This window comes from Cetorhinus maximus, chromosome 14 (genome assembly GCF_964194155.1).
Source record: "Cetorhinus maximus chromosome 14, sCetMax3.hap1.1, whole genome shotgun sequence".
Lineage (NCBI taxonomy): Eukaryota > Metazoa > Chordata > Chondrichthyes > Lamniformes > Cetorhinidae > Cetorhinus > Cetorhinus maximus.
The window spans coordinates 94,612,352-95,189,067 of NC_135892.1; the positions used below are offsets into that span (position 1 = coordinate 94,612,352).

Below are 576,716 nucleotides of genomic sequence, written 5' to 3' on the forward strand. Positions count from 1 at the left end.
CCGTCTTTTGCCTCACTCCCTTCTTAAACAGGGGGGGTTACATTAGCGATTTTCCAGTCCTCTGGGACCCTCCCTGACTCCAGTGATTCCTGAAAGATCACCACCAACGCCTCCACTATCTCTTCAGCTATCTCCTTCAGAACTCTGGGGTGTAATCCATCTGGTCCAGGTGATTTATCCACCTTCAGACCTTTCAGTTTTCCTAGCACCTTCTCCTTGGTAATAGCCACCATACTCACCTCTGCCCCCCGACATGAGGTTAAGTGTATGTGATATGAATAAATCATAAATTCAATCACAAGCAGTGAATATATTAGGCTGCACATCGGGCATCTCAGAACTTTGACCTCAACTGGCAACTTTTGCTTCTGAGTGTGCACATTCTTGCTTTGGTTCCTTGCTAGTCCCTCTTGTAGTCAACAGATTGGGATGAATTTACTGCTCCCAGATTATTGCCAATCTCTTGATCGATTGGCATCTGGGGAGGTACAGAAGGCAAGTTTGGTGAATACTCCATTTCCAGTTTTGGGTCGATTATTGCAGAAAAGCAGGTGCTGGGAAGGAGATAAAGGCTATGAATATATTGATGGGTGTTGCAAACACAGAAAAATCTACTCAAGCTTTAATAAAAACAAAGTGCTGGAAAAACTCAGCAGGTCTGGCAGCATCTGTGGAGAGAGAAACAGAGTTAATATTTCAAGTTGAATGATTCTTCTTTGATTCTTTCAGAATTCCAGCATCCACAGCATTTTGCTCTTACTCCATTCGAGCTGTACGCACGCATTAAAGATATTACAGCTGGGCACAACCTTAAAGTCCCCACAATATGGTTAAACATTCCACAAAACACTCGAGTATTAGTCAAATTTTATTTATCTGAAAAAAACTACAGTACATTTCATATAAATTAACAGACCTTGAAAAGAAACTCCAAATAGAAATACTAAATACAGTATTGCACTTGGCGATTTTAACAGACTATTGTCAACTTACAGCATTTTACAAATATAAGTTATCCTGACGCAATAGAATCTAAAATCGACATGCTGTTATATACCTACATTTAAATAATTTAATATGTTGTCTTATGAACAGCAGTAAGACACCAAATTTACATTTAAAACACAAAAAACTATGAGGTGTACAGATAAGTGTTTATTATAATAGCTTTAGAACTTAATCCTAGTAAAAGCTGAACAGCAGTGCATTTCAGTGCCACAACCACCCCCATCAGACAAAGCTCCACCTTAACACTGGGAAGTGTCCACTGTGGGCAAACTGTAATCTCCCTCGCAGCAATACTAGCTCATCCTAACCAAATCAAAAATACTTGTAAGTTTTAACTGGGTTGATTAATCCCTTGAAGATGAAATTTGCCCATGCTCATACCTTGTCAAGTATAGCAAGTCACAGGGGTTAGAAAGTAATATTTAAGAAAATAACTGTTCTATTTCTCATGCATCGTTAATGTTTATCCATTGGACAAAAATCTAGAATTTGTCCAAATCATTTAGTTAATTAATTCTGTTCTGGAATATATATATATTATTTATATATATATATATATATATTTAATGTAAAATACACAGTGCCACTGGAAGGATTAAACATGTCCAATCACTGATTGTGTTGCTCTCCTCAACAAATCATCAGTTCATTAGCTACTGTCTAAAAACCCAAAATATCCAGCATCCCTTCAGGTCCAAAGTTTGCTACAAAATACTTTCCAGAAGATGTTTTTTGTCTAATGAGCATGCAGTCAATGAATGCAATGCCCTCATATAGCAGATATAAAGAGTAGTACAATCATATGGCTGAACATCATCAATCAAGTAGTTAGCTTTAACATCTCCTCTATGGAATGGGCACAAAAAGGTGTGATAATGTGCCATTACATGGGTATAAACATAAAAGTTGAGGGAAAAGGTGTTATGTATGTGCTCTTCAATTCCTAAGGATAAGATTCATTTACACGTTTGTCTTTCATAGTCACTTTTGCTTTCTGTAAAACAAAAATAAAAATGATTAACATTTTAATGTTACAATAACTCAAAACACAAATACAAACACACAAGTTCAACCAAAATGAATTGTTAGAAGGGAAGAAGTTAAGAGGGAAGAGCAAAACAAACTATATATTTCAATATATTTGCACAAGGAGCTGGGAGCCACTAAATGGCCCTTCTGCCTTGAACGCAGAAAAGCACAAGGAGACTCTGAGAACCATTGGTTCAAAGCCATGAAGGTGACAAAAATGCTAAATTGAATTGAAATTTTGTTGAAGGTGCTTGCTTCAAATAGCGTTGGCAACAAAGGGACAACAACAATTTGCGTTTATGCTCTTATTGCAGCAAAATGTCCCACGGTGCTTCACAGGAGTGTCATCAAAAAAGATAAGGAGATATGAGGATAAAGTAGTTTTTTTTAAAAAAGGCTTATCTGCAATAATATCTACTAGACACTACTGATGTTCCAGGGGTTGACCACAGAAATTCTGTGTTTCTTATAATTATATGTATATTCGTCACCATTAACTAACTTCTGAAGATTCCTTTTGCTCTGGGAATTAATGAAAGAGTTGAACTTAAGCAGGGCAAATCTTTACAACCATCTTTCCTACTGCCTCAGAGGACATCAAGAGAAAGACAGCAAGTCCATCAAGAAATAGCTAAAGGACCACATGTAACATTGCTATTAATGGATCCTATTGCAGGGCCAGTGATACTGAAGGAATTGGTGAATACTCTTTCTTCACTACTTGATATATTTGAGGAAGACTAGATACATTTTGTGAAGTACGATAAATTTGTGCTTATTGCTTGTGACTTTTTTAAAAAATCTTCTGCAACAGAATGCTTGTTCTACTAATTTTTAAAATCCAGGTGGTTGTTTGGCTCGTGACATTCAGTAAGCTAAAAAAAGCAACCAAGGTTTTGTATGACCTCGGGTTCACCAACATACTTGCTACAGAATATCTAAAGGCAAAGAATTGTACTTTGAGTGGTCACTGATGTTGAGCATGGGAAATAGTTAATTAAAACTTAATTAAAACCCAAAAATAATCTTGTAAGTAAGCCTAACAAAATAAGGCTTTCAGATAGGATTAAAAATGCTGAGGACCTAGTGTTTATTTACTGGCAAATGTTAATTCGCCTGCATTCCCCCTCTCCCCAGTCCATTATTTTTGAAAAGAGAAGCAAGGCATTCCAGAGTTTTAGGGCCTCAGGAAATATGAGAGATGAGTCTCAAGTGCAACTTGATGAGGATTGGAACGTAGAATACATGGGATGCAAAAGGAACAAGAATACAAGGCAAAAGGAGCACTGTCCATGGTAGCATTGATAAATGAGAGAGAGGGAGAGAGAGGTGCAAGAAAGAATAAAGAACAAAGAAAAGTACAGCACAGGAACAGGCCCTTCGGCCCTTCAAGCCTGCACCGATCATATTACCTGTCAAACTAAAACAAGGAAGTTGATGAACAGTAGTGAGAGGGAACTCTCTCAATTTTCATTTCCACTGAATAGAAATAAAAAGTGGGAGAGATGTATAATGGGTAGCCATTTTACACTATTGACCAAAGATCAAAGTTACTCTGCATATGTGGTAACTGAGAAGCAGTACAGCCAATGGCCAATAAAGAAATTTAGTTTTATGGAAGAGAACTAATAATGGCCATACTCAGATGGATTTAGAAAAAAAAGTATTGTAATTTTCATTAAGATTTTAACTTTTTCCAATTACAGAGAAGTCTATAAGTCAGAATCTTGAGGCATATATTTACCGCATTTCAATTATTTGCTTTTATTTTAATTGAGTAATTTAATTTGAGCTGCATAGTCTACTGAAATCTCAACTTCAAAGAAAACAAGTTAAGAAATGATGTTTCCCTGAAGCTAATTTTAGTTTGAACTCAAAGGACTGATAAAAGTACACCAGTTGGTGAAACTGAACCTCTTGCCTGTTCATTTTTAGCTGGAACAACACAACTTTGCTGCTTGAGCCTCAGGTGTTTTGCTGATGTGTTTTCCCTCTCAAAGATCATTGGTATTTGTACTTTGAAGGGAAATGCATTCCTTAAAAGCTCAAAATTCTCAACATCATTTGAAAGTCTGATTCAATGAGTGTGCTACAAAGTCAATATCATGCAGCTGCCAGGCCCCCAGCACCATCATTTTTAAATGGAAAAACTGGCCTAAAAGCAGGAAAATGCTGATCGCCATTGATTTCAGGTGGAGTTGGAGCCATGATAATTACCTTCTAACTGTTTCTGGTAAGAGCAATGATGGAGCAGCGCCCACCACTCAATTTATTCTGACGAGGCCAGAGGGCAGATTTCCTTCTTGGGGCTCTGTGTTCCCATATGTTGTCCATGCATGCTGTCTGAATTGCACCTGCTAACGAATTTTAGGCCACAATTTTTCAATGACCTTCCCCTCTTCTATGGTTCCAGCATCTGCGCATTCGACTGAATAGGAAAGAAGTCTACTCCCCTTGGAAAGTACACAAGAAACCTTTCCTCCCTGCTGAAGAGTCAACTGTGGTTGGCAATATGTTGTGATCCTCACTTACTAAATTAAATGAATATATTAACTAAATGCTGCTTCCCCATATTAGAATGCAATTGCAGTTTATGTTGCATTTTTAAAAATCATACTAATCTTTATATTCCATTCGAACAATTCTTTGATAATTTCCACATTACAAAGCACAAAAGGGCTTGCATTTATATAGTGCCTTCCTTAACCTCAGGGCATCCCAAAGCTCTTTACAGCCAATAAAGTACTTTTGAAGTGTAGTCAATATTGTAATCCAGATAATGTGTTTCTCAAGAATGCCGAGGGAGGGACTAAATATCAACTAGGCACCAGGGAGAAATTCAAAACAGCATCACGCGATCTTTTATACCCATCCAAGCGAGCAGGCAGACATCCCTTGTTTTAACGTTTCAGCTGAAAATCGGCACCTCCAATGGTGCAGCACTCCCTCAGTGCTGTACTGGAGTGTCAGCCTGGAGATTTTATGCTCAAATCTCTAAAGTGTGGCCTGAACCCACAACCCCACGACACAGAGGTAAGAGTGCTACCAGCAGAGCCATAGCTCAAGATTACATGCACCAAATTACATAATCTTCCTTTGGATTTGGAAATGGTTTCCCCAAGAGCTGTTTCAACACAAGTCAAAAACCAACACCCATTTCTTTCTTTTGAATCCCAGGTACATGCATCGGAGAAAACAGTCGCACCAAGAGGCAAGTTCATGGCAAACCCAATTATTCTAGAAGACTTAGAGTTTATCATCTTTCCTAGACATATTGCATCAACTCACCATCCCAGTTTTGACTTTTTCCTTGACAGAGTAAGACCTTTCTTTCTTTTGATTATGTATATGTGCTTCTGCCTCTTTGATCCTAGAAAGAAAACAAGAAAAAGTAATTATTCTATGGATGTGCAGTTCATGTCGAAATGGCAGTAATAAACGAGTGGCAAATATTTCAGCCACAATGCAATCATGCCAATGCTGACTTATGGCAGTAAAATCTGAATAATAAAATGTGCACAAAGAATTTAAGCAGAAGTAGCTGTCAATGGAAAAAATGACGCTGGCTGGGCAATGTTGGCAATTTGGAAACAACTAGTTGTATATTAGACAGCAGATAGTGCCATTAAAACTTAGTTCAAATAAGGACCGAGAAGAACAGGGGTGGGGAAGATCTATATAAAATGACAGATAAAATTACCAAACAAGAAAGAGTTTAGGGAACAATTTAAGAGCGACACAATTTGAAGACCCAAAAATTTGATTAACTCGCATAATCTTTCTTACAAATAATAATGATTACAATGTAGAGTATTAAGATATTACTTAGAAAAATGGTTTTATTTGCCTTCTAATAGAATAAAGGGAACTGCCCGGCTTTCAATACAGTTTGTACTAGGAATATCATTGTTGACTGATTTACTGTACATACCATTGTGGAAAGATATTGATTGGCACGTGAAGTGCTTTGAAGTATTTCAGTACACGTCACGTACAAAAATGATTTTACCCGTTTGTAATGTTAAATGTCAAAGATTTGGCAACATTTGCAGAAACAAATCAATTCACTGTGTTCTTGGACTAAACTAAAAAAAACCTTCAACTGTGATGGATTTTAGCAGCATTGAACTCTTTCCTCAGAGTTGAAGTTAATGCAAAAGGAATGTTTCAGTGTGGTTTTAAAAGTTTATCAACTGTACACATTTTACAAATTGTACCTTCGGGCTACGAACTGCAATGTGTTTCTTTCATGTAAATACTGGATCATTTAGCTGAAGATTTAAACAAACTAACTTCAGGCTTTAAGGAAGGGGGAAAAAAAAGTTCCAAATTAATTTGTGCAAATCCAACTGCTTTTAGTACTTTAATGTTGGGAGTGGGGGGAGGGGGGTGGTTGTGGAGACAGGGTGGAGGTGGAAAATGGTCAAGTCCCCAAAGTTTTTGCTCCAGGTTTCAAACCATTGTCATCATTATTATTGCCCTTCAGCTGCAGCAACAAAATTGAACAAACATTAGATTTTTCTTTCAACTTCACCTCCTTCCACTGGTGATCAAAGTGAACTGAAGCGCGGTCCTGGTAAAGACGAGTGGTAGCTTTTAAACAATACAACGGTTATAAGTGGTCATGCCAGCCATTATCCAGTTCCCGAAGCAGCAGGGATATAGCCCAAGGTACGATAGGTATCAATCAGCAGGAGGTTCAGGTAGCATATGGGGTTAGAAAGTCAATGAAGTGCAATTGGCTGAATGCTAAATTACAATATTTGGCAGGTACAGGCATGGGGACACATCCCAAAAGTTGTGATGAGAGGATGGAAGATGCACAACAGGAGAAGGAAAGCAATAAAGTTAGAGTTGCACAGAGAGCACTGTGAGCATCTTGTGCGATTTCTGATTTGAAATATCTTGACAAAAGGGTAGTTGATGATCTTGAGACATATCAAATCCAATCAACCCCATACACAAGGACACACATTTCAGACCACAGCAAGCAAGGATCCGTCGGGTGGACCTTGCCCTGACGCAGCTGTGAACATGGATGATATGCATTTCGATAAATCTGTAATGGCGCTTGGAAGATTAAAACTGAAATTATATATTTGTTCATAATTGGATGTCTATTACAGAGTTCAAGATTTTCAGTTATCTGGAGAAGCTGTGATTGTCCGCCACAGTGCAGAGAAGGCTAAGCAGAGCTATAATAAAGGCATTCAAAATCATCAATGGTTTTGATAGAGTAAATAAGGAGATTGCTGTAACCAGAGGTCACATATTTTAGGTAACTAGCAAAAGAACCAGAGGCAACATAAGGATTTTTTTTTTTAAACGCAATGAGTTACAATAATCTGGAACTCACTGTCCATAAGCAAGGTGAAAGCACATCTAAGGTTTGGAGGTGGGTGGGGGAAAGAGGGGTAGATTCTGACTAATTGGATTGCATTTTCAAAGAGCTGGCACAGATGATGGGCCAAATGGCCTCATTTTGTGTCAGATGATCCTATGATTCCTACAGCTGGAACTATACAAAAGATGAGACAATACCATTGTGAACAGTCATTGAGATTTATTCCTGGACCAATTATAATGCAGACTCTAGTTTATTTGAAAGAAAACTCATACAGCCAATACTTGTATCGCACCTTTCATGTAACAAGATGTTCCAAAGCACTTCACAATTATTATCAGTAAATTTTAATCTCAGTTTTATGCATCTAGCATAATTGAACATTTGACACAACTTCCAGTTAGATTTCAGGAACAAAATGATCCTTCAGGTGGCAATTACTAATGGGAAACTGGCAATCTAAGTTCCTACAAAATTCACCACCATATTTCCTCAGCAATTTGTTTATGGCCACTTAAGTTCTTCAATATTTTGTACTGTGAGCATAATATCTGAGCAATCAGAATTGAAGTTCAACATAGATGCCCATCGTGCATCATCTGTCCTCAAAAGTTTAATGCAACCTGAGTTATAACCTAGGTGGCTGGTGGTTAGACACCAAAATTTATATCTACATGTATATTAAAAAAACCCTCATTTGTAAATCTTTATACACATTCAGAAATCTGCTCCAAGACGTGATCCAAAAGTTGTCTTTTTACTTGTTGGGTGCTGGGAGTGGGGGGGTGGGTTTATTGATTATAAGAATAACAGATTCCACCAGTGGTAATAGGGAGAGCCAGTTTGTGATCATTTTTTTTATTGCTCTTCACCCCGATCCATGTTTTGTGCACTGTGAGAAGGACTTGTACATAATGTCAACAGAACAGCACGATTGATGATTGAGAGAAGGTGGAAGGGGAAACAGAAGCACTGTGCTTTTTTAAAATTCATTTACGGAATGTGGGCATCGCTGGCTAGGCCAGCATTTATTGCCCATCCCTAATTGCCCTTGACAAGGTAGTGGTGAGCTGCCTTCTTGACTGCAGTCCATGTGGTGTAGGAACACCGACAGTGCTGTTAGGGAGGGAGTTTCAGGATTTTGACCCAGTGACAGTGAAGAAACTGTGATATATTTCCAAGTCAGGATGGTTTGGAGGGGAACTTCCAGGTGGTGGTTTTCCCATGTACCTGCTGCCCTTGTCCTTCTAGCTGGTAGCAGTGGGTTTGGAAGGTGCTGCCTAAGGAGATTATGTCAGGTTGTTGCTTGACTAGTCTGTAAGACAGTTCTCCCAATTTTGGCACAAGACTGAGAGCTTCTCCGTGTTAGCAAGGAGGACTTTTGCTGGGTTTGCTGTTGTTGTTTCTGGTGCCCAGGTCAATGCTGGGTGGTCTGTCCAGTTTCATTCCTTTTTATTGACTTTTTAACGGTTTGATACAACTGAGTGGCAGCTAGGCCAGTTCAGAGGGCATTTACGAGTCAACCACATTGCTGTGGATCTGGAGTTACATGTAGGTCAGATCAGGTGATTCCCTTCCCTAAAGGACATTGGTCCATTAGTAAAGATTAGTCCTTACATTAGTGAACCAGATGGGTTTTTACGACAATTGACAATGGTTTCAGGGTCAGCATTAGACTTCTGAAATCCAGATTTTTATTGAAATTCTGCGGTGGTGGGATTTGAACACAGGTCCCCGAAGCATTACCCTGGGTCTCTGGATTACCCGTCCAGTGACAATGCCACTACGTCACCACCATTCCTCCTCCCCGCAGAATGTGTTTCTTTCTGCCCAAGTTGCAGTGAGAAACTTTCAGGAAACATACAATTATAATGTGATTCTGTGCACATGAAGCATGACAAATTTATTCAGCACTTCCCTGGTATGAACTTGCTGCGGAAGATAAGAAAGTGCAGTCAGGGCTGTCAGGGAAGCAGGGTGACACCTAAGCCACTGTGAGCTTTCACTATCATGTCAGCCAGGCATGCTGCCCCAAGCAAATTAACAATACTGACTTGTAAGACATGCCTCAATAGGCTGCAGTTTCACAGGGAGACAGTAATGGACCTGTACCATCTCCAAGAGGATGATGTCTAGCCAAGCTAGTCTGGATGACACAGTCAGGAGCTATCACTGCCACTCTGACAAAAATCTTTATTTTTCTAGCTCCTTCGAGACAAGCAATTGGAGACATATAACATGTCTCACAGTTCACTACTCATGAATAAGACTTGTTGTTTTATGAGGATGAGTTTCTTAATATCGTACAAGAAAAGGCTGTACAATTCTATAGCATGCTACCTATCCATGGGGTACGAGGGATTGCATTCATGTATTCAGCTGGGTCCCTGCTTATAATGCTATGTCATACATGAATATGAAGGAGCTCCACTTATAGAGCTTCAAAAGAATGGTTCACCGGCATTCATACAAGACACACCTAGCCAAGTGTCCAAGTTGCCACTTTAAGATACCGTCATGCCCTAATGTACCAAACTGGCCCAAAGCATCTTCAGTAAAACAGCCTTTAGCACTTCCTCCACTTTTATCAGTGTTCAACTTCTGATGTGGTACTGGAATATTCTACACAATCCAACATTCTCAGCAGAATTTATATATCAATTACCTATGGAGGGGTAAGTGAATAATAATAATGAATAATAACCAATGACTTCTGTTACACAGAAGTTGCTATGTTGCTTGTGCTTTGTTTCAGTGTCACACCAACCCACCATCCCTCAAAATGATGTGGAAAGATTAAGGCCCAGAGTTTGCTGGAACCAGAGCTGCTCGTTAGACTTGCCATTGCCCATTTAATCTGAATGGCATTTTGCCCTAGAAGTTGTTGAAAATGGGAGATGGAAATAGTACAGTGCCATCTAAAGGGTATCTGGGATCTGACTGAAAAGGGAAAGCAACTGCATATCTCCTTAACCACATTGAGAGAGAGAGAACAAAATAGAATATAAAGAAAAGTCTAAAAACCCAACAATTAAACCTGATGCAATAAGGCTTGACACTTTTATTAGTTCATTTTCTATGCCAGTGCAGTTGATAGGCAGTAATTAACACTCAATCACATCATTAAAATAGTACTTAGACTTGAAATGACTTGTGGGGAGTGTAGCTTGTTTCCAACCTAAATACAGGAGCTTCACACCATTTTTTTTTACTCTTTCACAGGATGTGGGTGTCGCTGGCAAGGCCAGCGGTTTTATTGCCCATCCCTAATTGCCCTTGAGGTGGCGGTGGTAAGCCACCTTCTTAAACCACTGCGGTCCATGCGGTGTAGGTACATCCAACATGCTGTTCAGGAAGGAGTTTCAGGATTTTGACCCAGCGACAGTGAAGGAATGGTGTTATTCAATACATTTCAATGGTAAGGCAGACAAGAGTCTGTTTTCACAAAGCAAATGGTGGTAGAGCAGCACATCTCTGACAGCAACTTTTCAATTTCTGCATTTAACCTCGCATCTACCCTTCCTGTGCAATTTGTGTACAAACAGCAGAGAGTGTCATATGCCTCTCAGAAAATTCTGAGCGACTGGTTGCAGGGTTTCACTAACAAGCTACTTTGTTAACTCTATTCCTCATAGGCTGTGTATTATAAAGGGCACCACATGCATTAACCACGTCACAGACTTTTATTTCCTGCTTTTAGCTAACTCCTCCAATGCCTGGTGCTCCAAGTGCCTTTGGGGAAGAGCACACGACCATTATGTGCTTTAAACTGTGTGCTCTCTCTCCAACTCCACGCAGCACCTTCCACTACGTGGCCTTCCTTACAAAGCTCAATTCTACAATAATTTTGCTGAGTAAAAGCTGGGTCATTCTCACTAAGATAAAAGCAAAATACTGCAGATGCTGGAAACCTGCAAAAGAAACAGGAAATGCTGGAAAAACTCAGAAGAGTCTCACAGACTCGAAACATTAGCTCTGTTTCCCTCTCCACAGATGCTGCCAGACCTGCTTTCCAGCATGGCCTGTTTTTATTTGGGTCCATCTCAGTTTTCCTTCTCTCCTGTGTGCTTAACTGACACCTAACAGATCACTTAGAAGATTAGTGATACTCTCTTTTCATTATTTCCCTTATTCAGCCAGCTAAAGCATGCAGCTCTGCCAAACAACAAATTGGGTGTGAATGCACAGGAGCAATTTAAAATAAAATTAATTTGGTGTGTTGGCAATCAGGTGACAGTAAAATTGGATTTTAGAAGTCAAGCAGTTGTAGGATGGCAACAATATTAAGAAGTTTACAAGATCCAGTTTTGAGGAAAAAAAAATCAGTGGAGTAATAGGCTGCACAATGAGCCAAGTTGAAACAGAATGTTGCACGTGGAGCTTACAAGGAACAGCGGAAAGTTCAGAAGATCACTAATCAGAGTAGTACTGATGAAATAAAGATAAGATAGGATACAGAGAGGAAGGAGTTTAGAAATGAAAAACAGGCTGTCCATTTTTCTTGTACTGAACAGGATTGTAAGAAATAGTACATGACCTGCCTAAATATGCAACGATTATTCAACTTCTGAATGCAAAGTTGCATTTAGCATGAAAAGCAAAGCATATTGATAGCACCAATAACTTACATTTAACACACTTTTAACACAGTGGAATGTCACATGGCATTAAACAAGATTTGACACCAAGTTACACAAGGACATGTTAGGCCACATAAGCAAAATCTTGGTTAAAGAGATAGTTTTAAGAAGCCTGTTAAAGGAGGGCAGGGAGGGAGAGGCATGGAAAGGTTTAGGGAGGGTATTCCATCCTTTAAGGCCCAGGCTCCAAAGGCATGGCTACCAACAGTGGCACAATGAAAATCACATTTACTCAAGAGGTCAGAATTGAAGGAGCACAGATCTCTCAGGGGAATCAGAGCTGGAGGAGGCTACAGAAATAGGGAAAGTGAGGCAATGGAAGAATTTGAAAACAAAGATGAGAATTTTAAAATCAAGGCATTGTCGGACTAGGCACCAATGTTGATCAGCGAGCACAGGGGTGATGACTGAATTTCACTTGTTGAGCAGAAACGTTGTGGAGAATATAGGAACAAAAAATAGACTATTGGGATTTGAAAGTAGCATTTTAAGTGCCAGTGGAGTTTTTTTTTTCCCAGGGCGGATGCGCAAGGAAGAAATGAGTGGAGGGGGATTAAACAAAATGATCAGAGATGGCTGGACGTGATGGGAGTAGAGAGACCATGTGAGATAAGACTGCGGCAGGGAAGGGGTTGACCATGAGTAGGAGTGGGTGAACTAATGTGAAGTGAGAAGTGCAGGAAGGATAGGAGGGTAGTGAACTCAGAGAGAGCATAGGGAATTTAGGCTGAGGTTGAAATCACCAATTGCAGCTCCGTGCAGAGGCTGAGGCAAGCAAGCAATGAGGACATTCGGTCAGAAACTGGACTAGAAGTTACATCTGAGGCTGGAGATGATTACGAGACCAGATTTCAGTCAAGATTAGGACCAAGAATCAAATTTGCAAAATTTCAGAAATAATAGCTGTTGGTTAGATTCTTGAGGCACAAAAAAAAAGCATGTCTGAAGAATTAATCAGGTTTTGACCGAGCTATTGAAGGCTGTAGAGTTCATTATTTGTCAATGATTCAGCCATTGCACAAGAAAAATGGGGGCTGAGAGTATGGTCGGCAGGTGGATTAAAGGAAGGTGGACGTGGAGTGCAAGAAGAAAAAAAAATCATCAACCCAGGTAATGGGATGATGCAAGAAAGGGGTGGAGAGGCAGGGAGCGGCAGAAGGAAAAGAAAATGTTATGGAAACTGTGCCCCCCACCTCCCCCAAGATTAATGAAACACAGCAATATACTTATGTCCTTTAGTTACTAACTCATGACTCCTAACCTAGCAGATGTGGTACTGGATGAGCAATCCAGGAGTCCTGTGCTCAAATACCATTATTGCACATTAAGAACTCAATAACTTTGATAATATATCTGCTAGCATGGGGTAAAATGTTTGCGCATGACATCAAATCATTGCAAGAATTAAAATCAGTGGTCCCAACACTGATCCCCACTATTTAACATTCTGCTATTTCAAAACATCATCTAACTTTTTTTTTTGGCCTGAACCACCTTCCTATCCATGCCGTTACATTTTCTTGAAGTTAGAGTCATAGAGTCAGAGTAATAGAGGTCTACAGCACAGAAAAAGGCCCATCGAGTCTGCGCCGGTCAAACAAGTACCTAACTATTCCAATCCCATTTTCCAGCACTAGGTCCATAAGCCTTGTATGCCATGGCATCGCAAGTGCACATCCAAATATTTCTTAAATGTTATGAGGGTTTCTGCCTTTACCACCCTTTCAGGCAATGAGTTCCAGATTCCCACCACCCTTTGGGTGAAAAAAATCTTCCTCACATCCCCTCTAAACCTCCTGCCCCTTATGCTCCCTGGTTATTGACCCCTCCACCAAGGGGAAAAGTTCCTCCCTGTCTACCATATCTATGGCCCTCATCATTTTATACACCTCAATCATGTCCCCCCTCAATCTCCTCTGCTCCAGGGAAAATAACTCCAGTCTATCCAATCTCTCCTCTTAACTAAAACTCTCCAGCCCAGGCAACATCCTGGTAAATCCTCTCTGCACTCCCTCTAGTGCAATCACATCCTTCCTATAATGCGGATTCCAGAACTGCACACAATGCTCTAGCTGTGGTCTAACCAGCATTATATACAGTTCCGGCATAACCTCCCTGCTCTTATGTTCTATGCCTCGGCTAATAAAGGCAAGTATCCCATATGCCTTCTTAATCACCTTATCTACCTGTCCCGCTACCTTAAGGGACCGGTGGACATGCACACCAAGGTACCTCTAATCCTCGGTACTTCCCAGCCTCCTACCATTCATCGTGTATTCCCGTGCCTTGTTTGTCCTGCCTAAGTGCATCACCTCACACTTATCCCATTTGCCACTGATCAGCCCATTTATATCCTCCTGTAATCTAAGGCTTTCCTCCTCATTATTTACCACCCCACCAATTTTCGTGTCATTTGCAAAAGTTCACGCTCCTTAACTTCGTCAACAAGCCTCTTAACACCAACTTAACAAATTCCTCTTCAAACTCTATGCATACATTTACCATGTTCCTTTCAGACATACATGCTATTATTTCTTCAAAAAAATCAACTTGTTAAATGTAATTTGCTTTTTACACCCAGAGGCTGACATTAATTAACTTGCTATTTTTTAGGAATGCATTAATTTTATCCTATCTTGCGGCCCCTTGTCGCTGCCCCACTGCTAACGTGCCACTGACTGACCTATAGCTACATGGTGTATCCCTTACACCCTGAGAAAAAAAATTTGCAACATTGGCAACCTTACTGGTACAACTTAAGTTTCCAATGATGCTTTCGCTCGGACTTTGCTCAGCTTTCAAGGATGCATGCCATTAAACTTCCCACTTTCTCAACAGCTTTTCACTTTTATCTAAAGCTATTTCACCTAATTGCACTGCGAGAGAAAATGTCTCCATTGGCAACAGTCAGGTTACTGCTTTGTTCCCTGTGGATATGGCTTACACAGGAGAACAGTGACGATGCCATCGAGAACATCTGCATACACTAAATGCCAAACTGCTACAAGCTATTTCACAGAATGCTCTTCGGAGCCTGATGAACTCTTATCTGAAAAAAAGGCTATGAAGAGACACATGGTGGTAAACACCATATACAGAGGAGCTATTTCCCACCAACCACCCCACACCCCAACATCCTTCTTTAAACTGCAATTGTGAAAGCACAGAATTATTGATTGATGAACTATTACAACGTTTAGAGATGCATACTGGTAGTGCTGGCGGTCTAATGTTTTGGGTACTTTTCTCTTACTCTTATGTAGGCAGAAAGAAAGTTATGTTGAAAAGTCTCAATGTCAAAGATGAGACCACTATAACCTTTTAAAAATTGCAACTTTCATTTGAGGACATATTGGGGACTATTACAACATCTTTCTACTGAAATACTCTCAAAATTATTCTTTCAACACTGCCCCTTAATTCGTGTGAGATACAATAGCACAGCCACTGTCAGCCCTCAGGTAATTTGCCCAATTGTCAATTTCCTGTGTAATTTCGACTGTCAGAATTTGATTGTGGTGGGTCTGCAGCAGGTGGAAGGAATATTATAATTTGGCAGAAATCAGCTACTTTTAAAGCTCCCATCCGATGCAATAGTCAGCTTTCCTATGAAAGTACACGATGCTCATCCACTAAAATGTCACCATATATGGAAAAGTATCTAGGGTAGCAGGCTTTGGGGCAAAGAATGTAGGCTCTTACTGTTGAGGTACGCAGTGGAGATAAAACTGGATATCATCGTATATTCCTGCTCTCTGAAAGACACCAGGCCATTGGATCACATGACTCAGAAAACCAGGAGGAGAAAAACAAAAGATTGGGAAAGATTACAATATTGGCATGTGTTTTATAAGTTACGTAATGAGAAGTCAATTACTCCCCCTAGGACTTGTATCTCACAAAGTTAACAGGATTCCAGTCATTTTCCGCATGTGTTGCATATATGTAATTTCACTCAATTTTCAATATTCTGCGTTTAGCAGTATTAAATCTCATTTGTCATTTATTTGGCCAACTGCATAAGGATCCAAATTTTTTGCTGCATTCTGGATTTCTATTGTTTTCTCTAATTTAGTAACATCCTAAAATTTTACATTTTAACTTTACCGTCTAGTTTATTTTTGCAAACTAAATAGTCTCCCATGAGGTGAGTGACATCAGTCTGGAGTCTGGATAAAGGCTGTGATGTTTAGCTGCTAATTTGGCTTGTCTAGTAAGATCACAGTTCAAGTGCTCTTTTTTGGCAAGTGGCTTAGGTCTTGTGGTCAGAGTTCAACTGCTGTTGGTGAGAAAGTTCACAGGTCAAAAACAAAACAGCCAGCCTTTCTTTCTTATTTGAAAATTGCTTTTTGCCACTCTGGAATGAAAGGTACTTTTCTCAATGCATTGGCGAATATATGAGAAATGAGATGGTTCTAAGTATATTTAAATAGAGTAGATGAAGAGCAGGCCAAATACTGATACTTCCCCAACCTGACTCTGCACCGCATGAATACCAACTCCTATCCTCAGCCAATATTGTGAACAGGCTGTTCACAACCTTGGTGTCATATTTGACCCAGAGATGAACATCTGACCATACATCCGTGCCATCACTAAAACCTCCTACTTCCACCCCCATAACATTGCCAGACTTTGCCTATCTCAGCTCATTTGCACCTTCCTCTAGACTTGACTATTCCAACACTCTGCTGGTCAGAGTCCAACCTCCACCATGCATAGACTTGACCTCATCCAAAGCTCTGTCGTCTGTTTTCAAAATGACTTAATTGAGGCTTTGAGGATTAAAAAAAAACTGCAAATCCAGTCAAATCAGTTCAAGTGGCAAATAGTTCACACAATACTCACAATTTAGAGATGTTATTGAGATAAAGTTGAACATTTTTCTGATCAGCAAACACACATCACCACTTTAAGAATTTCAAAAACAAACTATTCTGAGTTTCTGCTTGCCTGATATAGAATGCACAAATTACATAAGAACATGAGAAATAGGAACAGGAGTAGACCATTCGGCCCCTCGAGCCTGCCATTCCATAAGATCATGGCCGATCTGCTTGTGTTTCAATTTCCATATTCCCATCTACCCCGATAACCTTTGATTCCCTTGCCTAACCAAGATCTACCCACCTCTGCCTTAAAAATATTCAATGAGCCCGAAATTCTTCCCCTTAAGAACACGCTCCACTTAGTGAAACCTGGAGAGTTTAGGCACAGGTTGTCAAGATACTGCAGAAGCTTAACTGGCTAAAAAGAGGGGAATGGTTGGTCTTTGACAGAAATCAACATGTTACCAAACACATGGAGAAGCTCTGATAAGCTTTCTGCTGCTTATCCAGTTGATCCATTAAGACATCGACTTGAAGGGTTTTCTGCAATTTAGGGAAATAAATCAAACTTCCAGTAACGGCTCTACTACTCTAGGTTCCACCAATAAGCCAAGTTAGCTGATCTACTAATAATATTCTGGTGTACTATTGGGCGCTACTGCTGAAAGGTATTGTCTGGCATGAGTCAGAATAAAATCTGTTCAATTTACCATTGCCAAGCATCTAATTTTTGTAGTCAATGTGGCCCGAAGAGTTCTCACACCTTCTTCCAAATTCAAGTACTGATCGATCTTTAGACAACTGACAGGCTTACCTGAATCCTCACCGGAAGAGAATATACCAGAACTCCTCCCACAAGGCAAGTAAGCAACACATCTGGTTTTAGAATGTGCAACCGAATTGTCATCATTCTTCCAACCACAGCATGGACACAGAATATTTTATTGGCTACTGGTTCTACCAGTTGAAACATATTGAAGAGTTTGAGCAGAAATTCTTGCTTCTCTGCAGCCCAAGCAAGGTAGACATAAAACCATAAACATACTTGTCACTCTACACATACTGCTTTCCAGGTAATACCTTTGAATTGCTGATGCCCAAGCCTCTGAGCTCCTTCATCAGCTACATGAACATCTGGTTCTGGTGTGCTGCAAAGAGCTACATAGAACATCGTGGTGTGCCAGCCCCCTTGACCTTGTAAATAGGTTTACTAATCTAGCCATGTAAATAGGTTTACTAATCAATGGCCGGTTTTGTCCAGATTCTCATATAGCAGAATTTAGCTAAGAGATGTGCTCACCAAGACACTGACTCCTTGCTCCAGGCTTTGAACAGTAGGACACCACAAACTTAAGATGCAATGGATATTCTGCAGATCCTGAAGAGAAGCAGCGGAGTACCTTACACCCTTCTTAGCGTGGTCCCGAAGGACTCTATCCAAATTAAAATTGGCGTCCATCAGAACTTCCAGGCGGCAATAAGAATGAATTGGGACCATTGCACACTATATCTTCCAACTACTAATTTTGAGACCCTTTCAAGATCTGGTGCATCACAGTTACTATCCTGAATGCGCTAGCTAATGCACTATTATGACGGAACCATAATTCAGCTCTTGGGAGCACCACTTTACCCTATTAGTCCTTTCAAACAAGGCTAGATCAGGCAAGCCTAGCAACAGAATATAATCTGTGAAAAGCGGAAGTCCAACTCAAAAATACAGACATTCTGAGACTGTTCCTCATGATATACTATGAATTCATTTAATAGGATGAACAACAATGGACAATCTTGTCTCACTCCTTCATTGAGCTAGTCTCACATTATAGATATTGGATCTAGAGTGCAGATAAAATCAAAGTTTTGAAACTGTACTTCCTTACCTTCTGGCATCTTTATCAGGGTTGCGTGAGTTATTAGGTTGAAAGCCTCAAAAATTGATAAAAGCTTTGTAAGTAGAGTTTTCCTGAGCATTACAATACTCTGGGATCCTGCATATAGCTACAATCAAGCCCACATGATCCTCAAGATAAGTTATCTGATTTTTTTTATATATTACTTCTCAGTCATCCAATACATCTGATATATCAAGTCTCAGTAACAGAAATAACTATTTTAAGAGTCATAAATATCTGCAAGATTTTTCAGTACTTCATGGTCTTACTTGGATACCCCTTCTTATGGATAAGACAGCTGTACTCAAACACAAAGAGAATTTTATTCTCCATCCTTAGAAGCACAGGTCCAAGGCGGTTAGAAAGTTGAAGACCATTGCTGTTTCTTACCGGTTCTTGACCATAGCAGCTTTTAAGAATATAACATGGACAATGGTGCCACCCACATTTCACCATCAGTTAGGCAACGCAGTCTGAAGTTCACGAACTCTCAGCCAATTGCTTCATTCCATCAGTTTTATCAACATCCATGGCCATTTCTGTGACAACGTATTTGGTCAGACCTTTGCTTTCTATGAACAATAGTCTTCAGTAATAAGTTTTGCCATATAAGGGCTGCTGAAGGATAATTGATAGATGGAGTCAAACATGATTACATGGGCTTCCATAGAAAGAACACAGGTAGGTGGAATTAATTTACTAAATAAATCGGCTTTTGGAGGATGGTTTTCTCCTCCTAAATATTCTTTAACCCGACCAGCCTACATGATATTAAGTGACTGACTAAACTTCACTCAATAGGTGGCTTTGGGGTAAATTCAGATCTACATAATTCACAATAGACATTTCTATTCTAATGAATTTGCTGGGATTTGACTCTTGCACTTAAACCCATTGATTTGCTTCTGGTTTTTCAAGCCTTCCCGCTTTCAATATACAAACTACCTATGCATCCGCATATCTTCCCTCTTCCCAAACCATGAGTATAACCAGGTTCATCAGGATAAAAACTATAATAAACTGGTGTGAAAATGTGGTCGTGTTGAAAATTGCAACCTCTACACAGAAACTGTTCACAACAACGAAGAGCATAACGTGCGCATCAAATCAGATTCCAACTCTCCTGTAAAATAGGTGGAGAGTGTGAAAATACTGAGATGGCACTGATGTAGCACCGTCATTTCTCTGGCAACACAAATAAGTAGGTCTTCAGTTCAACTCAGCTGAAAATGATGGGTGCCAAATTTTAGTGCAAATGAGGTCTTTGACAGCTCACTTTAAGAAGCTTAGCTTTTCACATACAGTTTACCTCTCACTAAATGATAACATTTTTGGTAACGGTAATGCCCTATAATGAATACTTTTACTGCCCAGATGAGTGATAGCTCACTGATCCAGATGGGATATAATGTTGCTGACTCCATCCAAACTGAAAACAGACAAAACCACTGGTGCCTGTTGCACTTGAATGTCACGGGTCTTTAATAATTTTGAATGAACGCTTCTGTGTTGCAGTGGTGACGTTATGTTTAATTCAAGATCTGTATCTTCTAGACTTTACAACAAAAGGTAATCATTTAGGCACAAAGCAGTCATTGTCAGAAAAATGTATGTTTTGAAATCATCCATTTAACAAAAAAAGGGTTTCACCCATCATTCCCCCAGTTAGTTGGTCAACTTACAGATTGTTGACAGTACTGTTCATTATTGGTGGGGGCGGGGGTCAAAGCAGGGGAACATGTAAAATTATTCAAGGATGACTCAATTGCTTTATTTTTTCCCAGCCAGAAAGAAGAAAAAGAATTAAGTTTTTGATAGTAGCTGTATCGGTTCTTTGAAGGAGCTATCCAATTGATCCCACTTGCTTGTTCTTATCCTGCAACCCTGCAGGTTTTCTTCCTCCAAGTATATATCTAATTCCCTTTTAAAAGTTACTTAATCCACCACCACCCTTTCAGGCAGTGCATATACATGGAATTGTGCCAAATCTTCTGTACCCTACCACTCTGTGGTAAAGCATATTGGAGCAATACAACACCTTTGTGCGAACATGTTTCAATTGAAGAGCATCTCTAGATTGTTGAGTACATCCTAAAAAGCAAGATGAAATCCTGCCTTACTGGCTGGATGATTTTTAGACTCCCACTCATTGTTGTTTTAGGATTACAATCAAGACACTGTAATTAAGTTCATACAAGCCAAGCACTGTGGCTCCAACTACAGAACTATCTGATACACTGTTAACTTGTTTTTGATATCAGAAAAGTTTTTCCTGCTTTTAACAATATGAAGAATTTGAAACAAAAAATACATCATGGAAGCCAAGCAGTGAAGTGTTACAATTGTTTACATGAAATATAATATTTACTGACTGTGTATTATAAAAATGTTAATTTTATGTTGTGTGGTTCTTAGCTCATCTCTTCACTAGATTGTCATTAAATAACTGTACAACTGGAAATATTATTCTGATGGGAGCATTCATTAAGAGCCGCCAGCGAGCTTCCCAGTATTTCCTTTTAAATACTGATCTATTAATGATTCAATTGTAGCAACATCTGATTCTTGCCAATGATAGCATCATTGCTTACTTGCTTAGGTACGGGGAATGACTCATACATAAACTTGTGTTTCATGACTGACTGCAAAGTTTTAGAAGAGCTGAAGTTTATAAGCTTCACCCACCATCATTCAAATATAATTTGGATGACATCTTCCTCATTGAGTCCAACATGACGAGGATATCGAGAACATTCCAGAGACTTCCTGGAAGAACACTATTGAATTTGGAAGCCCAAGCTACACAGAGCTACAAATAAATGAAATGGCACCAGTGGTGACTGAAAAATGAATTCTAGGAGCTTTACAAGATTACTAGGCTCAACAAGCCTGTCCCTTCTTTCTCAAAGAACCTCAGCAATTTGCTACTTTGCCATTTCCCTTCTTCCACAAATGCACCCAATTCTCTCTTAAACCCATTTATAATATTTGCTCTGATAGCCATCTTTGCAAATTTTTTTCTGATTTTGAGGCATTAGGTGAAACGTTCCAGCTTTGTCTCTGGTTCCTCACTAATTAATTTTTAACTCTCATCCCCTGGGATTTGAACCTTTCACTGTACTGAACAATTTGCCTGAATCAATTATCAAATCCGTTCGTCATCTTCAAAAGGGAACGGTGGTGTGCTGATTATGTTACTGGACTAATAATCCAGGAGACCAGGGAATGTGAAATCCAAACCCACTATGGCAGTTTGAGAATATCTTATCAAAAAATCTGTAAATAAAAGAAACTTCAATCAGTAATCATGACCATAGATTGTTGTAAAAACCTAACTGGCTCACTAATGTCCTACAGGAAAGGCAGGGCTCCTGTCAACTTTGCTTGGTGTGGCCAATATATGACATCAACCACCCAATAAAATGGTTGATTCTTTACACCCATCTGATGTAACATGGTAAGCCACTCAGCTACCAACCATCACTTTCTCAGGGCAACTATGGGTAATAAATGCCAACCTTACCAGTGATGCCGACATGTCAAGAATGGATTAAAAAATGATATTGCCTCCATCCTAAGATAACAAACCCACCATCCTTTACCTACATTTATAACCTAATCATCTCATTGCCCACATTATCATTGTTATTCATGTCACCTTTTTCAAGCGCTACAGTGTGGCAATTATAGAGAGCAAGTTTGGAAGATGTGTATAATATAACACAAGATGAAAACCAGTTCCTTTGAAGACAGCATGGTTGCATGCAGAAATTAGGTCCACAGGTTTAAAGAGATGAAGTGGAAAGAGGACAAGTACAAAGATAGATTCTGTTACTGAAGGAAACGGAGGAGATACAGTATTAGGGAGGGAGATACAGAAGATAAAGTGAAGAGAGGGGACTGTCACAAACATAGGAACTCAAGATAGGACGGCATGCAAATCCTTCAACATCACACAAAATAATATTAACATAAGAAAAGCAGAATTAAGAACTGGGAAATGAAAGAAATGAGAAGATTGGTTTGGTGGAGTGAATGCAATGAAGTTAAACAATTGCCATGCGCATACACCCAAACAAATGCAAATTTAGGATAAATTAGTGTGACCCCTGACTCAAACAACACTGTTCAACAGGAGCAATCCATTCAAATTGGGAGCAGTTTTCAAGATTAATTGGTTAAACATTAATCTCACACGTGCACGCGCGCACACTTGATAAGAATGTAACTTGTAGCTTCTTGAAACATTCTTTAACTGAATAGATTAATCATTTTAAGTAATCACAAAACATTCTTACCTCCAAGTATCTAATAATCTCCGTCCCCCACACTACAGAACTACTTGACTAAATTTTAAATTCCATAGTGTGGGCGTTTCCATATGACACTAGAGATCGAGAGGAAAGTTCTCAAATTACAAGAAAATAAATTCTAGGAAAAATTTGAAGACTTTGAAGCAAAAAACACAGTAGTTGATAAGTGTGAAAACAAAATTGAGAGAAATTAAACCAAGGTGGTGCCCTTTTTCTCAACATCTGGTTGCAAGGAATAGCTCGTTCCAAAAAAGACAAAACTTGAAGTGGGTACTATAGATGCATTTAAGGGGAAGCTGGACAAGCATTTGAGGGAGAATGGAATAGAGGGATAGGATGGTGGATTTAGATGAAGAAAGATGGGAGGAGGCTTAAGTGAAGCATAGCCACTGGCATGGACTGGTTGGGCCAAATGGCCTGTTTCTGTGCCGTATTTCTTATGTAGTCCTCTATTCAGTGCTGAAGTAGTTTGTGCTTCAGTTCAAAGTTACTACAATGCTGCTTTTACTTTGTACTGGTATGGTAAATGCAAAAAAAAAATCTGGAATTTTGAACATAGCTAATTCAATGATGTACATATCTAGTCACAAATTTGACGTTATCCAGAAGACAGTTATTGTGGTTGAACCTCAGAGAAAGCATTCATTTTTACCACTAGTGGATACAACAGAAAGGAAATACAATTACACTGGCACAGTATAAAATGCAAATTGAAACATGACAACAGGAAAGGAATGCAAACCTTAGGTACAGAATTGGCATGAAGCCAACTCAATGCAAGCATCGTTTTAAGTAAAAGCATATTCAACTTCTGAGATTTTTATGGCGCTTTTTTCACAAATTGCTACTGAACCACTCAAAAATATGCCATCTTATCTCCTAACCTGTCCCGTGGAAGCTGAACAAAACTACTGAAGGGTATACATTCTCTGCAGGGGTTCAGATACAATTTGTGTGGGTCAAAGTTAAAAAGTTTGGGTAACCTTGAAAGTCAATAATGAAACGCATACAGGGGAGGATTCAATTTTCAGACATCATAGTCAAAACTGCAGGAGTACTGCCAAGTTCTCTTTATCTCAAACTCTGTTGAGCTACTTTGTTTTGGGTGGAAGAAAATGTATCTGATCCTGCAGCTGACTGCTCAGCTCCTGTGCAGATAAGAGGTGCATTACACTGTACCTGGCCCCATTGAACTAACTGATGAAATCCAAGCTCGAGTTTAAAACAAAGAGGTTGTGTGTTGCAGCATCAGAACATCACAGCCAACTTCGTCCATGGCTCCCGTCAGGATCATGTACCAGACAACAGCTGACTAAAAGCACTATAATTTATCTCTTTCGAATCACAGTGCCAAGGACAAACACAAACTGAAAATCTAATCTAGTCCTTTTACAAGATATCCACTCAGAATTCAGAGAATCACGTTAGCTTAATAGTGCTTCACTCATTCCTCAGTGACCCAGTGAGCAGACTGAGACTCATATTTTCACAATTTGATTTAAACGTCTTTACTTTTATAGCTAAAGCAAAGAACAAACTATTTTTGTTCTACATTTTTAAATGGAATTTCTCCAGTGTTTAAATAGTTGGGCTTAGATAAGTTATTTTATTATCCTTTGCACAATTCATCTTGATTCTAAAAGCCCCATTGATTTCTTCCATTGAAAATTATACTTTTTGTTCGGAAAATGCAACATTGAACGTGTTGAATTTTGTTTGAGGGCTAGTACTCAGCTTCCAAAAGAAAATAAAATACTACTTCAATTAGCAAATTAACCTTTATTAACATTGGGAGATTTATTATAGCATTGCTCATAGATAAAGGCTGGAAGCAAGGTCAGGGTACTCAGCCATAGCCTTGCATGTAGGAGGTGAGAGCTATTGATACTGAGACACGTAAATGGACCAGCAATGCCGAGAGATCGGCAAGTTACATGGAGCTAAGAGTCTTTAGCTGGGCCTGGATCAGGCCAGAAAGAACAAGGCTAGCAGAATAGGTTAGTATGAGGGCAAGCTGAACTAGGCTGGAATCAGATTGGAAAGCAGTTGGGGATGAAAAAAAAGTGACATGTCTAGAAAAGTGTGGCTGAAGGATCTGTAAAGACCACCGATGGGCTGGCACTGAAGCCTTGCATAAGGAGGCCCAAAAGATGTGAGGAAGGGAGACACAGAGGAAGCTAGGAAATCTCAGGAAAGACACAAACTCAAACGCCTGGCCCTCGAGAGAAATTGGCATCCAGAGGAAACAAAAAAAAAACTCGATGGATTTTGGAGAGGAGATAGACAATTTTTATGAGCAGCAGTTTAAAAGTTTTGTTAATGTTGCTTTCAATATTAAAATTATGCTTTTTGTGTACCTGAAGAAACAACTCAAAGAAATCAGAAAATATACCCGAATATTTGGTAGTTTTAAAACTGAATTCAATTAATTACTTCTGTATGAGTCACTGACGTATGATAAATAACCTTTCCTACCACAACATTGTGACAGATTTTTCAACCACCCTTTATTTGAGCAATTAAATGTGGTTAACATGTCATTTGAGCTACTCATGTGATAGACGCTGATAGACAGGCACTATGGGCGAGATTGGGATACAAAATCTGTAATATAAACAGGGTAATTCAGTGAAAAAGCAGACCACCACTTGGAGAGCTTTAACCAAGCTTTGCAGTGATATTTAATATTAATCGCTCAATTTACAAATAACCTCAGACATGTGACCACTTGTTAAAAAATCTTACGATCTGTGGTACTGATTTGGCAGTCCATATCCAATTGTAATTTCGATGCCAAATTCTTTGAATTAACCAAAAAGTAACCATTGCATCCACTGGTATATTTCTCTTATCTGTGCAGACAATGTGTAGAGTGCAATCAGCATGAACAAGATCTATGGACAGAACTGGAAAATTCCATTTCCCTTTTTTTCTTGCAAATATAAACAGCACCCTGGTGGGTTATAGTGGGAAATGGAACAGTTGAATGACACTTTATTCTTGCCTGGGATGTGGCTATCATTAGCTAGGCCAGCATTTGTTGCCCATCTCTCATTATCCTTGAGGTGGTGGTTGTGAGCCGTCTTCTTGAACCACTGTAGTGCATCTGTTGCAGGTACACCCACAACGCTGTTGGGAAGGAGTTCCCGGATTTTGATTCCGCAACTGATATGGTTCCAAGTCAGGATGGTGTGTTACTTGGAGGGTAACTAACAGGTTGTGGTGTTCCCATGCATCCGCAACCCTTGTCCTTCTAGGTTTGCCATATTTCATTCTTGTATATATATGTTTCAGCAGTCGTGACGCATTGGGAATATTTTGGATCACACATATCTCTGCTCCAGCTCTTTTAATATCCAACCACTTGCCTCCTTATTGTTCTTCCAGAAAGATTGATACTGAGAGACATAAATGAGCCTGCAATGCCTCTGTTGTTAGGGTTTACATAAGTTCTAGATTGCTGACTCTTGGCTCTGAGCTCTCTAATTTGATAAAAAGAAAACCTTCCTTTGGACTTCAAAGGATGCTTAATTCTCATTGTAAATGCTAACTATGTTATCATTAATGTTTGAATCTATGGAGAAATGTCATGTGTTATCACTGTTCCCGCTGAAGGGTTCTCAAAATTCCCACATTTTTCATATCATCAACAAGGATATGACTTTTGGACTTTTATGGCAGAGGACCCAACTGCTGAGTTAAGTGTAGAGCCCTGCAGACAGGAGGCTAGCCCCATGAAGGCCTGGGACTGGACATGCCCGGGCTTGTCTGAGTGCAGTGTGGATTGTTGCCTGTAACCAGACAACGAGGGGAGACAGAATACGCATTCTTCCCTTTAAAACAATCAACCCAGAGAAAGACTTAAACTAAAGCCCATCAAAATCTTGCATAAATAATCGCTAGGAAGACAATGATAACATCATGCAAGCCCATTAAAAACGAGACAGCAATCACCTGGGGAACAAAAACAGAATTACCTGGAAAAACTCAGCATGTCTGGCAGCATCGGCGGAGAAGAACAAAGTTGACGTTTCGAGTCCTCATGATCCTTCAACAGAACTAAGTAAAAATAGGAGAGGGGTGAAATATAAGCTGGTTTAAGGTGGGGAGGTTTTTACTTAGTTCTGTTGAAGGGTTATGAGGACTTGAAAGGTCAACTTTGTTCTTCTTCGCCGATGCTGCCAGACCTGCTGAGTTTTTCCAGGTAATTCTGTTTATGTTTTGGATTTCCAGCATCCGCAGTTTTTTGTTTTTAATCACCTGGGGAAGCCCACCAAAATCAAACAAAGAACTAACCTTGATTTGGATTGAGATAAGAAATTCAAAAAAAAACAGTATAACTGGGCCAGCAGATCTGAGTGTGAGCAGTTTTGGAAGGCAGTTTCTTTGGGCAGTGAGGAGTTTAAGCAGGGAGCTGAGCCAAGTGGAGGAAGCAGATCTGGAGGTTTGCAGGCCCGCAGGCAACATCACGGCGAGGGGCATGGGGTGGCAGGCTCAACCGAAGACATCAAGGCCGCAACCGCAGCCCTCCACGAAGATCGACCACCCACAACCGTGCCCTCCACCCAACTGAAGAACCTTTGCAGATTCTACAGACCAGGACCACATGGGGATGGCAGGTCCCAGAGAACACAAAGAGCGTACCCCAAAACTGCAACCGGCTTACCTGGCTGGATTTCAAACTGTCAAGGAACCCTGGTTGGTGAGCATGATCCCTGACCTCTCCTAGTTCAATTTAGTTAGGTTTTGGGGGTGGGACAAGGGTAAGGGGATTAGTAGTGTGATTTTCCTTCATTATACCGTGTGTTCCCCATTCTTAACTAAGTGTACTTTGTAAGTCAGTATAATCTCAGTGTAATCCTAATGTTATAAATTCATTTGTGACTTCAATAAACACAGTCTTTTTCTTGCACCAAAAACAGTTGTCTGCTGCACTTTGTCACAACCCCCAAATAAGTCCAAGGTCCAGAACCCAGGGATTGGGAGCAATTCGAACCGCTCAGATGTCAGAGGTGAAGCTGACACACACACCACCCCCGACATAATGGCGACCACGGCAGGACCTTGGCAAAAGGGATGCGATGCAGTGGACACTGATTTGGAAGAGAGAACTGTAATGGAAGAGAGGATTTCAAATTATGTGTTCAGTAAGGTGAATATGGGAAAAAAAAGGGGTCACTAATCTGTTAAAGGCTGGGCGCCCGGTAGATGCTGCAGTTAAATGGACAGAAGGGAAGGATCATAAAAAACCCATAGAAAAGGCAGTCTGGCTGCAAGAAACAGATCCAGCTTTTGGACAGGCTCGTTGAAGCACAGGCAGCTGAGATTCGGGAGCCACCTCTGGAATTCCAAACAAAGGCCCTAACAGGGGACAAGTTACTGAGGGAGCATAAGACCCAGCAGGAATATTTACAGTGTCAGGTCACCGAGGCCAAGAACAATGAGCTGGGGTTGCGGGAAAAAGAATGCCTGCCTAGCAAGACAAGTAAGAGAGCAGGAGGAGAAAGTAAAAGGCTTACAGGCAGCCTATAAGATAGTGAGTGCACAGGGATTTGAGGATGCAGACCATGGCCCCTGCCAGAAGCAGACAGAGAGTCTGAACCTTGCTCTGAGGTTGGCAAAAGGCATGGTGTGCCTCATAAGCCCTAGTGCAGCCCAGGTCGACTTCACAGGGAACCTGGGGAAGATGGTACAGACACCACAGGTAGTGCCAAGGGACTACCCGGTTGAGGAGCAGGAGAGCTCACGACCACCACCCGTGGCGCCAAGCTTTAGCGAAATCTGGCAGGAGGGGGTGGTGGAATTAGGGGCAGAAGCTGAGGAGGAAAACCCCCAGCAAGAGAGGCTGGGACCGGGGCCAATGTGCCTGGCCTGGCAGCAAAGGTTCGTCCCACCCACTGGTAACGGGGATGAGGGACCCCTCCAAAACCAGTTCATAGTTCCCCAAGGCACCTAACAGCTTAGGGCCATGGTAAGCCATTTAACTAAACTTGCAGCAAATGGAGATCCCTCGGTCCACTTCAGGGAAGTGGAACAAACAGCAAGCATCAATGAGTGCAATGATGCTGAACAGGCCAAAATGCTGCTATTCTCCCAGGAGAGTAAGCTCTTCCAGTCCCTCTCTGACCAATGTAAGATGGAACAGTGTGATTATGGGGAGCTCAAGGAGGAAGTTCTTGAGGCCATGGGGATGAATGAGGGAAGTCCTTTCTTCCGGGCGGAAAAAACAGTGCTGCTCATAGGAGAACATCCGCAGGCTTTTGCAGACGGGTTGTGGTATAGGAGCGCATGCAATGGGACGCCTAACCGGGCTAACCTGGACCAGGATCAACGGGCCCACTGGCTCCATTGCCTGGTGGCAAACAGCTTGCCACAGGTCAGGGCCGCGACAGGAATGTGGTTTGACCCAAAGAATCCCCTGACTACCGAACTCACAGTGATCAGACAATTGACCATAGCTTACCGTAATGGTAAAGGAACCGACGCACATCCACCTAAAGGGAAAGTGCATGAAATGAAACCCGGCCAGGGTAGGAAGGAGTGGCATCAGGAAGGGAATAACCCTTCCAGCACAAAGCTCAACTGTTATGGGTGTGGGAAGAATGGACACTGGAGGAAGGAGTGTAAGGATCCTTGGAAAGATAACAAGGGAAAGAATTTCACAACCCCAGCCCAAAAGACAGAGACAGGAACCCCTCCCACCATGGTCGAGTGGTTTTTGGAGGCCATGAGAACCCTATTGACTGTCCCAGGGAAGGTAGCAGCCACCACCAGTGCGCTGACCCCATCAGCCCCATCTAACCCACAACCCTGACTAGAGCCAGCAGCAGTGGGGGAGGAAGGGGAGGTTTTCATCCATAAGGTGAAAGCCCATTCCTCTGCAGAACCCCAGAGTGAGGGCAACCGGCAGGCTGACGTGCTAGCTAAGGAGGGTGCCCACACAGGCATTTTCTGGGACCCATATGGGTCCCGTCCTATAGCAGCAGTCACGGGTAGGAATGGGAACCAATGTAAGTTGTTTAAATCCGAGAGAAGGGAACAGCCAGTTGGGGCAAGGTCTGAGGATAAAAATCCTCAGCCTGCAGCAGGAGCAAACTCAGAGACTGCACAAGCAGGTGCAGTGGCTTGTTTTAAGGGAAGGGTCATCCCACCCACCGTTTGGGACACGCCCCTGCTCATCGGGGACTCAGACGAGGTGGGACCTGAGGGCAGAGAGTTACCTGCCCCTGACACAGGTTTAGAAGAGGTACAGCCTGAGGATAGAAATCCCCAGCCAGCGGCAGTGGAGATTCCACAGACCACACAAGAGGGGACAGTGGCTCGGGTTGAAGACCCAACAGCCAGAAAACCCCCACCAGCCAGAGTCCCTAGAAGGTCCCCATGAACGCCACGGCCAAAGAAACCATGGTCACCAGCTCCCCAGTTTAAAAGGGCAGCCCCTCAAGTCAGGGATCGATCTGAGGACAGAGGTCCCCAGCCAGCAGCCGCAGGCTGCAAGGGACCAAAGGTACAGGACAGGGCAGCCACACCGAAGGGAGTAGTGTGCTGTAGCCCGAACAGGGATTAACCTGGCCGCTCGAGGAAGGGCGGTGGATGTACATAGCTTCTGTTATTTAATTTTGAGATTGTTAAGTTTGGGCGTTTTAGTTAAATTTTAAATAAGGTGGTTGGTAGTTTAAGTATTATTGTTTAAGAGCGTTTGTATTGAGTCGAGGGCGCAAGACTCGACTATGCTTTACCCAAGCCAGCGAATCTGTTCGGGACCTGGCTATATGCTCTTATGTCTCCCTACAGAAAGGATTTCGATCGGATGGGGGGCAGACTCCTACTCGACACTTATGGAGAAGTGCCCTGCCATCACCAAGAGACCAGGGAATGGGCTGGTACTAGTGCCGACCGAAAAGGTGCTATACCAGGGGGTACACTACGCGGTAGCTTCCGTGATTCTAAACCTCACAGAGGTACACTTACCTGAGTGGTGGCCCAAGGAGACGGAACAGCTATACCAGGCCCTGTTAAGAGAAATGTTCAGGAAATTCTACGAGTTCGATTTTGCCAGTGTAGACAAAACAGAACTGTACACTACCCACACTGAGTACTTTAGCAATGCGGGGAGACAAAGAAGGGGAACCTGGAATGATGTTTTCACAGCATATAATACAGGATCCTCTGTGATAAACAGTTTGGATGACATAGAATTGCAGACACAAATAAACGGCTTAAAAACACAATTACGAAAAATCTTAACAGAGGAGAACACAGTGATAGGCTCAGAGCTACATGAGGACCAGGCCATGATGGTCCATTGAAAGGAGATTATCGTTGAGTTGGAAAGGCACGCCCAAACAGTGAATGCACTCATTCGAGAGGATAGGAATGCATCGGACCAGGCTGCACAGAATGAGGTGTGCGTGATGTACGGGGCATGGTTGCTGGGCGAGGGCCGCAGCAACCTGGAGGATTTAAAGCGAGGTTTAGTCCCCTCCTGGATCAGCAACAAGCACCTCGCAGCCCTCCACCCATTTCAGAATTCACTGTCCGTGTAAGTTCCGCCTAGCCTCTGAAGCCGACCCTGTCCCAGTAGATTGTGGGGCACTCCAACCACACCATCATGGGTATAGTAGTGAGGATGCCGGTCATGGGTGGGACAGCCCGACCTGCACCGGTATATAGGATGGAGAACATTGGAGTCATTCAAGGGGGTGCACACGTCCATTTCGCAGCGGTCCCACCTTACGTCATAAAGTGGGAGCACATGGTGACAGGTACAGACCTCTCTGGGTGCCAGAGCCTGGGTGCACACGTAGTGCTGTGTCCCCAGCACTTGAATGCCTATTCCAGACCACAGTGCGGGTTTAAAACTGCTGGTGCACGGCCTATAAACTGTACCATGGAGGTAATGGCAGAAGGCCATGTTTCCCCACAGGTAGCATATATAGGGAGTGGGACATATTGTGTCACTACAAGTGCGCCCCACTACCGGCTTGGACAGCACACCTGGTGTCCGGTAAGTGACAGCAGTTTTTGTTTTAAACCCGAGGCAGAAGTTCAAGTGGCCCAGGAACAGATTGTCCCCATTCCTGAACCCCCCACTGTTCACCTCACTGTTAGGGAAAACATTACCAACCTGCAGAGCTCTGTCACACATTTCAGTTATGAAATCTCCCCTCTGCCAGAACATCTCACTAAACTACTAAAAGCTGTAGAGTTATCACAAAAGTATGTCTATACTTTGGAACAGAAAACACACGAGATAGAGGGAGAGATTCAAGGTATCACAGTCCCACCCTGGTGGGACATTTTCAAAAACAGAGAGGCCCCTTCATGGGTCAGAATGGCTTCCCACATCCTCGTGGTTTGCCAGCTGGGAATAGTGTTGTACCTGTTGTGCTCTCAGTGCAAGGGAAAAGGCAAAATCCTAGAGTTCCAAAACGAAAGGACCTGGAAGAAGCATTATGCTAAGGTGGAGAGAGATACACCTTTTTGAACCTTTCATATATATTTTTTTGTGTGTTCCTGAATAAAGATTGTTGTTTTTTTTTTTTGTGTTCGGTTATTTTTAAGAAAGACTTTTATGTGTTGTTTTCTTTTAATAAAATGTATGTGCACCAAGTGGGGTGTTGGAACCCCTAAATGTTTGGATGCATGTAAATAACTGTATTTTGCCTATGCATGCTTACGTACACCTCATTTTAAAGAATGGGGAATGTATGTGTCATGAGATCTTAGATAGGTAATTACAGGGGAAGATTGACTATGGAGGGTCGGGAATTTTGGTTTTTTTTCCCTGTATGATACCTGAAGCAAGGTTTAAGTATCACAGGGGGAGCTGAAGGGTTCTCAAAATTCCCACATTTTTCATATCAACAACAAGGATATGACTTTTGGACTTTTACCTGAACCCAGACAACAAGAGACAGAATACGCATTCTTCCCTTTAAAGCAATCAACCCAGAGAAAGACTTAAACTAAAGCCCATCAAAATCTTGCATAAATAATCGCTACTAACTACTAAGGCAGGAAGACCACAATCAATGCAATTATGCGAACCCATCAATACTCCACACATACAATGACTAGTTCAAGACTAGTTACGGGGACAGGAAGACAATGATAAACATCATACAAGCCCATTAAAAACAACGAGACAACAATCACCTGGGGAAGCCCACCAAAATCAAACAAAGAACTAACCTTGATTTGGATTGAGATAAGAAATTCGAAAAAAACAGTATAACTGGGCCAGCAGATCGGAGTGTGAGCAGTTTTTGAAAGTAGTTTCTTTGGGCAGTGAGCACTTTAAGCAGGGAGCTGAGCCAAGTGGAGGAAGGAGATCTGGAGGTTTGCAGGCCCGCAGGCAACATCACGGCGAGGGGCACAGGGTGGCAGGCTCAACCGAAGACATCAAGGCCGCAACCGCAGCCCTCCACGAAGATCGACCACCCACAACCGTGCCCTCCACCCAACTGAAGAACCTTTGCAGATTCTACAGACCAGGACCATGTGGGGACGGCAGGCTCCAGAGGACACAGAAAGAGTGTACCCCAAAACTGCAACCAGCTTACCTGGCTGGATTTCGAACTGTCACAGAACCCTGGTTGGTGAGCATGATCCCTGACCTCTCCTAGTTCAATTTAGTTAGGTTTTGGGGGTGGGACAAGGGTAAGGGGATTAGTAGCGTGATTTTCCTTTATTAAGCCGTGTGTTGCCCATTCTTAACTAAGTGTACTTTGTAAGTCTGCAAATCTCAGTATAATCCTCATGGTATAAGTTCATTTGTGACTTCAATAAACACAGTCTTTTTCTTGCACCAAAACCAGTTGTCTGCTGCACTTTGTCACAACCCTCAAATAAGTCCAAGGTCTAGAACCCAGGGAGTGGGAGTGATTCGAACCGCTCAGGAGTCAGAGGTGAAGCTGACACACACACCACCACCCACTACACCAAGGCATTCCTCTCTCGTCCATTGCAGGGAAAATCCTGATGCGCGTTTTTCGGAATCACCTACTTCCTATGGCTATGAAGATTTCCCAGAGACACTGTGGTTTTAGACCTCCCAATAAAATCCAACAGCAATGTTGAGAACACCACCAGGAACTCTTCACTGCATTCATCAACCTGATCAAAGCATTTAACTCAGTAAATCGCGAGGCTCTGTGGATTGTGTTCCATAGCTTTGAATGTCCAAGAAACTTCTTCACAATTCTGCAACTGCTTCACGACGTGACAAACTGTCGAGTGAGAAATCGGAAACAGATGCCTTCAAAATTCAGATGGGGTCAAGCAAGGCCGTGTGATAGCCCCCATACTATTTAAAATCTACCTGACAGTGGCTATTCACCTCATCAACTGCCCTCTGGTGTCAGTATTAAATACCGTAAAGATGGAAAACTCTAACCTCAGTTGCCTCCATGCCAAAACTGAACTGACCACCATAGGTACACATCATCTACTGTTTGCAGATGACTGCAGTCTCATTGCCCACTCTTCACCAGGTTTGCAAATGTCTCTCGGTCCCTTCAATTCTGCATACAAGAAACTCAGCCAAAACAAAACTCATATCAACCCACACCGGGTCAGCCAAATATTCCACCTCCCATCTTTGTTGAAGCAGGACTCTGAATATTCCAGGAGCAAAGCACAGTTCAACCAGTTCTCTTATCTCCCAGTTTTACTGGTGTTCCATTTAAAGGTATACAAGACCAGTTCGGACCAGTATTCTTATTTCCAGTTTTTATTGTTTTTTCCTTCTGGGATGTTGGACACTTCCCATACCTTGGCAGCCACCTCTCTCAAAAGGCTAGGCTGATGAGGAGATCCAACACCAGATCAGCTGTGCCAACTCAGCTTTCTACAAACTACAGCATTGAGTGTTTGACAACAAGGATCTTCACAGTCAACAGAAATCCTAACGTACTGAGCCGCTGTGGTCACCACACTCCTGTACTGCAGAGAGACTTGGACTGTGTATCAGTGACACACAAGACCACTCGAGAAACTCCAACAATACCTCCACCACATTCTCTGGATTCAAAGGGGGGATTGAACAAATGCTAGTGTACTTTGCAAAGCTGTTCCACAAGCATTCAGGCAAAACTCCTGCAAAAATCGATTTTGATGGACTGGACACTGGGATGGCTGAAAACTCTCTTCCCACCAAGTCTGTCTTATTACAGAACAGAAAATGCTGGAAAAACTCAGCAGGTCTGGCAGCATCTTTTTAAAAAATATATTCATTCATGGGATGTGGGCTTCGCTATTGCCCATCTCTAGTTGCCCTTGAGAAGGTGATGGTGAGCTGCCTTTTTGAACCTGGAATCCAATTGGTGTTAGGTACACTCTCAGTGCTGCTAGGAAGGGAGTTCCAAGATTTTGACCAGCAACAGTGAAGGAACGGCAATATATTTTCAAGCCAGGATAGTGAGTGACTTGGAAGGGAACTTGCAGGTATTCCCATCTATCTCCTGCTCTTGTCCTTCTAGATGGTAGTAGTTCTGGGTTTGGAAGCTGCTGTCTAAGAAGCCTTGGTGTGTTTCCACAGTGCATCTTGTAGATGGTACATACTGCTGCTATGCGCCTCAGTGGTGGAGGGAGTGAATGTTTGAGGATGTGGTGCCAATACAGTGGCTGTTTTGTCCTGGATGGTGTCAAGCTTCCTGATTGTTGTGGGAGCTGCACTCATCCATCTGTGGAAAGAGAAACAGAGTTAACATTTCGAGTCTGTATGACTCTTCTTCAGGGTGGGAGGTGACTGGGAGGAGCTTGCTACCAATTGTTGGGAATGGCAACATGTCCATCATGCTTTAAGTCACAACACCTTAATGATGAGACAGAGCTGTGGCAGAGAAGAAAACAAATGTCCTGCAATCTTTCCCCTTGTGGGAGAGTCTAGGACCAGAGGGCATGATCTCAGAGTAAGGGAATGCCCAATTAAAACAAAGATGAGGAGGAATTTCTTCTCTCAGAGGGTAGTCAATCTGTGGAATTCTTTACTGTAGAGGGCTGTAGAGGCTGGGTCATTAAGTATATTCAAGGCTGAGATAGACAGGTCTTTAATCAGTAAGGGAATCAAGGGTTATGGGGAAAAGGCGGAAAGGTGGAGTTGAGGATTATCAGATTAGCCATGATCTCATTGAATGGTGGAGCAAACTCGATAGGCCGAATGGCCGACTTCCACTCCTACGTCTCACGGTCTTAATGCAAATCCCAATACCTCCTGTCCCATGTGCCCAAAGTTTTGCGGGTCTTGAATTGGCCTGTTCACTCACATTAAGACCCATAGCAGAAACACGTGACCCTGAGTAGATGTCATCCTCGAATTGAGGAACAGCCACCGATGATGACATTGCAGATATTAGAGGAAAAGTCAAGATAATCATATGCAGTAGTACACGTCTGAAATCTTATCTATATATGTATATATAGTTATATACATTTAAGAATGCCAGTTGTCAATTACTTCCATATCAATCCCCAATGACCAGACCTGCCATTACCTGTTTTAATTAACCATGAGCTGGTTAAATTCTTCTGTTAACTCTCCTCCATGTTTGGGACACAGAGGGAGGGACAAAGGTCACTATTAGACTGTAACCCTTCATGAAATGACTTGGGCAACTTAGTGGCACCGCTCTAGGGCCTACTGCTGCTCCTGGTGGTTTCTGTGGCAAGTTAGAAAAGGGTGGCCAGGGTGGGAATATGGTGGCAGGCCTCACCAGTCAACTTTGTTCTGTTCTCTCACTTTCCAGTCAGATTTCATGAGGGATCACAGAGGTAAATCGGGTAGCTAGGATTTTGTCCAATCTTTTGTTGCTTCACTACACTGTTATGTAGGTGTTTTAATTAGAAAATATCCATGTCCCATAATTACATTTTAAATCTGTAGCCTGTAAACCATTTGTGTCACTAGCAACAAATCTGCAAAATGCAAAACATGTCACGTGATGCTTGTTTTCCTGATCAAACACATGGTAAACTTAAGGCAAATTACACCATAAAATTTTGATTAAGTTTCTTCTAATTCATGCTGCCTCTAATTCACAACTGCATGACCAGTAAATGGCAGCAAGGAAGCAAGTCAGTCTGAATGATCAACTTGGAAAAACAACTGTACATGATACAAGACAAATGGGAAAAAGTAATTTTGTTTTCATTATTTTCCACTAAAAACATAAATTAAATTACTTCTTGCAATTCACTCCTAGGATTCTGTTCTGACAGAGCCATTCGTCAATTTCATATCCTAAGGTACAATCTTGATTTTTCTAGCTATCATTCAAAATGGATACAAGACAAAAATTTCAACCAGCGCCTCAGTCTAAATTACAATTCCTCATGCTAAGTGTTTCACAAATCACGTACTAACTAACTCCATCATTACTGGGGTTTACTTTGGGAAATAACATATAAATTACAATTCTGTAACAGAATCCCTCTGGCCCTCTTTGATCCATCTCATTTTTCAGCTGAAAAAAAATCCCAATGCACTGGGTTTTGTCTAGAAAAGGGGGAGTTCCCTGCAAAATTATCAGCAAAACCTACTCACCACCTATGACTATTTAAAAACACGAACCCTGCCCACATTCACTCACAGATCTATCATAGGTACAAGAAAGAAAATTGAGAATTACCCTATAGTTTCTGGTTTATCTCACTAAATTCATTTTCAGAAAAACACTCACCTACCACCTCCCTCCTTCACCCCCATTTCATCTCCCAACAGGGAAGTATCCAATATTTGGTTCAGGTCAACAGGCTGCAGTTTTCTTTGTGGAATTGGAATCTAGTTGAACCAATTTGGAATTATCAAGTCAATGGCCATTTTCCTGCTTGCATTTAAAAAAAAAATAAATGACCTCTAGTTAGAAAAAGAAGTTCAAAAACTGCCCCCCCCAATCAACCTCTGGTAGAAAACATAGGGTTTCTTGGCATTAGGAAACTATCGTGCTACCACAGTCGCACGAAGCTATTTTGAGTGGACATTAATGTGTGAAAGTTATGTGTAGCTCAGCAGTCACATCTGGTGGTGGGACTCCTGAGTACACTAAAACAAGAGTTGTGAAATTGCATCAAATAGAAATTCTGGCAGCTCTTGGAATTAGCAACTTGTAAAGTAAAGCTCAGATCCAGCACTGAGCCACTTTTTAACAAAGTCTCAAGATTGTTCAGTGAACCACCTGGGAGCCTTTTAGAACGTTGAGAACACCAAGACTCCTTCTGACTCTCTCAAAATTTAAAATTAAACCAACTGAGAATGTGAAGCTGTGTCATGGTCTTTAGTTACTAATTTCAGTGTGAGCTGCAGCCAGGAATATAATTTGGGTTCACCAGTTGTGGCTTACATGGATGCAATCGAAGACCAGTAACTGGAGTATAATGGTAGTCAGGCTCAAACAGTACACTGTTCTTTTCATAAAAACTTTGAAGAAGCCATTTGGATTACTAGAGAAGATACATGACTGGGATTTCCACCAACCTTCTGGAAACTACTATGACCTTGGCCCATTACCATTGGCTAGTTGTAGTGGGAAACCTGACCCAAGGGAAATGCTGCAATGGGAATTGCTGTGTAGCAATCATGTTAAAGAGGAAGAGTTTTGAAGATTAAAACAATTGTCTTAAAGCAGCCAAGATTGAGGTCTTCGGCAGGGAAGTACTGGGCTCCTGCAAGCCCTTCCGTCTGGAGGCTTCCCACTGCTACCCTCCAGAGGGATGTCCCAGGGACTTCACCAGAAAATCCACTGGTTTATCTCACTAAGTCTCTGGCAACTTGAGTACCCATGGGCATTTCTATGTGGTGAAGGGGTGAGAAATAACCATTGGTGGTCCTAGCAGGGGGCGAGAGAGAAAGTGAGGTTGGGATAGGGAGTGGGAGACCACAATATTCAGTTCTCCCTCATTTATCCTGTTTAATTTGGGGCAGAGAAGTATGAGGAAGACACAGTCTGTGGGCACTTTATACTGCCAAAAATGTAAAATTGAATGACAGTCACAGGTTTAGTTTTACTTTTGATTCAGTGAAATTTAGGGCACTTTGGCTGTCGAGTTCACATTCTTTTTCAAATTAAAGATGGGAGAAATGAAGTCTGTAATGTATTCCTCAGCCAAAAAAAAAAGGTTAGGTAAGCATTGCAATAGCATTTAAAACTTCTGTATATCCTCTGGCACAAACAAAACAATTTAGTCTTTCAAATCAAAGTCAATTATGCTGCCAAAATATAGCTTAAAGCTCATAAATTAGTCATCACATCTCTTATAATTAAGTGTCAGCACGTTAAACCTCAACATTCCATTATCCAAGATATTTTTAAACTGGCAAAAAATTTTGCTGTCTCAAATCCAACAACATTAATCATGTACCTGTTTATCTGAAAATAGGAGGTCAATCAAGCTTCAATTCCCTCACCTTGGATTATAGCCACTCAACCCCATCATTCTGCAGTAAATGTAATCTGTCTTAATTTGGTTTTACTGGCGTTTTGGAAGGTTTTGAAGCTATGCTAGCCACATATCCTTTATAATGATTCTATATCTTAATCCATAATTCTAAAAACATGGCTGAATTAAAAAAAAACATATGCAGCTCTTTATGTAGTGCTACGCAAGGCCACTGCATAAAAAAAAAGCAAGACTTAGATCATGACCACCAGAAGTCTCAAAGCACATCTTGAAGTGTAGTCGGTGCTGTAATGTAGGTAACGAGGCAGCCAATTTGCACACAGCGAACTCCCACAAACAGTAATGTGATAATGACCAGATGACCTGTTTTTTGCAATGTTGGTTGAAGAATAAATATTGGCCAGGACAACCAAGGATAACTCCCCTGCTCTCCTCCAAAATACTGTCACGGTATCTTTTACATACAGACAAGCAGTCAAATGGGCCCTCGATTTAACAACTTATTGGGAAGACAGCAACTCAAGAGTATTGCGCATTCTCAGTGCTACACTAGAGCGTCAGCCTGGAGTTCAAGTCCTGGAGTGAGACTTGGAAAGGAGGCAGTCAGAATGAACTTGCTCTGATTTACTCAGCCAAGTTTACTTAATTCTGGAAAACCACACCTGTCTAAAATAATGGAAATCTGTCATTACTTCAGTTCTTTGAAAAGGACAACACACTGGAGGAAAAAGCTTTCAATGGCAACAATAACATGCATTTGAGCAGCACCTTCAACATTGTAAAATATCCCAAAGCACTTCACTGGAGCATTATCAGAAAAAAATTGACACAAATACACATAAAGTGATATTAGGGCGGGTGGCCAAAACCTTGGTCAAAGTGGCAGGTCTTGAGGAGTGGCTTAAAGGAAGAGAAAGAGGTGAAGAGGCAGAGAGATTTGGGCAGGGAATTTCACAGTGGGGTAAAGGAAATTAGGGATGCACAAGAGACCAGGTTTGGAAGAACTCAGTTCTCTAAGGGTTGAGGAGCAGCAGGACGAACAGAAATAGGGCAAGGTGGGGTCATGGAGAGATTTGAACACAAAAAATAATAATTAGAAATTTGAGATGTTGCTGGACCAGGAACCAAGGCAGATCAGCAAACACAAGGGTGATGGGTAAATGGGACTTAATGTGAGTTAGGTTATGGGCAGCAGAGATTTTATGTGTTTACAGATGGTGGGAAATGAGAGGGTGGCCAGCAGGGCATTTGAGTAGCCAAGAATGGAGGCAACAAAAGCATGGATGAAGGTTTCAGCAGCAGATGAGCTGAGGAAAGGGTAGAAACAAACAATGTTACAGGAGCGAGTGGGCAGCCAGTGATAGAAAGAATATAGATATGGATAGGATATATGTAGAAGAAAATGTTGAGCAAATGTGGCACTGGGCAAGGTATAAAGACAACACAGGAGTCACAAGCAACATTGTAATAATGGAGGTTCAATGCAAATCATTAAAGTAGACAAGTCTTCCTGGCTCAAAGTGCTAACTTTGTGACAACCTTTAATGTGTAGAGATTTAAAGAGCCACAGTACAGTATATGAGACATTTAAATGTTCTTTGTAGGGAAAAACATCACGCTTACTACTTTCTCCACCTTCCCTACAGGAGAAGAAAATTGCTTCCATCATTGGTCTTTATCTAATTTGCCCTTGGCTTTGCAATGGCCAGAGGTATTACATGTACATTTTAAAAAGTTTAAATTATTAAAATGCTTGGGGGGCTGACTGAAATTCATGACTTACTGAATGTCATGTGACTCACATGAATGCCATGGCTCTGAACTCTGCTGTTGCTTTCTTTTGGATCAACATAGTTGATGCCACCAATTGAGAGGTCTGAATTGCTAGGTCAGTCAGAAATAGAAAAAAAAAGGATCTTTTCCAAACATTAGATTGCATGCTTCAATTTCTAAAATGTGTGCAGGACAACTTTTACACTGTGCAATTTTGCATTTAATAAGAGGAATTCTATTTAAACAAGCTCGTTTACTCTCCAGCGTGCAGCATGGAATTTAAAAAAAAAACATTTTAATTGTTGGTGGAAACTGGAGTTCTAACATTTCTGAATCATCTGACTCTATTTAATAAAAATGTTATTTTATGGTTGCACGGAAAGATGTAGCCGTGGATCATCTGACAGCTTGCTGCATGAGTACAATTAAAGCATGTTTGAGATCTTCACAAAGGAGGATATGGAAAGCTTTTTAACCCTTGTTCATAGCACTGATTACAAAAAAAAGTGATCAGTATAAGCAGCACAAACGCCTGAAAAGCCATTTCTGATGAATGGAGTGTCCACACAGGGGGCCCTATTAGAAACAATGTTTCTGCAATGGCCAGGACATAAGAATATATATATATATATATTTAGGAATATGTTTGCCCTGTTTTTTTTGGATACAAGTAGATTCTAATGTGGCCCAGATGTATTTTCCTTTTACAGCACGGTAATACTTTTATTAAGTTGTTTCCACTGCTAAGACCACATGGGATGGTAATTGGAGGAACTTCTGCCTGGTTGCCGCAACGTGACAACTGCTGCTTTTTAGCAACTGAAGAAACAGCTATTACAGCATAATAAAGAGATCTTCTGTGACCCGCTGATCTGCCAGATGAGAGGACAGTTAGTTCCTTTTGTTTAAATTGGATTTCATCCATAGGTCCAAATATAGCTTTAAAAATAGTGCTGGCAAAAATCACATTCAAAGAGTCTAGAGACGTAGATTTGGTCTAAGTACATGCATATGCTAATTGTAATGTTAAGCACATTTCTCATAACTTCTTTTCTCTATAAGCCATCATTTTTCTTAATTAAAAAGTCTGGAATTTTTGGCTGTAGTGTGAAGTAAAATAAAACTGCCATTGCAGTCCTTAAAAAACAAATGAGAGCCATTTGTCACATTCTTCCCAGGCAATTGTATGAATTGAAGCCCGTTCTTTCCTTAGGTTGCAACAAACACTATGGCAGCGGAGCGAGTGCAAAAATTGCTTCGTTCTGCACCAAAGCCAAAGCTGTGGTGTAAATCCAGAGTCAGGGCCAAACCTGTCTCAGGAGGTGAAGTGGAGTGAATGTGTTTGCAAAAACAGGAAGCCATTTCAAAATTTACATGTTTGAAAAACATGATAAGGCCACGTTGCAACAAGTCCCAGTTTGTTCTCAACTTGGATAACAATGAAATATTCTGCATGCAGACAATTCTAGTCTAAGAAGGTTTTCTCATGTAGAACGCACCTCATTAGATAGAATCTTACAGCAGCATAACTCATCCATAAGATAAGAATTTTAGGTTACTATTTGAGTTTGGAAAGGGGAATTTTAACATCATTTCCCAAATCCCCCAACCCATCTTAAATGTCAAATTTTGAGGTCAAAAGTTATATAGCTCATTCTGGGGAGGCGCATTTGCCTGATTTAGTCCCACTCTTAGAAACATAGAAAATAGCAGGAGGAGGTCATTCGGCCCTTCAAACCTGCTCCGCCATTCAGTATGATCGTGGCTAATCCTCTACCTTAATGCCATACTCCCACTCTCTCCCCATACCCTTTGATGCCTTGAGAGTCTAGAAACCTATCTATTGCTGTCTGCTTTGAACCTTCTGGTCTTCTACTTTGCGACCCACCGTGTCTCCTCCACTAGTATCTGTACATAGTGTACCAGTGAATAGTCAGCATACATCAAAATTGCATGTTCTGCTCTCGATCTACAAGGGTTGCTGAGGAAGTTCCCCAGGTGTGAGAGTTGAATTTAATGTTCCATGTACTTGTTACATGTGGCAAGTGCCTTGAGATGTTTTACTAAGTTAAAGGTGCTATATAAATGCAAATTGGTGTTACTATGCATAAGTGGAAAGTGTGGGGCTCAGGAGCCAGATAGAAGGGATCAGGACTTACTCTTGCATGGCTCTTCAATCTCATTGGAAAGTGAGCTAACCAATTTTAAATTACCATCAAAACTTCGATGAATTGGTGCAGACTCGATGGGCCGAAGGGTCTCTTCTGCACTGTGAGATTCTGTGAATTACAACTTGAGTTGCGTTTCTGTTAGAGAGTTGATTTACCAGGGCTAGGCAACTTTTCTTCATGGACACATTGAACCTTATTTACAAGACAGAAGCAACAACTACATGTGTGCATCAAACTCTATAACTGAAGAAGAACTCCTGCCTAGAGGCTCCCCGTGCTGCTAACCCATTGGTTTACACAGGCCATGCGATCTTACAACACAGGATTATTCTTAAAGCTACAGTCCTACTTTTATCAAAACTATGATTATTACATTCCTCCCCCTTTAAATTTTCTGTACATTTTGTATTTACAAGGATATTTATCCCATAACATTACAATGTTTACACAGGTCATGAAATTACAAGTTCAGTCTTTCAGGTGTTTCCTGATCCGTGTGGAATGTCGCAGCTCCATGACTTCAGATTCTTTTTCAGGAACCACATTCTCTGGAACTGCATTAACATCAGGTACCTCATTAGGCACATGCAATTCAGTGCTTTCCACTCTGACAGAGACATCAGGCATGTCTGTCCTTGGTTGAGCAACTTCAACAGGAACCACAGGTTCAGCAATGGTTACAGGTGGAACATCATTTTGTTGGGGTATCTCCCTTTTCCTTAAATGATCCACATATTTACGGGTGATCCGGCCCTCCAGTTCCACATGGTACGACAATGGTCCGATCACAGAGGTAACTTTACCAGGTAACCACTTCGGTCCTCCACCGAAATTCCTTACATACACTGCTTCTCCAACAGTAAATTGTCACTCACGACTATGCAAATCATGAGTAGCTTTTTGGTTCCCTTGACTTTTCTCCACCTTCCCCTCCAAATTGGGAAGTATCAGGCTTAGTCTTGTTCGAAGACTGCGCCTCATCAGTAATTCTGCATCCTCTTTCTATGTGTCATCTTCTTTCTACCACAGAATTTAGTCTCGGCCTTTTTTTTTACTTCACTATCGGTTAGACTTCTCTCAAGCGAAACCTCAACTTGTCTTAGTTTGGTAGTTGAGCAACTCATGATTTCATTATCTACTCACATCATGGAAAGTTCTACGACTTATGCTTTCAAAGTCTCTTCAGGTTCATTTAGCTGATTCTTCAGCTCTCCTGTCTCCTTTTATCTATTGGCTTCCTCTTGGAACCTTGAACATTGCTGCACCTTCTCTGCCAATTAGTTCTTCGGTTTGTTCAGAGAGATGTTAAGTTCTTCCTATTTCTCTTCATAATTTTTCCGAGACACAAACTTTGACCTGAGGAATCCTTATAGTACGTGAAGGTCTTTCAATAGGTTTTCCTTTTCTTTGCAAAGCTCACTCACTTCATCTTGAATTCTTTCATTCAGCAGAGTCTCTTTGAGTTTCTTCTACTGTTCCTCCATGTCATTGTTTACAACAGTCTTCATTTCTTCAGATTGCTGAATGTTTACACACTCCTTTTTCATCCTGTTGTGGTCCTTGGACTCTCCAGGCTCTTTCTGAAGTCCCTTGCCTTGCTCCTTTTCAACTCAGGAACTCTTCCTGCTTCCTTTTGAAATCTCACTGGCCAATCAAGGTTAATTTCCCTCAACCAATTTCAACCTAGGAGGCTTGGTCCTCTACCTTCTACCACCATCACTGATAGTTGTGTTTGGTGTCTATAATGAACAGTTACTCTGGTGATACCTTTTACCTGGATTTCTTCGCCTGTTTACATTTTCCACTTGGCAGATGTTTGGTCCAAAGTTAATTGTTGATCACCTTTATTTAAATACTGAACGTGTGTTCTCCTATTACTGTGGTAGAAGCACGTGTCTACTTCTATTTTTTTTTAAGGGTTTATCATTCATTTGCACTGACAATAGTTGGTCTGCTGTCTTCCCAGCTTTCATATTGAATAATGAATAAATGTCAGAATTGTTTGTTTCTGGCTCTTCTACATTATATACTTCATTGGACTTTAATTGTTGCCTGGAAGCCTGTTTAAGTCTTGTATTGCAATGTTTCATTATGTGTCCACTTCTGTGACAAAAATAACACTCTACCTTTTTAAATTGCCAATCATTAGGAGTATGATTGTTTCCATGTCAATAAAACTTAGTTTTTGACTTTGCTGCTAAGCTGTTACCTCTAAGTTTTCAGTTAGAGTTTCTGTTTCCCACTTCGCAATGGAGTCCTGGCTTTTTGTGCCACATTTGGCTGACTGTTCCTGCCCAACTAGGAGAATGGCGCCACCCTTTGAATTACTTGTGAATCCCTTAGTGTTTTCCATCGCAAGTGCCATTTCTAATACATTCTTAAAATCAAGATCCACTTCAGCCAGTAATGTTCGCTGAATAACGTCTTCCTGCATGCCACATCCCAAACCATCCCCGAGCATCTCATTCAGGGTTTCACCGAGATCACAATGGGCAGGATTTTCTCGTCGGCGTACGAAGGCGGGTCCCACAAGCCGATGCGTAAAATGACATGCAGTACATTGGGCGTGCGTCCCGACGTCACCGCACCTCATTCTGATTTTTCGTTCGTCAGGCGCACACCCGCTGAACGGTCAAAGGCCTGTTAAGGCCATTAATACAGCAATTAACCAAATTGACAGGGCTGTCTGTCCAACCTTAAGGTTGGTGGGCAGGCAAAGAGCCCAAGCGGCCTTCGCATTTTTCATGAAACCTCATCCATGGGTGGGTTCCACCCTATGCCTCTGGGAGATTTCTGTGCTCTTTCGCGCATGTGCGCAAAAGAGCGCAGGCCCCGAATCTCCCTCTTCCCCCCACCTGCACAGGTAGCGCTGAGCGCTACTGGGCACGTGTCACGCTGGGTGGGCCTTAATTGGCCCGCCACGTAAAATGGTGGCACGCAGCCGATCGCGGGCAGTGATCGGCTCAGCGCCCGCCTGCATCCACTCCCGACCGGCCCACCTGACAGGCAGAAGATTCTGCCCAATATTCCGTTAGTTGTTTTAATTTCACAACATAGGTAGCTATGGTCTCCCCTGGGACTCTATTCCGTGAACTGAACCTTTGCATTGTGACTGAGGGCTTGGGTTGAAAATGTCCCTTAATGAGGTCTACTAGTTCGCTGAAAGTCTTAGAATCAGTAGCACTGGGAGCCATCAAGCTTCGAATTAAACTGTAGGTCTTGCTCCCACAAATGCTTAGGAGAATCGCTTTCCTCTTTTCTACCCCTGTGATTTTGTTGGTTGAAAGTAGAATGCAAGATGTTCTATATCGTAACCAGTCATCTGTGGCTGGTTCAAGGGGATTGATTCTGCCAAACTGTGGCATCTCAGATGAGTATATCTTCCTTTCTTTTTAATGAACTTAGATACTCAATCGCTGGGTGAAGTACAGCAATGGATCAGATTCATCCTCATCGCCAGTTTGTTATGGAGTTAATGTTGCAGGAAACCTTTCTTTGTGGACACATTGAACATTTTTTACAAGACAGCAGCAACGACCACTTGTGCATCAAATTCTCTAACTAAAGAGCAACTCCCTCCTAGAGGTTCCCCGTGCCGCTAACCCATTGGTTTACACAGATCATGTGATCTTACAACACAGGATTATTCTTAAAGTTGCATTTATCAACAGTATAATTACTACAGTTTACAACATAAAACAGTAAATCCTTGTAGCATTTTCATACTGGAATAATGAAAAGAAACCAAATTGCATGCTGTGCAGAATTCAATTTGAAATTTTCTCTTGTTTGGAGGTTTTTTTATTGGCAGGAGAAAGTGTGTCCAGGGGAGGTGATGGCACTCAAGTGCGCACAATTATCCAGTGGTTACACTGATGCACTAATAGAATATGCTACAAATTGTCATTGAGTTTTGCTTGTGCTGACAATGCTCCATAGCAAGTTTCCAGATCAGCAGGGCAAAAGGGAACTTCAGTATAACCACTGGCCCATACATTACTCATAAGCCTAACAGATAACTGGGAAACAGTTGGGAAATATGCCATCTGAATATTTATTTCAACCCTAGAGGCAGAATGGAGAGTTAAGGAGAAGGATACGTTGCAACAGGAAAGAAAAAAAAATTACACCGCACAGATTCTCCAAAGTACACCTCAACAGCTTTTAGCAACTTACAAAACCGCTGAGGTAATGCAGCTCACATCAAACTCTTCTTCAAAAAAAATAAAGTCAGCGCAGAGAACATGTCCAACTTAGTTATTTTTCTTTTTATATTAAAAAAAGTGTTTTATATTATATTTCCCAGCAGTCTGATAGATAGCCTGCCAGGAATGCTAATGTATTCCAACAGTGAAAAGCAGTGGGTGGAATCAGGAGGTGAGCAGAGACGTTGCATTCTCCCACCTAGAGTTTTCATTACAAACAAATGTCAAAAAAACAAAGAAGCCACAGCTGTGGTCTTTGTGGTAATACAACATAACAACCCACCAGTGTTGAGTAATGTTCTCTGGCTTTGGTTAGCAACAAAGCATCTTGACATGCAAGGAAAGGTGGAAACTGAGCCCATTGTTTTCAAAATACTTCACAAAAAGTGTGAACTCCATCGCATGTGGTTCACAGCAGAAGAAAACACAGATCAGGGCCCTAAACAAAAGGTGTCCTTTTTTCACAACTATGCAGTTATGCACCCGATACTTGTTAGGCAGGTAGATTCCTTGGTATTTCACAAATATGCAGCAAGCTTTAATCCATGTAACATGTGTGCCCTATTTATTTAGGTGGACAGCTTTATAAGGATAATAGTCCCACTCTTTCTAACAAATTGTTTTCCTGAAAGCATTTAATATGATGTACAGCAGGATCATACATTTGGGAAAATATTAGTGGTTTGCAGCTTGTATTTCTAGAAGATTCCATTCAATTTGAACCCAAGTTTTCATCACTTAGTAGAATTTTCAGTCAATTAATGTCCAAAAATAATTTTCGAAGAATGAGGAACACTTTTTCAGAATTAATGTCTTAACATAGCTAAGTGAAATACCAGTGCATATCCTATCTTTGCCTGTATATTCTATGCAACATGCTTCTCTTTGAATAAAATGAGCATTTTAGTCCTCTGTTAGCATACAAGGAAGCAAATTGTGACAAAGCACTAGCTAGTTGGTGATTAACTTAGACTTAATGGGCCTAAAAATGGCAGTCTCATATCAAAAAGTGTAAACGCTTATAAGATATCTGTCCTAGTTATCCAGCTTTTCAATTTGTTTTCCTGGCAGATTTGGGATTTTCCAGATTTAATCTTGGTATGCCCACAACAAAGAAATCTGACAGGCTGAGCAAAGGGAAGTAAAAATACAGCAGGATTCTCTACACTAAGAACTAGATGGAACTGGAAGATTCTGCCAGAACTATTCAGGAAACGTGTGCGCTTGTTGGGGAGGTCAGGGGACAATGGAGGGAAAAGCAAAGGAAAGACCAGATGAAACCTATAACTGAAAATATAATGCATGTGGATAAAGCCACTTAACCCAAGATGCAATCTCTGGGACACGAAGTCTAAGAATTAGAAAAGATATACGAACTGTCAAAGATGACATAACCAGGATCTAGTGTGAACATAATTTCAGCTTCATCGTCTTTCTCATTGTTACATTACATAAAAAGTATCGTCTACGATCTCTTCATGGATCAAACCTACATTAGGTCCTGACTAGTCTTTAAATAAATAATTAACCCTGATCAGGAGAGCAACTCACTAACTTACTCCCCTCCTAAGAGAGGTGAAAATGAACACTGGGGGTGCCTGGCCATCATTTAGGTCTTTCGAATGGCAAACACAAAACACCAATATGGCAACTTGGAAATGTCAATCAATTTTACTACTTAAATAAAAAGAACATTGAATATACAAAATGTACTTACTTTTCCTTAAGGATAACTTTGCTTTCCTTTCTCCAGTACTCTTTGAAGTCTGAACAAAACTCATACCACAGGGTAAATAAATGATTTGGAGTGACTTCTTTATCTCCGGACTTTGGCTTCATGCTGAAATATGCTGCTGTTTCCAAGAAGCTAACAAAAGGAAACAATATAATCAAAATACAAGCCTGAAAGACATTTGTAGTCTTCTGTTATTAGTCAGTAATAATCAGCATTGAAGAAAAGTGCATTATATTTTAGACAATCTTAAACTGGTTTTGATTCACAAGACCTGAGAGAACGCAGAAATACAGTTCATTGAGTACCGATGCACATGATATTTACCATTGCAATCCTTCAGCTTAAACATTTCAGGTTATGTACTCCTCCATATCCTTCTGGATGCAAAAGGATGCCTCAAAGCTAATCCATTTGAAAACCAGGGTAAAACGGATGGTTCCAGCATACCTTGTACGTGTCATTGGGTTTCCGACTTCAGAGGAAATTAGGAATGCCAAACGTGAGCCCATTATTTTCAATTCTGAAACCAAATCATTTACACCTGGTAGATGTTGCTTTCCTCACAATGCAGATCATCATGTATTTGGAGTTTTCGCCTCTACAACATTACCATGTAACCCAGGATGGGGATAAATGAGGGGGATAGCTGCTTGTTACATTGGCCATCTTACCTATTGGCTCACTTTTACCCTGAATCTTTTCTTACCAATATCAGCAATCTAGTCCTAAGCCTCCATCACATTCTCAACCTGTGTGTCACAAGACTGAGCCCATTACTTGCAGTGGTACATCTTAAATATTTAACCTGATTTCACCCAGTCTACAACTGTGCTTTGAAAGTAGGATGGCATCTGGTCTCAGAATTTCCAACATTTTTCTTATCTGGCAGAGCAAAGAAACTCCATAAAGTTTGAGGAACAAGGTCTCAACCACCTTCTTTCAGATAACCTTTGGGATCAATGGGGAGAAAGAGTGCATATCTAGGATTATTTAGGAGGATTGGGGTGAACAATGGAGCACAAAACTGTCAACTCTTGCTGCAGCAAAGAAGATCCACACCCACATAGTTCTACTTTGGCATTGTGTCAGCTCCTGATGGCATACTTACTTATCAAATTGTGTAATCAGATGAACTACCAGAACATTGGAAATCTCAGGTATTTGTCAATTAACTGGACCTGTGCCATCTGTCCATGGAAAGACAGAGATCTTATAACCAAAGTTGAATATAAGTTTTTATTTCCAATGACTTCAATGAAAATCACGATGACACAAATAAATGTACAGGCAGGAGTTTGGTAAGCATAGAGCACAGATTCAAGATAATTGACAGGAACACTAGATGGGAGATGAAGAAAATTTTTTTCAACAGTGAGTTATGATCATCTGGAATGCACTACCCAAAAGGATAGTGGAAGGTGATTCATTAGTAGCATTGGAAAAGGGGAATTGGATATATGCTCGCAAAGGTAAATTTTATAGGGCTAATGGGGAGAAAGTGGGGGTGTGGGTGGAGATATTTGCATAGCTTCGTGTCTAGGGTCTGGTGTTTATTGCTTTGCAGGCTATGAAGCATCTCAACAGAGTTGAGCAAGATAATCAACACCATAAAGGTCAACCTCTTCTAGCATATTTCTCTCAGATTGCTCTGTAGAATTGAGGAAGTTTCTGGAAATTGATACACAATATATTATTTAGAACACTCAAGTTTGCAGTTTTTAAATTTAGTTTTGAGTTCTTTTAGTCTTTGTAGAAGATGTAGGAGTTCATCATCTAGTATATGTAAAAGATCATTTGATCATAGGATAAGAAATAAAAGGAGTAGGTCATTTAGCCCCTTGAGTCTGCTCTGCCATTCAATAAGATCATGGCTGATCAGATTGTGGTCTTAACTCCACTTTCTTGTTTGCCGCCCAGAACCTTGGACCCCACTATCAACCAAAAATCTGTCAAAATGAGCCCTGAATAATTTAATGACCCAGTCTCCACTGCTCTCTGGGGAAGAGAATTCCATAAACTAATGACCTGCAGAAGAAATTCCTCCTCATCTATCTTAAATGGGGGAATCCCTTATTTTTAAACTGTGCCCCCAAATACTAGATTCTTCCACAAAGGGAAACATTCTTTTAGCATCCACCCTGTCGAGCCCCCTCAGAACCTCATGTTTCTATAAGAAGGGTATCTCTATAAATCAGAAATTGCACAACTTCTATAACTGAGATGAAAAGAGATGAGATTTAGCCAGCCAATCCAGATACAGCGACCAGCATAGAAAATGTCTTCACCCAGAAAAGATGATCTTCTGATGATGGAGGTTCTTCAACTGTGTAGTCTCAAAAGGCCAATACCATTCTCCCAAAGGAAGGAGGGGTAAAACTTAAGCTGTACCAGCTCATAAGGGCAGGGTCATATAGATTATTGAAGTATATAGACTGATTTAGGTGTAATAAACTGGATCACGCTGTTAATTTATTCGCTATGGAGTAATTTGCTAAGACACTTGGGCTGAATAATCTTCTGGCCTTGGGAAAACTTGACCTGGATAGGTCTAATCAGCCTCAGCTAACAGATGAGGGGAAAGCTCTCTAGCCTGCCACATCCAGTTAAGAATGGTGGTGGGCAGCTAAGCAAACAGAAGGAACCTCCACAAACATTGGTATCTTCAATCATGATGGGACCCACAAGAGACAAAACTGAAGTGTTTGCCGGTCTCTTCAACCAAAAGTACATGTGGACAATCCTAGTCAGGCCTCTCCAGAGGTCCCTACCTTCATAATAAGTGTTCAGCCAATTTTGTTTAGCCCACATGACAATAATTAGCAGCTGAGTACACAGGATACAATGAAGGCTATGGGGCTTGACAATGTCATCTTCTTCATTGGCACACTGGATGCAGTACTAACGATCCATAGGACACCACAGTGGCTCAGTTCATAGCACCCTCGCCTTTGAATCAGAGGGTTGTGGGTTCATGTCCCACTCCCGGAAACCAAGAACTGTGAATGTACTCGAAAGAGTTACAATCTGTGACTATTGATAACTCGAAAGAGTTACACCACACCAATTCACTAAAGTTGTAAGTGTGCAGTAGCTTTACTGATCTTATATGTGTGGAACCAAAACAGAATGGTCACTGCATAAGTTTGCATTTGATTTGTGTTGAATGAAGTGGCTAGGTCTCATTTTGCTGTAGACCTATAATACTTTTTTATCCTTGGGTAGACCAAGTTCAAGTTTGGAAGGAAAATTGCTTCATACCTTATATGGCCCATCAAGAAATTGAAGCAGATATTAAACACACCAAGGGAGACCTGCTGCACCTGACCATTGTAGAAATCATCAAGGACCACCCAAAAGGAAAAGCAGAGACTCCAAGTTGCCCAACAAATCAAGTTACTGAGTGAAACAGGGGAAGCAATTTGACATTTTGTATTACAAGCCACATATCTTCGTGGAATGGAACCACTTTGCTCTAATTAAGATCTATTTTAGCAAAGTACTGACAGAGCCACATGTGCAATTAATTGGTCCCAGGACAAATTACAAATCCCATGTTTGTTTGCAAATAAAGACCTGAACAGTTAAAGCATGCAGCGCTATTTGTCCAGATGCCTGGCTAATGCAAAATCTCTTCCACAGGTGCCTTATGTAAATAAAGGCAGTACTACTGTAAGCTTAACATACAGGGTGAGCACAACTTTGAATATAATAGGAATAAAGAGCCTACTTACTGCCACACAGAGCTTTACCACACTGTTTCATTTTCAGAGAAACTGGGTGTCTATTGGCTCTGAGAAATTTATGGATCTGTCACAAGAATTTGCATACTCACACCTCTGCCTTACTTCATCGCAATAGTCATCATAACTCTCATGCATGCCTTTGTTGTCTCCGGACTTAATTATTCCAATGGTCTCCTGACCAGTCTTGCAACCTTCAGTATCCATAAACATCAACTCACCTTAAATCAAACTGACCAGCAATGGCCCCCAATCCCTCAAATTTAAAATTCTCATTCTTGTAATTAAATTCCTCATGGCTGCACCTCTCCCTATTGCAGCATTCAGTCCTTTACCCTCCCCCTAAATTCTCTGTTCCTCTGAAATTCAGCTTCTTGTGAACTCCTTTTCCTTCATCCCACCATTGGAACCTGTAAATTATCGACCGAGGCCCCGTACTTTGGAATTGCCACCTTAAACCAACACCACTCATACCTCCTTTGATCACTTTTGGCCATGCCTCTTGAGTTTTCCTCTATTGACTTGATGTCCATTTCTCCTCACACCTCTCTGAAGCACATTGGGATACTTGGGTGTTCACTGTATTATGCAAATAAGTATTAGCAGTTGCTGTACATCCCTCCTTTTGGGAAGAGGGCACCACCTTTCATTCACGGTAGACATGGATCACTGTGGAAATGTCTCCGTCAGTATAACAAAACAGATTCCAGCAACTCCAGTTTGGTTTTTTTTTGTTCAGAAGCCTTTCTAACCACCATTACACACCAACTGCTTGAAGAGAATTTAAAACAAGTTCACAATCCTCATTCATTATATTTGAAGATGTGTGGACAAAAAGCGGTGCAACATTGATGATGCAAAAGCATCGAGTAATGGCCACATCAGAACACAAGGAAGCCCAGCTACCTACTTTTGATCATCAATGGTACTGTCACTGCTGCCATTCCCCACCCCCACCCAAACAATCAATATCTTTGTGGTTGCCATTAGTTGGCTTGATTGGTGACCCCAACATTGGAATTCACATCCATCCCACAACCACCATACACTGTGGCTGCAATATGTCCAACGTGCATGCTGCACTTCAGCAAAGTTACTTGACACTATCCTGTGTGTAATCGCTGTTCTGAGAGTCACTGGGTTAAATTTCTGGAATTCCCATTTAATTTTAAGGGAGTAGCTTGACCTCAAGGACTGCAGCAGTTTGAGGAGAAAGCCCACCATGTGTTGCTTATATCATGATGATGAATAAGCTTAATTTTGTAGCTGCAACATTGTGACTGGCCATTTCCCTCTATAAGTGTTGTCTGGCCTGCCATCTATTTCAGACTACCAGCATTTCCAATTTGTCCTTTTTATTTTTCAGTCCATCAACACCCACTTTTGACTCAGGCATTGGAAAAGAGGCTAGAGTTGCACTTAGCCTGGTTCTATCAGCTGTTCAGGAATATCCAGCGCTGGTTTTCACATGTTTTGGGCAGCTCAGTTTTATTTTGCCGATGCTGCTCCATCATTGGTAGATTTAGAATTATCCATTGACGAGGAAACTACACAGAGCAGAGTTTTCCAAAGTTCCTGCTGCTGAACTCAAATTGCTGGCTTAATACAGGGACACATATGTTGGAGTCTACTGCTTTCCAGCTTTAGAGTGCTTCAAAGCCACACCATTAGCAAATGGCATTTATCTAACATCTTTAATATAGGAAAACATCCTAAGGTGCTTCTCAGAGATGCAAAATGACAACAATTGACACCGAAGCAAAGAAAGCAATGTTAGAAAGAGTTTGGTCAAAGAGGTGGGTTCTAAGGAGTATCTTAAAGGAAGAGAGGGAGGTGAAGAGCTAGAGGTGTTTAGGGAGGAAATTCTAGAACATGGGTGTTGAGACAGCTGGGGGACACAGTCACCAATGGGTGGAGGAAAAGGAGTGAGTGGAACAATGGACAAGGCGGCAGAGTCAGAGGAAGGAGGAAGTCTTGGGGTTACAGGGATTGTACGGTTGGCAGAGATAGAGAAGGGCAAGGTCAGGAAGGGCTTATACATGAAGATGAGAATCTTAGACTTGAGGCAAGGTAACAGAAGCCAACATTGGTGAGCAAGGACAGAGCTGGTTGATTAGTGGGATTTGGTATGGGACACAGTAAAGGCAACAGAGTTTTGAATGAGCTAAAGTTCATGAAGTACAAAAGATAGGAAGTCAAGCCAGGAGAACTGTTAATTCTGGAGGTAACAAAGGCATTAGTGAGAACTTAAACAGATGACCTGAGTAACATTATGGAGGCAAATTATATAAGAGGTGGCACTGGGCAAGTCTTTATGAAGAAGATAAGGGGTTAGAAGCTCAGCTTGAGATTCAGGAAGATGTTGAAGTTATCAACAGTCTGAGACAATGGTTGGGGTGAGGTATGGTATTGCTAGCAACGGCTAGGTTTTCGTATGTTAAATATTTAATTGGAGGAAATTGTGGCTCAAAGACTGGATTTTGTACAAGGAGTCTGATAGCACAGGGTTAGGGGATGATGGAGAGGTAGCGCATGGTGTTATCAATGTGTGTGTGGAGCTGGCCCCTTATGTCACCAAGGGGAAGAATATAGATGAGAAAGGGGCAGCAGCCAGGGATAGATCCTTGCTGGAAATTCCAGAGGTGATGGTTCGGGGGTGAGTGGAACTGGTGAAGATGGCAGTCTTGCTGAGCTAGACAATGAAGAGGCAGCATTGGAGGAGGGTGATGTGGTTCACTAAGATCACACAGAGAAAGGGAAAATGAGTTATTCATCTGTGGACATAAAGCACCACTAATATTGACAGTGAAGAGTTGTTTCACCCCTTAAATCACCACCGTTCCAAGCACAACTCAATGATTCGGTCTGATACATCTAACAAGCAGTTACTAATTGGTCGACTGCCTTTTTATTTAACCAAATAAAAAATACTGCTCAGTGATTACAGACTAATAAGTTACAATTATTTACTAAAGGTTTGTTGCTAAAAGCTGTACAAGATGTCTTGGTAATGCGATGTGGCTTCTGGTCTTTACCATAGACAATTTCATTACATGACAAAACAAGAACGATGGGTAGCAGAACAAAATGTTCCTTACTTGTTAAAAATGCCTGGAATGTACACTTAACCAACTGCACATTTCAAATTACTGGTGTGGGGCTGAAGGTGAAGAGAAACAGAAGAGATCTCGCAAGGAAATATTGATTATTTCATATATCGTAGTTCCTAACACACTTTCAAAAGACTTCCAACAGGTCCAAATCAGTGCATGGAGATATTGCAAGGCTGACATACTGGATCATTTTTGTGATGCCCTGAGGAGCACTCCTGCTTCTACAAGTCCCACAAATATAATTTAAAACTTTCCTTCTCTTTGGCTCTATCAACGGGTAAACTGATTGGAGGATGCACAGCACATGCTCAGACCAGTTCTATCCTAACATGGTAATCATCCTAGATATGTAATAGAGTCCTGATTTGCAAATTATTTGCACATTGGCTCTTTGGCCAATGAACAGTTGGCTCTTCTTAAAGCGGCTGCAGACTGGTTGTCGACATTAATGGGGTTGGAAGTCTATTGAATCCATTTTGAGACCAATCTTTCCCTATTAATGCCCATTCTGCCAAGTTAAAATGGAATCGGGGTGTACTGTCAGTTCCTTCTCTGCAGCATGCAACCCTTTGCTAAGACCAATGTTAGGAATACAACTCCAACAAGTATAAACCACTTCTATAAAGCTATCCAATTTTCACACAGACAAGATGCCCCAACAAAAAAGATGCATATGGTTTCCTCAAGTAAACTGACATTTTCCACAGTGTACTTTATTAATATTTTCACAATGATAATGCTTCTAACAATGTCAAATCCATTTAACAAAAAACAGCTCAGCTGTTCTACAGACAGTGAGAGGAGCACTGAATGCTTATCTATGGCTTTCACTGTTTAGTGAACATTTCATGATAAACAGAAAGGTAAGTGCACTGAATCCATTTTCTTGTCAGACCTGGTTATTGTAATGGCTTAATCAAGACATCTGGTCTGTGCAATTGTAAACACTGCTATGTGGCTTCATGTAAATCCAACATTTAACTTTCACCTGACACAGGCTAAACTGCTCAAGTGCTGTGTGCTCATTTTTATTACATTTTATCAATATTGCAAACCCAATGATGTAATTTGTTTGCGGATTACTGAAATCATTCCATGTTACATCTCTGGTAAGGCGAGGCTGGAGCCTTTCCTGTCTGACTGCTTACGTTGTATAAACACAGACCTATGTGCTTTCATCAGATCATAAAACACCTATTCATAAATATCTTGGATAAAGTGCCTATTTTGATGTAAATATTCCACCTTTTCACTGGCTGACTTTTGTGTCAAAATCCACTACCCACAGATTAATGAAAAGTAATCCCAGATTTAACTTCAAAACCATAGACAAGTCAACCTTTTCCACGTTAAACCGGTAATGAACATTAATCACATTAATCTTGGTTCATCTAATCTGTTACTTCTCCTTGTGCCCGCCTGACCTTTCTCCCCCTCAGTCATTTCTTTGTACATGCTTGCTAAGCAGTAACTAATCCTCACTTTAACTGCCCACATTGGCACTGTAGAATTGTCAGATGCAAGGAGAATCAATCCTACATATTGGATTTAACCTTAATAAAAAGAAAAGGAATTTACTTTTCAGGAAGGCTAAATGCATTGAACGTCCAATTCTTTCAGTTACAGTCCACAAATTTTTTGTTTAAGGTATAATAAAGTGGACTGGCATTATAAATTGCCTTTGAAAAGTTTACTGCTGGCATCAGTGGCGGTTAGACTGACTCAGTAACAGCAAAAGCAGTCTGCAAAACGTTAAACAAAGATTTTCTTTTGTACAATTGCACTAGCGTGAACTTTAATTTTAACCCTTTCATCCGAGGAATCTTAAGAATTTCTATTCCCCATGGAAACATCTCACACGAGAAATGGTTAATCTCCAACAAGAGCTAATATTTTTGGACATCTTATTGCTGAAGCGATCATACAATGTTTCAACAGTTCAGTTTCTCCTCACCCTAGTGCAACCTGTAATTTAGCACTTTTGAACTGGAGACGGTTTTTCCAAATGCCTAAGCTATTTGCAGATGCCTACTTCATTCACAACGCTGTGAAACTCTGGTTTAGAATTTTAATCCCTTTGATCTGGGAACAAAAATCCAACTGTCCATTGCATTATGAAGCCTCTATGAAAATGATTCACTCTAAAAACGGCTTACATTTATATAGCGCTTTTCACGACCACCAGGCATCTTAAAGCGCTTTACAGACAATGAAGTATTTTTGGATCTGCCAAAAAAAAATTAAAACAAAAACAAGATATTTAAGGGTTCTGTCATTCGTTGAACCAACAGAAGATGATCAGTAAAATCTTTAAAGCTGTGATTTACTGCTCTGTTAGGGTGTCGTTCCAATGGTTCCCTATACTGAGCAGCGTTTTTCAAGTTTCTGTTCCTAAACTTTTGTCATTGCTAACAAGATAAATAGCAGCTAGAAGCTGCCCAAGCACAAGTGATTATCCCTCCTTCTGGAAACACCCAATTTCGCCTCAACTTTCCTCTCTCAACTTCCTGGCCGTGATCAGGAGCAGCAGAATTGTACTCTAACACAATCTGTAACCTCATAGCCTGGCATATCCCCCACTCCTGGCCTGGCATATCCCCCCATTACCATCAAGCCAGGGGATCAACCCTGATTCAATGAAGAGTGCAGGAGGGCATGCCAGGAGCAGCACCAGGCATACCTAAAAATGGGGTATCAACCTGGTGAAGCTACAACACAGGGCTACTTGTTTGCCAAACAGCATAAGCAGCAAGCGATAGACAGAGCGAAGCAGTTCCACAACCGACGGATCAGGTCTAAACTCTGCAGTCCTGCCACATCCATCGTGAGTGGTGGTGGACAATTAAACAACTCACTGGAGGAGGAGGCTCCACGAAAATCCCCATCCTCAATTATGGAGGAGTCCAGCGCATCAGTGCAAAAGATAAGGCTGAAGCATTCAGCACTTCTGACAGACGATTGTTGCAAGTGGATGATTCATCTTGGCCTCTACCAAAGATCCCCAGCATCACAGATGCTGGCCTTCAGCCAATTTGATTCACTCCACATGATGTCAAAAAACGGCTGAGGGCACTGGATACTGCAGGGGCATGATAATATCCCGGCAATAGTACTCAAGAAATTGCCGTGCCCCTAACCAAGCTGTTCCAGTTCAGTTAGAACACTGGCATCTACCCAGTAATGTGGGAAACTGTCCATAAATGTCCTGTACACAAAAAAGCAGGACAAATCCAACCTGGCCAGTTACCTCCCCATAAGTCTACTGTCAACCATCAGTAATGTCATGGAAGGGGTCATCAATAGTGCTATCAAGTGGCATTTGCTTAGCAATAACCTGCTCACTGATGCTCAGTTTGGGCTCTGCCAGCCTTTATTACAGCCTTGGTTCAAATATGGACAAAAGGGCTGAATTCCAGAGGAGAGGTGAGAGTGACTACCATTGACATCAAGGCAGCATTTGACTGAGTGTGGCATCAAGGAGCCCTAGAAAAACTTGAGTCAATGGGAATGGGGGGAAAACTCTCCGCTGGTTGGAATCATACCTAGCACAAAGGAAGATGGTTGTGGTTGTTGTAGGTTAATCAGGACATCAGTGCAGGAGTTCCTCAGGGTAGTGTCCTAGGCCCTGCCATCTTCAGCTGCTTCACCAATGACCCTCCTTCCATTATTAGGTCAGAAGTGAGGATGTTCGCTGATGATTGCACAATGTTCAGCACTATTCACGGCTCTTCAGATACTGAAGCAGTCCATGTCCAAATGCAACAAAACCTGGACAATATCCAAGCTTGGGCTGACAAGCAGCAAGTAACATACATGTCACACAAGTGCCAGACAATGACCCTCTCCAGCGAGAGAGAATTTAACCATCATCCCTTGATGTTCAATGGCATTACCATCACTGAATCCCCCACCATGGGGGCTACCACTGACCAGAAACTGAACTGGACCAGCCATATAAATACTGTGGCTACAAGAACAAGTTAGAGGCTAGGAACCCTGCGACGAGTAACTTATCTGATTCCCCAAAGTCTGCCCACCATCTAAAAGGCATAAGTCAGGAGTGTGATGGAATTCTCCCCACTTGCCTGGATGAGTGCAGCTCAAACAACACTCAAGAAGCTCGACACCACCCAGGACAAAGCAGCCCGCTTGATTGGCATCACATTCACAAACATTCACTCCATCAACTACCAGTGCACAGTAGCAGCAGTGTGTACCATCTATAAGATGCAATGCAGGAACTCACCAAGGCTCCTTAGACAGCACCTTCCAAACCCATGACTGCTACCATCAAGAAGGACAAGGGCAGCAGACAGATGGGAACACCACCACCTGGAAGTTCCCCTCCATGCCACTCACCATCACTTGGAAATATATCACCGCTCCTTTGCGGTTTCTGGATCAAAATCCTGGAACTCCCTTCCTAACAGCACTGTGAGTGCACCTACACCACATGGACTACAGCGGTTCAAAAAGGCAGCTCACCACCGCCTTCTCAAGGGCAATTAGTAATGGGCAATAAATGCTGGCCTAGCCAGTGATGCCCACATCCCATAAATGAACATTTAAAAAAGGTATTTTGTGCAAAACTCCAGGTGCTAACTCTCAAACCACCATATGGGATACAATATCATTCACCCACTCACACAGAAGTTCATTAGAATATAGGCATTAAAGTCTGTACACTATTGCCCAACTTGTGGAAGGAGATCAAAGCTTGTGTCCATGAATGGATGGCAGTAACTAATAGCAAAATATCTATTATCCAACATGTGTGGGGAAAGGGTGGTGCAGGTTAATCAGAAATAAATGCTCCTTAAGGGTTTTACGTTTGCAATCAACCAGAAAGCTCCTGGGTGATCTTGTGCTGATGTTGAAGTCAAACGTGTGGGAGTGCACAAATCAAATGAGTGCCGCTGAGGGACCACTGATCGACACGGGAGTCAAATATTATTGGAAGTAGGCAGCAAAGTGGAGTTGAGGCCACAATCCGATCAGACATGATCTTGTCAAATGGTGGAGCAGGCGTGAGGGGGCAACTGGCCTACTCCTAATTCTTCTGTTCATGTACCTTAAAATCCCCCAGTAGGCAAAGATGTACTGACTTTGGGATTCAGCTGATTGCAGTGTCAAGCTCCTCATGGAAGTCGTCTTTCAGCTCTGCAGTGGAGCACAACATTGGAGCACAGATACTCATGAGGTTAACTGGTCCTGTTTGATTTGAGAGAACATGTTCTGAACTGTTTGTGGGAGGGTTCTATCATTGAGTATAGTAAGGTCCTTACAGCAAAGTTTACCTTGCTCACAGATTTCCTCTGAACACATCCCCTGCCAGGTGAATGTGTAATGTTTCTCTTTCAGTGATCCATTTTTGGCGAGCCTCGTCTCTTGTAGGGAGACTACGTCAATAGTCAGCCGATCAAGCTCCATGCCAATCGTGGCTGTCTTGCTACCAGCTGCAAGTCATCTTTCAATCCTGTGCACATTGTCCTGATGTTCCAGCTTGCCAATCGAGGAGCTGACATCATCTTTCTTCTTGTTTATTTCATTTGTTTGCCAGATGCAATGGATTCTGTCCACTTGTTGAGCATAGATTCTAAGCTCCAGGCACCCATTGGAGCAGATGGGATGTGGCAGGTTAGTACCTTACTAGTCAGGGGGCTGCCTGACTTGTGGGGGTGTGATTGACGAGTGGGATACAATGTCCCTCCCACGTTGGAGACAGCCTATAGCATCTGACCCCTTTGCCCATTGAGTTGGACTTAATCACTCGTAACTGTTGTCTCCTTTGTTGTGTTAATGCTCTGCAGCACAACTGGAGTGTCCTCTCCAGGGTGCAAGCCTGGGCAAAGTTTAGGGAGCCCCTGGGCTGCCCAAACATCAGTGTTACCTTTGACCTCCCTGGTTGAGTCCAAATGAATACAAAGCATTATGTATGGCACCCAGCTTGGTTGCAGGAGTTGAAAGAAAGATGACATATTTAGACATCAGTTCCACTTCACATTTTTTTAAAAACGGGGTTTACCCCCTTAGCCTTCAACTCTCCTGAGGCATCTAACCAGGCAGTGAAGCTACTCGTCCATAGCTGGGAGTTTGGTTCATGAGTGCCAGGATGTGTACACATGCCCGATACCACTAAAAAAAAAAATTCAGCATAAGCTATTTTTACCAAGAGCGTGATGAGGATGTGGAATTGGTTACCATAGAGAGTGATTGAAGTGATTAGTATAGGTGCATTTAAGAAGCTAAATAATCATAGGGAGAAGGGAATTGTGCATTACGATGATAAGGAAGACAAGGAAGGATGGGAGAAAGCTCGAGTGGATCACAGACGACAGCATGGATTGGCGAGGCTGAAAGACCCATTTCTTTGCTTATTTTCCCTGTAATTCTATGTAACAAATGGGTTTATGCTGCTTAAGTTCCACGAAGCCTATTTTTTTTAATAACACTTGGAAGGTACATTTGCCAGATAATGAAGGTAATAGTGGATAAGGAAGAGTTGGGAAAGTACAAGCATTCCAATGGCTGAAAGGTCAATTATTCATCTTCAGAATGTGGCAATCACTTTTCAAATGAAGTTTATATTCCATGAACACAACACAGCAATTTAAAAAAAAACCTCCTTTTAAAGGGATTTCAGAGCTTCTTGGTCGTTATAGCTTAACTGCTCACTGAATAAACTTGCTGAGCTATCAGAGCAGACGGAATTTTCTGGAACCTGTAGATCAGTTGGTAAATATACAAACATAAAAATGACAAGCAGAAGAGACTGTCTGATCCATCAAGCTGGCCCCACACTGTTGATGCCTGATGATATACTCCTACACATCCCCTCCCCTGCATTCATTTCATCTCCTGGCAGAAGCAACAAAAAACAAGAGGGGTTATAACAGGAAATAAATCTCCAATTAGAGGGTTCTTCTCCAAACCCTCAGGTGACCCAGACTAGGCCAGGACACCTGGGACAACACCTGCAGACCTACCCTTAGCATTTCCCCTCCATAGGATAGCTCGCCGAGCTTAAGTAGGATTCCTTTTGCACTTACACAAATTCAACAGCAGATCTACGTTCTAAATTGCCACAATTGCAAAATCATCCATTATGAAGACAATACACAGGTGGACCCACCTCCAAAAATCACTTCCTTCAGGAACCACATAAAATGTTGTAATAGGCAACTTGTTCTAGCAAGATTATTATATATATACTTTCTTGGTGAATCAGAGCCACAAACAATAAAAATTGCTTCAGGAGATTAAGATGTGCGAGAGCTTTTATGGTGAGTGGTTACTTTAGCGCAGTTTACATTTAAAATAATTACATTTAAATCCTTATTGCTATAAGGCGTTTGGGCATGCCATTTGCAATCTGCTCAATCTTTGATCACATTGCTCTCATTATCTCTTCACATCTACCAAGCATGAGATTCACACCAATTTTTTTTGCTTAAACATTTGATTCCGCCTGCTACAAAATACTTGAAACCTATTGCATAATTTTCCATCTTACTGAGTGTTTGGAACAGGGTCACTGGAGTTAAGGACACGTTAGGTAGAAATTATAATGTGGAGGGGGAAAAAAAAGTATCATATGCAAGACGTGGGAGTGTTTCTCCTCCTCCTCCTCCTATCTCCATCATTTTACTTCACTCTTTGCAATTTTCCACTGACATTGTCAAAGTCATGTTTGAATAGTTCAGGAGTTAAGGAGCATTCAGCACCAAGCAGGAATAGTGCTATGCTATAACAAAGTTCTGTCAGGAATCTGAATATACAGCTTGGACCTTATCACTGTTTACAATAATGAGGTGTATAAGATTGTTCTGCTTTATGTTCTGTGACTGCATCTTTAATTCAAGGTAAAATAAAAGCCCGGCAGTGGGGGTTCATATGACCTGTTCGGAGGTCTGCCTGACAGCAAGCCTGGGTGATTTGATTGTTAGAAATTAAAGTGGGCCCAGGTTGTTTTACTGGAAAGATGATGCAAGGTGTTTACACATGGAGACAATGGCAGCAGCCTGTGTGCTAACAGTGGATAGACTGAGAGTCTCCAAAGTTCCAGAAAAATGTTCAGAATGTTGGGTTGTAAACAGTTGTGTTTTAAACTGTCCATTTATTTGCAAGATAAAAGAGAGTTGGGATCTCAAGGATAGATAATCTGGATACAAGGCCCCTATGATTCATATTGTCATGGAGATAGACCCTTAGACCTCGAAGTCTAAGATATCCCTGAAAACTCTTAGAGAGGTTCGTCTGTCAAGATCAGGAGAGGTAGATCAGCTAGAGTCGGCAAGACGTGGATCACCACGCAAGAATGTGAGTTGAAGCTCATACTCAGATCGGACAGACCAAATTTGTGAGGAATTAAAATGAGGCAGGAAGATTTGCCTAGCTTGTGCTGAGGGAGAATTTCCGGGGAAGAAACCCTCACAGTGAAAGACAGTTCTGAGATTATAAGTTCCCAGGCTGAGAAAGGAAAAGAACAGAAGCAAACCCTCGACGGCTAAGGATCACTTTGGACTGATTGCGGAAAAACTGAATGTCAGCGTAAAGGACAGTGCAAAGTAGATCAGTGAAGTGTGTTTTCAGTTGTGTTAAAAGAAAGGGGAATGTTGTGTTTGTGGTTTAAAGTGTAAATTGCCTACAAAGATAGTATTCAGTTACTGGTGCTTTAAATCTTAAGATATGACATTTTGTTTTGTCAACCTTTCAGCTATTAACTGGAAGTTTTAATTTCTGTCTCTATGGAGATCATAACAACCTAACTTATAAACATGCTGACTTAACTGAAATTTCAGTTAAGTCACAAAAAACTAGATGCTAAGGTGGGTGGTAGAAATAAAAATAAGAATAAGGTTGTTTCAATGACAAAGGCAGGGTAAACAGAGTTTAAGTACAGGTCAACCATGATCTGGCTGAATGGAGAAACACGATCGAAGGGATAGATGACTAGCTTCTGCTTCTGTGTTCCTGTACAACTGCAGCAATCTCAGTCAGCATCATCTGACAGTCCTGTTGAACATTTATTTTCTTTGGTAACCATGGTTCCATCTAGAAGATGACAAGATATGGCTACTTCAAAAAAAAAAGTTAAATCATAACAACTAGATTTCTTGCTTTACAAGCTAATCAATGTTAAAGTCCCTTTCTTTGAAAATAGGTGTTGGAGAGTTTTTTTAAGTTTGCTTTTCACACAGGTTTCAAGATTTAGAAATATTTTCCTATGCTCCTCAGCTACCCTGCTCAGCTCCACCTTTCCAGGCTTACTGGACCATCCAGTCCTTGAAGTCATGAAGGAGAGTGGCATTGGCTTGGGGGTTAATCTGATTGACCAGTGTAAGTGTGGTAGAATATACGCTGAAACTTTGTTAATCTATTTATCCACAGCTCCCACTGATCTGTTACCAACGTTATGGCAAACAATCAGGGTAATCTCAAAACAATACCCTGGCAAACATGAATCCAGCTCTCCATCAAACGTTGCTTTAGTTCTAACTATTAGAAGTACTAATGTAGCTTAGTGACTCTTCTGCTTGGGCTCAAGAACAGTAACATTAGGAATTCAGATTCGCAAAACATACCTACATCCCAGCATTTTATGCCACTGGGCAAGGTGTTTCAATACATTGTGCCAAACATTTACTGTTTAGGGGCATGAAGTTTACAACAATGCACCATTTTTTTTAGCCAGAAAAATATGCCTATAAATGAAGTAGAGGCCCGTGAAAATCAGTACTGAGAATGTGCGTGAATAAAATAGCAAATAGAACACCAGAAGTAATTTTGATCAAAATCGAAAATGACAGGATAAAATCATTGGTAAATAACTGGTGAATGCCAATGATAGATAGGGACTGTTTAGGAAAGTAAGATGCTGCAGGGATTTTAATAATCTAGAGGCAAAGTGGGAAAATCAGAGTGGAAAAAAAATCAGAGCTTCAAACAATTTCATAAAGGAAATACATGTAAAGCCAAGTAGAACAAATACCAGATATATTCAAGCTGTCAAACAGAATCTATTGGGGCCAAAACTTGACTTGCACAGTGGCGCTAAACATGCTGTATAATACAGGTCAAGTATCCTTTGTCCAAAACCCTCGGGGCCAATTGCGTTTCGGATTTCAGATAATTTCAGTTTACGTATATAGGACTAGGCCTACTTACATTACAATAGCCGAAGCCTAGGTCAGCTGTAGTCTAAAGTAAATAAAATGGCTAAAGTAAGATGTACCACTGAGTAATAAATACAAGGTACCTGGAATAAGTTCCCACCCATGGCGCCATCTGCAATTCTGCTTGTAGGAGAGGGTTCACAAGGTAAACAGTGCAGACAAAAATCGCCAGGTAAACAGTGCAGACAAACAACTAGATTTCCCGTGTTAAAGGTCAGGTGCAGTCGGCTCAGGTCAGAGACTTCCCACGCTAAAGGTTGGTGTGGTCAGCTTGGGTTGTGTCAGCTCAGGTCAGGGACTTCCTGTACTAAAGGTTGGGTGCGGTCGGCGAGTTTCCTGTTGGCTTGGGTCAGGGACTTCCAGCACTAAAGGTCGGGTGCGGTCCACAGGTTTTGGGTCAACTTGGGTCAGAGGTTTCCTGTGTTAGAGGTTGGGTGCAGTTGGCGAGTTTCGTGTCAGCTCAGATCAGGGACTTCCAGCGCTAATGGTTGGGTGCAGTCAGTGAGGGTGGTGTTAGCTCGGCTCGGGTCACAGGCTAAAGGTCGATGAATTTTTTTTAAAAAGCACTGTTTTTGAACGTGTTCAGCTTTCGGATTCACGGATAAAGGACACTCGACCTGTATGTGTTGCTGCAATATTGCACACTCAGTGCTACTAGCCAAGATGAATTCTACCCCATCACCTTTTTAAGTTGGTCAGCATTTAAGTTTCTAGGCCATCATATAATTCAATCTAATATTTAAAAGCCTAGGACAGACAATACAGAGTCACAATATTCTGGAAAAAGAAATTTGAAACTGTGGAGGATTACAAATAGAAATTATCAGCCCCCTCCCCAAGACAATTAAACATATAGTCCAACAAAGCCAACCATTTTTGTAGGTCAACCCTATCTACTGGACATTTCAATGGCTGGGATTTTGTATTAGAAATATAGTGAGGTACTCAGTAAGGAGTGAATATGATGGCGACTTCCATCAGCTGCAACAAATACAAGGGCAAATGCATCACAGTCAAACGCAGGAATCAGAAAGATGCTGTCCGAGTTGCCCTGCTCCTCCAGAAGCTTTGCTAAACTGCTACCTCGCCGGGAGACCCAAGAATGAAATAAATGCAATGGTATGAAGTTTCCATTAGATACCCACTAAACATGCCAGAAAAAGTTGGAGCTTGTCCATTCAAATGTGAGGGAATTTTTAACAGTGTGGTCAATTTAATTATTACCAAACCTCCTTTCCAACAATGCAGGCATTTTCTTCTCCAAGCATGCAGTCTCATCCCATCAGATTTGAAAAATAAAAAAACAAACTGGATTTAAAAAAAACTTTTTCCTGTGTCACTTTTATCTCTCTTTTAATCCCATATTCCCTTTCTTCTAATATTTTGTTTCCTGCACATGATTTGACATTCAATTAATTATTCTAACTTACACTCCATGGTTTAAACTCTGCCTATCTCAATTGGGATTCTTCAATCTGATTGGCTAAGGAGGTAAAGGCTCGCTTGTCCTGTTCACATAGGTACTAGTTACCTTGTAGAAAGCACCATGTTACTAAGTTCCAGTGCAAAAGCCCACAGATAGTGTATGGTTAAGTCTAATGACCAGCTAGCACCGTTCATTCACCACTGACTGCAAAATCTGAACCAATATATCTTTCAATTTCTTTTTCTTGGATTGCAGAAATTAAATTTGTTAATTCCTGACCGTCTTTTCTCAACCTGTCCCAAAAACACAAACTGAAATTCTATTCCAAAGAAAAGTCATATTGGACTCAGTTTCTCTCTCCACAGATGTCACCAGACCTGCTGACTTTTTTCAGCACTTTGTTTTTATCTCAAATTCGGTGTTTGCTTCTATATTCTTTCAAGCTCAAATATGAAGTGTCGATGAAAAATAGAAAAATGCATCTTGAAAGACCACACTAGGGATACTTTAGAAGTAAAAATGTAACAAGCTCTCATTCAAAGTAGCTAAACAAAGGTCAACAAAAAGTCTGGAAATGATATTCATATTAAAGGCAGTTGTGGATCAGTAAAATAAGCATTAGTAGAGGTCAGAGGCATTGTGAAAATTGGCCATATTTGACAAGGGATTTTTAAAAAATTGCCTATTTCCACACATGACAGCTTTTTTGTTATGATGATGGACATTTTGGGAGAGAAATTCATTTGCATAACACTAATTCTAGTAGCATGACAGATTCCCCAGAGGGGCAGGGGTGGCCTGGGGCATAATCTGCCCTTGGAGAATCAAGATATGTATGCAGAAGTGCTTGAAATATTATGCAAGATAATTCATCTCCCTTTTTGTTCTGAATTAAGCCCCTTAGGGAATGAATTATGTGGCATTATTAGAAAATCAGGAAATAGCACCAGTGTTCAATTAATTCTTCACAACTAAAGATTGGAAAGACTTCTTGGGTTTTTCAGTATTTTAATAATATTAGCAGTTAAAAGATAAACAGAAAAGAGAACTTGAAAAGCTATACATGAGGTTGGAACAGAGGATGCATATTAGAAAGTTAAGAGTATGGGCTGTCTCAACCGGCTTCTTAATCAACTAACATATCAAAAAGGATAACAAAACAAAATTGTGCAGATGCTGGAAATATGAAATAAAGACAGAAATGCTGGACCAAATGCAGACTGGGTGACCGTTTGCAGAACACATCTGTTCAGTCTGCAACCATGACCCTGAGCTGCCAGATGCTTGTCATTTTAATTCTCTACCTTGCTCCCACTCTGACCCCTCTGTCCTTGGTCTGCTGTGGTGTTCCAATGCAAGCTCTAGGAACAGCACTCCACCTTTCAAGTGAGCACTTGACAGCCTTCTGGACTCAACATTGAGTGCAACAATTTTAGATCATAATCTCTGTCTGCACTTTGTTTTGAGCTTCTTTCCATTTTTTTCATGCTGCTTTCATTTTTTTCTCCCCCACTCACATCTCTTTCACTTTGCATTCAGGTGGTAGCCATCCTGCAATTCACACCTCCTTTAGAGGCATCTTTTGTTCCTTTACCACTCTTTGGCCTAGCAACATGAAATTGTTTTGTCATTTAATCTCTCCTGCCTTCCACAGTAACGTAGACCTTCCCTTTTATTCTCTTCTTACCCTTCGCCCCACCCCCCCCATCCCCCCTTTCACTTGCTCAAAACCTTTTACGTTTTAAACTTCTTCCAGTTGTGATGAAAGATCACAGGCCAGAAGTGGTAATTCTGTTTCTCTCTCCACCGGTGCTGCCTGGCCCATTGAGCATTCCCAGCATTTTCTGTTTTTAAAAAAGATGAAATCATTTTTGGTTGCAACAAAACGGTCTTTGGCAACACAGACAGGCCTAAGCATAGTCATGTTGGAAATAGATAATATATCACATTGGTGCAGTGGGTTATGTTCTGAGGTTGGCTTGTGCTATATCTGGCAGTGAACTTCATACCAACAGTATTGAAATTCAAAAAGTATTGTGGCAATATCCCACCTCTTGATAAGCACAAAGAATTAGTGGTTAAGAATCTCTGAAGATTATGAAAGAGCAACAATGAGTAAATCACACCCTTTTAATCATTTATTCCACAAATTGTCAAACAAAATAATCTAATTTTTGTTTTGGAGATAGTGGATTTCTGAACTGCATAGTTATATAACATTGTCTAAGGTGGAAAACAGCCAGCAATCTGAGCATTAAAAAGAACAATGAGAATATGCCAGAGAATGTTGTGCTCTGGTCAGAAAGCACCTTGAATATTGCATCCAGTCTAGTTGTTAAAGAAATGACAGATATTCAAGCAGAGTAGGCAGTGCAGGGAAGAATCTCGAGGTCGATCCCTAGTGTCAATGGTCAGAGTTACACGGGGAGACCAGAAAGATTTAGGAATTTAAGCTTAGAAAGAGATTGTCCTCTGGACGACCTTTGAGGCATAGGAGATTATTACAGGCTATCAAAAAGTTAACCAAGGATTACTTTTAATTCAACTGTGGGATTATAACTAGGGCACTCAAATTCAAATCAGTAAAAGGTAACTTTAGGACTGACATCAAGAAATGTGTCCTCACAAAAAGCAATCAACAGCAAAATTAACTTCCCGATAGAGTGGAGGTGGTAATGGTCCTGGAATCACTTAAGAAACAACCAAATGCTACAATGGGTGGACAGTAGCATCTAATAGTGCCACTTGCTCACAAGACTAAAACCCATGGGATGAAAGGGGCAATGGCTGTGTAGATACAAATTTGGTTAGGGACAGGAAGCCGAGAGTAATGGTTGTTTTTCAGACTGGAGGTATAGAGTAGTGTTCCCCAGGGGTCGCTATTAGAAACAGTGCTCTTTTTCATGTTTACCCTGGACATGGTTAAACAGGGCATAATTTCAAAGCTGGCAAATCACTCAAAACTTGAAAATGTGGGAAACCGTGAGGAGGATAGTAACAGTTTTCAGCAGGACACAGACTGGTAAAATAGGCAGATTTAATGAAGAAAAGTGTGATGATACATTTTGATAGGATGAATGAGGAGAGGCAGTATAAACTAAGTGGTACAATTTTAAAGAGTTGTGCAGAAACTGAGGTGTACACAAATCTTTGAAGGTAGCACAAGTTGAGAAGACCATTTAAAACACCTTTGGTTTTACTAATAGAGGAGTAGAGTACAAAAGCAAGGGACATTGCTAAACCTGTTAAAAGCACTGCTTTTGCCTCAGTTGAGGTGTTAGCTTTAATTCTGTGTACCATGCTTTAGGAAGGATGTCAAGGTCTTGGAGAAGATGCAGAGGAGATTTACTAGAATGATACCAGGGAGGAGAGACTGGAAAAGCTGGGGTTGCTATCCTTAAAGCAGAGAATGTTAAGGGGAGCTTTAATAAAGGTGCTCAAAATTTTGAATGATTTTAGATTAATAAGGAGAAACAGTTTCTAGTGACAGAAGGCCTGGAAAACAGAGGACACAGATTTAAGGTGATCAGAAAAGAACCGAGGGTGGAGTGAGGAAACGATTTTTACACAGCGAGTATGAACGCTCTGGAACGTACTGCCCAAAGTAATGGTGGAAGCAGATTCAATAGAAGCGTTCAAAAGGGAATGTATAAATACTTGAAGGGAAAACATTTACAGTATGTCGGTGAGAGGGCAGGGGAATGGGATTAATTGGATCACTCTACATAAAAGCTGGCACAGATACATTGAGATGAATAGCCTCCTTTTATGCTGCATTATTTCCATGATTCTATCTCTTAGGGTGGATGAATGCAACGAGCACAGTACAGTTGTTGGATAACCAGACTAGCAATCCAGAAAACACAAGTTCAAACCTAATCATGGCATGTTGAGAACTTGCAATCAATTTTTAAAAAAATCTGGAAATAAAAGCTGATGTAACTCCACGGGTCCAGCAAGCCACTCCATTGTATTAAACTGACATAAAGGAGGACTAAATTTCGAGAAGGTAGCGTACTTTCACCTTTGCAGGGCAACTAGGCATGGCCAATGTCTGAGACTAAATAACGAAGAAATACTGAAGGCCTCCTCAACTCTAATTATTTTGTTGTTTACCTTGTTGTTAAACAACCTACATTTTCAAAAATGTTACCATGCCAAAGTGGCATACAATGAAGCTTAATTCTTAAGCGTACATTACGTATACCATTAAGGATAACAAAAAGGCGATTCACAACTGAGTGAAATTTCTTTTTGCTCTTGTCCTCTACTTTTCTTTAAAACAAACAGAAACATTGCCTTTCTTCAGTGTTTACATTATATAAGAAAAATAACACGAAACAGTCTTACAAGGTCTGAGTCACAAGGAGAAACTTAATCGGCTGCTCTTTAATAACATTTCAAAGGGATTTGTTAAAAAACAATTTTAGGTAATTTGATTTTTTTTTTGTTTGGCCATCATAAATCGCTGCTTAAATCACCAACCATCAAACCTTATTAGTTCTCATTTTCAGCGCTTTGGTCAAAGTTCAAAGTGGAATTGATCTGAAACACGAGTTCAATATGTAGCTAATTATCATATAATTACTCTATAATATGAAGGAAAACTTACAGCCATTATGAAGGCAGAAATTCAAATGATAAGTTATGATATGTACTGCCAGAAGAATTTGTCAGCCAAACATAGATTGTCTGATGGGGATTGTTCTCCACTGAATGATTTCCTGTCTCACAAACAAACATTTAGATTGTAGATGATCATTATGTGTAATGCACACTGAGGACAGTAGAGGCAATATGATGCAAGTGAGAGGAAATATTGTTTTTAATCAAATGATTACAAGATGGTGTCTGAATTGTTGCAAATTCAGTCCTATTTTCCTAACATAAAGGAGGAAAATAAGGTATAAACAAAGTGCATCTACAATATCTTGTCATCAAAAGAGCTTTCATAATTCTATGTTGGTAGAACCATAGAACCGTAGAAAAGTTATGGCACAGAAAGAGGCCATTCAACCCATTGTGTCTGCACCGGCTAACAACGAAAAATAAAAAAAAAACAAGTTGCCTATCCTAACCCCACCTTCCAGCAACTGGTCAGTAGCATTGCAAGTCACAACACTTCAGGTGCAGATCCAGGTACCTTTTAAATGAGCCACGGGTTTCTACCTCCACCACCAAACCAGGCAGTGAATTCCAAACACTCACCACCCTCTGGGTGAGGAAGTTTTTCCTTATGTCCCCTCTAATCCTTCCACCAATCACCTCAAATCTGTGTCCCCTGGTAATTGACCTCTCTGCTAGGGAAAACAGGTCTTTCCTGCCTACCATATCTAGGCCCCTCAATCTTGTACACCTCAATTAAGTCACCCCTCAGCCTCCTCTGTTCTAAGAAAAACAAGCCTATCCCATCTAATCTTTCCTCACAGCTGCAATTTTCAAGCCCCAACATCATTCTTATAAAACTCCTCTGTATTCTCTCCAGAGCAATTATGTCCTTCCTATAATATGGTGACCAGAACTGTACTCAAAAATACCAGCTGTGGCCTAACCTGCATTTTATACAGTTCCAGCATTACATCCCTGCTTTTGTATTCTATACCTCGTCCAATCAAAGAAAGCATTCCATATGCTTTCTTCACCACTTTATCTACCTGCCCTGCCACTTTCTGGAACCTGTGGGCATGCACTCCAAGGTCTCTCACTTTCTCAAACCCTCTCAATATCCTCTCATTTATTGTGTTTTACCTTCCTTTGTTTGCTCTCCCCAATTGCATTACCTCACACTTCTCTAGACTGAATTTCATTTGCTACTTTTCCACCCACTCAACCAAACCATTGATAACATTCTGGAGTCAACCACTATCGTTTTACAATCAACTACACGGACAATTTTTGTGTCATCTGCAAAGTTTCCAATCATGCTTCCCACATTTAAGTCCAAATCAATAATATATACAACAAACAGCAATGGCCCCAATGAGCCTGTGGAAAGCCACTGAAAGCAGTTTTCCATTTGCAAAAACATCCATCAACCACTACGCTTTCTTTCCTGTCACTGAGCCAATTTTGGATCCGACTCTCACATTTCCCTGCATCCCATGGGCTTTTAGAATAGGATAGTGCATCACAAGATTCTCTTTTGAAGGCTACTATACTGAATTTTTATTCCATTATCATATCAGGCAGTGCATTCTAAATCCAAATTAAATGTGTAAAATGATTTTATATCATCCCTGGTGCTTTTGCCAATACTCAGCTAGAGTATTGTGTACAATTCTGGGTGCCACACCTTAGGAAGGATGTGAACACATTGGAGAGGGTGCAGAAGAGGTTTACAAAAATGGTTCCAAGGATGAGAAACTTCAGTCATGAAGATAGGATAGAGAATTTGGGACTGTTCTCCTAAGAGAGAAGGCTAAGAGGAGATTTGATAGAGGTGTTCAAAATCATGAAGGGCTAGACGGAGTAGATAGGGAGAAATTGTTCCTACGCATAAAAGGGATCAAGAACAAGGTGGCACAGATTTAAAGTGATTTGCAAAAGAAGCAACTACGATACGAGAAAAAACTCTCACACTGCAAGTGGTTCGGGTTTGGAATGCACTGCCTGTAAGTGTGGTGGAGGCAGGCTCAATTGAGGCATTCAAGAGGACATTAGATGATCATTTGAATAGAAACAATGTGCAGGGTTATGGGGAAAAGGCTGGAGAACGGGACTGAGTCACAATGCTCATTTGGAGAGCTGGTGCAGACACGATGGGCTGAATGGCCTCCTTCTGCACTATAACAATTCTGATTCTGTGATAAGTCTGTCGGGTCTAGTTATCGACCCTTCAGCCATTGGAAACAACTTCCCTTTAATTACTTTATCTAAACCCTACATGACTTTAAATTCCTCTATCAAATGTATTTGCCTTTCTGCTCTAAGGAGAAAACCCTCAGCTTCTCCAGTCTAAGTAGCTGTAATCCCTCATCCCTGGAGTCATTCTAGTAAATTTCTTCTATACCCTCTCCAAAGCCTTCACTTTCTTCATGAAGTGTGGTGCCCAGAGTTGAACACAATACTCTAACTGGGGCTGAATTAACATTTTATATAGGTTTACCTTAACTTCTTAGCTTTTGTACTCAATGCTTCTTATTCATAAAGGCCAGGACTGTACATGTACATTAGGTGCTTTGTAAACCTTTCCTGCCACTTTCAAAGATTTGTGCACAAACACCCCCAAGTCTTTCTCTTCTTACATACCCTTTAAACTTGTAACGCCTCACAGTTTACGGCACTGAACTTCATTGGCCATACATCCAGCCATTCCACCAGTCTGTCTACGGCTTCCTCAAGTCCTACTATCACCTTTCTCGCTGTTTATGGCACTTGGAAGTTTTGTGTCGTCTACAAATTTCAAAATTATGCCTCTACTCCCAAAGCCAAGTTATTAATGTACATTACATCAGCACTATTACCACTCGGCCTTGGGGAAATCCACTGTATGATTCCAGGCCAGTCTGAAAAACAACCATTCAGCACTACTCTCAGCCTTTTGGACCTTAGCCAAGTTTGTGCTCATGCTGATACTGGCCCTTTAATCCTGCAGGCTTTATTTTTCAAACTTTCTAACAAGTCTATTATGTGCTAATTTATCAAACGTCCTCAGGCACTGCCTTCATCCATCCTCTGTTACCTCATCAAAAAACTCAACCAAATTAGTCAAAACAATTTGCCCTGAACAAATCCATGCAGAGTCTTCTCTATTAGCACATGCTTGACTGACTGACTGCTAAGTTTTTCTTGGATTACTGGGTGGAATTTGACTGTCCCCAGCCGGAGGGTTTGAACGCAGCAGGTGGTGGTGGGGTGGGGGGGGGGGGGTGGGGGGGGGTTCGTAAAATGCAGCACATGGTCTTTCTGCTGCTTATCTGCCCGTTCCGACCTGTCTCCCATTTTACTCACTGCTGAGTTCAAACAGACCCCATTTTGGCTGTTGTAAGGGTCTTGACCAGCAGCGTGGGAGCCACAGAGCAATGCAGTAGACATAAATACTCTGGAAGGGCGGATAAGGTCCACATAACCATCGTGATCTGAAGTTTTTTTTTTAAAAAGAGATGGGCAGTTAAAGTTTTTCTTTAGGAAAACAAGCTGCAGCTGTCAGTTTTAGAAACTCCCCCATTAAGCCTTGATTGACAGGCATAGGTTAGAAAAAAATTTGCATGCAGTCGGTGAACTTTCAATACAGCTCTCTATTGACATTTACCCAAAGACCATCATTCTGTCACTATGAATGCTTGGCTGAAATTCAAATAATACAATTATCTCAGTAGGGAGCTCTGAGTTCACAGTTTGATTGATAGTTCGAGAGACTATCAAAGTATTAGCTGTCTTTGATGGTGGGGTTCTAAATAGAAGTTTGTTTTTATAAGAGAGTAAACATTTGAGAAGATTTAAATGCTTGGGTTCTATAAATGGGAGTTTCTTATTCAATATCAAGTGTGTAGGAGTGATAGCATATTAGATTGTTAGAAGTTTTCAAAAAATCTTCATATGATTGCTGAGGTCTGCCCGTGGTGGATGCTGGATGGGTGGCTATGAAGGTGGTATGGAGGGTATGATGGACCTTGAAGGGTAGGAAGGGGCATGAGTTGGCATCGATTTAGCATAGAGAATATGAGGGGCCATTGAGGATGAGTGGGGCGTGGTGAGAGAGTGTGAGGTGTCAGGGCTAGAGGGCCTAACAACTTATAACACAACTGGAACAAAATCCCAGAAAACCAAGGTGTGCCTTCCAGCCTGCCACAGCACTTGCCGTGGCCACCTATGCTCTGCTTCTGGGGTTGGTGGGACTGACTCCATCCCATACCCACTCCCCATACCCCGCAGTGAAAATTGCATGTTTTAGGGTACTTTTTACTGAGGCGGGTCTGGGGGTGCGAGCTGCAAAGATTTCCCAACTTGAGCTGCCTACCTCAGCAGCCAAAATCCGGCCCTTCATGTCAACATCATACAACCTCTGTTCAGCTTCTGCTCCAACCTGCAGTGCTAATCATGACCCAATGGCTGCTTGGATTCTCTGTTTGAACATTTAAACCAGTTACCAGAGTGAATTCCTGGAAAATAAACTTCAAGCATCATCAGTTGCTGCGTCCCAATAAAAGCCATTGTCTTCAGAAGTCAGAACAACTTTATTCCATATTTAACTTGGATGCCAAACTTTGAATGGGGTGTGGGAGCAGTGACAGGAGGAATAGAAATCAACATTTTACTGCAGTGAATGACCTGCATTAATGAGCTTAGGTTGTCATCCTTGATCATTCTGGCTCTATTACATACAAAATAACACATTCTGTAGTATTCGATGGCACTCATGTTTTCCATATTTGATAACTGTGCTTCTTTTTTTGAAGACTAAATCTTGCTTCATCCTTAAGTTATCCCATAAAACCTTCCTTTTTAAAATACATAAAATTACCCCCTTCCTGACATCAAACAAAGAAAAACAGCTAAAAAGAATCACAACTGTTGTACCCATCTAGTTTGCCTGATCGCCTTCTTATTGTAATGGAGCCATACAAAACATTTGTGATAAATCTTCAACATATTAACCATGGAGCCAGTAGGACAGCTGCCGGCTGATCTATCACAGTTATCTGATTTTTAACCCAGCCATTTCATGTATTCATTCTGTTTGAACTGTCTATGCTACAGCATACAAAGTACAAATTTCTTTTGGAGGCTCACTCTAATTAGCCCTGCTCAGTGTCTCGTCTCTCTTTCCTCTCCTCTCCAATGTTTATACAATTATGTATTTCCCTAAAATTTTCCTCGTTATATTTTCCTCTTGTCCCTCATGTCAAGGCATCAAATTAATGCAAAAGGCAACTAATGCACAGGCAGCAACCGCTTGGCATTTTGCTTTGGTCATTTGGTGCCAACCAGCCACTTGCCCATGGAGGCCATTACATGATGTCAATCCTTAACTCAGTGGTCACAGTCTCAACTGAGTCAGAAGGTTAAGAGTTCAAGTCCCACTTCCATAGGCTTCGGCCCATAATCTAGGCTGTTGAAGGTGCTGTCTTTTGGATGAGACTTTTCAATGTCCCTTGGGTGGACATTAAAGATCCCACGGCATTATTCAAAGAACAGCATGAAAGTTCTTCCCAGTGTCCTGGCCAACATTTATCCCCTTAACCATATGTAAATAAATTATTATTGTTTGTTGCTGCATTTCTGTACACTACGATGATGACTACACTTTAAAAGTACTTCTTTGGTTACACCATGCATTGGGACTTTGGGAGATTATAGAAGGCACTACATAAATGCAAGCTTTTCTTCACATTGTAATCAAATTTGTAATCGTAACCAACTATACATATTCCCCGGAGGTAAGACTGGAAGGCACTGCATGTTCATGAGGAACAGGAATCTTTTTCTCATGACTTTGAGACATCCAATCAGCATTCTGCCTTAACTTTGTGAATGGCACAGATCCTTCCACTAATAGCTTAGCGAATTTACCTTGTAAGCAACCAAGTAATGCAAACAAAAACAAAAATACCTGGGAAAACTCAGAAGGTCTGATAGCATCTGCAGAGAGGAATACAGTTAATGTTTCGAGTCTGTATGACTCTTCATCAGAACTAAGAAATATAGAAATGAGGTGGAATATAAGCTGGTTGAAGGGGGGTGGGACAGGTAGAGCTGGATAGAGGGCCAGTGATAGGTGGAGGCAAAGAAGAGATTGCCAAAGATGTCATGGACAAAAGGGGTGTTGACGGTGGTGATATTAGCTAAGGAATGTGCTAATGATGACAGTAAGGGTAGAAAGCAGGACGAGCAAGGGACAGATAGCCCTAGTGGGGGTGGGGTGGGGGGGGGAAGGGATCGAAATAGGCTATAAGTTAGAGATAAAACAATGGATGGAAATACATTTTAAAATAATGGAAATAAGTGGGAAAAGAAAAAAAATATATAAAAAATTATAAATTATTGGAAAAAGGGGGATCGGAAATGGGGTGGGGATGGAGGAGAGAGTTCATGATCTAAAGCTGTTGAACTCAATATTAAGTCTGGAAGGTTGTAAAGTGCCTAGTCAGAAGATAAGGTGCTGTTCCTCCAGTTTGTGTTGAGCTTCACTGGAACATTGCAGCAGGCCAAGGATGGACATGTGGGCATGAGAGCAGGGTGGAGTGTTGAAACGGCAAGCGACAGGGAGGTCTGGGTCATGCTTGCAGACAGACCGAAGGTGTTCCGCAAAACGGTCACCCAGTCTGCGTTTGGTCTCTCCAATGTAGAGGAGACCGCATTGGGAGCAGCGAATGCAGTAGACTAAATTGAGGGAAGTGCAAGTGAAATGCAAACATCCAGTCACTAGCTTCTGCTGAATTATTTTTCTTTCAGAGTTGCGATATGTATGCAAGAAATCAGTTGATGCATTCCAAGGTTAACAATGTAAGAACTAGGAGAAGGCCATTCAGCCCTTTGAGCCCACTCTGCCATTCAATGAGATCATGGCGGAACTTCTACATCAACATCATTTTCCTGCCCTGCCCCTGTATCCTTCAATGTTTTTGAGATGTAGAAATCTGAGTCTTGAACATACTCAATGACTGATCTTCCACAGCCCTCTGGGGCAGAGAATTCCAAAGGCTCACCACCCTCCAAGTCAAGAAATTCATCCTCATCTCAGTCCTAAATGATCTGCCCCTTATTCTGAGACCATGTCCCAGACTGTGTTCCCTGTTTGGGAGAAGAAAAATAAAACCACCAGGATATTAACGTTTTAGAACAATTCCATAACCTCTGCTTGAATGTACATGTAGGGAAATGCAGGGTCAGGCTCAGCTGCAATGTATTCCCTACTCCCTGGCAAGGTTAAATAATCTGCCAGCACTCTCTGTCAAGACTCAAATGACTAATGGTCACTTGAGCAAAGTACCAAAAGATGTCTGCACTCCAAAGAGAGGGGGAGGGGAACAGATTGGTTAGTGAGAAGAAGTGAAAAAAAATGAACTCTCAGGGATGTGGTACGGAACACAGGACCCATTAGTTTATTAGATGGACCTTACCATAAGATTTAATTGACAGAGGATACATCTTCAGTACCAGCCTTGTGCAATAGTTGCCATTAATCAATTAGCCATAGTTCATTCCTGGAATTCACTTCTACCTTCAACTGTTTGCATATGTGGTTTACAAGGATTCGATTGATAAAAGCGTTGCAGTGTACATTATTGAGTGTAACAGACTGGGGAGGGCCCACGTCTAACTGTGGGCACACCAAAGGTTTATCAACATCAGCTTGCATGGTGGTGAGGGAAAACATTTCTCTTCAGCTGTGGCAATTGGGCTGCAAAGCACGTAAATGGACATCAGGTCAAAAAGGAGCTGGGATTGGTAGTGCAGTTTCCATGGTCAAATAGCTGGGTAACATTCCACTATGTATACCCAGTAAGAAATGAGTTGCGAGAGAGATATCGCAAGATTGCCAGCATATATGGCATCTTAGCCCAGTGCAAGGTGGAGAGAGAAAAAAGAAGCTCGGGGGTGGGGGGGCGGTGGAAAGAGGAAGGAAAACAGTCTGCTTGAACACTGCAACTTCATATAATTTCACTTGACATGCCCAACTTCTGTCTTTTCTCTATGTAGTTCAATTAAGAACAAAAAAAAAAGTGAACTGATTTTCATCCCGACTCATTCATTGAAGTACAATATTACCACATTCGGGAATGTTGCCATCAACAGCCAGGTCTTCCAAGATAAACAGCACCAGTGTTTGAACTAAAAGTTGATACGATCTTCAAAGCAATTAGCAACTCTTGGATGCACCACAAGACAAGAATTTCATTTTGAATGTCTGATGTGCAATAAGTGATAGAGGGAAAGAATAGTCTCCCTGATCCTTTACACCTGCAGACCCTTGTCAACTTTGGCAAATAAATATCAGTTGACTTGCACTCTTTAATAACAGCATGTCTTTCCAAATATCAATTCATTTATATATTCGGCAGTGGTTTTTGAGCAGACCATTGGAGAATACATTGCTTACCCAAGGAGATTTATACGGGATAACCAGAGGTTGGAAAATAATTACCTTTTGTGAGTTCTTGACAAGAAAGCTTCCTTAGACTCTTGATCAATCTTTGCTGTGAATCAAAAAAAAGACAGCAGTTAATAAAGCGATCAAAAGTTAACTCTAAATGCTTTCGAATTTGGGTCATTAAATAAATCTGTTGTCACTTTTAGTCTAATTTTGAAAATTATATTGGAGTTAACTTTGGCTCAAATAAGATCAATGAGAGGGGGAAGGAAACACACTTTGCTGCCCTGGACCCTTGACATTTTTGAAGCTTAATCATTAAGCACCAGTTTAAATACCCTGTACAAAATATGACATTGTATTACATTTGAGAACCTTTTCAGAAAGCCAACGGAAAACATTTGTTGGCTGTTTCTTCTGTTCACTGAACAATTAGTGCTTCAGTAGAGAACTGGAGGTTCGAAGAAAAATTAATCTAGAAATGTACAAATATATTGATGTGCTTTTCTAGAAATATCAATTCCTTTCAATACAAGGAAAACAAACCACAAATGGAATGTCAAAATTGGCTTTATTTTATCCTATCAATGATTGCCAAATTATATTCATTTGGGTGCATTAACACCATCATCATTCCAACTTTTGAATCCCAGGTTTCACAACAGCCCAGACAAATATGATGAGAGTTTCATGTTTTTGATGCCTTGAAGGATCCAAAGTCCAAACAATTCAGGGCAGTCTCATACTAGCTTAAAGTAGTTATATGTACACAGTACAAAATTGCTCAGAATTCAAAACTAAATAGCTAATAGAATGCTGCAAGGACAGCTTCTGTCTTTAGCAGAGAATTCACCTTCGAATCTGCAATGATCAAACATACTGCTTAGCAAGTAGTAGAAGAAAATTTATTCTAATTCCTGGTTATGCATTTTGCGATTTTTGAATAATCAATGTTGACAGTAAACATCCAAAAAAAAAATAGCATTCTATTCTCAGATCTGCATCTGATAGGAGTACCGTATCATGACTGACACCTCAGACCGAAATCTCTTGCTAATAGTTGCCCCATTTCCCATTGTGCAGGCAAAATAGAAGGTGTCATTAACTTCTGCACAATGGGGAAACTTTTATCAGTTGCTGCTGGTCTTGAATGCATGCCTGTATAAAAATCTGAATATTTTCAACAGAAAGCCAAGGGGCAATCATATTTGTTATTGAATGAGTAAAATAAGATATTTAAATTCTTCCATTTAGCTTCTCAGCTCCAGGGAGAAAAATAGTCTCTCCAAAGAACTGAAGCCTTTCATCTCCTCTGCAGTCTCTCACTCTAAAGGTCCATCCAAAAGTGAGGCTTCCAGGATTGAACACAAAATTCAACCTAAGCCCTAACTACTGGTGGTGGCTAAGGTCCTAACTAGTGGTGGTGGCTAAGGGTGGGGGTACACTACTATGGTTGGTGAGTTTAAGCCAAAGTGGCAGGGGACTGAGGCATTAGCTTAAAGAAGTAGAAAAGAAAAATAAAGTGCATAGAGGAGTCCTAGAGAAGGAAGTAATATCATATTAGATAGGAGCAGACAAAGAATAGAATGATAAGTGCAGTGAATAAGGTTAGTGAGTTAGAGGCAAAAATAGCCATATGATGTATTCACCTGACATCACATATTTTCTTCTTCATCTTAATCCTTAAATCTTTTGTCATCACGGGCCTCTGGATTTTTTTGCCCTACCTTTCCCCTTTATGGGAATATACCTTGACTGTGCCCAAACACACACTTCAAACACTACCTGCTAATCTTTGATTCCAGTTTATTTGGGTCAGATCCATTCTTGCTCCATTGAAGTTGGTTTTCACCCTGTTAATTATTCCTACTCTGGTTTGTTCTTTGTCCTTTTCCATAGCCAGCCTATACCTTGTTATACAATGATCACTGTCCTATGGATGTTCCCTCCTGACAATGATCCACTTGGCCCACCTCATTCCCAAGAACTAGATCTAACAGTGCCTTCTTTCATCTTGGACTGAAAACATACTGCTGTGGAAAATTCTCCTAAGCACACTCTAGGAATTCTTGCCCTGCTCTGCCCTTTAACTATTACTTTCCCAATTTATATTTGGACAATTCAAGTCCCCCATTATAACTACTCTATAATTCTTGCACCACTCTGTAATTTTCTTGCAAATTTATTCTTCTACATTTTCCCCACTAGTTCATGGCCTATAGACTATGCTGAGAAATGTAATTACACCTTTTTTGTTCCTTGGCTCTAGCCAAATAGATTCTGTCCTTGATCCCCTCTCTCAAGTGCTGCAATGTTCTCCTTAACCAATACTGCCACCCATCTCCCTTTCCTTCCTTTCCTATATTTTCTGTACATCTTGTATCCAGGACTATTTAATACCCAGTCCTGCCCTTTTTGGATCTTCAACTGGGATAATGCTTGAATAAAGAGAAAGGAGGGTGGGGTTATATGACCTGTTCTGAAGTCTACCTGACAGTAAGCCTGGGTGGTTTGATTGTTAGAGATCAAAGGAAGGCTTAGATTGTTTTGCTGGGAAGAAGGTGCAAGGTATTTACGCTTAAAGATAATTGCGGCAGCCTATATGTTACCTAGACACTGCAAGTCCCAGAAATAAAGTGTTGAGTATGTTAAACAGTTGTGCTTTAAACTCTCCACTTAACTCCAAGATAAAAGAAAGTTGGGCTCTCAAGGGTAGCTAGTTAGCATTTCTACCTGGATACAAGGCCCATGTGATTCACGTAGCCATGGGGAAGGAGGCAGAGAAAGCCATTAGAGGATTTCTTAGAATAGCATTGAATATCAAAAGCAGTTTTTTGGAGAGTCTGCATGGATTCAAGAGAGAGGAAGCAGCTTGAGGCCAAAGAAATCTTTATGGCTTGTCATGCACGAATATGGGTGGAAGGTCATGTCCAGGTTGAAAAGACAAAATTCATGGAGAGTTAAGATGAGGCTGGTAGTTGCCTAGCTTGAGCTAGAGGAAGAGTCTCCAGGAAAAGAAAACCTCACTGTGAAGGCACTTATAACAATGCAAGTTACCAGGCTGAGAAAAGAAAAGAGCAGGAATAAACCCCTGGGACCTAAGAATCACTTTGGATTGATTCTGGGAAAACTGAACGTCCATGTAAAGGATAGTATAAAATATTTCAGTGATGTGTACTTTCTCATTTCGGCAAAGAAGAAGAAAGGGGGGTGGGTGGGGGTATTCTGTTCTGTAGTTTAAAGTGTAAGTTGCCTACAAAAAGAAATAGGGCTTAGTCATTAGTACTTTTTCTAGTCATTCATTGCAGTAAACGTTTTAAGCATTTCACCTTTTATTGTGTTATTCTTTTAGTTCTTGGCTGGAAGTTCTTTTTTTTTTTAAAAAGTTATTGGTCTCTACGGAGATTGTAACACTACAAGGTTAGGTTGGAGATGCTGGAGTTGTTCTCCTTTGGAACAAAGGAGACAGAGGGGCAATCTTATGGAGGTTTACAGGGTTATGACAGGTATAGATAAGGTAGAAATAGAAATGCTGTTCCCATTAGCTGACGCTACAAGGATGAGGGGACACGGGATTAACATTTTGGGTAAGAGATACAGTATGGGCTGTGGGGGAAATGTGAGGAAGAACATGTTCTACACAGTGAATGGTAATGACCTAGAACACACTGTCTGAGCAGGCCATGAAATCAGAAAAGATCAATGATTTTGAAAGCAAATTGGATTGGTACTTGAGGGAAATAATTTTCAGGGCTATGGGGATGGAGCAGGGACATGGGACTGACTGGACCGGACTGTTCTACAGAGCCAGCATGGCTGGATGGGCTGATTGTCCTCTTTCTATGCTGTGATGACTTTATGACACAGTGCGGCAAATTCACAGAGGTGTAAAACTAATTTTCTTTAAAAGGATGGCCAAGAAACAGTCATTCATAATCTTAGAATATATAACAGATAATGCTGATTTGGTTTACAAATATATAATTGAAAAATTAATGAAAGCAAACTCCCATAATTTCATTCACAAGCAAAAAAAAACAGCTATTGTGTTCACCTGCACAGGCAGATGGGGCCTTGGTTTATTGTCTCATCTGAAAGACACTACCCTGTTAATGCAGGACTCCCTCTTTACTGACAGTTCATCTCAGTACTACGTCATATTGGATGATTCCATAATCATTGAGTCCACCTTGAAAAATTACTGACTTCCCATTCTTGATATCCAGTGATGCAAAAGCAGGATGCGCCAGCCCCCAAGTAGGAGCACTAGATTCTGCAAGCACTCAAATTCTGAATGAACCAGACCAAAACCAGTAATGAAGCAAATTGAGCCCAGTTAAATTGTGTGAAATCTTGCTCGATAATGAATTTAATGCTTCTGTTTAGCGGAAACCACAGTGCTCATAAATGTAAGATTCTGCTGATATAACAACTTTTAGAAAGAGAAACAGTTACATGGGCTGAGGAACACACTCCTTCTTCAGACGTCAACACTACCATCAATCCTCCTTTTTCCAGAAACACCTCCCATTGTCTCTTGAACACACACTTGTACAATCCAGCCCAACTGCCCTCCCTGGCAGCTAAAGCTGAGCTGTAACTTTTTGGGTGAAGAAAAGTTCAATCTGATCTAATTTTCTCACTTCTAACTTCGTAAACCTTTCAAACTTGCAACTCCAGTTATTTGGGTTTCTGGCAATGTCTTTACATATGGTATTTGTAATTCATATTTTGATCTCTACTAAAAGTTTGGGGGAACTTGCAGCAGACTTTATAACCTATTAAAATTCCTAAAAAAAAATGTTTCCAGTTCTGATACGATTGCTGGAAGCTGTGCTCGCACGTTGCAGATAGTTGACCATAGCTTTAATATGCATAATCTCAGAGTAAGGAGGTGCCCATTTAAGACAGAGATGAGGAGGAATTTCTTCTCTCAGAGGGTCGTGAATCTGTGGAATTCTTTACTGCAGAAGGCTGTGGAGGCTGGGTTAAGTATATTCAAAGATAAAAGCAAAAAACTGAGGATGCTGGAAATCCAAAACAAAAATACCTGGAAAAACTCAGCAGGTCTGGCAGCATCTGTGGAGAGGAACACAGTTAACGTTTCGAGTCTGTATGACTCTTCATCAGAACTTAGTTCTGTTGAAGAGTCATACGGACTCAAAACGTTAACTGTGTTCCTCTCCACAGATGCTGCCAGACCTGCTGAGTTTTTTCAGGTATTTTTATTTTTGTTAAGTACATTCAAGGCTGAGATAGATAGATTTTTAATCAGTAAAGGAACAAGGGTTATGGGAAAAAGGCAGGAAAGTAGAGTTGAGGATTATCAGATCAGCCATGATCTCACTGAATGGCGGAACAGACTCAGTGGCGGAATGGCCTGCTTCTGCTCCTACATCTTGTGGTCTTGTAGTTGGTTCCAGGCTAAGTTATCGCCTTGTGACATCTACCAAACTCAGTGACTAAAGCGGTTGCTTTACAGCAATGCTTCTCAAAGTGTGGTCCATGGACCACTGGCCCTCCAGCTGGTCCCCAGGCTGGTCCAAACGCAAGTCACTAACACACAACGCCATGGCTGAGCCATTAGTGAAAGCAGGCCATAATCCTCATCCCCACCGCCAGACCGACTCCCGTGTATGTAGCATGCGTTGCCACAAGCACGAGCAATAATGTGGGTTTATCAGCAAGATTTAGGTTGTTGGTATAATATACGCTGCAGGGTCAGGTTTTCAACACCTGTGGTACTGAAAACAAAGAGGAAGCAGCTGAACATGGAGCCTGGTGTGAGACAGAAGCTCTCCAGCTTAGAAACAAACATCACCTCACTGGAGGCAAGGTGAAGAAGGGTCATACAGACTCAAAAAGTTAACTCTGTTTCTCTCTCCACAGATGCTGCTAGACCTTAGTTTTTCCAGCATTTTCTGTTTTTGTTTCAGATTTCCAGCATCCGCAGTATTTTGCTTTCACCTCACTAGCGTCTCATCAAAAGCAATGCTATTCTTCCCATTAACTCTGAAGAGTTTGTTTGCAGTGGCAAATGAAAACAGGCAAGGTAGGACCGGTAGGTGGTCCGTAGGGTCGTTTGCCTTGTCCAAGTCATATATTGACAAAAACGTTTGGGAACCACTGCTTTAAGTTAAGGTAAGGGTCGTGGTGCCTTGGACCAGATGACTTTAGAATGCTGTGATGCAATTGCTGTATCACATGACAAAACAGATCGCATTGTGGATGGGACTGAGTAAATATTAAAATTATTCTTTGCGAGTTAAAAGAAAGGGAATTAAAATACAAGATGCACACAGCTTAAACACATTGGACCTGATTTTTCCCTCGAATGCTAAATTTTGTTTACCAGATACCAATTTATTTGGTTAGCCTGTGGGGATGGAAATATTGCCGGAGTTGTGTATAGCTAGCGAAATTAAAGGCAACAAGTTCAGAAAGCCTGGACTTCAGTCAGTCAACAAGAGTGAGATACATGAAATATCCCTTAACACTGTCCAAGATTTGCTGGATTTCCACCTAGTGGATCACTTGGTATTGCAACACTGCCGTAAATTTTAGTTGCAAGAAGTTTGGAATGAGCACCTGCCTGTGTGGCATTTCCCTTTTGACCCCCCCCTTGCCTTCATAATTTGGTTTTCACAGATATGCAGAGCATTGCATTTGTAAAGGTGCCAGTGGTATCTCAGTCAGACGCTGGTTCCTTTGAATCACAAACATTCTTGTTTCAAGCCCCACTCCAGAAACCTGAGCATATATTCTAGGCTGATGTTTCAGTACACTACTGAGGGTGTTCCACATGGGGAACATGAAATGTTAAACAGAGGCCTAATCTGCCAGTTCAGGCAACAGTAAAAGAACAAAATGATAGGTGCGATAGCAGTGTAAATCTATCACATTCTCCGGGCATTCCAAAGCACTTTACAATCAGTATTTTTGAACTGTAGCTTTAAAACACATACAATTTGCATACACAGCCAGGCCCCACAAACAGCAAAGAAACAATGAACATATCACCCATTTTAAGTATTGGCTGAGGGATAACTGTCGGCTGGGTCATCAGGAAAACTCTCCTGATCTCTGATCCAAAGATTGCATGGCATTTGTCATAGAACGGGGGCTCACCTGGTGACCTGGCCCACATTTTTTCTTCAACAAAAAAAAACAAATAGTTGGTTATTAATCTCATTGTTGTTTTTGGAATCTTGAGAGAAAATTCACTATGGTGTTTACCTACATTATAACATTGACAGCACTTCAAAAGTAATCCAATAAGTGAGGGAACATGAAAGGCACTACGTCAATGCAAATTCTTTCCCTTCCATTCTAAGTGCATTCAATAATCATAATATTCTCTCCTATCCAGCGCCCACTAAGGAGGCAAGTCCGTTAAGTCAGGAAATTTTAAAATAAAGCAAGAGCAAATTATCCAGCGGTTCTTTTGAAGGTGATGAATTCATCACAGTGAAAAGCTAAAAGTAGCAAGGGTGCGAGATTTCTATCTACGATTCTGTTTATGGAACACAAGAAAATTCTGGATCACTCAGCAGAGGTACAGTTTTACTCATTCGTATGAAAGAAATTCAATCTCCGCCTACAAAAAAAGGATTATTTATAGAGGGACTCGATCCTTCAAAAATTCACAGCAAGTTAGACAATCTGCCAGCTCGGGTAGTTTTGTTTAAGTTGGAGACAGACCTTCAGATCTTGAACTGAAGGAAACAACAGTAAGTGACCTTCAAGTCTAGCCAGAGCACTGAGCTAAGCAGGTAAGAATAGAAAAAGATGAATGAAACAGCAATAAAAATTAACAATGAAACATGAAAATGATAAAGAACCCTATAAAAAAGGGGAAAAAGACACGTTATAAAAACACAACGTCAAGCTTCATCAGTTTGAGAGAGAGATGAGGGCTTGGTGTGAAAGAAACCATCTATGTATAGATTGGACTTCTTTCAAACAAAGTCAAAATAAAAAGTCCAGATTAGAATGTTAGTAAATGGTCTACCAATCTACTTCATTTGTCCAACTTAGATTTCATTAAAAAAAGATTTTGCTTGGTTTTTACATGATACAACAACAAAATTTTAAGTAGATCGAGCTAAACATCCGCTTTGCAAAACATGCAGAGTCTTTCCATGAAAAATTTCACAGCAGCCTCATGCTTATTGGTCCAAGACATGGACATTCCATGAAGACAGTGTGGTCCAAATATTTTTGGTTTCAATCAAGCTATGGATTAAACAAAAGGTAAACATACTTCACACTTCATTGTTCAACATTGGTAGGCACTGGGTTCCCAAGTGTTATCAGTTGAACTTTAGACTGATAATACTCTTCTCTCGTCCCCACAATAAGGAAGTTATTTACGCACAACCATTTAACAGCACTTCCGTCATAATGGATATAGCAGCAGGCACCAGGTTAAACGTTGGCACTGGTGGTTATCAGGACAATGGCAACTCAATTTTGGACATGAACAAGGATGAGCATAGCTATAACCCAATAGATGTATTTAACCAACCATACGAATAAAATTCACTGGCTGTCCATGCTGATATAGGTGTCAGTATAGTAGTGATTGTAAATCAGGAGAGATTAAGAAAACCACAAGGATCTACAAGATTACAATCTAAGTTTATTCAGAGACAAGGACAGTATTTAACGAAGACAATGGCAGTCTTGCTCGCTGGCCAAAGAGCCAGCGAGAGCCTTCCGTTGCTTCCTTTTGGAAAGGCCCACTGAATTAAGTGTCAATCAGACACTTAACTAGGCAGCGGCAGGCCTTCCCAGGATCAGAAGTCCCACCTGACAAAAGCTATTAGTCAGTATTATCTGCTCGGCACTGCCACCAGGGAGGCAGAGGCTGCTGCCACCCAAAGCCCAGGATCACCAATGGACTTGGCCGCAGTTGTGTGATGGTGGGAGGGGAGATCGTGGGGAGTAGCAGCAGCAAGGGCAGGGGGTGACTCACAACGGTCCCCCTATCAGGCACGGAGTGCCTTTGAATGAGGGAGTCAGGGTTCAAGTTTCATAAAAAACTGAATAAAAAGCCATCTCCATGAAGATCTCATCAAGTAATATATCATAAAGTATTTTGCTATTACTTTATCTCATCTCCCTGTCCTCCCAGATGGAAATCTATCTTCTGAGGAAAGTGTTAATTACCAGTTTATAACATTCAAGGGCATCAAACTTTCTCCAGTCTGTGATACCTGTTTGTCCTATCAAAACAACAGAGGCCATTGTGCAAAGATGTTTAACCACAAAGGCTGCATGGCACCACTACTCTTACGAGTACATGCAGACACTGCTGTACTTGGCAGTACTCTCAGTTATTGGCAATGAACCTGAAACACTTCAGTTCATACCACCAAAAGGGACAGCGTGCCATTTGTTCTTCAAACCGGGTCTTCCTGAGGTGATGCTGAGACTTATCCCAGGTGATAGCCCATTCCAGACCCGGAACAGAGAAGCAGTTTCAACTGCTTCCCATAAAGACTCTAGCAACAGCGTTTCGAAATGCAAATTATTTGGGGATAGGTATACAAGGAAGCTTTTGTACTTTATAAAGGCTGGAATCAGAGGCGTTTGATAGCCATCCTGAGGGTGTTAGTGCCTTGTAGCCAGTTCATTCTAACCATGTTGCACTGAAAAAACTTCTTGTGGAACTCTGTTGTGCTGGCAATGACTTCAACGATGCATAGTTGCCACACACAGGTCATTAGTCTTGCTGAACCACTTAAATAAATTGTGGCTCAGCGATGTATGCTTAATGTTTAGACTCAGTAAGCCAAAACCCCCATGAATTCTGGATCCAATAAGTATCAGCAGGAAAACAGTATTCCTAGCCACAAAAAGTCTTATCCAAAAATAAAAATTTACGAGTTTATTTGCACAGTATCTCCCTTCTCTGTAAATCTTCAAACATTCCCAAGAAAACACTCGTGAATGCTGTAGGACGCGCTCAGAAATGGGAACACAAGACTGATGCTAGCCATCCATGTGAATTAGGTGGGGTTCTCTTTTCGCTTATTTGTAGGAGGGCAGAGTTGTCAGCACAGTTGCGGGACAGTGGAAGGATGGCAGCTGGCAGAGACAAGTCTCTTTTTGCTTCCCAACTGGAATTTTTCTCTGGCCAGATTCCCTGTGGAATAAAGTGGGCACCATCCCAAGTCTGGGCTGGGATTTGAACCTTAGCTGCCATGCTAAGGATTGCCTGAATACTTTTCTGGTGCCTGTTCAAGTTTTCCAGAGTTACTTTCACTTGCTCCTGTAAGTGGCATGAGATCAAAGAAGTAACCTTCACTAACCCAATAGCCTGCTTGGCTTTCCAGCAACAACAACTTATACTTATACTTATATATATATATATATATATATATATATATAGCACCTTTAACATAATGAGACATCCCAAGACACTTCGCAAGTTTATAAAACAAAGCATGACACAGAGTCACAAAAACTTGGTCAAAGAGGTAGATTTTAAGGAAGGTCTTAAAGGAGTAACATGAGATAGTGAGGAAGAGAGGTGCAGGGATGGAATTCCAGAATTCGATGTAGAGGCAAGGGTTAACATCAGAAGCATACATGATGTTGATCTAATATTGATGTCAGATCACATGTCTGAGAAGTGAGAGAGATGTGGGAGGAGGAGAAGCTCCAACTTTATGTAGCTGTCCAAATGTGTAAATACTTGCTTTAAATAAAGAGCAATGGTTTTGAGAAACTACAGACTCTAGCAGCATACTTTGGGAAAACAGACAATCCTGAAAACCCCTGTCTAGACCCCAACCACACAACAAAACACTTGGGACCTAAGTAACTGAAGGCATGGTCACCAATGGTGGTGCAATCATAATTGGGGGTGCACAACAGGCCAGAATTAGAGGAGTGCAGACAGCTCTGGGGATTGTGGGGCTGGAGGAAATTATAGAGACAGGGAGGGGCAAGGCCACAGAGGGAATTGAAAACAAGAATGAGAATTTTAAATGTTAAGATGTCATATGGCTGGAAGCCAATGTAGGTCAGCAAGCATAGGGATGAGGGGGGAAAGGGAATTGCTGAGAGTTAAGATATGGGCAGCAGAGTTTTGGATGACTCCAAGTTTACAGAGGGTGGCATGTGGGGGACTGTTAATTACATTAAGGTATCCACAAGTGTTTGCTCAACCAAACGTTCTGTCTGGTCCATGTTATCCATAATGGCTTCTATCCACTGTTAAAGTGCATGTTTTATCAGCATCAATTTTCGTGTGAGCTGTTTCCAAATTGGCCCAGTGGACTTGGCATGAAGCATCAACATCTGAAGTGTTCTTCCCACACTGAAGTTTGTTGCCTCTCGCCATTTTTGGACCAAATCTTTCTTGGACGTTACACGAGGATTCTACTGTGACCGATTGTCTAGCACAATTTTGGGGGTAGAATGGCAAAAGTTTGTCTAGTGTATACATCCAGACATTGGGATGTGGTTTGGTTGGTTGTGTATTGATTCCTCTTCTTAAATGAATACAAGTACTGAACAACAGCAAGTTGCGCTTGGTATTGGGATTCACTTGCTAAGACATTGGTTTGGAGCTTGCAATAGACAACGTCAAAGCTAAGGACCTAAACTGTGGGAAGTGATCAGCTGGGAAAGCCAGATGGGGCATGCAGAACTGATTACATTTCAAACCCAAACATAGCACCTTTGTCAGTTAACACTGATATCTGACCACTGACAGTGGTCCAGTCTCCAAATACAGAAGTCGAGTTGCACCTCATTGGCGAATACAGTAAATGGCTTCATGGGAATCCCCAAAATCGTTCCCATTCATCTTGAACAAAAAGGTGGTAGGGGCGAGGTGCTGAAGGGGGATTAAAAATGGGAGATATTCATTTTCCCTTTGTGGGATGAAGGGATTACGTGTTTTCTACTTGATGAGTAAGGAAGTGAGGGAATGCTAGTTTGCTTGCCATATGTATCGTCATGCTCATTGCTTGCATCTCATTCAACTTATTTTTTAATTCATTCATTCTTTCAAGGGATATGCGCTTCATTGGCTGGGCCAGCATTTATTGCCCATCCCCAGTTGCCCTTGAGAAGATGGTGGTGAGCTGCCTTCTTGAACCACTGCAGTGTATGTGGTATAGGTACACCCACAGTGCTGTTAGGGAGTTCCAAGATTTTGACCCAGTGACAGTGAAGGGACAGCGATATATTTCCAAGTCAGGATGGTGAGTGGCTTGGAGGGGAACTTCCAGGTGGTGGTGTTCCAGTCCATCTGCTGCCCTTGTCCTTCTAGATAGAAGTGGTCATGGATTTGGAAGGTGCTGTTGAAGGAACCTTGATGAATTCCTGCAGTGCATCTTGTAGATGGTATACACTACTGCTACTGCGCACCAGTGGGGGTGGGAGTGAATGTTTGCGGAATGTGGCGCTAATAAAGTGGGCTGCTTTGCCCTGGATGGTGTCAAGCTTCGAGTGTTGTGGGAGCTACACTCATCCAGGCAAGTGGGGAGTATTCCATCACACTCCTGACTTGTGCCTTGTAGATGGTGGGCAGGCTTTAGAGAGTCGGGAGATGAGGTTTCTCGCTGCAGGATTCCTAGCCTTTGACCTGCTCTTGTAGCCATAGTATTTATATGGCTAGTCCAGCACAGTTTCTGGTTAATGGCAACTCTCAGGATGTTGATAGTGGGGGATTCAGTGATGGTAATGTCATTGAACATCAATGGGCGATGGTTAGATTCTCTCTTGTTGGAGGTGGTCACTGCCTGGCACTTGCGTGGCATGAAGGTTACTTGCCAATTGTCAACCCAAGCCTGGATATCGTCCAGGTCTTGCTGCATTTGGACATGGACTGCTTCAGTATCTGAGGAGTCACAAATGGTGCTGAACATTGTGTAATCATCAGCAAACATCCCGACTTCTGACCTTATGATGGAAGGAAGGTCACTGATGAAGCAGCTAAAGATGATTGGACTGAGGACACTACCCTGAGGAACTCCTGCAGTGATGTCCTGGAGCTGAGATGACTGACCCCCAACAAACACAACCATCTTCCTTTGTGCTAGGTATGACTCCAACCAGTGGAGAGTTTCCCCTGATTCCCATTTTTGCTAGGCCTCCTTGGTGTCACACTCGGTCAAATGCGGCCTTGATGTCAAGGGCAGTTACTCTCACTTTGTTTTGGGAGTTCAGCTCTTAATTCCATGTTTGAACCAAGTTTGTAATGAGGTGAGAGCTGAGTGGCCCTGGCGGAACCCAAACCGGGGATCAGTGAGCAGGTTATTGCTAAGCAAGTGCCGCTTGATAGCAATGTGATGACCACTTCCATTGCTTTACTGATGATCAAGTGTAGAATGATGGGGTTGTAATTGGTCAGGTTGGATTTGTCCTGCTTTTAATGTACAGGACATATCTGGGCAATTTTCCACATAGCTGGGTAGATGCTAGGGTTGTAGCTGAACTGAAAAAGCTTGGCTAGGAGCGTGGCAAGTTCTGGAGCACAAATCTTCAGTACTATTGCCAAAATATTGTCAAGGCCATAGCCTTCGCAGTATCCAGTACCTTCAGCCGTTTCTTGATATCACATGGAGTGAATTGAATTGGCTGAAGACTGGGATCGGTGATGCTGGGGACCTCCAGAGGAGGCTGAGATAGATCATCCACTTGGCACTTCTGGCTGAAGATTGTAGCAGATGCTTCAGCTTTATCTTTTGCACTGACGTGCTGGGCTTCTCAATCATTGAGGAAGGGGATATTTTTGGAGCCTACTCCTCCAGTGAATTGTTCAATTGTCCGCCCCCATTCACGACTTGATGTGGCAGGACTGCAGAGCTTAGATCTGATCCGTTGGTTGTGGGATCGCTTAGCTCTGTCACTTGCTGCTTATGCTGTTTGGCACGCAAGTACTCCTGTGTTATAACTTCACCTTAGTTTTAGGTATGCCTGGTGTTGCTCCTGGAATGCCCTCCTGCACTCTTCATAGAACCAAGGTTGAGCCCCTGGCTTGGTGGTAATGGTGGAGTGGGGTATATGCTGGGCCATGAGGTTACAGATTGTGTTTGAGCACAATTCCGCTGCTGATGATGGCCCACAGCGCTTCACGGATGCCCAGTCTTGAGTTGCTAGATCTGTTCGAAAGCTATCTGATTTAGCATGATGGTAGTGCCACACAGCACAATAGAGAGTATCCTCAATGTGAAGGCGGGACTTTGTCTCCACAATGACTGAGCGGTGGTCATTCCTGCCGATGCTGTCAGGGACAGATGCATCTGCGGCAGGCAGGTTTGTCAAGTATGTTTTTCCCTCTTGTTTGTTCCTTCACCACCTGCTGCAGACCCAGTCTAGCAGTTATATCCTTTAGACACAGCCTGCTCGGTCAGTAGTGGTGCTACCGAGCCACTCTTGGTGGTGGACAATTAAGCCCCCCACCCAAAGTACATTCTGTGCTGTTGCCACCCTCAGTACTTCCTCCAAGTGGTGTTCAACACCGATTAACTCAACCCTAACTTTCTAAATTACAGGGAATAAAATCCTGTGTGTAATCTCTTATAAATTAACCTTTGGAGTCCAGGTATCATTCCACATTGGCCCAAGGTTAATTCAATGGAGAAAGTTTGGAAGAAGAAAATTCTGATGGGTTGGTCGTGTCATGGAAGCAGGGACACTTTGCGGAACTGGGATCTAGCTACATCTGAGTGTAGGTTTGGATAGGCTAGTTCTACATCGCATAACGGCTGTACTTATATGAACTGTAGATTCGCCTGTGTTCAAATGAAGAGCTCATGTGTCAATATTCTTAGTATGGGTAATTTCATATACAACAATAAAATTGGAGCTCCATATGCATAGAAGCAAGCAAAAAATTCAAAATGTAACATTTCATAACCTTTCAAGCTCCTTGACAGTTTCCAAATTGGCTCCACAGATTGATAAATATGATTAAAACTATGGCTATGAACACTTCTGGTTTCTCTGAACCAATTACCTAGGTCCTCAGAGTATTTAGTAATTTAATTGTAGCCAACAGTTTTCAATAAACTAATCTGATTTCTCTTTAACTGGAAATTGCATGGCAAAAGCATGCTGGGACTAATATAAAACCCATGTTTATTTCTGTCTCACAAACATCAGTAATGATGAAAGCAGGATTTACTTTTTAAAAAAAAAACTGGCAGAGCTAAATTATTAAAATACAAAAAGGGTTTCAGGAAAACAATCAAATTATCTAAACATGTACAAAAAACCGATGAAGAGCAATATTTGTGACTCAGTCTTGGATGCAGTTTTATCCTGGGGAAAAAAAAATCAGAATAATGGAACTGGCCAACGATCTGCCTTGCATTTTGACAATGTTTGTATCTATTCTAGGGTGTGCACACTTGTACAGTTTACCAACAGAACTCCAGCATACAAATGCTGTAAGGAAATTAAATTTTATTTGACACAAATTTAAGGTAACTGGCAAAAGGACCAGAGATGAGGTGAAGAGAGGTTTATGTAGCAAGTTATAATCAGACTGCAGAGCTTGAAAAATGGTGGAAGCAGATTGAATAATAACTTGCAGAAGGAAATTAGATAAATATTTGAAGGGGAGTTATTTGTAGGCCTATGGGGAAAGGATCTAATTGGATCGTATTTTCACAGGCATAATGCATTGATTGGCTTTCTGTACTGTATGATTTCATGATTCTAGTTAGGTTGATTGCCCTAGAGGAGTCAAACAAAGATTCTTTAATTAAACATAAATTTAGATAGAAAAAGAAACAAAGAGAAACATGGAGAATCTGGAGAGAAATGCATAGAGGCAAAGAAAGGGCCAAGCAATATGGTAGTGAATAAAATGTGTTAAATTCGCCAAACCTACAGGTTTCCTCCATTGGTGGTCAATGGCCTTTGGTGCTCTGTTTTCAACCCAGTTCCAAAATGGTTGAACTGAGTTACCAGAGCTTAGAATAGTACCACATATATAATATTTCCATATTGGTCATTTCAGGTAAGGGTGTAGAATCCACCTTTGCCATTCCAGACAGATGTGCTGCTATAAAATTAGTAAATTAACAATCAACCAGTATTAAATTCAGGATGGCCACTGCAGTTTAAACAACCAGAACAAAAACAATCACCTTAGATATTTAAGTATTAATTGAGATGTTATTTTAAAATACCGGGGATAGGATAACTCAACACTTTCCACCATCTTAGTCTTGCTTCATAAATTAACTAGGTGTTGGTTTCAGCCTCTGACTGTAATATTTCTGTTGTATTCTTAATGGTTTTAATGCCCTATAATGTGAAGCTCATTAGATTTTTGCCAAGCAAAAGGCTCTTCATTGTCTAAAGCCCTCAGCCCTTTGGCTGCAATTACAGACACAACAGGCGGTTACAACTCTCTTTGCATCAACTGTGCCCATGGCCACCAGAGGGCTCATGTAGTAGGTTGATTGTACATCTATTAGCAGCTCCTAAACTGTGGAGCATTGGCAAATCCTGCATTCACCAAATAGCTTGCTTTCCTAACTGCAACTGAACTGGTCAACTATCTTGGTGCAGTTCCAGCAGTTGGAAATAGTGGTGCAGTTGCAAAGTGAAGGCCAATTCATCTCTCAATGTAGGTGGACAATTCTCTCCTGCACATTCAAAATAAAGCTCCAGCTGCTACTCTAAGCACAATGATTTAAAAGTTGTGAAGGACCCCATAAGCAGAGGCTGGATGTCAGCTATTATATATAGTGGAACAAAATGAGTTGTCTGTATCGTCCAGCAATAAGATCCAAGTGTTAACCAGCAATGTGCATCTTTCTGCTGAAATTTTAGAACCACACTCAAAGTGGTACTGATCATGTAAGGCTCCTCATTTCACTATCATTCAACAATGCTGCTCAGATCAAATGCTTTCACACATAAATGAGAACATGCAAAATTCCAATCCATCAGAAGTTTCACCACCTCTGTTCCAGTAGAATTGAAGCACAACATAGTCAGTTGGTTACTCTATTCCAAGCACCACCTCAACAATCTAAGAATAACTTGCCTCAACTATGCAGTTAGGTTAGGGATCCCTGTTCCAGATGACTAGCATCCATACATATTAAAAAGTTAAAGAAATGGCTAAGTCAATATTACATAAATATAGGTGTAGAGAAGAAGTTTCCACGTACAAGGGGAAACCAAAACTAGGTGCCGTGAGTATAACAGTTACCAAATCAAACAGGAAATTTAAGAAGAAATTTCTCCAATGGTTAGAATGTGGAATGTGCTATCAATAGAGTATTTAAGGTGAGTAGCATAGATGCCTTTAAGGGAATGCTAAATGAACTCATGAGGGTGAAGGGAATAGAAGGTCATCAGATAGATGACGAGGGTTGGTAGGCGGCTCGTGTAAAGCTAAACACCGGCATGAACCAGTTAGGCTAAATGGCCTATTTCCATGCTATTCATTCAATGCAATTCTAACTTGCAAAGCATAATTTGTTGCTTGAATGTTGCATAAAATGTCCAAGAGCCAATGAGAGGTTCTGGCAGGTAACAAGGTGCTTGTCCCATTTATGGGATGTTTGTTTAATGCTGGAGCTGGGGCTTATTGTTGGGCAGAGTAACGAGAACTTTTGTATCTATCTGATTGATGCTAGCCTTAGTCTGGGAGAAACAATCCGCAATTGGTTGGAAAGTGTTGGCGCTCAGGCACAGACATCCATCGTCTTGAAGATCTTTCCATTAAAGTAAACCTACAGGAAGCACGTTGATTTCTATTCATGGGTCCATTCTACTTGGGCTAACTACTCCTCTCTCCTGGTATCTCAGATTAAGAAAATCTGATCTAATTTGTCCTAAAACCAACCTCAGCAACACAAATTATGATCTCATTAAATGGGACTGTCCAAATGGTGCTGAAAGTGAGAGCAATTTTAAAAAAAATAGTTAATCCAGTTGATAGTTTATCAACTGGCTAACTGCGAACAGGCAATTTCGATCAGCAATTGGATTCCTTTGTTGTGCTTGTATTCAGGAGTACAATTAACTGTGGCCTGCTGGATACAATACTGAATGCGCGTTGGCAGGGAATAATTACTTAATGAACGGATCTACTTCATCACTTGAAGAGGGAGATGAACCCATTCGAGCTATTGCTTTGGCAAGTTTCTAGTTTTTCCCCATTGTAAAGCAATTTTAAAATAAAACAGTACATTTCCTCCAGGTGAAAGGAGTCCATTATCTCATTTTGTTTCTTTCCATTTTATAACATTTCTACGTTTGAGGGATTACAAATTGAGCTCCCAAATAGAAGCAAGTGTCACGTGAAATGATGGGCAACGTTCTATTGTTAATCTGTTATTTGACAGGTTCGTCACGTGTGGTGGCGGAGACACTTGTTCTCGCCCATTACATTCTTTACACCGTCTTGCATACTGACAGCGTACTTCTATTTTGAAAGAAAATGTTCTGGGTTTCACTCTGACAATGCCAAGGCGCAAATAGGCTATTATAATCTGATTTGATAAAACAGTAAATCAGCTGGGATATGGACAAACAGTGATTAATTTAGCATAGCAAGGTAAGACACTTATTAAGTAATAGCACCGGCTACTCTTTGTACTATGACTAACTTATATATACACCTCACATCAAATTTGAGTCAATAGGTGTGTGCTCCAGTTGTCTAATCTTGGTACAGCACCACAAAAACCACAATTCATCTGATATTTGAACAACACTATTTACACAACCAGCGCAAAAACAAAAAGAAAGTGCTTGGATCACATAATGCTTAGTTAAAATATGTTTCACACACATTTGATTTTATTTATAGAATCTTGAAAAGCAAATGAGCTAAATCCGCAAATAATCAGTTCCATATGGCTAACGCTTCAAATGGAGTTCATTTTTAAAAGATGTGGTGAATTACAAATTTAAAATATTCCAAAACCATGGATTAGATCATTAAAGATTGTGAAAAACATATTTTGCTAGTCTGAATTGGGTTCAGAAGTGGGAGCAAGAGTGAATGGCGATATTAAGAAAAACAGAGAATTCCATTCTCTTCCAAACAGGAGTTTAACCTGGCCAAAGTAATTCGTCGAAGTGAGTGCATGTCAGGGAGAAATGTGGTCAGCAACCATGGAATTTAAGGAAATGCGTTATTTGCTGTAATATTACAAATGCAACTTTTGATCTGTAGCTTCTTGTTTAGGGGAGTCGGGGTGGGTGTATTGGGGGAGAAGAGGCGGGTAGTCTAAAATAGGAATCAAATATGCTGATTGTATTTCTCTCAGTCACATAAGTAATTTATTTTAGAATACAGCAGCAAATTCTTGCACTATTCTAATAGCTTAGTCAAATATGGACAAGATTCTAAGACTAGGTCTGTGGACATGCAACAAGATAAATTTTACCAGAACGTTTGCAGCACAGCAGGAAGCCTCTCCGTAATGGCCGTGCTGGCTGCCTGCAAGAGCAACTCTGCTAACCCTACTCCCCCACCTTTTCCTCCTCGCCCTGAAAATTATTTCCCCTTTGGCTGCTTATCTAATCCCCTTCTGAAAGCCACGATTCAAATCTGCCTCCATCACACTCTCCGTCAGTGCATTTCAGATCCTCACCACTCATGCATAAAAGAAATCCTGCAATCTCAGGAGAATTGTGTGGATGCGTGCCTTGTTGCCGTCCGGCGGCGGAGGCCCCCGATGGGAGGCCCTCTATGAAGGTGTCCTCCTGCTTTCTATCGGGGACCTGAGTTGGAGGGTGTTGCATGCAGCAGTCCCATACAACCGTAGGATGTGTAGGTTCACGGACTCCCAAGACACATGCTCTTTTTGCGGTCTTGTGGAGTCCGTGGACCACGTTTCTATAGGGTGTCTTAGGCTGCACTCCCTTTTTAGTTATTTAAAAAACCTTCTGTTGCTGTTTTGTTTGCACTTCAGTCCCACGCTCCTGATCTACGGACACCCGGTGCGGAAGGGGGTCGGGAAGGAGGAGGACCTCCTCGTGAACCTGCACCTGGGCCTGGCCAGGTTGGCCATTAACAGGTCCAGGCAGCGGGCGATCGAGGGGGGAGTCCCGCCTGATTGTTTGTCCCTCTTCCGCGGCTACGTTCACGGCCGGGTGTCCCTGGAGAGGGAGCACGCGGTGTTTGCTGGCACCATTGAGGCCTTCCGTGCCCGGTGGGCGCCGCGGGGACTGGGGTGTTTTGTTGACCCCTTTAATCACATTTTGGTTTAATGTTTGTAAGTTTCCTTTAAACTTTGTCCTTGGTTTTACAGCTGACCTGAATTAGGGGCTGTGCTTGATTTATCCCTTGTTATTGTTAATTTAGTTAATTATTTTGAATCGAAAAGAGTTACACCTATTGTCATTTGAAATTGGCAGGAAGATGACTTATAACAGACCAGCTAATTGCACCATATAAGTTACAAGATGATGGTCACAATAACAGTGTATTTGGTTTGTGGTCAGAGAATAAAAATTAACAGTAGCCTGATTTCTCCAGATCTGTCTATTTTATCAGAGGACATTTCACCCAAGGCACAGGTAAATCATGTTCCACTTCCTCTAATGACTGTTAGGAATGGATTTATTACATGCAAAGAAAAACAACTGTCTTATGAAGACCCATGTCATTTGGGACAATTGGCTATTTGCAGATTTTGGTACTAGATTAGAGGCAAATCTTTTCTTAGTGTAGTGAAATTATGGCTGTGCTTTACTAAGAAGTATTGTCCCTAGTTCTTCATCATGACAATTGTATCAAAATAGTCACAAAATCTAGTTATGTATGTCAAAGCACCAAAATTCCCTACCAAACCTGATGCATAAAACTCAAGTTTTGTGACATTAAAATACATGGCATAATTGCAAGTTTATGATGGCGCTCAGTTTACATTTTTGGCAATGTTTCCAGAGTCAGTTCAAGACGACTAGTATTGCGGTTCTCAGAATTAATTTTCCCTCTGCCTCAACATACCAGGTAAAGAATTAAATGTTAAGGCAATTCCTCAATAAACATTAAATACATTTACTGGTGGCAGTAATTTATGCGCCCAGTGATTGGAATGTAAACCTGTAGGGCCCTTACCTTCAGACAACACAAGACGGTCAGGTTCTGCAGTCTCAAATTTATTGCTACTACAACTACCAAATGGCAGTTTTCCCTGGCAAATAAATGAAAGCACTTCACTTCTGGAATTCTGGAACTGAATCACCATTTCAGAAAATATGTCCATAAATTCCCTTCCCTGCTCTAGTTATAATTTTCTCATAATTTCATTTGGCACTGCTTCTCTCCCATTTTTTTTTTTAAACTGGAGAAAGTCAAACGTTGAAGTAAGACATTCAACCTGCAGGAATCCTGGCCATAGGAATAGATTGGCACAGCACACTATTCTCGCTCCTATTCCATCCAAGAGTGATATATTTTCTTTTACTTTTTAAAAGTTGCAGTTATACTGCTGTTACTTGTTTCACACTGCTATCTGCTGTTTTAGCCAGTAATGGAGAGTCATACTACCCGAGTGGATCTGCGAGAGCTGATCTAACTGGAGGGCACAGGCAATTTCCACTTGCCAGTGTCCGGAATGTCAGTGATGGCTTTAACTTTAGCAACGAGTCATTTATCAGCCTGGCTCTTCTATTTAAAAGCTGTCCAGCTTTCTTCCTCTTCCATGCCCAGCGGTAGACGAGGGCAACTTATTTCTTACATTCCTTTTACACCCAGAAAATCATACTCTGGGCTATATCCCGTGTAATGACTTTTATTTTTTTTAAAAAAGGTATGGGCAGGTTATCAGCCTGACTAGGCCAGTCTTAAACCATTTTACAGATTCTGTATCGGTACTATAGCCTCTCCAATCCAGAAATCCGAAATCCAGAAACACCAGCTGTCTGGAATGTTTTGAGCAGGCTCATGCAACTCTCCGACTCACCACTTGCAATGCTGCAGCACATCATGAAATAGTGAATTTGATGGCCTTTAAAGTTATCCTAATAGAAATATAGAAATTGGAGCAGGAGTAGGCCACTCAGCCCTTCGAGCCTGCTCCACCATTCATTATGATCATGACTGTTAATCCAACTCAATAGCCTGCTCCCGCTTTCTCCCCATATCCTTTGACCCCTTTCACCCCAAGAGCTATATCTAACTCCTTCTTGAAAACATACAATGTTTTGGTCTCAACTACTCTCTGTGGTAACGAATTCCACAGGCTCACCACTCTCTGGGTGAAGAAATTTCTCCTCATCTCAGTCCTAAATGGTCTACCTCATATCCTCAGACAATGACCGTTGGTTCTGGAGTCCCCCACCATCGGGAACATCCTTCCTGCATCTACCCTGTCTAGTCTTGTTAGAATTTTGTAGGTTTCTATGAGATCCCTCCTCATTCTTCTGAATTCCAGTGAATATAATCCTAACCGACTCAATCCCTCCTCATATGTCAGTCCCGCCATCCCAGGAGTCAGTCGGATAAACCTTCGCTGCACTCCCTCTATAGCAAGTACATCCTTCCTCAGATAAGGAGACCAAAACTGCACACAATATTCCAGGTGTGGTCTCACCAAGGCCCTGTATAATTGCAGCAAGACATCCCTGTTCCTTTACTTGAATCCTCTGGCTATGAAGGCCAACATTTGCCTTCTTTACCGCTTGCTGTACCTGCATGCTTACTTTCAGCGACTGGTGTTCAAGGACACCCAGGTCTCATTGCATATTCCCCTCTCTCAATTTATAGACATTCAGATAATAATCTGTCTTCCTGTTTTTGCTACCAAAATTGATAACCTCACATTTATCCACATTATACTGCATCTGCCATGCATTTTTCCACTCACTCAGCTTGTCCAAATCACACTGATGCATCTCTGCATCCTCCTCACAGCTCACCCTCCCACCCAGCTTTGCGTCATCTGCAAATTTGGAGGTATTATATTTACTTCCTTCATCTAAATCATTAATATATATTGTGAATAACTGTGGTCCCAGCACCAATCCCTGTGGTACCCCACTAGTCACTGCCTGCCATTCGGAAAAAGACCCATTTATTCTTACTCTTTGTTTCCTGTCTGCCAACCAATTTTCTATCCATCTCAATACACTACCCCCAATCCCATGCGCTTTAATCTTACACGCCAATTTCTTATGTGGGACTTTGTCGAAAGCCTTCTGAGAGTCCAAATAAACCACATCCACTGGCTCTCCCTCATCAACTCTACTAGTTACATCCTCCAAAAATTCCAGTAGATTTGTCAAGCATGATTTCCCTTTCATAAATCCATGCTGACTCTGTCCGATTCTGCCACTGTTTTCCACGTGCTCAGCTATTAAATCTTTTATAATGGACTCTAGAATTTTCCCCACTACTGACATCAAGCTGACTGGTCTATTATTCCCTGTTTTCTCTCTGCCTCCCTTTTTAAAAAGTGGGTTTACATTAGCTACCCTCCAATCTGTAGGAACTGTTCCAGAGTCTATAGAATCTCGGAAGATGACCACCAATGCATCCACTATTTCAAGGGCCACTTCCTTAAGTACTTTGTGAAGACAGAACCAAAGTATGTATTTAGTTGGTCAGCCATTTCTTTGTTCCCCATGGTTCTGCTTCTACTGTAGAATGCTAGGCTTTGGCTGTTTCAGTAGGAAGACTGTAGGAGAGAGACACAAGATGGATGACAGAGAAAGAAAAGTTGGCTAAGTAGGTAGTAATTAGTCTTTTGGTAGGACAAAGCTTGAATATTGCTGGAAAAAAACATTTTGTTGAAGCTTTTCATCTTGTATTCATTAGGACAACTGCAAGAATACCAATGTCAGTGTATGAGAAGAGAGTGCTGATTGGCAAGTGGACTCGGATTGGTACAGGTATTGCTATGGAGAATGCACCAGTTAATTGTGACTGACAGTTAACTGCCAAGCATTGTTTGAAACCTAAACAATGCAGCTTGACTCTGATTAGTCAATGCATAACTTTTAGCATACAGAGGATTATTTAGCAAGTGTTGTCCAATCGTGGAATCACATCTAATGTTGGAGCATATCGATATTCGGTTCACAGACTTGAGGTTAGGCGTTCTAACATTATTCTATAATCCAGAAAATTATGAAATCCAGAAACACCTTGATCCCAAACATTCTGGACTGGAGAGATTACAGCGCAATACATCTGTATGCAAAATTGGCATTTAACTGGGTTGTTTTTAAGAATGTATTTTGCCAATTTTAAGTGCATTTTGGCTATTTTATTAGTTGCACTATTTAAAGGCCCTCTCCTCTCCCAATGCTATCCATTCAGAAAAAGAATTGCAACAAACGTAACCCTTACTCACATCAACAGGCCGTGATCCATCCAGAATAAAAGCAGCCATTAATTCTGACAATGAAATTCATGTGCAATAATCTCCTCATTATTTAACCCATCTTCAAACTTAAAATCTTACAAATTAATTGTAATCATTTCAGGAATGCATTTTGAGTTTATTATTGGTGTTAAGATTTAAAAAATAAACTTAGGATTTTGCTCAATTAATAAGAGTATGTGTTAGCTCCAATAGGATAATAATTCTAGATGCCCTTTGCCCCGTCACACTAATTTGCACTGTAAGGCTACCTCCTTCAGTTATCAAAGAAACTACCTGCTGTCTATTTGAGCCAATAAATTTCTATGGCAACAGTAAAAATAAAGTGATTCCTTAATATAAGAACCTGTGAAAATTACCAAATTGTCAAATCACTTTTGCATCAACTGTCTATATAATAGCTAACCTTTGCACTGACACATACTGGCCTTATTGGTAGGTAGAGCACAAAGTGGCCCCAATCCAGTTAGGTTGGTACCAGAAGTTCCTTACTCATGTTATACTGGCCTGAATATATTGTGACCAAGCCAACATGTCATTAACAGTTGCCCAGCCTTCAACTTTATTTATTTTGAAATGGGTAGGGGAGGATACTTGCTGGCAGAACTGGGATAAGAGGATCAAGTTTTTAAAGGATTTCATGCTTTGTGTTTGCTAAGCCGGTGAAAAATTGTCTGGTTGTTTTTCTTCCCGATCACAGTGTGAAGCCGAGCCGAGAGCCTCATCGATTATATCTGTCTAAACATTCAAAGCCCAGAGTAAAGGGGGGGGTTCAGAAAAAAAACACTTCTGCTGAGATCAAAGGGTCATCAACCACTCAACATTGAAAAGGAGATAAATTTCTTTCAAGGTAATTCAATTGATTTTATTTTGGCCAAGCAACTAAGCTAAACAAAATGTTGTTACAATTATTCTGAACCACCTGGTTTTGCCGATGATAATTTGTGTAATGTGATGAGAACAAACTTTTGAGAAGAGTTAGGAACTATGAACGTTATATAACCATTTTTTTTGGGGGGGGGGGGGGGAATAAAAGTATTCAAGATTAGGTAGTTAATCATACAGTTTTTAATCCCCTACATGCCTACCGGCTCTGAATGTACAACCTACTGGCAATGAATAATTAAGAAATGCTTTTTCATAGAAATTTGAAGACTGATTTGACATCTGCTGTAGTTAACAGAATGGTAGAATATTTTAGCTACTTTAAATAGTCAGTGCAGTACTAAAAAATTGGGCAAGTCTGAGCATAGCTCTGGATTAATTGTTCACCTCAGTATTTCTTGTTTAAACATCAATCTTTTCTGTCAAGTTACTTCACTGAAGCCAACAGATAATTAATGACCTTGGCCAAACTATTTAAGCAGCTCTATGTTTATTTAAATCCACTATGCTAACAAAACTAGATTTCAATTTTATGTTAATTATTGTAAGTAAAAGCTAAAAGGGAAATTAATCAACAAAGTATGCACCCTTAAGAGCGGTTTACATATTGGAATGAGATGCTGTGCAGAAAATTATCACGTAACTCGACATTAACTTAATTTTCATACTAGCATGAATGGCCATTACTTGACTACTGAAACTTAATACTAGTTTCTAATGGTGTTAAATCAAAGTTTTCCGCAATAAAGCATTTACTATCTGGAAAATATTTGAATATCTGAATATCAGGTGTGCGCCAGGAAAGTGAACCTGTTCCTTCTGAATTAGTGCTAAAATGTCACTGTACTGAATCAGTTATCTACTTTAATATCAATACACTTCACAATATATTTCCCATCTGATCTCTCAAAAGAATAAAAATTCTAATCATAACTCACAGGTTTATTAGTTAGCCAACCAATGTAATGTTCTATCACTTGTTAGTGGTGGTAGTGAGTTTATCGAGTCTACTATTTATTACCTGATTTCATAGCAAAGCATCAGGCAGCAAGGAATGGAAACTACTACTATTGTACCTTTAAGGTAATAAAACATCCCAGGGCACCTCACAGGAACAATACAAAATTTTACGCCGAGCCACGTGTGAAAATTTTAGGGCTAATGGCTAAAAGCTCGGCTAACGAGGGTCAGTTTTAAGGAGCACCTTAAAGGATGAAAGTTTGAGGTGAAGCTTGAGAATCTACCCCACTTTTCAGTGATCAGAAATAGAAGCTGTTTGCAATTTTTTTCTCACAGTGGAACTGAACTGAAAAGTAGCTTTTTTTAAGAGGTCTGCACTTACTGCTATGCTCAATATGCAGATGTCATATTATGCCCAGTCAATATTTTAAAAACTGGACGGAAACAAACAATTGAAATGGCTGATGCAAATCACATGAACTTTTATATTTGAGCTACAGACAGTACCATGTCTCAAGTGAATACTTAATTAAATATGGATATTCACAGCCATCCAGGGGAATTTGCACAATCGTCTTTATTGACGCATCCTTAAACAAAGAGATATGGGCTTTTCCAGACTACTTGTGAACCAGACTCAAAACAAACTGAGGCATCGGGCAGCCAAAGTATCTAACCTGTTCCAGTTAAAGTTCACCTGAGAGCCAACCTCCTAGAAATTCAACAAGAAATCTCACAGCCTGATGTCAACTCTTCACTTCACAAGACATTCACTTCAACTTCAAGGCATTGAAATCGTCTAAGAAACCAGACCTGCCACATGAGAGACCAGAGATCGTAAACCAGAGACTAAGATAACTGTAATCTGAAAAAGTGCGTGACCTTTACCTGTACCTAATCTTTGTGCGTCTGAGTGTGTGTGCAAGAATGAATGTGTCTGACATTACATTTAATTCTGGGTAAGCGTGTGAGAATAAATAATCTTTATTTTCAAACTCTCAAAAGCTTGCTGCTGAATAATCTAATTGGGATAATCCAAGGGTAAGAAAAGACACACCGTTTTCCATATAAAAACACACTGATAATAAGCAGTGAGTGCACATACTATAAGTAATGCCAAGGACAGAATGTGAGAAATTTTTAAGGGCCTCATACTATACTTCCTAGCACAAAGTTACCTTTCCCACAAGCATGCACAATGCCCAATTTTGCCATTGTGTTACTCCTTAATGGCATCATCTATAATATCAATTCCTTTTCCCTGCAAGTATTTCTTCCTTTGTTTACAAGGCCGGCTGCAATATGGATTTCTTTCTGCATTTGTACAATTCTTCAAAAATTAGTCTTGATGAAATTGAGGCAAATCAACCTCACTACAGATTTCAAAAAAATAAGGCAGCAGCAGCATCAGTTTGAGATGCTAATAAAGAAGACTTAGAAATATAAATGTTACTGATACTTCCAATGTTTCCTTTCATGAAACTGCAAAACAATTTCAGTCAGGTTGTGGTAGGTGAATGAAGAAGGATGACACTTCAATGGAAAGCGACAAATTGCAACAACTTGTTAATTATACAAGTGCATTTAATTCCACTTTTTAAAAGTGAGGGACACAATTGTTATCTTGCAAGTCATAATGCAAAACAATCTACTGAATGGACAACAGAAGCTAGCTGGAGTCTAGGAAAGTAGTTTCAGTGGTTAAATAACATTGGCTAATAAATTCAAGCATGGCTGTTGGCTGTCTAACTAAAGTTAGCTCTAGGGAATTACTGATGGCCCGAATGTTTACATTATTGTATTTTATGAGTACTGCAAGTCCCAAAAGACAATGGAAAACATTTTAAACTATTTTCCATCAAGATTATGTAATGCCTAATTGAATACATGAAATGTATCATGTGGCAAAATAATCAGTAGATATTAGAAATTTGAATGAAAACTTTGCAAGTCATATTTTGTTGCATTGTGATCAAGAGTTCTACTGCAATTAGCAATGTGATTGCCATAATCAGCTCTGACTAAAAGGTATTGTCAATTTACAATGGATTGCAATGTATTACTTGCCACAGGCAGCAAATTGAGCTTAGTTGGGTAAATAGATAGCAGATATCCTTGAATCAGCATGTATAAAGTTTATTTAAAGTGAAACACTGACACTAGATTCTTGCTCACCAAAAAAATCAAAATACACAGTTGCCAACCAACACAAAATTAAATGTTATTGTTAGATTTTTATTAAGCAAATTTATTTAGAATTACTGTACCAAGATGGGTCGATATTAAGGTCCAGATCAGTTGTGATCTAATTGAACAGGCTCAAGGGACTCAATGATCCACTTCCGCTTCCCACTTCCACTTCACTGCTCTTAATATAGTAAAATCTTTCAAGGCGCTTCACAGGAGCGTTATCAAACAATAATTTGGTACCAAGTCACAAAAGAAGATTTTAGCTCGGATGACAAAAAGCTTGACCAATGCGGTAGGTTGTAAGGAATGCCTTAAAGGTGGAAAGAGAGAGGAGGCGCTGAGAGATTTAGGGATGGAATTCCAGAGCTTGGGCATAGGCAGAGGAAGGCATGGCTGCCAATGGTGCAGCGATTAAAATTAGGGATGCTCAAGAGGCTAGAATTAGAGGGGTGTAGATATTGGAGGGTTATATAGAACTGAAGGAGATTACAGAGAAAGGGAGGGGTGTGTCTATCTAGAAATTTGAAAACAAGGATGAGAATTTTAAAATTGAGGCATTGCTTAACAGTGAGCCAATGCGGAGTTTTGGATGGCCTTGAGTTTACAGAGGGTAGTAGAGGCCAAGCAGAATGTGATGGAATAGTCAAGTCTAGAGGAAATAAAGGCAACTGCCTCCGATGCATTTACACCCTTCCTTAAATAAGGAGGCCAAAACTACACACAGTATTCATGATCATATTGAATGGCAGCGCAGGCTTGAAGGGCCAAATGACTTACTCCTGCTCCTATTTTCTATGTTTCGATAGTCCATCTGCCAGATTTTTGCCCATTCAGTCAATCTATCTGTATCCATCTGCAACCTCCTTATGTCCGCTTCACAACAAACTTCCTTATCTACGTTTGTGTCATCAGCAAATTTTTAGCTACTATGCCATCATTTCCCTCATTTAAGTCGTTGATATAAATTGTAAAAAGTTGAAGCCCCAGCGCAGATTCCTGCAGGACTCCACTCGTCACATCCTGCCAATCAGAAAAAGACCCATTTATCCATACTCTCTGCCAGCCAGCCAGCCAATCTTCTATCTATGCTAATATGCTACCCACTACACCATGAGCTTTTATTTTCCACAATAACCTTTGATATGGCACCTTATCAAGTGGCTTCTGGAGATCCAAGTACAGTATGCCTACAGGCTCCCCTTTATCCACTGCACATGGTACTCCATCAAAGAACTCCAATAAATTGGTTAAACGTGATTTCCCTTTTACAAAACCATGCTGACTCTCCCCAATTACATTGAGTTTTTCTAAGTGCCCAGCTATAACCTCCTTAATGATCGATTCCAGCACCTCCCCCACGACAGACCTCAAGCTAACTGACTTTTAGCTTCTTGTTTTCTGCCTCCTTTCTTGAATAGGTTGATCACATTTACTGCTTTCCAGACTGATGGAACCTTTCCAGAATCTAGTAAAATTTGGAAAATTAACACCAATGCATCTACCACCTCATTAGCCAACACTCACTTTACTTACTCTCTTCCTCTTTAAATACCTGTTTAAACTCTATCCATTTTTACATTTCCAGCTAGTTTCCTCTCATACTCTAATTTACCTGTCCTGATTAACCTTTCAGTCATTCTCTGCTGTTCTTTAAATTCTGACCAACCATCTGACCTGCTACTCATCTTTGCTCAGTTATATGCTTTTTCCTTCATTTTGATACTTTCCTTAACTTCTTTAGTTGGTCCTCCCCTTAGAATTTTTCTTTATAGCAGGAATATACTTATTCTGAGCATTCTGAAATATCCCCTTAAAAGTCTGCTACTGCTTCTCTATTGATCTATCCTCTAGCCTTGTATCCCAGTTCACTTGAGCTAGCTCAGTCTTCATGACCACATAATTGCCCTTATTTAAGTTTAAAATACTTGTTTTAGACCCACTCGTCCCTTTCAAACTGTATGTAAAGTTCAAATCATATTGTGTTCGGGGCTACCTAGGAATGCCTTCACTCTGAGGTCATTAATTAATCCTGTCACATTACACAATACCAGCTCTAATATAACCTGCTGTCTGTTTGGTTCCAGGATGTGCTGCTTTAAGAAACTCTCTCGAAAGCATTCAATGAACTCCTCATCCAGGCTACTACTGCCTATCGGTTGACAGGACCCTCAACTGTGTCCAGCCCAACTCCCGCGCATCCGCCCTCACACCTTCCTCTCCCTCCTAGAACCATGATAGGGTCCCCTTGTCCTCACTTATCACCCCACCAGCCTCCGCATTCAAATGATCATCCTCCGCCATTTCCGCCAACTCCAGCATGATGCCACCACCAAACACATCTTCCCTTCATCCCCCCCCCGGCGGCATTCCGCAGGGATCGTTCCCTCCGGGACACCCTGGTCCACTCTTCCATCACCCCCTACACCTCAACCCTCTCCCACGGCACCTCCTATGCAACCGCAGAAGGTGCAACACCTGCCCCTTTACTTCCCCTCTCCTCATCGTCCAAGGGCCCAAACACTCCTTTCAAGTGAAGCAGCATTTCACTTGCACTTCCCTCAATTTAGTCTACTGCATTCGTTGCTCCCAATGCGGTTTCCTCAACGTTGGAGAGACCAAATGCAGACCAAACACCTTCGGTCTGTCCGCAAGCATGACCCAGACCTCCCTGTCGCTTGCCATTTCAACACACCACTCTGCTCTCTTGCCCACATGTCCATCCTTGGCATGCTGCATTGTTCCAGTGAAGCTCAACGCAAACTGGAGGAACAGCACCTCATCTTCCGACTAGGCACTTTACAGCCTGCCAGACTGAATACTGAGTTCAACAATTTTAGATCATGAACTCTCTCCTCCATCCCCACCCCCTTTCCGATCCCCCCCTTTTTTTTCCAATAATTTATATAGATTTTTCTTTTCCCACCTATTTCCATTATTTTTAAATGTATTTCCATCCATTGTTTTATCTTTACCTTTTAGCCTATTTCGATCCCTTCTCTTCACCCCACCCCAACCCCACTAGGGCTATCTATACCTTGCTTGTCCTGCTTTCTACCCTTAATTAGCACATTCCTTAGATAATATCACCACCTTCAACACCTCTTTGTTCTTTTGTCTATGACATCTTTTGGCTATCTCCACCTATCACTGGCCCTCTATCCAGCCCCATCTGTCCCACCCCCCCCCCCCCCCCCCGCCACCCCACCCCCCCCACTTAAACCAGCTTATATTTCACCTCTTTTCTATTTTTACTTAGTTCTGTTGAAGAGTCACACGAACTCGAAACGTTAACTGTATTCCTCTCCGCAGATGCTGCCAGACCTGCTGAGTTTATCCAGGTATTTTTATTTTTGTTTTGGATTTCCAGCATCCGCAGTTTTTTGCTTTTATACTATTGCCAATCTGATTTTTCCAGTTTATATGTAGATTAAAATCACCCATGATTATTGCTGTCTCCTTATCACAAGCCTCCAATATTATTTTTTGTATACTTTGTGATTGTGATTACTGTTAGGGGGGCCTGCAGACTACTCCCACTTATGACTTCTTTCCCCAACTATTTTAATTTCCACCCAAACTGATTCTACATTCTGATCTCCTGAACCAAGATCACCTCTAACTATTGCACCAACACAATCCTTAATTAACAGTGCTACCCCTCCACCTTTACCTAGTTTCCTATTCTTCTTGAATATCATATACCCCTCAATATGCAGGACCCAATCCTTGTCATCCTGCAGCCATGTCTCCATAATGACTATCAGCTCATATTTATTCACTTCAATGTGCACTATCAATTCATTTACTTTGTTATGAATGCTATGTGCATTCAGTTACAGAGCCTTTAGTTTTGTCTGGTTATCTCTGTAACATCCAGTCTTGGCTTTTACTTGTTTGACCGGCGCAGATTTGATGGGCCTTTTTCTGTGCTGTAGACCTCTATGACTCTAAGAACCCACCTAGACGTTAGTCAACCAATCTCACTGAAACATCGGCCGGGATTTTCTGGTCCGGATTGGGGAAGGCGTTATCGCAAAATCACGCGAGAAGGCCCGAGGCCTGATTTCCAATGGTGTAAAAGTAGGAAGGTTTTGCGCACTCCCCTGTCAATGGCGGGCCACGTTTCCCTCCACCAAACGTGAGATTTTGCGATAACGCCTTCCCCAATCCGGAGCGGAAAATCCCGGCCGATGTTTCAGTGAGATTGGTTGACTAACATCTTGGTGGGTTCTTAGAGTCATAGAGGTCTGTTCCTTCCTACCATTCTCTGACCCTCATTTCCTATGTTACTACTTTGTTCTCCTGCCTTGAATCTACCCCTTGGTTTGCTACATCTATCCAAGCATGATCTCTCACCCCCTTGTTTAGTTTAAAGCCTTCTCTACTTCCATAGTTACGTGGCTCATTACAACACTGGCCCCAGCACGGTGTAGACCGTCCTAACAGTACAGCGCCCACTTTCCCCAGTACTGAAACCAGTGACCCATGAACCGGAACCCACTTCTCCCACACCAGTCTGAGCCATGCATTCATCTCTCTAATCTTATTTGGCCTGTGCCAGAGGTTATTACTTTTCAAATTCCTCTGAATTTGGTGCCTAGCTCTTCATGCTGACTACACAGAACCTCTTTCATTGTCCTGCCCATATTGTTGGTACCTACATGTACCACAACAACTGGATCCTCTCCCTCCCACTGTAAGTTCCTCTCCAGCCCCGAGCAGATGTCCCAAACCCCATCTTGGGGCAGGCAACACTGCTGTATGGATTCTCGCTCTTTGCTACAGAGAACAGTGGCTATCCCCCTCGCCAATGTCCCCTAATACCACTATATCCCTTTTTGCTCCCCCCACTTGACGGCTTCCTGTACCATGGTGCCATGGCCAGCCTGCTCATCCACCTTGAAGAGCTCATTTTCATCCACACAGATTGAGAACACTTCAAACCTGTTTAGCTGCCCCACTAATAGTCACATCCTCCTGTCACTTACTTCCGTCCAAAACAGCCAACCCTATTCTAAGATGTGTGCCCATCTTTTGGAACAAAGTGCCCAGATATTTCTTCCCCTCCTTTATGTTGTGCAGTGTGTGCAGTTTGGCTTCTAGATCAATAATCCTGATCTGGAATCCCTCTAGCTGCTTACACTTCCTGCAGATGCGATTGTCCTGGGTCGCCTTGATTAACCTCCAACAACCACAACCATCTTCCTTTGTGCTGGGTATGACTCAAACCAGCAGAGAGTCCCCCCCACCCCTGCCCCCAATTCCCATTGACTCCAGTTTTGGCTCCTTGATGCCACACTCGGTCAAATCCTGCCTTGAGGTCAAGGGCAGTCACTCTTACCTCACCTTGGGAGTTCAGCTCTTTTGTCCATGTTTGAACCAAGGCTGTAATGTTGTCAGGAGCTGAGTGACCCTGGCAGAGCCCAAACTGAGCATCAGTGAGGTGATTGCCAAGCAAGTGCCACTTGATAGCACTATTGCTGACCCCTTCCATTACTTTACGGATGATCAAGAATATACTGATGGGATAGTAATTGGTTGGGTTGGATTTGTCTTGCTTTTCATCTACAGGACATACCTGGGCAATTTTCCACATTGCCAGGTAGATGCCAGTGTTGTGGCTGTACTGGAACAGCTTGGCTAGCGGCGCGGCAAGTTCTCAATCACAAGTCTTCAGCAGTATTGTTGAATATTGTAAGGGCCCATTATCTTTTCAGCATCGAATGCCTTCTGCTGTTTCTTGATATGACGTGGAGTGAATCAAATTGGCTGGAGACTGGCATCTGTGATGCTGGGGACCTCCGGAGGAGGCCGAGATGGATCATCCACTCGGCACTTTTGGCTGAAGATTGTTGCAGATGCTTCAGCCTTATCCTTTGCACTGATGTGCTGGGCTCCTTCATTGTTGAGGTTGGCGATATTTGTGGAGCCTCCTCCTCCAGTAACTTGTTTACTGGTCCCCCATCATTCATGACTGGATGTGGCAGGATTGCAGAGCTTGGATCTAACCCATTAATTGTGGAATTGCTTAGCTCTGTCTATCACTTGCTGTTTGGCACACAAGTAGCCCTGTGCTGCAGCTTCACCAGGTTGACACCTCATTTTTAGGTATGCCAGGTGCTGCTCCTGGCATGCCCTCCTGCACTCTTCATTGAACCAGGATTGATCCCCTGGCTTGGTGGTAATGGTAGAGTGGGGGATATGCCAGGCTATGAGGTTACAGGTTGTGGTTGAGTACAATTCTGCTGCAGCTGATGGCCCATTTTGCCTCATGAATGCCCAGTCTCGAGTTGCTAGCTCTGTTCAAAATCTACCCAATTTAGCAAGGTGGTAGTGCCACACAACACGATGGAGAGTATCCTCAATGTAAAGACAGGACTTCGTCTCCACAAGGGCCGTGCGGTCGTCACTCCTACTGATACTGGGCGAATGCATCTGCAGCAGGCAGGGTAGTGAAGATGAGGCAGTCTGCCACCCAGAGTACATTCTGCACCTTTTCCACCCTCAATGCTTCCTCCAAGTGATGTCCAAACATGGAGGAGTACTGATTCATCAGGTGAGGGCGGTTGGGGGGCATGGGAGGGGAGGAGGACAATACGTGGTAATCAGCAGGAGGTTTCCTTGCCCATGTTTGACCTGATGCCATGAGACTTCATGGGGTCCGGAGTCGATGTTGAGGATTCCCAGGGCAACTCCCTCCTGAATGTCTACCACTGTTGTTGTTTCCAGTGCCTCGGTCGATGCCGGGAGGTCCGTCTGGTTTAATTCCTTTTTATTGGCTTTTTAGTGGTTTTGATACAACTGGGTGGTTTGCTAAGCCATTTCAGGCCATGTTACTGTGGACCTGGAAGCACATGTAGGCCAGGCCAGGTGAGGATGGCAGATTTCCTTCTGCTAAAGGACAGTAGTGAACCAGATGGTATTTTTTTACAACAATCGACATAGTCATCATTTGGCTTTTAATTCAAGATATTTATTGAACTCAAGTTCCACCATTTGCCATGGTGGAATTCGAACCTGGGTCCCCAGAGCATTACCCTGGGTCTCTGGATTACCAGTCCAGTGATAAAACCACAATGCTACCACCGCTCCTTCTTTATTCAGCCCCCACAGTTGGTCGCAACAAGGTTAATTTAAAAAGGATTCCTTCCTTCATGGATATCTTTTCCCAGTCTAAATGCATTTATGTTTTAAAAGGAGCCTATTTAACCAGGCTTTGAGTCAAAGAAAGAGTGAGTTATGTAAACACGAGAAAAATAATAAAACTGCAACACACACACATGCGAGAAGTGAGACCAAAAATAAAAGTTTTAACAAATACAAATCAGTCTTTGGCTTATCCATGAGGAGTAGATGGCAAAATGTTGCTGCCGTTAAGTTGGGTGATTCCGGTAGAGCTGACATTGCAAGTTGAGCAGTGGGTTTGGAGATTCTTTGTTCTGCAGGTTAGCTGAAAGGAATTGTCCTGTTTTCTTTCCAACTGTGGTTTTATTGATTTGTGATTTGCCTTCAGCAAAGAGGGAGGAATTTTTACCACCTGCAAGTGCAGGGGTGCCTAGTTGATGTTCTTCAGTTGTGACCTTCACATCACACTCTCGCACACCAGGCCTGAAACACCAAAAGTAGCACACAGAGACCAGGGTTGCAGTTGGCTTTCAACCCATTTTCTTGTGTTTTCTTGGAGGGAGGTGGGGGGGGAAACAAGGTTTTTGCCCAGAAACTGCCTTCTTTCAACTCACATCATCCCACAGTCTGGGATATAACTGACAGGAGATGGTTTCTGCTGAGGTGGTAATCAGCCTTCATTATCTCCACAACCACAGGAGATTACAGTTCAGTTTCCGCACTGCATCTTTTCCTTTGAAGCTGCTCTCTCTGAATAGGCCTTGACACCTTTTTAGGTGTGACATTCTGTTATCTGGACTAGTTGGTCAAGTGTAATCCACATTGGAATTTTCCAGCAAGTGGTTACTTTACAGCCTCAGCCAGCTTTTGCTTGTGTCCCCTTATTTAAAAAAAACCTCTTACTTAAAATTCCATATGTCCCCAAGTAATTCTGGGCTATGATCCATGGTCATGACAACACCAAATTAGACATCACTTTGGTGCTAATCATGTAACTTGGTGGACTTTACTCCATCTGCAGCCATTTTGGTTGAATTCCTTGAACAATGATTTAAACAAATTATGTGGCAAGCAGTGAAATAAATACTTGCTAGTTTATATATTTAAAACAAAATAGCTAAGGCGTTTCTGCGAAACTGAAAAATTGTATTCATATGGAAGGGTTCATCATGATAAAACATCAAATGAAGAAGGTACTCAGTAGAGCACAGGCCTCCGCCATACTGTTTTAACTCAAATGTTATTACAATTATACAGCACTTACTTGAGGCTTTCCACTGCCTCGTTGATGCTCTAACTACAAAGCTGAAGAAAGAAATATTTTTAATAAGAGCTCCCATCTCATTGAGGAGGCTTCAGGCCAATCCACAAGCAACCTGCTCTGAAAATTCTGCTCACATTTTGACTGCTGTGACAAATTACACCACAGCAGATGAGACAATCCACAATAGCCTAAAACAATCAATCAATCAACATTCAAAATAAAGCAACCCACAACAGGCTAAAAAAGGTCAGTGCACGCTACCTCCCAGTGTTAACAGATCCTTAAAGAAATTCTAGGATCTAGATCTGGATCCAGATCTTTACCAAAAGCTAATGAGTTCTTCCTTGAGCCACGTTCTGTGTACCAAGCTCTGTAGAAATACTTGCATTAGTTTTTGAGGCATGTTGTTACAGGCAAACATACTCCAGGGGCAAAAAAATTACCTCCACCAATCTTTATGGTGGAGGTAACAAGAACTTGATAGTTATCAGCTGCTGTCAGTTTAAGAACTGTTAAAACAAAACACTGTTTTTCTATCAAGTAACCACATAAGCCTGTATTTCATAGATAGAAAAGTGACCGTGCTTACCAGTGACCTCAAAGCAAGCAGCCCACAAAGATCGAACTAGCCCTATGCCATGGATTTTACTTTTCCAGACTTGAATTCCATTCTGGTGCAATACGTAGGGATCTCTGGTGTCCAGCAAACACTGACATCATGAAGCAGACTAAGCAGCCAATCACATTGAAGAACTCTCTCAGACAGCAAATCAGGAAGTAACAGGCTGGTTTTTATCATTCACTTCTCTTTTTTTTTACAGAAAGCAAAATAAAGATTGGAACATATACATGGGATTAAAGGTAGAAACTAGAATGTTAAACAATATTTTTAAAAAGATTAAAAATATATGCAATTATCACAGAATGGAGATATTTGGCATCGAAAAATTATAAAATTAGTTTTTCAGGGCCAGAGAGGTTGTTCATCCGTAGCTAAACCAAGTACACTGTTAAAAATCCATTTACACCTCATTCAACCGGGCATCACTTTTTAAGGGTTCTTACTGTGAGAATATGGTACAAGTTGTGGAGGTTTATGTCAATTCAGTGATTTCTAGATGGTTTTCAAGGATTCCAATAGTGTAGAGTGGGGAATTATTGACAGAAACTTCTGGATCTCTGCATTTAACCAAGCATGTACGGATGACAGAAGTTGCTCTAAGTTTTACCAAGTAATGGTAGTGAGTGCTGATAGTTTTGTTGTGGTTGCAATCACAAAATCTGGGCCATAACCTTAAGGGATTTCAAGGCAAGATTTAACTATTGGTTCACAATGGCAACTGTGTGTAGCAGCTACAAGATACACTGCAGAAACCTGCCAAGGGTCCTTTGACAGCACTTGCCAAGTCCACAATCCCTACCACCTAAAAGAACAAGGGCAGCAGCCGCTTGGGAACACCACCACCTGCAAGCTCCCCTCAAAGCCACACACCATCCTGACTTGGAACCAAAAGCACACTTCCTTCACTGTCAGTAGGTCAAAAATCTGGAATTCTCTTCCTAATAGCACTGAGTGAAACCAAAGAAAAAACACATGGATTGCAACAGAACAAGGAGGCGGCTAACCACCACCTTCTCAAGGGAACTGGGATGACCAACAGATGCTGGCCTCATCCCATGAATGAATTTAGAAAAAGTAATTTGACCCCAGCTGATGCAATGTGCCCAATTCTGGGCGCTGCACTTTAGAAGGGACATGAGGCTCCAGATAAGTTGAAGCAGAAATGGTTCCAGGGTGAGACACAGGGATTATTCTCCATAGAGCAGAAAAGGCTCAGAGGAGATCAGATAGACGTGTTTCAAATCATGAAGGTTTTAGAATAAGTGAAGAGAAACTGTTTCTAATGGCTGAAGGGTTGATAACCAGAGGGCACAGATTTAAGGTGATTAGCAAAGAACCAGAGGTGACATGAGGAAAAATATTTTAGGCAATGAGTGGCAAAGATGTAATTTGATGTCACTATTCAATGATTAATCAAATTGCACAAAATGACTCAAGACATTCAGGATATCAGGGCAATGCCTTCAAATTATTGCTGCATGAAATTTGAATACGTAACAGTGCCTCAGGTTAGTTAGGAAATGTGATATTACTTTTTTAACAGAAATATACTGATTAAATTACTCCTTTCTGCCACCGATTACATACTTTAAGAGTCACTTTGTCAAGTTAAAAACCTGAATCCAAAAGCCTCATCGAACCTCAAGGTTATCAAGCCAGTCTATGATTGTCAAGTGGTTAATCAAACATTTGTTTCAGGCATTTCTGTGCTAAACATCTGTGGGTTTGAATGCCGGTCTACACCTCCAACTTGCCTCAGAGAGGGGCAGAGTGCAGCTCAAAGTTGCATCAGCCCAGTTTTGTTTAAAATTCAATTCTAAAGCAGTCCAAAATATTTTTACCCCCACCAGTCAAGATTAGACTCCCAATTCCTCTTAGTTACTGAGCCATAGTAATTCAAAAGTTTGCTATATTTGTTTACTTTTGGAGCCGTCAGTCAGGCATGGCAGCAAGACTAGGACTATAGGCTCCAGTTTGACAGCAGCCTGTGATCCCAGCCACACACCCACATGCTTGATGGACAGCTCTGAAAGTAAACAAACTTTACTGTCTTGGGGCTTTGGAAAAATGTGTTTAAAAATAAAATAACGTTGAGGCATTGTGGTTTTAAAGTCAATATCGACAGCAAATAAAATTATAATTTTTTTTGAGTGCTGGAGAAGAAAGGCTGTTTAGGAACTATACATTATGTTACTCCTTCTCTGAAACGGGTTTCCAGAACAATAAATTTCTTACAAAGCAAAAGGTGTTCTATTTCTAAAAAAATATTTCTAGCTGCCACGTACCTCCACTGATCAAAGGTGACCCTGTACGCCTGTATTGTAGACTGTCCATTAATGACTTTTAGTCGCATAAAGGCCCCAGATTGTGCTCACACCCCATTCAGAAGCAGAGAAGTGCCGACATGCCATTTGACTACAATGGCATTTATGGTTATGATCGGGTGTGAATTTTGAAATAAACAGTGAAATCAAACAATTTCAAAATGGGTTAATTTCACCAGAGTTTAATTGTGGACCTACTTAGGTGACGCATGAAGTTCAACTTTAAAAAAAAAATCAACCATTACTCTGTTGCAGATCTGGCTCTAAATACTTCAAGGGCCTTTAACTGGCAGCTTGAATTAGAATTTTCCAAAAAACTTGCCTGATGTTCTTGTATGCATTTGATAGGTTCACTTTTCCTTGATAGCTTCAGAGGACCTACTTGTCCAATGTGACCACTTAACTTGGTATCCTATGGTCATGGAATTTGCACCTTTAAGATTTCAAGATTTGGATGATATGAATTTCAGTGCGCCCCAACTAATTGCACATCACAGTCACAGAGCTTTCTGAGCCGACCAATGGAAAACGCTGCGTTGGAAAACCAATTACTGTGCTTGATAAAGTATTGCACTTATAAGAATGTGTGGCCTGAAAATAATAATTGTGACCAACAGATTAACGAGTAGGCTATAGTAGCCAAGCAAGATTACAACCGTCAGTACCCACACCGTTAAAACATTTGAATAAAACATGGGCTTGAAGTGCTTTGAAGGATCAGAATTGCAAGTACCAAAAACTGGATAGAAAGGCTTCCAAGCTTCGCATTTTGGAATCTACTTGGGTGCATATCATGGAAGCCACTGGCCATATTTAAAAAGATCATCCCATTAATCTGCAGGTATCTCAGTCTGTAGAACAGAACATTTCTGTTCAGATTTAGGATGTATCCACCAACTGAAACTGGGCTGAAAACAGTCCTTTCCAAATCTCCCGACTCCCAAAATGCAAAGAGCACAAGTAAGACAGTAGAAAACACAAGCACCAATAGGTATTGAGGTGGCTGGTCTGCTGGGTCCATGTCGCCCTCAGGCCATATTTTAGAAACACATTTATAAGTTTGACTCATTCTCCTCAAATGGCCAACTTGTCATCTACTTCTGCTATTTTATGAAATAAAAAAAAAAGGAATTCTGTGTGCTTGCAGGAGATAAATATTGAGGAGGAAAAATCTGCTCCCAAACCACTGACAAGGATCATTGAAAAAGTGTTCTCATGATTAATAGCCCTGCCTCAGTTATAAATATCTTTATAACGCTATTGAAGAAAGCTAATAATATGGTTATATATAGTCTAAGAAAGCAATTTAAAGTTTGGTACAAAGTATTTTTGTTGTGCATCCCAAGAACTTCTCACCAGGGCCGATATGCTTCCAATGTACTTATGACACTGATTAATTGTGCCAGTTGGCAATGTTTCATGCCAAAACAAATATTGTCATGATTAAACTACATAATATCACTTACCTGGTCTTTTATTTATAAAAAGGCTGAACTCTGCTCCATTTACCTTGATTAATGAATTCTTCCATTTTGTCTTTAAAAGGCTGTAGATGCTCTTCTGGTGAAAGGCGGCAGACTTTTCCCATTTCTGTCTCACAAACTGCAACAAGAAAGGTGAAAAGCCTATGACTATCAAGTCCAAAAACATCATGACTTTTGCTACTTGTATTTTGAAATGGGCATACAAAATTATATATAGTTCCCCAAAATAATATGCATGATTATTCTAACCCAAAGAGGTAACTTTTGATGGTGGTGTTAGATTTATAGGTTCTTGGAATATTCGCTCAAAACATCTTTCTTGATACTCATGACATCAGGCAAAAAAAAAACTTGAAATGTTCCATTTTTAAAATCTCCAACAATGAAAACTTGAAGGAATGAGACCCCACACTTGTAATAATTAAAATTGATGCCAAAAATTCACACATCATATCATTAAAAGGGCACTTAGACAGACAAAGGCAATATTTAAGATCTTGCAGCAAGGTTAATTTGTATTGGCCACAGAAATAGTTATTGAACATCATTCAGTGCACTTCAAATGGTGGCTTTCTGGAAGCAGCATCTTGCCAACGCTGGAGAGGCATAACGTGGACAGCATCTTTTGGATATTTGCATTTAACCATGGATCTGTTCCATGCCTGATGTTGCTTTAGCATACATGTATAAACAATGGAGAGTGGCATTAGCCTCAACCATTATTTTGACACAAACGATGATGGCACAATCCCTACAGGCCAGTTTTCAGATTCAGAGTGATCAGATGTCTGGCTTAACAACAAATCATTTGGAAGATTACAAGTGTCCAATTTTGAAAAAATCACTTCTTCCTCCACAGAGCAAAAATCAGCAAGAATACATAATTGAAAGCATGCATTTTTCCTCAGAAATAGGTTGAGCAATTGCTTTGCTCAACAATTGCATTATATATCAAGTGAAATATCTTAAATTTCTAAACCACCTCAAATTACTCCACAGGGTCAGACACAATTAATAGCCAATGTATAAATATAAATAGATCATCCATGGCGTCGCTCGCGGTGCGACAAATGTTACACAGTAATGAAGGTTGGGGAAAGTACTACATTGGGAGAAGAGAGTTGGATGGAGCTGCTACGCATGACCTCAAATGATTTGGAAGAGGTTTGCGCTCTATTACAGTGAGTCAAGTGTTTTGAGTGTTCCCAAGAAATCTAGCTGTTAGGATTCTTTTTGTCGTGGATAAACGACAAGACATGCTTCTGGAAAATGATGGACTTTTTTGTGGACTCAGTAAACTGGAAGTCATGCTACATTCCCAGCAAAATCATAAGTAACTTTCCCTCTAAACTGTGTGATAGTGCAGCAAATTGTGAAAGTACTACACGAGCCCCTCACAAGTTGCCCCCTTTAACATATTGTCCATATGTGGTAGTGCAAAAAAAAACATACTGCACCATGCACAACAAAGAAAACTGAAAGATCAGTGACCATAAACCCCTTTTCTCAATGTCCAGTTCAAAACTCTGATACCCTCTTACCTTCCATTACATTTTTTTTTGACACTTTGAGTTTATCATTTCTTAAGCTGTTTCCATCACTGGGCTCCCCACTAAAGGGACATGACTATACAAACAACAAATCTTGGTACGCTCCATGAATGTCCAGCGAGGTGTCATGAAACAAAATCTCCAAGTTGAAAGTCCTTTTACCTTCTAGGAGTTAACTTGTAAGTCTCTTCATACAGCTTGTGTAATACTAGCTTCAGCAAATCCCTTGAACTCGGGCCTTGATTTCCCCAGAGACACACAGATCTCTGACACAAAAGACCATTAAAAATATTTCAAATACACAAAATGCCACTACTATACAACCAGAAGGAAAGAAAAAAAAAGACAGGCTAAATTACAGGCCACAGGCCCACCCCTCCTATGGCTCTTCTGATAAAATGCCAACCAACCTTCCTAGCGATGCTGACAGACGTATCTGCATTCCCAGCACTCCTTGCTTCAAAGAAAACAGGAAAGTTGGCCACATTCTGAAGTTGCTAATCTTCAGATCTGACCATGAACAAGATGAAATACTGTTTCTGAAGTTTACGTCAAGTTTGGTTGAAAAGATACAGGAGGCCAAAGCTGGCAAGGTAGGAATGGGACTGGTAAGCCACATGAAGGTTAGGGTCATATTTATAGACAGAACAGAGATGAGTCAATAACCATAGGGAATAGATTTAAAATTACTGGCAAATGATCTTAAGGAGATATGAGGAATTTTTTTTCTCCCACTCAGTTGCTGAGGTCTAGATTGTTCTACCTGAAGTGGTGGGGAGCTGATTCCATCAATTATTTTAGAAGGGGGTTGGGTTGGTGCTTGAGAATTAGGTACTTGAGTTGAGGACAAAAAAAAACGGAGGGATGGTACGTGGTAGAACCAAGTATGACAGCTCTTCCAAAGAGCCAGCAGGGGTGCAACAGGCCAAAGAAACTATGATTTTAAGTGGATTTTTTAAACTGCATGTTGGCTCTCTAATGTAAAAGGAAATCATACAGAAACTAATGACTACAACGTAAAATATAAAACAGAAGCACAAAACCAAAAGTATTGCCAATGCTGGAAACTCTCAGCATGTCCTTTCATCGTGCCTCAGCATTTGATGAAAGATTATTGACCTGAAAAATTAGCTCAAGTTCATGAATGCTCTATTTTAGGTGCACCACCACAGCAGGAAGGTTAAAATGGGCTGTGTAACCTGCCCACTGATCTGTTGGGTGGAGAGACGACCCGCTGTAGCAATAAGGCATAAGGGTCTGGAGTTCTCAAATTCACAGATTTACATTAATAGTTCATAACAAAAATGAATATTACATTTAAATTTGAAGGCTGCATAGCATAGTTCAACATTAGCATTAATCACTGTCAACTGTCCCTCGATTTGAGCATGATGTCTACTCAAGGTGGAGAGTTTCTGCCATGGGTCTACTTGTGACTGAACAGGCCGATTCCCAGCCCACAGATCTTTGGGCACATGTCTCTCGAGGTGGTGACATCCTCAGGGCAGAATTTGCTTCCTTTGCTTCTCTGTCACCACCACTCTGTCTCATTATTAAGACGTTGAGAGTAAAAAGTATGAGGCAGTAGGATGGAACTTGTCGCCATTCTGAACGATGGGCAGCAAGCTCCTCGCGGTCGTTAATGTCAATGCTGCCATGCTTCAAGGTGTCTTTGAAACATTTTGTATCAATTAGCATTAATACTCAGAGCAACAAAATGGGGGGGGGGGGGGGGGGGAGGGGTAAGAGGTGTGTACAGGTTTGATTCGTCCCAGAAAGGTTGGCCGTAGGGATGGGCAGGAGGGAAGGAGAAGAAAAAGTGGCAATTTCACCTGATAAGCTCTAATGCCCCTTGTTCACTGGTGAAAGTGGTACTGGCAGCCAACCTGCTCCCCCTTCACTGCAACAGACTTGCAAAAGCCACACAGACAGAGATAACTTAGAAAAAAATAATTTGTCCAGCAAAACAATATTAAGGTTGCATCAGCTATTTTTAATCTAACTACCTTTATGGACCTTTTTTTGGAAAATTCCACCCCCCACCCCCCCCACCTCCCTCCCCTCCCCCCCTCATTCTGGCAGTATGGCTGGGCCATTCTGGCTGAGTTCATGAACTTAAAAGGCAGGAGATAAATCCAAGCAGTAGCAGATGGGTATTTTGGTGAAACTGCATTGAACAAGCATTCTCTGTCATCGTGACTTCAGGGTGTGAACAGCTGACTCATTATCAATGTAACTTGCCTGCAGGGAGTCCTTAGTTGACCAGACTAAACCCCTACCCGAAGCATGGTGTTAGTCTGAACAAACTGCATTTAGCCACAGACATTTGCTAAACGTGGAGAGAAGGCGACAGGCAGGCAAGGCAAGCTTTCCAGTCTGTTTGCTCAGTTTGCAGTCATTTATCTAAATGAGAAACGGTGCTACAGAATCTTAAATCAATATAGTCCATCTCTTCTTCGTCAGAACTCTTTTTTCAGGATCTTGTACAGCCTTTTTAAAAAAGAAACAACATTACAAACTCTAAGGAACAGATCCTTGTTTCACATTAGAACCAGCAAATTCTTTCAAAAAGAAAGCTACAAGATAAATGGCTTGAATATAGAACTTGCCTTTTCTTTTAAAAAAAAGGTCAATTTTGAACTAATACAAAACACAGTTTGTAGTTAAGAGTGCTATGTAAATGCAAGACCTTCGCTAATATAGCACCTGTACACATGACATAGAAAACGCCATAAGGTGCTTCATTGGAACATAATCAGGCAAAATTTTACACCAAATTCAACGATGAAATAGTAAGAGGTATGACTAAAAGCTTGTACAGAGTTTTAAACAGGGTCTTAAAGGAGGATAGTGTGGTACATAGGCAAAGGAGTTCAGTACAGGAATTCCAAAGCTTAGGGCTAGTGGCTAAATGCATAGCAACCAATAGTAGGGTAAAAGGAGTTGGGAGATACAAGAGGCCAGAGTTGGAGGAACATAGCATTCTTATAGGGCTGGAGGAGGTCGCAGAGACAGGGAGGGATGGCGTACTGTATAAGCAATGTTCGGTATAAAAAAGGCTATATGGAAGGTTTTGGAGGAACCAAAGTTTACAAGTAGTTAGAAAATGAGTCTGGCAGAGACAGTGGAGAAAACCTAGCCTAGGCTGACAAAAGGCAGGAACCTTTTTGGGCTGGTCTTCATCTTGTCACCATATGAGCATATCCTTTTTGCTAAATACACATCTAGTCACCTCATGAACCCATTTATAATGCTAATATAGTGACAAAAATGCCTAATTTTATTTCTTTAGTTGCATTGTCTAATACTTGTTGAGCACAGAGTCATTTAAATTTAGTTCAGATAATCATAGCAAGGCCAAAGTTTTATTATATTAAAGCTACACTTTCCAAGACAATTCAAGAGCAGAGGAGTCTGGTACAGTAATCTGCAATAGTAATTCCACAGCATGTCATATATCAGGCTACATAAACGTTAGCATGGGGGATAAATCATGGCTTTAATCCCCTCTGTAATGTTACTTTCCATATTATTATATATGTAGCTTGCCACAAATTTGACTTCATCCTTGGAAATATGTCTGAAGTTGGGAATGGGTGGCGAGCAGAGTCTACCAAAATTACCAGAAGCAAAGCATGCGTGAGGAACTGCAGTGACTGGGGCAAAATTTTAAAAAAAACAGAGCATTCTTAAAAGATCACTCATATTGGTGGAATTTAAAACTGCACAACTTTTTACAAAGAAATGAGGCTTCAAATTTGGGCTTTGCCAACAACCACATCTATTTCTCCAAACCTATTCCAGTATTTGACCAGAAAGCAAAGGAGCACTGCAATACCTTTCTGCAATAAATTCAACAGAGGAATAATCTAAGCCATGGGTGTCACAAGAATGACTGACAGTGGTTCTATGTTGTTCGTTAGCAATCAACTGTATTCGAGTAGGCGCGATGCATTTTGTTCTCCTTGATCCAATTCTTGCCTCCACACCCTACATAAAAGTCATGGACATATAGCACCTTTAACATAGTAAAATGTCCCAACTTCACAGGAGAGATTACAAAGCAAGAACATTGACATTGAGCCGCATAAAGGGATATTAGGAAAGGTGACCAAAAGCTTCAAAGGGGTAGGTTTTAGGAAATGCCTTAAAGAAAGGGGGAGAGATAGAAAGATGGAGGTAGTTTGAGGAGGAATTCCAGAGCTTAGAGCCTAGACAGCTGAAAAAGGAAGCAGCACAACAGCCGAAGCAAAAGAGAATTGGAGAGTCAGACCTACATGCCAAGCTCAGTGGGATGGTTGAAGATTGAATGACAGAGCTGAAAGCGCAGTAGAGTCAGACTATGAGACTGCAGTATTTCATGGGAGGGGGACAGAAATACACAAAAAAGTTTAAGTAGCATTATGTTCTGGCCCAGAATATTACAGGTACCACCACAACAACTCCCAGGTGTGTAAATGTTAGCTTCACCAGGGCAAGTAAACTTTAAACATGCAATATTCATGTCTTCAGATACAGAAATAAGAAACCTCCATACTCTGCCAGGAATTAAACACAAGAACCGCACCAGGAACTTTGCTTTGATTAAAACATTTCAGATTATTCATAGTGGATTTTACATATATTTTTCTGTTTCTGAAGGTGACTTGCAGAATGTCATATTGCAAAATAATGAGTATTGATGAATATATTGGGGCAGAATTTACTGTCACTGGCAAATGCATAGCAACCAGTGTTAGATTTGCGCTTATCTATTTAATTTCCATTTAACTTGCATGGAAAGTTGCTCTAAGTAGATGATTGAAACAGTGCTGACGCCCTCTACAGGGGCGTCTGGGACCTGTGAAACCAAGGCGTTTTAAGAATAAGAGGCCTCTCTCTTAAGATGGAGATGAGGAGAATTTTTTCCTCAGAGTAGTTACTCTGGAATTCTCTTCCCCAGGAAGCAATGGAGGCAGGGTCATTGAATTTATTCGAGGCTGAGTTAGATAAATTTTTGATAGACATGGGAGTCGCAAATTATGGAGGGCAGACAAGAAAGTGGAGTCGAGACCACAATCAGAATAGCCATGGTCTTATCAAATGGCAGAACAGGCTCAAAGGGATGAATAGTCTCCAATTTGCCTATGTTCCCAACTGTGGAACATCGTAAAAGGAGTAGGGCATTCAGCCCCTTGAGCCTTTTCCAACATTCTACGAGATCATGGCTGATCTGTTTCTCAATTCCATCCAGCTGTCTTGTCAAGTAAAAATCCATTCATCTCAAGAGTTAAAACTATTCATCAAGCTACTTCTACCATCCTTTCTAAATGACCTGGCTCCAATTTTAAGGTTATGCTCCCTTATCCTAATGCTCCCAACCAACGGAAGAAAGCCTTCGCACTATGAAATCTATCAACTCTTTTCAAAAATCTTTAAAAATTCAAACAAATCACCCCCTAGACTTTTCTGCTCCAGGGAATACAAGCCTAATTTATACAATCTTGCCTCATAATCAGACCTTCCAGTGAATCTGTGCAATGCTCCAAGGTCAATATAACCTTCCAAGGCGTGGTGCACAGAGCTGTCACAGTACTCCAGATGTAGTCTAACCAGAGTTTTGCATAGTTGGAACAAAATTTCCTTCCCATTTTATTCCCACCTTTGAGTTATAAAGGCCAACATTCCATTAGCCTTTTGACTATTTTTGTACCTAACAACAACACTAGTACATAGACTCCTAAATCTCTGCAGGCCTCCAACATTCCTAGCTTCTTAACCAGATTAGGGAACTGTTGAAGAACAATGCAGAGTCTGAACATGGAAGTGCAAGTTAAAATAAGGAATGTAATGACACCAGATTGCAAAATATAAAGAAGATAGCATTAGATGTGATTCTGTGATTGGACAGCATTTGCTGAACAATCCCAAGCATGCTAATAGTTACATTAAAAAACAATTTAAGATGATCTGTCAGGCTTCCAATGTGGTTCACTTACACTTGCTAGAAGCTTCACATATTCAGATGCAGGGACCTGTCCCCTGCAGGCAAAAGAAACATGTCTATGCATTGCACTTTTGAATTAAACAAAAGCATGAGGGACCATAGTTTCCTGGTGCATTCTCCATGGCAACGCCGTGACCAGAAACGACTTGCCAACCAATCAGCGCCCTTTTCTCATGCAGTATAAATTGCTGCTCCCTTTGAAAATTTTTGCCCATCTTGTTGAGTGCATGATGAAAAGCTTTGACAGTATGTCTCTTTTTTCAGCAATGCATACACAGGTTCCTAAAGTGGCTAGCAAAATGAGCTATATCCTCTATCTAACCAATTTGAGATATTAGAAATGGGAGTAGTAATCACAAATTAGCAAGCCCTTAATTTAACAGCAATCATTACAAAGGAAATGGGGCAAATTTGCAATACCTAATGATTGTATTGTTTAGGTTTCAGCTTATTCTTTAAACTACCTACTCTGAGTACTCTGCACAAGGTAAGCAGTTATTGCTAAACATGTATTTAATGAGCTATGTGCACAAATAATCTACTAATTCTGTTGATGCATTCTTTTCTTCTTTCATGAGGTGTGGGGATCCCTAATTTTCCTTGGGCTCTTTGGCTTTCTAGGCCATTTCAGAGGGTAGTTAAGAGTCATCCACATTGCTGTGGGTCTGGAGTCACACGTAGGGCAGATGAGGTTAAGGACAGCAGATTACCTTCCCCAAAGAACATTAGTGAAGCAGATGGATTTTTAGAACAATTGATGATAGTAAGCTTTAGGTTCCAGATTTTATTAAATAAATTCAAATTCCACCAGCTGCTATGGTAGGATTTGAACTCACGTTCCCAGGGCATGAGCCTAGGGCTCTGGGTTACTAGTCCAGTGACATTACCACTAAGCCACCATCTCCCTGGATCATGCAGTGGATGTTCAGTGTGCACTGAAATAAACTGTTACTTCAGGATGTCCTTTTCTGAAAGGATAGTTTGACCCATCAGCAGGCCATGTTGAAGCAAATCTAGGGTATTTGAACTAATCATGTCCCAAAATTGTTTGAATTTGAACAGTGTATGGAATAGAATGTATTACACAACAAATCTCCGGAATACTTTAATTTCATTGCTTGCATTTTTCAATTTTGTTTTGGGATAGGAATTGAAAATATGAGTTGGGGAAGGGTCAAGCTGTAGAATTTGCAAGAGACTGAATTTCTAAAAGCCATGTTGGCTCTCTTGAAAGATGGGTGATCTAAAAACATCTCTCTGCGGGTTGAGTTGATTGAAGTCATGTGGTGATTGCTGGAATTTCCAGCATAGAATAGAGTTGGAGCAAAAAGCCATCACTTGCTATGACTGCCAAGGAAGGATGCTGACAGCTGTGGACGATCAATAGCAGATCGGGTTGCTGTACAAACTACATGTCACTTGCCTCAAAGAAAGGCTAGATTGGGCTTCCACAGAGCTATGATATGTGAAGGCGAAACAATTGTTGGGGGCTTAATTCAAACTACATACTGTAGTTCAATGCTGTTCTTTTGTCCATTACAGTCTACCAACTTACTACCCTGAAAGAAAAGGTTTTGTGCAACTGAAAGACAAAGAACGGTCCACTTGAAACCTATTTTGCACAGTAACTCATGAAAAGGAATCTCTTCTCAAAACATAAATGATACATACATAATTTTTGTACCACTTCAAACACAGTTGTCCTAAAAATAAGCAACAGCCAATTATAATCTCCTAATCTGACATTGGTAAATGTTATGTTTAACTGCTTTCAAATATCTAATTAGCGGTGGCTCAGAGGAAACATTCGCAACCAAAAGTATTTTTGGTGTAGTAAAAATATTTCCCCTTGGATTTCTGCTCTGTGTCAGAATTATTGCACAACAAAAGCAAACAACATCCTAATCTTTTACCATTATTATTTTGAAAGCTAAAGTACGTCCATTTTCAACAATGTCCTATTCATGTTAAATTTTAACTTTTAAAAAACAAACAAATTTTCATTTCCTTTACAAATATCAGCTAATGGAGGCAAAGTATCATCTCTCAGGGATCTTCATTCAATTGCCAGGATTTCTCTTTCTCCTGCCCCCTGGAATTACAAACTACTTTTTTTCCAAAAAGCTAATAGTCAAACATTTCTGAAATGCATTGACCTTCATGTATTACTGATGTCACTGCAATTGATGAGAATGTGTGTTTAATAAACTTACTGCAACATATTCAAATGTTACAATGCAATTGGAAAACTAATGCATTAAAAAAATTTCACTGCAACGTAGATAGTCATCATGGCACTGGTCTGTGTATCAGTGTATATATGGTCTTAAAATGAAGGCACATTAGGAATTAACAAGTTAATAGGAATGTATTGGTAGTTAGGAAGCGCACAGTCAGGAGGATAGACACAGTTTTCTTTAGCTAACAGCAAGAGTCCAGAAGGCTATATTGCCTGCCCAGTGACAGGGTTTGGTACATCTGCTCTGGGCTTCAGTGGGAGGGGGAGGATATATTTGTCATAGTCCACGTAGCTACCAATGACATAGGCAGGACTAAGGAAGAGGTTCTGCTTAGAGAGCGTGAGCAGCTAGGGGCTAAATTAAAAAGCACAACCTCAAAGGTAATAATTTATGGATTATTACCTGAACCACAAGCAAAGTCAAGTAGGGTAAATAAAATTGGAGAGTTAAATGCGCGACTCAAAGGTTGTTGGGAGAGAAATGGATTTCGCTTCATGGGGCACTGGCACCATTACAGGGGAAAGTGGGAGCTGTACCGTTGGGATAGTCTTCACCTGAACCAGTGTTCTGGCGAGTCGTATGATGACTTTAAACTAAATAACGGGGGTGCGGAATCAAGTGAAGGACAGTGTGATTACGTAAAGAGAGAGGAGAGGGCAAAGGAGCAAGGTAGCGATAAGGGAAATGATAATCAGAGTGTGGGAGGAAGGGGCAGAGAGTACAACCTTAAAAATGCACACCAACAGGTAAAGCTGGAGGTTGCGAAAATAATAAAAAGACAGAATTAAAGGCACCATCTGAATGCACACAGCATTCGCGACAAGGTAGATGAATTGACAGCACAAATTGGAGTAAACAGGTATAATCTAATTATGCAGATATGGCTGCAGGTGACCAAGGCTGGGAACTGAATGTTCAAGGATGTTTAACATTTAGGGAGTATAGGCAAAATGGAAAACGAGGTGAGGTAGTGCTGTTAATAAAGGATGAGATCAATACAATAGAGAGAGAGGATTTCAGATCAGAAGATCAAAATGTAGAATCAGTCTGGATGGAGCTAAGAAACAACAAGGGGCAGCAAACATTGGTAGGAGTTTTTTTTAAATAGGCAGTGGTAGTGTAGGGCAGGGATAAATCAGGAAATTAGAGGTGCATGTAACAAGAGTAATGCAGTAATTATGGGGACTTCAATCTACATATAGACTGGGTAAACCTAATTGGCACAAATGATATGGAGGACAAATTCCTAGAATGTATGTGAGATGGTTTTTTTAGAATAGTATGTTGAGGAACAAGTTAGAGAGCGGGCTACTTTAGATAGAGTATTTTACAATTAGAAAGGGATAATTAATAATCTCATTGTCAAGGAGCTTCAAGGGAAGAGTGACCATAATTTGATGAAATTTTATATTCGATTTAAAAGTAATGTTGTTCAATCTGGAACTAGGGTCTTAAATCTAAACCAAGGAAACTACATAGGTGTGAGGGGCAAATTGGCTGTGGTAGGTTGGGAAACTACATTAAAAGTTATGACGGTAGACAGGCAATGGCTAGCATTTAAATAATTAATACATGGTTTACCACAAATTTACATTAAAGGCACAAAGATCCAGCAGGAAAAAGTAATCCAACCATGGCTAACAAGGGAAGTTAGGTTGAATTAGATCCAAGGAATAGGGCTATAAAGCTGCCAAAAAAAAACAGTAAGCCTGAGGACTGGGAGAATTTTAGAATTCAGCAAAGGAGGACCAAGAAATTGATAAAGTAAATTAATGAGAAGCATAGAAATTAACTTAAAAACTTCTCCAAGTATGTAAAAAGGAAAAGATCAGCAAAGACAAATGTGGAAACATTACAGACAAAGACAGGAGAATTTATAATGCGGAACAAGGAAATGGCACAGCAACTAAACAGATAGTGTCAGTCTTCTTGGAGGAGGATGCAAAAAATCCTCACAGAAATACTCAAAGAACCAAGGCACTAGCAAAAATGAGGAACTGAAAGAAATTAATACTAGTAAAAAAAAGTAGTACTGGAGAAATTAATGGGGCTGAAAGTTGCTAAATCCCATTGACCTGATGGTCTACATCCCAGAGTATTGAAAGAGGTGGCTATAGAGATGGTGGCGGCATTGGTGGTCATTTTCCAAAATTCTACAGACTCTGGAATGCTTCCTGTAGGTTGGAAGGTCACAAATGTAACCCCAACATTTAAAGCAAGGAGGGAAGAGAGAAAACGGGGAACTACAGACCTATTAACCTGACATCAGTAGTAGGGAAAATGCTAGAATCTATTATAAAGGATGTGCTAACTGGACACTTAGAAAATAATGGTAGGAATGGGAAGTGGCATGAATTAAGAATTGCTTGACGGACAGGAAACAGAGTAGGAATAAACGGATCTCATTCTCAGGCTGGCAGGCTGTTATATTGCTTGGGCTCCAGCTATTCACAATATATATCAATGATTTGGATGCGGGGGCCAGATGTGATATTTCCAAGTTTGCTGATTTCACAAAATTAGGTGGGAATGGAAGCTGTGGGGAGGATGCAAAGGGGCATCATTATTATTTCCAATCCCATGTGCTCTAATTTTGCTTACTAACCTCCTGTGTGGGACCTGATCGAAAGCCTCTGACAATCCAAATACACCGCATCCACTGGTGCCCCCTTATCTAGTCTGCTAGTTTCATCTTCAAAAAACTCTTGATTGGTTTGTCAAACATTATGGGTTGAATTTTCCCCCCGTCAGGGGGGGAATTCGATGGGTGGGCGCGTACAGGCGCACTTCCGATCGGCGCCCCCCCAATCGGAGGCGCGGCGCCATTTTACGTGGGCGGGCCAATTAAGGCCCGCCCAGTGTGACATCCGCAGGGAAGCGCTATGCGCTCCTTGTACGAGCGGGGGGAAATGCCTAAAATCGAGTGTGCTCTTTCACGCATGCGCAAAAAAGAGCGCACTCATCTCCCTGAGGCTAAGTGCAGCCTCAGGGAGATCGGCTCTATGTGCAAAAATATTAAAAATAGAAAAAAAAATTCTCTTACATGTCCCCTCATGTGACAATGTCACATGAATTGGGACATGTTCATAATTTTCAAAATAGCTCTATTAAAAATTTAAAAACCCTACATGAAACCTCATCCCGCCTGTGGATGAGGTTTCATGTTTTTTCTACTTCCCGCCGGGGCTCCTGGCCTGCCCGCCAACCTTAAGGTAGGACGGGCAGGACCACTAATTACTTTAATTGATCTGTCAATGGCCTCAATTAGCCATTGACAGGTCGGTGGGCTCGCAGCTGATTTTGCTGCGCCTCCACCTTCCTGAAAATTTAAATGGAACGGGGTGACGTCGGGAGTTCCGCCCAACGTCATTCCGTGTTGGAGAGCGGGCCCTGCCTCCGCTCGCTGATGGTAAAATCCTGTCCCATGTTTCCTTTCATAAATCCATGCTGAATCTGCCCATTCCTACCATTATTTTCTAAGTGTCCAGTTAGCACATCCTTTACAATAGATTCTAGCATTTTCCCTACTACTGATATCTGGTTAAGAGGTCTGTAGTTCCCCACTTTCTCTCTTCCCTCCTTGCTTTAAATATTGGGGTTACATTTGTGGCCTTCCAATCTGCAGGAAGCATTCCAGAGTCTGTAGAATTTTGGAAGATGACCGCCAAGGCTGCCACCATCTCTATAGCCACCTCTTTCAACACTCTGGGAATGTAGACCATCAGGTCAATGGGATTTAGCAACTTTCAGCCCCATTAATTTCTCCAGTAATACTTTTTTTACTAGTATTAATTTCTTTCAGTTCCTCGTTCTTGCTAGTGCCTTGGTTCAAGGGGACTTAGACAGGCTAATTGAGTGGGCAGATTGAATATAATATGGAAACATGTGAAGTTATCCACTTTGGTAGGAAAAACCGAAATAGAGTATTTCTTAATCAGGGAGAGATTGGGAAGTGTTGATGTCCGAAATGAGTTGGGCACCCTTGTTCATAAGTCACTGAAAGCTAAAATACAGGTGCAGCAAGCAACTAGGAAGGCAAATGCTATTTTGGCCTTTATCGCAAGAGGATTTGAGTGCAGGGGTAAAGAAGTCTTGCTGCAATTAGCCTTCTCAAGGGCAATTAAGGACAGGCAAAAAATGCTGGTCTAGCCAGTGCCACCCACATCCCATGAACTAATACAAAATTCCTACAGCGTTCGACAGGGTAGATGCAGGGAGAATGATTCTCCTGGCTGTGGGGTCTAGAACCAGGGGACACAGTCAGACTAAGAGGTGGGCCATTTAGGGCTGAGATGAGGAGGAATTTCTTCACTCAGTGGGTGGTGAATCTTTGAAATTCTCTACCCCAGAGAGCTGTGGAGGCTCAGTCATTGACTATATTCAAGACAGAGATTGATAGATTTCTAGATATTAAAGATATCAAGGGATAGCGTGAGAAATGGTGTTGAAGCAGATCAGCCATGGTATTGTTGAATAGCAGAACAGTCTTGAGGGGATGAATGGCCTACTGCTGCTCCTATTTCCAATGTTCCAATGTACCTACCCCACCCATGATAGGCACTTCTTTTCCATTGAATTTAAATTGTAAGGAGTGGATAATGGAAACCCAATCAATACTGCCCGATTGACGTTCTTGCTGCAGTGGGGTGTTCCACTCAATTTATCTGGTCCGGTGTCTTAAGGGAGGAACTAAGCAATTCTAACAAGAAGCTTGTACTTGAATAATGTTACGTGCATATTGGATTGTTAACTGAAATCTGCTGAGTGCGTAATTGACACAAACGGAAAGAGGAGGCCAGCAGGCTCATCATTGCCTGCACATCCAAACAGGATACAGCTACACCCACTATCGGTCCACCCTCTACCCAGTCAATGAGAAATGTATACTTAAATTTCCTTTGTCCCAATGATTTATTTGTTCATAAAATATTTCCCAGTTTTGCCTCTTTAAAACTGGATTCTTTGCCTGAAGCCAGAGATTATGGTTAACAATAAACCCGTTCGTTTAGGTCAATACTCAGGGATCTGATAAAAACAGAAAACACTGGAAATACTCAGCAGGTCAGGCAGCATCTGTGGAGAGAGAAATAGTTAATGTTTCAGCTCAATAACCTTGCATCAGAAGTGGGAAAAGTTAGAAATGTAAATGTTTTTGAGCAAGGGTTGGGTGGGACAAGGACAAAGGAAGGTCTGCGATAGGGTGGGAGATAAGAAAGACCGAATGACTGAAGAGTTAGCTTTACAGAACCAAAGGGAATGCTGATGGGGCAGGAAACAAAAACATGCCTAGAGCAGGTGTACTGCTATCTGAAAGCAAGAGTAAGAAAACAATCATGCAAAGAAAAGGAAACAAATTGGAGGGGGGGAGTGGGGGGCGCTATGTGTGGGGGGAGTTGGGGGACAGAGTTCACAGCCTGATACTGTTGAACTTGTGTTGAGTCCAGAAGGCTGTAAAGTGCCTAATCGAAAGAGGAGGCACTGTTCCTCAAGCACACCTTGAGATTCACTAGAACAGTGCAGCAGGCCAAGGACAGAGATGTCAGCTTGAGGGCGAGGTGGAGGATTAAAATGACAGGCCACCGGAAGCTTAGGGTCATGCTTGTGGGCTGAACAAACTGGTAGTGGCACATTTACAAATTAGCTTTAAACTCAAGTCCTAACTTAAGATAAAGTCAGCAGAGCATAAGAATCTCTTTGCACGCAGTTCATGTTTGTTAACAGGTGGCATGCACCAGTCTGCTTTGTGCAGTTGTGTCTGAGGAAAGCTGTTTTCCTTGCTTAACTCCTTGGCACAAGGGAGGGGAGCAGGAGAATGGCAACTTGCATGGAGACTCAGGACTGGCAAGGGTGAGACAGTGGTAAGGCAGGGTGTGTGAAGTGGGGTCGGGGGCATGGTGGAGTGAAGTGGGAAGGGCTTAGTGTCCTGAGGGTGGTGGGAGCAGTCAGTCAAGGTGAGAAAATGAGGGGCCTAAAAAGGTGAGATCAGTACTGTCCAAATGTGGGTCCATCTCAGGTTGTTGTCTGGCAGAGTCCTACAGGGCTTTGAGTTCACCTACAACATTTCAAATATCCCTGCTGTGAGTGATCTCAGACAATGTCCTTTACAATACATAGAAGGGAGGGCCAACTGAGCTTGCAAGGTCAGCCATATCCCACAGAGTGCTGAGTACAACACTGGACACTATCATGAACATTCAATAAAGAGTGAACAAAAATGTTTTTTTCCCCCCACAACAGTTAAAATGTCCCCAACTCACCTGTAGCCATCAATGCATGCTAACCACGAGGCATGCCAATACATGTCAATGTCTGACTAAGCTTGACTCGACAAATAATGAAAATGCAGATATGTGTAAAGTGAAACCGGCATAACGTGAATTACTCACAAGTGAAATTTACATTTGACAAACACCCGTGCCACTTTTGTGCTCTCAACAAGTCTCATGTTAATGGCAATAGAGTTGGACTGGAAAGTTGTGGCTGTGATGAAGAGCCTCCCTGTTTGACCAGGAGGCTCCTTTAGAGCCCGGCTGTAGCTGTAGCATTGTCAGCTGATGGTGGGTTTCCCCACAGAAAAGCTTGCCCTACCATGTCTCCCATGCACGTCGTCAGCACTTTAAATTTTAATTAGAATAGTGTGGGAAGCAGCACAAAGAAAAAGAGAACGGAAGTTGCATGGAATTCCAGTTCTGCCATTGGGAATGGTGTGCCACTGACAAAATTCCAGTCTAAATTTTCATTAGAATACATGTATAAGTTCTGTAACAATTGGGATAGAGAATTTAAAATGGTGTCAAAAAGAATGAAACAGTACACAGAAGTGATCAACTCGATGAGCAAATAGCACTATCTAATTACAAAGTCAAAACTTATCTAATTACAGTATGGTGCCTCAAATCTGGCTTTCTAAAGGCCAGAAATGTCCAAAAACCAGGCATTTTTAGAAGGTGCCATGCATCAATTTTAATTGAGTAAAATTTTTAAAAAAACTTACCTGGGCAATTAGGCTAGGCGCTGCATTGGTGCGGTGTGATGCCTGACTATTTATCCACATTACCACTTGCACACTGGGCAACCCTTGAACTTACCCAGCTTGACCCAAACCACCCAACCAGAAATCCGGCAAGGCCTGAAATCCGGCATGGCCTCAGTCCCAAAGTTGCTGGTTTTGGGACACTGTACTTTTTATATAAATACAGTGCACACAAAAACCAAGCTTACTCTCACAAAAGGGCCAACTCTGCAGCAGTAGGCAAATAGTTTGCTGAATTAGTAATCCTTCTGTTAATAGCTCCCTGTCAGTGCAATGAAATGGGGTGATATGCACACTGGTCACAGGGCAAGATTAGAGGGAAAATCATTTACCTTTCAAGTCCTTCTTTAGTTTACGAAGGTCCTTCTCAAAATCTTCAAACTTCATCTGGGAAGCTTGAAATAAGTCCTGTGGTTCTGGCATAGGGAAGATACTTTGTTCTGTACCTGCATCCTGAAACAAGGTGTTTGGAATTTTGAAAGCCGACATCTGAAATTTATCAACTACAAAGTTTTCCCTGCACCTGAACCAATAACTTACAAACATGATTTCATTTGAGCAAAACCAAAACAATTCACAGTTTACATATAATAATACTTTTTAAAAAATTACCAGAAATATATAATCTATTATTCAGAAATATTAAAAACATACCTTGTCAAAATTACGCAAATAATAGGTAACCAGATAGAACAGGAGGTTAATGCTGTTATCCTGAAAGAGATAAAGAAGCCATTTGATACAAGGTAATATAGTGGGATCTTCGTTACCTCCCACAATGACAATCATGACAGATGTAGAAATTGGTGAAAGTCCCCAAAATCCTGGCAGCCCCAACTCCTGACACTCTCCTGTAATCCTCAGATGGATCAAAAGTACATACAATGGTTGCCAGGCCATGATGCCTTGCTTTAGAGATCTTTTCCAGATGGATTGCATTATCCATCAAAAAAAAGCCTAAAAAATGAGTCGAGAAAAGTAAGAGCTGGGTTTTTGTTGTGGGGACAAAAGGCTAATCTTAGCACTCAACATGCATAATACTGGAGATACAAGTACAAAATGTCAAAAGACATCGAGAAAACACGATAATTCAGAGTTAGAAGCACATGTCTTTTAATTTTGACATGTTTCTATTGATATGTAATCAATAAAAGCGTTGAATTTATGCATGAAAATTATGCATTCTCCCAGAGACACGTGGCACATTTTCGATATAGAAATAGTGACTTTTTTCACTTTATGGCTCCCAATAGCTTTTATTTTGGACAACATTTTTTTAACAAGGTCCTTCGGGTAAAAAGGTTGCCGACGCGTGGGATGGGGTAGTATTGTCAGTAATCTGTTGAAGGAAAGTTACAAGAAATTGTGATAAACACTGCATTCTTTTAGATTTATTTTTCTGTCCATTTCCAAATACTTGTAACATCCATTCATGGTATGACTGACATGGAGAGGTTACTGATGGTGCGCAGGAGGCAAATGATCAATATTGACAGTCATTAGCCCAGTAATGCTTCAGTGACGTTGTCATCGCAACTATTAACGTTAATTCAGCTCCCACACTGTCAAGGATTATTAACTCCTTTAATCCCCCAATTAGGTCATTATAATTCACTGCTTAAAGAAAACAAAATCATTATTTCAAAATTAATTTCAAGGCTCATGCTTTAGGCTACGATAACAAGTTCAAAGAGCTGAACTTGTTCTCATTTAATAAGGACTAACAGAACAGTGTATAGACCTTGAGCAAGCGGAAATACATTAACAGGCAGCCAAATTTTTAAACTGTGGTCACAGCATAAGAGCACGCAAGTATGAAGCTAATAAACTGAAAGCAACATTAGAAACTACAGGTATATTTATAAATATAGGGAATTATTTTTAATACAATCTAAGAAATTGTAAATTAGTTGGTTAGCCATCTGGTTAAGGTTTGAACCAAAGCTTAAGATATAGATGAGTGAATACTCTCATAACAACGCTGGGTTCAGTCTTGCTGGGCATTAAAAGAGAAGGTAGCCTGTGGAACTAGGAAATTGATGAGCAGGAAATGACCAGCTGACCCATCAAGCCTGCCTCATGCTGGTTGGAGTTGAATTTGAATTTTGAAGATTAAGCTGGTGTTTTAGTATTTATTTCATACCATTAATTTACAGGAGGTAAATCATCATCAATAAAGTTGAAGTTCATTGATAATGGTGCCAATTGCATATGGTCTATCGGGTCAGAAAGTCATTTCTTATTTCATTTTTGTACACCCTTCTCAGTTAACCAAAAGCCTTTATGACTGATATTTTAAACGGAATACTGGCAGCAAGATGGTTCAAGTCGATTTGGCACCATTCAGACATCCACATCACTGCTAATGACTCAAAATGCTTACAAACACCTGTACAACTCTGGGCCAATTTGCTGTGAAGTGATTCAGCGCGTATTAAAAATAGCCAAAAGCTATATTTATAGTCTTCAGATTCAGTAATTGGAAACAAATTGAGGCTGTTCTGTGCTACTGGAGGAAATGAGCTCAGGTTAATCTCTTTAATATGCTATTTTTGATAAATGTGCTCATTTCCTTCACTTGGGCTGAACAACCTCTCCAACCCACATCCCAAGTTTATCAACCTTATTCGTCTCAGTGAAAAGATTCAACAACTTCCCTCTCTTCCCAATGTCAGTTTCTGTTTCTGAAGAGGTGCCAATGGTTGCAGCCCCTTCTTTAAGCTAAACTAATCTCTAAATTAAATGAGATGTTAATTTTGTTCAGTATTTACTTATATCTAGACTAGGAACTGCAGTTCTTACGACTTTTAAAATGGTCAAATTAAGTTTTCATTTTCTTAAGGTGTTAAAAAGATCATTTGCGACTTCCTAGAAAAAATTCTGACCAGTACTTGAACAACTGGAATTTACTCAAAATTATATAAAAATTGTGTTCCAACAGGAAACTTGTTTTACATACTAAGAAGTTAGTAGCAAACCTTTGCCCAGAAACCTTCCAGTAGCCTGCAAAGCTGGTTCTCCTGCACACTGTTCTTTAAAGAACTTTTCCTTTCTGACATGTACTTGGTATAACAGCCTTACATGGACCACAAAGTACTTTTTCTCTAGTGTACACTTTGACTGATACAATGTCACGTGGATGCAGGATTCCTCAATGGATGCCTCTTTTGTAGCCACATAAAAGTCAGTGCTGACAGCTGTCCCCTTACACTTCTGCTCATGTATGGAGCCAGCGTCAAGTAGAACCCACATCAGCCTTTTAAATGAAAATCATCTGTCGCTGGAAGGAAGGCATCGCTTCCGATGTTCACTCTCTCAAATGCTGGAGATAACCATTGCAAGAAATGCGGGATAATATAATTTTGATTACTGCCTCGAGGCCAGCAGACATAGGTAGTCATCATCTACACGTCCTGCAAAAAGTGCTCAAGATACCTAGATGTTCACACTACTGCATTTTTCCTGCAGATAACTGTCAATCATCACGTTCCCCTAATTTAGCTGTAGACACTACCTGCATGTCTAAACTTTGATTGATCCCAACACAATGTCACAGCAATAGCAGACAACTGGTAAATTACAAATGAATCTCGATTCAGCTTTGTTTGAAAGCAGCCAAGCGGTCACAGTTAGTGCATCTATCATGTACTTACACTGCTCTTAACATCTCGAAGCTTGGGAAGGATCTCTAGACCAAAGCCGTCTGCCTGGCCGCGACTTCTGTTCCCGCCATTCATGTAGTTTCCAAAAGCAAGAATTAGACCCAACACCTGTTTTACACTGGCACTTGTTTGGAGTGTCTGAGGCAAGGGCAGAAAAAAATGTTTTAGCTTAACAACTTTGATTTTATTGCTCAATCATTGGTCCTGAGATCAGTGCATCATTGTAAGGCCATTGTGCTAAAATTGACCCTTTTGAACACAATCATACTCATGCAAGAGAGTTTTGGGCCTGATGCAAATAATTTTCCCCAAATTTCAAAATGCCAAGCAAGTGCATACAATAAATTAGGCAACACTTGATACTTGGTAAGATTTCTCTCCGTAGTCTTCCACCAAGGAATTTTAGAAGGAGATGCACAATGAGTCAATGGTCGCATTAATTTAAAAAGTTCAACACATTTTCCTTAAATGAGCACTTAAGAGGGCATGGAGAATAAGGTTTGTGGGAGGCTGTTCCAGTCCTTAATTGTTATGACAATGTCAGCTTTTGAACTTCTCGTATTTATTTTTGGAATATGTGGCACTGGGAAAGAAGCAGTTATTGCCTTTTTAAATAGTATTGATTGTCAGATAGCCCTTGTGGGGATGTGATGGGGGGAGGGGTTGGTGGTGGGAAAAAAAGATCAAAAATAGGATAAAAGATGGGGATAAAATAATGAATAAAAAAAGAAAATAAATAAAAATAAATGTGGATAAAAATAAAAATTAAAAAGTAAAAATGAATATTGAAAAAAGGGGATAAAAAAGGGGTTAGGATGGAGGACAGTGTACATGGTATGAAGTTGTTGAACACAATGCTAAGTCAGGAAGGCTGTAAAGTGCCTAGTCGGAAGATAAGGTGCTGTTCCTCCAGTTTGCGTTGAGCTTCACTGGAACATTGCAGCAGGCCAAGGACGGACATGTGGGAATGAGAGCAGGGTGGAGTGTTGAAATGGCAAGCGAGAGGGAGGTCTGGGTCATGCTTGCGGACAGACCGAAGGAGTTCCGCAAAGCGGTCACCCCGTCTGCGTTTAGTCTCCCCAGAGTAGAGAAGACCACAATGGGAGCAGCAAATGCAGTAGACTAAATTGAGGGAAGTGCAAGTGAAGTGCTGCTTCACCTGAAAGGAGTGTTTGAGCCCTTGGACAGTGAGGAGGTAAAGGGGCAGCTTTTGCACCGTGATTGCATGGGAAGGGCTGTTTTTGGTGGAGGGTGGGGGCGGGGGGTGGGGAGGTGGTTGGGGGGGAGATGAGGTGTTGGGGGTGATGGAGAAAGAGTGGATCAGGATGTTCTGGAGAGAACAGTCCCTATGGAATGTAGACAGGGGGTAGAAGGGAACATGTGATTTGTGGTGGCATCGTGATGGAGTTGGTGGAAATGGCGGAGATGATCTTTTGAATATGGAGGCTGGTGGGGTGAAAAGTGAGGACAAGGGGCATCCTATCATGGTTCTAGGAGGGAGAGAAAGGTGTGAGGGCACAGGCGTGGGAGATGGGTCAGGCATGGTTGGGGTCCCTGTCAGCCAATGTGGGTGGGAAACCTCGGTTAAGGAAGAAGGAAGATATGTCAGAAGCGCTGTTTTGGAAAGTGGCATCATCAGAACAGATGCGACAGAGGTGAAGGAACTGAGAGAATGGGATGGAGTCCTTACAGGAAGCAGGGTGTGAGGAGCTGTAGTCATGTTAGCGATGGGAGTCAGTGGGCTTGTAATGAATATTGGTGGACAGTCTATCACCAGAAATTGAGACAGAGAGGTCAAGGAAGGGAAGGGAAGTGTTGGAGTTGGACCATGTGAAGGTGATGGAGGGGTGGAGATTGGAAGCATTCCGCTTTCTTCCCTTCATGCCACCATCAGCACCTCCTTTAGCCAGTACCATTACCATTAACACCCCTTTGTCCTTTTGTTCATGACATCTTTGTCAATCTCTCCTTTGCCCCCACCTACCGCTGGCCTTCTATCCAGCTTCACCTGCTCCACCACCCTTAAACAATATAAACTTCATCACACTTTTACTTTGATCTAGCTCTGAAGAAGAGTCATACAGACTCGAAACGTTAACTCTGTTTTTCTCTCCACAGATGTTAGATCTGCTGAGTTTTTCCAGCATTTTCTGTATTTGTTTCATAATAATATAATTACTGTCCCCCGAAAGTTCCCACTTCATCTAAATGCATCGTCCTCTCTGAACCTTCCCCTCAACCTCTCCAACTACATAAAGGAGCATGCCCTTGTCCATTTCATCATCTTGTCTGCTCTATCCCATGTTTTGGTCACTGATAAGGCCACCTTCGACCACTTCCCAATATTCCTCACCACCATCGTCCCTCACCTACTTCTGCATCTGCCCAAAGGCTCTTACAACTGGCCTTTAGCACTCCAACTAATAGCAATTATGCCATTTAAGTGCCTGTGCTAAAGGTATTACCTGCAAGTTGATGTTGCACATGTGAAGCAAAAATGGAAATCGGAAGTAGCAATGCAAGATAAAACAACTTTCTGGCATATAGTTATTTCCATTAAATTTGAAATTATATACAACCAGTACTTATATAACAAATATTCCTCAAAAGAAGCCTTATTTAGGTAAAAAAAGTCATTAAAATTTATTTTTAAGACCTTGGCCTAATTATTGTCCAATTATAAATTACCATTTTACCTCAGATACATACAACACAGAAGCTATTCCAAGTACACTACATAAATGCATGCATTTTGTCTCTTGCTGCACAGGACTGTCTCATTTAGACATTTTACAGCAATTAGACATCAATGGTTAGGGAACGATATTGGTACAAGTATATTTTTCTTTCTGTAAGGCGGTTAAAGCATATGTAAGTTTAAATGTGGAAATTGTTGCTGCTGTCTCATAAATCTTGGTGTCTCACATCAATTCTAATCCGCTGAAACTAATATTTGGACCAGTTAAAGATACCAGCCAGGCAGCAGAGCAACTTTCAAATGACAGGGAATAACATTACAACAGTTTTAAACTTGTACTTACTAAAACCAAGATGATAAATAGGCAAATATGCCACCAAATTATATAAATGCACAAGGGAAGATGGAGGAAAAGATGGCTTATTCCATTTGCAAGAGAACCCACGTCTCCCTCAGGATCAAAATCGGAATTGGATAGTTCCCCATGTCATGCTCCATTTATATATTGTTTGAGATGTAAAGACTGTTTCAATAGTCAGCATCACTGTTTACACGACAACTTATTAAGTAACATTCACCATTTACTATGACAAACTATTTCCAAACATCTTAAAAGTTGATTTTTTTCCCAGCTTACTCTTTTGGGAGTAAATAGAGTTTCAAATTCTACACCTTCCCCCCTGCTAATATATGCACTTGCATTTTATACCCGTAAAAATCTTCAAATGGTTTGGTCCACACATCTCCCCTTAGCATCAATACGATAGTCTTAAAGACAGTGTAGAACTGTGTATGTTAGGAAATGAATGTTTTATACAACCTCCTTTAACAAACCATAAAAGGCAACATTAAAAAGGCAGGAGTGAAGACTCAGTAGCCTTGGAAGTTTATGATGAGACTGGGCTGTGTATTCTGTTCTGTGTGAACAGACCTACCTTGCACAATTTGTCCATTGTTTCAAGCTTACGGTTGATAGCAGCAATATTCTCCAAGAAAGTGGACTGGAAAAGGATACAAAACACTCGTTCGGAGAAATTGACAATTTGAGCCAACTCATAGAGGAACCTGATGGGAAAAGAATAGTCAATCATAACCTGCTTCCAAAAATTGGAGAGTTCCAGTCTCCCTGTGTATGCGCCAACAGGCAATAAAATATCTGAACCAACTGATTAAAAAGTAAACATGTGTGACATTAGCAGTTGAAAGACAGCAGACCACTAAGGATTAAATGCTGCTTAAAGAAAACTTACTGCTCAGGCTTGTCCAAGGGCTTGGCATTGTCTTTGGATGACTTTTGCATCTGTTTTTCAATTTTCTCCAACTCTTCTTGCTGTGCTCGCTGCAGAAAAAGAAAAGTTAATCAAATAAGCCCTGTGTGAAGAGCATAAATTAGGGATATGCAACTTGCATACGATCATGCCCTGTGTTTTGCAACAAACCTGATCTCTACTTTGCAGCTTCAATTATGACAATTTAACAGACCTGCCTTGCTTTTACTTAACATTGTGGAGAGCACTTTCTCTCCAGCCTCAGTTTTAAATTACTATTCCTGGTCTCATGATTTCAGAGCTTGCATAAGTTTGCCTGGGCCAAGCTCCTGTTTCTCGCCACACAAGTGCCAGGCAATAACCATCTCAAACAAGAGAGAATCTAACCATCTCCACTTGACATTCAGCGGCATTACCATTGCTAATCCCCCACTATCAATGTCCAGTTTGATGAGGAGCGGGGGGAGGGGTGACCAGACACTGAGCTGGACCAGCCATATAAACATTATGGCTGCAGGAAGAGATTGGAGATTGGAATTTTGTAGCAATTAACTCACCTCCTGACTCCCAAAGCCTGTCCACCATCTACAAAGCACAAATCAGGCGTGTGATGGAATACTCTCCACTTGCCTGGATGAGTGCAGCTCCAACAACACTCAAGAAGTCAACAGCATTCAGGACAAAAAAGCCCACTTGATCAGCATCTGTCAAACCATAATTAAACATTCACTCCCTCCACCACCAGCGCACAATGGCAGAGAACACACCATATACAAGATACATTGCAGCAACTCACCAAGGCTCCTTCAACAGCATTTTCCAGACCTGCAACTTCTACCACCTAGAAAGACAAGGGCAGATGATGCATGGGAACACCACCACCTGCAACTTTCCCTCCAAGTCGCACACTACCCTGGCTCGGAACAATATTGCCATTCCTTCACTGTAGCTGGGTCAAAATCCGAGAGCTCCCTCCCTAACAGCACTGTGGGTGTACCTACAGTGGATGGACTACAACAACTCAAGGCTCTCCATCACCTTCTCAAAGGCAATTAAAGATGGGCAATACATGCTGGCCTTGTCAGCGATGCTCACACCTCACAATAGAATAGAATATTAAAAAAAAGAACATGTGCAATGAGGGTCATTGATAATATCACCAAGCAGTATGTTACATCAGGTTGTAAGAAATGGTTATGTGGTCAGGAGCAATGCTGGGGGAGGTCAAGGTGACAGGAAGCAAGAAAATGACCCTGGTTAAAGGGCATGTCAGAATAGAATATGCAAGAAGAGTTAAAAATAGGTTGGGATAAAGAAAAGCAAGGGGTAGAGACAGGAATTGAGAAGATAGTAATCCCAAATCTGCATCCCGCCTACCTCAGTAACCTATCACAAGCAAGGGGGCTTACCAAAAATCTATCCACCTCTGCCTTAAAGATATTCAAACACTCTGCTTCCACCGCCTTTTGAGGAACAGTGTTCCAAAGACTCACAACCCTCAGAAAAAATTTCGTCTCATCTCCGTTTTAAATGGGCGACCCCTTATTTTTAAACAGTGGCTCCTCCTTGTTCTAGATTCTCCCACAAGAGAAACATCTTCTTCGCATCCACTCTGTCAAGATCCCTCAGGACCTTATATGTTTCAATCAAGTCGCCTCTTACTCTTCTAAACTCCAGCAAATACAGGCCTAGCCTTTCCAACCTTTCTTCATATGACAACACACCTATACCAGGTATTAGTCTGGTAAACCTTCTCTGAACTGCTTCCAATGCATTTACATTCTTCCTTAAATAAGATGACCAATATTATACACAGTGCTCCAGATGTGGTCTCACTAATGTTCTGTATAACTGAAGCATAACCTCCCTACTTTTGTATTCAATTCCCCTTGCAATAAATAATATTCTATTAGCTTTCCTAATTATTTGCTATACCTGCACACTGGAAATATGTGATTCATGTACTAAGACACCCAGGTCCCTCTGCATCTCAGAGCTCTGCAGTCTTTTACCATTTAGATGATATGCTTTTTTATTCTTCCTGCCAGAATGGACAATTTCACATTTTCCCACATTATACTCCATTTGCCAGATCTTTGCCCACTCACTTAACCTATCTACATCTTTTTGTAGCCTCCTTATGTCCTCCTCACAACTTACTTTCCAACTATATTTGTGTCATCAACAAATTTGGCAACCTTCCCTTCACCCAAGTCATTTATATAAATTGTAAATATTTGAGGTCCCAGCACTGATCCCTGTGGCACAGCACTTGCTACATCTTGCCAACCTGAAAAAAGCACATATATGCCTACTCTGCTTCCTGTTAGTCAGCCAATCCCCTATCCATGCCAGTATACCCCCTATACCATGAGTTTTTATTTTACGCAATAACCTTTGATGTGGCACTTCATCAAATGCCTTTGGGAAATCTAAGTACAGTACATCCACCCACTCTCCTTTATCCACAGCACGTTACTTCCTCAAATAACTTCAATAAGTTGGTTAAACGTGATTTCCCTTCCACAAAACCATGTTGGCTCTGCCTGATTACCTTGAACTTATCCAAGTGCCCTGCTATATCATCTTTAATAATAGCTTCTAACATTTTCCCTTTGACAGATGTTAAGCTAACTGGCCTGTATTTTCCTGCTTTCTGAATAACGGAGTTACATTTGCTCTCTTCCAATCTGATGGGACCTTACCCGAATCTAGGGAGTTTTGGAAAATTAAGACCAATGCATCAACTATCTCGTTAGCCACTTCTTTTAAGTCCATAGGATGAAGTCCATCAGGATCTGAGCACTTGTCAGCTCGTAACTCCAACAATTTACTCAGTGCTATTTCTCTGGTGATTGTAATTTTCCTGAGTTCTTCTGACCCTTCCATTTCCTGATTTATAGCTGCTTCTGGGATGTTACTTGTATCCTCTACAATGAAGACTGCTGCAAAATATCTGTTCAATTCATCTGCCATTTCCTTGTTTTCCATTATCAATTCTCCAGACTCATTTTCCGTCAGGCCAACGCTCACTTTGTTAACTTGTTTCTTTTTAAAATATTTATACAAACTCTTACTATCTGTTTTTATATTTCTGGCTAGCTTTCTTTCGTACTCTAACTTTTCCCTCCTTACTAATCTTTTAGTTATTCATTGCTGTTCCTTATATTCTGTCCAATCATCTGGCCTTCCACCTTTCTTTGCAGAATTATATGCTTTTTCTTTAAGTTTGATACTATCTTTAATCATTCTAGTTAACCACGGATGGTCTGTCCGTCCCTTGGACTTTTTCTTACTCGTTGCAATGTATTTATTCTGAAATATCCCCTTAAATGTTTGCCATTGCATCTCTTTTGACCTACCCCTTAACCTAATTTGGCAATTCACTTTAGCCAGCTCTGTTTTCATGCCCTCATAATTGCCCTTAAGTAATTTTAAAAACATAGTCTCAAACCCACTCCTCTCTCCTTCAAACTGAAATGTAAAATTCAAGTATATTATGGTCACTGCTACCTAGGGGCACCCTCACTATGAGATCATTAATTAATCCCATCTCATTGCACAATACCAGATCTAGTATAACCCCCTCTCTGGTTGGCTCCGGGCATGCTGTTCTAAGAAACTATCCCAGAAACATTTTATGAACTTACTTAGGCTACCTTTGCCCTTCTGACTTTTCCAGTCTACGGGCAGAATGTTGCTGTCAGCGTGTGGGGGCGGGCCCGACACCAATGAGTAAAATGACGCAAGATGACGTCGGGCGTGCTTCCCGTCATCACGCATCATTTCGGCATTGCGTTCGGCGGGCGCGTGCCGGAGGCGTTATTAATGGCCTATTAAGGCCATTAAGAAAGCAACTTACCCTATTAACAACCCTGAAGGTTGGCGGGCAGGCGAAGAGCCCAAGGGGCCTTCGTGTTTTCCAGGAAACCTCATTCACGGGCGGGATGAGGTTTCCTGAAGGTTTTATAAAATTAATAAATAAATGTTTTCAACTTCACAAACATGTCCCAGCTCATGTGACACTGTCACATGAGGCGACATGTTTAAATAATTTTTAACTTTATTCTTAAAAAACTTTTATTATCCACTTAACCTTCCTGAGGCAGCTCCGTGCCTCAGGGAGATTCCTGTGCTCTTTCGAATGCATGCGCGAAAGAGTGCAGGCCCCGACTCTCCCTCCTCCCCCCGCCTGCACAGGTAGCGCCGAGTGCAACTGGCCGCGCGTTATGCTGGGCGGGCCTTAATTGGCCCGCCCGTGTAAAATGGCAGCGTGCAGCCGATTGCAGGCGGCAATCAGCCCCCCGCCCGCCCGCCACAGGTAAGATTCTACCCTACATGTAGATTAAAATCCCCCATGATTATCGCTGTACCTCTCTGACAAACTCCCTTAATCTATTCCTTTATGCTCCAATCTACCATGTGGTTAGTATTAGGGGGCCTGTACGAGTTGGTCATTGATCAGAGGAGTTTGCAGTTATCTTTACCTTCAAGAACTATTTTGGTTCAGGAAGTGGGCAGCTAGATCAGTTGGTGGAGCAGGATGATAAAACCTGGAACTGGGATTTGATTCAATCAAAATAAGGATGTGATGAGAGGTGACACTGGTCTCAAGGGAATGAGCAACCTGCAAAGCAATGTGAAATGGGCCAATAGCGAGACCAGAAATATGGGTTGCAAAATTCGGTGGAAAGGATAAAGGGTCAGGGAGGTTAAGGGAGATTACCCCCAGGGAATGACTTTTGCTGGCAATGGTGGCCAGACTATTGTGCTGCAAAGGGTTTCTGTGACTTGTTTATTACAGATTATTCAAATAAAATGACTTGTAAGTTAAGCGCTTTCTAATTGAAAACAGTTCCATATAAGTGTTACATTCCAGAAAAAGTGTGATGCAGATACCATTCATCAATATAATACAAGACTGTCTGCAACACAGGAAGACAAGCATTTCGTTAGAACCTTTGATGAGCACACCATCACCACAAAAGTCATGTTTTAAGGACAAAAGATTCTGAGACACTTTCAAGAATGTACAATGTGCCCAAGGATAGGAATGTATAATATTTTCCATTAGCACATCTCTAAAACCATTTGAGTCAACTGTTTTATTTATGAAGGTTTAAACATTTAATAGTTTCAATGTATAGCCATTGCTTGAGAAGCCAAAACTAGTACTTTATGTTACAGATAAATACATTTGACCTACTTAGTTAACTCTAACATGCAATAACAGAACCATTTAGTTGAAGGAGAAAAAGGCAAAATGGAGACCACTGCATTGTCATAAATTTAGGGTTTTACCAAGATGGAATGGTCCTAGTTGACAATGTTTAATTGAAAATAGATATTTGTAATTATCACAGCTCTCAAATAAGGAATTACTGCTGGATATACTTCAGAGCCATAACAATTTTCCCTTGTGAATTAGATTCAGAATATGAAGGTAAAAAGTAAGGTAAAGCAAGTTTTAAAAAAAATGATATGGTACCAAAAGGAAGCCAACAAATCATTGAAAGCATCATCACCATTACTATTGAAATCAAAAACTTAAGTATTTTTTAGGTCAGGACTTCTCTTAGAACAAAGTTCATACTGAAAGTATCAATACATTCCTATACTACATGTCTTTATCACATACAAACCCAAGCAAATCTAAATAACAGTACAGGATGGCTTCAGTGAAGAATGAGAGCATTCCTACTTCAGATGGACTATCACTATTCTGTGGGAATCGGGAGATAGAGAAAGAAGGGATCCCGTATTCACCAGCCTAGGTAAGTCAAACATGTTTTACCCTTGGTTTTCCACTTATTTTATTTTCTAAGCCCCCAACTCAGGCTGAGAGTCGTTTAAAATGTAATAACCGTGCTATTCAAGATAGCCTATGTTGAAAGCAGTCAGAAGAGCCTTTTCGTGCAGAACAAGCTATTTTACACAGCAGATTATCTGCAATAATGAACTGCAATGTGATTTTACTGCAGATACTGGAAATCTGAAAAAACAACAACAGGCAGAATTTTGCCCTAGGCGGGCGGCTGGGGAGCTGACCACCAGCTGCGATTAGGACTGGACCACGATTTTACGCTGGTGGGCCAATTAAGGCCCACCCAGTGTGAAACGGGAGGTGGGGAGGGAGCGAGGGAGGGCGAGTGGGGCGTGAGAGAACTTCGCCCGTGGATGAGGTTTCCCAAAAAATGGCAAAGGCCGCTTGGCTTTTTCGCTTGCCAGCCAACTGTTAGGGAATAATGGCCTTAACAGGCCTTTTAATTGTCGGTGGGCCCGCTGACCGAACTATGGTGTGACTGCGCGTTGACGTCGGCAGGCTCAGCCAACGTCAATGCGCTCCACTTCCCGCTCAAGCAGGTCGGGCGTGCACTGACCCGTTGGGCAAAAAATTCTGCCCAAAATGTTGGAAATACTCAACAGGCCAGGCAGCATCTGTGGAGGGAGAAAGAGAAAGAAACAGAATTAACATTTCAGCTCAAACTTCTGATGGCCTGAAATATTAACTCGTTTCCCTCTCATAGATGCTGCCTGGTTGCTGTGCATTTGGTAAATAAACTATGTTTAGCTATTTTCATTTTGTGCTTTGTCATGAAGTTCATCTCAAAGTTTTATTGGGCCTGGATCAATCCAGTCTGTCCTCAAGAGTGCCCCTGGCCTAACTGATGTTACAGCACAAGCAACATGGGAGAAGTTTCAGAAACTGAAGCACTATTAATACTGTCAGCATCCAAGCTGTGGCATTTAATTCTAAACATTTTTGAGAAATTGTTTGATCTCCCAGCTATACTTTCTTGAATTGTGATTGAGAAATCAAAGCTCTCTTTCACTTGGGGTCTTGACGGTTAAAGGGGTGATCTGACCTGACCCAGGGGAAACTCCCCGCCCTTCCTTAAAAGCACTGCTATGGGTCTTGAACAGCCATTAGAAAAGGCAGACAGACTCAGTTTCACATCCCAGGCATTCCTCAGTATTATGCTGGGATGCAAGCCGAATTTATCTGCTCAGGCTCTGTTGTGGGCTTACCCTAAACTTCTAGCCTCGAGTTCAGCATGTTACCAGCTAAGCCAAGCTGACAGCAATTTACAAAAAGGGGCCCAATACAATCATCGCGATTGTCATTTTCCTGAGCGTACAGTGGAAAGAAAAGAAATTGCAAAGAATAATAAAGTGGCTTGTTTTTAGGAAAGGAAAACTGTTTAACAATTACAGGGATTCCTATTTTAACATAAAAATGCTTGATTTTTTCTTTGTGGGGTCGGGTGGGGTGGGAGAAATTCATAATGCTAATGAGAAGCTCTCACATGCTGCCATTCAGATTGCATTGTCTCACTTTAATGTGGATTTTTTGGTGATCAAGTTAAACAAACCCAAAATGCTGCGGCTGTGGAGGGCAGACAAGCTGGCAGCAACTGTGAAGTGTCGAACCACTTCAAGCCTGTCTGACCAGCCATATCCTGAGTGCTTCCAGTACCAGCTTCCAGTGAAAGTCACAGCATGAAAATGCCAAACATGCAAGAGAAGTATTTTCATTAGTGCCTAGAAGCTGACAAAGTGATTGTGCAACAAGCGGAAACTGGGATATGGAAAAGTTGAAGCATTGGGGATTTGACAAATATGAAAAGCGTGCGCATTTCACATTCTGTACTCAGCCCATCCTAGAAGAGTTTTTTTGGAAAGGCCCGATGCTGAGGTGGTATGAAAAAGGAACTTTCAAGCAAGCTAGAGCGAGAGAGAATTTTCTGTTGTGTAAAAGACTGAAGGGAACGTTCAGTCAGTATTTCTGATTTATAATTAACTAAAGACATGCTTTGCTTTTCAAAGTTACCCAGCAGCATTGCCACAACTCAGTTATTGCTTTAAATTTTAAAACCAATAAATTCAGGTCTGTGAACCAAAATATTAAGAATATGGCTTTTTAAGAAAGAGATGCTCTGTGCTTCTTACCTATCTTAAAGACTAGAGAACCTTTGAAGAATAGGGCTGAAAAGAGAGACATGTTGCTGAAGCTTTTCATCTTGCACTCATCAGAACAAACGCACAAAATAGCAAATTTCAAATGACCACCACCCATTTACCTCAAATAACACTGGAAAGTCAATGTACCTCAAAAATTTGAACAGGTTAAGCAATCCTTTTCACATTGCTACTATGCAATGATGATACAAGTGGTATTTTCCACTAAGAAGATGCTGCTGTCAATCCCAAAAAGAAAACATTCTGCCTACCACACAATTGAGCGACATCATGTATGAATTTCAGTGCCAGTGGGATTCCAGGTATGTAGACCGTAGGTCCCAATGGTTGGCTGATTGAATCAAACACTCACCCGGATGCTCATAATAGGCAGAGTACAGACCGTGCCCATGCTTGCAGAAGGCAAAACAAAATATTTGCTGTTAGATGTGATTCCGTGATTGTTCAGCAAGTGTTGCCCAATGCTGAGTGCGCCAATAGTGACACTAACATGCGATTTAAGATAACTTGTCGAGTAAGAAGCGACAGATTCATATGTAGGAACCAATTCTCTGCAATTAAAAGGAATATGTTCAAGCCTTGCACTTTTTTTGAATTACCCAGAAGCATGGGCAGCCTATGTTCCCCATTGCTTTCTTCATGGCAACTCCTCAGATGATCAAAAGTGACGTCATCTGATCAGCACCCTTTTCTCCTGGTGTATAACCTGTGGTGATTGTTTGAAATTTGTCATTCTAGCTTTTCTCCTGATGAGTACAAGAGAAAAAGCTTCGGCATAATGTCTCTCTTTTCAGCAATTTTCAAGTTCTGTACTACCAAGTGACTGTTTGCAAACTTTAACAGTTGTGTCTTTGAAAGAAAAACATGATTTGCACCAACTTTTAACTTTACAAAATGAACTGCAACTTGGTCCATTGTAACTATGAAATATGGGCCAGAACCTGCTGGGAGTATACAGCGCTCACCATTATTAGTACATAAAGAATCCAGAAATTTGTGGTGAAGAATGTGCACATTGAGGGTTTCAAATTGCCACAAATTGCTGGACGATTTGCGATACTCCACCGTTAGCTTTGTAAAATTGGGATCTCGCCCTCCTGTTAACCTTTTCACGAGTTGACAAATTGCTGGATTTGCACCATAAATAAACTTTCCACAGACATTTAAGGTTGATATTTAACAATGAACTTTCTCATCCTGACATGCCACTCAATCTTAGAGGTCCAGAAATGAAGTATTGAAACTGTGGAATCTCACTCCCGTGAGCAGTTAATTGTTCCTCAAGGTTATTCCAACTTTTACATTTTTGTCTTCCTACTTTTCCTTTGTCCTACATTATTCTCTCTCAATCATTTTTCTCTTTCCCTCATTTTTTCCTCTGTAATGGTCAGTTTAGCAGTAAAATAGCTCTGCACTTTTTCCACTCCTCAGTTGACTGCAACACTTTTTTTTAAAAAGAAGAAAGTTTGCTTGACAATTCAGTGAGAGGTTAACTGTTCAAATGCTGTGACTACAAAAGACACACACAGACAGGTTTATTTGTAAGTTTGAAAAGAAAAGGAAATAGGATTTATTGTACTTAACACCCGATCAAAAGAAAACACTCCGATTGTCACTCACGCACGCATTCTAGAGTTCACATACACACACAGAAGTTACAAAGTGAAGGGTAAATTGTTTAAGAGTCCAAAATATGTCAGCTGTATATGGACACTGTAGATTGATGACTTGGCTTCCTGAAAGATGTTGACTGATCATTTCTCTCTCTTCATCTGGAGTGAGCAGCTGTTGGGTTGACTTTTAAGACGCTGTCTGCAGATTGCGGCTGGTTAAACAACGGACAAGAGGACACGGGGGCGCAAGGGCAAGGGGCTGCAAGGGCAAGAGAGCGAGAGTCAGAGAGCCCACTCAGGGTCTTTCTAGTCTCACACTCAGACCTCACTTCTTCTGCCTGGCCTAGAAAAAAGCAGTTTCTTAAAACACAAAAAGGGTTAGTTTGCTAATCACATGATCTCCTCTCTCAAATTTGGCAGTTACTCAAACATAGTAATAACAATCAGATTTCAGGTCCGGTGTTTAGAAACAATTAGTTTGTTACGAAAGTATGATCATTTTCAGAATACTTCTCTGGTTTGTAGTAAAGTAGGGTGTGAGTGTAGATGGTTCTGTCTGTGAGATTTAATAACATTTGGAATCAGGTAGACTGCAAGCTTGAAATTATCGAAAGAAGATAGGCGTAGAAATGTACTTAAGAGATGTTAATGAGTAAACAGGGATGCTGCCTTAGCATGTAAGGTGTGAAGGGAATTTACATTTTTAGATAAGTGGTTTTTTTTATTCATTCATGGGATGTGGGCTTTGCGGGCTGGGAGAACATTTATCGCCCATCCCTAGTTGCCCTTGAGAGGGTGGTGGTGAGCTGCCTTCTTGAACCGCTGCAGTAGGTACACCCACAGTGCTGTTAGGAAGGAAGTTCCAGGATTTTGACCCAGTGACAGTGAAGGAATGGCGATATATTTCCAAGTCAGGTTGGTGAGTGGCTTGGATGGGAATTTTCAGGTGATGGGGTTCCCATCAATCTGCTGCCCTTGTCCTTCTAGATGGTAGGGACCATGGGTTTGGAAGGTGCTGTCTAAGGAGCCTTGGTGAATTCCTGCAGTGCATCTTGGAGATAGTACACTCCACTGCTACTGTGCCTTAGTGATGGGGGTGATGAATGTTTGTGGATGTGGCGCCAATAAAGTGAGTTGCTTTGTCCTGGACAGTGTCAAGCTCCTTGAGTGTTGTGGGAGCTGCACTCACCCAGACAAGGGGAGAGTATTCCAACACACTCTTGACCTGTGCCTTGTAGACAAGCATTGGGGATTCAAGGGGTGAGTTACTCATCGCAAAATTCCTCACCTCTGACCTGCCCTAGTAGCCACAGTATTTATATGGCTGGTCCAGTTCAATTTCTGGTCAATGGTAACCCCCAGGATGTTGACAGTGGGGGATTCAGTGATGGTAATGCCATTGAATGCCAAGGGGCGATGGTTAGATTCTGTGTTGATGGAGATGGTCATTGCCTGACACTTGTGTGGCACGAATGTTACTTGCCATTTGTCAGCCCAAGCCTGGATATTGTCCAGGTCTTGTTGCATCTGGACAGGGACTGCTTCAGTATCTGAGGAGTCATGAATGGTGCTGAACATTGTGCAACCATTAGTGCACATCCCCACTTCTGACCTTATGATGGAAGGAAGGTCATTGATGAAGCAGCTGAACATGGTTAGGCCGAGGACACTACCCTGAGGAACTTCTGCAGTGATATCCTGGAGCTGAGATGACTGACCTCCAAAAACCACAGCCATCTTCCTTTGTGCTAAGTGAAGGGATTGTTTGGATGTCAAAGGGATGTTAGTCTGTTTGCAACTAACCAGATAAGCAAGGCTAAGGAGTATTTTTATTTTTCCCCAAAGGTTACTGACAATATTTACAACATGAAAGTTTTTATACTATAGGAAATGTACACATATGGAACAACGGACTTTACATATCAAACAGAGGGAAACATATATAAAGAAGAATGAAAGGCTGTTTTGTGGGGAGGCCATGTATGATCGAACAGGGGTGTGTTAAATAGCCTTGAAGGAGCCTCCAGCTATTTTGTGTGCAAGTCTGCTGTGTTCAGTAACTAAAGTTAGAGAAAGCCATTTGGAATTCCACTGTCAAGTGGGTACTGTGTTAACTTGCTGTGTTTTTAAAAAAATCTAAAATCTATTTTGGACTGTTGCTTTAAAGGGGGTTTGTCAGATTAATTAGGAATTTTAGGTGTTGTTGTGGTATTAAGTAATTGTAGTCTTTTGTATGTGCTTGAAATCTTTTATTTTGTTAATAAATATTTTAATTATAAGTTTTAAAATCTCTAAAGGTCTTAGTGGGCTCATTATTTCTGAATTCAGAGCACACATCTTCTCATAATAAACACAAATTGCAAAACTGTTGCGATAGGGTGCCCAAGTTTCCCTTGTGGATTTGGTCCAGTTGGCACACATCATCTGCCACGTCACAACATTGTGGTTCCAGAAGTTTCCATTTCAGCCAGGCTCCACTGTCCAAAGTGATTGAGTCTAACAGCCTGGTCCATGACCAGCTGAATACACAGGTGACGTCTGGATGTTTTGTGAATGGCTCAGGAGATGAGTTATTCACACTCACCTTAGTGGAGTTGCTTCTGGTGAGTCACTTCTAGATAAGCCGACTCCATTCTACTGCCTTTGGAATTTGTAGAGTACAGCTCTGCAAATGTTTGGCCATCTTAGAAGCTGCTGTTTTAAGTCATTTAAAAATGCTGCTGTCCAGTCTTTTAACTTTTTCCATGGTTTTGTCCCATTCAATAAATAGTCACTTTCGATATAACACACGGATTTTGTAATACTGCATCCAGCTTGACTCTAATTCACCAAATTTCCTTTTACTCCGATTACTCTTTCTTCCTTTATCCTTAAATTTAATGAGATAGGATTATTGGACCTGCCGTGCATGAGGCCACACAGGGCCCATTAAACTCACCAATTCACAGTTCCAGCGATTTACAGTGCAAAAATATGATCTGAAAGGCAAGATAAAAAATCCAATTTACCGCACTCACTGCAAGACTGGCTGCTCCAGCAATTTCCAGCCCACAAGACAGATTTGTTGCAGTATGAACTACCTATAAATTGCAGTTATAGATCCATACTTCATCCAAAAGTGCTTCACAGTTCACAAATAATACTTGAAGTGTAGGTATTGCTTTGTAGCAGTCAGCTTCTGGACAAAATCCCACAAATAGCTAATGAGACAGGTGACCAAATGGATTTATTTTCCTGGGGCTCGATGGATGTACATTGCCTGGGAACGGGGACAACTCTTCTCCATGGTGCCATTATATTTTCTCCACCCACCTGAACAGACAGGTGGTTGCTCAGGTTAAACGTTTCACTTGAAAGGCAACACTTTCATCAAAGCAACAGGCCTTCGATGTTGCCGGTGACCATAAGGGAAGTTGGAGTGCGTGTTCACAAAAAAAAAATGGGTGACGGTAAGAAGAGACTCCAAGGCTCACTCTCCCAGAGGCTGTCCTAGAAATAAGGGACAAATGGGACAAAGAGTCAAAATAAGGGACAATCCCTAAAAATAGGGGATAATTGGTCACCTTCTTAAGAAGGGGTAGGGGTGGCTGGATGAGGGTGAGAATGGGAGGATGAGGGTGAGGGGGGTGAGTGAGTGAATGAGTGTGAGAGAGAGAGAGAGAGAGAGAGAGAGAAAGGCCAACGAAGGAAGGGAACTCTCAATAAATGGCAACTAATTGAGAGGAGTTGAGGAAGTAAGGGACCTTGGAGTGCATGTTCACAGGTCCTTGAAAGTGGCAGGACAGGTGGACAATGTGGTCAAGGAAGCACACGGAACACTTTCCTTTACTGAATACAAAAGCAGGGATGTAATGATGGAACTGTATAAAATGCTGGTTAGGCCACAGCTGGAATTTTGTGTATAGTTCTGGTCACCACATTACAGAGAGGACAGGATTGCTCTGGAGTGCAGAGGAGATTTACAAGAATGTTGCCATGGCTTGAAAATTGCAGCAATGAGGAGAGATTGGATAAGCTAGAGTTGTTTTCCTTAGAACAAAGGAGGCTAAGGATTAACCTAATTGAGGCGTACAAAATTATGTGGGGCCCAGATAGGGTAGGTAGGAAAGACAGGTTTCCCCTAGTGGAGGGGTCAATTACCAGGGGGCATAGATTTAAGATGATTGGTAGAAGGGTTAGAGGGGACGTGAGGAAACTTTTTTAACCAAGAGGGTGGTGGGCACCAGGAATTCACTGCCTAAGTTGGTAGTTGAGGCTAAAACGCTCAGCTCATTTAAAAAGGTACCTGGATCTGCATCTGAAGTGCTGTAACCTGCAAAGGCTATGGACCAAGTGCTGGAAAGTGGGATTAAAATGAGCGGCTAGTTTCTCTCTTTCTTTTTTTTGGCCAGCTCAGACACGGTGGGCTGAATGGCCTCTTTCTGCACCAGAACTTTTTTATGGTCCCCTGGAAAGGGCAAGCGATTTCTTACATCACTCATTGTTGCCCTGACTTTGACAACAGGTATGAAGTGGCCAGCTTAGTCAGTTATCCTATGCTGCAAGCAGGGAGGCGACCTTACCAGTCCTCATCTTCCCAATACCAGTATGTAGCAGGGCAGTCAGTCATTAGTAAAAGTACATCAGGCTTCTTATGGTACTCCACTAAAAGCTACTCTGAACCTGAACTAATTCCTCTGGACAAGGAGCTTACATGAACCCGCTTCCAAGCGATACCTTTCATTCCAGCTACATATTTGTGACTACATTACTATTTCCGGTTTTGCAGCTCCCATACATTACACCAGCAAGAAGTGGACTGAAAGACTGAAGTCGGATTGTGACAATTTCATTTCATTTGACCAATATCCTTTTTTTTTAATAGGAAAAACAGGTAGAGACTTGTATTTTTAATAGTGCTTTTCACGACCACTGAACATCTCAAAGCTCTTCACCCTAAGACCATAAGATGTAGGAGCAGAAGTAGGCCATTCAGCCCACCAAGTCTGCTCCACTATTCCATGAAATCATAGCTGATCTGATAATCCTCAACTCCACTTGCCTGGCTTTTCCCCATAACCCTCGATTCCCTTATTGATTAAAAACCTGCCCATCTCCGCCTTGAATACACTTAACGGCCCAGTCTCCACAGCCCTCTGCGGTAAAGAATTCCACGGATTGACTACCCTCAGAGAAGAAATTCCTCATCATCTCCGTCTTAAGTGGGCAACCCTTTGCTCTGAGATTATGCTGCCTGGTCCTAGGCTCTCCCTCCCACTAGGGGAAACAACCGCTCAGCATCTACCCGTACTTTTTGAAGTGTAGTCACTGTTGTAATGTAAGAAATGCAGCAGCCAATTTGTGTTCAGCAAGCTCCCACACAGCAACGTGATAATGATCAGATAGTCCATCTTTTTTTCTGATGTTGATTGAGGGATAAATATTGGCCAGGACACTGGGGATAATTCCTCTATTCTTCTTCGAAAGAGTGCCATGGGGATCTCTAACAGCTACCCAAGCAGGCAGTTTAACGTTTCAACTGAAAGACAGAAAAAGCACACATACTGCCAAAAGACACCCACTAATGACGTCCTACTAACTCAAGCCTATACAGCCCTCTACGTAAATACAAGGAAATCCCATAAAGAAAATTTGATATGATCACAGCGCACAGTAATTATAAAAGAATGCATTGCTTCATAATTATTTATGATTTATAGCCACTGTCTGAATATTTAGGAAGCATTTCATCTTCTGAATAATTTACCCTTTCCAGTTTTATTATACCCATATGGTCTAGGATTTTATGCAGACATGATACATCCTGGCAATATTTTTTTTCCCTTTGCCAAAGGCATGGTCATCTGGTTTAGTTTCATGAAAAAAGTAAACAAAACAATGCCATCTTGCAATGGTAGTAACATTCCCACTGATCTACAGCTTAAAGCCTTACACGCAAGAACAGTGTTTCCAAATTTAAACGGACTGTAGGCAAACTGGCAGATGTGGTTAATGCTTCACTAAAATATTCACGAGTGATATCACGTTCATTGGAACCGTCAAGGTTGCAGAGATTTTTCTTCCTAAAACGGAGCTAAATAAAAATGTTTAGCTTGTACCCATCTTTCCACACCCCCTTCTCAGAAGCAGGTCAGTCACAGTTAAAGAACCAGATGCATCAAATTTGTCTCTCAGACTGTTCTAAGAGTTAATCCCATTGTGGGTTTGTCTTTATTTAAAGTGGCACTTGTCTCCAATTTTCGGCCTCCCACCAATGCCCATGACCACAAAACAAAATACTTCCCGCCAGCTGTGGGGAGAGAGTCTGGCCCATAGGCTTTGTGATCTCACGCTGCCAGTAACCAGCTGAAGAAATGGCTTTTCTCACCATTTTGTCTTAATTTAATTTTCAGGATCACTTATCCCTGCTCTTCAAGCTCCCTTAGACTCCCACCTCTGCTGTTAAACAGTTGGGCTGACTGAGACTGACAAGCTTCTTTCCAAGCCAACTGTAAATGCCTAATGGACCAATTGCTTGAAGACACAAGTTTCCAGTCTGACTTGACTATCCTGTAAATTTTCACCCGACTTTATTAAGAGACACCAAACCCAACGTCAGAGATGCTGTCTTTCAGATGAAACTTTGAGTCATGGCCCTGTCTGCCCTCTCACACAAAAGATCCCCCACAACACTATTTGTATCAATTGCAGGGGAGTTCCCCCCGGTGCCCAGGCCAACATCTTCCCCTCAACCAACACCTAAACTGGACAATGATGTGTCTTTTATTTCATTGCTGCTTGTGGAAACTTGCCGTGTGCAACTTGGTTGCTGCATTTCCTATTTTACAAGTAGCTACACTTCAGAAGTACTTCACTGATTTGAAGCACCCTGAGGTCATGAAAGTTCATATTAGGAACACAGCAAGTTGGAGGTGTAACCCGGTCTTCTCTTACTGTGACATTCACATAACAGCATCTAGCACCCTCGCCACCCCACTCTCAATGGGCTTTAACTCGTTCCTTGAAGGTATTTCCTATTGAGGCAAGACACCAACAGCTGCTTGGTACCTTAAGCAAGTGTGAATCTGGACAGGTGTGTGTAAACAGGCCAATAAATTGTACACACGAACACGGACCTGTTCTTTCCCAAAGTCTTCACATACATTCCTCTCAGCAGACATCACTAAATCTCAATAGGCCTTTATTTTCCTGTTCATGGTTCAGGAGCACTAAGGTCAACTGTTGTACATCAACTGTTACCCCAGCAGCAAGAGATCATACAGCATTAACCAGGAATCGTATCTAAGTGCTTCTTGTCTTTAAGGTTTACGACTAGCCTTTTACCTGCAAAAAGTATTAGAACCCATCTCTCTTTAAAATAGAATCCCCTGCTAGCAAATTGTAGCCCATGTTGCAGTGACTAAGAACAGACTCAACTTGGCCAGTGAAACCAGTCTAGTTCAGAAATTTAAAGCTGCAGTGCAATCATGAAAAAAAGGCTTGCATTTATATCGTGTTTTTCACAGCCACCAGATGTCTCAAAGCATTTTACAGCCAACAAAGTACTTTCTGGATTGTAGTCACTGTTGTAACATAGGAAATGCAGCAGCCAATTTATGCAGAGTAAGCTTCCACAAACAGCAATGTGACCAGATAACCTGTTCATTGAGATGTTGATTGAAGGATAAACAATGGCCAGCAGGCCAGGATAACTCCCTTGCTCTTCTTCAAAATAGTGTCATTGAATCTTTTACATGCACTTGAGCAGGCAGAGTGGAGACGGGGTGGAGAGAATCTCTCAGTTTAATGTCTTATCCAAAAGAGAGCACCTCCGACAGTGCAGCACTCCCTCAGTACTGCACCAGTGGGTCCGCTTTGATTTTTGCACTCAAGCTCTGGAGTGTGGCTTGAACCCGGAACCTTGTGACTCAAGAGGAAACAGCGCTACCCATTGAACCACAGCTTATATTTTTAAAAATGTCTGCAAACAAAAGCACAACCCTGTGTCTGCATGATTTTGTGAACTGACAATAGAAACTCAGAAGAGTCCAGGATCATTGAGCAGAGTGGTCAACATAGTTGAGACAGGCTGCAGCCTGAAAAATTGGGACTTGGACAGAACTATAAGTTCTACATGAGATACAGAACACACACATTGTATTATACAATAAAATTGAATAAATCAGGCATGGGAAATGTATACACTGATGTTGATTCTTTTTCAGGCCAACTATTTTGATATAACCACTGTGTCTGCAGCAATATACACAAGCTTACAAAACTAGAGGGACAATTGCTTTCATCTCTGGCTCCAAAGGATGTACTTATTACTACCCGATGACAAGTGAAGCACATAAAACATTCTCATGAGAATGTTTTTCAAAAATCTAAAAAGTTTCAAACTTATCAAAAATAGCATGACCACCATTAGCCTTGAGCCAACACAGAAAAGATCAAAAAGACTTGAAAGAAGAACACGACTTTGTGATCCATTTCAAATGATTTAGTCATAAACAGAATCCTCAGTCAAGTGATGTGAACCGTGTGCTGCAGTGCTATAGCGGGGGAACAGAACATTATTACAAGCCGCATTTCTCCGCTAGTGTGGCAATGGTCCCTCTCACTACAATGCCAATAGGACTTAGCTGTGCTCAGGTTTCCCCATAAAGTCTCGAGGGGGAGGAGGGGGTTGGACCATCATTCAAAATGAAGTCGTAACTGAGTGTTATTCCTTTCATATGGTCAGTGCTTGCAAAACAAGTTCCGAAAAATTTATCCGCCAGTAAATCATATTTTCAGTACAGGCACTATAGAGATAGCAGGAATATCGTGAGCCGAGCAGAGAAAAGAAGTCATAATAACAAGCAAGATTCTGCCATACTACAGTAGCTCCTGGATCAGATTGGAACTTGAACCAATTTATTATTTCTAAACTGCAAGTGAAGTTAAATTCAAGTGTTTGATTATCTTCCATCAGCAAATGTCAACATACATTTATAACAGTTAAATATCGATTTACAAACACATCAGCTTCCTGATACCATAAAGTGGTGCAGATTAAAAAACATATCCTCAACATTTGGAATAAACGGGCTAAATCACACACATTCCAGCGGAATAAAATTGTAATGCCTTGCTTCTTAGCTTGCCTATGTATCGCTCCTTTTTAAAAGCTTAACCTAAACAATATTTTAACTAACTCCCAAAACACTTGACGCAACCACAAATATGTACACTGGACAGCATTTATCTTCTTACTTTTAAAATTTTTGCAAAGAACAGGGGGGAGATAAATGCGTATAAATGCAACTAGTTATGGTTTCTAATTTTTGATATCTCTGTACAAGAAGCAAACCATTCAACAAATACTCCTGCACTTAAAGTGTCATGGCACATTTATTGATATTTACTTCTGAATCTGTAACAAAAAAAAGTGCTTCTCTGCAAACTTGCCAACTGCTAACTCAATTAGCATCTGTAACTCTTTGACCTTGACTTCTCAAATTGACACATCTTGAAACAAGGAGAATAGAGCGAGGAAATGTTTTGCTCATATTGGTTGAAGGTGTGTCGCTCATGTATCAGCATTATCTTTGCGACCTTCTTTAAGCACTAAGCTCCTGCACTCTCAAACTCTCGCTCTAGTTCTCACCACCTTGATCCTTCACTCAAACCCGTTGCTTAGACCATGATACCCACTTTCTCTCCTCCTGCTTGATGTTCACTGTTCTTCCTTTGCAATATTAAGGATTTTGAAACTTATTCTTGTATGAGTGTTTGAGGAATTCAAGCATCTTTTTAAGCAATCACAAAACACATTTTACAGTAGTATGTTGGTTCAGAAGAGAAAGAAAGCTATTCTTTATGATGCTGCAGACGGAAACATTAACACTCCATATCTGCAATGATGGCTCCAATTTGCATCTATGCTAGCCTGCCTTAAAAAACTGCTACATTGAAAGGTATCTGCTGCCATGTTTTTACATAACTAAACTCAAATTGATGACTGAATCCAAAGGGTGGGGGTGGAGGGGAGTGGGGGGGGGGGGGGAAATCCACAAATCTGGATTGCTTGAGGCATAACTATTAAGCTAACAACTTGGACTATCTGCCTAGGTGATGGTCTATGAAGGTGGTCTTTCTCTGCTCAGGGCCTTACTTTCCAAACTCATCACAATGGTGACTCCTTTTCTGAGATGAGAAGATTACTGCACCGTGTCTCTATAGGCCCTACGAGAAGCTGTGGGGGAACAAATTTAGCATAAAAATTAGGATTAAATTAAGTCCTTGGTTGTGCAATTTTGTGATAGGTAAATGAAAAAGCCTGAGCAGAGCATCTAAGAAGCAAATCAACCTCACTATCTCTATTAGAACTTGGAGCTTTCCCCAAATGTTAGCCAACCCCCTGGGCTCGGTTGGGGAGGAAAGGAGACGAGACGTAAGATACAATATCAATAAACACGCAGCCAATATAATGCTTGCTTTGCAAATGTAGTTGCTGCCTTTCTAGCATTGCTCGTTTGTGATCTGGACGTTATGGATGTTTAATTATTGGTCCATTCTATTTTAGCTGTAGAATTTGCAAAAGAAGAATGTATATGTCTCTTTTTTAAGTGATGACAACATAAAACTTTATACATCAACATCACAACCATGACTGGACTTCCAGGTAAATTAGAACAGGCAAACAGCCGAATTACAAAATTTGTAACTAAGCCTAAAATCTACATCCATTTTTGCACCCCATTACCAATGCATGTAGAATACAGCAGTATTTAAATTACTGCAGGGCGACACACCATATTGATGTTCCAGTAAGAAGTACTCACCTCATCAGTGTTATTTGTACCTAATAAGGAACCAACTCAAGAGCAACAAGGCTCTGGATGTCTTGTTTATCCTGAGCTAGGGAATGGCACGTAACAAGGAAATAACGAAGGGGATAAGGTAAAACATTCAGCAAGGTTTCCCGTTATAGCTCCGGCTGCAATTCAGGACAAACCGCTCCCAGAAATACCTGACCAAATGATCCTGAAGGCTGCCCTTTACATGCTGTCTGCTTTAAGGGACAGGTTACTTAAGTCAAGAAAGCCCTCTATTTGTGGTTTTTTAAAATTAGAAAATGGTTTTGCTGCTTCAGAAGTTTGTTGCCGAATGGAATCAGTCCACCAGTGTGCAAAAGACCATGTTCTCAGTACTGTGCCACTCACTCTCTCCCTCTTATTATCTGGTGCATCTGGAAGCAGATGAAGGGGAAATGACCACAAACCCACTTGACGGCTGCTGACGTCACTTGCCATGCCTTTTGCTGAGCCTCTAATAGTGTGTTCCATGCCACCGAGTGAGAACCCTTTCCTTGCCCCCTGTCATTCCAACTACTTCACCCTGCCTGGAACATGGAGAGAAGCTTTTCAGTCATACCAGCATGATCCTCCTAATCCTGCACCATCATTTTCCATACCCACACTTTCCTTAATTCTCCACCCGTAGCTTGGCACCACGGTGCCCATTCACTAGCTCGCTCCAAGGTAGACCGTGGATGCCACTCCAGCCCTAGTACAGCAGCACAAACTCATTTATAGGGGAGAGGGGCTTTAAACAAATATGAAAATCACTGACATGAAGTTCATATATAAGGACTTGCCATTCATCATATGAGTGCCTAGATAAAAACCTTGCTTCATTTTTACGATAAAAATGCCAGCTCTCCCATGGGGCTTTACCTGAACCTGCCCCTTTAATGGTGCCTTTAAGACTATCGTCTGTCTTCATGATACTGTTGTCAAGACACCTCCTTTATTTTAATTGAGACTAAGTGCAACTTTATACACAGTTCTTTCTAGACTCTGGGGACTAATTGTTCCTGGACAGTGCAGGCAAATTACCCTAAAAAGAGATTAGGAAGGTCATTTGGCCTATTTTAGTTCAGTTACGTAACAAAAAATATAAATCCCCATTCAATTGTCTCTTAAATGTATCAAAGTTCGTGTCTCCACCACTTTGCCCAGAAGTGCTTTACAAGCGCTAACTACTCTCTGCATGGAGGACCCACGTCATAAACCTGTCTATCACCAGTTTGCACTGTGCTCTGTCGTTCTGCATTCATGATGTATCTTGAGGTAGGGTTCCAAATTTACTTCCTTTCTAATAACACTGAATATTTCGAGTACAAGTAGGGGATCCCTCCTTAGCTGCCCCCCTTCAAAACTGAAGAGCTGCTAGTTTCTCCAGGAAAGCCTTCTGCGGGAGTACCGTCTATAAATAAAGTGCTTTCCAAGCCGCAAGCTTTAGGTTTTATACTTGGTTACAAGATGCCGATTGTTACTTTGACCCATAGAGTAGCAACGGTTCCCCCCAAATATTTGGCGATATAATTAATTTTGCTTTGCATTATTTCAGGAAGAATAGTTTGTGCTACAGAAAATGGAAGTCAAACAACGTACAACAACCTTGATCCTTCCTGTGAGTGACACATACGTAAACCTGTGACTGGTAGAAGGCCTTGTAGAAAACTCTTCTGCTAACCAGTAGTTGAAGCTGGTTTATTCTGCTGAGAGTTAAGGTGAAAATGTCTCAGTGCTACTAGGTAGCATTTTCCTTCGTTTCTGAACAGGGAACACAGTTTAAGTTTTTAAAACTATGTATACACTGGAGTTTTATTGGGACCTAACACATGACATTTGCAATGTAACTCAATATCGTAATGTTGAATTGTGAACGTTGCTACTGAAAAGGAATGTGCTCCGAGTTCAGGCACCTTTTTGTGCACTGAATAATTGAGGTCAGGAATAAATGCTCCCAATTTGGTCGCGAGTGCTGCGATGAATTAAACTCGAAAAATCTGTATAAAAATTGGTCAGGACTCAATAAATGCTCATAGTGCCCCTTAAATGAAGCGAGTCAAATCTAAACCTTTTGCTTATTTCCACAGGCTACAAACATTAACCTCCTTACATTCCATAAAGCTGAGCATTCACATTTTAACTGTGACTTATTTCATACAACCCCCTGTGTTAACCTTACATAACTGGACTCAATGAAAGCCTTGCAATTGGGATTTTGCCACCAGGTGGAGGATGAATGCCGAGGTATAAAATGGCAAAATATTATTGCTTTGAATTTCCTACTGCTATAGCATGAAGAATAGGCAGAGAATCAGATTACGTTAAATAAAGGATTGTTTTGGAATGAAACAGTAGCTCAGCTACAATACCAAGTATGCAGCATCATTGCATTACCACATAAGCTAACATGTGGCTTTGAGCGTTGGGGTTAACTGCCCTGTTCCTCTGACTGCTTAGTTCCGAAAGCTTGCACTTCTGTTGCTGTTGGTTTTTTTTTTAAAACTGTCTTTAGTCCCAATACTCACATTCTCATACAAGGCTTGAAGGGTCTCCAGGTCAACCACAGAATTGTCCAAGTTCAGAACAGCTGTCAAAGGGACAAAAGAAATAGTTGTCAAAATGATGACAAGTCAGTTGTGAAAGGTTAATAAAGCACAAAAGTGCTCAATGGCTGCGGAGGTGACCTGCTGGTCAGATTGGCTTATGAGCTTTGGCTGCGCTAATGCTTGGAATTGTGCTCTGGCAAGAATTACAAACTAGCACACTGGCGGAGCCAGGTGTCAACAGCCACAAAGTTCCACCACATGCACACACACAGACTCCATTATCACAGCCAAAGCCAGAGATCAGAGAGATGCTTCAGACAAGGCTTGCCGATTGACAGGGCGAATTATGAAAGCAACACCATAACAAAACGGGCACATTCTCAGCTCTGCTAGGTGTCAACCCTGGGATGACTAATCCAGAACTCAGTTCGCCAGTTAACTTCAAGACCGTGACAAGGGTCAAATCCTCCGCATATAAATCTGACAGTTTTAGTGGAGATTTTGAATATTTCTTATCCATTCCCACAAATTTCTATGCAAGACACAATGGGAGGTCCGCACTTCTCACGGAATCTCTCATTATTAATCCGATTGCAGTCTGCGGCTGTGGAAATTGGTAAGCAGACTTTCAATTAATTCAATTTGCTTCTTGACAGCAACATCACTGCAATGCATACATTTTAAATGGTTATATGATTAACTGCAACATAAACACAATGCATTTTGAGCGAGTTATATAGTGAACTGACATTATCTACCCATGACCTGCGTTTACAATACTTTGCAGATGATGTTTTGTATATACTTTTCCCGGCAGCAACATATCAAATCATATAAAATGCAGCACATGGCCTGTCATTCTGAAGGGTCTGCTCCTACTCATTTCACTTACAGCTGAATTCCAGTCAAGCCTGCGACACAAAAGTTACAATAGTTTATCAGACAACTGAGGAATCAGCATCACTGCTGTGGTCAGCTTTCACAGAGTCATTAAAAGCCCAGAACTTTAAAAAAAAAATATTCTTTCATGGGATGTGAGTGTCATTGGCAAGGCCAGCATTTGTTGCCCATCCCCGGTTGCCCTTGAGCTGAGTGGCTTGCTAGGCCATTTCAGAGAGCAGTCAGGAGTCAACCACATGACTGTGGGCCTGGAGTCACATGTAGGCCAGACCAGGTAAGGATGGCAGATTTCCTTCCCTAAAAGGATATTAGTGAACCAATGGGCTTTTACAACAAATCGATAAAGTTCATGGTCACCATTACTGAGATTAGCTTTCAATTCCAGATTTATTAATTGTGTTAAATTCCACCAGCTGCCATGGTGGGATTTAAACCCATGTCCCTAGCATATTTGGCTGGGCCTCTGAATTACTGGTCCAATTATATTATCCACACACCACCACTAAGAATATTTGGAACACTGATTATAGTGCTGTGTATTAATCCCCCCCAACGCACAGTTCTGCCTAAACTATTACAGTGACAGTTTTTGACAGAAAGTGGCTAGCTTTTTTCCCCCTTCCCCACCCCCAATTTTCCTAAAGGCATCGATTCCTGTTGGGCATGGTTCCGTGGACTCTATGACCTTGCCAAAATGACAATTCTTCATGCATGAGCTTAGGGAGGTTCAGATTGTTCAGCAATGCTCATTGCTCTCCCTGCCCGATATTCAACATTTCCCAACAATGGGTCACTGGATAGTGATCAGGTGCTGAATGCAGACGGATATTCCTCCTCCTTAACCAAGGGTGCTGTATCCAACAAAAGCAATCCTGCTGCCAACCTGGCTGAAATCAGCTAGTTAAGCACAGAGCAGGGTTCAGTTTGTTCACCTTCTGGGCTGTATGACCAAGTCACATGCAGCTTTTACAAAGGGCAACTAGGGGGAAAGCTTTGCCACTTCAAACTTAAGCTCACCTTCAAAGCCAGTTTGCACTTTTATCATGATTCAAGTTGATACTTAAGTACAGGGAATGTGGTTGATAGCAAAAATGAACCAGAATGTATGATCAACTGGGGGCAGGGGGGTGGATTTTGACTGAAACTGGTTAGTAACCATTTTTCTCTCCCCACCCCCATATACATTCACTAATTACAGTTCATTCCTTCTTGTTTAGCAAACGGCTGGAGTACAGTTCAAACAAATTTTCATCCCCCAAAAAGATGGGGTTTTTTTGAAAATGGTCCCCACTTGACTGCAGTGAATACTGATTACAATTGTGAACACCAATTTGCAGTACTGTATAATATTGCATTATACCACATACATGACATAGAAATTTATTAACCACCTCCTCTCACTGTTATGTCACGTTCACATTGGGTAGCCTATTATTCCCCAAAAACATGGGGCATAACAAAAGCAAAGATTCATTAGCCTTTAGTTGACACTTAGGGCTCTATTATCAGATTGTTCAACATAGCAACTGGAAGTATAGATGCATACATAGACAGCACTGCTGTACATATTGTCTTATTTGATTCACTGTGTCTAACCATTGAATTGAATTGAACAAGGGCAGCAGACACATGGGACCACCACCTGGAAGTTCCCCTCCAAGCCACTCACCATCCTGATTGGAAATATATCACCGTTCCTTCACTGTTGCTGGGTGAAAATCCTGGAGCTCCCTTCCTAACAGCACTGTGGGTGTACCTACACCATATGGACTGCAGCGGTCCAAGAAGGCAGCTCACCACCACCTTCTCAAGGGCAATAGGGATGGGCAATAAATGCTGGCCCAGCCAGCGATGCTCACATCCCATGAATGGATAGAAAATAAAATAAAATTAAGGCACACTTAATATTATTTAAAACATTTAAATTTTGCCTCCCATACAGCAATAACAAGGCAAAATTTCTGATAAATAAAATGTGACGCCCTATGCCACTTACAATAAAGGATGGAAAAAGACAATAAGAAGCTATTACCATGGCTTTTCACTCGCTATTTTTAAGATTGATCAGTTTACTAACTATAAAAATGATCAATACAAAAAAGAGAGAAAATTGCAAGAGTCTGGAATTATTAAAAAATACAGCACACCTCTATCATTCATGAAAGAGTATGATGACTTCTTTATTGGGGCAATTGGTACAAACAGACACTTTTTCCGACATTTTTACGGCCTGAGTTTAGTGGGCTGTTCAAACCCCATGTCATCGGGTAGGTGGGATGACTGCTGAGAGATTAAGCTCTGCTTGTGCCCCTCACCCATATCTTACAGTCAATTGGAACACGCTTCCCCAATAAGCTGGTGACGCCCTTGGGTGAGGATGAAAAAAAAAGGATGAAAGGCAAAGACATTCATGAGCAGACATTGCCGAGATGTGTTGTCTCACCAGGATTTACAGCAGTATTAAGGTAGCCTCATTCAAAGAAATAAAGATAAGTGTCTAACCATTTCCAAACAAACGGCAGACTTATTTCTGCAGCCTGGGTTGTCCAGACCAACATTTTGCCTGGACCCACAAATAGTAAAAGTCAGTAGATCAGTAGTATTTGATCTGAACAATGCTGAGGAGACAGTCATGTTTGCTCATGTGCCAAACACAATTTTGACATTACTCTCAACTGTGGCATAATGCCAGTTCTCAAAAGGCAGTTTCAGGTTGAAAGTCGTCCCTGTCCACACGGTCAACGTTATCATACGTGGTTCCCATTCTCCCTTCCAGGATGGCTCTTGAAAATGGAAGCAGCATAGTAATCACTGAAGCTAGGGCGGATGATAGAGACTGGCGCTGCAGCCTGACAAAACAATCCATGCTGTGAACATGAATAGGATAGTGGATGCTACATGGGAGACCAAAGTGCAGGAGAAATCACTTGCATATGGGTCTATGAAGAGGGCTGCTGCCATCTGGAGTACACTTTACCAGTATTACAATGCTTTGGATTAAGATTCTCTAAGTGCAAGCATTCGTTAGAGGCATAACTCACTTAGAAGAACCTCAAACAGACCAGTCTTAAATAAAAAGGTCACTAATGTTTGGAGACAGATTTCTCTTGAAAAAAGTCATAGGATTATGTAGTGATCCCCAAAAATATTTCAAAGGGAAAGAGATATTCTTCAAATATTAAGCTTTATGATAAAGTTCTAATGCATGTTTACCTTATCTCAAGCATTGCCAAATTTTCTAAGCAGAAGTTTCACAAATAAAATGTTAAGACATTTTAACATACACATGGCATATCATAAATTGCAACATAGAATGTTTTCAGACCTTGATTCGAATCTTTAGAACTCCTATTTTAAGCTATTTTTTTTTAAATGAGCATCTCAATACCTAATCATTGCTGTTGTAAAGCAAATAAAATGCTCGAGTATTAGATGTGCAGTTACTGGATTAATGTCCATGTATGAAACATCAGACTCAAAAGGGATGATTTTAACCCAATTCACTCAACAGGAACTGTGCAGGCAGTGGGTTTGCACTGCAATACTGAAGCTTTGCTGCAAAACTACCCTATACAGTCATTTTAAAGAGCCTGATTTTATAAAGGCTGCCTCAACCCAGAGGGATGGGGGTCTAATTTCAATGGCAATGTTGTGTTCCAATGACACCATTTTAACAATTGGCCTAAGGCCCATATAGCCCTGGTTTCGCTATTACAGCTGGCAGCAACCTAGCTCCCGACTATGGGAGCCGTAGGTATCTAAGGTTTTATATAAAACAAAATTCTAAAAGAGTTGAGCGCCAGGAGGATCAGAAGCGTTGAGTCGTCTTTGCCCTGCACTTCTCACAGCTACCCCCACGCGACCCGACTCCACTCACCCTCAAAACTTTCTTCAGTCTGTTGGGGGACCATTTCTGACCCACCCCGCCCCACCACCACTAATTTTGAGATTCTCCCCTGCACTGCCACACCACCCCATCCCCTCCACCCCACCCACTTCACTGATGATGGTGACGTCTCAGAAGTCATTGACCTGAAAGGTTAACTCTGTTGCTCTCTCTACGGGTGCTGCCTGACCCATTGATTACTTCCAGGGGTTTCTACTTTAGTTTCCAATTTTCTGCCTCTGTAGTGTGCTTTGGTGCTATCCTTGGAGCCACTGATGTCTCTCAGTCCTTCATTCATGGCTGGAAGAGGGCTTAGAGGCATGAATATACAAAAGTGCTCAAACAAAAGCAAAATACTGCGGATGCTGGAAATTGGAAGAACAAACAAAAATTTGCTGGAAATGCTCAGGTCAGGCAGCAGCAGGTATTTATTCATTTAGGTACAATTCAGACAATTCCAACTACCCTTTAAAGCTACATTTCACAATGTTACAATATAATAAATCACTGTCATGACATCACCCACCTTTGGAATAAGCCAACCTCATTTGTTTGAGAGCTTTAAGTCAGAATCTAAAATTGTCCAAGTTTTCATTATGCTGATAACAGCTTAAACTGGAATCAGCTAGTCCACTTCAAACTAATCACAGGTTAAGGCAGCCTCACCGGACACGGATTACCGAATTACTAAACCACTCACCTTATCCTAGATGAGAAAGGCTTTTTAAATTAAAGCTTTTTAAATAGCAACACTCCCAATAAGGTCGGCATTTACTACAGTTTTCCCATTTCTGAGGTCTAGGCTCAAATCCAAACTTATGTGATGAAAGTCTCCATCTTTGATGGCCACAAGGATCCCGTGTGAATTGAATTTGGGAAGCCTCCAGGCCACATATTGGCATATTGGACAGACTAGACACATCAGGAAGTACACCGCCTCTGATACTGCATGCAAATGGAATAAATATTCCACCCCACAGTACTAGCACGCTCACCTTAATGAGAATGCGCACAGGCAAAAAAATAATGGTTACCTGACTCTCTGCATCTTTGATTTTACTTCCAATGCTGAAGACTATAAAAGCTGACAGAAAAGTTTTACGGGCTTGAAATAGGCAAAAAACGTTGAACTACAAAAAAAATAATGCAAGCATTAGAAAAATAACTGCACAGAAAACTCACCACATAAAGTATTCTTTCTTCTAATTACATTTAGAATTACTTTTCCAACAGTTTTTGAAGAGGAAACAGAGGGTCAAGGAAAATAAGGCGAATAGAAACACAGAAGGTGTGTGACTTGGAGGAGGACAGAAGGCGATTAAATGGCAGAAGTGATAATAGTGCAAGATAGTAGTGGACAACAATAAGCAAAATGAAAGGATGTATTACAAATGATGTGTAAACTTTGCAGCAGAATAACAGAGGGGAATGGAAGAATGGAAAATCTGGTAAAGTGCAGGGACTCCAGAATCGTGAAAGGAAAAAAGGCAGGTGATCCCCGTGTGCCGACCTGCCCGCGGCCACGCGCCGACCTGCCCGCGGCCACGCGCCGACCTGCCCGCGGCCGCGCGCCGACCTGCCCGCGGCCGCGCGCCGACCTGCCCGCGGCCGCGCGCCGACCTGCCCACGGCCATGTACATGTCAGGGACCCTCACTGTAAGCACCGTTTTCCCTGGTTCCATTCCTCCTTATAAAACTAGTCATCATCACATCTCCCAATTCAGACACAAGGTCATGTATCTCTGAAGTGTGAACCCCATCTTCCCCTCTCCACTGTTACTACCTGACGTGTAGCATCTTTCCAGCATTGTTTTATTTCAGATATCCAGTATTCTGCTTTACATTTTTTCCAAGAGGGTTGATTTAGATCAACCACCATAATTAAATAAAACTTTCCTACCACACGTAGGGCAATAAAGTGCTTGGCAGTTTCAGGACAATGTATTTTTTAATCAAGTGCAACGGCTGGCTATTAAAGAAAAATGAAATCTGTTGCTACATGGATTTAAAATAAAACATTCTCCAATACCATTAGCTTGAATATTCCCATCTCCAAGAAGAACTCAGCCAATTGTGTAAAAAGTCCAAACAGCTCAAATAGTCACACGTGTGGCTACAGCAACGAAAGAGCTGAAGACTGAATTATGTTAATGTTGCAATGTGTTCAGTGAGCTTCAATGACTTTTTTTAAAAAAAAGTACCGTAGGCTTTCAGCTGTCTAACACATTCATTACAAACAAATACACGCAAGATCAGCGCAGGACAATAACATAAAGACACAAAATAAACCTGAAACAGTTCAACAAAGTCTTGAAATGCAAAATCCAAGAATCCTGCTCGGTGTTTGAAAAAAAAGAGACAACACATTTTGCTGAACTGTTACAAAAATAACTCACTGGCAAAAAGCCAGGTATAGAATTACAAAATCATTCATTTCAACACCTACACCTTGCCTTTGTATAGTGTTCCTCATAAAAGAAAATATACTGAGTGCTTGGCGAGGCAGAAAAAGTAGACAGTAGGAAATGAAGTGGGCTGCGGGTTGGGGGTTGGTGGTGGTGGTGATGATGAGGGAGAGGAAAGCAGATCAGAACTTAATAAAATAGAAGGGTTTTAATAAAGGTTTAAGTCATCAGAAGGCAGCAGGGCAAGAATGTTTTGGAAAAGACTGTCATAGGGCAGGACAGTGTTGGAGTGCGACAGTGTGAGCACTACACGACCATTGACGAAACGGTTTTTTTTGTTAACATCACAGAGTTCCAAATACTTCCTGACTGCTAGTATAACTTTTATCCCATCTTGCAAGCTTGCATCCACAAAATCACTGGCAGCAGAGCTAGCAGTGCCAGGGCACCGGAGGTCTTAGTACCAGAGGTCTTATTACCAGAGGTGGACAGAGCGAGAGGCCTGGTGGGTGATGGGGAAGAGATGCCAGGAGAACCTCAAGGATCGTCCTCTGAAGGGAATGGGAACAAGTAGGCTGGGAGGTCAGTGCAAGGGTCTCACCCGGAGGACCTGTCAGCATTGTCACAAGAAGCTCAATAACCTCAAGGGTGGTGCAGGTCAGTGAATGCATCTTTGGAGGAATTCACACCCATGACAGCACCAATCTCTCACTTTGCTTAATGCAACACAATATCATCACTCATCCAGTAGCAATATCTGGCACTCAGGGCTCTCACTCAACATCCAGGCACTATCTCAACCTCACACCTAGCAATGCTGCCAGCCTCACATCCAAGCCTCTACATACCTCCAGCTATTCAGCTGTGGCAGGCACATTCACGCAAACACAGTGCTACACAATCACTGACATTCTGCCCTCGAGGGCAAGGTTGCAAATGACTGCTCAGAGCAGAGCAGAACTGGTGGGGGACAAGGATGCCTGCCTCTCTGGGGCCCCACCCAGATGGTTCTTGCCATTCTTGATTTTTTTGCCTTATGTCCCTTCTCAACTCCCAGCTCGTCTTCATCTTACCATCTGGCATGATGTGCAAGCTGCTGATGGTATGGCCATTGATCTCTTTGCCCTGCCTTCCACCTCACATCTCTTTCCTTCCCAGAACCTCCCTCTTTCTGACATTCTGCTGTCAGACACCGAAGACCTTCGACCTGCCCAGCCACAGAACACACGCAGCAGGAGAAAGAGCAATAGCACAGCACTGGAGAGACCCAATCACCTGATTTACACTCTCTGCCACCAGCTCAGATACTAACACTGGGAGACTGGTTCAGAGTTGGGGGACTGGTACAGAGTTGGGGGACTGGTACAGAGTTGGGGGACTGGTACAGAGTTGGGGGACTGGTACAGAGTTGGGGGACTGGTACAGAGTTGGGGGACTGGTACAGAGTTGGGAGACTGGTACAGAGTTGGGAGACTGGTACAGAGTTGGGAGACTGGTACAGAGTTGGGAGACTGGTATAGAGTTGGGAGACTGGTACAGAGTTGGGATCAACATGTGGTTAGTCACCGGGCACAAGTGGGCTGCATTCAGACCAAGAGGAAAGAATTGCCTGTGCACCAGTTCACCAGAGGGGGAGGTTATAGATGGAGAGTTTTGATGGGGCAGCATAACGCTGATGGATACACGACGAGATGCTGGGTGCATTTTGTGGCCTGCCAGATAGCCACCTGTCATCGTCAAGGAACATGGGCGAGTTCGACCCCACTAGACAGAAGGCATTGCACACAGCTTGCCTTCTCTGCAGCCACTTCTCTGTCTCCCTGTTGTGTTGCAGATCATATCTCTTGCTGTCTTTCTGTGGACAGGTCACCAAACCCTCTGACCTCCCTGTGATGATGAAGCAACACTCCTTGCCAAATCCAGTAACTCACCACAAAACCTTCAAAAATACTGCCAGGAATATTGAATAGCATAAGTTAGTCTTAATTAGCTTAGTTACAAGTTGATTGCCTGGACCTTTGAATAATATTAGTGACAGGGATCCAGTGGCTTTCATCTGCATATAGATTGGGCAAATCAAATTAGTAACAATACTGTAGAGAAGGAATTCCTGGAGTGTACACGGGATGTTTTTCTGGACCAATAAGTTGAGGAACCAACTAGAGAACAGGCCATCCTAGACTGAATATTGTGTAATGAGAAAGGAATAATTGGCAATCTAGTTGTGCGAGGCCCCTTGGGGATGAGTGACCATAATGTGATAGAATTCTTCATCAAGATGGAGAGTGACCTAGTTGATTCTGAGACTAGGTTCTGAATTTGAATAAAAGAAACTACAATGGTATGAGGCGCGAGTTGGCTATGATGGATTGGGAAATGTTACTTAAAAGGATGACAGTGGATAGGCAATGGCAAACATTCAAAGAGTGCATGGATGAACTGCAACAATTGTTTATTCCTGTCTGGTGTAAAACTAAAACAGGAAAGGTGGCCAAACCATGGCTTACAAGGGAAATTAGAAGTCGTATTAGATCTAAGGAAGAGACATACAAATTGGCTAAAACAAAACAAACCTGAGGATTGGGAGCAATTTAGAATACAGCAAAGGAGGACCAAGGGATTGATTAAGAAGGGGAAAATAGAGTAAGCTTGCACGGAACATAAAAACCGACTATAAAAGTTTCTATAGGTACATGAAGAGAAAAAGATTGGTGAAGACAAATGTAGGTCCCTTACAGTCAGAAACAGGGGAATTTATAATGGGGAACGAAGAAATGGCTGATCAACTAAATATATACTTTGGTTCTGTCTTCACAAAGGAGGACACAAATAACATACCAGAAATGTTGGGGAACATAGGGTTTAGTGAGAGGGAGGAACTGAAAGAAATCAGTATTAGTAGGGAAATGGTGTTGGGAAAATTGATGGGATTAAAGGTCAATAAATCCCCAGGACCTGATAATCTACATCCCAAAGTATTTAAGGAAATGGCCCTAGAAATAGTGGATGCATTGGTGGTCATCTTCCGAGATTCTATAGACTCTGGAACAGTTCCTACAGATTGGAGGGTAGCTAATGTAAACCCACTATTTAAAAAGGGAGGCAGAGAGAAAACAGGGAATTATAGACCAGTCAGCCTGACGTCGGTAGTGGGGGAAATTCTAGAGTCCATTATAAAAGATTTAATAGCTGAGCACTTGGAAAACAGTGGCAGAATCGGACAGAGTCAGCATGGATTTACGAAAGGGAAATAATGCTTGACAAATCTATTGGAATTTTTTGAGAATGTAACTAGTAGAGTTGATGAGGGGGAGCCAGTGGATGTGGTTTATTTGGACTCTCAGAAGGCTTTCGACAAAGTCTCACATAAGTGATTAGAGTGTAAAATTAAAGTGCATGGGATTGGGGCCTTGGTGAGACCACACCTGGAATATTGTGTGCAGTTTTGGTCTCCATATGTGAGGAAGGATGTTCTTGCTATACAGGGAGTGCAGCGAAGGTTTACCAGACTGATTCCTGGGATAGCAGGATTGACATATGGAGGAGAGATTGAGTCGGTTTGGATTATATTCGCTGAAGTTCAGAAGAATGAGGGGGGATCTCATAGAAACCTATAAAATTTTAACAGGACTAGACAGGGTAGATGCAGGAAGGATGTTCCCGATGGTGGGGGAGTCCAGAACCAGGGGTCACAGTCTGAGGATATGAGGTAGACCATTTAGGACTGATGAGGAGAAATTTCTTCACCCAGAGAGTGGTGGGCCTGTGGAATTCACTACCACAGGAAGTAGTTGAGGCCAAAACATTGCATGTTTTCAAGAAGGAGTTAGATATTGCTCTTGGGGCGAAAGGGATCAAAGGATATGGGGAGAAAGCGGGAGCAGGCTATTGAGTTGGATGATCAGCCATGATCATGATGAATGGTGGAGCAGGCTCGAAGGGCAGAATGGCCTACTCCAGCTCCTAGTTTCTATATTTCTATGATCCCTTTTGCAGCTATATAAATGTTCTTTGCCAATATAATTAAGTGGACCTGTCCAGGTTTGCAAAATATGTATTAAATCAGGCAGTACAGCTGCTTGATGTCATGATTTGACCATTTGGAAAGCTTTTGACATGCACCCACGTTATGCCCACCCTTATCAACATGGGCACTGCACTGGAAGCGGACAGAGGTACTGTGCACCCGGCTCAGAGGGCCTCTGGCTCCAGTGAAGCTGTGGAGCCCAAACCCATGCCACCTTTAAATCTAGTGCACTTCTGATTATATTGTTACTAATTCAACTCAGTTGTTGCTCTTTAGGAAGAAATCAAGATTCCACATGTACTGAGAGCTAAACAATGCCATTTTGTAAAAATAATATTTTGACTTTCACTCTTGTAAGCTCCTGACACTATCTCCTCCTTGGTGATGTGATTGTGTGAAGGACCATAACCATTCAAATTAATTCGTTCAGTCTTTGTGTAAGTTGTCTGGACTAGATACTCATAAAGCACATCCTTCCTTTTCGATAATACATCAATAGTTCATCTTTACCAAAGTTATACATTTGGGGTCCAATCACCTTGGACAATGTTTCTTGTGTTGAAATGAAACAGGAAATAGAAAGAATATTACTCCAAAATATCTGCACACAGCTGCAATGAAAAATGGATTTCTTCTCTGAAGGAGGAGGTGGTGAGGATAAAGTGTTGAGAGGAAAGCTCGTGGATTTTGTGGCTTAAATAGTGAATTCTATTCAAGATCAATTGAAAAGATTAAGCTGCTGCTGCGCCCCAATGAAACTCAAAAAACAACCTACATCAATCCCTACAATCAGTGCCCAATTGACTGAGGGACCCACCTCTCCAAATCAAGCACAGAAACTCATTCAATCCACCTCCCTTTCTGATAAAATGTCACAGACATGGACCGTTAACTCTTTTCCCCTCCACCAGATGCTGCCGGACCTACTCGGTGTTTTGCAGCATTTTTAATTTATGTTTCAGGTTTCTAGTATCTCTATTTTGGTTTAGTTTAACATCAACACTAAAGGTAGGTTATCACATTGCAGGGAGCATTTGAAGTCAGAGGAGCATTTGGTAGCAAAGAGTTAATTGCCTCTCATTTGTAGGTTATCAGTGGTGCAATTCCATTGTGGTTAACTTTTATATAGTACAAATTCAAACACATGAAAGAGTTGTAACAACGGTGCAGTAGTTAACTGCAACATTTCACACTTCTTGAGCTTCCAAACTGCTCCCACACAATAGCTACTGATTAAGACGACCAGTAAATGAACCTTCAGTTTAACATCTCATCTAATTTGGAAACTTGATCAAGCAATGCTCCTTCACAGTATGGCACACTGTGATTGTACTCGAAAGAGTTGCAATCTGTGACTGTTGATAACTCGAAAGAGTTTCACAGTATGGCATTGAAATTTCCGCCTGGGCTACATGCTAAAGTTCTCAGGGCAGAGCTGAAACTTAAAACTTCTAAGACAAGAAAGTGGAGCCAGTAAGCCAAGACCTGCACATTTAACTGTACTTTGAATGTGTCTAATTTTTTCATTTCCACCACTCCAGCTGGAAGAGCTTTCCAAGCATTGATCATTCTTTTGACCAAGAAGCTCTTGCGGACATTTGCCCCAAATTGTCCTCTCACCAGTTTTGGCCTCTTTCCCCCTTGGTCTAGAGCATTGTCTTAGAGTTACCTTAAGTTATACTATTTAAAGTCTCATATACCTCAAGAAAGATCCCCTTTTATTCACCAATGTTCAAGACTAAAGAAGCAAGTTTCTTCAGCAGTGAAACTGTAAAACACATGTAAACAAGCAGAGCGAAAATGTTTACTCGAATTGGAGAGTTCTTGTGTAAATTAAAAAATGTTTTTAAAAAAAGTAAAATCTGCTTCTAATACCTCAACTTGTTTAGTGATTTTATAATAACGCAATCCATTTAATTATTACTAGAAGGAACATTTTTCCCATTGGCTAACATTAGTGAAAAAGTAGACATGTGTAATAATAATTTATGAATGTTCAGCCCTCTACTGCTCCCTTTATGAAGCTGTTAACTTCTCACTAGCATACTCATTGGCCACCTGTGGCCCTCTGGTATCTCATTTGAATCACTGAATTCTTACGAAGGGACAGTTTGGAGCAGATGGTTAAAGTAACTTCTTAATGTAAAGCTTGACCAGCACTTGGAATGCTCTTCACGGAATGGAAATGAAAAGCCTGCACTCATTCAGGACACAGTTAAAGATGTTAGGCCTTACTCTATGATAGCATGCTTGTCTCTGAACTAGAAAATAATGGGTTGGAGCTCCACTGCAGAAACTTGAACATATAATCTAGGCTGGCATTTCAGTGAAGGACTGAGGGAGCATTGTCAACAGAGTATTCAACCACAGTCATTATTGAGCAGCCATGTACACCTAGTTCTAACGGATAGCAAGCACAAATATGAATCAAGAATAATTTTCTTCTTCCTAACCTGCTAGTACACAGGAAAATTATAGAACAATCAGTGCAGTAGAGACTGAAGAACAGAAGTGGAACCTTCCTGGTCTGTTCCTCACTGGATAAACATGGAGCTTTCAAGAATATCTCAATCACACTCAAATTCTGAAAGCGATAATGAATTCAGAACTCAAACAAGTTTAAAAAGTAGAACAGGTGCAGACTTTTATCAACATCCTGGAGAAGGATGGTTTCAATCTATAGTAACTGAGATATTTAACAGTAAACTGAAGCTGTTAACTCAGTCCTTTAAAACAATGCCATAGATTATTTTTATTTCAAGAAATTTATTAAGCTTCCAGCAGCAAAGTCGTAACTAAGGACTAAATGAAGTAGGTAGTACTTGAGTGAAGAGCTAAAACCCCAGCACCATATATTGAACAGCTTCCGTCTATGCTATAGCTTCTGGGATTGTGTACACAAGACCCAGTAATAGGATGCTTGGCTCTGTAGAATTGATGTGCACTGGGGACAGATAACCTGCATTATTGAACACAAAGGCCTGATATGAATATTACAGGGAATGTAGCAGATAAGAATCTGTATTGCTCACGGCCTAGGTTTGTTGAGGCCTATAAAAAACAATAGAGGCCTTTACCTTGTGATAGTTTCAATGCTTGAAAAAAACACTGATGTAGCTCCATATAGATATAAAACAAATGTTGCTTGGTTGACCTGTTTAGCCACTGGCTCCTAAGACTTCAAGGAAGTCTGTTTGATAAGTGCTTGAAGATGATAGCACGTTGGCCAAATGATTCTATTATGTATTTTATGATGTCCTTGGATTCACTGTTTCAACAATTACATTACTAAGTTGAGCGGGCTTACACCTTTCGGCTTTAGCAAGGGAATTTGAATTGATTTGTACCTAAACAATAGACATCTCTCATTTTTTTGCTGCTTCATAAAGGGGAAGAGTGAAATCAGAGGAAGGATGCTACACAGGTCATGCTAAGAATCTATGATGATTGAAACATGATACACCCTTCAAAATCTCAACTAGCTAAGTGACTGCATGAAACAGGTGAAGAACATCCATCAGCTAATAATGGTAAACTTTGGACAGTCACCTTATGAGATCTGAATATGAAGCCTCAAATTGGTTGTGTTTGTTTCTCGTCAGGTTTCGTGAGTCTCACGGAAAATGCATTGATTTGACAGCAATGCAGAGGGCAGTGCTAAAGCACCAAGTTCCTTAGTATTTGGAAAGTGTTACCAGCGTTGTGCTTTTTCTCTGATGCTCCATTATGAAGTGTCGTTGAGATGCACTGCAAGGCAATTGGCATGTGAAAAGAAAAGTAATCATGTAATATTAAATACAAGTCTTGATCCTGCTTGTCACATTTCAACCACTACAGCTTAGGCTACCTTTGACCCACTCAGAAATGCTACAGGACAACTTTTGTTTGTTAATTACATGACCTACTGATCCTAAAATATTGAACACAGCACAAAGATTAGATGAAAAAGCATAATTTTTTTAATATTCATTCATGGCATGTGCATTTTACTGGCTAGCCCAGCATGCATTGCCCATCCCTAATCGTCCTTAAAAAGGTGATGTGCTGCCTACTTGAATTGCTGCAGTCCATCTGTTGCAAGGACACCCACACAGTGCTGTTAGGGAGGGAGTTCCAGGATTTTGACCCAGCGACAGTGAAGGAATGGCAATATGGTGCCAAGTCAAGATGGTGTGCGACTTAGAAGGAACTTGCAGGTGGTAGTGTTCCCATACATCTGCTGCCCTTGCCCTTCTTAGTGGTAGAGGTCAAGTGTTTGGAAGTCTATGGAGGCTTGGTGACTTTCTGCAGTGCATCTTGCAGATGGTACACACAGCTGCCACTGTACATCAGTGGCGGAGGGAGTGAATGTTTGTGGATGGGTGCCAATCAAGCGGGCTGCTTCGTCATACATGGTATCCAGCTTCTTGAGCATCATTGAAGCTGCACTCATCCTGGAAAATTACGCTCCTGGCTTGCCTTATAGATGGTGAACAGGCGGTGGGGAATCAGGAGGTGAGTTACTCGCCACAGAATTCCAAGCCTCTGACCTGCTCTTGTAGCCACAGTATTTATATGGCTGGTCCAGTTCAGTTTCTGGTCAATGGTCACCCCGAGGATCTTCATATTGGGGGATTCAGTGATGGTAATGGCATTGAATGTCAAAGGGAAATAGTTAGATTCTCTCTTGTTGGAGATGGTCATTGCCTGGCACTTAAATGGCAAGTAACATTCATGCCACACATCAGCCCAAGCCAGAATATTGTCCACATCTTACAGCTTACAGTCATGGACGGCTTAAGTATCTGAGGAGTCTCGAATGCTAAACATTGTTTGCTGATGATTGCACGTCCCCACTTCTGACCTTATGATGGGGAGAAGGTCATTGGTGAAGCAGCTGAAGATGGTTGGGCCTCAGACACTACCCTGAGGAACTCCTGCAGTGATGTCCTGGAAATGAGAAGATTGACCTCCAACAACTCCAACCATCTTCCTTTGTGCTAGGTATGACTTCAACCATTTGAGAGTTTTGCCCGATTTCCATTGGCTTCAGTTTTGCTAGGGCTCCTTGATGCCACACTTGGTCAAATGCTGCTTTGATGTCAGGGGCAGTCACTCTCACCTCACCTCAAGTTCAGCTCTTTTGTACAGGTTTGGACCAAAGCTGTAATGAGGTCAGAAGCTGTGTGGCCCTGGCACAACCCAAACTGAGCGTCAGTGAGCAGGTTATTGCTAAGTAAGTGCTGCATGATAGCACTGTCGATCACCCCTTCCATCACTTTGCTGCTAACATAGTAAACTGATGGGGCGGTAATTGGCTGGGTTGGACTTGTCCTGCATTTTGTGAACAGGGCATCGGGGAATTTTCCACATTGCCGGGTAGATGCCAGTGTTGTAGCTGCAATGGGATAGCTTGGCCAGGAGTGTCGCTACTTCTGGAGCACAAGTCTTTAGTACTACTGTCTACTTGCGTGCCAAACAGCAGAGGCAGCATGCGATAGACAGAGCTAAGTGATCCCACAACCAACAAATCAGATCTACGCTCTGCAGTCCTGCGACATCAGTTCTGAACGGCGGTGGCCAATTAAACAACTCGCTGGAGGAGGCGGCACCACAAATATCCCCATCCTTAATGATGGGAGAGCCCAGCACATCAACGCAAAAGACAGGGCTGAAGCATTTACAGCCATCTTCAGCCAGAAGCGTCGAGTGGATAATCAATCTCTGCCCCTTCCTGAGGTCCCCAGCATCACAGATGCTAGGAGTCTTCGGCCAATTTGATTCACTCCATGTGGATACTGAGAAGGTTCTGGGCCCTGACAACAATTGTTGTGGATACTAGGGCAAGTAAAACTTTCAAGACTGAAAAATCGATTTAGGAAAGGGTATCCCGGGATATGGAACAAAGGTAGGAAAGTGGATCAGAGGTACATATCAGTTATGGTTGAATTAAATAGTGAAGCAGACTTGAGGAGTTCCAGCCTACTCCGATTCTTATGAAACAAATGAAAAGCAATGAGGTAGAAGGGAAGGCATTTTATGAAAGATCAGCTGCTAAAGCATGAGAAATGGAATACTGGAAGAAAGTTATTCATCCTTCATTGGGGAGGCGATGCTATTGGGGGTGAACGTCCATTTAGGTTGTGAACCTGCCGCTTGCCTTTGCTCTCCTGTGCCATAGGGAAAGTCAATTTAAATGGGAAATATGAGTCACTAACTGAGATGCCTCCGATCCCAATCCAAAAAGTACTCTCTCAATGATAAAGTTTAACAATGGCCACTTTATAAACTCAACTGTTACCCCAGATACATCAATTGGTTGTTAAGCATTTCAATCTGCTAGACTGAAGAGGAATAATACTATAATTCAATAAACAGTACACTGTCATGAGCGAGCAAACGTAAAAGGTTCTTCACAAATTAATTATTGACGAGTACAGAATTCTCCAGATCTTTAGCTCTGTTAATGTAATATATCAATAATAGATGATATCTGCATCACATGCTATGAAGAATTTGCATTGAAATGTTATCCTGTATTGTCTTTTTAGTGCATTACAAGAACTACTTCTGTTTTACATAGTGAAACCTGCAGTCAGTTGGCAAAGAATGATCTTGGAGAAAATAATCTCAGTACTGCCATGTGTTGGGAAGGACATATGACTAGGGTAGAGCAAAAGAAAGCCTCAGATGGAAGGTTTGAGAATCGGCTGACCGCTAGAGAAACAAATGGCATGCACCATTATTTTGATTGCTGATTAATGGGATGAAATCCCATGAAAAATTGTTTCTTTTTTTAGGGGGTGTACACAGGTCAGTCAGGCTAAGTAACAAAACTTCAGAACGGGGAGAGCAAACAGCCTTCTCAAAGCCTTGTGTCAATTTTGCTCATCCACTGGCCACTACAAGACACCCTGTAGCAGCCTGGCCAAGTGACTCCCTCTATATTTACTACTGCTTTAAAAAAGGCAAAGGGACAGATTTTCATGGCCCCATTGGAAAACAAACGGAAACGGGACCGGAAGAAGTTGGCTGCTGAGTCGGGGGAGGGGGGCAGCCAGGAAAGAGCAGGGCTTCCCAAACAGTGGGATGGGGTCGCAAGCCCTGAGACAGCAATGGCTTTTTCTATAGGTGGGTGTGGCCCAGTGGATAGATCATTGAGACCTGATTGCTGCTGCGGCAAAACAAACCTGTGAAAAGCTAGTTGTGTGTCTTCTTAAAAAAAAAACCTTGCAGTTTAATAATTTCTACCATGCTGAACTTCTCTCCCCACCCACCCACCCCCCCAACCTCACTGGATCTAAAACACCCCTGGCTCAAGCAGGGATTCCCGTTCAGGAGCTAAAGTACACCCCCACCCCCCACCCCAAATAACACCAACCAACTCAAATTGAAGCTACCTACCCAAAGTCACATGAAATCTGAGGCATCAACATGGGGCCACACTGGGAAAAAGTTTGGGAAGTGCTGCTCAAGAGGGCATAGACAGACTGATGGAATGCGCAGATGAAAATCAATTCAGACAGGTGTTGTGTGGTACATTTTGGTAGCGAGAACAAGGAGAGGCAATATAAACTAAAAGGACACAATCGGAAAAGGGATACACAAGTCGAGACCTGGGTGTTGATATGCACAAATCATTGAAGGACACTGGACAAGTTGAGAAAGTGGTTAATAAAGCCATATGGAACCCTGAACGGCTTTATAAATAGGCGCATAAGGTGAAAAAGGAAGCTATGATAAATCGCCATATTTTTAAAATCCTCTGGTTCGGCCTTAGCTGGAGATAGTGTCTAATTGCATTTTAGAAAGGGTGTGAAGGCTTTAGAGGTGGCGCTCAAAACGTTTCTGAGAATGGTTCCAGGATGGAGGGATTTCAGTTACATGGATAGATTGGAAATGCTTGCACTGCTCTCATTCAAGAAGAGTAGGTCAAAAAGGGGATTTGAAAGAGGTGATCAAAATCATGAGGGGTCTAAACAGATTGGCTGAAGGGTCGAGAACCAGATGACACCAGTTTGAAGTGATTGGCAAAAGACTCAAACATCAATATGAGGAAAAACTTCCTTAAGCAGTGCATGGTTAGGATCTAGAATGCACTGCCTGAGCATGTGGTGGAGGCAGGTACAGCCAAGGTATTCAAAATGGAATTGGTTAAGTACCTGAGGAGAAAAATTGCGGGGTTTACTGGGAAAGGAAAGGGGAGTGGGACCAGCTGAGTTGCTCTAAGAGAGCCGACACAGACACGGTGGGCCGAAAGGCCTCCATTCCATAAAGGAGCAATTAATATTTATAATCTGCTGCACAGGAAGAAGGGTAGTGAACTGTCTTTTAAAGTTGGAAATTGGCATGGAGGCGAGCCCACCAAAACAAAGTACAGTCTCACTCAGCATCACAGTTATCAAATTGAATGGGAGTATTAGTATGTAATGCACTTGAAATATATTACACACCTTAGCAACTTTAGAACTAGTTAACATCAGCTCAGGACTAAAACAACATTCTTTTGAAAACTACAATGATAAAACTGCTTTTTCAGATTGGACAATAAAGAGTAAAATTAAGCCAGTGCATTTGCCCTGATGTACTGATCTGATTTTCTGTATTTTGTGTGCCTGTTATCTATTTTCATTGTTAGAGGACACTGATTATGTTTCATGCATTATAAATCTTTCAGCTATACTAAAGGAAATTAAAGCCAAGATATGAATTTTTACTTTTCATTTAAGTGAAGTCCAGTATCTGTATGTAATCATTCTATGCATGGATAATGATTTGTCTATTTTTTGTCATTTGGTTTAATTTATTAACTGGATTCAGTATTTCCAATAAGGAACTTTCTTCACCCAATACTGAAAATGACACGCTACCAAAATGGCAGAATGGTTCTCATCTCCACCTCATGCCATGGCTTCTTCCTCCTTTCATTTAAAATCCTCATCCAGAGCCTCTCGCCGCAACAACTTGTTCCCATGTCTTCCTTTCTCTCTTCCTTTAACGTTCATATCAAACTATTTCTCACCCTTGACATGCTCCAGTTCCCTCTCAATCTCAGCTTTTGTATAAACTCCAAACCCTTACCTTTAGTTACCCCCAATCTTCACCATCTCTCATGGTCTCACTGCACCTGTGGTTTCAATAACAGATTGTAACCTCCAACAACTCTATCTTCTCCTTGCCCTCCTACTTTTAGCATCTGTAAAATAAACTTTCTCCAAGTCACTTAAAACTTCAGTCAAAATTCCTAAATCTCTCTCCTATGGCTAGCTGCTTGTCCTTACATCTGGGCAGCAGGTAACTGTCAACCTCTAATGTTATCTGTCTTATTTCCAGTAGAATTATCAATACCTCCTGCCTTTTACTTACTCTGGATGTAGACACAATTAATTCTGTAGCACTGTTAAATCTGCAGGATGAAAACTTAAGTGTACCTCATGCATAACTAGCTGAGTTATCTATTGCCAGGTCCGTCTCTACCATGTCAAGCATGACTATGCTTCTGTCACAGCTACGTCCCCTCCTCCCACACCACCCCACCCCACCCCCATAAATCCACCTAACACCTCTTCTAACTTTTGCTCACGTACAAGTGTGAGCAGCTCATAAGATGGATCAGGACCATCAGTCTTTGCTGCATCTTCCCCCTTCCTGTTGACCTCTCTCTGGCCCCGACCCCACTTCGCTTTGCAGTTTCTTTTAATCTCCCTCCATCTTCTTGAACCTCAGCCCACTCAATTGAAAAACACCCAACTCCACTTCCCAACTCAGAAGCAAAATACTGAGGAATCTAAAAGTGAGACAGAAAATGCTGGAAATACTCAGCAGCTCTGGCAGCATCAGTGGAGGCAAAAGCAGAGTTAACGTTTCAGTTTGAAGTTCTGATGAAGGACCATCACAACATGAACACTAACTCAGTTTCCCTTTCCACAGATATCGCCAGGCCTGTGAGCTTTCCTCCATTTTCTGTTTTTACTCCTCTTCCAAATCCCATTCTAACCCAGTGTCAATAAGCACTATCCATTTGAATCCCTCCAGGATAGTTTCCTTTACAGTTTGACCATGGTGCTTTATCCTTCCTCATGCTCTGTGACCTTCACAACATCTGTCACAGCTGGTCACATATTCCTTCAGTGTCTGCTTGGCCATCCAATTTCACAGGACTGCCCTCATGTTCCATTCCCACCTCCCTCATGGCAGGCACAGTATTTCATAAAGTGGTTTCGCTTCCTGTCTCTATATAATCACCTCCAGAGTCCTTCAAAAATCTCTCCTCTTCCTCATCGACATGTAAACCCTCAGCAATATTCTCCACAGGCATGGCATTGGTTTTGTGCACATGGCTTTAGCACCCATCTCTCTCTCTCTCTCTCTCCAACATCTCTTGGTTCATTAACCTCAGGTTGCTTGTCCAACACACTCTAGAAACTGCATCTCAACACGATGGGAAGGCTTGCATGCTCCTGTGGTCCTAACTGCTATGCTGACAGGAACTGCTGGCTAGGCCACCCAGTCAAACAATTGAAAAGTAGAAGCCAGACTGAAGACCAGTTCCCTGGTCCTCCTGATAACAGGTTGACAATCTGCCCATGTCACAATGCCTTTCGTACTGGAAAGAACCCAGAGATAAAACATTTGTTACAGACTTGCAAATATGATCATCAATTGTGATGCAATACACTTTGATGCAGTCAAGTGTCTTGCTCTGGACAAGCAGTTGAAGAAATGGGTTGCCTCACATGGCACAATCTGCAGGAGGCTAATTAACTTTCATCAGTCATAACATCCTCCGGCTCAACAGCACAAAGACTGAAATCATCTTTGGTTTAATACCACTAATCCCACTCCCTTAACTTCATCCATTTCTGTGGCTCCTTTGAGGCTGAACCAGACATTTCTGAAACTCACATATTCCTTTGTCATCTCCATATTCCACAACCCTAGTATAAAACCAAATGCTGGAGACCTGAAGTAAAAAAAAGTGCTGGAAAAACTCAGCAGGTCTCTGTCTGAGGAGAGAGAGAAACAGAGTTAAAATAATTTGCAAAAGAAGCAAATGTGACTTGAGAAAAAACTTTTTCACACAACAAGTGGTTCGGGTCTGGAAAACACTGCCTGGAAGTGTGGTGGAGGCAAGTTCAATCGATACATTCAAGATGGCATTAGATGACTATTTGAATAGAAACAATGTGCAGGGGTACGGGAAAAAGACACTAAAGAAAAAGAAAATTGCACTAGGTCGTAACGCTCATTTGGAGAGCAGGTGTAGACACAAAGGGCTGAATGGCCTACTTCTGTGCCATTAAAATTCTGTGATTCTGTTTTAAGTCCAATATGATTCTTAAAAGCTGAAGAAAGGGAGAAATATGATGGGCTTCATGCTATTGATAAAAGGGTGGGTGGGGCAGGGGAAGGTCAGGTAGAACGAAGGGCACGGCCAGGTTTAGGTTAGAAGACAGGAGAGATTAAATAACACCACCTTGCTCTCAAGCTCACATTCCTGTCCTCAACCTGCTGCAATGTTCCAGTGAAGCCCAATGCAAACCTGAGGGACAGTACCTCACCTTCCCATTAGGCAATTTACAGCCAGTTCACTAACTTAAGATCAAGAACTCTGTCCTCAATTTTAATTATTTGCCAAGTGCCAGTCTGTATCTTTTTCTTCCCCATGTTTTTGCTTCCTGGCTGAGTTCTTTAATCTGTTATTAACACTTACTCTGGACCCATGCTTAGTCTCTTTACTACAACCATCACCACTCCCTTTGACTTTTGTTCCTTGACATCTTTGTTATTTGATCCCATCACATTTCTACCTCCCTTCAATTCTGAAGAGTCATATTGGACTCAAAACATTAACTCTGGTTCTCTCTCCACATATGCTGCCAGACTTGGAGTTTTTCCAGCACTTTGTTTTTATTTCATGACTATATTGCCGACCTTGATGGTCTTGCATCTTTCACCCTTTATAAACTCCTTGCCCAAAACTCTGTGTTTCTCCTGCACTTAGTTGCCTATCAGCCTATTTATAAAAGGACACCCTCATTCCCCAATACTTACATTTTCAGATCCTATTCCATAGCTTTAAATTTGTCCAGTCTCACTTCTCTTTACTGTATTCTGCTCAACTCCAGCCTTTATTGCAGCCATCCACCCCAAACCCCCCCCCCACCCACCATTTCAATTCACAATTGCCGACAAAACCTCCACCTGCCAGGGACCTATACTCTGGTAATTCCCATCCTAGAACTCGCGAGTTATCGTTCCTCTTTTAAAAACCTTCTCAAAATCCATCCATCTAACAAATTACCCCACCTAACTCAATGAGTCCATTTCTTTACCACTGTTCACAAATTACCTTGAGAGTACTTGTTTGACGTAAAAGGCCCTATATAAAACTTTGAGCTGCTTTTAATATCATCTGCCTATAAGTTCTGGTTTTAGTTTACAATGAACAAAACTGGTTCAGAGAAATCGAACACTGTTCTGGATTAGAGGAAGGAACAGGTAGTGGAACTGCATCAAGAAGCTGAGTGCCTCAGGGGTCAGTGGTAAGGCTGCCACTGTTGCTTGCATTGCATATAATACCATGATCATTTTTATCCCGATGTCTATGAATTTAAAAAAAAGCTGTCAACATCAAATTCTACTCCTTGGCTTTCATTCAACAATTCCTTCTTATTTCAATATTAGAAACTCTCCCTAGGTAATCATGGGTGTGAACTCACATCATCACTCGACAGCCTAAAGAGCTGGAGCTATGCCACCTTTAACACACTAGTACGTTTAAAAAAGGTTGACAACAGTTGATAAGCTGGCTTTATGCCAGTCTATTATATGACCTATTGCCATGGTGATATATTATACCGTGCCAGTTGGTAAGCCCAATGATATTATAAAAAGCTCATAAGCTGATGTCAAAGACTCCCAGCAGCTCAACTTAACTACAACGTAGAAGTCCTGCAATCTTACCACAATGTAGGAGACCCATGCACGACATCGAGCAGCATGGAATTAAGCTGGGGCCGACTGGGAGGAGCTTGTGGCCTGGATCAGAAATCGGTGCACAAGAAACAAACAAATTGTTGCACATCAAGCAGCATGAAAATGGAGGATGGCGATTAGCAGAGCATCTCCAAGAGCCAGTGTGACGGCTATACAGAAGTCTTGTATTGGAATAGGTGCCATGTTTTAGACAGGATATTTAATCCAAGGCCCCATCTGCCTGTCCAGATGCCATGATAGATCCTATAGCAATATTTTAAAAAATTGGAAAGCTTTCAAAGGTCCTTATCAATATTTATCCCTCAACTGCCACCAGAAACAGTTCATCCCAGCCATTTATCTCATCACTTGTTAGGATCTTGCTCCACTCAAAATGGCAGCTACATTTCCAAGAATGCCAACTTTAAAAACACAGAAGCTTTACCAAGCTTAGCATTTTAATTCTTGCTGCGTCATTCCCTAAAAACCATGTTGGGCAAAGAAGAATCTTAATTATTTCCCACTGCCCCTCACTCATTTTCTCAACACCCCCCAACCTCAGTGAACTACAGTACTCTGGGAACTGGCCACCTTACAAACCTTCATCCAAATGTCAACCTTCTATGTGAGAGCTTTGACAGCAAGTGTCAGTGGTTGATAGTGGTAATTTGACTGTGGGAGGTTTTGCAGAAAAGTCAGGTATTGACCATTCATTGCCTACACAGGCTTATTTCCAGGCAGGGGTACTGGATAATGGACTGCCACATTCATGATTTTGTCCTTCCAGGAGATGCCCAGGATGCGCCATAAACAGCAAAGATGAAAGTTGTTGAGCTTTCTTTCTTGATGTCTGTAAGCCATCCCTGTTTCACAACCATATAACAAAGGCCTCAAATCAAGATCTTGGCTATCCTCTCAGAAACAAATCTAAGTATTTTGGCACTCATCAAACAGAGGCAACTTTACTGCCTCAGTTATGTTTGCAGGATGGAAGGAGATCGTATATCCAAGGATTTTCAGTATGGTATGGCGGCCTGAGCCAGAGACTGTGCCCAAAAATCTCTATTTCAAGGATGTTTGCATTCATGACACGAGAGTCCGTGACATTGATTTCCACAACTGGGAGTCACAACTTCAGATGGAAATGGTGACATCACCTGTGAGCTGGCTTGTGTCACCATGATGATCAGTGGCCAGAGTGATTTAGCAAGAGGGACTTCATTTGTGGCTCTTGTGACAGAACTTGCTTCTCAAGGATTAATCTCTTCAATTATCAACAAAAGTGCAATTTAGGAGGTTACTCCATCCCCAACAGATTGGATTTGCTGCTTGTCCATCATCTTATGTAAATGGATGGATGCCCGATGACAACATGGATAACAGATAGGACAAGAATCCTGGTTGAATATGTCTTTCCTATCCCTGGAGCATGAATGTTTACTATCAGCCACACCGCCACCTTATTTAGTGTTTACTAGTGATCAAACTTTGTCTGAATGAGCCAACTGTTCACGAGATGAATTCAGTGAGCCATCAGGTAAGGTTGCAATGAAATATTATGCACAGATAGTGTCAGGAAGTTAATAGAATACCTTTAGTCTTGATTACCAATGGTGCCAGGTATCATACTGTTGAGCAGACATTACAAACGAGTTGTATACACACCATGGCGAGTTCATTTAGGTGTCAAATGTGGCTCAGTTGACAGCACTCTTGCCTCTGAGCCAGAAGGCTGTAGGTTCAAGTCCCACTCCAGGACTTGAGCACAAAATTTAAGGTTGACATTCCAGTGCAGTACTGAAGGGCTGCTGCACTGTCAGAGGTGCAATCTTTCAGATGAGATGTTAAACTGAGGCCCTGCATCCCTCTCCGGTGGATGCAAAAGATCCCATAGCACTAGTTCTAAGACCAGGGTAATTATCCCCAGTGTCCTAATATTAACCCCTCAATCAACATCACAAAAGCAGATTATTTAAATACTATCACACTGCTATTTGTAGGACTTCACTTTGCGCAAACTTGGTACTGCATTTCCTACATTATAGTGACTACACTTTGGCTATAAAATGCTTTGAGGCGTCCAGTGGTTGTGAAAGGCAATTAATGCAAGTCTGTCTTTATTTGGTGAATCCATATGGTTTGTGTTGTTCTGTTCAAACTTCACTCATGTATTATATCTTGCCATTTCTAAAACCAAAAAATTGCCCTTGGTTTTTAGGGTTATTTGTGACTGTATTGAGGTAATAGCAAATATTTTAAAGCAGACATGGCCTGTGGCTCATTACAATGGGTCTTAAGGGCAAGTCACATTAAGATTCCTAGTTTCTGAAAAGCTTCAGAGAAAAAGGATTTTTAAAAAAAATAAAAGCAAAATACTGTGGATGCTGGGAATCTGAAATAAAGGATTTTAAAAACCAATTTTTTCCCCAAATGTTTGGTGCTTATGCCACATGCATAAGCTCTCCCTCAACCCCAAAGCCTTCTGCATTCCCAAGGACAGCCACAAGATCTTTAACCGTGTAGATCATTGCAGGAGCCAGGTATTTGTGGGTACATTGATGAAAACCCGTCATACTTATGGTATTCTGCTGCATTTCAAAATCCTGACAGAAGAATTCCATCTACTACAATGGAAAAGCTGCAAGTGGTCATTTTAAGTCAACTGCTTGACTCTTAGCTGTTTAGCGAAATAGGAAATGAAGGTCTCAGTAACTGCTCAATGGTGCAAATGCAGGATTTTTTTGTAAGGTGAATGGAAAGGAAAACCCAAAGAGCCTTATTTAACTTTGCAATGAAACATTATTAACATTATATAGATATACGCATAGGTATAACCCAGTGATTAGTGAACTGCAACTTGAACTCATGTACCACCACGATGTAGATTGTTCGTAGATTGCAATATTATTGATCACGACAATTCCTTATTGTACCATGAACAATGCTCAAGACCAAGCTAGTTGTATGACAAAATTCAACCTGTAACCATGACAAAGCTATTTTGAAAAACAAAGACAAAACTGTTCAAGAGATATTAAATGATTCAAGGGAATTTGGTAGAGTGCAAAACAAAGGTTTCAGGCAATGTTGGAAGCTGAAACCCTGACGTAGGTTGACTTCAGAAACTCACTTGGATTTCACATTCTGATCACTAACTGGTGGCTTTTTCTGAAAGGTTTACATGGACATTAGGTGACAATAGGATTAGACTTGGCTATGGGGTGTTCAACACTGAGTAGAAGACGGCTTGAGAGAAAGGGCCTTTTAAATGAGGTACAGGAGTGTTGCAATGTCCAAGCTGTGTTCCAGCTCTTCATGAGGGGAGAAAGCTCAAAATCAAGCTCAGTTTCAAAAATTATAACCAAATAAAGAGGGGTGACCTGATAAGAGGTTTTTAAAATTATGTAGGGTGTTGACAGTGTAGATATAGAAGCTGTTTCTACTCAAGTCCTTAATATAAAATGGTCAGCAATTCCAATAGGCAATTCAGGGGAACAATTCTTTATCCAGAGAGTAGTTAGAATGTGAAACTTACTATCAGAGGAAGTAGTTGAGATGAACAGCTTGATGCATTTAAGGGAAAGCTGGACAAATACCTGAGGGAGAAGGAAATAGAGGAACATTCTGATAGGGTGAGATGAAGCCGCTAAGTGTAGAGCTTAAAAACACCAGCATATGCTCTAAATAGTTTATTTCTGGGTTGTACCTCTATGTAAATAGGCAGCAGGATTTTTAAAATGGTTGCTGTTTCATGTTTTATGTAAATAAATATAAAATACATAAATATATATACACATCTCCAAATGCTTCATGATCTTCCAAAACAAAGCTTGCTCAACTTTTCTAAAAGGAAAAATCCCCTTTCCTAAACTCTGCTCAGTTCATACGTTCCTAAGGTTCTCTGAGGCCTCTTACTGGCAATGACAATCTCAGTGACTGTTTCTTTCTGCCTTTTTCTGCCAATGCAAGATTAATTTGCCCTATTTTGTTAGGGATTCTCCTAGCCTCAAAAAACTTACTGCAGTTCAATTCCACATTGCTCCTTTACCCAGAGATTCCTCCTTTTGAGCAGTGACTCACTTTAGCTTCTTTTAAATTCTCTTGTTCAATTGTGATTTAAGGTAAAGGCAAAATACTGCAGATGCTGGAAATCTGAAACAAAAACAAAAAATGCTGGAAAAACTCAGCAGGTCTGACAGCATCTGTGGAGAGAAAGACAGAGTTAAGGTTTCGAGTCCGTATGACTCGACTGAAGAAGAGCCATACGGAGGACTCGAAACCTTAACTCTGTCTTTCTCTCCACAGATGCTGTCAGACCTGCTGAGCTTATCCAGCATTTTTTGTTTTTGTTATGATTTAAGGTGCTGTTTTTGCCCTCGGCACATTAACTCTTTATTAACCATAAGAACATAAGAAATAGGGACAGGTGTAGGCCATACACCCCAGTCAGCCTGCTCCACCAATCATTAAGATCATGGCTGAACTCCTGCCCCATCCTCATATTCTCCAACTTCTTTAGTGCCCAAAAATTTATTGATCACAGTCTTGAACATATTCATTGACTAAGCATTCATAGCCTGCTGGGGAAAGAGAATTCCAAAGATTCACAGCCCTCTGCATCTCAGTTCTAAATGGCCTTAGCCTGAGATGATTAATCCTAGATCTAGATATCTAGCCAAGGGAGACAGCCTCTTAACAACTATGTTCTCGAGACCTCCAAGGTCATTTTCATTTTTCTAAACTCTAGAATATAGGTCCATTCTATTCAATCTCATCTCATAAGACAGCCCTCCTCATCTCAGGAATCTGCCTAGAGAACCTGTGATGCACTCTCTTTAAGGTAAGCATCCCCTTCACTGGCAGAGGAAACTAGACCTCTGCACAATACTCCAGGGTGATGTATCACCAAAGGCCTGTACAATTGCAGCAATTCCTTGCAATAAAGGCTAATATACCATTTGCCTTCATAATTGCTTGCTGTACATGCAGGTTAATTGCAGCCTTGTACCGTCTCCTTTACTCTAGGCTTTGTTGACCTTGAGACATGACCCTACTACTCACAGCAATTCTTTTAACATAAGAACATAAGAACTAGGAGCAGGAGTGGGCAATTCAGGCCCTCGAGCCTGCCCCGCCATTCAATATGATCGTGGCTGATCTCATTTCGGCCTCAACTCCAATTTCCCGTCCTCTCCCCATAATCTTTCAACCCGTTACTAATTAAAAATCTGTTTATCTCCTCCTTAAATTTATTCAGCTTCCCGGCATCAACTGCACCCTGAGGTAGTGAATTCCACAGATTTACGACCCTTTGAGAAAAGTAATTCCTCCTCATCTCTGATTTAAATCTATCATCCCCTAGCCTAAAACTATGGCCTCTAGTTCTAGAATGCCCCACAAGGGGAAACATCCACTCCACGTCTACTTTGTCTATCCTCTTTGGCATCTTGTATACCTCAATTAGATCTCCTCTCATCCTTCTAAACTCTAGCGAGTATAGGCCTAAACTGCTCAATCTCTCCTCATAAGACAAGCCCTGCATCTTTGGAATCAATCTAGTGAACCTCCTCTGAGCCACCTCCAATGCAACTACATCCTTCCTCAAGTAAGGGGACCAAAACTGTCCACAGTACTCCAGGTGCAGTCTTACCCAATGCCTTGTACAGTTGCAACAACACTTCCCTATTTTTATACTCTATTCCTTTAGCAATAAATGACAAAATTCCATTTGCTTTCCTTATTACCTGCTGTACCTGCATACTAGCTTTCAGCGATTCATGCACGAGGACACCCAGATCCCTCTGCACTGAAGCATTCTAAAATTTTTCTCCATTTAAATAATAAATCGTCTTTTTATTCTTCCAACTAAAATGGAATACCTCATGCTTATCCACGTTAAACTCCATCTGCCTAATTTTGGCCCATTCATCTAACCTGTCCATATCCATTTGTAAATTTCTTATTTCTTCATTGCAACTTACTTTCCCGCCTATTTTGGTGTCATCTGCAAATTTAGCTATAGTACCTTCTATCCCTGAATCCAAGTCATTAATATAGATTGTAAATAGTTGGGGCCCAAGGGCTGAACTCTGTGGCACCCCACTAGTTACAGCTTGCCATCCAGAAAAAGGCCCATTTATCCTGACTCTTGCTTTCTGTTGGTTAGCCAATCCTCTGTCCAAGCTAATATATTACCCCTAACTCCGTGTGATCGTATCTTGTGTATTCATCTTTTGTGCGGCACCTTATCAAAGGCCTTCTGGAAGTCCAGATATACTACATCTACACTTTGTCTACCATTATCCACTTTGCTTGTCATATCTTCAAAGAACTGTAGCAAATTAGTCAAACACGATTTACTCTTCATAAAACCGTGCTGACTCTGATGGATTGCATTTTGACTTTCCAAAAGCCCCTTACTACTTCCTTAATAATGGATTCCAACAATTTTCCAATGACAGATGTTAAACTAACTGGTCTATAGTTTCCTACTTTCTGCCTCCCACCCCCTTTTTGAATAAGGACATTATATTAGCATTTTTCCAATCCACTGGAACCTTTGCAGAATCCAGGAAATTTTGGAATATTATAGCCAATGCATCCACTATTTTCATTGCCACTTCCTTTAAGACCCTGGGATGTAGGCCATCAGGTCCTGGGGACTTGTCACCCTTTAATCCCAATAGTTTGCTCAGTACTTCTTCCTCTAGTGATGGTGATTGTTCTAAGTTCCTCCTTCTCTATACCCTCTGCACTGCCTGTTACTATTGGGGTGGTACTAGTGTCCTCCACCGTGAAAACTTAGGCAAAATATTGATTCAGCGTCTCTGCCATTTCTGCGTTCCCCACTATTAACTCCCCAGTCTCATCCCCCAAGGGACCAACATTCACTTTAGCTACTCTCTTTCCTTTTATATACTTGTAGAAACGTTTGCCATCAGTTTTTACATTTTGCGCTAGTTTTCTTTCATAATTTACCTTTGCTCTTTTTATTTTTTTTAGTAACCCTTTGTTGATCTTTAAAGTTTCCCAATCTTCCAGCTGGTCACTGACCTTTGCAATTTGGTATGCCTTAGTTTCTGCCTTTATGTTATCTTTAACTTCCTTGCTTAGCCATGGATGCTTTTTCCTCCTCTTACCATCTTTCTTTCACTTTGGAATATATTTTACTTGGGAGGAATTGAATATCTCCTTAAATATCTGCCACTGTTCATCAACTGTCCTACCTTGTAGTCTTCCTGCCCAGTCCACTAGGGCTAAATCTGCCCTCATGCCTACGTAGTTACCTTTGTTTAACTCCAGAACACTAGTGTGAGACTCAAGTTTCTCGCTCTCAAACTGAACTTGAAATTCTAGCATGCTATGATCACTCTTCCCTGGAGGATCCTTTACTATGAGATCATTAATTAATCCCATCTCATTACACAAAACCAAATCAAGAATAGCCTGCTCCCTGGTTGGTTCCACAACATATTGCTCTAAAAAACAATCTCTAATACACTCTATGAACTCTCCCACGAGGCTACCCTTGTCAATTTGATTAGCCCAGTCTATATGCATATTAAAATCACCCATGATTATTGCCGTGCCTTTCTTACATGCTCCCAGTATTTCCTGGTTTATACTGTGCCCTACTGCTGAACTACTGTTTGGGGACCTATAGATTACTCCCACCACGGACTTCTTTCCCTTGCTATTTCTTATTTCTACCCAGACTGACTCTATGCCTTGCTCTCCAGTGCCTATATCATTCTTCACTATAGCACTGATCTCTTCCTTTACTAACAAAGCTACACCACCTCCTTTTCCTTCCTGCCTATCCTTCCGAAATACTGAGTACCCTTGGATATTCAACTCCCAAACCTGTTGCTCCTGTAACCACGTCTCAGTAACCGCCACCAAATCATACCTGTTTATCTCTATTTGCACTGTTAACTCATTTGTTTTATTCCGAATGCTACGTGCATTCAGATACAAAGCCTTTAAGTTTTCCCTATTGTCAATTGTCCTTACTCTCATATGATTCTTTGGTGCAATATGGCGTTCACACACACTGTCCCTTCCTTTCACTTTTTGGTAACAATCAGCCTCGTCACTAACCTGCACTCTTACCCTCTCCTTAAACTTTGATTTTTTATATTTCCATGCAACTGAACCCTCCCCCCACACTATTTACAACCCTAGTTATGCGATTCACCAGGGTCCCAGCATGATTCAAGCGGAGCCAATCGGAATGGAATAGCTCCCTCTTTCCCCAGTATTGGTGCCAATGTCCCATGAATTTGAACCCATTTCTCCCACACCAATCTTTGAGCCACACATCTACCTCTTTAACCTTATTGACCCTGTGCCAATTAGCTCGTGGCTCAGGTAGTAATCCAGAGATTATTACCTTTTTGGTTCTGCTTTTTAATTTACCTCTAGCTGCTCGTATTCCCTCAGCAGAAACTCTTTCCTCGCTCTACCTATATCGTTGGTATCTACATGGACCACAACAACTGGATCTTTCCCCTCCCACTCCAAGTTCCTCTACAGCCCAGATGAGATATCCTTAACCCTGGCACCAGGTAGGCAACACAGCCTTTGGGACTCTCGATCCTGGCTACAGAGAACAGTATCTATTCCCCTAAATATACTATCCCCGATTACAACTATATTTCTCTTTCCTCCCCCCACTTGAAAGGCTCCCTGTACCACGGTGCTATGGTCAGTTTACTCATCCTCCCTACAGTCTCCACTCTCGGCCACACAGGGAGCAAGAATCTCAAACCTGTTGGATAAGGGCAAGGGCTGAGGCTCCTGCAGTGCTACTTCATGGATCCCTCTACCTGCCTCACTCATAGTCACACCCTCCTGTCCCTGACCACTGGCCAAATTTAAGGTAGTTAATCTAAGGGGTGTGACCGTCTCCTGAAACAGTGTCCAGGTAACTCTCCCCCTCCCTGATGTGTCGCAGTGTCCGAAGCTCAGGCTCCAGCTCATCAACTCTGAGCCAGAGTTCCTCGAACAACCAACATTTGCTACAGATGTGGTCACTAGGAACCAAATGGGGTCCACCAGCTCCCATATCATGCAGCTACAACACATCGCCTGGCCCTGCATCTCTAGTTTGTTTAATTCATTTTTCAATTTGTTTCTAAATTTCTTACTGGTCTTTGGTTTATCAATCTGTAAAATATTTCTCCTATTTACCTTTAATCTGAAAGCAAGTTAAAATAGAGATTCAAAATACACTTTTTAAAATCAACTGAAACTTGCTGTCTACTGAGTTGAAGCTGAAGTGTTAGGCCTCTGATCCTGGGCCCTAGTAGTCACTTTTAATCTGAAATCAACTTAGAATAGGTAGTTCAAACTACCAGTTACTTACCAACCAACGAGCTTACAGTTATCCTGTGATGTCACTCTTTGTTTTTTTTCACTCGGCAACAATGACTGCAGAGGACACTCTTCCCAGACTGCTTCACGGCGACAGTGACTGCAGAGGACACTCTTCCCAGATTGCTTCACGGCGACGGTGACTGGAGAGGACACTCTTCCCAGACTGCTTCACGGCGACAGTGACTGGAGAGGACACCCTTCCCAGACTGCTTCACGGCGACAGTGACTGGAGAGGACACTCTTCCCAGACTGCTTCACGGCAGCAGTGACTGCAGAGGACACACTTCCCAGACTGCTTCCCGGCGACGGTGACTACAAAAGACACTCTTCCCAGACTGCTTCACGGCAACGGTGACTGCAAAGGACACTCTTCCCAGAGTGCTTCACGGCGACGGTGACTGCAGAGAACACTCTTCCCAGACAGCTTGGTTTACTCTACGGTTTATAAGTTCTCCTGTTATTCTATACCTCAACTGAAACACGCACTCCCTGATCAACACATCTTTGGAACTTTTTACTTTTTATTAACAGGATAAAATTTTATTGCACAGCAGGGAACTACGCTCTGTTTTTTATTTCTAGTTTCCAGAGTTCTCCGGCCTTTGTGCTTTACTTCACATGTACTATGCCACAAACTCTCAACAGGGAATCCCCTTGTAACTAGATGATCTCCATGTCAAAGCTGGATCATGTAGTGCAAGATGTTCAACTTCTGAAAACTACAAGTACATTGAATGTTGAATGACAGTCACTAAACGCAAATGGAGAAACACATCAGGGAGAAAGTAAACCTCCATGATAATGGTGGGGACATTTCAAAAGAATTTCATTGGCTGCAAAGCTGAAGCAGTCAGAGTCCATACGTAGCAAGACCTGGAGAAATTCCAGGCTTGGAGAGATAAGTGACCCACATAAGTGCCTGCCACTGACCTTCTCCAATAAGAGAGAATCTAAACATCTCCCCTTGACATTCAATGACATTACCATCACTGAATCCCCTTCTATAAACATCCTAGGCATTACCATTGACCAGAAACTGAACTGAACTAGCCATAGAAATACAATGGCTACAAAAGCAGGTCAGAGGCTAGGAATCCTGCAGCGAGTAACTCACCCCTCAACTCCCCAAAGCATGTCCACCATCTACAATGCACAAATCAGGAGTGTAATGGAATACTCTCCATTTGCCCGGTTGAGTGCAGCTCTTACCACTCAAAAAGCTCGATAGTCCAGGACAAAGCAGTCCCCTTGATTGGCACCCCATCCACCAACTTCAACATTCAATCCTTCACTACCGATGTACAGTGGCAGCAGTGAGCACCATATACAAGATGCATTACAGCAACTCACCAAGGCTCCTTCAACAGCACCTTCTAAACCTGTGACCTCTACCAACTGGAAGGACAAGGGCAGCAGATGCATGGGAACACCGCCACCTGCAGGTTCCCTCCAAGTTACACACCATCCTGACTTGGAACTATATTCCTGTTCCTTCACTGTCGCAGAGTCAAAATCCTGGAATTCCCTTCCAATCAGCACTGTGGGTCTTCCTGCAACACATGGACTGCAGCAATTCAAGGCCACACACCACCGCCACCTTCTCAAGAGCAATTAGGGATGGGCAACAGATGCTGACCTAGCTAGCAACACCCATGTCCCGTCAAAGAATACATTTTTAAAAAGTGCTTGGGAATGCCCTGAAGTCACAGCAGGAGCTATATAAATACAAGCTTATATTTCCTTTCTAGGACATTCCCATCTAACAACAGCAGCTTGCATTTATGTAGCACTGTTAACCTAATAAAGTGTCCAAAGCTGTATTCACAGGACCATTATCAGACAAAATCTAATGTTCAAGAACAGATCAATGAATAACACTGAAAAGATATTTTTGATATACATTAGTGCCCACAGGGGTGCACACAGATGAAAGGGGAAATAAAATTCAATGTTCTGTTTTGTTGAGGCAGTACAACAGCAGCAGACCAACCAATCCATCTGGATTCCAAATACTACAGGCGTTTGGTGTACTGAGGTTTGCATGCAGTAATTGGAATAATTCTAAGCAGCAATTAATGCCACCACAATTTCAAAAATGCAATTAAATTTTAATTGAGTCAAGTTATTAAACACTAATTTTGCCTTGGTGAAATTGAACTAGAAGAGAAAGATGGAAGTAGTAAACAGTTTTACTTTAGAAAAACAATCACTACACAAAACGTATTAAAGTCTGGTAGCTCTCTCATTCACCAAAACTGCATTGCTAACTATGATTTTATTTGATGTCAATAAGCGCAGAGTGCCTTGGTTAATCATGTTTGTTTTAATGACAGATACAATACAGCAGTATCGTCCTTAACAAGAGTTCAATGTTATCTTGCGTCACATCGGGATTTGAGATTTAATTGGCTGAGGAGTTTCAGGTTAGAACATTGGCGTTAAATTAAATTCAGTACAAATCTAATCCCGCAGATGTATTTGATCCAGCTGACAGGGCCAAAGCGCCAGTCAGCGTGCCTATCAATTTGAGACACTTATTCGCAATACATTCTGGTGATATTCACATGCATGAAATAAAAACAGAAAATCCTGTAAATGCTCAGCAGGTCAGGAGCATCTGTGGAGAGAGAAACAGTGAACGTGCCAGGTTGATGTCCTTTCACTGGGACTGGAAAAAGTTAACGATGTAACAGGCTTCATGCAACTACAGGGTGATAGGTTGGAGATTAAATGACAAAAGGGATAATAGTGCAAGGGGGAAAGGGGGGATGATACTAGGACAAAGCAAGTGGAATATTAAAGGTTAGTTGTATCAGGTTACACTCAATTGAGGTGGAGTTGTAAAGGTCATTACAGACATTGTAAAAGTCATTATGACACTTAATTTACACACACACATTTAGTCTACAATTCAGAGAACTTATTAATAAGTTTATTTCTATTTCTTATCGCAGGGCGGCTTTATAAGATGGTGGGGACAATTGATCAGTCTTCGTTGGCAGTCCCTCGATTCGAGGATGATGTCCACTCAGGATTGAGGGTTTTTGCTATTGTTCTTCATGTTAGTGAAGAGGCCGATTCTCAACCCATAGGTCTTTGGGTTCATGGGGCAGGATGCCCCATTAGGTAGTGGAATTTAAAGTGCAGGACTTTTCTTCCCTTCTCTGCTACCGCTCTGTCTCATCATTAAGACATGATTTAGCTTGATGGACAAGTTGTCGCCATTTTGAATGATTGGTAGCAATCTCCTCCTGGTCACTAATGTCAATGCTGCTGCACTTCAAGGAGAGCTTCAGAGCAATGTTTTCTTTGTCCTCCCCTGGAATGTAGGCCATTTGAAAGTTGAGAAAACAGGATCAGGTGGGGGTGGCACTTTTTGACCATCTGGATACAGTGCCCAGTTCATTGTAGTTGATTTTGCAGGAGTTTTGCCCGAATACTTGTTGAGTTGACTTCAAAGACACAAGTGTTGCTTTGACGGTCCTCCCACAGGGTCAGAAGGTCAGTGGAGGCATTGCTGATGGAATTTCTCTAGTGCTATGTGTCGCTGATACACAGTCCAGGTCTCACTGCAGTACAGGAGTGTGGTGATAAATGGGTCTGCTCTGTACACAAGGATGTTTAGAGGTCTTCGTCGTCAAAGAGTCACTGCTGCAATTTGTAGAAGGCCAAGTAGTCGCAGCTGATCTGGTGTTGGATCTCATCAATGGTCAACTTTTGAGAGAGGTGGCTGCCAAGATATGGGTAGTGCTCAACACATTCCAGTGTCTCTCCTTCAACATATATTGGAGGTGGAATATTCAACTGGAGGTTTATTTGAGTTTTGTTTTGGCAACATCCAAGGACAGGCCAAGTTTCTTGTATGTTGAATTGAAGAGAGGCTTGCAAATCAAGTGCAGAGTGGACAACATCATTGCAGACACCTGCAAATTGTAGTTCACGTATGTCTACAGTGGTCAGTTCAGTTTTAGCTTGAAGGCGACGGAATAGAGTTTTCCATCTCGGCAGTATTCAATACTGATATCAGGGGGTTGTTGATCTTTGATGAGGTTAATAGCCACCATCAGGTAGATTTTAAATAGTATGAGGGTTAGCACACAGCCTTGCTTGATTCCGGTCCAGATTTAAGTAAATCTATATCAGATCTCCCACTCAAGATAGGTAGTAGTTGCAGTTGTATCGTCATGGAGGTGGGGTTTTTTTTTTGGGGGGGGGGATCTTTTTCTTCTCACGTCTGTCGGATAAGGGCATTGAGTTTTGATGTGATCAAAAGCCCATTAAGCTTTGAAGACCTCAACTGCAATACCACCAGGCACCTGATGTTCAGCAATGAAAGGAAAAATGGATTATGCACGAATAGTTCATTTCTCAGCAATCCATTACTCAGAAACCGATCAACCATCACATGACAGTTGCAAAGGTTATGCCAGTCCTTAAAATTCTACAGTGTCCTTGTTCACCTTTCTGCAATGTTTTATGTGGAGACATCACCCAAATCTAATGGACATCGGAAAATCTCAAAACATAATGGGCAATCTAATAAATTGTAGGAAGAATAAGTAGCTTGGAATGTCTCCAAATAGCAAATTATGCTGAGATGTATGCCTAAGCGTTTGCACCAAAATTTCCAGCTAATTTTAATAGACATGTAAAACCTGGTGTAAACAAGCTATGCTCACAAGAAATGTGTTTCAGCAGAGGTTTTGCTGAATCAACTAATTCGGATATAGAATTAAAACACGGCAACATAGCTACACCTGAATTTTTTTGTTTCTTTATTGAAAATTGGCATAATGTCATGCCTATAGGAGCAAGTTCCAGGGAAACTGCGCTGCAGTTAGCTGTGAGCTTTAGGCAGTAATCCAATCCAATCCTGAACTTATACTGATGCTCATAAATCATTTAAGTGCTACCCTCATATCATTATAGCAAATATAAGCACAACTGCCAAGATGATTTACTGGAACTCAAATCAGTTGCCTTACTTTTAAGATCACAGAAGTGTATCAACCTAAAATTCTTTATATCCACAGTATTGTTATTTTACTTTATGATGTCAACAAATCTGTCTGGTTTGGAAACTAGCATTGTGTAATATTGAATTCATCCTTTCAAAACATTTGATTATAAATTTGCAGCTTGCTTTCATGGAGATAAATTGGAATCTCTCCCCTTGAAGTAAGTAATTAGAATTATTTACAGGGATGCTTCAGTGCACCTGGTCGCAGAGTAGGCTACAAATTCCAAAAGGATAGAACATCCCAGGAGTACTAGTAGTCTTTCTATAAATTTAGTCGTCTTGTGTCCAGTGCTCATCTTGTGCTCAGTGCTGCATTGTACCTATTGAAGGTGTTGAAAAATCACATATGTATACCACATATTAGTCTTCAACTGAAATGAGGAATTGACTTCAAAACAAACATTTGTGAGAACACATGAACAAATCAAAAGCAGTTCAATTTTGTTATTAAGTAGCAACGAGAAAGCAGGAGACTGGGCAAACTACTGATTTTTCTTTTTAAAAGCTACAAACCCCGAATTGACAAGCTGCAGGGAGATACTCATCTGATCATTCACAAGAAACAATTCAAGTGGGAAATTTGAGACCCCATCTGGAATTTACATCAGAATAAAATTCCAGAAAAGGATATACAGCTGTCCAAAATATGCAGCCATTCTCCTGGTGAAATCCCTGGGAAATATTTTATTTTAAAGAATTAATGCCATTTATGCAGATCACTATCTCATGACATCCCATAAAACTTCACATTCAAACAAGGTATTGTACTGTAGAGGTGCACTTGTGGTTACATAGGCAATCTATGCACAGCAAGGTCCTACAAAATGTATTCTCAAACAGTTAACTGTTCCTTGTTGGTTGAGGAATGTAGGAAACTGGAAGGAGCACATATTTCTCTTTAAAAAAATTCCAATAGCACACATATCAACAAAATAAAATCTCCATGTACTAGACAAAAAGGGGTCTATTTAATGTCTCATCTGAGAGATAGCACCTCTTGTGATTCACTCCTTCTGTACCCACTTCACTTTGGGCACAATATACGCTTTAAACACTGTCCCTTCTGAATCTGATTAACACCACATTGAGGGTAAGTTGATTATATAACAGGCGAGTGCTTCCTGTCCCTCCCACTCATTTGTCTATACTTAAGCACTATCTGGTTATTGATGTAGCTGTGCTATTTACCCAAAGATTTTTTTTTGCCAGAAACAATCACAAAATACATAATTCAATGTCTGCAGAAATACCAACATTGGTGGATTTTGGGCCCATACCCCTCTCAGAATGCTGAAACAGATTATCCGCTTACAGTGGTAACAAACTATAGGACTTTTTTTCAAGCTCGTAAACTCCTGGATTTCCATCTGATTGCTGATAAATCTCAGCTCCTGAACCTCCGGAAACACTCTCCCCTTGTTGCTAAATATCCTACTTTGTAGATATAATAAGCTTGTTATCTATCCTTGGATTTAAAAAAAGAGTTGAATTTCAACAGGGATATGAAAGAGAAATTTGGTTCCCCAGAGTGCCATATGAATATCCCAAAATATAATAAAACAGAACTTGTCCTTTTCGGTCAGCAAAAACCAATGGCCCAAATAATACGCTATGCTATATGACAGAACACCCTTACAAGAAACACTGGCCCAGGGTGTGCTGTTGCAATAACAGCAAAGCTACCAGCTTGTGTCATCATTACTCCACAAGCGATCTGTGAGAATGCTTTAACATGATTGGGTCCTTATCCTGCTTGCTGACATCCCTATTATTGCATACCTGGAGTTCCAATCTGGCACTAATCAGGAAAGCAGGAAACCATACCCTAGAGAGAGATTGCTAGATCTTTATGGGATGCAGTTGCTTTGCTGTTGACCGCTAAATCTAGCCATGGCCTCCAAAGCACTGAGCAATGACATGGGACAGCTGCTCATAAAACTCAATATTTCATGTGAGGCTATCCCTGTCGTATTTCTGTAATTCATATCACCATATCACTCAATCATAAGCAAATTTCTTGTGTACAAGTATAATTAGACTCACTGTCCCCAAATGATTTAACTTCCAGTTGAATATTCCCTTCTCAACAGTGACAGCAGACCACAAATAAGTTAAAGTAAACTACAACAACTGAAAACTAGGGGCAAGTGTAGGAACATTGAAATATTAATGATTCTTATGACTAGGATGATTTACATCTAAGGGGATGGTAGCACAATGATAATGTTACTGGACTAGCAATTCAGAGGCACAGACTAATGTCCAGAGACAGTTCAAATCCCACCACGGCAGCTGGGGGAATTTAAATTCAATTAATAAATTGGGAATAAATTGTTAGCACAGTATTAATAATCATGAAACTATCATGTTGTTATTAAAATGGTTCACTGCCCTTCAGGGATTGAAATCTGCTGTCCTTACCCTGTCTAGCCTCCAAGTGACCCCCTTCCCAGAGAAACATTGATTCTTAATGGCTCAGCAAGCCACTCAGTAAGGGCAATCTGGGATGGGCAGTAAATGCTGACCTTGCCAGTGATGCTCATTTCCCAAGAATGAATAAAAAATGTAACATTTACAGTTGAAATTTTGCCGTCACGTATTTTGTAGTGTCTTGCAAGTTGCATTCAGAACTTGACTTGAAGGATTGCAACTAATGCCGTTATTCTAATGTTTGCAGGTTTATTATGAAAAACATGTTTTAAGTTGAGAACATTTAAATTAAAGAAGTGTTTTGTAGCAAAGTATTTTGCCAAGAACAATAGAGGCAAAATAATTCATTTTACCACCCCAAGTCCCTCCCAAGTTTCAGATTTTGTGACGGTGGGATTAATGTGCAAACTAAACAGATGGTGGAGCCGGCCTATTTGCTCGAAGATTAGGATTGTTTTTTTAAGAAATTGTAATTGGTATTATTTTTCTTCAACAGGGCATTTGATAGTTCTTTCCTTACTGATTAGAACTAAAGGGATCTGTAAGGTAAAAGATGAAAACTCCTGATTAAGAAAGTGCACTATAAGCCAAATAAAAGCAAAAAAACCATAGCTAAAACAGTGCCTGTCAAAGAAAAACAAAGTTAATGTTCCAGGCCAATGAACTTTATCAGAATTGGAAGAAGTTAAGAGGTGTAACAGGTTTTAAGCAAGTGGCAAGAGAAGAGGGAAGGGGAAAAACAAATACAAAGGAAGACGTGCGATAAGATGGAAGGCAAGAGAGATTAGCTGATAGTAATGGGAAAGGAAATAAGTGAAAGATGGATCTAGATGAGGTGTAAATGGCAACAGCAGAAACATTACCAAGAGCTGCTGTATGAAAAAATGGGGACATAATCTGAAATCATTGAACTCTATGTTGACCCCGGAAGGCTGTGAAGTGCCTAATCAAAAGATGATGTGCTATTCCTCAAACTTATACTGAGCTTCGTTGGAACAGTGCAAGAGGTCAAGGTCAGAGTGGGAGCAAGGTGGAGAATTAAAATGACAGGCAATCAGAAGCTCCAGGTCATACTTGCAGGCTGGACAGAAGTCTTTCACAAAGAAATCATCCGATCTGCATTTTGTATTTGTAATGTAGAGACGACCGCATTGTGCACAGAGAATACAGTATGCTACATTGAAAGTAGAATAAGAAAATTACTGTCACCTGGAAGGAGCATTTGGGGCCCTGATCAGTGAGAAGCAAGGAGTTGATAGGACAGTTGTTTCATTTCCTGCACCTGCACAGGAAGGGGCAGTCATGTTGAAGTTGATTAAAAAGCAGACCAGAGTGGCATAGAGGGAATGGTCTGCTCTGCATGTAGATAAGGGAAGAGAAGGAAAGATGTAGTTGGTGCTGGTATCACACTGCAGGCGCCAAGAATGGGAAGGATGATTTGTTAAATGTGGAGGCTGGTGGGGCGGATAGTGAGAACAAGGGAAACCTATCCACATCTCTGGAAGGGGGGTGGTTGATGGTGAGAACCATGGTTCTGGAAATGGGATGAGACCTTTCGAGGGTCCTGTCACCATGCTGGAGGAGAATCTTCAGCTGAGGAAAAAGGAGCACAATTGGAAACACTGGTATGGAATGTTGCATCGGAACAAATATGAGACACAGAGAACCTGGAAGAAAGTAACAGACTCCTAACAGGAAGCAGGGTGTGAAGAAGTGTAACCAACATAGTATCAGTGGGCTGAAGATAGCAAAAGTCAGTGATGGACCATGTGAAGCAAAGAGACAGCAAAGTTAATGAAATTTTCCAGTTCGGGATGAGAGCAGGAAGTGGCAGCAATGCCAACATTAAGATACTGGAAAAAGAGGCATGAGGGAGTGTATCCAAGTCGGACTTGGGAAAAAATGTTCCACATATCTGATAAAAAAAGAGGTATAGCTAGGATCCAGGAACACCTTTTATTAGAGGAAGTGAACGGAATCAGAAGGAGGAGTTATTATAAAATAACCTGAGCACTTAATGCATTACAGGTGAGATTTTATATTTGATGTTTTGCCAGCTTAATATTGTACCTCGAACAGATGGTAATCCCCAGTGAAATCATGCCTGCAGCTGATTCCTGTTCCCAAATATGAAAGAGAGGCATGCTTGCAACAACATAATTTCCAACTCATTGCGTGTAGGGTCACAGCTGAAGTGTCAATCATCTGAATTATGCCAACAGTTACTAAGCATATTTCTACCCCTGGCACCCTTGCATATTCTTCGTATATTCCACCATTTCAGGTCAAGTATGGCTGTCTACAGATTGCTGGGCAACAAAGCTGTCAATGTAGAGCTCCTGATGAACTGATAGTCCCAGCCAGTTTTCTATGACTTTGTGAATTTACCTCTTACCAGGGTACCTCACCCATCTTTGCACAGCATTCCTGTGCATGGTAGGAACTGATCCTTGCTTTCCCCACTCTGTGTTTACACTTCTAACTTTGGTTCTGGACTATAAATTGCTTTGAATGCCTTTAACACCACTCTTTGATAATGGGATAAATGGTATATGTTTTTAAAAAGGGACTCATGTCAGATTTACACTCCACGATGGTAATATATCTAGCAAGCTATATGGCTAAAAGCTCGTTTACTGATAAGACACACTGTAACATCAGTCAAGGTAAGGATTTGATCACAAGTTTTAACAGCTGAAAGTCCAGTCTACCATCACTATAATTATAAAACTATTCTCTGGGACTGGATAGGTTTCTTACTCCACAGTTCCTTTTTTTAAAAAAATTTTAGCAGAAATACAATAGAAACCTTTTGCTTCTTTGATAGCACACTAAGTACATCGAGATGTTGCTTCACCAGTCAGTTTGACATTCATCTTCATTTGCTTCCCCCTATCCAAAAAAAGTATTATTGCTGGAAGGTGTGTGAGATAAAATCTTAATGGATTTTCAGACTTGCCTATCCTCAATAAATCTGGCCTAATCCACTTCACACTGCTGTTTGAATCGCTATAAAGAGCAGTCTAGAAATGAGAGAAGAGTAGTAGTAATAATAATAATTTAATAAAAGAGAGTGCCAAATCAATTTGCTCCAAAAATAAAGCACCTAAGTGTTGGATAATGACAAGGCAACATTGGAAGAGCACATCAACCTACCACAGAACCAGTTGGAAAGAGGAACTCAAATGCTAGTTAGGGGGTTGCTCAATTTTAAATGGGCAAATTATTTTTGATTCCGGATATGAACTGTCAAATGATGGCAAACTAATGAAGGAAAAGCAGAAGTTCTTACTGTTATTTTCTTCCAATGCCAAGGAGAGGAAAACCGTGTCAGAGAATTGAAAAGGTGCCAAAAGTGACACCCTTCTTTTTAAAAACAAGGACACCATGATATACCACAATACCACAAGTTAATTGGTGTTCAATGGTCAGTAAACTACTTAGAGTCAGTAATGCAGATTCAAACTGCAGGATCAAATCTTGTTCCTATGTTACTAGGTTCTTAAATTCCAAAGTACTTGGACAGGTCAACATAGATTTCCAATAGGTGTGTTGTGCTTAACCAATGTCATGGCATTATTTACAGAAATGAGCAAATAGACTAAGGAAATGCATTACATCTAGCTTACATACATTTTCAAAATGGAACATCTGGAAAAGATGATATTTAGGAAAACAAAATATTTGCACATGATAGAGATATCTGGAGGTCAGAAAGCAAAGTGTAGCAGAAAAAGACGTTCTCATTAGAAAGAAGAGGCTACAAATGTTTTATAGGAGTCTGTATAATTACTATAGCTACTATACATTAAGATTTCAGAACTGCTGATGACATCAAATTAGTGTACAGGAAAGTAAGGATGGGCTTGTGATGGACGGATAGAAAGTAGAATCGGCAGGCAGGTGTAGTTCAGTGTGCAGAGGAGTATAGTAAGTTGTATGTTATTGGCACCCTCCCAACTAGAATTCTCTAGTTACTGGAATTTCTGACAGCAACATTTTATTTTTAAAAAGACCAGTCACTTTCAGTGTTCACAAAATGCATTCTTTTTTTTTTAAAAATAAAGCAAGTCACAAGAGATTGCAAATCTGCAGAAATTGTTCTTAGGCTTTACATTGAAAAATTATCGGGTCAGTTTTTCCTGGCCTAAGATATACTCGCGGTGTCAGCTTGGTCTTCAGTTGCTGTGCTTTTACTCTAATGCCTTGCTGTGCTCCGGCCCTTGACTGCCCAGCTGCTTCTCCTCTACCTTCAACCCTTAAAGATAGAGCAACACCTTGTCTTATGTCTGGAGTAAAGTCCCTGTTAATGAGCGTTTTTGATTAAGCTGCACCACCCATTCCCCTTACATGCTAGACAACAAAGATTATAGTGGACATATTGAATGACAAGGCTTTAAATGGAGTGGGAAAGCAGAAGGACCATGGTGTGCAGATACACAGGCTATTAAAGACAACAGCACAATAAATATGGTCATAAAAAAAGGGCTCATTAAATCCTTTGTATTCTATGCAACAATACTAAACTACGAAGAAGAGGGTTAAGCGATGCGATTGACTCTGAACTGTCCTTTGAAATGTCGTAGCAAGCCACTCAGTTATGTTAAATCACTTAAAAAAGTCTAAAAGGAATGAAACCAGACAAACCAACTAGCATCGACCTTGGCACTGAAAACGACAAACTTAGCCCTGTTGACCCTGCAAAGTCCTCCTTACTAATGTCTGGAGGTTAGTGCCAAATTTAGGACAGCTATCTCACAGACTAGTCAAGCAACAGCCTGACAGTCATACTTGTGAATCATACCTTACAGACGATGTCCCAGACACCACTATCACCACCGGCAGGTCAGACCCAGCAGAGGTGGCTGGTTTACAGTTGGGAGGGAATTGCCCTGGAAGTTCTCAGCATTGACTCTGGACCCCATGAAGTCTCATCGCATCAAGTCAAACATGGGCAAGGAAACCTCCTGCTGATAACATACCATCCCCCCCCCCCCCCCCCCCCCCCCCCCCAAGCAGTGCTCCTCTATGCTGATAACCACCGAGGAAGCACTGAGGGTGGCAATGGCACAGGATGCACTCTGGCTGGGGGACTTCAATTTCTATCACCAAGAGTGGCTTGGTAGCACCACTACAGACCGAGCTGGCCAAGTCCTAAAGGACGTAACTGTTAGACTGGGCCTGAGGCAGGTGGTGAAGGAACCAATAAGAGGGAAAAACATACTTGACCTCATCCTTACCAACCTGCTTGCTGCAGATACATCTGTCCATGACAATATTGGTAGGAGTGACCACTACACAGTCCTTGTGGAGACAAAGACCGGCTTTCACATTGAGGACACCCTTCATCATGTTGTGTGGCACTACCACTGTACTAATTGGGATAGATTTCAAACAGATCCAGCAACTCAAGACTGGACCACCATGAGGTGCTATGGGCCATCAGCAGCAGCAGAATTGTACTCAGCCACAGTCTGTAACCTCATAACCCAGCATACCCCCCCACTCCACAAATACCACCAAGCCAGGGGCTCAGCCCTGGTTTAATGAAGAGTGCAGGGGGGCATGCCAGGAGCAGCACCAGGCATACCTCAAAATGAGATGTCAACCTAGTGAAGCTACAACACAGGACTATTTACATGCCAAACAGCATAGACAGAAGGCAATAGACAGAGCAAAGCGATTCCACACCCAACAGATCAGATCTACCCTCTGCAGTCCTGCCACATCCAGTCGTGAATGGTGGTGGACAATTAAACAACTCACTGGAGGAGGCTCCACAAACATCCCCATCCTCAATGATGGAGGAGCCCAGCACATCAGTGCAAAAGATAAGGCTGAAGGATTTGCAATAATCTTCAGCCAGAAGTGCCGAGTGGCTGATGCATCTCGGCCTCCTCCAGAGGTCCCCAGCATCACAGATGCCAGTCTTCAGCCAGTCCAATTTATTCCATGAGATATCAGCCAAGAAATGGCTGAAGGCACTGGATACTGCAAAGGCCATGGGCCTTGACAATATTCCAGCAATAGTACTGAAGGCTGGTGCTCCAGAACTTGCCGTGCCCCTAGCCAAGCTGTTCCGGTACAGCTACAACATTGGCATTTACCTGACAATGTGGAATATTGCCCAGGTATGTCACGTACACAAAAAGCAGAACAAATCCAACCTGGCCAATTACCGTCCCATTATTCTACTCTTGATCATCAGTAAAGTAATGGAAGGGGTCATCGACATGCAGCCATCAAGCTGCATTTGCTTAGCAATAACCTGCTCACTGACGCTCAGTTTGGATTCTGCCAGGGCCACTTAACTCCTGACTTCATGACAGCTTTGCCTCAAGCACGGGTAAGAGAGCTGAACTACAGAGGTGAGGTGCGTGTGACTGCCCTTGACATCAAGACAGCATTTGACCAAGTGTGACATTAAGGAACTGGAGTCAATGGGAATCAGGGGAAAACTCATCGCTGGTTGGAGTTATACTGGCACAAAGGAAGATGCTTATGGTTGTTGGGGGTCAGACATCTCAGTTCCAGGACTTCACTGCAGGAGTTCTTCAGGGTAGTGTCCTAGGCCCAACCATCTTCAGCTGCTTCATCAATTACCTTCCTTCCACCATAAGGTCAGAAGTGGGAATGTTCATCGATGATTGCTCAACATTCAGTACCATTCATGTCTCCTCAGATACTGAAGCAGGCCATGTCCAAATGCAGCAAGATCTGGACAATATCGAGGCTTGGGCTAACAAGTGGCAAGTAACATTCACACCACACAGATGGCAGGCAATGACCATCTCCAACAAGAGACAATCTAACCATCACCCCTTGACATTCCATGGCATTACCATCGCTGAATCCCCCACTAACAACATCCTGGGCGTTGCCACTGACCAGAAACTGAACTGGACTAGCCATATAAATACATATAAATACTAACGCTACAACAGCAGGTCAGAGTCTAGGAATCCTATGGCGAGTAACTTACCTCCTGACTCCCCAAAGCCTGTCCAACATCTATAAGGCACAAGTCAGGAGTGTGATGGAATACTCTCCATTTTGCTGGACAAGTGCAGTTCCAGCAATACTCAAGAAACTTGACACTATCATGACAAAGCAACATATTTGCTTGGCACTCCATCCACAAACATTCACTACCCCCCCCACCGATGCACAGTGCCAGCAGAGTACACCACTTACAACATGCACTGCGGGAACTCACCAAGCATCCTTAGACAGTACCTTCCAAACCCACAACCGCAACCATCTATAAGGACAAGGGCAGCAGACACATGGGAACACCACCAGCTGGAAGTTCCCCTCCAAGCCACTCACCATCCTGACTTGGAAATGTATTGCCTTTCTTTCATTCACTGGGTTAAAATCCTGGAACTCCCTGCCTATCAGCACTGTGGGTGCACCTACACCACATGGACTGCAGCTGTTCAAGAAGGCAACTCACCACCACCACCTCCTCAAGGACAATCAGGGATGGGCAATAAATGTTGATCTAGCCAGCGATGCCCACATCCCATAAATGAATATTTAAATAAAAGTGTAGGGTAACTTGGGGTGTTACCAAGGTTGTAGGGACTTGGAGCCTTTTCATTAGAACTGGGATGATTAAGAGGTGATCCAACTGAAGCCTTGAAGGTTATGAAGGGTTATTACAGTGATAGATTGCAAGGCAAGAAGTTAAAGATAACCACCAAGAATTGAGAGATAAAGTTAGGAAACATTTACTCAAGGGGCTGTTAGGATGAGAAATTCTCTAGCACAAACTGCCACTGCAGTAGTCTGTCGTACCTCTTAAATAGGAAATTAGTTACATGGACACAAGGGGAATATTCAAGAGTCAGGGGAGTAGAAAGAAAAAGTGAGACTGCCAGGAGAAAAACCATTACTGAAGACTTGATGGCATGTTTCTGTGCTACAACTTGCTACAAAACTAAATTTGACAGTTACTAGATATCTGGGTTAGTTGAACACAGGGTTAATAAACACCATGGTGTTATTGAGGTATCCATTGGAAATCTGATTTGTTACAAAAACAACATTCTTAGAGATGAAATAATCAGCCTAATTTGTCTTAAGTGCTAGACCGAAGCAAATGGCGATCAGCACAATAAAAGATAGCGCTATTTTCCATTTGTATTTCAACTCTTATTAAAAAAGAAATAGGCCTTGAATCCAACATAAGGAGTCATCAGAATTCTTACAAGAATGTTTTAGAACAACATAAATCTTGCTTGAAGTTTCATAGAGTCTCGTCTCATCATTATGCCACGAAGCTATAGAAGTAATTGCCAGCAGCTGTCACATTTGTTCCTAGCCCACAATGTCAGTGGAGAAAGAAACTATCAAAAAATAAAAGAGAGACAATGACAGAGTATAGATTAAATACCACAGTGGTTAGATGTAACATCTAACATTTTTTTAACCAGGGTCGGATTAATACACAGGCCTACTGGGGCCCAGCCAAACGTGGGGCCTCACCACAATGAAAAGAAGCTGCACCAACCTTCAAATCAACTTCATTTTTAAGTGTACTTTCTTATGACAGGGTTTGCTTTCTTATTAATGTGGTATATTAACATTGTACAGGCCTAATCTTTTTACGACACATTTGTGTTTTTAACTACTTTGTGGTGGGAGTGGTTAGGGTGTAGAGAGCATCAAATACAGCCCCAAGACCTCTTAATCAAGCTGTGAGGCAATGCTATTTCTGTCATAATATACACTTGCTTAGTTTTTGAAAAATAAATGTTTTGGATTAGGGGAGAGCGGATTTTAGTAAAATAAGGCAGGATCTGGCCAAGGTAGACTGGAAACAGCTACTTGTGGGGAATTCTACAGAGGAGCAGTAGGGGGTGTTCAAAAAGGAAATGGGGAGGGCACAGGCTCAACATGTTCCCTCTGGGGTGACCGGAAGGAGTAACAAGCCCAGAGAACCATGGATGACCAGAGATATTCAGGATACGATGAGAAGGAAAAGAGAGGTTTTTAGCAGGTACAAGGGAAGCAAATCAGCGGAGGCATGAGTGGAGTACAGAAAGTGCAGGGTGGAGCTTAAGAAAGCAATTAGGAGAGCAAAGAGGGGATATGAGAAAGCTCTGGCTGGTAAAAGTAGGGAAAATCCCAAGATATTCTATAAGTATATCAATGGGAAGAGGATAACCAGGGAAAGAGTAGGGCCCATTAGGCCCCAAGGGGACAATCTATGGGTGGAGCCAGAGGACATCGGTAGAGAGTGTTGAACGAATACTTCACATCCGTCTTCACCCAAGAGAATGAGGATGAAGGTATCGAATTCAGGGAGAGAGACTGCGAGGTTCTTGAGCTAATTGATATAGGGAGTGACAAGGTATTGGAGGTGTTGGCAGACTTAAAAGTGGACAAATCTCCAGATCCGGATGATTTGTGTCCCAGACTGCTGAGGGAGGCAAGGGAGGCTCTGACCAAAATTTTTCATTACTCTCTGGCCACAGGGGAGGTGCCAGAGGACTGGAGAACAGCTAATGTGGTTCTGCTATTTAAGAAGGGTTGTAGAGATAAGCCAGGGAACTACAGGCCAGTGAGTCTCACGTCAGTGGTAGGGAAACTATTGGAGGAAATTCTGAAGGAGAGAATCTATCTCCACTTGGAGAGGCGAGGTTTGATCAGGGATAGTCAGCATGGCTTTGTCAGAGGGAGGTCATGCCGAACAAATTTGACTGAATTTTTTGAGGAGGTGACCAGGTGTGTAGATGAGGGTGGTGCAGTTGATGTAGTTAATATGGATTTCAGCAAAGCCTTTGACAAGGTCCCACATGGGAGACTTATAAAGAAGGCAAATGCACATGGGATACAGGGTAATTTGATAAGGTGGATTCAAAATTGGCTTAGTTGTAGGAGGCAGAGGGTGATGACAGAAGGATGCTTTAGTGACTGGAAGCCAGTGTCCAGTTGCGTACCACAGGGATCTGTGCTGTTTCCCCTATTATTCATCATTTATATAAACGATTGATGGGTTGCATCTAAACTGGAGGGGCACCAATGTCCCGGCTATGAGGTTTGCTAGTGTCACTTGGGAGGGTTTAAACTAGTATGGCAGGGGGGTGGGAACCAGAGCAATAGGTCAGCAGGTGAAATAAATGACTGGGAACCAGTGAATATGGCCAGTAGGACTAAAAGGAAGGGCAGGCAGGGAGAAATTACTGAACACAGTGGGACTGGGGATCTGAAACAAATGCATTTCAATGCGAGAAGTATAACAGGCAAGGCAGATGAGCTTAGAGCTTGGATTAGTACTTGGGACTATGATGTTATTGCTATTACAGACACTTGGTTGAAGGATGGACAGGATTGGCAGATAAACGTTCCAGGATTTAGATGTTTCAGGCAGGATAGAGAGGGATGTAGAAGAGGTGGGGGAGTTGCACTGCTGGTTAAAGGGAATATCACAGCTGTACGACAGGAGGACACCTCGGTGGGCTCATGCAGCGAGGCAATATGGGTAGAGCTCCGGAATAGGAAGGATGCAGTCACAATGTTGGGGGTTTACTATAGGCCTCCCAATTGCCGGCGGGAAATTGAGGAACAGTTATGTAAGCAGATTTTGGAAAGATGTAAAAGCAATAGGGTTGTTGTGGTGGGTGATTTTAACTTTCCCTATATTGACTGGGAATCACTTAGTGCTAGGGGTTTGGATGGTGCAGAATTTGTAAGGTGCATCTAGGAGGGCTTCCTGAGACAATGCGTAGATAGTCCAACAAGGGAAGGGGCAATACTGGACCTGGTATTAGGGAATGACCCCGGCCAGGTGGTTGAAGTTTCAGTAGGGGAGCATTTCGGGAAAAGTGACCATAATTCAGTAAGTTTCAAGGTACTGGTGGATAAGGATAACAGGAGTCCTCGGGTTAAAGTGCTTAACTGGGAGAAGGCTAATTATAACAATATTAGGCAGGAACTGAGGAATCTAGACTGGAAGCGGATGTTTAAGGGCAAATCAACCACTGACATGTGGGGGGCTTTCAAACGTCAGTTGATAAGAATTCAAGACCGACATGTTCCTGCTAGGATGAAGGATAAGCATGGCAAGTTTCAGGAACCTTGGATAACGAAGGATATTGTGAGATTAGTCAAAAAGAAAAGGGAAGCATTCGTAAGGGCTAGAAGGCTGGGAACAGATGAAGTCCGTGGAGAATATAAAGAAAGTAGGAAGAAACTTAAGCAAGGAGTCAGAACGGCTAAAAGGGGTCATGAAAAGTCACTGGCAACCAGGATTAAGGAAAATCCCAAGGACTTTTGTACATATGTAAATAGCAAGAGGGTAGCCAGGGAAAGGGTAGGCCCACTCAGGGACAGAGGTGGGAATCTGTGTGTGGAGCCAGAAGAAATGGGAGAGATACTAAATGAATACTTCTCATCAGTATTCACCAAAGAGGACTTAGCGGTCGAGTTGTCTAGGGAAGATAGCTGGATCATGTTGAGATCAAAAAAGAGGAGGTGTTAGGCATCTTGAAGAATATTAAGGTGGATAAGTCCCCAGGGCCAGATGGGATCTACCCCAGAGTACTGAGGGAGGCAAGGGAGGAGATTGCTGGGGCCTTGACAGAAATCTTTGTATCCTCACTGGCTACAGGTGAGGTCCTGGAGGACTGGAGAATGGCCAATGTTGTTCCATTGTTTAAGAAGGGTAGCAGGGATAACCCAGGAAATTACAGGCCGGTGAGCCTTACATCAGTGGTAGAGAAATTATTGGAGAAGATTCTTCGTGACAGGATTTACTACCATTTGGAAGCAAATGGGCGTATTAGTGAGAGGCAGCACGGTTTTGTGAAGGGGAGGTCGTGTCTCACTAACTTGATCGAGTTTTTCGAGGAAGTGACAAAGATGATCGACGATGGAAGGGCAGTGGATGTTATATACATGGATTTCAGTAAGGCCTTTGACATGGTCCCTCATGGCAGACTGGTACAGAAGGTAAAGTCGCATGGGATCAGAGGTGAGCTGGCAAGATGGATACAGAATTGGCTTGGTCATAGAAGACAGAGGGTACCAGTGGAAGGGTGCTTTTCTGAATGGAGAGCTGTGACAAGTGGAGTTCCACAGGGATCAGTGCTGGGACCTTTGCTGTTTGTAGTATACATAAATGATTTGGAGGAAAATGTAACTGGGATAATTAGTAAGTTTGCAGACGACACTAAGGTTGGAGGAGTTGCAGATAGTGAAGAGGATTGCCAAAGGATTCAATGGGATATAGATCGGTTGGAGACTGGGGCGGAGAAATGGCAGATGGAGTTTAATCCGGACAAATGCAAGGTAATGCATTTTGGAAGGTCTAATACAGGCAGGAATTATACAGTAAATGGCAGAACCCTTAAGTGCATTGACGGGCAGAGGGATCTGGGTGTACAGGTCCACAGGTCACTGAAAGTGGCAACGCAGGTGGATAAGGTGGTCAGGAAGGCATGTGGCATGCTTGCCTTCATCGGCAGGGGTATTGAGTATAAAAGCTGGGAAGTCATGCTGCAGCTGTATAGAACCTTGGTTAGGCCACACTTGGAATATTGTGTACACTTCTGGTCACCACATTACCAGAAGGATATGGAGGCATTGGAGAGGGTGCAGAGAAGGTTTACCAGGATGCTGCCTGGTCTGGAGGTTATTAGCTATGAGGAGAGATTGGAGAAACTCGGATTGTTCTCACTAGAGCGACGGAGATTGAGGGGCGACTTGATAGATGTTTACAAAATTATGAGTGGCATGGACAGAGTAGATAGTCAGAATATTTTTCCCAGGGTGGAAGAGTCAATTACTAGGGGACACAGATTTAAGGTGAGAGGAGAAAACTATAGAGGAGATGTGCAGGGCAAGTTTTTTTACGCAGAGGGTAGTGAGTGTCTGGAATTCGCTGCCTGAGAAGGTGGTGGAAGCAGGTACGATAGTGGTGTTTAAAAGGCAGCTTGACAAATACATGAATAGGATGGGAATAGAGCCCGGAAGTGCAAAATGTTTTAGTTGACAGGCAATGTGATCGGCGCAGGCTTGGAGGGCCGAAGGGCCTGTTCCTGTGCTGTACTTTTCTTTGTTCTTTGATATAGATGCGTATGTGGGGGGTAGGATTAGTAAGTTTGCGGATGACACAAAGATTGGCCGGGTTGTTAACAGTGAGGTTGAGTGTTTTGGGCTACAGGAAGATATAGACGGGATGGTCAAATGGGCAGATAAGTGGCAGATAGAATTTAACCCTGAAAAGTGAGGTGATACACTTTGGAAGGAGTAATTTGACAAGGAATTATTCAATGAACGGCATGGCACTAGGAAGTTCTGAGGAACAAAGTGACCTTGGCGTGTGTCTCCACAGATCCTTGAAGGCAGAGGGGCATGTTAATGGGGTGGTGAAAAAGGCATTTGGGACTATGGTTGGTGCAGCTTCTCTTCATTGTGGTGAGGCCCCATGTTTGGCTGGGCCCCAGTAGGCCTGTGTATTAATCCGACCCTGGTTAAAAAATGGGCCTATATCAATTGAGGCATAGATTACAAAAGTAGGGAGATCATGTTGGAATTGTATAGAACCTTGGTGAGGCCACAGCTGGAGTACTGTGTGCAGTTCTGGTCGCCACATTATAGGAAGGGGGTGCAGAGGAGATTCACCAGGATGTTGCCTGGGATGAAACATTTAAGTTATGAAGAGAGGTTGGATAGACTTGGATTGTTTTCGTTGGAGCAGAGAAGACTGAGGGGCGACCTGATTGAGGTGTACAAGATTATGAGGGGCATGGACAGGGTGGAGAGGGAGCAGCTGTTCCCCTTAGTTGAAGGGTCAGTCACAAGGGGGCATAAGTTCAAGGTGAGGGGCAGGAGGTTTAGGGGGGATGTGAGGAAAAACTTTTTTACCCAGAGGGTGGTGACGGTCTGGAATGCACTGCCTGGCAGGGTGGTGGAGGCGGGTTGCCTCACATCCTTTAAAAAGTACCTGGATGAGCACTTGGCACATCATAACATTCAAGGCTATGGGCCAAGTGCTGGTAAATGGGATTAGGTAGGTAGGTCAGGTGTTTCTCACGCATCGGTGCAAACTCGATGGGCCGAAGGGCCTCTTCTGCACTGTGAGATTCTGTGAAAGCTTTGAAATTTCAGCCCTTAGGACTTGGTACTAACTCAGCAAACATCCAGAATGGTGATGTAAAATGTATCTGGCCAACCTTTGCCAACCTGAAGAGGCATCATTTGCACCCCTGTGTAAGCAAAAAAGATTTCTCCCCCACTCCAACGCCAAGCTGAGTTATAAGCATTTCCTTCTTCACAAAGTCAGAAAGTCATCACACAAAGCATTTTAAACTGTTGCAATGTTAGGCAATGCTGCAAGTTCCTGCAGATTTACAAGGTTAACGATGACCCTTTGATCCTTCAAAAAAAGTGTTTGCTGGATGTGCGCATGGCACTAGCAAAGCTGCAACCCTTATGTCAATGACTCACCCACAATGATGTAGATTTCCAGAGCTCAACGACAGTTAAAGACTAGCCATACATGTCCACATCAGGATGATGCTCTCGCCCTTCTCGTGGTGCAAGTCACAGGAGAGGCAGTTGTTGTTGAAGTAACTCTTGTGAATTGCTGCAGTGCGGCCACAGTGCTGGAAGGAGTTGATGACGAATCCAAGGAGTATGGGTACCAATCTAGCAAACTGTCCTGACCAGGAGGGTGTCCAGCTTCAAGTGTTGGTGCATTTGTGCCTGTCCAGATGAGCAGTGAGTAATCCATCCCATTTCTGACTTGTCTTGTACATGGAGAATCTTTGATGAATCGGGTGGCGAGCCACTTGTTGAGTATACCAAGCTTTTGTTCTTCTCGTGCAACGATTAGGTTGATATGGGTGGTCCAGTTCACTTTCTGGCCAATAGTTACTCTATGATGGTGACGGTAGGGGATTTGGTGATGGAGTTTTGTGGAAGGTCAAGGGAAGATGGAGAGACTTTTCTTATGTTTGAAATGAAAGAGTTATACCAACAGTAATAAAGGACCTTTATGTCTGGAACACATGTTTTGCACTGAACAAGACATTCATTCCAATGTAGCTTGGGGACAGTAGCCACTCAATCAGAAGAGACTTTGCTGAATATATGAGTGAATCAAGTTGCTCCTTGTTGGAATTAGTGTGCAATATGAAGTCCTAAAGAAACACCTTAAAATGGATAGAAAGTATGGATATATAGTTGTCTAAAAATATATCTTTCTCAGTCACAAATAATTGTTGTCTTTTTTTTTTAAAAAAAAGGCTTCTCTAGGACCAGTTCATCCATTCGTCCCCGCCAACTCCAGCAAGGAGTGTCCTAGAGCAGTTCCATTGAAAGCAATGGGGCTAAAATTCCAACCAGCCAGAGAGAATTGAACTGTTGCCAAACTCCAGAAAGCTCCATTATTCAATGACAAGAAAAAAAACAACTTGCATTTATATAGTGCCTACAATATAATCACGAAGGACTTCACAGGGGCAGTCAAACAAAATTTGATACGGAGATTCATAAGGGAGATTTTTGAGGCAGGTGACTCACTGGGAAGGTGCAGTATTTGCTTTGATTGAAGCTGCTCTGCAATGCCACTCCATCAAGATTAGTGCCTGGTCTAGCAGATGAATCTCTAAACAATGATGTTTTATTCTCCTTTTATGTATAATTATTTTCACAAATTTGAGGTACTTTGATAAAAGGTGTTCCATCTAGATTTTCTCTCTCAAACTGTTCAATTCCGAGCTTTGCTTTCATTTATAACGGTGTGTCAGTAGTTTTCATGATCCCACTGCAAGTTAAAAACCTGGCCACCGTTAACATTTGAACACATCCCCTTGATGACCAAGTTTCAATATTTCTCGATGCAATTGTGGCCACAGGGATGACAGAATGAGTAGGAGTGAATGAGAGTGGAGAAAGCTCTCCCTACCAGACTAAATGTGGTACAATCAGCTCCAGAAATCAATTAACCAAATTTCAATCCTATCCATGGCATATGTGTAAGTAGGGCAAAAGAAAATAAACCCACTGGTGCTGAAATGTTGTTTCTTCAAGTTGTACATTCACAAGTATTGGATGAATAAATGCATTAAGTGAATCAGGAATTTGGTTCTGAACAGACTTAGAGAGGGTTAAAATAATTCACTTCAAGTCTTTCATGCCGCCTTACAAAGCCCTTCCAATATATACACAATTAAAATACGTCTGTGTGGTTAACTTGGAAGTTGGATGCAAATGTGTTTTTCATTATTATATCCAACTAGAATTCCCCTGTGTGAGCAAGGATTGCTCCATGACAGTCTGTGTTTGAGAAGGATTAGGAATGGCTGTTTGTAGATTGCTGTTCTTTTCCTCGTATATAGTTAAGACACAGCAACCTTTTGGTAGCATTGGGCTATTACTCACGTTTGAGCTCAAACAAACTTAATATATCCAAAATCAACTCCAGTTTCTGAACACTTCTATATTTACTATGTACAGAAATACATCGGATGATTGAAACTCGGTTGCATAGCAATAGATTAACAGTGATCCAGTAGACAACATGGTTCAGCTCATTGACATCACTTGGAGCGAATCAAATTCAGAGTCCGTACACTTGAATGAACTAATTGGGAGTTGATTCCTTATGTTTCAATACTTAAGATATATCTGGTCAAAATCTGCAGTAGCTGCCTTGAAAATATAGAACGGATATCTGGCACTCATTCTAAGACAGCAAACTTATGGAAAGGGCTCAGAGGACGTCTTCAAATTAGAATAGGCATTTGAACTTTCCAAGGTTAGATTGCTACCTTTGAATTGCTGTCCCCTGTATTAATTATTGTTTTTAACATTATGGCTTTTGTTTTATTTAGTAGCTTTTATTCAATTTCCCTTTCAGATGTTAGCTGTGGCTCAGTGGCTGCGCTCTTTCCCTTAAATCAGAAGATTCTGGGTTCAAGCCCCATGCCAAAGATCTGAACACATAGCCCACTGAGGGGGTGCTACAGTGTTGTGGATGCTGTCATTCAAATGAGACTTTAAACTGAGATCCCAGCTGTGTTCTGAGGTGGACATAAGTAGAACTATTCAAAGAGGAGAATTTTTTTTTAATATAAGTATCTTGACCAATACTTATCCCTCAACAAAGCAATACTGTAACAGTTAAATTAATAATTCATCTCATTGCTGGTTGTGGGAACTTGCCATCAGTCGGCAGTGTTTACTTATGCTATAACAATGAGCACACTTTTACAAAATACCACAATTACCAAGTAGTTAATTGGCTGAACAACCTTGAACATTCTAATGTCATGAAAGAGACTATATATTGATTGGCAGTAACAATTCATCTCACTATTAACTATGGAAACCAATAAAAACACTGGATAGAGAATATAGATGTGTGTACTTGAATATGTAGGTAGACAATAAGAGGCAATGAATTCCTATGTAAGTATTTGAACTAAAGTTTGTACACTAATACAGAGTGCTGATTTCAATCATAATGGATGCAAGCTAATTTGTCCCCACTTTTAAAACAAAAAAGAGCGGAGATGATGAAAAAGGGTTTTGGCAGGTCCCATAGCACCATTTATAATGAATGTTAGCCCTGTTATAGCAAAGTACTTAGCTATAATCGTTCTGGCACGCTCAAGATGTACTTTGTGCCATTAAAATTTCCTTGATCCAATTCCAGTTGATACACAATCGAAAAATGAGTAGGAAAGAATGAGACAAAATATTATGCTGAGACAGTACTGTCGATAAACAGTGTTCATTAAGGTCAGTCTCTCTTTATTCATCCTGAAATTGTGCTCAGGGGCTGTGTGCGTTGTAATACAAAATGCTAATATTGAGCTGGGTGGAACAGCACAAACCCGGATTTACAAATGGCTTTTTGATAGGGTGGGTGAGGTGGGGTGCAAAAGACTGAACCTCAAGTTTGGCCGACTGCTCCTGTTTTACACACCTGACTGCTCACAAAGTACTTGACCTCAGCTTGGTTTTTACTGTCCCAGCATTGCTCTACTGAGGAGATTTACTCCAAAGAGAACACTAGAAGAAAAAAAAAGAGATGGAATTCATTCATTCACTTGCTCATCACAACTTGAAAAGGGCTGGAAAATTTCAACACACATAGGATGCATAAAAGTCTCTGAGGATTATGCGTGCTGCTGCGAAATAATGTGCAGTACATTTAGAAACAAAGTTACAGATTTTCATGTCAAGTCATTGTTAATATAATTGCACATCATGCAAGCCTCACAGTGAACGTGTGTCATATGTAGCAGACCCACAGATGTTAGCTTGACTCCTTTTTTCATTTGGTTCTCATTATTGACTCAAACTGACTCGAGTACTTGACTGAGGAAAACGACCATATCATTGTTTTCAGACTTCAGTCTATGACTTAACTGAAATACATCTGCCAGTACAAGAAATACCAAGTGCCTCTTGGCGCCAGGACTGGCGCCGTAATATATGACTAGCACTCGGGATTTTTTTGATTTAAGAAGTTTAGTAACCCCCAGAAATCTATTTCACAGAACTCAGACTGTGACTAAATGTGATTCACAAACATCACTATTAATTCTTTTTAAATTCTTAAAATTTATTGCAAAATATTCACGCAAATCAGCATCTAACTTGAGAGGCATTGTTGGAAAGCAGACTAACTGCTGTAACAGTATTTAACCCTCTGAATGGTGGAACAATCTCCATTTCACAATGTCGTTGAGGTACACACTTTGAATCCCCCCACATCATCCTCTAGCAGTCATACTCAAGTTGCTAACTGAGAAAGTCTCCCTGCTGCTGGGGTTATTTTCATCACATGACTTGCCAAACTTTAATTTTATCGATGCTCGTAAAAGACGCATGATCAGTTAGAATTTCGTAGTCTACAAGCAACATTTTTTGGGCAACTTTGCCGTTTCCAGGCCCATCCCCTAAGAAAACATACAAGACAATTTTAGTATTGTTCTGCCACCCTTCACTTTTGCTGGGTGTGTGGGTATGTGAAGTAAAATTGGCACTCCCACATCACTCAGCTAAGGGCCAACCAGCCATTACACGTTTGCATCAATGTGCCTCAACTGCAACCCAATACCATCCCTCATTGGACTAGTGTCAGTAGTTTCATTGCTGACATTGGGCCTTCCGAGGGAGATTATCTTTAGCCCCCCTCAAACGGTGAGCAAAAATAAGGTGTCCATCCCATTAGTCCAGCCAAGCCAGGTTCTAAAGTGAAAGATGTAGTATATTGAGAATTGCATTGTGCACTTTGCCCACCTAAAGCTACCATATACATGTACCAGCAGAGGCAGTCTAGGAGAATAAAAGAATCCATGTTTTAACCATCTGCAGTTCTGATTCTGAACGCATCTTGCTGTTTCTTCCCAACTTCACAAATACTAATTTGTTAACCTAATACCCAAGCCTGTGTTGATATTCTTACAGGAATGATAATGATCAAGTTATTAGGTCAATATATACTATTAGGTTAACAATCTTTTGTGACCTTGTTACGGAACATCCATAATGCATAACTGTTAATCTCAATTGTATGTCTACTTTCCTTAACTTTACTAGAATGGATTCTTCTCCTCATTTGAATATTTAACTTCTCCCTTTGCAAAGTATTCTCCTCTTGAAAGGGTGGTTTAGTTTTTAGGGTACAGTACTTACTGCAGTTACTTCAACTCCCATGATGTAGAGTATCACCCCGGGGAGTTTTCCATACCATTTAGTGTCTCCGGGGGTAAGATTGAGATGAGGAATCACATTTTTGAGGTGCAGCAACTGCAAACTTTTGTACCACGATTCAGAAAATGTTTATATAAGTCAAGGTAGTATTTTGCTCTTATGAAGATTTGCCCAACATACATCAAAGAGCGGCCGATTTATTCACAAGTGATGAAAACCTTACGAAATATATTCAAGCTCACACTCAATACATCTGTACCACCTTTTTCTCTAGACACACGCCAACCTTTACAAACTGTAATTTTGAATCCACATGCAATTCATTTTAAGCACTGAAACTCAACCCTTTCATTTAGGATTTACAGTACAAGCCATGTTACACGCTTACTGTTCAGAGGGCGAATTATGAATGACAGAAGTATCAATTCAAGTTACTACTGTTGAGGTTGATCGTGCACGTGCATTCATCAATTTAATATAAGCTGACACTTATTCTATACCTGCATATTGCATATCCACCTACCTTCAAAGTAATATTACTGATAACAGCTCAAGTTGTTGCACATTGCGGACAACTGTGAATGAATTCTGGAAAATCGTGACAAATAATTTTACGGGGAATTTACCAACAACCGCTTAACGGGCTTACCGTGTTGGATGTCTTTCATCTCCAAGTGAAGACTTGACATTAAAATTCCAACAGCTTGAGACCTCTTGTTGTTCAGAAGTTTCACAACCTGGAGCAAGAAAGAAAGAAAGAATCAGTTGTTGGAAAGCAAATCAAACACACATCCCATTTTATAAAAATAATGTCATTTTCAGGTAACTGAAGGATTTGTCTTTGAAAGTGTCTTTCATTAACACCTTAAATGATGGTGGAGCCCAACACAATCAGGACTAGGAATACTTTCATCGTGAAGGCCAATAAAGATCAAAATTCATAAAGAAAGGGGCACATTTTTAGACACTCATCCAACAAACTGAACATGTGAAACAAGCTCAGACAAGTTTTGAATACAGCATTGTTATCACACAATCTACTTTCCTATAAGTGTTCACAGTAAGACTGGTCTTCTTTCCTCTTCTCTCCTGAAAATCAGAACAGAAGAGCACAGGGAACTGGGTACTACTAGAGGTTAGTGAATGAACCTTTCAACTTTTCAGACCTATTCCAGATCGAAGTCCAGACTGATAGTGGCATTCAGTGCATTGTCCACGAGGGTCCTTTGTGAATTGTATTTGGTCAGTCTCATCCTTGTTACACCGTGGAATTGTGCATTGTGCACAAGTTAGCAAAGAGAGGCAATACATTTTGAGAGGAAAATTAAGAAATATAAGCAAAGTCACAGAAGTGCACGGATGACCTAAGTTTTTAGATACATAATTCTCCCAAAGAGCACTGCCAGTCAATAAGCCAATAGTGCATTCCGGTTTCTATAATAGCCAAATGGTAATAATGGGCAGAATTTTTCCGTCTGCGAGCTGGGGGCAGGGCCCGCTCGCCAACGTGAAGATAACATGGGATATTCAGGAAGGCGGGGGGGACAGCGCGGTCAGCTGACCGCCCACCGACCTGTCAATGGCCAATTAAGGCCATTGACAGGATAATTAAGCCAATTAAAGGCCCTGCCCGTCCAACCTTGGCGGGCAGGCCAGGAGCCCCAGCGGGCTTCTGAAAAAACAGGAAACCTCATCCACCGGCGGGATGAGGTTTCATGCCTGTTTTAAAAAAGTTTGTGATATTTATTAACATGTCACATCTCGTGTGACATTGTCACATGAGGGGGACATGTTAATAATTTTTTTATTTTTCAACTTTCAAAAACTGTCAGCGCTCTCCCTGAGGCAGCACTTAGTCTCAGGGAGATGTGCCCTCTTTAGCGCGCATGCACGAAACAACACACTTTGACAGTTGGGGAATCCCTCCCCCACCCCCGCACAGGAAGTGCATAGTGCTTCCTGTCGGGCGGCCCGCTGGGCGGGCCAACACTCAAAATGGCGGCAGGGCCCGTTTCAGCAGCGGCGATCGGTACCCCGTCCGCCGCCAAGCCGGTGGGGCCCGCTCACCCATCAAGGGCAAAATTCTGCCCAATGAAACTCGTACAAGACAGTGGTTAACCACGGTTAGAGTATCATGTGCAGTTTTGGGCAGTGTGTTATGGGAAGAACATTAAAGCCAGAGACCCTACAGGGTGGATTCACCAGTATGATGCAAGGAATAGGAAATTACTTTTAAGAGGAGACATTTGAGATACTGGGACTATTCCCGTTGGTGCAAAGGCAATCTTAAGAGGGGATTTTATTTAAGATTTTTTAACAATATTGCCAAGAAATAATATAGACATGAGAGGCCTTTAGCTTGGAAAAGGAGGCTAACGACCCTGTTTGACAACAAGCTCCTTCTCCTAGACAACTTTAGTTTCAAGTGCGGAAACGCCTAGAAGACAATTTGTTTTGTAATTTGGTCAGCAACAAATCCGAATAACATTATAATCTTGGAAAAACTCAGCAGGTCTGGCAGCATCGGCGGAGAAGAAAAGAGTTGACGTTTCGAGTCCTCATGACCCTTCAGCAGAACTGAGTAAAGTTAGGAGAGGGGTGAAATATAAGCTGGTAAGCTGGTTTAAGGGGGGGAGGGGGGTGTGGGGGGAGAGAAGTTGGGGGTGGGGTGGTTGTAGGGACAAGCAAGCAGTGATAGGAGCAGATAATCAAAAGATGTCACAGACAAAGGAACAAAGATGTGTAAAAGGTGGTGATATTATCTAAACGAATGTGCTAATTAAGAATGGATGGCAGGACACTCAAGGTACAGCTCTAGTGGGGGTGGGGTGGAAAGACTGACAGGGTATTACAGTTATAGATTTAAAAATAATAGAAATAGGTGGGAAAAGAAAAATCTATATAAATTATTGGAAAAAACAAAAGGGAGGGGGAAGAAACGGAAAGGGGGTGGGGATGGGGGAGGGAGTTCAAGATCTAAAGTTGTTGAATTCAATATTCAGTCCGGAAGGCTGTAAAGTGCCTAGTCGGAAGATGAGGTGCTGTTCCTCCAGTTTGCGTTGGGCTTCACTGGAACAATGCAGCAAGCCAAGGACAGACATGTGGGCAAGAGAGCAGGGTGGAGTGTTAAAATGGCAGGCGACAGGGAGGTTTGGGTCTTTCTTGCAGGTGTTCTACAAAGCGGTCGCCCAGTTTGCGTTTGGTCTCTCCAATGTAGAGGAGACCGCATTGGGAGCAACGAATGCAGTAGACTAAGTTAGGGGAAATGCAAGTGAAATGCTGCTTCACTTGAAAGGAGTGTTTGGGCCCTTGGACAGTGAGGAGAGAGGAAGTGAAGGGGCAGGTGTTGCATCTTCTGCGTGGGCATGGGGAGGTGCCATAGGTGGGGGTTGAGGAGTAGGGGGTGATGGAGGAGTGGATCAGGGTGTCCCGGAGGGAATGATCCCTACGGAATGCCGCCAGGGGGGGTGAAGGGAAGATGTGTTTGGTGGTGGCATCATGCTGGAGTTGGCGGAAATGGCGGAGGATGATCCTTTGAATGCGGAGGCTGGTGGGGTGATAAGTGAGGACAAGGGGGACCCTATCATGTTTCTGGGAGGGAGGAGAAGGCTTGAGGGCAAATGCACGGGATATGGGCCGGACACGGTCGAGGGCCCTGTCAACGACCGTGGGTGGAAAACCTCGGTTAAGGAAGAAGGAGGATGCATCCGCAGTAGTTTTTTGTTTTTATAACATTAGAATCTTGTCTACTTCAAATTTCAGAATTGAACTTAATGCATTACACAATATTATTCCATATCAAAACTATTTTTGTAGCACATATAGTTAAGCATTCTAGATCTAGGTAAGAACAGCTTATCTGACTAAATAGTACTTTGCTGTGCAAAACAGTAAAATGGTACATACTGCTGTACAATATTACAAGAGCTACTGGCAATGGCATTGAGATTTATGCAATGATGGAACACATGTAATAAACACACAGCTCCTTTCTCCCACCCAACACAAGATGAAGGACATTTGTGCTGGAAGTTTAAATATCTCCATTTTACATTAACAACAAACTCTCTTTTGAGCTAGCATAGTTAGATTGAGAGCAAAGCTCCCTTTACTCAGCTCCAGCTTCCAAAGAACATCCCCACTGGAGTTACCAGATCTGTTACATGGGTCTGAATGAAGTTCCACTAAGAACTTTACATCACAGGTGTTATAATATGCTGCACAGTGGTGATTCCTCAATGAGATCCTGCAGAGTTGTATGTTTAAACATGAACCCTTGATTGTTAACTTTAACTATTTATAGATCCAAGGTATAGCCATGCATGGAGCAGTTGTCTCCATGCAGCCTGGCTTCCAGAGTGTTCTTTCTAGACTGTTCCCCCAGAGTCTATTACCATGTAGCTCTATACATCATACTGTGGGCGGTGCTATGCTCAAATCACATGTTAACCCTTACTCTACTGAGCATCTTTACATTACAGTAGCACGCTGCAGGCACATACCACAACAACAGGGACGGTTTGTTCTTTGTCCGTAGAATGGTTACAGCACAGGAGGGAGCCATTCGGCCCATTGTGTTAGTGCTGGCCCTCCGAAGGACCAATCCACCTAGTGTCACTCCCCTGCCTTCACCCCGCACATTTTTCCTTTCCAGATAATAATCCAATTCCCTCTTGAATGCCCTGATTGAACCTGCCTCTTTCACACTCTTAGCCAGTCCATCCCAGATCCTAAGCATTTGCTGTGTAAAAAAGATTCCCCCATGTTTACATCAAAACCTTCAGGTGAGCCATCTTTAATCCAATTCTCACACGTGTGTGCACACACACACACACCACTACTTGACAATAAATTCCAATAACATTGAGAAGTATTATATCTTCCTGACATAGTGTTTTACACAAAGTTAACATAACTTCCTTAATTTTGTACTCTATGCCCCTAGCCGAGGGTGCTGTATGCTTTATTAACTGCTTTCTCAGCCTGTCCTGCCGCCTTCAGTGATTTATGCACATATACACCCATGTCCCTCTGCTCCTGTGCCCCGTTTAGAATTGCACCTCCCTTAGCAATGCACCATTTTATATTGTCCCTCCGTGTTCTTCCTACCAAAATGAATCATTTCACACTTACCTGCATTAAATTTAATCTGCCAATTGTCCACCCATTCCACCAACCTATGGACTTTTGAAGTTCTACACTACCCTCCTCAGAACACAATACTTCCAAGTTTTGTATTGTCCAAAAATTTTGAAATTATACCCTGTAACCAAGGTCTAGGTCATTAACATGCAACAGAAAAGAGCAGAGGTTCCAACACCAACCCCTGGGAAACTCTACTGTAAATCTTCATCCAGTCGGTAAATCAACCAATTAACCAACACTCTGTTCCCTGTCACTCAAACCATTTCATATCCATTTTGCTAGTGTCCCTACTGTTTCATGAGCTCTAACTTTGCTCATTCTTTATATAACCTATTTTTAAACCCAAAAAGAATTGGGCTTTTTATTTTCTTTTAAAATAACTGTGTGCATATTTTCAGTGAAACATGTACTTTAACTTGTCAAACTGTGCAACCTTGTGAGGCTATTGTGCATAGGTAGGAACAACTCACTAGACATTACAAATGCTGCTTTTGCTTTAAACAGATGGTAAATCCTGCTACTGCTTGAAGACTTTCACTTTCACCGGAAGTCCCAAGCAATTCACTGTTGAAAGAGACGATACTTAAGTATATGAAGCTTTCTTCAGTGATCACGTTAGTCTCAAGGCCCTGTTTGGCATTTATATTGATCCTGCACTGTTTCAGCTTGAAACAAAAGCTTTTTTGGTGCGAAACAAATTCTAGAGCAGACTGATGTATTAGCTACCTTGAAAGTTATTCCTTTAGTGGGCAATACTTAGAAAGGAAGGTGGCGTGTTTTATTAACTGACAGGTCTAGTAATTCATTTCTTTTACCACACTAAATAAAGCCTTTCATCAAATTTGTTTTAATGGCATGATTTGGGTCAAGTTTCCTCAGAGCTGATAAAAATCTGCGACAGCCATCAGGCACTAAGAACTGAAATATTAGCCACCTAATGTATGAGATTATTGACAAGCAGTCCGAAGCTTGAGATTTTTATGAATGTTCATACAAAGGCTTGCAGGGTCCAAAGGTTTTCCTTAATGCAATAATGTCATTCCTTTGATACACCCATTTTGTCAAACAATTTAAAAAGGCTCAACCGACTTTAGTCATTCCATTGGACTTTTACCAAAAAAGAAAAAAGGTAGATTCCATCTTGATAAAAGATATTTTGCCTTTACAAAAAAAAATGCAAATAATGTCACATACTTTCAACATTCTTTCAAATTTGTACAAATATTAACTAAGAATCAGTCAACTTGGCCGTCAGTAAATGTATTACATTTCAGTTTAATTAATGGTTTTGGTCCTTCAAAAATATAACCTCGGAGCCGTCTGAGCGTTATTTGCAATTATGTACAGGCAAAAAATAAAATTTGAATTTTGTTCCCGCAACACTATCTAAAGGCATGGGGGTTGCATATAATGTGGGATAGAGAACTAAATCAGGCTTCTTGAGTCACAGCCCCAAATATCCACCATAGCTTTCAAAGTAAAAGGCTTCCTGTAATAACATGAGACCACGTAACATGACGATATAAAACATGCTCTCTGTTTCAGGGAAATGCTCACTCTTAACCAATTTTCAATTTTTGTATCCAAACGTGTTGCATTCCTTTTGATATCATCCTGATCAGATCAGCATGTTTACAAAGCAGCATGAAAAACAAGAGGGGAAAAAATCCAACAGGCCATCATTTCGGCCCCATAAAATAAGTTGTGGGTCTCATCCCAAGAAAGCAAATAAGGGTAAACGTTCCAAGATAAAACTCAAATTTCCTCGTGGCCTTACTTGCCACACCCTTAAAGTAATCAAGCAAAGACTCCAGAATATCAACATTATGAACAATACTTTACCAGACATATTTTGTTCCTCAAGACAAATCATCTCCAAACAAATGAAATCATACCATTACATGATAAAATAAATAATGTACGTCTCCAATCTTCATCCCCATTCCATATTCACCTAGCTTCTTTTAAACAAATCAGTTAGTACACTGGTTCTGATGCAACCAATTCTGCACTGGTGGGAGCTGGGGGGGTGGGGAGAGAAAGGATTCATCCTGGTCTAGTTCTCATGTCCTCTAGTTCTGAGGTCATAGCTAAATGCAATAAACTGCTTGTATCCACATTGCCCTACATTAGAATATTCTAACTTCTGTCATCGTCACAAGATGCTTACTATGGGGTTTCAGCTGCACCTAAAGTTTCAGCCAACATTCTCACTATTTTACAAACAGCGCAACCTGCTGTTCTTGGTGTTCTGGGTTAGGATGTTTCCACCAATGGCAAACAAACAAATATGGCTCAATGTTCAGCAAGCACAAAACAGCAAATAATAAATCTAAGTGCATGCAAGACAATGTTTCCCAACTTCGGTGACAGCATACTGGTTCCTAAGAAATACCAGTCTCGGCTACCCTCATGCCCTCTCAATACAGCCTGGATTGCATATGCAGCGAATGATCGCTCAATACATTAAAGTCATTTTCTTACTCCAATTTTGTCATCTTTTCCAGTGGTCAGCCATTCACTTGGTGCACATATCTCCATGTTTTCTGTTGTGATGTAAATTACATTTAAGCAAATTAAAATTCTACCATCATCCCTTAGCCCATAAAATTCTTCCATGATTCCTTACTTCATAATTCTTAAAATGCCCAATCCTCTGTGGATGCATTGAATTCCCTTTACAATAGTCACCAAGTCACATTGGTATAAATGTTTGGTATTTATTAATTCATTCTTTCTTTTAAACACAAAAGTCTAAAAAGCTAGCAATTTAGAAGAAAGTTATGCAGAGCTCCACAGTTAGTATCTCCAGACATGCCTCCTTCTATTTGTATCAATTTTCCATGTTCTACTGGAATTTTAGACTGGCTAATTATTCCACTAATTCTAGGGCCCGTAATCCTATTTAAAGCCCAAAGTCTTATCAAATGCCAATTGAAACTTCAAGTCAGTTATACTTTTTAATATCAGCTCTGGTCAAATCAATGCTTTCATCATTAATTCACAGCTATCGATACATCGTTCATAAGCTTGGCTGTGAATCAGACTCTCATATCTGGGAGACAGCTTTGCTCCTTCAGGTATAGAATTCTGCCCCATGCTCAATTTCAACAATGGATTCAGAACACTGGGCAGAAGAACACTTTCCAAAGCTTCTAAAAACTCGACTTAAGTATATGAAATGCCCACAAAATCCAACAAGCTCTCAGAATGTTCTCAGACTTCTATTGATCCTACACTGGTGTTATACTCCAATTATATGTCAAACAGAAGAAGTGGTACGTCAGTCTCTTCCTCTCTTCCCCCATTGTGTCCTGAAGTTGTATGGCCAATGTGATCAGTGACACAACTGAGCCCTTGGTTAGCTCCACAAAATAATTCCAGCATATTTCAAAGACATAAAATCTAATGATTGCTAGTCAGACACTTGATCCCTCACACTTTGTGGAAGCCACAAATCAGAAAGCATCATTTTAAAAGGAAAGGCCCCAACCACAACAAATCATCAAGAACATTTTCATGACTGTAATAAAGAATGACTGTTATTACACAGCAAGGTGAAGCCACGTGTGAGGCCAGCAAACAATCTAAAAATATTAAATATTAATGGAGGTGTACATAATACTACTTCAGAACAATACAAGAATCGAGAGCAATTTAGAGCGTTTCCTGGTTATTTGGTCCAAAGCAAAATAATCTCAATTTTTGTGCAGATGAAATATTCTGATGAAAGCATATCAGTATTTTTTATTTTTATTTTTTTTTACAGGAGTCCTAATATGACCGAACTACCCAAAAACATCAGTAATTCTCAACTGCAGCTTTGGCACATTTGTAACCAATTTGAGAGCTCATTGATATTCAGAACAATCTCTAATCTTGTTCTAATCCATGACTGCATAGTCAAGTGCATAATGTGCAACTGTATACATGTTTCACTTCAGATTGTCACTGTAACAGTCACATTTCCCATCTCCGATCACAAAAATGACACTGAAGACTCCAAAATGAAAAAAAAAACACTCCATTTTCGAGAATTCATTTCTAGAACTTAATCAAGGTTCTTTGCTTTCATACGAAGAGCACCACCAGTAGCTGCATAAACTATTGCAAGGCAACAGAACTGGCCCTCATCTGATATGTAATTTCCAGCAGGGAATCACAGCATGCTAGTCAGGCTCATGAGCACAAGCTGATTCTCCCCTTCATAGCCTGTAATGCTTCAAAATGCTGTGGGGTTGGATAACCAAGCAGGCAGCAAGGATTAAAAATTCTCTCATTCAGTTACAAACCACGTAGCCTACTAATTTCACACAATCACTGCGAGAAGCATCTTTTGGCACCCAGTGATCCAAAATGGGATCTGAAAACAAAAGGAAAGCTTGGAATCAGTTGTATTCCTAACAGGCCACAGCCATCATGATGGGGCTGGGGAGTGGGGATGTTGGAGAAGGGTTGCGAGGCAAGGAATGCAAGGACAGCAGTAGACTTCCTCAATGCTAAAAGATAGACTTAGTTCCTTACTAAGAAAAACTATTTGGTTTGTTTAATGCAAAACAGGATAATGAACTCCAGTCAGTTTAAATTCATAAAGGTACGTACATCTGTATCAGTAGCATCTATATATGTTAACCTTCCCTTGCTAACTGGAAAGGGCATCATATAGTCATTGCAAGTGTAATTAAGGGCATATATCAATTACAAAATACTAGATCATTTATGAAAGCAACTATTATTTCCTGATCACTTTACAAATGATACCACACTTGAGAAATCAGTCAATGGCGTGTGTGTTTTGGGGGACAGTAAATAGGGTAATAGTAAAAACCAGTTAGCAGTTTTATATTCCAGCTCACTTGCTTTTCCCCTGAATTTCATGGAAGAGCAGCTCGGTGGAGTGGAATGTTCCTCCTGTGATATGTAGGAAGTCATGGACACACCATGTGTCCTCGACAAACACATCTGCACTAAGTGCCATCATCTGCAAAAGCTTGAGCTCTGGGCTTTGGAGATCAAGTGACAGCTGGAATAAGTGGTGCATCCATGAGGCAGAAAACTACATTGGTAGCATGTTTGGAGGTGGTCACAGCACAGGTTTGAAGCACATAGGCAGAAAGAGAATGGTGACCACCAGGCAATCTAAGAGAACCAGACGGGTAGTGCAGGAGTCCTGAGTTAATTTCACTTGCTAACCGGCTTTCCATTTTGGATACCGGTGAGGGTGGTGGTTCCTCAGAGGAGTACAGCAAGAGTCAAGTTCGTAGCATCTCTGTTGACTCAGTTCCACAGCAGGGGAGAAAGAAAAGTGCTAAAGTGATAGGGGATTCGTTAGTTAGGGGAACAGACAGGCATTTCTGCGGCCGTAGACATGACTTCAGGATGCTTTGTTGCCTCCCTGGTGCCAGGGTCAAGGATGTCACAGGACTTCCTTCTGGAGAAAAGTGAACAGCCAAAGGTCTTGGTCCATATTAGTGGCAAAACATAGGTTTGATGAGGGATGAGGGCCTGAAATCAGATTTTATGGAGTTAGGAAAGAAATTAAAAAGCAGGACCTCAAAAGCAGTAATCTCAGAATTATTCCCAGTGCCATGCGCTAGTGAGCATTGGAATAGGAGGATTGAGCAATTGAACACATGGCTGGAGAATTGGTGTAGGAGGGAGGGCATCAGATTTCTGAGGCACTGAGACTGGCTCTGGGGCAGGTGAGACTTAGTACATGATGAATGGGTTGCACTTTAGCAGGATCGGGACTAACATTCTTGCAGGGAGATTTGTTAGTGCTGTTGGAGAAGGTTTAAACTAGAATGGCAGAGGGCCGGGAACCTGAGAAGGAGCTCAGATTGGAGGGAAGCAAAACTGGTAACAGGATGTAGAAAAGTGGTAAGTGAAGTTAGAAGGCAGACAAAGCAAAGGCAAGCATCAAATAGGGTCAGAATGCAGAATAACGTTAAAAAGATAGAGTTAAGGGCAAGCTATCTGAATGGATAACAGCACTCACAATTAGGTAGACAACTTGAAGGCGCAAACAGAGGTCAATGGGTACAATTTAATTGCCATTGCAGAGACATGATTACAGGGTGACCAGGACTGGGAACGGAATATTCTGGGATATTCATCATTTAGGAACGGTAGGCAGAGCGGAAAAGGAGGTGGGGTAGCACTGTTAATAAGGGGCGAGATTCAGTACATTAGCGAGAGAGAATCTTAGATCGAAGGATCAAGATGCAGAATCAGTTTGGGCAGAGCTAAGAAACAGCAAAGGACAGAAAACATTGGTGGGAATTATTTAGAGGCCACCAAACTGTAGTGACGTTGGGCATGGTATAAATCAGGAAGTTAAAGCTGTGTATAACATGGATAATGCAGTAATAATGGCCGGGACCCGCCGCGGGTGGGTATGGAAAAATCCTGCCTAATGGGTGACTTCAATTTACACACCAACTGGGTAAACATAATTAGCACTAGTGCTATGGAGGGTGAATTCCTCGTGTGTACAAGATGGGTTTCTGGTGCAGCACGTTGAGGAACCAACTAGGGATTGGGCTATTTTAGCTTTAGCATTATCTAATGAGAAAGGGCTAATCAATAACTTTGCTGTAAAGGAGCCATTAGGAAATAAGTTTTAAAATGGTATAGTTCATTCTGAAACTAGGGTCCTAAACCTGAACAAAGGAAATTATGAAGATACGAAGGGCAAGTTGGCTATGGTGGACTGGGAAAATACACAAAGATGTGACAGTAGACAGGCAATGCCTAGTATTTAAAGAAGTATTACATGGTCTGAAACAAATACACATTCCCCTAAGAAACAAAAACCCAACAGGAAAGGTGAATCAACCATGGATAACAAATGAAGTTAAGGTTGCATTAGATCAAAGGAAGTGACTTATAGGGATGCCAGGAAAAGTGGTAAGCCTGAGGATTGGGAGCAATTCAGAACCCAACAAAGAATGACCAAGAAACTGATAAAGAAAAGGAAAAGAGAATATGAATGCAAGTGGTGAGTAACATAGGTGGACTGCGAACAGTTCTTTAGGTATATGTAAAGGAAAAGATTAGCAAGGACAAAGGTCCATTGCAAGTGGAGACAGGAGAATTTATAATGGAGAATGGGGAAATGGCAGAGAAACAAAACAGTTACCTTGCATCTGTTTTCATGGAGGAAGATACAGAAAATCTCCCAGAAATACTAGGGAACCAAGGGAGTAGTGAAAATGGGGAATTGAAAGAAATAATATTAATAAAGAGGTAGAACTTGAAAAATTTATTGGTTTGAAGTTTGATAAATCCCCTGAAGCCGATGAGTTACATCCCAGGGTGTTGAAGCAGGTGGCTAGAGAGATAGTGGATGTATTGGTGGCTATCTTTCAAAATTCTAGAGATTCTGGAAATGTTTCTGCAGGTTTGAAAGTAGCAAATATTTAAGAAGGGAGGGAGATAAAAAAACGGAACTACAGACCTGTTAGCTTGATGTCAGTAGTCGGGAAAATGTTAGAATCTATTAGAAAGGATGTGAAACTGGAGACTTGGAAAATAACATGAATGGTCAGAGTAAACATGAATTTATGAAAAGGATATCATGTTTGACAAAGCTGTTGGAGTTTTTTTTGAGTATGTTACTTGTAGCATAGATAAAGGAGAACCAGCGGATTTGGTGCATTTGGATTTTCAAAAGACTTTTGATAAGGTCACACACAGGAGGTTTGTAAATAAAATTAGAGCTTATGGGATTGGGGGTAAGATACTGGTAGGAATTGAGAATTGGTTAACAGAGAGAAAACAGGTAAAAATATGCAGGCCATTTTCAGGATGGCAGTATGTTATACTAGTAGGGTACCGCAAGGGTCAGTGGCGGGGCCACAACTGTTCGCAATCTATATAAATGATCTGGATATGGGGACCAAATGTAATATTTCTAAATTTGTTGATGGCACAAAATGTAGGTGAAAATATATGTTGTGAGGGGGATGCAACAAGGCTTCAATGTCTTGTTGCAATTGTATAGAGCCTCGGTGAGACCGCACCTGGAGTAGTGTACAGAGTTTTGGTCTCCTTATCTAAGGAAGGATATCCTTGCAATAGAGGGAGTGCAATGAAGGTTCACCAGTCTAATTCCTGGGATGGCGGGATTGTCTTATGAGGAGAGACTGAAGAAGCTGGGCCTGTATTCTCTCAATTTTCGAAGAACAAGAGGTGATCTCATTGAAACTTACAAAGTTCTTACTGGGTATGACAGGATAGATGTGGATAGCATGTTTCCCCTGGCTGGTGCATCTAGAAACAGGGAACACAGTCTCAGAATAAGGGCGGGCCATTTAAGTCCGAGATGAGGAATTTCTTCACTCAGAGGGTGGTGGATCTTTGGAATTTTCTACTGCAGAGGGCTGTGGAAGCTCAATCATTGAGCATGTTCAATACAGAAATCGATAGATTTCCGGAGACTAATGACATCAAGGGATATGGGGATAGTTGGAAAAATGGCTAAGAGGTAGATGATCTGTTTGAACAGTGGAGCAGGCTCAATGGGCTGAATAGTCTACTCCTCCAGCTCCTATGTTCCTTTGGAATAGAAAATTGGCTAGAGTGCAGAAAGGGGCAATGGCTCATTCTGTACCCCCACCTCAAGATGGAAGTATATCCCGTTGTGCTTTTCCTTTTTAAAAACATTTCTTTTGCACTTTGAGCACGTAGTTACACTTCAAAAGCCATTTCGCACAATCTCAGTTTCACTTAATATCTCTCCATATTGCTGAGGAGACTCAAGCCAAGATTAGTCCCCACATGATACCCCTAATTTCCGCCAGAAATCAAAATAAATTGGTAATTCAAATACCAGAACAATCTATTTAATCATTGGACACCAATGCTCATCAGTAAACACATATGCTCAATTTATTCTCCATTAGCTGAGTCAACAAACATTTTAGGAGGATAATGCATTACAGATGTACAAGTGCTAATAAATCCCTAAAACAAATCACTCTGCAATAAGGCAACATAATGGAAGGCCTGGGGCTTTTGAGAACAAATATGATCAATTTATAAAAGAGCATCTATCAATACAGCAGTAGGTGGTTAAATGGGCCAACTAATTCTTCCGCTGCACCCACCCCTCACCCAAACTTCAGTTTCCACCCCCCCCACCGCCCTTTCACGCTCTTGTAAAAGTACCAACTCACATTGGAAGAGTTCCACAAATGGTGCTTCAAGTGGTCCCTCACTTACGTACAACCTTAACCAGGAAATTCTGGCAGGTTATTCAATTACTGGAGTAAAGCAATATGCCCAATCATGACAACATGTACTTTGGTGCAGTGGTTAGTCATTAGAGGTCAGAAGCAAAAAGCCTAGCTAATATTTCCCTCCTTGCCAAACAGTACCCTCATCATTCCAGCTTGCTCATTTAAAATAGACTGAAATGGACAAGATGTAACATCGTGGCAAGTTTAGTTTGTATCTACCGCACATTTTCACGCCATTCAATGAATTTCATTGCTGAGGCAGAGATTGAGGTGCTGCTTACACTGAGCCAATGGCAAAATCAGACAGCGCCATTTGGATTTTTGTCCCTTGTCTGAAGTTGCTGTACCACGTGTACAATTAATGGCGAGTGCCGTTAGCCTCACTGCTATTCTGACAGGAAAATCTAGGCTACATCTTATACGTGACATTCTCGCAACATTAACCAAACACTTCATTAATTACATATTAAGCCGCATTTGTTAACCGCATGAATGCAGGCAAAATGTTACAGGGTTTGTTCATGCTAATCTTTAAAAAAATCCATTTCAAAATGGGGGTAAGTGCTAGATTTTGCTTTAAAATTAAACCTTTACTCTTCAAGGCGATCAAGATTTTACACCAAAACAAATACAGAGCTCAGTGCTGAGTTTCTCAATATACAGAGCAGTTTCCTTGATGGCACATCACCACGAATGCACCCAGAGCCATCTGGATGCGACATTCAAACAAGGGCATGTTGAAGATGTGACTATTATCCGAAGGTGTGGTGAATTGTTGTTTTGAGACTACTGGGCTCCTGCTCAGAATAACCCACTGGCAGCTCAAGTTATTAATACTGCTTACAGTAACATTCCATCACAATGGAAAACCAATTTACCTCCAGCACCTTTAGGCAAAAGCTCATCGTTTGTGTGGGTGGGAGGGGAATGCAGATAGCACTCCTTAATCTCATTCATATTTAGCATGTGATTTGGCATCCTGCAAATTTAAGACAATCTCACTAGCAATAAGTAGATCTTAGTGATAAATAACTTGGAAAAGTTTAATGTAACCCTTCTAAGAACTATATTTATATTTTTTAAATAGTTCCAGTGTCAGCATGCAATGTTCAGGTAGGGAACAAAATCTTGGCTCAGCACCACTCTCATTCCTCTCTCCAAACGTCAAATTAGTTTCCTAATATTTTACACTGGACTAATTTGCCACTTATCACCTTTCGTCTTTGAAAACTTCCAATAGTTTTGCACTTCTGCTTGGCATCAATTCTCTCTCACGCTGTCCAGGATGCCAGACCTCAGTTCATCCAACTTCCCAAAGGGGTAACCAATGTCGGAGTTTCCAATGACCTGGTTAAGAGCTGAACAATTCCTTCATCACAGAAACGCTGCCAGGATGTTAGGCATTCTCCTCTACAGAAAAGCAGCTTTTCACATAGCGATTGCGTACAGGAGATCTAAGTCACTCAATTAGTCTACAGTTTAAACCACATCACACTCCAGTGAGGTGAGAACATGTTCACAGCCCATAGTCCTGATAATCCCATGGTTGATTTAAGTCAACCTTTCAGCAGAGAGATGGCTGTTCAACTAAGGATGGGCTGCACTATCTTCAGAGTCGCGCTTATTTGATTTGAAGGAGCGTTCAGACAATCATGCCTATTTTTCCTGTTACCTCTCCATGGAGAGAATGTAATCAATCTCTGCCCCCATTTTCTTTTTTTTTTAAACAAAGACAGACCACACCAAAGTTTACCGAATTAATTCCTTCAACAAAGAAATAATTACCGTAATGACCGAAAAGCTCCCCTCAATCTTCAAAATAACCATACAATGATGCACTTCACTGTAAGAAAGCTAAGGCAGATATTAGGTAACTTGGCAGTCAAAAAGCCTACAGGAGTGGGGTCAACACTTAAACAGTATCCCTTATTAACACATTCTACTTGTTTAAAAAAAAAATCTTTGGCAAGTTCTCCAGGCATTTTTGACTCTTCCAGCCATTCCAATCGTAGAATTAGCCTCTATGTCTAGACCATGGAAACAGGCCATTCAGTCCAACACGTCAGTGTGGTGTTTATGCTCCACATGAGCCTCAACCTCTTGTACTTCATCACAATCCTGCTCAATAAGTAAATCACTTTGCCAGCCTGGAAGGCAAGTTCCACCATACTACAAAGACTTGTGCCCTGGATACAAAGAAGGGGAAATTTTGCTAGGTGGATTAACTTCAACTTTTTAAGTTGCCAGAGTTTACGGTATCGCATAGTAATCCAGAGGTTCTAAGTTCAAATCCCACCATACCTCGAGACAAAATGTCCGCCTTGCCCTCCAACACACTGAGCTACTCTATGCATTTCTACGATAGACTGCAGCAACTCATCCAGCACTCTTTAAACAGCATCTCCTTCATCAAGAGGTCAAAACCTTGATACCACTGTAGGAGTTTCATCACAAGAATTGCAGCAGCGGAAGAAAAGAAAAATCAGTTCGGACCAATTCTCTTCTTTCCCAGTTTTTACTGGTGTTCCATTTAAGGTATACAAGACCAGTTCGGACCAGTATTCTTATTTACCAGTTTTTAATTTTCTTCTTGTTCTGGGGGTACTAGCTAACCCCCTCTTTCTCAAGGGAACCAAAAACAGGCAATGAATGCACTCTGCACAGCACTGGCCAAGTCAGAGAGGGTCTTTGGAAGGAGAAAAAAACCAATGTTCTACTCCTGCATAGGGTTAGAGCCCAAATCTCACAGGTGGTGTATAAGGCAGGGGTGGAAAAACAGCCAAATCCTATGTCTATTCCCCCCTTTCCTCACTTGAAATGATCCCTGATGGTGTAAGCAAAGATCATACAGGAGTAGTAACTAAAAAAGCTAAACATTGGACTGCAATAGATACATTTCTGTCAGTATAAACACTTAAGCTATGCCAAAGAGGTAAGATAGCAAAATGAGATTAAATTCTTGGCTTCATCAGCTTCAAACCATCCTGATACCATCAGACTGTTGAGGTGAAGGGACAGGATTCAGAAACATTTCCCTTTATCCACACAGCTGCTCACTTTCCCTGGCTCTCTTAAATCAGGAGCGCATCAGTGGCTAAAAATAAAATTGGACCTCAAAACTACATGTAAATTCAGAGCTAAAATCAGTTCTAAAAAAAAATCTATTTCTATGTTCAAGAAAAACAAGACAAGGGTTTGAGTCAAACTACTTGACAACCCACAATTATTTGCACAATTCGCAGGCACCACTTTTATGTGGCTCACCATCAGATTCACAGTTAAGACAGAGACAAGCCTAGTTATTTGTTTTTTTTTTAAATTATTTATGGTATGCCTAGTGGAATCCTTTGCTGGTGGGGTAATAAAAATTGTTAGTGATTACACAGAGAAGCTGTGACTGTTTTTAGCAAACGATTCCTTGGTGTGCAACCCATGTGAATCTTCAATTAATCACTTCAACCTTCAGGGACTGACCATCAGTGAAGTAACTATTGATTTGCTTTTGGGCCTTGCTGTATACACATCTACGAGTGAAGGATTGGCATTTTCGATACAGGAAGTAATATAGTGCATAGACTAACACCAATTCAGATTCCCAGTCTGTGGGGCTAACTTTCAGCAGCAAAAGAAACAAAGATTGGCCTGTAATACTCATGGTGCAAACAATGCGCCACATATCCCATCTCAAGGTCCAATGCTTGGTAAGAAAATTGTGAACCTCTGGGGGCTTCTAATAAAATTTAGGAGCAATGCCGTTCCTTTTTATTGATTGACCATTCCAAAGAAAACCTGTGAATTTATTAATGAAAGGACAATTGAAAAAATGGGCTTGACGTTTTGCACAGGTCTGTGGTTCGCATGACTGGCAAAGGAAGGCAGGTAAAATTCCACTGTTACAAAACCATCTGCCCCAAGGGTCTGGGGGCTGGACTTGACGTCCCCCTGCTGGGCATGTTTTCGGCAGGGGCAGGAGCGCATAAAACATGACGGGTGGATAACCCGTCCTCCCGCCTATACTTTACCCGTAATACAGTAGGGGGGTGGCCCACTAATCCTTTGGCCTATTGAGGCCCTTAAGTGGCCTATTAATGGACCTCAATCTGCCTCCATTACAGAGGAAGGCTGGTGAGAGTGAAGGTAATGTGGGTACATCCTTTGTTGGGGGTTGGGGGGGTGGGGAGGGGGCTGTCCTCTGCACATCAGGGACACCTCCTTAAGATCATAACCCCATCCTCCTCCCCTTTGTGTATCCCTGCCTGGCCTCCAAATTCCACACATTGCTGTGGTTGAAGATGGAAGGGCATATTGCGAGAACAGTTAATAAAGCATACGGTATCTTAGGCTTTATTAACATGGACATTGAATACAAGAGTAAGGAGATCACATTAAACTTGTAAAAGACACTAGTTAGGCCTCATCTGGAGCACTGCATCCAGTTCTGGGTGCCATACACAAGGAAGGATGTGAAGGCATTGGGCGGTATACAGAGGATATTCACAAGGATGATTGAGATTAAAAAAACTGTAGCTGTGAGGATAGATTGGAGAGGTTGAGTTTGGAGAGGTCGAGACTGCTTTCCTTGAAGAAAAGACAGCTGAGAGGACACTTGCTGGATGTATTCAAGATGCTGAGGGCATGGACAGGGTAAACAGTGAGAAACTGTTCCCACTCAAGGGAACATCAAGAATTAGAGGGCACAGGTTCAAAATAATTGGCAAAAGGAGTGAAAGTGATGCAAGGAAAATTTTTTTCACCCAGAGGGTGGTTGGAGTCTGGAACAAACTTCCTGAGAGGGTGATGGAGGCAGGCTCAATCGACGTATTTAAAAGGGAATTGGATTGCTACCTGAAGAAAGAAAGAAAGAAAGAAAGAGTGTGCAAGATTAAGGGATAAGGCAGGGGAATGGGACAAGGTAGAATGTCAGAGCCAGTGCAGATTTGATGGACTGAATGGCCTCCATCTGCACTGTAAAGATTCTGTGATTGTGGTTCTGGAGTCACATGTAAGCCGGACCAGGTAGGTAATGCCACTTTTCTTCCCTGAAAGACATTTAGTGAACCAGATGGGTTTTTACAACAATGTTAGTCATGGTTTTTATTATTGAGATAAGCTTTATATTCTAGATCTACTAATTGGATTAAAATTCCACCACACCAGCTGCCATGGTGAGATTTGAGCCCAGACGCCTGCAAGGACCTCTGGGTTACTGGTTCAGTGACATTACCACTAAACCACACTATTCGAAGTGTTTTGTTATTCTTGCTTTCAGGAAGAAAATAATTAATCAATCTCAGAAGGGGGAAAATAAAATAAAAAACAGACTTTACATAATCCGCTTAATTTGACTAGCCAGATATATCCTGTTAATTTGGAACCTTTCCAAGCACGACACCTACTGTTGTCTCAAACAGCAGTGCTCTACAGGCAAATAATTTAAGCTGGCTCACTGCTGTATTTGTTCCTGCCCCAAACCCCACGGCAGCTCAGAGACCAGCGAGGGTTTGCCAGCTTTAGAGATGTGCACTAAATATTCAATTTTAAGGTGCGCGCTAAATATTCAAGGTTAACATCATTTCAATTACCCATGAGCAAAGCAGGCACTTATTTGCCTTTACTGCCCAATATCTAAACGTCCAGTAGCCTACACCACAGATTGTAACCTTGTTATGTGAACTGCATACTGTAATTTTATTACCCCTCCATGGATTTTAGGTGTCACTAGCTAGGCCAGCATTTATTGCCCATCCCTAATTGCCCTCGAGAAGATGGTGGTGAGCTGCCTTCTTGAACCGCTGCAGTCCATGTGGTGGATTTTGACACAGCGACAGTGAAGGAAAGGTGAAATGGTTCCAAGTCAGGAAGCTGTGTGGCTTGGAGGGGAAATTTGCAGGTAGTGGCGTTCCCATGCATTTTCTCCCCTCGTCCTTCTGGGTGCAAGAGGTCGTAGGTTTGGAGGTAGAGGTTGCGGGTTTGGATTTAACACGCGCATGATTCCCATCTTCCACAAAGCAAACCGATGCACTCTGGTGAGATGATACCAGTTGTAACACAAACCAATTTGTTTATGCAAGTGAAAAAAGTAACATCTAACTGTGGTCCTAATGGTCTTCAGTCCCACCTTTTAACCGATCTTAATGGTTCCAACAAGCTCCAGGAAGTTACTGAAAGTTGACAGGGGTTGAAAAGCGGTTGGTTGACATGAATGTGTGTAAATGCAGCAAGGTTTGAGAGTTGCTGGAAAAGCAATGGTGCCCATCCCTCAGTACTGCAGTTGAGTGGTTCACTATGCTAGGAGCGTAGCCTTAAAGGATGTACTTGGTGTCATACATTCTATTATACCTTGTGTGTATCTGGTACATGAACCTCTGGAAGTCAGAATAGGTAAACAGAAACTGCTCTTCCTTCAAGATCCTCTGTGTTACAAGCTCTTGTGTAGTGTCTGTATGGAACTAAATGTAACATGGCTGCCCCCATGCATTCCCTCATGGCAGAGGTCACATGACTATGACAAGCCAGGTAGGCTTCAAAACCCAAACACCCACATTTTCAATACGAACAGCAGACAACTTATCAATATGTAACTTGAGTTACCCACTATACCACAACTGCTCTCATGCATTAACAAACAGGTTTGTTATTCTCATCAGCCTCTACACATGTATTGCACACAGTCGTTAAGTCATGCAGGTGTCAATGGTATGCATGCATTGTCATTGGCTGTTTGTCTGGATGTTGTTCCTTCTCCAGGGAGTGTCTCCTGTAGCACTACTCATTATTGTGTTAGCTGCTGTTATTGTTCCGTTTCTGTTGTTGGGTCCTGTGGACCTCAGAATGATGGTCATTCTGTATTCTGTGCAGCTGGTGAGATCCCATCTTCCTGAGCGGCCACCTGTGAAGGAATAGCTTCTTTAGTTGCTCACATATGTGCCAGTATGTTTGGTCATTCACTTCCACCACGTACATTCAAGGTGACAACTACATGTCCCAATTTGCCACGTGGGCTGACGCCTGTTGAGAGCATTGAAGGTTTGTACCCTGACTGGCTCTCCAATGCTCAACTCTGACAATGGTTTGGCAGTCTTGGCAAAATGAGACTTGGCTGCTGTTTCATCTTGATTTTTTCCACTCATGCCTGTTACTACTTTTGGCTTCAGTAGCTTTTCTATTCGAAGAGTAGTTTGGGTGCGACATGGCATTATTCTGTGCACTGGACTACCTCCCATGCATTCAATCTGTGTGTTTCTCCACTCGAGGATTGCCTTGTATACATCTGTGCTAGATTCGCTCAATTTCATGACAATTCCTTTGGCGAATTTCATTGCCACTTCAGCCTTTCCATTCATCTGGAAATAGTGTGGAGATGACATGTCGTGCTGATTTTCCCAGTCCTTTGTGAAGTGGCCAAACTCTTCACTTGTGAACTGAGGGCCATTGTCACTCATCACAATGTCTGAAATACCATAATGACTTTAGTGTGCTTTCAAGCATTCTTCAATTTCTCCTGTCATTGTTGAAGTCAGCCGGTTTACCTCCCAGTAGTCAGAATAGTAGTCTACTATGACAAGGTAATCAGTTGCTGCTGTAGTGAAGAGGTCTGCTCGCAACTTCATCCATGGTCTGTCTAGAGTGTAATGCATCATCAACGGCTCTCTAGCTTGGTACTCGTTACAAGCACCGTACTGGTCACTACGGTCTTTAATTTCACTGCTCATGTTTGGCCATAGAGCACTTCTCTTGTCTTCCTCAGACTCAATTCAATTGCTTGATGGCTTGCACGGATGCGCTGCAGCATCTCTCCTTAGGGGTGACTCTATTTCCTTTGTACAAAATGCCACCTTGGGCGGTCAATTCATCTCGCTATGCCCAATATGCTCGTGACCACAGGTGTGCCCTCGATACTCTCAGGCCATTCTTTCATCACTACTTTCTGCAGCACTTGGAGAGTTGCAAATTGTTGGGTAGTTCACTTAACTTGAGTGAGGTGCTTGTCTGTCAGATTGAATGTCTCTGCTGGGTTGATGACTTCCAGAGCATGTCAAGCTGCTACCTCCTGTTCAATCTATGAGATTTCACATTATTGTAGCATCCTCAACTTTCCTCATAGAACGTGCTGCACTTGACAGCATGCTGGCAACATACATCTGTTTCCCCTGCTTGTATGTCATGTCCAGATGATACCCCTGAATGAAGTAACATTCTTTGCAGGCGCTTTGCAGCAGATACTAGCAGTTGGAGAAAAATGCTTCGAAATGGCCTATGATCAGACTCCACTGTTGCTTTCTCTCTCACACGCAGGTATTGATGAAGATGCTCATAAGTGAAAATAATAGCCAGGCACTCTTTTCGATCTGGGCGTAGCATCAGTTTGTGTTAGTGCCCTGGGTGCAAATGCAATTGGTTACCCATGCTGCATTAGAGTTGCTCCAAGACCTGTCTCGCTGGCATCACACTGCAAGGTGACTTCATCATTGACGTCACAGAACGCCTGTACTGGCATTGACGTCACTAGTTGTTTGATTCGAGTGAATGTTCTTGTTCTATGTCCCAATACCATTGCACATCCTTGGCAGTGAGCTTGCGTAATGATTCACACTCTGATGACAAAGTAGGCAAAAATTTTGCTGAATAGTTCACGAATCTAATGAATTGTTGCACTGCTTTCACATCTGCTGGTCGCTATTGCAGCTCTTACCTTGTCAGGATCTGGGTGAAGACCTTTTGCTGTCAGTACATGACCTATGCACTGGACTCCAGGCATCTTCAATTGCAATTTTTTCTTGTTCAACTTCAGGTTCATCTGGCGAGCTCTCTCTCTGGCAGTCATGTTAAAATCTGATCATGGTCAGCTATGGTTTCTTCCATTATGTCTCCACATCCATAGACTAGCAGGTCATCCACTATGAATCCACTCCAGGAAGATCACTGGCTACCTCCTACTGCCTGCATTGATATTTTTCTGGAGCCATAGAAATGCCAAGCAGCACATGCAACCATCTGTCTCACTGAAACAACATCCAGAATGTAGTTAGAAAGCTGCTGTTTTCATCCAGTTTCACTTGCCAGTAACCATCCGCATGTCTTGGGTGGTAAAGATCTTTGCCTCATCAATTCCTTCGATGGTTCACATGGGTAGTGAGATCTCTTCAGCATTTTATTTAGAGCCTTTAGGTCTAAACGTACGCTCAGCTTTTCAGGTTACTTCACTGTTAACATGCTGCTAATCCAGTCTGTAGGAATCGTCATTTTCTTGACAACTCTCTTTTCTGGCTCTTCAACTTGTTTTTCCAAGCTTGACTTGAGGGCAGCTGGAACTCTTCTTGGTAGATGCTGCGTTTATCTTAAACTCTCAGCTACTTAAGAGATGATATTCTCCAGGTAGACATCCAAACCCTGTAAACACATCTTTGTACTCCTCTAGGATCTGTTCAGCAGTGAGTGGTTTTGTGTGCTGTGACCCCAAATCGATCTATGTTCTTCTGGGTTCCATGCCCAAAATATTTTCTCAGCAGAAGCTGCCAAGAATTGCTAGCTTTTTCCATTCTTGTCACAGAATTGCACCATCTGCTTTTTTTTTTACCCTTTTTAATGCTGGATGATTGTCTTATCAAACAGAATTACCCAGAACAATGATTTTCAAAGGCACACCATCTGCAATGGATTCACCATCGAGATTACAGAGGATTTTAATACCAAAAAGAAATCACTTGTCCTGCCAAATGTACCAAGAACTCAAATCCAGTAATCAAAACAAAAAGACACCAACACCTTGAGGTGGAAGGTATTTATTAAGTACCTGGTTAAATTAGATGCTTTCTTCCCCCCACCAACAACCACCCCCCACCCCCACCCCCACAACTGCCCCATTAATGGGTTATACTTCGGGGTCATTTATAACATTTCATCTCTGCAGCGCGGAGGAGAGATGCAAGTGACCTCTGACCCAACTTGCCTCATAGCTCCTGCACATGCAAAATCATAATGTATTAGGTAACAGAGGGTGTCTGTGGGATGTCATGAAAATATAATAATTTTCATAATATTGTTCATAAGATTACTGGTAATATGAGACTTATATTATGGAAAAAGTAAAGTTGCAACGGCATATTGGGATAATGGAATTTACATTGACATAAAGGAGATGGGATTATGTGAAAGGAGAAGGAATTCTAAGGTCTACCAAGTATGAAAATCCTCCAGCCTCTAGATATCACGTCCACAAGAACTGAAGCTAAGAAAACTCTGAATCTCCCTGTCCAGGGTATTGTGTACTTTGCCTGGGTCTGTTGAAATCTATCTTGTTTCACTGTTGCCTTAATGGAGGTGTAACTGGGAGCTAGATTAATTAGGGGATTTAGGAGTTATTATAGTAGTAATTTGTAGACCTATGCATGTGCTGAAAATCTTTTCTTCTTTAATTAAATATTTAATTTAATTTTCTAAAAAAAACCTCAGACTCAGTGGTCTTATTACTACTGAATTCAAGGCACGTATCTCGAAATAAAGTACAAATTGCAAACAGTTGTGGCAGCTGTTTCAAGTTTCCCTCTGGGACTTGAGCAGATTAGCAATTACCATCCGCTGTGCCACAACAGATACGAGTTTCTTTTCTGCAATACCAGCTCAACTTGTCCACATGAATTCTCTCTAGCTGCTGGTAAGGCTGTTGAAAAGACTGCAGTCTTCTTAATATATGCAGTTAGGAACAAATCTGCCAAGTGTTACTAAGAGGAAAACAGCAAAAACGTAATTTTATTTTAACAAGGCAACCCCTTGTGAAAACATGCATTCAAATAAACAGCTTGCATAAATACCATGTGTGCCAAATGCAAGGACACTAGCCCCATTTGTGCACCCATTGTTATTTGACAAGAAAAGTTGGCTTCCCTCATCGAGATTGGCGCTGGTCAACATAGACTCACTGGATCAGATCTAAAAGCAGGACTGGATAAAGACAGAATAAAGTTGATGAGATGGCATAGCTGGGTGGAAGGTGCCAGAAACAGAAGCATTCTCCTTGCACTTTTTGCCTTTAAATGAATGAGGCAGAAAAAATGGTAAGACAAAAACTGATGGTTTCAGAGAGTCAAGGTTTAAACATTTACTCTGAGTTAAACAAAACTATTTTCAAAAGGAATTGTTTGGGACAAGCCTGGCAATCAGTGTTTCAGTTTCCTCATTACAGTCAAGATCCTTTTGTCAAAATCATAGAATCAAATAATAATATAATAGCAAAACAGAGGGAAGCCATTCAGCCTCTACAATTGCACTGACCATCAAAGAATAATCTGGTTAGACCCACTCCCCCCTGCTCTTTCCCCATATTTCTGCAATGTATTTTTCCTTCAATATTTACCAAATTCCCTTCTGAAAACTACTATTGAATCTGTATCCGCCACTTCATCAAATCCTAATCACTCATTGCATAAGAAAAACTCTCCTCAGGTAGCTTCTGGTTCTTTTGCCAATCATCTTTAATCTGTGCCCTATGGTTATTGATCCTTCAGCCATTGGAAAGAACCTTCTTTATTTACTCTAAACTCATCATGATTTTAGATATCTCTATCAAATCTGCTTTTAGCCTTCTCTGCACTAATGAGAATAACTCCAGCTTCTCCGGGCTATCCACATTGCTGTAAATCCTTCATCCCTAGAAACATTCTAGTCATTCTAGGTCTATTCCCTACCCTGCCGAAAGCCTTCATGTTGTTCCTCAAGTGTGCTTCCTGGACCAGCTGGGTCCAAACTAGGTGTTTCAATAGAAGGGTGAAGTCTCAGCATAATGCATTCTCTGGCTTGAGTTGAGCATTACCATTGCTGCACTCATGGAACTACTGCCATTGGAAAATGCAATAGGAGTGGGGTTACAAAACGTCTTACTCAACATTAAAAATAATGAGATTTTACTTGTAAACGCTAAGGTAAACAGTTAATCTGGTTGCCACAGATTCTGTGCTCAGTTCTGTTCTGTAACTTTGGAAGAGGCTTCCTGTTTCTTTATGTGCACATTGTGGAGGTTCCTTTGCCACATGTAGTAACTAGGGAGATGATTGTACCATCCACATCTGGGCAACCGATATCCAGGATGCCTGGATGAGTGCAGCTCCCAAAACACTCAACTTGACACCATCTAGGGCAAAGCAGCCTGCTTGATTAGCACCCCATCCAGAAACATTCACTCCCTCCACCACCGACACACAGCAGCAGCAGTGTACACCACCTATAAGATGCACTGCACCAACTCACCAAGCCTCTTTAGACAGCACCTTCCAAACCCACAATCACTACCATCTAGAAGGACAAGGGCAGCAGATAGGTGGAAACACCACCACCTCGAAGTTCACCTCCAAGCCACTCACCATCCTGACTTGGAACTATATTGCCGTTCCTTCACTGTCACTGGGTCAAAGTCCTGGAATTCATACAAATACATAAAGCAAGTGTCTGCCTTAAACTAGAAATTGCTGCAGTCGATTAAGTTTTAACATTTAAAAAAAAAAATTGCAATACAGAGGATAGTCACCTAACAGAGGGAAAATCAGTTCATATTTCAGCAGAATCCTTCAAACCTCTGTTGCAATGTTCTGTTATTAACTCAATGTTTTTCTTGTAAAATGTAATAATATACAATATTTAAACCAGAATACCCTCAAACCACATAATTTGCTGGTCTGCTTCCTGTGACATTGGGATGGAGACAGATGCAATAGTACAAACATGGAATGCTCACTGCCAGTCTGTACTACTGTAGGCACGAGTTACAAAAGGTTTCCATTTAGAATTTAATGACTTATCTTCCACGAAAGGAACAAGAGCCTAAACTTAAGGGAAAATTATTTTTGGTTTTATAAGGAAAATTTTAAGCCGTTTCCAAAATGTTGCAACAACTAAAAGTGTTCCAGACCTTAAAAAGCAATAAAATTAATACTTTCAGCATTCAGTTATTTTCAAACCCTACCCTGTTTCCAGATCTCTTTATTCCTTCTTTTATTCAGTCACCTATCCTCCATATTTTTAAACAATGACATAATTTCCGCTTCAATCACTGACTCTGGTATATGTTCCATTGTTCTGCGTCCATGTGTAAAAAGATACATTCTCCTGCTCGCCTCCCAAATCTCTTGCTTTCCTCCCAAATCTCTTGCATCTAATCTTCCAGCTATTCCCACTCATTCTGGACCCTTAAATTACTGGAAACAGTCCGTTTCCATCTCCTCCATCCTACCCCTTCACAATTTTGAAACCCTTTATCAAATCAACCTGCAATCATCTCTGATCTAATTAAGTTTATGCTTCACATTTGTATTCCTTCATATCAGGCAGCCTCCTAATCAAAAACAAAAATAAAATAAAAATACCTGGAAAAACTCAGCAGGTCTGGCAGCATCTGTGGAGAGGTACACAGTTAACGTTTCGAGTCCGTATGACTCTTCAACAGAACGAAGTAAAAATAGAAAAGAGGTGAAATATAAGCTGGTTAAAGTGGGGGGGTGGGGGTGGGACAGGTAGAGCTGGATAGAGGGCCAGTGATAGGTGGAGATAACCAAAAGATGTCATAGACAAAAAGTCAAAGAGGTGTTGAAGGTGGTGATATTATCTAAGGAATGTGCTAATTAAGGGTGGAAAGCAGGACAAGCAAGGTACAGATAGCCCTAGTGGGGGTGGGGTGGGGTGAAGGGAAGGGATTGAAATAGGCTAAAAGGTAGAGATAAAACAATGGATGGAAATACATTTAAAAATAATGGAAATAGGTGGGAAAATAAAAATCTATATAAATTATTGGGGGAAAAAGGGGAGATGGGAAAGGGGGTGGGGATGGAGGAGAGAGTTCATGATCTAAAATTGTTGAACTCAATATTCAGTCTGGAAGGCTGTAAAGTGCCTAGTCGGAAGATGAGGTGCTGTTCCTCCAGTTTGGGTTGAGCTTCACTGGAACAATGCAGCAGGCCAAGGACGGACATGTGGGCATGAGAGCAGGGTGGTGTGTTGAAATGGCAAGCGACAGGGAGGTCTGGGTCATGCTTGCGGACAGACCGAAGGTATTCTGCAAAGTGGTCACCCAGTCTGCGTTTGGTCTCTCCAATGTAGAGGAAACCGCATTGGGAGCAACGAATGCAGTAGACTAAATTGAGGGAAGTGCAAGTGAAATGCTGTTTCACTTGAAAGGAGTGTTTGGGTCCTTGGACGGTGAGGAAAGGGGAAGTAAAGGGGCAAGTGTTGCACCTTCTAGGGTTGCATGGGAAGGTGCCGTGGGAGGGGGTTGAGGTGTAGGGGTTGATGGAGGAGTGGACCAGGGTGTCTCGGAGGGAACGATCCCTGTGGAATGCCGCCGGGGGGGGTGGGGGGCGAAGGGAAGATGTGTTTGCTGGTGGCATCATGCTGGAGTTGGCGGAAATGGCGGAGGATGATCCTTGGAATGCGGAGGCTGGTGGGGTGATAAGTGGGGACAAGAGGGACCCTATCATGGTTCTGGGAGGGAGAGGAAGGTGTGAGGGAGGATGCGCGGGATATGGGCCGGACACGGTTGAGGGCCCTGTCAACCACCGTGGGTGGAAAACCTCGGTTAAGGAAGAAGGAGGACATATCAGAGGAGCTGTTTTTGAAAGTGGCATCATCAGAACAGATGCGACGGAGGCGAAGGAACTGAGAGAATGGGATGGAGTCCTTACAGGAAGCAGGGTGTGCGGAGCTGTAGTCGAGGTAGCTGTGGGAGTCGGTAGGCTTGTAATTAACATTGGTGGACAGTCTATCACCAGAAATTGAGACTGAGAGGTCAAGGAAGGGAAGGGAAGTGTCAGAGATGGACCATGTGAAAATGATGGAGGGGTGGAAATTGGAAGCAAAATTAATAAATTTTTCCAGGTCCAGACGAGCCTCCTAATCAATCTGTGCTCTGCCTTTTTATTGCCTCAGTATCTCCCCTGACCATGGAGCCCAAAACTACTTCAAACGTGCCCTAAGACTTTATATATTAAATCTTAATTTCTATATTCAAAACCTTTTGCCACAAGGTCTAGTACCCCATTTATTTTTTTTAATGCCTTCAGCCACTTGAGGTAATGCTTTTCAGGTCCTAAAAAGCCAAATCCTTCTAATTCACTCAACTTTCCCTCTCCAAAGTATAAATAATTGCTTATTTTTAAGACCCAAATGCAGCATCATATCCCACTTGCTGACATGCAATTCCATCTGCCCCCCCACTTTGGTTTTTTTGCCCATTCCACCATCTTATCAATATCCCCTTGCAATTGCCTTTGGACTCAACTATTTGATTCTTCTACTTCAGTATTGTCTGCAAATTTGAACACTACCCTCTCTGGTCATGCATCCAAATTATTGGGCAGAATTTTTCCACCCAGGATTAAGACCCATGGCAGGGGTGGGGAGTGTTTCCCGCCATGGTGGTCGCTTGGAATTTGCACCATGTCGCCTGACCCCAGCTTCATTAAATAAATCATTGGGGGGGGGCGCGGTTGGTTTTGTGATGTTCTGCACAGTGGGGCAGACTGGATGGCTCAGGCCTCACCATCACATTACGGGCACCGCTTTTAAAAAGGCGTCTGGACATTACTGACCCACTGTTGAAGAAAGATGAACCCCCCTGAAGAAAGAAAGAAGATGGACCTCCTGGAAAAGGAAGATGGACCCCCTCAAAGACACTGAACTTGGAACATCCACCTCATAGAGGCCCCGCCCTGCCCCCCCTCCTCTATCCGCCCCTACTGCTGCATGTTCCAGGGTCCATGGTCACTGGTGGCCTCCATCCTGAACTCCGCAGGCAGCCCCAGGCCTTCTTCAGACAAGTGCCAATATGTACACACCATGTTGGTCCAGCTGGGGCAGTGTGATTTGCCGCTGGTGGCGTGGATGATCGGATGGGGGAGGGGGGTGCAATTCAGGTCGGCCCTTCACCTGCATCCCATTAGCAGGACGCAAATCGGTTTCATGCCGGCTTCTGGCGGGAATTGTGACCCACCATGGAGTTGGAGCGGAAGATCCCGCTGTCATTTCACGTTGGCGTAAAACCAATTTTTGGAGCTCCAGCCGCATAGACCCCCCCTCTCTCGACTGCCATTAAACTCGCTGCGGGGGGGGGGAATTCTGCCCATTGATGTGACAATGAACAGAAATACTTTGGGCAGCGAAACAGCCTTTCCTGGTTTTCCAGGTTGGCATCGCTCACACTTTGTCATTCCCACTGATACCACATCTAATGTCTCCCTGGAGAGTGACTGCTCCGAATTTGAAACAGAATGTAGAGCCGCCCATGACTGCACGGCTTTAGGACCAGTGTGAGGCAAGTTGTTCAAATTATTTAAACAACAAGTTCATGTGTTTATGCCAAACTGGTCATCGTATACACCAGCAACCTAGGTGGAAGTTATAGACCTCATCTCACCATCTGAAGAGACACAAGGAGATCATCTTATAGTCTGGCCAACTAACCACCAAAAACAGATAGAGTCATTCACCTCACAGCAGTTTACAAAGCAGCTTCCATCTTAACTTGCCTTTTAGTCGCATAGTTCAAAAGCAATTCATCATGCAAAGCATATTGAGAAGTTTTGAAGGCATTTTGCATTTGGAAGGCTTTCTTTTTCCAACTTTGTTTTGAAAGAGTGTGAAGAAAGGTGCAACATGTGCCAATGTGCCCCTGTACACTGCGATATCAGAGCAAATCAGAAAATAAAATGAACGATAAGAAAAGGCCCATTCAGCTATCAGGCTCTTTGCTTATATAGGCCAGGAAAAATCTTGCCTAATCATAGTCTCTATTCAATGCAAACCACATGCAACTGTCCAGCAAGGAATAACTCAAACTTCCCTCTCAGCCCAGGAAATAATCAAACAAGGCTTGCTCTGCTCAGATCACTTAGAATGCTCAAAATCTTCCTTATATTTCGCACTTGGCCACACAGCTTAGTATTATTGGAATCTATTTTGTGACCCCGGATTCCCCACATCATTTGAATTGGGCAATACTGTAAAGACAGAAATACTTCAATAGTCGCTGTCCCTCGGTGCCTTTTCGAGTTATCACCACCTTCTGCTTTCTATTGCCAAACCATTCACAACTGTGTGGGAGAAAACATTCTTTTCCAACTGTAGTATCGCTTGAGGCTTGCTCAAAGCCAGTAATCTAATCTTAGTTCAGATGATAAACTGCTTGAGCTTTACTTTCGTGACATCCAAAGCTCTCAATTAGATTACTGCTTAATAACCATTCCCAGGTTGTCATTGCTCCCTTTATAACCTCGTCAACAATAAAATCAATTTTACATTAGCTGTTGGTTTTGAAAATCTTCAGCATTTACTATGATTAATTGGACAATTCACTTAAATTTTGAACTTTTTTTTTACCTTACTAGAGGTTAAGGTATCACACTTCGTAACAATTAATTTCATGTCCTAAAACGGTTTTCTCAAAGTGGACAAGCCAACTTTGAACTCAACACCAATTCCTGTAGGAGCAGTTGAGTTCCTTTGGATAGACACTCAACAGCTCCCTTATGAAATTAAACAGATAATTTATCTATAATATGAAAAATCTCATCTTCATACACTTCCTTTCAAACTCCACCATTACAAATTCATATACCCACATTTATAATGAAGCTTCTTCTGTATACCTGTCATGTTGTAATTATATCCTTCTCCCGGTGGATGTGACTATAGTAGTACCTATGATGTGTCATGTCATGATATTTCAACATAATGAGTTTAAGTGGACAGTTTCTAAAACAATTCGGAATAAAGCTACCTATAATGGAAACAGAAAAATGAACCAAACATAACAGGGGTTGAATTAAGTCTACATGCCCTAATCCAAATATTTCTACGCTTAAACCTTGCTTCATCAGAAGAATATATTGTTGGATCCAGTGCCCTTGGTTCATTGGGGCTAAAGGATCCAGGTTGCACGCTTGTGTTGGGCTGACCGAGTTGTTTCAGAGGCAGAGAATATCAGGAGATCATTGTTAGAATAGACATACGCTGTTTATTTACAAACTGAACTCAGCAGCTACACTTGTGTGCTCACAACTCAAAACTCTGTCTTCACTCTTCAGTGTCTAACTCAAAGAGACTCTCTCAAAGGTAGCCTGCACTGCTCTGCTATTGGGTATTAAGATCATGTGATCTTACATTACACTACTTGTCTTAAAGGTACTTTACACATCAGATTACTATATACATTTAGGCTCAGCCTCCACGTGTAGAGATTCAAGTTTTTCATTGGTATTAAAATTCCAAAGGCACGTATCAGGAGGATAAATGGATTTCTATCACACAAGAAGCAATAAAACAATTTTCCAAATGCATTTACTTTACAACCGCAGTGGTACAAAATGATTTCACTCCACTCACGCTGCAATTATGTGCAAATACAGCACAAATCTAGAATCTTGGCCCAACCACTGTGATTCAGGTAGGATTAAAAACTGAACCCTTTTTGAGTTTGCAATGTAAATCCATACAGTGGTATGAAAATTTCACTGCAAAATTCTAGCAAAACTGATAGGTGAACAAAATTGCTAAAACAATGAACAATTTACCATCTCAAAACTGAAGGTTGTAGTGAAGCTTTTCTAACAGCAATAAAGGCTAAATGTAAAGAATCCTGCAACAACATTTTACTTACTTATAACTTCTTCCATACAGAATCCTCTAATGATTAACTGTATATTATTGAAGTTATATGGCAAATTTAATGCAAACCGGTAATAAACCATTCAGAATGCACTTTCACGTCCAGCGATTTAACTGTTGATGTGGACCTGAAGGAGAGGAAGCAGACAAATATTCACCAAACTGCTTCTGCCCCACAGCTAATTTTTTGAACTGGACAAATGAACTTTCTCAGCATACTGCAATCGAGTTTCTTTTTAAAAAAAAAAATTTCCACTGATGAGGCACAACTAAGAAAAATGTTGCAAAATCGATGTACATTACTTAAAATCGACCCCGCCTACTTGAAAAAATATCTAATTGTGCAAGCAAAAACATTCATACTGAGAGCTTCTGTACTATCTAAACAAACCGATCTTAAAATCCCCATATGCTCCAAATTTCCTTTATAAACAAGGTTCTGTCAAAATTAATTTTCCTCTGTTAAATTGTGGTCCTTCATTATGTGGCAAGCCATTAAAGACAACTGCATACTATAGAGGTTGTGTTCTTGCAGAAGTGACAAGTCATAATCTGACTCCAGTGGTTAAACAAAGTAGAATCAAATAAAATTCAGTAACACCAAACATTCAACCAATTTGTGCTACCTAAATTTTGCTTTTTGAATTAGCAGAAATGATAACAGCATTCCCACTTTCAGTGCAGGTAAGATGACAGTGCTGGATTTTGACTGTATAGCCCATCCACATTCAAATGGAAGGGATGGAATTGAACTAACAGTGGAGCAGACAGAACTGAAAAGTCATAACTTATTTTCTAGAGATGAAAAGGTAAGATGGACCTGCGTTTCTATGGTGCTTTTTCACAACCCAAAACACTTTACAACCAATGAGGTACTTTTGAAGTGTAGACACTATTGCAATATTGTAAAGGTGGCTATCAAGTTGCACAGAGCAAGCTCCCATCAACAGCAATGTCATAATGTTGAATATTTAATGTTATTGAATTTTATTTGATTCTACCTTACCCATTTCACCACTGGAGTCAGATTATAACTGGTCACTTCTGCAAGAACACAGCCTCTATAGTATGCAGTTTTCTTTAATGACTTGCCACACAATTGAAGGACCGCGCTTTAACTGAGGAAAAATAATTTTAACAGAACTTTGTCTTATAAAGGAGATTTGGAACATATAGAAATTTTTATCAGTTTCTTTAGATAGTCCAGAAACTCAATGATATGAAGGATATTTTTGTGACATTGTTTGAGGTATGAAATATTGGCTAGGATACCAGGGATAACACCCCTCCTCAAAGTAATACCATGGGATCCTTTATGTTGAGCCAAAAGTGAGATCTGACCTCAGTTTAACCTCTGATCCAGAAGACTGCATTTTTGAGAGCCTATCACTTCCTCAGTCCTGCACTGGAGCGTCAGTCTAGATTTTTGTGTTAGATCTCTGAAGCGGGACTTGGACCCAAAACTTTCTGACTCAGGGGTGCGTGCTAGCAACTGAGCCATGGCTGGCCCCTGGTATGAGCCTATAAAATTGTGCAGCTTTCCAACCATAGCCGACCTTAAGCATTTGGCAATTTTTTTCGTCTATAACCTTGACATTTAAACAGATGGAACCATTCAACCCCAAATTATGGCAAAAGTCTGCCCATTATGTGTACATGAGTTTGTGAAAAAAAGACTTGGAGGCTATTGACAAGCCTGTTTTAAAAAAAATGTAGAAATTTCAATGTGGTTGCAAACACAGAACGATGCAACTTTCACTATAATGATGCTGAGCAATCATCATCTTTGACATAAATTACTTACATTTTGCACCAAAATGCAGCAGCTGGTTAGATTTAAAATTTGAGAGATGCCATTAGGTTGCAACAGCTATAGGGATGATCCTGCAGGAACAAGGTCACATTTCTCACGGCCCCCACCCCCAACCCACAAATATAGTACATTGATTAAGAAAAATAATGCAAGAAACATTTTGTAACGCAGGCCCAATGGATTCCCCAAATCAAACAAACACTCACTTCATATCAAGGGAAGGGAGGGTTTTTAAAGGTTCAGGCCGATTCTCACCAATCATATGTTCTCAAAAAAGCAATGGTGCTCTGGAACTGCTGACGCAGACAGTGAGGTAAAGGAGGATTGGAATGGTTTGCAGTCAAACACATCCTTCCCAAAGAGGTGTTATTGAAATACCAATAGGAAGACTATGCAATGTCCTTTGGACCTAATGACAAGTGCATAAAGGGGCTGGCAGATTGGAGGAAAGTTGCCAAAGTCATGTTTTTCAGCAGGATCCCAAATGCAAGCTCCCTCCATAGTCATTACTCTACCGTGTCCCCTCAAACCTTTCATTTAAACTTACAGCCACACTTAAATCTTAGATGGCAATATAACAGTATGGCATACATACAGGATATGACACATATAGACCATGCTGTGACATTGAAATTGAAGTCCATGCTGTGCAAAGAACCAACTATATCACAGTTTCTGGGTTCAAATCCTGAAAGTCCCTTCCTAACAGCATTGTGGGCCTATCTACACCAGATGTTTGCAGTGGTTGAAGGTGGCAGCTCATCACCACCTTCTCAAGGGCATTAGGGATGGGCAACAAATGTTGGCCTTTTCAGTGATGATCACATCCCAGGAATAAATAAAGGAAAAAAATTCCCTCCACCTTGGCTGCATACTGCATGTCAAGTGATTGACAAGCCAGAGGGCTGCAGAGTAGCCACAGGAATGTCAAATGACCTCCTGCATTGTGCAAAATGTAACAGTGATTGTTGTCTCAAATTCTGGATGATGCAAGTGCTCGATGTATCAAATAACTGTGGTACCAGTAGATTTGCCTGGAATGCATTTTTAAAATTTTCCTCTTCTAGCATGGAAACCAGTGATGGGTGTTTTGAAAACAAATTTATAAGTCAAGTGCCTTTTGAAAAGCAGCTTTTCGTTTTTGAGAGCTCTAGTATACAATAATGCGACTAGCATAAACAACCAATTTCTGTAGGCAGACTGAATGTCATGCAGGAAAAACCCCATAGAAAATCTAGAGCTGCACAATGTGTTAGAGCCATGAATGCAGGTGGCTAATACCAACTGCAGTCTATTACAAGCGGGGTCCTACTGAGATTGCAAAGACCTTTCCCAGTTCCCATTCACCCAATGCTGGGGTGGTCTATTCCCTTCATTTGCAAAAACCTGAAGTTACAAGTTGAAAAACCTGCAATTTAGGAATTGACTGCCATGTTCAGCTCATTAGCTCATGCACGCACATCAATATCTCAGAAGAGCCCAATGGAGAATGATTTCGTATTGTGCAAAAAAATCTGAAAGCTACTTACAATGATCAAGGTTCATGATTTTGTTATGCGTGGCACACAGATGACATCTCCTGCAAATGATCTTAAAATCTTAATTTATGGCCTTCCATGACCTTTACTGAAATGGGGGGAGGAGGCAGGGAGGGTGTAGAGGAGGAAAGCAAGGTAAGACATTAATTTGGACTAAAGACTCCAGCTCCTAGCAGCCATGAAAGAATTGCAGTATAAAAAAATATATAAAAATAAAAATATATAAATAAAAGTTTTTTATATATATATATATATATATATATACACACACACACACATATACACACATACATATATATGGTCTGTTTAAAATTAGTCATATTCAATTAGATTACGAACCTTTTCTTCTAGTTATTTTCATATTGTGAATAGTTTGCAATGCTGTCTTATTGAGCTGTGCAAGGCATCAGGTTATTGTAACCCGAAAACAAAACTAGACAGGGAATTAAGTTTGATACTGATGTGCTTAATTTTTTTGGAAAGGGTGGAATCCCAACTGAAACCAATGTTTAAGGTGTAACCTTCAATTAAAAATAAAACCTTATCCTCCAAACAATGTAGCTCAAACCTCAATGAGGTCATGAGTTCAAGTCTGACTGTCAAAGGACATTCAAATCCACTTTGCCTCTCAGGATGGAGTATTACTAGTGCTCCCAGTTAATGCTCAATTTCTATGCAGCATAGTCGTAAAATCTGTCACAGAGCCGGGGGTGGGAACTGCCTATCCACCGTTTATTACACAGATAAAGAGAATTTTGTTTAGAAAATGATATGCCCCAGTTTGTACCATTTTACTGACAGATGCAGCAACAAATTTAAGGAAAGCAATTTAGAACGACTTGTAAAAATAGCAAATTAAAGAAATACAAGCTTAAAATGAGAACAGCGAAGATAAACGTGGCAAGGGTAAAAAGATTGGTTGTATGAGCAATGCCAAACAGCTAAGACAGTCCTTTGATCTCATTCTTCCCCATTACAACAAAAAGACATGCATTTATGTAGAGCCTTTCACAAATTCAGGTGGTCCCAAAGCGTTTTACCACCGTTGAAGTACTTTTGAAGTGTTATCACTGATGTTATGTGGGAAACAAAGTCAATTAGCACACAACAACATTCTACAAACAGACAATGACCAGGTAATCAGTTTCAATGATGTTGGGCGAGGGATAAATAGTGACCAGGACACCAGGGAGGGCTCCTCGAAATGGTGTTAAGTGATATTGTACATGAATATGAGAGGATAGAGTGGGCCATCTTTTAATGCCCCATCCAAATAACAGCACCTTTGACAGTGCAATGCTCCCTCAGTACTGAAGCATAGGTTTAGATACGGTGCTCAAGTCTAACGGATAGAAACCTCTGACTCTCGGGTGAGGGTTATCACTGAGCAAAGGCCAACAACTATGCAGGCCATGTTTCTTAAAAGGAGTTCCATGCTCTAGCCACAAATCCTTCCTGGCCCCCTGCCAAAAAGGCTTTCTATTTGTCTTAAATTTGTCTTTCTCAACATGTCCCTATTTTTCCAGATGCCTTTGTGTACCTGAAAGTCAGATTGTAGGGCGCATTGTTCTTCATAGGGTCAAGCCTATTGATGTGTGGCAAGGGGGAAAATGGCTAGAATCAGAGAAAGCAATCCCAAATCATCAGTAAAAAATCTCAGTCCTATAAACCTCTACAATGGAACTTGAGTTATTTATACACTATAAACTGTACTGAATGGAATTGTAAAAATAGCAGCAAAAGTGATAGAATTCCATACAAAACAGAATTTGATTTGCAGTTATCTCAAGACTGTAGCACTGCTCATGACTCATCTCCTTTGCATCAGAGTTCAGTCTTACCACTCTTCTGTGCTTTTCTAGATTTTTGATTTAACAAGCTGAACACAATACTCAAAGAACAGCCAGATCAGAGAGAGGCATCCACCTTCAGCTAGAATTTTTGCAGGGTGGAATTCAACTGATTTACTAGTATACAGCATAAGCTGAAGTCTGCTTTGCTGATTTGCAAACCCAATACGCAAGGAATTGTGAATGCAAGCTCTTGATCAATTAAGGTTGGACTAAACAGGTTAGAAAAACTAGTCCATCCTACAGAAATCCACGAGTGAGAAAAATGGCCTAATTGGGAAGGGGAGGTTATTAAGGGCATTCTTTTCAAGAGGTCTGGATTGCATCATGCACATGTAAAATTTACCTTTGAAGGAAAGTAAACCATAGATACAAACATCCACAAAGATCAACTCAGTTTCTTCCTAACACAAGGGTCTTTGAGAAAACTAACGGGACCAAATTGCATTTTACAGATAGATCCAACAGGACCAGATCTCTACTGTCCCAATGTATTTTGTTATTTGTAAATCAGATATGCATTCGGTCCTTCAACTAAGACAACATAAACTAATTGCCATGGTAGTCTATCCTATTCATTCACTACACTTTGACTTTATCTACATTATATATTTAACCTTCCACTTTTCAAACTACTTTATTGCATTTCCTACAGCTCCACCACACAAGTAGGTGATCTATGCCTGAGCTTCCAAATAAATCTCGGATCAGGCATCATAAATGTAATGATCGTATGCATTAAATCTTCATTAGAATTTTCTTCACTTCCACTCATCAGACTGGGGCTGTTCCTGTTGACAGGAAATATTGCATCAGTCTGCACCACTAAGAATCCTGAAAACAGGAAAATGTTTATGTAACACTATTAATCTATAGTCCCAAACTTTCACGTCAACATTCCCTTAACACCTCCAGAATTCAAAAACATTCAGATGCACGAAGATGTATGGTCTTCACAATATTATGATCCATCAGTTTTAGATAAGGCAAAGTATTCACCCATTTACTACAAGACCCAGCTACCACACACAAAAAGAATTGTAGCAATGCGCACAAGGCTGATAAACCAGCGGTAACTAAGGACAAAAAAAATAGAGTATCCAGTGAAAGTCAAGACTTGAGATAAAAAAGGAGATACAAGAGCCTGGCTAAAAGAGAAAATATGTTGCATAGTATAACTCAGCACAAGCACGGGTAATTGCCAGGGAGACATAGCATACTATAGACTTTGCCAAGACTAGAAATAAAAGGCTTTCTAAGTCCATTAGATCTTCATAGTCCTTTAAACTTACCTGACTTGGAATCTTAAAAGCTCAATGGAAACCATAAAGAGCATTTGACAGTTTAAATTTACCAGAGATGCAACGTGCAACAAAAAGTACAAACTTTGCGCAATTATTTTCAGCTAGTTTAGAATCAGGAGGATAATTTTATTTATCCGAAACAAACCTTGGAGATTTCTTTGGCAATTACCTTCATAGATCTTTGCTGGATTGCTATACCAAAGGGGAAACACTGCAGACAAATCCCTAATCTTGACATGACTCAAATGCACAACAGGTTTCAGTTTAGGTCATCATTTTAGGAGGTAATAGGTGGAAGCCAGTGAATGCAAAGATCGAATAGTGATCTTTGGTCATCTCAAAGCAAATTACCACCACCTTTCCCCCCAGGAGCAATGACTCAAAAGTTGACAGATGAATTTGCCTTGGTAGCCCAAGCATCACACCCATTTGACTTTCCCAACAAATGCCTGTTTAAGGCTTGCAAAGATATACACAAGACAACAAAAGGAAAACTAAATGAAAAACACATGCCTCTACACATTTGTACTTTAAACCATATGTTGGCATATCACAAAATAAGCTAGTTTCTTGCAGCTAAATACGTGTATGCTTAATGTGTGTCCTTTTGTTGAGGGTTGGGCTAATGCAATTGAAACATTGTAATAGTCCTGCATCCAAGTCAAATCAGGCAATTATGCTCAGCACGAATACTGGCATGGTACAGCCAGCTTTGAAGTTGCAGTATCCTTATTTGGACTTGCACAAAGCTATCTATCCAAAAGCAATTGTCTACTTCAGTCTCCACATAAAGTAAATATTGATATATTCTGGTGTTTTTTTTTGTCCATCAGAGGATTTTTGTTTTTAAAGAACAAAATGATCCCAACTATTTCTTTAGTGATTTTCCAAGCTGTAAAATGTTCACTATGCCACCATGTATGCAGTATACATTCAAGTTCATGAATTTTACTTTGCTGGGCAATAAGGTCAAAAGCAAACTGCAGCTTTCAGTGATTTGCAGTCTGCATATAGTAATCCCTTTATTTACTTCTCAATTGACATTAACGTTGTGGACACCAATTAACAAATGTATGCCTGGGATTTGGGAACATTTCAATACAGAAAAACAAATGAACATAGTCCTGAAATAATACCCAGTAGGTCAAGTTAGCAAGAAAATCAATTGAAATTAAAAAGAAAACTAGCCAATCTCCTATAGTGTGACACAAAAGTAGTCTGGGTGGCAATGTATACAACCAAGCATGTCACCAAGGCCACTGCTACAGTAAGCCCAGGTAGCTGTAGTTAATGTCAATTAGAGAGCAGTAAGTTTCCTGCAAGTTCCAGGCTCCAGTGCTTTTATTTCCAAAAATAAAAATGACAACACCTCAGCAACTCTCAAAAGCCCATATTGGCCATGTACAGATTTCCCACGTGTAGTAATTATAGTTTTGATAAACGTAAGACTGTAGCTTTAAGAATAATTCTGTGCTGTAAGATCGCATGATCTGTGTAAACCAATTAGTTAGCAGTGCGGGGGAACCTCTAAGAGAGAGTTCTTCTTTAGTTTTAGAGTTAGGTGCACACATTTGGTTGCCGCCGCCGCCTTGTAAATAAAGTTCAAAGCTTCCACCAAGAAAAGTGGCCTGGAAAATTCTAAAACCATGTTATTACTGATGGAGAGCCACAGGTTATAAAGTGGTCTAGCAAGCCACTCAGTTGTGTCACACCTCTAAGAACAAGCTCAACAACAACAAAAAACTGGATGAACCACCTGGTATTGTCTTAATCAGCATACATGACAAAGACATAATTAGCCCAGTCTCCCAACCTAATAGCACCATGGGTGTAACAACACCACATGGACTGCAGCGGTTCACCATAATCTTCTCAAGGGTAACTAAGGGTGAGCAATAAATACTGGCCTTGGCCAACACTGCATGAACAAATAAAACAAAACGTTGCTGTAAGGGTAATATTGGAATGTCAATGTGAGAGAAGACTGCCACACTGCCACTGAATCAATTGGGAAAAACATTTAGAAGATCTTGCTCCTTGAAGGTTGAGTGTTTTCTGGCATTTTTCTTCCAAGGACCAATTACCCAGTCTTAAGTAAAATTGCTTCCTTTACATCTCACAAACACATTTTGGCAAATAATATTTATTGGGGGGTGGGGTGGGGAGGTGGTGGGCAGGTCTACCTTTACTGTCCATCTTTCTAGAGACATCAGTTTTTATAACAGATCAAGAAATGTAGATGTATTTGATCAAACTAACTTGCCTTTGACCTCCATTACTAAATATTTTGGAAACAGTGCTATTCCCTCTTATAAGTCACTTCCCCCACCCCCCCCCCAACACCCGCCATTCAACAATCACGGTCATCGTCCTTGAAGAAAACCTACCCTCCCCCCGCTGTCCTTGCATCCATCATCTCTAACTTCCCTTTCCCCTCTCTCAAATCTCCAAAGATGTTTCATCCCAGATCTATGCCCATCTCTCTCAAAATCCCACTGCTTGATCAGATTTCCACTCCTCTCCCAGTTCCAAAACAGTTTTAACTAAAATCACAAATGGTATAGTACTCATAATACAATATTGTTTCTTGTTCCCTCAGCTCTTCTATAGCCTGACATTGTTGAGTACACCATGCACCTCTGCATTTTAACTTGGTGAGACTGCCCATGTTTGGCTCCATTCTTTGGCAGACTCTCTACCAATGGGAACCCTAGATCATCTCACAAGTCCTCCAAAGATTCAGCCTTGAGTTTTGTGTTTAAAATCCTTTGAGCCTCACCCCTTCCTATTTCTAACCTTCTACAGTACCACAATCTGCCCACACCCTCAGTTCCCACCCCCCCACCCCACTCTGTGTCCTCTGTTTCTTCTAACTATCAGAAGGATCTTTTTGTTCCTTAGTAAACCCAAATTTGTTACTTCATGAAAGCAACTTCAATACAAAACATTGGCAGCTGAGTCCCGGCATAAATTGCTTAAGGCTTGTTTGTTTCTTTTTAAAGATAGACAAACATCAAGGAAGGATAACATTTTTCATTCAAACTATCGAAGGGGGCTCCTTAGCCAATATTTATGTTTAATATAGATCTTCTATCTCTGCTTCCTGAGTTGTGTGCGCCTGTACAGTTGTGGTAAATGCAATACACAGTATCTAATAATAAACAGTTCAAAAATATTCCTGGAAATTTGGACATTGGGATCTTTGGAATCTCAGATTAACTGGCATAATAAAGTGAAGGGGTATATGCTAGATACAAACACATTGTTTATTTTAGTCTTTTAAGACGTGATCAGAAGGAGAAGATGAAGATGGAAGATGACAAGGGCAAGGACAATTAATATTTTCAAACATCTCTACTAGCCCCTAATCTATTCAAGGAATGCAGTTATGCTACCTTAAAAGAATACTCCAGGGTACACTGGTGTTTTAGTCATTAAAATGAGTTAAGATGCAATCGCTGGAATGAATTCCATCATTCCACTCAACCACACTGGCTTCAATAACACAAGCAAACTGCAGTTCCAAACGAGCAGAGATATTATTTAATTACATGGAAAACATAAAATACACACTATCAAGCTTTGCTAGAATTTTATGAAGGATCCACGATAATGAAATCGGATATTATCCATCACATGGATTTTGATCTCAAGGTATTTATGGTTAAATAAACAATAATAATTCACATATTAAGATAAGAACATAAAATCATAAGAAATAGGATCCCCAAGATAGCAGAACACAAATTATGACCTGGAATTATACTCAAATAATTCAAGCGTCGCTATCCAAAGATCTTCCACTTCAGAATACAATTTGCATACTCAAACACTGCAGCCATTGTAATCAAACTCACAATATTGTTAAAAATATCAGTACAGACTAATGTTCAATTAGCAAAATAGTTATGATTCTGAATCTCCGAATCCTACCCCACCTTATCATTTTCAAAACATAGCTGTCCATATCAAATATTAGACTCCAGCTTTTTAGAAGGACTAACACCTACACAAAAGCAGCACTTCACGAATGGTGCAAAGACTGGTTAGCCAATTCACTGTTATTAACTAGCTAGACTTGCACAATTAAGTCAAATACGAGGACCTGTTTTCAGCTCAGCAAATCAGGAAGATACATTCAGAAGGGGATAGGAGCTTCTATATTTTGAGGTGGCTGGAGTGGGTAAAAATTAAATAAGTTACACTGAGCTACAATAGGGCTTGATGTAGGTAGATTAAAAGCACAAAAGTCAAGGAACTAGATGCTTGCCTGTCTCCAAAAGTGGGGAATATTTCTGCATATCTCTAACTGCCCTTCAGTAGTAGTTGCTGCAAACAACTAACAGCGCAAGTCATCAGAATAAATTCACAGGATTGAATTAATTTCCATGTAGGCTGCAATCAATATTATTGTGCAACAGCAATTATAAAAATACACAAAAGAAAACCAGAAAAATCAAACTAGCATTTCAGATTAGCTATAGCCTGCAGTTTATACAGCAATGGTTTGCAACATACTTACTTCATTGTTACCACCTGGAACAGTTTTGCTTTTCAACACATCTCCTTAGCCAACGGGTTTAGTATGTTTAGGGGAAAAAAAAGTTCAAATACTCCATCAAAGTGATGTTCAAACAACTTTTGTAGTAGCAAAAAAGTCTTGCTTGTGGAAATGTTAAGCATTCTTTGACAAATGGTCTGGACATGCTGAATTGACATGTATTTAAAGAAATCCGATTCTAGGATGCAATCCCTACAGATAATCAAAATGAAAAGTTGAGGCATGTGCAAAGGCATCCATCATTGATATGCTGCCCCTTTAATAAGCTTAATGAACCAAAAATCTCATTTTAGTAAAGTTAAGGAAATACATTTGTTGGTGCATTTGTGTGGAGACAATCCTTGTTTATTTAAAGAAGCTACATCACAGAACAAAAACAAAAACAGAAATACCTGGAAAAACTCAGCAGGTCTGGCAGCATCGGTGGAGAAGAGCACAGTTGACGTTTCGAGTCCTCATGACCCTTCAGCAGTTCTGTTGAAGGGTCATGAGGACTCGAAACGTCAACTGTGCTCTTCTCCACCGTTGCTGCCAGACCTGCTGAGTTTTTCCCAGGTGTTTTTGTTTTGGATTTCCAGTATCCGCAGTTCTTTGCTTTTACATCACAGAAGACAGACATTTGCCCCAACTGGCCTATGCAGTGTTTATGCTCAACACAACCCTCCTCCCACCCTACTTCATTGAATACTATTAGCATAACCTTCTATTCATTTCTCCCTTATATCCTTATCTAGCTTCTCTTTTAGTGCACCCATACTATTTGCCTAAACTCCTCCTTGCGGTAGCAAGTTCTGCATTTTCTCTGGGTAAAAGAGGCTTCTCCAGGATCTGAATTAGAAAAAAAAACATAAACAACTTACTTATATCGCACTTTTAACATAATAAAACATCAAGGTGCTTCACAGGAGTGTTATAAAACAAATTATGACACCAAACCACCCAAGGCAATATTAGGCCAACACAGTAGTTAAGTTTTAAGGAGTGTCTTAAAGGACGAAAGTGAGATAAAATGGCAGAGAGATGTAGGGAGAGCTTAGGGCCTTAGCAACTGAAAGCACAGCTGCCAATGGTAGAGCAGTTAAAAATCGGAGATGCTCAAGATGCCAGAATTAGAGGAATGCAAATATCTTGGACAGCTGTGGGACCAGAGGATATTACAGAGATAGAGACGGACGAGGTTATGGAAGTGTTTGAAAACAAAGATGAGAATTTTAAGATTAACGCATTACCTGACCAGAAGCAAAAGCAGGTCAGTGAGAACAGCAGCGACAAGTGAACACGACCTGCTGTGAGCTAAGATGCAGGCAAGGAAGTTTTGGATGACCAAGTTTACAAAGCGTAGAATGTGGGAAACCAGCCAGGACTGCATTGGAATAGTTGAGCCTAGAGGTAACATAGGCATGAATGAACAGCCAATGAGCTGACACAGAGGCAAGGATGGACATGTTATTCAGGTGGAAAGAGGCAGTCTTATAGTGATGGTGCAAATATGTAGTTCATAGCTCATCTCAGGATCAAGGTTGCAAATAGGCTGATTTAATTTTGGATTGTTATGAGAGGGGGATGGAATCAGTAGCTAGGGAACAGAGTTTGGAGGTCAGTTAAAGTCAATTTTACAGTTATAAGACTGTGACAACAAAATAATTTATCACAACTCTGTTGCCAACAGCATGCCTGATTATAGAAGTCTGATTTATTGAAGATTACACTTATGCTTAAGAGTTTCAGCTTTGGTTGACCAACCCCCATAATGTCCACTGACAGTATCATAATAACATGAATGAAGATATTTTAAGTTAATACTTTTAGTACAGTGCCACTTTCATTCATGCACTATAAGAAAATGGTTAACAAGTATGGTAGCCACCTTGGATACATTTATAAACAAAGGCCAAAAAGTAGGCAAGATTAACACTTGAGCTCTGAGCACACAGCTGAAGAACATGGTTGAAAATTAACAATTTAGTCTCCTCACTTAAGTCTTTGACTTCCCTTGCAGTTGTCCCTTAAAAATTAAATTTTAAATTTCAAATTTAAGTGTCAGAGGGCCCCACAAAAGAAGTTGGGATTTTTAAATCACAGTTAAATTACATGCAATATGTTTGGCACAATAGTACAATACAGTTCAACAGTTTTCAACTTTATCATAGTACTTTATTCAGCATACTGAAATGTTAAAAGAATCAACCAAAAAGTTCAAAAGGATAATTTTAACATCTTGCATATATCTTCAACACAGGCCTATAAATTCCAGAGTTTCCGCAAAATAATCGGATAAAATGCATAATACTGGGCTTTGTCTTTCATATTTTCAAAGTATATCATATGGTCTCTCTCCTCTCCCAGTACACACACTGTGGTCATGCTTTTTCCTATTGAGGAGACCATTTTTATCCTGGACTGCTGTATATCTTTAGCTATAACTCAGCATATTCAAGCATGCATATGCTAACAGAATGTATATAGCTACAAGTCAAACTTAGCCAATTAAACTTTGTCACTTCATCCACCATCTCCCCAACCCCCTGCAGCTACACACTTCTCTAGCCAACAATGTCATCAAGCAGAAACATAAATTTTCTCAGCTATGCAAAGGCGGCTGTTAGGAATTCTGAAGAGGTTAAAGAGAGGTGTGCAAGTAAGCTCTGTTTTTTAAAACTTTGTTCATGGGATGTGGGCATTGTTGGCTAGGCCACCGTTTATTGCCCATTCCCCGTTGCCCGTCAGAAGGTAGTGGTGTGCTATCTTCTTGAAACATTGCCGTCTGTGCTGTAGGAACACCCACAGTGCTGTTAGGGAGGGAGTTCCAGGATTTTGACCCAGCAACAGTGAAGGAATGGTGATATGGTTCCAAGTCAGAAATGTAGGGGTACTTGCCGGTGATGGCGTTCTCATTCATCTGCTGCCCTTGTCCTTCTAGTTGGTAGAGGTCACGGGTTTGGAAGTTGCAGTGTACAAATTGCTGAACCATAGAAAGGGATAACCGCAAGGAAAGTCGAAGTCTTAAATGAGGAGACTAAATTGTTAATCTCGAACCATGTTCTTCAGTTGTGTGCTCAGAGCTCAAGTCAAATAGTTAATGCCCAAGTCATTTATGCTAGTCACCATTTCAAAGTTGCACTCTGTGATGTTACACTCAATTTAGAACTATACAACAAATGATGATCAAGGAGGAGTTTAACGGTATAGATCAAGACTGAAATTTGAAATTGCTGCATAAAATTTGCATGTGCATCCCAACAATAACATGGTTCTAAGATAGAAGGTGGTAAATTTGATGAGATTATTCAAACGTCAATCTCAAGTTTATTCTTCTGTAGACTTTAGTCAGATGCAGGACAGTGCAACATGGACCCCTTTTTATCTTCCCATTCTGCTTCATGTTTAGCTCCAAAATATAAGTCAACTTTAGTTTAATATGCAGCTGACATTAGTAAACTTCATTTGTAGGGTACAATTTGATATTGGGTTCAATTGTGTTAATTTTGCCTGAATATTATATCATGCATTCCCTCACGAAGTGAAGTCATTAGGTTTGTGCTGAGTGTATTTTTTTTCCAGTATTTCCTGGCATTAGATGCAGCTGCTAAATACAAGCCAGATCTACAACTCACTGTTCCATTGAGAGCCCTACCACTCTTTCTTCACAGTAGTCGAATATCAGAATATCCCATACCTCACTTGTTTAACAGAGAACTACAGTTTGGAATGGTTCTTGAGACTTGAAACTTTAATGGGTGGCACTTGGATTGTCCGACATCAGTAGATGCAGTTATAGTTTCTTAGCATGCCCTTTCTGGGTGTAGTGTTATAAATGGTTAGTTCATGGTTTGTAATATTTTAGAGGTAATTTTTAGATCTGGGAAGATTAAAGTTAATGTAGAAAATGGGATAAATGCAACTAAAGCAGCTTGAAAACTATTACACTTAAAAGGTTGAGGCCATATTGATTTAAGGGATTAACAGCTAGAAAGGCAAGGTCATAAAAGATGGACTTACTTAGCTGGAGAATTGAGATAAGGTGTGTCTACACTGCTTGCAAAGAAATGCAGCCCAGAGAGTTCTTTTGTTTTGAGAGTTACAATTAATTTTAAAAAGTGAGTTCTGGGAGGCTACGTCATTATGCAGATGGGTGGAGCTTAAGAAAGTTCTAGGGCTTCAATTTATCTGTGTGTTTGCCAGGGGGGGTTGAGTGTTCTACAACAGAGTGCTGTTGTTAGCAGGCCCCAGGCAGAAAAGGCATTGCAATTAGTTGGGTCTGTGCAGTTAGGGCTCAAGAGAAGTCTTGGGGAGCTGAGAAGATGGCAGAAGGTCATTGGCACCATACTGGAAAGGGTTAGGGCTCGGAAGAAGCCCTGGAGCCATTTATAGCTTGGTGTAGTTGGGGAGATTGGAGCTTGCTGAAATCCAGGGACTGTGTCAGCCCAGTGAAGCTAGCCAGCTATTGAAGAGCTAAAATTACACAACTAGAGGCTGGAGTGCAGAGTCGGAAATCCTGGGGAATGGAATTTCGGCACACGAGGCTGAAACCCTTGGTGTGCAGTCATCGAGGCAGCCCAAGTCGGAACGGCTTTTGAGGGAATTCAGAGACTTGATCTTAAAGTGAAAAGCTTGAAGACCTTCACGAGAGAGACAGAGTTTCAATGAGTTTGGTTGACTCACTGTTTACTGACGTCTGGATGCATTACAGAAAAATCCATGAGATCTGCCTTGGTTGTGTTTGCTATTTATTGTAGCGTGCTGTGTTTGACCATAGTTTGCTTGTTAACTCACATGTGCCTAATATTAACTCAGAATTTTAGAGTATAAGGTAGATATTGTAAATTGTTTTTACTTGACCTTGTATGGTAAAGTTTATTTTGTTCAAAACTCATGGAATCTTGGGCCTTTATTCTCTTAGCAAGTGTCTTGAATCTCAAACTTTGTTATTAGCATTAATAACAAATAGTTATTAGTCCCTAACTGGATGGTACCAAATATTGGGGGATCTGGTTAAGGATCATAATATCAACTGCCCATTTCCTTGAGCTTTGTTAGTGTGCTTAGTTACTCTACCCTCAACTAAATTTTTGCAGCCTCTGGCCATTCAACATACAAATAACAGATCTTCAAAAGAGCGCCATGAGAGCTCACTTCAGCATTTCAAATACTCCAATCTAACCGAAAGGAGGACTGGATCCTTCCCATTTTGATCTGGATTTATTTTTATTCCAAGGAGTTCAACTTTGTAGTTGTGTATTTGCATTGTTGGGCAGGCATCTATTTTGAGTTTACTTTCTCTTAACGTCCCACCACTTTGAGAATGGCACATGGAGACAGATTTAATATAAGTGAACATTCTACGTTCAGACATTCAGAGGGATCAGTGTAACTACAGGAGTAGCGCAGGCAGCAATTGTCATTTAATTTAGAAAGACAATTAGCTCAGATACTTTGCTTCTTCTGGTTGCACTCATGGAACCTTCCAGGCTTGTTGCCATGCTTATGACACTGGGGGCAGAATTTTACAGCCCCATTTTGGCGGGGTTGGAGCCTTAAAATGCGGCAAGACATTCTAAACCCCACTGGCTTCGGCGGGAATGTAAAATCCCCCCGGCCATAAAATTTCACCCAGGGAATATTCAATTATAAATGTGGACTAAATACTATTCACAGATATGCACCACCTAATTCTAAAGAACCTTTTCCAGTTTAGTTTTTAAACAGGACATAGTTCCAAATATCACAGTTCCATAGATCAAAGAGGGAGAGACTAATTCACTTGTTCAAATTTGCTCAATGAAACAAACTGCTGTGAACTTTATGGTATTATGCTTCAACTGTGGTTAAAACCAGCTGTTTTTCAAATTATAATCATTAAGACAGTTCATGGGGGTAAAACCACTTTCGGAAAGTTTTGTCCCATTAGGTAATTTTCATGAAAGTATATTAAATAGTTGAAGTCCAAATTTCCAACTGGTGCATTTTATTCCAAATAGATCCAACAAAAAATGTTAACTCCTTGCCTCTGAGCTTCTATGGCATCTTTTCTAAATAATCTATATATACAACTATCTGTTGTGTGTTATGACTTGGAATGCAACATGAACATGTTGGCACAGGATCAGTCTCTGAACACTATGCTCCTGTGCACAGTGAGCATTTACCTTTGGATTATTTATCTGCATCAGTGGATCAAATAACGCAGTACCCTCTTCTTTTTAGAAACAATTTTCAATACAAGAATGCATATTTATTACCACATTGTGTACATTTATGATGCCGAGTTGCAAAAGGTATCAACCACTCTTTGCTGTTGCTGACCAAGTAGACACTTACCAGATCGCCACTGTGGAATGCAGAGTTGTGCTAATAAAGGGACAAGCACAATTTAGTGACAGTACTTTGCTCCCTTTGCTGGAAGCGGATTCTGCATTCCTAAACAGCAATCCAGTAAACGGCTGCAGCAGGACCCAGTCTGGCAAAGCCATATATGGGTAATACATATTGTTAAACCGGTTTCAAAAGACCAGAAAGGTATTCCAAACACCAATGTTTTCCCCACTGGCAGAGACATTGTTATCAAGCAGGCATCTTGCATTAGATCGCACTCCAGCAAACTGGAGAAAACTGATGGGGTGACAAATTTCTTCAAACTTTTCCCTTCAAGCAGAACCTTAAGTTAATTGACCGAGGGAAAGGTTAAAGTCGCTCAACTTAGCAGGCAGCCTGTATGATCGGAGAGCCATTAAAAAGGGATTGTATTTTCCTTCAACATTTCAGCCCACAAATTTTGCAGATGGGGGAAATAGAAAGACTTCAATAGTTACGAATAATCCAATCGGGTAATGTTTGCCTTCCATTTGGCATTGGATGACTGTGCACTGCAAGACCTGCCGGATGATGATGAGTAGCAGCAACAGAGTTGGGGTGGGGTTGCTTGGATGGAGGTCAAAGGTCATGTGATGAAAACTCCAGGAATAAGCTCAGAGTTATACTGAGCATGACCTTGCCAGGCAATGTCCTTGATTATTGTCAAAACGAAAGCATGTTGTGCCACACCCTCAAGAAGTACAAGATCAAAAAGTTTGTCACATCTAAGCAGCCCTTCCACAAATGGGTTGAACTAACTTGGTCTGTCATATCCTGCATGGCAGAGCAACACCAGATACAGAGCACTCATTGCAGTTAAATAATATGTTTTCCCTGAGACTCGTCAACAGCAACAGTTCTAATGAAAGGTCCTGAAACGTTAACAGTTTTTCTTGCTGCTGTCTGACCAGCTGAGTATTTCCAGCATTTTCTGTTTTAATCTTCAACAGAAAAAAAACTACCTAAGCTGGCAAAATCCTTTCAACTATCTAGGTGAAACCACTAACAAAGGTACGGGAACAAAAACAAAAAATGCTGGAAAAACTCAGCAGGTCTGACAGCATCTGTGGAGAGAAAGACAGAGTTAATGTTTTGAGTCCGTATGACTCTTCTTCAGAGCCTTTTTTTTTTGCCTTTAACAAAGTTATGGGTGTTTTCAATGGAAAAACAAAGGGGAGGGGAGCCAAACAATGATAGGCAAAAAAAGATTGACAATATTGAACAAAAATACCCCTGACAGACTTCAAACCAGCATCAGTATTTCTCCAAGCCTTAGCCAAGCTTCTCTTCTGGGAACACTCTAGAAAACCCTCTTCCCAACATACTAAGCAGATGAGTTTTTCTGAAATTCTGGCGCTTCATTTATGGAATTACTGGCATTTTCTAACCAGGAGATATTATCTTCTTTAAACCACATTAGGATCATCCTTTGCCACATCCAGCCTAATCCTGGAGTACTTTGGGAGCAATCCTATTCACCCTTCATTGGCCGTATGGTTTCCTGCATCAGACGTTTCATTATTTTTCTTACTATCTCAACCAACCTGCCAGTTATCCCCCATTACTCCAACTTACTCAATTTTGAGTCATTGCATGAACATCATTGGTCATAAAAGCTAAACAAGAAAGATAGCTTCCACCTTCAAATTTTTCGGCTCCAATCATGTTTTTTTTAAAAAACCCTTTCCATTAAACCAATTTACAATTTCTTCCAACCAGCTTGTCATTTTCATTACTTCTCCCACCTAGAATTTCACCCCTTCAATCTATCATAAGTTCTTGCCAACTTTCCTCAAGTCATTCTTGCACTCAAGTTTCCATTGCCTCTTCACTCATTTTCTCCCAATCTCCCCCTTACAGAGGGGTCACAAGAGAACAGGGAAAGCTACGACAATGACAGCTTTTTCATGTCCCACCCTGTTAGTTGATCTCAAAGGGCAACTGGACTTATTGTCCCAGTGAGATGCAAAAATCAAACAAAACAAAGTTTAAATTGAGTATGTGATAATGAGTGGGGTCTCCATACTACATGGTATAAAGAAGCAAAAAGAGCTTTGTATGAAGTGTGACAAGGAGAACTGTGCACAGAATGCTTACACACATAGAGCTCAAAGGATTCAATGACCGAGACCCAATTCAGGACAACATACAAGAGTGATTTTGCCTTGCTGGCCATCAAAAGGAGTGAGGCAGGCTGGGGACACCTACAGAAGTCACATTTCCATAGCCCAATGAGCTAGATAAGCATAAGTGCAAGACCAGTTGTACATTTTGCTTCATGTAGTTTCTGCTGAAAGATATTAACTGTCTTCAGGCAACTTGCACCAGCCTACAATGTTGTCCATGATGTCAAGACTACCAATGACTGGACAAGTGTAATTGGTGTATTAATAGTAACATGAAATAACCGCATAGGCTACACAGTTAAATTCAATGGGATACTGGAATAATGACAGCAGGACTCCCCAAACTGTGGGAGCTAAACCCCTTCCCCCACCCCTTAGGAACCGGGGGCCCATGAAGTTTGAGGAATTAAAATGAAGTCACACTGGGATAAAGCTTGAGAAGCACTGGATTATAGAACCAACTACAGAGGGGGAACCATTTTCCTAGCCAGGCTGGGTAAGGACAGCAGATTTCTTTTCCAAAGGGACATCAGTGAACCAGATGGGTTTTTAATGACAATCAATGATAGTAATGATGACCATAAAACAGGCCAGCTTTCAATTCCAGATTTTTAAAAAAAATTTGAATTTAAATTCCACCAACCACCATGGTGGAAATTGAATTGATGTCCCCAGGGCTTTGCCAGTAAGCCACCATCTCCCCCTAAAGCTAATGCAACACCATTCACTATTTGGTGCATTTTTTTTCCAGGTGCTCTTGGTCAATTTTGTACATTGATGCCCTCTGAATTTGAAATTCTGTCTGTCCTTTTGTAGCACTTTGGCCACTTCATCTAGCTCAGCTACCCTCCAAAAGAGTGGGGAGAAAAGTATATATATATATATATATATATGCCCCTATTAGAAACATGTTGAACTGCGCTAGAATATCATTGGTCATGTAATAACTTCAAGCAGTACAGGAGTTCTAACAGGGTAATGGAATGAACCAAGACCACATCTCAAACTCCTAGTAGCCCATTTATATTGCTACATTCATGGAGATTAGAAAACTTGTATTGAAAGAGGGGGAGTGTACAAGCTGCCCATAAAGACCTAGTGGTGTTGGTCTCCTCTTTCCCAATGCAATCTCCAGAAGTCCACTAATAGTGGTGACACTAAACAGGCCAACCACATTCGGGTATTTTCAGCCAGCAAACTAGCAAGTTAAAGGCACTGAATTTTTGATATTTTTTTTTAAAAAGAGCACAAAATAGGTGATTGGAACATGCACATGGGACTAGGGTAGAAACCGAAATGTCAAACCTTTAAAATATTTTAAAAAGGTGTATTTGTCATGGGAGAAATGACATTCCACAAAAATAAAATTGCTTTTTTTTCAGGGCCAATGAGGGTGTCCACCAGCAATTAACAACTTATTGTGGCCATGAAAAACCCAGTCACATCTCATTCAACAAGATGTAATCTTTATAAGGGTCTTCACAGTGAGATGAATAGTCTAAAAGAGTTTTCTTAAGTTCAGTGATTCCTACTTGATTGCAGACTGGCAGGTGGGGGGTGGGGTTGGACGGGGGGTGGGGGAAGCCTCAACAATGACCCTCATGGAAAAGTGTAGAATCACTGACAGCAACTTCTGGATTTTCATGTTTAACTAAGCATGCATGGATGTCAAAAATTGGCGTATGGTGTCGGGGGAATAATGACGATGAAGGCTGACAGTTTCATCATTACTGCAAAATCCAGGCCATCGTCCTAAATGAGCATCTGAAGCAAATAAATGATAATATTTTACAAGTTTAGCAGAGGGAACAGGCATCTGGATTAATGACAGCAAGAATATTGGTGTCACCAGTGGTTTCAGAATGATACCATATCCTTTGGGTGTAAATATGAAAGCCAGAGGAGATCTGCATTAACAAAACAAGCCAGCAGAGCGCTAAGTTGAATCTTTGTAAAGGCACATCAACATTGTGTTAGTTTTGACCAAAATGAAATCAAGACAATACAGTTTAGATGCTGCAGCATGACTTTAGCAATCTTAATCTTTACATCTTTGAACGCAACTGTCGGAAATGTAAAGTGTAGAGTTGGTAAAAGTAGCATTGTTGGGTTTCACTCAACTTCAAATATCTCCAGCCTACTGGCATTGCCACTTCAATTAGCCACAAAAAAAAAGACAGAACTTGCATTCATATAGCACCAATTCACATCTTCTGGACATACTTAAAGTGCTTCACAGTCATCAAATCACTATGGAAATGTAGTTACTACTTGTGTCAAGGCAGCCCCATAAACTGCATGACCAATTATTCAGGATGCAGGAATACTCCATCCCCTTGGGGGATTATAGAAATCAGCAGCTGAATATCCTTAAATGACGACTGATGATTACTCAACTTTTCTTCACCTAGCACTTCAGCTGCAGGCACAGGACATTTTTGGTACATTACTCTTCCCTGTATGGGCATTCAACTTTGACTTGGTTTAGACTGTTTGGGTTACCCCAGGTACATCAGTACGAAATGCTAGAAGTCAAAACATTTAAGAAATGTGTAGCTAGCCAGCCAATATGTGAAAGAGAAAGATGGATCAACATTTTAGCTATGCCCATTCCTCAGAATCTCCTGAATGGCCTCCTATGTATATCCAAGGGCACATTTGATACTTCCTTGTATAGGATTCCGCTAGGATTACTTCACAATCTAAGATCATTTACCTGTTTAGTTTTTGTTTTGCTGTAGGTATCTAAAATTGGCTTTTTCCTCTCCTTGACAGCTGATTTCGAAAAGTAATTTTCCAGTTCCTGGATATTAATGGAGGGTTCTTCTAGTGCTGCCCAAATAGGCAATGTTTCCGTTTCCCTGTATGTATACAAAGAAAAAGAAATATTTGTTTCAGATTAACAAATGTTCTTAAATTCATAATAACTTCTTAATTTTAAAGAAAAATGCAAGCGCTGACTTGTGAATTATTTTGGCAACAATCACGCCAGACACTCGGGCAACTGGGAGGGGAATGCTTCCTTTCAATGTCTCAGACGTAAGTTGGACAAGGAAACCTTACAAAAGGCACAATGTAGTGGGGAACCTGCAATCGCAAATTCACTAAATTGATTGAAAAGCTCTTAAGGTTAAATACTTTTCAGAAAGTGTTGCTAGCAGCTGCCTGCAAATTAAACTCCGATAATCTTCCAGTCATTACATCATGTCTTAAGCGAATAGATCACAGATGTTGAACATGATATCCGTCACCAAAACAAAACACCTTCCAAAACGGCAGCAGTTTGGACATATTTTCAGCCATGTAATAATTAGCAATTAAGCATTCTACTTTTTTTTTACAGCAACGTACAGAATTAAACACAACAAACTCAATTTGCGATTTAGACAAACGTCTTGACATTTAATCCATCAAAGAATCAATTCCGCTAAATACTTAATCTGGATTCACTCCCACGCAATTTCTCAAATTATTTTAGACTTCGGTTCCAGCCAATTTTAGTTATTCATACTCACGGCTATTCCACTGTACACCAAGTGACTCAAAAGGGCAATACATTGCTTTACATCCAGCTTTATTGACAAAGAGCAGGTAGGAATAACAATTGCTGAATGATGAAATGGTCAAGTCTGAGCTGCTACCTAGCTCCATCTTAAAGTTTAAAGCATTGTGGGTCAGAATGGTACTCCACTTTGGGACCTCCTGCTCTGAAATGGTGCAAGCTTTAACTGTCCAGGTTTTTTTTTTAATGTGATTATTTTATAGAAATCATAGAATGATACAGAAGGAGGCCATTCAGCCCAAGATGTTTGCTCTGGCACTTTTGTGGAGCTATCCAGTTAATTCCAAACCCCTGTTCTTTCTCAATGCTCTTCTCTTTCCCCCTTCAAGCATTTATTCAATTATTTTTTGAATGTTACTACTGAATCTGCTTCCCCCACCCTTTCCGATCATAAATACTGTAAAAAAAAAAGTTTCCTTATGTTGCCCCTGGTTCTTTTGCCAATCAACTGAAATCAGTATATTCTGGCTGCTGACCCTCCTGCCCTGGTGTTACAACTGCAAGGTTTTATAAGATGATGTTTTGGGCTTTCTTTAACTCAAGGTAAAATGGAGTATAGTGAGGAGGGACATGTGATCTATGATTTCTGCCCGATAACAAGCTCATGTGGCTTGGTTACCAAGGGAACGGGGAGCACAGCTTGAGACTTACTGAGAGCAAGATGCAAAATGTTCACACCTGAAGCAAAGGCAAGAGCAGCTGGGCTAACTATGGACAGATTTTTGGAATCAGTTTTTGGACAGAGAGAGAGGGAGAGGGAGGGAGGTCTCACAAGGACAAAACACAGTGGTTGATGTGGTCAGGCGAGAGGGGAAGGCTGCTGCTCCTTTGTGAGCCATTAGAGGAGATGGTGGCACAGTGGTAATGTCACTAGATTCATGATCCAGAGGCCCAGGCTAATCCTCAGGGTACATGGGTTCAAAACCTAAAATGGCAGCTGGTAGAATTTCAATTCAATTAATAAATCCTGGAATATAAAGCTCATCAGTAATGGTGACCAAGAAACCATCATTGATTGTCATTAAAAACCCATCCGATTCATTAATACCCTTTAGGGAAACAAGTCTGCCATCCTTAACTGGTCTGGCCTACATGTGACTCCAGACCCACAGCAACGTGTTTGACTCTTAAGTGCCCTCTGAAATGGCCTAGCAAGTCACTCAGCTCAAGGGCAGTTAGGGATGGGCAACAAATGTTGGCCTTTCCAGCAACGCACCCACATCCCATGAAGGAGTAAAAAAGAACCATGGGAGGAAGGGTGGTCTTTGGTCAAAGAGATGCATCCTGTGACAATTTAAAGACTCTGGAAGATTTGCCCTGGCGAGACTGGGAGGAGGAATTGTCAGAGTGACCCTTGTTGCTAGTAGTCAATGCGGGGATTCTCCAAAAACTGATGGAAATACCTTCCGATGGTCACTTGACGTTACAACCTGGGGAAGCCTGGAGCGGGAAGACATTGGAAACTGAGTGTGACTGTGGACTATTTCCAACAAAGACCGTAATTCCATGGAGAATGTGTTGTGATGTATAAATATGCAGCATGGGGTTATCGGTCAAGTTACAACATTAATAAAGTTTTATTTCCCCTTGTAGTTTGGAGTATTATTTACCTACTAAGTAATGTTTAGTCAATATTACTTTTTGTGAGTTACAGTGAAAGTCTTAAAGCTTAAAGGAATTGCATAACAAGATTTCAATTGGTCACTGGGAATTCAATTATCTTTCTAAACAGTCTCAATGGTCACTGGAAACAATTTCTTTCTTGAAAGGCATTCATGACATTAAATGCCTTTATCAAATCTTCCCTTAACCTTCTCTGTTTTAAGAATATCCACCCCAGTTTCTTCAGTGTCTCCACGTAACTGACATCCCCCATCCCTATTACCATTCTAGTAAATGTGTTCAGCACCCGCTTCAAGGTCCTGACATCTCATGTGGTGCCCAGCATTGTATACAATACTCCAGCTGAGGCCTAAGAGTTTTAGAAAAATTTAGCACGGTCTCCTTGCTTCTGCGTTCCATTAAAAAAAACCCTTGGGTTTAATCAATATTTTTTCATTAAACAGCCTTCTCAACTTGCCCTGCCACCTTCAGAGAATTGCGTACTTCTATCTCAAAGGCTTCTCTGTTCTATGTCTCCCTTTAAAATTGTACTATTTAGTTCATATTGCTTCTCCTCATTCCTCCTGCCAAAACACATGACCTCACACTGCTGGTTTAAATTCCATCTGTCTTATGTCTGCCCAGTTCATCAGCGTAGACCAAATTTTATCTGCAACTATCTGCCTTGGTACCGTAACTCTCAATGTCATTGCCTAACAAATCTATCAACTGGAGTTTTGAAATTATTAATTGATCTAGTCCCCGAGGGGAGCATGCTCCAGATTTTCACCACCCTTTGTGCAAATAAGTGCTGTTTGGCCACTCATTTATATTCTTTAGATTTGCAACTGGAATTGCACAATATCAAGTTACGTTCACTTGCAAGGAGATGAGACAAAGGGTATGTTGGAATAACAAGACAAACTCTAAAAGAAATCCCAAGTAGTAGATAACTGCAGTCAACATTTATAGCCATACAGCAACAGGCCATCAATAAGAAGCATTAATCTCTCTTTTCTGCTCAAGAAAAACAAGAAGAATGCAGGACCTTCGATGGATCACTGGGAAGTCAATAATTCCGCACACTGGTGCATTCACCGACATTATATTCACGTATAATGGCAATCACTAGTTCTTGATCATATATCAATCCTGAAATGAAACTCTAATCCGAAAAAAAGACAAATTTCAAATTGCAGGTGCTTGCAATTTTGAATGATAATAAATGCATATTGGTGATTAAAGTACACTGACCAGTTAAATAGCTTTTGTTTGTATATTCACATCAGAAACACTTGGGGAACAAAGAGAGAGGAAGTTGACAACTGTTTGAAAAAATTCTTTAAAAAAGGCAAAAAAAAACAAACGGTCGTGGTCAAGAAGCACAAACTTAGTACTCCAAGGATAGGTTTTTGTAAACCAATTGGAACCAACCATTCTAACGATGCTCAATGCAAGCTCAAGGAACAGCATCTCACGTCTTGAGTAGGCATTTTTGCAGCCTTCCAGGGTCAACACGGAGTTCAACAATTTCAGACCATTATCTCTGCTTCCCCATTTTGTTTCTTTATTCCTTTGCAGGTTTTGGTCTTTATACTGTTTTTCTCATTTTTGCTCTCAGATGGCAGCTGTTCATTATCTTGCCATTCACACCCCCTCTGGACCCATCTTTACTTGTCCCATTCGTACGCCCTTTGTCTCTGCCCCATGAACTCTTTTGTCATTTAATGTCTCCCGCCTTCCACCCTATCACAGACCTTGCCTTCCATCCTCTCCCATCTCACCTGCACAAAACCCATCATATTACTAACTTTTCCTTGATGAAAGGTCACAAATCTGTTTTTCTCTCCAAAGATGCTGCCTGCCTAATATTTTTGCCATTTTATTTTTTGCAAACCAATCGTTTTTGCTGGAGAAGCCATTTTTTATTCTTTTCATCAGAAATGTGTCACAGATCAATCTGAATTGCAAGTAAACAATGTTAAGGTTTCAGATACAGTAGCACTGTATTATCACCATGAGCCCACAAAATACAAGGAGGGAGGCCCTGTCACCATATGTATTAGTCTTCAAGCAGACTCAGATCTGAACTGTCTGCTGCTGCTGCTGAAACTGTGACAATAACTGCTGAAACTAATTTATATCACATCAGTGCCCATATGCTACAAGATGATTTAACTTCTCTCTTTGCCTTTGTTATATTTCCAAAATGCAAGAGGAGACAGTGCCGAATTGATGATGCAATATCAACGTGAGCACATTTCTCTTTGTAAATAGACTGTGCTTGGCAACGATCCTTGAAAGCCACAATCACCCTGCTGTTAAAATTCACAGAACAAAAGCCAATCTTACATAAACAACAGGATTAAATTGAGTACTACAAGTAAACAAAATCAATCTGAATCAAAACCTGAACTCACTTCCCAGTGCTTTTGCACATGAGACAATACATAACAGCCCTCTATAAACCCAATTCCATGTTGCAAACTCTCCATTTAGGATTGATTACCCTTTTTACATTTGTGCTACAAACTTGCTGTGAAAAATGTCACAGCTATTGATCGTGTGTAAATGGTGGGGAGTTATTTTGGCCCAGATTTTGCAATGGTAATAGTAACGAAGTGGTCAGCGATCGTTGTCAGTGCTGCATTAAAACTGACACCAGCTTCTGGAGTCCGCACATGTGCAGAATAATGTAGAGATCTAGAAGTTGCTATTAATGATTCCACCTTTCACTAGAAAGCGTGTTGTTAAGGTACTCCCAGGTCACAATTATAGAGATGAGAATTTCAACTCAAACTGTTAGTCTTGCTGTAAAAAACTTGAAAAGTTACCCCTCATCGAATTGGGTTAACTGGATTTTTGAAGGCTTACCAACTTCATAATTACTGCAAAACACCCTCCTTTGCCCTGAAAAGCTAATATTTCACTCTATCTTTACAGTGCAGAAGGAGGCCATTTGACTCAGAGTCTGCACTAGCTTTTTGAAAGAGCATTCCATCTAGTCCTACTCCCCTACCTTATCCCCATAACCTTGCACTTTCAGGTAGCAATCCAATTCCCTTTTGAATACCTCAATCGAACCTGCCTCCACCACCCTTTCATAAAGTTTGTTCCAGATTCCAACCACCCTCTGCGTGAAAAAGTTTTTCCTCACTTCACACTTACTCCTTTTGCCAATTATTTTGAATCTGTGCCCTCTAGTTCTTGATGCTGTCTTGAGTGGGAACAGTTTCTCACTATTTACGCTGTCCGTACCCCTCAGGATCATGAATACCTCTATCAACTCTCCCTCAGCCTTCTTTTCTCCAAGGCAAAACAGTCACAGCCTCTTTGAACAATCCGCATAGCTACAGTTCTTCATCCTGGGAATCATTTTTATGAATCTTCTCTGTACTCCCTCCAATGCCTTCACATTCTTCCTCAAGTATGGCTCCCAGAATTGGATGCAGTACTCCAGATGAGGCCTAACTAGTGTCAGACTTGTAGAATGTCAAATCATTCCATAAATCAAAAAAATTCCACTTCATTTAAAAAAAAACAATTTTAGTTCACTGAAAGTTGAAATTAAAAGTGAAGGATATTCAGTGCTTTTAACTGCCTGGTTTGCTTCATATGAACACTTCAATGTGATTGGCTCATTGCCTGCTTGCTGACATCATTGCTGGACACATCAAGACATCTTGTTGATTTGGCACCAGGTTTAAAATGGTCACCTAGAAAAGGGAAAAACCCACACCAGAGATTGCTATTAGATCGTTATGGGCAGCTTTCTTCACGGTCAATGGTGTGCATCCTTGCTTCTCCACTGACCACAAATTACAAGCTATTTACTTTGATTGAATATGTAGTTATTCCCATTTCTTTCTATTTCCCGAGGCTGCAACACAAACAAGTGCGTGGGAGCCCAATTCTCAACTACAATATGTCCTGACAATAATATATATATATATATATATATATTATATATTTGCTATTTGTAACTATGAGCAGGATATTGAGGTCGGCGAGCAAGGGGCGTGGCCCGCTCACTGACGCGTAAAATGACGCAGGATGACATCTGGAGGAACTCCCAACGTCACCCTGCGTCATTCCAGTTTTCAGGTCGGCGGGGCCACAGCTAAATCAGCCGTGTGCCCGCCGACCTGTCAACGGCCAACTCAGGCCATTCAAAAAGTAATCGAACTCATTAAAGGACCTGCCCGTCCAACCTTAAGGTTGGCGGGCAGGCCGGGAGCCCTGGCGGGCTTCAGAGAAAGCACGAAACCTCATCCACGGGCGGGATGAGGTTTCATGTAGGCTTTAAAAAGTTTAATTAAAGTGATGGACACGTTCCAACTCATGTGACAGTGTCATATGAGGGGACATGTCAGGGGAATTTTATTTTTCTATATTTAACATTTTTGAATTTGGTGCCGATCTCCCTGAGGCAGCACTTAGCCTCATGGAGATGAGTGCGCTTCTTCGCACGCGGCTTAGGGAGTCTCCCCCCCTGCCCGCACAGGGAGCGCATAGTGCTGACAGTGTGACATTGGGCAGGTCTTAATTGGCCCGCCTATGTAAAGGGGGCGCCGATCGGAGGCACGCCTGCACGCACCCGCTCCTGAACTTCCCCCCCACCTCCCGACGGAGGGAAAATTCTGCCCTATCCATACCATTCTGGAGAATGCACCAATATGATGCAACGCAGAGGCTCCACTGGACATAATGCATACAACCTTGTGGAAAGGAGGGGAACAAATGAAAGCCATTAGCTTCAGTGTTTACTGCCTCCACGTTCATCAGAATAAACTAGTCAGGACCAAGAATGACTTGCAACTCCTGTAGAGCTCATCACACACGATCAGAATTTTTAGTGGATCTAATTTTACCCTGTGAGGCATTAGAATACCTTACCTTACCCTCAGGTCAATGCGTATTTAAGACAATTAGTCCATATTCCTTAATATGCCAGTTACAAAGATGCAATGTATATTTCCCAATTGATCAGAGCCTTCTCCACAGAAACCTTGGGTATCATCACTTGGTAGTTTTTACTTACCTCCCTGCTATCTGCACCTACCCCCACTCAAACGCTCCCTATAAAGGGAATAACTCCCCACTGCTTAGAATCAATCAATCACTGACTTGTTTTTGTTGAAAATTTCTTGCACAAATCTAAATTGGTGCTCTCCCACAAACCTCTCCTCAATTCTTCTCACATTCCCCCTAGTGTTTCTTAGCTTTGGTTTTTATATTACAACAGTTAGAGTCAGAATAGTTCACCCATTTTTAGGCTTGTCTTTGTAGTAGATAACCAATCATTAAATGCAACATCTGCACTCACAATATAAGCAGCATTTACAGGTAACCGCCAATGGGATGTGTGGTATTTTCTGGCCGTTTTACCTCTGGACCCTCCCTGCAGCAATCCTGATGACATCATTCCCATCAGAATTACTTCTCCAGAGCATCTCTCTAATCATAGCCATTCAACGCAGTGGTCTAAATACCCACTTCGAAATTGAATTTTGACCACATGACTTTGGCTAAGACATGCAAGGGGATTTAAATGATTAACATTCTCCACTTGTACATGTTTTGGGATGTTGGTCACATCCCCATCATTTAAGTAAAATATGATATCCTTCATGCGAAAAAGCATGTTACAACGTATTCTTTGACACCCTATTCAAAACTATAATATCTGCATTTCTCCATTTTTTTGTTAAATCATCTATTCTTTGAATGTTACATTGCTTTGGAAGAGTCAGCATTGGCACAGCTGATTCGCGTGCACTATTTTAAAAACTTTCACGCATTTAGACCCAACAGCAACTTGCATTTGTCTAGTGTCTTTAACATAGTAAAGCGACCCAAGATGTTTCACAGGAGCATCAGACTAAATTTGAGACCGAGTTACACAAGGTGCTATTAAGGGAGATGCCCACAAACTTGAACTACAAGAATCAGGAGAAGGTCATTCGGCGTCGAGTCCGCTCTTCCAAATCGATAAGGTCATGGCTGATTTGATTGTGGCCTCAACTCCACTTTCCGGACTGTCCCAGTGTGACCAACCCCCACCTGCACCCTCCCCATAACCCTTGACTTCCTTATCAATCAACAATCTATCTATTTAACTCAGCCTCCACTGCACTCTGGGAAAGAGAATTCCACAGACTAACGACCATCAGAAGAAAAAAATCTCCATCTCTGTCTTAAATCAGAGAACCTTAATTTTTTAAACTGCACTCCCTAGTTCTCGACTCTCCCTCAAGGGGAAACATCCTCTCAGCATCTACCCTGTCAAGACCCCTCAGGATTTTGTATACGTTAATAAGATCACCTCTCAATTCTTCTAAACTCCAATGGATGCAGGCCCAGCCTGTCCAACTTTTCCTCAAAAAGATAATCCCTTCATGCAAAGAATCAGTTGAGTGAACTTTCTCTGAATTCCTTCTGATGCAGTTATATCCTCTCTTAAATAAAGGAGATCAAAACTGCACACTGTACTCTAGATGCTAGGTCAAAGAAGTAGATTTTAAGGAGCATCTTAAAGGAGCAGAGGAAGAGAGGTGGAAAGGTTTGGGGAGGAAATTTCAGATCTTAGGGCTTTGGCAGCTGAAGGCTCAGCCACCGATATTGGAGCAATTAAAATTCGGATTGCTCAAGAAGCCAGAATTGGAGGACCACAGATATCGTCAGAGTACAACGCTTACTTGATGCCAGCACTGCCATGAGTTACACGCTGCAGCCCATACCCGCTCTTAGCATTGCAAAGCTGAACACAACATTAAACTACAGGAAGGTCCTCACCCACTCCCCACCTCTGCCAGTATTCCTTAAAGAGATCATGAACTACTTGCAGGCTAATTTCTGGGTTATTTATTCTGGTTGCTGGTGCAATTCTACGCATTTTGGTGAGTTTTTCATACTTGTCTAAAGTTTCTTTAGTCTACAGGGAGTGGTCCGGCTAGTGCTGGAGTGTCTTTTTTCATGACTGAATGGCTTGTGCTGAAACTAGTTGCTTCCAGATATGTGTGCCCTTCACTCGATTGTTACCTCAGCAAAAAAAAGAATGTAAGTTGATGAGGGTAATGTAGTTGAAGTGTTGTATATGGACATTCGAAAGGCATTTGATAAAGTGCCACATAATAGATTTGTCAGCATAGTTAAGCCCATGGAATATAAGGGACAGTGGCAACATGGATATGAAGATGGCTACTGACAGGAAACAGTAATGGTGAATGGTTGCTTTTGGACTGGAGGAAGTAATACAGTGGGGTCCCCCAGGGATCAGTACTAGGACTATTGCTTTTATTGATCTATCTTAATGGCCTACACTTGGATGTGCAAATTTTGCACATGACACCAATCTTTGAAGTATTGTGAATTGTGTGGAGGTTAGTGAGAGACTTCAGGAGGATATAGACAGGCTGGTGGAATGGGTGGACACAATGAATTTGATGCAGAGAAGTGCAAGATACATTTTGGTAGGGAGATCAAGGAGAGGCAATATAAAATAAAGGATACAATTCTAAAGGGGGTGCAGGAACTGAGATACCTGGGGGTCCATGTGCACAAATCATTGAAGCAGCAGGGCAGGTTGAGAAAGTGATTTAAAAAAAAAGGCAGACAGGATCCTGGGTTTTGTAAACAGAGGCATTGCATAAAAAGCAAGCACATTATGATGAACATTTATAAAACATTGGTTCAGCCTCAATTACAGTATTGTTCCCAATTCTGGGCATTTAACTTCAGGAAGGATGTGAAGTCTTTAGACAGGGTGCTGAACAGATTCACAAGAATGGTTTCAGGGATGAGGGGCTATAATCATCATGTGGATAGATTGGAGAAACTGAGGATGTTCTGTTAGCAAAGTGATGAGAGTAGATTTGATTGAGGTGTTTATATTCATTAGGTGTCTAGGCAGAGTAGAGAGAAAAACTGTTCCCACTGATGGAATGCTCAAGAACTAACGGATACCGATTTAAGTTGATTAGCAAATGAAGCAACGGCGACATGAGGAAAAATTGTTTACACAACTGAGTGTTTAATATCTGGAATGCATTGCCTGGGAGTGTGGTGGAAACAAATCCAACTGTGGTTTTCAAAAGGGAATTAGATAATTACCTGAAGAAAAAAATATTTGCAGGATTATGGGAGGAGGGCAGGGGAGTCAAACTAACTGCGCTGCTCCTGTAGAGAACTGGCACAAACAACAGGTAGAATGGCCTCATTCTGTGCTGTAACTATGCTATGATTACAGCAAAATACTGCAGATGCTGGAAATCTGAAAACAAAACAGAAAATGCTGGAAAAGCTCAGTAGGTCTGGCAGCACCTGTGGAGACAGAAACAGTTAAGATTTTGAATCCCTATGACTATTCTTCAGAGTTAAAGAGGGAGGAATGTGATGGATTTTATACTGTTTAGGAGGAGGTGGATTTAAGTGGAGATCAGGGATAGGTAGGTGCTCAGGAATGATTTGACAAAGGTGTCATGGACACAAGAAAAGGGAAGCGTTAATGTTAGTGGTAAAGGACTAAAAGGGGTGCTGATAGTGGCTTAAAGGTAAAGTAATGTCTGAATAGCAGAACAAAGGTCAGTACTATGGGAAAGCAAAACATAAGAAGTGATAGATGGGGGTAGTGTTGGGAAAAACAATTGGATTAAAAATGGGGTAAAGACGGAGGAGAGAGTTCATGGTCTGAAGTTGTTGAACTCAATGTTAAGTCCGGAAGGCTGTAAAGTGCCTAGTCGGAAGATGAGGTGCTGCTCCTCCAGTTTGCGTTGGGCTTCACTGGAACTTTGCAGCAGGCCAAGGACGGATGTGTCGGTATGAGAGCAGGGTGGTGAGTAGAAATGGCAAGTGACAGGAAGGTCTGGGTCACGCTTGCAAACTGAGCGAAGGTGTTCTGCAAAATGGTCACCCAGTCTGCGTTTAGTCTCCTCAATGTAGAGGGACTGCATTGGGAGTACAGGAGGCCAAATTGAAGGAGGTGCAAGTGAAGCACTGCTTCACCTGAAACAAGTGTTTGGGGCCTCGCACATCGAGGAGGGAGGAGATCAAGGGGCAGGTGTTGCATCTTCTGCGAGTCTATGACCTTGGAGAATTGCAGGGCTGGAGGGGGTGAGGCTGTGGAGGGATTTGAAAACAAGGATGAGAATTTTAAATTTAAAGCATTGATTAACCACGAGGTAAAGTAGTTGACACTGATGGATGAACAGGACTTGGTGCAAATTAAGGAATGGGCAGTTTTTGACTACCTCAAGTTAATGAAGGATAGAATGTGGAAGGCTGGTTAAGAGTGTGTTGCAATAATCAGGTGTAAAGCTAACAAAGGCATATTTGAGAGTTTCAGCAGCAGAAATTTAAACACATGCATGGATTTGTTTTCCTTCATTTCTAACAATATTATTTAGGTCACAAGGTGCAGCTTCAGAAAGCTGGTCAAATGGCTTCAGTACATTAAAAAAAGATTTTATGATGCTGAACAGCAGCATGTTAAGACTCAAATTTATACCCACAATTTCTCACAATGCTTCCCAATCCAAACCTATAGCTAGAACCTATGTAGGAGTGAAGAAACGCAGTCACCCTGAGCTAGTCTTGCACATCTTCTCCTGCAAAGACCTAAAAGGGTATTGGCAAAATTGTGGGACAAGGCATCAGTCTGCACCTTAGCTAGGTTATGAAGCCCAACATCACATACAAAATAAATCCTGTGTAAAACTAGAATGAACTTGCATTACTGGAGTGATAATTGATGACATTATATGATTATATTCTATTAAGTAACATTTAAACATTGCTGCATGGCTACCAAGGAATTTGTTCAACACATTTCCAGTCACGTTTGAAACTCTGGCACCACTTTCATTTGCATTTCCCAAAGAAGTGGTATTAACTGAGCAAAAATTCCAGAAATCTATAGTTGTTCAGAAGTTCAATAGGCATGACGACCAATTAAAATCCCACAAAGTGGAACAAATACATTTATATAATGTTGCTAGAGTCCAGATATTTGAGATATTTGAAATATCTCGAAAAGATTCCACGATATTTGAAATATCTCAGGAGGTTCATCCAGCAATGTTAGTAAAAGTAGTCACATTGTGCAGCTATAGACAACATAATCATCTTATCACCTTTTGTGACTTAGCTGAATTCTTGACCAATAGAGAGGTTTCATTGGACGGGATGGATCAACCGCAACTTTCCTTGGTAATTTGTCTTTAGTCATTCCCAATCCAAAAATTCCCGCTGGAAGAGGTGGTGGAAGGAAACCACAGCCTGGCAGAGGAAAGGGTTGTGCTTGCAGACTCTGACCTGCTAGGGGAGGTGGAGGGATTTCTGTCCCAGGTAGAAGAGAAGGGGGCAGCACAGAGCCGGGCAGAGGGGGAGGCGGAGGAGGGAGCAGAGAACCAGGCAAAGGGGGAGGGGGAGGGGGCAGAACAGAACCAGGCAGAGGGGGAGGGGGAGGGGGGAGCACAGAACCAGGCAGAGGGGGAGGGGGAGGAGGGGTGGGTAACGCAGAGCCGGGCAGAGGGGGAGGGGGAGGCGGGGTGGGTAACGCAGAGCCGGGCAGAGGGGGAGGGGGAGGCGGGGTGGGTAACGCAGAGCCGGGCAGAGGGGGAAGGGGAGGGGGTATGGGTAACGCAGAGCCGGGCAGAGGGGGAGGGGGAGGGGGAGTGGGAAGCACAGAGCCAGGCAGAGGGGGAGGGGGTATGGGTAACGCAGAGCTGGGCAGAGGGGGAGGGGGAGGGGGTATGGGTAACGCGGAGCCAGGCAGAGGGGGAGGAGGAGGGGGTATGGGTAACGCAGAGCCAGGCAGAGGGGGAGGGGGAGGGGGTATGGGTAACGCAGAGCCAGGCAGAGGGGGAGGGGGAGGGGGTATGGGTAACGCAGAGCCAGGCAGAGGGGGAGGGGGAGGGGGTATGGGTAACGCAGAGCCAGGCAGAGGGGGAGGAGGAGGAGGTACGGGTAACGCAGAGCCAGGCAGAGGGGGAGGAGGAGGAGGTACGGGTAACGCAGAGCCAGGCAGAGGGGGAGGGGGAGGGGGTATGGGTAACGCAGAGCCAGGCAGAGGGGGAGGGGGAGGGGGTATGGGTAACGCAGAGCCAGGCAGAGGAGGAGGGGGTGGAGGAGGTGGTGGCGTTGGGAATACAGAGCCAGGCAGAGGTGGAGGAGGTGGGGGAGGAGGGAGCAGTGTGCCAGGCAAAGGAGGTGGTGGAGGTGGAAGCTCACAACTGGACAATACGGGCAGATGTGTGATGTCAGCAGATGGTAGAGGGAGAGCTTCACTGTCAGCCAGAGACAAAGAGCCTTGATTGGATAAAAATTCTGGTGAAAATTCTTGTACGTTTTGATCCGATGTTGTAGACACAGAAAGGGGTACTTCACTTGAGTGAGCTGTCAACTTTTGTGACAAAGTACTATACGGATGCGTTGGAGTTTTTGGCTGTGATGAAGCTGCAGATACAGAATGATCCTGAGACAAAGAAACCCTGCAACTTGGAAGTGGAGGTTGTGACGACTGTCTATCAAATAAAGGCACTTGATCAGTTGTATATTCTTGTGTCGGGGAAGTCTGTACAGATTTAGCATCCACACAAGAAGTCTGTAAACTGTAAAGAAAAGTCTGCGCATCTGTTTGCAGATGAACATCAGAAGCAGCTTTTGAGATTACATCCTCACTACCAGATCCGTGGTCCTTTACAGTCCTCTCTTGGTCTAATAGGGCAGAATGCTTCTCCAGTTCAGCTATTTTGGTCCTTAGCTGTTCAATTGTTTGCTCAAGTTTCTGGATAACGGCAACCTGCTCTTCCTTCAACTCTGGTGGTTTTTCTTCATTATCTTTCTGGAAAGGAAGTTGCATCACCAGCATTAGATTTAATTTACATCACTAGCAATTTTCACAGCCCATAAATCATCAAAACTGAACACACTAAACAGAGGAACACAAGATTGAAACAAGAGTAGGCCATTCAGCCCCTCGAGCAGGTTCTGCAATTTAAGTAGATCATGGCTCATCTGCATCTCAAAGCCATTCGCCCACCTTTGCCTCAGACCCCTTAATGACCTTGTGTAATAAAATCAAAGTCTTCAAAACTTCAAACTCCGTATCCACAGCATTTGGGAAAGAAAATCTTAGGCATCACTACTTTGCCTGTGAAAAATACTTCCTGATTTTGTTCCTCAATAGCCTTGTTATGCTTCCTTGTACTAGATTCCACCACAAGAGCAAAGTTTCCCCATATTTGCCTAATCAAATCCCTTCATCATTTCGAACAATTAGGTTAGATCACTCCTTAACTGGCAAAACTTAAGGGACCACAGTAGCCAAGTTTCTGCAATGTTATCATTCATCCCTTTCAGTTTGGATATAATTCTGAAGAGTCAAAGTAATAACCAGCTCAATGTCAACATATCCTCAGAGATTTAGACCCCAGAACTGAATACTAGAATGCGAAGGCTATACACAACTGAAATATGACTTCCTCACTTTTGAACACCCAACTTCTTGATGTAAAGGCAAACATATCAACCTAGCTTTTAGTGATCTATGCAGGTGGACTTACATTTTTTTCTTCCTCCACAGCTCCTCATCTCTCACCATTCAGAATATTTTTGATTCATCTTTTAGATTCTTGGACTGTACATTTTCCCACATTGACCTCAATCTGCCAGTTTGGCCACTCATCTTTTCTTTTTGTAACTTCCTGCCACCATCTGCAGAACACATTTTGCCTTCCCACTTAATGTTGTTTGCAAGCATAGACATACAACTCTATTTCTTTATCCATGATGTTAATAGATACAGCAAAAGGTTGAGGCCCCAATACAGAATATAGGCCCCAACACAGAATATAGGCCCCAACACTACTACACACATCCCACCACAGAATGGTTACTTTATTCCTACTCTCCACCTTTTGCCCCCCAACCCATTACCAACTTGGTTCACAAAGTTACTTCCAGTTCTGTATACATTCATTTTGCTTTTAATCCCATGTAGAACTTATACACCTTCTGGAAATCCATACAGACAACATCCTTAAGCACTCATCTATCCACTATATGTGGCCTCTTTAAATAAAAAAATCACCTAGATGACTTACCCTATTCTTCACAAATCCACAATAACTGTCTATAATTAACTCATATGTCCAAGTGTTTTGTTACTGCCTCCAAAGATAGATTGTCACTGCCAAAAGCTCATGGATCTGTAGTTTAAACAGGTTTCTCCCTCTCTCCCTTCTTAAACAATGGAATAACATTTGCAATTTTCCATTCTTTTAATCCCCTGGGGTGAAAACCACCAGTTCCTGGAGATTTGTCTGTTTTAAGCCCTATTATTTTCTCCAGTTATCTTCATAAACCCAGTAAGCTCCATCTCTTAACATAGTTTCAGGTTCCTTGTATCATTGTTATTTTATCCTCTTCCTCAACTATGAAGCCTTATGTAACAAGATTACCATTTCATTTTATTCCACGATAGTGCTGTCTACATCAGTTTCCAATGGACCCGTATTCTCCTTTAGCATCATCTCTATTAAAAACTACTGCTGCTAGCTTTTAATATCCCTTGCAAAATTTTTCAACTTCCCTGTCTCTATTTCCTTTCTATCCTTTTGTTACTTTCTCAAACTCTTTGTTCACTTGATTTCTGTTTTCCATTGTATTTGTGCAAATCTTTTCTTTTAGCTTATATCGCATCTTACCTCATTTGTTGACCATGTTTGCTTACTCTACAAGTGGAGCTTTTTTTTCTTTTAGGCATATATAATGGTTTTATGTTGTACCAAATAATTATTTGAATACTGCCCACCGTCTGCCTGTAAGTTTACCCATTAACAGTTCTGCCCAGTTTATCATGGTCAGTTCATTCCTCATCCATTCAAAGTTTGCCTTGCTTAAATTTAAAACTTTAGTTTGGGACTTTCTATTCTCCTTCTCAAACTAAATGAGCTTCAACCATAGTATGGTTACTATTTGAGTAATGCTTCCTTACCATCAGATCAGTACAGAATTCAGGCTTGCTACTCATCACTAAATACTGTCTGGTCTGTTCCCTTGTCAGCCAGTTCTAAGGCATATTGCTCTGGATAACTATCCCAAGTACATTATAGACATACATTGCCTTTTACTACTTGGGCTGCTTTTCTCTCAGTCTGAGAGGAAATTTAAAATTTTCTATAATATGCAACTTGTTTTTGCATCAGTTGTGCATTTAACGTTTCTAAATTTATCCTTGGAATGCAGAAGACATTTATTGTCCACCCATAGGTCATTACGCAAGAGCCAATGTAGAATCGCCTGGCCACAGTGACTATTTTTTTTCTTTATTCTTTCATGGGATGTGGGCATCACTGACAAGGACAGCATTTGTTGCCCATCCTTAATTGCCCTTGAACTGAGTGCTTTGCTGGAGGGCAGTTAAGAGTTAACCACATTGCTGTGGGTCTGGAGTCACATGTAGGCCAGACCAAGTAATGATGGCAGATTTCCTTCCCTAAAGGACATCAGTGAGCCAGATGGGTTTTTACGGCAATCAATGATAGTTTCATGGTCACCATTAGTGAGATTAGCTTTATATTCCAGGTTTATTAATTGAATTCAAACTCCTCCATGGTGGGATTTGAACCAACATCCTCAAGGCATTTGTCTGGGCCTCTGGACTACTAGTCCAGTGACTTACAAAAATGCCACCATCTTCCAATCTATTTGATAAATAATATCCTGGGAGCTTTAAGAGTTAATGTGGAACTGGAGTCATATATAGGCTAGGCAACCAGAGGACCTGAGTGAACTAGTGGGTATTTGTAACAAAGCACACTTCCCATGGTAGCCCAGAAACAAAATGGACTTATTTTTTAAATTAAGCTTCACAATTTACAACTTTTGGGTTTCCATCCAGTACCATAACCACCCAAACAGCTTGCATTTTAAAAATGCAACATTTTATTTTTTAATGAAAAGTCCTGCAGAATTTTTGTAAAAAAGTTAAAATTTCAATAGCTGAAGTAACCCAAGACATCAAGTGGACCTAGATTTTGTTCGATTGTTTTAAAAGGACTCTCCATGCCCTTATAGAATTCTAGAATGTCGAACCAGCCAATTCTATTCCATATTTTTCTGGACCTCAAATGTTCTGAAATTTTTACAAGTGCCCATTTCAATATTTTCCTCCTGCTTCAATTGTTTGGCATAATGCTTGGGATTGCATTTTACTTTCTATCCAAACCTTGCTTTCTTGCTCATCATTTAGAGGAAGTTACAATTGAATGTCAAAGCATCCAACTTGCATTATATTTGTCAAAGTTCAGTATAGCCATGCCTTGTTTTGGCAAAATAAAGTCAGCAGCATATTATTATGGGCAATGAAGTGGAATCTAAAAGTAATTTATGAGCACCGATTCATTAATCCCCCTGCCCCAGAGGAAACCGTTTTAAATTTAAACAGAATGCACTGACCATGCTTCACATACAGAGAGCTAGTGTTTCCACTTTGGGCACAATTGGCGTTTTGGACATAAATTGTACTGAAAATCATGCAAGTTTTGAGAAGGTCTCTCCTCCACTCCCCCACCACCTTGATCATAGAAATTTACTGCAAGTAAGGACACCATTTGGTCCATCATGTCTGTGCCAGCCTCCAAGTAGTCATTCAGTCTTATCCCAATTTCCAGTTCTTGGTCCTCATCAGTTATGGCATTTTAAGTGCATATCCAAATACCCTTTTACTTTCTACCATCCTTTCAGGCAGTGAGGTCTAGATACCAACCACCCTCTGGATAAAAAAAATTCCTTTCTTATGTCCTCTAAACCTCCTACCCCTTATCCTAAATCGATGTCCACTGGTTAGGAACCCCTCAGCCAAGGGGGATAGGGTCTTCCTATTCACTCTAGCTAGATTTCAATTTTATGCACTTCAATTAGGTCTCCTCTCAGCTGCCTCAATTCTGAAGAGAGCAACCCTAGCCTATCTATTTTTTTCCTCAATTAAAATTCTCTAGTCCAGCAAACATACTGGTAAATCTCCTCTGTGCATTCTCTAGTGCAATCCCATTATTCCTATTGCGTACTGACCAGAATGGAACGCAGTACTCCAGCTGTGGTGTAACTAGTGCTTTATAGAGTTGCAGTACCACTTCCCAACTCATTTGTTCTATGCATGGGCTAATCAAGAAAAGTATCCCATTTGTCATCTTCACCATCTTCTCTACCTTTCCAGCCACCTCTAAAGGATCTGTGGACATGTACCCCAAGGCCCCTCTGCTCATCTACACTTCAGTATCCTAACATTGATTGTAAATTCCCTTGCCTTGATAAGCCTTTCCTACATACATTACATCATTTCTCAGGATTGAACGCCATTAGCTACTGTTCTACTCACTACTAGTCCATTGATAACTTCCTTTCTTCTTCATCATCATCATCAACCACACAGCCAAATCTTGTATCATCTGCAAACATCTTAATCATACCCTCTACATTCACATCCAAATCATTGGTATATACCACAAAATACAAGGGACCCAATACTGAGCCCCACTGGAAACAGCCTTGTAGTCATAAAAACACCCATTGACAATTCCCCTTAGCTTCTTTCAGTTTCCACTCAAATGTATTTGCATTTCAGCTGTCAAATCATTTATGAACCAATGAAATCAGATAGCATTTTAGAATGTATTTTTTAAATTGCTTTAAAAAATTCTTCGATTTATTGGTAACTTGGTGCGACTTAACAAACACAATCAAATGCTTTGTCATAGACTATGAAGTATATATAAATGTTGTTTACGTCTATATATCTATCGAAGATTGTTCTGAGGTTAAACATTCCCTCTCTTGTTTCTGCTCCAGGTCTACATCCAGACTGTGTTTCACCAATTTTTGCTTCAAATATATTATTTCTTTCTATTATGATTTTCAAGATCACTTTAATAAGGTGACTCATTAAAATTATAGTTCTAAAATGATTGCACTCCATTGCTTTAGGTTTCTTAGGTAACTTAAATAATGAATGTCTCAAGTCACTTGGAATGTATCCTTTGGTATATATTTGATCACAAATTTCTGTTATCACTTCTAATTCTGTTTCTCCAAGGGCCTTCAGATGTTCTGTTGTTACTTCATCTATGCCTGGAGCTTTTCCTGCACTCACCAATTTCAAAGCATTCTTCATAATGTTTGGTCTTTCATTTGTCTCCATATCTTGAGGACTCCCTTGAGGATCACTGTACAATTCACTTATATATTCTGTCCATCTTTTTGCTGCTGTATCGCTTTAAAACAACATTTTACCATCTTTGTCTTTTATGTATCCACTACCTGTCATTATCCTTTTCTGTTTATCCGTCCAAAGATTTCACCTCCTGGTGCATAACTCTCAAATTTCCGGCTCCAATACTTCATCATACATCCTGTTATGCCACTTCTCTTTAGCTGCCTGCATGTATTTTTATTCAATCATGTTTATCATCAAAAGTTAACAGAGGTGTTGCTGAAATGCGACATTAACAGTAAACATGAGAGATTCATCCAGAGCCTATATTGGGATCAAATAGTGAGCATCAGGCTAGAACATGGACAATTAGACATGTTTCAGGTGAAGAGAGGAGTATGACAAGGTTGTGTATTGTCGCCAAAACCATTCAATCTGCATGCAGAACAAATATTCAGAGATGTACTTCCAGGGTAAAGATTGGAGGCATGAACATAAACTTATGGTGTGCAGACAGCACAAGTGGTACTTTCAGAATAATATCATAGATCAAATAAAATCTAGAAGTTTAGAATGTGGATTGAGTATGAACACCAAAAAGACACAAACAAATGGTAGTTAGAAAGAATACATTGTATGAAACTAGAGTGAAGATTGAAGTAGATGGTGTCACACAGGAACAAGTACAGAAGTTTATTTACTTGGGACAAATGATAACAGTAGATGGTAGATGTGATGCCGAAGTCAGAAGCAGCATAGAGACAGCCAGAAGTAATTTTATGAAGATGAAGGATATCTTAACAACAAGAAAACTCAAGGTTGTAAAAAGGGAAAAAAAAATCATAAGATGCTACTTTCTATCCACTTTCCTGTCTGCCTCAGAGAGCTGGACAATAAGTGAAGATCTGTGGAAGAAAATAGAGCCCGTTGAAACGTGATAAGACAGATGCTTAAAATTCCATAAACAGACCATAAGACAAATGAAAAGGTGCTTGAAATTGCAAGAGCAAAATAAAAACTGTAAAAAGTGACATCCGGAAAAGAACACATCAGTAATTCAGCCATTTGGTCCGAGCTGAAAAACTCCAGAGATCTCTTTTAGAGGGCAAAGTGGAGGGCAGCAGAAAGAGGGGTTGTCCTTGACGTAGTTGGATGATAATGTCACAGAGTGGTTGCAGATGAGCTGCAGCGGGTGTGTGAGGATGGTGCAAGGCAGACGAGCGTGACACCACAACAAATCTCCTGGTCAGAGTAGCTACAAGCAACAGCAGATGCAGTTTGATTGATGCAGCTGAAAATGAGTTTATCACAAAACTAAGCATTCAACCAGCGTCTAGTTCAGCACCTAAGGAACCAGATGTTAAATGACGGAAAATAACTTAAAAACTCCACAGAGCCATTTGATAGTTATATTGGTGTACAGTAGTCAGTTTGTTACTAAATTGAAATATATTCAAGAGCTTTTAAAATGTGCCTATTATTATCCTTGCACCTAAGCAAAAAAACAAACAAACATTTTGGAGCCTTCTTGAAAGCCTATTAAGCCAATTTGTGCAAACGCGCAGAACATCACTCAATTCATTCCGAGGTCATGACTAGTTTTGTGGCAGGGTCAGCTTTAGCACAAGCTTTTTAAAAACTGGCACAAATGATCGCAGGAGTTCAAGTTGCGCTGTTCATTATTTGCGGCTAAATTTCTGACCTTTTGCATTGGTTTTGGTGATTTTAGGTGAGCCGCGCTGATTAAACAGTTGAACAAAATGGAAACTGTAATTCTTAAGTGCAACCTTTCTCAGCATGACAGTGTATTCAAATTATTTACTTTTCAAAATAAATGCTTTACAAATTTGGAAAGGTGGGGGTGGGTGGGGGGAGGTGGGGAGAAAGGAAATGAATTTCAAATGTCAGGCTGCAGGATTGTGCCGCTGCAGAGGGACCATGGTTAAAATAAATGCTACAAACACTCTTTTTGAGTTATTAAAAAAAAAATAGCTGTCGCAGAATTAAATTTCCAGGACAGCAGAACTAGGAAAAATGAATCACAAGTCAGATGGGGTGTCAGAACTGACATGTTTGGAGAAGTTTGTTTGCACATTTCCGTGTGTGCTGCCACTTATCCCAGTTGTGGTTATTTGTTTCGAGTTTAGCAGAGGCAGATACTAGGAAAAGTCCCACAAAATTTCATTTCCTGGGATCAAAATTAACAAGGAAAAATCCCTTGGTCAGGGTCAGATTGAACAAAAGCAAGAAGGCGGTCTGAGTTGCAAATCAAAATACATCAATCTGTTTTTCCCAGCTAGATGGAAACCTAAAAGAAATAAAACAGAAAAAAAAGTAACATTTTGACTACTGTTTGAGATAGCAGCGTCTATCGTACGTTACTTTGTTTTATAGGGCAAGTTATAGAGAAAAATCAACAGTTATCACTATTGTTCAGTCACATGAATGATTCAAAATAAACCAGCTTCTGGGTGTGTCACTGAGCTCATCTTCCTGAGTGTTCATTGGTCCCATCTACTGAAACGTTGCTAGAACACACAAGATGTAGTTCTTTAAAACATGCACGTCATATATCAAAGGGGAGGCATTGTTACACCTTCTGGGTTACACTGTTGCACAAGTAGATATCAGGCAGTAGGCAGCGATTCCAGAATGGAAGGGGTGGGTGGATACATCATCTCAATGTTATTTACAGTACAAAAACAGGCCATTAAATCCAGAAGTCCATACCGGTGTTTATGTTCCATACGAGCATCCTCCCAACTTGCAATTATGATTGGTTGGTTGTCATGGATGAGCCAGAACCTTTTCCAACTTAATGCTAGCAATAGTGATGCTGTTCTGAACCAGATGGTGCACAACCTTGATGACTTATTTCACCTCAAACTGAACTACAGACAACCCACATTAACCATCACCAAGGCTGCTCATTTTCATCTTGTAAAATCCGCCCTTATCTCATCCTTTCAAACTTTTATCCACGCATTAGTTACCTGAAGCCTCAAGTGCACCCACACACACACTTTCCAATATGAACCGCAATTCAACCAAAAAGATTTGTTCCTCTCAATAGTCTGCCATAACTCATTTATCTGTATGTTCTATCCTCATCAATTGCCACTGAATCTTCCTTAAAGCATTGATTTTTAAATTCTTACGCTAGTTTAAGAATCCTTTTATAGTAGTCTACAGCACCCAAGGGAGAAACTTAATCCAGCCCATGGCAGTGGGAAATATGGCAGCCAAGCTCCCTTAATCGTGGGAAAGGCAGTGTGCCAGTGATCTGGCAACAGGTAAGTGGCACATGGGGGAAAACTCACCCACTCATCATGGGATGGCAATTAGGCTCATTAATGAGCCAATTTACACCAATTATCCCTGAGTCCACTGGAATTTAGTGGTGGCCCAGGGATTAAATGAGAGTCATACGGCTTTCCCGTGCCTTCCAAAAGCCATGCCCAGCAAACCCCGTCAGTTTTAATAGCAGCTTAGCAGGATGGTACCTCATTGTCAAGCACTCAGCCATTGAGGGGCCCAGGATCTGGAAAGGAGGGCTGCTGAAAGTTGACTCTTGCTGTCGACACCCCTAACACTTCCCTCTCCTGTGACCCTCTCTACACAACCTCCATTCTGTCCTCTCTCATCTGATTCCAAGGGTCCAGTAATGCTCTCTGATGTGATGGAAAGGGTCATCAACAGTGCTATCAAGTGGTATTCGCTTGCCAATAGCCTGCTCACTGACGCTCAGTTTGTGTTCCACCAGGGTCACTCAGCTCCTGACTGCATTACAGCCTTGGTTCAAACATGGACAAAAGAACTGAACTCCCGAGGTGAGGTGAGAGTCACTGCCCTTGACATCAAAGCTTCACTTGACTGAATGTGGCACCAAAGCACCCTAGCAAAACTGGAGTCAATGGGAATCGGGGAAAACTCTTTGCTGGTTGGAGCCATACCTAGCATCAAGGAAGATGGTTGTGGCTGTTGGACGTCAATCATCTCAGTTCCAGGACATCACTGCAGGAGTTCCTCAGGGTAGTGTCCTCAGCCCAACCATCTTCAGCTGCTTCATCAATAACCTTCCCTCCATCATAAGGTGAGAAGTGGGGATGTTCGCTGACAATTGCAGATGTTCAGCACCATTCATGGCTCCTCAGACACTGAAGCAGTCCGTGTCCAAATGCAGCAAGACCTGGACAACATCCAGGCTTGGCTGACAAGTGGCAAGTAACATTCATGCCACACAAGTGCCAGGCAATGACCATCTCCAACAAGATAGAATCTAATCATCGCCTCTTGACATTCAATGGCATTGCCATCGCTGAATCCCCCACTATCAACATCCTATGGGTTAACATTGACCAGGAACTGAACTGGACTAACCATATAAATACTATGGCTACAAGAGCAGATCAAAGGCTAGGAATCCTGTAGCAGGTAACTCACCTCCTGACTCCCCAAAGCTTGTCCACAATCTACAAGGTGCAAGTCAGGAATATGATGGAATACTCTTCACTTGCCTGGGTGAGTTCAGCTCCAGCAACTCTCAAAAAGCTTGACACCATCCAGGCCAATGCAAACCGCTTGATTGGTACCCTATACACAAACAAACATTCAGTCCCTCCCCACCACCAATGCACTGTAGCAGCAGTGTGTACCACTTACAAGATGCACTGCAGCAACTCACCAAAGCTCCTTCAACAGCATCTTCCTTATCCTTGACTGCTACCATCTAGAAGGACAAGGGCAGCAGTCACATGGGAACACCACCATCTGAAAACTCCCCTCCAAGACTCTCCTCATTGTGACTTGGAAACCTTCACTGTCACTGGGTCAAAATCCTGGAACTCCCTCTCTAACAGCACTGTGGGTGTACCCACACCACACGGACTGCTGTGGTTCAAAGTGGCAGCTCACCACCACCTCAAGGGCAATTATGGATGTGCAATAAATACTGGCCTAGCTAGTGATGCCCACATCCCATAAATGAATTTAAAAAAAGTCCCTGCTGCACTACCAGCAGCAGGCACCGCTCCATGTAGCACTGCCGGTAACGGAGAGTTGCTGACCTCCAGCTGGTCAGCAGCTCTAGATGGGTGGGATTTCCAACACCAGTTTTCTAAATCCTGGGGAAGGTGTGACGCTGGCCAGTTAAGTGCCCAAGACGCACTTAACTTGGTCAGGCCAACCCCACGGACGCAGGTTTCCCAATGGTTCTCAGGAACATTAAATTCTGGCCCTTGCTTCTCACTTTGGCCTCTTGCACATCTCCCTGCCCACTCTACTATTCATAACCAAGTCTTCATGCAGGCATCTTGACTCTATGCTCAAACTCAACTGAAAAGTTCCCTAGCCTTGCTACTTCTCTGTACATCAAATTCCTCTTGCTCAAACCCATTACATTGCCATACCTGTGATCACCCCCCTCAACTGCTTGGAATCGGTCTCTACTCTTGTGAAGTGCCTTGGGATGTTGACTATGTTAAGGGTGCTACATAAATGCAATAGATATCCTTTTTTTCCCTCATTGTATTTTTTATAATTGTGAATGTTCAAGTCTTATACAAAATTAGCAAAAGATTGCTAATCATCACCTTAAATAGTTCAAGAACATTGTGAATTAAAAGCAAACATGCATTAAAGTAATAAGCTCTGGTATTGTAGGTAGCAGTGCTTTGAAAGTCCGAATCAGGGTTACTTCTACTGCTCGGGATTCTGGGATTTCTATTGTGGCTTTCAGAATTATGTTCGACAATTTTATCCGTTCATCATTGGGCTCAATAGTTCATGCAGCTGAACATTTTTAAAAATTCATTCACGGGATGTGGGTGTTACTGGCTGGGCCAACATTTATTGTCATCTCTAGTTGCCCTTGAAAAGGTGGTGAGCTGCCTTCTTGAACCATTGCAGTCCACATGGTGTAGGTACACCCATAGTGCTGGCAGGGAGGGGGTTCCAGGATCTTGACTCAGCTACAGTGAAGGAACAGCAATATATTTTCAAATCAGGGTGGCAAGTGGCTTGGAGGGGATCTTGCAAATGCTAGCCTTCCCATGTGTCTGCTGCCCTTGTCCTTCTAGATGGTAGAAGTCATGGGTCCAGAAGGTGCTGTCTAAGGAGCCTTAGTGAGTTTCTGCAATACATCTTATAGATGGTACACACTGCTGCTACTGTGTGTCGGTGGCGGAGGGAGTGAATGTTTGTGGATGGGGTGTCAATCAAGTGGGCTGCAATTCAAATTTTTCTTTTACATTTTGTGATTTCATCCATTTTTCCACGACAAAGACACATTATTGACCTTGCCAATCATACTATTTTATGGTGGACAAGTTTTCCTCAAAACTGTTGTTACACTAAAGTTTATACACAAAAACTCCCTGATATCTGGAGTATCACAACTGGCATCAGAATACAACAAAAGTGGAATGATACAAAAGTCCCTGAATTTTATTACTGAACATCAATCTTGATCACATTTAATCTGCCAACTAATGTCCTCCAGCAGAACTACAGAAAATTATATTCCCCATACCAACCAACCGTAATCTACTAATTGTATCAATGCCATTGCTATTGAATGGCAGCTTCCAAATATTTGAACTTTTCTTCAATTCTAAAAGATGTTACTGGCAAGAGGGAAGCATTGAATTGCATCAGCTTTTCATTTATCACCTACTTCTGAAATCTGCCCTGTACAAATAAATATCTAGAATTGACTCATTGTCTGAAACAGCACGGTGACATAGCTTTCATTATTCTTTCACTCAATTCTTACGCTGAACAGTTAAAACTGGGTCTTTTCTTCCATCATCTTATACTTGGCTATCAGAGACAATAATGGCAAAAATAAGATAAACTTGACAAACAAGAAAATAACTTAAAAGCAAAACCTTGCTGATGCTGGAGACTTGAAATACAAACACAAAATGCTGGAAAAAACTCAGCAGGCCTGGCAGCATCTGTGAAGAGAGAAACAGGGTTAATGTTTCGAGTTCAATATGACTCGGAGCTCTGAAAAGGAGTCATATTGGATTCAAAACATTAAATCTGTTTCTTTCTCCACAGATGCTGCCAAGGCTTGTGGAGAAAGAATGGGAGCTTTCTACTTTTATAGAAAAACTTACCCAGTTGAGTACTAGCTTAAAAGCTTGTTCCCATTATTGCAGCCAGCAATCAGAACAATTTGTAAGACTCTACCCTGTAAGTCATGGAAAAATGATCTCCGATGTGATCCTTGAGGCAAAAAGGTGCAGACCGGTCAATGCAAATATAGGAAGCATATATAGAGTTGAAAACGAGAGAGACAATTTTCTCCAAATGGATTCTGATAAAGTAATTCAAGCACTTAAACAAGTTTTCTGCCTCTCACTACCTGTCTGATACTTTACTCAGTACTTGATGGACCACAACACTGGGAAAGCATCAAATGACGGTCAGTTGCAGGTTATTTAATGTATGGAATTGTTAGAAACCTAAAATGTAACAATATGATACACAATATTACTTTTTAAGGGAGTGGCAGAAGGTAAGGGATTGATTATTTAAGACAACTAAATCGACATCATTGTAAAATTTAGTTTTGTTAAGGTGAACAACCCTGACACTTCACTCTACCACCATTTAAAAGTATTTACATTCAAGATTTATTACATTCAGTACCTGCTTTAGAGGAGTGGCGTTGGGGGAATAGGGAAGGTGGAGGTGGTGAAAGGGGAGGTGTATATGCAGCATGTGTAGCCACATGGAGAGCAGCAAGTTTTGGTGTACAAGTACTATATTTGCCAGGCTGCAAGACCCGCCGGGCCGCAAAATGCACCGGAATATTAACAAGAAAAATTTGGGGGAAAATATTTTAGAGCATATAGGTATTTATTAATATTTGCAACACTAAACAAAACTAACAATGCAGCACAAAGTTTTACTAATCGTAGAAGGCCAAAAATTCCTCTTCACTGCTATTATATGAACTGCCACTTTCTTCAAATAGCACATCATCTGCACTGCCATCTAGGACATTTCTGATACCGCATCTCTTGGACCGCTTCATAATTGTCTCCTGTTTTACTAATCACCATGAATTTCTCACTCACTTGTGTACCTGTGAAATGGTGGACTGTTTTATTCGCCCAGTTGGTGTCAAGTTGTGACTTGGAGCTTCTATAGGTCCAGTCAGTTCACAAAAAATGCTTTCCATGGCTGGTTTATGCAAATGTCTAGAGGCTATAACTGGCACACAAGTCCACCTGGAATCGCAGCTTGCTGCATCTTCAAGTCCTTCACCCTCCTTTTTTTGCAGCCTCGGTTATACTGATCACACACGAATAGGGCTGGCCAGGTATTTTACTGATATTGTTTTAGTGCCTTTAATGTCCATAGTTTGGTTCAAGAGAACATCAAAGTTCAAGGGAACTTCATCTATATTGTCTATTTGCCCAAGTTCAAAACACATTTTGTTTTGCTCTTGCATTTATCATGAACCTGTGAAATTCAAATATCTTGGTTTTGTATTCAGCCAGTATCTTCTGTGCTATCCTGGTTTTAGGACACATACTCAAGCCTTGGCCTTTATATAAATCTGTAGCACCAAGATATTGCCTCATCAAAACCTTGGTGTTACAGATGCCACTTGCTATCACTACTCTTCTTGCTTCACATATAATCATTTTGGTACATATAGAAATTCCATTTGCCTATGGTCTATTATCAAATTTTTCACCTCCTCTTCTAACTATATATGGTAATTTTGCAGCATGCCCATAAGAAGCGTGCTTGACTGTTTTTATTTTCACAACTTTTTCCTCTTACTTGTTTCATTCCTGTATCATTTTCTTGGTTGGAGAGCCAAAACGCCTTTCAGCCACTATTCCCAGGCTCTTTGCTATACCTTAACACTTCCAGTTTGAGTCCTATGTTATATAAACATCATTTTTGTCTTGACTACCGCTCCACTCTAGGATAGAAAATTACTTCTGCTGTTTAATTTTTTGGTGCAAACTCGATCTGCCTCAAGGTCTCTGACCAAGGTCACGTTTAGCTGACTGCTAAACCTCCATGTTTAATTGTTTGACTTCTGCCTAGAATTCTTGGAATGAAGCTCAACTTGCCCATGACCAACACCTTATTCAAAACTCCCATTTCTCAATTCTTTTGGAAAGGCATCTTGATTCACATGGAATAATTTTTCCCAGCTTCTTAGCTGCCAACCATCTAATTGAGCTCTGTACACCATGCACACCACCCAGGCATTTTCCTACTGGACCTCACTTCTGCAGTTTAGTGATGCGAATTGCTTTTGACAAGCAGAGTCTCAGTTTTTCCAAGTCATCCAATAGCTTGCTTCGATTCCCTCCCAGTCATTATACCACATATGTGGACAGCGTAATGTGCAAATCAATCACTGCACCCTCTTTGGCCAATCATGTGTCAGGCAGTAATCCAAGGTGTTATATAACATTTTCTCTTTCATGAAATGTCAGAGCAGAAACAATAGCTTTTAACTCACTTTTGCACTACAAATATTCCATGTACTTAGCATACCAAAGAGTGCTATTAAATTACAGAGCAAGGGGGAAAAGTCAAGAGTCTAGACTCCTGGGTGAAAGATTTGGCTCCTCTTCGAGAAACCAAGATTCCCCTAAAGTATTAAGCCATAATGATTAAGCATCACAATCTTCAAAGAGAAGGAGGAATGAATGTAGTGGCACAGGTTCAGTGTAAGAACCCCTGGTGTATTGTTACAAATGCAATAAAATCTGTCTTCACTTTGGCTGGCAGATGTAAGAATGTATTATTTTATCGTCACGCTATAACTCAGTTTCCTTCTTTAACCAAAAGACTGCATTTCAAACAAAAGAAAAAGTCATCCTTTCCTGAAATATGGTATGAGTAGTCGAAAAGCAGCCAGCACATAAACTGATCTTTAACTCGAAGTTGGCATTATACTGGAGACATTGGTCTCAGACCAGTATCTGGTGGCTGCGCAGTGCAATATCCAAACTCAGTGCATCCTCTTATGGGTTGCGATGAACTCAGCAAGGGGAACATTCTTGGATATACAGGCATACAATTCCCCTCCTTGGGTAACTATTGTTAAATGCTGAGAAGGAGCATAGTCCCTCCATTGCATTAAAAAATAATCCACATAAAGCTTTTGTTTGTTACATGAAAGGAAACTCAGTGGAACATCTGAAAACGTGACACCCTGAGCGTACAGCACATGACTTCAGCACACTCCAGGAACTAGATGAGGACCTGACTAGGGAATTGTTTCCTCAATTTTATATTAACATGGAGGCTTCACACATTGAAAATTTGGTCAGATATGAAAAGAGGTACAATCAACAACCTTGTTTTAGTTGATAAGACGGACAATCTGATACATCAAGACTTGGGTGGCAAATATCCTTACCCACTGTTGCCATTTTCTTTTCTCAAGAATGAAGAAAAACTCATCAAAGGAGGAACCTTCTGGACACAATCCAATAGCACAAATATTAAAAAAAAATCTGCATCAACTTTGTGAGATCACATTGATGTGGTTGTGTATAGGGATCCAAATGGCTTTCATTTGGAGACATTTGTGCCAGTAAACATTGATCTTGTATAAATGCAATATGATATCCCTTCAGACTTGCACAGAACTCAAACTGCTTTCAAAAAAAGATAATTCATTTTTCCAAATCGCACTAGTCCTGGAACAGAAATCCCAAACCACATAAGCGGTGGTTCGTCTGCCTTACTTTGGCTCCCTCTTTTGGTCTTTGATGTCACTTTAAATCTGACCACAAGTTTCCATTTATAGGGCTATCTGAAGCACCATGAACTTTGAAGTATATAATTTGTGGCTCCCTCAGTAACAATCATATAAAGCATCCTCTAAGACTCAATTCGTACAGCCTTATCAAAACAAATCTGCTAAAATGCAAAGCTGTTTATCAAAATGTGGCCAGTTTTCTAACGAGAGCAGATCAGTGATACTAAAAATGGGAGAAGGGTTTTAATATTTCACAGAGCACATACATCATGCACATTGTGGAGAATCAGAATGAAGCAACAGGAGGCACACCATGCTGCTCTAGCTCTTTAAGAGCGCTATCCAGCAAGTCCCACTCTGCTGCCCTTTCTGCACTGCCCTGCAGCTTCACAGAATTGTTATTAAGCAGCCAATCAGCCCATTGGGTCTTCGCCAGCTCTCCAAATGAGCAGTACACCCAGTGCCATTTCCCCCACCTTCTCTCCATAACCCTGCACATTCTTTAAAGACAATAATCCAATTCCTTCTTGAATGCCTCAGTTGAACCCGCCTCCACCACACACAGGCAGCACATTCCAGACCTTAAGCACATGCTGTGTAAAAAACTTTCTCCTCATCTCTCCATTGCTTCTTTTGCCAATTATATTAAATCTATGCCCCCTTGTCCTCTATTCTTCCACTAATGGGAACAGCTTCTCCCCCACCTGTCTCCAGACCCCTCAATTTTGAATACCTCCATCAAATCTCCTCTCTAAGGAAAATAGTCCCAACTTCTCCAGTCTATCTACATAACTGAAGCTCCTCATCCCTGGAATAATTTTCGTGAATATTTTCAGCACTCCCTCTAATGCCTTCACATCTTTCCTAACTTGTGGCACCCAGAACTGGATGCAATACTCCAGCTGAGGCCAAACCAGTTTCTTCCCTTGGAATATGTATCCAATTCGCTTTTGAAAATTATTGAACCTGCTTCCACCACTCTTTAAAGCAGTGCATTCCAGATCACAACTCTGTAATAAACCTTGTCTCGGGTTCTTTTGCCAATTAACATATCTGTAATTTGGTTACCGATACATCTGCCAAACCATAGGAACATAGGCGTAGGCTATTCAGCCCCTCGAGCCTGCTCCATCATTCAACGAGATCATGCTGATTGTCTACCTCAATGGCATTTTTCTGTGCTATTCCCATATCCCTTGATGTCAGTAGTATCTAGAAATGTATCAATCTCTGTCTTGAACATACTCAATGATTGCGCTTCCACAGCCGTCTAGGGTAGACAATTCCAACGTTTCACTAGCCTTTGAGCGAAGCAATTCTTCCTCATCTCAGTCCTAAATGGCTTACCCCTTATTCTGAGACTGTCTCCCCTGGTCCTGGATGTGGAAAACTATCTGCTTGTTCCCTGTCTAGCACCTGAAGAATTTTTCAAGTTTCAATGAAATAAGCTCATTATTCGAAACTCTAGAGAATACAGGCAAAGGCTCCCCAATCTCTCCTCATAGGACAGTCCCATCATCCCAGGAATTAGTCTGGTGAACCTCGACTGCACTCCCTCCATGACAAGTAGATCCTTCCTTGGGTAAGGAGACCAAAGCTGTACAATAATACTCCAGGTGGGGTCTAACAAAAGTTCTATACATTTGAAGTGAGACATCTTTACGCCTGTATTCAAATCCTCTTGCGATAAAGGCCAACATATGATTTGCCTTCCCAATTGCTTGCTGCACCTGCATGTTGGCTTTCAGTGACTTATGAATTAGGGCACCCAGGTCCATTTGGACATGAATACTTCCCAGTATCTCACCATTTTAGAAATACTCTACACCTCCATTCTGCCTACCATAGTGGAAACCTCACATTTATCCGCATTATATTCCATCTGCCGTGTTCTTGCCCACTTACTTAACCTGTCTAAATCCCCTGGAAGCCTCTTTGCATCCTCCTCACAACTTTCACTCCCACCCAGTTGTGTAATCTGCAAACTTGGAAATATTACATTTGGTCTCCATACCCAAATCTTTGATATAGATTGTGAACAGCTGGGGCCACTAGTCCTTGTGGTACCCTGCTAGTCACAGCCTGCCTACCTGAGAATGACCCATTTGTCCCTGTTTTCTGTCAGTTAACCAATCCTCAATTTATACCAGTGCATTATCCCATCCCACATGCCCTAGTTTTGTTCACTCACCTGTGTCATACCTTTTTGAAAGCCTTCTAAAAATCCAAATATAGCACATACAATAGTTCTCCCTTATATATTCTGCTAGTAACATCCTCAACAAACTCTTAATAGGTTTGTCAAACATGATTTCCCTTTCATAAATCCATATTGGCTCGGTCTAATCCCACCATTATTTTCTAAGCATCCAGTTATCACATCCTTTACAATAGATTCTAGTATTTTCCCTACCGCTGTTGTCAGGCTAACAGGTCTGTAGGTTGCCCATTTTTTCTTTCCCTCCTTTCTCAAATAGCAGGGTTACACAACCTGCAGGCACTGCTCTAGAATCGATAGAATTTTGAAAGATGACCAATGGATTTACTACCTCTATCGCCCTTCCTTCAATACATTGGGATGTAGGCCATCAAGGTCTAGGGGTTTTAACAATTCTCAGTCGCATTAATTTCTTCAGTACTACCTTTTTTTTTATTAATACCCATGTCTTTCAGTTCCTCATTCTCACTAGTCCCTTGGTTCTCTTATTTCTGGCCCAGATGTTGTGATGGTAATGATGACAAAACTATTGGCATTCATGATTATTATTACATTCAACCTGACAGGTGAACATGCACAGAAGAATGCGGAAATCCAGAATTTGCTGTCAGTGATTCTATGCTCTCCAAAGGGTTGTGTTGCATCACCCTCAGACTGCAATCCATACACAGGGAAAGACAACTTTCACTTCACATTGTTGTTAGCCTTGCTTTAAGAGCCCTTGAAAAAAAATTACACCTGGTTGAATGAGGTGCAACTGGGTGTTTAATCGTGTACTAAGTTCATAATTAAGCGGCTGCACTTGTGGTACATGTTGCACCAGTGCAGCATTAGCTGGCTTGGATGAGGAAGTGGGCGTGGTTCTGCACAAACCTCACCCACAATATGCAGGCTGCTCACCTAAACATCAACCAACATATCATACTACCAAGTTTATAATTACTCCTGAACAGCCTCACCAGCCCTGAAAAACTAATTTTACATTTGTGGAATGTCAGTTATGTCCCCTATGATAAGGCATGTGAGATACTGTTGTTTTCTTTTTTAAAAATCAAAGCATAGAGTACAAAAACAAGGAAGTTATGATGAACCAAAACAAAAATAGCTGGAAAAACTCAGCAGGTCTGACAGCATCTGCGGAGAGGAATACAGTTAATGTTTCGAGTCCGTATGACTCTTCATCAGAACAGATATTCAGAACAGACAGAGGTTATGATGAATCTTCACAAAACACTAGTTTGGCCTTAACTGGAATACTGTGCCCAATTCTAGGCATCACACTTTAGGAAGGATATGAAGGCTTTAGAAAGGATGCAGAAAAACTTTACGATAATGGATCCAAGAGTAAGGGATATCAGTAATGTGGATAGATTGGAGAAGCTGGCACTGTTCTCCTTAGAGAAGCAAAGGTAATTAAGAGGAGATTTGATAGAGGTGTTCAAAATCATGAGGGGCTGAGATAGAAGAGGGAGGAGGGAGAGGATGTTCCCTTTGCTGGTGGAGTTGGGAACCAAAGGACACAGATGTAAAGTGATTGACAAAAGAATCAAAAGTGGCACGAGAAAACATTTAAAAAACATGCAGTGAATGGTTGGGATATGGAATGAATCTGCCTCAACCAGCTTTCAGATAGTGCAATCGTGATTTTCAGAAGAGTGTTGGATAAGCACCAGAAATACAAAAAGTGCAGGGCTGGGGGAAAAGGGTGGCAGTGTGGGACTAGTTAAATTGCTCTTAGAAAGCCAGCATAAACATGATGGGTTAAATAGCCTCGTTCCGTGCTTTAGAACTCAACCATAATAGTCAAATGTGATTTACCTTCAACAAATCTGTGCTGGCTGACATTTATCAACCCATTTTGTTCCAAGTAACAATTAATTTTGATTGTTGTCTGAAGGTTATACATATAGAAATAAACTGCAGCTCAATTCTGGCTATTAGAAACAACATGTGTAATCTCACACACTGTACAGCAATATATTTACTTCAGTTAAAAGGTCCCAGGACACCCCTGGTCTCCAATTATTTTTCAGTTAGCTGACATTAGTTAATTTTGCAACTTAACATTATCAGGGATGATAGTGGGTGAAGGCAAACAAGGTCTGGATTTTGTGTGACAAGCAATCATGCTCACATTATACTGCAAAGTGGCATTTGAGGGGCCACAAAATTACAGCACTCGATGACCTGTAGTGAAATGCAAATACTTCAAGGCCACCTCAATCTTTACATATAATGTCATTTTTCAGTTTGAAGAACTGGTATTTACATAATTCAGCACTGGCTGATAATCTAATTCTTGTAGTTTCTTGATTCCAATAATGTTATTTGTGATTAATATTTAAAACAGATGCTAGTCTTGATGCAAATGGCCTTAAATGTGGTCATTATAATATGCGCACAGTGAAAACTGCCTTATGTTTAAACTAAAAAGTTACCCAGTCAAAAATCAACAGCTTGGGTAAGTGTTTATGGATTTACTTTTGTACACTCACTTTATTTGCAATCCTCCAGACATGTGGGTTATAAACTGACAAAACAATTACAATCAAGACTCACATGCATAGTTGTACCATCCACACAGCAAGACATCCATGATGATTGACTCCAATAATTAATATTTTTGGCTGCAACTCGATTTTTGAGGCGGAGGTTGAAAAACATTTCAAAAGAGAGAAATTCCATAATCAAAAATGTCAGAATTCTGCCAAAAGGCAGAAATTTCTTATCCCTGTGTAATTTCCCCCATGTTAATTCTACATCAGCGAGCTGGACTCCAGGAGTAATGTCAGTTTAGCATTGCACTGCACCCAATTCATCACTGTCACCTCCTACTGAATTAAAATTCTCATCAAGTCACACTACCTTTGAAGGACTCTCATGATTCTGCATGCAGAGATCGATCTGTTATTATTACGAAAACCTCCTCTTCCCCCTCCACCCCCAACTCCAAATACTGGAGTGTGCCCCGAATGCTTGGAATGAACAATTCCAACATTAGACACTGGCATAGACTGGTTGAGCTGAATGGCCTGTTTGTGTGTAGATTTCATGCAAACCACAGCAGAATTGTGTGCCCACTTTATCTTCCCCAAACATTCACTCCATATTTCCTGTTAATTATCTTCTACTCCTGAAGCAAATAGAAAATTTTGATTTGGAAAAATTTGTGTATTGTCCTAACCATGCCTGTACTGTGGAAGGATTCTACTCAGATTGTCCTTCTCCCTGTCGTTTAGTTGATTGAAAATGGATGGTGGTTAAGAGGGGGCCAATCTCTCAACAACACCTTCCATAAATGTCACAGCTGACTGATTTAAAAATATTGGAAATAGGATTATGATAGGCTGCTTTTTGATAGTGATGAATCAAGTGGTTGCCTCATGTGTGGGCCATTTCTATGTTTTGCAAATATATGTAAAAGTTTTGGATTTTTGAACTACATGACATCTGTGCACACCTCAATTTTAAAAATCTCATCCTTGTTTTAAGATCCTTGCATGGTCCTGCCCGTACCGATCTCTAATCTCCTTCAGCCCTACAACCCTCTTGAGATATCTGCGCTCCTCCAACTTTGGCCTCTTGAGCATCCCCAATTTCGATTTCTCACCAATTGGTGGCCAGGTCGATCTGCCTAGGCCCTAAACTCTGGAGTACACTCCTTACACCTCTCGGCCTCTCTGCCTCAATTATCTTTCAAGACGTTCCTTAAAACCTACCTCTTCGACAAAACTTTTAGTCATCTGCCCTAATGCAAGTGACTTGGTGCCTTTTTTTTATATATATAGTTCTGTGAAGCACCTTGGGATATTTTGTTAAAGAGCTATAATACAAGTTGTTGTTATTGTGAATGCGAAAGTAGTGTTCTGTGAAGTTCTGAGTCTAACTTTTCCCCCCAATTTCAGTAGATGCTTCTCCATTATTCAGTGTGTATTTATATGCCACTTACTCCCTAAACTCAATGACACACATCGAACTTGAACTGTCATGTTTATGGGTTGAGTAATAATACAGCTCAACAGAATTACTTTCGCTGCCAGCAGAGGGAAGCATTACATAATATACTTCAATACATCTACTCATAACTATCACCATAGCAACCATTACATGCCGTTTCAGTCATGTGTCTATTATGTCTAGTTAGTTTTGATATAGCATTTCGTTTTCTAACATAACTGATACAAGTGCCTCTCCCTCAAGTGCCAAATATTTGAATATTTAAAATGTGCTCTAAGTTCTTGGAATCAACAATCCTGACACTGAAGTATAGCAGAAATGCATTCTCACTGAGTCTCCTCCAAACATTTACTCACATTTGCTCTTGTATCAAGATTCAGGGGATGGGAGTGGAGAAGGGGAGCACCATATTACAAAAATGAACATGGGCTATATTATGACACAGCCAATGGCAAAGGGAGTTGTTCAAAGCCCAGAGGGAAACTTGAAACAACTGTCATAATCTATTTTTGCAATCTATAATTGAGGTGCAGACTTTGAATTCAATAGGAATAAGACCACAGAGTCTCATGGTTTTTATATAAAACTAAATTAAACATTTATTAATTTAGCAACAAATTAAACATATACACATGGTTACAAATTACTACCATAATAACTTTTTAACAAATCCCCAAATTAATCATCCCCTGATAAATCTCCACTAAGGCAAAAGGTAACCTATAAACTTTAAACAGATACCAGGAAAAGCACATTTGACCTTAAGAATTCGAAATGAGGCAAGTTGGTCGGAGGTATACAGGCTGGTTAGGTCTTAAATGTGTCTACCTCATACACAAACTCCTCTCTTTATATACCTAGCTTTCCCCTTGAATATAAATTTTCCATTGTATCACTAGGCCTTTTGAACTTCAACTCTTCTAACAATAAAACCCTTTCATAGCGCCAATCTGATTAGTAAACTGAAAAAATAAACATTATTCACATTGTTTGGCTTCTTCTAGCTAGGTGCAGGATTTTACCCACGACCTTGAATGGTTTGGTCAACAAATGCAAATGAACACTTTACCTTACTGATCACCCAATTAACACCTCAAAACTACAATACATCAAAGCACCCAGTTTAGTTGGCTTTAATCCAATTAAGACACACAGACACACACCTAGACACAGACCCCCACTAGCATTCTATTTTTAAAAATAATTTCCAATAACATTATACACATTAATCTCTCTTCAGCACATCCATTTTAATTGTACAGCAGAAAGCAATTTCAAACCACAAGCGAACCGAGAATAATCCTGCCACCCAGTAGCATTCCCAGAGGCCTGCTGTCACAGCAGGACCATAAACAACAATTTATGAAGTGTTATTGCGCACAAAACCATGTTTTTTTGGGGGAAAAAAACCCTTAAAACTAGGTCAGGGCCTAGGAATTATGCAGCAAGTAACTCAACTCCTGATTCCCCAAAGCCTCTCCACCATCTATAAGGCATAAGTCAGGAGTATAAGTGGAGTTACTCCACTTGCTTGGATGAGTGCAGCTCCACCAATGCTCAAGAAATTCAACACTGTCCATACCAAAACAGTCCACTTGGTTGCAGCCTATCAGCTTGAATGACCGTGCACCACTGGCAATAAACATATAAAAATTATTAAAGGGCTTGACAGGGTAGATGCCGAGAGGTTGTTTCCTTTTTTGGGAGAGTCTAGGTCCAGAGGGCATAATCTCAGAGTAAGGGCACACCCATTTAAAACAGAGATGAGGAGGAATTTCTTCTCTCAGAGGGTAGTCAATCTGTGGAATTCCTTACCACAGAGGGCTGTAGAGACTGGGTGATTAAGTATATTCAAGGCTGAGATAGACAGATTTTTAATCAGTAAGGGAATCAAGGGTTATGGGGACAAGGCAGGAAAGTGGAGTTGAGGATTATCAGATCAGCCATGACCTCATTAAATGGCGGAGCAGACTCGATGGGCCAAATGGCCTCCTTCTGCTCCCATGTCTTATGGTACTCTGGGTTCAATGTGTACCATCCACAGCAATCATTGCAGCAAGTCACAAAGGTTTCTTCAAAAGCACATCCCAAACCCTTGATATCTACTACTCAGAAGGACAAAGGCATGACACTAGGAAGTTCTGAGGAACAAAGGGACCTTCGCATTTGTGTCCATAGATCTCTGAAGGCGGAGGGGCATGTTAGTGGGGTGGTGAAAAAGGCATATGGGACACTTGCCTTTATCAATCAAGGCATAGATTACAAAAGTAGGGAGGTCATGTTGGAGTTGTATAGAACCTTGCTGAGGCCACAACTGGAGTACTGTGTGCAGTTCTGGTCGCCACATTATAGGAAGGATGTGACTTCACTGGAGGGGGTGCAGAGGAGATTCACCAGGATGTTGCCTGGGATGAAACATTTAAGTTATGAAGAGAGTTTGGATAGATTTGCGTTGTTTTCGTTGGAGCAGAAAAGACTAAGGGGCGACCTGATTGAGGTGTACAACATTATGAGGGGCATGGACAGGGTAGATAGGGAGCAGCTGTTCCCCTTAGTTGAAGGGTCAGTCACGAGGGGACATAACTTCAAAGTGAGGGGCAGGAGGTTTTGCGGGGGTGGGGATGAGAGGAAAAACTTTTTTACCCAGAGGGTGGTGATGGTCTGGAATGCACTGTCTGGGAGGCGGGTTGCCTCATATCCTTTAAAAAGTACCTGGGTGAGCACTTGGCACGTCATAACATTCAAGGCTATGGGCCAAGTGCTGGTAAATGGGATTAGGTAGGTAGGTCAGTCAGGTGTTTCTCATGTGTCGGTGCAGACTCGATGGGCCAAAGGGCCTTTTCTGCACTGTGAGATTCTGTGATTCTGATTCTGTGAAATTGTTGTTCCCTTTGCTATAGGTATCCTTGCAAACTGTCCTGATGAGTGCAAGACAAAACTAATTAATTGGATCTAAAGAGATTTGAGGTAACCTGAGAACACAAACTGCTACGTGTCATGTCCAAGTTCTTTCTTTCTTAATATTGCTGTACTCAATAATAAATGACCTCGGTGGATGCTTGAAAGTTTAATTTCAGCCAGTCTATCCAGCTCAATGTAGATGATTCAATGGTAGATCTGCATGATCTTTCCCAATTAAAGGCCAGTTAGGAAAATGCTGGCCAGTGTAATCTAGATTGTGTAAACATACCTAAACTTTGTTTTAAAATTCCCATCTGCTACGTTAATCAAAGGCTTTGCTAGATAATAATTATTTGACAAAACCATAATGGACAGCATCCCTCCAAAAATCAAATCTCTATCTTTGAAAATTCATTCAGGTTGTTCATTGGGGATAAGTCTATCTTTCAACAATGGTACAAAACAGGCAATGTCAAGTTAACCACCCATTAAACACCACACCCAATTTTTCCTTTCATTGATCAACCATATCATCTGTTGTACACTATCACACAAAGTGAAAAATGATTAGCAGAGTTTTTTAAAATTCAATCACAGCATGTGGGTGGGCGTCCAGCATTTGTTGAATTACCCTAGTTCGGATGGGGTGGGGGGGGCTGCATTTAGGAGTCAACCACATATTGTGTAATATTGTCAACCATGTTGTGGTTGACTGTAGGCCAGCAGATTTCCTTCCCAAAAGGCATTCGTCGACCAGATGAGTTTTTACAGCAATGGTTTCACGGTCATCATTGGACTTTTAACTCTAGATTTTTATTGAATTCAAATTGCACCATCTGCTGTGGTCATTAGTTTACCAGTTCAGTGACAGTGCCACTACACCACCACCTCCCCACACATATTAATAGTGCCTTTACTATTTTGAATTGGAGTTAGCTCATTAATTCTGTTAAGAACAATCTGAAGTAGGTTTCAACACTTCCCATAGAGTAATTAAATCAGTTTTGGTTTCAAAATTCAAAACTATTTAGGGGCTTGTCTTGCATTGTTTTGACCATATTCACTTGTCCTGCATCAAAAATAAGGATTGCACTTGTTTTTTGCTTTAAGCAAAAATTCCAGCCCAAATTTGTGAGCCACAGTCTGACATTTTCACTTGTACTCGCATACTCGCAACTAGTGGGAAGCTAGCTAGATTCAGCGGGCTCATGGGAATACCATCTCAAAAATTCCTTTCCAAGTCACGCACCAAGCTAACTTGAACATATATCAACCGTCGTTCCTTTATGGCCACTGAGCCAAATTTCTGGAACTCCCTATCTTAACAGCATTATAGGAGTACTTTCAGCACACTGACTGCAGTGTTTAAGGTGGCAGGTCACCACTACGTTAAGGGCAAGCGGGGATGGCCAATAAATGCATTTCCAGTCTTCAAGTGGGCTGCTTTGCCCTGGATGGTGTTGAGCTTCTTAAACAAACATTGTTGGAGTTGCAGTCATCTGGGCAAGTGGAAAGTATTCAAGCACACAGCTGGCCTGTGCCTTCTAGATGGCGGAAAGGCTTCAAGGAGTCAGGGGGAGAGCTACTCTCTCCAAATACCCAGCTTCTGACCTGCTGCTGTAGCAACAGGCTAGTTGGCTGGTTCATTTAAATTTCTGGTAAATATTAACCCCACAGATGTTGATAGTGGGGGATTCAGCGATTGTAATACCATTGAATGTCAAGGGAGGCAATGTGATTCTGGTCTTGTTGGAAAGAGATTTTGGCTGGCCCTTCCATGGGACAAATATTACTTGCCACTTATCAAGCAAAGTCTGAACATTGTCTGAGTCTTGCTGCCTCTGGGCGTGGGCTGCTTTGTTATCTGAGGACTTGCAAATGGTACTAAACAATAGGCAATCATCAGCAAACATCCCACTTCCAACCTCAAGATAGAGGGAAGGTCATTGATGAAGCAGCTGAAAATGGTTGGGCCTAAGGCATCCGCCTGAGGAACTCCTGCAGTGATGTTTTGGAACTGAGATTATTGACCTTCAATAACCACAACCATCTTCTTTTGTGCTAGTGTTATGAGACTGTGCCTTTTTAATTTTGAAAATATGATTTTTCAGCTTTAAACTGACTGGAACTTACGCAATTTGAACTGAGACAGAGCAAACTGCTTAAAAACACAAGGCCATATTCCAAGTTGAATATGAAAAACCAACAAAGCAACATTTAAAATCTACACCTCAATGGCAAAGGACACTTAACTGTATATATTTTTTGTTATTAGACTCTAATTCCCATTATTTCTGATACATGTGCACATGTGCCTGCAGTGTGCATACCCTAATAACTGTATGAAAACCCAATGTTCGACGTTGCATTTTTATTCTTGGATTTAGTGGTTAATAAATTTGCTTCTTGACTTGAGAAAACATCATTTGGTTGGCTCCTTATTGCTCACAGCTTAAATAGTTAAATACATTCTAACCTGGAAAAGACAGATCCTCATGAAAAAGCAACTTATGTGTTTGCTGTGACCAACCATGGGGGTTGAATAGAGAGGAGCCAGTTCACCCCTTCTCACCTGAGTCCAACCAGACCCACAACAATGTGGCAAACTGCCATCTGAAATAGCCTATTCAGTTGTACCAACTGCTATGACTGGGTAAGAATAAAACCTGCCCAGTCGACCCTGAAAGGTTCTCACCAACATCTCAGGATGTGTCTCAAAATTGGGAGAGCTGCCCCACAGATTAATCAATATTCTTAATTATACCTTTTATCCAATATCCCAGACTCTTCATCACTCTCCCTGGGAATGCCCTGCGATCAGGACAGACCCAGCAGTGTATATACAATCAGGAGGGAGTGGCCCTGGGAGTCCACAGCATTGACTCTAGACCGAATAACATCTATGGTATCAAATCAAATATGATCAAGGAACCCTCCTACTGATTACCACCTACCACCCTCCCTCAGCTGATGAATCAGTACTCCACATTGAACACCACTTGGAAAAAACACAGAGGGCAGCAATGCACAGAATGCACTCTGGGTATCGAACTTTTCATCAAAACCAGCTTGCAGCATGACCACTGACTGGCTTAATGGTACAGTGAGAGAAATGCTGGGCCATGAGATTGCACATTATGGTCGAATACAATTCTGCTGCTGCTGATGGCCCACTGTACCTCATGAAGGTCTAGTTCTGAACTGCTAGATCTGTTCTAAAATTATCCCATTTAGCACAGTGGTACTGCCACACAATGACAGAGGGTTCAGCTGAAAGATGGGATTTTGTTTTCACAAGAACTGGTGGCCTCTTCTACTAATACTCATGGACGGTTACATCTGGGACAAATAGATTGGTGAGAGAGGTCAAGATAGCTTTTCTCTTGTGTTGGTTCTCTCATCACTTGCTGCAGACACAGTCTGGCAGGTGTGTCATTCAGGACTTGGCTAGCTCATCAATCATGGTGCTATTGAGCCACTATTGATGACGGACATGGAAGTTCCCTGGCCAGAGTACATTCTGTGCCCTTGCTATCCTCACTGCTGCTTCCAAGCAGTTTTCAACTGTCGGAGGACAGTCAGTGGCAATCAGCATTAGGTTTCCATGTGCACATCTGACCACTGTGTTGCCACCTCCACTGGATCTGCCCTGCCAGAGGGACAAGACATAATTAGGGATGGTGATGGAGGCATCCAGAGCATTGGTTGGTTGAAATGTGTGAATTCTCCATCCTCTGTCAGGTTGTTGCTTGATTTTTATTTTCTTGAAGGGGGCGAATAGACATTGAGGCAGTTCACAATAATGCAAAATGGCTTCCCAGTTCCATTTCTTATACCTGCAAAGACGCATCAGAAATACATTTGCCTTTGCGAAAACGCTCACTCCTTTACAGCAGCTAATTTTCATTTTCATGTAAAGGGAGTGCAGACAGAAGAAATCACATGCTTCAGCAGTATAGTTCTGGACAAGTACACAATGGTCTAAAAGCTGACATTCAAATTTGCTGCTCTTGACATTAAAGTTGCACCGAGCTTGGTCTACACCAATAGACTGCTCAAACGGGCTGGGGAAAACAGACAAGACACTCCCTTCTCTGCATGTGCTCTCCTGGATAAATTCAAAAGTAGTACAGCTGTAAATGTAGTAAGCTCTGGTGTCAGACTCTGCTTGCCTTCACACAAAGAATATACAGTAATTAATAGACACACAGGCGTGGGAAGGATGCACGTGAACACAAGGGCACGGGACAGCAGAGCAATTGCAAAACTTATTTTAACTATCATTAATATAGCTGCTAACTTATTTATTCACTTAACTTTCTATTATACATAAATTTACTCTAAATACCCACATTCAGAGAAATCAGATTAAAATCCACTTCACTGTGTATATCAATTGTTTCCTAAATCATCACAATGTACACTTTGTATGCAGGATATTCAGTACGAGTCAGTTTTGAAACCTTCAATAATGCCACTGAACAGAAAATGAATCCCCCCATATTACATCTCCTAGCAGCTTCATAATTACTAGAATTTTCTACATCACTTCACTGCCACCTACTGTTTATTCTGCCCAATTTTTAAAACCGTGGGTGAGAGATCGGGGAGGGAGGATGAAAGAGGCAAAGGTGTTGGGGCAAAAATGCAGAATACTGCAAAATTGAATTTGAGTGATTTACAAAGCATAAAGACTAGAAAACTACCTAACATTGCTGTGATATGTTTAAACAGGGAAGACACATTCATTTGTAAAAAAAGTGCTTTTCCATTTTTGCAGTGCAGTCAATTATTTATTTTAAGTTGGAGTTATGACAGTGCTTTGTGCTATTATTATACTTTGGAGCAACGAAGACAGCTTATGTTTATATTGTGCCTTTCATGTCACGAAACATCCTGAGACGCTTCACAGGAGCATTGCAAAACCAATTACAACACCGAGCCACAAAAGAAGCAATGGTGGCATCAGGAGAAACTCTCTCACGCAGCAAGGGGTTAGGATCTGAAATATATTGCCCGAGTGTGTGGTGGAGGCAGGGTCAACTGAGGCTTCCGAAAGAGAATTGGATCATTATCTGAAAAAGTGGCAGGGCGACGAGGAAAAGGCAGGCGAGTGGCACCAGGTGAATTGCGCCTTCAGAGGGCCAGCACAAACACAGCAGGATGAATGGCCTCCTGCTGCGCTTTAACCATTCTATGATAAGGAGATTTTAGGGAAGATGACCAAAAGCATGTTCAAAGAGGTAGGTTTTGAGGAGTTTCTCAAAGAAGAAAAGCAAGTTAAAGAAGCAGAGAGTTGTAGGCAGTGTACTCCACAGCCTGGGGCCTAGACAACTGAAGATGCGGCCACCAACGGTGCATTTCCTTTCACACGCCAAGCATTTAAAGAAGGGGGAGAAACTTATGATCATTCAATAACTAAGTCAAAATCAACATTTCCAACTTTTTGCATGCATTGACTAACTAGTATCAGGCTAAAAAAAGGCCCACGTCTATTAGTACAAATTAAAACTAGTTGACAGTTGCACCAATTGAGGCAAAGGATTTTATGCAGAAATAAGAACTAGGTTACTCCATAGTCCTTAGTTGGTAAGTGAACTGCCCAGTGTAGAACTATACAAATAAAGAGTGCTGATCTATATGAAGCTTAGTTGAGGTTATCCAGGATCGCAGATGGGGTGCTACAACTGGCTTCAGCATCCCCAAGTTAGAGATGAGGGAAAAAGAAAAATCCCCTGCTCACTACCACCAACCAATAAGTCCTACCAGGAACCACGAGGTGAATCCCGGAGAGTTCCAATCTTCCTATTTGCAATATCCTCTGTTTAGCTGTAAGAATTAATGGAGGCTGCTGTCACTTTGGCATTAAACAGGTGAGGGAAAGCCTATGATATTTTGTGCTAGAAATGGGACCATCTTGTAGAGGACATCAGGGATGGAACTGAACAGGACAAGCAACCTGTCATCTCATTGGGTGCAGAGATATAGATGAACAGTGCAAAGTCCAAATAAGGAAACACATGATTGAATATTGAATTCAATGTCAAATGAGGTACAAAAAGAGAAAGAGTGATATAAATCGTTTCTGTCTCAACGCTAGGAAAAGCTATTTTCTTTTGGGAAATCTCCAAACAATTGAAATCTGAAGGAATGAGGCTCTACATTTGTAAAAAAAAAGTTAGTCCTCAGTCTCAGAGGTTGACTCTCAATAATTAATACTTAGCACACACAACAGTAAAATGGTATCTGCACTGAAAGAAACTCTAAATTTCTGTGGTGATATTACTTCATATCTACAGTGCAAGTTCAGGAACTTCACATCATTCAATGCTTTTCAACAACCAGATGGCAAGTTGCCATTTCTGCTCTTTTTGCAGAGCTATCGTCTCATACAGCAACTTAATTTGTGCATTAAATCACAGATCAGCCTTTTCCTCATGTTGCAGCATTTTTACATTAAAAAACACAAGCCTCATTGCTATTTTGATTTTTGGACCAATTAACTGTGGTGTCCATTATGGTGTACATGTAGATTGAGGGATGATACAACACTGGATTGCTACCAAGAGATTAGGTTAGTAGTAAGAAAGGCTTCAAAATTTGGGGCTGTGTTTCTATTTGCATAGAGGAGTGCAAGGAAGGATCTAAAAATGCTTTCAAAACAAATGAATGGTTTTGAGAGGGTAAAAGTATGAAATATAATTTCCGCTGGTGGATGAATATGTAACAAGGGACAGATTCAGAGTCAAAACTGTAAGAATGAAAAGGAGGATTAGAAGAAAGATTTTCACCAAACACACACACACAGACACCCCACAAGTGGCTATTGTGGCAGCAAACAAGTATGTTAAAAGGATAAAAATACAAATAGGATGGCAAAAGAAAGGATTTGATTAATCCAAGTGCTGAGGCACTAACTGGACTTTACATTTTCATCACTGGGTAAAGATTATGAATAATACTTCATAACTATCCAGAACTTTAATTCAGAAACTACTTTTAAAATTCTTCTTTCTCCCCAAATCTCCTTTTCATTCTTACAGTTCTAATCCAGATTCAACAGCTTGATTCTTGAATGAGAAACCTTGACCAAACAAGAGATTTTCTTTCATTGATAAAGCTTTTACTGGTTGCACAAATATACTTTGCACTGAATACAGCAGTAATAAACGGAAACACTAGAGTCCGGCCTGTTCTCAGTCTTAATTAATTCTTTGCATTAATCTTATGTTCCCTTGTTCTAGACACCCAAACCACTAGGAAACAATCTTTTTCTATTGATCCTGTCTAATACTGCCCTAATTTTAAACATTTCTTTCAAATAACCCCTTAACCTTCTCTGCTGTAATGAATGCCAAATTGTGCGCCTCAGTTTCCAGCCCTGGCAACCTCCTTTTGGATGCACAGTCAGACTCAGCTCACCACCCTTTCCCTCAGAATTGGACTTCCAGGTCTTCACTTTCAAATCACTCCAAGATTTCATCATGCTCAATATGAGCAGTACTTTTCATTAGCTGTGTATTTAAAGAATGTTATCCACTGCTCCATTCATACTGTGAGAATGGATTTTTAACATACATTTTCAGCAATATTGTATTATTCTGTAAAAAAGGCAGGCGTATGTGTGTGAGATTTAATTAAGCTGGTCAAGAGTTTGATAGGAGTCAGGTTGTCTGGGGTTTCAGAAACATGAAAAGGATAACATGTGTTAAGTTGAGGCACAAGTAAATAGGTTAGATCTAACATTTGAACTTTTAGGTAAGAACATAAGAAATGGGAACAGGAGTAGGCCATTCGGCCCCTCAAGCCTGCTCCACCATTCAATAAGATCATGGCTGATCATCTTGTGTTTCGATTTCCACATTCCCATCTAACCCTGATAACCATTGATTCCCTTGCCTAACAAGAATCCATCTACCTCTGCCTTAAAAATATTCAATGACCCCACCTCCACCACCTTCTGAGGAGAGAGTTCCAAAGTTGCACAACCCTCAGAAAAAATTCCTCATCTCTGTCCTAAAGGGGCGACCCCTAATTTTAAAACAGTTCCCCTAGTTCTGGATTCACCTGCTTTTCAATGTCCAGCTTGTCAAGGCCATTTAGGATCTTGTATACTTCAATCAAATCACCCCTCACTCTTCCAAACTCCAATGGAAACAAGCCCAGTCTGTCCAACCTTTCCTCATAAATCAACCCACTCATTCTAGGTATCAATCTAGTAAACCTCCATTGAATCACCTCCTATGCATTTACATCCTTCCTTAAATAAGGAGACCGAAACTGCTCACAGTATTCGAGGTGTGATCTCATCAATGCCCTGTATAACTGAAGCATAACATCCTTACTTTTATGTTCAATCCCTCTCGTAATAAAGGATAGCATTCCATTAGCCTTCTTAATTACTTGCTGTACCTGCATACTTAACTTTTTATGACTCATGTGCTGGAACACCTAGATCCCTCTGCACCGCAGAATTATGCTGCTGTACTCCATTTACGTAATACTCCGCTTTTTTGTTCTTTTTCCAAAGTGAAGAACTTCACATTTTCCCACATTAAACTCCATTTGCCAGATCTTTGCCAAATCTTTGCCAACTCACTCAACCTATCCATCTGCAGCCTCATGTCCTCTTCACAACATACTTTACCTATCTTTGTGTCATCTGCAAATTTAGCTAACATATCTTCACTCCCCTCATCTAAGATAATTGATTTAATGTTTGATGTAAATCGTAAAAAGTTGAGGCCCCAGTACAGACCCCTGTGGGACTTCATTCGTCACATCCTGCCAATCAGAAGACCACCTATTTATGAATACTTGCTGCTTTCTGCCAGCCAGCTAATCTTCTAACCATGCTAATATGTTACCCCCTACATCATGCGCTTTTATTTTCCGTAATAGTCTTTGATGTGGCATCTTATCAAATGTCTTCTGGAAATCGAAGTACATTACGTTTACAGGCTCCCCTTTATCCACTGTGCACGTTACTCCTTCAAAAAACTCCAATAAATTGGTTTAACATGATTTTCCTTTCACAAAACCATGCTGACTCTTCCCTAATGCCATGAGCTCTTCTAAGTGCCCAGCTATAGCCTCCTTAATGAATGATTCCAATAACTTCCTCACCTCAGACGTCAAGCTAACTGGCCTATAGTTTCCTGTTTTTTTTCCTGTTTTCTGCCTCCCTCCCTTCTTGAAAGGTTGTTTGAATTTCTAAGGGGAGTCTGAGGTGCTAAGGGAAATGTTTGCATCTTGCAGGAGTCCATAGGCAAATAGTAGTGGGGTATTATATTTTTATTGGCCCAAAAGTAAACACAAGATGGAAAAATGAAAGATCTTATATTTGGAAGGGATCGAATTTCAAAGGGGTGTGAGAACAATGGGAATGAGATGAAAGGGAATAAAGGTATATTAGAGTTACTGTGGATAGCTGGTTTTTTAGTTATTGAGTTGGAGAGATGGCTGTATAGCTGTTAAGCTGGAGCGGTCTTGAGCTGTTGAGAAGTCTTGGGCTGCAGCAAGTGCTTTTATTCTGAAGTGGATTCCATACCATAAAGTGGAAGGTGGTAAAGGTCATGTGGTATACCTTTATTGATGCTACAACAGTTTGCTTTGTGTGATATTACCGGATTTGTCATATTTAAACATCTATAAGGGAATGTTGTCTGGAAGGTGTTTGTGTGTGCGTTTGACCAAGTAGGGAATTTTTGGGGGAATGTTTCATAAGACTAACTGCAATTGTGTAACTAATCTTGTGTACTATGTTATCTTTTCTTTCTTCTTAATAAAACTTCTACTTTTAATTTTTAAAATCCCAAAAGTATTACTGGACCTCTTACTGCTGAGATCGGTATGCCGTTTTCTCGTTATCAAAAAAAAAGTTGCAGCCCATAAGCCAAGTTTCCCTCTGGGATTTGCAATTGAGACTGACTGTGGTTATAATAATACTTAATTACCACTTACTGCCCTTGCCACCCTTTTTTTAAACTGCATCTTTGGATGTTGAAATTTTGTCACTCTTTGGAAGGGTATCCGCAAACTATTTTACCTGCTTGAAAAAGCTTCTCTTCAACTGTATAGCTTCAGTTACCCTATCCCTTAGATTTCCTGCTATCCATTTGGTTCCTTCCTACATCATAACAGAGGCTACACTTAAAATACTGGCTTCAAACCACTTAGGAGCATCTTGAGGCCTTGAAAGGTGCTATATAAATGCAAGTCTTTCTTTCTTATTAATACTTGCATGATTATTCAAACATTTTCCTATTTGAGGGGTACTTCAAGAAAAAACGAGTAAGACCTTATTGCTGCATTTGTGTGTGTATCCATTCAGCAATATCATCAGTTTTACAGCACTATTTCACTCTATGCCTATTGGCATTGCCACAGTAATTACAGGTTTAACTTTCCTTAAAGCTGGTTAATTATTACATTTCAAAGTTAAAAGGAATTATGTTGCCTATGTGACTCATTGGTGCAAGAAGTTTAATTTGAGTCCCAAACTGTGCTCCTCCCCCAATCTGTCATTGTTGGGATTTTATTTATCCTTGCAGGAAAGGGCAAGGACAGAAAAATTAAATCTCTAATTTGAATTTAAATCACATCATCACGTAATTGTTTTTACAAAGCCTTGGCAAAACTGAAACAATTTTGGAATGCTGCTGCTCAGTCTGTAGTTTGAAAGAAATGAAAAAGTCTATTTGTTTAAAATGAAAATGAGCAATTATTTACTAGCAGCAGGCTAACACACTCTTAAAATCATTTTCATTGCATCAATCCAAAGGTGCTTACGATGTCAGCCAGGGAGTTAAGCACGAACATCCTCGATTCTGATTTTCCACAGTTAATTCATTTTCTAACCCATCCATGCTGTATCATCCCTTTGCATACATTATCGACTTAATAGAGCTTATTTCAGAGTTGCTGCTTACTTGTAATGTGTGTAGCTCCTCTTTCTGTATCCTCTTCAAACTCAGAACAGCATCGCGGCTCTCTGTAACAAGACAGCAGTTGTCCTCAGTCACCACAATTGGGAAAAACATTTGCAATTATTCAATAAGTTTGTTCAGGCTTCCTTTCTTTCCCAGTTCAAATAGTGAAATATGCTCTTAACGCAATGGCAAACAATACAAAAAAGGGGGAGGGAAGGCAAGACTGCCAGACAAGTAGGCACACTCATTTACTTTCAGCAAGTTCATCAACATTCATGCTCTAGCACTCCTCCACTAAGTGGAAATGCCAAAAGGAAAAAAACACACAGTAGACATGTTTCCGGTTGATTAAGCTGTTATCACAAAAGCACTAAGCTTTGATGGACATTTTACAGATGTCACTTCAAAATATCAGCAAAGTAAAAATGAGCACGATAAGTTTTTTGAGATTCCATTTTGCTCAGCTGTTGCTGATGAAACACCAGCTTACACTGTTTGGAGGAAGAGTGCTTAAAGTTTGCATTTTGCATTTTTTTCTTATACAAGTCCATGTTCTGTAATATTGCAGCATGGCAATATTTGCAATTGATTTTTTTCTTTCGTATTTCTAACGCTTACCCAAGGTCAACAAGCTAATGGTACCCTGAAATTGTTAACACAAAGATCGAAAATGTAAGCCATGACTGCACTTAAAATGCTATTATTGTGTACTTCCTTATAATAATTTATACACTAGGAAAACTCTATCTAGACAAACAAAGCCAGGAAATCTTACACCTCACAAATAATCAAAAACAAAGTGCAACCAAAATATAAGCTTTCACTTTCCTTTGCAAAATATCCAGTTCTGCCAAACCCCCACCCACCCTCATACAGCAATTCGGCTGGGCCACTCACCCTTTCAAGTTCCAGAATGGAACAGTCCCTCAGGTTTTTAAGCGCTCTTCTGACGAATCTAGCTTGACATTTTCTCTTCTTAGTCCATTAAATGATGTAACCATAGCAGCTAACTGGCAGCTCATACCGAACTGTTCAGTTCTTTCAAACACTGATGCTGGCTTTCTGCCTGTGAACTGCTACACATTTTAGTGGGGATTTAAGTTGGGAACTTGTTGTACGGCACTTTGGATTGACCAAATTAGCTACAAAATAGACACCAAGCAAAGGAGTTACAAAGCTGCAGTCAAACCAAATAACTCCTACGTCATGAACAGATTGCAGTTGGAGTTGTTTCAGAAAACATCTCTGGCCCTCAGCTCAACTCTTTTTCTTTCAGCTTCTTCCATTTTACTTGAGGTCGCCACAATGCTGGTTGATCAACCCTCTCCATCTCCTCCCGTCAGACACTCATATTCCTCTTCCAATTCTGCTGTGTTTAATTCTCTCACCATCATGTCTTTCCATTTGGTCTTAGGCTTTCCTCCTCTTCTTCCTGGCAGTCTCATCTCTACCACTCGCCTCGCCACATTTCTTCTCTCTCCACAACAGCTGATCATACCATTTCAATCTCTTCTTGGCTATTTTCGTCAATACTCCCACAATCTTCACCGACCCTCTCATGTACTGGTTCCCGATTTTGTCCTTTCTCATCTCGTCAGTGTCCAGTCATAGTTCCTCTCCCTGATGTTACCCATGTTTCTGCACTGTATAACAAGGCCGGTCTCACAACCGTCTTGTAGATTCTTCTTTGCAGTGATACATTTCAATCACAACATTCCACTGCACTTCTTCCAATTACTTCAACCACAGCTAATCCACTGCTGAATTTCCATTTCCAAACTTCTATGTTATCCCACCACTAATCCCAGGTGCTTGAAACTACTCACTTTCTCCCAAGTCTTCACCCATAATTTGCATACCTTCAGTATGATCCTCTTCCCCAGACTCAAACTGACAGTCCATAAATTAGATCTTCGGCCTTCAGCTCACTGCCAACTATAAACAATGAAGTATTTAGGCCTGAGTTTTCCAATTTCAGTGCCGATGCTAACTCATACATTTGAACTAGGTTACTGTCAGCATTACTGTACAATTGGAAAGGCTAGACTTCATTGTCCAAGTTGAAGATGGCATAACAAAGACCAAGAAGTGTAAACCTTTCCCTGATGAGAGTCATATGTAGCAGAGATAATGTACAGCAAATTAGTAACTTAACTCATCTGTCAAGTCACAAACTTTGACCAGTTGCATCATGGAAGAAGCAGGAATAGCTAATGGAGAACCAGCCAACATTTTAAGCAGGGAAGGAAATGGAAAGCAACAGTAGACAGTGGTGCAGGACGGGCTGACCATTTTACACCCTTCCCCCATTGTTGTCTTCTTCCTCGTCCATTGCCCTCCTGTTCACCCCTACCTGACTCCTAGCATTCCCTGCACCCTTGAATCTTATCAAAGTGCACATAATCCACATGTGAGGCACACAAGGCCATTCATGTTTTAAGGCACAGCAGCTGACACTGATCCACTCCTCACCCAATATCCACCAAGAGATTTCAGCAGGGGTCACCAGATAGCGGATCAGGAACAGTTGATGTTTCTCCCTTCTAACCCAGGCTCAGTGAATGACCCACTCCATGAACTGAGTGTGTCAATCTTTACTGGTGGATCCTGTCCTGGTGGAACAAGTACAAGGAAACAATCCCTAGAATCCAATTTGGCAATGTTTGTTTAGTAATGGGTCGACTTAGAGAACTGATGTGGTCTTGATTAATAGGTGTAGATTTATTTTATCTTTTACTGAAAGGAAATAAACAAGTCAGTGACAAGCTACAGTGGCATGAATGGCCTTGACAATGCCTTTTTGTCACTTAGGTCTGTACGCCAATGATGGGTTCACCACCATGTACACCTTAGTACTATCTATACATCAGTATCCCTTGAGCCAAGGTCTCGTAAAGTAAGTAATTTTGCATAAAATAAACATAGATTTGAATGATTTGGATAATAATTTGCTTGAACCAAATTCAAATCCCATACAGATATCTGAAAGTCTACACATTCCATATATCATTCTTGAATCCACAAACACCTGGCTGTTCGCAGTGCTCACACACACTGTGCACTCCAACAGGTTGAAGGCTGTGGTCCTTCCATCAGAGGACAAAATGCTTGTATTAAGTAGCAACTATTAGTTTCTGGAAACTGTTGCTTAAAATTGCTAAGAGGTTAAAAGGTGCTGAATGATATACAAAGGACTGGACTGTTCACTGAAGCTTGAAAAGGAATCAGAAAGACAAAGAGCTAAGTAAATTTAGTTAAAAACAGGAAAGAGTGAAATGGAATGTGACAACAATAAATCTGAAGAAAAGTAGGCGCTTTTGGCAGGAAAAGTCTGTGAATGCAGAAATTTCAAGGTCTGGGTTAATTAGAATGATTGTTTAGAACCGTACAAGTGTTTAACAATCAGAGATTGAAATGGAAATGGGAAGGGTTACACAGAGTTTGGATCATGTTTAGGGAGAAGGGAGGTGTTTAGTCTTGTTCAGACTGCCCATTATGAAAGATATTGCACCTCAAGTATTAAATAGATTGGAGCAAATAAATTACTGACTCACACAAGTAGGACATTTGACCCACATACAATGATGCTAAGCGAGGCAAGGCAAGGAGACAGAAAGCCCGTAGCATGGCTTTGTCAGGGGGAGATCATGCCTAACAAATTTGATTGAATTGTGAGAGGAGTTGACTAGCAGTGTAGATGAGGGTGGTGCAGTTGATATAGTCTACATGGACTTCAGTAAGACTTTTGACAAGGTCCTGCATGGGAGAATATCAAGGTGGGAAGAGCCAATGGGATCCAGGGCAATTTGGCAAATTGGATCCAAAATTGGCTTAGTGGCAGGAGGCAGAGGGTGATGGTTGAAGATTGTTTTTGAGATTGGAAGCCTGTGATGAGTGGTGTACTGCAGAGATCAGTGCTGCGACCCTTGCTGTTTGTAGTGTACATTAATGATTTAGATGTGAATATAGGACGTATGATCAGTAAGTTCGCAGATTACACGAAAATTGGTGGTGTCGTAAATAGTGAGGAGGAAAGGACAATATAGATTGGCAAAAGCAATTTAATCCTGAGAAGTGTGAGGTGATGCATTTTGGGAGGACTAACACGGCAAGGGAATGCACAATGAATGGTAGGACCCTAGGAAGTACAGAGGATCTGAGGGACGTTGGTGTACATGTCCAAAGATCCCTGAAGGAAACAGCACAGGTAGATAAGGTGGTTAAGAAGACACATGGAGTACTTGCCTTTATTAGCTGTGGTATAGAATATAAAAGCAGGGAGGTTATGTTGGAGCTGTATAAACCGCTAGTTAGGCCACAGTTGGAGTACTGTGTGCAGTTCTGGTCTCTACATTATTGGAATGATGTGATTGCACTGTAGAGGAGATTCACCAGGATGTTGCCTGGGCTGGAGCGTTTCAGCTATGAAGAGAGATTGGATAAGGCTAGGGTTGCTTTCCTTGGAGCAGAGAAGGATGAGGGTATACCTGATAGAGGTATACAAAATTATGAGGGGCATAGATAGGGTAGATGGGAAGAAACTTTTCCTCTTAGAGGAGGTGTCAATAACCAGGGGGCATAGATTTAAGTAAGGGGCAGGAGGCTTAGAGGGGATTTGAGGAAAAGCTTTTCCACCCAGAGGGTGGTTGGAATCTGGAACACACTGCCTGAAGGAGTGGTAGAGGCAGAAACCCATAGAACATTTTAGTAGTATTTAGATGAGCACTTGAAACACCATAGCATACAGGGCTACAGGCCAAGTGCTGGAAAATGGGATTAGAATGTAGATAGGTGCTTGATGGCCAGCATGGACACGATGGGCCGAAGAGCCTGTTTCTGTGCTGTATAACTTTATGACTCTATGATGCAAGATGGTGGAAAAACTCAGATGTTACAATAGCCCAGTTAAATGGGAAAAGTGCCTGGGAAAGGATGATGAGATGAGGTAAGGAAAGGAAGGTTTCCACTACTTTTGATGGATACACTATGAGTGAGCTTTATATACAGGGCTTAAAACTACTTTGAAACAGACCAAAGCTTTGACAACAAATAACAAGACACAAATATCCAGTCTATAAGCACCCAGTTTTAGAGATAAGTAGTCAAATTGCAAGCTGGTCATCAGCTGCTGGCTGAATTTGGAGTCCCCATATATGTTACAACATATAACTTATGTCAATAAAGCCAAATATGTAAAACTAAACCACCAAGTTGTAGGGTGGCTCAAAGCACTGTAGATCATGGTCAGCTTGCACAATTATAAATAAAAGTAAGGTAATCATACCCTTCATTAAAAAAAGATTTGTTCAGCAATTGATTTAAACACTGACCCCAGAGTGGCTATAAGTAGGGGCCCCTCCCTATTCACATAGAACAGCCAGGCTTTTAGGTAGAAGCAGTGGCCCTGCACCCTGACTGAAAGGTGTTGAGGGGTGGGGCAGGTCTGCCCGCACCACCATGAGGATCAGTGCTGGAGGCCTGACAAACAGCCAACTGGGCCAGTTTCACCAGGATCAGACAGACCTCAGTGAAGAGGGGTGGGAAAGGGCCATGAACTGGTGCCCAAGGGTGGGGAAACGAACAAGCGTAAAAACATTATACAAAATTAGATCAAATGTGTTTATTTTGGGACCATACATTCTGGTTTAATTATTCCCAACCTCTAACTTCACTACATGATTTTTTTTTTTGAAACGCGCACACACACTATATCCTTTGGATAGAAGAGTGAGGGGTGATATCTTTGCAATGTATATAATTTTTAAGAGAGCCTGAAGGAATGGAGGTTGAGAGGCAGTTCTCCTAGCTGGAGAGCCTTGAACTAGGGGGTCATAATCTCAGAATAAGGACTTGGCCATTTAGGACTGAGATGAGATGACAGTTTTTCATGCAGATGGTTGTGAAGCTTTAGAATTCTCTAACCTTGAGGGCTGTGGATGCTCAGTCAAAGTATATATTCAAGACTGGGATCGATAAATTTTTTGGTACAGTGCGACTCAAAGGATTTGTTGAGAGAAAAAAGTTGATGTTGAAGTTCAGCCATGATCCTAGTGAATAGCAGAACATGCTAGATGGACTTATGACCTACTCCTGCTCTTATTTATGTTTTTACATTAAAATACAATCTAGGTACAGACATGAAGGACACAATGCTAAAATGTGCAGATGAAATAAGGAGAATGCTTTAATGTCAAGTGGACTACAAGCACCGTTAGAGTGACATAGAGTCATCGAGGTCTACAGCACACAAAAAGGCCCTTCGGTCCATCGAGTCTGCACCAGTCAACAAGTACCTAACTATTCTAATCCCATTTTCCAGCACTAGGCCCCATAGCCTTGTATGCCAGGACATCTCAAGTGTACATCCAGATACTTCTTCAATGTTATGAGAGTTTCTTCCTCAACCACCCTTTCAGGCAGTGAGTTCCAGATTCCCACCACCCACTGAGTGAAAAAATTCTTCCTCACATCCCCTCTAAACCTCCTGCCCCTTACCTTAAATCTATGCCCCCTAGTTATTCATCCCTCCACCAAAGTTCCTTCCTGTCTACCCTATCTATGCCCCTCATAATTTTATACACCTCAATCATGTCCCCCCTCAATCTCCTCTGCTCCAAGGAAAATAACCCCAGTCTATCCAATCTCTCCTCATAACTAAAACTCTCCAGCCCAGACAACAGGTAAATCTCCTCTGCACTCTCTCTGGATTAGTACAGAGGTTTGCCAAATGAACTTTGAGAGAGAGAGATAAAGGGAGAGAGAAACAATAAGGGGAGAACATGCACACTAAATGGTAAAAAGTATTAAAAAGGAAAAGAGCAGAGGAAGTGCTTTTTTGATACTCAACTCTTTGATTTCCTATTCCAAGCACTCAACCTTAGGAAGGGTGTCATGGACAGAGTACAGAAGAGGTTACGAGAGAAGCATCATGAATAAAGGTTATGGTTATGAGGGGGGACAAAAATTGGATAAACAGGGATTATGTTTAGCAGAGCAGCAATGGTTTCAGTAAGTTGCATGAGTGCACACAGCTGTCTGGAAGGTACCACACAAGCCTTGTCCTGCAATAATTATGGCATGTACTCGGCAACACCAAAAATTTAAAGGAACCATCCACTGGGAAACAAAAAAAAACTGGCCACACACAACTACATTTTGAAGGGAATATTGGTTAAGAGAGGACCAAATACATGGATCCAAAATTAAGATCCCAGCAACCCAGCTCGATCATTTGTGTCTTCAATTTTCACAAACAATGCTCCTGTTGAGTCACTGTTTACGCAAAAGCTAATTCACTATCAGCTTTTACTCTCAAGTCAATAAAAATGTCAAGAGAGGATAGTTCCTCACCCTCAAAAATATTTCCCCCCAACCCCCCATCAAAAGGTGGGCTGCAAGACAGTGCAATGCAAATAATTTGCAAGGGTTCCTTTAATAACTTACCTTTTATTTCCTCTACAGGCAGGAATGCATAGAGTGAATAAAAACAGCTACATTATTTCAAAGAACAGAAGAGAGATTTTAAGATGAAAGTAATGCTGGAATTAGTAAAATAGTCTAAAGCAGCTTAACTGAGACAAAGGGCACTGTATTGGAAACAGGCAAGGCTACTAGGCAATTTGATTGAGCAGTTTTAAAAAAAATAAAAAGCATCAGTACAGGTAGGTAGAAACAGACCCTCTATTGGTTCGGGGGTGTGGGACCAGGTTAGAGAGATACAAGGTTGAATGCAAGACTTAGGTCATATGGCAGCAGTTTTACTTTTACACAGAGGGTTGCGAGGCTATGGATCATACTACTGGAGTTAGTGATTGCAGCAGAGAACATGCTAACATTGAGAAATAGGTAGAAGGAAAGGCATTCTGTGTCAAGTGGGCTGAGATTGCCCTAAGTGTCATAGGACACCAGAGTTTCTGCTGATAGGTCCTTATTAACTATATTAAAGTTTTATATTATAGTTTCATTTACCAACAAAACTCTGGAAAAGTACATTAAATTTTCCATCAACTACCATGAGTAGGTATAACATTGAAATGTAAACTATGTTGCAATGTTAAGGTCACCTTTAAATAAGTGACTGGTGAATCAACTGCGAAACTACAAATCTATTCCAAAAGTAATACTGAGGAAATTTGAGAGCCCCTCACTTCTGCTGCTTCACTTAGTTTGTCTCCACCATTACCACAATTGACATTTCTCCCCCCAAAAATATTAAGCTAGACATACAATGTCCTTCCAGAGCAATGAAATGCCTTATTTCTCAACATTGAAATGCATAACATTGGTTAAAGATGCATGTGTGTATAATTCACAATAAAGCTTCCACTGTGCAGTTTACCTCATCTCGTTTATTACTAAACTAACTAATTATCTGACTTCAAAGCAATAACATTCTTGGGTTAGTAACACAAAAGGTATTAAAGTGCATTTGGCCACCATTATAATTTTTCTGTAGGCAGAGAATGTATCCTGTACAGTTATCTGAACAATACTTGCATAATTATAGTGAGAGTGCAAGAGGAGCAGTGTGGCCTTTAACAGTGAGAGAAGAGAGACCGACCATTAAAGACTAGAGAGAGAGAGAGAGAGAGAGAGGCAAGTGACCATTAAAGAGCATGGTGAGCAGCAGTTAGGTGAGCATTTCTAGTTTTTAAAGTAAAAGTAAGGCCTTTAGTTTGTATTTAGGTCTCTAGTCTTTTTCTTTTTCTTTTTGCTCTTTATACTTAAGCTATTCTTAAAGAAAAGATCAATACTGGTGTGCCAAAGATAACAATAATGTGTAAAAAGCAGGGATACTAGAGTAATTAATTAATTAAATTAAATGCGATAGCGATGGCAGGGCAGGTTGTATGTTGCTGCTGCAGCATGTGGGAGCTGATTGACACCAAGGTGGTCCAGAGCAAACACATCTGTAGTAAGTGTTTGCAGCATGAGGAACTTCACATCTGAGTTAAGCAGCTGGAGTCCCAGCTGCAGACATTGCGCCACATCAGGGAGGGGGAAAGTTACCTGGACACTTTGCTCCAGGAGGCAGTCACACCCCTTAGATTAGGTAATTCAAATTTGGTCTGTGATCAGGGACAGGAGGGTGTGATGGCAGCTGAGGCAAGTATGGGGACCCAGGAGGTAGTGTTCCAGGAGAGTTGCAGGGGCCAAGGCTCCAACGCTTACGAGGTTCTTGCATGCTGTGTGGATGAGATGGGGAACTGCAGGAAGGATGAGCAAACTGACTAGGACACCGTGGTACAGGGAGCCATTCAAGTGGCAGGGGAGGAAATAGGAAAGTAGCAGTGGTAGGGGACAGTATAATTAGGGGGATAGATGCTGTTCTCTGCACCAATGAGCATGAGTCCCAAAGGCTGTGTCATCTGCCTGGTGCCAGTGTTAAGAACATCTCCTCAGGGCTGGAGAGGAATTTGGAGAGGGAGGGGAGGGATCCAGTTGTTGTCATCCACATTGGTACCAATGACACTGATAGGGCCAGAAAGAAGTTTCTGCTGAAAGAATTTCAATAGCTAGGAACTAAATTAAAAAGCAGAATTTCCAAGGCAATAATCTCACGATTACTACCTGAGCCACGGGCAAACTGGCATAGGGTAAATAAAGTCAAGGAGTTAAATCCGTGGCTCAAAGATTGGTGTGGGAGTATTGAGTTTCAGTTCATGGGGCACTGGCACCAGTACTGGGGTAGAACAGAACTGTTCTGGTGGGACAGGCTTCACTTGAACCATGCTGGGACCAGTGTCCTGGCGAATCAAAAAACTAGGGTGTAGAGAGGGCTTTAAACTAAATAGGGAGTGTTGGTGGGGTGGGGGGGGTTGGATTTGGGGGATGGTTCTGGAGAGTGGGATACATAGGCTAACAAGCAAAAGGATATGGCAGCATTGCAGGGCAGCTATTTAGGTATTCACACCCAGATTGCAACAGGAAGGGACAGTGTACAAACTTAAAAAAAAACAGCAGCAACTAGGGTCAAAGGGTGTGAAATGGTAAAACAACAAAATTAATAGCTCTTTATTTAAAAGCACATAGTATTCGGAACAAAATAAATGAATTAACAGCACAAATCGAGGTTAATAGGCATGATCTTACAGCCATTACGGAGACATGGTTACAAGGAGATCAAAGCAGGAAACTAAATATTCAGGGGTATGTGACTTTTTGGAAAGGACAGGCAGGAAGAAAAGAGCGGTAGAATAGCTTTGTTAGTACGAGATGGAATAAGTACAGTAGCAAGAAATGATCTTGGATCGGAAGATGTAGAATCTATATGGGTGGAGGTAAGAAATAACAAGGGGAAGAAGACACTGGTGGGAATAGTCTATAGGCCCCCTAACAGTAGCTATACTGTAGGACAGAGAATAAACCAGGAGATAATGAGGGCATGTTAAAAAAGGCAGTACATTAATCATGGGTGACTTTAATCTTCATGTAGATTGGGAACATCAAATTGGCAGAGGAATCCACAAGCAAGAATTCTAGTGCATTCAGGACAGTTTCCTAGAACAATATGTTGTGGATCCAACCAGGGATCAGACTATTTTGGATCTGGTATTGTGTAATTAGGCAGGTTTAATAAATGATCTCAACGTAAAAGATCTCATAAGAAACATGACCATAATATGGTAGAATTTAGCATTCAGTTTGAGAAACTTGGGTCAGAAACAACTGTGCTAAAGTTCAATTTTTTTTTCTTCATTCACAGGATGTGGGCTTCGCTGGCTGGACCAGCATTTATTGCCCATCCCTAGTTGCCCTTGAGAAGGTGGTGGTGAGCTGCAGTCCATGTGGTATAGGTACACCCGCAGTGCTCTTAGGGAGAGAGTTCCAGGATTTTGGCCCAGCGACAGTGAAGGAATGGTGATATATTTCCAAGTCAGGAAACTTGGAGTTACTTGGAGGGGAACTTCCAGATGGTGGTGTTCCCATCTATCTGCTGCCCATGTCCTTCTAGATGGTAGTGGTCGTGGGTTTGGAAGGTGCTGCCCAAGGTGCCTTAGTGAATTCCTGCAGTGCATCTTGTAGATGGTACACACTGCTGCCACTGTGCGTCGGTGGTGGAGGGAATGAATGTTTATGGATGTGGTGCCAATCAAGCGGGCTGCTTTGTCCTGGACGGTGTCCAGCTTCTTCAGTGTTGTGGGAGCTGCACTCCTCCAGGCAAGTGGGGAGTATTCCATCACACTCCTGCCTTGTGCCTTGCAGATGGTGGACAGGCTTTGGGGAGCCAGGAGGTGAGTTACTCGTTGCACAATTCCTAGCCTCTGACCTGCTCTTGTAGCCACAGTATTTATATAGCTGGTCCAGTTCAGTTTCTGGTCAATGGTAACCCCCAGGATGTTGATAGTTGGGGATTCAATGATAGTAATGCCATTGAACATCTAAGGGCGATGGTTGGATTCTCTGTTTTTGGAGATGGTCATTGCCTGACACTTGTGTGGCGCGAATTGCCCAAGCCTGGATATTGTCCAGGTCTTGCTGCATTTGGACATGAACTGCTTCAGTATCTGAGGAGTCACGAGTGGTGCTGAACATTGTGCAATCATCAGTGAACATCCCCACGTCTGATCTTATGATGGAAGGAAAGCCATTGATGAAGCAGCTGAAGATGGACACTACCCTGAGGAACTCCTGCAGTGATAGTCCTTTAGCTGAGATGACTGACTTCCAACAATCACAACCATTTTTCTTTGTGCTAGGTATGACTCCAACCAGCAGAGAGTATTCCCCCTGATTCACAGTGACTCCAGTTTTGCTAGGGCTCCTTGATAAGGATAACTAAAAAGGAATGAAGGCAGAGTTGGACGGAGTGGACTGGGAAAGGAGTTTAGCAGAAAAGACAGTTGATGAACAATGGCAGACGTTTAAGAAAATAGTTCACAACAAAGATATATCCCAGTGAGGAAGGAGGATTCTAAGAAGGGGATAAACCAACCATGGTTAACCGAGGAAGTTAAGGATAGTATCAAATTGAAGGAAAAAACATACAACGTGGCAAAGGTTAGTGGTAAACCAAAGGATTGGGAGAGTATTAAAAACCAACAAAAGATGACCAAAAAATAATAAAGAGGGAGAAAATAAACTTTGAGGGTAAACTAACAAGTAATATAAAAACAGACAGTAAAAGCTTCTTTAAATATATGAAAAGGAAGAGAGGTGCCAAAGTGAACATAGGCCCCTTAGATAATGAGGCTGGGGAAATAATTATGGGGAACCAGGAATTGACAGGGTAGTTGAATAAATACTTTGCATCAGGCTCCACAGTAGAAGACACTAACAGCATTGCAAAAATACTAAACAATCAAGGGGTAAAAGAGGGGGAGGAAATAAATTCAGTAACGGTCACTAGAGAAAAAGTACTAGGGAAACGAATGGGGCTAAAGGCAGATACATCCCCCGGACCTGATGGGTTGCATCCTAGGATAGTAAATGAGACAGCAACACAAATAGTGGATGCACTGGTAGTAATCTTCCAAGAATCCTTAAGTTCTGGAAAAGTCCCAGACGATTGGAAAACTGCCAATGTAACGTCCTTATTCAAAAAGGGAGGGAGACAAAGAACAGGTAACTATAGGCCAGTTAGCTTAACAACTGTCATTGGGAAAATGTTGGAGTCTATTATAAAGGATGTAATAGCAGAGCATTTAGAAATACATAATATAATCAAGCAGAGTCAGCATGGGTTCATGAAGGGGAAATCATGCCTGACAAATGTATTAGAATACTTTGAGGAGGTACAAGCTGGATAGATAAGGGGAGCCAATAGATGTAATAAATTTGGATTTTCAAAAGGCTTTGATAAGGTACTGCACATAAGGCTACTTAATAAGACAAGAGCCCACAGTGTTGGGGATGGCATATTAGCATGGATAGGAGATTGGCTAACTAATAATAGTTGAGGTAGGGGGACATTTTCAGGATGGCAACCTGTAACTAGTGGATGCCACATGGATCAGTGCTAGGTTATTTACAATATATATTAATGACTCAGATGAGGGAAGTGAATGTACTATTGCCAAGTTTGCGGATGACACAAAATTAGGTGGGAAGTCAACTAGTGAGGATGACACAAAGAGTCTACAGAGGGATATAGACAGGATAAGTGAGTGGGCAAAAAAGTGGCAGATGGAATATAATGTGGAAAAATGTGAGGTTATGCATTTTGGAAGGAAGAATAGAGGAGCTGAATATTATTTAAATGAAGAAAGATTGCAGAAAGCTACAGCACAGAGGGATTCTTAAGGGGCTTGACAGGGTGGAGGCTGAGAGGTTGTTTCCTCTTGTGGGAGAGTCTAGGACCAGAGGCATAATTTCAGAGTAAGGGGGCTCCCACATAAAACAGAGATGAGGAGGAATTTCTTGTCTTAGAGGGCAGTGAATCGGTGGAACTTTTTACCGCAAAGGGCTGTAGAGGCTGGGTCATTAAGTATATTCAAGGCTGAGATAGACAGATTTTTAATCAGTAAGGGAATCAAGGATTATGGGGAAAAGGCAGGAAAGTGGAGTTGAGGATCTTCATATCAGCCATAATCTCATTGAATGGCGGAGCAGACTCGATGGGCTGAATGGCCTACTTCTGCTCTTGCTTCTTATGATCCTTAATTTTTGATGTTCTAGGAGCGACACAGGAACTATTAAAAATGTCTGCACTCAAGATAGAACCTTTTCCCCCACATTCTTTTAAGTTGACTGGTACACAGATGCTCCCCAATAGCGTTACAATTATGTGTTTTATAAATTTATTTTTGGGACTGTAGCTTTAAAATAAGGGTAAATGCAGGGGTCATGTGACCCACTTTCTAGTCTGCCTGACAGCAAGCCTGGGTGGTTTGATTGTCAGAGATCAAAGAAAGGTTTAGACTAAGAAGGTGCAAGTTATTTACAGTGGAAGGCAATAGCAGCGGTATCAGAGTTTATAATGAATAGACAGTCTCCCAAAGTCCTAGAAAGGTGTTGAAAGCCCAGGGATGTAAACATTTGGGCTGTAAACCGTCCATTTACTTCTAGGCTGAAAGGGAGTTAAGTTCTTCTTATTTATTCATGGGATGTGGGAAACTCCCAGGTGGTGTTCCCATGCATCTGCTACCCTTGTCCTTCTAGATGGGTAGTGGCCATGGGTTTTGAAGGTGCTGTCTAAGGAGCCTTGGTGAGTTCCTGCAGTGCATCTTGTAGATGGTACACAATGCTGCTACTGTGCGTCGGTGGTGGAGGGAGTGTGTGTGGATGGGGTGCCAATTAAGTGGACTGCTTTGTCCTGGATGGTGTCTAGTTTCTTGAGTATTGTTGGACCTGCACGCAACGGGGCAAGTGGAGAACATTCCAACACACTCCTAACTTGTGCATGGTGGACAGGAGTGTTACTCACCACAGGATTCCTAGCCTCTGATCTGCTTTTGTAGCCACAGTATTTCTATTGCTGGTCCAGATCGGTTTCTGGTCAATGATAATCTGCAGGGTGTTGATAGTGGGGGATTCAGCGATGGTAATGCCATTGAATGTCAAGAAGAGGGTAGATAGTCTCTTGTTGGAGATGGTCATTGCCTGGCACTTGTGTAACCCGAATGTTACGTGCCACTTTTCAGCCCAAACCTGGATATTGTCCAGGTCTTGCTGCATTTAGACATGGTTGCTCTAGTATCTGAGGAGTCTCAAACGGTGCTGAACATTGTGCCATCATCAGCGAACATCCCCACTACTGACCTTATGATGGAAGGAAGATCATTGACGAAGCAGCTGAAATGGTTGGGCCTAGGACATTACCCCAAGGAAATCCTGAAGTAATGTCCCAGAACTGAGATGATTGGCCTCCAACAACCACAACCATCTTTTGTGCTGAATATGACTTCAACTGGTAGAGAGTTTTCCCCCTGATCCCCATTGCCTTCAATTTTGCTCGGGGTCCTTGATACAACACTCAGATGTTGCCTTGATATCAAGGGCAGTCACTCTCACTTCACTTCTGGAGTTCAGCTATTCTTGACAAAGAGCTGATCAGCAGTTTTACCAAAATTCAAGGTTAATGTGTTTAGTGTTGCCACATGGAAGAGAACAGAGGAAACAATTTTTGAGATCAAGTTACATGCTGCCCTACAAATCAATAAATATCACAGACACACAGCAGTTTTGTGTGTTCGGCCGAGATGAGGCTCTTGGCTTTACAAGCTACCAATGCTGGAGGTGGGAGGGATATAAGCTCTAGTCAAAGAGACTTATCCTTCAGCCATCTTAGCAATTCGTCTTAGCAAGGGGAAAGAATCATTGAACAGGCCTTACTACTAGTGGTGGATTTAAGGGGCTCTCTGGAAACTGAGGAAAATGCCTGGAGAAGGTCACTCGAAGTTACTACTTGGCAAAAAAAGGGATAGGGCACCCATTGGAAACGTTGGAGGAACTGGATTGTTTCTTAAAAATGTCTTTAATTCTGTGGTGTGTGTTTTGGGATGATAAGTACAAAAGAGGGATGTTCCTCTTTATTTCAAAGTTGCCTACGAAAACTAGTGTTTAGCGAGAGGTGATTTTAGTCATTTGCTACAGTAAAAGTTTTGGAATATGAAATCTTGTCATGTCATTCTTTCAGCTCACATTTATTTTTTTTAAATGTTCCTGGTCTCTATGGAGAATGTAATGCAGTTATCTTGCATTCAGGTCTCAAACTCCTGAGGCCTGCTACTCAAAGGTGCAAATCTGGGCCAGGTGGATCTCCCTGGATTGTAAGCAGCGAGATCACAATGCAACATTCAAAAATGCTGCAATGTGTTATAAATATCTAGTTCATGATTCATAACAATATTTTAGAGGTAATTTTTAGTTTTGGGTAGGTTAAAGTTAACATGGAAAAAGAGATAAAGTAAACCAAAGCAGCTTGAACACTTGTACACTTAAAAGGTTTGGGTCACGTTGATTTAAAGGATTGGCAGCCAGCAGGCAAGATCATAAACAGCGGTGGGCTTACTTAGCTGAAGAATTGGAGACTGAGGGGTCTACACTGCTTGCAAACAAATGCAGCCCAGGGAGTTGATTTGGTTTGGGGGTTAGAGCCACAATTAATTTAAAAGCATTGTGAGCCCTGGAAGGTTACGTCATCTTGGAGATGGATGTAATTTAAGAAAGTTCTAGGGTTTCAATTTATCTGTATGTTTACTGGGGGGAGTGAATGTTCTGTTGGGAAAAGGCCATCCCAAAAGGTACTGCTGTTAGCAGGCTCCAGCCAACAAAAGTGCTGCCATGAACTGGCTCTGTGTAGTCGGGAGTCAGGCGAAGTCCCAGGAGCTGATTGATAGTTCTGTGCAGTTAGAGCTCAGGAGAAGTCCTGGGGATCTGAGAATTTGGCAGAAGGTCACTGGCTCCATGCTGAAAGGGTTAGGGCTCAGAAGAAGCCCTGGGAGCCATTTATAGCTTGGCGTAGCTGAGGAGATTGGAACTTGGTGAAATCCAGGGGCTGTGCCAGCTCAGTGAAGTTAGTCAGCTATTAAAGAGCTAAATTTGCACTGGTAAGCAGAGGCTGGAGCGCAGACTTGGAAATCCTGGGGAATGGAGTTTCAGGAGACGAGGCTGAAACCCTGGGAGGCGGGCAGTCATTGAGGCAGTCCAAGTTGGAGTGACTTTTGAGGGGATTCAGAGGCTTCACCTTCAAAAGTAAAAAAAAGTCTGGAGTCCCTCATGAAAAAGACAAATTTCCAATTAAATTGGTTGACCCACTGTTTACTGACATTTGAGAGAGTTGCTGAAAATTCCATGGGAGCTATGTTGGTATCATTTGCTATTTATTGTACAGTGTGGTGTATTCAACCACAGTTTGCCTGTTAACTTATATGAGGTGCACATGAATTAAATATTGTAAATTGTTTTATCTTTTTGACCATGTATAGTAAAGTTTATGTTTGTCCAAAACCTGTGGAATCTTGTGGCCTTATTCTCTTAGCAAGTGTCTTAAATCTCAAACTTGGTCTACTTTAAACAAAACATCATTGGTAAGATCTGGTTATGGACCAAAAACTCGGGGGTCTGGTCTGGGTTTATAACAAAAGTAAAGGATTAAAATAAATAGCTAGTTTTGGGAAATCTCAGGCTTGAATTTAATGTTCTAGACTTGCAATATATTTGACCATGATTCTGAAATGGCATTTCTCCATCTCAGAGCTACCCCACTGCCTTGATCCTTTCCTCATGCACCAATCGTCATGGTGATGTACTTCAGTGATACTAGCTATGGGTGAGTCATGATCTATGGTGCTGACTTGATTAAAGTAACAGAAAACTCTAGAAAAACTCAACATCCGTGGAGAGAAAAGCCAGAGGGTTTCAGGATTCTTTTTTTTTTAAATGGAACTCTGATGAAAGGTCACAGACCCGAAATGTTAACTCTTTTTCTCCCTGCAGAAAACGTTGGAAATACTCAGTCTTATTACTTGTTTTTAAATTCCAGATTTCCAGCATCTGCAGTATTTAGCTTTTTCATTTTGTCCAGCTTCAATTAATTGTCTACCTGCTCGACATTCTTCTGGGGAATAAGAGTGGGATTGTATTTTAAGGAGCTCCCCCTGTGGGCAATTTGGATTTTCAAAAACAAAATAACTTCCAACATTACCTACAAAATCTGACTGCACCATATACAAGATGGGAATCTGCTGAGACAGCCAAAAATCACACGTATTACTGTAATTATTTTGACCAGAGGATATCAGCTATGTCTTCTGGTTCCCATAAAGTTAGAAATAATTACACTTTAGACTCAAAACGCTGGAGCTTCATTGATTGTATTTCTTGATACGGCCTATGCGGCTGGTGGGCTGATAGACTGATACATTGCTATCTGGCACCTAACTGCAGTGCAGAAGAGAATCTTGGCACCCTGGATGTATATTCACACAACAGTTAGCTCCTAGCTCTTTATGAATAATATATCTAAATAACAATATCAGACTAACCTGCATCAAGGGGCAAGGCCTGTGCTATATCTAAATGGCTTGCATCAGTTAATGCTTTTGTGTGTTGAACTGCATCCATTGGACTTTAGTAGAAAGGGCATGAGCACCTGCACTAGACTACAGATGTAGCAGAGGCCGAGCTGACCATGGTATAGCTCGCTCTCTTGAGGGAACAAGTCTCTACTTGCTTGCCTCAAATCAGCACAGCGCAGATTGGGAAGTTGATGCGTGAAGGGAATCGTGATGCAAAGTAATATCTTATCACAACCAACAAAACTTGAAAGCAAGCTACAAATGTTTTCCCTCCCCCACCTCCCTTCCATTGCACGTGCTCACCCGATTCCACAGGCTTCAGCTTTCCTTCCGTCCAGGGTTTGGCTGGTGGCCACACAGCCTGAATTCTCCCAGGGATGCGACCTTCCACGTGGTCATGGGACTGGGTTGGTTGGCTGACCGCTGCCCACGTGTACAGCTTGTCTTGCTTTATTCAAAAAAAAACAAACAAAACAAAAAGCAAGTATTAACTTTCAGAGAAGTCTGATGGGGCAAAACAACTCATCTTCCAAGTGGATTAGAAAACAGGCACTGCTTCTTACAAAGTGTTTCCAAAAGTGTAAACGGGAAAGCCACAGTTTTGAGATTTTTTTTTTATTCAAATGATACAAGGAAGGCTTTTGCTTCCTACAATACTAGTCTCTAAATGCAGCATTTTCATTGCTGCACCCCCATACAAAGGTTAAAATGCAAGCTGGATTCCTGTCTTTTGGGATTATTTCCTGTGCAGTATTAAAAGTTATAGCACGACAGATTGTAAAATTTTACCTGCCCAAAACTGCCACCTGACACTGGTCTTTCCTTGGTCTGTAGATCACCGTGGATGCTTACAACTTCACCAAGTTTTCTTTGGACTGTCTTCTTCAACCTCAGTAAAGCCAGGTCAGCATCTGCTGCTTTCATTTTGCAAAAAGTCCCTCTGTCTCCCCCTTTGGCGTCCTTCCTCACTACCAGCAAGCTTGTGAAAATATCTGGCACCTTGCCTTCTGAACCAGTGAAAGTGGAGATGGTATGGGACCAATTGTTATTATTACAGTTATCAAGAAACTCATTCCTTACGGACGCCACATCAACAATTTCCACTCTGGCTTCAGATACAACTTGATCACATCGATTGATTGATGCAGAGCCAAAAATACCACCAGTGCTGCTTCTGCAGTTCAAAGTGGGTGGTGGCTGGCCCATTCGTTCCCCCTTCATCTTGCTGTTTTTCATAATTAAAGCATTTTCATTTCCATGACTGCCCGCCATCACCTCATCTATTCCATCACAAGTGTCACCTTCATTGTTGTTCAGTTCCAGAGCCAGTGCTTTTAACCACTGTGTGGAGACTAAGTGTTGCAATGCAGTTACTTCAGCTTGTCTAACCTCCCACTGAAATTCAGTAGCTTTTGAAGAGGCTTTATTCTTTTGCTCAGCTAAGCAAGAGCTCGAAACAGCATTTTCTGTTGTTTCCAATGTATTGTTCAGGATATTAGCTAAGTCCAGGCTGTTGTTTGCCGTCTCAAAGGGGGACAGTTCAGTCTGGCCTAGCATTTTATCACGCGGCTCCTTTATCACGAACTAACATCCACAATTTTGTCTGGGCTTGCAGAGTTTCACCGCACATCCTTCAACTTTTATTATCCATGATCAAATATTCTGCTGTCTCATGTTTCCATAGTTCAACGGTAGCAGTATAGTCCTTTGAAGGTTTAAAGGCATCGTCATTAACCTTTATATTTCTTTACACTCCATTACCAGAAGATTTCCCTCACATCTTACTGCATCACAAGGCTCCCTGTGCCACGTCTACGGTATCTGCAGGACTTGGAAATGTGGTGCATACAGACTGAAGAGATCAACTTCCAATGTAACTGATCCGTATTAGGAAGACAAGGAGCAAGGCTGCACTAAATCATTAAACAGCCAGATTGCACCGACATGCCAACCCTCTCCTGAATCCTGAAATGATTATTCTTATGTTAAAACCAGCATCAACCTTTGCCGTAAAACTATCCGGGTTTAAACTGTTCATTTGTTCTAGACACGCGCATTCAAGGGTGCTGCAGGGTTATTGCAAGTTGAATGCTTACTGGTCAAAGCCAGCAGCAGGCCAGTTAGAAAAATCAATCTACATAAACTTGATCAGGATGCAGTGCCTGGCTCAGTAATGCGGCTGGAACATCAACATTCTCACTTTTATTTTTCATGCTATAATCCAACCAGCTGAAAATTCAGGCCTGCTCTACAAACAACAAATCCTGTTAGTGCACAATGTTAACCTGCTCAAAGCGGCACAGTACAAGCATTGGGATATACTGCAGTACAAGTGTCATCAAAGGAACAGCCGCATTGCGCGCCAAGAAAACAAACTTTATTTAACACAAGTGGGAACTTTCAAAGAACTGGTCGACCGACTTGTTGATTCGCAACATCTTTCGGAAACGCATGGGCCTAGGTTTTGTGGTCATCAGCAAGGATTGCTTTCCACAAAGATCTAACGATCTCCGTGGTGCGATTTCACCTTTCCCGATGTCAATTTGAACCTGGCGCCAAGTCCAGAGGCATTCAGCAACAATCTTAATCAAGGTCAAAAACCAATCACATTGAAGAATTCTCACAGGCAGCAAATCAGGGAATTAAAAGTACCGATCAGCCTTCACTTTTCATAAAGTTTAGAGAATGAAATAATAATTAGGGGAATTACTTTAAATATTTGATATTTCAAAGTTATGAAATCAATGCAGAAAGATTTAATATTTGTGCAATGTCAAGTTTCAAGGGTCAAAGAAGTTATTCAGCAGTAGTTATAACTTAGTATGCTGTTGAAAACCGAGTTGCACTTTTTATCATCTGTTTCTTCATAGTGAAGACTGGTATAGAAGATCCCCCATCTGTAATTTGCACCATTCCATGTTGTAGGTGTTTTTCCTGCACAAGCATTACACAAATTGGGGCAGGGAGGCATAACCAATATTCTGTAACATGAACAAACAGACAGAGGAAAATTGTTCAAGAGGAGACTATACACAAAGATCAATTGGTCTACTGCATCAGTACATCTCCATAAATAAAATGAACAAAGCTACAAGTGGAGAGGAGGAAGTATATTTCAATCTGTATTTCTGTAGTTCACACTGTGGTGAAGGGTGCACATCGCTGCTTTATATTCACAATGAGTCAAGCAGGACCCAAATTTTCATGGTCGCTCGGGAGGAAAAACTCTCAAAATCCAATGCCTATTCAAACCTTAGACTACCCGAGCCACCAGAAAGCGTTAGTGACAGATAAAACAAGGATTTGAGCTCAGCATGTAAGAGGATATTCAAGTACAATACTAAAAGAGTACTGCTGGATTGTCAAAGGTTTTGTTCCTTAAATGAGACATCCAAATGGAGTTCTAGTTGCTTGTTCCAAAGGAGTCATCACACTATATGAGTAATGGTCTCCTGGTGCCTAGACTAAAAACTGCTTATTCATTCAATGAATACTCACCCCCGTCAAAACAAAAGCATGTTAATTCACCATCATGGGGAACTTTTGTATGCAAAATGGTTACCATGTTTGTCTTGTCACATAAGTCACCATTTAAAAAGTAACATATGTTATATGAAGCACGAAGACATCTCAATCAAATAAGTTGCTATATATAATCTTAATCAAATAAGTTGCTATATATAATCACATAGGTTATGGCTAGACAAAACATTAAGCTTTGAGCACAGATGAAACACAGCCACTTCCAAATTGTATGAACGTACTGTGCATAAGACAAATGGAGATCAACTGACGGTATACAACAGCATGATCAAAAAAGTCTTGCACTGAATAGATATTTAAAGGGTAGCAGCTGTGAGCTTCAAGACAGTTACTGAGTTTTGAAAGCACTAATTATGCAGCAAGGTTTATTTTTGTGCAATGTTTTAGAGTGCGTGTTAATTCCAAGGAGCAATTTTGGTAGAAATCAGCAAAAGCTGACTCATGTTAATGCTCTTGCTCTTCATCAATTGATTGTTGTCACACGAAACAGTGACCAAAAGGGCTGCTCTCCAAATTCCTACAGTTTTCTTTAATCCGCTCGGAGCCTGTATTGCAGAACAAAGGCATTGGCGGCGGCATGTACTGAGACAAGCAGTGCAGTGACCAAACAAACACAAAGAACAGCAAGGGGAATGCAGAAAAATCCCCAAGTTGCCCTGACGTGCTGTAACAGACTCATGTGGATATCTGGGAAACATGCTACCATTTAAAACAAGGCCAGTTATGCTCATGTAATAATGAATACTGTATCCCTGCTTCAGGAGGGAGAGCTCAAGTCTGAAAGGACAACATTGTTAAAACATGAACTTTGTATTGGGATTATGTGCTCAGGTTCAGCACATTACCAGCAGGATTAGCTGACATTTACAATACTTTCTGGCATTCAACTGATTGGCATGGTGTCAAACTGTAAAATTTTATGTTGCTTTATTTTTCATGCATTAAAAAAGTACAAACAACAGCCCAAGGTTAAAGTGTGAAAAGTGCTTTGATCTGGATTCTCATCTAATGCACTAGCCATAGCTCATACTTCAAAAAACGGGCTTAAATGCCTCATTCAAACTCCATTAATTCTCTAGTGGAAAGTACGGTTCTCAGTAGTGTGAAATCTTGTAGCCTGCAACAGCTAACACACCTATTCATTCATACAACATTTGTTATATATGCTCAAAACTACAGAAATCCAAAGCGCTTCATTTGATTTTTCACCGTGTCCAATCTTCTTTCCACTGAAATTAACCCAATGATGGTTCAAACGCTTTTTGGGAGTCATCCCATAATTTCACTGCCACTTTTATTGGCTTGGAATTAAACATTTTAGCCATATCTTCCAAGTTAATGGAAAATTAAAAATTAGTGCAATGGAAAAAAAAAATCGGCTACAAGCCCATTTCATACTGCTGGCATTGACCAATTTCACCCCTGCTAGGTTTTTAGTCCTGAAATGCATTGATCTACAAGTAAATTGCATTTTATTTGAAGCTGTTGGGCTACAGATGTCACAATACACTATCTGCCAACCAAGTGTTATGCCAGCTAATGTGCCAAATGGTGAAGTATACATTCTGAAGTGATCTAACCTGACACAAATAAGAGTTTCGATGCTATTGGCACACAAAGATCCTCTGATTGAGGGAGGCCCCTTAAAAGAGATAAAGGGTTTACAACAAGAGAAACAGAGATCTTTAGTTACTGTAATTGGACTTTTTAAATGCTGGTACAAGTCTTGCGAATGCTGAAGCAGGTGGCTCATGTGTTTCCAGTGAAATTCTACTCCATATCGTTCAATTTCAAGAGACGTGCTAAAGAAAGATGTATGTTTTACAAATTAGCACCTGCATACTGTAAACTCCCAATATCTCTGCGTCTCTTCGGCATACAACATTTGGTTAGTTAGTCTGCACAAAATCAGGTTTAACTAGTGATACTTCCAATGTCTAAGCTAAAAATCATAGTAGCAATTCTAATCAAGTAAGTTATTCTAAATCAGGATTTATGTAATTCATTGTTAGGACCAGGGCACATTAGCTTGAAAGCAGTAAGTGACAAGTACAAATTCCAGATTCTAAAGTTACTCACATAATGCATTTGAAAGACTTGGCTTGGCATGATTAAACCTGGCTTTTCCTTATGATGTAGGCATTACAATTTGAAGCCTAAACAAACTATCTGGACAGACTTAACCCTTTCTATTTTAAAAAGGACTCATCTTAAACAGAGCACAGGACTTGGCTACAGCTGCTATCAGTTAAAGGCTATTTGCATGCTTCAACACCTTTCTATTAGTTACAGTGCACAACAGCACCAAGTACACAATTATCACATGTGTACTCAAGCTTTTGGAAACATTGCCAATAAGAAAGGCATAACAAATTTGTATTGGAAATGACAAAGTGCTAGAAAGAGAGAAAACTGTTCAGCATCTGAAAGAAAGAAAGAAAAATAATTTGCATTTCAGATGTTGAAGATCTGGGCTGTATCTCTAGGATATAGTTCTACTTGATTTGCGGCATTTACAATTTTACCTGGCATTACACAGGTTTGGAAAAAATCAATCTGCAGTAAGATACCATTCCCACTGACATCTCCCCTACCTCATTAAAGGACATCCCCTTCAGCCCCCACTACCTTATTCTGATTTTTATTTTCCTCTTACCTTCCCCCCCCCCGCCCCCCAAGGCTCCTGAACTTTTTAAAAAATATTTTTTCCCCCCACCATGGGACTGCTGACCTCCTACATCCATATACCCTTGCCCACATCATCTCTCCTCCAGTCCCTGGCACGGGCTTACCTGCTGCTGCAGTCTTCACTGGCTGACTGGCTCCCTACCTGACTGACTGACTGACTGAAGGCTTAGGCATCATGGCTAAAGTGCATCATGGAATTGTACAGCAGAAAAGGAGGCCATTCAACCCATCACACCCTTGACAGCTCTATGCAAGTGCTATCCAATTAGTCTCACTCCCCTACTCGTTCATTCAATTGCCTGTGTGCCAGTCATCTTCAGTTTTGAAAAGTCTACAATTTGTTCAATGATTCAGTGAACAGGTCTATTAGGTTTGTTTTTTTAAAATATCTGGGGCTAAGCCACTTAAAGATAAGAAACAGTCCAGAAATGATTTACTTATTAATTAGTTAAAATGCAAAATCATCAGTAAAAGATACAGTACTTATTGGGCAAATTGTTGCTTTTAAAAAAAAGAAACAGACCAAGCCCGTGCTGTAATAGGCCTTTAAGGGATAGCAGCATAACATCATTAGAAATGAAGTGCGTCATGTGATCCAGTCTTCGTTTCATTTTTGACTGTGAGCAGAACACAGCACAGCTCTGATGTCTTCAAGCTTTGTACCTTTGTATAAATGTTCCCACGTGTCTACTCTAAATGTACAAACCCACATGTTTACACAATCCTTTATGAGTGATTGATATCTATATCATTATAACACCACATCAGCCCACAGGGAGTGGGCGAGTCAGTAAGTCATGGGGAACCTTCAATTTGGGCTTTCACCAAACACTACATCCCTGATTGGTTCCCTATCCTGAGGTCAGCCTAAGCCTTCAGTCAGTCAGTCAGTCAGTCAGGTAGGGAGCCAGTCAGCCAGTGAAGACTGCAGCAGCAGGTAAGCCCGTGCCAGGGACTGGAGGAGAGATGATGTGGGCAAGGGTATATGGATGTAGGAGGTCAGCAGTCCCATGGTGGGGGGAAAAAATATTTTTAAAAAAGTTCAGGAGCCTTTGGGGGTCGGGGGGGGGAAAGGTAAGAGGAAAATAAAAATCAGAATAAGGTAGTGGGGGCTGAAGGGGATGTCAGAGGCCCTGTGGTGGGAGAAGGGCAGGGGGAAGGTAGGTTAGTGGGTGCCCAATTGTGGAGGCTTCTCAGGCAGGCACCTAAATCCGGGGTAAGTGTGAATGCCCTTACTCTCTAAATCCATCAAGTCCTCACTTCAAAGAAGCTGCTGACATGACACTTGGAAAAAACTCGGCCGATGTGAATTCAAGTTGAAAAGTGAATGTCAATGAGGCTTGTATTTCTCAGACTTTAACTCCAACACCCCACCATGACCCAAGCCCACCCTTTTTCATGTTGATCCCTAGCCCATTATGTTCACAGTAAATTAAACCAAATCGTTTGTTCTTTATTCTTCAAGGTAATAGTAATCTAAGATTTAAAGCAAGATGCACAGCACAGGATTGCATACATTTTCACTATAAACTGCACCTATTACAAAAGTATATAATAAATGTTAGTTCCAATTTTAATAGGCAGGGATTAAACACAGACATGCTATTTGTGGCATTAGTGTGAACTAGTTTGAGCTAGTGTGAAAAAGAATGTATGAATAGTCCAAGGTGGCTCTCTCAATTGGCATTGGGTGCAGGTTTTCATACAAACACATTAACGTGTTAATCTATGTAAATTTATTCAATGTCTGACTTATTGCAAGGCATCGCAAATCCCAGTTCAACTAAACGTCTATTTTATAGCCCATATTTATCAAGTTATTCTTGGCTCAGCAGATGGGACAGTTAAAAACTATGGCCAAATACAACTCAAAAAAAAAAGCATCTCCCTTCAGAATTGCAGCTTTTTTTGCACATTCGGTTTCCCAATTTTCTATAGCAGCTGCTCAATGCTAAGTTTGAGATGGTGATTCTCTGGCCATTAATTGGACAGCAGAGGCCTATTTTGGCTCACTATGTAAAATTTCTATCCCTTCCATCTCCCACACAACCCTTTCTGTCCGGACAGGGGTGTCTCACCATGATGGAATACGAGAATAGTCTTGCTTTCCACAATTATAGAGGAGCTAAAGCTCAAACTCAGTTACGTCCCAAGACGCTTTATAACCATATTTTATTAGTTATACCAATAGTGCCACAACTATCCTAGATTATTAGATATTTAACTGACAATTTATGGCTGATGTAAACTTGCTACATAGTTCCAAAGTCACAATAGGAGAGTGAGCATATGCTTGGCATCTGGAAATTTAAAAGGTATTTTGGCTTAACTCCAGAGGAAAGCTAAGTGAGATTTCCTCCTTCAGGGAGTGAAACTAGTTCACACTAAATGTCACAAGTAGCAAATTACAATAATGAAAACAGAGAAAAACATGCTGGAAAAACTCAGCAGGTCTGGCAGCATCTGTGGAGCGAGAAACAGAGAGAGTGTTAACATTTTTAGTCCAATATGACTCTTCTTTGGTTTCAAAACATTAACTCTGTTGCTCTCTCCATAGGTGCTGCAAGGCCTGAGTTTTTCCAGCACTTTGTTTTTATTTCAGATCTCCAGCATTCACCGCAATTTGCTAAAAGCAAAAAACTATGTTTGACAAACTGTGATCACATCACTACTTGGAAAATATTTTCTATTTCAATAATGCAATCCTCCAGAAATAGAAATATGACTTTGTGAACAAGATTGCTCATATAGTTAACTTTTTCTGTTCATTAAGTCCTTTGCTGAACAAGTTCTGGCAAAATTGTGATCATCAATACAAGCAGCTCACAAGCACACAAATCAAGAGCTCCAGACAGTTCCGACAGTACTAATAGGACCAGAGACAAAGGAAGGCTCATCTTCTCAAAAACTGGGCTGTCAGTTAGAAGCTTTTAGTCATTGTGTCATATTTAGACCTCCATTCATATCAACAAATTCTCTTCTACAGACTCCAAAGGGCTGACCTGCACTCGAGAGTGCCAAAATCTCTCATGTTGAAATGGACTACAAACATTTCTAGATCTTATGACAGCAAATTAAAAGGAAGAAGGATTAAACTTTCCATTGCACAAAGACCGATATAACTCCGAAGATAACCCTTAGCTTCTGGAGCTGAACATTAGATTTTCAAAAGAAGCAGGTGCCAATAGGATGTCTATTTCCAGACAAACTGCCTTCTCCAAAATATATTAAAAATCAAAGAGTGACAAGGACGTGTGAGGCTTCACTTTGTTAATAAGGGTTCCAGCTGTGCCGACCTGCATCATAAAATATCTCTGTCACAAGTCCGCAGCTGAGGAGTCAGGAAAAGTGAGTGCAGGTCCCTTCTTATTTGGGAGCTCTTGATTTGGCAGGTTGAAGCTACTCTGGGTACAGCAGCTGCTAAGGCTTTCTGGCTGTTTTAGAAGCTGTATACAGTGCTTTCCACTTTGTCATCGGAAAGGAAGTTAGTATTTAGTCTAACAGGAACCTCAAAATTCCTCAGCCATATAAGCTGCCCCTGCTTCTGCTGTAGACTTTAGTCAACCTTATTCTGCCTATTAGTATGTGAGAAAGGAGAAAGCAGAGATTTAAGGTTCAATAGCACTTGCTTGATCTGTATACTGGCAATTGCCATTACCGCAACTCCATAATCAATGCTTTCTCCCTTTTTTGAACCGTTCATAATCAAACAAAGGCACCTGTTCGCTTATAGTTTTCCCTCAGGCCCAGAGCAACAACATTTAATTCCTGTATTAGTGCAAAGGTACAAATCAAAAACTGTACAGGCCATAGTTTGATAATTGTCCTACTGACCTAGACTCTCTTTGGGACTTTTAGGTGTGACACCTGCATTAAATGGTGCAAAACAAAGAAGAAATTGTGGAGTAAGTGACTTAATTACACCATCTCTCAAGGGGCTCTAGATTTTCCTTGGTCTTTTGCACCACTTCATTTGGAAGCTGGTTTGCATTGCTTCTCCCCCACTAAAAGCACTGGCAATCATGATTTTGCCAAATGGTCAGTTTCCACATTGCTGCCACTTAAGGCTTAAAAATAATGGAGCTAGAGCTAGTGACCTGGTAGAGTTTTAGTTGATTAAGCAAACTTCCTAACAAAATAATCATTTAAGTATGAACTAATGAACAGGCTGAACACAGTGCATCGCAATACTCAAATTCATGACATTTTGACATGATCCATTGACCGATTTCACAGAGAGGGGTTGGCCAGGAAAGGAATAACACTTTTGATAAGTGTTGTACTTCAGTTTTGCATAAAAGTTGGTTTTAAGACTTCACATCATCACCCTTGTTTATATATTTGGCAAATTGCTGGGGGAATTATACATTACACAAATCACAGTTCAGAAGCAATTTTCCACTGGAAACCACTACTCCCACCTCAATGATCTTATTAGGTACCACATTTTCTAGCTATCGAGCACATTTTAAACAGTTCACATTCCAATTCAGTTACTCAATTGTTAGTTTAATTATTGGAGTATTGCTCCCATCACAGTCTTCAGCCCTTGTTTATGACAGTCAATAAATCCACCCTAGCCCACATAAACAAAGCTATTAAGCATGATTTGCAAAATAAAGTCATGGAAATTTAATAATTCTCAATATTATTGCAATTTATTGTAAAGGTAGGTTAATAGTGGAGTGTGTGCGCGCGCGTGTGTTAATTGAATTGGTGACAGCTGGACCAGAGGCTTTGAGCCATCAACAAGAAGCTAGGTTTGAAATGCTAAATATGTAAACATGGCTGAAGTTTTAGAAGGTGTGAGGAAAATTTGCATTTATAATTAAATTAGGGTAGTTTGAATTTCAAAGCGATGGTAAGATGTTACAATCAGCTAGAGGAAGCTAAGCCAAACAGTGTGTTTATCTTTCCCAAAGGTTACTGATAATATGAACATTAAGAAAAGATTTATATTAAATGAGAAAAGTGAAGTTCCAAAGATATGTTGGAACAATGGCATTTGCATTAAAAGGGGAGAAACATGTATAAAGGAGATAAGGCTATGTGGCAGGGAGAAGGTATTCTATGATCTAACGCAAGTGTGAAAAGCCTCCAGCCTCTGTGCATCAAGTTGCTGTCTACAGGAACTGAAGCTGAGAAAACTCACTTTGAATTCCACTGTCCAGGGTATTGTATTGCTTTGCCTGGGTCTATTTAAATCTATTTGTTTTTACTGTTATCTTAAGGGGGGTGTAACAGGAAGCCAGATTAATTAGGGGCTTTAGGAGTTATTATAGCAGTAATTTGTAGGCGTATATGCTTGAAATCTTTTATGTTTAATCTAGTTTTCTAAAAACCTCTGAAGTCATGGTAGTCTTATTACTTCTGAATTCGGGGCATGCATCTCAAAATAGAATACAAATTGCAAAACAGTTGTGACTGTATGATCAAGTTTCCTTCATGGATTTGATCCACCTGGCACACATCATCTGCCACGTCATAACAAACAAACACAATACCCAAATTACCAATTGAAAAGAATTAATCATTACATCACTGACATTTGGGTTGCCAACTCTGGTTGAAGTTATTCCTGGAGATTTAACCACATGGCCTCAAACCTCCAAATGCCCCAACCAGTCAAACAGCCCTTACAACACCTGCCACACCCAACTCCAATATTGATATTAAAAACTAAAGTGTTCAAAATCAAACAGGGGAAAAAAGACAATTCCTTTTAATACCCCTATCGTTTTCTTCATGCAGCAGTACCCAAGAGTTCAATATTAAATCGCTGGAGATTTCAAGACAATCCTGGGAGGATCCACAACCCTGTTGTATAGATACATGGATACACACACACACACACACACTGACGAGCAGTTGATTTGCAAATCACCATCACACATTAAAGATCCACGTTCATGTACTTCAATTAAGTAGCACAGTAATTCACACACACAAAAGCATTCATACCCCCATCCCACCCACCCCATATATCACACTGAAACCAAAATTTCTATCCAACATTGAGGCATTAGTTTCCAGGCAAGTTTTATTCAGAACGTCCCAGATTCAGCACAAATATCACAGGATAAAAAGAAACTCACATCAAACTTGGTGGTGGTTTGTGGCGCTTCTCCACAAAATTGTTCTCTGAAGCAGTCCCCAAATGGAAGTAGCAAACCCATGGCCAGAATACGAGAGCAAAGTTTCTCAGCTTCCTCATGCTCGCCTGCAAGCTGTGCCTTTTCCTGCTGTCCAAAAAGCTTCTCCAGTAAGGTTCTCCCTGTAAGAAAGATTTGAAGGGCATGTTCAGAGAAACATCAAAAAGACTTATGAACTGAAATAATTTTTGCTGAGGGAACTGGGTAGCAAGATGTATGCTCCCTCATTTGCAAAAAGCTGCTGCCTTCAGTAGGTTAGATGGTCATTCATAAGTGAACAGAAACGTTCTATCCAGTTAAAATATTTCATTTATGTTGCTGTCTCAGCACATAGAACAGCCTTTGCATGGCATAAGGTAGAACCCAGCACAAAGGTGCCTTTTTTTTGAGAGGGAGAGGGAGAAAGTGGTCATGTCTTAGGACATTGGTATACCACATATATGAAAGGACATTTTATTGCAGGATTTATGCCATTCTCTAGCTTTTATACATTTATACATAAAACCAACACGTTCAATTTTAATATGAGGAGTCTATTAAATCCAACTTTTTATCCAAGCAGGTCCTTTTAAAAACCTGGCTTCACACGGCCTACAAAGTGACCATGAAGTTGAATAAAAGGTGGGACTCCTTCAGAAATAGCTTTACACCACCTGCTTAAATTTGATTCAAAGAGCGAACACAGTTTGTATAGAGGCAAAAGAAACTGCAGATCTAACTGGCCTATTAATACCAGGAATTTACATTAGGATGTGGGATTAACAACTATTTTAATTGCTGTGAATGACAAACTATTATAAATTGATGCAGTATGTTACGTGGGTTTAAGCTGGGAACTGGTGGAGGGGTGGCAAATACCTAACATAATTCAATGCATATTCGCAGATTTCATAATTTTGTTCACATTTAGTTGAAGGTCACACTGCTTGAGCAGGACAATACAAAGTATTCTGATACTGAGGGGAAGCGGTGCTGAAACTGATGCGTCTCAACTGCTGTAACCCAAGGAGAAATAGGGAGTTCAAGGTTAACCAGAAGTCAGAATAAAGCAGCAAGAAATAACTGGTTTCCTGGTTAAAATGCTTGGACTCAGTGTCATTTACAAGCTATTTTTAGTGTTCTGAGGTTTATAGAATTTTTGGTGACAGTGTTATTGTCTTGCAATGACGTCTCCACTACTGGATCTTTTTGTATCATTGACAATCCCTCAGGTTTCAAATGATTTATCCTTCTGGGTGACTGGGTTTGAGCGAGATATCAAGGTTCACAGCTGATTTACGAGCCCTAACTCAGCCTCAGTAAGGACATTAGCTGTTAACTGGTAGCTTGTGGGGGCTTGTTGGCTGGAGCATTTGCCCTCTCCAGTCTCTCAGTGGCTGCCCTTGTTGACTGGAAGATCGTCACACCATTTTTGATGATAGACTGCCATTTTGGTCACCATTTCAGATTAAGAAAGGTGATCTTTTTGTATTATAATGAAGAGAATAGTGGTAGCCAAAAGCAAGCTGATGATAAAGACCCTTCTTTCAGATCACTCACTTGGAACTTAGAAAAGAATCAGCAAATTAGCATAAATGCTGCTGTTTACTCATATCCATACAACAGTCCTATTCAACTGAGCTGCAGCTGCTGAGTCAGATGGGAATTTCCAACACTTTCTTCCAAATGCTGCCAACATGACATTCCTTCAACAGCTTTTGTTTCATCAGCATTGGGGTGCTTGCATTTTGCATGAATCCTTTTGTGATGCTCTTTTCTTCAGTTCAATGTCTCCAACTCCTCTTCAAGCTTTAGACCCTCGAATTTCAGACGGCATTACATAACTGAAATGAGCCACTCTTTCTCCCCCACCCCCTCAACAATACTGTGCACAAGACCCAATAGTAAATGCAGTAGAACAACTTGCATTCATACACCTCTTTTCGTCCAATGAAATGCTTCGGCAGTGCGGTTACTGTTGTAATGTAGGAAACAAAGCAGCTAATTTGAATGCAACAAGGTCTGGATTCCCTATAAATTACACCCTGAATGATACAAATCTACACCTCGCTTACTAAACCAAAGAAAGCAAAAATTGCAAATCACAGAATCGGTACAGCTCTGGAGGAGGCCATTCCGCCCATCTCATCTGCATCGGCTCCCCGAATGAGCATTCTGACTTAGTGCCATTCTCCGGCCTTTTCCCTGTACCCTTGCACATTGGATGATTGTTTGACTAGAAAAATGCCCTCTTGAATGGCTCAAGTGAGCCTGCCTCCACCACACTTCCAGGCAGTCCCTTCCAGACATGAACCACTCGCTCTGTGAAAAAACTTTTTCTTACACCACATTTGCATCTTTTGCAGATCACTTAAATCCGTGGCCTCTTGTTCCCTATCCTTTTATGAGCAGAAACAGTTTCTCCCCAGCTACTCAATCCAGCCCCCTCATGATTTTGAACACCTCTATCAAATCTCCAAAAGCAGAATTGTAAAAAATTAAGTGACTAGCTTCCACTGCTTGGTTAGCCCAGAGCCAAGCTTCACCTTAACCTTACCCAAAGAAAGAAAGATACTCCTATAAGTAAAAGGTTTATTTGTGTTTCTGCTCAGTTCAAAACAAATACAAGTTGTTGCTGAATGGTGGTATTTGCAGAAATAATCCAAACCAAACAGTTGTGCATTTAACAGTGAATATGCTGTAACAGTTACCTCAAAAGGAATGCTACTTCCAACAATACCTTGATGACAAAGTCAGGGCGAAGATTTTTATATTGATTTATGTGTCCCACAGCTGCAAACCTAATAATTTTGTAGAATACCCCAATTCTTGCATAAAAATTGCAGTGTTGGCTGCAGCAAGCCAGTTTATTGGATGATTGGTAGAGAGTTGACCAAGCTGGATTTCTTTCTCCACAATGCAATAGCTGGGGACCAAGAGATGCAGGATCAGACCAAAGCCCCACATCTTAGACCAAAACATAAAACTCTCACTCCTTTAACTTGGGGAGTAGTAACATTGGCATTCTGTATTCAGGAGGGCCCCTTGACCAAATACACTCACTGTCCTCAGAAAACAAGTTACTTTAAATTTGAAGGAATCCTCAAGTGAAACCATTTGCTCACCTCTGGAGTCTCTACATTCAATAACCTGACAGTCGTAATGTTTGTTCCAACGCAAGTTTGATACATTATCCCCCACTGGAGCGTGTTCTAAGAGTGCAGGTTCCATGCTCATGCGTCAGTGAATACTATATAAAGCACTTGCTCATTCCAATTCCAATGTCTATCTTGACAATGACACAAGTCAATGCCATTTTTGCCTCTGGTTATATTGTAACTCTTTTCAACCCAAAAGGGAAACTGTTACTGGCTGCAAGAGGCCTGGGCAGATGATGCTAATAAACATTAGGTGGAGTGTGCTCAAGCTTGATTCAGTATGATATATCCAATGCATAACATGTCTGGAGGGGCGCTTGAAATTACTTCTTCCCTGTCAGTCCAATATTAGATCGTGGATCTTTTGCTGACCAATCACATCTTATCTGCACTTGGAAAGGTACCGGGTAAGGTTTGGGCTAACTTCATGAACAGAAACTCAAGTGAGGAGAACAAAGCCGGTCAAAAAGGTCAAAACGATTTGGAATAAAAACCATTCCTAATTTTCTGCTGGCATTTGTGGTTAGATGTGCATGCAATGTAACAGAATACTTGAATATTATCTCTTGTATGGACCAGAGGAAGAAGTGATGACCTCAATTTTAAAAATGGCATTAGCCATATATCAAATGCTTTTGTCTCTGGACATGATGCATTCTATCAGGCCATACCCTGAACCCTTCTAAAATCTGAACTGGAAAGGAAAACCAAAACTAAAAATGACACACTGCATGTGGGAACAAAATAAGCTGAGAAGTGCCATTAAGTTAAAAGGAACTGTGGTGAGTAAACTCTGAAGCAGATTGCTCTCGCAACAAACACCAAATAAAAATCAACTTGCATAAAGTGGGTGGTAACATGTCCCTATAGAACCGTGTGAATCATGTACAACTTCTACAAAAAAAAACTTCATTGGTTGACATCATGAGATATAGAATTTACATAATATTTCAGCTTTTGGGAGTGGTGAAGCCAAAATACTTAACTGATGCACTAGCAATCGAGATGGCAAATGTAAAGACTTTTTAAAAAAAATGATTACAGTGTTCAACCTGCCCATAATTAAATAAAAATAGAAAATGGTGGAAACACTCAGCAGGTCTGGCAGCATTTGCAGAGAGAAGAAACAGAGTTAACATTTAAGGTCAAGGGCTTTTTAATCACAATTCCTTCAGAGTTGCACTGAATCATCGACCTGGATTTTGTCTAACTAGGTTCGTTTGCAGCAAACATCCACACAATCCATTAACTTGAGATGCACCCTTACGAATAGGACTGCAGGATTAACCCCAGTAAACTGCGATATAATTCTCACTCATTCACAACTTTGCTACAACAATCTTAAGTGTCACTCATGCTTGATTCAAGCTACACAATGCATTCTGGCACATCATACTGAAAATCAACTCCATGCTTGGAACGAGGTTGAGAAATATTCACTCATCCTGATCAGGGAGATCTTACTCCAGGTTTCCCCCCAGTGGTGACAGCTGTGTATAATGTGCAAGGTTCAGAAGCTGCTTTTTAGGGAGGGTGGGGTATTCAGTGACAGAAATCATTTTGTCCACCACCAAGATTGAACAGGGGTTGACTGACTAGCGAGACGATTACAGCGAGACCTGCAAATTATGAATTCTTAGGGACTGACATCAGCTTTGTTTCCTAGTAGATAGTCAGAAGCTTTTTCCCAGGGTGGAAGAGTCAATTACTAGGGGACTTGGATTTAAGGTGAGAGGAGAAAACTTTAGAGGAGATGTGCGGGGCAAGTTTTTTTACGCAGAGGGTAGTGAGTGTCTGGAATTCGCTGCCAGAGGAGGTGGTGGAAGCAGGTACGATAGTGGTGTTTAAGAAGCAGCTTGACAAATACATGACTAGGATGGGAATAGAGGGATACGGACCCCGGAAGTGCAAAATGTTTTAATTTGACAGGCAATATGATCGGTGCAGGCTTGGAGGGCCGAAGGGCCTGTTCCTGTGCTGTACTTTTCTTTGTTCCTTAATTTTAAAAAATCTTCAAAATGGTTGCTGAATGCAATGTAAACATTCGGTGGAATGCGTTATTTAACCAGTTTCCATGGTGGCAGAAAGCTGCCCTTCTTTCCCTTCAAAAAGTCATGCAAGAATTCAATCCCAGAGATAAGAGCAGTTTCTCTGCCGCTATGTATGCTGGACAAAAGGTTCACCATCCCACAGAAGCCTTCTTTCCTTTCACAAAACTTGCTGCTACCTCATGCTGACCTAGGGGTAGAAAGAAAGCTGCAAACAGGAATGGCCAGCGATTCCACCTCTGTGCATGTCTCAGATATAACTGCTTTCCAACAGCCATCACTCATGTTTCAAATTGTAAAAGGGTTTGGGGCATTGAGGGCTTTCTGTAGCTTATAATTTGCAAGTATCCATAGTTTCAGAGCGCTTACCTTGCAAGTTATTTGGGTCTCATAGATTTAACTGTGCTAAAAGGAACTTTATGCAACATGTGGCCACTGATCTCTTGTAGCCAAATTTGCCACAATACATTTAACAAGATTGAAAGTTGATGAACTTTATAAATTCTGATTTGACAATCAACAGATTGCCTGCAATAACAATCACAGCGAGTTAGAGAAAGTCTAGTAGGAAAATGGGAGGATTACATGGATGAGGATTTAAAAATTTGTAAGAGATTGCTTTGAGGTAGAGAAGCAAGTGTTTTTCTAGATTGGACCCTAGAAACAAATATAGCATTTTGGCTTACTTATTGCTGGAGACTAAACATTTTCCACTGATATAGCCCAATTACACACACAAATAATATCTTCACATCAAAAACACGGTCTTCAGCATTTTTTTTAAAAGATCTATCTACTCAGCATGTATGATTTTTTTTGTTGTGAGGGAGACAATATAAACAATGAAACTAATCTGCAGCTGTCCTGTTATAAGAAATATTTCTAACATAGTACTGTGTGCTAGAAAAATTGTACTGCTCAAATATGCTTTGAACATCAACACCTTTTGGGCCAAACTTGCAAAATGATGCAAACTAATAGAATTTCAGCCATTTGCAATAAAATATAAAATTTAAAAAAAAATACAAATGGAGTTACCATTTTGATTATATCACCTAATCCACACTGTTATTCTTGTGCTGCAGTGTAGACGTGTAACCATGTCAGACCATGGTGCAATGTTCCACATTCCTGATGTCGATGCATGGAGTGATTACAGGTTAGACGAGACCATGAAATGTGATTGGCAAGGACAATTCGAAGTTAGATAAGTCAATAAGCTTAGTTACTCTCTGGTGATGGCTGTCTTTGCAGTTTTTTTGAAATGTAAAATGAGAAAGAAAGAGATTCCCATCTGAATGAGTGTGAAACAAAATGACGACTGGGCAGAGGGGGCATGAGAGAGGAGATCCTGCAAGGGACACAGCTTTATTACCAAGTGGATCTTCTGAAAGGAGGATGAAAAAAGTTATTTGGGAGCGTTTCGCCTAGAATGAGGATTGAGGAGATGCTGTGCAAGCAGTTTATAGGGCTAGCAGAAAATAACTAGCATGAAGTATTGATTTAGGGTGAGTTGAGCAATATAGGAACATTGAATAGTTGAGGGAAGGTACTTATTTTGCGGAAATTGGGGTAGTGAGTAAGCTGGTGACAAGGCAAAGTCAATATTAGATGTAATCAAGTTATATGGAGATGGACAGTGAACAATTGGGGTTGAGATGGGAGGGAAATGAATACTTGGGATTGAGCATTTAGAGATTTGGAGGGGTACTGGGCCATACAGCAGGAAGACAGAACATATTGCTAAAGAAACACTGCACTGGACCAGATAAATAGCAAACAACTCCGATCACAATGTTTAGATTACATTTTTAACAATCAATAAAATCCAGTTGATAGGAATGAAACACTTACTGTTGTTTGCCAAAGAAGCCTTCAAAATTTAATGTGCTTCTGAAGTACCTTTCATGTATAAGTTTAAGCTAAGGTTACTGTGGCATAAAGCGTCTGGCACATATAGGGTTAACATGGGACTGAGTACAGAACCGCCCACAAGTGATATAAGAAAACATATGACCCGCACCTAGGGGTCAGCCTAACTTTGGACTGAGCTGTGTGCACAAGCAAGCATGGAGACAGCGCCTAGCTTGAACCCTTTACTATATATATATTTATATATTTATATATGCACATAATTCTTGTAATTAATAAATACATAGTTAACCTTAAGACTACAAGGATTTCATTAATACCTACTGAACAATATCCAGTGGTATCCAACACCCTGCAACAGTCACCTATCTGAACTCAAAAGATAAATAAACTACCATCTAGAAGGACAAGGGCAGCAGGTAGATGGGAACACCACCACCTGGAAGTTCCCCTCCAAGCCACTTACCATCCTGACTTTGAAATATATCGCCGTTCCTTCACTGTCACTGGGTCAAAATCCTGGAACTCCCTTCCCAACAGCCCTGTGGGTTAACCTACACCACATGGACTGTAGTGGTTCAAAGCAGCAGCTCATCACCACCTTCTCGGTGGCCATTAGGGAAGGGCAATAAATGCTGGCCTAGCCAGTGACACCCACACCCCATGAATGAATTAAAAAAAAAAGTTAATATCTGGAATAAAAACTGAAAATGCTGGAAACACCTCAGCAGGTCAGACAGCATCTCTGGCAAGAAAACTAAGTTCATGTTTCAGGTGGATGATCTTTCATCAGAACTGGGATGAGTCAGAAATGAAATGGGTTTTAAGGAGTGAAAAGGGGAGGGTGAAAAAAGAACAAAGGGGTGGTCTGTAATCATGGAAGACTGGAGAGATTAAATGACAAAAGAGTTGGTGGTACAAGACCAAAAGGGAATGGTAATGGAAGAAGCAATGACCAAAAAATAGTCTAGAGGAGGTGTGAATGGCATAAATGATGAACAGCTGCCATCTGAAGCAAAGAAAGGGGAAAACTGGAGTAAAACCAACAAGGGCCAGGGGATGGGGGGCAGAGATTATAGTCTGAAATTGTTGAACTCAAGTGTTGATTCCAGAAGGCTGCAAAGTGCCTAACTGTTCCTCGAACGTACACTGAGCTTTATTAGAACACTGCCAGAGGCCAAGGACTAAGAAGTCAGTGTGAGAGCAAGGTGCAGATTTAAAATGACAGGTGACGAGAAGCTCAGGGTCATGCCTGGGGGCATGTGTTCCGCAAAGCGGTCACCCAATCTTCATTTGGCCTCCCTAATGTACAGCAGCCAGCATTGAGAGCAGCAAATACGGTATACCAAACTGAAAGCAGCACATATAAATTACTCTCCTGCCTGGAAGAAATGTTTGGGGTAATGAATGATGAGGCAGGAGGTTAAAAATAGTCTTGCACTGCCTGCATGGAGAGATAGCATGAGAAGGGCAGGAGTTGCTGGGGGTGAACGAGGAGTGGACCAGGGTGTGACGGAGAGAACAGTCCTTTTGGAAAGTTAAAAAGGTAGGGGAGGGAACGATGTGTTTGGTGCTGGCATCATGCTGAAAGTGGCTGAAAAGGCAAAGGATGATCCATCGAATACAAAAGCTGGTGGGGTGGAAGGTGAGGACAAGGGGAAACCTATTGTAATTCTGTGAGGGACAGCATGGGGTGAGAGGAGAATTGTGGAAAATGGTACCAACATAGTTGTGTGCCCTATCAAATACGTTAGAGGAATATCCTCAGCTGAGGAAAAAAACGATCCATTAGAAGTGCTGATAACGAAGGGATTGGAGGCCTTACAGGAAAGTGGATGCGAGGAAGTGTAGTCGAGGTAGCTGTGGGAGTCAGTGATCTTATAATGAATAATGGTTGATAGCCTATCCTCAGAAATGGAGAAATCGAGGAAGGAAAGGGAAGAGTCAGAGATGGACCATGTGAAGAGCAGAAATAGGTGGAATTTGGATGCAAAGCAATATCTGGAACTTGGCCGAAAAGATTCGGCCTGGAAATTTTTTCAATTTATTTCTACAAAATGACAGCACAATCTAAGCCGATGCAGAATTTCCTATCATCTGTGTTGAGGTCCTCATGGTAAGGTATTAGGATGCTACTCAATGGGCACACTGTGGTCATTACATTACTTCCAGACCAAATGCAAAGGGGAGAATTGGAAATAGATAGCCATCTGCATGTACTTTTTTTCATGTGACTCATAGTTGATTGACAACTCCTGCACATCAGAACTGAAGATTCTGGGAATGTATGAATCAGAAGTGAGGAAATCTGCTTCGCCAAAGACAAAGTATCAAGGATTTATAAACAAAAAACACAATTAGGGGAACCTACCAAGAAGTAAGGAAAAAGGCAAACCACTTAGCACTTGAAAAATTGCTTATGTTCCCCCATCAGTGCCTGCAATTTTGGGAATCCAATTTAGGATTGATAAACATCAAAAAAGCACCACATCCAACTACAAATTTTTCTTCCAAACACATATATTAATATATCAGTGAGGCTGTCATCACTTTCAAAGCCTCTCCTTGGCCAAAGTTATAATCAACAGCCTGAGGCAGATTCTGCAATCATCCGGTGATATGCAACCAGCATTTCATCCATCCAATTTGTCAGATTCCTTCTATCCAGATTCTAACAATATCCACTTAGTTTTATGACAAAACTAATTGAAGGAAAGCTGGAAGGTATAGTTCAGTATTTTTTTTAAAATGGGAATGTCAATATTGAATAGTTTTGTAAAAAAGATGAATGAGTGATCCCTCATTTAAATCACTGTTTATATAAGATTTGTCTAAACAGCTGGGAGTGACTAAAATGCAATTACTTGCAGTCAAGCAGAAAATAACATAAGCCCGCAAGTTAATTTATAACCTATTAACCAGTTAATAACTTAAACCATTCTCAGGTTTTTAAATCTGAAAATACTTTTAGACTCATCTCTGGTGAATAATGTCCAAATCTTGCTGGTAAAAATTAGCGTTCATGACACACAGAAGGGCAAATTGATGAGAATGGTGAGATGAAGAAGGGATATACTGGGAGTTATGAATCGCCATAACTTAATGGTTGATTTACACCACTCGCCTCGCACAAACAACATGGTACCCTCAACCCCTCTTGTTATTATGAACATGCTGGATGTGCACATTGAACTGGAATTAAACTCAATGCAGAAACTTGGAGCTGGTACTCAACAGTCTAAGTGCCCTTTAATGACACAATGGCCATGCTTAGTTGCCAACCTGGATTAGGCCTTTAATGCAGCTACTTTTAACAGGCCACTTAGCAATATAAGTTTCAACGCAATAAGCGATGCCACAAGACAAGACATCTTCTAATATTATACCATCAGATTCTAAGTAGTGACACAACCATTTATGTAATAGTGGTTCTCCAGGAGCATTGTTGAAGGGTAATCAGCATGTGCGCTACAACACATTCAGCCTCCGAACTAGGCAAGGCCCCAAGCTTCTGCCAACCATTTTTCACATAGTGAACATCTGATCTTTGCTATACTCCAAGGGCTGTTCGCGTTTAGAATTCTCTTCCCCAGTGAGCAGTGGGGGATGGGTCATTGAACATATTCAAGGTGGAGTTAGACAGATTCTTGATTGACAAGGGAGTCAAGGGTTATTTGGGGGGTAGGCAGGAAAACTGAGTTAAGGCCACAATCAGATCAGCCATTGAAGACAGAGCCTCACTGAGCCGAATGGCCTACTCCTGCTTCTTTTTATGTTCTTGTTATGCTTTGAAGCAGAGTTGTAGACGGAAGCTGAAATGCTTTTCCAGAGACTAAGGCGGGGAGGGCGCAAGAGAAATCAGATAATGTCAACTTTCAGAGTTTAGAATCTGCAGCCTCACAAATAGTTTCGCCTTTCCTAGTTAAATGTAAAGGTGAGCAAAGAGACAAGGGCTTTCAGCTGTGGCTTAACGCTGTTTTTAAACCAGCTGCCTGCCAATAACACCTCTAGATGAACACTTCTTTTCCAATGCAGTTTGGAACAATCAACCTAAATAGCCGCAGAGGATCTCATCAGTGGGTGCTTTGTTACAAAACAAATCCTTGAATTCTTCAACCAGGGGATTCCATCAACACTATCTTCTGCACCTACTATTGTACACAAGAACAATTATTGTACTTCTATAGCGCCTTTAACATCAACTTTACATGCGCTTCACAGGAATATTATAAATTTGAAATTTATAATTTGAGACTAAGTCAGCTAAGGCAATATTAGGGCAGATGGCCAAAGGCTTGCTCAGAGAAGTAGGTTTTAAACCGCTTTTAAGAGGAGAGGAGAGGGATATAAGAGACAGAGAAGTTTAGGAAAGAATTTCAGAAATTAGGTCCTTGGTAGCAGGACAAACAGCCATCATTGGAGCAAATAAAACCAGAAAGTTCAAGTGGCCAGGATTAGAGGAGCATGGATATATCTGGAGGAGATTACATAGATAGGGAGGCGGGAGGCCATGGAAGGATTTGAAAACAAGGATGAGAATTTTAATGTTGAGGTGTTGCTTAAGTGGGTGCCAATTCAGGTCAGCAAGCACAGGGGTGATAGGTGAATTGGACTTGAGTTGAGACATAGGCAGAGTTTTGGAAAACTTCATGTTTATGGAGGGTGGAATGTGGGCAAGTTGGTCATTGGGAAAGCATTGTCATCTTTTTTTAAAAATTCCAGTTGCTTCAAGATGTTGCCCAGGCTTACATTTTGATGAGACAAAAAAAGTATTTGGAACCTGTCTGGAAAATTGCATCACATTGAAATACAGGGCAACTTAATAGAATTCAAAACAAGATAAAAAAAAACAAGTATATAATATTCCTGTAAAACAATAGGGCTCAAAGCTTTTAATGGGGCCTAAACAGAATCAAAGGTGCATCATTTTGAGGGCCTAAAATTCCACATGAGCAGAATGTAAATGCTAAACAGCAATAGAATTAAACACTAATAGTAATTTGGGAGTATTGCTGAAGAGACAAGCTATCAAAGCATTTCATCTTGCACTCATCAGGACAGATGCATGAATACCAATTGTAAAAGGGAATAACAATTTATACTGCATGAGAACAGAGTGCTGATCAGTTGGCAAGTGGACACTGGTAGAGGTGTTGCCATAGAGATTGCACCAGGGAATAATAAACTGCGAAGCTTTTGTTTAAATTCAAACCAGGCAGGTTGACTCCGATTGGTCAAGGCACTGGCGTGGGGAATGAACCAGGGAATGTATGCCCCCCCCACCCCCCCAAGCTTTTGTTCAGTTGAAAAAGGCACAATGCCTGGACATACTCCTCTTGTCTGCAAAGTACTGGGCCCTGTGTGTGAATAAATGCAGCTTCTTGCACACGTAAGTGAGCCACGCTGCAAGCCCAACTAATAATCATAAATTGGTTGTCAGTGTAATTCTTCACAGTATTGTTTAGCAAGTGTTTTGTCCAAACAGTGTCTAACATTAGATGTGATTCCATGTTTTGAGTTTTGCAAGCACAGGCTGGTTGAGTACGGTCAGTACTTTGCCTATTGCAAACAGTGGAAGAAAGGTGCTGTTTGATACGATCTAACAGCCATTGGGGTGTACGGCCTACACACCCGACATCACACCAGCATCGAAATTCATATACCACATTACTCATTTGTGATAGGCAGAACGTCTTTTTGGCTTGACATCCTGTTAGTGGAGAATACCGCTAGTGTTGCTATTGTGTAGTAGCAGCATGAAATGGCTAACTTCTCCCGTTGCTCAAATTTTTGAAAGACCTTACTCCTCCAGAGTAACCTGAGGTAGACTGGGCACTTTTCCAGACCAAATGTGGCAGCCTTAGGCCCATCCATGAATTTTCACGATATACAGAAAACAATGATCTGATCAGGGTAGCCATTATCCTGCAGGGTAGCTTTGATGTGCCCTATTTCAGCTTCAAACTTGCATGGTGAGCAAATAGCTCTGGCCCTACTTACGAGATTTCTGATAAGGCCAACCTCGTAGCTCATGGAACTGTAGGAATCCCAACGTGTATATTGACCAGTGAAGGTAGGCTTTGTGGTAGACAGTAGTCGAGAACCTATTGGCATATTTCTCAACTAGCACATCAAGGAAAAGGATCTCATTTGACTGCTCCACTTCAAAAGGTGAATTTGAGTCCATTAAAGTGTGTAATGAATTTCATACAAGCAGCTGCGAATTCAAATAAAGCAAACGTATTGGAAATTTGCATGGGGTAGGAGGTTAGATGTCATTCCATTGAAAACACATTTTTTGTGGAAACGGACAAAGATGTTGGTGAGAGCTGGGCCAAGAGGGGATCCCATGGCAACACTATCTATCTGGGCATTCATCTAAACCCTTTTAGGTGAATTTTCCAGCCACTAAAGAATTTTATGAACCAGGGTAAAAAACAAAATACTTTTTCTAAGAGCAATTATAGCATAGACAAGATTCTGATTTCCCTACTTAGAGGGAGTTATAGATGATTTATATAAAGCAGATTTTGTGTGTTAAAATCAAAGATGCCCAAACCATTCAGACCTGCAGATGATTACAAATAGCAAAGTATTAACAACGATTATCTATATGGTTTCTTCAGGAGCTCTATAGATTACTGAATAATCATTTCTGTTCAATCTGATTTTTTTATATTGAACGCATTAACTCAAATTAAAGCAATGTTTGTGTGTCAAGAATGGTCATATAGTAAACTATTGACACAAAACAATTTTAGGTGAACAATAAATGTACCCTAGACATAACTCATGCTGTAGTCAACACTTAACTTTCTCTGGCTTAAGTAAAGGTGCAGAGCATAATGCAGCAACCTGCATTAAATAGAGCACTCTCTTTTGTGCACAAATTGCCAACCCTAGCCAAGGGGTGGAAAGATGATAGTCTTTCTCCTGCCAAACATAAAGCAAAGACTGCAATACCAGCCTGACTCATGCATATTTATGGAAAAGACATTCAAGTGAAGGGCAGCGGCTGGTTGTAGGAGCAGGGATGGGAGAGGGAGAGAGAAACAGGACATCAGGGCAGCCTGAGATTTATTAGTTTTTATGGGGCCATCATCATTTCCAATTTTTGTTTTTTTCCCCCATTCTTTGATGGGTACTTGGGCATCACTGGCAAGTCTAGCATTTGTTGCCCATCCCTAGTTGCCCCTGAACTGAATGGCTTAATAGGCCATTTCAGCTACGAGTCAACAACATTGTTATGGACCTGGAGTCACCCATCAGCCAGACTGGATCAGGATGACAGATTTCCTTCCCTAAAGGACATTAGTCAATCAGATGGGTTCTGATGACAATCCTGATGTTATTGAATTGAAAGTCCATGAGCTGCCATGATAGGATTTGAAGCAGTGGCCCCAGGCCATTAATCTAGGTCTCTGGATTACTAGCCCAGTAACATTATCCCTATGACACCGTCACCCAGATTTGAAAGCCAGGATCAACCTAAGAGTAATACAATGATCTCATGCTGATCAATTATTTATAAAACAAAGAGCAAAATATTACTTTAAAAATTTAGGAACCAAGAGTGGAAGTCATGCTGAAATCAAAGGTATCCCTACCAGTAATACATTGAGGACTGTTTGAAGGATTCATATAGAAGTTTAAGAGGCCCTATTTACATCAAGAGTTGAAATGATTACCAGCAGTTTTGTGGAATACAAAGTAATTTACCATGTTACATTACTTTGCATAATACAATACCTTGTTTATAAGAGCAACAATTAAATTCCAGAAGGGAAACAAATTGTCAAGCACACTTTTGACGATCCCATTGCATCTACCTTTAAACTTGTACTAAAAATGGAAAATCTCCAAAAATAACCAATTAACATCTCGACTATCATAGTTTTGTGCTCCTGTTACACATCAAAATGGTTGAACAGGTTCTAACTTTGTATCTTCAATCTATTAACAGAAATATTTGCTTCTATTAGAATTTTCACTTGCCTTCCTCTTCAAAAAGGGCACTTGCATTAATAGCAAGAGGCCAAGTACTTCATTCAACTCTCATGTCAATCGTGTTAATCAGCTTCAAGCGTTTGAACGTGTTATAAGCCCAGTAATAAAATCAATAGCAGTTTAATGTTCCATGGACATCAGTTTAATTAATTACCATTAGGATTATTGAAACTGTCCTGACGCGTCACATGTGGTATAATCGAAGTTCTTCAAATCATTCACATCTTCAAGCAGAGACTCATAAGTTAGTTGATTCATCTAATTTCTGCATTATTGGAGTCTTATTCATATAAAGGTTCAAAAGACAGATAAATCCACTTCAGATAAGTCACCTTTTATGGGAGATGATGGTATGGATACTCCAAGAGAGAAAAGTTAATGGTTTACTCATAAGAGGAAAGCCTGAACAAAAAGTTAATTTGAGCCACCCCATGAATTTGAGCTACCCCCTTGAACTCAAGCTAATGTAAAGAGAAACATTGTCAGGAGGTTAGTGCTGGCTCTATCCTCCCAAAATTAAAATGGAAATTACATTTTAAAAGGGAGGAAGTTAATTTATGGAGAAAGAAATCTAGTCAGAGATAGTGTTATCATAGCCTTAAGAATCTAATTGCAGGATTTATTGTCTATGATTTAATAACTTGAGGAATTATTTGAACTTCTTCCATTTTCCATTTATCTTGTATACTGATGAGGGGGAAATTTGGGAATAATTATCAACACTTACAAGTCATTTGAGGAGAGGTTCCACATCACCAAAAATCAAAACTTTAAAGTGAAACAATAGAATAAATAATCCTTCAGGAAACCATATTACTAGCCGCATGAAAAAGTTCTAAACCATGTGTGTTATTGGCTCAGAACTAATATACTACACGCTACAAGTAGGTAACATGAATATATTCACTACCTTACTTTGATACCTAGCTTGTTTCATTCCATTTAAATTGGCATTGACTTTGTGCCCTACTAGGTGTGCTCAACAATTAAGCTTTGATCAACTCTATTTGCACAGTTTTACACACTTACTGGGAAATGCATTGCAGGAGGCGGCTATTTGACCCCTCGAGCCTGTTCGGACATTCATTTAGATCACGGTTGATCTGATTGTGGCCTCAACTCCACTTTCTTGCCTGTCCCCCATAACCCTCAACTCCTTTATAAATCAAAAATTTGTCTAACTCAGCCTTGAATATATTCACTGACAAGGTCTTCTCTGATCTCTGGGGAAAGAGAATTCCAAAGATTAATAACAATCTGACTCTGATAATTGCAGAGTCAGTCACCCACACCGGACTAATTTCCAGTTCATTCAAAAAAAAGTGTGTTCATTGCCAGAGTTTTCAACTTCAACGAGAGAGTAAAATAGCTGATACTGGATTGACCGCCCATTACACACCTCACCATATTATCTCTTCCCTGGAAGGGAAACTCAGATGGAGTGTACAATGGGCAGGTGATCCAACATCATCCATTTTACACCCCTAATGTTGAAAGTTCTGCCCCATCCATGATTTTGTTGGAAACTGAAGATAGGGACCTGGCCAAGGTGCTGAATCATGATTTTCTTTATCTGCATGTGACATAGTACAGTTTCAAGAAGATGACCATCTGACTTATCCACAGTATTCTGTTGGTACACATCTGACACCCTGTATCCTATTTGTTGGTAAGAGGCTGGTCAGTTCCAGCTTAAAGCCCAGAAAATTTTTTGTCCTACCTCCCCAACTGTGCCGCCACCCCTACCCCCACCCTTATATTGCTAATCAATACCACAGACTTTAGTAAAGATGTTTCCTGTGTTTTTTTTGCCGTCCTTAACTTTGAAGTACCATTTTTCATGCTTACATTCTGTGCACAGCACAAACTTACTTAACCACAATATCTTGCTACTTCCTTTAAGACACTCTTTAACCAAGCTTGGCCCATCTATCCTAATATTGCCTTCTGTGTGAATAATTGTTTTCTAATTCACCTTGGAATGTTTTATTATATCAAAAAAGGTGCTATATAAATGCTATATAAATACAATCTGCCAATTTGCCCAATTTGCCCAAACCTTTCATTATATTAAAATTCTATCATATCCCTGCATGTCTTCTATTTTCAAGAAAAGAATCAGGGTAGCCAGTCGATCTTGATCGAGAGGACAGGGGGAAAGAGAGGAGTCATAAGAGGTACACATTGGGGGCAGGCACCTAATGTAGAAAGGGGGCCCTTGAGGGAGGCACCCCTGCACCACACCCCTCCCCCATCCCCCTGACCTTTCCACCTGATCCCCAAACAGGGTGACCTGCCAGGCTTCCCTCCCTGCCCCTCAACTCCTCCCACCAGCCTCAAAATTCAGGCTGGGCAGGAAGTAGTTCTTAAGTGGCCAACAATTGGTCAAAAATCATGCTACGTATCAGACTAACCTGTAATAAAAGGCCCTACCTCTCCCAATGTGATTTTCCTTTAAGGCCCTCATTAAAATCCACATCTTTACCAAACTTTGTCACCCTTCCTAATATCTCCTCCTTTGGCTCATTATCTCAACAAAGATATATTCCATTGGGAAACAAAGACTTTACATGAAGGATGCACCATATGTGGCTAACAAAAGTGAGTTAAGTGTGGTATCAAATTTGAAGAAAAGGCATACAATGCTGTGAAGTTTCATGGTATACAACATTTTTCCCAAAGAATGACTTTTTTAAAATAAAAAGAAATTAGAATGAGAGTAAACTAGCAAGAAATATATAAAAACAGACAGCAAGAGCTTCTACAAGTTTAGAAAAAGGAAAAAAAGAGTAGCTAATGTAAATGTTGGTCTCTTAAGAGGATGAGACCAGGGAATCAATAATGGAAGCCAGAGGCTTTGAACAATTTTTGTATCTGCCTTGACGCTAAAAGACGCAAATAGCATCCCAATAATAGGAGAAAATCCAGGGGCAAAGGGAAGAAAAATTAAAACAGTGTCACAAAGATCACTGTCACTAAAGGAAAAATAATGGGAATACAAATGGGAATCAAGGCTGACAAGTCTCCTCGGCCTGTATCCAAGGGTCTTAAAAAGAGTGCCTGCAGAGATAGTTATTGCATTAGTTATAATCTTCTAAAATCCTCCAACTTCTGCAAAGGTCCCAGGGGATTGGAAAACCGCAAACGTAACACCTCTGTTCAGGGAAGGGAGGGAGGGAGACGGGAAGTTATTGGCCAGTTAGCTTAACACTTATCATTGCAAAAATGCTGGAGTCCATTATTAAGGAAGTAGCAGCAGAAAATCATGATACCAACATGGTCAGCATGGTTTAATAGAAGGGAAATAGTGTTTCGCAAATTTGTTAGCGTTCTTGGAGGATGGAACAAGAAGGATGGATAATGATGTAGTGTATTTGAACTTCCAGAAGGCATTTGAAAATGTGCCACATTACCACAGAAGACTAAGAGCTCGTTACTATAGGGGTTAATGTATTTGCATGGATAGAGGAATAGCTAACTAACAGGAAACAGAATCAGAATAAATGGGCCATTTTCAGGTTGGCAAACTGTAGCTAGTGAAGTGCCACAATGATCAGTGTTAGGCCCTCAACTATTTACAATCTATCTTAATGACTTGGATGAAGGGACCAAGTGTGCCATAGCCAAATTTGCTCAAGAGATAGGAAAGCAAGTTTGAGGAGGACAAAGTTTGTAAAGGAATATAGATAGAATTACTGAAAAAAAAAAGACATGTCGAAGCTTTTGCCGGGCTTGCAGTGTGGCCCATTTGCATGTACTGTAAGCTACATATTAATACATGCGGCCCTGCTCTTTGCAGACAGAAAGAACATATACACATATTGTGCCTGTTTCAGTTAAACTAAATAAGTGACAGCCATTTGCTGACTCATTCCTCAGGCAATGCCATGACCACTCAGGATCAAGCTGCCTGGTTTAAATTTCAAACAACACTTGGTAGTTAACTGTCAGTCAGCATCAATAGGTGCACTCTCCATGGCAACACCTCTACAAGAGTCCACTTGCAACCAATCAGCACTCTTCTCATACAGTATAAATTGTTGTTTTCACCTTATATTGGTATTCTTGCGAAGTGTCCTGATGAGTGCAAAAAAAAAGACTTTGACATGTCTCTTTCTTTTCAGCAATACTCAAGTTCTGTACTACCAAATGACTATTTGGATATAGACAGGTTAAAAGTGAATGGGCAAATACTTGACCAATGGAGGATAATGTGGGAAAATGCAAGCAGGAAGAACAGACCCCAACAAATGCACAATTCAAACAGCATTGTGTTAGGATTACATCAGGCATATGGTACAGAAACAGACCATTCGGCCAAACCAGTCCACACCAGTGTTCATGCTCCACTCGAGTCTCCTCTCTTCTTTCCTCATCTAAATCTACTATCATAACTTTCTATTCCCTTTTCCTTCATATCCTTGTCTAGCTTCTCCTTAAATACATCTGTACTATTCACTTCAACCTTTCCCTGTGTAGCAAGTTCCACATTCTCAAGAGCACAAATGGGGGTATATCATATGGCTTGTCAAGTCTGCTCCCTTATGCAATACAATCATGGCTAACCTTAGGCTTCAACTCTGCTTTCCCATCACTCAAAATATCCCTCGAGACGCCAAAAATCTGTCCATCTCAGCCATAAATATGTTCAAAATGGACCATCCACAACCCTCTAGGGTGGAGAATTCCAAAGATTCACAACCCTGTAAGTGAAGAAATCTCTCCTTGCCCCAGTCTTAAACAGTTGGCCCTGTATCCTGAGGCTGTCCCCTGCATGTTCTAGATTACCCCGGCCAACAGAAACAACCTCTCAGTTTCTACCCTGTAAAGCTTCTTCAGAAGAATTGTGTGTTTTAATGAGATCATCTCTCATTCTTCTAAGTTCTTAGAGTAAAGGTCCAATTTACTCTGCCTCTCATCACAGGAAAACCCCCTCATCCCAGAGACCAATTTAGTCATCCTTCACTGTACCACCTCCAATGCGAATATATCCTTCCTTAATTCTCACCACCCTTTGGGTGAAAACATTTCTTCTGGATTCCCTTTTGGATTTTTTGCTGACTCTCTTATATTGATGGCCTCTAATTATGCTTTTGCCCACACCAGGAAATATTCTCTCTGTATTCACTGACAAATTTTTTTTCTAATTTTAAAGATGTTAGGTTAGCCCTCTGCCTTCCTCTTCCCAAGTGACAAAGAGATCAAGCCTGTCAACACTTTGCTGAAATGTATACCCACTCATGTCTGGTATCACCTTTGTAAATCTTCTCCACGTTCTCTCCAGTGCCTATTTGCAATATGACGAACAGAACTCCAAACATTGCTCCAGCTATGGTCTAACCAAGGTTTGATAGAGGTTTCGCATAACTTCCCTACTTTTCAATTCTATCTCTGTAGAAATAAAGCCTAGTGCTTGGTTTGCTTGTTTTAAAGACTTTTTATAGCAAAGTAGGTTTAAGTGTTGGGAATGTAACAGAAAGTGAACACTGGAAATAAATAGAAGGCGTGTCAACATGATAAAGCAACAAAGTTTTGGCTACAACCCTTCATCAGAACCCAAAAGATAAGCAAGCCTTTCAGTAGGGTTGAAAAATAAACAGCATGAGCGAGGAAATAATAGATACAATGCTGTTGTAATGGGGGAAGATGTTAATGGGCAGGATGACTTTGAATGTATGGTGGGATGTGAAGGCTTTTTAAAAAAAATCAGTTTTCAGATACTCAGCCTGCATAAATTGTCTTCCAACATTTCTGTTAATTTAAAACTAATTTTAAGTCAGTTTTTTGTAATCCACTGACTGACTCAGACTCACTACAGTGCTATGGAAACTTCCTAAAAATGCCCCAAGATCCAGCACACTGACACCAGGTTCTGAATGAATATTTGATAAATGAAAACAGCTTTGTATTTAGAGACAAAGGTGATCTGGAAGTGATACGATGCAAATCAATTAAAGATCTTTAATCTGCATAAAAACAGGACAAAAATCATTATTTTTAAAAAATGCTAGATTGTCCCTCAAAGAGCTAAAGTGTTACCTACTAGATCAGTTTACAACAATTTTGGTTTAGCTGTTTGGAGAGTTACATACTGAGAGTTACAGGGCAACACTAGGGAAAGCATTGTTCAAATCTCAGGAGATACAATTCACATAAGACTATTCGCTCTTCACGTGGATACAAAACAGGCGGCGGCGAACATTTAAATTTTAAAGCTGCACCCTTTTCACGAGCATTTGACATATCAGACGGCACTACGTGATCACCTAGCAACTAGGCAGCCAACAGGAAACCTAAAGCAATCAATTAAGGTAGTTTCTGCCATCAAACCCACAAAGCGAGACAACTAAGCTCCATTGCTGATTTCAAAACATCACATTTTCAACCATGAGATGCGAATATGTGCCACATCACCTTTGTAAGTCAAGCTTTTCTTTACTGGCCTATTCTGTTGCACTAGATTATAGTCAGGTAGACTTATTCTGTGCTGTACGTTAAATCTCTTTAAAAAGGGGGAATATTTGCGGTATTTTCAAACACAGGGAATGTTATTTAACTTTCCCCTGTCACGCGTCATGCTCACAATTTATAGGAAACTGTGCGTCACGTTCACAATTTATAGGAAATCTATGGATTGGAAAATGGAGAACAAGTTAACCTCATGATCCGTAATAATGAACGGTTTCTAACTTTGACACATTTGATTCATTGAGCTGCCTCTAAACCAGGTAATTTGCAATTAGCTGCCGCCTATACAAATCCTTGGTTTGTTTTGGCCAGGCAGCTTTAACCACTGTCAAAATCATAGTGCGATGGAAAAATGAGGAACAACTCAGCAATTTCAGGTCACAAGGTTAATAGCATCTCAACTTAAAATAAAATCAAGTCTCTATTTTCTATGCCAAGAATTTTCAGTAAATAAGTCAAAGGAACCTGCACAATACAATTTATATAATTTCATGTAAGGGTTCAGATGTTCTGAATGTTAAATTCAATATATTGTACTTAGGAGAGAAGGTGAGGGGATTTTTTTTCCTCAAAGGGTTGTTAGTCTGCAGAAATCTCTTCTCCAGAAAGCAGTGGAGGCTGGGTCACTGAATTTATTCAAGGCCAAGTTAGATAGATTTTTGATAGACAAGGGAGTCAAGGGTTATGGGGTGGGAGGGGGCAGATAGGAAAGTGGAGTTGAGATTGCAACCAGATGAGCCATGATCTTATTGAATGTGGAGGAGGCTCACAGGGCTGCTCGAGCTCCTAAGTGCCATGTTCCCAATACACCCAAATGTGGTCTATACACTTTTGGTAAATCTTCTACCCACTGACTAATATTAATAGAAATTTATGCTTTTGCTCTTACCCAATTAAGTCATTGTACTTGTATTTCTAGGTTCAAAATTAGGAATTGTCCCAGAGTCCTTGATGAACAAACAATCCTTCCTCTAGAGGAATACATCATATCCAACATTTGTAAAAATTATTTTTGATACAACTTTGCTCCTTCAAATTCTCCAAGAAGCTCTCATTTTTTCTCTCCCCATTTTGGAGATTGGTCACGTCTTTCAGTAACTACCTGTCGAGTACCACAATCCCAAAAATCATCTTGCTCAAGGGCCACTCAAGAATACTCCAAAGTGCCACAGGACAGAATAATTTGACATAGTTTGCTACACATGGGCTGCACATGGGTTTGCTACACATGGGCTGCAAACCCATCCAGCTCAAATGGACTTTCCTGCTTAGCTGGTGCATGGAAGTTAAACAATCTCAACTGATAATTCTAACAAACTGATAACTCTTGTTACAGTACAAATCTTTCAGATACAGGCACAGGTCAGCACCGTTTTCCAATAACATTCCATGCATAATACAGCAAAACAACAAATGACTATAAGCACTGAACCCCAGTGACTTCCCATAGCCAAGTCGAGCACAAGGAAAGGCAGACCTGTTGCTGCCTACCTGAACAAGAGACATGCACAAAGTCATACGATAGAAATAGCCCTCAGGATTGATTAGCGTTACTGCCATTTTTAATAAATACTGTCTTCACATTGACTGGACAGTTCACAGAAAGGCCTCCCTGATCCCTCAAATACCAGTATTCAGGTAATATGTCTTCATTTCACAAAGTGATGAAACTTTTTTTTAAAGAAGTGTCAGAAAGGGCCTCAGGCAGAGGCCTTTCCTTATTTGGGAGGGGTGGGGGTGTGGCAGTGATATTGAATGCTCACCAACTTGCTCAGGTTACTTTTGCATCTGTCTTCCTGCCCAGCCTGACATAGGACATAAAACCTATTCTAGGTGAATGCTCAATACTTCTTAAGGATTGAGTCCGGAGTTTAAAAACGGGGTGATGGGCAAAAGGAAAAGCAACATTGAACTTGGGTACTTTGCCACAGCGGGCGTCCTTGATCTGGAAATGCTTACCAAAAAGGAAGAAAAATCTCAAGATTGCCGCTTGGCTTTTCTCAGTGAATACCTCAGCTGTTCCCCAACCCCGAAGGCTTTATGCTGGAGTTTAGAAATTCTTCACGACGTCCGATCTCTACCATCGCTAAAAGCATAACTGAAGGAGCTGCATTGTATGGTGCATTTCCCCCACTTACCTAAAATTGTCTATCTACAAATGGTTGGCCCCATTTGGCTCCAACTCTGAAATTGCCAGGATTTCTGATGGAGCCAAGGTGGTACAGAACTCTGCCTCAATTCTCTCCCTCCATCCACACGGTCATGGATCCTCATGTGTCAGGAATTTCAGCACCCATATCACTGGAGGATTATATTAAACAAATGCATGAGCTAAAAACATCAATTTATGTCATAATAATGTCGATATGAGCAAATTCCTGCTCAGTTGACCATAGACTCAGATGCAATTTAAAAAAAAAAACTCCTCTCCTCATCACACAACTTAATTAAGAAGTTAGGGCACCCAGAAAAAAATCCACATAGCAAAGTCTGTGAAACCATCTCACTCCCACAGCAATCTGGAATTCATAAAGTAACACACAACATATAAAAGAAATGACAATGATTGAGTGGATGTATTGCTACTTGGCATGAAGGCTGCAGTTATGGACAAAATCCATACAAGCATCTGTACCAGCTTAGAGATCAAATAGAAATAAATGTTTCAGGAATGGAAAATGTGCAGCAAATTAATACGCAGCCAAATTTTAACTATGGGCACACACACACACAGGGGAAGAGTGTGCAAGGAATGACAAACTACAGTATACTGCCTCCAACACCTGGAAATATTGCATTAATTCTGATTCTCAATTGCTTCCAGTCCATATTTATTGATGCATTCCTTCTTGGTAAAGTTGTTTGTGCTGTTCAGTGCAGTTTTCAGTTGAAGTCCATTTACGCCAAAGCAGCATTTTCACAATAGATCCCAAAGACACTCGCCATTTAATAAGAGCATGGCTAATCTGATTGTAACCCGCTGCCTACCCCCGATAACCAATAGCAGCAACTTCAAATTTTGCTACAAATTCAGTTTTGCCAAACTCCCCGAACCAAGCAACGGAGAGAAAGATAATCATTTTAGGGTGTTTTCCTGGTAATGCGATGGCTCTTTTACAAGAGTATTGTCATGAAGCTATTAATGTATATAATATTTTGGAAAATATTTTTCTTATAAAATAGAGGCTTAGTCTGTGGGTGTATCTTAATTGGATTAAAGACAGCTAGTCTGGGAGCTTTGATGTGTCCTGATTTTGATATGTAAGAGAGATAGCGTGCATTTGCATTTTTTGAATAGAGAATTCAAGAAGTGAGATAAAAACTGACGCCTATCTAGCAGCTACCAAGCAATATGTTTATATTACTAATAAAATTGGTACTATGAAAGGGGTTTCATTGTTAAAAGGTGAAGTTCAAAGAGCCTGGTGAGACAATGAGAATTTGAACTCAAATCAGTGGTGGTAGGTATAACTTCAGCAGTTTTCGGGTGTGCGGAGCAGAGGCAATGAGAGATCAAAAGGCAGCTGCAAGCCTCCAACTAGGTCCACAGGAAGCAAGTGAAAAGAAATTAATTTTGAATTTATAAGGTGAAAATGCTTTGCCTGGTGTTGGTTAAGTCTATGGGTTGCTGTTGCCTTAATGGAGATTAGTTTGGGAATTTGTTAAAAGTTAAGATAGTAGTAATTTGTAGCCATGTGTATATCTATTTTAACCTGTGTAAATTAATAAAACGTTTTCTTTAGGTTAATGTAAAATCTCGAGAACTGGTGGTCTGATTCCTGAATTTAGAGTCACATCTCAAACATGACACTTTAAATAATAGGTTATGACCGTTGTTTAAAGTTTCCCTCTAGGATTTTTAAATAACTCCACTTTACCAACTGCATCAGTCATGACATGACTAGTCATTCAGCAAAAAAATAAAACAGCTGAAGTATATGCATCCTTTTACATTTCTGGTCCTGGAAACTGAAAACATATCTACACAGGAACTAGGAGTAGACGACCATATAGCCCATCAAGCCTACTCCACCATTCAATGCGATCACGGCTGATCTTGGGCCTCTATCCACTTTCCTGCTCACTCCTCATGTCCCTCAATTCCCTGAGAGATCAAAAACCTGTCTATCCCAGCCTTAAATGTATTCAACAATGGAACATCCACATGTTCGGGAGAGTTTGCAAGTATGGATTAATTCTTTATGTATGACCTTATACAGGGCTTTTTATCCTTCTCAACAAATCAGACATCTAAACCTTACAACTCAAACAAACCAGATGTACTGAACATGTACTGTTAAGTTAATTCACCACCAGGACGCCAGCTCCTGATAGTGACCCTTGCTAGAAGACATAAATCTGTGGATGTCAGTGAATGCCTTTGATTAATAGTCACGGTAGCTGCTGCTGAACAAGAATAGCAAATTGAATGAGGGACCATAGTATGCACACAGTCCTATAACAGTACTTTGGCATGATCCAGTATCTTTACTGCAGGAGGTGAATGAAAAATGTCACATGATTCTCCAGTGTCCAAGTCGATGTTGTATATTTTAAACTTTTGAATTGGGAAATCTTTTTATTTTTAAAATCTTTTTTACTGCCATATGGGTCTAGTTCCATGACAAGCCTCTGGACCCCCACGCACGTGTTTATTATTTATATTCAATTCTTCGATGTTAATGTTGGTAGACTTTTAAAATCAAACAGGACATCAAAACCAAACACGAGTGAACCAGAGATCCACAATTGTACTTTCTGCTGAGACTACGATAGCATTTAGGATAGAGGAATCTGGTCAGCATTATCAGTGTTCATTTTGGAGCACTGAGGCAAACTGTTTGCACCCCAACCAAAATCAGTGATTAAGTTTTACTTGGCCTTAATGATTCACTGAGCAAACATTGTTGTTTTGTTAAAAAATGTAGTCAAAATATATAAAAAGGGTTTCCCCTGGTTCTAATGGAGCACCATGCAGAACTATATTCTGGTTTCTTTTGCACTTGCCCCTTGATAACTTCTAAACAACATATCAATAACATATGAATTAGGCGTAGGCCACTTGGCCCTTCGAGCCTGTTCTGCCATTCAATAAGATCCTGGCTGATCTGTTTGTAGCCTCCTGCCTACCCCCGATAACGTTTCACCCCCTTGTTTATCGAGAATCTTAACTACCTGTGCCTTAAAAATATTCAAAGACTCTGCTTCTACTGTCTTTTGAGGGAGAGAGTTCCAAGGACTCATGACCCTCAAAGAAAAAATTTCTCATCTCTGTAAAAAATGATGTAAATAGGAATATCACATTCTATTTTGGTACGAACTGACAGACAGTTACAAAACTGAATCATTCTGCTCTGATGTACCTGTCTGCTTGAACTAACTGTTAACCATTTAACCTTGGAGAACAAAAAACTAAAATGGCAGGAAAAGTTCAGATCAGCAAAGTAATTTGACATTCATGACAGGGACTAGTAGCCTGTCAAACCTCATTGAATTGACCGAGACTTCATTCTGGCTTCAAAGTGTGGCTGAAAACCTGAACAAAATATATGATCTATTTTGGTGCATCAGCATTTCTCTGACAATGATCTCTCTTTTGAAGCTTGCACTACTTGCTGGGTCCACAGACACTAGCCACCCAAATAGCTCTTATCTCTTATGTACTCGGGAGCATGGGCAATGAATGTTGGCAAGTCATTGGCTTGCAAAGGGCAAGCCCCATCAAACCGCATGCCGAATCTTCAGTTTGGAACAGGAAACCGGGGTCAGGGCTATTTCTGGGTCCCAAACCTGTCCCATGGACAGTAAATAAAAACCCAGAAAAACTAGGCAGACCACCACTGTTAGTTGGGGCAGGGGGAGAGCAGGTATCCCTCTCCAGATCAGCCTTTGGCTGCACCCTCACCCAGGCAGGGAGGCCACGTAGGCCTACCCAGGGCCTCGACACCCTGGCCTGCCTCCAGGCAGTTGCATGGCCCCCCCCACCCCAACCAACCCTATCACACCAGAAAACTGAAAGCCAATTGGAAAATCCCAGTCCATTAATTGGCCTTAACAAGGCTCTTATTGAACCTAATTGATTGGCCGCCTCATAGTTGGGCAGCCCCTATTGGGCCTGAACCACCTCCCCGAAAATGGTTGGCATCAGGAACAGGTTTGGGAAACCAGCATGCCCATTAGCGTCGGTTACTTAGGTAAGCGGGCACCTCCGTTCCAGTCCTTGTCGGGGCCCGATAGTTCTGCCCCACATCTGCGCTCCACCAACCCACCCCACCCGAGACATCATAGCAAATTTTCCTCTCTCTAACCCCAAAGCAACACAATATTAGTGCTCCAACTGCTCCCAGTCAAGATTAACTAATTCAGTCCAGACCAGAGATCAAGTCAGGAAACTTTCCTCATGCATATTGCCCAGATACTCACTGGATAAACTTAGCCATCAGGAAAGCTATGGCATTCCCTTCTTTGAATCCCTATTAGAGTTTTATTATGTGCATTCTAAATGTTTTTGAGAGCTTCTCCTTCGATCATAGAAATTCCACTTTTCATTCCTTCAGTGTAAATAACTTGATATTCAAATAATTTAAATAAGTTTTACACTCAATTTTCCCATCATTTATTTACACATTTCGTTCATACTTTGAACAATATTTCAAAAATCTTCACATATGTACTTAAGCAAGTCATGGAGGTTTTCTTTGTAAGTACCAGAATTCTAAAAGGGACCAGATTTCTGTCACAATCACTAATTCACAAAGTTAATGACAACAAAGCCTATGCGACATACAGTTCCCATACTAACCTTGAGCTTTAAGGAAACATTGCCAAACATCTGGCTTCCAGGCTGGATTCTATAATCAACCCTGATAAAGCCAGATGAGTGATCTGCCTGGTGTTGTAACCGAACACAAAATTCTCAGTTTCAGTAAACGGTCTTTAGGCTAAAAAAAAAAAATCAGATAATCTGGGCAAAAACCTCTGCTTTGCTGCCTCAGTGTGCACAAGTGGCTATATATCTGCCAGACTCAAACAAAATGGCCAGACTTCCTTCCTGTTCCGCTTGCTTATAGAGCCCCCTCCCACAGATATGGAATGGAGCACAGAATATCATTGTGCATGTGGCATTATGCTTCATATCAACTCCATTAACTTCTAGCCTGCCAGAGGCTTCAGCTGTCTCTCAGGCTACAAACTCAACAATGTCAAAACAAAGTCTAAGACCCAACCACCTTGAAAAATCTAAGGAGTCAGCCCACTGTCCTCAACAGAGATCAGCTTCAAAGGCCTTAGAGAATTGGTGTTCAAATTTCCACCAAATTGAAGGATATTTCTGTTTTTGTTTTGGATTTCCAGCATCCGCAGTTTTTTGTTTTTATCTCTGAGAAAAAAATGTCCTCCCATCTATTCTGCCCATCTCACAACTGGGCAGAGCAAGCACTATAAAGATCAAAAGATCAACAGACATGCGCATCTCAATTTCTCTGCTCCTCTCACTCACTCCAATCCATCTTCATCTGAATTGGTAGCACTCCAGGTTCTCAGGTCCAACCCTGAGATTTTCAAACCTGCTGACAACAAATGGTGCTATTGTTGTCTGGTGTACTGACTTCTACTGAACAGTAGCTGAATATCAACTCTCCAACACTTCCTCCTACCTCCCCTGGATCATGATCCCACTACTGAAAACCAAACCATTTTATCCAGTATAGTCACTGAACTCTTCCCACCCCTGGAGATCTTTCCTCCACAGCTCTCCAATCTTATTGTCCCCCAATCCCAAAGAGCCCACTTCTACCTCCTTCCCAAAATCCATAAACCAGATTGCCCTGGGTGACCCATTGCTTCTACCTGTTCCTGCCCCTGACCTATCTCGATTTTTTTTCTCCCCTTGTCCAGTCTTTGCCTACACACATCCATGACTCTTCCGATGCCCTATGTCATTTCAACAGTTCCCAGTTTCCTGGCCCTAACCATCTCCTCTTCACTGTGGACGTCCAATCCCTCTATATATCCATCCCCCACCAGGGCGGTCCGAGAGTTCTCTTTCTCAGTTGAGCAGAGGCCCAACCAGTTCTTATCCACCACTGCCACCCTCCACCTGGCTAAACTCATTTCCACATTGAACAATTTCTCCATGAACTCCACTCACTTTCTCAAAATAAAACTGTTGCTACGGGTACCAGCACGAGTCTGAGCTATGCCCGCCTTTGTGCAGGCTGTGTGGAATATGCATTATTCCAGTCCTATTCCAGCCCTCTCCCTCATCTCTTTTTACAGTCATCAATGTATTGGATCGGTGCCACTTCCTGCCCTAGCCACAAACTGGAAGATTTCATTGAGTTGTTTCCAATTGTTCATAATCACCCGGTCCATCTCTCTCTCTCTCTCTCTCTCTCTTCTTCCACTGCCCCACCCCCCCATTTCTGGGAATAGGATATCAACTAATATTTACTACAAACGCACAAACTCCCACAGCTACCTTAACTAGACTTCCCACGCCCCACTTCCTGTAAGGACTCTTCTCCATTTTCCAAGTTTCTCAATCTCATCTGTTCAGATGATGCAACCTCCCATACTAGGCTCCCAATAGGTCTTCCTTTTTCCTCAACTGAGGACTCCCCACAGTGTGTTTGACAAGGCCCCACCATATCCAATCTATTTCATGCATTTCTGTTCTCACCTCCCCTTCTTCCCAGAATCACAATAGGGTTCCCCTCATCCTCATGTTCCACCCCACCAGCTTCTGTATTCAACGGATCATCATCATCCGCCTTTTTCACCAGCTCTAATGTGATGTCATTACCAAATACATCATCCCTGCCCTCCTTTTTCAGAATTCTAAAGAGACCATTCCCTCTGCGACATCCTGGGCCACTCGTCAGCCCCCCTCCCCCTCCAATGGCACTTTTCCATTGCAAGTGCAAGAGATGCAACACCTTTTACCTCCTTCCTTCTCATCGTCCAAGGGCCCAACACTCCTTCCAAATGAAACAGTGATACTTCTTTCAAATTAGTATACTGTATTCACTGCTCATGATATGGTTTCCTCTACAATGGGGAGACCAAACGCAGACTGGGTGATCGCTTTGCAGAGTACCTCCATTCAGTGCACAAGCCTGACCCTGAACTTTCTGTTGCTCATCATGCTAATTCGCCACTTGCTCCCGCTCTGATCTGTCATGCTCAATGTTCCAGTAAAGCTCAATGCAAAATTGAGGAACAGCTCATCTTTCAGTTGAATCTAGAAAGCTGCCTAGAGTTCAACAATTTCAGACCATGAACCCTGTCCCCCATTTTGTTTCCTTATTTTTGCTGGAGGGGTTTTTCCATGTCTTTCTTTATTCCTTCACATTGGCTGCATAGCAACTGTCTGAAGGCATTCAACACCATCTGGGCATACCTTGTTTCTTTACTTTACCCAGTATCACAAAATCTTTTGCCATTTAATCTCTCCTGCCTTCCACTCTACCACAGACTTTCCCTTGTATTCTTCCTGCCCCTGCCCACTTGCTCAAAACCCATTTCTAGTGTTCCTCAGTTCTGATGAAAGGTCCCCATTGGCCTCAAACATTAGCTCTATCAACGGATGCTGCCTGACCTGCTGATTATTTCCAGAATTATGTTTTCATTACACATCCATGTCTTTTTTCATCGATTACATCCAATCCAAATTCTGACAAGCTTATCCTGCTCTTCATTTGGCCACTGGTCAAAGATATATCTGTGATGAGTCTTCCCAACAAGGAAGGCAAGCTGAACCTCCCAAACTCTGGAAATTTCTGTGGGGTGGAACAGCTACAGCAGGCAACACAGCGCGAACAGGACATAATTCCTGAAATGAGACTTTTCTAGCTGGGAATGCAGGCAAGAACTCTCTAGCCAAATTCAAAGCACAAAATTCTCCCCTCAGTCACCTAGAAAAGATCAGCCACAGTCCTGAAACACTCAATAGTATTACAGACTCTGGAGGAATGTACAAGTTACAGGTGACAGGTTAGTCCTCACTGACAGCTTCAGGAATTGCTGTAAAGATGGGCAGCATCAGAATTGCCGAGCTGCTTCGCACGCCAAGTTGCTAACAACTGACAGGTTCCACGCTTCACAGAGGATTTCCCTTTGCTACATTCAGATCCAACTCTACCACTTGATTTCAGCAGCACAATCCCAAGGCTTATTTGCATGGAGTTTATTAGAACTAGTCAATATGCAGATTCCTTGTCACCTCTTCTCTGTACCCACCCCCATCAGGATCCCATGACTTATCTCATGTGCCTTAACTCAAAATCATCCTCCAGGTCATCGAATGACATGGTGATCAGAAGATAACTTGGATCCCTAACTCCCAAGGCAGCAACGAAGGAAAGCGCTGATGTCAATGCACATGACCAACAGCGGGAGGGAAGCAGCAGTGGTGACCGATTCACAATACTCCACAAACCCACATCCCACCAATCCCCAAATTAGACCTGATGAAATGGTGGCCATAGAGTTATGCTCCAACACACATTATAACCCTACTCTTGCCTCTTTGTCCTACAGGTCAAAGTTATGACTAACGTAATCATTACTTAATACCTACCATGTATCATCTTAGCTCAGTTGGCATTACCCTCACCTCAACATTAGAAAGCTGTAGTCTGAGCCCCACAGCATTGGCAACATGAGGAAAAACTTTTTCATGCAGTGAGTTGTTAAGATCTGGCGTGTGCTGCTTAAGAGGAAAGCATGGTGGAGGCAATCGAGACATTCAAGAGGGAATTGGATTATCAGCTTAAAAGGAAGAATGTGCAGGGTTATGGGGAGATTGCAGGGGAGTAGCAGCAGGTGCATTTTTCAAAGGGCCAACACAGACACGATGGACCGAATGGCCTTCTGTGCTGTAACCATTCTGTGATTCTATTCTATGATTCAATCATAGGTCAGATATGAATACCTGATATTGCTCTTCCCAGCTTTGTAATGCTCCTGTCCAGTTGCAAAATCAATATTACTTATCAATGAGAGTTTAGAGCAGAGCTGCAATACTGACCATCATAATACAATCAGATTGGCGTAGTCTCAACTAACCACAATTCTGTGCATTGGATGATCCAGAGATATTCTGTAGGGTTAGACCAAACGCCTCACCAAGGCAAAATAGCAAATATTGCAACTTTCCATTTCAGACAACACAGTCTACCACTGCCATCACTCCCAGTGCCTGGCTAGTGGATTTTCTAGCATAAATCAATTTTGGTTTACTTCAAACTTAGTACAGGAGAATTGAGGGAACAGTGGAACCTTTGCAATAGTTACAACCCAAGCAAGAGCACACTTACCAGTGAAGATCTCAGGGTAGCTGTCAGACAGTGAAGGTCTTTTTATAGGTCCCAGTGGTAGAAGTTCTGGAGATTCCGACTGTTGCAAAGTATCCACAGACCCTGCCTTCTTTATACTGCCTCCCTTTGGCCGTTTCACTTCCTCCGTCCAATCGGCTGACCGACTGAGTGAACCCTTCCCACTCGGGAATTTCTGTTGTCTGGATTGTCCTTTGCCTCGCTTGTGGTCAGCTGTACGTCGCCGCCTCCGAAACAGGGGGCTCTGTGACGGCGAGACGGAGGGGGAGTTACTTGGAGAGCTCAGCTGCCTGGTCGTCGTCCTGACAAAGATGGCATTAACTGGAGGATACGGCCTGACCAATGTTGATGCCGCTACAGGGAAAGGTCTATGTGATTGGAGGGTACTCGCAGGAGATTCTAACTTGCGTGCATTAACACAGTGGGCACTATCCTTAATTGCAGAGCCAGTTGCATCAAGAAACACTTCAGAATCATAGCCGGTGTGGTCACATGCCAGCACATTTTCCACACTGTAGTCAGCGACCTTCTCCCCAAAGCCGTTTTGCTCAGCTTCACTGCAAGTTAAAGAAGCTTCATCACAGAGGCAGACCGCTTCAGGAGTTAACTGAACTGGAGAAAAGCCAAATCCATTTTGCGTGAATGACAAATCACACTCGGGACCTAAGCCCACCTTTGGGCTGTGTTCAGCAGCGGTTTCTATGGAAACATGCCTCTCTGTTACCGCAGCCAGTCGATGCTCTGCATTTTCACTGGTTAACGTGCAGTAGGTTTCCACAGTTTTAGCCCGCATCTCAACCTGCTCATGCTGGCCCTCAAGAGAGGCAAGGTTTCCTACCTTGTCAGTCACCGGAGAGATGTGCGCCACATCTGGAACACTTTCTTTGTTATCGATCCCTGTCAGGGCGACAAATTGCTCTGTTTGTGGGAGGAGACTCTCGGTTTTTCTCTCTCGTGTTTGCAGTTTGTCAGCAGCTGCACTAATTGAACCCTGCTGCAGCTTAATGGCATGCTGAATATCGGAGAGCAAATCCTCGTGTTCTGCGGCTGAATGAAAGCTGTAAATGTCTGTGTCTGATCCAGAACTAACCCTTTGTCCATCCTGGAGCTCCGAAGCAGCTGGGAGGCTGTCGTTGGTGATGTCTAAATGCTCAGCTTCTATGTCCGACAGGCCCCCTTCGTCAGCCGAAATGCTTATATCTGGAGTCTTTGTAACCGAGTGGATGCTGTCCAATTCTTCGGTTTGCAGCGCTCGGTTTTCCAACACATCATCTTTGGACCCACTGGTGCCATTTTTGCCCCGTGACAGCGGTTTCCTCTTCCTAATGGAGAACACCGATCGGGAAGACTCGGATTTTTTCTTCCTGCTGCTGTCACTTCCCTTGCTGTGTTTTGCGTGCGTTTTCTTGCCCCCCGACACTTTCTTTGTGCCGTCAGCATCCTTGGGCCTAGCATCCTCCACGCATTCCTGCCCATCTCCTCCAGCCTTTTTCAGCTTCCCGTCCTGGTTTCCCATGTTACCGAACGGCCAGAAGCCCTTGCCCTTCAAGCCATGCTCAGCCTCCTGGGTCTCGTCCGGTGTCGAGCCGTTAGCTAAGGCAGTGGTGGCACCTCCCGGAGATGCAGAGAATACAAACGCTTGCTCGGTGCCTGAGATTCTCCCATCTGCTATTGCAGTCTTTTTGCATAATGTGGTCCCCTCCTCTGGGACATGCTCAGTGCAGCTCGTACTCTTGCTTGGTCTGTGAGCAAGCAGCTCGGCAGCCTTCCCCACACAAGGCAAGAAGCACTTCTCAGTGATGTTGTCAGTCAGTTTCTCAATTGTGTGAATGGCTTTCATTGTGCAGTCAGCATTCCTTTTAAAGAGAAAATCCATCACAGGAGGTCAGAGGCACACGAGGATTCAAAGCTCTCAGCTGAAGCTTTAAAACACTGCAATTGTTCTCCTGGAAGAGGTGGGGTGGGGGATGGTGGGGGGGAGATAATAAAAGGATTAATTACACACTGCAGAATGAGTTTAAAAATAGAAAAGATAAAAATGTAATGCATCTATAGTTTCTGTTCCCATAGAAACAGCTTACAGCCCACAAGGATATAAGATCCCCAGGGAGATAAAACCAGACTGCTGAGACATCCCTCTACAGAACAAAAACAAATCAAATGGATTAGAAGCATCTCGTTTTTCCAGCAAACGTACAGTCTGTTTGAAAGACTGATTGGTGTTCATCATTTTGCTTACACTGGGTGACACCAGGGCAAACAGTGAAGTAAACGTTTTATCTTCTCTGAAGCTGCACATTTTCAAACTGCTATTGAACAAAACAAAGACTTTGCAGTCGATATCTGCTGGAAATAACAAATCCACCTGATTTAGGACATGATTACTCTGACAAGCTAAAGCATGCCCTTGCATTTTAAAGTAGGACAGTTTTGAAAAGAAATTGCATGCTTTATCTTGTAGGAAGCCTGTCAGGATATAAAAGCTTTCAGTTCAAGATCCATTACTGAGGAGAGGTGGATTGCGTAGCTTGAGCAGCTACAGATACAGACCTCTTGCGTATACGACAAGCAATGACATGCACGTGTGCGTGCATCTCTTTTTCCTACACTAGTCATTGAGAGGGCTGGGGGAGGGAATGAAGGGGAATAATGAATGAGTCGTGTAAACACTGCTTCGGCTTGGCTCCTCTTCTGACCATATCAGAGATAATTGTAGATCAGAAGACAGATAACAGTGATAAAGTCATCATTACAAAATTGAGAACATTTAACCTTAAAATAATCTGTGTAGTTTAACTTAATACAAGAACAAACTCAGCACTCCGTAAAATACATCCAAATGATCAGTCCTCACCATGAACACTCTGACTGGCCGAGGCACATTATACAATTTTTGTGCTGCAAAAAATTGGGAGCTGGAAGAGGCACAGAAATGTCTCATTCTGCATGACGTTTCTAAAACAAAAATTGAGTAGTTTACCTATGCTAAAGGATTTAAAATTCATCTTAGGCATTTGAGATGGAGATTTTTTTTTAAAAAGCATGAAGACAAAGAGGAAAATAATAGAAGATGCACAAAAAGGCCAGTCAATATCAGCCAAAATTTATGACCAGTGACTTTCATAGAGATAAATTTTCTGGATACTGTATTCCAAGCACATTGGCCTGGCTTTTTACCCCCAACACATGCCCTAGATTTTCTTCCCCATTTGTTTAAGGTCAAATGTTCTCAATTTGTCACGATGACTTTATCATCATTACCTGTCCCGTCTTCATCTGATCTACAATGATCTTCTCTCATACACAGTCAGTTTAACCCTCTATGGTGGGGAAGCTTTTAATAATGACGATTCTGGACAGAATTAACAGTCGTTTGAGTGGGTTAATTAAGAAAAGCCAACACGGATCTGATGGGAGTAAATCATGTTTAACTAACTTCCTGGAGTTTTTTTCGATGAGGTCACAGAAGGTTGATGAGGTTAACGTGGTTGATGTGGTGTACATAGGCCTCTAAAAGGCTTCCGATACAATGCCACACAACAGACTTGTGAGCAAAGTTAGAACTCGTGGAATAAAAGGAACAGTAGCAACACGGATATAAAAGTTACAGGAAACAGTAGTGGTGAACGGATGTTTGTTGAACTGAAGTATGTGTTATAGTGGTGTTAGGACGCCCTGCTATTCTGGATGTATATTCATGACCCAGACTTTGGTTTAGTGGAGACAGTTTCAAAATTTGCAGATGACAAAACTTGGAAGTACTGTGAACTGTGGAGAATAGTTTTAAACATAGTGGCAGATGAAATATAAACACAGAGAAGTTTGAAGGGTCATTCATTTTGGTAGGAAGAACGTAGAGACACAATACAAAATAAAGGGTACAATTCTAAAAGGGGGTGCGGGAGCAAAGAGACCTCAGTGTCTGAGTGTATCAGGGTGGCATAACGATATTGTCATTGGACTAAGTAATTCTCTGGGGACCTGGGTTCAAATCCCACCATGGCAGATGGTGAAATTTTAATTCAATAAAAAAAATCTGGAATTAAAAGCCTAATGATGATGATGAAACTGTTGTCGATCATTGTAAAAACCCACCTGGTTCACTAATATCCTTTAGGGAAGGAAATGTGTTGTCCTTACCTGGTCTGGCCTGCATGTGACTTCAGACCCACTGCAATGTGGTTAGCCCAAATTCCCTCTGAAATGGCCTAGTAAGCCACTCAGTTCTCAAGGGGCAATTAGGGATGGGCAATAAATGCTGGCCCACATCCCACAAACGAATATAAAAAAACATATGCACACAAATCATTGAGAGAGCGAGAGCGAGAGATTGATAAAGCATACAAGCTCCTGAGTTTATAAGAAGGGGCCATGGACTACAAAAGCAAGGAAGTTATGATAAGCCTGTATAAAACTTTGTTTCAACCTCAACTGGGGCATTGCATCCAGTTCTAGGCACCACAGTTTAGTAAGAATATATCAAAACATCAGATTCAGAAAAGATTCAGAGAATGCAGTGCCTCATCCTTGGAATCAGTTATATAGAATTTGGGGCTGGTCTTCTTGGAGAAGAGAAGTTACAGAAAAGATTTGATAGACACGTTCAAAAATCACGAGAGGTCTAGACAGTTAAGTTAGGGAGAAATGGTTCCCATAGCAGGGAGGATCAAGAGCCAGAGGACACCAATTTAAGGTGATTGGTAGCAACGTCGACATGTCATCTTCAACCGGCCTGTCAGAAGATTTTGCCATGTGTTCTGTATTCAGGATGGATAGACCAAGAGAGTCAATTTAAAAAAAAAACAAACTTTTTTTCTCTTCTGCCGAAGGCTTTGGCTAATGCCCACAACAGTTTGTAATAGTATAATACCATTAAGGAAATAAAATGCCCCAAGGCACGTTATTAAGCCAAGTTTGATACGGAGCAACACAGGGGAAGATGGTCAAAATCTTGGTCTCATTTTGGCCCTGCAGATGCTAACTGCCCTCTGATACTTGGTCAAAAAAGCCATCCTTCATGTATGAGACTAGCTCAGACTATTCAACCATGAGGGCATCATAGTCAAGCCTAATCCTTTTCATAATTTCTCCCTCCGCCACCATTTTAGGTGTACTGAGGTTAATTGAGGTTCACCCACTTCCACTCTGGCACAGAGAACGCAATACTGAGTTATAACTCCGATTTTTTCCTCTCTGGATGCCTTTGTCCCACACTTGGTAAAATATTTTCTAGCTGAACCAGAAGAGGTGCCAAGATAAAACTATTTGCTGTATTCAGCGGTCAGGATATTGCACCTCTGTTCACCAGTCTCTAGCTTCCTGTGCATGGAAATGATTCAGGCCGTTACTGCACAGATGGAGGCCATTCAGGCCAATATTTCTGCACCAGCTCTTTGCAGGAGCAGTTCACCTAGTGCCAGTCCCCAGCCTTCTTTCTGTAGCTCTGCAATTTCTCTCTCTTCAGCTAATTTTCCTTTCAAAGTCATGGTTGAATCTGTCTCCACCATAGTCAGAGACAGTACATTCCTGACGCAAACCACTTGCTGCATTTAAAAAATGAAAAGCTTTTCCTCACGTTGGCAATTGGATGTATGATCGAGAGGGGCATCAGGGACTCTGTGGACATCCTGACGCAATGACCTATGTGGGTTTTGCTCTGATTCAGATCTAGCGTCAGAGACTTTAGGCAATTCCGTACACTTTCCCGTGTTGTAGTTACCCAAGAAACGTTAGGCTACGTTTTAATCGAACTCCTGGGTAACTACAGAACTGACCCCCCCCCCACCCCCCACCCCCCCACCCGACTCCCCTCCATACCCGACTAAATTCCCCATCTACCTACCCACTTGCCCACCTATTTACTGCCATTCAAACTGGGCCTTTAAAAAACACTTACCATACAGCAGCTAGGTGCTGGAAAAGCTGGGCATTTCCTATGATTGCCGCGCCTCAGCAGATTTGTGTCAAGATTTCAAGCCATAGACTGTTATTTCTTTATTAGATGCTTTTCAACTACTGTATTTTAACAAAGTTATAGCTACTGTGATCTTCTGAACTTGGCACCCTGTCAGCAGTTCTGTCGCATGGCGTACCCTCAAATTTAATTGCAATGGAAAATTTAAAACCAAAACAGAATGCACTCAAAAAAACAACCTTATTACAGCTCTAAATCCATACCTTCCCCAACCTGCATTTTGGGATTATATGACAATATAAGAGCTGTGAGCGGCCAAGTGAAGGAGTGGAGCTTTGAGGCTTTGGCTCGAGAGACTTCGCTGAGCAGAGGCTGAGGACGAGCTTGCTCCCAGTGAGGTAAGGCCGGGTAAGTTCCTTTAAGTAAGTTAGGAGTAGGTAATGGAGGCAGCAGTTGGGGCAGTCGAGTGCTCCGAATGCAGCATGTGGGAAGTCTGGGACAGCACAATTGTCCCTGATGACTACACCTGCAAAAGGTGCATCCAGCTGCAGCTCCTGAGAAGCCGAGTTAGGGAACTGGAGCTGGAGCTGGATGAACTTCGGATCATACGGGAGGCAGAGGCAGTAATAGACAGGAGTTTCAGGGAGACAGTCACCCCTAAAAGTCAGGAGGCAGGTAGCTGGGTGACTGTCAGGAGAGGGAAGGGGAACAGACAGAAAGAGCAGAGCACCCCTGTGGCCGTTCCCATCAACAATAGGTATACCGTTTTGGATACTGTTGGTGGGGATGACCTACCAGGGACAAGTTGTAGTGGTCGCGTTTCTCGCACCGAGACTGGACCCTCAGTTCAGAAAGGAGGGAGGGAAAAGAGGAGAGCAGTAGTGATAGGGGATTCGACAGTTAGGGGGACAGATAAGAGGCTCTGTGGGAGAGATCGAGAATCCCGGATGTTCTGTTGCCTCCCTGGTGCCAGGGTCCGCGATATCTCGGATCGAGTTCTCAGTATTCTCAGGAGGGAGTGTGAGCAGCCAGATGTCGTGGTCTATGTAGGGACCAATGACGTGGGTAGGAAAGAGGAGGAGGTCCTGCAAAGAGAGTTTAGGGAGTTAGGTGCAAAGTTGAAGGACAGGACCTCCAGGGTTGCGATCTCAGGATTGCTACCTGTGCCACGTGCTAGTGAGGCTAGAAATAGGAAGATAATGCAGCTAAATACGTGGCTAAGGAGATGGTGCAGGAGGGAGGGCTTCATGTTTCTGGACAATTGGGCTCTGTTCCAGGGAAGGTGGGACCTGTTCCGATGGGACGGTTTGCACCTGAACTGGAGAGGGACTAACATCCTTCCGGGTAGGTTTGCTAGTGCTGCTCCGGGGCGTTTAAACTAGATTTGCAGGGGGAGGGGAACCAGAGCAGATAGTGAGGTGGAGGAGGATAAAGGTCAAGCGAGGAATGCATGTATAGACAGAAATCAAAGGTTCGTATGCGATAGAAATGTTCTCAGGTGCATCTATTTCAATGCAAGGAGTATTGTCGGAAAGGCAGATGAGCTTAGGGCGTGGATTGGTATGTGGGATTACGACGTTATTGCTATTAGTGAGACTTGGTTGCAGGAGGGGCAGGACTGGCAGCTCAATGTTCCGGGGTTCCGTTGTTTCAGACGTGATAGAGGGGGAGGGATGAAAGGGGGAGGAGTGGCATTACTAGTCAGGGAAAATATCACAGCTGTGCGTAGACAGGACAGCCCGGAGGGCTCGTCTACAGAGGCCATTTGGGTGGAGCTGAGGAACGGGAAAGATGTGACCACACTAATAGGGTTGTATTATAGACCGCCCAATAGTCAAAGAGAATTGGAGGAGCAAATCTGTAGAGAGATAGCAGACCGATGTAAGAAACAGAAAGTTGTGATAGGAGGAGATTTTAACTTTCCACATATTGACTGGGAATCCCATACTGTAAAAAGGCTGGATGGCTTGGAGTTTGTCAATTGTGTTCAGGAAAGTTTTCTAAATCAATATATAGAGGTACCAACGAGAGAGGATGCAATACTTGATCTCCTATTAGGGAACCAGACAGGTCAGGTGACAGGAGTATGTGTAGGCGAATATTTTGGGTCCAGTGTACACAATGTCATTAGTTTTAAGTTAATTATGGATAAGGATAAGTCTGGTCCTCGAGTTGAGATCCTAAATTGGAGAAATGCCAATTTTGTGGAAATGAGAAAGGATCTAGGAAGAGTGGATTGGGATAAGTTGTTTTCTGGTAAGGATGTGTTCAGTAAGTGGAAGGCATTCAAAGGCGAAATTTTGAGAGTGCAGAGTTTGCATGTTCCTGTCAGGATTAAAGGCAAAGTTAACAGGCATTGGGAACCTTGGTTTTCAAGGGATATTGGCGATCTGGTTAACAAGAAGAGAGAAGTGTATAGCAGGTATAGGCAACAAGGAGCAAATGAGGTACTTGTAGAGTATAGAAAATGTAAAAAAATACTAAAGAAGGAAATCAGGAAGGCAAAAAGAAGACACGAGGTTGCTTTGGCAGATAATGTGAAGGTAAACCCAAAGGGTTTCTACAAGTATATTAAGAGTAAAAGGATAGTAGGGGACACAATTGGTCCCCTTGAAGATCAGAGTGGTCATCTATGTGTGGAGCCTCACGAGATGGGGGAGATTTTAAACAGTTTTTTTGCATCAGTATTTACTCAGGAAACTGGCATAGTGTATAAGGAAGGAAGGGAAACAAGCAGTAGTGTCATGGAATATATAAAGATTAAAGAGGAGGAGGTGCTTGCTGCCTTGCAGCGAATAAAGGTAGATAAATCCCCCGGGTCTGACACGATATTCCCTCGGACCTTGAGGGAGACTAGTGTAGAAATTGCAGGGGCCCTGGCAGAAATATTTAAAATGTCCTTAGCCACGGGTGAGGTGCCGGAGGATTGGAGGGTAGTTCATGTTGTTCCGTTGTTTAAAAAAGGCTCCAAAAGTAAACCAGGTAATTACAGGCCAGTGAGCCTGATGTCAGTAGTAGGTAAATTATTGGAAGGTGTTCTGAGAGATCGGATATACAATTATTTGGACAGCCAAGGGCTGATTAAGGATAGTCAGCATGGCTTTGTGCGTGGTAGATCGTGTTTAATGAACCTTGTAGAGTTTTTCAAGGAGGTTACCAAGGAAGTAGATGAAGGAAAGGCTGTGGATATTGTCTACATGGACTTTAGTAAGGCCTTTGACAAGGTCCCACATGAGAAGTTAGTTCGGAAGGTTCAGACACTTGGTATCCATGGAGAGGTTGTAAACTAGATTCGAAATTGGCTGTGTGGGAGAAGACAGAGAGTGGTAGTGGATGATTGCTTCTTAGTCTGGAGGCCTGTGACTAGTGGTGTGCCTCAGGGATCTGTGCTGGGACCATTGTTGTTTGTTGTCTATATCGATGATCTGGATGATAATGTGGTGAATCGGATCAGCAAGTTTGCTGATGACACTAAGATTGGAGGCGTTATGGACAGCGAGGAAGGCTTTCAAAGCTTGCAGAGAGATCTGGACCAACTGGAAAAATGGGCCAGAAAACGGCAGATGGAATTTAATGAAGAAAAGTGTGAGGTGTTGCATTTTGGAAGGACAAACCAAGGTAGGACATACACAGTAAATGGTAGGGCACTGAGGAGTGCGGAGGAACAAAGGGATCTGGGAGTTCAGATGCATAATTCCCTGAAAGTGGCGTCACAGGTAGTCAGGGTTGTAAAGAAAGCTTTTGGCATACTGGCCTTCATAAATCAAAGTATTGAGTATAGGAGTTGGGATGTTATGGTGAGGTTGTATAAGACATTGCTGAGGCCAACTTTGGAGTATTGTGTGCAGTTCTGGTCGCCTAACTAAAGGAAGGATATCAGTAAGATTGAGAGGGTGCAGAGAAGATTTACTAGGATGTTGCCGGGTCTTCAGGAGTTGAGTTACAGGGAAAGATTAAACAGGTTAGGACTTTATTCCTTGGAGCGTAGAAGAATGAAGGGAGATTTGATAGGTTTACAAAATTATGAGGGGTATAGACAGAATAAATGCGAGTAGGCTCTTTCCACTTAGATTAGGAGAGATAAACACGAGAGGACATGGCTTTAGGGTGAAAGGGGAAAGGTTTAGGGGGAACTTCTTCACTCAGAGTGGTGGGAGTGTGGAACGAGCTGCCATCTGACATGGTAAATGCGGGCTCACTCTTAAGTTTTAAGAATAAATTGGATAGATACATGGATGGGAGAGGTCTGGAGGGTTACAGAATGGGTGCAGGTCAATAGGACTAGCGGAATAATATTTCGGCACAGACTAGAAGGGCCGAATGGCCTGTTTTTCTGTGCTGTCATGTTCTATGGTTCTATGAATAGAGGCACACACACACGCCACGTTACTGGACAAATGATAGAGAGCCATGACTTCAAATGTCATGACAGGTGGGGGATTTAAGTTCAGTGAATTAAATAAAACTTGAATAAAAAGGTAGAATCAGTAATGGTGGTCACCTAACTCCTCGATTGTTGTAAAAAAAAACTATCTTGTTCATTGATGTCTTACAGGGAAGGAAATCTATTGCCCTTACCTGGCCTGGCCCACATGACTCCAGACTCTCAGAAATATGGCTGCCCCTTAACTGCACCTGTTAATGGCCTAAGGAAGCCACTCAGCTGCGTCAAAAAGCTATAAAACCAGTATTGAACCCCTTGGCATTGACACAACATGGTATACCCAGACCAGCCAACCTTGCAAAGTCCTTGATCCTCACTAAGAGGCACTGAGGGAAGCAAGGGCAGAAAATTTACCCTGGATAGGGGACTTCAATGTTTATCACCAAGAGTGGATCAGTAGCACGAGTACTAGCAGAGTCCTGAATGACATATCTGCCAGATTGGATCTGCAGTAGATGGTGAGGACACCAACACAAGGGAGAAAAAAAAACTTACTTGACTTCATCTTCAACCTCCCTATCATAGATTCATTTGTCCATGACAGAGTCTTTACAAGTAGTGTCCAATAAAATCCCATCTTTTCACTGAAGTACCCTCCCTAGTTGTGGGATACTAACAGCGTGCTAAATGAAATAGATTCAAAACAGACCTGGCACCTCAAAACTTGGTATCCATGGAGGTGCTGTGGGCCATCAGCAGAATTGTATTCAACCACAATCTGTAATCTCATGGTAACGTGGGAGTGAGAGAAATGCAAAGGCAATAAGCCAGGAGACTAACCCTGGTTCAACGGGGAGAGTAGAAGAACATGCCAGGACATACCAAAAAGATAGAGGTGCCAACCTGAAGCTATAAACACAGGACCACATGCTTGCTAAACAGAAGCAGCATGTGACTGAAAAATCTAAACACCCCACAACCAACTGATGGGGTGTTTGGGGGGTGGGGGGGGAGGGGAGGGTAGCGGGGAAGATGGGGATGTTCAGGAATTGCAGAATATTCAGCATCATTCACAGCTCCTCATATACTAGAGCAGTCCATACCTACATGCAACAAGGTCTGGACCACGTTCAGACTTGGGCTTATAAATGGCAAGTAACATTTGCGTCACATAACTGCCAGCCAATGACCACCTTCAATAAAGAGAAAATCTCACCATGTCCCTTGACATTCACCATTCAACAGCATTACCAGTGAATGTCCCACTATCAACATTCTGGGTATTGCTATTGACCAGAAACTGAACTGGACCAGACATATAAATATTGCCATCACACAAGCAGGACAGAGAATGGGAATTCCCACCAATCAGGTTTCTGCCCCATCACATTACCAATATGGCTCTTAAAGTTGGAAATTATATCCTATGTGACTATGACAAAGATAAACGTTTCCCTTCTCATCCTTTGACCACGTTTGTGGCCTTTGACATGGTTGACCACACTATCCTCTAACACCGCTCCACTGTCATCCAGCTGAGCAGGACTGCTCTCATGTGGCTCCATTCTTATCTAATTGTAACCCAGAGAATCACCTGCAATGCCTTCTCTTCCTACTCCTGTGCTGTTACCTCTGGTGTTTCCTCAGGAATCTATCCTTGGCCTTCCCCTCTCTTTCTCTCTCTCTCTCTCTCTCTCTCTCTCATCTACAGGCTACCTCTTGGTGACATAATTTGAAGGCACAATATTGGTTTTCACATGCACGCTGATGACAACCAGCTCTACCTCACCGCCACATCTCCCAACTCCTCCACTGCTGCAAAATTATCAGACTGCTTATCTGTCATCCAGTATTGGATGCATGTTCCAGTATATTATAAACTATCAGCCAAAACTTTAAAATTTTTGAACAAAAACAGACCATTAAAATGGCCACAGTCAATCATGAGAACTTTGGCAATATCAGCTCCAGAGTCCCGAAACTCAACAAATACATTATTACATATGGACATTCACAATCATCTTGGAAATTCACACATCCCTTTGTTTAAGGATGGAACATCAACAAATGGACCAAAGCATTCCATCCAATTCATCTTTCTGGTCCCCAGTGGACAGTAGACACATCTAATATGCATTGAATTTAGATGAGTGTGAATGGGTCCCCATCAACCTCCATATTATGATGGTCCCTCATTAGAACCCAGACTGGATAAATTTCAAATTGTCAAATGACAAACAGGGTATTTAAATCAACCTGACCACCCACCTTATTTGGAAAATGGGTTTGGGCTTGTAGCAGGTTATGTAGGTTCCAGCCGCATTATTTACCTGCTTTGAAAAGAGCAAGAATCAGCTCTGCAGAGACACCAACAGGAAGGCATCAAACCAGCTGCAGTCAACTAAGTAGCCACGGCAATAAACAGCAATACCTTGAAAATGGGAGAAGGACTCTCCCAAACCTGTTCCAAGTTCAAGTTGACCTGAGAACCAACCTCCTAAAATTCAACAAGAAGTCTCAACTTAAAAGACCTTTACTTCAACTAAAAGCATCAACTAAGAAATTACAAGCTTGCCACAAAAAGGAGATGGGGACAATTATAATTTGGGATTGTGTTGTTTTTTTTCTTCATCTGTACCTAATCTTGTGTGAGTGATATCATGGTTTGAGGCAAATGAGTGAAATTTCATTTTTCTTTAAACCTCTGGGTAAGTGAGAGATTATAAATAACCTTATTTATTTTAAAACTCTCAACATCTTGCTGCTGGTACTTACTTAAATTGGGACAGTGTAGGAAAATACAGACACCTCACTTATAAAACACATTGATCACAGACAGTGAGAAAACACACAAAAACTTTGAAATGTGACACCTCTAATTAAAGATTGGGAAGAATGAAGCCATTGTTTTCACTCCCTGCTCTAAACTCAATCCCCTCATTACCAACTCCATCCATCTCCCTGGCAATGCTCAGATTAAGCCAGTCTGTTTGCCACCTTGGTGTCACATTTGATCTTAAGATGAGCTCAGAAGCTCATATTCTCACCATCACTTAGGCCACCTATTTCCATTTCTGTAATGTCACTCAGCTTCACTCAGTCTTTGCCTGTCTGCTGCTGAAACCCTCACCCATGCCTTTGTCACCTTTTGTCTTGGCCATTTCAATGCACTCCTGGCTGGTCTTCCACAATCTGCCCTCTGTAAATTCGAGGCAACCCAAAACTCTGCTGCCTTTATTTTAACTCTCAGCATGTTCCGCCCCCCTATTAACGCAGCGCTCACTGACCTATAATGGCTCCAGATCAGACAATATCTTGATTTTAAAATTATCATTGTTTTCAAAAGCCTCCAACGCCTCGCTGCCCCCCAAATCTGTAATCTCCTGCGGCCCTGCAAGATATCTGTGCTCCTCTAATGCTGGCTCTTCTGCATTCCCAATCATAATTGCTCTTCCACTGATGTACATGCTTTAGTTGCCTAGGCCCCAAGCTCTGGAATTCTCTCCTTATACCTCCCCGCCCCTCTACCTCGCTTTCCTCCTTTAAGTCATTCCTTATGACCAAGCTTTTGGTCATCTGATCCAATATCGTCTTATGTGGTTCGGAGTCATACTTAGTTTTATAATGCTCCAGTAAAATTCCAAGTGACATTGTGTTAGAAATTCTATATAAAGGTAAACTTGTCAGTTCTGTGGGGGGAAATGTGGACGGCTGTCACACCATGGATGCACAGTAACTAATCATCCTGTTCTCACTGCTTGTCAACAGTGTTATTAATATTAACATTTGGGAGAGTGGGAAGGTATAGGATTGGGAAAGAGCGCTAATGGGTCCTTCAATTCATTTTCCTCAGCAAATGCCTGAGCAACTGTCTCTTAAAATTACTCACTCTCAGCTTACATCACCTCTGTGGCCAATCCATCCCAAACATTCACCACCCTCAGAATGAAATAGTTAAACCTGACTGGCTCAGTTACCAACCCCTCTACTGAGTCTCATTCGTTTTTCTCTTCTCGTTATTATGGCTATTCCACTTGTTACCTTTAATAAAAATACTTCTGTTGCCACAAGCAAGGTGGAGAACATAAATCAGATCAATTGTAGTTTTGCACCACTCCTGAAATCCACCTGTCACACATGACAGTACCAGATCAAGCCATGATTTCACCAAATATATCATTGTTAGTGATTAATTCTACACTTATCCATTGAGAAAGCATCCTTAGCCAGTATGGAGGGAGAAGATTGAGGAAAGTGGAAAGAGAAAGGTGAAAGGAAGATATAGTGGTGTCCGTTCATTATTTGGTCACTCCAAATCAGTGCAAATAACTTTAGGAGCTTAATTGCTGAAGACATCGAAAGTTATGCTTACCTTTACTAACACCTTAATGCTTTATGTATCTGAAGTTTTCACAATTATAATGTTTGTTTTGAAGTGCAGTATTAAGTAAAAGTGAAAATGCTACAAGCAATTACATTTGTTTCATCGGCACATGGATAACTCACAGCTGAAATGAGTTACAGTTCATGATCAAGTAGGTATTTTTTGCATAACAGATACAATGCAAGCAAATATCAGTAGAGGCTCAACATGCCATGCCAAGATGGTGACAATGATCCCCCACATGACTAGTGCATTCATCCAGATACTAGGAGGACCAGTTTTCTGTTTGCAAAAAATCGTGGAATGCTTGTCACTTGGAACCCGAATACTTAATGTTTAAAGATAGACAACACCTTTTCAGTGTGATGAGATGCACAAGATTTAATTTATTGACTTAATCCAGGTATATGGAAACAAACAAAGTGAAAACTGGGTACAATAGAGTTAACCTTATTCACACCTCCAAATCTAAGTCTCAATTCCCATGAAACTATTTACAAGCCCTACATATTCTTGAATCCCCATTGTTAAAATTTCATGTTAGTTTTTAGAAAGGTGAATTACTTACAGGACAAAGAATTGGCCTACAAGTCTTTTGGCTTAAAAGAAAAAACTTAGTTCCCCCTTTAGTGTTTGGATGAATATACTACAGTGCCAAATTCAGCACCATAACATGCACCGATGCTACAAACTACATAGGTCAGTGGTAGGGTTGCCATCTCTCCAAGATTGGCCTGGAATCTTGAGGAATTGTAGTTTAACCAACACTGCTAAAATAAATCTTTGGGGGCTTAGGGAAAATATGCATTTTCTTTATTTTCTTTGAATATTTTGTTTATTAGTTATTAAAATATTGGAGATGAAAGGCCATCTGACCAGATGGAGCAGTCAGAGATGAGGACAACATGTGATCGAGCCTCCAGGAAAATGTCCAGATCTGGGGGCCCTATTGAGTAGGTTGATCGCCCACATTATTTGCTGAACATTTGGAGCAAGTTGTTTATTCCATGCAAACTTCCTGAATATGAGAAATCAGGGAAGGGACAAGGGTTTGAATACTCATCTTAGTTAAAAAGAACCAGTCTGATGAAGATGGTGGTGAAGTGGCAGAGAGCAGAAGAGAATGGAAGAGGAAAAACATTAGAAAAGCATAATGTTGGTTATAAATTGCTCCAGCTTGGTCCAACAATTCAGGTCAGAAAAATACAAACTCATTGTTAATCATTAATAACTGACTTATTGATGAGTGTCTTAACAGTTCAATTAAAAATAAACTGGAGGAAGATCATAGCAGCAATCGCAGAAAAAACATGCCTGGACCATCGCCCAAATGTTTGAACAGCATATTACAAAATTCCGCAGTTTTGTAATTTTAATAAACATTAAACATGAATGTACATCTTAGTATTCAAAGTGGGAGATAACCATTTTTACTAAGCTAAAGATGCAATGAGACATCCAGGCAGCTTAAAATAATCCCTTGATAGTTCTACATGGCAACCTATTTTATCTGCTCCAGAGGACACAACCTGTGCTTGAGGGGGGGAAAAATAAAGTTAAAACTAATATGCAGAGACAATATTCAATGAGTGAGTGGTCAATCTTTGGAACAGACTCCTTAGAGATGGTGGAAGCAGATGGAGTTGATTCATTTATATGCAAATTAGATTACTTTAAGATAATATTTTGAGATACAGTATATTAGCAAGTTGATTCATGACAACATGTGGCAAGTGTAGCATGCTTGGGGGAGCAAATGATTTTGGACCCATATGATTCCCAACGTTCTCCAGCACTTCAGGGCTTTCCTTGCATCAAGTTCTTAGCAACAACCTGCTCACTGACACTCAGTGTAGGTTCTGCCAGGACCACTCAGCTCCTGATCTCATTTTCACTTTGGTTCAAATGTGGACAAAAAGAGCTGAACTCAGAGGTAAGGTGAGAGTGACTGCCCTTGACATCAAGGCGGCATTTGACCAAGTGTGGCATCAATGCACCCTAGAACAACTGGAGTCAATTGGAATCAGGGGGAAAATGAAATCCAGGCTAGAATAACTTGGCAACGCTTGCAGTTTAAGGTCATCCCAAGAAGCATTGGTGTTTGGACAATGTACCCCGTGGGGCAGCTTGCCAACAGTCACCATGAGGGGGCAAGGGGAAAATCATCGAAGAGGGCCAGTGGTTGGGGGTGGTGGCGTCATGGTGGGGGCAGAAGGGGCCAACTATTCAAAAACAGCACTGAAACAACAAGTATGAACACCTCATACAAAAATGCATTAATACCCTATATGGTATTGCAAATAAAGAATTTAATTTGATTTCATCAACATGATCTATTAAGATCATAATTATGCTGCATTTAAGAGCACATTGACACTACAACTGCAGTTTAGGCATCAAGTTTTTTTTTTATATCAGGAGCACAATATATAAGTGGCAGTGCAAAACAAAGCCCCTTGTGAAAAATGGGTGGAGCTCTCAATTAATTGGTTAATGTGCATTTTCAAAAGCGTAACTCAATCCTTCAAATCAGAGGATCACAGGTTCAGAGCGTGATCTGTGCAGGCTTAATTAATACCAGTCAGCACAGCAAAAAGCCAAACAGTCTCCGTGCCCTTTGGGACTGGGAAGGGGAAGAAAATCACTCCTGCCAGAAAAGACATGTGGGAGAGGATAGCATCTGTTACAGCTATGATGTTGAATGCTAATTTCATTTTGGGACAAAATACTTCAAATGAAGTACAGAACCTCCCAGCTGTCAATTGCTGACAAAACTTATGGTGGATAGACTTGATACGGTTGCATTAACATGGATGCAGTTTACTTTTATCCAGGATTAGGAAGCTATCCTTGGAACAAAGAGCCCAGATGAAATCTGCTATTTCCTTCCCAAGATATAAACTCCAGTGTTGCAGAAACCTTGCCTGTGATATGCAAGTCAAACATTATAGCTACTCAACCAAGAGAAAAGTTCAAGCCAATATTTCCACTTCATTTGTTTTATGAGAAAAAACAAACTCAAAACAAACAAGCATTTTAGGCTCATCATCTGGGTGCGTATATAAATTAGAAGCACTTAGTGGCAAACTGGAAGTCTTCACCAATACAAAAGTCAGCTCAGTCTGAAGTAAGATGAGGTCTTTTACTTGCTAAGCCTATTTTTATTAAAAATATTTGATGCACAAAATCACTACTACAGACAATTAAGGGATTTGGAGGAACCTTGGCGGTAAGTTTCTCAAAGCTGAAGAATTCAGTCTACTAGAGTTCAGCAAATGCCACAACATAATGACTTGATAAGTGTGGTCAATCATCCAGAAATATGAAATCAACTGAGTAACTACTTTGGCCATTAATGTTTAGAGAGAGTGCGTCAATAGTGGAATTTCCGAATGGTATCATATTTACTACAGCTCATAATTCTGTACCTCCCCCTCCCAGAGGAGGGGATGAAGAACAGCTCAATCTTCAGTGTTCTAGTTTTTCTCTCCTCATGGTACAAACTCCTGCTGGCCTGTACCCCATACAAGTGGCCACTCTATTGCCAGAAGTGAGATCCTCCACCATGAAGGAGCATCACAGCAGAGCTGGACTTCTGCCTGTTATCATCAGCGTACAGGGACTTGCCAGCAGGAAGGACTGGTTTAACAAATTAGGAGAATTTCTTCCAAAAGTACTTTTACCTGTTCAGGCTCAGACTTACTGCTGCCACTCCAATTAAAATCAACTGTCTCAGCCAGACCAGGGATTGTGACAGCAGTCTCCTCATCTCCATCACTAAATATTACAGCAAATGATGCATTTACCCACTAATTTGTGTGTTGATTTTCCAAATTTGCCAGCTGAACCTGGCAATGCCCATTGTAGATCCTGCCCATTTGTCATTCCCTTGAAACAATGGCTTTCTAATTGAAAAAGATAAACTGAACATTGGCTTTTCAAATGGTGGGCCTCAACCTTGGAGATATAGTCTGGGTGCACAAGACACAACCCAAGCAACACACAAAAAAAATTTTTTTTAATGGGTTCTGCGAAAAATGAAGAGAAGTCACCAAAGCTCTTTCGTCAGCACCTTCGAAACTCATGAACTCTGTCTCCTGGGTGGTCATGGGCAGACACATGGGAACACCATCACCTGCAAGTTTCCCTCCAAGCAACACAGCATCCTGATTCAGAACTGCATCGCCATTCTTTCAGTGCCACTGCATCAAAATCCGAGAACTCCCTCCCTTCCCTACACTGTGGGTGTACCGACATCACACGGACTGAAACGGCTCAAGAAAGTGGCTTGCCACCACCTTCTCAAGGGCAATAAACATTGGCCTAGCCAGGGATGTTCACGTCCTGGTGAAAGAATAAAAAAAAGACAACTTCACATTAGAGGCAACATACAATTCTGTGTCCAGGTGTAACAAGTAAAACCAAAAACGTAGCGATCTACCACTTCCATTATGGGAATGGTGTTATGACCTTCATCACATTGTGTTGCATTTTTATATATTTGCAATTCTAAGCTGTCCCTGTTTTGCAATGTCTCACTCTGCTGCCCTTCCCAAACATTCATTTGGGGGAACTCCTAAAAATTAAAGACTTCAGAAGGAATGAGCTGTTAAAAGGCCCCATTTTAAACACAGGGACAGGTTTCGGGTGGGTAGACAGCAAGAAACTCGCTTGCTGCTCCAGGGATAAGGCTTATGGAGATTCTATCTGCAAGGCCAGATTAAAAACCGGTCGTTTAACATCTGCTTCAGGCAGCACGTTAGCAGGAAGTGGTGGAGGATAACGCAGGCCAAGAAGCTGGAGTCAGTCCACCAACATCAGGAAGGAGGTGGGGTTGTCCATACCCAGAAGGAAAAAAAAACTGGGAAATAAGAATATAGGTCTGAACTGGTCTGGTATACCTTAAAATGGGACACCGGTAGAAACTGGGAAATAAGAGGGCAGGCCCGAACTGTTTTTTTACTTCTGATTAAAGTCTAAGCTTTCCTCGAACTCAGTGCGAAACCCCTGCTCCTCCTGGCCTCAATGGTTAAAGAGAGAACAACCTCTTTTGGGCCTTTTCTGGCCTCAGTCTTGTCTTCACCTCATGGGAATGATAGTTGAGGCTTCCTGCTTGTGCAGTTAAAGTTACAGTTGGGTCCTGATGCATTATCTGTACAATGCACCTGCCAGGCACTAAGTCCTCCACGACTATGGATGGCTGCCCTTACTGTCAGCTCAGCAAGACAGATTTTAAAAATCGGCAAGTGGCAGCCCCAGTTGCTTCAGGGTAGCCAAGTAATTTAGGTGATCGTGACTGCCCACCAATCTGGTTTCTGCAGGGTTAATATCGTTCAGGCCTCCCTCAACAGGGTTAATATCGTACAGGCCTCCCTCAACAGGGTTAATATCGTACAGGTCCCCCCTCGACAGAAATATTTCTTATTACTTCATGGCTGCAACTCCCATTTGAGATTTATAAGAAAGCAAAACACAAACGAATGAAACTTGGCTAACTTCTACACACACACTGGCAGCAATTACAAAACGCCTTGACAACACAATATAATCAAAACAAGACAAACAGATTAGAAAACGGTCACAATTTCCCGCTCTTGTTCTCCTTTTCTTCTTAGGCAGTCCCTTGGAATTGAGGATGACTTGCTTCCACTGCAATTTGATGGGTTCGGAGATGGCTGATAACTCCAACGTGAAATCTGCAAACTCTTCAAGCACCACCTCTGATGTGTGGCGGTCAGGTAGATGGGTTGTTTAGCAAGCTTGTTCACTCTCTCCGATGCCTCAGCTTCACCTGAGAGAGACTCCTTCACGACCATTCTACGTTCGCTACCTTCCTGAATGAGCTTTTTTCCATTTAGGGGAGTCCTTGGCTTATGACTGACATGAGTCAGCATGGGGTGAATCTTCAGGGACACTACGAGGACATCTCGAAAGCTTTTGTTGTCCTCCTAGAGTCCCCTGCTGTGACCAAGCTCCAAGTGCAGCAATTGATTCAGGAGTCTGGTGTCAGGCATATGAATGACATCCCGCCCAGCAGAGCTGGTTTGAGTGATTAGCTCCCCAGTACTGGGCAGGTCAGCTTGGGACAGGACGCTGATGTTGGACTGTCTTTCTTGCTATTTGCAGAACCCTGTGAAGGCACCACTGGTGGTATTTCTCTAGTGCTTGGAAGATGCCAGTTGTAAATTGTCCAAGCTTCTGAAGCATCTGAGAGTGAGAGAAGCCCAGATGCCTGGTAGGCCATGACCTTAGCCTCAGGTTGGAGATCCTGATCATCAAATAATTTTGTTCCCCTCAGTTGGCCGAAAGCGGAGTTGGCATGTTGGAGGCAATGATGAAAGTTGTTCTCTATAAGTCTACCTTCATTGAAAGGAGACTCCCAAGATACGGAAAATGGTCCACATTCTCTAGGAGCTTCCTGTTGATCTTAATTAATGGGAGTGGTGTTGCGCTGTAAGAGCTGGTTGGAAGAGGATCTTAGTTTTCCAGATGTTAGTGAAAGGCCCATTTTCTCATATGCTTCAGAGGAGACAGTCACACCCCTTAGGATGGGGTCTTTTGGTTTGAAGGGTGGACAGGGGGAGGAGGCGGTGACTGTGAGACAGGCAGGTAAGGGGATCCAGAGGGCAGGAGTGCAGGAGAGTCAGCCCCTGCAATTGTCCAATAGATTTGAGGTTCTCTCAGCTTGTTTGGATGGGAGTGGGGGCTGCAGGGTGGAAAAGCTGACTGACCATGGCACTGTGGTACAGGAAACCATTTCAGGTAGGGGGGGGGGGAGGGGGGGTGGTGGTGGGGGGGATGGGACACAGCATAAAGGAATGTAGTGGTAGTAGGGTACAGTATACTGAGGGGGATTGACACTGTTCTCTGTAGCAAAGAACAAGAGTCCAGGTGGCTGTGTTGCCTGTCCAGTGCCAGGGTTCAGGGCGTTTGCTCAGGGCTGGAGAGGAACCTTACACAGTGGGAGGGGAGAGGATCTGGTTGTCATGGCCTATGTAGGTACCAATGGCACATGTAGGACAAGGAAGGAGGTTCTGCATAGGCAGTATGAGAGTAGGCACCAAGCTAAGCAGAACCTCAAAGATAATTTCTGTATTATTACCTGAGGCACGTGCAAGTTGGCATAGGACAAATAAGATTAGAGAAATGAATGCGTGGCTCAAAGACTGGCCTGGGAGAAGTGGGTTCCGGTTTGTGGAGCACTGGCACCAGTACTGGGGAAATTGGGAGCTGTATTGCTGGGACAGTCTACACCTGACCCATGCTGGAACCAGTGTTCTAGTAAGCCACATAATTAGTGAGGTAGAGAAAGCCTTAAACTAAATAGTGGGTGCAAGGGATCAAATTTGGGAAGATGTGGTAAACCAAAGAGTAGCATCTTAGGAACGAGAGAATTTAAGTTAATTATGTGTGTATTTGTGCGTGATATGAATAAGCTGTAGCTTTAAGTTTAAGTTTAATTTATATTATATTATATTATAATTTATATTTTTTCTATTTGTGGGTTAAAAAGCCTGCGATCTAGTTTAATTTTAGAGTGGAGGCATCAAGTCTAAGCTCGTTTGTATACCTGCATTTTAAATGAGTTTTATGACCCTTGAAGTGGAGAGCTGTGTTATCAAGCTGGGGGGTGGGGGGGGTGGGGGGGTGGGGGGGCGGTATAATGGAGGTAGTGGTTTAGGGAAGTTAAAACAAAGTGGAGAAAAAAAAACTGTCCTGTTTCTTACAACAGGGGTCCAGAGAGAGGCGCCCCATGCACACGCACAGACAGAGAAAGAAAGTGAAAGCAGCTTGAATTCAGCTGACAGTGTGCTCTAAACTTGAAAGGAGTTGCCAGCAGAAGCAGCATAGGAGGAGGGACAGATAGCAAGTCCCAAACTAAAGTTGAAACCAGCTGCCAGGAAAAGCTGGAAAGGAAAAAGCAGCAGGAAGCAGATTTCCCCAAAGAAAAGAAGAGGGGTCCTGAGAAGACCTTCTTGTCAAAGGGAACGAACAGGAATCTGGAAAAAGGTCCTGTTAAACCAAGTTAAAAGTGAGGAGCAGAGAACATTTCCAAGCTTAAAAGGGTGAAGCTGTAGGATGCAGATGTAAAGCAATAAAGGCTTGTGAGAAGCTAGAAGATCCTAGGAGAAAGCTGAAGGTCTGTAACTCTTTACTTTGGGCATGTGAAGCAGTGGTGCTCTGTTGACATGGCTGAGCATTTGAGAGAGAGTGTGCAGAGAAGGAAGCTCGAATGCATGTGGCAATCCAAAGGAGAAGGACATCAGAAGAAGGGTTCAAAACCCTGTAGGTGGAACCTTGTGAAAGGCGTCTGTGAGAAAGTGTAGTTTGGGAGAAGATTCCAAGGCGGAGTTTGGAAAACCTTGTGTGAAAGATGGAGTTCAGTGAGACCGGTTGGCTCATGGTCGTGGGTGGGGGGGTGGGGTGTGTGTGTGTGTGTGTGTGTGTGTGTGTGGTAGTAGATGAAAGATCCATAGCATCTGTTTGAGGTGGAATCTGTCACTCGGCTTCAGAGTGTGGTGTGCCCAACCACATGTCGCCTGGTGGTTTACATGGATTGTGTACTTACTGTGGACATTAGAGTATAAAATAGCTTTTGTAACTTGTTTTATCTTACAAATCTGAATAAATCTCTAGGATACAGTTGTGGGTGAAGGAGTATTGTAATATAGCTCATCTTTTCTTGTTAAATAAATGTTTTATTCTTTTGTTAAAAGTTCATTAGATGACTCCTGTGACTCTGTTCAGTAGCCACTCTCCACATTTCTAAACAAAAAATCAAAGTTAGGATCTATCAAGCTGGGCTCCACCCTGGGACCTGACTTGTCCAGTAGTGACATCAGCTGGGATCGTAACAAGAGACATAGCAAGAGAGAAAGGTACTAATATGGGAAATGATAGACAGCATGTGACAGGAAAGCACAGAGTATAAATATAAGAGTAAATCAGCAGATAAGGCCAGACATTACAAAAATAATACAAAAGGACAAAATTAAAAGCTCTGTATCTAAATGCACGTCGCATTCGAAACAGAACAGATGAACTGATAGCACAAATAGAAGTATGTATGATCTGATAGCCATTACAGAGACACGGCTTCAGGGTGATAGATTTGGACCACAATGTTGGAAGGTGAGAGACATTTAGGAAGGCAGGAAGTTAGGAAAAGGTGGAGGGTGGCTCGGTTAATTAATGATCTCTAGGGAGGGCTGACCCAAGTTCAGAAAACCAGAATGTAGAAGCAGTTTGGGCAGAGATGAGAAGCGCTAAAGGCAAAAAGTCACTTGTGGGAGTGGTGTACAGGCCCCCTAATTGTAACTACATGGTAGGGCAGAGTATAAAGGGAAGAGATAATAGGAGTTTGTCAGGGATGTACAGCGATAATCATGGGGGATTTTAATCTGCGGATAGACTGGAAGAATCAGATGGGCAAAGGTAGCCTAGGTGAGGAGCTCAGAATGTTTTCAGGCTAGCTTCTTGGAACAGCACGTTCTGGAGCCAACCAAAGAGCAGGCCCTACTAGGCCTGGCACTGTGCAACAAGATGGGATTAATTGATAACCTCAGTGAAGGCACCCTTAGGTAGCAGCGATCATAATACGATTGAATTTTACATTCAGTTTGAGGGAGAAACATATGCATCCAAGACTCGTATTTTAAACTTAAATAAAGGGCAATTATGAGGGCATGAAAGCAGAGCTAGCAAAAGTGAACTAGCAAATGAAGTTATGGGATAACAACTTTAAGTTTGATATTGTCTTTTAAAGGGATATTTCAGAATACACAGAATATATACATTCCAATGAGAACGAAAGCTTCCAAGGAGAGAACCCACCATCCATGGTTAACTAAAAAAAGTTAAATCCGTGTCAAACTTAAAGAAAAAGCATATAAAATGTACAAAGATGGGTGGCAAGTTAGAAAATTAGACAGAATATAAAGAACAGCAAAGAATGACAAAAAGATTAATAAGGAGGGAACAATTAGAATATGGGGGAAAGCTAGATGGAAATATAAAGACAGATAGTAAGAGTTTCTATAGATATTTAAATGAGAAAAGAGTTAACAAAGTGAGTGTTGATCCTATAGAAAATGAGCCTGGGGAATTAATAATGGAAAATAAGGAGATGGCAGATGAATTGAACAGGTATTTTGCATCAGTCTTCACTATAGAGGATACAAGTAACATCCCAGAAATAGCTGTAAATCAGGATATGGAAGGGAAGAAGGAATTCGGGAATATTACAGTCACCAGAGAAGTGGCATTGAGCAAATTGTTGGAGCTGCAGGCTGACAAAATCTCTGGGTCTTGATGGACTTCATCCTAGGGTCTTGAAAAAAAAGTGGCCAGTGAAATAGTTATGCATTGGTATTAATTTTCCATAATTCCCTAGATTTGGGGGAAGGTTCTATTAGATTGTAAAATAGTGAATGTAACTCCTTTATTCAAAAAGGGAGGCAGAAAGCAGGAAATTACAGGCCAGTTAGCTTAACATCTGTCATAGGGAAAATGTTAGAGGCTAATTAAAGATGTTATAGTAGAGTATTTAGAAAAATCCAAGGCAATCAGGCAGAGTCAATGTGGTTCTGTGAAAGGGAAATCATGTTTAACCAATTTATTGGAGTTCTTTGAAGGAGTCACTTGTGCTGTGGATAAAGGAGAACTGGTGGAGGCACTGTACTTAGATTTCCAGAAGACATTTGATAGGATTCCACATCAAAGGTTATTGCAGAGAATAAAAGCTCATGGTGTGGGAGTAACACATTGATATGGATAGAAAATTGTTTCCTGTTGGCTAGCCAGAGGGTAGCCAATAATGGGTCTTCTTCTGGTTGGCGAGATGTAATGAATGGTGTGCCACAGAGATCAGTGCTGAGGCCTCGACTCTTTACACTTTATATCAGTGACTTGGATGAAGGGACCGAAGGTATGGTTGCTAATAGATAAGTAGGAAAGTTAATTGTGAAGGGGATGAAAGGAAGCTACAAAGTGACATAGATTGGCTAAGTGAGTGGGCAAAGATCTAGTAAATGGAGTATAATGTGGGCAAGTGTGAAATTGTCTATTTTGGCAGGAGGAATAGAAAAGAATATTAACCCAAATGGTTAGAAATTGTGGAGCTCTGAGATTCAAAGGGGCCTGGGGAATCCTAGTGCATGAATCACCAAAGGCTAAAATGCAGGTACAGCAAGTAATTAGGAAAGTTAATAGAATGTTATCACTTATTGTAAGGGGAATGGAGTACAAAAGTACGAGGGAGGTTATGCTTCAGTTGTATAGGGCACTGGCGAGACCACATCTAGAGTACTGTGTACAGTATTGGTCTCCTTATTTAAGGAAAGATGCAAATGCATTAGCAGTTCAGAGAAGGGTTTGCGATACCAATACCAGGAATGGGCGAGCTGTTTTATGAGGAAAGGTTGGACAGGTTAGGCTTGTATCCACTGGAGTTAAGAGTAAGAGATGACTTGATCGAAACCTTTAAGTTCCTGAGGGGACTTGACAGAGTCCATGTGGAGAGGATGTTTTCTCTTGTGGAAGAATCTAGAACTAGGGGTTATAGTTTAAAAATAAGGGATTGCTAATTTAAGGCAGAGATGAGAAGTTTTCTCAGAGTGTCGTGAGTCTTTGGAACACTTCCTCAAAAGGCAGCAAATGCAGCTGCTTTGAATATTTTGATGGCAGAGCTAGATAGATTTTTGATTAACAAGGGGGTGAAATGTTATTGGGAGTAGGCAGGAGGTTACAATCAGCCATGACATTATTGAATGGTGGAGCAGGCTTGAGGGGCTGAGTGGCCTACTCCTGCTCCATGTTTGTATGTTCAACAACGACCTGGAGCTCAGTTTTTGAGTGAACGCACACAAACATCATCTGCATACTAGAGCTCAGTGACTGAGCTTGGAGTGATTTTTGATTGGTTAAATAGTTTCTCGTCTGTTCTGTAGATTAACTACAGGCATGGAAATAATTTGCTGGGGGAGAGGTGCCGTATTACAACAAGGAAAATGGTGAAGAGATCGAAGAGATTTGGTGCTTTGACACAACCTCATTAGACCCCTGTCTTCACTGACATATGGTCTGTGGTGGTTCCATTGGTGAGGATCATAACTTGCATGTCAACATGGAGTACGCAGAGGATGGTGACAAATTTCTGGGAGAAGCCAAATTTGAGGATACTCCCTAAGCCTCCACAGCTAAGAGTCCAAGGCCTTTGTGAGGTCATAAAAGGCCATGTACAGTGATTGGTGCTGTTTGTTGGATTTGCTGCGCCGTGAAGATTATATCTGTGGTGCCACTTGATAGGTAAAAGCCACACTACAACTCTGGAAGGAGTTCTTTGGCCACCACTGCACTACACCACGGCACAATGTTAAAGGGCCGACAAGGAGAATGCTAAAGAAAAGCTGGAAATGGATTATCTCAAATGCAATTCTGGACAAGTATCTTCAAAAAGACCTGCAAATTTGTCCAAATATTAGAGCTAGTCCAACTTTTAAATGAATAGCATGGAACAAAGATGGAGCATATCCCTGACAAATAACACCCCTTGAAGAACTTTGGCCAGTTAAAGCAACTAGCAGTCAAAACGTTATGAAAATAAAAATTAATGGAGGGCAAAGGGTGATTAGATTTGGTTCTTCACCCTTGATTCAGCTCATTTGCTTCTAAAACCCTCACCCTTGCCTTAGTTATCTATAGACTCAAGTATTCCAATGCTCTCCAACCAGCTTTCCATCCTTGAGCTCATGCAAAAGTCTACTATCCATTGTAAGGATATTGTAAAATGAACATCTTTGGCTTGGCAACATTAACCATCCTGCATTGTTTAAACAGTATCATGTCAGATGGTTTGCAAAGACACTGCCACATTAGAAGTTGACCGTAACATGGGGTTATTGTTCTGATGAGAACTTGTGATACTGAAAATTAGTCAGGACAATGGGGTAACATGTATAAGCAGATAGGGTGGCAGCACCCAATGTGCGGTGTCAATAACACATTGGCTACAACAATGAAAGCACCAAAGCAGACACATAGACAAGCTGCAGGATCACACTCAGTATCTGGGATGATCCAAGCTTCCTTACAATTTCCTTTGGAATGCCAGGTGGGAAACAACAGTTAACAATTGAGTAATAGTCAAACAGGATGGCCATTATCTGGTAGACCGATGCGCTAGCAACAGTTATGATAATTCAGGAGATGGATTAAGTGTAATTAACTCTCAAGGGGACAAGAATGCAGCCTGCAGTTTCCTTGCTTCTCAGGTTTAATAGCACAGGCAAATTTACAATTCAGGGTCAAGACTAGGATTCATGCTGACAGAGCATGGAGGCAAGAGAACAAGAGAACAGAGGGAGGCACAGCTTGATGGTGACTGGCAAACAAGGCACTGGGCCTTACCCAATACAGGAGTGGATATCAATTCTTGCTGTATTTTGTTAAAAAGTAAATGATCAATAATTATAATATAAAACAGCTGTTATATTGTTGCCTGGTTCAAACCATTTGACCTTTTCTCTGCAAATTACAAAGCAACAAATTGGCAAGCCAGCCTAGGAGATTGATCTCGAAAATCGATTCCAATTCCAGGATTGGCCAGTAAATCAGTTTGAAAAAGGAACCCTTCAGGAGTGTAGAAGACTTATATCAGCTATTAGTAGTTTTGAGTGTGGCCAAGAGGGGGTCTCTGCGACGTCTACTGATGGCAGAAAAGCTTTGCTGAGAAGATCTGCACGCTCGATCTGATCATGTGTGACGAGCACAAAAAAGATGTACAGAAAGACTCTAGTTTTATTCTGAAGCAGATGGATGAAGAGATGGAATGGAACCAGGTAAAATCCTACGGGAATAGAGGCAAGTTAGAGGTTGTTACTGCCTCGGAGGATTGAGTCTGGGGGGTGGAGGGGGGAAAGAGAGAGAGAGGGGGAGAGAGAGATAATGTGCTTGAAGGAGCGGAGTTAATACCAGCAAAGTTATTAGGCCTTTGACACTCTACAAATGTTGTTAAAGAGTTCCTCAAAAACCCTTGGGCCAAAAGGGTTAGGACAAAGTGAATTAAAAATTGCTGTCTGAGAAAGGGATTTTAGCATCTTCTATTCTTAACTAAAGGAAGAGGCTGCTTGATTCTGTGAGAGGAAGTTTGCTATCTACATGATCCTAAAGTTAACAGTGATGTTATCAACAGATAACTAGTTTAGCAGAAACTGCTAGTCTTGTTGATTTTGAACTGATTTGGAGTAATTGATTATGTTTGATTCAGTTCTGTGCATACCCAGTCAATTCAGGTTCTTCATGTTGAATTTCATTTGTACATCACAAAAGGTCCTTTGCATGTCACTGTTTTGAGAAGCAGTATTAATGTCAGTATGTTCAGAAATGGGAATCAAAACCTAACCTGGCATGGGGAAATTATTGAGTGTTTGCATTGCATGGACCAGATAGCCTGAGCCTTCCTTTCAACCCCTTAGTGTCCTGGCCAATATTTATCCTTCAAATCAACATCACCAAAACAGATCATCTGTTCACAATCACACTGCTGCTGTGTGCAAATTGGCTGCTGTGTTTCCAACATTACAAGAGGGACTGCACTTCCAAAGTACATGATTGGCTTTAAAGTGCTTTGAGATAGTGTCTTAAAATCTCAGTTACAGCACAGGAGGTTGTTCAGCCCATTGAGTAAATAACTGCTCTCTGTAGAGCAATCCAGCCAGTCCCATTCCTGTGTTCTGTTATCCTAGCCCTGCAATTTTATTTCCCTCGAGTGCCCATCCAGTTTCCTTTTGAAATAATCGATTGTCTCCAATTCCACGATCCTTCTAGGCAGAGTGTTCCAGGTCATTACCACTCGCTGCTTAATCAAGTTCTTCTTTAGATCCAAAAACCTTAAATCTGTGTCCCCTAGTCCTTGTACCAACAACTAATGGGAGCAGTTTTTCTTTGTCCATCTTATTGGGACCTGTCATGATCTCATACACCTCTAACAAATCTCCCCTAAATCTCCATTGCTCAGAGGAGCACAAATCCAGCTTCTTCAACCTGACCTTGTAGCTGAAATCCCTCATTGCTGGAGCCATTCTGGTAAATCTCCACTGCACCCTCACACCCATTCTATGATGTGATGAAAAGTGGATGCAATGCTCTTATGAGGGTTCATGTGTAGCAGTTGTTATAGAAAGACTAAACAATATTTACTTAAAGCTACAGGAAAATGGATTAGACTCCAAATACCCCACTGCTAAAAAAAATAAAGCTGTTGAGATGCCAATCCTCTGGCAATCATTCCATCACATTTACAACTAAGATAGGTCAGAGGCACTTTAAGATAGCAACTTATACTCCATTAAGGTTGTATCTGATGCTCCATTATGAAAATATTAAGGTATTAAAACAAAATCAGGATTTCATTAAAAATGAAATAACTACAGTAGTCAAGAGCCAACAATCCTACCTCAAAGGATAAGATGCATAATGTACAAGAACTAATGGCCTGAGATTTATCACTGTTTAAGACAGCAAAGGCATGCAAAGTTCATATATGACATTCAACAGAAATAACCTGAATTGACTGGGTATGCACAGAATTGAATCAAACACTAATCAATTACTCCAAATCAGTTCAAAACTAGTGGTTTCTGCTAAACAAGTTATTAAAAACCATTAAATGGCATTAAAAACATTCTTGCACAATAATTTGTTTCTCTACAAAAGATTAAATGGGCAGTTTCCACTACCCTCACTTCCTGTAGGATCCATTAAAGCATTTCACTGTCGCCCTCAACTCTTGAAGCTCCATGCTTAAAATGATATTACAAATGGAAAGACTATAAATATTCAGAGTCCCTCTCTGTTAAATTTAATTATCTTAACTTAAAAATTGTGAAGACAGTCCCAAGACATAATGGAGGTCATGTGACCAGTTCTGAAGTCTGCCTGATAGTAAGCCTGAGTGGTTTGATTAGAGGTCAATGGAAGGTTTGGATCATTTTACTGGGAATAAAGTGCAAGATATTTATTCTTGACGGAAATGGAAGCAGCCAGTATGCTAACAATGGAAACCGAGAGACTACAAGAACATTGTTGAGAGAATGTCAGGCTGTAAACAGTGCGTCATAAACTGTCCATTTAATTCCAAGAGAAAGTTGGGCTCTCAAGGATAACTAATTAGTATTTCTACTTAGATACAAGGCCATTCATGTTGCCATGAGGAAAGAGGCAGAGGAAGCCATTATAAAGATCAACTTACAAGTTTTTCTAGAATATCACTGAATATCAGTGTTTGAGATCTGGGAACAGGAGAGAGGGAGCAGTTAGAGGCCAAAAATGTCTCTGTAGTTTGCCAAACAGGAGTGCAGGTGGAATATTGTGCTTAGATTGAAAAGACCAAATTCATGGGGAGTTAAAATGAGGCTGGAAGCATTGCCTAGCTTGGGCTAGAGAGCGTCTCTGGGAAAAGAAGATGTTGCTGTGAAAGACGGTTCTAAGAGTGCAAATTACCAGGCTGAGAAAGGAAAATAGGAATAAAACTTCAGGAGCTAAGAATCATTTTGGATTGATTCTGGGAAAATTGAATGGCTATATAAGAACATAAGAGTAAGAAATAGGAGCAGGAATAGGCCATTTAGCCCTCTGAGCTCACTCCCCCATTCAATTAGATCATAGTGGATCTTTTACTTCAGCACTATTTTCCTGCACTATTCCTGTATCCCTTGATGTTTTTAAATATGTATAAATCTATTAATCTCAGTCTTGAACATACTCAACGACAGCCTCCACAGCCCTCTGGGGCAGAGAATTCCAAAGATTCACCACCCTCTGCATGAAGAAATTCCTTCTCATCTCAGTCTTAAATGGCCCACCCTTTGCTTTGAGATGGTCTCCACTGGTTTCAGATACCCTCCAGCCAAGGGAAACATCCTTCCTGCATCGACCGTGATGAGCCCTGTAAGAATTTTGTGTGTTTGAGTGATATCACCTCTCATTCTTCTAACCTCCAGAGAATAAATGCTCAGTTTAATCTTTCCTCATAGGACGATCCCTCCATCCCTGGAATTAGTTTGGTGAACCTTTGTTTCCTCCATGGCAAGTATATCTTTCCTTAGGTAAGGAGACCAAAACGGCACAATACTCCAGGTGTGGTCTCACCAAGGCTCTATATATTTAGAGTAAGACACCTTTACTCCTATGCTCAAATCTTCTTGTGATAAAGACAAACATACAATTTGCCTTCTTAATTGCTGTACCTAGATGTTAGCTTTCAGTGACTCAGGAACAATGACACCCTAGTCCCTTTGATGTTCCTAGCCTCTCACCATTTAAGAAACACTATTTCTGTTGATCCTACCAAAGTGGATAACCTTACATTTCTTCACATTTGTATTCAATTTACCATTTTTTCTCACTTAGCCTCTCCAAATCCTCTTGAAGTGTCTTTGCATCCTTGTCACAACTCACACTTGCACCTAGTTTTGTGTCATCTGCAAACTTGGGAATATTAGATTTGATTCCACAACCAAGTTGTAAATAGCTGAGGCCCAACTGATCCTTGCAGCAAAGGACTAGTCACAGCCTAGCATCCTGAAAATGACCCATTTATTCCTATGTTTTCTGTCCATTAACCAGTTCTCAATCCATGCTAGTATATCCCTCCCCACCACCAATCCCATGTGTTCGAATTTTGTTTACCAACCTCATGTGGAACCTTATCAAAAAAACTCAAACTCAACGTACCACATCCATCGGTTTCCCCCTTATCTATTCTGCGGGTTACATCCTCAAAAAGCTCAACGGGTTTGTTGAACATTATTTCCCTTTCACAAATCCATGTTGACTCTGCCCAATCCTACCTTTAATTTCCAATTGTCCTGTTATCACATCCGTTATTATAGACTCTAACATTTCCCCTTTGACTGATGTTAGGTTAACAGGTCAGTCATTTCCCATTTTCTCTCTCACTCCTTTTTGACATTTGCCACCAGAGTGTATAGAATTTTGAAAGATGAACACCATTGCATCCACAAGTAAATGTCCACAGCCACCTCTTTCAACACTCTGGGATGTAGATCATCAAGTCCAAGGGATTTATAGTCCACTCATTTTTCCTAGCACTTTAAAAAAATTAATATCCAGCAGTTCCTCATTTACCAAGTCCCTTGATTCTCCATTATTTCTGGGAGGTTTTTAGTATTTTTCTTTCCTTATTCGCCATGATAAATCCTCCTGACTCCATTTGTAATGAACCCACATTTGTTTTAGCTAATCTGTTCCTTTTTACTTACCCATAAAAACTTTTACAGCCCGTTCTTATGTTTCTTGCTAGTTTACTCTCATTCTGTTTTCCCTTCTTAATCTTTCTCTTGATCCTCCTTTTCAGAATTCTAAAAATGCTCCCAATCCTTAGGTTTTTCTTTTGTCAAAGGACAACGTAAAGTATATCTGCGAAATGTGTTTTTTTAGGGGTTTGGGCTAAGAATAAGATCTGTGGTTTAAGGTATAATGTACCCACAAAGATAGTTAGTATTTAGTGCTTTTTGTTAATTGCGTTTGAGTCATTTATGATAAATGTCTTAAAGATGTGAAATCTTGGCTAGTCATTCTTCCAGAAATTAGCACTTAAAAAAGAAATTTGAACTTCCAGTCATTGGTCTCTACAGGGATTGTACACTCTGTTACAAATAGAGACTCAATAAAGTAATTCAAATCAAAATCAAATCCTTACATCAAAAAATCCAAAGAGATTGACTGATCAAGCACGGGTCCAAACTTTGGGGCTACCCAAGCACAGAATAAACACCCTACCAACCACTAACAATCACCACCTAAGACTACAACCCACGTTATACCTAGTACAAACACAATGGTGTGGTTCCCCTGCAAAACACTGTTTGTAATTATTTCATAAACATGTGCTTGCCTGGTTAACCCTGCACACTCTATTGTAGAGGTACATTGTGCAATAACAATCTTACAGTTTAAATTGTGAGAAACCCAAACAGAATACTAAACATACTTGGATGAGGGAACGATCAGTTCATTCTGTGATTGGTTCTCCACAATGGAGGGTCTTCACAATGTCCTCACTTATCACCCCACCAGCCTCCGCATTCAAAGGATCATCTTCCGCCATTTCCTCCAAGTCCAGCATGATGCCACCACCAAACACATCTTCCCTTCACCCCCCCCTGGCTGCATTCCGCAGGGTTCGTTCCCTCCGGGACATCCTGGTCCACTCCTCCATCATCCCCTACACCTCAACCCCCTCCCATGGCACCTTCCCATGCAACTGCAGAAGGTGCAACACCTGTCCCTTTACTTCCCCTCTCCTCACTGTCCAAGGGCCCAAACAGTCCTTTCAAGTGAAGGAGCACTTCACTTGCACTTCCCTCAATTTAGTCTACTGCATTCACTGCTCCCAATGTGGTTTCCTCTACACTGGAGAGACTAAACGCAGACTGGGTGACCGCTTTGCGGAACACCTTCGGTCTGTCCGCAAGCATGATCCAGACCTCCCTGTCGCTTGCCATTTCAACACTCCACCCTGCTCTCATGCCTGCATGTCCATCCTTGGCCTGCTGCAATGTTCCAGTGAAGCTCAATGCAAACTGGAGGAACAGCACCTCATCTTCCGACTAGGCACTTTACAGCCTTCCGGACTGAATATTGAGGTCAACAATTTTAGATCATGAACTCTCTCCTCCATCCCCACCCCCTTTCTTCCAATAATTTATATAGATTTTTCTTTTCTCACCTTTTTCCATTATTTTTAAATGTATTTCCATCCATTGTTTTATCTCTACCTTTTAGCCTATTTCGGTCCCTTCCCCCCCGCCCCACCCCCACTAGGGCTATCTGTACCTTGCTCGTCCTGCTTTCTACCCTTAATGTCACCTATTAGCACATTCCTTAGATAATATCACCACCTTCAACACCTCTTTGTCCTTTTGTCTATGATATCTTTTGGTTATCTCCACCTATCACTGGCCCTCTATCCAGCTCTACTTGCCCCACCCCCCCTTAAACCAGCTTATATTTCACCTCTTTTCTATTTTTCCTTAGTTCCGTTGAAGAGTCATACGGACTCGAAACGTTAACTGTATTCCTCTCCACAGATGCTGTCAGACCTGCTGAGTTTTTTCAGGTATTTTTATTTTTGTTTTTGATATAAATACCTGGTGTGCCACCTAGTGTCCTGCTATTCACATTACGGCCATTTACTGTAGAATTTCCTCAAAAATAGTCAGCATTCCCAGTTTTACAGCATCTGAACAGGCTAATTCTTCAAAACCAAACAAACTGCCAAGACAAAAATCAGGGATGCTGTTCACAATTCAATAAAGCATTTTATCTATTCAGCTCCCCTTTTCCTCTGTCACAGCAGATACAATTTATATGGTAGGCATTCTAACCTATTCAGAACCAAATAAATTATAGGCAAAACTTGCATGTCCTGAAATGAAATACCTTTGGAGGATAAGCAAGCTAAAAACTGAATATTTATTGCTGCAAGCTACATTATTAAATCCTAACCGTTGGTATATTTAAAGAAGATTATTGGCATGAGCCCAGCAGCACAAAGAACAATTATATTAAAAATAATAAAATTTGGTAATTTATACATATACTCTTGCAATCTTCAAACCCATTCTTATTCATGTAATTCACCAGAACACGTCGTGGTGCATTCATAGTCACCAACACCTCATCCTCAGATCCTCCTTATGGGGTTTCAAGATCCTTCATTCATAACTTATCCTTTTCAAAAATACTAGCCCTATAATTGCGATGAATATAAAAAGTTTTCCATACAGGCAAATACTTCTACAGCAGCTCTCAAAGTCATTTATTTTAGGCCAAAAACACCTCGCTCTTCTAAAAGGCATTCTTCATTACATTGTAGATGCCAAGAGATCAATGACACAGCAATTAGACCTGCTCATAAATCAACCTTTCCCAATATTGTGCTGCACAAAGCCTCTACTCTGAAACTTAGCAAGAATACAAAGCAAGGGGTCCAGATACATAGTTACATATGAATAAAGTTATATGTTAGGAATTAGAAGTATGGCAACTTTTTAAAAAAAAGTCACAGGAAAATACATGGAATTAAAATTAATTCTACGCAGTATAATGTGGGCAAAACAAAAAACAGCAACATTTTGGTAGACTGTGCCAAGGCAGAATTGACATCAAAAAGTTCAATGTCCTAAAATTTAAAATTTTCAGAAGAACAGGTATTGATCTGAATTTCACAAATTCAATGGACAGAACATCTGCTGCGTTGAGCACATATGCTGCATTATTGACTTGTTATATCCACTCGATAAAGAATAACCCTTGCGCCACAGCCAAATCTTCAGAAAGAGAGAGACAGACACACAGACAAACTGCGCAAAAAACTGCCTCCGTCAATCCTCTAACTTGCCCCTTACATCCTAAACTGTATTTCATCATCAGTAAAATGGAGGCTCTTTGACCACTCCCCTCCTTGCACCCATCCTTCACTCCCCTAAACCCAACCTGTAGGTTCTGCTGCATCTCCACAAAAGCTGCACTAATTCCCATTTCCCTTCTAAACACAGGTTGACTACTCAACATCTAATAGTGCTGGAAACTGTTCCTTGTCTGCGAGCACTGTCCCCCTCCCAGCCTCTCTAAAAGGTTCACCCTCAACTTCACTTGTCCAAGGTCAGATCAGTTTGCCAATAAGCCAAAATGTTCAATCATATCATTGGAAAGGACAAATTTATCCTACATGGTTCTGTCAGAAACTCTGCATCCACGTACAACTTCATCGCCTGAGCCAATCAATCATTCAGGCTAAACATATGAGCCTTCAAATCCACATCCTACCCATTACTTATTTTCACCTTATAACATCAACTAAAGCTCCTTGAGCCCTCACCTTGAATCTCAGCTACACTATTCCTCCAATGTAAACATCTCCATTGTTTAACTATGTAGGTCCCAAGCTCCACTGTATATAAACTGACTCATCCGAAAAATCACACCCCAATACCTGCCTCATATTAACCCTGTCCTCACCCACTTCCAGTCACTCAACACTCAATGTATTGTTTGATATCAATACTTTAGAGAGTTAATAACATAGCTTCGTCAATAGAATTTAGAGCATAGAAGGCCATTCAGCCCACTCTGCCTGTATACATTTTTCCTTTTCTGCACATGTATCCACAAGGTTATTACTGTATTGAATTGGCTTCCACCACCCTTTCAGGTCTGTAATCTCGCTCAGCCCCATGTCTTAGGGCACCTTTCCCGATTGGCTCGACCATCAGTGGAAGAGCCTTCAATCATCAAACCCAATAAACTCCATTACTTTGCTTCCTATCTTGGCGAGTGCCAAAAAAGAAAACACATCACTTCAACCTTGCTCCCCCAATTTCTGCTTCTCCTCTCTCCCACGAATCACACTATATTAAAAATGTACAACTTCTAAACGTTGAGCTCATGAAATTACTTTCTTTGTACCTGAAGCACAAGAAAAAGTATTCATACTGGCAAATCAGCTCAGCATTTCCCTACAAACTTATCTTATACACCATACACACAAATCAAGATGCCTCATTCACTTCTCAAAAGAGTTGGCTTTATGCACATTGCATCAAAACTAACTGTGCATAATAAAAGCAGGCACGTACGCATTCCAAAAATTGACTCACTGGATAATTTAATCCATAATTTGAGTAGCCGTACTAAAATGTTACTGGCCTGAGGAGCTACTTAATAGTCAAATACTTTTGCTGCTAATTAGAAGTTTTTATTCAAAAGTTGCCCCTTCATCCCACAGCTTCAAATGGCAGTTAACATGGGTAGAAAGAAAGACACTGCATCAGAACAGTTACAGCTGTTTCATATGTTGAATCCTGGAGTTAGCAGATCATTTCAGGCAGTCAGGAACAAAGATTTTAACAGCTATATCTTGAATTTGTTTCATCACCCCATTTAAAGAAAATCCACAACCGTGTAACTTGTAAGTGATGTATTGCAATGGTAAGGCTCACACTGTAAAATACCCATTCATTCACCTTTTGCTGTTATGGCAGGTAGGTTCAGCATGAGTGGTCAAGATCAGTCTTCACCACACTTGCCTCCAGCCCTAAAACTCTAAATAACATTGAAAATTTAGGATTCGTGAAATTAGACTTGTCAATAGCTATGAAGTACTTCAACTAATCTCACCTGGAACTTATTTAATGGAGCACCAGTACAATTAAGGAAAACACACACATTCATACCCCCCAGCTGAAACGAGCTGCCTTTGAAATACCAACACAAGCAGAAAGGAAAAAGGTTACTTTAATGATGTGTAGAACCTGTATCTGTGGTCACAATTTTGATAGAAGTAATTTTTTCATTTAAACATAATTTTTGTAATGTGCTACAGCAAGAAACCCAATGAAACCAATGGCCCATCTGATAAACTAGACATAATATGAACTGCGATCAGCTCTTAACAACATTTAATCCTGCTTCAGAACATTGCTTAACTTGATCACAACTCTCAGCTTTCTTAAACAGGCATTTAGGATTTGATAATGCCATGAACACCAAAACTAAACTTATCAGTTAAAAGCAAATGTACTATTGAAAATATTCTCACCTGTGCATGTTATCCACCACACATTTGCTCAATATGAATGAAGTATCAACTAAATATAATTTAAGTATCTTTTTCCATTAAAGAGAATCATTCTGGAATAATATAACCTATTGAGCAATGAAGCTCCACTGGAGTGAGCCTACAAGAAGGAGGAACAACTGAGATGAGGTTTGTTCAAGTAGAATCTTTGGCAAAGGCGGGGCTACATTGAGTGAAACCATTAAGAGGAGGGGCTGTAGTGGAATGAGGCTGCTAGAAGAGTTATGATGGAGAAACAGCCTTAGATAGAAGACCTTTAAAAGTGATTCTGCTTGTAACAGGGTGTTGTAAGTGGACATTAAACTATCATGAGCTTAACTTGCAACAGACATATGTTAATCTCCAGTTTCTTATGATTCTACAGCTGCAACATGTTTCAATCTTTAATCTGAACCTTTAAAATATGTAATCTTATCAGTGATTGTTGTCTTGGAGACAACAGTAATTCTTCCAATAGTATTGGTTTTGCCATTACATCTACACCATCACAATTTACTTTTAATCAATAGATCTGCCAAGCCATTTTCATTTTAGCTTGATCCGAGAAGATCTAATTTTGTCCATATTGATTCCTGATGAATAATCTCCAGTTTGTGAATAAAATCGATCCAATTCACGAAACGCTATATAAAGTGTGTTTGACATTAAATAACTACACATTCTATTTATTCCATTGAATCCCTTTTCAATTCAGACCAGATTTTTCTATTCTAACCCATAAGCCCATGTCCACCTCAAGACTAAGAGCTCATTAGAGCAGCAATACACACAACTGTCAAAAGGACAGATGATTTTCTGTCAATTTTAGTAAAAAGAACTGGTAAAGCTTACAGTGAATTTGAAAAACACAGACAATGGATCGAAAATGCGAACTCATGAGCTGAAGATAATACTCCATCTAGTTTCTGTATTACAGGTGTCAGTTATAACATATTCACACAGTTCAGATGAAAGCCGTCAACTGGAAGGAAAAAGAAAAAATAGTTTCTAAATGCCACCTGAACCCACAAACGAGATTCTATCCACTGAGTCACTCTTTCCCACCTGCTATTAACATACACTTCTCTTTATTGCTATAGGATTTATCATTTGAACTGAAACAGAATGAGCAGTTCATTATAAGTTTTATCAGCATTGCTCACACTGTAAATTCAGCCGCAGAAAATGTTCTAATGAGGCCAGCATGTGCCTGAAGCATGGTTCCTAATGCAATTCTTATGAAATTGTCTTGACCAGGAGGATTTGGGCACTTGGTGGCCTAGGTCACTACCTCAGCTCGATGCTGTTGTCACCCAACATCCAAAGATGCGCAGATTTCAACCACTGGATAGTGATCAGTCATGGGAGGTCTGACTGAGTCCATTCGCAGTCCATCTGCTGAGCTTGATCGGGAGTGGCTATCTCAATACAGACCAAACAAGAATGAAACACTAATTCTGGATGGCTGAATAAGGTACAGGATGATACATTTATCAGTGAGTAACTGAGGCGCATCAGATTCTAACTTGGTTTTGTAAGGCCAGGATCACATTCATAATTGTTTTTATATATTAGCAACTGACTACTATATTTTACGCACATGAAAAAGAAATAATTCCTGCTAGGCCACCCGTACCACCATTTTGAATAAGAGTAAGCTGAGTAAATCACAAGCGGGCATTTCTTTACCATCGTTTAGGTGTTAGGCAATACAGTAATATCTTTATCCATGCATTTGCAGCTTTAAGATATGATTCACAACACCATCTGTTATAATTACTCCCGTTCACCTATCTCTTGTATTTCCTCCTCAAGTGCTTTCTTTGATGAGCAGCAGTGATCTGCTCTCAGGGGCTCTGCCAACAATCTTGGAATCAGATGTCCAGAGGCTAGGGACCTCAATCACTCAGCGTTTTCTCTTAGATATTATTTTTCTTCCTTGGCTTCCTGGGGGAAAGCATCTTTCTTCAATGGCTTGTCCAAGATCCAAAATCCAGTGTGAGAAGGATTACAGCGATAAGCAAGTCTTCTATCTCTTTGTTGCATAGAACAACAGTGCACTATTTTTAATGGGAGTGGGTGTGGTGGTGCTGCATTTGCTTGGAAACAGAAATGCAATTCAATATGAGGCAACCAAATATACAAGGATAGGGAAGACACTGCGTATTACATTACTTTTCCTCTAGGTGATGCTGTAACATTGTTTTTGCAAGAGATTGCAATGTTCTTAATATTATCACGACAAGTTTTCAATGTAAATTAAAATATACAAACATATAAGAGATATTCAAAGCAGTGGATGTATGATAGTTTCATGGCATATTTACAATCGGGAATTGCTATCTTTCATTCTCTTTTTTTCTGCAGGAGAAAATGACATACAGGACAAAGCAGGATTACGATCAGGGAGGAACACCCAGTAACTTGATCCCCCCTGAGCAGGAACAGTGAGCTATTGAGATTCATAAATCCTCAAGAGCTGACCGAGTTGGATATTTCGATTCTGGGGGCTTAGGTGACCAAGGTTTGTGGCTGTTATTTGCGCCCCTTTGTTTACCTCAGAAAAACAAGTTTACTCAAAGTGACACTTCTGATGTCTGCCATCTTTTAATGTCCAATCAGTCAGTCATAACCCACTTTTATTTTCCCTCTAGGTCCTTCTCAGCAGCAGGGCTTGAAGAAGAAGCCTTGTTCCTCCTTGTGAAGAGTCCCCCATCAAGGGAGAGTCCCAATTACATGCACTATTACATGCTCCATCCCTCCCAAGCACCAGCACAGAGATTGGCACTCTGGACATGTTAGACAGTGAATTTCAGTGGTCTCTACACGTGCTGATCCAACCAGTACCAGTGAGCAGGAGCAATCAGTGAAGACAGGGACACATTAGGAGATGGCTCTCCAGAATATGAGTTCCTCTCCTAGCTCTGGAGGACTTCAGCGGCCCAGCTATGAAGAAAAAACTGCTTGACTCACACAACATACTGGAAGACCTGCCATCGGCACCATAGCTGAAAGTATGGAAGAGCCTCCTTCTATCTTGTGTGGTGTCATTATATAAAGCAACACCAATCTATAGTGTAACTCGCAGAATGTGGCCAATGACAGTGCTGCTTTGCCCTCACCAGAGGAGTTAATGCTACCAGCCTTTGCAGCTTTGGTAGAAGCTCAAATAGCTGCCATCACTCCAGACTTCCAGACTCCCTTCCAACTCACACAAGATTCAGATTTGCACATATTTCGCCGTTCCTTCAGGATCGCTGGGTCAAAATCCTTGAATTCCCTACCTAACAACAACCTCACCACATGGGCTGCAGGGGCTCAGAACGAAGGCTCACCACCACCTTCTCAAGGGCAACTAGGAATGGGCAATAAATGCTGGGTTTGCCAGCAATGACCATGTCCCACCAATGAATGAAAGAAAGCTCTTTGCTCTTAATTGGAGAAAGACAGGTGGACTGAATGGAGAGGGGTTCCACCTTCTGCAGTTTTCCTGCCCACTGATCGGTGGGGCATTTGAGCATTTGGGCTTCAGTTCAACCTCTCATCTGAAATATAGCAGCATCCCATTGGTGAAGTGTGGCTCCAACATTCAAGGCGCAATCGTAACTCAGAGACAAACCCAGCAGATCTACAGCTTGAGGAGCAGAAAACGGGACATAACAAACCTCTGCTAAGATTGTACCCATTTCTTATGTCCTGCCATTTTCTTTTAGGAGGGACATGAGTGGAGCTCCATCTCATAAAGGTACTCCAATAAATTTCTGAATGAGCTTTAAATAATAGTGTTGAACTAGAGACCACAAACGGAAGTTTTGGAGTGGGAGGAAGTTATGAGGAGGTGTCTCAACACATAATGTTGGGAACTCAACTGTTTCTAATTTACATCAGTGATTTGGATTTCTTTTTTTCTTTTTGTTTGTGGGGTCTGGGCATCACTGGCTAAACCAGAATTTATTGCTCATCCCTAATTGCTCTTGAGAAGGCTGTGGTGAGCTCCCTGCTTGAACCGCTGCAGTCCATCTGGTGTAGGTACATCCACAGTGCTGTTAGGAACAGAGTTCCAGGTTTTGACCCAACGATGGTGAAGGAACAGCGATGAAGTTCCAAGTCAGGATGGTGTGTGACTCTGATGGGAACTTGCAGGTGGTGGTGTTCCCATGTCCTTCTAGATGGTAGAGGTTGCGGGTTTGGAAGGTGCGGTTGAAGGAGGCTTGGTGAGTTGCTGCAGCTTTGCCCTGGATGATGTTAAGCTTCTTGAGTGTTTTGGAGCCATACTCATTCAGGCAAATGGAGAATATTCCATTAGAAGGCAACACGCATAAGCTGGAATGATGATAAGATAGCTGTGGAAAACATTGGAAGTAGACTCAACATAACATGTCCTACTAATGCACTAAACAGTGCACCAAATGAATGTTAAACTGCACAGCAAAAACAGGATAAAGTAAGTCAGAGAATGTCATCATCAACCTGTACAGTGCTTTATTCAGACGACACTTTGAGTACTGCATCCAGGTCTGAACATCAAGGAACAAAGCACTGAAAGTAGCATATAGCAGGTTCATGAAGCTGATCCTGAGTGTCAAATATCTGAGATAAGAAGGACTGGAGAAACTTGAACTTTAGAGTCTAGAAATTTGATCTTAAAAATTTTCATAAGATAGTAAAAGCAATGGAAAAGTTAAATGTGAGTACATGAAAACAAAGAGCAGAAGGAAAAACTATTGCCCCATCAAGGCTATCAAGGCTTCTGCACATTGTGAACCCCAAGTCCCCCATCCCATGTACCAGCCATGTAACAGGCAAAAACACCAGAGAAAACCCTCAGAAATTCCTCTCCGAGTCACAAAGGTAATCAAACAAGCCTCAGGAGACCATGTTAACTGGGAGACACAAGCCCCAGCACCCATGTACTTTTATCTAGTTATGTTAGCCACACTCAGGCACACGTTAAGCTCCCTTTTGAATGTTTGCTGCCAATCGGCACTCACTCCATATGCCAACGCCTTGTTCCATAGATCCATGGCTCTCTGTGAAAGACCTCAGTCAAATCTTCTTAAAGCCTACAGGGTAAAAAGCCCCAGTGTTATAAACTTATTGTGGTAATTAAAGGCCTTTAAACTAAATAAATATTTGTTGGCTTTCCTCTGAAACTTTTCCAATGGCTTCACTTTACTCACCATGTGAGGACACCAAATCTGCACACAGAGAGGTCTAAATGAGACCTAACTAAGGCTAGCTACAGATGTAATCATCCTGGCAACATATCCTGGCAATCAATTTGCTTTTGTCTCAGCATTATGACACTGGTTGGGGACCTTCAGAAATTCATGTCCTTAGGTCTTTCTCTTGCTCAGTAGCTTTGAACGTGCAACTCTGCTTGGTGTACACACACTTTGGGATGCCACTTTTCAGAAGCTTGCAAATGTTCCTGTGTTATCTAGATGTCTGTAATCTATTTTTCTTATCTAAGGTCCTAACACGCACACCTGTCTTTTTATCACCTGCAAAGTTGCAGATGGTTTCCTTGATGTCTTCATCCAGACCATTGATAAGGACAGTGAAGAGCAATTGCCTTAATGCTGATCCCTGAAGGACTCTGCTAACAACTGGTTGCCATGCAGAACCATTATCATTCATAGTTACCTTTTGACTATAAGAATGAAACCAATTCCTATTAAACCTGAAAATCTGCCCACTAATCTCACAGGGATCAGTCTTGTGTGGCAAAACAAAAACAGAATTACCTGGAAAAACTCAGCACGTCTGGCAGCATCGGTGGAGAAGAAATCAGTTAACGTTTCGAGTCCTCACGACCCTTCGGCAGAACTGAGTATAGTTAGGAGAGAGGTGAAATATAAGCTGGTCTAAGGTGGGGGGGGCGGGGGGAGAGAGAAGTTGAGGGTGGGGTGGTTGTGGGGATAAGCAAGCAGTGATAGGAGCAGAATAATCAAAAGATGTCACAGACAAAAGGATCAAAGAGGTGTTGAAGGTGGTGATATTATCTAAGAAAAGTGCTAATTAAGAATGGAAGGCAGGATACTCAAGGTACAGCTCTAGTGGGGGTGGGGTGGAAAGACTAACAAAGTTTTAGTTTTAGATTTAAAAATAATGGAAATAGGTAGGAAAAGAAGAATCTATATAAATTATTGAAAAAAAAGGGGGAGGGGGGAGAAACGGGGTGCGGATGGGGGGAGGGGGAGTTTAAGATCTAAAGTTGTTGAATTCAATATTCAGCCCGGAAGGCTGTAAAGTGCCTAGTCGGAAGATGAGGTGCTGTTCCTCCAGTTTGCGTTGGGCTTCACTGGAACAATGCAGCAAGCCAAGCTTTAACTCCTCTCACTTCCTCCAAATAAAAGGTGTGGCTATGGGTACCCGCATGGGCCCCAGCTATGCCTGTCTCTTTATGGGGTATGTGGAACATTCCTTGTTCCAGTCCTACTCCGGCCCCCTCCCACAACTCTTTCTCCGGTACATCGATGATTACTTCGGTGCTGCTTCATGCTCTCGTCGGGACCTGGAAAAATTTATTAATTTTGCTTCCAATCTCCAACCCTCCATCATTTTCACATGGTCCATCTCTGACACTTCTCTTCCCTTCCTTGACCTCTCTGTCTCAATTTCTGACGATGGACTGTCCACCAATATCCATTACAAGCCTACCGACTCCCACAGCTACCTCGACTACAGTTCCTCACACCCCGCTTCCTGTAAGGACTCCATCCCATTCTCTCAGTCCCTTCGCCTCCGTCGCATCTGTTCTGATGACGCTACCTTCAAAAACAGCTCCTCTGACATGTCCTCCTTCTTCCTTAACCGAGGTTTTCCACCCACGGTCGTTGACAGGGCCCTCAACCGTGTCCGGCCCATATCCCGCGCATCCTCCCTCACGCCTTCACCTCCTTCCCAGAAACATGATAGGGTCCCCCTTGTCCTCACTTATCACCCCACCAGCCTCCGCATTCAAAGGATCATCATCCACCATTTCCGCCAACTCCAGCATGATGCCACCACCAAACACATCTTCCCTTCACCCCCCCTGGCGGCATTCCGTAGGGATCGTTCCCTCCAGGACACCCTGGTCCACTCCTCCATCACGCCCTACTCCTCAACCCCCACCTATGGCACCTCCCCATGCCCACGCAGAAGATGCAACACCTGCCCCTTCACTTCCTCTCTCCTCACCGTCCAAGGGCCCAAACACTCCTTTCAAGTGAAGCAGCATTTCACTTGCATTTCCCCTAACTTAGTCTACTGCATTCGTTGCTCCCAATGCGGTCTCCTCTACATTGGAGAGACCAAACGCAAACTGGGCGACTGCTTTGCAGAACACCTGCGGTCTGTCCGCAAGAAAGACCCAAACCTCCCTGTCGCTTGCCATTTTAACACTCCACCCTGTTCTCTTGCCCACATGTCTGTCCTTGGCTTGCTGCATTGTTCCAGTGAAGCCCAATGCAAACTGGAGGAACAGCACCTCATCTTCCGACTAGGCACTTTACAGCCTTCTGGGTTGAATATTGAATTCAACAACTTTAGATCTTAACCTCCCCCTCCCCCCATCCCCACCCCGTTTCTCCCCCTCCCCCTTTTTTTTTTCAATAATTTATATAGATTCTTCTTTTCCCACCTATTTCCATTATTTTTAAATCTAAAACTAAAACTTTGTTAGTCTTTCCACCCCACCCCCACTAGAGCTGTACCTTGAGTATCCTGCCTTCCATTCTTAATTAGCACTTTTCTTAGATAATATCACCACCTTCAACACCTCTTTGATCCTTTTGTCTGTGATATCTTTTGATTATCTGCTTCTATCACTGCTTGCTTATCCCCACAACCACCCCACCCTCAACTTCTCTCTTCCCCCGCCCCCCACCTTAGACCAGCTTATATTTCACCTCTCTCCTAACTATACTCAGTTCTGCCGAAGGGTCGTGAGGACTCGAAACGTTAACTGATTTCTTCTCCACCGATGCTGCCAGACCTGCTGAGTTTTTCCAGGTAATTCTGTTTTTGTTTTGGATTTCCAGCATCTGCAGTAGCTTTTAGCTTTTTGTTATTATCTCTTGTTGTGTGGCATCCTGTCAAAGGTTTTTGTAAAGTGAAGCCACGCAAGCAAGCATTTAATCCAGCCCACCGGGGGCAAACAGTGCTTGCGGCTGATAAATATGCTGGTCGGATAATTTGTGCTATGTTCCCAATGTGGTCATAACTGCTGCTATTTTCACAACATTGTTTTCAGGCAGGAGAGAGGCAGCCAGGGAACTGTGCACAGTGGTAACCCCACCATTAAAGCTGAGCGTGATTGGATTCTGAGAGAGGCACTGAGCAGGAAGTAAATGGTCCATGAGATGCATTTGTAATTTTATCTTATGGGTTGCCAAGAAAGTTTCCTTATCAAGCTCAGAACCTTGCATTTAGAGCTGTAAAGACAGCTACAAATGTTATCTTCTTACTAGGGAGGTGAGGAAGCTGTAGATTGAGTCGGGCCACGTCGAGGCCGTGCAGTCTGCTGCATCTTGGTTGCTGCCAGGGTAATTTAGCCCAGCTGACTTGCTGGCACCGTGGCAGGTATTGGTTGAGGGCATGGCAAAGGAGCAGACATGCTAACATCCCTAGAGAGGATAAAATACCCAGATCCCATACAGTAGGTATCTAGCTAAGGGCAGGCCCTCGGCTCATTTCTCCATGGCTAGCAATCCTGTGCTTTCTTCTTCAATTGCTCATAAGAGCCTGTCATTTTCAACTTCAGTAAGCAAGGAACAATATGACTAGAGAAAAGAACATATGAGCTGGTTTCCTGTTGCCCTCCTCGTGTGCTGTACGGAAATACAAGTCCTCTCCCTGAAGGGTCCTCCACCTGCAGGCAGCCATTGCCCCTCAGGGTTCTAGCTCTCCACCCATCACCACTGAAAATTTGCTGTTTTCCCCCATTGGCCAAGGTTTGCAACCCTGAGCATGGGACCCTTACCTGGCCCTGAGGCAACTCACAAAAGGCAATGGTAACCACCCCCTAAGGGCTCAAATGACCCTGCTATCTGCGTTCCCATAGGACCACTGTCAATTCCTTCAAAGCCCCAATCCATTCGATCTGTCAATCCACCGTCGATTGAAGGCGGAAGCCAAAGCTTGCATGGCAGCCATTTGAGCTTCCATCAAAGCTCCTACATGTGCAAAGATAGACTTTTGCTGTAAGGGTCTGGCTAGAGTGGCCCTCAAGCTGACCACACTGTTCACGGTAGAATGCAGAATGCTGATACCATGCAAGATGACACCATACAGGCTGGAAATGAACTACTCCATACTTCCAGCTTTTGAGCTGCTATATTTTTCTGTGCCAATTTTGATTGCTGAGCCTTTTGCTGTTCCAGCCATATGAAACTCCATGATTTCCAGTAGTTTTTTTTTCATGGTTGGATCACTATACACCACATCTGTATTCTCAGTAAAGCTAGGAGGATGTCTTCGCTTCTGGTGAACTCTTTCCTGGCCTATTTCTTTCACTAGTCCCTGCTGTTGGTTATTCATGCTAGACATCTTCACACATGCAGATTGTCTGGCAATGTAGCTTACGTGAAGTACCAATGGTGCTTCCTGAGGACTATGTGGTAATACGCATCTAGAAGGAAACCAAGGAATGGGACTATGAAAGAAAGAACATTAAAGTAAAATAGAGTACTTACAGCATAGATTCACCAGGGTGATTCCAGGTGAACTGTAGACATGAAGAGAGATTTTAAATACTTTGATTAGTTCCACCAGAATAGTGAAGACAAAAAGGTGACTTAAATGAAGCTTTAAAAATTGACACTTGAAGAGTGAATAGGGAAAGATTATTTCTTCTGGTTGGAGAACTAAGGTATCATCAGTCCTTGCCTCATTTACAAATCCTTCCACAGCCTTGCTCGTCTGTACCTCTGTGAATTCCTCCCATCCTGAATGTCAGTCATGCTATTTACTCACCCAACTCTGGTCTCCTTCGTATTGATGGTATTTTCCATTTTAATTTTTGTCACTAAGCCTTTTGCTGCACCAATCCCACATTCTGGACCTCTATCCTTAAATCCCATTGATTCACTACCTCTCCTCCCCTCTTCTTTATGTTATACTTCGACATTTAATTATTTGACAACGTCACATAGATACCATCCTAACATTTTTAGCATTGTTTAGATTATGTTTATGCATCGAAAAATGGCTTGGGACATTTCGTGTATAAATATAAATTGCCGTATCTATGTATGTACAATGAAAATGCTAAACTTTTATGCAAATGAAAGGCTGTCTAGTGGGTGGGATAATCAAGCAAACTTCAACTATTGTTTCTAAGGGAAGTTAATGATCTTGAGGGTGGTTAGAGCCTGGAACAAACTTCCTAAAGGGTGGTAGAGGCAGGATCGATCGAAATATTCAAAAGAGAATTGGATAGCTACCTGAAAAGAGAGAATGTGCAAGGTTATGGGGATAAGGCAGGGGAGAGGAACTAGGTGGAAAGCTCTTTAGAGAGCCAGCGCAGACTTGATGGGCTGAATGGCCTCATTCTGCACTGTAATGCTACTCTGATACTGTGAGTTATGGAATGATTCCATTTCAGTGGTAGTTATAATGGGCATTGGAATAGTAACAGAGAAATAACATGAAGAAACTTGACTGTAATAGCCCTGTGATGTGCATCGAAGACAATGAAAGTTAAGGTGCATGTGATGAAACAGTTTCAGTCTTTCCCAATTTTTCCCACTCTGATCTTTAGGGGAAAATTGAAAGCAGGTACAGGGATCACGATGTGCAATTCACCCACGCAACATTTGTTGCGATGCAGGGAATATGCAAACTTGGTGTTACCTGCTCATTGTAATGATAGCAAAGCACAAGCAGCATTGAACACGTTGCTGAGGAGAATTTACAATGGAGAATAGGGAAATGGCGGAGAAACGAAACAGTTACTTTGCGTCAGTCTTCACGGAGGAAGATACAGAATATCTCCCAGAAATACGAGGAAACCAAGGGGTTTGTGAAACTGAGGAATGGAAAGAAATTAATATTAATAAAGAGGTAGTACTCGAGAAATTAGTTTGATTGAAGGTTGATAAATCTCCTGGGCCAGAGTATTCAAGGAGGTGGCTAGAGAGATAGTAGATGCATTGGTGGTTATCTTTCCAAATTCTATAGATTCTGGAAAGGTTCCTGTAGACTGGAAGTAGCAAATGTAACCCACTATTTAAGAAGGGAAGAAGAGAGAAAAAGGAGAAGTGCAGACCTGTTAGTTTGATGTCTGTGGTAGGGAAAATATTAGAATATATTATAAACAATGTGATGACCAGACACTTGGAAAATAATGTTATGATTGGGTAGAGTCAACATGGATATTTTTTTCATTACTTTTTCATGGGGCATGGGCATCATTGGCTAGGCCAGCATTTTCCCTTGAGAAGCTGGTGGTGATCCACTTTCTTGAACAGTAGCAGTCCATGTGGTGTAGGTACACTCACAGTGCTGTTAGGGAGGGAGTTCCGGGATTTTGACCCAGTGACAGTGAAAGAATGGCAATATAGTTCCAAGTCAGGAGGGTGTGTGGCTTGGAGGGAAACTTGCAGGTGGTGGTGCTCCCATGCATCTGCTGCCCTTGTCCTTCCAGGTGGTAGAGGTCACGGGTTTGCAAGTACTGTCGAAGGAGCCTTGGTGAATTCCTGCAGTACATCTTGTAGTTGGTACACACTGCTGTTACTGTGTGTCGGTGGTGGAAGGACTGGATGTTGAAGGTGATGGATGGCATGCCAATCAATTGGACTGCTTTGTCCCGGAGGGTGTTGAGCTTCTTGAATGTTGTGGGAGCTACACTCATCCAGGCAAGTGGGGACTATTCCATCACACTCTTGACTTGTGCCTTGCAGATGGTGGACAGGCTTTGGGGAGTCAGGGGGTGAATTACTCTTTGCAGAATTCTCACATCTGACTTGCTCTTGTAGCCACTGTATTTAAATGGCTGGTCTAGTTCAATTTCCGGTCAATGGCAATCCCCAGGATGTTGATAGTTGATAGTTACCAGTGATGGTAATGCCATTGGATGTCAAGGGCAGATGGTTGGATTCTTTCTTGTTGGAAATGGTCATTGCCTGGCACTTGCATGGCACAAATGTTACTTGCCACTTATCAGACCAATCCTGGATATTGTCCAGGTCCTGCTGCATTTGGACATGGACTCCTTCAGTATCTGAGGAGTTGTGAATGGTGCTGAACATTGTGCAATCATCAGCAAACATCCCCACTTCTGACCTTATGATGGAAGGAAGGTCATTGATGAAGCAGCTGAAGGTGGTTGGGCCAAGGACACTACCCTGAGGAACTCCTGCATTGATGTCCTGGAGCTGAGATGATTGACCTCCAACAACCACAACCATCTTCCTTTGTGCTAGGTATGACTCCAACCAGCGGAGATTTTTCCCCCTGATTCCCATTGACTCCAGTTTTGCTAGGGCTCCTTGATGCCACAGTCACTCTAACCTCACCTTTTGAGTTCAGTTATTTTGTCCATGTTTTGTTTAAGGCTATAATTAGATCAGGTGTCAAGTGGCCCTGGCAGAACCCAAACTGAGCGTCAGTGAGCATTGCTGCTTGATAGCACTGTCAACAACTCCTTCCATCATTTTGCTCATGATCGAGAGTAGACTGATGGGGCGGTAATTGGCTGGGTTCGATTTGTCCTGCGTTTTGTGAACAGGACATACCTCTGCAATTTTCCACATTGTTGGGAAGATGCCAATGTTGTAGCTGTACTGGAACAGCTTGGCTAAGGGCACAACCAGTTCTGTTGCTGGAATATTGTCAGGGCCTAAAGCCTTTGCAGTATCTGGTGCCTTCAGCCATTTCTTGGTATCACATGGAATGAATCGAATTGGCTGAAGGCTGGCATCTGTGATGCTGGGGACCTTAGGAGCAGGCCAAGTTGGATCATCCACTCAGCATTTCTGGCTGAAGATTGTTGCAAATGCTTCAGCCTTGTCTTTAATGCTGATGTGCTGGGCCCCCCCATCATTGAGGATGGGGATATTTGTGGAGCCTCCTCCTCCAGTGAGTTGTTTAATTGCCCACCATCATTCACAGCAGGATGTGGCAGGACTGCAGAGCTTAGATTCGATCCATTGGTTGTGAGATTGCTTAGCTCTGTCTATTGCATGCTGCTTTCACTTTGGCATGCAAGTAGTCCTGTGTTGCAGCTTCACCAGCTTGGCTCCCCAGTTTTGGATATGCATGGTGCTGCTCCTGGCATCCACTGGTTCTCCATTATCTATGCACTCTTCATGGAAACAAGAATGATCCCCCAGTTTGATGGTAATGGTAGAGCGGGGGATAGTGCAAATACTTGAGAGGTTGGCATGTGTTCATGCTAGTCTGAGCCATTTAAAGCCAGCCTATGCCTCTTAAAGAGGAGGTGCATTCTGGCTGAAGCAGTGCTGGAATTCATTGAAGAAGGGATTTTGACTCTGGAAATATGCAGGAAATGGCACAACATGGTAAAGAGTGGGCTCCAAGTATCTCTGAGGCAGAATGGAAGGCCTTGGTGCAAGGGGCAGAGTGGAGGAGAGAGGTCCTTTATCCACAAGGGTGTGGGGGACAGATCTAAGAAGGCAGTAGGAGCAGATATCTGTGGATGTCAATGCCAGGAATTTAGCTCCAAGCATTTGGATGCAGTACCAAAAGAAGTTCAGTGACCTCACATGAACAGTCAAGGTCAATGAATGTATCTTCAAATGCCACATTCCACTATCTACACAATTAGACTCACACTGCTCAATGCATTACATCCCTAGCATTCAACTACCAACACTCTCTATCAATGACATCTCAGACCTACCATTCAAAACTTCACTTCATTCTCGCACACAGCCATCTATTCAACGATGCATCGCACCCTCCGACATAGCTTGATTGACGGTGTATAACTGCAGGTAGTATCCCCGAAGAGACAGTGGAAAGACATGCCTGCATTTCCTCATCCCAATGGAGGAGATGGTGCTTGCCATCTTTGGAGCAGCCAGGGCTGAGGCCATGATCAGCAGTAGGGCTGGAGGGAGTGACGGTGACAATATTTCCCACCTAATCCTCCTTCTCACATCCCACTTCTGCCTCATCCCACAATCTATTTGAATCCCCAAGCCTCAGAGGATGTATGTATGTAACTCCTTTTCATTGCTGCCCTTTACGTTTCCCTGAAATAAGCCTCCTGCATTCATTTCTGGCGATAATTGATAAATTTGTTTTGACTAGTTGAAGCCCATGACAGGGCAGCCTGCAAGCATTTTCAGATCTGCAATGGCGTACACAACAATACCAAAAGGACCTTTGCAGGCTGTTTAAAAAAGGGTCAAATACTTTGAAAATATTTGCATTTTGTGGGGTCGAAAGGAGCACCGGGAGAAAAATATCTGCCCGACACTTAGAATTCCTCAGCTATGCCATCGGACCCAACCACCAGGCAAATCCAGAGGTAGGCCCTTAGGAGGGTCTGGGCGGGTGGGGGATGGGCTGGATGCCAAACATGCCCAAACCCGGCAGCTGATTGTGCGATTTTAACTTCCTGGCCTCATCTGCTGTCGGTCAGCTGTCTTCCCAGAACAAAGGGGAAGCTGCAGCTGGCCAGCAGGTAAGCATGGAGGTTTGGGCAGGACAAAACCATTGGCTGGGACTAAATGAAGAACATACATCTCTGCCTCAGAGATACTTGGAGCCCACTCTTTACCATGTTGTGCCATTTCCTGCATCTTTCCAGAGTCAAAATCCCTTCTTCAATGAATTCCAGCACCTGCTTCAGCCAGAATGCACCTCCTCTTTAAGAGGCATAGGCTGGCTTTAAATGGCTCAGACTAGCATTAACACATGCCAACCTCTCAAGTATTTGCACTATCCCCCACTCTACCATTACCATCAAACTGGGGGATCATTCTTGGTTCCAAACATTTCAGAGGGAAGGTGCGAGCCCGGCACACAGGAATCCTATAATCCCTTGTGGGGCCCGGAGGAGCACTCCTGATCCTGGTCCCATAGTGAAAGTACCTTAAATGGCCTCTACCGGTTTCAGATCTTCTCGCTGCCTTCACATGATAGGAAAGACACAATGACCAAAGCCGCCATTGGACGTCAACCTGAACATTTAGATAAAGACCCTGCTAGCTTCAGGTGAACTACCTGCTCTGAAGAACAGGATAAGATGAAATGCAATGGGATTCAGGCAGGCCATCAGCTGGTCAATTGTAATAGCGGACAGTGTTAAAATCACACGTTAGTGTAGATGATAAACTTTCAGAGCTCAGATTCACAGAATTTCAGAATTGTTACAGTGCAAAAGGAGGTCATTTAGCCCATCATGTCTGCACTGGCTCACCGAATGAACAATTCACTTAGCGTCATCCTCCCATAACCCTGCACATTCCTTTTTTCAGATAACCCTTTTGAATGGTTCGATTGAATGTGCCTTCAACACACTCTCAGGCAGTGCATTCCAGACCTTAACCACTTGCTGTGTGAAAATATTTTTTCTCGTATCACTTTTGCACTTTTGCTCCTTTTGGCAATTATTTTAAATCTGTGTCGTCTTGTTCTTGGACCTTTCATGAGTGGGACTCATGTCCAGGCCCCTCATGATTTTGAATATCTCTATCAAATCTCCTCTCAGCCTTCTCTTCTCCAAGGAAAACAGTCCCAACTTCTCCAATCTATCTTCATAACTGAAGTTCCTCATCCCTGGAATCATTCTCGTGATTTTTTTCTGCACTCTTTCCAATGCCTTCACATCCTTCCTAAAGTGTGGTGTACAGAACTGGCCGAAATACTCCAGCTGAGGCCAGACTAGAGTCTTATACAATTTCAACCTAACGTCCTTGCTCTGCTACTCCCTGCCCTTATTAATAAAACCTTGAATACTTTATGCTTTATTAACCGTGCTCTTAACCTGTCCTGCCAACTTCAATGACTTATGCACATATACACCGAGGTCCCTGTGCTCCTGTATCACCTTTAGAGTTGTACCCTTTAGTTGATATTGTCTCTCCATGATCTTCCTACCACTTTACATTTCTCCACACTGAATTTCATCTGCCACCTGTCCACCCATTCCACCAACTTGTCTATGCCCTCACAGTCACACTATCCTCACAGTTCACAATTCTTCCAAGTTTCGTATCAGCTGCAAATTTTGAAATTGTGCCCTGTACACCAAGGCCTAGGTCATGAATATATGTCAGGAAAAGCAAGGGTCCCAACTCTGACCCCTGGGGAACTCCACTACAAACCTTCCTCCAGCCTGAAAAATAACCATTAACCACTACTCTCTGTTTCCTGTCACTCAGCCAATTTCATATTTATGTTGCTATTGTCCCTTTTGTTCCATGAGCTTTAACATTGCTCACAAGTCTGTTGTGCAACACCATATCAAATGCCTTTTGGAAGTCCACGTACACCACATCAACAGCATTGCCCTTTCTGTTACCTCTTCAAAAAACTCCAGCAAGTTAGTTAAACATGATTTTCCTTTAAGATATCCATGCTGGCTTTCCTTGATGAACATGCATTTGTCCCCGTGATTATAAATTTTGTCCCAAATTATTGTTTCCAGAAGTCACCCTAGCATTGGAAATAAACTGATTGGCTTGTAGCTACTGGGCTTATCTTTACCTTTTTTTGAACAAGGGTGTAATGACTGCATTTCTCCAGTCATCTGGCAGCACCCGAGTCTAAAAAATGGCCAGTGCCTCTACAATATCCACTCTCATTTCTCTCAGTATCCTTCCATACACCTCATCTGGTCCTGGTGCCTTAGCAACTTTAAGTACAGACAGCTTTTCCAATATTTCCTCCTTATCAATTTTAAACTCTTCTAGTGCCTGCATTACTTCCTCTTTTACCATGGGTTGGGTAGCATCCTTCTTGGTAAAGACCAAGGAAGAAGATGCTCCTTTACTCAGTACATCTGCCCTGCCTGACCACCTCAGCTGCTTGAGTTCTTCCGAAGATTATTCCAACATATGGTTCAATAGTAGAGGACAAACTCAGTTCAAACAGGAGTCAGGTCTGTTCTATTTCTGGTACACTTCACACTGTTTTCCAGACTATAAAATAAGATTAAACATTTAGGAAGCTGGTTGAAATCTCATAAGTATGAATTTGTCTCCATCCATGTCATGGACTAAACCTTGAGGAACAGAAAGATCAAATTAATTTCTAATATAAGGGCAGTTTGATGCCAAGATCCATTATCTAAAAACTTCTTAACTGCATATTCAATGTCCATTACTTTAGGAAGCAAATATAAAGCATGTTGTTTTGGGGAAATGTCCTGCAATTTATACTTATCAACATGGAAAAGTATTGATTTTTGTCTGTTGAGGGTAGGTATGTACCTAAATCTCTAACCCCAAATCTGAATTTGTCTTTGTTTGTTTCTTGTGTATTGTCACGGTGATTATCGGATTGTTTACATTAATGTAATTTAGTCTCTCACTCTACTGATTTCCCTTTGATGCATAAATAAAGGAACAATTGGTTCACAAAATGGATTCATGAACTGGAGAATCAACTTATGCTAGTGGATTATAAATAGTGCAGAGGTTGGAAAGTATCAGGGAGGAAGGCATCGAGTGGATGGCTAAAATACAGACAATATCAGTGATGCTTTTGAAGAACAGAATTGTTCAGAGGTTGTTTCACTGATGGACGGAGAACCTAGCCTGAGTTACCATGGACCTAAAATGTTATCAAATCCAACAGAACATTAGACACTGACTGTTTTTAAAGACGGGCATAAAACACTATTAGGTTAGTAACAGAGAATAGCCCATAATAAATGACCCATGTATGTAATGTCAGCAGGATGCCTTGCATTGACAAAATGCACTGTGGCAATTCATCAATCTTGACCACTGTCAACAAGGAAGGCAAGAGCAGCAAGTTGATGGGAACACAATGACCTCCAAATTCCACACCAAGGAACAGACCGTCCCTACTGGAATCACATACTGACGTTCCTTCATCGTTGTTGGGTCAATGTCCTGGATTGCCCTACATAACACAATTCTGGGAGCAGAAACAACACAAGCACTTGCTATGATTCTGATGGCCCACTGCCACCTTCTCAAGGCAACTACAGAAAATAATTTAAAAGGTCAATGGAATGCTAGCCAGAGGATTTGAGTACAGGGTGGTAGATTTCATACTTCAGCTACACAAAGCCCTGAAGTACTGTAAGCAGTTCTGGACACCACACCTTAGGAAGGATATATTGGCCTTGGAGGAGTGCACTGTAGGTTTACTAGAATGATATCTGAACTCCAAGAGTTAATCCACAAGGAGAGATTAAACAAACTATGGTTGTATTCCCTGGTTAAGAGGTGATTTGATTGAAGTTTTCAAGGGCAACAGAAAGATTGATAGAGAGAAACCATTTCTACTGGCTGGGAAGCCTGGGACTAGAGACCATTGTCTAAAAATTAGACCCAGTTCTGTCAGGAGTGGAACAGAAGAAAAACACCATGGATGTTGGAATTGTGAAACAAAAACAGACTCAAAATGTCCTCAGGTTCTGGGTCATTGACCTGAAACATTGGCTGGCATCCTGTACTCTCCCTGGTGGTGAGCGGGCATGTAATTAGGCAGGATGGTGGCATACAAGAATCCTTCTGCCCTCCCTTCTCCACCAGAATTAAGTTGGGCAGGAAGGCCCTTGGTTGACCTTCCGCCCTGCCGCCAATAGAGGCCCTTAAGTAGCCTCATCCCGCCAATGCTGGTATTAACCCAGCTGTGAGTGGGCCTGTTGCCATGCGGTGTGCATGACAGGTAAAACTCTGCAGCCAGTTTGTCGCCTCCAGTTGATTGGGGGTGCCGGGGTGGAGGGGCGGGGGGAGAGGTTGCTCAATCAAGGCACTCAGTATCTGACTGAGGGACTGGACATCGGGAGGGTGGGGGTGTGTGCCTGTGAGAGCCATCCCCCTGCCCTTGCCGCCATCCCCCAATGCACCCACCTCCCCGCAACCTCCACTGTGCGAACCTCCCCCCACCTCCCGACCCCAACATTACTTACTTGTGGCCTGGGTCACTCCGCAAACCTGGGATTCTGGTACCTGTCCTTCTAGCAGCAGCTGTGGTCTCCCCTGTGGTGATGCTGAGCACAAAAGCTGCTGAACTCTGATTGGGCAGCAGCTCTTGGTAGGCAAGACTTCTGCCCCTGGGGTCTTGTTTCCAGGGGAAGGCCTGCCACTGTCATTGCCACTGCTTGATTGGCGGGCGATTTGGCATGCCTTCCAAAAAGGGGCAGCAAAGGTTTAGAGTCATAGAGTCATAGAGGTCTACAGCACAGAAAAAGGCCCTTTGGCCCATCAAGTCCGCGCCGGTCAAACAAGTACCTAACTATTCTAACCCTATTTTCCAGCACTAGGCCCCTAGCCTTGTATGCCATGGCTGGCTGGCTTTCCAGCTATCAGCCGAAACCCCCGATGCCTCAACAAACCTCCACCCATTAACTCTGTTTCTCTCTCCCTAGATGCTCCAGGCCAGCTGAGTATTTCCAGCATTTTCTGTTTTTGTTTCTGTCAGGAAAGAAGTTAGGAAACATTTCTACAAAGGGCAGTAGAAATTTGGAACTCTCTTCTGCAAACAGCAATTGATGCGAGATAAATTGTTAATTTTCAATCAGAGATTGATAGGTTTTTGTTAACCAAAGGTATCAAGGGATTTGGGGCAAAGTTAGATCGCAGATTGGCCATGATCTCATTGAATTGCGGAACAGACTTGAGCGGCTAAATGGCCAACCCTTGTTGCTATATTCCGAATAAACGTGGCTTTGCCAGGGTTGTCCACATGGTGTGAAGTTTTTGAAAAATTAACATGGGATTTCACATTAAACGGGCCTTTGCGATATTCCTTTTTCTAGTCTTATAGAGAAGTGGACATTATTCTTCTAATGTTACCTGTACAACTGACTAATTCAGGAAAATTCCTATCTTACCACCACTAATGTACAATAATAGTGCAAAGATTTTAATAAAATTTTGCATGACTTTATTGCCGCTATAAAACCAATTGATAGAACAATACATTCAATATCGAAATGGACACGTCAAGTTATAGAACTGAATTAAACTACCAGTCTCATGTACTAAATTTTACAACATCATACAAAAAGATGGTTAAAGTACAGTGGAGTGTTCTTTCATGTTGACATTGAACTATGTTGTAAGTCATCATTTTTACAATACTATCCTTTGGGCCTGGCACTAAGTAGGAACACTAAAAAGTCCATTCTATATATTTTTCTCAAGTCTTCTTAAACTTGGAGCTTTTATGATGGATCCAAACTTAAATCAAAGACCACATAACATTGATGGCTGTTAGTCAAAAAGGGAGTTAAACATATACTGCGCATCTAAGAGTACATGGTTCATTTGGTTTTTTTTTGCAGTGACAATAATTTAAACCGAGAATACTTTCTTTTCATTGGAATACACAAAGTGAAATGAAATAGATATACATCATATAAAATCGTTCTTCACAATTCTTGGTCTTCGACTGTCCTTTTAAAAAGAATTATGCCAGAGAATACAGATACTGCATAAAGTTCAAGGTGGTTGATGTCAAAATTTTTCCACAGTAGTGTTTAGAACCCAGCTTTGCTACATCAAACAAACAGTAGTCTAGCAGTTGGTGAAAGAGAGTAGTGGACTTCTTAATGGAAAGTTCAAATCCCAATTCAATTTTGTGGGGATTCGGGGGAATGGAAGTTTTTTTTAGTAGAACCAGTTCTGTCCTACTGAACTGCATCATATTGGAGCTGATCACAAAGCCAAAAAGACAATTCAATCCAAGCCCTTTTATTTTTTAAACTGAAGGAGGGTGTGTGGTAATGAGGGGTTTTAAGAAGGGTGAAAAGGTAATTTTGTGGGAGGTGAGGGATAGTGGGAGAAACCATTGATGAAAATTGAGGCATGACAACACTTGAATACGGCTGAAAAGAGAGGCAAGTTTCCCAGGATTTTTCTCTTGCACCCGTCAGGACAAATGCAAGAATGCCCAATTTCAAATGATCACAACAATTTAGGCAGCACTTGCTGAACAACCCTGAGTTCGCTAATAGCTACAATAACAACCAATTTAAGATAATCAGTTGGGATTGTAACATGGCTCATTTACGCTTGCTAGAAGCAATGTACATTCATATGTAGGGACCCGTTCTCTGCAAACAAAAGGAATATGTTCAAGCCTTGCACCTTTTTTGAATTACCTGGGAGCTTGGGGAGCCTATAATTGCCCGTTGTTTTCTCCAGGGCAATACGTCAGCCAATCAGAGTCGACTTGCTAACCAATAAGCACCCTTTTCTGGCCTAGTATAAATTGTGATCATTTGAAATTTGGCATTCTTGTATTTGTCCTGACGATTGCAAGATGAAAAGGTTCAGAAGCATGTCTCTCTTTTCAGCAATATTCAAGTTCTGTAATACCAAGTGACTGTTTATGGCAATACTCTCGAGGTTTGAGACCCAAAATCCAGTATCTGTAGTTGCCGTAATGAGATAAAAGCATTAAGGACTTAAGTGTTATATTCATGTTAAATAAATAGTAAGCAAAAGCATACATGAACTTCATATGAACAGAAAGAAAAAAATATACAATTTAAATACACCAACACTAGTTTAAATACTTGTACTGCTGTCTACATCATGTAAACACCATCCGACACAAAATACAAAGCAGCGTATACTTCAGCCATGTGCTCACAACACTGATAGCCTGTATGCTCTTGACCAAAGCTGTTAATTGGTACCAAAAAACAATCACGATCTGGTGAATATAGCTTCAGGAAGCCTCGCATGGAATCCTTTTATGGAAAATAACAGTTTGACTCGATTGATACTGTTGCCTACGCCTTTTTCTCTTTTCCCAGTGACAAAGCAGTAACATTTTAAAAGTGTTTCTGAAAGTTTTGTTGCACAGTGCATAGCACATGGGGTTCACAGTGCTATTGACATAGCACAGCCAATAGCCTAGATGCCACAGTGCATCACGAATGCATTTGTCACAAAATGTGTTTACCAGTACCATTATGTTATAAGGTGTCCATGTGATAATAAAGGCAAGCAAAATTGCACTGAGCGTCTGTGCAGCCTTCTTTTCTTTTATAAGTGACATTCTTTTACGCTTTGTAATCTGAGTTCTCGTTTTCGAAGCAAATGCTTTAGCAACTGTGGCTTCTCTGAGAGACATAGATGTGGATGATTTTGCTAACGACGCAATTCCTCCAGAAGTCTTTGAAGGATGGATTGATGGCATTGACTGAACAGGAAGTTTGCCAAAATTCTGGTGGAAGCTATTGCCTTGCTCATCTGAGCCCTTAAATTCCTGTGACCTGAACTTTCTTTCCTTTGCATTAGCATCTGCTTTGGCAAGTTCATCACTGCAAAGGTCCAAGTTATCTGTGTTCATGGATCTAGAGAGGCCAGCAGCCGTCTTAAGCCCAGGTAGGTTTAACACAATAGAATAAATTGCTCTTGTTTCTGATACCACATCATCCTCATCAGATGAAGCTGAGTGATCTAAAGAGCCACCACCATCATTGTTATTCCAGCTATCGCTGCTGCTTGCCTCTTGTTCACCCTCAGTCTTGGTCTTCCATGTTTTTGAGTTTGGCCAAAATCGGCACGTTCTGAGACTCCTTTTAGCTTTCATTCCTGACCGCTGCAGTTCATTGCTGCTGCAGCTTCTGGAGCTGCTTGTTTGATGAACAAAGTGTATGGTTTCCATGTCGGTGGTGGAGGCCTGGAGAGCTGCCAGTTCTTTGGTACGTTTCTGAGTTTCCTTGTAGATTCTCCAGTACAGGATTGTCATGATGGTGACAGGCAAGTAAAATGCAGCAATAGCGGTACCAAAAGTAATTATGGGTTCAGATAAAAACTGTATGGAACATTCATCGTGTGGCACAGTTCTTTCACCAACAAAATATTGCCAGAACAAAATGGCAGGGGCCCAGAGTATAAAGGAGACTATCCAAGCCAGGCCAATCATTATTCCAGCTCTTTTGGGAGTTCGTTTAGCTCTGTAGGTAAGTGGTCGTGTAATTGATAAATATCTATCAAAACTTATAACAAGAAGATTCATCACAGAGGCATTGCTGGCAACATAGTCAATAGCAAGCCAGAGGTCACAAGCTACATTACCTAAAGCCCATCTGTCCATTATGATGTATGTCGTGTACAAGTTCATTGAAATCACTCCAATTATCACATCTGCAAAGGCGAGACTTAGAAGAAAGTAATTATTTACTGTTTTCAATTGTTTGTTCACCTTGAATGCAACTATAACCAGAATGTTTCCAATGATTGTCACCAAGGAGAGTATTCCTGTAAAGAAGGCGATCAAAACGACTTGCCAAACGGTGTGACCTCCAAGAGGGTCAGCTGTACTATTACTTAAAACAGACCCGTTCGATTCCAGAGAGGTTGTGGGAGAAACTGCGGCTGGTCTGAACAAGCCATTGGCACTTTGCTGAACTGCCCTGTCACCAAGAGCCACTCTACTTTGTGAGTCATTGTTCCAGGAGAAACTGGAATTAAAGAACAAAGGGGAAGCTGTGTTGTTGTAGTCAGGGATCATTGTGACTTTCTGGCATGTTCTGCAAAACAGAAAGAAAAAGAGAGCAAAATAAAGATTGGTTCTACACAAAGAGTAAACAGGATTAGGCTAAAAATAAACAGAAAGACCTGACCCTTGAATACCTGTGGTAAAATGTCTGCTCCACATTGCCATTTACACTTGTTTGGTACAACTCTCCATCACAATTCAAGTTGCACATTCACATTTTTGAGCTACACCACTACAACAAAGTACAATATAGAGAAATAGAGGGAGAAAGCTCTTAGCAACACTACACAGATTTCCCTTGAGGCAGGTATTACCATGGGCCACTTTCTACTTGGCCCAAATGGGTATCTTCATTGATACCTTTGAAGAATGCCACATGAGTAGTGCAGGTAGTGGCTTGTACCCCAGTGAATTGACGTAAGTCTGCGTAATGTTACTAGAAGTGAAAAAGTTGGCATTGTTTTAGCTATGAAACCAGTATTTATACAATAGCAAGTAAGTTTTGTAGCCTTCTGGTGTTTACTAACTAGTTATTAAACTTGGCAGCCATACACCAACACTTTAACAGAAAAACGATGCATCAGCCAGGAATTTCCTTAGAACTCCTCCAGCACCCCCGCCATAAGGTTGCTACAATTTAACGGTGTTTTGCGCTATACTTTCAGCAACATTATGGTGACGAAGCAGGAGCAGCTCCCAGAAAATTCCTGTCAATTGTGTTTCATGTAACATGTTGTCCCTGGCATAAGAAAGGCTGGCTGTACTTAAAATTGATTGGTCATCAGGACCTACTGGGATGTATCAGGAGCTGATGGTAGAAGTAATGGAAAAAATTGCAGGGGGCACCATCAGTAATCTTTCAAACTTCCTTAGAAACAGTAGTGTCTACTATTTAGAAACAGATGACTAGAGAATCAAAAATGTTATGCCTTTGTTCAAAAAAGAATTTAAGGATAAACCAAGGCCAGTCAGTTTAACCTTGATGGCGGGAAAGCTTTTAGAAATGCTAATCTGGGATAAAATTAACAGTTACTTGGATTAATTAAGCAACACCAGTGTGGATTTGTTAAAGGCAAATTGCATTTAACTAACTTGATCGGGTTTTTCGATGAGATAACAGAGAGGGTTGATGAGGGTAATGTGGTTGATGTGGTATACATAGACTTTGAAAAGATCTTTGATAAAGCACCACATAGTAGGTTTTCCAGCAAAGTTGAAGCTCATGGCAAAAAAGGGGACAGAGAATAGTGGTGAACAGTTGTTACTTGGTTGGAGGAAGGCGTATGGTGGAGTTTTCCCATGTACTAAAACCTTTTCTTAATATATATTAATGACCGACACTTGGGTGTGCAGGACACTATGTCAAAATTTGCAAATGACACAAAACTTGGAAGTATTGTCAACTGTGAAGAGGGTAGTGATAGGCTTGACATCGACAGGATGATGGAATGGGCAGGCACATTGTAAATGAAATTTAATACAGAGAGTTGTGAACTGATGCATGCTGGCAGGAAGAGCAATGAGAGGCAATATAAAATAAAGGGTACAATTCTAAAAGGGGTGCAGGAATAGAGAGACCTGGGGTTATATGACACAAATTGTTGAGGCTGGCAGGGCAACTTGAGTAAGTGGCAAAAAGGCTCAATGGGTTTTATAAATGGAGGCATAGGGTACAAAAGCAAGGAAGTTATAAGGAATCTATATAAACGCTGATTCAGCCTCAACAGGTATGTTGTCTCCAATTCTGGGAACCACACTTCAGAAAGGAAGTGAAAGTTTTAGGCAGGGTGGAGAAAAGATTTACGAGAACGGTTCCAGGGATGGGGGACTTCAGTAACATGGATAGATTAGAGAAGCTGGGGTTGTGCTCCTTGGAGAAGAGAAGGTGGAGAGAAGAATTCTTCAAAGTGTTCAAAATCATGAGTAGTCTAGGCAGAGTAGATATAGAAAAACTGCTCCCAAAGGGGGAAGGGTTGAGAACCAGGGCCATTTAAGTGATTGTAAAAGAACCAAAGGCATTATGAGTCAAAGTTTTCTTATGCAGCGAGTTCTGATTTAGAATGCACTACCTGAGAGTGTGGTGGAGGCAGATTCAACTGTGATTTTCCAAACGGAATTGGATAAGCACCTGAAGAGAAAGAATTTGGAGGGCTATGGGAAAAGGTGGGGGAATGGGATTGCTCCTGAAGAGAGCTGGCATGGACATGGTGAGCTGAATGGCCTCCTTCTGTACTGTAACCATTCTATGATTCTATGAAAATTCTGGGCAGTGTGATGGAACAGTGGGTGGGAGCTCACTCTCAGGGGAATTGTGGATTGTATCTTCATCCTGCTACCCTGTGGTAGAGGGGTAGGTTGGAGTTCCAGTTCATTGTTGCACTGCACTACTCCGAGTAGGTTACGTAATTATCTTAATACCCATTAAGAATCCTGTGTGAAATATGTGATTAAACTGCGAGAACTGAGGAAACTAAGTACAATACTTAGCTAATAGTTATCACATAACAATAACTGAACAGTATGGATACATTTATAGCTTATGCACATCAACTAAATTGGGCTCTTACCAGCACATGACACATTAGATTTCCTTTCACAGTTTGCACATTCCCATTGCTCTGCAGGCAGCCTGCCAGCTAATGCTTGAAGTAGTGTTTGAAGTCCATATCATGGAACATGCAACAATCTCCTATTATGGTAGCTCCCCACAGAATATAATGATCATGTTGATTCAGCCTTCAAGAACACTCTTAAACATGTTGTTGACAAGATACACAATAGGAATCAATAGTTAAAGGGCGCTAGACAGCTGGTCACTAGGGAAAGCACAGCTCATTTGACTGTGGTCTTAAGAGCTTTCTTTTCCCCACACTAACTTACTTAATTATAAATTGTAATGTCTCATCGTCTGACATTTACGTTTGCATCCCCTCCAAATCGAGTTCAATATATAGTGTATGTTTAGCATGATGGATGGACGATTGATGAGCACAGGTTTTGGAACATTTCAATGGTGCTTGTATGGGAATGCTATGAAATCCCTGTGATTAAATTATTTTTATCAAAAAAGGGAAGTGGAAAGACTCCAGCAAGAATCAGATTTGAATGTTGATTCGGTTTGTATATGACAGGACTGTAATTATGTAGAACACAGTGTATAACTGTACAGTGATGGATTCAATCATATTTAAACCTGAAGCTCATAATTACTCCTACCAAAAACTCCATTCTGAACAACTGCATTTATTTAAAAAAAATACATCTTTTTCTCTCACATTTGAGGGATAAAACTTCCAATTCATAGGCTCCAAATTGAACATCACGTTTGATGATGTACAAGGCAACAATAATAACATCATTACAACAACAACTCATGTTTATATAGCACCTTTAATGTTGCAAACTGCCCCGAACTGCTTCACAGGAGCAATTCTTAAAAGCAATTGCTACTCATGTTAGGAAATAGGGACAGTTTAAGTAAGTTATATTTGTATTTGTGGGTGTTAGGAGTGAGTTTTAGCTTTAAAGTTTAAGTTTGATTTGTATTTCTGTATTTGTGTGTTCAGAAAAAGTCAAGTTGAATTTTAGTTTCACTTCAAAAGGTGCCTACATTTCCAATGAGTTTTACAATTCCTAAAGAGAAGTTAAGCAAACAAGAGTGGAAAAAACTGTGCAGTTGCCTAGCAACAGGGGTCCAGGGAGGCAGGACCCACACACACACACACACACACATACAGAAAAAATAAAGAAACAGTAGTTTTGAGTTTCAGTTTGAAGACAACTGCCAAGCAGAAGCAGCCTAGAAGGGGCAGATAGCCAATTCTAAGCTAAGGTTGGTCGAAAGTAGCTGCCAGAGGTGGACTAGAGCAAAAGGGACAGACAGCAAGTCCCAAGCTAAAGAAGAAAGTCCCCAAATCCAGGGGAGTGGAACAGGAGAAAGTTCCAAGAAGACCTTCTAGCCAAAGGAAGGACAGGAACCTGGAAAAGGTCCTGCTAAGTGAAGTTAAGAGTGAGGAGCAGAGAAAGGCTCCAAGCTTCAAGCTTAAAGAGATAATGGTTTGGGAAAAGTCAGAAGGTCCAAAGAGACAACTGAAGGTCTGTGACTCTTTGCTATGGGCATGTGAAGCAGTGGTGTGCTGTTGACAGCTGAGTCAGTGAGAGAGAGCACATGGAGGAAAGCTTGAATGCATGTGGTAACCCCAGGGGAGAGAAACATTGGGAGGAGAGTTTGAAACCCTGGAGGTGAACCCTTGCAGAAGGTGTCTGAGAGAAAGTGTCGTTTTAGGAGAAGATTCCAAGGTGAGTACTTGGAGAGTGGAGATTGGAAACCCTCGTGTGAAAGATGGAATTCAGTGAGACTGGTTGGCTCATGGTGTGACAAGCGTCTGAGGGGAGTTGATGAGAGATCCAAATCGTCTGGTTGAGGAGGCACCTGTCACTTGGTTTTGGAGTGTGGTGCGTCTGACCACAGGTCACCAATTTGTTTACACGGACTGTGTACTTACTGTGGACATTAGAGTATAAGATGGCTTTGGGAACTTGTGTTATCCTTATAAATCTGTATATATCTGTAAAGGTATAGTTGTGGGTGAAGGGGTATTGTAATATAGTTCATCTTTTCTTGTTAAATAAATGTTTTATTCTTTTGTTAAAAGCTCATTAGCTGACTCTGGTGACTTTGTTCAGCAACCACTCTCCACGTATCCAAACAAAAAAATTAGAAGCTAAGATCTATCAAGCTGGGATCAGACTTGTCCTGTGGTAACGTCAGCTGGGTTCATAACATTCATAAGAAAAATTAGGAGCAGAAGTTGGCTATTCAACTCTTTGAAGCTGCTTTTCCATTCAATAAGATCATGGCTAATCTGACTGTGGCCTCAACTCCCCTTTGTCTGCCCCCATAACCACTGACCCCTTTGTAGATCAAAAATCTCACTCAGCCTTGATTTTATTCAATGGGCCAGTTTCCACTGCTTGCTGGGGAAGAGAATTCCAAAGATTAATTGCCCCCTGAGAGAGGAAGTTCCTCCTCACCCTGTCTTAAATGGGAGACCCCTTAGTTTGAAACTATACGCTGCCTCATTGTAGATTCCCTCACAAGGGGAAACATCCTCTCAACATCTACCCTGTCAAGCCCCCTCAGAATCTTACACATTTCAGTAAGATCAACTATCATTCTTCTAAACCCCAATGAGTATAGCTCCAATGTGCTCAGCTTTTACTCATAAAACAATCCCTTCATCCCAGGAATCAGCCTAATGAACTGGTTCCAGTGCAAGTATACCCCTCCTTAAGTAAGGAGACCAAAAACATTACAAAATACTCTATGCGCGGCCTCACCAATGCCCTATATGGTTGTAGCAAGACTTCCCTACTTTTAGACTCCATCCCCCTTGCAATAAAGGCCAACATTCCATTTACATTCTAAATTACTTGCTGTACCTGCTTGTTAACTTTTGAGACACACTCAGTACTCTCTGTACCGTGGCATTCTGCAGTCTCTCCCCATTTAACAAATATTCTGCTTTTCTATTCTTCCTTCCAAAGTGGACAAAGTTTTCCCATATTATACTCTCTGTTAAATTTTTGGCCGCTCTTGCCTATGTGTTGAACCACAGAATGGGTTGTTCGGACAAGTTAAGCAGGGAGGTTTTGAGGGGCATCCTAAAGAGGAGAGACGGGTAGAGAAGTGGAGAGGTTTAGAGAAGGAGTTCCAGCACTTAGGGCCTCAGCAGCTGAAGGCATGGGCGCCAATAGTGGAGTGATGAAAATTAGAAATTTGCAAGAGGCCAGTGTTGGCGGAGTGCAGAGATCGCAGAGCATTGTAGGAGTGTATCAGGTTACAGAGAGAGATAAGGGTGAGATTTGAAAACAAGGGTGAATAATTTTAAAATCGAGGTGAGCCCAGACCGGGAGCCAGTTTAGGTCAGTGAGCACAGGGGTGATACCATTGCACTGGCTATATAGTTCACACCTGTGCCTGATGGCAGAGCTGTCACCTTGCTAAACAAATAACATTTATACACTCAGGAATCTTCTGCTTATGTCGAGTATTTAAGTTGCCTTTCTCGAAAAGAATGTCAGCATTGAACTCCAATTACGCTGAATATTTATTTTGAAATTTGTCAAACTCTCAAAACATAATTCATGTCATGTTACCTTTCTCCAAATATCATAAGAACGTAATAAGATTAGGAGTAGGCCCATCAAATCTGCTCCGGGAGTCAATAAAATCAGAGCTAAACGTTTACACTCACTCCACTTTCCTGCCCTATCCTCGTACACTTGGTGCCCAAAACACAATTGATCTATCATCTTGTAAAATGCAATGCAAAAAATAATGTAAGGGTTAGGTGTTTTTTGTTTGTGATTTGCAGTACACTCCACTGAGGGATTAGTGGCAGGTCACACGTCAGAACTGACCTGATCTTCTGCCTAGATGACAAGGAAGATGAATGTGTGTTGTAATAATCTTACAAGATCAATCTGCAGCCACCAGCGGCAATGCTGATGAAGGGCAGCCACCCACTCAAGTGCTGTAAAAACTTCCATAAGAAGCCTTAAAAGTCTTGTTCCAGTGCTAGAAAAAACCAGCATTGAAAACTGTAGCTCTGCTTGTGAATTCCCACTGAAGTATCAGCTACATATCATGAGCCCAATGTTAGACAAGGTGCCCTTGAATCGTCTGCAGTTGACACTCAGTGGAACTGCCACTACAGCTAGTCTTCAGTCCCCTAAAATTGGCAACAGCTGGACATGAGCACACTTACTGTAAGCTGTGATGTCATGCCCCACAGTGCTTTGTCATTATTTGCAGAGAGACCCGGTTGAATCCCATCTGTTCAGTGATACAAGCGATTAAAATACTGATTGCCTTTTAAATGTGGCCTTTTATCCTGACATGTTTGTTTCCATGCAGTTTATTCTTACAGTAGCTGATATCTGGAATGATGTATGGTGTTGGGTGCAAATAATATTGTAAGGGATTAAAATATTCAAGCGATGGAACATGTGAAGGATGTAATTATTTTCTAAATAAATCCATGCAGCAGGGGATGAGTTGATGAACAAATATTTGCAAAGCGATCCATCATTTTAAGAGGGCTGAAAAGGGAAAAAAAATCTGCAAAAAGCTGGAATTCTGCTATAATGAGTGGAATTACACAAGTAATGCTGAAGGTTTAGGCAAATGTGTTAGATGTTTGGAACTCACACAGTCCATTCTTTACAGAAGGACAGTATGATGTTTCACTGGTACAGCTATTATCAGTACTCTTAAGTTTTCACAACCAGTTTACACCCTAAGTAGGAACATGTCCTTTCTCTTTACAGATGTTGACACTCTTTTAAAGAATACACTTTGTTGTTGTTGAAAATTTGTGTAAAAAAATTATATTCACTATAGTAGAGGCTGACATCCTTTTCTGTGGGCGGAATTTTATGGCCCTGTCGCTGTAACATGTGGCGAAACATTCAAAAGTCTATTGACCTAGATGTATGCCTCGTGGCTTACAGAGAGCAAAGAAGAGAGTGACAGAGAAGAGAGTGACAGAGGTGCTTGGCTGCGCAGAGGGAAGAGCAGCTCCCTCTGGAAGAAGGGGCAGCTGGGGCTCCTGCACACGCCGCTGAAGAGCCGCAGCGACCTGTCACTGGTCCCTTAAACCTCACCCCTCACCTCCCACACTACACACCCAGCCCCCAAGCCAGCCCATGCCCCACCAGATTGTGCATGCCACCCCATGCCACTTCTATGCCCCCATAAAGACGCTGCCTTTCATTCCTGCAGATGGCTGAGAACCAGTGTCGCTGAAGACTGCGCATGTCTCGGGAACTTGTCGCTCACATCTGCCAGCTACTGCAAGGTTTGGCGCCACGGGGACATGGAGGGCATCCACTGCCAGTGGCCGTGAAAGTGACCATGGTGCTCAATTTCTATGCCAGTGGCTCCTTTCAGGGCTCCACAGGTGATCTCTGTGGGATATCACAAGCCTCCGCCCACACATGCATCCATGAGGTCATGGATGCCATCTTTGCGAGGGCACACAACTAAATACATTTCGCATGGGACCAAGAAAGCCAGGATGCAAGAGTAATTGGATCTGCCCAGATCTTGGGTTTCTCACAGGTGCAGGGTGCGATCAACTGCATTCACATGGCGCTCAGATCTCCATCACATCATGCGGTCAACTATGTTAACCACAAGGGATTCCATTCGCTGACTGTGCAGCTGGTGTGCCACCAACACAAACGCATCCTGCAGCTCCGTGCACTGTTTCCAGTGAGTGTCCATGACTCCTATATTCTTAGGCAGACACAGATACCTGAAGTCTTCCAGGGTCCACAGAGGCTGCAGTGTTGGCTCTTCGGGAACAAGGGCTACCCGCAGAAGACATGGCCAATGACACCCGTGTGGTGGCCTCAGACTGCAGCAGAGTGAAGGTATAACGAGGCTCATGTTGCAAGTTGCAACTTGGTGGAGCAGACCATTGGAACGCTGAAAATGAGGCTCCAGTGCCTGGACTGGTTTGGTGGAGCCCTGCAACAAAGTCCACAGAGGGTGTCACGCACTGTCATTGTCTGCTGGGCCCTTTACAACCTGGCGCTGCAATGGGGAGAGGAGCTGGCTGAGGAGGAGATGGAGGAGCTTGAGGTCTCCTCCGATGAGGAGGATGCCGACAAGGGTGAGGGTCAGGAGGTCCTCGAAGGCGACGATGCTGGGGATGAGACCCTTGCACTGGCTAGACAAGGCAGGCGAGCTTGGGAGGCTCTCATAGCTGCTAGATTTGTGGAGGATGATAATGACCTGCAATGAGGAGACACCATAGATCCACACATTGCATTTATGAATGACTGACTCCAGTCTGGCTTATGGTAATGCACATACCCTCTGTGATAATGCTCCTTTCATGAAAGTGCAGTGGAAGCTCTAATAGTTGCTCAATTGCAGGAGGATGATGACAACATGCAGTTGGGACACTCCATAGGTCCTCACATAGTCTCTGAGAATGTCTAACTCTTGTCTGGCCGAGGGCAGCTTGCTTGCACTCTGCGATCAGAATCATATCATAGAGTCGCAGCCAAGAAACTTTAATATCGGATCTTTTGTCCGCCTTCAGCACCTGAACCTTTCAGCGGCACAGAGTCACTGATCTCAGATGCTGAAGAGATGGGGGCCAGCCCAACCTTAAAGTTGCTGAGAGCACACAGAGCGAATGACGGAACTCTGGCAGCAATGACAACACCGTTGGATTGCAGGAATCAGTAATAAGTCCAGGAATGTGAGGCCGGACCATTGCTTTGGTCTGAAGGTTACACAAAGCACAGGGAAAAGGCCCTGGACCCATAGGCCTGCCTTTATCTTGTGCAGAAAGGTTTCATATCTGAGTGACCCGAACAATGCTCATCAGAACTAGTAGCCATTCTTGGGAGTTTATTGACAATAGTGCACATTATGTACAAGTGATTAACACCCATGCCCAGGCTGTGCAACTACATCTTCTTAACCTTCCTAATCCTGCCACAACTTCTTGGTGCTCCCCAGACATCCACAGCGGAGGTGGAGGTAGCCTGCTGACGGTCTGTGATGACCTTGATAGGTGCCCTCTGGAGGGCCAAGACCTGGAGGGCCCTGGTCTGCTTTAGGGGATTTGCTGTGTGGTAGTGGTACCCTCCTCGAGCTGTGGAGCAGGAGCTGCTGGGGTCACAGGGAGAGGGGATTCGGATGGGCTGGACACTCCTGGAGTCACTTGGGTGGATGGCCCCGGGGTGCGCACCTACTGATCCTCCTCCCTATGGGTGCCCAACGGCCCCTGGCTGACTCCTTGCAAAGAAGGAGAAGCTGGAGTGAGGTTGAACTGCCCCACGCCCCTCTTGCATACACGCTTCGGGGAGGCGGTGGCATAGCGGTATTGTCACTGGACTAGTAATCCAGAGAGTCAGGGTAATGCTCCAGGGGCCCGGGTTCCATAGCAGATGGTGGTGGAAATTGAATTCAATAAAAATCTGGAATTAAAAGTCTAATGATGGCCATTTAGCCATTGTCGATTGTTGTAAAAACCCTTCTGGTTCACTAATTCCCCTTAGGGAAGGAAATCTGCTGGCCTACATGTGACACCAGACCCACAGCAATGTGGTTGACTCACCTAGGGATGGGGAATAAATGCAGGCCTGGCCAGCAATGCCCATACACGAATAATAAAAAACAAACACTGTTGGAGGCCAACTATGGTGTCACCGACGGAGTTGAGCCCATGCAGGAGCAACGCCCTGGACCAAGGTCTCCATGGTGGCTGCCATCCTACCAGTGTTGACCTTGGTGTGTTGGCATGCTGCCTCTATGACCAGGGAGGGGGAGGGGGAAGGGCCATGGTGGCTCCGAAGCAAGGTCAGGGTATGATGTCTTGCGGTACCTCCTTCTCGATGCTGGGTCCCTTGATCGGGCCCAGAATGCCTCCTGCAGGCCTTCCTGCCCTGACTTGATTCGAGTGAGGTGGAAAGGTGGCGGATTTCCACACCTCGCCCTCCTATCTGATCACATGGTTCCTCCCGTCTCCAAACTCACTCAGGGGGAAGGGCATTAAATTCTGCCCAATAGCTTTATAACAAGGGCTAGCCATCTACTTTTCAGTCTCAGCGGTAACACTCCTATGGCTGAGGCAGAAGGTTATGGGCTCTCTGAGACCTGAGACCTCAGCACATAATCTAGGCTGACACTTGAGGGCGTGCTACACTGTTGGAGACACTATTTTTCAAATAGTTAACCTGTCTTCTCAGGTAAATGTAAAAGATATGAAGGGTCATGAGGACTCGAAATGTCAACTCTTTTCTTCTCCACCGATGCTGCCAGACCTGCTGAGTTTTTCCAGGTAATTCTGTTTTTGTTTAAGATATCACAACACTATTCAAAAATTAGTGGTATTCTCTCTGGTGTCCTGGTCAATAATTATCCACTTAAACAAGAGCACTAAAACTGGTCGTTTATTAAAACACTTCTTACAATGAGGATTAAAACACATCACTGGTTGTTAAATGTTTTGATGACTTCAGTGGCAAATAAAATCAGGTATATGTAGAAGGAGAGGTTGATTCAATCCTCTCAGAATTCCACTGGACAGCTTAGGCAAAAATTGTCCCCTCAATCTTCAGTGTAAGTTTGGTTCAGATAGTAACATTCTTTTTCTACCAACTCAGGAAGTTGTGTGTTCAAATTATTCCCCCAAGCCTTAGAACATACTGACACTTCAGAAAAGTACTGAGGGAGTGCTAGGTAGTAATCTTTTGGGTTTTTAAAAATCTTTACAGTTGTTCATTGTAGTTTTGATATTTTTAAGTTTGTATTCTAAGTCAAAAAAGAGCTTAGTATGAAATATGTCAAAAAGCTGTTCAAATAACAGTTTGGCATAATGTCATGGGATCTTCTCAGCACATCATTGTGGAGAATTCTCTATAATGTAGCATTTAGATTTGTTTTGTCTTCTGCATTCCTAAATTGGTGGTTGGAGAGAGCCAATATGTTTCATCTCTGCAAAATGTTCATCATTTATAATTGCAATCAATGATGTGTCAAATGGTGACACAAAGCAGCTGTTCCAAACTTGTATCCTTTCTTATTTACTTCAACATAATACCACATTTTTAACTTTTAACATTAGAGGCCAGAAATGCATCAATCACTATTAGGCCATCCAATGAGTGCTAGGATGAAAGATGTGTGCATTGCTTAATGTCAAGATTTACAGTTAGTTCAATTGTATCTGAGCTGGCATATTTTTCCCTGTAGTTCACATAAAGAGCTATGCACCCCTACTGTTTAATAAACAAGTATTTTGTCCACATACCCTGATGCAGATGGAGAAACTGCTATCAGCTCTCACAGCACATGTGTGAGATGTCAGAATTGTTTCTTCGTTGTGATAAATAACCGCTACAAAATGAGCAGGAAGGGATGAATGGGCGCTGATAGCACTGAGAGGTTCAAAAACAGCGTTTGGCCTCAGCATTAGCACAAATTTTAATAATGAGGTTTAAAATGACTTAGCCCTATCCATCTGTGCATGTGTTTGGTGTAAGCTTGTACCTGAGATTGATAACAGCTGGATTGTACAAGTATAGTGTGAATGAGGTGAAATTCAGCCCTAGCTTCCCATTTGAATTCATCCATACCAAAACTGGAAAATTATACAGAATTGCACAGAACTTAGAGCACAAAAACAGACCATTTGTCCTCACTGGTCTCTGCTGATGTTTATGCTCTACAAAAGCCTCCTCCAATCCTTCTTCATCGAATCCTATCAGCCTTATTAATGAGTTGTAATGAGTCCCTTGCAGCTAATCCTCCCCTCTCCTCTTCCTTCTAACTGAAAAAGTAGAATTACCTCACTTGCTATATTTCAAAAAGAACAACAACGAATTGCATTTGACAAGCAGTCTTTATATCCCAAGGTGCTTCACAGAGGGTGGGGTTGGCGGGAGGAAGTGGACGGTGAAACAAAGGATAGTTTAGGTGGATAAATAAAGGCTTGGAGAAGGAAATAGGATTTAAGGAGGCCTTAAAAGTTGAGAGGAAGGTGAAGGAACATAGTAACAATGCCAGACATTGGGACCTAAGCAGCTGAAGATATGGATAACAAGAATGGTGCAAAAGAAATATCGGTGTATATCAGGCCAGAGTTAGAGGAACGGAAAGCTTGTGCAGGGTGCTTGTGATCTGGAGGGAGTTGGAAAAATAGGGAGGGGTGAGACTAAGGAGGGACTTAAGTACATGAGAATTGTAAATTTGTGGTATTGGGAGGCTGATAGCCAATATCGGTCAATGAGAACATGGGCGATGGGTGAATTGGATCCGGTGCAGGATAAGATATGAGCAGCAGGATTTTGGATTTGTTAAAGTTTATAGAAGGTAGGCCAGGGGAACATTTGATTAATTAGGGGGTAATTTTAATTACAGTGGAAGGTTAAATCAGCTGGCATGACAGCACTGAAGCAGTGGGTTGGGGGAGGGGCAGTTGAACAAATCTGTTCAGAAGTAGAACTGGTTGGCATTGGCATAAATGTGGAAGCTGTCCTCATGTCTACAGATGACTTGCCAGGAGGCAACATCTCACTGAGGAAGAGAAAGGGACAAGTATTGATTTTCATGGGACTCCAGGGGTTATACAGATTGGAAGAGAGCTAGAAACGCTCTGGCTATGATCACTTAGATAAGAGAGGAACCAAACATAGACTGCACCAGCAAGCTGGATAGCATCAGAAGAACATTGTTGACGACTGCAACATAGTCAGGGGAAATGGGGAAGGGAAATGCCCAACGTCACAGACATGAACTGAGCAGTTAAGTAAGCTGTTAGTTTTTAACAGCTCAGTTTGTGCTGAGTGTGCAGGGCTAAAATCAACCACAGCAGAATTTCAGATTATCAGAAGGCAGGATGAAGACTTAATGGAACTAGACCCAACAGTGAATTTGCCCTCTGCACATCTCTTTTACACAGCTTCTGTTCACCCTCAGGCCCAAGAATTTTCGTTTATTTAATGAAACAAAAGTTCTAATAAAAGGCTTTCCCCATGTTGTTATTGAAACCTATTCAGCCGATTTCCAAGCATTTGAATGCCTTCATGAACACTCTCATTTGGAGGTCTTTGTTTCCGATTGAAGCCTGGGATTACTGATTCCTCGACATCTTGAGAACAGAGGACCAAACCAAATAGCTCACTTGTCTTACTGAAAATTAGAACAAAAGTCTGCAGCTTTAAAGACACATTCTTGTTTTCCGATCAGACAGGTCACTTTATAGACTCTTACTCTGGTTATGCAAGCCTTCTGCAACTGGAAACAGTTTCTCCTTATTTACATTATCCAAATCATTCATGAAACAATCCATGAACACAAAATGTGTGTGTAATCACCTATAAATAGTTAGAACCAACAAGACTAACTAAATCAATGTAAGGTTTAAAATTATTTTACATTTCCTGCTACTTTTAAATGGAACTTCAATATCTTAAAGAAAGGAAAGACTTTGCATTTATGGGATGTGGGCGTCACTGACCAGGCCAGCATTTATTGCCCATCCCTAATTGCCCTTGTTCAGAAGGCATTTTTTTAAGAGTCAATCACATTGATGTGGGTCTGGGGTCACATGTAGGCCAGACCAGCAGGTTTTGTTCATTAGTGAACCAGTTGGGTTTTTATTACAATCAACAATGATTTCGTGGTCATCACTAGACTTTTAATTCCAGTTGTCCATTGAATTCAAGTTCTACCATCTACCATGATGGGATTCAAACCCCGGTCCCCAGAACATTACCCTGGGTCTCTGGATTACCAGCCCAGTGACAGTACCACTATGCCTTCCCCTAATAGCACCTTTCATGATCTAAGGAGGTCCCAGAATGCTTTACAGCCAACAAAGTACTTTTGAAGTGTGGTCACTGTTGTAATATTGAATTTATGACAGCTAATTTACACACAGCAAGTGCCCCCAAACACAACGTAATTACAACCAGGTAATCTGTTTTAGTGATGTTGATCGAGGGATTAATATTGGTCAGGATAACAGGGAAAGCTCCCATGCTGTCATTAAAAATTTGTTCAATTCTGTAACATGATTGCTACATGGGGCTGGGTTACTCAGACAGGTGGGGGTCTCATCCACCAGTTGGAGAACCTGCAGGGAACCCCCATTAGATTCATGGGGGAGGCCGAATGTATTGCGTGTCTTTTGGGCACTTAAGTGGCTGCCATTGGGCCTTCTCCAGGGGCAGAATTTTGCCCTTGTCGGGCGGGCTCAGCGGGGGAGGGTGGGAAGCTGACCATCAGCTGCGATTAGGGTTGGACTATGAGTTCACACTGGCAGGCCAATTAAGGCCCTCCCAGCATGAAATGTGAGAGGCAGCGCTAAATGCTGCCTGTGCAGGGGGTGGCGGAGAGAGGCTGGGGGGAAGGGTAAGCGGGGAACTTCACGCATGCGCGCGAGTGAGCGCTTGAAAATCTTCCTGAGGCACAGAACTGCCTCAGGGAGATGAAGAGTTTTAAAAATTATAATAAAGGTTTAAAAAATGTAATAAAATGTGTCCCTTCATGTGACTCTGTCACGTGAGCAGGGACATGTTATAAATAAGAAATTTTTAAAAATTCATTTTATTTTTATTTGATGTTGGAAACCCCATCCTGCCCGTGGATGAGGTTTCCAAAAAAGTGCAAAGGCCGCTTGACCTTTTCGCCTGCCCGCCAACCGTAAGGTTGAACGGACAGTGAAAAATTTAAGTTAATTAATACTTTAATGTCCTTGGGTACAGAGTGCCTGAAAATGAGGGACCTCACCTGGCTGTACGGCTCCCATTTAATCTCTGAGCTTGAGTTGGGCTCAGGGATAATGATGTCAGTAGACTCATTAATGATCGGCACATTTTGATCTGCGCAAGTGGCCTCAAAATGGTGAGTGCAGTCTCCAGAGGAGATGAGGCCAGATGGACATGTGAGGGTATGTGTGTGAGAATGGGTGGTGATGTCCCTTGAGCTGGCAGTGACTGAGATTCCTGTGAATGTGTGATGGGCTTGAGTGTGTCCATTGGATGGCCAACCTCTTCTGTGCAGCATTGGTACTGACCACTGCTGCCATCGCCCACCAAGCCGTAGTGGTATTGAAACTGCCCCTCCTGCAGCCAGAGTGGGGGTAGAGAACATCACAGTGGGTCGCCACGGTGTCCAAAAGGCGCTCGAGGGCTGCAGTCTTCTTGCCTTTTGGGGCCATGCCTTCTTTGCTGTAGTCCTGGGCTAGAAGCACTGAGCACGGCTGTACTTTAAAAGTGGTTCCTGGCGTGGTGAAGTGGCGAGATGATGGCATGGCAGGTGAATCAGAGCCCGCCCCGCCATGGAAACGGAATGTTTCCCGGGAATGCATAAATAATGCAGTGGGTTTGGGACGATATGGTGTGAAAAGCCGCCATTGCGTTTTACCCGCCCGCTACAGCACTTAGTGCAAATCTGGGACGATTCGGCCCTTAACGTCTAACTCGATGTAACAATGCACAATGAACACACCTTTACGCATTCAAAATGCAGAGAAGCACACAATGACAGCTGTTGGTGCTGCCAGCCCAGAGAGATGGATGACAGTGCAGTGAGTGTAGCCATTACGCTAGGTGAGATGGTGGCATAGAGGTAATGTCACTGGACTAGTAATCCAGAGCTAATGTCATGGGGTATGGGTTCAAATCTCGCCAAATTAAATTAATGAAAATCTGGAATTGAAAGGTAGTCTCAATGATGGTAACCATAAAACTCTCACTGAATGTTGTTAAAAACCTATCTCGTTCACTAATGTCCATTAGGGGAGGAAATCTGCTGTCCTAGGTCTGGCCTACATGTGACTCCAGATCCACAGCAATGTAGTTGACACTTAACTGCCCTTGCAAATGGCCCTGTAGCCACTCAGTTCAAGGGCAATTAGGGATGGGCAATAAATGCTGGTTTTGCCAGCAACACCCAAAAAATAAAAATTAAATTAGATGTGTAGCATGAATTCTATCCATGTTAACATCAATAAATGAATAGGTGCAATGCAGAAACCTCTTGTTTATTTGTCGACTATAAACAAAAAATGCCCCCGCAGAATGAGATAATTCCCCTTTTTAAATAAAAAAAAGTACACAGCTAACCAGCAGCCCAAAAATACATATAATACGAATATATGAACATGGAGCAGCAGTAGGCTGTCCAGCCCCTTGAGCCTGCTGCACCATTTAATAAGATCATGGCTGATCTGACAGTAACCTGGAATCTGCATCCTGCCTACCCCTGATAACCTATCACCCCCTTGCTTACCAAGATTCTATCCATCTCTGCCTTAAAAATATTCAAAGACTCTGCTTCCACCACGTTTGCAGGAAGAGAGTTCCGAAGACTCACAGCCGTCTGAGTGAAAACATTTCCCCTCATCTCCGTTTTAAATGAGTGACCCCTTATTTTTAAACGGTGACCCCTACTTCTAGATTCTCCCACAAGAGGAAACATCCTCTCCACATCCACCCTGTCAAGTCCCCTCAGGATCTTATAGTTTCAATCAAGTCACCTCTTACTCTTTTAAACTCCACCGGATACAAGTCTAGCCTGTCCAACCTTTCCTCATAAGACAACCTGCCCATTCCAAGTATTAGTCTGGTAAACCTTCTCTGAACTGCTTCCAATGTATTTACATTCTTCCTTAAATAAGGTAACCAATACTGTACACAGTACTCCAAATGTAGTCTCACTAGTGCTCTGTATAACTGAAGCATAACCTTCCTACTTTTGTATTCAATTCCCCTCACAATTTTTATTGAATGGATTGGGTCCCCCAATTTTTTTCATTCCATCAGCCCTTAGACTTAAAAGGCTTCCCACATCATGAGATGTATGAGGCAGACAAAGCACCTATTTATGTCTTGTTTTCTGCAGCTTATTTCTCCACTGGAAACAGGTTACTCACCTGAAGCCAGAGACTATTGCTTGAGACTCCACTCTGCACATCAAGCATGACTGACCAGAAGTCTCTCCTGCTCTTACCACCTGCTGTAGGTGTGTTGGAAGGATTTTTAGGCTGACAATCAGCCTGTTTGGCCATATTATGAACACACCTTCTGTGGCCATCAAGCCCCCAAGTGGGACTTGAACCTGGAGCTTCTGGCTTAGAGGCAGGGAGGCTACCAATGAGCCACAAGACCCCCAGCCACTGACCACAAGCAACTGGTAAATGTTTCATGGCCAAACAAAATTGGTAGCCACTACACAATAAGGGTGAAGAAGAAGAACACATGGCAGACGTCATAACAACAATTTCCAGTTCCCTGGCTCCAACAGCCTCCTCTTCACCATGGATGTCCAATCCCTCTACACCTCCATCCCCCACCAGGATTGTCTGAGGGTTCTCTGCCTCTTCCTTGAACAGAGGCACAATCACCATCCACCACCACTCTCCTCAATCTGGCTGAACTTGTTCTCTCACTGAACAATTTCTCCTTAAACTTGTTTCACTTCCTCCAAATAAAAGGTGTGGCTATGGGTACCCGCATGGGTCCCAGCTATGCCTGTCTCTTTATGGGGTATGTGGCCTTGTTCCAGGCCTACTCAGGCCACCTCCCACAACTCTTTTTTCAGTACATCGATGACTGTTTTGGTGCCGCTTCATGCTCTCGTCTGGACTTGGAAATATTTATCAATTTTTCTTCCAATTTCCCTCTATCCCTTTCCCTCTGACACCTTCACATGGTCCATCTCTGACACTTACCTTCCCTTGCTTAACCTCTCTGTCTCCATTTCTAGTGATAGACTGTCCACCAATATTCATTACAAGCCCATTGACTCCCACAGCTACCTCGACTACAGCTCCTCACACCCCGCTTCCTATAAGGACTCCATCCCATTCTCTCAGTTCCACCTCCCCCGTCGCATCTGTTCTGATGATGCCACTTTCCAAAATGGCGGTTCTGACTGTCTTCCTTCTTCCTTAACCGAGGTTTCGCCCTCACTGTGTTGACAGGGCCCTCAACCGTGTCTAACCCATCTCCCACACCTCTGCACTCGCACCTTCCCCTCCTTCCCAGAACCATGATAGGGTCACCCTTGTCCTCAGTTTTCACCCCACCAGCCTCCACATTCAAAGGATCATCCTCCACCATTTCCATCAACTCCAGCATGATGCCACCACCAGACACATCTTCTCCTCACCACCCCCTCCCGTCAGCATTCCATAGAGACCATTCCCTCCGGGATACCCTGATCCACTCCTCCACCGCCCCCAACACCTCATCCCTTTCCTACTGCACCTTCCCATGCAATCACAGAAGGTGATTTACCTCCTCCCTCCTCACCATCAAAGGGCCCAAACACTCCTTTCAGGTGAAGCAGCACTTCACTTGCACCTCCTTCAATTAGGTCTGCTGCATTCGCTGCTCCCAACATGATCACATTGGAGAGGCCCTACGCAGACTGGGTGACCGCTTTGCAGAACACCTCCTGTCTGTCCGGAAGCATGACCCAGACCTCCCTGTCGCTTGCCATTTCAACACACCACCCTGCTCTCATGCCCACATGTCCGTCCTTGGCCTGCTGCAATGTTCCAGTGAAGCTCAACGTAAACTGGAGGAACAGCACCTCATCTTCCAACTAGGCACTTTACAGCCTTCCGGACTTAATATTGAGTTCAACAACTTCAGGCATTGAACTCTCTCCTCCATCCCCACCCCTTTTTTAATAGCCCTTTTTGCTACATTCATTTTTATTTTTTTATCCACTTATTTTTATTTTTATTCATTTATCCATGGTTTTATCCCCTTTTATATCCCCCCCCTTTCTATCCCATTTTCTATCTTTTTATACTCACCACTGCCCCCTCCCTCCACCCCATCCCCCAAAGGGCCATCTGTTACTTGTTCCATGTTACTCTTTCACAAAATGCTACCCTTGTTCTGCTATTATCACATTCTGCTCTCTTACCTTTATGCCACTATCAGCACCTTTTTTAGCCCTTACCACTACCATTAGCACTCCCTTTGTCCTTTAGTTCATGACATCTTTGTCAATCCCTCCTTTGTCTTGCTGGCCTTCTATCCAATTTCACCTGCTCCATACCCCCTTAAACAGTTGAAATTTCATCACATTTCCACTTCTCTTCAGCTCTGAAGAAGGGTTATACAGACTCGAAACGTTAACTCTGTTTTTCTCTCCACAGATGCTGCTAGACCTGCTGAGTTTTCCCAGCGTTTTCTGTTTTTGTTTCAGATTTCCAGCATCCGCAGTATTTTGCTTTTATATTACATGACAGATGGAACTGGAATTAAATGTTGTAAACTTCTTCCTCGCAGTTTAATGTGGTGCTGCTTGAGTTTTCTGGCCACCTTCTCAAATCTACAATCATCAATTACCAACCTCTTGTATACCATTCACTACATGAAACAGCTGTCAATAACAGCTCACAGTTTCAAATACATTGCTCAATGTGTCCTACCTTTGTGATCTGTGGCAGCATCCATGCATGCGTTGTAAATCAATATAACCACATCAGATTGATTCCCATGGCAACTGTACTTCGCATTATTATGCAAAACGATGGGCGAAATGGCCCCAGATTTGCACTAAGAGCAGTAGCGGGTATGACAAAGAGCATTTTACCCGCTGGCTGCAATGGTGGATTTTCACGTGGTATTGTCCCCTTCCTGGTCCATCCCACCTCATTAATAATGTATTTACGGGAAATGTGCTGGATTGATGGCATGCGGGCTTGGATTTTGCCCGCCTTGCCATGACCTCAGTGCTTCCTCGCTCTGGGCACCATATTTAAAGCGCACCAGAGCATAGCCTACCTTATCTCTACAGACCAGGACTGCTCCAGGCGACAGATGGCCCCTAAAGCAAAGGTGTCGGCAGCCATCAAATTTAGTGACACCTCTCTGGGGTGCCTGCTGGGCACAGTGGAAGGCCACCACAAATGACTCTACCCTCACTCTGGCTGCATGGGGTCAACCAGAGTCACCAATCTGGCCTGGGAGGTGATGGCAGTGGCAGTCAGCACCAACTGAGCACAGAGGAGGTCAGCCACCCAATGCAGGAAGAGGATGAATGCTCTCATCTGTTTCACCAGGTTAAGTCAACCACCTCATCACTCTCAACTCACACACTCACAAACCTATCACACATCCACACGGATCTCACACCTCAAGGACAACGCCACTAACCCACACACACACCCTCACATCTCCATCAAGCTCATATCCTCTGGAGCTCACGTCCTCATCCTGTCCATGGCTCCGCTCACCACACAAACATTCCACACAGCGGCATGCATCCTGCTCACACTCTCTCCATCTGTTTTCCTGCAGGAGAAACTGACACACTATAGGAGGGAGAGGTCCTAGATCGGGGGTGGAGTGGCCAACATTAGGCCCCTCACTCACTTTTAGGAGTGTGCCATTGCACTGACTGGTAAGGGCGTTGGCCGTGCCTGTGGGGACGGTGAGGCCGGCAGCGAACGCCCATGTGAGGATCCTGCATCAGATCATCCCTCTCTCAACGCAACTGTGAGTGCTGTCTCTCCTGCTTTTGACTCTGCTGCCATGCACTAATTATCTCTACTTCGGTTCACAGGGAGATCTGCCAAGTGACAGATGCCCTCAGCCAGCCAGTCCCTCAGCTCCATCCATGTCCTCACCTCCAGCGAAGAGTACACCCACTTCTTTGAAGAGCTGGAAATAAGCAGCCTGGGGGGCCCATCATAACACTTACCCACACCCTCCACCAGCGCAGAGAGACACACCTTGTTGAGACCTAGATCTTTTGATTTCTGCGAAACGGTAGTTGTCAAGTTTGAGATAAGCTTCCCCATCCTTTCCCCTCCCCCAGTCACCCATGTCCTTTCCTCCATCACAGTGGACACCCGGGCATCACCTTCCACCTCCCCACCATTACCCTATAGCCTGAAACATTCTCCTTCAGGAATGTCCAGGTGAACATGTATGTTCCCTGCCTTCCTGAAAAGCCCACCCCCATCCACATTGACCTTCCTGACCTCCTCCTTCCCACTCCCAGGGTCCCTGTTTTCCTCCATGTCCCCACTAACCACCCTCACTGCCCCTTCTACCAGTACCAACGCACCCTCACCCTCCCACCCTACTGGCTCCCTCTCCCCCTCTCACATTCACCATTCCTTCCTACAAGTCTACCTTGAGTTTGCTCCCCAGGAGGAAGTCATTGACTCCACAGACCCCTCCCTTGTACTTTCACCTGGACATCCCCCCTCCCCTCTCCCCCCCTCACCCCTTCCTCACCCTTACTCCTTCATCCACCCGTACTCCCTCCGCCTCTGAACTCCCTCCTCCCTCTGTACTCCCTCCTGCCCACCCCCACCCCCCAGACAACATCCCCCCTCCGAACTCCTTCCTCCTCCTGGACAGCTTCTGGACATCCTCCTCCCCCTGTACTCCCTCTTCCCCCAGGCACCATCCTTTCCCCTCCCAACCTCATCCTCCCACACCTTTGCCCGCACCCCCCCAACCTCACCCTCTGACATCTTCGCACCCCCTCCCAACCTCACCCCCTGATGCCTTCGCACCCCCTCCCAACCTCACCCCCTGATGCCTTCGTACCCCCTCCCAACCTCACCCCATGACACCTTCACACCCCCTCCCAACCACACCCCCTGACACCTTCGCACCCCCTCCCAACCTCATCCCCTGACAACTTTGCACCCCCTCCCAACCTCACCCCCGACGCCTTCGTACCCCCTCCCAACCTCACCCCCTGACATCTTCACACACCCTCCCAACCTCACCCCCTGACACCTTCGCACCCCCTCCCAACCTCATCCCCTGACAACTTTGCACCCCCTCCCAACCTCACCCCCTGACGCCTTCGTACCCCCTCCCAACCTCACCCCCTGACATCTTCACACACCCTCCCAACCTCACTCCCCTGACACCTTCACACACCCTCCCAACCTCACCACCTAACACCATCATACTCACTTCCAACCTCACCACCCCCCGACACCTTTGACCCCGCCACCCCCACTTCCAACCTCATCCCCCCCCCCAGCTGGTACAACTTCCTCTCCCACCTCCCCTCTTCACTGATCATCTGTACCAGCCCATGGCGAAGTCCGTGAAGTTCCGAGGCAAGTCCGAAACATCAACAGAGGCCATGGAAGATGGTGCGAGTCCATGGCCAAGGCCGTGAAGTTCCGAAGCCTCAGTGAAGTTGAAGCTGCTGTGTGGAGACCTCCCGCCTTCCGGACAGAGCCATGTGCATGAGGATCCACTCAGCCTGCGATGCACGTGTTCCCCCAGGGTCCGCTAGCTGTAGGGCTCCAGCACCTTCTTATCCTTGGATGACCGTGGTCTGTGCAAGGCCCTAAATGTAAGTCCTGGCTACTGCATGTCACACTTGTCCAGATGTGATCTGGGCCGACGTGTTTTCCTGCTGATGTAATGGTAAATCGGGTGTGGTGGGGGGGGGACAATTCCGGTCTGGCCTTACTTTGCATCCCATTAGCAGGCTGCAAATCAGATTCATGCCGGCCTCCAGTGGGATTTGTGATCTGCCTTGGCAGACACCATCATGTGATCCCACTGTAGTCTTGCGCCGATGTGAAACCGATTTCTGCCTCTCCTGCTGAATTATTGCCCCACTGCACCCCCCCGCCCGCCATGACACCCGCCGCCAACAGGAGTGGAAGATTCCAGTCGATATTTTCCAGAAGGCGTGAGGCCTGGGTGATTTTAACTCCTGGGAAGCCAGGGTTAAACAGCAAGCCAGAAATTTCCCAGTGTGACCATGCAAGTGAAACCTCTCACCCGAAGGGTTTGGGACTTCATTGTAGCTTTTAAAATGTTTTTTGCAGAGCGTACTGTCTGGTTTTCCCCCACTGTATTGATCTTTACAGACTGCAAGGTGAAAAGAGAGTACACATTTGACTGGCCAGGTGACTGTTTGAATAATAAATGGAGGGAAGCAACAGCAGCAAGTTGCATTTATACAGCGGCTTTAACATAGCAAGTCACCCCGAGGCCCTTCACAGGGGGATTAACAAATGAAATTTGACACCAAGCCACATCAGGTGATATTAGGGCAGGTGACCAAAAGATTGAGGTTTGCATCTGAAAAGCGGAAAGAGGGGAAGAGAAGGAAATCCAGAGTTTAGGACCTGAAGGCGTATCCACCAATGGCAGATGATTAAAGTTGGAGATGTGCATGAGGCCAGGAGCTCAGGTATCTTGGAGGGTTGTAGGGTTGGAGGAGCTTACAGAGGTATGGATGGGAAAGGCCTTGCAGGGATTTGGAAGCAAGGTTGGAAATTTAGAAATGCAGGCACTGCTCAACCAGGAGCCAATGTACACAGGGATGGGGCTCAGTGCGAAATAGGATATGGGAAGCAAAGTTTTGGATGGCTTTCAGTTGATGAATCAGTGCTCCTCCATGATGACCACCACTTGGAGGAGGCGGCAACGCACAGAATGTACTCTGTCTGGGGGGCATCACCAAGAGTGACTTGGTAGCCACTGCTGTCCAAGCTAGCCAAATCCTGAAGGACATAGTTGCCATACTGGGCTTGCGGCAAGTAGTGAGCAAAAAACTTACTAGGCCTTGTCCCCACAAATCTACCTGTTGCAGATGCATCTGTCCATGACAATATAGGTAGGAGTGTCCACCGCACAGTCCTTGTGAAGACAAAGTCCCATCTTCACACTGAGCGTACCCTACATCACATGATAACATAATTGGAATAGGAGTAGACCATATGACCCATGGAGCCTGCTCCGTCATTCAATACGATTATTGCTGATCTTGAGCTTCACCTCCATTTTCCTGCCCACTCCACGTGCCCCTCAATTCCCTGAGAGACCAAAAATCTGCCTGCTCCAGCAGTATTCATCGATGGGGCATCCACAGCTCCCGGGATAGAGAATTCCAAAGATTCACAACCCTTTGAGTGAAGAAATTTCCCCTCATCTCAGTCCTAAATGATTGTTGCCTTATCTTGAGACTGTGCCCCTCTGTTTTAGACTCCCCAACCAGCATAAAAAGTCTTTCAGCATCTACCCTATCAAGCCCCTTCAGAATTTTGTAAGTTTCAATAAGATCGCCTTTCATTCTTCTAAACGCCAGAGAATATAAGCCTAATTTACTCAGCCTCTCATCATAGGACAACCTCCTCATCCCAGGGATCAAATTAGTGAACCTCCACTCTATCGCCTCCAATGGTAGAATATCCTTTCCTTTCTTAAATGTGGAGACCAAAACTGCACACATTATTCCAGATGTGGTCTCACCAAAACCCTGCACATCTGGAGCAACACTTCTTTATTCTTGCTCTCTAATCCTTTTTCAATAAAGGTAATCATGCCATTTGCCTTCCCAATTGCTTGTTGCACCTGCATGTTAATTTATGATGTCCCTCGTACAAGCACATCCAAGTGTCCAAATATCAACACTTAAAAGTTTCACATCTTTTAAAAAGTATTCCGCTTTTCTATTCTTACAACCAAAGTGAATAACTTCACACTTCATGGTTGTGTGTCACCACCATCATGCTAAATGGGGTAGATTCAGAACGATCTAGCTGCTCAAAACAGAGATTCCTTTGGGCATCCAAGCATTGATAAACCATCAGCAGCAGCAGAATTGTATACAAGCACAATCTGTAACATCATGTCCCAGCAAGTCTCAAGAACCCACTCTACCATTATCATCAAGCCAAACCCCAGTTCAAGAAAGAATGCAGGAAGGCATGCTAGAAGAAGCACCAGGTATGCAGAAAAATTAGGTTTCAACCTGGTGAAACTATAACACAGGAGTACTTACATGCCAAACAGCGGAAGCAGCATGTGATAGACAAAAGCTAACAACCTCACAAGCAAGAGATCAGATCTAAGCTCTGCAGTCATGAGTTGTGGTGGAGAATTAAACAACTCAGTGGAGGAGGAAATTGCACAAATATCCCCATCCTCCATGATGGGGGAGGCCAGCACATCAGTGCAAAAGACAAGGCTGAAGCATTTGCAACAATCTTCAGCCAAAAGTGTCGAGCAGATGATCCAATTTGGACTCCTCCTGAGGTCCCCAGCATCACAGATGCTAATCTTCAGCCAATTTGATTCACTGTAGATGATATCAAGAAACTGCTGAAGACACTGGACACTGCAAAGGCTATGAACAATATTCCGGCAATAGCACTGAAGACTTGTGCTCCAGAACTGGCTGCCCCCCACCCCCCACCCCCCACCCAGCCAAGCTGTTCCAGCACAGCTAGTATAGCTACAGGCATCTACCTGATAAGGTTAAAGTTTTCCCATGTGTGTCCTGCCAACAAAAAGCAGGACAAATCCAATCCGGCTAATTACCGCACAATTAGCCTCCTCTCGATCATCAGCAAAGTGATGGAAGGTGTCATCAACAGTGCTACTAAGTGGCACTTACACAGTAATAACCTGATCCCTGATGCTCAGTTTGGGTTTTGCCAGGGTCACTCAGATCCTGACCTCATTATAGCCTTGGTCCAAGCATAGACAAAAGAGCTGAACTCTAGAGGTAAGGTGAGAGTGACTGCCCTTGATATTAAGGTCGCATTTGACCAAGTGTGACATCAAGGAACCCTAGCAAAACTGAAGTCAATGGGAATCAGGGGGAAAACTCTCTGCTGGTTGGAGTCATTCCTAGCACAAAGGCGGTTGTGTTTTTTGCAGGTCAGTCATCTCAGCTCCAGGACATCACTGCAGGAGTTCCTCAGGGTGGTGTCCTCGGCTCAACCATCTTCAGCTGCGTCATCAATGACCTTCCTTCCATCATAAGGTCAGAAGCGGTGATGTTTGCTGATGATTGCACAATGTTTATCACCATTCACAACTTGTCAGCTATTGAAGCAGACCGTGTCGATATGCAGCAAGACCTGGACAATATTCAGAATTGGGTTGATAAGTGGCAAGGAACAATCATGCCACACAAGTGCCAGGCAATGACCATCTCCAACAAGAGAGAACCTAACCATCGCCCCTTGACATTTGATGGCACTACCATTGCTGGACCGCTCTCTATTAACACCCTGGGGGTTACCAATGACCAGAAACTGAACTGGGCCAGTCATAATATTGTTATGAGCAGGTCAGAAGCTGGGAATTCTGTGGCGAGTAACTCACCTCCTGACTCCCCTAAGTCTGTCCAACATCTACAAGGCACAAGTCAGGAGTGTGATGGAATACTCCCCACTTGCCTGGATAAGCGCAGTTCCCACAACACTCAAGAAGCTTGACACCATCTGATTGGCTGCCAGCTCTCTAAGGCAGGACTTCCTCCCAAGAAAGGGGCAGAAGTCTTGCCTTAAGGCAATTAATGATAGCCCCTGTGTTAAACTATAGTGGGCAGCCATCAGGGTCATGGGTGGGCACCAGCTGACTTTTAAGAGGGTGGGGAGGTGGCGGTATAAAATCCAGCCCAAAGTGTTTACTCAGTTTCAGTTCGGCAAGTGTTAAAATCCTGTTGCATGCCCACTCACTGAATGAGGTATCAAGTATCTTGCTGTGGTTTTCTTGAGAGGCAATTGTTTCCGGCAGTGACAAGGTGTGTTATTTGCACTTTGGCCCACCCCCAGCGCTCACCCCAGTCCCCAAGGCTTGCAGTTTAGAACTATATTTTGCTAACTCTATTTGTATAAATATTGAATCCACATTAGTTTAAGTGCAGGTTTTCTGGTCAGAAAACAAATTATTCTTTTTATGTTCGCACAATATATTAGAGAGATGGTACATCTGTCAATAAGATGTTTAACTGTGCAAACATTAGTACAAAGCATTTGCAGCAAGCTGACACATCTTATCTCTACAACCTGTCTGAATGTTGAATCATTTAGGAGGTTATTATATCAACATTGAAATATTAACTCCTGGCAACACAACTGACAAAGCAGCCTCATGAGAAATGAACAGGCCAGGTAGTTTGCTGTTTGCAGCAATATGGTCTGGACTTCTTTCCAATGGTATAAAAAAGGAATAATTCAGGAGTAAAGTGGCTGCATCGCAAGCGCCAGGAGTCAACTTCCAGGAGCTCTCGCTTTGTAGTAAAGCCAAAATTGGTAAGTAAAGTTTAAAAATAAGTTGCTAAGTAGTTCATTCTCAATCTTGAACCTGGACAGACCGTAACTTAGATCCAATGCAATACAGGAATAGCGCCTCATCTTTCAATTAGGTATTTTATAGCCATCCAGACTCACTATTGAGTTCAACAATTTCAATCATAATCTCTGCCCCTCCGGTAACTGTTGGTTATAATTCTATTTTTTTTCTGTTAACACCTCCTCTAGACACATCTTCTGTTTCTTTATTTGTCCCATTGCACTGTCATTTCTTTTGCCATTTAATCTCTTCTGCTTCCACTCTATCACAGACCTTCAATTCATTCCCTCCCGTCTTTCCCGATGTCTGTACTTATTGTGAATCTGTGGCATTGCTAACTTTATCCAGTTCTGATGAAAGGTCACAGTCTGAGATGTTAACTGTTTCTCTCTCCACAGATTCTGCCAGACCTACTGAGTATTTTCAGCATTTTCCATTTTTGTTTGAGCCAAACCAATAACTGAATCTGGCAGAGCACATGTGTGCCAATCTCAGACCAACTGTTTTGCAACTAAACCATGCAAAGATTTAACCAAGTACTGATCTGTCACTTCTGGTCTGTGCCCTCAAGTACTTCTGACATATAATATTCATCAGCAGGAAATGTAATAGCTTTTCCCTTTTAAAACCCCCATTTATAATTTAATAGAATCATTCATTTTTGCAGAATGAAAACATTATCAAGTGATAGAAGCATAAAGCAAAACTTTCCATTGAAGTATTTAAAAATTAATAGCCTCAAATGCATAATGAACAACAAATCAATAGTTAATGTACTGCTGAGGGCATGCGTCATCATGCTTGTGTCAGCTTAATGACAATGCACTACATCAAAAGATTAAGACTCCCAAACAAAGTAACTAAATTTAAATAAGATTAATCAGCTGATCAGTACAAGATTACACTTGTATTTGTTCATTATTGTGCTGTTTTCCCTTCCAGAAATCAATGAATCACAGGATGAGGCAACTGATGTGGGCTAGTAGACAATTCAGCAGCATTGCATGAAGTCTGGGAATAGGTTGCCCAGTCATCTTAAAAACAGAATTACCTGGAAAAACTCAGCAAGTCTGGCAGCATCGGCGGAGAAGAAATCAGTCAACGTTTCGAGCCCTCATGGCCCTTCAGCAGAACTGAAGCATAGTTTCAACAAGGGAGAAATATAAATTGGTTTAAGGTGGGTGGGGGGGAAGAGACACATTGAGGGTGTGGTGTGAGCAGATAATCAAAAGATGTCAGAGACAAAAGGGTCAAAGAGGTGTTGAAGGTGGTGGTCTTTGTCTGAGAAAAGTGCTAATTAAGAATGCAAGACAGGATATTCAAAGTACAGCTCCATTATTTTTAAATCTAAAACTAAAACCTTTAGTCTTTCCACCCCACCCCCACTAGAGCTGTACTTTGAATATCCTGTCTTGCATTCTTAATTAGCACTTTTCTCAGACAAAGACCACCACCTTCAACACCTCTTTGACCCTTTTGTCTCTGACATCTTTTGATTATCTGCTCACACCACACCCTCAATGTGTCTCTTCCCCCCCACCCACCTTAAACCAATTTATATTTCTCCCTTGTTGAAACTATGCTTCAGTTCTGCTGAAGGGCCATGAGGGCTCGAAACGTTGACTGATTTCTTCTCCGCCGATGCTGCCAGACTTGCTGAGTTTTTCCAGGTAATTCTGTTTTTATTTTGTTTTGGATTTCCAGCATCCGCAGTAGCTTTTAGCTTTTTGTTTTTATTTTTGCCCAGTCATCTTGTTAAGCAGGCAGCAGTGTAGTATGCAAAGGTTGGTAGCGCTCTCATCTCTGAGTTAGAAGATTGTGGATTCAAGTCCCACTGCAGAGACTAGGCTGACACCCCAGTGCAGTACCGAGGGAGAGCTGCACTGTTAGAGGTGCCATCTTTTAGGTGAGACATTAAATTGAAGTCTTTTCTTCCCTTTCAGGTGGATGAAAAATATCCCATGGGACTATTGGAAGAAGAAGTAAGAAGTTCTCCCTGCCGTCTTGGCCAATATTTATCCCTCAACTAGCATCACTTATGAAAAAATCTATTATCTCATCGCTGTTTTATGAACTACATTATTATAAATTATTTGCTTAAGAATCAATGTGAGACAGCAGAGGTATCCTATGGCAACCCCCCAGGCAACACTAAACAACTGATTAATAAAGTAGAAAATAAAACAACAAGAATGTAACATTCAAAGTTCTTCAAAGCTCTATTATTATTTCCTTGAAAGAAGGAAATTCAGCCATGCAAGCCAAGTCAGTCTTTGGAATCTTATTAATATTATTTATGTCACCACCCTAGATAAGTGATGTCAACTGTGGCGGCACTCGTGGTTTCAAAACTTGTTTTTTTTTTTGCAGGGGGTAGGAGTCGGGGAGGTGGTCAGAACCATCAGGTTTCTAGGGAAACTAAAACTGAAACAGAAATGGAAACTTCAGCTTTCTGGGGAAATTGCAACTGGTTGAAACCATATAAAAGACACAGAACCCTCCGAGCTCCAGTTGACCACATGGTGCAGTACAGGCAAGCAGAAGAAGACAGAAGCTTCCAAGAATCCAAGCGCTTCCAGGGTTTAGCCTGATCCCCTGCCGTCAGCAGCACACAACCAACCAAGTTCCATGGACACATTCTTCACCAAAGTCTGCAGAACCTCCTCAACTCTGCTACGATGTTCTTGCTGGTACAGTTCCACAATGGTTATCTTTAAGTAACAGAAGCAGCTGCAGCAACTGTATATTTGCTTATTCCCAGCTCCTGTACCACCTACAAGATGCACTGCAGGAACTCACCGAGGCTCCTTAGGCAACACTTCCAAACCCAGGACCGCTACCATCTAGAAGGATAAGGGCAGCAGGTACATGGGAACACCACCACCTGGAAGCTCCCCTCCAAGCCAATCACCATCCTGACTTGGAAATATATCACCAATCCTTCATTGTCGCTGGGTCAAAATCCTGGAACCACAGGATCCATCACAGTTGACATCACTTATCTAAAGCGGTGTCTTAAACACTGTTAATAAGATTCCAAACACTGCCTTGACCTGCATGATTGGACTGCCTTCTTTCAAAGAAAAATAACAGAGTTTTGAAGACTGGAATTCTTCGTGAGGAAGGCAGAGTTTTGAAGGACTTTGGGGATGAAATTGATACCATATATACTGAGTGAGCTGTCTGAGAAATATGTACGAACCATCTTTGTGGTATCAGCTATTTAAAGTGTCATTTATAGTTTCTACTGAATACAATTTTCCTGTTAATCCCCAATTAATTGTGTTGATTTTGGTTTCATTGTCACAGTAAAAGTTTGAAAAAGTGAAATCTTGTCCATCAGTGTTTTACCATTTGGTTTGTTTGGGAAGTCTTTTTTTTTCACGTTCTTGGTCTCCACGGGGATCATAACAAGGCAGTCTGACATTTTTTAGAAAGAGCCAGCCTTTATCTGTAACATTGTTCATCCTGGCCTCAGCATATCTGCTGTCGAAACTCTCATACAATCCCTTTGTTATTCCTAAATTTGACAATTCCGATTCATTCCTGGCTGGCTTCTGGTTATCCTCCGTAACTTCGAGATTATTCAAAACTCTGCTACACATATCACAACTTGTGCCCAGCCCTGTTCACCCACTCCTCTACTCACAGACCTATACTGGCTCCTAGTTAAGCAATGTCTCAATTTTAAAATTTTTCACCCTTGTTTTAAAGCTTTCCATGGTTTTGTCCTTGTAACCTTCTCCAGCCTAACAACACCAACACTCCGAGACATCTGTCCTTCTCCAATTCTGGCCTCTTGAGCATTACCAAATTTAAATTTCTCCACCATTGAAGGTTGTACCTTCAGCTGCCTAGGCCCAAGCTCTGGAATTCCATCCTTATGCCAAACTTTTGGTCATCTGCCTTAATACCTCCTCACATGGCTTGGTGTCGAATTTTGTTTGATAATGTTCCTGTGAGATGACTTGGGATATGTTACTATGTTAAAAGCACTATATAAATGCAAGTTGTGCTGCTGAGTGGGACTAAAATGACTGATCTCATTTTATATGTTAATAACGCATATAATTTAGCCAGCAAGACATCAAGTTGGCCAACCATTTATGTCATTTGCCTTTTTAAAGTTCAATTTGAAATCAATGGTATGTTTATTCTTTTATCACATTCTGACAGTATTAGGTACACACATTAACAACAGGGGAAATGCTGATCTGGTTTACATGATGTTGAAAAATTCTCAAGGGGAAAATTTTCCCCTCGTCGGGGGGAAAGTGCTGGAGCGGGCGTGGGCAGGCGCGCCTCTGATCGGCGCCCCCAATTGGGGGTGCGCCGCCATTATACGTGGATGGGCCAATTAAGGCCAGCTCAGCGTGACGTCCGCAAGGAAGCGCTATGCGCTCCCTGTGCAGGTTGGCGGGGGGGGGGGGGGGGGGGGGTGGATTCCCTCAGCCTGGAGTGTGCTCTTTCACGCATGCACGCGAAGGAGCGCACTGATTTCCCTGAGGCTAAGTGCTGCCTCAGGGAGATCGCCTCCAAATTTAAAAATGGCAAGCAAATGATATTAACATTTCCCTGACATGTCCCCTCATGTGACACTGTCACATCAGTTGGGACATGTCCAACACTTTTACTGAAACCTTTATTAAATATTTAAAAACTCTCATGAAACCTCATCCTGCCCGTGGATGAAGTTTCATGCTCTTTCTTAAGCCCACCAGGGCTCCTGGCCTGCCCGCCAACCCTAAGGTTGGACGGGCAGGTCCATTAATGATGTTAATTACTTTTTCAATGGCCTCAATAGGCCGTTGACAGGTCGGCGGGCACACAGCTGACTCGGCTGCACCCCCGTTGACCTGAAAATGGAAATGACGCAGGGTGACGTTGGGAGTTCCACCCGACATCATCGTGCGTCATTTTATGCGTCGGGGAGCGGGCCCCGCCCCTGCTCGCCGACCTGAAGATCTTCCCCCAAATGTTTGCTATTTTAAACTCATAAATATCAGCCTCAAATTTGTCTGCACATGTTGGCAGCAAAGGACCTTTGACACAAATACACATGCAGAGCCTCCAAAGGGAACCTTTGCTCGGAGGGAGAACATGGTTCCTAAGGCAATTGGGATTGGAAGCCAAAGGGTGCTTTGATCTTGTTGTCACAGAAAATTCCAGCAGCTCTTCAACTCTCTCCCAAAGGTGCAAAAAATGCTGATGTGAATTGGGCATGTGTGTCATCAATGGCCTGACTGTACATAAGGCAGCTGTTAAGGCATGGGTTTCTGTGGATGGGGCTGGATGGAGTAATGAGTATTTCCGCTAGGGTCCTGATAGGTGATTTTTATTACATAGAATTACAGGTAGCATATAAAAAGGCCATTCAGCCCAACTAGTCTGTGAAGGTATTTATACTCCATTCTATTCTCCTTCCATTCCATTTACCTCATCTTTATTTTTGTCAAAGTCTTTTGAAAACGTCATTTCATCTCATCAGTCACTTATGTTTGTAGCAGGTTTTTGGGTGTCGCCCATTAGGAATAAAGTATTATTGGCATATTCACTTAGCATAAACCCTTTAAGGGAAATGCCAAATCACTTTAAAATGCTGGAATATATATTGCTGTGTCTTTTTTTTTAAATCTTCAAATCCATGAATTTATTTTATTAAAAAAAAATGTGCTGGATAGATATATCCAGTGACAATATAACACCTTTTTTTTAGTAGATGCAGAAGTGAGCTGGATACAAATATTAATCGAGCTGAAGTAAATCTTAAGCGTGGCATGTAAACAAATTTGCCTTTGGACAAGCCTCAGGATATGTTTGCTGTTCTTAGCAGTCAGATGGTTTAATGAAGGGTAATGTTACTAATCAATGCACGATGATACTGCAGCAGCACTGGGACATGTGGCTGTTGTCACAAACAGCCGAATTATTAATTTAACAGCGAGGTGTCCATGTAAATGATTGTTCATTTGTGGTATGTAGCAAAGGGTGCTCAGTGAAGCTCCGTTTGCAAGAAATGAATGCACCATATTATAGTAAAAGAATGAAAGACTTGCATTTGTAAAGCGCCTTTCAGAACCTCAGGATATCCCAAAGTGTTTTACAGCCAATGAAGTAACTTTTGGAGTGCCGTCTCGGTTGTAAATGGAGCAATTGTGGCAGCCAGTTTCTGCATAGCAAGGATCCACAACAGCAACAAAATAATGGTCAGGTTTTTTTTTAGTGATGTTGGTTAAAGGCTGAATATTGGCCATGGTACCAGAGAACTCTCACCTACTCTTCTTTGAGAGAGTGACATGGGATCGTTTACATCCACCCGAGAGAGAGAAACTTAGACAAACGTAAGTCAACATTCAACATTCACAATAGAGGCAATGTGATAAAGCAATTTAAAAACCTAATAGGTTTTTGGAAGGTTTAACCAGGAATCTGCAGAAATTTACAATGCAGTATTTAGACCACATTTTGAATACCATGCAAAATACAAATACAAAAGAAAAAAATGTATTAGAGAGAGAAGAGAAAATAGCTGTGACATTAAAACTATGTATGAAGGGAATGAGCTCTAGGGAAAAATTAGGGAAGATTAAGCTCTGAATCCAGAAAGAAAGCTGTCAAAAGAAGGATTTGCATTGTGCTACAATTGTATAGAAAAAGCAAACCCAACTTATTAATGTAAAGTACGTCAAGAAAGTAGGAGCAACAAAATATATAATCCAAGATTAATAAATTTAAAATATCTATCGGAAGTATAAATAGTTGGGATAATCTACTGAGCAAGATAGTATAGACAAAGATCACAATTTATGCTTTAACACTCCTGGCCCGTGCCAGGAACAGGAAACTACGCAGCTTGACTTTACAACCATTCTAAATCAGAAGGCCGTGGATTCAACTTCCAATCCAGGACTTGAGCACAAGAATCTAGGGTGATGCCCCAGTGCAGTACCGAGGGAGTACTGCACTGTCAGCGGTCAAGTTTTTTGTAGGAGACGTTAAACCGAAGCCTCTTCTGCCTTCTCAGCTGGCTATAAAATATCCCGTGGCATTATTTTGAAGAAAAGCAAGGACGTTCTCCCTGGTTTCCTGGTCATTCATTTCACCAACAAAAACCAGAATATCTGCCCATTTTCATATTGCTGTTTGTGGGAGCTTGCTGTGCACAAAGTGCTGAATGCGTTTCCTACATCAAAACGACTACACTTCGAAAAGTACTTCATTGGTTGTAAAGTGCTTTCGAACATCATGAGGTTGTTAAAGGTGTTACTTAGATGCATATTTTTCTCTCACTTCTCAATAGACAGAAAATCACAGAGTGGAAAATCGCAGCCAAAGGCGTTCCCCTCATAATACTGAGAAAGAAATTCATTGTCGGTGCCAGTCATAAGGATGTAGGTTTCCCACCAGCTGAGGGCCAGTTAGTAACATTTGCTACTTCACATGTTGGTCCATGTATCGAGGGCTATAGTAAGCAGTGTGCTGCAGATAGAGGCAGGGGTGAATGAATAGCATGGCAAGTTCTCAACACATCCGTCCACTATGGAGGGTCAGGCAACTCCACACACATCTGGAATCGAGCTTCCAGTTCTCCCCCCAACCTTGCAGCTCAAACTGTTCACTTAATTTACAAATCTAGGGAGGCCCCTATCCCATCAATACTCTGGGTGCTGAGACGTTAATTTGCAATGCTACATGCAAACTAAAGGAGTTATAAAAAATGTTTTAAATAGGAGCCAATTCTCTCACTGTATAGACATGTATTAAGACAAGGACAAATGATCAACCTGCTGGCTGTTTATCTCCTGTGATAATCTGAGGTGCAATACACCTTTAAAAGAATGTGAGCAGATTGACCACATGACTGTATTACCCAATTGCTGTGTAGCACGGGCTACAATGTTAATCAGTAGTTTAGAATGGGGCCTGGTTGAAGAACACACATGTGTTAGTGCTCTGTTACTTGTGTTAATAAACAGCATGTGCTTCATCTTACATTGGTCTCTGCGTCTGCAGTATCTTGTTTATCAACTCACTCACCAGTAGATAGGTGTGCAACCGTGTTCGCTGGGCAAAGTGACCCAACAGAAGGAACATAACAACTGGCAATGAGGCAAAACACGATCAGTTTACTACACAAAAGAAAGCTGCGGAAATTAAACAGAAGTAAATCAACCGTAACTTGCAAGGTGATTGTGACAGCCTTCATCATAGTCGTCGAGGTTATCTCACTCCAGTGTGCCACAGTTTGGCCGTATCGAACCGTTTGATTGGACCACCGATGACTGGTCACATTATATTGAACACATTGCATTCTTCTTGTTGGCCAATGACATGTCGGGGGAGCAGACGAGGCGGGTGATCCTCTTGTTGACATGTGGCAGTAAAACATACGGCCCAATTCATAGCCTAATGGCGCCCAACGCCCCAGATTCCAAGAGCTTTGATGAGTTGGTAAATCTTGTGAAAAGCCACTTTCAGCCGAAACCCTCGATAACAATGCAGCGTTTTAAATTTAATTCGAGGTGTTGCGTCCCTGAAGAGGCAGTCGCTTGCTATGTTGCAGCCTTAAAACAACTGACAGAGCACTGTGAGTCTGGGACATCGATTAACGACATGTTAAGAGACCAATTAGTGTGTGGGATTAATGAAGACACCATTCAAAAAAGGTTGCAGTCAGAAATGAATTTAGACTTCAGCAAGGTGCTGGAGTTGGCGCTCCCAATGGAGTCCGCAGTCAGGAATTCAGAAACAATCCAGGGAACCCAAAATAGCGCCGTTCAGCGCAGGGAAGCACTGGTTAGAAATAACCCGGAAGCGCAGGAAAGGTGGGAAACAGCCACCATTAACAGACCAACAAAAAGCAATGGTTTAACAGAGAAAACCCACAATAACAAATGGAAATGGAGTCAGACAGCCTGCAAATGAACAACAACTTAAAAGAATCGAGTGTTTCTACTGCCATCGTAATGGGCAGATTATGCGACATTGTAAAGACAGATTAAGACAAAACTTTAAGCAAAAAGGTAGAAATCGTGAAATCCACATAATAGAGGAACCAGAAGAAACAGAGTCAGACATTTATTCCCCACACAACTTAAAAATGGGTATAACAGAGTCAATCTACGTGACAGTGAAAGTCAACGGGAAACCCATCCGAATGGAGGTTGATACAGGGGCATCCACGACCGTTATAGGTGAACATACATTCAAATATCTGAATGGAGGAGACCACTCACTAAATCTGGAAAATTCAGATGCTAAATTAGCTAAAATTGGTGAAGACATACAAGTAAGAAGTATATGCAAGGTTCCAGTGTAGTAAGGAAATCAGTCTGTTAATCTATCCCTGATAGTGATAGCAGGCAGAGGACCGAGTCTCCTTGGAAGGAACTGGTTAAGGGAGATCAATCTTGAGAGACGACGGAGATCTCAGTCAGAAGCAGGAAATGTTACTGTTTGGAAAAAGGAGTATGTAAAGACTCAACAAAAGGAACTCATGGAGGCGATGCTCCAGGACAGGTTTCGAGTTGAAGCCAGTAACCTCCAAAAAGAAAAAGAAAACCTGCTGAATGCCGTTCGCATATTGCAACATTCCCTCAGATCCCAATTTGTACCAGCAAAAAAGGTATGAGATTTTGAGATCCTGGTCGACATGAGAGCTAAGTGGCGGAAGAAGCATTTGTGCAGGCTGAAGCGCAAAAGACGAAAGATGAGGCAGAGGTCCAGGTGAACAACTGCTGAAGATACAGTACTGATCAGGCTTTGTTGAATCTTACATGGCAAATGGGCTGCGACACTTCTGTTTATCCATCTTTTTCTAAGACCAACAATTTAGAGGCACTTCAGGTGCTGGTCAGGAGGAGACCTTGTACATTGGTCTGCTGTGGTACGGTGCCTTCATGTACAGTAGTTGCAAAATAAAATGTGAAAACTCAAAACAAATAAATAAAAAGTATGAGGAAGAACAGAAAGAATTCAGCATATCTCTGGCCGAGATGAAGAATAAATTAGCCGAGAAAACACAACAATGCTTCATCCTCCAGGAAATAACTAATAAATATAAAAAAGAAATGGAAGAGCTGAAAAACCAGTTACGTGGAAGCCAAGAAGCTTCAAAAGTAGATATCCCTGAGTTTTCAAAGGTGCTGACAGATGAGGAAATGCTGGAAGACTCAACCATTGTGTTCACTCAAGTTGAGCTCATACCTGAGCTTAGTCTGGCCAATAGGGAAATCGAAAAGAAGTTGAGATTAAAGTCAGCGCTGCCAAGAAAAAAACACATCAACAGAAGACACGTAGGAAGAAAAAGCGGAATTACTAACAAAGCCCCATTTTTTTAACACAACAGGAAGCTGATCATATCATGTTTAATTTAGCCTTGCCCAACATCCTGATTTGACAGTTGACCTTCATATTGTTGAACTTGGAGAGGAGGGGGAGCAGGAGTGCATGAGATTGGGCCCAAAAGAGGGTGAAAGCATTCGCGTTGGAGCCCACACCACATGTGGAAGGAACTCCCCTTGGCTTGGAAGTGCCTGTAGGATCTGTTGAGCCTGAGAGGGCCGAAGAAACAAACTTACAGGTTCCTACTGGAGGGCCTAGTGGAGAGATGACTCCTGAGAGGGAGGCCTTGGATAAACCATCCAAAGTCATAGAAATATGACATTCGACACATTTGAAGAAGCCTCCAGAGAGACTGAATTTATAAATAGTTTATTTATGTAAATAGTTGATATATTGTAAAGATTGTAAATTGTACTTTCAAGTAAAGGGGGAGGGATTTGGTAATCTGAGGTGCAATATACCTTTAAGAGAATGTGAGCAGATTGACCATGTGACTGTGTAGCACAGGCTACAATGTTAATCAGCAGTTTAGAATAGGGTCTGGTTGGAGAAGCACATGTGTTAGTGCTCTGTTAGTTGTGTTAATAAACAGCATGTGCTTCATCTTACATTGGTCTCTGCGTCTGCAATATTTTGTTTACCAACTCACTCACCAGTAGATAGGTGTACAACCATGTTCGCTGAGCAAAGTGACCCAACAGAAGGAACATAACAGCTCCCATTGTAATAGCTTAAAAAAACACTCTTCCCCTGTAAGGCTGTTCCCATCTACCAGCTTTAGTCTAGATATGTCAGTTTGTATTCTGTGCAGACTGAGACCAGCTTCAGTAAAGTATTTGCAATGGTATCTAGCTGCATACTTCACATCATTTCATATTATTTTATACATTGTTAGATTTCCAAATCTCATTAGTCAAATAATGATGCCTGGGACATGTATTGTTACTTTGCCATAGTTACTAAAATAAGTTTGTGACACTAATGGGTTAGGAGTAGACATATACCAGATTTCCAAGTCATGTTATATCACTGATCATTGTTTCAACCCTTTTCACTGACTAGCCTAACCGCCTAACTGAAAGGAATGATTTATAATCCATGTTATATTTTTATTCCTGGGGTACTATTCTGGCGTATATCCAGGACAGATTCTTACCAGGCCCACGGAGGCGACTTTAGAGGTGGGGTGCAAAGTATTTCAGAGTGTTGTACACAGGTTAGTTCCCTGATGTTATCCCACCTCTGGGTGTATTTCCCAGAGGCAGGTTGCCACAGGAATCAGCAACCCACTCCTTAGAAGCGGGTAACCAATTAAGGCCCAAATTAGGAGGGATTTTGAGAAGTTGCTGGCATTTTCCTGACATCAGGTTGGTCCCCTGCTGAGGACAGAACCCGGCGGCCTCCTGGCAGTAGGCCCGGGAGCCATTGGAGCCTCCTATCAAGACCCCAATCACAGATCCTAACGGATGAGAGAGTCACAGCCACGACCACAATTAATCAATTAAAGGAGGGGTTTCTCCTTCACACTGATGGCCCTAAAAGCTTTGTTTTTATTTTTAAATTTTCAACAGGTTTCCAAGAGCGCCTTCATTTCGAGGCACCCTCACAGTCTCCTACCTGCCTCAGCAATGTCCACTTCTCCTGGTGGGGCTGCAGACCATCCAGTGCTGCAGACGCCCTGATTGGGCCTCCACCTTGAGAACCCACCCGCGGTCCTTAATCGGATGGTGAACATGGAGACGGCCTCTTAATTGGCAGCTCCCATTGTGCCAGAGAGCGCACTGCAGAAGCAAGCGGGGTCGGAACCTACAATTGCCCTGAGGCCTGAATATCTTTGAAGCCAAGAAGAATCAAGGGGAGGTGATGGCGTAGTGGTATTAAGGACCCAGGGTAATGCTTTGGGGTATTTGGGTTCAAATCCTGCCACAGCATAAAAATCTGGAATTAAAAACTCTAATGATGACCATGAAATGATTGTTATAAAAGCCCAGCTGGTTCACTAATGCCCTATAGGGAAGGAAATCTACTCTCCTTACCTGGTCTGGCTTAGCCTACATGTGACTCCAGACCCACAGTGATGTGGCAGACTCTTTTAAAAAAAAAATGCCCTTTGAACAAGGGCAGTTCGGGATGGGCTAGAAATGCTGGCCTAGCCAGCGATGCCCACATCCCATAAATGAATTTTTAAAAAAAATCGATCCTTGGAATCGAAAGTTTCTAATGGCAAAGTTATATTTACATAAAGATATTCAAACCGGGTGTTGTGCCTCTCCACATCACCAATACAATTTGCAATCTTTAACAGCAGATGGAAGATGCAAGAAGTCTGCTCCCAAGATGCTCCTAACCGTGCCTAACAGGATGGTGTGGTGACTCACCTCCTAGCTTGCTTCCAACTGCTCAGAGAATAGTTCACAGGCATAGACCCATATAAAAAAGAAGCTGGTATGAATTTTCCTTTTCTGTGCTCACAGCCCCACTACTTTCCACCCATGAGAACAATTATGTGTGAAACAGCAGGCTGGGGAGCACAGAGGTGGAAATTTCTCTGACAGTTTTTTTTTTAAAGTGACATTTTAAAGCAGTAATTGAATTTTACTTACGGATCACTGAATAGTGTGTGAGGAAGGATAGGAATATTGAAGTCAAAGATATGAGTGAAATCAGGTTCTTAACCAGAACAGTCCCAGTTTTGCTCCCCACTTCCAATCATACAGAGTATTGTGTTCAGTTCTGGCCAGCACACTTGAGGAAAAATGTGAAGGCATTGGGAAGAGTGTGGAAAAGGTTCATGAGAATGGTTCCAGGGGTGAGGATAGAACGGAGAAGCTGGGGCTGGCATCCTTGGAGAAGAGGAGATTAAGAGGAGGTGTGATAGAGGTGGTCAAAATGATGAGGGGTTTGGACAAAGCAGGGAGGGAGAAACTGTTCCCATTGACGGAAGGATTGAAAACCAGAAGACACTAATTTAAGGTGAATGTCAACAGAAACAATGGAGAAACGAGCAATAACTTTATTTTCTCAATGGAACGATTAGGATTGGAATGTTTAGAGTGTGGTGGAGGCAGATTCAATTGGGGTTTTCAGAAGGGAATTGGATAATTATCTGTAGGAAAAGAAATAGCAAAGTCTTGGGGAAAAGGCAGGGGGTGGGACTAGGGTGAATTGTACCTGAAGAGAGCTAGCATGGACACGATGAGCTGAATGGCCTCCTTCTGTGCTGTAAACATTCTATGATTTTATGATTCAATACTAAAACAATCATTAATTTTATATTCTGGAAAGCTAATTGGTGAAAGATAGGACTGGAGCCAATCTTTACCCAGTCTTACCTTTGTTTACAGAGTTGAACATTACAAGCATACACTTCCTAACTCAACTACAGAACAGCTTCAATAAGTTTCTCTTTATATGTGCTCAAGGGCAGAAATTTCCGTGCCCGGAGACGTCGGGCGTGTTTGATGTCGTGAACGGACAATATGGCAAGAAATCCAGGAATCAATTTCACGACATCGTGAAATCAGTTTGCGATCGTCTGCTCAGCCCGTCGATGGTGGGCCGCGTTTCCCGCCATCGGGCGTCGGGAACCCACGTCGGTGGGAAAACACGCCAATGCAGAACACGTCTTGACAGGTGCAACCATCAGAAGTTGGGACTTACCACTCGGGCCTTGCTCACATCGCAGACATCCGAGAAGCAGAAGATGCTGGAGCGCGATAGCAACGGCACACTGAAGAAGGAGTAAGGGTGTCTGAAGGAGTCAGGAAGGGGGAAGGACAAAGTTGAGGGGGGGACTCTGGGGAGGTGGAAGGACTAATGGAGGGGGAGTCTGGGAATGGGGAAGGTGTTCCAGAGAGGAAGAAGTTCGGGAGGCAAGGGGTTCCAAGTGAGAAGGGGTTCCTGGGTGCAAAGGTTCCAAAGGGGGGAAGGGGTCCAGAGGGGGGGATGTCCATGGGAACGTGCAAGGGGGGACTCTAATGAGTCCATGACTGCCTCCTGGGGAGCAAGCTGAGGGTGAGTGTGGTACAGGGGAATGATGAGAATGACTGAGGGCAGAGTGTGGCTGTAGGGTGGGAGGGTGAGGGTTTGACAGTAGCAGTAGGAGGGACAGTGAGGGTGGTTGGTGGGGACTTGGACGCAGACACAGACCCTGGGGGTGGGATGGAGGAGGTCAGTGGGATTTTCGGGAAGGGAGGGAACGTGCATGTTCACCTGGACATCCCCGAAAGAAAAGGGTTCTTGCTGGTAGGTCACAGAGGGGAGGTGGAAGGTGATGCCAGGGGGGTCAACAGTGATGGAGGAAAGGAAATGGGTGACTGGCAGAGGAAAGGACAGGGGAGCAAATGAAAAACTGAATCACCACCATGCTCTCTAAATTGAAAGTGAAACAAGATTCGCGGTGGGCGAGATCACGCGTTGCATTGGAGTATGAAAAGTGGGTGGGCGGAGATGCAGGTCAGCTCAGATGGAGAACTGAAAGTGAACCCCAGCAGGCAGCATTGAGAATGCTCAGGACAGTGAGGTGAGTGTGATGGGGGAAGGATCCCCATGCGTGGGAGAGTGCTTGCACGAGGCTCCGAAAGGCCCTGCCACACACACACTTCTCCCTCCAAAATCACCTGTGGGCCAGCTGCTCCCTCCAGTGACAGAGGGCAAGGTTGAGGGGTTCACAGGCAAAGGGGACTCGGAGGGAGAGGACAGCCTGTGAGATTCCTGAGTAGATGACCCAGGGGTGTTCAGCTGCTGCTCCTCCTCCTTCAGGTGCCCGGGCCTGACTCCTTGAGGGCAAGGAGCACCTGAAGGGGCGTCGAGGTGCCCCATTTCCCTCTTGCGTTGCCACTACAGGAACTCACCCATAGCTCCTGCGATGGAGTGCAGGTCTACACACATCTCTGCATCCTGCTGGACCAGAGTCTCCATGACATCTGCCATCCTTCCCATGGAGACCTCCATATGTGCATATGTGGGCACCACTTCATCAGAGAGCAGGTGGAGGCACTCCTCAGACTCACGTGCCACTCTGTTGAGGGCTTCCAACATCACTGCGAGATGTTCCTCCGCCTGCTGCTGACTCTCCAGGATGAGTTGGAAGGCCAAATCCAGAGGTTTGCCATCTGACTCGGACCTCACAGATGCCTCTTCCCCAGCAGTCCCCCCAGTGCTGGGGAGCTCGACTGAACCTGCCTCCTCCTGCTGCGGGCACGTGCCCATGCGGTGACCACCAGATTGTGAACCCGAGCCTGCTCCACATCTAGGTCACACCAAGGTATATTTCTCTGCACTGGTGGAGGGTGTGGGCAAGTGCTGTGATGGGTCTTCCAGGCTGCTTCATTGGAGGAGGTGTCATCTTGGCTGGAGGTGAGGACCTGGGTAGAACTGAGGGACTGCCTGGCTGAGGGTGTTGGTCATTTAGCAGAGCTCCCTCTCTAAAGTAGGAGAGAGAGCACTCACAGTTGTGTTGAGAGAGGGATGATGTGCGGCAGGATGCTCACAAGGGTGTTCACCGCTGACCTCATCGTCACTGAAGGCATAGTTCATGTCTTCAAAGTGAGTGAGGGGTCTAATATGGGCCACTCCACCCCAAGTCTGGGAGCACTCCCTGCTGATGTGAGCAGGCTTCTCCTGCTTGAAAGCAGATGGAGAGAGTGTGAGCAGGGCGCATGGCACTGCATGGAATGTTTGTGTGGTGAGCGGAGCCATGGACAGGATAAGGACATGAGCTCGAGACAATTTGAGCCTGATGTAGATGTGAGGGTGTATGTGAGAGTTTGTAATGTTGTTCCTTAAGGTGTGAGATCCCTGTGGGAGTGTGATGGGTTTGTGAATGAGTGAGCTGAGAGTGATGAGAAGAGTAACTTATCCTGGAGGAACAGATGAGGCCATTCATCCTCTTCCTGCACTGGGTGGCTGTCCTCTTTTGCAGGGCATTGGCACTGACCACCACCACCACCGCCTCCCATGCTGGATTGGTGATGCTGCCGCCCATTCTGCGGCCAGAGCGCGAGTGGAGGACATCATGGCGGGCCTCCCTGGCATCCAAAAGGTGCTCGAGGGACGTGTCACTAAACCAGGGGTGTGGAGGAGCTGCAGTCTTTTTGCCTTTTGGGGCCATCTGTGCAGCAGTCCTGGGCTAGAAGCACTGAGAGGTGTGCATGTGGTTGGACTGAAAATGTCCACTGATGCCCAGTGTGATGAGGCAGCGATGGCGTGACGGGCAAATGAGACTGCGCCCGAGATGGAAATGGCCCGTTTCCTGGGGATGCATAATTAATGCGGCGGGTTTGGGCTGAAATGGCGTGAAAACCGCCATTGCGGCCAGCGGGTAAAACGCCATTCTTCCCAACCGCTACCGCACTTAGTGCAAATCTGGGACGTTTCCGCCCCAAGTGAAACCCTAGTTGATGTCCACCATTTGCATACAATCAAACACAACGAATGTATAATTAACAATTAATACAGCCAAAGATCCATGACACATGAGGCATTATTATTCATTATTACCTAAATGATTATCTGCCAAAAATCCTTTATTCTCCTCGAGCATGGTAATGTTACTGAATAAGAGCGTGAATGCTAGGCATTATCTAGAGTAGCAAGGTGCATCAATCATTGGCTATGACTTGAAAACATCTCAGAACAAGCTTGCTGCACTATTGAGGGCTCCTGATGCTACAGAATTGTGAAGTCATCAGAGATTAAATTGGAAGTAAATTTTAGGATGTTCCGTGCACTTCACCCATAATAATTCTGGTTTCGGTATCTATGACTAACACTGTGCATGCAACAGCACATTCAAAACTATAAGTGTTTTAGCCTGCAGAACAACAGCAACAGAACTTCAAAGGATAGTGGGTGAAGTGCTTTAATACACTTCAACTTGTTAAGGTGCTATAGAAATACATGTAAAATTACTTATTAATATTAATCTGGGAAAAGAACCAGAAAGCTAGTTCTTTATATTGGGGAACCTAGATGTTTGAGAGATATGAAACAACATATGGCCTGATGTGCAAGGAGTGAAAGATTTCCTTCGCGTACTTGCATCCAACTGCATCTGCCACCCCAGTTGCAAATGGTAAAACAATGGCATCATGATCTGCCTCAGGATAGAGACTCAGTGATGAAAACATCATTAAAGCTGGACACTCTTTGCACTTGCTATGAAAGAAAGAGCTTGTACCATGTAATGTCTCTCAAGTAATCAGAATGTCCTGAAGCACTTCACAACTAACTGAGTACTTTTGAAATGTAGTCACTGCTGTTACTGGATGGGAAGGTGACAACTGGAGAATATTTGCACAGCAAGCACCCACACTCAAGAATTAAATAAATATTGTTAATCTGTTCTAATGACATTTTAGAGGGGATACAGGGGCCAAGATGTCTCCCATGCTCTTTTTCCAGTAACAGCATAGGATAATTTACCTCCATCGGAGAGGCAGACATGGCCTTAGTCTAACATCTCATTGAAAAGATAGCACCCCCTAATAGTGTAGTGCTTCCTCAGTTCTGTTCTAAAATACCAGCCTAGACTATGGGGGGGACGGTATTTTAAAGCTCTGCTTGTGGGTGTGTTTTCGATGTTGGTGGGGGGGCACACAAAATAGATCAGGTGGCTAGCCCACTGCATTCCCACCCACTCCTGACATGGTCTCCTTGGTATGGAGTGTGAGGGGTAGGGTGGGTAAGGTGCCCACTAGACCACCCACTCTTAGGTCTATTGAGACCCTTAGCTGCCCAATTAAGTAGCAACTAAAGGCCTTAATCCGCCTCCGCTGCCATTATATGCTGGGCAATGGAAGGCGGGTGAGAGTTGGAAGGGTGTTTTTGCACTAAAGGGGCAGTACATTCTTTGGGAATGCCTTGTGCACATCGGGGGCATCCCCCCCTAAGACCTGCGCCCCACTTTGTGCCTTCCCACCTGGCCTCAAAAACCCACCCCACTTAGCCTGTCCCCTAGGTTGTCTGATCCCTCCTTGCTCAAAAAACCCGGGGCTTACATGAGTCCGGGATCCATGCTATCTTCTTTGTGGACACGCTTGCCATCCCAGCAGTGCCCACTACTGAGTCCTGGTGCTGCTGGAACCGCAAGAGCTGCTGGCCAACCAGGTTAACTGACAGCTCTTGAGGGAAGGACTTCCTGCCACTGGAGAGCAGAAGTCCCACTCTCTGCTTGTTAAGACCACCTATAGTGTAACATCGCTGCGGGGCAGCCTTTTTAAAAGTTAGTTGGTTTGCGATTGACTTTTCTTATAGTGGGGGTGGGGGGGAGGGGTGGGGGGGTGGGAGGGGGGAGGGGGGTGGGCAGCAATATGCACCCTGTAAAATTCACCCTTATATGTCCAAGTCATTGGCATAGGGCTTGAATACACAATCTTCTGACACACATGTAAGAGTGATACCACTGAGCCAAGAGTAACATTTTAGTGGTATCACCATTTTCCATAGAACCATTGAAAAGTTACCGCACAGAAGGAGGCCATTTGGCCCATCTTGTCCATGCCAGCCCAAGGACACCCAAGTGCCCTTTCTAATCCCACCTTCCTGCACCCGGCCCATAGCCCTGCCAGTTTACAGCATTTTAGGTGCAGATCCGGGTACTTTTTAAAAGAGTTTAAAGTTTCTGTCTCTACCACCAACTTGAACAGCGAATTCCAGACACCCACTACCCTCTGCGTAAAAAAGTTCTTCCTACACCTTCTGCCACTTATCTTGAATCTATGTACCCTGGTTCCTTCCTTCAGACTTGTTTTTAAATAAGTTTATGAATTATGCTTTCCTCCATATTAACGTGATGATATACTATAGGTATTCATGTTGTTAACTTCTTTATTTTAAGTAGTTGCTCTGCTGAGTTTCTACATTACAGTATAGCAGCTTCTGCCACCAAGAATGCTTGTTGACAACTTCTATAAATAAATTGTGCTTTGATCTGATGTGGTAATTGGAGACAGTTAGCTTGGATTACAAGTGGAAGGTTAGGGACTTAGACAACAGAAGCGATGTGGGTTCACTTAATGTATTGTCTCTTTGCCCACAGATATCAAAGTGATTTAGTGACTCTAGAGGTTGCTGGTGGCATCTACATATCTTAACACCTCCACTTCCTGCAGAGCTTTCCCTATACTGTGTTATGAAAGGATCCATTTTAGCATTCTCTAAGTCTTCCCTATTGTAATAAATGTACTTTTAGGATAATATTGCGGGAATATGTCGTTTAACTTAGCTGAATGCTGTGTTCTTTGATCTGCAACTTTGGGAGGGAGTTTTGGCTCAAAGTTGGACTCTGAAGGCAGTTCTCTAGCTCTTTTCCCAACTTCAACCTGCTGATAGATGAATTTCATGGTGGGTCCTGGCGTCTTGTACAAGACCAAGGCAGAATTCAGATGAACGTTTGGACTGTTTGGGCTGACTGACCTGTTTTTCATTTTGTATTTCCTATGTACATTGCTTGAAGAAAAGCTATTAGACTGTTGGTGTCAAACCTGGAAGATTTTCTCTAATGAAGGAAAAACTGAGTAACAGTATAGACCTACACATAAACTTTTGTAGATATTTTTAATATGTACAGCTCCTTGTGAATATTTATTGCAGCAACTTTAGTCTGCACAACTGATATGATGTATGTTATTGCCATATCCGAATAGATTAAAGATGCATTGAGGATTGTACATAAATTTTAATATATAATTTACTACAGGAACTCAGATCTGGGCCTTGTTCATCAATGCAAATAAAATATGCACCATGTTCACGAGGGGAAGATCCATTCAGCAAGGCTGAATAGCTGTGGCATGAGAAAATACTCTTTCATTCATTTTTGAGAGCTGGGTAACAGTGACATGGTAATGTTTATTGTCTATGTCTAGTTGCACTGGTGGTTTTAAGTGTCAACCATATAGCGGAGGATTTAAGCTATGTGTAGGCCAGAACAGGTATGACAGCCTTCCCTGAAAGCTATTAGTGAACCAATGATTTTTTTGCAACAGTCCAGCAGCTTTATGGTCGTTTTCTGTTGCAAGCCCACACATTTGATTCAGTTTCACAATATGTCATGCTAGGGTTTGAACTGTCAACTTCTGGCTTGCTTGTCCAGTAAAACTAAGCGACCGTACCCATCTCAAAATGTAACTCCATATTCAAATTATTCAATGGTTCTGAAACAGAGGGTTGAATTTTCCCAGGTCTGCAGACAGGGAGCAAAGTTGGAAAATACCAGGTTGGGTCAGCTACCCGATGCATTCCTGCCTCCGAGGGGAAAGCTGATGGCACCGCCTGGATCTTCCTGATGGTGGATGGGCCCCCCCGCTGAGGTTGGAGCCTGGCTGCCCATTGCAATTGGCCTCCCATTGGCAGGTCGTGGGCAGGGAGTTTGGGGGCCATCGATATATCCTTTGAATCAGCCTGGCAGGAATCCACTGTGGTGCGAAGGCTACAGCCACGATGATGACCAGACGGCTGTGGCCATGTGTATTTTTTTTTAGCTTTTCCCAGTGTCATAGGGAACATCTCTATTTTGAAATGCCCTAATAGTCATCTGGCTAGCTCAGCAGCACCCATCTCACCCACTGGGCCTTTTGGCTGGACATCTCTACAGGTCCTCCTGCTTCCTTGGTTTGCCCACCATTCTTAATTGAATGGGGCTCTTGGAGGTAGCTTCTTAATTGGCCATTTGGGGAAGATCGTGACTGATGTCCTGCCAAGGCCATTTCCAGTTTCTCGACCTGGAATCCTTACCTTGGAAGCTGATGTGGGGATTGTGACTGAGCTGTGAAAATTCAGCCCAGAGTATCAAATTAATACTTCATTCTGAATATTTTAATGAAGCAACTAATTTCATAAAGAACCAGTAACAGTACAAAGTTAAATTTGGGGTTGGGGTGCCATACTTGGTTAATACAGTATGCTTTCACTTCTTGGATGTGGGCTGAAATCTAGCCCAAACAGGTTTTTCTTTTGGGCTGTACATGAAATGGGTTTGAATACCCTAAACTCAGCTATCAGTGGACTTAAGCACAAGAATCCCCATCATATGACAAAATTGGCAACTTAAGAGACATCATAAAATGACTTGTGAGTACTCTATTAACATTGGGATTAAGGTACGTTGTTTGACCAGGATGTACAACTGGCTGAGGTACAAGAGTGATCAATGGTGACACAAGTACCCAAAGTAAAAACATCTTTTATTCCTCAGGCAAATATTGACCAAGAAACTTTTCAAAATAGTACATAGCATGTCCCAATGTTTATATACATAATACATGCGCCTGGCAGATGTTAAACTAAAAAAAGCCCATAATGGCCTCTGTTACAATTGTGAGGTTTATAGGTTTATTATATTTTTGGACTGTAGCTTTAAAATTGGGGTAAATGAAGGAGTTCATATGACCAGTTCTCCCTGACAGTAAGTTTGGGTGCTTTGATTGTTAGAGATCCATTTACTTCAAAGATGAAAGGGAGTTGAAATCAAAGATAGCTAATTAGCATTTCTACCTGGATATGAAGTTAATATTTTTCATGTTGCCATGGGGAATAACGCAGAGGATGCCATTTTTGAGGTCAGGTTACAGGCTTCCTTACAAATCAATGAATATCACAGACAGCAGGTTTTTTTTGGTCTGCAGCCACCTGAGATGCAGAGAGTGGGATCTAGAAACAGCCTGAAGTGGAGAAAATTCAGACTCAGTTGTTCACCATGTAGAACATAGGTAGGAGCTTGTGCTCAGATTGAAGAGACCAAGTTCATGGGGATTTAAAGCAGGCTGGAAGATTCGCCTAGCTTGGGCTAGATGGATGGAATCTCCAGACAACCCTCATTGTGAAAGTGGGTTCTGGGATCAGAAATTACCCCGCTGGGAAAGTAAAAAGGAAGCAAGCCATCGGGAGCTGAAAATAATTTTAGATTGGTTCTTGGAGGATGAAGTGTCCACTTAACAGACAATGTAATATATAACCATAGTGGGAGATTGGCGGCTGTGTTAAAAGTTAAATCACAGAATCACAGGTGTAGAAGGAGGCTATTCAGCCCATCACGTCTGCACTAGCTCTCTGAACATTTTGGCTTACTGCCAATCTCCTGCCTTTTCCCTATAACCCTGCACATTGTTTCTATTTAGGTAATCATCCAATGCCCTCTTGAATGCCTCAATTGAACCTGCCTCCACCACACTTCCAGGCAGCGCATTCCAAACCCTAACTACTCGCTGTGTGAATTTTTTTTTCTCACCTCGCATTTGCTTCTTTTGCAAAACACTTTAAAACTGTGCCCTCTGGTTCTCGATCCGTTTAAGGGCGGAACAGTTCCTCCCTATCTATACTGTCCAGATCCCTCATTATTTTGAAAACTTCTTTCAAGTCTCCTCTGAACCTTCTCCTCTCAAAGGAAAATAGTTCCAACTTCTCCAATCTTTCCTCATAACTCAAGGGTCTCATCCCTGGAACCATTCTCGTAAACCTCTTCTGCACCCTCTCCAATGCATTCACATCCTTCCTATACTGTGGCACCCAGAACTATACACAATACTCCAAAATGGGGAATCTCTTCCCTGTAGTTTAAAGAAATTGCCTACAAAAAGAGAATAATATTTTGTCAATAGTTTTTTAAAATCATTTGTTACAGTAAAAGGTCTAAAACCTGAAATTTTGCCATGCCATTCTTTCAGCTAGTAAGTGGAAGTTCAAATCTCTTTTTACAAGTTATTGGTTTCTACAGAAATCATAACATCTCTCATACTAGTTTCAGGCTCTGACACCTTCACTGTGGCAGATGATATAGAAGAAGATAAAACAGTAATTTTCATTCAAGTCTTAAACAAATGCTAGAAAGCAATAAAGGGAAGAGAATTTTCATGCAAATGATAAATGGCTTCAGAATTATGATCTAAATGATTGTGACTTCTGTTTTCTGGGTTTTCAATGCTGTAAATATATTGCAACCACAACTCTCTGAGCGGCACTTGTGGGAGAATACAGATGCAGGGTTGTTGCTCTTGACTCAGCTTTATTTGCCAGTCAACCTCATTAGTTTTGAGGTCATTGTGGCTGCTTTAAAGTATTGTTGATGTTTTGACTCATTTCTCACAGGATTACTAAAGAAAGCAGTGAAGAAAACAGTTGTGCCATAATCTGCAAAGGATCTAAAAAATGCCCTCAATGCATTTACCACTATTCCTGAAAATAAGAATCAAATTTTAGAGTTGCAAAGATAGAAATGGACCAGACACTTATTTAAACTGCACAATCCTACTATATATATATCGTTTTTTTTTAGAAACAAAAATCTGTGATATATATCATTTAAAATGCACTGCCCTTGACTGAGATATAACATTCTGTATATGTAATGTAAATAATGATCATATGTAATAGTTATAATTATTTTTCTTTCACTTATTTCCACCAAAAATGACCGATTTTCTTTACGAGTGCCGTATTGGTTTTAAGAAAAAAATCTCGCCACATTTAAGGAAAACAACCATAAGTTCCATGTGTTCTTACAACAAATTGAATTCAGATATACATGCACATTCCATTCATGTTGTTGGCACACATATTGCATGCTGCACTGATATCACACAGAGGATGCACAAGTATCCCTGAGCTGGAATTGTTGGCGAATATTTTTTGACCTTATGTTATACACAAGTAGCACTGTTCCCAGTGCACAAACGTGAAGTAACAACCTTTGATGGAATATAAAACATTATTTTAATACAAAATTGGAGCTTTCCATACAAGTCACTAAAATGTTACAGAGCCACACAGCTGCATTGCAGAATGGACTAATTTGGCAGCCATCACACTTTCAGGAAAGATTGAGTCAGAGGCAGTACAACTGGAAATTAGTCCCTCTGACTCTAATCTTATCTGAGGAAATGGGCAGAAACAGGGTCAATCTCTTCACAAATAATTTTACATATTGGGAGCTGAATGTATGGAATTAAGTGCCATGGAAGAACGTGATGACTATGATGTGAAAGCATGCTTTATATCAAAAAATGATTTTTGAATTTACTGGCTGGAAACTCCTAATTTGCTTTTCTTTAAATAGGCTAAAGATACATTCCCGTGATTTGGGATCACAGGCAAAGATGACGGCACACTTGCATCACTGTACCTTCTGCATTCCAAAACTGTTGAAATGGAGATAATCTGTCTGCAAAGTCACAACAGGAATAATGGCCTTGAAAGAGGATGAATGGGGGCCATCTCCTATCTCATTATCAAAACGTCCAGTCATCTCCTATCTCATTATCAAAACGTCCAGTCACCTGGGTACTAAACTGGATGGAGACAAACCATAAGAAATAATCACTGGGGCAATGGGACCCTGGCTGAGAGAGGAATTCCCATGCATGATCTAATTAAGGTAACTAGAATATACTAGTGATGACCATATTTGGATCACTGGGCAGTTGGAGAGAGAATGTCATGTGAAAAGCCTACCCTTTGAGTGTTTAAACATCTGATTTCTCTGCAGAACTGCACAAGCAACTGAGGCACTGAAGGAAGAAGACCCTGGGTGGGTTCCTTCCCTCTCTCTCTCTCTCCCCTTCTCTCCACTGAACTTGCAAGTTTTGAACTCTGTCTGCTAATTTTAACTATCTAGCCACTATATTCAGAGATTTTAAAAAGGACTCATCCCAGTGCTGTTGTTTCTAGGAAACAGATAAATTGTCCAGCTGCAACTTTAAATTGCCTCAATATCAAAAGCAGAAGGACCAAATGAAAGCAGCAGGACCACCAAGTTCAGCCTGAAGCCTGCTTTGTTGCCTTAAAGAGCCATATACTCCTTTAACTTTTCTGGTCTCTAAATTACTTAATCTATCCTCCTCACTCTATAATCTATTTGCGTGTGAGTGAACTTTGAGTGTGTATGTGTGTGAAAGTCAGAGCAGTTTTATTATTTTGTTTAGACTGCACTAAGTACGATAAAAACTATCCTATTTTCTTTTTAAAACTCAAGAAAACCTGTCTAATCTTGTCTTTAATGATCACAGCACACAAACAGTTAAACACTCAGGGAATTGGCAAGTATATCCTTTTTTTAAAAAAAAACTTATTGTGGTCAAGTGAGGAGATGGAAAAAAGGAGAACCATTCAACCCTTCCTCACTTGGTTGTAACAACTGTTTGTCCCATACAAACATACATACGAACATACAAACATGGGGGAGTAGTCCATTCCCCACCTTGAGCCTGCTGCGCCATTTAATAAGATCATTGCTGTTCTGGTAGTAACCTGCATCCCACCCTACTGCCAATAATCTATCAACCCCTTGCTTATTGAGAATCTATCCACCTCCGCCTTAAAAATATTCAAAGCCTCTGCTTCCACCACCTTTTCAAGAAGAGAGTTCCAGAGACTCACGACTTTCTGAGTGAAGAAATTTCATCTCATCTCTGTTTTAAATGGGTGACCACTTATTTTTGAACAGTGAACCGTAGTTCTAGGTTCTCAGACAGTAGGAAACATCCTGTCCACAACCACCCTGTCAAGACCCCTCAGGATCTTATATGCTTCAATCAAACCACCTCTTACTCTTCTAAACTCCAGCGGATACAAGCCTAGTCTGTCCAACCTTTCCCTATAAGACAACCCACCCATTCTAGTCTTTGTCTGGTAAACGTATGTACTGCTTCCAACACATTTACATCCTTCCTTAAATAAGGCGACCAATACTGTACACAGTACTCCAAATGTGGTCTCACCAATGCCTTGTACAACTGAAGCATAACCTCACTACTTTTGGATTCAATTCCCCTCGCAATAAATTATAACATTCTATTAGCTTTCCTAATTTCTTGCTGTGCTTACATACTAGCCTTTTGTGATTCATGCACTAGGACATCCAGATCTCTCTTCACCTCAGAGCTCTGCAATCTCTCACCATTTAGATAATATGCTTATTTTTTATTCTTCCTGCCAAAATGGACAATTTCATATTTTCCCACATTATACGCCATTTGCCAGATCTTTGCCCACTCACTTAACCTATCTACATCTTTTTGTAGCCTCCTTATGTTACTTCCTCAAAGAACAAATTCAAGGTGGGGTGGGTGGGGAATGGATAAGTACATCCTGAAAACTTTGATAGAGCTGCATATTAGGTGTTTAAATATTTAAATAATTTGTATTATCACAGAATACAGTATTTCCTAGAAGCTCTGTCCAGACAGATAACAGCTTCTTAGATGATACAATCCTACATTCCTAATCAGCTGTAAAATTATCTGAATGACAGCCAGTTAACATTCACTGGCTGATTCAATCATGAGAATATATAGCTGGATGGGGTACTAGAAGCTTGCTTATATCAAGGTATCTATATCCAAGAATCACTCACTACTTTAAGGGGGAAAACTGGGAGGGTGGAGGAAGAGAAAAAAGACAACAAATAAATGCGGACATGTGCCATCAATAGATATATTCATACATCTATTTAACCTAAAACAACTTCTTAAGAGAGCTCATTTTTCACCTGTTGGAACATCAAATGTTGCAATGGACCTTGGCATGTTTTCAAATGTTTGGAACAATTTGACTGTAATTCTGTCAACATTACACAGTTGTGCAAAGAAGGTGTTTGTATTTAATGCCATACCAGGTGCACACTCCCAGGAGAGGTAAAGAATTTTACCCAAGTAAGGAAATAAAGAACTTTTACCTCAGCAGTAACAGAGTCAATAAGCTGTGCATATTCAGTCTTGAGTATATTCAGGAAATACATTAATAAATTTTTGGGTACTAAAAGAATTGAAGGACAGGCTGTGTCCTAGGCTCAACCATCTTCGGCTGCTTCATCAAAGACCTTTCTTCCATCATGAGGTCAGAAATGTGGATGTTTGCTGATGATTGTGCAATGTTCAGTACCATTCAAGACACCACAGATACTGAAGCAGTCCATGTCCAACTGCAGCAAGACTTGGACAATATCCAGGCTTGGTCTGGCAAGTGGCAAGTAACATTTGTGCCACACAAGTGCCAGGCGATGTCCATCTCCAACAAGAGAGAATCTCACCATCACCCCTTAAAGTTCAATGGCATTACCATTGCTGACTTGCAAATGGCATTACCATCTGGCTTGCCTGGCCCCAATGGTAGTGGATGAAGGTCAATGCATGCCTGAACAGAGCGTCTGTAACCTGCTTGACACAAGTGTGGACAGCTGATTGGGAGGCACCACAAAGATTGCCCACTGAGCCCTGGAAGAAGCCAGAAGCATAGAAGTTGAGGGCAGCTGTGACCTTCAGAACCACAGGCATGGGCTTCAGAGCCACCCATACAGTTATCGGAGATCTCAGGCCCTATCATCTGACAGATATAGTTGACTATCTCCCTTGAGGGACGGAGCCTCCTTTAGCACTGCACCTCAGACATATTGAGGTAGCTGCTTCTCTGCCTGTATACCCTGGCAGCAGGATAGTGACGTCTTCTGCGGCCCCTTCCGCCTTGGACTGCCTCTTGGCCCTAAGCCCCATGTGCCTGCGCCTGTCCTTCCAAAAGTGGCTCCTCTGGAGGCTGAATGTGCACTCCTGGCCTCCTCCCCCTTCTAGCCCTCCCTTCCTCCTCAGAGGAGCTGCCTGCAGTGGACAGTTCAGCTCCCATTGCCAGGTTAAGGGAAGGCTTCCTGAAACCTGCAGGCCCAGAAAAGATTACTCGCTGCAGAGTGCTGACCTGAAGGTTAAGAGTCCAGCAAAAGCAGCTGGGATGCATTTTGAAGTACTGCAGATCACACAAGCAAGTTTCAAAAATAAATACATAACTGCGCACTTGCGACCCCAGTGAGCCCTCTTATTGCACCCTTGGATGAGGTTAATACAAATGTGTCCTACCCGCCTGCCTGTTGCGCCCGTGCGCCAACCCGAAGACTGCACGGGCGCCGAAAAATTGTCGTCGATTGTGAGTCAAGGGCCTTAAGTGGCACGTTAATTAATGGCGGCCGCGCATCGGACATCACCGCGCGCCTGCCCAGTGAAATATCGCGATGGCGCGTGGTGACATCAGGACACTTGCCCAATGTCACCGCGTGTCATTTTACGCGTGGACGTATGGGACCCGCCACCACACGCCAACGGGAAAATTCTGCCCGTGGTTACAAGGAGGTCAAAGGTGGGAACTAAAGTTTCAGGTGTATGTGAACTTTTGAAAGGACAGGCAGGAAGGAAAGGGTGGCAGGGTAGTTTTGTTAGTACGGGATGGAATAAGTACAATCTTGGATGGGAAGATGTAGAATCCATATGCGTGGAGTTAAGAAATAACAAGGAGAAGACGACACTGGTGGAAGCAGTCTATAAACCCCCCAACAGTAGCTATACTGTAGGACAAAGAATAAATCAGGAGGTAATGGGGGCATGTAAAAAAGGCAGTACATTAATCATGGGTGACTTTAATCTTCATGTAGATTGGGAAAATCAAATTGGCAGAGGAAGCCATGCACAAGAATTCATAGAATATATTTGGGACAGTTTCCTAGAGCAATATGTTATGGATCCAACCAAGGATCAGGTTATTTTGGATCTGGTAATGTGTAATGAGGCAGGTTTAATAAATGATCTCAGAGTAAAAGATCCCCTGGGAAACACTGGCCATAACATGGTAGAATTTAGCATTCAGTTTGAGGGTGAGAAACTTGGGTCAGAAACAACTGTGCTAAACTTAAATAAGGGGAATCACAAAGAAATGAGGACAGACTTGACCGGAGTGGACTGGGAAAGGAGTTTAGCAGAAAAGATGGTTGTCGAACAATGGCAGGTGTTTAAGAAAATAGTTCATGACTCACAAAAAAGAAATATCCCAGTGAGGAAGAAAGATACTAGGAAGAGGATAAACCAACCTTGGTTATCCAAGGAAGTTAAGGATAGTATCAAATTGAAAGAAAAAATGTACAAAATGGCAAAGATTAGTGGTAAGCCAGAGGATTGGGAATGTTTTAGAAACCAACACAAGGTTACCAAAAAAACAATGAAAAGGGAGAAAATAAACTTTGAGGGTAAACTGGTAAGTATTTTAAAAAATGAACAGTAAAAGCTTCTTTAAATATATAAAGGGGAAGAGAGAGGCCACAGTGAAGATGGGCCACTTAGAGAATGTGGCTGGGGAAATAATAATGGAAAACCAGGAAGTGGCAGAGGAGTTGAATAAATATTTTGCATCAGTCTTCACGGTAGAAGACACTAATAACATTCAAAAAATAATAAATAATCAAGGGGCAAAAGGCGGGGAGGAAATAAATACAATAACAATCACTAGAGAAAAAGTACGAGGGAAACTAATGGGGCTAAAGACCGAAAAGTCCCCTGGACCTGATGGGTTGCATCCTAGGATATTAAAGGAAGTAGCTACACAAATAGTGGATGCACTGGTAGTAATCTTCCAAGAATCCTTAGATTCTGGAAAAGTGCCAGAGGATTGGAAAGCTGGCAATGTAACACCCTTACTCAAAAAGGGAGGGAGACACAAAACAGCTAACTATAGGCCAGTTAGAGTCTATTATAAAGGATGTAATACCAGGGCATTTAGAAATGCATAATATGGGAAAATGTGAGGTTATGCACTTTGGCAGGGAGAATAGAGGAGCTGAATATTATTTAAATTGAGAAAGACTGCAGAAATCTGCAGCACAGAAGGATTTGAGGGTCCTCATGCATGAATCACAAAAAGCTAGTATATAAGTTCAGCAGGTAATAGGAAGGCAAATAGAATGTTGGCCTTTATTTCAAAGGTAATGGAGTATAAAAATAGGGAAGTCTTGCTAAAACTATACAAGGCACTAGTTAGACCACACCTAGAACACTGTGAACAGTTTTGGTCCCCTTATCTAAGGAAATATATACTGGCATTGGAGGCTGTTCAGAGAAGGTTCACTAGGTTGACCCCAGGTATGGAGAGATTTTCTTATGAGAAGAGGTTGAGTTGGTTGGGCCTGTACTCATTGGAGTTTAGGAGAATGAGAGGTGACCTTATTGAAACATATAAGATTTTTAGGGGGCTTGACAGGGTAGATGCTGAGAGGTTGTTCCCCCATGTGGAAGAGTCTAGGACTAAAGGGCATAATCTCTGAGTAAGGGGTCACCCATTTAAGACAGAGATGAGGAGGAATTTCCTCTCTTGGAGGGTGGTGAATATGCGGAATTCTTTACCACAGAGGGTTGTAGAGGCTGGGTTGTTAAGTATATTCAAAGTTGAGATAGACAGATTTTTATTCAGTAAGGGAATCAAGGGTTATGGGGGAACGGCAAGAAAGTGCTGTTGATGATTGTCGGATCAGCCATGATCTCAATGAATGGCGGAGCAGGCTCGATGGGCCGAATGGCCTACTTCTGCTCCTATGTCTTATGGTCTCATACTGCTTCAGTATCTGAGGTGTCATGAATTGTGTTGAAGACTGTGCAATCATTAATGAACATCCCCACTTCTGACCTATGATGAAGGGATGGACATTGATGAAGTAGCTGAAGATGGTTGGGCCTAGGACATTACCTTGAAGAGCTCCTGCAATGATGTACTAGAACTGAGATGATTGACCTCCAACAGCCACAACCATCTTCCTTTGTGATAAGTATGACTCCAACCCAAGGACAGTTTTCCCCCAGATTCCTATTGGTTCCAATTTTGCTAGGACTCCTTGAAAAAAAAACAAGGAAATGGCAAAAGCCTTGAACAAATATTGTGTATCTGTCTTCACAGTGGAGACACAAAAAAATCCCAAGAATCAAGAGACAAAAGGGCAAGAGGAACTTAAAACAATCCCAATCACTGGAGAAAAAGTACTAGGAAAACTAATGGGACTAAAGATTGACAAGTGCCCTGGACCTGATAGCCTGCATCTTAGGATTTGAAAGAAGTGAAGGCAGAGATGGTGGATGCATTGGTTGTAATCTTCCAAAATTCCCTCGTTTCTGGAAAGGTCTCAGTGGATTTGAAAACAGTAAATTTAACACCTCCATTCAAGACAGGAGGGAGGCAGAAAGCAGGAAACTATAGGCCAGTTCACCTAATATCATTGGGAAATGCTAGAATCCATTATTAAGGAGGCAGTAACAGGATAATTTAGAAAATCACTATACAACCAAGCAGAGGTTTTGTGAAAGGGAAATCGTGTTTGACAAATTTCTTAGAGTTTTTTGAGGATGTAACAGGGTGGATAAAGGGAATCTAAGATCAAAACCTTCCTTCCTTCCTACCTACCTACCCGCAACCTTAAACCCACCCCCTCCCTGGCCTGCCCAAACCACCCCCCCCGACCAAAGACCTTTTTCCGTGGATCCATGGGCCTTCTTCCTCCTTCTCCTGTGGTCCCAACAGCAGCCACTGGCATTGCCAGGACTATTGGCCAATCCGATTGCCCGGCAACTCCAGAGGGTGGGATTTCCTCCCCAGTGAGTGGCAGAAGTCCCACTTTGCCCCCGTTTAGCCACCCCACAGCACTTTATGGCTGAGGGGCGGGTTGGCATCAAGCATTTCAGCTTCACTCCGTCTTTGCTTCTGGAGGGGGTTGTGGGGGTGCCCTCCCGCCCCATATTATTCAGCCCATTAGGTGGGAAAATACGAGGTTGTCACTTTGACAGGAAGAATACAAAAGCAGTATATTATTTAAATGAAAAGAGACTGAAGAACGCTGCAGTACAGAGGGATCTGGATGGCCTTGTACATGAACCATAAAAAGTTAACATGCAAGTACAGCATGTAATTAGGAAGGCAAATCAATGTTGGCCTTTATTGCAAGGGGGGGTGGAGTCTAAAAGTAGGGAAGTCTTGCTACTGTACAGGGCAGAGGTGAGACCGCACCCAGAGCACTGCGTACATTTTTGGTCTCCTTACTTAAGGAGGGATGTACTTGCATTGACAGTGGTTCAGAGAAGGTTCACTAAGTTAATTCCTGGGATGAAGGGGTTGTCTTATGAGGAAAAGTTGAGTCGGTTGTACCTAAACTCATTGGAGTTTAGAAGAATGAATGGTGATCTTTGAAACATATAAGATTCTGAGGGGACTTGACAGGGTAGATGCGGACAGGCAGGAAAATGGAGTTAAGGGCACAATAAGATCAGCCATGATCTTATTGAATGGAGGAGCAGGCTCGAGGGGTCGAACAGTCTATTCCTGCTCCTATTTGTTATGATTTCTTTGGAAAATCCCTACCTTGGAGTACTCAGCAAGTGGTAGTCTGGGGAAATAAGGCAGGAGGACAGGAATACACCGTACTGCCTTGTTACAATCACTTTTTTAAGCCAATGTTTGTATATATGATATACATACAATATTTGGGGCCATGATTGAGGTGTATTAAATTATGAGGGGCATAGACAGGGTCGACAGGAAGGAACGTTCCCCCTTGGTGGAGGGATCAATAACCAAAGATTTAAGATAAGGGGCAGAAGGTTTAGAGGGGATGTGAGGAAGAATTTTTTCACCCAGAGGGTGGTGGGAATCTGGAACTCACTGCCTGAAAGGGTGGTAGAGGCAGAAACCCTCATAACATTTAAGAAGTATTTGGATGTGCACTTGCGATGCCATGGCATACAAGGCTATGGGCCTAGTGCTGGAAAATGGGATTAGAATAGTTAGGTACTTGTTTGACTGGTGCAGACTCGATGGGCCGAAGGGCCTTTTTCTGTGCAAGCCTAAGCATCCTGTACCCACCATGTGAACCATTAGCTCTCAGCCTAAACCTGTCACCACCTAACAACCAAGTGATTCCATTGTACCCAACTCTCTGAATGGAGGACATAATATTGAAAACACACTCATTTAATGAACATGAAGAAACTGATCTTGCACACATAACTTGTATAAATCTACACATTAAATAGAAAGCTGTATAACAAGATGCAGAAAATCAGTTTTGCACCTCATGGCCAGAAGCTTCTGGACTAATAAAAATCTGATGCATCAGGGCCATTTCCTGCTGGTGTCTGAATATCCCCCATCAGCGTGATCTTTTGGGAATTGACCAATTAACAGGCTGCCTCTGGCAGCCCTGTCAGAATAGGGATGACGGCCAGGGTCCAGAGTCACAAGGTGTATCCAGGGCAGCCCATGGAAATGGCTGCTGGCCACCCTCGCCCTCGCAATCTGGGTGGTGCTGGGGAGCCAGCAGCAAGGGCGGCTTTGACACTATGGAAGCACCCCCATGTGAAGGAGTGCGGCTGCCATTGGGCAGGATTTTTCAGATGGCAGGGCTCCTCCCCCCTCCGCCATCTGAAGAGTTGATGGGGAACGCATCCCCACCCATATCACAGCAGCCTTGCAGCCAAGTAATGCTCCTTGGAGTATTAAGTGAGCATTAATTAGCTGAAGATTGGCAGAAGTCTGGTCTCAGAGAGAGCTGCCGGCCAATCTGATTGGCCCGCAGTTCTGTAGTCTCAGCAGCACCAGTGACATCAGTGGCCAGGGTTGGGACTACAAGCGTTCGCCAGATTCAAAGTCCCGGACCAGATAAGTGAGGGGGGGGGGTCTCATGAAAGGTGGGGGGGGTGGTGTGAGGCCCGGGATACAAGTGGGGAGAGGGTAGGGAGCTCTTGTTGGAGAGGTAAGGGCGGGGAGGGAGCACCTGTGCAGCCAGACCTTGGGTGGCAACCTGATGTAGAAAGGGGGTCCTTGAGGGAAATGCACCTCACCTCCACACCCATGGTTTGAGCAAGGTGACCTGTCAGGCTTCTCCCTTGCCCCTGAACTACAAAAGCAAGGAGGTCATGTTGGTGTTGTATAGAACCTTGGTGAGGCCACAGCTGGAGTACTGTATGCAGTTCTGGTCACCACATTATAGGAAGGATGTGATTGTACTGGAGGGGGTGCAGAGGAGATTCACCAGGATGTTGCCTGGGATGAAACATTTAAGTTATGAAGAGAGGCTGGATAGGCTTGGGTTGTTTTTGTTGGAGCAGAGAAGACTGAGGGGTGACCTGATCGAGGTGTACAAGATTATGAGGGGCATGGACAGGATGGATAGGGGGCAGCTGTTCCCCTTAGTTGAAGGGTCAGTCACAAGGGGGCATAAGTTCAAGGTGAGGGGCAGGAGGTTTAGGGGGGATGTGAGGAAAAACATTTTTACCCAGAGGGTGGTGACGGTCTGGAAAGCGCTGCCTGGGAGGATGGTGGAGGCGGGTTGCCTCACATCCTTTAAAAAGTACCTGGATGAGCACTTGGCACGTCATAACATTCAAGGCTATGGGCCAAATGCTGGTAAATGGGATTAGGTAGGTAGGTCAGGTGTTCCTCATGTGTCGGTGCAGACTCGATGGGCCGAAGGGCCTCTTCTGCACTGTGTGATTCTGTGATTCTGTGAACTCCTCCCATCATCAAAATGGATGCTGGGTGGGAAGGGCCCAATAATAGGACCTCAACTGAGGTGAGGCTCACCCATGGGCTGCCCCCACCCCCACCCCCCTAGCCGCAAACTTGCCAGGGGTAAGACTAAAATTCTGCCATTGAAACAGGTACAGCAGTAGGGGAGATATCAGCCTCCATGAGTTTGCTGCTTGAGGATACATGAGCATTAAGAATTACTGCCAAAAAAAATGATTAAAAGACCTCAATTGTCACACAGCACGAAGCTGCCTCCTATACATTGCTGGACTCCTGATTCATTGGCAGGGCCCATGCTACTCCGGGGAACATGCATCCATCTATGAAAATGGCCATTAATTTAGGCCTTATCTGTCTTAATTGGCCGCCTGCTTCCCACAGGTGAGCGAGCGGCCAATCCCACTCACAGTCTGCCCCAGGAAAATTCGCCCGGAGTTGGGGACAGTCAGTGAGCTAACCTGCGCCCCTTGATCTGATTCCCCGCTGCCCCCACCACCTCACAGTCTCCAAAGACATCTCCATGGGGCTGAGACAATTGTGGCTAATGCTTTGACTGCACTGCTCATCATACTTGGAAGTGGTGCCACTGAGGTGAAATTTATTGTGTTTTACCATCTGGGAGCTTAAAACCCCTACCTACCAATTTACGGGAATGCTGCTGCCAGTAATTTAGTGTGGCTCTCTAATTGTTGATGGTTATATAGTTTCTGGCAACCTGGAATCTAAAACCAAATATATTCACTTGGTCCTTCTTTGGAATTTACATTACATAGCCAGCTGAGGGTCAAACGAAAAGCTATACATTAGAACAACTGGATCTGAAAAATTACAAATGTAATGTATTGTCAATTTATGGCATTCAAGACTATATCGAGCCCTCGGCTCTCTTCTGTTGCTATGACCTGCCTAATTACAAGTTAGGGAAGAAAGGATCATTTTAACACATTTTTGGTGGAGGGTTATAATTCTCATGTCTAAAACAGTCAATTCTGGTAAATTTACAAGGAAATGAATGTTTCCCTATAAGATGGGTGTTCTTCGTTATTGCCTGTGGAAAGATTTGCAATTACAACGTTGCCTTTAGTTGTTTGGAAAGCGCATTAAATTAAATAAATACAAATCATTGCATAAGCTGAACTTCAAGACACAGCTTGCTAGAGGATAGCGTGGACCAGGTGATTTCCAGCACCAGAAGGAAAGGCCTTGCTAGGAATTAATTTATTCACCCCACACGCCTACAATCAAAGAAAACCCACGATACTTTCAAAAGATCACTACTTTCGGCTATGATTTGATGCGAAGACTGTATTGGTGTACTGCAGAGCGGCTTGCAAGCTATGTTGGAGATCAGTACTCTGCTGGAGTTTGGACACCGTTGCTTTGCTGATCCAGCTTTCTATGTCAGTCCTTACGACGAGGGTGAACTGAAAATTTCAAATCGCATTGTGAAGGTTGCAGCATCTGCTCCAGCGCCACATGATCCAGGAGGGAAGAGGAGGGTTGGGATTTCCCTCTCCTCACTGCGGATCAATGATGCGGGAAACATAGCAGGCAGATTTTCTGGCTGGCATCATTTAGCTATAGCAGAATCTAGCACACCTTCAATGGAGCAAAACTTGTTTGCCGTAATGCTGTACCCTGCCGATTTTCTGGAGTCAGTTTATTTATTTATTTATTTTTGCTGAATTGAGTTGGGGTTCCCAGCCTGTACTGTGGAGGGAAGAGGGAAAGGGCAGGGCGGGGAAGAGCTTGGCCGGCCTCTGATACTTGCTACTGCATTGCAGAACTAGTGGCCGCTAGGTGGTCAAAGGGGCAAAGGGGGAAGCTTTACTTGGCAAAAAAACAACAAATTGGCATTGTAGAGCTAGGAAGTTGAAAGGCTTACATAATTCAGTTGCAATCTGACTGTGCCTGTGGCCAAGAATATTATGTGGCCAATATGTTCATTTCTGATGGAAACTGTCGGAAGTGGTAGGAAGACTTGGGAGGAGATGGAGCAGATCCCAAAAGAGTTTTTGCATCAAATACCATCCTGTTGGCTTCTATTCATGTTTATCAGGAAACTTTGATATCCACCCTTTGTGACAACATCCAAATTATTTATCTATGGTGGAAAATAAAAGTAACAGCCTATTAACCAGTGCCTGTCTGTTCGAGAAATCTAAATTACAACAACCCTTTGCTTTCTATCTATCAATTATACCTTTATTCATTCCACCACAAGTAGCACCACTATTGACCGAGCTGGCTGAGTCCTGAAGGACATAGCTGCCAGACAGGGTCTGTGGCAGAAGATGAGAGAACCAACAAGAGGGAAAAACCTATTTGTCCTCATCTATCTACCCGTTACAGATGCATTTGTTCATGACAGTATAGGTGGGAGTGACTACCACACAGTTCTTGTGAAGAGAAAGTCCCGTCAACACACTGAGCATACTCTCCATTGTGTTGTGTGGCATTACCACTGTGCTAAATAGTATTCATTCAGAACAGGTCTAGCAACTCAAAATTGGGCATCCATGAGGCGCTGAGGCCCATTAGCAGTAGCAGAATTGTATTCAGCCACAATCTGTAACCTCATGGTTTGGCAAATTCCCCAATCTACCATTATCATCAAGCCAGGGGATTAACCCTGGTTCAATGAAGAGCTCAGAAGGGCATGCCAGGAGCAGCATCAGGCATACCTAAAACTGGAGTGAAAACCTGCTGAAGCTACAACACATGACCACTTGTATGCTAAACAACGGAAACAGCTCAGACAGAATTTAGCAATCCCACAACCAACGGATGAGATTAAAGTTCCACAGTCTTGTCACATCCAGCTGGGAATGGTGGTCGACGATCAAACAACTAACTGGAGGAGGAGGCTCCATGAGTATTTCCATCCTCAACGATGGGGGAGGTTAGCATATTAGCGAAAAGTCAAGGCTGAAGCAATTGCAACCATCTTCAGCCAAAAGTGGCGAGTGGATGATCCATCTTGACCTCCTCCTGAGGTCCCCAGCATCAAAGAGCCAATCTTCAACCAATTTGTGATATCAAGAAATGGCTGAAGGTACTGCAACAGCTATGGACCCTGACAACATCCCGACGATCGTACTGAAGACTTAATTGTACCCCAGAACTTGTCACGCCCCTCGCCCAGCTTTTCCAGTACAGCTACCACACTGGCATCTGCCAGACAATGAGGAAAATTGTATCTATGTCCTGTCCGCAAAATCAGGACAAATCCAATCCAGCCAACTGCCCCACAGCTTCCTTTCAATCATCAGCTAAGCGATGGAAGGTGTCGTCGACAGTGCTATCGGACAATTGTTCATTTAATTTGATCTCTAATTACTGTTGTTAGAAATTTTCCTACTACAGATGTAAAGATGACTCTTTGATAGCCATTTCAATTTGCAATTTATAAGCCAGAATCTTCCGGTTGGTGTGCGGGGGCGGGTCCCGTACGCCGACACGTAATGTGACGCATGGCAATGTCAGGTGTGCGTCCTGATGTCACCGTCATTCTGATATTTTAGTTCGGCTGGCGCGCACTGGAGTTGGCTGCGCGCCCGCCGAACTGTCAAAGGCCTGTTAAGAACATTAAGTACTTAATCAAACTGATTGTCTGGGCTGCCCGTCCAACCTTAAGGTTGGCGGGCAGGCGAAGAGCCCATGCGGCCTTCACATTTTTCACGGAACCTCATCCATGGGCTGGATTTACAACTTTAATTTTAAAAATTAATAAAACTCATAGCCATGTCACAGCGCACGTGACACTGTCACACGAGGGGACATGTCCGAATAACTTCTTAAAATCTTTTTCTCAGTTTTTCACAATCAAATTAATCTCTTTGAGGCACGGAGCTGCCTCAGGGAGATTTCTGCGCTCTTTCGCGTGCATCTGCAAAAGAGCACAGGCCCTGACTCTCCTTCCTCCTCCCCCCCCCGTCGCCTTAATTGACCCGCCCACCTAAAATTAGTCTGTGGGTGTGTCTTATTTGGATTAAAGCCAACTAGTCTGAGGGCTTTGATGTGTACTAGTTTGGAGATGTAAGAGAGGTAGAGTGCATTTGCACTTTTTGAACAGAGCATTCAAGAAGGCGAGTGAAATCTGGCACCTAGCTAGCAGTGCCCACACATGCCCACTCTCACCCCGCCTGCACGACAGGGAGAAAATTCTCCCTATAGCGTACCTTAAATTTCATTTTAAAAACCCTAACGCGCTTCGCAAGGACTGAAGAGAAAAATGAAGATGTTCGGAGGAATGACCAAAATTCTAGTCGAACATTTGAGGAGAGTCCTAAAGGAGCAGAGAAGGTTGGAGAGATTGAGGTGTTTAGGGATGACAAGCTTCCACTGATTAGATTCAAAATCTGATTTGCTGGTTGTGAGAAACTTTGGAATGTTTTGACATAAAGTTCCTGCATTTTTTCTATAAAAGCAAAAGCAAAGTATTCAGTAAGGTACTTTGCCACCTTCTTATTGATGCCACCATAACAATGCATATTTCTGAGTGGCTCTGCCTCATTCTTAATGATTCGTTCTGTCCTAATTTGTTTATAGATATCTGTGATTGACATTGGTTTCATGTTTTTCATATTTCTTCTTAGCTCGCTTTACCTCTTTTATTTTTGCTATTTGTACCTTTGTATTGAGCTTCCTTTTTAGCTGGTATCTGCAGCCTAATGAAACCCCTCACTTGTCGAATTATGATCCTATGAGGAAGGCAGTAAGACTGAAAACAAATCTTATGTTTATTGAGAATATGAAAAGCATTTAGTGAAGGAGAGGAGATCATTGCAGGATTTCAGCTTTCACCATTAACTCTCCCATTGTCAGTGATTCAAATTTTCCATTTTAAATGTGCAGAAAGTATCCTGGAGCACAGTAAGGATCTGCTTTCTTGGAGGATCACTAAATGGATTCCTGAATTATTATGCACCAGACTCTGTGAGTAAAGATTTGATACTGGACTTTGCTCTGGCTAATGAATCATATTTTTCCCCCTTGTTGGAATGTTCCTGGACACTGTTTTAGAAACACAGACCGGAGTTTCCAGTCCCGCCTCTGGCAGAACCAGAAAACCTTGCCCGGAGAAAATTAATGGTGCAGAAAGAGGACATTCGGCCCACTTTGTCTGTGCTAGATGAAAATGGTCTAACTTGCCAGCTCTTGGCCTGTAGCCCTGCAGGATAGGGCACTTCAAATGCATAGCCAAGTGGTTTTTAATGTAATGAGGATTCCTGCCTCTACCATTCTTCCAGGCAGTGTGTTCCAGACCTTCAGCATCCGCTGGATGCAAAACTTTCTCCTCAACTCACCTCTAATCCTTCTACCAATTATTTTAAATCTACGAGTCTTGGTTATTGACTTCTCTGCTGAGGCAGATAGGTCCTTCCAATGTACTCTATCTAGCCCACTAATAATTTTATACGCCTCAATTAAATCTTCCTTCAGCCTCCTCTGTTCCAAAGAAAACAGCCCCAAACATAATCTTTGCCTATAGCTAAAATTCACATTTACCATCTCACACTTAAAAAGGTCCCACTATTTCTGCTGCTTTTAACCAGTTACATGTTTTGCCTTCAATTTATCCAATTTTCTCTCATTCCATTGCTATTCTCCACTTAAACAACATTCTTTTGACCTTAGTTATGCCTGGCCTGTTTAATACTGAAGTGAGCTATTATTCATCGCTAATATTTTTCCAATCTTCATGTTGCTGACCTAATATGATTCATTAGCCAGAGCAATGTCCAGTATCAAATCTTTACTTACAGAGTCTGGTGCATAATAATTCAGGAACCATTTAGTGATCCTCCAAGAAAGCAGATCCTTACTGTGCTCCAGGATACTTTCTGCACATTTAAAATGGAAAATTTGAATCACTGACAATGGGAGAGTTAATGGTGAAAGCTGAAATCCTGCAATGATCTCCTCTCCTTCACTAAATGCTATTCATATTCTCAATAAGCATAAGATTTGTTTTCAGTCTTACTGCCTTCCTCATTAAAGTACCCCCACCACCAATGCTGATGGTACTTTTAGAAGAATCCTATTGCATATGAATAACTGAGTAAAGAATAATAAGTTGCCTACCTTACTGCTCTCCACAGGCGAGCTTCCACACACTTATGAACATGCTTTGTATGGAAGTGTTTGTTTTCACAGTAATTATATGCCCCTCCCTATTCCAGAGAAAACTAACTCACACACATCATTCAAGCAACAAGGAAAGATGCATCATGTCAGGCAACTGATCTTTGCTGATATAACGTCTTGTTTGTTGGGAGTGAGGCATAGTGATCCGATAAGCATTTTTAAAATTTCATAACCCTAATTGCTAGATTGTGAAGGATTTCATGATTATTCATTGGCTTTTCACTGTTGGTGCAATTAATCCGTGAATTCAAATCTCCACTTAAGTTATAGGGCTTCCAAATTCATCACTCTGCTGCACTTAATCTCAGAAAGAAGTAGTGTTGGTGCATCCGATAACATTTTGAATACTTAGAAACTCGTTACGTTCCTTCCTTTGGGATGACTCATGATGAATCTGAATATCAATAAACCTGGGGCATTCCGGCTTGTACAACTGTGACTTGCCAACAGTTAGAAAGGGTGCAGCAAGCATAGAAGCAAAACTTAGCAAAGTTTATCTTTTCTCCTCAGTATGTGTAGTAATTATGATTTTGTTAAATGTTGGACTGAACCTTTAAGAATAGTCCTGTGATGTAAGCTCACATGATCTAGGTAAAGCAATGTGTTAGCAGAGCGGGCTACCTCCACAGTCAGTGTAGAGATAGAGATGGAGTTGAATACAACCATGTAGTTGCTGCTGGCTGTAGTGTAAATAAACCTAATGTTTCCACTTAGAGGGCAGGATTTTTACCTCGTCGGGTGGGCACGGTGGGCGGGGATGGGAGTGGTCGCAAAACTGACTGCCGATGACAATCAGGCCCCGACCGTGATTTCACGCTGGCCGGCCAATCACGTGAATCATGTGCTGCGATGGGGATGGGAGGAGGGTGAGCGCAGAGGTTTGCACACAATGAAAACTTCCTGAAGGCACAGAGCTGCTACAGGGAGCTGAAGATTCATAATAGCACAAATAAAGATTTAAAAGATAAGGCGAACATGTCCTGCTCATGTGACAGAGTCACATGAGCAGGACATGTTCCAAATGAGATTTAAACATTTCTATTTTATTTTTAATTCCTGTTGGAAACCTCATCCCGCCCGTGGGTGAGGTTCCATAAAAAATCCAAAGGCCGCCTGGCTTTTTCACCTGCCCACCGACCGAACAGTTGGACGGGCAGCGAAAAATTTGTTTGAATTAATTGATTAAGGGCCTTAATAGGGCTTTTAATTGTCAGCGGGTGAGTTGCTGCCTCTCGCGCACACCCGCCAGGCAAAATATCATGAGAGTGTGCGATAACGCCGGGACGCTCGCCCAACGTTATCGCGCACTATTTTACTCTCGTTCGGGTCGGGCGTGTGCCCACCTGATGAGAGAAAAATTCTGCCCAGAAGGTTGTCTGCAAGTCAACTCTAGTACAAATAGGTGACGAGTCGAGACTATAACAGTATGCAAATCCTTATACATTAACATTGCATGAGAGATTGAGTCAGGCTTCAAGTAATCTTCTGGCACACCTACATTTTAAATAAAAGTCAACATCATTAAACAAGCAAACCCAATCGTTAAGTTACATAAATCAGCCAGTCTAAATTCACAGGAGAAATTTTCACATACAAATATTCACTGTTTGAACAATGGAAGGCATAGAATGGGCACCACAGTTGCTTTGAGAAATTTGGTTAAAAAAGAAAAGCTCTGCACAATTGCAAATATTCTTTACTGCTTAAAGAAAATCAAGTTTGACTGGACTTATTGGAACTGACTCAAATTCCTGCTCACCTCTTGCCAACATCTGCAACAGGCTGTTTATGTCACCCTCATCAAAAAGAAAAGGAACTTTGGAACCTGTTCAGGGCTGCAGTGACTTTTGCCACAACAGGCAACAGTCCTGTAATAGTCTTGGAGTATGCTCGCAGGCTCAACTATGAAACTTCTTCACAACAAAAACAGAATTACCTGGAAAAACTCAACAGGTCTGGCAGCATCGGCGGAGAAGAAAAGAGTTGACGTTTCGAGTCCTCATGACCCTTCTGCTGAAGGGTCATGAGGACTCGAAACGTCAACTCTTTTCTTCTCCGCCGATGCTGCCAGACCTGCTGAGTTTTTCCAGGTAATTCTGTTTTTGTTTTGGATTTCCAGCATCCGCAGTAGTTTTTTGTTTTTATCTCTATGAAACTGCTTTGGCCCGAAAGTGGGGAGGATGTGGACCCCACTACCACATGAGGTAGTCGAGGCAAATGGGTGCATTTAAGGGGAAGCTAGATAAACACATGAGGGAGAAAGGTATTGTAGATTATGCTGATAGGGTGAGATAAAGTAAGGGTGGGAGGAGGAGAGGGTGGAGCATAGAACAGTTGAGCTGAAAGGTTCAATGACAGACTGTAATTTGTATGGAAATCTGCTCTGCCTCTGTTGTGATTGTGCATTGTACATGTTGAGGCTGTGATAAGTCAGGGCAAGTGCAGTTCTCAGTTTCCTAAAGTGGACTGCAGTTTGCCTGACATCCCTGAGCTCACTCTCCTCTTCATTTTAAAGATAAATAAATAGTAATTTCCTCTTTGGGGGCATCCTACACCTCTTACACGAGCAAAAAAAGGATGTACCTTGACACATCAGAGGGGCAATGCAAGCAGAGACAACGGTTTGCTAAAGTGTCAGTAATGTAACGACAACTTGTCTTCATATAGCACCACCTAATAAAACCCATCCCGAGGCGAAGGCGCTTCACAGTAACGCTAGACACTGAGTAACTGAGACACATAAAGAGGTATTAGGGTAGATAATTGGTCAAGGAAGTAGATTTTAAGGAGGAAAGAGAGCTAGAGAGGTGGGGAGGTTTAGGGAGAAAGCTCCAGAGTTTAGGGCTTTGCGAGCTAAAGTCACAACCATCAGTAGTGAAGCAATTAAAATCGGAGATGCCAGAATCCAGGGGGCCAGAATTAGTTGAGAACTGATATTTCGGGGGGTTGGGGATGGATGAGTTTACAGAGATAGAGAGGGGCAAGACCATTGAGGGATTTGAAAACAAGGCCAAGAATTTTAATATGAAGACATTGCTTAGCTGGCAGCCAACGTAGATCAGGGGGCACAGGAACGATTGGTGAATGGGACTTGGTCAGCGTGAAGGTATGGCAGTAGAGTTTTGAATGACCTCAAGTTTCGGGGGGTAGAATGTGAGAGTTAGGGGTGTGCCAGAATAGTCAAGTCTAAGGTAAATAAAGCATGAGTGTTTCAGTAGCAGATGAGCTGTGATGGGGTGAAGTTACGCAATGTAGTGGAGGGAATATGCGATCTGAATAGTGGTCTGGGTATGAGTTTGGAAGCTTATCTTGAGGTCAAATATGACACCAAGGCTTAAAACCAGTTCGGTTCAGCTTGAGACAGTTGCCAGGGGGAGGGATGCAGTCGGTAGCTTGGGAATGGAGCTTGTAGTCTTTCCAATCTTTAGTTGGAGAAAAATCTTGTTCACCCAGCACTGGATGTAGAACAATCAGTCTGACTATTTGGAGGCAGTGGAGGAATTGGGACCGATGATGAGGTAAAGCTGGGTGTCATCAGTGTGCATGTGGATACTGAGGCTGTGTTTTCAGATGATGTCCACAAGGGGCAGCACATAGATGAGAAACAGGATAGGTCCTTGGAGGACGCCAGGAATGATGGCGTGAGAGAAGGAAGAGAAGCCATATGGGTGATTCTCTGACTACGATTAGATAGTTAAGAATGGAACCAGATGAGTGAAATCTTGCCCAGTTCGACATTGGTGAAGGAGGATGAAGATGGGGCGCTAGTTTGTAAAGATGGGGGCGGGTTGGGTACTGAAGAGTTGGTTTTTTTTTAGCCTTGTCACATACTGCAAGTTGATGCTTTCTCCTTCAGAAGAGTCTACTTCTGGGACTGGGTTTTACAGGGCGCAATGGTCCCTGCAGCTCCCCCCACCATCACCCTGCTATACAGTTGGTGAGGAGCCTGCCAACGGGAAGAACAGCTACCGCCTCTGTTGTTTAATGACCGATTGGCCGTTATCAGGCTGGAGGCGGGATGTCCACCTCAGAGAGCTACTGGCCAGTCAGATGGCTGGCAGCTCTGGAATCCTAGCAGTGCCAGGCGGGAGTGGTGGCCACCGCTTGGAATATACAGGCAATCCCCACTGGAGATTGTCACTGGAGCCGGACACCATGGTAAGTAGGTGGGATTTCGTCAGGATTAGGATGGCAGGCCTAACTGAGGAGGGTGGTAGGCCAGGTTTGAGAAAAGGGTGGGGGGAGGGTAAAAGGGAAAGTGTGATCTTGGGGCAGGGGGATCTTGAATGAACACAGGGGACCTAGAAAGGAGGTATCCCCACCTTTACGCGATAGCAGGCCGTGCAGCTTAGGCTGCTGTGCTGCTACATAGCATGGGCCTCCACTGTTGCAGGTAAAATAGCGGTGGAATAGTCGGAAATGGGCCTGTACGTGGCCATTAATTAGGCACTTATGGATTGGCCTCAATAGGCCCAAGGCTGCCTGCTGCTTCCAACGCTTCCCATAAAATTTCACACAGTTTTGGGGGGGGGGAGGGGGAGGGGTGGTGGTGTTCGGAGGTGGGAAGGCCACCTGATGGATTTTACTTCCCCCCCCCGCCCCGTCTTCAAACCCAGGGGAGGGCAGGGGAGCATAAAATCCAGCCCCTTGTGTAAAAGCAGAAAAATAACACGGATCTCAAAATCATGTCAGCAAGCATTTCCAGCAAACCTGTTGGTGTTGTGAAGTTTTTCTTGAGCTCAGTATCTATCACGCTATCGGTACACTCGAAAGCACACAGTTGTTGCTGCTGTAACTTCCCATTATTTCTGTTTTCACTGTACCATTAAAGCTGGTAATTATGCCACGGGACATTATCCAAAAAAAAAACTGTCTCAAATTGTTCCCACTGCTGTTTCAGAAGGGGTGTTAATCCATCTATTTTAATTAGTGCAGAAAGAAATTTGAGATAAAACTCTATGCATTAAGATATCAGCATTGCAGTATGTAATTTTAATGCCTGTGAGGTTAAGATCAGCATTACGGCAGACATATCTTTGAAATATCTTTGAAGCTGATCCGACTCCAACATTATAACCTCCAGTTTCTGCCCCAGAAATGGAACAGGAGCAGATCAGAGGAAATTCCCGGCCATGTTTCCTGCACGTTTTCACGCAGCGAGTGGTATCGGGTCTGGAATGCACTGCTGCAAATGTGGTGGAGGCAGGTTCGATCGAGGCATTCCAAAGGAGAATTAGACTGTTATTTGAAAAGGAAGAATACGCAGTGTTACGAGGAGAAGGCAGGAGAAAGGCCATAAGTGAGTTGCTCAATCGGAGAGCTGGTGCAGACACGATGGGCTGAATGGCCTCCTGCACGGTAACAATTCTTTGATTCTGTAAGCAGCTTTTCCAAGGTATTCCAGGTATCCCATTCTTCTTGTAGAGAGTATGGTGGAGGGGGGACCTCCTTTGAAGGTCCCCTGTCTCTATCTGAGATTCCCCTGCTCCCACCTCTTTTCTCCATGTTTGGACTAAAGCTGTAATGAGGTCAGAAGCTGAGTGGCCCGTGAGGTTGCAGATGAGGGTTGTATACAATTCTGCTCCTACTGATGGCCCACAGTGCCTCATGGATGCCCAGTTTTGAGTTGCTCGAAACTATCCCATTTAGCATGGTGGTAGTGCCACACTACACAATGGAGGGTATCCTCAATGTGAAGATGGGACTTCATCACCACAAGGACTGTGTGGTGCTCACTCCTACCAATACAGTCATGGACAGATGCATCTGTGACAGGTAGATTGGTGAGGACAAGGCCAAGTAGATTTTTCCCTCTTGTTGGTTCCCTCACCACCTGCCACAGACCCAGTCTAGCAGCTATGACCTTTAGGACTCAGCCAGCTGGGTCAGTGGTGGTGCTAGGGAGCCACTCTTGTTGATGGACATTGAAGTCCCCCACCCAGAGTAATCAGCAAGAGGTTTCCTTGCTTGTGTTTGGCAGACTAGCTTTTAATTCCAGGCTTATTAACTGAATTTAAATTCCACCAGATGCAGTGGCGGGATTGGAACTCATGTCCCCAGAATGTTAGCCTGGGCCTCTGGATTACTAGTCCGGCGACATTATCGCTATGCCTACGCCACCACCACCACCTCCACCATAAACTAGTTCTCATGATAGGTCACAGACCTGAAATGTTAACTCTGTTTCTCTCTCTGTAGCTGCTGCCAAACCTGCTGAGTTTTTTCAGGTCTTTCTGTTTTTATTTCCAGATTTCCAGCGTCCGCTGAATTCTACTGTTTGGCCCTGCTCTTTCCTCATAACCCAGCAAAGTTTTCTCACTCTTTGACAATTTTTCCAATTCCAGTTTGAAAGCTACTATTGACTCTATAACCATCACCCTATCAGGCAGCACTTTCCGTTTCCTAATCATTAGTTCCGTTGCAAACTCTTTCCTCCTGTAGCTGCTGGTACTTTGGCCTTAACCCTGAGCCCCCTGCTTATTGAGCCTCCACCCATTAGAAACAGATACTCTTTATTTGCACCAACTAAACCCTTCGTGATTTTAAAAAATATCTAGCAAATCTTCAAAGGTAGAAGTTTCCAGAAATACTAAGGGTGGATGTTACTTGATGACAAGCATTGGCCCTGTTCACATTGTGTAGCTAGTTCCCCTGATGGTTCGACGAATTGTTATTCAGCCCTGCAGGCCCTGAAAGTCCCAGGTTCAATACTTTCCAGCCATAGTAGGACAAGTGGTACAATCATTAGGAAACGTGGCACTGATGCCAATCAGTGGCGCTGTCGAAGTGGGCATGTGTGGGCATTGAGTTTAGAATCATTGGCCAGAATTGTTAACCCTTGTCGGGGGCGTGGGCACCGACCCGACCGAGTGTAAAATGGTGCGCGATACTTCAGTCAGTAGGCGCGCGCGGGAGTTGGCAGTGTGCCCGCCCACAATTGAAAGGCCGATTAAGGCCATTAAAAAGGTAACTGAATGAAATTTTTTGCTGCCCGTCCAGCCTTGCAGTGGGCGGGCAGGCGAAAAGGCCCAAGTGGCCTTTGCACTTCTTAGGGAACCTCATCCACGGGCGGGATGAGGTTTCCAACAGCTATTAAAAATTGAACAAAAATTAAAACATTTCATGAGTGACATGTCCCTGCTCATGTGACTCTGTCACGAGGGGACACATTTTATAAAATTTTTTAAATCTTCTTAATGTTTTAAACTCTTCATCTCCCTGAGGCAGCCCCACGCCTCAGGGAGCTTTTCCAGCGAGCATGTGCGAACTTGGGTGCACGCCCTCCTCCTTCCCCACACAGGCAGCGCGCGTTTCACGCTGCGTGAAACCACAGTCCGGCCCCGATCGCAGGCGGCAGTCGGCTTCCCAGCCCCTCCCGTCCATTCCCACCAAGCCCGCCCGACAAGGGAAAAATCCTCCCCATAGATTTTTACAACACAGAAGACAATTCGGCCCATTGAGACTATGCTGACTCTTTGAAAGAGCCAAATAATCAAATAAATAACCCAACTAATCCCACTCCCCCACTCTTTCCCCAGAGCCCTACAAATTTCTCTGTTTCAAGTATTTATTGAATTCCCTTTTTAAGTTTCTATTGCATCTGCTGGTACCAGCATGTCAGGCGGTGCATTCAGACATATCATTATAACTCACTGCATTAAAAAAAATGCTCCTCATCTGACCCCTGGCTCTTTGCCTGTTATCTTAAACCTGTGTCCTCTGGTTGGCTAGAGTTATCAGTGATGCTCCCAGTCAAAAAACTTGTCAAAACTTATACCAAGATTTACAGACTGAGGATCATCACTTCAGTGGGTACCAGAGGGGAGACCAGCAATGAGTATCATCACCTTGAAAGGAGAAAGAAGTGGAGTGGGAAAATAATGGAGGAAGAGTGAAACGTAAGCGCATTAAATAAATACAATACAGCCAGCCGAGGTACATATGTTACTCCATTGTTCACTGACTATGTTTTCCTTACATAAATTAAGAGGAATCAACAATCAAGCAAAACTTTTCTTTATTCTGTTTCTTTGGATGAATTTTCGTAATACGTGCAAGGTGGTGAATTATCACATTATTCAACTTGGGAAAATAAAGAATGATTTTTGTGCTAATGGTTCTATATCATAAGCATGACACGATCTTCCAAACCTACTGCCTTTATGATTCAATTTTAATTTTATTTAAAGCGTGTTGATGAATTTCTGTGCCAATTAAGGCGACCAATATCCGTGCTAGGGAATGAAATAAACACTGAAAATGCTGGAAAGCACTCAGCAGGTCAGGCAGTATTTGTGGAGAGAGAAACAGAGTTAATGCTCCTGGTCGATGACCTTTCAGGGAAAGGACGGCTGTTATACTGATGTAGAACAAGGCTCTCTGTAAACCCAGGCCCCAGTTAAGCCCCTACATCGGAGAGTCGATCAGGCCTTTGGTCCTACATCATATTAATATTTTTCCAAAGGCAATGGAACTTTGGCACCACAACTGTTAAAAAATGTTTTTTTTTAAGCATTGGTACCAGTCCAAAATTGCATAAGCAATTTACTAACAGGCTTTGTATAGCACTACACAGATGAACTACTTTAAACATGGAGATTTTACTTTCCATGTTTATTTTAAAGTAGGATTTACTTTGAAGTGATGAAGGGGCCCAACCTGAAACATTTTTCTCTTTTCAGATGCAGCGTAATTCCAGAAGTTTTGTTTTTATTTCAGAACTTCAATATTCACATTTTTTCTTTTTAATCTCTGAAAAAGGTATTGTGCAAAGTTCTAATTCTAGGCTAATTTAATATTTCAGAAGCAGATTCAGTACAATCCTGAGAAAAGGTAACTGGTCCCACTGAAGCTCATAGCTGGTAGCACTGCCTAATCTCCAGCTGAATTTGAAAAGTCTCTAATGTCTTTGATCCACTACTTTGCCTGGTAGGTTATTGCAAATATTTATCAACCTTTGAGTAAAGATTTTTCTTCATAGTATCTGTTTAAAATTCATTTTAAACTACTACAAAGTTCTGGCCTACCACTCTGACTTACTTGAAATCGGATTCTGGGTTTGCCTTATCTACATGTGGATTAAAATGATCCAGGTGTTGGTGAGTTAGGGCTAGCCTGACACTTGGCCTACCAGACCCACTCTTACCACTCGGCCCCAGTTAAAATTAGGCCTGAAGAACTGGGCACCTTGCACATATCATTTCACATGTTTAAGGTATTTGCCTAATGATCTTGGCCTGTTAGGGGTCTGTGTGAGGCAATGACAGGAGCAGAGGCAGGCTGTTCTGTGCTGAACCCTGCAGTTAGCTCCAGCTGGGATGTGTGTTTAGCCACATATATAGGCCCTCATGTAAGGGCACAAGTTACAGGTGATTGGCAAAATAACCAAACGTGATAGGAGGAAAAGGTTAAGATTTTGAATGCACTGCCTGATAGGATGATGGATACAGAGTCAATAGTAACCTTCAAAAAGGAAATTAATATATACTTGAAGGAAAAAAAAAATTGCGGGGATATGGTGCAAGAGTGGGAGGAGTGGGGCTAACTGGATTGCTCTTTGAAGGAGCTAGCGCAGACTTAATAGGCTGAATGGCCTCCTCCTGTGCAGTACTATTCCATCATTCTGTGTCTACACGAAAGAAATGTGTTTAAAGCAACTGATATAGCTCCATCTTAACTTCTGGTACATTAACCTAGCTACAATTTCACGTGAGTGAGAAAATATAGTAATGTTTTTAATATGATCCAGGAGCACTTCCATGAACCTATCATATTCCTCCCTTAATGACTCTAATGGAGATCTTAACCTGTCTATCATTAAGGGCTAAATCCTTCACTGAAATATCTAAAGAGGGGAATTTAATTGGCAATGTGCCAAGTGTTCACATGTAAGTTCCAAACCTAAAACTCTTATTCGTTAACACTAAGTGGTCCCAAAGAGAAGTAAATGGCTATGAGAACACCGAATCATAACCATCATTAACAGATGTGAATCTCTGCAGTAATAAGCAGAAGAACTGCTGGTAAGTGAATCATGCAGCCTCAGTCCATTGTTACCTGAGCTTCAGGCTTCAGGGGGTGCATTGACCTGTCACAAACAGACAATTTTTTTGCTAGAAAGTGCTGTTTTTCTTCTCTAATAAAATATGTTTGATTCCAATTTGGGAAAAAGTGGTGGCACAACTCCTACAGCCAAAGACTGAAAACGATTTATGCTATCAAATGCTGCAGTTGTTGTGAATGATCACTGCCCACATCAGATCAATTTAAGTGAGTGGCAGATATTATATTATCTGTGTGAGGTGATTGTTAAAAAGGCATTTAACTGTGGCAGGTTCCTATTCATATTAACCACTGCTGGAACCCTCCAGCCTATTAACATCACTTTGCTAACAGCTGTGGCTGTCACTGTCCTCGGCACTTGCATTAATTACTTGGAATGCTCGACAGTCAAAATTGAAGGGCTACAAAGGCGAGAGTCCCTTAAAACTGACATTGTCACCCTTCACTTGCATGGGGTGAGCCTAGTTTGAAAACTCTGTGGGTGGAATTTAATACCCACTCCAAGGCATGTTTAGAGACGGGGTCATTCAATCAGGCAGGAGGGTAGTGGGAGAGGATCCCGCTGTCTTCCCACCTCTACTCCAATTAAATCCAGATTAGGAAGGCTCGTGGACTATCCTACTGCCCTGTCAGCAATTGAGGCCCTTCAATGGGTAATTAATGTCCACTTAAGGCCTTCATCTTGCCGCCGCTAGTATTCAACCATGGGAAGGTGGGGCAGTTACCACACACGAAGCCTGAAAAGCAAACCGGTTTGCAGGGTCCTGGGGGTGGGGGGTTACCTCGTTCAAAAACAATCAGTGCTTGATTGAGGGACCCAGAATCAGGAAAGGGTGCCCACTTTGAGCCACCCACCTGCCCTTGCTGCTGACTCCCTCCCCACACACCATCCACACACCCCCCGCCCCCGCCCCCCCCACCGCCCACCCTCCATCCCACCCTCACTCAACTTTGGCCTGAGGTTACTCGCTGATCCTGGACCTCTGATGGGCACACTGCCAGCAGCTGCCTTCACTCCCACTGCCGCTGCTTGCAATGCACAGCTGCCAGCCTCTGACTAGCTGGCAGCTCTCGCAGGGCAGGACATCCACCCTGGTCCTGGATCATGGGAAAGGCCTGCCACTGTCCAGTTAAGTGCCTAATTTGGCGTGTCTTCCCAATAGGAGGTGATGCTGGGCTCTCGCCAGCTCCCCAGCTTCCAGATGAGACTCCTTTGCCTGTGATAAATCCCGCTCTGTATCTGTCCTTAACAGCTGTTTCGAGCTCAATTATCACATTATTGCTTAACAAATCAATCAGAGCTGTGAGGAGGGATGATATACTAAATGAAGCACCAAATGGGGCCATATGGGTTGAGCTCAGAAATAAAAAAGTTGCAGCCATACTGCCAGGAGTGTACTATAGACCCCCAAATAGTGCAAGGGAGTTAGAAGAGCAAATATGTAGACAGATTTCTGAATGCAAAAACAATAGGACAGTAATTATTCGGGACTTCAAATACCCCAATAGAAATACCCCAAAGTACAGGGATGAAGTAAAAATGGAAATTAGGAAACCAAAGAGAGAAGAGGATATGAAAAAATAATGGCAGTAAAATCAAAGAAAATCCTAAGATGTTTTATCAGTACGTTAAGGGCAAGGGAATAACTAAGGAAAAGGCAGGGCCTATCAGACATGTACATGGTAACTTGTGGGTTGATGCAGAAGATGTGTGCACGGTTCTCATTGAGTATTATGTCTCTGGCCAGAATCTTCTGTTTGGCGTGCGGGGGCGGGGCCCTGCACGCCGACGCGTAAAGTGACACCTGACGTCACCGCGCGTCATTCCGACCTTCAATTTGGCGGGCACGCATCGGAGTCGACTGCGCGCCCGCCGAACTGTCAAAGGCCTGTTAAAGCCATTAATAATCTAATTGAAGTAATTGTCAGCACTGCCTGTCCAGCCTTAAGGCTGGCGGGCAGTCGAAGACCCCAGGCGGCCTTCGCATTTTTCATGGAAACTCATCCACGGGCGGGGTGAGGTTTCATGAAGGGCTCATTAATTCAATAAAATGTTTCCAGAAAATTCATAAACCTGTCCCAGCTCACGCGACAGTGTCACATTCGGGGACATGTCTGAATAATTTTATTTATTCTTTTTTTCAATTTTTGATAATGAAATTAATCTCCCTGAGGCAGCTCCGTGCCTCAGGGAGATTGCTGCGCTCTTTTGTGCGCATGCGCGAAAGAGTGCAGGCCCCGACTCACCCTCCTCCCCCTGCCTGCACAGGTAGCGCTGAACGCTTCCGGAGGCTTGTCACGCTGAGCGGGCCTTAATTGGCCCGCCCACGTAAAATGGCAACGTGCAGCCGATCGCAGGCAGCGATCGGCTCTGCGCCCGCCCACGCCCGGTCCCGATCAATGGGGAGAAAATTCTCCCCTATGTCTTCATTAAGGAGAGGGATGATGCAGACATTCTAGTTAAAGAGGAGGATTGTGAAATGTTAGATACAATAAGCATAGCGAGAGAGGAAGTACTGGAGGGACTGGCATCCTTGAAGGTGGATAAATCACCGGGGCCAGATGGATTGTATCCCAGGCTGTTGAAGGAAGCCAGGGAGGAAATAACGGATGCTCTGAGGATCATTTCCCAATCCTCATGACATATAGGTGAGGTCCCAGAGGATTGGAGGTCTGCGAACGCTGTACCATTATTTAAAAAGGGTGTGAGGGATAGGCCAGAAAATTATAGGCTGGTCAGTCTGATTTCGGTGGTGGGCAAATTATTGGAAACAATTCTGAGAGACAGGATAAACTCTCACTTAGAAAGGCACGGGTTGATCAGGGATAGTTAGCATGGTTTTTTTAGGGGAAGATCATGTCTTACTAACTGAATAGAATATTTTGAGGAAGCAACAAGGAGGATTGATGAGAGTAGTGTAGTGGATGTTGTCTACATGGATTTTAGTAAGGCATTTGACAAGGTCCCACATGGCAGACTCAAAAAGTACCAAAGTGCTTCCTCTACGAGTGGCAAAGGAGGGTAGTTTACAAATCTTAACTCCCTTGTTAAGTTTTAAGTGCTAAATGTACAGAATGCTTTTAATGTGACAAAGATTTCTTGAGGTCTGTATTTAGAAGATGCAGCTAAGACTACAAAATATCATCAGTATTTACGCTTCCTTCTCTGAGGACTGTAGTATTCTCATTACTCTATTGAAAATCGATGCCACAGTTGTGGTAACAGAACGTTTACACAGAAACTAACAAGCGACACAGGATTATAAGTACTTCACTGGGTGATTTTCCACATAATGGATCACACTAACGCAAACAATAGGTCAAATTTTGCAGTGAGAGACAAAGCAACGGCGCTCACCTTTGACCTCAAAGAGAGCTGCCCACAAAGATCTAGTGATCTCTGTGGCATTGATTTCCCCTTTCTTAACATCAGTTTGCTTCTAGCACTAAGACAAGCGGATCTCCAGATGTGCAGCAGCAGTGATGTCATCAAGAAGGCTAATCATTCAATCACATTGTAGTATTCCCATGAACTATAAACCACTGAATCCCTTCACTTGTAATTTTTAGATTTTACAGATATCGAAATAAATGATTGGGGACATACACAGGGGGTTAAGGTAGAAGATAAAATAGCATAAACAAGAAATCTATTTAAATTATGTGGAATGTCTTATCAAAATGGAGAAATTGGATATTCAACAAATATAAAATTATTCTTTCTGGGCTGGTGAGGTTGTTCAGCACTAATTGTGAACTTAGCATGCATTAAAACCCACTTACACTCCATTGAACAAGGTGTACCTTTTTCAAGGATTTTTACAACCAGACCCAGGGTATATTAGTGGAAGTTCTTGCCAGTTCAATGATTTCCAATTGATTGTAGTCTGAGGGGACCACAACAGTTTATCGCTGGAGAAACATAGGGCTGCATTTTACCAGGTGAAATATTCCCCACACCCACCCCCCGGCTAAAAGGTTAGCAAGAAGCCTGTCCAATGCTCAAGAGCCAGCTGCCCTGCAATCATGTTATGCTGGAAGTGAGGTTAGCTGCCCCTGGTCGAGACTTCCGCCCCCATCTAGGGAGGTAGTCCCACTTTAAGAGAGTTGTGGGCTAATCTGATTGGCTGATAGCTCTGTAGTCCCAGCAGCGCCAGCTTTGAGGGGTGGCCACTGCTGGGACTGCAAGCAGTCCCCAAACAAGACAAGGTTATGGAGCAGACTTCAAGGTAAGTCCAGGGTATAGGCGGGGCCTGGTTGGAAGACCCCAGTGATGGGGGTTGGTGGCTGGGTTTGAGAGGTTGAGAGGAAGGTTAAAGGGCAGTATGACCTTGGCAGGCTGCCTCCAATGGGAAGAGGGGATTTCCATCGAAGTTCCCCCACTTTCCCGATACCAGCTCCTGTAGTAAAGCTGTCTGGCTACCCAACTGGCATGGGCCTCTCCCTGCTGTGGGGTAAATAGTGGTGGAGGCAGAATGAGGCACTTATGTGGCATTAATTGGACACTTAAGGGCCTCAACAGGTCCAAGGGTGGGCAGGCTGCCTGACTCCTCCCTTCCCACCAAAAAACAGGGGACAGGTCAGGGGTGGGTGGGAAGGTGGTGGGTATGTCACATGCTGCATTTATGGCGCCCTCCCCACCATCAAACATGCTAGCGAGGAGCGGTAAAATCCAGCCCATGGGGCCGCATTTGACATTGGCAGCATTTTTTTTTCTTTATTCATTCACGGGATGTGGGCTTCGCTGGCTGGGCCAGCATTTATTGCCCATCCCTAATTGCCCTTGAGAAGGCGGTGGTGAGTTGCCCTCTTGAACTGCAGCAGTCCATGTGGCGTAGGTGCACCCACAGTGCTGTTAGGGAGGGAGTTCCAGGTTTTTGACCCCCAGCGACAGTAAAGGAACAGCAATATATTTCCAAGTCAGGATGGTGAGTGGCTTGGAGGGGAACTTGCAAGTGGTGGTGTTCCCATCTATCTGCTGCCCTTGTCCTTCTAGATGGTAGTGGTCGTGGGTTTGGAAGGTGCTGTCAAAGGAGCCTTGGTGAGTTGCTGCAGTGCATCTTGTAGATGGTACACACTGCTGCTACTGTGCATCGGTGGTGGAGGGAGTGAATATTTGTGGATGGGGTGCCAATCAAGTGGGCTGCTTTGTCCCTGGATTATGTCAAGCTTCTTGAGTGTTATCAGAGCTGCACTCATCCAGGCAAGTGGGGAGTATTCCATCACACTCCTGACTTGTGCCTTGTAGATGGTAGACAGGTTTTGGGGAGTCAGGAAGTGCGTTCCTTGTTGCACTATTCCTAGCCTCTGACCTGCTCTTATAGCCACAGTATTTATATGGCTATTCCAGTTCAGTTTCTGGTCAATGGTAAACCCTAGGATGTTGATAGTGGGGGATTCAGTGATGGTAATGTCATTGAATATCAAGGGCTGAACATTTTACGGTCCAGCCGAAGTCAATTGACTTTTGAATGTCTCGCTGCGTTTTACAGCCCTGCCCCTGCTAAGACAGGGTCTTAAAATTCCATCCATAGAATAACTGACAGTAACTTCTGGATTCCTGTGTTGAACTGCACATGTGCGGATTTCAGAAGCTGCTGTGTCAGTTTCAGAGGAGTAATGACGACAAACACTGACCATTTCACCGTCATTGGTATCATAAAATCCAAGCCAACGTTTCTCCTTTACTTTTGTTCTTCCCTAACCATCCATTTTTGCCCCTCTTCTCCTGAACCCATGATACTGGAATACAGCATCTGAGCTCCGCCTTTACTTGGAATGCATTGCCTGATAGGTGGTGAAAACAGATTCGATAATCGGTTTCAAAAGGGAATTGGACAAATACCCGAAGGAGAAAATTTGCAGGGATGTGGGGAAAGAGCAGGGAAGTGGGACTAACTGCATTACACTACAAAAGGGCTGCTGCAGACTCAATGTGCTGAATTACCTTTTGTGTTTTCCTCTTGTATGGTTCTATGATGAATACGCATTTCCAGTAGGGTCGCTGGACAGTGATCAAAACTAGGAAGGCTTACGACTTTTCACTAGCTAACCCAAGAATGCAGACAAAAATTGCATGCCACCCCCATTGCCCCCCACCCCCCACTGCCCATTAATCGCTTGACAAAGGTTATCCCATTCAGCACAAATTGAAGATTTGATTTTGACTGTGTGACTCATTCTATAATCCTGCTAAGCCATTAGGGGAGCTTTAAATGTGTTTCTTTAGCATCATTGATGGTCTTTATGGAGGAAGCAACACAAGATGCTCTCAAGCAAATAATCTCACACTCGACAGCACCTTCCAAACCTGGGACCTCTACCACCTAGAAGGACAAGGATAGCAGGTGCAAGGGAACATTACCACTTGCAAGTCCTTCTCCAAGCCACACACCATCCTGACTTGGAACTATATCACTGATCCTTCACTGTTGCTGGTCAAAATCCTGGAACTCCCTCCCTAACAGCACTGTGGGTGTACATACCTGACATGGACTGCAGTGGTTCAAGAAGGCAGCTCACCACCGCCTTCTCAAGGGCAACTAGGGATGGGCAATCAATGCTGGCCCATGAAAGAATAAAAAAAATGTCAAGTTCCCACCAATGTTATTATAGGCCTTTTGTTGTAAGTTCCACACTTTGGCGCATGTTTCCCTTCACACGGGCCAATGGGCAGCTGTAAAGTATTAAAAGGCTCGCACATTGCGCATACTCACCACATAATTGAGACCATTTAATTTTAAATTGTTCATAGTTAAAGATTAAATCAAACACCAATCACAGATCAAAGAATAACTCAGTGCAAATCTCCAGATACAATGATCTTTTGACTGTATGGATGACCCATGTATGCAGCAGATGAATAATTAAATCTTACCTTGTGGAATAAGCCAAATCCCTTTGCCTCAGGCTCCAGAACAGAGGTCTGGCTGACACACTTTAATGAAATCCAGTTTTGCTGCTCTTCTCAGTGAACTGACCTACTAACTTTGCACTTGCAAATCTTGATTGCTCTTTAAGCCCACATTTGAACCTTGGACAGACTTTAATTTATAAGGGCTGTAAAAAGCATCTGTTTCAGAAACACTCCTCACTATGGAGAATCACTTTATTTTTCTACGTTCAAGGTTATTTGGTAGTGCAGAACTGGAGAATTGCTGAAAAAAGACACACGGGCTGGATCTTTTTGCTCGTCGAGTGGGCGCGCGGCCGACCTGAACAAGGGTAAAATGATGCACAATGACGTTGGGCGCACGTCCCGACATGATCGTGCACTCGGGTGATATTTCGGCCGGCGGGCATGTGCGGGCGTTGGCCGTGCGCCCGCCGACAATTAAAAGGCCTATTGACAGAATCGCATGAGGGAACGTGTTTTCTAACATTTTAAAATTCTAAATTTTTAATTTTTTAAATCTTCAGCTCTTTTCCTGTGCACACATGCGCCAAGTTCCCTGCTCATCCTCCTCACCCCCCACACCCCCCACACACACACACACAGGCAGCACTGAGCTAACAGCTAATGTAAACGAAACAGCAATTTATACTGCATGAGAAGAGAGTTCTGATTGGTCGGCAAAGGACTCTGATTGGTAGGGGCCATGGAGAATGCACCAGGCAACCGTTAACTGCCAAGCTTTTGTTTAAATTCAAATCATTCTTTTTTCAGCAATATGCTAAAGGTGTTACATAAATGCAAGTTTTGTTTGTTCACATCAAAAAGAACTATTCCATAGTCTAAGCGCAAGTCTTTAACACTTGATGTACAATTAAGGGACTCTATTTGAAAGAAAGAATTTGTGTTTATGAAGCACCGGATAAGATCCCCAGGACAACCCAAAGCTTATTCTCAGCAATGAATTACTTCTGAAGTCCTGCCACTGTTTGGTAGGCAAAAATCAATGCTGATTCCAAGACACAAAGGTAGAACAGGAAGTGCTGGAACAGTGCAGTATTCATCCTGTCACTGAACTGGGGTGATGGGAGTTGCCATGAAAAAATTGCATTAAAAAATTGATTGAATATGGTAATATTTGTTATGATACATTTAATACAGATTTAAGGCATGAGAAGAGATGCAGGGGGCTGAGGAAGAACGCTTTTTTACACAATGAGTGGTAATGACCTAGAACTCACTGCCTAGGGGGCGTAGTGAAAGCGGAGATGAGACATAATTTCAAAAGGAAATTGGATGGGCGTTTAAGGGAGTTAACTTGCGGGGCTGCAGGAGATAAACTGGGGAAATGAGACCATCTGCAGGGAGCGTGCAGGAACTCGATGGGCTAAATTGTTTCTCTCGGTGCCACAATCACTCTATGGGTAGGATTTTGCCCTTGGCGGGGGTGCTCGGCAGGGGCATGCAGGGGCGGTCAGATCGCGAGCGGCAGCGCTCAGCGTTGCCCGTGTGGGCGAGGGGAGGATGGCTAGTGGGCCTAGTGCGAACTTTGCGCATGTGTGTGAAAGAGCGCTTCAATCTCCCTGAGGCACGGAGCTGCCTCAGGGAAATGAAGCACTGCTTAAAAAAAGAATGAACAAAATAAAAATGTCATAAAACATGTCCCGTCATGTGACTCTGTCACATGAGCTGGGACATGTTTTTAATTCAATAATAAAATTTTTATTTGATGTTTATTTGCTTTAGGAAACCTCATCCCGCTCTTGGATGAGGTTTCCTAAAAAGTGCAAAGGCCCCTTGGCATTTTTGCCTGCCCGCCAACCATAAGTTTGGACGGGCAGCGTAAATTTGAATTTAATTATCTTTTTAGTGGCCTTAACAGGCCTTTTAATTGTCAGCAGGCATGCTGCCGATTCCGACGTGTGCCTGCCAAACAGAATATCGCAGGACTACGCAATAATGTCGGGACGCTCGCCCGACGTCATCACGCGTCATTTTACCCTTGGGTGGTTCGGGCACACGTCCACCCGCTGAGTTCAATATTCTGAACTATAACTCTGTAATCTTTCTCATTTCAAAGTGGCATCCTTGAAAATGCACAATTTTAAAAGTTTTATTTAGTAAAAATATTCAAGTCATATTACACTTTCATCCCAACAAAATCAGTGGCCATTTGTGAGCAGGAAACATTGTTAGATGCAATAGGGAGCTGTTGCATTTAATAGTGTCTACCTAATCATTGGTTAAATAATGATGAGCTATGGAGTTGAAAAGGGGATGAAAACAAATAGAAATATACTATAGTATTTCCCTGATGTCAAACAATGCTTCCTTTTTATTCCAATTTCATGAATGAAAATATATTTTAAATAGTCTTTACTTGCTCTAAATAAGCACTAAGAGTTGCACTAAAAAGGACTGTACTTCCAAGCTGCGCTGTACAAGTAATTCCTAACTAGTCTCCTGTAGGCATTCCAGATTACAATACATGTCTCACACTGACGCACAGATCTTCGTGCTTCTTCTTGCTAAATGAAGGGTCAATGCATTATTTGCTAACTATGATGGAAGATCATTGCTCAGTCACTTGCTCCAGGTTTTCCTGCATGGAGATGGTTTATACAATCAATCTGCTACTGAGTATGATTGAAATGGGGTATGTTTCAGACAGAGTTATATATCTGTAACAAGAGTTTTCCAAAGAATGTGCATAATTTGTTAACCTATTGGGTTTAGAAACACTTGAACCATCTTGTGTTAAAAGGATGAACAGCCACAGCATTGGCAAAGGGAGTAGTGGATCACATTGTTCGAAAAACTGAAGCCTGAGCACTACTCAGCAACCATTCAGATATATGCTGCTGTGAGCCACACTGCTTATTTTTGCCTTCTACCTCATCAAACCTCAAAAAGAGGATGTCCCATGTGCAAATGAGAAAATCAACCTGCGTTTACACAACGGGCAGGATTTTATGGCCATGTTTTTGCCGGGCATGCTTTCGGTGGGGATAGTAAAATATGACACTAGCCCACCCCTGAACCAGGTCCCCAAAATATGGTAGGTGAAAGCGGCAGCCCATCTGCCATTTTGAAAAAAAATCATTAATGGGCAATTGAGCTTGTTAACAAGGCAATAGATCTGAATATTACACTGCCCACGCCATAATGTGGTTGGCGTGGGCAGGTGGGTGAGTGAGAGTGGGGGACCTGGGGTGAAAAAGCAGGAAGGAAGGGGTGGGGGGGGTGGATGCACCTTTTGGGGCGTGCCCTGTGTGCATCATGGGGCATCCCCTCCAAGATGATTCCCCCTCCTCCTTTGTGTCACCCTATCTGGCCTCCAAAACCCAGCCCCTACCCCCATGCCCCCTCTCTAGGGTGCCCAATCCCTTCCTGCCCTAAAGGTCCAGGACTTACCTTAGTCCAGGACCCATTGCTCTTCTTCCCAGGGCTTGCTTGCAGTTCCAGCAGTGCCACTACTGAGTTCTGGCACTGCTAGAGCTGCTGCCCAATCAGCTCTTGAGGGCAGCACGTCCTACTGCTGAGGGGCAGAAGTCCCAGTCTTGACTTGTTAAGGTCACCCACAGTGTGTTATCGCTGCCAAGCGGCCCTTTTTTTGAGTCGGTTGGTTTGGAACTGACTTTTGTAATGGGAAGGAAGGCAACAATACCCACTCCCCCTCATGAAATATCAAATTCAGCCTAAATATTTTTAATATACAAAATGGCCCAAGCAAAATCAGACAACAATGAATATCAAGCCCAAGAGGGAGATATTCAGAAAGGTGGTCAAATGCTTGGTTAAAGGGCTGGGTTATCTAAAAGGTACTAAGGGGGCAAGGGATGTAGAAAGGCAGAGAGGTTTAGGGAGAAAATTCCAGAGCATTGTGCCTAAGTAGTTGAGGGCATGGCTACCATTCGTCAGCCAAAAAGAGGAAAGGAGTGATGGCAAGACATCAGACTCATCAGAATATGAGATGGGGTAGGTGGTATCAACCTGGAGCAGTTTACAGAGATAGGTAGGGGTGAAGACATGAAAGGATTTAAATATAAGAATATGCATTTTGTATTGGAGGCATTGGGGGTCCTGGAGCCCTTGTAGGTCAGGAAGGTCAGGGGTGATGGTTGTGTGGGACTTTGTGTGGGATAGGCTTTGGGCAGCAGAGTTTTGGGTGAGCTGACGTTTATGAAGGAAAATGCTTGGAAGACCTGCCAGAGAATCAATGGACTTTACTCAAGCTTGGAGATCAATATATAGCATTTTAAATTCCGAAAAGGAACATTTTGTTTCCTTGCAGATTCCTACATAAAACAGGTGGCTAATAGCTGGAAGTGGGACTGTCATACTTTGCGGCTATATTTAATTTAAATATCCTTCAGTATAAGTAAAGGTTGAAATGTGGACGGGTGACTTTTAGGTTGGGTTAATATTTAAATTGCTGACCCCTGAGGTTGATTGTGTTTCTGTTTCATCTATTCGGTTAAAATGTTCTTCGTACTTTGATTGATAAGGTCCCTGGGAAGTAGTTTGCAAAGTCTCTGCATTGCTTTGTAAACATTTGGCATAATGATGTAATTTTCATTGAAATGTCCGTGCCATGCGTGTTCATCAAAACTGCGCTAGTTAGCCTCTTTCTGCAAAGCAGGAATGACATTTACTTAAAACCATTAGTTTTAATGCTCATCAAACTGAGGGACAATAGTCCAGGGGGAAGGGGTCATTTCCAATTCAGGTATTCTGTATCAGCATTGAGCACACTGAAGTTATGTGCAGTCCAGCCAGATGCAAGCCTTCTACCTGAATGTATTTTTTTCCATGAGAATCATATTCAGGCTAACTTTTGTTTCTTTATTCTTTGATGGGATGTGGGTGTCACTTGCAAAGCCAACATTTGTTGCCCATCCCCAATTGCCTGTCAGGAAATAGAGATAGTTTAAGTAAGTTATATTTGTATTTGTTGGGTGTTAGGAATAAGTTTTAGCTTTGAAATTTAAGTTTGATTTTTATTTCTGTATCTGTGTGATAAGAAAGGGTCAAATTGAGTTTTAATTTAACTTTAAAAGGTGCCTACATTTCTAATGAGAGTTTTACAACTGTTGCAGCTAGGTTAAACAAACAAAAGTAGAGAAACTGGGCTGTTGCCTAGCAACTGGGGTCCAGAGAGGCAGGTCCCTCCCACAGACACACACACAGAAGAAACTAGAAACACCAGTTTGATTTGGAAGCTGTTTGAGTTTAGTTGGCTTTGAAAGCAGCTGCCAGGAGAGACTGGAGCAAAGGGGACAGATAGTCAGTCCCAAGCTAAAGAAAAGACCCAAAAATCCAGGGGTGTGGAAGTGTGGAAGGTCCCAGGCAGACCTTCTAGTCAAAGGAAGGACAGGAACCTGGAAAAGGTATTGTTAAGTGAAGTTAAGGGTGAGGGGCGGAGAAAGGCTCCAAGCCTCAAGCTTAAAGACATAAAGGCTTGAGAAGTCAGAAGGTCCAAAGCGACAACTGAAGGTCTGTAACTCTTTGCTATGGGCATATGAAGCAGTGGTGTACTGTTAATGCCTGAGTCAGTGAGAGTGTGTGGAGGAAAGCTTGAATGCATATGGTGACCCAGGGGAGAGGAACATTGGAAGGAGACTTTGAAACCCTGGAGGTGAACCTTTGCAGAAGGTGTCTGAGAGAAAGCATCGGTTTGGGAGAAGATTCCAAGGTGAGTTCTTGGAGAGTGGAGATTGGAAACCCTCACGTGAAAGACGGAATTCAGTGAGACTGGTTGGCTCACAGTGTAACAAACATCTGGGGGGAATTAATGAGAGATCCATAGCATTTATGGTTGGCAGGCAAGCGGAATGGCCAAGTGGTCTTTGCATTTTTTTGGAAACCTCATCCCGCCTGTGGATGAGGGTTTCAACAACAAATAAAAATAAAATAAAACTTTTAAAATTTCACTTATAACACGTCCCTGCTTATAGGACAGGGTCATATGAGGGGTAAAAACAAAAAGCTACTGCGGATGCTGGAAATCCAAAACAAAAACAGAATTACCTGGAAAAACTCAGCAGGTCTGGCAGCATCGGTGGAGAAGAAAAGAGTCGACGTTTCGAGTCCACATGACCCTTCAACAGAACTGAAGTATAGTTAGGAGAGGGGTGAAATATAAGCTGGCTTAAGGTGGGGGGGGGGGGCGGGGGGAGAGAAGTTGAGGGTGGGGTGGTTGTAGGGACAAGCAAGCAGTGATAGGAGCAGATAATCAAAAGATGTCACAGACAAAAGGATCAAAAAGGTGTTGAAGGTGGTGATATTATCTAAGAAAAGTGCTAATTAAGAATGGATGGCAGGACACTCAAGGTACAGCTCTAGTGGGGGTGGGGTGGAAAGACTGACAAGGTATTAGTTGTAAATTTAAAAATAATGGAAATAGGTGGGAAAAGAAAAATCTATATAAATTATTGAAAAAAAAACAAAAGGGAGGGGGAAGAAATGGGGTGAGGATGGCGGGAGGGGGAGTTTAAGATCAAAAGTTGTTGAATTCAATATTCAGCCCGGAAGGCTGTGAAGTGCCTAGTCGGAAGATGAGGTGCTGTTCCTCCAGTTTGCGCTGGGCTTCACTGGAACAATGCAGCAAGCCAAGGACAGACATGTGGGCAAGAGAGCAGGATGGAGTGTTAAAATGGCAAGCGACAGGGAGGTTTGGGTCTTTCTTGCGGACTGACCGCAGGTGTTCTGCAAAGCGGTCGCCCAGTTTGCATTTGGTCTCTCCAATGTAGAGGAGACCGCATTGGGAGCTACGAATGCAGTAGACTAAGTTGGGGGAAATGCAAGTGAAATGCTGCTTCACTTGAAAGGAGTGTCTGGGCCCTTGGACGTTGAGGAGAGAGGAAGTGAAGGGGCAGGTGTTGCATCTTCTGCGTGGGCATGGGGAGGTGCCATAGGTGGGGGTTGAGGAGTAGGGCGTGATGGAGGAGTGGACCAGGGTGTCCCGGAGGGAACGATCCCTATGGAATGCCACCAGGGGGGGTGAAGGGAAGATGTGTTTGGTGGTGGCATCATGTTGGAGTTGGCGGAAATGGCGGAGGATGATCCTTTGAATGCGGAGGCTGGTGGGGTGATAAGTGAGGACAAGGGGGACCCTATCATGTTTCTGGGAGGGAGGAGAAGGCGTGAGGGCGGATGCGCGGGAGATGGGCCGGACACGGTTGAGGGCCCTGTCAACGACCGTGGGTGGAAAACCTCGGTTAAGGAAGAAGGAGGACATATCAGAGGAGCTGTTTTTGAAGGTAGCGTCATCAGAACAGATGCGACGGAGGCGAAGGAACTGAAAGAATGGGATGGAGTCCTTACAGGAAGCGGGGTGTGAGGAGCTGTAGTCGAGGTAGCTGTGGGAGTCGGTAGGCTTGTAATGGATATTGGTGGACAGTCTATCATCAGAAATTGAGACAGAGAGGTCAAGGAAGGGAAGGGAAGTGTCAGAGATGGACCATGTGAAAATGATGGAGGGGTGGAGATTGGAAGCAAAATTAATAAATTTTTCCAGGTCCCGACGAGAGCATGAAGCAGCACCGAAGTAATCATCGATGTACCGGAGAAAGAGTTGTGGGAGGGGGGCCGGAGTAGGACTGGAACAAGGAATGTTCCACATACCCCATAAAGAGACAGGCATAACTGGGGCCCATGCGGGTACCCATAGCCACACCTTTTATTTGGAGGAAGTGAGAGGAGTTAAAGGAGAAATTGTTCAGTGTGAGAACAAGTTCAGCCAGACGGAGGAGAGTAGTGGTGGATGGGGATTGTTTGGGCCTCTGTTCGAGGAAGAAGCTAAGGGCCCTCAGACCATCCTGGTGGGGGATGGAGGTGTAGAGGGATTGAATGTCCATGGTGAAGTGGAAGCGGTTGGGGCCAGGGAACTGGAAATTGTTGATGTGGCGTAAGGTGTCAGAGGAATCACGGATGTAGGTGGGAAGGGACTGGACAAGGGGAGAGAGAAGGGAGTCAAGATAACGAGAAATGAGTTCCGTGGGGCAGGAACAGGCTGACACGATCGGTCTGCCGGGACAGTCCTGTTTGTGGATTTTGGGTAGGAGCTCTGAGCTTCAGGGAGATTTTCAAGCGCGCACATGTATGCACGCGTGAAGTTTGCTCTCGCCCTCCTCCCCACCCCCACCGCACAGGCAGTGCTGAATGCTGCAGCTCGCGTTTCATGCCGGCCGGCCGGCCCTTAATTGGCCCGCCAGCGTGAAATCGCGCTCCAGCCCTGATTGAGGGCAACAGTCGTCTTCCCGACCACCCTCGCCTGTCCCACCCCTCAGCCTGCCCGACGAGGGCAAAATTCTGCCCCAGATTTTTATTAATTGAATTTAAATTCTACCAGCTGCCATAGTGGGATTTGAACCCATGTTTCCAAAGTGTTAACCTGGGCCTCTGAATTACTAGTCCAGTGACATTATCACTACACCACCATCTCCCCAAAACCAATTTTGTGCTGTAGATCTATGTCCACAATGAATGGGGCTGAGACTGCCCAATCTCCCTACACAAAAGCTCTGTATAATCAGCAAAGCTTTTATCCCAGCTCTCAGAAGTGAAAAACCACTATCTATTTAATTGTGCTAGCCAGTGTGTTTTTTATAATGCATCAGCATTCATAGCTGACAAGCCTGTTGGAGTACTTTATTGTGCACTTACCTCAATATTGAGTTCGTGATGCCTTTATATTTAGAATACTAAATCAATGTACCAATTGTTATACTGAATTGTTTAGAATTGGGACTTGAACAGGCCAAAGCTGGGCTGCCCACTTAACAGTAAACAAAATTTTTATGGTAGTAAAAACAGAAAATGCTGGAAACAGTAGGCCAGGCAACGCCTGTGGAAGGAGGAATGAAGTTATTGGGTCAGATTTTGCCGTGGGAGTAACAGTGAAGCTATAGCACTCGCTGTTATTAAAGTGTAAATTGGACAACATCTTCCAGAGATCACATCTGCACAGTATAACACAAAAATCAGGCAGTTGCTGTCCAATTTGTCTTGCTCCTCTTGAAGCTGTGTTATATGGCATCTTGTTGAGACACTCAGCATTGAAATACATGGAACGGTGCAAAGTTGCTGTACTTTCTGATACATATCCCCTAAATGTGCCAGAAAATGTTAGCACTCGTACATTCATGTGTAAGCAACGTTTTAATGGCGTAATAAGCCTTGATTAGTGCTAAATAAACTGTCTTGCACTGAAAATTAACTTTTACAAATGTGAAGTCTCATTCCTTCAGCTCTGCATAATTGTTGGAGATTTGACAAAATTAACAAACATCTTTCTTTTTCTTTCTCTTCCTTTTATCTCTCTCTCTCTTTTAATCACATCTTTCTTTCCCTCTCTATTACAGTTTATGTCCTGATTTGGCATTGAATTAATTGTTCAGTCTTATATTTCCCATTTCAGATCCTGCATAGTTCAGTAATGATTTTTCGATCTGATTGGGTAAGCGGATACTTTGTTGCCTGCCCTAGTCACACAGCTTCCAGATCCCCTGTACAGGATGCTGCACCAAAATGGGTTTCTAATCACTGTAGTTACCAATGCAAAATCCTCCCAAAAAAGTCTGTGGACATGTTTGGCATTGACTGCAAAATTGTCTCCAGTCTTATAACCCTTGGTGTTCTAAAAAAAGGGTCATCTGAAAAATTAACCTTTTGTTTTCTTTAACCATGAGTGAAATGTAAGTCTAAGTCCTAACATGGAAATTTGAGAATTTGAATTAAATTTAAAAGCAAATAAAGAACTGATCAGCCTTTATGTTATTGGACTCAATGCCATTCCAATCCACCACCAATGCAAAGTCATTAGAAATGACCCCCTTGACTATAGATACCTATTCCTTACTATAAGTTGAATACTCAACCCCACATAACTATTTTAACTAAATACCAGTGAGCGTGATGGTTGAACAAAATGAACAGGCAGCAAATTGGACAGATCTCCTAGATGGTCAGGTGTAGAGTGCAGAGTAGCAATAAATCAGAGCTCGCCACCATAAGGCAGCATGAATTGGATTCCTCCCTTATCCTGGATGTTCAAGAAAGACTGTTTTCTTTGAGTTTACAAAATGAAAGTAGAATTAACTGTAGCTCTAACCAAAGACAGAAGCTGGATATTCACTTCTTGGCATGATGGGAGGGCACAAATATACAGGGGTTGAAAAATGGCCTTGCATTTTGTCCACGAGTGCAGTAATTTAATAATTTATTTTTAAACATACGAGCCAAACAAAACACAAATGGTCTGAGTGCTGGATTTATGAATCATCACACTGCTTGTCTAAGATGACTTTTGACAGATATGACTCCCAGGCTTCTTCTCACATTGCTTTCAATGTCCATGACACCAAAAATATCCAGTTTAACACTTAGTGTATTTGTTAACAAATGCCTTCAGGTAGGATTCTCTTGACATCCTGACTATTCAGAATGACTTTGCGTCAACTCATGTTTATTGTCTTTCAGTTTGCCTGGAATCAAGGTTCTTCCATATTATGGGCATCACTACAAGACTAGAATCTTCTTTCAAAAGTATTGACTAAAACTCTTTCACCAAAATAATGGAGGCCAATAATATAATGGTAGGCTTCCCACTAGATTATTGGATGTGGAGGCCTGAGGCCTGAGAACTGCAATGCATCTAACTGCACTGCTCCTCAATGTAACCAACCAACATGAAGGGGCACTGAGATTATATGTATAAGGCTCATAAAGACCCCAAAAATAAATTAAAGGAACAAGTGCTGAAGGTGAGACCCTAATTCAAAAAATAAACAACAAATTACATTTGTGCCACACAAATGTCAGGCAATGACCATTTCCAATAAGTGAGAATCTGACCATCTCTCCCGATATTCAATGGCACCACCGTCATCAACATCCTGGGGGTTACCATTGACCAGAAACTTAACTGATCAGCCATATAAACACTGGGACTACAAGAGCAGGTCAGAGGATGGGAATTATGTGGGAGTAGTTCATCTTATGACTCCCCAAAGTCTGTCCACAATCTACAAGGCACAGGTTAGGAGTGTGATGGAATACTCTCCACTTACCTGGATGAGTGCAGCTCCAACAGCATTCAAAAAGCTTGACACCATGCAGGGAAAAGCAGCCCGCTTGATCGCACCCCATTCACCAGCTTAAACATTCACTGCCTCCGCCACCAACGCACAGTAGCAGCAGCGTGTACCATCTACAAGATGCACTGCAGCAACTCACCAAGGCTCCTTCGACAGCACCTTCCAAACCTGCGACCTCTACCATTTAGAAGCACAAGGGCAGCAGATGCATCGGAACAATATCACCTGGAAATTCTCCTTTAAGCCACTCACCATCCTGACTTGGAACGATATCAACATTCCTTCGCTGTCGCTGGGTCAAAATCCTGGAACTCTCTTCCTAACAGCACTGTAGGTGTACCTATATTACACGGACTACAGTGGTTCATGAAGGGGGCTTCACCACCACCTTCTCAAGGACGATTAAGGATCGGCAACAAATGTTGGCCTTGCCGCGAAGTCCAAATCCCACGAACAAAAAAAAATTAAATCCCTGTCCAGTGACACTTAGTGCTCTCCCTAGAACAGAAAATGCTGGCTGCATTCTGTAATGGCCAATCAGTAATGTTGGCCTTCCAAAATTCTGGCCTCTGGGCAGGATTTTCCCCTCATTGCACCAAGTGCAGCAGTGGATGTGCAAAACCAGCGTTCTGCCCACCGGTCGCAATGGCGGGTTTTCGCGCCATATTGTCTGTTTCCCACCATATTAATTATGCACACACAGGGAAACACACCAGATCGCGGGCAGGCAGCCTCTGATTCACCTGGCCTGCCATGAGCTCACAGTTTCCTCACTCCGGGCGCCATATTTAAATGGCACCCGTGCAGAGCCTTGTCAATGTCTGCAGCCCAGGACTGCCACAGATGAGAGAGATGGCCCCAAATTCAGTGATGCCTCACTGGTACACCTGCTGGGCGCAGTCGAAGCCCGCCATGATGTTCTCTACCCCAGAGGAGGTCCACCAACCTCGCCACTCCGGCCTGGGAGGCGGTGGCTGCAGTGGTCAGTGCCAACACAGCACAGCCATCGAGTGCAGAAAGAGAATGAATAATCTATCCTGTGCCACCAGGGTAAGTCAGCCAGCCATCTCATCACCCTCAACTCACTCACTCACCCGCCCATCACACATTCACTGGCGTCTCACACGCTGCCAGCTCAAGGGACATCACCACTCATTCTCTCGCGCACACCCTCACATAACCATAAGATAAAAGCAAAATATCGTGGACGATGGAAATCTGAAACAAAAACAGAAAATGCTGGAAAAACTCAGCAGGTCTAACAGCATCTGTGGAGAGAGAAACAGAGTTGACGTTTCAAGTCCGTATGACTGTTCATCAGTCTGAAAAAGGGTCATGCAGACTCGAAACATCAACTCTGTTTCTCTCTCCACGGATGCTGTCAGACTTGCTGAGTTTTTCCAGCATTTTCTGTTTTCCTTCACATGACCATCTGCCCTCACATCCTCTGAAGTTCGCATCCGCATCCCATTATGGCTACACTCATCACCCACACATGGCAGGCATCCTTATCATCTGCCCTGGCATGTGTCCTGCTCACATTCTCCGTATATCTTTATGTAGGTCAAGCTTGTACACAATCGAAGGGAGAGGTCTCAGAACAGAGGTGGAGTGGCCAAAATCGAGGTCCTCACTCCCTACGAGAATCGAGCCATCGAGCTGGCCGGAGAGGATGTGGATCATGCCTATGTTGACGGTTTGGTGGTGCATCCCCAAGTGAGGATTCTGCTCCACCCCGTCCTTCAGGCAACCATACTGTAAGTGCATTGTCCTGTTTTAGAGTTGCCAACCATGCCAACAATTACCCCTCCTTTCTTTCATAGGCATCTCTGGAAAGCACCCAGGGGCATCCACAAGCCAGGCCCTCAGCTCCAACCCCGACAACACCTCAGTGAGGGACCAGAGCAGAGCATCAAAGAAGACTCATCACAGTGCTCAGCCTCCAGCATCACAGAGACACACACCTCGGTGGGACCTAGTTCTAGAACAGCCTCAGGATCACAATCTAGTGAGCACAGCACACAATCTGGTCCACAGCAGGCAGAGGCAGGGACATCCGAAGTCAGCGGCACTCGGAGGACTGTTCAATGTCAGGGATCTGTGGAGTCTGACTCAGATGATGAGCCTCAGGGCTCGGTCCTAAATCAGTTGGTGGAGCGGTGGCGACAATCACGGGAATATCAGGAAGGGATGTCAGCTACATTCCTCAGATTGCAACAGGCGATGGAGGAATCCATCTGCGTTCAGTCTAAGGTGATAGTGCCAGCATGCCAATGCACAGAGGCCAGCACTGATAGGATGGCATCTGCCATGGAGACCTTGGTCCAGAACATTGGTCCCGCACCTGTGCAGGAGCTGCATACCATTACTGTAGTCACTGGTGGCATCCATCATTGGCTACATGGGGGTTGCGCGGGGCATCTAGATCTCACTCCAGCTTCCCCTTCTTCTCCAGGAGCCAGCCAGGAGCCCTCGGGCACCCATAGAGATAATGACCAGCAGCTCAACACCCTGGGGTCATCCACCCAGGTGACTCCGGGACTGTTTGGCCGATCCCAATCTCCTCTTCCTATGAGCCCGTCACCTCCAGCTCCACAGGCTGAGGAGGGTGCAACTGCCCCGCAGCAGGACACTGAAAGCAGGCTGGGGCCATCCAGTGCCTCTGCCTCCACTGCAGATGTCGGGGAAGCACCAAGATGTAGCTGTAAGGTTAGGAAAGTTAAAACAATTTAAGAGCACAGCGGTGGCTCAGGTGTTTCACAACATGCATATAATGTTTACAAATATAAATAGAATTGCACCCGTTTCACATCTCTTGTGTATGCCTCCTTTTTATGATGAGCTGTGTTGCTGTTAATCAGGTGTGATACCATGGTCCCCCCCCCAGCTTATCACAGATGTCGCTATCATGGGCCTCTCGTCTATATAGTGTGCTTTCATTTTGCCGCAGTATTTGGCCTTTTTCCAGATCATTCTCGACATCAGTGATGCCTCGTCCTTAATGTTAAGTGTGCTTGTGGAATGAACCTTGTTCACATGCTTTGCAGAGTAATGTCACCTGTATTCTTGGCTGTATAAGATTGTGGCAGAGGTGTTCTATCTCATCTGCACTCTTGAAAGGTGAAGGCATAGTGTACAAGGAAAGACATGTTAACGCATGGAGAAGGGTCATATATCACGCAATTGCATGTGCTCTCTGTCATCTGGCAGAGTTTTCATGCTATGAGCCCATACTAAGAGCTCGTGTGCGCTCCTGTCTGCCAAGCGTGTTGCTGACTTTCCAAGTGCACATCTGCTAAGCTGACCAACATGTGGGAGCACCTCAAGGTGCCAAAGCTCTGCCCCTCTCAACTACATTATTGCCCTGATGCTCGAACCTACAATCTTGATGATTTCTCAACCTGTATTGTGGCCACAAGGCTCTCATCGCAATGTTGGGATGGAGCGCTGTGCATCCCATCTCCTAAGCACTGGCCGATACATGTGATGCTAATTGCAAATGGTGATATTTGGCAGTGAATAGAGCCTTTGAGCACGCTCTGAGAGTGCACACTGTAGCTTTGGACAATGTTGAGGGGAGCAATGGGATGGGAGTGAGGATGTACTGAAGCTGAAGTCTGCTCTTTATTAGTAATGACTCATGACCTTGGCCATGAGGGCACAATGTGTATCTTAAAGAGGAGGCATTTTAATGTCTGGCACGTAAGTGGTTGAATGTCATCATCTTCAGGTGGTCCACATGCAGAGGAAGGTGAAGATAAAAGCGGGCCAGCATCTCTACCTGAGAGTGCAGGATGTTAATGTGATAGAGAAGAAGGTGACACAGAGGATTGAGGTATCTCTGAATGGATGCACACCTTTAGAACGTCCTCGGCTGCCTTGGCCCAATTGTCGCATGTCAGTTTCACCATCGAGGTTACACAGGATGCGCTGTCCCATATTTGGAGCTGGGTCTCTTTGAGGAGCTTTGTCAGATTGAAGGCATGCAGCTACAAGCCCACTGAGGATAGTGGAACAGCTCCTGGCTCTTGTAGGCTGCCATTGCGACTGGGATGCTGGAGATTTGCTTGAAGAGGCAGCACCTTTTGACGTCTGATGCTGGGACTCCCTCCTCCAGTTAACACCTCATCTCAGCAAGGACACACACTCTCATACTGAAGTGCATGGTTGAAATGAGAGGAATACCAACACTGGTGCTCATGCTGGCCCATGATGGAGGGCACTTGTTCAATAGGGTACTAACTGCAACTCATCATCCTCCTCATGGAATTTGATGGCTATGAGGACCTCACACGCATGCCTGCCTGGTCTGGCCTATGCCATGCCCTCTTCCCCTGCAGCTTCAGCTTCCACGAACTCAACGCCCTCATCCTCTTCCATGTTCTCATTGGAGGAGACGTGCAGCTCCTCCATGTCAGCATCTGGCAAGTCCTCCCCCCTTTGCAGCGCCAGGTTGTGCAGCGCACAGCAAGCCGCGATGACCCATGAGACCCTCTGGGGACTGCACTGGAGTGTTCTGCCAGATCTGACCAGGCATCGGAATCGCATCTTTAAGATGCCTATGGCCTGCTCTACCAATCAGGTAGTAGCATGACCCTCGTTGTACCTTCTCTCTGCAGGAGTCTGAGGCCGCCGTATGGGCATCATCAGCCACGTCCTTTGTCACCGAGAACCCAGCCCTGGATCCTGTGTGGTTCCTCAAAGATGTCTGGAATCTGCAATCTACTCAAGATGTCTGAGTCGTAGGCGCTTCCTGGGGATCAGGCGCAAACCTGCATGATCAGTTTCTTATGGTCGCACACCAGCTGTACATTGAGCGAGTGGCAGCCTTTCCTGTTTATATGTTGGAGTGCCTGTTGCCGAGGAGCTTTTCTAGCCACAGGAGTGCAGACGATGACACCCTGCACCTATGGGAATTTGGAAATCTCAGAAAAGCCCTGTGCTCTGGTGTCCCAGCTTGTTTGATCTCTGTCGAAGTTGACGTACTTGTGGGCCTTGGCAAAAAGGGTGTCTGTCACCTCATGCATGCATTTGTGTGTGGGTGCTTGAGAGATTCCATAGACTCTCTCGATGGAAAGACCCACTGGCGCAGAAGTTGAGTGCGGCCATTACTTTCAGAGCCAGTGGCAGTGGATGTCCTCCCAGTCCCCATGGTGCTAATTCCTGGAGGTCTGTGGACCTGCGGAGGCGTCAGCAACTCTGGTTCTTGCTGATCTGCAGATAAGACAAGCGAGTTCTGTACACCCAGGGTGTGTCTGTGAGCTTCATTCCCTGCGTCCAGAGGAGGTTCTGCTGGCCCATGTTCTTGTGGGTCTTTCTCCTCCCTTTGACAAGCTAGCACCTCTATCATAATCTTCTCCTTCTTCTCTCCAGCCTGTAAGTGATAATGCAGGAAGCGATAAATCCAGCCCCCCATCTTCCTGATGGTCTCCTCTCTGCAGCGTCAATGAGAATCAGTCAAGAGTCAGCTTTAATCTCCAAAAGTCATCTTTCTGTCAATGATTCGTCAGTGAATGTGGGTTCAAGGACTTTGTTCCTGTGTCGGCAACTAATCGCCCCTTAAATGATGGCCAGAGCGGGGTGCGTATCAAGGTGCTCCCCCCACTCCCAACGACTGCTATGACATTGCTTTAGCCAAGTGCTTGGATGTGCTACTTTCAGCCCAGGTGCTGGGACCCTCATTCACTGCACTCTAATACCACATTCTTGGCAATAAGTATGAGGGTAAATGTTTAGTCTGGAAATGAGATTATCTGAGGGGGCGGTGGCGGGGGTGGGGGGGGCGGGGGTGGGTGTTGAGGCTTCTTTTCTGTGAACCCGCCCAGCGCCACGATTCTAACATGCTTCTGAATCTTATCCAGTTGCCCAATTGCTCTGGAGTTCGTTATCAGTCTGGGGAATTTCCACACTGCAAACAAGGGGTTAAAACAAGATCTCTTAGTGCCATTTTGCGGGATTAGCCTCGCATGAATGCACATCATTGCTTCACTTTCCTGATTCCCTGCCCTGTGATTGAAAACATGTCTCAGCTGTGCCTCTCTCCTCATTTGGGAATGCACAGTTCAGTTGGATGGGTCCCCCCAGTGCATGCATTTGCCCTCCAATTGGCCTGCAGAGCCCTCACCAGCAGAGTATCTCCTCATTTTCATTTTGTACTGCGCCATCGCTGCAGGTTGGAAGATGGCGGTGCTGAGCTCTCACTACCAGACCAGCTTGGACCTTCCCTGTGAGAGTGTGGAAACCCCTCCCATCATCCTAGAGGAGCTTAACATCCAGGTTTCCCTCCCCCCAAGATCTCTCAATCCTCCCTTTGGATTCCGTGATCCCAAGGTGATTGTGCTGGATACCCGTTTGTTAGCCTCTGAACATTTTGAGGTGGATGTGCCTATGCCCCATGTGATCCTCACCCCTCCCCATCTTGAGGACACTTGCACAGTTAAACATATACCCACCCACACACTCTCAGATACCACGACAATGTCTTTTCCCCATTTGTTGTTTGCCAGATAACTCCCCTGACTGAGTGTGCCACCTGCAGCTCAGTGTGATGCTAGAAACGCCATGGACTGAGGCACATGATGTTACAACAACGCCTGCACACAACATGCTGGGCACAACTGACACTGGACTGACATGCCCTTCCCCTCGCTGGACTGGGACAAGGAGAGTCTTTGCAAGCTGGACAATGTAAACTGAAGCGCTTCTTCGATCAGCAATCCTCCCATTCTGGCTCCAGGTTGCTTATTTCATTCTGTAACATACCCTCTTCCCATCCTGGTGCTGAGGAGGCTAACCACCTGCACCCTTCCCCCCAGTCATATGTCTGAGTGCAACCTTCCCCACTCTTACCCCCCCAGTACAGCCTGCAGCCGCTTCCCGTGCCTGAGGCCAGATCCCCTCCTTCCCCAGTGCAGCCCCAACCCTGCAGCACATTAAAAGCCACCCCCACCTTACCGCTGGTCTGGTAGGTAGAGACTTGCCTGTGACAGCCCCCTGAAAGCGATGTGGTGCTGCCTGCGAAGTCTGGTGCTGATCACCATGAGCACTGCGAGACGCAAGGTAGGCGAGTGAACCTCGAAGTCACGAGTGAGTGCAGGTCGCGAGGTGCATGTCACTAATGCACCATTGTGAAACACATCATTCAAATTGCACGCTTATGTACCTCGGTGATCCAGTGTGGGGGGATGATTCCGACAAGGAGTCCTTATAATAGGATGCAAATATATTGAAATGATGTTCCTGATGTGCTGTGGCTGCTGCACACAATTGAGAGCTGATTTTATCGACGCCATGAAACCAATTTTAGGCCTTCTCGCGATATTTCCCACTCCTGCCCGCCATGATGCTCGCCGCGAATGGGAGCAGAAAATCCCAGCCTCCATTACTCCAGTACTCCCATAGTCACATGTGACATGCCCAGGACTCTAATGACACAGAGCCATTTTTAGTGCCAACATGTAGCAAAGAGTTCTTGCTGAAATACACTGATGTGCAACAAACAGCCATCTCTGTTGTAATCATGTGTGTCTGATGTGGCCGCCCTCCCTCTAATTGATGAAAAAGACAGTCTTTATGCACAGGGTAAAGGCATGGAGCTTCAGGGATCGGGGAAGGGAGCTTAAACTTAATTAGATTTACATTTGTAATTTAGCAGCCTTGCTGGACCTCCTCTGTTTTTCTGTATGCACCATAGTCTGGGTTATAAAACACAACTGATCTATATATCATTGAACACTTGAACCCTTGTATAAGCAAACTAAAATATGACTTGCATTTACATTGCATCATATCATCTTGAGATGTTTGGAAGTGTTTCATATCGTGAATTTACTTTTGAGATTGAGTGGCAGTTATTGAGTGGGCAAATTTACCAGCCTCAGTGTATCAACAATGTCATGCATGTGGTTGAAGATGATTTGAGCTGTTTTTGGTGGTGCTGATTGAGGGAATAATATTGGCAAGGATACTGAGTCTTCTGCAAACTGTGCCATGGGATATTGAATGCTCACTTGAATCACCAAAACAAACAGAGGGAGACTGCCTGGCGCCTTAACTGACAAGAACAGGGCATCAGAACAGGGCCTGTATGTTGGTCTTTCTGATCCATTAGATAACATGGGTAAACATAATTAAAATAATATAGGATGTTACTGGTGACTTTTGCTCCGCTGCTACACATTCAAAGTGTGCATATAGTAGAATAAACAGACGGGAAACGGCTGAGCTCTGTATTCACTAAAGAGTCAAAAACAATAGGTAAATGATTTTAATTATCATGCATTTTATGCAGCATATCTGACAGGCTGACGTAACTGTACAGGATTTTGTAATTGTGGCATTGTGTTATGAAGATTAAAATTATACATTCGCCAAAGGGTTTCTCAGTCCAGATGATGGATAGAACAATATAAGTCTAGTTATTATTAATTGAAAATCTTGCTTCTTTAAACTACCATGACACTATTTCCATACACGGTTTACTCTCATTCAGCCTCTGGGCGGTAATGATTTCCATTTGTTTGCCTGTGTACGAATTTAAAGCATTTATTATAGCCTGTATGGAGGCACCCATGGTACAGGATGTTCCACCCTCTGAGATAATGGAGGCAGCAAACAAACTTAAATATGCAAATAATGTAAAATGTCAAATCCAGCCCAGGGTGAAAACCTGCTCATCTATCGCTTTAAGGAGTGCGAGCAAAATGAATTTAGACAGTTGCAGCCTTGTTAATAGTGAGCATAAACCAACAATGCAAAATTTCCAGAGACTGGTGGTTTCACTCAAGGGGACTGCAAGACTGGCTGCAGACAGTAATGCGTCTGCTTTAACACTTTGGACTGAATTCTTGTTCTGGGGTCGGGACCCCAACATCGGGGGCAATTCCAGGTCCCAATCTTGCAATGTGTTGGTGGCTGACACTTGAAAATGACATTTTCAAGAAGATGGCCAACTAATGGCCAGATGGCAAGTTCACCATTCAATTAAGGTCGGATGGTGGACTCCCAAGGCTGGAGGGCTTCAAGCTGGAGGCTCCCTTTGAAGAATCTTCAGAGGCCACAGTGACCAGATTGTCAATGTGGAGGGGGAGCCCCAATGGTTCTCACGACTGCAGGGGAACTTAACTTTAATGACTGAGTGCTGGCCCCCTGGTCTATCACTGGGAGGCTGCCTTCATTCATTGGCTGGGTGATGGCCTCAACGAGAGTCCCTTATGACAACTGGAAAATTCCAGTCAGTGACAGGAGAGTGGCCTCCATAGGCACTTAAATCAGCTTGAATGATGACCTGCCACTTGTGGGTGGGTAGATGTCAAACCACCACCCATCCCTGAAGCAGCCTGTTCCAAAATTGCCTGGAGGATGGAACATGCCAGCACGCTGGCAGGCCAGCCAGTAACAGGAAATTATGGCTTCAGTCCCACCTCCGCAGCTAAAGGAAAATTCGTCCTTTAGGTTGTTGGGATGCTGTACAAATAATCCCACTCAGCTGGTGGCACTTACGCTTCTGAGTCAGGGGGTTATGTGTTCAAGGCACCCTCCAGGACACAATCCATCTAAGTGCTGGGAAGATAATGCTGCCAACCCTTCCTGGAGGGTTAATTAAAGTTTAGCCACCTGGGCACTACTGCAGGTGAACCCAGGAGTAGAGTCATATGGTTGTTGAGAAAAAAAAGAAGAAAAAAAAGACTTGCGTTTATATTGCACCTTTCACAATCACAGAATGTCCCAAAGCATTACAGCCGATGAAGTACTTTTTTCAAATGTAGCCACTGCTGTAAGTGTGGGAAACACAGCAGCCATTTTGTGCACAGCAAGCTCTCGCCAACAGAAATGCGATAATAGCTAGATAATCGGTTTTTGTGATGTTGAATGAGGGATAAATATTGGTCAGGACGCTGGGGATAACTCTACTTCTCTTCTTCAGAATAGTCCTATGGAATCTTTTACATCCAACGGAGGGAGCAGACTGGGCCTAGGTTTAGTGTTTCTTCTGAAAGACAGGATCTCCTTTGGTACTCTACTGGAGTGTCAGCCTGGATTTTACTGCTCAAGCCTCGAGAGTGGGATTCAAATCCACAAGGTTCTGACTCAGAAACGAGAGGGCTACCAGCTGAGCCAAGGCTGACAAAAAATTGTGATTTCTTTTCATTTTCTACGAATGCATCTGTTCATTTGTTAAAGATTGAGAAAAAGGCTGCATGACGAGGGCAGGGTGGGCTGGAAGGGAAGGTGGCAATGAGATGAAACATTTAGCAAAACAGCCAATTGGCAACCCTATCAGGGGCCCCTTGCTTTCGGGTGCAGACAGAGCCCTCCTGCTATCAGATGTTCCACTCCTGTTTGATGGTCAGCCACCAGCTCTGGGTGGGAAACTGATTGGGAGCATGTCGGAGAAGGCCTGTAGTTAACATCGTTTGGGCCTCATGTCATTGAGCTCGGTTTACCAGGTCTCTTAGCTTCCTTCCACCCACTTCTCATCATTGAGGTAGCACTTGTGACGCAGATGCTGATGAGTGTGGCTAATGTTATTGAAATTTCATTCAGATTATCGAAATGTTGAGATCAAAGTAAAAAGCTGAACAAGAGAATCATTAAATTTCCACAGACTGACCTTTTTGTAACATTTCTATTACACTTAAGGCAGAATATTACACTCGGTGTGCGGACACGCGCCCAGCATGCCCTCGCGTAAAATGACACGCGATGACCTCGGGTGTACATCCCGACGTCATCTTGCAGCCTTGTGATATTTCGTTCAGAGGGTGCACGCCGGAGTCAGCTGCACACCCACCTATAACTAAAAAGCCTATTAAGGCCATTAACAATCTAATTAAACTCAAATTTATGCTGCCCGTCCAACCTAATAGTTGGCGGGCAGGCAAAAAGGCTAAGCGGCCTTTACATTTTTTAGGAAACCTCAGCCACGAGCGGGATGAGGTTTCTAAAGCAAATAAACATTAAATAAAACTTTATTTTTGGATTAAAAACATGTCCCAGAGTCACATGAGGGGACATGTTTTATTCAATTTTTATTCGCTTAATTATTTTTTTACACAGCGCTTCAACCTCCCTGAGGCAGCTCCGTGCCTCAGGGAGACTCAAGCGCTCTTTCTCGCTCATGCACGAACTGCACACCAGGCACAAGCCCTCCTCCCTCCACCCGCATAGGCAGCGCTCAGTGCTGCCGCTCGCGATCCATGAAGGGCGGGCCTTAATTGGCCCACCCATGTGAAATCGCAATGCGGAGCCGATCGCGGGCGGTGGTTGGCTTTCAGAGCACCCCTGCCAAGCACCCCCTCCAAGGGCAAAATCCTGCCATTAGAATCATAGAATAGTACAGCACAGAATGAGGCTGTTTAGCCTTTCTTGCCTGTACCTGCACATTTGAAAGAACAATCCGATTAGTCCTAGTGCACTGCTCTTTCACCATAGCCCTACAAATTTTCTCCTTTAAATATTTATCCAATTTCCTTTTGTAAAGCGCTATTAAATATTCTTCCACCACCCTTTCAGGCAGTGCATTCCAGACCACAATAACTGGATATCATTAGCTTATGTAAAGAGAAGAAGGATGATTTTAACCTAACCCATTGAGTGCGATACAGGTGGGTGTTAGTCATATATTAATTGTGTTTATTGCATTGTGAAACTATGATTGTTGGGTTAGGAGGTGTATGCTTGTGATGTGAAACTGTAAATAAATGCTTCTAAAAATATATAAAGATTGGCTCCAGTTCTATCCTTTACCAACTGGCTTTCTGGAATAGAACAGTGGGTCAGATGTGCACTTTAACATCACAACTCGATTTTTATTCTTTGCTGATTTCAATTTTCCCATTAGTCATCAGCTTAGGCTGAAGTCACTGCATAAAGTTTCATTATAGCTAATTCAATAAAAAGGAAACAAGTACAAACGCATCTTCAGAACAGTAACATTCCTCTTCATGGACGTGAATTAAGCTGACTCAGAGGAGCACTGAGATAACAAGAGGCTTACCAATAATTTGAATGACAAGTTTTGCTACATCAGCTGTGATGACATAACCAGGTCCTGGAATATTCATTATATACCGAGCTCCCAGACATGATATTTCTTATATAAGCTGGAAAATAAGAAGAAAATACATCTTTTGATTTAGCATATCATTACAACTGGGATAACAACCTAGAAGATTTTATTTGAATATTAACATATAAGTACAACGCTTTAATGTCATATTCCCCATAGCACCAATTTATCGATTTCATTCCTACAGATGCAGGAATATTATTTGAATGTATTAACGGCTGACTCTATAATATCAGCAACGTTTTTGCACTAAAATGTCTTTAAATAAGGCGTCTTCCATATACTTGATAGATTGGTTTTGAATTTCTACAAACACATTTGAAAAGTCATGGACGTGAGATGTGAGGAAAATTATAAAAGGGCCTCTAACGAAATAAAATACATTCTTTTTATTCCAGGATTAATTTTGGGTGTATTAGCATGTTGTTTGCATATTGTTGTTTTCTATTTGAATGAAGAAGAACAACTAGAGAAACATTTGCTGACTATTAATTTTAATGAAAATCATGGAAGATGAAAACTCTAGTTAGACTAGGGTTTGTACCAGGAGCACATTTGCAATCAAGCAATTTTTAAAATGACCCCTTGCAAGTTTTTCGTTGGTGTAAGCATTCTGGTTTTCACATCAACATTACACTTAAAAAGGCTGGACCTGCATCTTGAACCTCCTGCATTCTTGAGCCAGCTGAGACCCTGACTCTGCACTCAGGCTGCATTGACATTGTAACTGCAGTGTTAATGTGAAGCAAAACCACTGCACCCTGATACTCTTGTCCTAATCTACACACAATGGGGTAGAAGTTCCTTTGAATCTATTTGTGCCTAGCATCAATAATTTATGTTGGGAATAGGCACGTTAGGGTCTGATTCTGATTTCAAGACCAAAACAATGCAAAGGATGGGATAGAGGGATTAGATTAAAAACTCTCCAAAACATTGAGACTATCCTTCCCCATTTCACAATGAAAAATTTCCAATGGTTTCAAAATTAAGTGTACAGTTCACCCAAAGGGATCCTTTAGATGAGCAGAAAAAGGTCTCTTTGGTAAATCTGAAGAAACTACAAGATCTTCCATCCTGCTGATCTGCACCTTTCTGTTTCAGGGTCTAGTAAAAGGGTAAGTTACTCCTGCAAGTGATCTGAGCATCCTACATCTATAGTCATCCCCAGTCTAAAGCCAAGACCACAACTCTTGCAAACTTCAGGACATTCTTGGTTGAGTTTACTGTGCACATTCACACTTCACAGGCACCCTTTAACACGTGAGACTGGTACCTGATGGCCATCAGCACTCTGGTGCCAAAATCACCATTTGCAACCTATGTCTTCCTTTCCTTCTATAATGTATAGCCTTTTGGTTTTACAATCTACAATTCAAGCAAAGGGGAAAACTCTTGATCAGGATTGTTAATTATAAAACAGTTGGTTTTAAACCTTGCAGTCCACAGGATTGCTGTCTCAAACTTCAGTGATTGTTCCCACCAGTCCCATAAGGAAAGCAATTTTTAAGTGTACTTGCTGAATACTGCTTCCTGGACCTGTACGCAATTCCCAAAAATAATTTGTAGCAAAAATAGTCCAAGGACACTGTTGACGTGGACAATTTATAGTCCCACAAGCATTTTGTTTCTTGTACCTTCACATCGACTGAATACCCCAGGGTTGTTGCAATCTTAAATGCATCTTGCAAATAATACTGATGTCTTTCCAATGGGATTTATTGTGAGAACTCCAACCACAAAGTTTGTTTTTACCATGGCTCAAATATTGTTACTGTCAGCAACCACAGCCCGCTTAGAAGAGCACAAGACATAGCGCTGGTGAGAAGCTGGCAGGAGTGGACAGTAATCTTAGTTGGAGTTGGGGGACCGTCAGATTTTAACTGTGACTAGGCACTTTAGAACCTCCCGAACACAACGTGGAGTTCAACAATTTCAGATCATAGCCAATGCTCCCATTTTTTTTCTGCAGCAGATACTGGTAATATTCCTGCTCTTCATTTAATCATTCCCATCCCCTTCAAAGACCTTCCCTTTTGTTCTATCTCCCGCCCCCCTTCAACTCCCCCCACCCCGCCCTCTTTCCCAGCCTCTGCACTTGCTAAAACCTGACACATTTATAACATTTTCCAATTCTGATGCAAGGTCACCAGTCTGAAACGTTAACTCTGTTTCTCACTGCACAGATGCTGGCTAAGCTGCTGAGCATTTCAAGCATTTTTCTGCTTATTTTGCAGAAGTTGAAAGCCTGAGCCTCATGTGAATCTCACCATGGTCAGCTGCGAACAGATTTTCAGCAGAAAGTACCAGCTGGAATATATTCCATGGAGAAGATTGGGAGGTGATTTAATTAAAACATATCAAACTCTTAAGGGGCTTGGCAGGATGGATGAAAAGAAAATGTTTTCCCAGGCTGAGGAAGCTAGAACATGGGGTCACAGCCCAAAATAAGGGGTCAGCTATTTAAGACTGAGATGAGGAGAAATTCCTCCATGCAGAGGGTTATGAATCTTTGCTAGTCTCTACTCCAGAGAGCAGTGAGAGCTCCGATTTTGTGCATAATCAAGACCGGGGTCAATACATTTTTGGATACTAAGAGAATGAAGGGATATGTGGCTAGCGCAGGAAAGTGGAGTTAAGGTAGGAGATCAGCCATGATCTTATTGAATGGCAGAGGAGGCTCGAAGGCCCAGATTGTCCAGTCCAGCTCCTATTTCTTATGTGAAAACCCAGTGGCCTGGAGCTCATCATAAGATGCTGACATCACAAGAAAGGTTGGTCCAAGGGAAATGGGTAGAACACAGAATCTCGTGGCTGGACAAAGGGGAGCTTGCCTGGCCCAGCAGATAATCAGGACTTCCCTTGTGGTGTGTGAAGAAGCACCCCTACTCCTCCAGAGCTCACTAAGCAATGTTTATGCTTAAACTTTTCTTAGTGGTAAGATTACTTCCTGACAGGTTTATTTAGTGGGCTAGCCACCCCATTCAGGGGTCAGTTAAAATTCTAATGGGACCCATATACCTTATGGGAACTTCCACCTGCCTAATCGCATGTGAAACTACAATGTCTCCACACAAAACCAAATTACCAAAGCTTTCTTGGCCTACTTAATTATTCTTGCTGTCATATAATTTTAGGAGAATATTAATTCTAGTAACAGACAAGGATGCCAAAGATATTCCTTCAAGTGAGAGCTTGATCTAGTTATAGCTGAGGTGGCGATTACCTTGCTCAAAAGGTACAGCATAGAATTATCAGGGTCAGAGTAATCATCTGAACTAGTTTCAATCGCCTAAGGGAGTGGGGGAGGAATTGCCCTGAATTTTCTTTGTCAAATTGGCCTGGGCTGGTTTCTTTTTGCATCTCTCAAGAGACCACATGGTTTTTGGGGAGTGGCAGGGTGTGCTTGTATTGTGATGTACAGTTGTGCAGTGCATACTGGAAAATACTAGGAGGTCTTTTCCTGGCTGTCATCATTCACATATTTGTATGATATATGCATATCTACAGACCAGTAGAGCATATTGACCTCATGCTATGCTACTATCAATAATAAAGTATTTAAAACTGTTTTCAAGTGGCCAGACTCTAGATGTTGTAATTATTTAAGGGTGCTAGAATTCTCATCTCACTATGTGACTGTGTGAAGTCTGAGGCTTACTCCGATCTGAATTTTTGAAGATCTTCTGATAAGGTCAGGCCCACCTTCGCGAGACAGCAGCTCTCCCCTGCATAAAAGATGGCCTGTTATCAAATTTATTGTGTTGACCAGAGAATTGGGATGAGGAAGTAAAACAGAAAACCTGCCCTATGGTCGCTGAGCACACTTTATGCATGAAGTTAAAAGATTGGCACTGGGCTATTTGATCCTTAAGTGTATCGTGGTGGAGGTAGGTGTTATTCTGGATGTTGCACAGAATGCTTTATTGCATGTCATCATAACCATGACAAACTCATCATCTTTTATCACATCTCCGTCCCCAGCAATGTTATTAGTGTTTGCAAAACAGATGCAAAGGCAAATTATTTGACTCTGCACTAGAATTTTTATACATCTCAACAAATGTTGTTAATACTGTGTTATACATTTCCACAGAGAAACCAACTACATTTAGTAATACTTAATTAACTGCATCATTGCACAGGAAAGCTTCCACTGATTTTGGATGCCATACAAAGAATGTTTCTGATATAGCTAGTACACAATGAAGGCTTGAGGGCATTCTAAATTTCTCTCAGCAGTTTTCACTTGCTGTAGTCCTCGAGTCTCTCATTGAAGTCAGTATTATTCATCTGCAAACGCTGTCACTGAATATCTGCGGTTTATTTAACTGAGCACAGTTACCTAACATCCACACCATACTTGCAGGTAGGTAATTATCACAATTAAGTGACAGGCTGATTTTCCCCCACCTAACCCGGGGTGCTGAAGCGAATGGGAGCAATCACCTTAGCTGAATTTAGCCAACTTGACAATAGCTAGGGAATACTGGGTCTCTCTGCTCTCTGTAGCTTCCATGCAAACTGTACAATCTTGTTCAGCCTTTTGCACTGATGTAGTTTGAGTGTTAACAATTGTATAGCTTATATTTCTCGTAGATGAGCATATGTTTCTATGCACTTTCACGCGTATGTGTGTATGTGAGTGTGTGTTAAACAGAAAGGGAAGATGCAAAGCTGAAATAGTAAAGTGTGTCTTGCATTTATATAGCACTTTACACCCAGATGTCTCAGTGTTTTACAGCCAATGAAGTACTTTTAAAGTTCAGTCCCTGTTGTAATTTCAGAAACAATGCAACCAAGTTGCGCACAGCAAGCTCCCACAAACAGCAATGTGATAACTGTTTGACTAGACTAGATAATTTGTTTTTGTGGTGTTGATTGAGGAATAAATACTGGCCAGGACTCTGCAAATAACTAAAACAAAAACAGAATTACCTGGAAAAACTCAGCAGATCTGGCAGCATTGGTGGAGAAGAAAACAGTTGACGTTTCGAGTCCTCATGACCCTTCAGCAGAACTGAAGTATAGTTAGGAGAGAGGTGAAATATAAGCTGGTCTAAGGTGGGGGGCGGGGGGAGAGAGAAGTTGCGGGTGGGGTGGTTGTGGGGACAAGCAAGCAGTGATAGGAGCAGATAATCAAAGGATGTCACAGACAAAAGGATCAAAGAGGTGTTGAAGGTGGTGATGTTATCTAAGAAAAGTGCTAATTAAGAATGGATGGCAGGATACTCAAGGTACAGCTCTAGTGGGGGTGGGGTGGAAAGACTAACAAAGTGTTAGTTGTGGATTTAAAAACAATGGAAATAGGTGGGAAAAGAAGAATCTATATAAATTATTGAGAAAAAAAAAGGGAGGGGGAAGAAACGGGGTGGGGATGGGGGGAGGGGGAGTTTAAGGTCTAAAGTTGTTGAATTCAATATTCAGCCTGGAAGGCTGTAAAGTGCCTAGTCGGAAGATGAGGTGCTGTTCCTCCAGTTTGCGTTGGGCTTCACTGGAACAATGCAGCAAGCCAAGGACAGACATGTGGGCAAGAGAACAGGGTGGAGTGTTAAAATGGCAGGGAAACGACAGGGAGGTTTGGGTCTTTCTTGCAGACAGACCGCAGGTGTTCTGCAAAGCGGTCGCCCAGTTTGCGTTTGGTCTCTCCAATGTAGAGGAGACCGCATTGGGAGCAACGAATGCAGTAGACTAAGTTAGGGGAAATGCAAGTGAAATGCTGCTTCACTTGAAAGGAGTGTCTGGGCCCTTGGATGGTGAGGAGAGAGGAAGTGAAGGGGCAGGTGTTGCATCTTCTGTGTGGGCATGGGGAGGTGCCATAGGTGGGGGTTGAGGAGTAGGGGGTGATGGAGGAGTGGACCAGGGTGTCCCGGAGGGAACGATCCCTATGGAATGCCACCAGGGGGGGTGAAGGGAAGATGTGTTTGGTGGTGGCATCATGTTGGAGTTGGCGGAAATGGAGGAGGATGATCCTTTGAATGCGGAGGCTGGTGGGGTGATAAGTGAGGACAAGGGGGACCCTATCATGTTTCTGGGAGGGAGGAGAAGGCGTGAGGGCGGATGCGCGGGATATGGGCCGGACACGGTTGAGGGCCCTGTCAACGACCGTGGGTGGAAAACCTCGGTTAAGGAAGAAGGAGGACATGTCAGAGGAGCTGTTTTTGAAGGTAGCGTCATCAGAACAGATGCGACGGAGGTGAAGGAACGAGAGAATGGGATGGAGTCCTTACAGGAAGCGGGGTGTGAGGAGCTGTAGTCGAGGTAGCTGTGGGAGTCGGTAGGCTTGTAATGGATATTGGTGGACAGTCTATCATCAGAAATTGAGACAGAGAGGTCAAGGAAGGGAAGAGAAGTGTCAGAGATGGACCATGTGAAAATGATGGAGGGGTGTTGACTGGAAGCAAAACTAATAAATTTTTCCAGGTCCCGACGAGAGCATGAAGCAGCACCGAAGTAATCATCGATGTAATGGAGAAAAAGTTGTGGGAGAGGGCCGGAGTAGGACTGGAACAAGGAATGTTCCACATACCCCATAAAGAGACAGGCATAGTTGGGGCCCATGCGGGTACCCATAGCCACACCTTTAATTTGGAGGAAGTGAGAGGAGTTAAAGGAGAAATTGTTCAGTGTGAGAACAAGTTCAGCCAGACGGAGGAGAGTAGTGGTGGATGGGGATTGTTTGGGCCTCTGTTCAAGGAAGAAGCTAAGGGCCCTCAGACCATCCTGGTGGGGGATGGAGGTGTAGAGGGATTGGACGTCCATGGTGAAGAGGAAGCGGTTGGGGCCAGGGAACTGGAAATTGTTGATGTGACGTAAGGTGTCAGAGGAATCACGGATGTAGGTGGGATGTAGCTTTTTGTTTTTATCACTGCAAATAACTCTCCTGCTCCTCATCAAAATAGTGCCATGGCATCTTTTGCGTCCACCTATGCAGGCAGATGAGGTCTTAGTTTAATGCCTTATCCAAAAGAAGGTACTTCTAACAGTGCAGCACTCCCTCAGTACTGCACTGGAGCATCAGCCTTGATTTTTGCACTCAAGCCCCAGAGTGAGACTTGTACCCAGAACCTTATGATTCACAGGTGAGTGTGCTACCAACTGAGCCAGGCTGACACACAAATGTTTTCTCCTAAGTATTTCCAAAGAACTTTTAAAGCCTAAAAAAATAAGGAAACATAATTTCTTTTCAAAATGGTTCAAAAAC

The 576,716-nt window shown here is 42.2% G+C and overlaps 2 protein-coding genes across 9 annotated transcripts in view; both read right to left on the reverse strand.

Moving 5' to 3' along the window:
* Window positions 1-858: 858 nt before the first annotated feature.
* fmn2b (formin 2b) lies at window positions 859-400,530 on the reverse strand. Its single transcript, XM_078557267.1, has 18 exons — window positions 398,997-400,530; window positions 366,090-366,268; window positions 354,067-354,211; window positions 335,804-335,865; window positions 297,965-299,676; window positions 285,387-285,531; window positions 230,745-230,832; window positions 169,392-169,453; window positions 146,433-146,521; window positions 146,118-146,247; window positions 142,476-142,622; window positions 139,477-139,536; window positions 139,155-139,275; window positions 122,039-122,131; window positions 80,882-80,933; window positions 49,323-49,472; window positions 5,326-5,407; window positions 859-2,002 (listed from the first exon to the last, which is right to left on the reverse strand). Exons 1-18 carry the CDS (start codon window positions 400,528-400,530, stop codon window positions 1,952-1,954), a joined length of 4,902 nt encoding a protein of 1,633 aa, XP_078413393.1. The 3' UTR covers window positions 859-1,951.
* A 56,833-nt stretch (window positions 400,531-457,363) lies between these two features.
* chrm3b (cholinergic receptor, muscarinic 3b) overlaps window positions 457,364-576,716 on the reverse strand; it is a 1,038,143-nt gene continuing 918,790 nt past the window's right edge. For 5 of the 8 annotated variants that reach the window (XM_078557272.1, XM_078557271.1, XM_078557268.1 and 2 more), the window contains 2 exons: window positions 569,441-569,546; window positions 457,364-460,984 (listed from right to left, as the gene is read on the reverse strand). In XM_078557272.1, coding sequence (XP_078413398.1) covers window positions 459,172-460,965 — 1,794 coding nt within the window. In that variant the 5' untranslated portion in view covers window positions 460,966-460,984; window positions 569,441-569,546 and the 3' untranslated portion in view covers window positions 457,364-459,171. Of the gene's footprint in view, window positions 460,985-503,783; window positions 504,129-529,326; window positions 529,411-569,440; window positions 569,547-576,716 lie in introns of those variants that run through there. The other 3 variants (XM_078557274.1, XM_078557276.1, XM_078557275.1) reach the window with 3 other exon arrangements.

Excerpts from the sequence above, each read along its gene's own strand:
- fmn2b (XM_078557267.1), bottom strand. The coding sequence starts at position 400,530 with ATGGGAAACCAGGACGGGAAGCTGAAAAAGGCTGGAGGAGATGGGCAG. Across the intron at positions 366,269-398,996 it reads CTACCCTGAGATCTTCACTG|GGAGAACCTTACTGGAGAAG; the intron begins GTAAGTGTGCTC and ends TCTTTCTTACAG. Across the intron at positions 80,934-122,038 it reads GGAAGAATTCATTAATCAAG|CAAAGATTGATCAAGAGTCT; the intron begins GTAAATGGAGCA and ends TTTGATTCACAG.